Here is a 576,716-nt window from a genome sequence, read left to right as displayed (position 1 = left end):
ATTCCTAAAGTCCGGCTGCTACAGAGAACAACATTATAGGCTCCCAGAAACTGTGCATTAACCTTGCTGACTTCTTCCATGACAAGATCTCAGCCAGCTACGAAATCTTGAACACCGTCGCAGACAGTTTCGAGCAGCCTGCATCCACAAACACAAATCCTGAACATCTACTCACCCACTGGGACCGCCTCACCGGGAAAAATGCTATCTCATGATCTCTGTGCACTCAGGAGCAGCCACAGACCCCAGTGCAAACCATGTCTTCAACCTCGGAAGCAAGACAATTGATGACAAGTTCAGGAAAGTCCTGAATACCTCTATCACCTCTGCCTCTTTCCCTGAGGACTGGAAGCACCCCGAAGTGAGGCCCCTCCTGAAAAAACAATCTGCCAACCCAGTCGAACCAAGCAACTACTGGCCCATCTCCCTACTCCCCTTTACAGTAGGGGTGGGTGGAATTTGCGTAATCGCGTTACGCAAATCTCCGTGGAATGGTAAAAAATCTCTGCGAACACGCAGAAATTCTGCGAACATGCGGAATTGCTTGTTCGCGATGCATTTTTCCTGTTCGCAATCACTGTTTGCGTGCTCGGGGGGAAATATCTCGCAAACACGCATTTTGAGAATGCGAACAAGCAAACATTTTCGCGAAGTCGCGGAATGCAGAATTTTGGGCAATTTTGCGTTATCTGCGGAACGCAAAATTACCCAAATTCCGCGAGCGGAGCGGAATTCACCACCCAGGCCTACTTTACAGCAAAGATCCTTGAGAAAGCGATCAACCAACAAATCATTCATCACCGAGAATAGCGCAACCTCCTGGACCCTTCCCAATCCAGATTTCAAGTTATCCACAGCACCAAGACAGCCAAAGTAGTACGTAATCTAGGAGTTATGCTCAATGCTAACTTAACCATGGAAACATATGTAAATAAGGTGGTGGGGAACTGTTTTTCCTTGATCAGAGCCTTGAGAAAAATCCTTCCTCTGGTGCCTAAGACGGCCAGAGCATTGGTAGTTGGAAGTCTCGTTCTTAGCAGGGTGAACTACTGTAACGCCCTACTATTGGAGGCCCCAACATTTTTGGTTGAACGTCTCCAAAGAGTCCGGACCTTTGTGGCAAAGCTAGCACTGGTGAAACCGCGGTGTTCATCAGGTTCTTTGGCTCTTGCAGAGCTTCACTGGTTACCAATAGGGCAGAGGATTCAGTTTAAGTCCCTCTGCTTGGTTTTCAAGGCTCTGCATGGGGTTGGGCTTAAACCCTTTCAGGAGACCTTTGTGTGGTATACTCCATTGAGTTGTCTCCATTCCGCCACAGCCTGTCTGGTGAGAGCTCCGAAAATTTGCAAAGCCAAATCAGGAGGCAGGGCGTTTAACTCTGCCGCTGCCAAACTTTGGAACAGCCTGCCTTTGGAAATCAGGCAGTTTCAAGACCTTCTGCAGTCCAGGAAAAGGGTTAAAACATGGCTGTTCCCTAGAATTTGATAGCTAGGAGGGCTCCTCTCTTTGGAAAACTTTTTGGAATTTTCCACTGAATGATGTGTCACGTACTATAGCGCCAAGATACCCGTAGGGTGATAGCAGCGCTTTGTAAATATCACATACATACATACATACATGATCGCAGCCACCGATTACATCAGGGCCCTCCTGGACCATGGAGAAATTGCAGCTCTCATCCTCCTTGACCTGTCTCCCATCACATCCTGATCAACAGACTCCACCACATTTGAGTCCAGGGAGATGCCCTCAAATAAACCAGCTCACACCTCACTGGTAGAACCCAGAGGATCTGTCTCCCACCATTCACCTCGGAGCGCAAGATTATCTGTGGAGTTCCTCAAGGATCATCCCTCAGCCCTACCCTCTTCAACACCTACATGACACCCCCGGCGAACACTGTCAGATCACATTGAATCAACATCATCTCCTACACCGACGACACTCAGCTCATCCTCTCACTGTCTGAAGACCCTTTAACCACCAAAGCCAACTTTCACAGATGCATGATGAATGTCGCTGACTGTATGAAGGATAACTGTCTCAAACTCAACACAGACAAGTCAAAAGTCCTCATCTTTAGGAACAGTCCATCACTATGGTACAACGCCTGGTGGCTCGCAGAACTTGGCCCACCTTTCACCCCAACAGACCATGCCCTCAACCTCTGCATCATCCTGGACAGCAAGCTATCCATGAGGAAATACGTCAACGCAGTCTCATCTGCCTGCTTATACACCCTTCGCATGCTCCGCAAGATCTTCAGGTGGCTCCCAGTGAACACCAGAAAGATACTCAAGCAGGCCCTTATCACCAGCAGACTGGACAACAGACAAACACTCTACATAGGAATCACTACAAGCCTCCTTAAGAGACTCCATGCAATACAAAACTCAGCGACAAAAACTCCTCCTCCACCTCTACAGATGAACCGACTTCACACTGCTCCTCAAAAAACTGCACTGGCTCCCGATCTAGACAAGATGCCACTTCAAGATACTGACCCAGTCTTACAAGGCCCTGCACAACAAAGGTCCAGCATACAGGAAGAAACGCCTGACCTTCTACCAACTGACCAGATACCTTCAATCCACTTTCCAATCACTCACAGACACCCCACGGATCTGTCGAACCGACAGCGGAGGACGCTTCTTCTCACACCCAGCAGCCAAGGCATGGAACAACCTTCCCCTGCACCTTAGGGCCCCACTGTTAATTCAGAAAATCAGGAAAGAACTCAAGACCTGGATGTTCGAATAAGGAAACCGCCACACTGCAGCCAACATCTGCAGCGCCTTGAGACCCTCACAGGTGACTTGTTGTGCTTTATAAATGGTTGATTAATTGATTGATCAAAGTTGGGACTCTAGTTCAAGAAAAGATTACCAACAAAAAATTATTTAGCCCATTGTATCGAGCACCAGTTTTAGTGTTTGGATTTTAAGATACTGGAACTGTGATTTTGCCACCGCTTGGTGGTTGTAGAAACAAACACTTTGTTTTGATTGAGGTACAATAAGTGGCCAGTCCTACATAGTAGACGACAAGGGCTCCTGGGTAGTTACCTGCCTCCTTTCTATACCATGCAGGAATTCCCTCTACAAGCATTAGGTAATACAAATATTGCTTCTCCCCCTGGCTGGGCACTTCAGATGCTGAACTTTAACTGCTTCCTATCACTACTGCTAATTAACCCTGGGCGTAAAAGTCCGCTCCGCTAGCAGAGTTTGCAGAGTTTTGGCAACTCTGTGTTCCGTGTAGAATGCAGAGTTGCTGATAAACCACTGAGATCCATAAGATTTGCTAGCCGGCTGCAAAGTTCTGCAAGAGTTTGTGATCGCTTACACTTTATTCGGACACGCCATTAGACTTCCGTCGGATGTTTTGTGAAGAACATGATACCATACACGCAGAATCTGCAATCTAGAGAAGGCTCTCCCCCTAGCAGCATCAAAACCATCTCGAAATGATGATTTGGATAAAAAAAATCATCAGATTAAAATTTGGCTGTACTTTTTTGTGCAATGAGTCCTTTTTCTTTTTTTATCATTTTTTAAGGGGTAGGCTCCTCCCAGTGCCTTGTCCAGCTCCTGTTTATTTTTCATTTGGATTTGGAGCTAGAAGGATCACTTTTTGTGGCTGTTGCATCATATATAATTGAATTTGAGGACATTTGAATGTGAGATTTCACAAGTAAGTTAAAAATATATAATTTTAGTTTTATTTTAATTTATTGTGGTGGGTGGCCTGTAGTTTCAATAGGGGCCTAGTTGTTTCTTTGTAAGTAATGTTTCTTCTTTTATAAAGGAAATGTTCAAAATGTTTCACCAAATTTTCTCCAACTTTTGAAATAAATTTTCAATATTTATTTAATTCAGTATGTAGCCCAGTAGTCTGCCAATAGGTCTTTCAGCCAGTAGGCCCAGAGCTACTCATGGGTGCATGTAACAACAGTTTCAGTGGTGTTTCTTGAATTTAAACATCATTTAGGGCATGAATGGCATTGGATTAAAATGTAAAATGTGTTTTTTTTTAGTATTTAATCTCTTCATATGTGTTTAATAAATGCCTTTGTTGGATGTGTGGTTGTAACTTGCAAACCTTTTTTAGCTCTGAGGATTTTCACTTTTGGCATTGCTGCATTAAAGCTGTGTTGTTTAGCATGCCTCTTTTGTCTGGCCAGTGTGTGAGTGTGTTTGTAATAGTGGGCTAGCATTTGCCCTAGCTGAGCCTCCCCATGTGGCCAGGGACAATTTTATAAAGTCTTTGCCCATCTAGGCCTGCTTGAGATAATTGTTTTCCAGGTCTCTTGCTTGTTGTTGTTGTAAGTGACCACATGGTTGATGGCCATTTTGTGGTGGTAGTTAGTGTGCATTTACTATAGGCCTGCATGTCTTGCCTTTGTCCTTCTTAGCTTATTGGTTCTTGTGTGGTAGCCTGGCCTTTTTCCATAGGCCTGCATTGTCTGTCTTCCCTTTCTTGTTGTTGTGGCCTGGCCATGTGGCTGTGGGCCATTTTGTAAAGGCAGCCAATGTCATTTTAAATAGGCCTGCATTGTCTGTCTTCCCTTTCTTGTTGTTGTGGCCTGACCATGTGGCTGGTGGCTATTTTCTGAAGGGGCAGCCAGTGTGAGTTTGACATAGGCCTGCACGCCTTCTTTGTGTTGGCCATGCCTTCTTCTTGGCTGTTGTGTTGCATGCAATTTCTTCTTCTTTTATCCAGCAAAAAATATAGCACAGTTCACTACATTTTCCAATAAATTTGCAATATTATTGATTTGACTTGATTCACTATGTGGCCTAGTCTGCCAATGGGTTTTCCAACTAATAAGCCCAGAGCTACTCATGGGTGCATGAAACAACTGTTTCTGTGGTGTCTGTTGAATTTAAACATAATTTAGGTCATGGATGGCATTTGATTGAAATGCAAAATGTGTTTTTATTTGGCATTTCACTTTTTTCATGTGTGTTAAATGAATACCTTTGTTGGATGTGTGTGGTTGTAACTTGCAAATCTTTTCTAGCCCTGCAAATTTTTGTTTTTAGCACTGTTGCCATAAAGCTGTGTTGTTTAGCATGCCTCCTTTGTCTGGCCAGTGTGTGAGTGTGTTTGTAATAGTTGGCCAGCATTTGCCTTTGGCTGAGCCTCCCCATGTGGCCAGACATTTTGTAAAGTCCGTATAAAAACTCCATATAGGCCTGCTTGGGTTAATTTTTCCAGGCCTCCTGAACGTTGTTGTTTTGGCTTGTGAGTGACCATGTGGCCGGTGGGCATTTTGTGGTGCAAGTTAGTGTGCTTTACTGCTTTTGCCATAGGCTACATGTCTTTCCTTTGTTCCTCTTGGCTTATTGCTTGCATCCATTGTCAGCTTCCTGAATGCTGCATCCCATGTGATGTACAATGCGAAACCGTGACATTTTTATTTTTGTTGTTATTCTTCTGCTTTCCGATCCTTCCTGGGTGTACTGTACAGTATATCATGAAAGCCCTTGTTGTTGTCAAAGTCTCACAAATAGCTACACTGTATTGTTAATAGTTTTTTAATAACGGAGATAAGTATAATAATGTTAATAACACTAACAATTGTGTTTACACACTAAGTTATATATTGTATTTGTCTGTACTAGCAGTAATTTAATCACAACAATGAATGTCACGTTTCACTGATGGCCTTCTTGCTTATTTGCTTTTAGGTGCACAAAAGAGGAGAAGACAACATCACCCATTGTACTGCTAGACAGAAGTCCTGCTGCTCATTACATCATGTGATGTGTGACCACAGACATCTCGTCATCCTGTGCCACTGCGTACTGCTGACATCTTCAAGATGGCCCAAAGAAAGGTACCAGGTCCAGTACCAAGAAGGCTGCCTGTAAGAAGAAAGCGCTGCCACTTACCAAGACCGGTATGTCCCCCAAGACCTATTTTGGGAAACCAAAAAATGCGCCTGCAGCAGCGGTGTCCAGGGATCAAGCAGGGAGCAGCACTTCCACATCAGTGGTGCCACCCCACCAACCTAGTCCTAAACCCATGACTGTCGCAGAAGCAGCCAGACACATTGCGAGTCCAACGCTGAAGAGCAGTAATGCTGAAAATGACTTATCATTATGGCAAAGTAGTACCCAATCAATTAAGGAAACTCAGATAAGTAGGCAACAACAGCCGCAACCACCCCCAATGGCATGAAAATAACCTATTCATATACCACCAACACCACCTACCGCTGTCATATTTAAGTCCCAGCAGTGACCTACACCCACCACAACAACCACCTCAGTAGAAGAAGATACTACAGAGAGTCAAACGTCACGCCCCCCCTACCAGTTCATCCAAAATTGTGAGTGGCACCAGCAGCGCCTGAAAATTGACCTCCCCAGTTTGGGACTTTTTTCAGATAGCAAGAAGGAGGTGAACATTGCTGTATGCTCCATTTATGGACAAGGTGTTAGGGTAAGCTTGGTAAAAACTATGGTACCGGAGGCCAAACATCCCATCTGAGAAAACACCACTTGATCAAGTAGGAGGCTCACCTTAGCGGCCAAAAAATTGCATGTGTTGTTGGTGGAGGGGATGAAGACAAAGAAGATCTAATCACGGTAGAAGATGAACAAGAGGGAGGCATTTTCTCTGTTACATAAAGCAGGCCTGTCCACAGCAGTGCAGTAGTATCGCCCATATCATCAGCAACATGGGAATGACACAAGAGTCAGGCTGAGACAACAAGGGGTCCAAGGCAAGAGAGTACAGCAACAACAAAACATGCATTGAGCCTAACATCTGGCATCAAGAAGTCACCTGCATCAGTGGCACCAGAAAAGAAAAAAATCCAGGCAACCATTCTCAGCATGTTTAGGTCAGAGGGACAGTATGAACTCAGCCACCCAACTGCATATTTTTATTACACAAAGCTGTCTAGAATGTCATCGCTCAACCTCCTCCCTTTTTCTTTTGTGAAAAGGGTGGGTTCTCTTGAATTTGCAGCAGCCATCTGTCTGAAATAGAAGGTTCCCACCAGGTCCCATTTTATCAGAGTTGCTGTTCCAGCGCTACATCATGACATGCTGGAATTGCTTGCACAAGCTTTGCAGCAGAGTTCTGTTCACACTATCCACCTGACGACAGACATGTGACCAGTTTCTAAGCCACTGATTACATGTGCATCACTGCACTCTGGATCTCTTTTGTGGGGGTTAGAGAAAAAGTATCTGCAGGTTTTGACTTTACTGAGATTTTTAATGGCGCTTGGAATCATATGACAATAGCCATTTTCACCATGGAGAAATCCCATACTGCTGCAAACATTTTGGAAAACTTTAACACTAAGGTATTTGAATGGTTGCGACCAAGAGGGCTTAGCATTGGTTTTGTTGTCAAGGACAATAGCAGTGATATAGTTAAGGTCATGACCAATGGCGGCTATTTCAGGATCCTGTGTTTGGCGCACTGCATTAACATAATTGTTCAAGACTTTCTGAAAAAAGAAGATAGAGTCAGCAACTTAGTGACCACCTGCATTAAAATCTGCACACATTTCAGCCATTCTTTTAAAGTCCAGATACAGCTGAGGATCATTCAACGTGATAAGAGAATGCCAGTTAAAGCACTCATCCTGGAGGTGCCAACACGTTGGAACTCAACTTATTACATGCTTGAATGTCTGCCTGTGCAGTACAGACCAATCAATGAATATGTCATGCAAAGAGTGGATGCTACTGTGAAAGGCATGATTATTGAGATGGGCCAATAGGGCCTAGGTAAATGCCTGGCAGAGTTGCTACTTCCTTTTGAGGTCATCACACATGAAGTCAGCAAGGAGGACTATACTATGGGCCAAGGGGGTGTCTGCAATGTATGCAGGTGTGGAGGAAAAAAGAACCATATGAGTTTCTGGAGAACTTAACCCTTCACTTATCTGAAAATGCAAGGGTTCAAAGAGGAATTGTGTCACCCAACCATTACATTTGTGCCGCAATTTTTGAGCCATGGTACAAACCATTACTGCACACTTTCATTCCTTTTTAGACTGGTATGGGCAGCAGCCAAAACCATGAACAACACCAAGAACAACAACATCAAGAAGATGAGCATCAGACCCAAAATCGGCAGAGGAATGGTTTCTACAGGCAGGGGTTAAAGTCCAGTGCTGAGGCAAACCCAAAAGAGGCTGAGCAAAGTGGAGCACCCATGAGCATTGAGCACCCATGAGCATTGAGCGGATGGTCCAGGTCCATCTGGATGATCCAACAGAGGTTTAATTTGATCAAAACCCGTTGCTGTATTGGCATGGGAAAAGGCTCCAATAGCCAGTGTTCAGCAGGCTGGCGATAAACTATCTGGCTTTCCCTGCTGCAGGTGTCTCTTCTGAGCCTGTTTTCAGTGCTGCTGGTGTTGTTCTAACAGTGAAGGGCCAGTCTCTTGCACCAAAACGTGAAGGAGTTAACCATGACCAAAATGAATCAGCACTTTATACCACAGGATTATACCATACCTGAAGTGGCACAGCAGGAAGATATTGATGGTGACTCAGGTCATGGAAGTCGTGTATTAGGTGACCTACTTCTGGGTGAATCATGAGAGTTTGAGGACTAGCTCTACTTTAAGTATGGGTGAATTTTGCAGATCCGTGGACCGCGAATTCGCGCGAAATGGCAAAAAAATCTGCGAATTCACGGATTTTCCCGCGAACTCGTGGATTTTTTTTGCCATTTGCAATAATGTGATGTCGTGTATCCTAGTGTGTGTGTGTCGGGGCCAAATGGGTGGGGCTTCCATGTGAATTCACATGCCTCTTGTTTATAAAGGGTCGGAGACCGATCAGAGGAGCAGATGAGAAGGAAGCAGCCTCCTGGTCACAGGAAGTACACAGGGATTGAGCTCGAGAAACTCGTGGATGCAAAGACCTCCATCAAGGATTACATCTAATTATAGGCGGTAGATATGGGGAGGGAAGCACACCTGCCTAGTCCCGACCATGCTCATTAGTTGTTTGGGCTGATTATAATGAGTTACTGAATTTGAGCTTCAACTCGGGCACAGGAGCATCGTGCCAGAATGAGTCCTGCCTGCATTTTATCCACGAAGATGCCACCATGTTGTGCCATACCTCTACTCAACTGGAGTACTCTCTACTGTCTAATCAGTAAGTGCTACCTCGTTGGGTAAATGTATAGTGCTTTTGCTACACTACAGCTGCGTAAAGGGCCAGAAGAGTTGTCTCCAGTGACCACGTGTGTCTGTAATTTCGACACCGCGCCGAAAGGCGCAGAGGTCCCTCGAGTGAGCTGTCCATCGTTGTGAGGAAAGGGCCCGAAGGCGTTGCATACCCTAGGGTGTGTGGGGCCAAACCGGTGGGGCTTCCATGCAAGTTCACATGCCTCTGTCAGAGACCGAACAGAGCAGCAGATTAGAAGGAAGCAGCCTCCTGGTCACAGGAAGTACACGGGGATTGCGCTCGAGAAACTTGGGGATGCAAAGACCTCCATCAAGGATTACATCTAATTGTAGGTGGTAGATATGGGGAGGAAGCACACCTGCCTAGTCTCGACCATTCTCACTAGTTGTTTGGGCTGATTATAATGCGTGACTGAATTTGAGCTTCAACTCGGGTACCTGCTTTATGTATATCTGTAAGTGCTTCCTGTTGAGGTTTAATTTTTGTGACAGGAGCATCGTACCAGTTTGAGTCCTGCCTGCATATTTATCCACGAAGATGCCACCCTCTACTGAAGAAATTAAAAGAAAAAGCACAAAAACTGTCAACGCGGCGTTTCGGTGAACAAGTTGAACACCTTCTTCAGGACAATGCTTTCTATGGTTAAAAACAATCTATACAAAAGATGTAAACAGAAAAACTTTGTTACTAAGCATTCTATTCAACAAACAGACCTCTTTATTCCATTTTTAAACTGTAATTACTCTGATCAGTATGACCTCTATCTTTTATACATCTCTGTTTATACATTACATATATTTCATTCAACAATAAGAATTCCAACGACAAGGGGGGAGCATCTATACATGTTTTTTGAAAAAGATGTATTTTAACTTCTACCATTTGTTACCCCGTGGTGTCTCGTTTCTTGATCTACTCTGTTGTCAAAGTCTAAGAGGACAATATGCTAAAGCATTGTCCTGAAGAAGGTGTTCAACTTGTTCACCGAAACGCCGCGTCGACAGTCGTTGTGCTTTTTCTTTTAATTATTTTTTAACAGAAAATGTTTTATGATTATGCCTTTGTATACAATGGATGGTATATTGTTTTTATGAAATGTTAATAAATGTATAATATCATTTTTTGTGATAAATACATATACCTGCTTAAATCAACCAAACCTCTATTATCTGATCATTACCTCTTGTCTTATCACTCATGTACCCCGGAATTTGGTTATAACTTTGAATGTTTAAGTAAGAAAGGAATATGACCCATATTGATTAGTTCCCCTGTAAATTTGTTACTGTGTGGTGCGCCTCAAACTTGATTATACTCCCCAATTGCTGAGTAAACGCATTGATAGAAGGGCTGCATACCGCAGTCTGCACTATCATCTACAACCAGGAAAAGAGAAACCTTTGATTTTTGTTGACTATAAACCCATTCCCTTTTAGCCATAAAGGGTGACTCCCTGTTTATTTTGTATTGTGTCTCAATCATTGCAACAAGTACTTCCCGGGCTAATGTCACTTGGTGTGAGAGCCATGCATGCCACTCCAGCACCAGGGAATCATATCCTCTGTCCTAATGTGGGTGGGTGGCTGGCTGGGAGGGAGGCTTGTGGTGTTCCTTTTAATTTATTAGAGTGTGTTGCATTGCCATTCTTAGTTTGTTGTTCCCTCTGCTCTCTGTGTACAAGCAGTTGCACATGTGTTTTTGGGGGAGTGTTTGACTATATTGGCATCTTTTTACGAAGAAAACAATAATTTTGTACTGGGATGAGATCACGCTGCAATCTTCATGGTTCATGTTTTATCTATGTGTGCAAGTTCATATAACTCGTAGGACTTTGTCTCTACCCCTTCCCACATTTGAGCAGCAGCCAGTTTTGAAGCTGGCCTTAGGACTTCTTAGCAAAAAGCAGCATGACCAGTAAAAACAGCCTCAATGTCCTCAAAGTCTCTTGAAATGCGCATGTGCTTGTACTACAATTGCAGTGTTTTCAGAGGAATATATTGTGCTGACCAATAACAACCGGGCGCATGTGTTCATTGTCATTTTAAATAAATGTGGAAAAATATAAGCTGTAGCGTCGTCTTTTGCTTGTGGCAAAAATAAATGTGGATAATTACAGAAAAAATGCCCAAAAAATAAATATGGATAAATACAGACGGAAATGGCAAAAAAAGAAATACCATAAAACCAGGAGCCCTAATCATAATATAATTGCCAGCATCAAGTCACCAATTATCATAGTTCCAGCACTAAAGGTAACGAAGTCGCTTGTCCACTTCGTAGCTCGAGTTGACTTCAGTTTGTAACTTGTACTAGGTTGGCCCTCCAAGCATTCTGTTTTATTTTACTTTAGCATTGCTTATCATCTTCATTGTTTCTTGTTTGGCAGTCTTCTTGTGTACTGTACTTCTACTACTCGTTCTCTAGTCCCCCTCAGGTTACAAACTGTCTAATTTTCTTTTTTTGCAAATGCTACTGTATATTGCTACCACCACCATGGCACCTTGGGAAACCAAATTATCACGATGCAGCCATTGCTTCGACTAAGTATAAAGTAAACATCAATTACAGGTAAGAGAAGAAGTTTGGGGGAGGCATAATGTATATACTATGGAAATTATTTAAGTCACACAGCCACCCCCTTCCGAGTCCACAGGGGTTTTAGTTGCAGACTGCATAGACTAGGAGGGGCGACTGACAGTACTAGAAGGGCAAGTGAGGGTTCCACATCTATCTGTTGGTGTGTTACACTATTGGCAGTGTGAAGTAAAAGAGTAACCCCCTCCACAAAAGATTTACATCATATTGTAAACTATAAATGAAAACAACCCACAACACCTGATCCACCTCTCTCCCTAACCCCAACCAATGTCCATCAATAAGTCAAATTAATTGTCCAATGTCCATAAAAAAACACGTTTTGCCCAATTTCCACCACCCAAAAAAATAGAAAACGGGGCAATGCGACGGAGGTCTAGCTGTGGGCGTGCCGGATCTTCCTCTCAAGGGTGTTTATCTGCATCTCTAGGAGCGCCATCCAGAGGAACATGCAGCACTAAAAAATGTTTTGAATGAATGTACAGGGGTGGGCAGCAGTGGTTGACGAAGTACAGCGGGCAGCTGCTAGAGCAAGGCGTCATACCACCGGAGGCCCTGGAGGCCTATCTGGGGCCCAGGGCATTGGATGAGGAGGCGGCAGCTGCCACCTCCTTCTCCTCCTCCTCCTCCTTCTCTGCCGCTGGAACCACTAGCCGCAGATGTGCATCTCGTATTGCCTCCAGCTTCCGTTGCCAGGCCCTGGCTGCTAACTCCTGCCTGGTGGGTTGTTTTGGTTCAGAAGGAATAGCTATATCAAGAAAGAAAAAAGACACTTGTAACCAATACTCTTAGCAAAACAGTAACACAAAATTAATTATACAATAAATTATAGTGGCACAGTAGCACTAGCAAGTACAGTACATAACATTTGTGGTATCATCCCACCTCCTCAGCCTCTAACATTTATTGGAGTTTCAGGCATTACAGGGCACTTTAGAGTAGACAAGTCTTCTTCTCTCTCTTGTTTAGCTAAATTAACCTTGTAGGTATGCCAGTTCAGTCAGCTTGCGCCCTAGACAGACATACTTGTGTGGCATCGTAGACTCATGTTACTTTACTACTGTCTGCAGGTGGGGCAGCTCTAGTCTGCATCTACACAATTATCTATTTTTCTATTATGGCCTTCAATGGCATCTGCTCAATTTCACTCTGACTACTACAACAAGGCAGAGGATATCTGATATGAATGATTATATATGGGACAATGTGAGGTACTACTATTATTTGATTGTGTAACCATGCATCTGATATGCCACCCTTGGCTGTCATGGTCAAAATGACATATGTAGGGAGTGGGCCTCGGAATCGGAGGGATGCAATTCATAAGGGTTGGGTATGGGTACATACATACACAATGCATATGTTGTGCTTGCAAACGACTGTGAGTCAGAGGAGTGTTCTAAAATACAACCTTGAATTAAAAACCTTGAAAAAACAGTCCTGGTTTCTTTCCAGTGAGTTTTCCATTTATTATTGCATTGCTCTTCTAGCCTTATTTTTTTATTCTATTCTTATCTTCACCCTTGGCTTTGCTAATTTGGCACGGGCTATGTTTCTTTTACATTCTCATCATCCAGTGACCGTTTCCATCTTTGCTAGGACTGAATAACATCCAGGCATCCATCTATTCAAAGTGAACATGGCTATCATTCTTCTTCATCTCTCAATAAACCTTTCACCAACAACATACATTTGTAATTTATTTTAAACCACCACCATGTCGTCCTTACTTGACCTTGGGTTTGACCCATCAAACCTCCTGGAGGATTCCTATCACCCATGCAGTTTCACCCACCGAGGCAGGCATCCTTTCTTTCACCCATTCTTTAACCACAAATGCATCCTATCAGCCACCTATTCATCCCAGGCCCCCTTCTTTCACCCACACACCCTTCTCTGCTAACCATACATTACATGTCACCCGTCCTTCCTCCTTCTTTCCCTTTTTGTTCAAACCATCCATCAAGGTCGTCTGACTCTTAGTATTCTTCATAAAACTTTCTCAGCTGAGTTGAAGTCATGTAGAAGAGGCCATTAGTTACTCAACTCCAGCTGCTAATGCTATTGCTAATTCTAAGTAAAGGGTGTCTTCTTCAACAGTTGTTCACAACAACCTAGTCTTTCTCATAAGTACAGAGTAAACCCTTGCAGCAAGTGTGTATCGTCAATGAATAAGGAACATAACTCACCACCGCCCGCCACTGCTGCTGGCTCACCACCTGCAGCTGCCGCATCTGCTCCGTCCCACCTGGCATAGCCTTTCTGCTGGCCCCGGCACTGGTGGTCGGTACGCCCAGAAAAAACATTACACTTTTTTAATGCCATATACACCAATTTATTTTTTTTTCACTAGCAAAATATACAATACATACACACACCACTCACATTACTAGTACAAATTGGGCACTAGAGTTGAGGAGACAGTGTGTCCTATCCTATCAAAAATAATACAATATCTGGTTGGGCATTTTGTGGGTGGCAATTTTCGAAAAGCCTCTCAAGAAGAGGACAACCCAGAGGACTGTACTCAGTGGTTACAGCTATTGGTGAATCTGAGTTTTAAAACTTTTGCTAAAAAGAAAAAGATTGGCCAAAAGGGTGAACAATAGGTCAAGAGGTTTGTTGAGTCCACTCTCTTGGTTGGAAAATATAATTGTGCCCTCCTCCTCCTCATACTTCCTTCCTGCCATGGTGCACGGTAATCGGTTGTTCACAACCAGCTGTTGCTAATAATGATATTACTAGGCCTAGATGAGAAAAAGTAAAAATATACCACTTTGGGGTGTCCAACCTGATCATCATTTTATTTACTGGTTGAGCATGAGAGAGAAAGTAACAGAAAGCCTTCTAATCTCAACATACATGTGCAGAATACCTTAAGCATACAATATGCACAGCACAGTAGTAGTACTAGTAGTAGTAAAGACCAATTTGTTAAAGTAGTACCACCATTAGGCAGTCCACAAAACATGAGGGGAGAGGGAAAGCTGACTGAAAAAAACTGAATAAATTATAAAGCAAGCTACAGACAGACTAATAGTTGTACAGATTCAGAGGAAGTTAGATTGATGTAAAAAAAAACAGACACTAGAAATATAAATAACTAAGTTGGCAGGTAATGGAGGGAAAACAAGAATTTAGAAACAGATGATCGAAGAAGATTTGGTAAAAATTAGAATTAGGAAACAGAAATAATAGTTAATAAAATAAAGTGCAGTATAAGTTAAGGAAATATGATTATTAATATTAACAACGGGAGGACTTACTGGGGGCCAGCAGCAAAGCCATCTGTAGAGGAGTGATCCTGGGAGGCACTTCCAGCTCCCGCCTTGGCAGACCCCATCGTCTTCTTGTCCCTGGATGCTGATCATGTAAGACATAATAAAAATACAACATTTTATTGGTTTGAAACAGATAATAAACATTTTTTTTTAATTGCTCCAAAAAGATTTTTTGACAGAAAATGGCAATCGCAATAAAATGTACTTAATCAATCAGATCAACTACTAATAGCACACTAGTATTGCAGTTGCGGACTGTCCGATCTCTTTATTAATCCACTGTTCCATTCCGATTCCAGAATCCTAAACCTAAGTACCACCTAGCGCGCTTATTCCAAAGACTTTTGAATGAATTGCCCAAAATTATATTTGTTTCTTCTAAGTTCCGATCTTATTCGCAATCATCAATAAATCATCCCCCTTTGACGGGCCAATTCACTAAGACTTCATTCATTTTACTCCTCAACAATGCATAGATGGACGCATGCATATTGCATACACCAAATTGTTCGTTGGTTGCTGATGCTGAGTTGCCATATTATTCAATCACTAACAAACTACAAAATGTTCTACTTAGGAGTCTGCTGCACGTGATAGAGGACGTGTCACGTGGACCGTTAAAAAATTACCAACTAATACTACGTAATTAACTATAACTACCTACCACTATCTTAGTCGCAGGCCAAAGGAAAGGAGTCCCTCTAGTCTGCATTACCTACCTAAGGTTCTCTAACCTCTCTTACATAATCAGCCCAAGTGAGCGCAAACTTGCAAACAAGTAAGATTAGTAGCGCCTTTCACCTGTTTAGAAGACAATCACATAATATGAGATTTTAAACGTAACTTACCAGCATGTAAGCAGCCGCAGAATTCTTGCCATTTGGGAATAAAATAATATTCGCAATAACACAAAACAGAACACACAATAGTAATTCATTAGCTATTCACCAAGCCCCATGACCTCAACACCTAGCTGGTCCTACTCCCACTCCAGGATGTCGGACCAATGCTGAGTCAGTTGTTGGTGGGTGCGCTGGACCTCAGAGCAGAAAAACACTGCACGTCGCACCCTCACCCACTGGCGGAGGCGCTCCTGGATCCCATAGCCGGAACAAGGCCTGCCACCAAGTTAAGAGGAGGTGGCATTGTACAAAAAAAGCAAGGGCCGCCACCTCCACCCCTTCTGGACGCCGCCTTTCTCGTCGCAATATGCATCATCTTCTTATTCTTAGCCATGGTTCTGGGGGTTGGGCGGGAAAAAAAATTTTGCTGTAAAAAAGTAAAGTCAGGAGAAGAAGTAGTGAAGTAAAAAAAAAAAGCACACAAGTAAAAGAAAAACAGTACAATAATAGTAAAAGTAGAAAAAACCCACAAAATATACACTTAGGAAGAGAAAGGGATAGATAGTAAAGAAAAAAAGATCAGAAAAAAAGTTTTAGAAACAAAAAGGATTGAAAAGGTAGTGGGAGTATTGAAAACAGGCCCCAGAGCCGTAACAGTGCAAAAAAACAAGATGGCGTGATGAAGTTTGCACGATTTTTGCCCCGAACATGCAACGTCAAACGTCTCGTGAGCACGCTCATGCATGCGGAACAAGCAACTCTGCATGCTCGAATAGCGTTGGAGAGTTTTTTTACCGCTTCGCAGAGTTCAGTTTAGCATGGCTACGCGAACTGCACCCGGGCTTACTGCTAATACAGAATACACATCAAATGTGTATTCTGCTACTACTAACAGGTGGCTACCAATTCCCCTTTACCATGTGACGTCCCTGTTTTTGCACAGACTACCTCTGGTTACTGTCTCTTTTTTTAGGTTTGGAGTGTGACTTAATCAAGTATCTAAGGTATCTCTACCTATAGAGGTATAAACTTCCACAATTATTTTTGGTAATTCCTGTTCACAATCCTGAACCAGAACTGCTTCTACTCTCTGATGCATAGCAAGAACTGAAGCCTCTTCCTTTATGTTGCTTACAATGGTAGAGGAAACTCTAGAGAAGTTTCCCATAAACGTAACTCATAACTCAGAGTTGGAGGTGCCGTCAAACTCTTTGCCGGGCCGGTTTTCGGCTGCCATGTTACAGGACCGATTTTGCAGCTTTGCTGCAAACACGTCCCTGTAACAAAAACGGCCCCCAGGGGTCCAAAACCGGCCCCACCCGTGCAGCGCACTGGGGGATTGACCAGTGCCCGCTATGGGCCCTGGCTGTGGCAGCAGGTCTGGCGCTCAGAGTAAGTTGCACAAACTGCCCAAGTCCCCTGTATAAGGCAACTGTGTAATTTAATACCCAAATGACCAATGAGATAGATACACAGGGAGAAGAACAGGAGTGTAATCCTCCAAGACTGGCCATGTTGTCCCTTCATTGATCAGAGTCCCCAGATTAGCATGCCTGTGCGTGTGGCAATTGACCATCAAACCAATTTTGGTGTTCTTGATTACATTAAAAGGATTTCCAAATTTGTATGATCCCTATCGGAGGCAAGCCAATCTACCACTGTATAGTCATGAAACTGCCCTGAGGCAGCCTCAATAAACTCAAACTCCTCCCTGGAATAAAAGGTTTCAAAAGGCATACACTGAAAGTGCAGCTTTTATAAAAAAAATTACTTTCCCCACCCCCTCCTCAGGGACACCTTGAGCTTTGGGGTGTTAAGTAACTGTTTTCCTGCAATTGGTCACTATAACAATAGGTGCTGCCATGATGAATGGATTCAATTTGAAATTGGTATCAAAAAGTTGGAAAACCCACAGAATCGGCAATAACCTTTTATGAGTCAAGCTTGACGAGCCTACGGAAATAGGAGCTCTCTTATTCTTATTATAGGAGGAAATGATAATCACTACGTATGTCTCCGTAATTATGTAATGTAATAATAGTTCAGATGTGTGTGCTAAGTGTAAACTACTCAAGGTGGAATTGTAATAAATGAGTTCCATTTTGGGGCCAACTGTTACGTATGTTATGATTTTGCCAAACTCTTTAAGGTGTGCTTTCCTGTGGGTAAACTTGGTTCAATGCACTAGCAATGAATGTGAAAAACAAGTTATCGTAGCCCTTCAAGATAATATTCAATGTGTAACTGTTGGAAGGTGGATTATTATTGGAGGTAAGTATGCACCTACCACTAGCAATACACCCACCAACACAATATAAGGCACAGTCAAGGTCTCAATAAAGTATTCCGTTGCTCAATCCTAGGTAGCTGGCTGCAAGCAGGCAGGCTTAACCTAGTAGACCGGTGTGTAAAGCATTTACAAACACCAACACATGACATAAATAGGACACAACACACAATAAAAATCAACAACCAATTTATACAAATAGGAAATATTCTTATCTTTAAAGTGACACCAAAACAACAAAAATCGATCACAGGGAACTGAAGAAATTAAATTTTAAAGAAGAACTACTTTCTCGTGCCCCAAATTAGGACATATGGTTGTGCTTGATGCCAACCGTGATGGAGTCCTAGTCAGATACACTAAGCAGGAGCCCTTGGTTAAGATTTTTCCCTCGCGCTTAGAAACTTTTCGGAATGGATTTTCTCTCAACATCGAGTGGGCCTCTCCAGCAGGCCGTATTCACAGTGACTTAATCGACTTGGTTCAGCAGGAGCCCCTGGTAAAGTCCTGGAAATATTGAACTCCAGAACTTTCCACAGATTGAATCTGAAATCCAGGCAGGGTCACAGTTGGACACATTCGGCCTGACTCTTGAAATCGAGCGGTTACCTTATGGAGCTTTTTCAAACGTTGTTCCAAACTTCTCCAAACATCTTCCTCCTGAAGTTCCCCTTGAAGGTTCAAAGTGTCCACAACACAAATTCAAGGCTCCAGAGTATCGGAGTTGCTCCTCGGAAGTTGGGACTACAATTCCAACATTTCACCTGCCCAAATCCTTAAACATCCAGCTGAAGGTGGTCAGCTGGGTTCTTCTTGCTGGAGATGATGACGGGGAAGCTCTTTTAAACAGTAGCTTTCATGGAATCAATGCCTTCTCTTTTAGAAGCAAGGCAAAGTTCTTAGGGCTGTAGTTCCTTAGTGTGCAGCAGGTGCAGTTATTCCAAGCGCAGTCCTCTTGGTGCAGGCCAGGGTTCAAGGAGAGCAAGCACAAGGATATGATGGAAAGAGTGGTGGAACTATTCAGACACTCACCCCAAGTCACAGATCTGCGTTGAATCCATCATCATTCTTTAGCTCACTTTGCCACCTCAGTTCCGACCCAGCTATATGCAAATCAGTCCTGACCCTTTTCCTTATGGGAACAGACCAGCCCGAACTGCCAAGCCAGGTCTTCCCTGAATCGGAAACAAGCACCCTGGGACCAGTTCAGGGATCAAGCAGGTCAGTGCTTCCTGTAGTTTGAGGCAGGCGATCCGAGTTGCTCTGAAGCGCGAAAATATTTATCCTATATTCTGGGTCAACAAGTAGGGGGGTACCCCTGACTAATAGGACACCAAGTGCCACCCAAAGTATGACAGCTTCCTCCAAAGTTATATTCTTGTCCCACAAATCACTGCACTTTAGAATTCAAGATAGAGAAACTTTTTCATTGGGGTTACGATCTGGCTAAGCCAACCCACTGGTGTGGCTCATTTCCCTTAACACTCCCTACCATGGGTTCTGCAAATGTCCTTCCTGGCTCTAATCTGGCTGGGAGATACAGGAAGAGGGATTAGGCCTTGCTTGCATCCTTACTGTCCTGCTCTCTTTGAAGACCAGTTTGTTTACCAAGCCCCATTCCTGACCTGTTCTCTGCACCTGCACTTCTTCTCCCACCAGATAGTCTTTGCCTCTGTGCAGGCCACTTATCACCTTATCAAAGCAGTTTGGCTCAGCCTGTCAAGTCTGGCCAGTTAGGAGAGGCTCTTTGAAAGCTGGATTTTGCCTCACAGAAAAAAAATTGTATAACTTATTTTACGTATTAGTTATGATAAATGTAGTAGTGGTAAGTTGTTGGATGCATCCTCATCATGCTTTTAAGTCTTTGAAATATTATTTTAGCTTGCTCCTGTCCATAGTTATACTATATTACAGTAGTCTCAATCAATCAACCAATCAATCAATTAGAGAATTTGTAAAGCGGGCTACTTACCCGTGAGGGTCTCAAGGCGCTGGTGGGGGGGGGGGGGGTGTGCTGCTACTGTTCTACTGTTCGAAAAGCCAGGTCTTGAGGAGTCTTCTGAAGGTGAGCAGGTTGCCATAGATGGGTGGGGAGGGTGTTCCAGGTCTTGGCGGTGAGGAAGGAGAAGGCTCTGCCACCGGAGGTTGCCGTAGTCTAGCCTGCTGCTGACGAGGGCTTGGGTCACTGTTCTTCTTGTTTTGGTCGGGATCCACTTGTAGATCCTGCGGAGCATGAGGAGGGTGTTGTAGCAGGAGGAGGAGATGGCGTTGACCTGCTTCGACATGGAGAGGGAGGAGTCGAGGATGAATCCCAGGTTGTGTGCGTGGTCCGTGGGTGTCGGCGCTGCTCCCAGTGCGGTCGGGCACCAGGAGTCCTCCCAAGCAGAGAGGGCGGGACCTAGGATGAGGACCTCCGTCTTGTCCGAGTTCAGTTTCAGACTGCTGCTCCTCATCCACTGGGCGACAGCCTTCATCCCCTCGTGGGGGTTGGTTTTGGTCCTTGGTGAGGGAGAGGATGAGCTGGGTGTTGTCAGCATAGGAGATGATGTTCAAGTTGTGCTGGCTGGCCGCTTGTGCGAGGGGGGCCATGTAGACATTGAACTGGGTTGTGCTGAGGGATGAGCCTTGGGGTATGACACAGATGTCGTCAGTGGCTTCAGGTCGGAAGGGCGGGAGGCGGATTATCTGGGTTCTGCCGGAGAGGAAGGACGTGTTCCAGTCCAGGACCTTCTTCTGGATTCCGGCTTCTTGAAGGCTTGTTCTCAGTGTGCGGTGGCAGACCATGTCGAATTCGGCTGACAGGTCCAGGAGAATGAGGGCTGAGGTTTCGCCGTTGTCTAGCTGGCGCCTGATGTCGTCTGTGGTGGCGATAAGGGCAGTCTCGGTGCTGTGGTTGCGTTTGAATCAGGACTGGGATGGGTCTAGGATGCTCTTGTCCTCGAGGTGGTGGGTCAGCTGCATGTTGGCGATTTATTCGATGACCTTCGCCGGGAAGGGGAGCAGGGAGATGGGCGGGAAGTTCTTGAGGTTGTTGGGGTCCGCCTTGGGCTTCTTGAGGAGGGCGTTGATTTTGGCGGGCTTCCAGATTTCCAGGAATGTCGCAGTGTCGGAGGAGATGTTGATGATCTTTTGTAGTTGGTGTGCGATGGCTGCGTCTGCTTTGTTGAAAACGTGGTGTGGGCAGGGGTCTGACGACGATCCTGAGTGGATGGAGTTCATGACCTTGCGTGTCTCTTCGTCGTTGACATGAGACCAGGAGGTCAGCTAGTTGGTACAGGTGGCGTTCGTGGTTTGGTCTGTTGCGGTTGGGGCGGATGAGGAGTTGAAACGGTCGTGGATGTCGGTGATTTTGCGATGGAACAAGGTGGCCAGTAAGTTGCACAGATCCCACGAGAGCGGGATGCCGTTGGTGTTGGCGCTGAGGTTGGAGAGTTCCTTCACTATGTTGAATAGTTATTTGCTGTTGTGTGCTTTGTTCTCTAGTCGGGCTTTGAAGGACGATCTCTTGGCTGTTCTGATGAGCTGGTGATGTCTGCGGATAGCGTCCTTGTGGGTTGCGTGGCTGTCAGGTGTGCGGTCGTGGAGCCATTTCTTCTCCAGCTTCCGGCATGTCTGTTTGGAGATCTGGAGGTCTTCGTTGAACCAGGCGGCTTTCTTGCTGGGGTGGTTGGTGGAGGGTTTCGTGATCGGGGCGAGGGTGTTGGCGCAGTCATCGATCCACTGTCTGAAGTTTTGGGTGGCGGCATCTGTGTTGGTGGGGTCGGTGGGTAGGTTCTGGGTGAGGGTGGAGGTCAGTTGTTCTTCTGGAACTTTGCTCCAGCAGCGTCGAGGCAGCTGTTGGGTGCGGTGGTGCATGGTTGGTTTCTTGAAGGTGAAGTGGATGCATCAGTGGTCAGTGCAGTGGAGTTCGGTGGTGTGGTTGAAGGCAATGTGGGTGCTTATGGAGAAGACGGGGTTGAGCATGTGGCCAGCGGTGTGGGTGGGTTTGGTGACGAGTTGTCGGAGGCCGAGGTTGGCGATCAGGGCGGTGGACTTGGCGTCATTGTTGTTCTCGAGGTGGAAGTTCAGGTCCCCGAGGAGGATGTAGTCTGTGGAGGTGAGTGTGTGGGTGCTGGCGAGGTCAGCGACGGAGTCGCTGCAGAGGGCCCGGGGTCCAGGAGGTGTATAGATGAGTATTCCTCTGAGGGTGGCGTTGGGGTCAGTGTGGATTCGGAAGTGAACATGTTCAGCGGAGTTGAGGGAGTCGTCTGCGAGGGTGTGGACCTAGAGGATGGACTTGTGGACAATGGCTTTTTCTCCTCCTAGCCCATTGGTGCGGTCTCTGCAGGAGATCTCGTAGCCGTCCGGGATGGCTATGGCAACGTAGGGTGCCGAGGAGTCATTCCACCAGGTCTCGGTCAGGAAGGCAACGTCCGGGGCGGTGGGGTCGAGCAGGTCCCTGAGCTTGACGGCGTGTTTGCGTGCGAAGCGGGTGTTGAGGAGTATGCAGCGGAGGTGGTTGGGTCCTGTCTCGGGAGGTCTGGTGGTTCTGTCGCATATGAAGTTGCAGGTGTGGCAGGAGAATGGTCCGTGGGTGCATTTCGGGGTGGCATGGAAGCAGCGGTGGTCTCGGCCGCTGTTGAGAGCGTGGCGGGTGTTGGCGTCGTATCGGAGTCTGGCGGTGTGATGTGTGCGAGGTCCAGGGGCTCTGAAGCTGGGCGTGGTCCAGGCGTGAATGGGCGCAGACGGGCTTGCGTCTGGGCCGTGGTCACCATTTAAGGCGGGAGGGGAGGGAGCAGCAGCTGGGAGGCAGGAGCGGGGTGGCAAGGGGGTATGGCCGCAGGGAGCAGAGGCGAGAGAATGGATACAGAGATCAATGAAGGTGGGGTTGGGGGGCGTGCTGGGCAGAGAGGCGCAAAAACGAACAGAAAACAGCAGAAGCAGCACAAAATGTGAAACAAAGCACTATCAGGAGGGAGGGAGGAGCACCTGGGAGGCCGGAGCGGGCGGCGAGGGGGCGTGGCCACAGGGGGCAGCGGCGAGTAAACCGGCACAGAAGCAAGGGGGATAGGGGGTGCGCTGGGCGGAAAAGGCACAAAATACTATGCACAGAGAGCGCAAAATACTATGCCCAGAGAGCGGAGAATACAGTGAAAAATACTAGAAATGGCAGAAGTAAAGCAGAACCTGTCAGAATGTGATCCTAGCCAGGAGGATACTGCTGGCACGAACACGCGATCATCTCAGATGCGGGCTGGCAGCGGAGCAGGTGGAGCTGCTGGGCAGCAGGGAGGTGACCTGGCCTGCAAGCAGGGTCAGGGGTCACTTCTGTTGTTCAGCGGCGGCCGCTAGTTAAGGCAGGGAGGGAGGGGCAGCTGGGTGGCGGGAGTGGGGCGGTAATGGGATGTGGCTGCAGGGGGCAGAGGTGAGAGAACGGATACAGAAAGCAACGAAGGTGGGATGGGGGGCGGCTGGGCGGAGAGGTGCAAAAACAAAGCACAGAGTACAGAAAACAGCAGAAGCAGCACAAAATGTGAAACAAGCCACTATCAGAAGGGAGGGAGGAGCAGCTGGGAGGCAGGAGCGGGGCAGCGAGGGGGCTTGGCCGCAGGGGGCAGCGGCAAGTAAACTGGCACAGAGGGGCGCGCTGGGCAGAAAAAGGCGCAAAATACCATGCACAGAGAGCGCAAAATACTGTGCCCAGAGAGAGGAGAATACAGTGAAAAATACCAGAAACGGCAGAAAGTAAAGCAGACCGCTGTCAGAAGGCAATCCTAGCCAGGAGGATACTGCTGGCTCGAACACGTGATCGTCTCAGATGCGGGCTGGCAGTGGAGCAGGTGGAGCTGCTGGGCAGCAGGGAGGTGACCTGGCCTGCAAGCAGGGTCAGAGGTCGCTCCTGTTGTCCAGCAGCGGCCGCTATTTAAGTTAGCCTAGGGAACTGAAATGTTACAATGGGGAAAAACAGAATTGGTAGTTTTCCCACACTAGGGCATATAAAACATCTTTTAAAATGTCCCTGCTTATTTTTAAATGGCACCCTACCCTCTGACTTATATGTACAAATAAGTAGTTTAATACTTTAGAAGTACCTTTAAATCCAAATTGGAATTTGAATATAGGGCCAGATGTACGACCCGTTTTTGCATGCGCAAACAGGTTTGCGAACCATTTGGGCATGCAAATCCTCATGAGCCATGTACAAAGCCTATATAGCGGGTCACAAGTTATTTGTGACTCGCTAAATAGGTTTTGCGACTCGCTATTAGGAATCAGCGTTCCCTTCCTAATAGCGACTGCAAAGCCATAAGGGTGGTAATGGAGTTGCAAATGGGAAGGGGGCCCAGGGGACCCCTTCCCCTTTGTGACAGGCTCTGAAAATATTTTTTAAGAGCAAGGAGGAGTGGTCACAGGGACCACTACTTGCCCTTAAAAAAAGAAATGAAAATATTCATGAGCCTCGCAATGTGAAAACCCATTGGGAATCGCAAACCGTGTTAAACACCCTGTTGCACATGCCAAATAGCACTTAGCAAATTGTGAGTCGCAAATACAACGCTATTTGCAAGGCACTATTTGGCAGGTTGTACATCTGGCCCATGATTTCAATTTAAAAGCAGCGTGCAAAGCAGGGCTGACTTTTAAAATGCCAGCAGGCAACACAGAAGTGCACACTTACGTGCCTTAAAGCTGCTGGGACTTATAGGTAGGTTCTCAGTACCAATTCTAATTACACCTAATTACCATATACCTTTAAATTAGAGCACTGGCCCAGGGTCTAGTTAGGTACCACTAGTATCAGTCAAACAAGCATTTGCAATACAATAGGTCTCTCATTACTGAAAGTTTGAACTATTGGCGTTGCATCATTTTTAGGCACGCCAATAGATCAAACTTTCAGTAATACGAGATCTATTGAATTGCAAATGCCTATTCATAAACATCTGGTTAGAGGTAAAGGAGTAACAGTGGGACATCTTTACATGAACTATTAAAGGAAAACGACAGTCTTGTGAAAGAGCTGACTGGCTCCTAGTTTATCAAAACCCCAGAATACATAAACCTGGATATTAGAATTGTGTTGCGGAAAAGGGAAATCAGAACTGCTCAAGGCTGCCTTTTGTTATGGTTTATGAAAATAAGTATACTTCTCTACCACACTACCAAATGTGTAGTGCTGCTACCCTCTAGCGGCTCTGAAAGGAAATTCATCCAGATGGATTTAGTGTGCCCAACACACTGGTCCATGATAAACTAAAGCAGAATTTTCATGGCTGTTTCTAAAGAAAACCAGTGGCTATATAGATCACTGAAAGCTCGATGCTTTGCATGTGCATGCATCTCATAATTTGAAATCCTAAAAATCTGATAAGGATCATCTCCACATCCACTTACATAAATGTTGGTAAATTTCATAAATGTGCCTCAGGGACACTGGTGATGTATTTGTCAGAGTTCTCCTTAACTGAGACAGTAGATTGAATGGCAAAGGCAAGTTGTCCTATAAGAATTAAGCACAAAAGCAGAGGATGATCAGTGTGGTGGTCGGCGTGCCGCAGCGTCAATACACCGGTATTAAAGGTCAGCCACAGTACTGCAATAATAATAATGTGAGCACACACTCAGTAATACTGTATTGGCCAATAACTCGAGCGGTCATGCTTCCTTTTATTTATACCTTTGGGCATGCCCGCCCTCCGTGTGCATGCTAACAGCAACCTTGTATAGTGTGGGCCATGTGGCTTCACCACTACATCCCTCCTTTTCTTTAGATGAAATGCTGCAAAGCGTCCACATCAACTTAGTCGGGCACACAACACACAAAATCTCAGAGTCTCTGACTGGGAGCAGGATTCGGCCGGAGATCATACTTCTTGCCCCCGGAGTTGTTGGTGTTCCCAGTCCCAGCTTCAGTTCCTGATGAGAGGCTCACACCAGCTGTTGGTTTATCTCCAGCTGTGGGTGCCCTCTTCTGGACCTCTTTGCACACTATCAGCACTCCTCCCTGGGCTTTCAGGTGATGTCACTTCTTCTCCTGACTGCTCTTCACCACTATCGACCCTTCCATTTTCTGCCCTCGGCCTGCACCCACTTTTTTGAACCATGAAACATTTCTTGCGATGGTGCGATGTCCACATCAGGCAGAAACCATTGTGCCCTGCACATCCGTGACTTCCCACCTCTCTGGTTCATATGGGGTGCCATATTTCCAGACGGGTGCCGATCCTTCTAAAAGGACAGAGTCTCCCACTCGGACATCCGCACCTGGCTCATCTTTTCATTGGAAGTAGTTCCCCCTGTTTGCGCCACCGCTGCATCAAGTTCCTTTGGACACCACGACGGGTCCTTGGGAATGGGGTCCCGGGGAGCCCTCTGGAATAGTAGGTGTGATGGGGCACACCTTGTTGTGCAATGGGGCGTCTGGCGATATGCACTCAGGAACTGGTACAGGCACTGTTCAGCATCTTCACCCTCCTCCACTCCGATTCGCAGGGCCCGTTTCAGGGTATGCATGAAACATTCCACTTCTCAGATGGCCTGTGAAACTGAGGAGTAATCGTCCAGTGCTTGATGCCGTGGAACGGCAGGTACTGTTGAAAATCTCTGCCCTGGAAGGGGGGCCCATTGTCTGATCAAATTTCCATCGGAAGTCCCATCATTGCGAAGATTCTGTCCAGGGTGGTCTGGACGTGTGGAAAGGCAGTGGATCCCATCACCTCCACAACTGGGAACTTCAAGTTTGAGTCAATTAGGACCAGTGTGCTCCACCCATCGGGGAAAGATCCAAAGTCAATGTTGACTAGATGCCACAGTTCATGGCACAGCTCTTCCGTGACGACGGGGTGAGGCACCAGGTCAGACCTGGTGATGTTGAATGAATGACAGGTGCGAATTGTGTCTTCTTCCAGGGCATCCATGCCAGGAAACCACACCTTGTTTCGAAGACGAGCCTTGGTTTTGGCAATCCCCTGGTGTCCTGCTTGCGCAAGGTCTACAACCCTCTTCTGCAGGCTCTGAGGAATCACTATCATTGACCCTCTCAGAATCACTCCTTGCAATCCTTCCGTCAGCCTGCTCCTAACCTTCCATTAGTGTTGGCGCGACATTCTGTCTTTGTCCCTCAAACCTCTGGCTCCCCCAGAAAGTGCTGACAACTGTGGTAGATCAGCATCTTTATCACCTTGGCAAGGCCTTCATTGGTTAGGGTAGCCCTCCCACTTCCTCAAGCGTGAGCGCTGTTGGGCAGACCTCTTGCGACACCATTCGAATGAACTCCTAGGTGTGTTCTTCATCAGAAAATGGCCCAGCGGGCACCGTCCTGACTAAATGTCCCGACAAAAAAGTCAACTGGGTTGTTAACACCTGGGCGTAACACCACTTCGAACTGGTAGGCATCAGCTGAACAGGCCATCTCTCAATGCAGGGAGGCGCCAGCCGGGCGGTGCCTGCAAAGAGGGGAATCAACAGCTTGTGGTCTGTCACCACACAAAACTTCTGCCCAAAGAGGTATTGATGAAAGTGGTGGCATGCCCACTTAATCATCAGAGCCTCTCTTTTAATTTGGGCGTATCGCACCTCTGTGTTGGTTGGGGCACAGCTGGTGTGGGCCACCGGGATCCGTTCCTTGGCTGACATCTCTTGTAGGAGAGCGGCCCCTAGTCCCACTAGACAAGCGTCTACTACAACCACTTCGGTACATCTGTTAGGCTGAAAGTAGGCCATGACTGTCCTATCCATGAGGGCCTCTTTGATGGCGTAGAATGCCGCCTCCTCTTTCCCAGTCCACTCCCACGGTGTTCCGGTCTTCATAAGCCTTCTGAGGGATTCCGATAGTGACGCCAAGTTGGGGATGAAATGCCCACAATATGTGGCCATCTCCAAGAAGCTGGTGACTTCTGTGGGGGATATTGGTCTTGGGGTGAAGCGTAAGGCTGTAGCTTTCTTTGGGTTGACTTGAAGGCCATTCCATGAAAAGATGTAGCTGAAGAATTCCACAGACTCCTGATAGAAGGCACATCTGGCTCTATGGAGGGTCAGACCATTGTCTGCTAACCGCTGGAGCTTGTTCCTCAAATGTACATGATGGTCTTCCAAAGTTTTCTAGAACACTAGGATGTCCTTACTCAGGTTGATGACCCCTTGTAGCCCTGAGACTGTCTCTCTGATTGAGTTTTGAAACACCTCAGCGGCTGATGACACCCCAAAACGCAGCCTCTTGTACCTCCACAGCCCCACATGCGTAGAGAACGTTATGATGTTTCTGCTCTCTGGGTGCAGCTCTAGCTGGCGATAGCCAGCTTTGAAATCCAATTTTGTGAACCACTTTACTCCATTGAGGTCTGCCACTATGTCATCCATGGTAGGCGTGAAGTGTCGCTCCCGCTTCACTGCCAGATTGGAGAGTCGCATGTCAACACACAGCCATATTGCGCTGGGCTGCTACGGCTTAGGAGCGATGACCAAGGGCGATAACCAAGGGATGGGGCCAGAGACTTTCCTGATCACCCCCAGCTGTTCGAGCTTCCACGGTTCTTCCTCCACTTGGGGGTGGAGGTGGAACAGTACTCTCCGGTGCGCAGTTGGTTTGACAGTGGGGTTGATATGCAGTTAGAACTGTGTCCCTTTTAGGCATCCTAGACCCCTGAACAGCATGGGAAAGTCATAGAGAATATCATAGGAGTGTAGATTGTGCACTTGATTGGCAAAGATAACCAACTCCAGGTCCTCCGCCGTGTGACAGCTAAAAAAGTGTGCCCCTTTTACCTTTGGTGACGTGGAACCGCGTTTGGATGTGGTGTCCCTCACTGGCCACCTCGACTTCAATGACCCATCGCAGGGGAAATGCCTCAGTACCCCATACCTGTAGATTTTCGCCTTTGAGGATGACAGCAGTGGTCACGGTTACAATCGTTCGTACTAGTCACTATCCATGACATTTACAGAGGCTCCGGTGTCTATGAGCGCCTTGACTGTGGACCATGCTATGATAATGGAGCACATAGGTGGGGGTCTGTGGCGTGGGCCGTTCTGTCTCACAAACTATACGATGAAGATGTCATCATCGTCATCAGCACCAAAACCGAATCCTTATAGTGCGGAGTCGGTCAGCTTCTGTTGGTCTTCCAGCAATAGTTGCCTCACTGCCGTCAACACCCCTCGCTGTCCCCGGGGCGTTAGTTCTCACCCTTCCACTGCAACACACTTTCATGAAGTGGTTTAATTTCCCACATCGGGAGCAGGTCTTTCCCTTTGCAAAACACTGTCCTGCTAGCAGGTGTTGGAGGCCGCAGTTTCCACACGTCCCGCTGCGTGCCGGTCTTCCTGATCCACGAGGTGCTGACTGGCGTCTCTGAACAACGTCTACTCTCATCTCTTTGATTGTTGGCGGCAGAGACTCTACCCATGGAATTTTGCTGATGGTTCAGCGCTGCTTCCATTTCGTCGCCCTAGTGTTCGACAGCTCGTGGGATCTGGCGAGCACCAGGATCTTGTCCAGTGAGATGCCAGGTTGCCCGAGTGTCAGGCGGCACAGTGTCACTGATCTGCAACCCTGAATGACTTGAGCTCTTATTTCTTCCCTTTGGTCATGGAGGGTGCATGAGCCTAAAAGTTTCTACAGCTGTGAGTACAAGACGCCTATTGACTCCGTCACTCCTTGCCGCACCTGGCGGAGTTTGAACCTCTCAAAATCAGGGTTGATCTGAGGGTCAAAGTACCGGTTTAGGGCCGGCACTGCCGCGTCATAGTTGTCATCAGCTCCAGTGTTCTGTAGAGTTTCGAACAGATCATATAGTTCACCTCCACCATTGCACATGAGAAGGGATCTCTTCATTCTCCCATCCGTTTCTCTCATCCCTATAAAACAATGATCTAGACATCCAGTCAGGCCAATCCACAACTTCAATTGCGACGCTGTCGCGGCGAGATCAGCCAATTCACTGAAAGGTGGCAGGGGAGTTGCTGTAGAGTGACCTGGTGGCTGTGGGGCTTGTTGCGGGGCTTGCTGCGGAGCCGGATGCAGGGGTTACGGTAGTGGCACTGGGGCACCTGCCCCCCCCCCCTTGGTTTTGGATGTTCATCACTCTTGTGGCATGTGGGTGCGCATGGGCCTGAATGTGGCTGTGTTGGCCAAATATCTGGGTGAGGTCTTAGTACTGGTTGTGCTAGAGCAGCTGTGTGGGGATGCGTACCTCTAGCTCCCCACCAGGGGCCAAAAGAAAAAGCCCTCTTTATTTTTTCCTTTGTTTTGTTTTCAGAGCAGTTTGCTTTAGCCAAGGCTTGGTGCTGGTGTAAATTACTGTGTATGTCCCTTGCATGTAGCAATGCTTGATGCGTCACAGTGGTTGGTGCAGAGCTGTTTTTTTTATGTCTCCTGCCTTGGCCAAGGCTTGCTTCTGCTGCAAGGCACCGCTAATGCCTTTTGCCTTTACTAAGATTTTGTGCCTCCTGCCAGGTCTGAGGTCTGAGGGGATCAACGGCAAATGTCTCGAGCACCGGGACGGAGCGCTAGTGAGCGCGTGTTGCTGGGTGAGATGAGGGGTGTGGCCTCACCTCACGGGTCCCTGCACCTCTGCAGGCTGCCTGAGCGAAGCGCACTGGAGCGGGCCACACGCTGTTTCCCCCTGCACCTTACTTGACGTCGGAGGTGCCGAGGAGTCTTCTTTCTCCAGACTCACGGGGTGGGCACCTGTAGTCACGTAGCTGGAAGCCACTCGCACGCCTCAACGGACACGGGGACACAGTCTCGAGGACGCATGTCGGTTAAAACACACTGCACCTCGCAGCAGCGAGCCAAGTGGCAGCTCCGGATGAAGTCGGCAGAGGCGTAGGTGGGACCCGCCCCATGTGGTCTTCGGCGTGTCGCAGCTCCAATACACCGGTATTGCAGGTAGGCCACAACAGTGCAATATTAATAACATGAACACACACTCAGTAATACTGTATGGGCCAAGACCCCGAGCGCTCATGCGCCCATTTATTTATACCTTTGGGCTTGCCCACTCTCTGAGTGCATGCTAACAGCAAAAGTGTATAGTGCAGTCTCCATCACTACAATCAGAAAGATGAGGCCCTCTTTTTAAGGGGGCTAGTCAAATATTATCCTTCTGCAACCCCCTGTTTATGTATGGATCAGAATTCTGACTCCTATGGTAATTACTAACTACCTGCATCCTTGCATTTGATTTACCTGATATATTCCAAAAGTAAAACCTGCTGAAATGTATCAGGTGGAAAACATGTAGTATAGCACCATAGGAGGAGAATTTAGTGTGGAAGAATGGATGCCGTGACAGCTTCAATAGTAAATAGTAAAATAAAATGCAGCTGCACAGCTTTTTTCCCTATTTCTTTACCTGTGTTCCAATTGCGGCATCCGCACTTTAGGTTTAAACATCTTAAGATAAAGTGTGGGTGATGTGATTGCTTCAAAAATAAATAAATAGAAAAAAGAATGCAGCTGCCATTTGTTTTCCATTTGTTTACTTTTGTAGCAATGACGGCACCCTCACTTTAGGACAGCTACCCTGAGTGTCAAATGTGGAAATCCTGTACTTGGCACAGTTTTCAAAGCCATAGGAAGTTGGGCCCCAATGGACATCAGGGCACCAGTCACAAATAACCTCAGCTACCTCAGTTGAGCCCAATCTCTCCTGCCGGACCTGTGCTTCTCCAAATGGCATCTGATAACTAGTTTCATCTGTCTTGAACAGAAACATTTCAGCTTAAACTCTGCTTTACTTGCACTGTATAAGAGATTATGAAAATTCTTCCATAAACAAGGACAGGGAGATCCTTATAGGTTTTGTAAAGACCAGGTAGAGAAATCGGGTTCAAGAAAAGAAATTGTAATGGTACCATGACAGGAACCCAGGCTGAGAAGAAACTGGGATGATACCAACATAGGAACCCAGGGAGGGAATGCAGAAAGGCTATCTTATCACCCAGCAAACAATGTCTCCAGACGCACCACAAATGTGTCCCCACATTTACTTTACAGGAATTACCCATGACACTTCCTCCCCGATTTCATAGGTACTGTTGGCATGGACTTGAGAAATCATTCCCTTGAGCTGTTGAAATCTGACTGTGACTTTTAGGAATGGGGTTTCTGGTTGATTAGTGTTTGCACCTAAGACAGGCAGAACCCACCACTCTAGTCAGGGCAAGGGAGTTACACACCAAAGATAATCCCTGTTCACCCCCTTGGTAGCTTAGCAGAGCAGTCAGGCTGATCACAGAGGCAATTTGTAAAGCATTTGCGCAATTCAATCACACAGCAGTGACACACTAGGCACACCACAAAAGAAACTCCACACAAGGTTATATAAAATATCCTCAGTATTATCCATAAAACACATTAAACCACAGCCACATAAATCACTATGCCACTAGGCACTTATGAAATCACAGTTTACAGAAATCACTGTCATAAACATTGCAGTTAGGGACCAGTAGCTACTGGTAGGGACTGTACTTAGCATAATACATTATGCATGCATGTAATTGGCAGGGCACCATAGTAAACACTTGCAGTAGAGCCCACAACATAAGCACATCATGCCCACTTTAGGCATATGCAGATCACCATTATGATGCATAGGGTGCCAACCTTGACAATTAGCCCAACATACATGTGAACAGAAGGCATTAGGCATAAACATTATCATTGAGCCTGATCAGCAATATGAAAGAAAAATGCAACTACCCAGTGGTCCCAAATTACCAGAAACCCTCCTGGTTGTGTGGATACTCTTCTGTAGGGGTGGCGGTGATCCCTTTGACCCCCCCAGCACAAGGCCTCCTAATTAGCCCCCAGGTGCAGCCAGGAGTGCCTTTAACCTTGGGTCAGCCTCCGAAAACATGAAGAGGGCAGAGACGCGGCACCCAGCAGCATGGAGAGCCAAGGAAGGAAAATAAAAATCCTCACAGGCCTGCAACAGGACCTCTTCTGGCCTTCCCCCAGTCTCCTCTGAGATCTAATGCTGATGGTTGCCAGCCTCTCCCTCCTGCATGTGGATGTAGGAGGGAAGTCGTGGAGTGGAGCCCGCGAGGCTCCAGCTCCTTCTCATCGTCGGGGCCCCACCGACAGGCAACGCCGGATCCCGTCAGGGCTTCTCTGATGCAGCTTTCTCGATGGTTGCTGGGCAATGCCCCAATCTCTTGTGGCGCTCAAACAGTTGGCAAGCCACCATACTTCCACGCGAAAATCAACGGGTCCCTCGGACTAAAGCCCACAGCGGGTTTCATGCTCTTTACCCATGCAAAAATCGGGTAGAGGGGAAAGAGCTCTCCAGACCCTGCCAGCAGTGCTCTACATATGCTTTGAAATAGTAGGGTTAAAATCCATTGCTCACAAAATGCTGCTTCAAATCACCTAGGGCAAAACATGGCACAGGCAAGCCAGCACACAAGGTCACTCAGCAGGGTGGAAGTTCTTTCAGCTACCAAGCAGGCAGCAGGGCAGTTCCAAATGGCAGTTCCTACTGGCAAACATCAGTCCATGCAGTGTCTTCTTCTTTCAGGTGCCCAAGCATGGGGTCACAGCCCCAGTATTTATTTTACAAATGTCTTTGTTTTCCCCTGGCACAGGACTCTGAGCTCAGTCCAAATCAGTTCTGGGGGCACTTTAAAATATATTTACAAGTGTACAACAGCCCCCCTTCACAGTGTAAACCTTGGCTCCAGACACAAGGGGGGCAGGGCCAGCATTGTAGAAGGCAGGCAAAGCCCTATTCAGGTGCAGCTGCAACTCCTCCCACCACTCCAAATCTAGACCAGGCCTATTCAGCCAAGCGCTGAGTCACCCAGGCAGGGCAGGACACCCCATCAAACTCACCAGTGACTGGCTGGAGTGGATGCCGCTCACTCTCCCCTGACAGTCAGAACCAGACAGTCAATACACATCCTAGCAGGCACAAAGACACATAGCACACAGAAACGGCCACTTCTAAAAGTCTGTAACAGGGAAGTGTGCCAGGACCTGTGTTGTTTTGATGTTATGAGTTAACACTAGACCAAACTATTTCTTTTCATTGAACCAGTACTTTATTTATACCTTTTTACTCAACTTTTTTTTTCATTCTTTGTTGCATATTTGGAACAGAAAGAGACAAAAAAGCCTATGCACAAAAAATACTTATGTACATATGATTAACCAAACATTAACCCCTTCGCTGCGGCGGCAATTCCGCCGCAGTGCTAAGGGGGCGGGGGCGCGCGGCGCGCCCATGCTGGTGACGGAACCTCTCCGTCACCAGCCGCGGTCGCGCTGTGCTCATGACGGAGCAGTTCCGTCACGGCCCCGCCCACTCAATGGAACGCTCAGCGCAAGCGTGGAATCCGCGCCGCGCAGGTGTGCCGTGCGGGCCGTGAAGGAACCGCTCTGTCATCAGCACAGCGCAACCGCGGCTGATGACGGAGTGGTTCCGTCACCAGCAGGGGAGGGGTTAAACAACAAAATCGTGTTCTGACTGCACAATCTAAATAAACATTCTTGTGAAAAAATCATTATTGTGAAAAATCTTCAATAAAACATCCTAATATCTTAGACGCCTTAAGCTGTCTATTGCCTCCAAGACACAATCCAATTACACATATAGGTGTTATTTCATAAATATTCTACAGTGTTGTGTGTATTTCAACGTTTCAATTGAGAAAGCATAGGAAAACACGGGGAAAGCATTAGTGTCAAATACATGAGACTTTTCCTCTACATATAGACAAAAAAATAAATTTACAATTCCTCCATGTTCCTATCACAAATCATGGTGAAGCCCACGTGTTTCGAATCTCTAATATTTAATATGCGGACTCTCATCAGGACTCTTGAATTTGTAATGTGGGTTTCTAAAATTAGGATGAATGCAACGAACATATTTTAAAAGATCGAACAACTAACGCTCTCTTTTTAACTTTTAGCTTCCTCTTTAAGTCTGAAAGCTGATTAAAGTACCTGGACAATGGTTTGTTTTTTGTCCGTTCAATGCTTCTTTATCTGTGTGGGAGAAGAAGCCATGTTTTAGAATTATTTCTTACTGCCATTATGATGTGTAAAGAGATCAAGGCTGCACCATCCAGCTTTTATAAGCCTACCTTTTTCTTCAGCCGAAGCTGCTGAATTAAGAACTTCTCTGTCTCTTCATGATTTCGAAGACCGGCTCTGTGTAGAAAGTGACAGGCCGTTAGTCAAATGAAGTCCAGAGTCTTCCACTAACGAAAGTAATTGAAAAGCCTTTAGCATACCTCTATGCTGCAGTCACTGTTAGGCGCGATGCGTCCTTTGTTATTATTTGAGCTCCCCGGGGATTTTTAACAAGCTGTGAATAAAACGAAACGCTTAGTTTAATTAAGCGTCGTCGTGTTTAAATGCTTTCACTGGTGTCTATAAGCAAGCTTTTAACATACCTGCAAGTCGTAGTTATTACTTTGCGCGTTTAATCCTTCGCTCTGCTAACTTTCACTGGGGCTGTTTAACAAGCTGTAAATCAACCAAAACAAAAACGCTTAGTTTAGTAAAGCGTTTGTCATATTGTGAAAACGGTTTGCTGACTGCGTGGTATTATCGTTTGAAATATAGGCGTATGATACCTTTTAGTGTTTCATTCAGTCTTTCGTCTTAGCATACCTTTTAGTGTTGTAATCCTCAATTATTAATGTGCTTCTTTCTGAAATTCAGATTTTGAATTCCAGGTCAGACATAGCATACAGTTCTAGTTATGTTTATCTGACAAACCGGGCTTAAAGGTGGGCACATTACCTTGTGATGAATTCATTCTCTCTCCTCTGCTTCTTTCAAGTGAGGTGGCTGCATTTCCATTTGGAGGCATCTCATGAATGTCTTCTGGCTTTGAATCATGGGTATTGTGGTGCTGGATGACATTATGGCTAGCAGGTTTTGGTGCAACAACGCAGTGCATTCTGGGCATTGTGATTTTTTATATTTTGGTCAATTCTGTCATGCTGTTCAAACCATCTGTTGCGCTATTACATTTCAGGATTGAATACGCTTCTTTGTATAGTAGTCAAGTCAAGTCAAAAATACTTTATTCGATTAATTAAAATCATAAAAGTATACTACAAACACATTTAAAAGTGGGATAGACATACATTTCATTCATTTTTCGACCAGTACTGTTCAGCATATAGCATACATTTAAAAAGATGTTAAAAAACGTTAAAAGAACATTTATGCAGGGTAAATCAGGTTCAGGTATTACTATTTACTTTGTAGAGTAGATCAACACCTTGGTTAGGACATCACTTTTAGGTTCTATAGGTAGTTCATTGCCATTTTCAGAATACTTTAAAACTATACGGAACCAAATTACAGATCATAAGGAAATAGGTTGTAAAATATGCTACACCTTATTATTTACATGATTCATTCAGCTGTTGAGGTGTTCAATGATCTAAGTCGTTTATCTCTCATAGCTGTTACCAAAAAACTTGCAACCCCAAACATTACAATGGGGGTCTCCATGATTTGTAAAAACAACAATGCGGGTTTCACTTGCATAAATCCCCTGTTTCTCAAAAGTGGTAGTATATATTTTTCTCTCCCCTCCGCAAAAAAGGGACACAAAAATACAAAATGGGTCAGGTCTTGGTCGGAGAAAGAATCGCATTTGCATGGGGCATGATCCCTTGGCTTATTCCATTTTGGGTAATCACCCAGAAGGAGGTGCATCTGGTTGAAACGGAATTTTGTGAGAAGCCACTGATGGTATGGCCTATTCACTACCCTCAAATAAGGCTGGATGGTCATGGTTGATACACCAGTGTAGTGAGCCCTAGCAGTTGTTTTCTCAATTTCTTGGGCTTCACGAAGCATGTTCCTAGACTCTATAAATTGTGTTTTAATCCATGTGACATCCTCTTTGCATAGCCTCTCGGGATTACTATACAGGTCAGAACGGCCCAGGTGAGTAGCAACAGATTTAATATAGCTCAGCCATTTTATATCTTTAGCTCTGTCTCTCCCCATGCAGTCACTGATAATTTGACGATTTAGAGTCAGGTTCGGGTTCAGCCACATTTTCACCCAAAGAAGTAGTGGGGCCAGGTTAAGGGTATCCTCAATGTATCCTTGCCCTAATTCTGTCAAGACAGAGAAAATGGGTGTAGACTGTGGTAAGCCCAATAGTGAGCGCATGGACCTATTCTCTTCCTTCTGTATCAAGACCAAGTCCCTGAATCCCCAAATCCCAGCCCCGTATCTAGCCAGAGCCAGGGTTTTGGCTCTATACAGGGTGAGAATGGCTTCAGTTGGTTTACCCCCCAATCTCTTAGCGAAACTCTGTATCGCTGCAAATGACCGCCGTATAGCCATTGCTTTATTTACAATCTGTGGGGTTCAGGTGCCCAGGTCATCGAAAATGACTCCAAGGTATGTAAATGTTTTAACTTTGGATAAAATCACTCCATTGCATCGTAGGGTTTTTGTGGTGTTCTTTCCTTTCCCAATGGACATAACGTGCGATTTTTCCATATTTACAACCAAGTCTAGTTTTTGCATAAAAGCCCCAAATGAGTCAAGGAGCAACTGTAAACCATTAGGGGTTCTAGCAATGAGGACCGTATCATCGGCGTACATCAGTACGGGCAACGGTGACCCTCCCATATTGGGTATATCTGGGGTAGCTGTTTTTAGAACGGAGTACAGAGAGTTAATATACAATGAAAATAACATAGGGGCCAAAATGCACCCCTGTCTAACCCCTCTTACTGATCTAAACCCAGAGGTGCACTTACCACCCGTAGTCATACGTACTGATGCAGTCAGGTCACTATGCAGGAAAGCTAAAAAGTTTATCAAGGCAGGGTCCAGACCCAGCTCTGAGAGAATCGTCCACAGCTTCAACCTGTTTACTAGGTCGAACGCTGTGGACAGGTCCATAAAAGCTAGGTGGACTGACCCGCTAGAAGCGACAGTATATTTACAAACAGTCATATATAAATTAAGACACTGCTCCTCAGTACCCCTCCCTGTTCTGAATCCATATTGAGTGTTGCATAAAATTGCATTTTCCTTTTCCCACAGGTTAATTTTGTTTAAAATGACTTTACCAAGAATCTTAAATGATGAATCAAGTAGCGATATTGGTCTATAACACCTGGGGTCACCCCTTTGCCCCTTCTTAAAAATTGGAATGATAACCGAATGTGACCAAGAGGTCGGAGTGTCAGACAAATTCATACATGCTAAATTAAAAACATTCGCAAGTACTATAGACCATATGTAGGGATGTGCTTTATACATATCAGCGGGGACCCCATCTGGGCCTGGGGCTTTCCCGCCGGCAGTATTTTCAATTGCATTTAGTACTTCTTTAACCGTTACCCTTAATGGAGTGTCTGTAGGTAAAGGATCTATAGGAGTAAATGGGGTAGTAATGGTCTTACTTCCATAGATGGTTTCAAAGTGATCTAACCATTGTTTCTCGGTGATATTTACCTCTAATGACTCATTCTCTCTACCACTAAACAGAGGAGAGTTCACTATTGACCAAAATTTTGCACTATCCCTTAAAGTAAGATTGTCATATGGTGCTTCCCAGGCTTTGTCTTTTATTTCTCTTTTTCGAGCCTCGGTCGTACTCCTATATTCCTTCCTTAGTTGGGACACTTCAATTAAGTTACGCGGCTTGCGTTTTAGGGCTTCTAGAAGTTTTTTATGTGCCTTGGAACATTCGGCATTAAACCATCCCTGTGCCTTACGTGACTTATTAGCGGATTTGCTTGTAAGGGCCTCAGCGACATTTTTGCATAAGGTTTCAAAGGCTTTTATGACATTTCCTCCTGTGGTCAAAGGGTCCCTGCATATATTTAGTTCAACACTTAATTTATCACACAAATTATTAAAAAATTCCTCAACGTTAATCCTAGACCATTTAACTCGTCTACCTTGGTCATGAGCCCGGATTACAGTGGGGTAGATTAGCTGTTGGTCATAATTTATTATGGTAGGATTTATATTGGTCAGTTCCATAACGACCGGATTATGGTCACTAAATGCCGTCATAATGGCGTTATATGAGATGACATTCGTGAGAATACTAGGTGACCCAAAGATATAATCAATGATAGTATTACTACCTCTAGCACTATAAGTTGCCACTCTGTCTTTCGGGTTTACAAAAGCGGGTTCAGACATATCCATATCTATCAGTAGTTCTTCTAAAGCGCCCCCTTTTGCAGAGTGTTCAAAGTGCGGATGAGTCAAATAGTCATCATCTTGGGGACTGCCGTTATAACAGTTTAGTTGACAGAGGTGTGTGTTAAAATCAACAAAAACAATATAATAGACAAAAGTAGATTGACTCTTCTTATAATTATTTAAAAAATCAGCCAACATTAGGATATTTTCACTTCCTTGTGACCCTTCTGTTGAATTATAAAAATTTTCATATAAGAATTTTCCCCCCGTGTTCATCAAAACCTCTAGAATTAGACAGTTAGGGGAGTTGATATTTATGATTTTCATCGCCCCCATGTGGCTTACTGAAATTAAGAGTGCTAAGCCTCCCTTACTTCTGCCCCTATTGGACTTTTGAGCAGCTTTAAAGTAGGATACATATCCTTCTACCCAGAAGTTACATTCGGTGTCCCAAGTTTCTTGTAGTGCAATCACATCCTGTTGCTTAATGATTTCAAGCCATTCTTTATCATCTCTTTTGGCTTGAAGGCCGGAGATGTTCCATGTCATTAGCTTCACAGTTCTGTTAGCCCCTTTATTTCCGGGTGATTCCTGCATCCCCATCTGGGTGCTCAGTCAGATGTTAGTATCAAGGTTTGTAAGGGCATCAAAACGGTTTCTTAGCTCCAGGCCAGGGGTCAGAGCCACTTGGTGATTGCAGTCTAGAGACAGTTGTGAGCTTAGTGGTTGAGTAGCCCAGTTAGCTAGTTGCACTTTATGTCTTGGGGTATTTTTCCTGTATGCTATGTCCCGGTTGGTTTGTTGTGTTGGACGGGGATAGAAAAAGCCCAGTGGGACCGCACGTATTTGCCCTTGGATAATGTCAGTTGCGTCCCAAAAAAGTCTTGTGCAGACATGTGGATTCCTGAAATTGATAATGACGCAATCATCAGAGAAGCGTTTGGCCGTCGGACCCAGCCAAGTAACTCTTCTCGCCAAGCTTATATGTGCAGAAACATCACTAGGACCTGAGCAGTTTTTGTCGCACCAGCTCTTGACATTTTCCATAAGAGTTAGTTGTGTTTCAGATACTCCCGGGGTGAGTCTTGGGACGTTAACCAGAACTGCCACAAAAGGGGTTGCCTCCGGGGGTAGGTTTACCATAGGCTTGGGATACAAACCATTCCCTGTTCTCTTATGAGATGTATTATCAGCAGCCTCATCCTTTGCCTCGCTATTATTTGTGTTGGAGTCCGGATTGTTCTGTCTGCTAAAGTGCAGAGTATTTCCGACAGATTTAGGATTGTTTGCAGGGATCACTGTCGGAATGAGTGGCAAATATGCTGCATTGGGCGTTAAATTTCCATTGTTGGTCACCTCCATAGGTTGGCTAGTTTGACCTGTGGCATGTGGTGGGTCTAAAGCTAGATGCTCTGTCACCTTTTGGAGCAACAGGGAGTTCATCCTCTCACACCGGGTCATAATACCTGCTACACAGTCTTTAAGGGTTTCGACTATGTCACTTGAGATCTTGATAAGTGTGGATTCAATGGTGTCTGTTAATAACCTTTCTATCATGTCTTTAATTGAGCCTTCGAACTTAGCTGAAGATTGTCGTGATTTAGTATTGGCTCTGTATTGAAAGGGTAGTGTTTTATGAGATCTTACTCTTTTCCTACTTTTGCATGTTTTAGCATCCCCCACCAGGGTTTGGGCACGCACAGGGGAGTCAGGTACCACTATAGGGTGCTCTTGATGCACTGAGTGTTGATCGTCGGGTAGGATATCACGGGCACTAGTAATGACAATATTGGGTTCTAGGGGTACCCTTGACTCATTGTGCTCAATCGTAACTCCCTCTAAGCCGAGTTCACGTTCTTTCTCGGCGATTTCTTTATTGAGCTTCCCCACGGCAGATGTTAGGTAAGTCAAGATGCTTTCGGGAGCACTAGTTTTACGTGCAATTTTTACTTTGCTCGTTCCCCCTGTAAGCGATGTCTGGAGTTTTCTCTTACCCATTTCCGAACTGTAGATGTTAGAGGACCGGCCTGTCCTGTCCTCTGGCGTCCCCTGACGGCCACAGACGGCCCGCCCTCTGCCCGGGCTCCGCCCGCGCGTGTCCCGCGACGCGGAGGAAGCCTCCCTCTGAAATACCGGCAAAACCGGAAGTCACCGCTAGGCCCCCTGGGAGCTGTAGTCTCCAGCGGCGGGCCGCGTGATGGAGCAAAGCGGCGCGGCGAGACTGCAGCGTTGGTGACCCAGGAGCCTTCGTTTGGCAGGAAGCGTGCTGCAGGTAGCGTGTTTCTCCTTTCTCAATGCCTCCACGTAGGATGTCTCTCCCCCGCTCCACCGAGGAAGCCTCCCTCTGAAATACCGGCAAAACCGGAAGTCACCGCTAGGCCCCCTGGGAGCTGTAGTCTCCAGCCGCGGGCCGCGTGATGGAGCAAAGCGGCGCGGCGAGACTGCAGCGTTGGTGACCCAGGAGCCTTCGTTTGGCAGGATGCGTGCTGCAGGTAGCGTGTTTCTCCTTTCTCAATGCCTCCACGTAGGATGTCTCTCCCCCCCCCCCTTTGTGTAGTAGCAACTTCTCTTTATCCATGGGAATTTCTGAAAGTTTTAAACTGGCCAATACTGTCCATTTAAATTGAGTTTCATTGTGTCTTTTTTCAAAAAAATGTTCTACCATTGGTGCGGTGAGGATTTTTTCTTTATTCTTGAAGGTGCTGAAAAGTGGGGCCGTCGGCCCCCCCGCCTGCCTGGCGGTGCCGCGATCCCCTCTCCCCTTGCCTCCGGGTGGTGGGGGCGTGACCTCCCGGCGTCCAATGATGACGCGGGGGTGTGCGCCGCACCACCGGCTGGCTGGCGCCCGATCCCTGACCCGGAAGGCGTTGTGCAGACTTCCTGGTCGGAAGGGCGGGAGGCTTGGGGGGCAGGGGGAGGGGGCGTGCCGCCACCTCCCCACGATCCCGGGAATAAAGGAGGGGGGAGCGCTCAGGTGGCCCTTCTTGTCGCCTGGACACTCCCCCACACTGGTTGTGCCCGGCGCTCGGGGCTTCCTAATTTTCTTTTCTTATATTGCAGGTTGTTATTGGCGGTCAAGCGGCGGAAGGAGGTCAGCGCTGAAGCAGGACTGCTGTTTGGGGTGTGTGGGTTTGGTCACCCCTAATACTCGGACAAGCCGGTGTGTTGCGGTCGCAGTTGCATGGTGCTCGCAGCCCCCTGCATATCCTCCGTCTGTTAAGGTACAAGTGTGCACGGATCTCGAATCCGAGCAGTAGGAGCGTCATACAGCGGGCAGCAGAATGCCAGGAGCTAAGGGGGCTAAAGGAACAAAAATGGATATGATGTTGCAAGCCATGATGCGTAGAATGAATGCCATTGATAAAAGGTTGGGTAAGGTTGACGGCCTAAAGGCTTGCGTGATTGAGAGGATCGATGGTATTGCAGGCCCACAGAGTAGGCCCAAACGGCAGATTACGACACCTTTGCCAAGAAGGGATTTCGACACCTCACCTAAAAGGAGCAAGGCCAAGAGACCTAGGTATAGCGCACCCGCTCCTGCAACCCCGGCTGTTCCCAATACCCCTGAGCCGGTAGTCCCGGCTCCTGCCTTGTCATCGGGGGCCCCTCCTGTAGGGCCGGCCCCGTCTGCCCCCGTTGGGCCGCTTCAACGAGCCCCGTGCCAGGGCCTATTGGGCCCCTACCGCCACCGGCCGCCCCTTTACCTAGCTCATCAGCGCTGTCGGGCGTGCCCCCAAGTGGGCCGGTGGTGCCGGCAGTAGTGCCGGATTCTGTAGCTCCAGTCCCGCCCGAACTGACAGCTCAGATAGAGGCTATATTGCCTTGGTTGCAAAAGGGGGGTATGTTGCCTTCGACGTCGGATCATGTCGCTGAGGCGGCTAAGATGGTCGAAAAAATTATGGCAGCGACGGCTTCTGGGGGTGCTGCGGGCCCCTCATCTTCTTCAATTACAGGTACGAATACCGCCCAATCGAACGGAATCGAAGGTGGACCGGCCCAAGTGTCCGGAAATGGTAAGTAGGTGGCTCTGCCTCTCTTGGGGGACGAGTCCATCCCATCCAGGAGTGAGGACCTAGCACAACATGTTTCCCGGGCTGTGAAAGAAATGGGCGGGAAAGTATATTTAAATTTTTTCGCTGTTGCTGGACAATAGGGAAATGGAGAATGACAAACTACTTAAAGAATGGATGCACCCTAGCGAATGGAGAGTAGAGTGTGCTAAATTCAGGGTGGAGGAAACATTTCTCAATTGGATTAGGGCCTTCTCGATCCTTACGGCTATCACGGTCGAATGCCCCCGGAATGTACAGGCAGCAATGGCTTGCTACCAGAGCAGGATTGTAGGGTGGAGCGAGCAGTACCCTGGGGAGGCGTGGAAGGAGTATGATGTGAATTTTAGGAAATCTAACGAATTTGACTCATCATTGACCTGGGACAAAGTTGACTCTCTGTCCTGGCATAAGCAGTTCTCAGGGAACACGGCCCGGCCCAGTCCACCAGTGCGGTCAAGGTGTTCTCCGCAAAACCTCAGCAGCCCTTTCGGTCAGCGCAGGGGTACGACTTCCCAGGGAAGAATAGGGAGTGTGGGGGGGAGAGGAGGGGTGTGTGCTGGGACTTAACAAACGCTCCTGTGCAAGGCCGGCTGGCTCATGTGAATTTAGACATGCCTGTGCAATTTGCGGTCACACCTACCATCCCGAGACAACGTGCAGGTCTAGAAATGGTAACCAGGGTCAGAGAGGGGGGAAGAAACCAGAATAGGGTAGAAGGCACGGTTGGTCCCACTCCCATAGACGTCTTGGCAATGAATCCATGGTTGAACAGATACCTAGACCACACAGCGGCTAATCTACTGCAGGAAGGTTTCTCCCAAGGTTTCCGGATCCCGGCAGGGGGATGCACAGGCAGCGCACATTGCAGGAATCAGTTATCGGTACAGCATAACCCTGCAGTAGTGGCCGCTAAGATGGAAAGGAGCTGTCCTTGGGCAGGATAGCTGGGCCATTCCAGGAGGTGCCTGTACCTGACTTTGTGTGTTCACCACTGGGGGTAGTACCCAAGAAGGAGAAGGGTGAGTTTAGACTGATTCACAACTTATCGGCACCTAGAGGGGCATGGTTGAATGATGCTATAGATGAGGGAATTTGTAGTGTAAAGTACGCTTCATTTGACCAGGCCGTGGAATTATTGCGGGGATTGGGGCCGGGCGCCTTAATGGCAAAATCGGACATTGAATCTGCTTTTCGTCTCCTACCTGTCCATCCTTCGGACCACCACCTCCTGGGTTTCGCCTTTGAGGGCAAATTCTACATGGATAAGTGCATGCCTATGGGTGGTTCCATTTCATGTGCATACTTTGAGACTTTTAGCACCTTTCTAGAATGGGTCAAGAGGCAGTTGACGGGCCACAAACAGGTCATACTTTATTTAAACGATTTCCTTTTCCTAGGAGCGGCTGGTACTCGGGAGTGTGCCTGGGCATTGCAGGAATTTTGCGTGCTCATGCGGACTTTTGGGGTTCCGCTGGTGCCAGGAAAGACGGTCGGCCCGTCCACTTGTTTGGAATTCCTTGGCATTGAAATAGATTCAGTTGAGGGTTGCTTGAGGTTGCCCATGGACAAAGTGTCGAGGTTTAGGGCAGCGCTGCGCCAGTGCCTCCTCAAAGACAAGGTTACCTTACAACAACTGCATGAGACGGTGGGGCAACTGAACTTTGCATTGCGGGTCATACCAATGGCCCACCCCTTCTCACGCTCTATTGCCCAAGCCATGAAAGGGCTGCGTGAGAAACATCACCGAACTAGATTGTCATCTGAGGTTCGCCAGGATATGCGCATATGGATGGCATTCCTGGAGGACTTTAATGGCAGGATAGTGTGGCCCGGCCCCCCCCCACTGCATCAGCAGAGTTGGGTTTATGGACTGACGCTGCTGGTAGCGTGGGCTTTGGCGCCATCCTGGGGACCAAATGGGTCGCTCAGAGGTGGCCTGAGGAGTGGAAGTCGTGGGGTTTGACCACCAACATCGGCTTTCTGGAGCTGTTCCCGATATGGGTAGCATTGATGGTCTGGCCAGAACACCTGTGCAATAAATCGGTGGTGTTTTGGTCAGATAACATGAGCGTGGTGGAATGAATTAACCAGCAAGCGTCACGGTGTCCATTCATACTACGCCTGTTAAAGGAGATTGTGCTACAATGCTTGAAATGGAATGTAGTTTTCAGAGCCAGACATGTGCCAGGCGTCCTCAATAACGCGGCTGATGCCCTTTCTCGCTTTAAAAGGTATTCTGGGAACAGCTTCCTGCAGCAGACCCCTCGCCAGCACATTTCCCGGCTGCCCTCTGGCAGATTGGTGCCCCAGACTACCGCACCTCGTGGCAGCTAGCTTAGCCCAAGGACAAAGACAGCATATGAAGGGGCGTTCTTGTCTCACTGTACTTTCTTGGGGCACGGGTGGGAGAGTAGCTGGGCACAAGAGGACAGTTTTATAGCTTATCTGGGAATGATGCACAAGGAAGGGCGCTCAGTGGCAGCTGCAAATAGGCACAGGGCGGCTGTATCCTTCTTCGCACAGGCCAAGGGCATGAGGGATCCTACGAACACTTTTGTGGTGCGCAAAGCATTGAGGGGTTGGCGCCGCATACAGGGACACTCGACGGATACGAGAAAGCCGATAGGGCTAGTGAGGCTCACAGCCTTTTATCGGCACTGCATGGCGTCTGTGGCTCAACATGGGAGGTGCTGCTGTTCAAAGCTGCGTTCGCACTAGCGTTCTATGGAGCTCTAAGGATAGGCGAGTTGGTAGCGGCGTCTAAAAGTGATAAACAGGGCGGCCTCTATGCCGCCAGCGTTATGATCAGAGAGGATACAATGTGGGTGACAATTCAAAGATCAAAAACTGACCAGGAGGGACGGGGAGATACCATAGTGCTCCACCGTGCTCGGACCAATCCTTGCTGCCCGATCTCGCATGTGGAGGTGTTTAGAAGGCAGAGGGAGGGTGCGGCGGGGGGAGCACTATTGTGTCACGCCGACGGTACTCCACTGACCAGGTATCAGTTTAGAAGAGTCTTGGAGTTGGCAGTCGCAAAAGCTGGCTTGGATCCCACAGAATTTGGTACCCACTCTTTCAGATTTGGGGCAGCAACTGAGGCAGTTGTAAGGGGACTCTCAGTAGAGAAGGTTAAGAGAATTGAGAGATGGTCATCTGACTGTTACAAACAATATGTACGGATTGACATGTTATAACATGGCAAGGTGACTCACGCCTGGTATTTTGGTTTTGCAGTTTCTCAAACCTGTCACGCGGGGGAGGAACTCGCCGAGGGACGTCAAGGAACGACAGCAGCTCAACACAAGCGCCAAGGAGATCAACGGACATTGGCGACTTGGATTGTGGGCCACTCTTATGTGCGGCGCGCTAAACATGTCTTTCTTTCAGGGGAAAGGAGGAGAAGGGCAGAGAAAAAGGGGTTTTCTGTTTCCTTCTTTGGAAGGGGGGGCTTATGCATCAGCCAGTTCAGAGATTACTTTAAGGAACTCTAATCTAAGCAACCCGCCCCCCCGTCAGTGGTGATACTTCACCTGGGGGAGAACGATTTGGCCAAACTGGGGAGGCGCATCCTTATAGAGGAAAATCATCTCCACTGCGGGTGGGTGGCCAGGACATGCCTGGGTTGCACAGTAGTTTGGTCGCAACTTATACCTCGGTGGCAGTGGCGAGGGGGGGACTCGGTCAAGGCGTTGAATCACTCGGTAAAGAGGATCAACACGCAATTGGACAAATTATTTCGAGCCCCTCGGTTGCAGACGATACCTCATGGGTGTATTTGGGGGGAACATTTCTACCTGCGGGACGGGGTGCACCTGACTGAGGCGGGGAATGTCTTGTGGTCGGATAACATATTGGCATGGCTAGAGGGATTTGCGAGGTGAAGATGACCTTTCTTAGGAGTAGGAAGGGGGGAGGCCAGATCGTCGGGTAACAATGCTGGCCTGTGGCGGTAAGGTCATGACCGGTGAGCAGCTATTTTAAGGTCCGAGGGGGCGGCATCATCCTTTGGAGGTGTCCGCCTGGGGGGAGGGGTCACTGGCCCCTCCTAGAACTTCAGGGGCAGGTATAACTGATGCTGCAAGGTGGCGCGGGTAGGGGAGTCACGCTGTCCTTAGGCTGGTAGCCACCCCAGGGTACTCATGACGTCAGCGTATGACGCGAGTAAGGGCCCTCCTTCAGTAGTTAAATGGAGTTCACAGAGTGGACCGAGTAATTAACGGGCTCGGCTGGACGGGTGGACCGAGTAATTAACGGGCTCGGCTGCGCATGCGCACCTGCGGTAAGGGCGCAGCTTGTAGGGCTTGACACCGGTTAGCGACCTTGCCTTATGACCAGAAATGTTAGTATGCAAACATTTTCAGAGGAGGATGTTAGATTCGGTTAGGGAACAAGCTGTATTAGAATTTTGTTAAGGTTAGCCTATCATACTTGTTGATATGATTGTATCTAATGTTCCTGAATATTTTTGCATAAAATTGTATTTGTTTAATAATTTTATTATTTTGTATCTTAATAAATACGGCCGGGGGTCTTGCGATCCCCCGCCTTCCAAAGACAATCCTGCTCCGTGTCAATGTGTTCTGGGTTGATGTGGGTACACAGGGAAGGGGGCGGTAGCCGTCACTGACCATGTGAGTGATTCTTGTAGTGACTTGTTGGTTAGTTTTCCCTTTATAGTTATTTTGACATGGACAAATTATGGCGCAAACAGTATTTTTTGTCTTTGTGAACTCAGTGTGTTTCCATCTTATGCTGTCATGAACAAATTCTGTGCCTTCTATGGTGTTTCCACAGGCAATACAGTTTCCACATTTTCTATGTCCTTCAATAGGCATTACGTTCCATTGAGCCAATAAATCACTTTTGGGTTTAGGAAGAGAGGTATCGGCTCTGATTATTTGCTGGCCAATACTTGGGTTCTTTTTCCATGCGAAGAGTGGTTTGGGAAACGGGCATTATATATTTTTAGAAATTGAAATTTAGACAAACCCTCTTGAAGAACTGGCATCTATTAGAAAATCTAGAATGCTGTTTACACCATAATTTGAAATAGCAGGGTGTTAGACCTGGCACAACTGGCATGGGTCTCCCTTCCATTTTTTGCTGTTGCCTCTTATGTTTTGCTGGTTTTAGATGCTTTTGGGCACTGTGCCACTGCTGTTCAGTGCCACAGTGCATGTGCTCCCTATTTAAGTAAGTAAGTAAAACATTTATTGTTTTTGATTAATTAAAACCATAACAAAAATAAATTCAAATAAAACATTATGGTAAAATGACTTTTCGATCAGTGCTCTTTTAAAAGATTTTTAAGCATTGATGCACGCATGCGTAAGTTAAAAAGCACCGAGTGTCCAAAGTTCATTTTGCTGGGAGCCTGTGGGGAATTATACGCTGGTTGTGGTACAAAGCGTCTTTTGCTTGGATGCTACTAGAAGTAAGAAGTTAACAAGCTTCCCATTTAATTAGGGATCTATTTGGTTTAAGCATGCAAGTACTGCTTGTCTACGGGTGCGTATACCTCATTCGTTAAAATGAGCTTTTAGCAGGCCAACCCTTTCCTCATTTAGCTTAATGCAGGAGCATATTGTGTGTTCAATGTCCTCCTTTCAAACTCTGCATAGCCGGCATGAGTTCCCGTAGTTCTTTCTCAGCCATGGTGAAAGATGAGGTATGGCTGGCAGGATTCCTACCCTGTGTTTTAGAAAGACTACTCATGGTAAATTGATGTATGGATTAGTGACTCCATGATTGGCTTGTTTGGTTTACTGTCAAACCCTAGTACAGTGCACTGCGTGTGCCCAGGGCTTCTAAATCAAATGCTGCTGGTGGGCTTGCAGCACTGGTTGTTCCACCCACCAAAGCATCTTGTAAAGTGTGTCTCATGCCTGCTATTGCAGAGCCTGTGTGCAGTCTGGTATTGCCATGTTGTCTGAGCAAGTGCACCCACTTGCCAGTCCCTAAACCTTCCCTTTTATACATAATAGTCGCCCCTATGGTAGGCCCAAGGGCAGGGTGCATTGTACGTAAAAGGTAGGACATGCCCTGATGTGTGTGACATGTCCTGATAGTGAATAACAGCCATTTTCGTTTTTCACTATTGCAAGGCTACCTGTTCCCCATAGGCCAGAGTAAGCAGTTTGATTATAACATCTTTTAATCCTAACTGAGTCAGGGAACTAGGTAGAAATTTGAGTTTAGTATGCCCGAACCCAGAATGATAAAAACAACTTTTAGTGAAGTTGGTTTTAACATTCTGTGTTTGAAAATACCACTTTTAGAAAGTAGGTATTTTCATGCCTAACTATCCAAGCCTGCTTCTGCTAGGTTGTGTATTCTTTGTCTGGAGTTTGAGTGACAGGAGCTGGGGGATTCCAGGAGACAGGGTGAGTCAGCACAGGGCTGAATAAAGAGATCTGCATGCAGATGGGAGGGAGGAATTGCACCAGGGACCGGAATAGGGCTGTGTCTTCCCTCCACAATGCCGGCTCCACCTCCTGTGGTGCGTCTGATGTCCCAGGCCTGCACTGTCACAGGAAGAGAAGGAGCCCTGTAAACAAAGTGCTCCAGGACTGACCAGAACTGGTTTGGACTAGGCAAAGGCTTCTTTGCCTTCAGAGAACAAAGGATTTTGAGGCATGAAAGAGGGAACCCAGACCCCAGAACTTTAGATCACTTCTGGGAATCAAGACAAACCTTTGCTGAGGAGAAGAACCAGGAAGCTGAAGGAGGAGACTTCACCTGTACTGTGTGTTTGGAGGATGGCCTGCAGTGGTTGCTTCATTGCCAAAGAAAGGAGAAAAGGACTGAGTGTGCTTTTTATCAACTTGAAGAAGAATCTCCAAGGGCTTGAACTAGAGCTTGCCTCCTGCCTGAAGTCTCAGGGATACAAGACTTCACCCACCAGGTCCCCTCTGAATTCCCTTGCTGGGAATTGAAGTGCCTGCTGTTGTGCTGGGCCTTCTGAAAGACTGCGTGTCGCTGGGAGCGTGATGCAACAACGAGAAGGGAGTCGCCGTTGCAGCAACTGTCGTCGCATCGCCGAAGAAGCGAGCCGCCGCTGCCACTGTCATCATCGCATCGCTGAAGCACGGCACATCACTGGACAAGCGTGCCGCAGCGGCAGAGGCCTCCATCGTATCAGAGAAGCGTATTGCAAGGCCAGTCGCGGCTCCAAAGATCATCAAGTCGTGGCATGGCCGTCGGGCGTGCACGCATTGCATCAACATTGTTGCATTGTAACCAAGACGCCATTTTGTCGCATCGCACCAGAGAAGAGTATCGCATCGAGGTGCTATCTTGTTGCATCATACCGGAAAGCAGTACCCATCACCTCCCCACACAGTAAGGACGCGAGAATCAATTCCCCTGCGCAGCAGTAAGGAACGGACGCATCCACTCCCCTGCTTGTAAAGAACCAACGCATCACCTTCCCTGCGAACCTTTTATTTTCTTTGCGTTACGCATTTAAGGTACATTGACAGTAAAGTGTCGTATTTACAACTTGAAAGAACTGAGCTATTTTATTACATTTTAAAGTCTAGTTTTGAGTACAGTATTGTGGATTTTTGTCGATTGGTCTTGTGTTAAACGTATATAAAAACACTTATTTTTATAATACAACCTGCTAGGTGGCCGTCTGTAGTGTTGTCACTGTATTACTGTATGTGTTCACAAATGCTTTACACACTGTCTCTGAGATAAGCCTGCCTGCTCATGCCAAGCTACCAAGGTGGTGAGCAGGGGTTATTTTAGGAGTGTACCCTCCCTACCCTGACTAGATGCAAGGGTCGCTATTTGGTCAAAGGTACCTACCTCTGCCAACTAGAGACCCCCAAATTTAACACAGGGGTTAAAACCCAGTGCTCACAAAACGCTGCTTCAAATCACCTAGGGCAGAACAGGGCACAAGCAGGCCGACACACAAGGTCACTCAGCAGGGTGGAAGTCCTTTCAGCTACCAAAAAGGCAGCAGGGCAGTCCCAAATGGCAGTTCCTACTGGCACACCTCAGTCCACGCAGTGTCTTCTTCTTTCAGGTGTCCAAACATGGGGTCACAGCCCCAGTACTTATAGTCCAAATGTCTTTGTTCTCCCCTGGCACAGGGCTCTGAGCCTAGCCCAAACCAGTTCTGGGGGCACTTTAAAATATATTTACAAGTGCAAAACACCCCCCATTCACAGTGTATGCCTTGGCTCCAGACACACTACAGGGGGGTGGAGCCAACATTGTAAAAGGCAGGCACAGCCCTATTCAGGTACATCTGTAACTCCTCCCACCACTCCAAATCCAGATCAGGCCTATTCAGCCTAGCGCTGAGTCACCCAGGCAGGGCAGGAAACACCTCAACCTTCCCAGTGACTGGCTGGAGTAGATGTCCCTCCACTCTCCCCTGTCAGTCAGAACCAGACGGTCAGCACACATCCTGGCAGGCACAAAGACACGGAGCACACCGAAATGCCCACTTCTAAAAGTGGCTTTTCTAGAATAGTAATAATAAATCTGCTTTCTCCAATAAGCAGGATTTAACACTACTAATCCAAACTGACCAAACATGGTCACTAAAGCACACATCAGGGAATCCCCAATGCATCCCTATTAAAGGGCTGCCTCACAGCAGTGAGAAACCAAATAGGCTGTATGTCACTACAAGGACATGCCACACAGTTAGGGCACATGTCCTACCTTTTACCTACACCGCACCCTACCCATTGGGCTAGGTAGGGCCTAACCTTAGGGGTGACTGATATGGAGTGAAAGAGGAGTTGCAGATGTGGCAACTACTTTATATGCCACGTCCCAGCTGCAGTAAACTTTGCGCGCAGGACCTGCAGTTGCAGAGGACTGAGACAGGTTTGCAAGGCTACTTCTGTGGGTGGCGCGATCAGCGCTGCAAGGCCATCAGTAGCATTTACTGGCCCTGGGTATATGGTACACCACTGTACACGGGACTGATAGGTAAATTAAATATGCCAAACAGGTGTAGACAAATCTTACCAAGTTTACCATTGAGAGCACATACCCTTTGGCACTAATCAGCAGTGATAAAGTGGCCAGAGTCCTAAAACCACCAACAAAAGGTCAGAAAAAATACAGGAGGAAGGCACAAATTTCTGGGATGACCCTGAAAAAAGGGCCAGGTCCAACTGCGACAATGAAATTGTAATTGGTTGGCAGAGGAAGAGGTAAAAGTCAGAGAGTTTAGAAGGGCGAAGTTGAGTTTACCTCACTGGGAACAACAGAAAATTAGTCAAGAGGCTATGAACTAATCACTTAAAGAACTATCGCTGAGAGGAAATTTCTCAAATTCAAGAAGCCAAAGCACAGACTTGGTATCCAGTGGGGACATCATAGAGTACCCAACTGCCCAAGTTGAGATAGAAATCAATGGCAAGCTGGCAATGACCGATGTAGGGGTGTGACAAAAGCAAGGTGTTGGCAGTCTCTTCAGTAGTAAAGTGATTGCTCCTGGTTTAGGACCAGGATCACAAGCCTACATGGCTTGAACCACATCAGGTTTGTCAACCAGAACACATGCTGCTCCTTTGTCTCAGGAAGAGAATTTGCAAGGACCAGAGAAAGGTAGTGAGTGGATCAGTGAATGCTTCTATAAGTCACAGGCTGTGGCATCCTACACACCTGCTCCAGAGGTGGAGGGGGATGAGACACCCAAAGCAGACCAGATATTGGAGTTGTGGTCACTGCCAAAGCTATTGGGGTTTGTTAGGAGCTGGAGGATCGATCTAGAAGAAGTACCACCAGGCACAACGTGAGTGCCTTACATTGTGGGACGCTGGAAGCCAAGAAATAGATCAGCAGGGGGGAGGCTGAAATGCATTAGATTGGCTGGAATGATTGACTACTATATAGTGAGCCACTGAAACCTGAGCCAGGAGCTAACAAGAGGATAATTGCGCCTGTCTTTAGCAATTCTTGGGAAGACCTTATGAGGCACCCAGAAAAGGTGCCAGGCAGGATATAGGGAGGGAACTGACCAACAAGGCAACCCAGTGATAGGCGGGCCATCCTCAGTAGTATACCTTGGGCATCAGGTGGGCAGTTGGAAGAATCATCTATTGTATGTTAAGATCCATGTGTTAGAGTGGGAAGTTCCCATTACCTATACTCAGGTGAGAAGCTATTTAGGACTCACTGAATATTACATGAACTCTGTGGCCAGCTATCCAAAAAGTATCCTAACACAAACAAAGAAAGGGATATGGATTGCAAAGTGTCAGAAGGCCTTTGTGTACATGAAAGCAGGAATTTGAAATGTGCTTGTGTTGAAGGAACCTGAATATAGTCAGCCCTTAATTGTAGAGACTGGTGTCTATGATGAGCGACTAGAGGTAGCACTGGCTGGGGTTGATCACATGACTAGAAAGTGTTCAGTGACATTTATTAATTCCAGACAAGAACAAAACTTTGGTGCTATTGAAAAGGAAAGCTTTGCAATAGTGTGGTCTCTGAGGAGGCTCTGACCTTACTTGTTTCACACCAAGTTCATGGCCCAGATAGATAACAAACCACTCCAGTGAATGATGGAAATGATTGGTGTTCATCTCAGGTTGGTGAGATAGTTTATCTCACTACAGAGCCTAGTTTTCAGAGTGGAGCATGAAGCTGGAAAAAACCACGGGAACGTGAATGGATTTTAAATAGTTTTTGCTGATACGATGACAAAACATCTCTGACAGTGAAGTAAGTTGCTGAGTAGTCTGACCTGGGAGGGATGTTTGTTGGGAAAATAATGTCCCCTGCATGATGAACAAGCAGTTTTTCCTGCTCTCAGTGCCCAACTTTATACAGAACTGTTATCCTGACATTTTGTTTTGGCTCAGTGTCACATTAATCTATCCTGTACAGAGAGGCGTGTCGCTGGAAAAGCTAGGTCTAGAATCTTTTTCTGGGACCTTGAAGGGTGCCTACATTGTGGCCTTTTAGCTGGCAAAGGACTGCTGCACAAGCCCTGGGTAAACTGCATAAAGAGGCAGTGACAGCATAAGGATGTTTTGTATATTTACAATAAGTCCAGGGTATTTTTTATTAGTTGTGTAACATTTCTAAGCTTCTAAGTCTCTGTGTGTGGTTAGAGTCTGAATTCTAGGACCAGACGATCCATTTTGGATGGTTTCTGCTTTAGCATGGCACAAGGTGGAGGGTGTAGATAGCTTCCCCAAGCCGTGGAAGCGTTAATGCCTACATTCCAATGGCAAGAGAGTGGAGATTCCGACTTTGCCTGCTGATTACCTTTTCCTGAGCACTGCCATCTAATAGATGGCAAGGGTCCGTGGGTGGAGCTGCAGTTTTCATTGTTCAAAGTTAGGACTTTTCTAGTTTGTGCCTGCTCATGTGACTGTCCATCATTACTGCTTCTGGAAGGTTGTTGACAGGAAGGTGTAGAGATCTCACACTCCATTGTGCCCAAGTTGTAGGTACCCATTCTTGGAGCCAGCACGATTGCTACCTGCTGCAATATGCATCACCTTACACAAAGGCAGTGTCTGACAAACAGCCGGAAAATGCTATTTGAAAGATAATTAATCCAAATGGGTTCTGAAGACCTAGACAGTGGATCCCTATCTCTTGTCTGGAAACAGTGTATATAAGTAGGATCCAAACTATCCCACATCATTCCAATTCCAAGTTTTTCTAGACTAAAGAAATGAGTGACCCACAGAGTACTTTTCTGTGACCAAGGACATTGTCTGCATGGTAGCCCATCTCCCAGAGGTATGGGGAAATCACCTGATGTCTGCAATATGGTGGAGAAGCTGAGTGATTCCATAAAGTACAAAAAGATCCTGCTTTATCGTAAAGGGAAGAAGATTGTCTGACCCTGAAGGAGGACAGGCTGTTCAGTAGGAGAACCCCAACATATTCTAGGCTTCTGGAAAACCATGAAGTAGCTGATGGGTAGCAAAACCTTTTTTGAACCAAAATGTGAGGGGTTCTGCTGGTACGTATAAACAAAAATAGAGAAAGGGAAATTGCTGCTTCCACTTCTATTCCCTAGGGAAATATCAAATCAACAACAGAAGAGTGAAGCTAGAAAGACAGAGAAGCTTTTAACTGGGATCACTCATGTTTTTCAGAAGGGCCCTCACTCACCAACCTAGTTGGTGACATGCTTCATCATTGGGCCCACACCAGAGTCGCTGAGTGCCTCTCCGGTGTGCTATGACGCCTGATTACAGCGGAGCGTTTTTTTTTGAGTGACAAGTGCTGGTGCATAAAGTGAGATTAAAATGGGCTTACTGCTTCCCAATTTTTTATTAATTAGGTGGAGAGTAAGGCCAGGTTAAAAGGTTGTGGTGGACGCTGTGGTTGAGTAAATAGCTCAAGTGCATCCAGGAATTGGGAGACCAGGTCTACATGTTTCAGCCTAAAAATGCTAGTTGCTATGCTTGCTTCAGGACCGGAGACCATGGCGGTGTGCGCACACTAAAGCGAGCCCTGACCTATGGTCTACAAAAGGGACCGAAAAAACTCACGGTTCCACCTTTTTGTTACCATCCAGAGTATTGGATGCCTCTTCTGAACCTGTAAGGGGAGAAAAGGGGAGGGAAACATAGAAAACCCACAGACATAAGATGTGACAATACACAAACAATTAGGTCTGGTTATCTGCCCTCAAGCTGAGCGATCCAAATCATGACAAAAGTGGGAAGTGGGAAGTTGGGAAGTTGAAACAATGAATTCTAATATGAGTACATGCCTGCGGTCATTGTGGCACTCATGAGTATAATGCCTACTGCGGCAAAACAAGATCAAGAAATGAGTTAATCATGATCATGAACAAATGAGTGAAGCACACTCTATTTTTTGCGCCTATAGATTCTAAAAATGCGTATGTGAAAGTGGTTATACGAAAGAGACGCTGTGTTGCTGCTTTGCTGGACAAACATTCTGTGCGCTCGTCAAATAAAAACAATGGATAAAAAGGCATACATTTGTTGTGGCGTAATGTTACTGCATAGGTCTTGGCGGGAGGCGGTGACTAGTAGTCACATACTAGTAGGTACACAGGAAAAAAGTAAAGAATCACTACCTCATAGCACCTCCATGAGTTACCTGTTGTCCAGTTAGCTGTAGGTACACTTACTTATCTGTAGAACACCACCTGCGTTGTGCCTAGGTAGTGCCCATGTCCAGGACCACGATGGTGAAGCCGAGCCGATTGCAGATGTATTTAGTGTTTGGTGCCGGTAGCGGGGGTGACGTCATGGCGTAACAGCGTGACGCGGCATACGTGTGCATCAGCATACGTGCAATGCTAACTTCAAGAGTGTGTGGCACTGTGGAGTGCCTGAACCACACACGTTCTCAGTTTCTGATGATGTTTTCCATGCGCTTTCGTGTGTTGTAATAGTGAGCGCTCTGCTAACCTATTGCAGTATCCTTTACTGTAAAGCGCCGGTAGCGGGGTGACGTCATGGCGTAACGATGTGTAATGCTAACTTTAAGAGCGTGTGGCACTGTCTGATCCCGCATGTGCTCTCAGTTTCTGGTGATATTTTTCAGGCACCTACAGGTATCCCAATACTGTTCCAGGTGTGAACTATATTAGAAATTATGCATCATGTTATCATTCTGCTGGCATTCCCTCCCAGCAGGCTGGCATTACTCTTACCACTGAGGAGCCACTGCATCAGCCAGGAGGCCACAACTGCCAGAGACAATCCTCATCCTGTATCAGCCTAGTAGCCACAGCTGCTGAAAGTGAGTGCCTCCGGCATCGGCTTGGGGACTATAACTGCAGAAGGTGAGAGTCTGTTTCTGTCAACCCTCAGAAGCTGCATTTGATGAAGACAAATACTGCACAAACTTGAAGCTCTCAACTGTGAACAAGCCATCTGACAAGCTGTTAAATATCAGTAGCCTTGGGAGGTGGTAGACCACTGCCATATAAAATAAGAGACTGGGCCTTGGGCACAAAGAAGTGTGCCACTAGAGCACTTATCTTTGGCAATACGAACATACTGAACCTTAAAGACATTTGTACAGATCTAAAAGATAACATTTAGGAGTAATCAATAATTAGCACCATACCTTTGCTTGTGGTTACCCTAGACAAAGGGGAACCCCTTGGAGAGACAGAGAGAGGTAAGAGGAAGCGGGCACCTTTGAGGGTAATAGTATTTCACTAGATCTCATAAGCAGATTGCAACGCTATAGCTGTGCCACCTCTAGAGTATGGATTTCTTTGTTTTACTGTAAAGTTGATGTGACATGTTTAACAAAAATTAAGCAATGGGCTGGGAGGTATATTATTGCATGTGTTTATTGAATGTTGAATTCTGATCTCATGCACTCAACCCATACTACCTCTTTGTGAAGCCCTTGACATCTTGCCCTTGCTACCATGACAGTTAATTATCAAGAGGGTGCACTTGCCACAGTTTCCAAAGCCATGGTAATACAGACCACAAGACACCACAGCCAAATAACCTCAACCATCATAGTTTGGACATTAGTCCTGACCGTGATGCCCTCTGATCCACAAAGAAGGTCTGACTCTAAGGGAAAGGTATGCTAGGAAACAGAAAGAAATGTTGTGAAGGGTAGAAATCAGGAGCTTCACAAAACTTTGCTGATGAAAGAAAAGTTGTGCACGCCTCTGGTTTTGACCTAATACAGTATAGTGACTGTCCTTCATCCTTCTAAATGTACGGTTTTCTGTTCCTTTAAAAATATGGTCTAGTGAGATGTGGTCATACTTAGATTCCATGATACAACAACCACATTCGACTCACTCCACAGAGACTTACCCTAAAACGTCAGTGGCATAAGTTGGACGCGGATCGCTTTCGCAATTTCCTGCTTACTCAAAGGCCTAGTCTCCCTAATAACCTGGACAGAGCTAATGGTATTCTATAAAACTGGCTCTTGTCCACATTGGACGCCCTGATCCAAGCTAAGTTGAACAACAGCCGTAGAACACTATCTTGCCCTTGGTTTAACGACGAACTAGCCCAAGCTAGGAGGGCGTGTAAAGCCCTGGAAAAGGTCTGAAGAAGACAGTATGACCCCATTCTGAAACTCCAATATCGAGCACGCATTACACAATATCACAGATCCATCCTGAACGACAGAGTGGACTTTTTCTCCCGGGAAATTAAAACAGCAGTAACCCCACTAAGTGTATAGTCTCCCTTCTTAAGGATCCTAAAACCTCGGGGCAACCCATGTCACCCCCCTCACTTCTAATGAGCAATGTGAGATTCTCGCTTCCTTTTTTATCAAAAAGGTTGATGACATCTATACAACTTTCCCTCACATAGGGCCCTATATAGGTCGGTCCGATCCTGGTCCATCAAATTTCTGTTTTTCCAGCACTTCCTCAGGAAACCATGAGGTCTATCTGCAATAAACTTAAATCTGGATCACTGGCGGATCCTCTTAAACCTGATCAATTCAAGGCTTTTTCACCACAGCTATTGCCCGTGTTTTGTGACCTTATACATTTGTCCCTAACCTCGGCTAATGTTCCCATGGACTGGAAACATGCCAAAGAGATCCCTCCACTTAAGAAACCCACACTGGACAATTCCTAGCCTTTTAATTTCAGCCCTATTTCCCTTCTTCCTTTGATGGCCAAAATCTCTGAAGCTTTCATCAATGTGGTTCTCTCTAATTACATTGACATCCACAACATGTTGGACCCTTCTCAGAATGGTTTTCGTCCACGTCATAGTACGGAGTCAGCTCTCCTGGCGGTCACAGAACATCTGTGGCACTCTTTGGACTCTGGTGGCACCTCTGCTCTGATTTTATTAGAATGAAGTGCTGCATTTGACACAGTGTCTCACCAGATTTTTCTGCAGCGCCTGGAGGACATTGGCATCAGTTGCACAGCCCTGGGGTGGCTTTCCTCTTTTCTCTCGGAATTATCTTTTCAGGTGATCACCCCCCCCCCCTTTTTGTTCTTAGACGCACAGTGTCCGCACGGTGTTCCACAGCGTTTGGCCCTGAATCTGACCCTCTTTAACACTTATGTATGGCCCTTGGCAGCATTGGCAAAAGATAGAGGCTTGACAGTTGTCTCTTATGCAGATGACACACAGTTAGTGATCGCTCTGTCTAATAATCCTGTTCTAGATGCTGCTAAATTTAGGAAGGATTTTACAGAGGTTGCGAACTGGATGGCATCAAATTGCCTGTAACTCAATGCCACCAAATCTGAAACCTTGCTGGTGGATAAGAACATACATTTGTGGAGTGAGCAATGGTGGCCATCAGCTCTTGGTCCTCCACATTCACCTAAGCAGACAGTAAAAAATGTGGGCATCTGCTTCGATTTAGCCCTTTCTTTCCAGGCACAAACGAAGAATGTGGCCGAAGTTTGTTTCGGTCTCCTCCGAGGTCTTAAACCTATGTTGGGCTTTTTTGATCCCGAAATCCAGCAGGTCATCGTCCAGGCTACCATACTGTCTAGGCTGGACTATGCCAGTGCTCTATATCTGGGAGTCAATAGAGCATAGACACAGCGCCTCCAAAGAATACAGAATGCAGCTGCCCGACTGTTATTTGGGCTTCCAAGGACCTGCCATATTTCAGAGTTCGTTAACTGACTTCACTGGCTCCCTGTGAAGAAGCGTGTTCTTTTTAATACTCTGCATTACTCATCGGATTTACAACTTCCAATGCCCAGAAATTCTGGCAGATCTTCTTACTCCATACACACTATCCCACCTCTTGCGCTCCTGTAATCAACACTTGGCAGTTATATCGCGGGTCAAGAAATCCAAAGCTAGGGGACGTTCTTTTCGAGTTTTAGCTCCGAAACTTTGGAACTCTCTCTTGAGAAACATTAGAAGCATTCATGATCACATAGATTTCCGTCAGGCTATAAAACCTATTTGTTCTCTAATAATGGATTGGGGTGTTGGCTTCGCCGGTCTTCTGTTTGCTGTCTGTGATTAGCACCGGGACGCCCCTTTGCTGGAGCAGCCTTGCGCTATACAAATTTTATAACATAACAAAATTTGATTAGTGGATCTTACTTCCAAAATTCAAAGAGTTGTTGGAGATGTTGGACGTGAGAAGTAAATAGTTTGGATCTTTCTGGAATACAAGAGAAACAGCTCTTTTATAAACCATATTAATCCTGATAACACCAAAGTGATGTTTATACTTTATAATTGTGCAAGATCAAGACCAGCAGGTTATTTAAGCAGTCCTTTCTGAGGTTCAAATGGGGATGAATCACATTTTGGTTCAGTCACAGTGAGTACCAGACTAAATTTGAACTTTTGCCCTCAACAACAAGTTGAACAAGTACAAATCTATTTATCAAAACATGTGAGAAGGCAGCATCACCATTTGAGATGGTGAATTAATCAATCAGGGTTTTTAAAATCCCAACTACTCACCTGTGAGGGTCTCAGGGCCCCAAAAAGGGGGGTGGGGGGGCAGCTCCGTAGCGTGCCGGGGTCAGCCGAAGTGCCAGGTCCAGAGGTTTTTCCTTGAACTGGGGCAGTGTTCAGGTTTGCTGGAGGCGGAGTGAGAGGTTGCTCCAGGCCTTCGCTGTGAGGTAGGTAAAGAAATTCCCTCCCGCTCTGGTCTTGTGGATGCATGGGACGGTGGCCGGAGAGAGGTCGGCTATTCGGAGGGGTCTCTTGGGTATGTGGAAGGAGAGGCGGTCATTAAGGTGTGCTGGTCCGATGTTGTGGAGGGCCTTGTAAGCCTGTGGAACACGGTGAGGTTTTTAGAACACCTGGTAAACACCATTATCATAGAAGGAAGTGTTTACCAGGTGTAGTGAATCACTCCTATTCCAAGTTTTACACTTACTAATGAGACCTAACATGGCAAAACAGTTTTAACACTCCAAATTGCACTTTTTGCCTTTCTTTTGGGCTTTTACCCTGATAGACTTAATCAGATTTGACCTGCAGTAATCTATCAAGGCACAGTGATCATAAATGAGCTCTGAACTTGTAGTTAAGGCTTTGTAATGATATTTAACTCCAGTATGACAGTCGAAAAGAACGTGCATTCTTTAGCACCTGATCTCAGGTGCCCTGTTAAATTGTAATCCAATCACAGATGCCTGTTTGGACCCTGGCAGGTCCATCTTTTCAGGAAAAACCTCTTCTGCATGAGATAAGCCCCCCCCCCCGACATTGCAAACACTGAACATTGTGTGTACCCTATCTGTAACTCCTCTGACATTTTTACTCTCCCTTCGCTGTACAGTGCACCTTTGCCTCATAGGTAGGTTGCTAGCATCTCTCTGTACTCTTAACTGGTAAACTAAGTGATAGTCCTACATGAAATTAAGCCCTTGTTTGCACATTTGTATTTGATTTTAAAGGCCTTAGCATGTTTGTTTTCTATATCTGACATTTCCTTTTGGCTGGTATAAATATGTCCTATGTTTAGCAATCGCTTACCCTGGTATATTCTCCTTGTAAAATGATTCCTCCCATCACAGATCGGTGGCAGATCAGTCCAGCACCATGTGACTCTGGGTAATAGCTCCCTTAATCATCCCGATGGCCCCCAAATCCTTGACACCCCGGGGGTAATTGTTTGCGCTTTACAAATACTGGGCATTTACATATTGTGGTGGCAAAATGATTCCTATAGGTTTTTTTCCAGAGAACAATGATCGAAGAATGTGGATGAGCAGACAGAGAGATAAAATGATGACATGCTCTATCGTGCAATATAGCCTATCATTCCACGAACTAAAGAAGATTCCATTATTATATCCATTCATAACAAGAGTGAATACAGTAACATTCTATAATTATTTGATTTAAAATGAATCCTAGCGTTTAATACGATTTTTCGTAGTAGAGATGTTGCTTCTCAAATGTAATATCACAGCTCAAATAGTGAGTATGCCAATCTGCTGCTTTAATTAAAAATCATGAGATGATTTTGCATCATAACATTTTGGGGGCCCGAGAGGTTTAATTGCATAGAATGTGCTGCAATGGAACATCTGCCTCATTCACCCAATTTAAAAGCAGTGATTTTGAAAATGTCAGGGGGTAACTAATAAAGAATAAATGCCTTGATAGGGGTACTTTGAAATAATACATTTCTTGCATGCATGACATAAACACGGTGTTCTTTATAAATTGAGCTTCTTGGAGGCAAAAGACTTCCTGGCACCATCTTCGAATCTCTTAGGTCCAGATGACAAATTGTGCATCAAAGGGTTGGGTATTAAACACACCTGCTGGTAAATACCATTACCCATTGGTGAGGTATTTTCCAGTTGTGGTAAATACCTCTTATTCCAGGCCTAAAGTTTTGAGCTTCGATTAGTTTCGCTGTCAATCTACTGATGTTCATGGTTATAAAATTGTCCTCATTCACCTCTTATCCTCTCCTGCTCACCTCCTCCTCGAGACAACTACATTAATCTTGATGGTTATTTTGCCCCTCTTTTTCCCCTTTTTTGTGCCTGTATATTTTCTGCTTTTCGTCCCCCCCTACCATTCAAGACTATTCGCTGCCCCCTTTGCTCCAAAGCTTTTCCTACATTCTCTTTGATATACTGCAGCTCCCATGTTTCAAGGATATTCTCCCACAGTCTCTGTCTCCATCCAGTTGAAGGCACCTATTCCAAATGTCTGAATATTTGTGTCGGCCAATAACTTGCAACTGTTATACACCTAACATTGAGTCAACCCAGAAATGAGCACTAAAACCATCAAATGAAAAAAATCACTTTCATTTTAAGTCACAGATTCCAATATTTTCGGATTGTCATATTTTCTTTTCTTACAAAGAACTTGTGGAAGTTTAACAACTCTAAGATGCTGGCAGGTCATTTAGTAAGTGTATGCTGCTCAAACACCAGCATTGCTAAGAATTTTTCACAGCAACATGTTAGCCTTCGTTATGAAGAAGCTTACATAAATCTTTGTTTTCTGTATCACTGTCTTGGTTCTGGAGATGGGTGATTGCTTCTAGTTCTGCAACTTTGTCATTTCGTTCCTTCTCACAATGGCCGCCTTACTAATATCTGCCGAAATGAAGATGGTGAGCCCCTTCACCTGAATTGTTTTATTTGACCACCACACGGGCATGGGCTGCTCCTTTAATAAAATGTAGCTAAGACAGTTAAGTGTTTGTTGTGTTTTCATTCTTAGTGTTTTCATATGTTTAACATTCTCTGTGATGTAAATTCAGAGTTCTCATATGTCATTTTGGAATGTAAATTGGTCATTGTGGAATGCATCATTTGTAAGTGCGGATAGTTACATTTGGCGATTGAAGCTGAATGCAAGCCGGTTCAGCTCTTCGACTGCATTAAAGGATATTTGAAATTATTGATGATCCAGAATCCTTCATTACAGTGTTGTGCTATAAGCATGTGTTTTAGGGCGTTGCTTGAGTGGGATGAATTTGAGGATGTGCTTTGCCTGTTGGTTGCTGCTGCTGGCACTACATCACCAACAATTCTAGCTCAGGACTGTTGAGTCGGAGGGCCAAGTGCTATTTAGAGCTCACAGAGCAGGATGCACTTTGTCTGTTTGCTTGTCCCTGGTGATGGGACTACATTACCCATACTTTCAGCCCAGGACTGTTGGTGAAGGGGGAACCATTGCTCAATTTAGAGCGCATAGGATGGCAGTGCTTAACTTGAGCCAGTGGTTTCCGGTGTTCTGCCCCTGCTCGTAATTCTCGACACCAACAATAATTACCGGACACTACATGGTGGCACTGCTGTCTGATTTTGAGATGCGCACACCAGCAGTGTTTAATAATTCAGTATACATTAAAAATGAATAATACTTGTCGCCCATGCCATTCTCATAGTTTTGGGCAGTGTGTAATAGTCAGAATTATCACAAGTGTCAGAGTGCGAGACTAGTTATGCTGGTACTGTCATTGGCAGAGATGATGGGACAATCGCAGTGGTGTAACAATAGCCCCTGCATCCGCCACGTGCAGGGGGCCTGTTTGCATTGTGCACAGAAAGTCATAAGCCCCTGGAGAGAGCACCTGAAGGAGCCGGAGGAACATGTTCTAGATTAGCTCTAGAACCTTGAGTCAATAGTACGTTTTCCCAGCATGAAAGCATAGGGGGGAGAGAATTCGTTAACGAGGTCAATCAATTCAATTGCGGTACTCCAGGGCCATTAAGAATCACAGAAGACTGCAGAATATGGTTAGTTAATTTATTACAAAGCCAAAAACAACTGGATATACAGACACCTCAAGAAGAGGGTATAGAAATACAAACACAAAGCCAAATCTAACAATAAATTTGAGATGGTACAGCATACACACGATTATTAACTCAAGAATCGGGATACAGAAAATTAAGGAACAAGTATCCAAGTTCCCTTCATCAAAGGTTCATGAAAATAAAGCATTAATCTGTCCCTACTCTAGCACTAACCTGACATCCCTAGTTAAGCATTTTGTGGGGCAGGATTAGTTAAGCTGTCTTCCTTAGAAGTCTCTCCACTTCTATTGGGTCACATTGCATGAAGCTACTGAGACAGAGCTTATTCTAAGATGCTCTCTATCCAAAAGGCAGAGAAGAAGTGGGGCTCTTTCCCTACTTACAATTCTCCTAATATCTCAGGTCCCTTCCTAAATAGCATTTCGGACCACGCTATCCGATCAGGCCATATTTTAGTCGGTAGTTTCCTTGAGGCGATGATTTACCATGATGACCTTGATTCATAGGCCCTCTCTGGTGAAAATGTACAACAGTTCTCCTTATCAGTGTTAGCTCCCAATGTATCTTTGATAGAGCGCGCAGGTCACCCGACTAACTTTATTACCAAATCGTGCACACTTGGGCCCATAAGACAATTTTTCATTATACTTTAATCAGGCAACCTACACACTATTATCAGCAATTCAGTTTCACTTCTTTTCTATTACCATGTACCTGACTTACCAATCCTCGTCACAGGTACCTAAGATTACAATGGATCAAGGAGCTAGCTGTGGAATAGATAGACAACACAATGCAATATACCAATTGACTAATAATGTTGGTACTCTTTATAATGACCACAGACTCAAGAAGTTTTCAAAATCTTTATCGAATCATCATCATCATCATATGTCATGAGCCAAAAATTTACACAGATCAAACTATCTATAACTAGAATTAGAAATATCATATAGCTATGAATGAGAGTAAGAATCATTTAGAAACCGAAATAACAGGGAGGGGAAAATAAGGAACACGCTAATTAGATTAACAGACTTTCACAATTTCACTAAAGGCGGGTAAAGACAGGGAAGTAGACTTTCGAAATTCACTAAGGGTTCAAAGGAAACGAAACTTATGCAATTTGATTTATCCAGATGTGCTTAGTTTCTAAAGGGAGGGTAAGATTTGGAACAAACTGTATAATGCAAATGATTCAGTATTTGACTAAAGGTAGGTAGAAAAGTGGAACATGCTAATAGACAATAATGCATGAAAAATCTAATTTATAGAAAGACAGGGGAGAAAAGGAACGTAGGCAATTATGCTTTATTCGAGACATTAGGAAGAAAGTTTAGAAAAACGAACACCCACATATATTTATATTTACCTAGGATAGATTGAAGATTAACCCTGGCCACGGTCAGTTGGAAAAGGCGGGAAAGCACCCTCAAGGACTTAGGTTGCCAGTAGGCGAGCAGGTACAGCTCATGGACAGTCAGGACAGGATAACCCCAGGATTTGGATCAGGACCGGGTTCACCAAAGGGTACGACCAACACCTGCAGCTTTGGTTGCAACGCCTGCGCTACTCCCTCTCTGCAAGGAATCTGCCAATAACCCCGATTGGGGTTCTCGAATCTCCCATCAAAGTGCTTCGCCAGCACTTAAGGTTCCCCAAAACCCCAACTGGGTCTGTGGAAAATACGGACAGAGTGCTCCGCAGCTCTCTGTATCAGTCACCAATAGAGTGCGTTGGGTCAGTGACAGGTCAGCTATTCGAGTGTTGTAAAGAATATGTTTAGTGCGCACTAGACACAGAGAAAAAGGAAAAAACACCCAGAATGAGCCACAATGGACATCAGAGGGGATTTTTCAGGAAGCCCTCACTCACCACCCTGGGTGGTGACATGATTCATCATCGGGCCCACCAGGAGAAGCCGAATGTCTCCCTGGTGTGCTACAATGCCAGGTTACTGCGGAGCTGGTTCTTTGTGGCAAGAGTGTCAAAAAGAAATGTGAATTAAAAATGTCAGTGACTGTACCATACAAAAACTTTATTCAATGGTCAGTTTGACATGGATAAAATATGTGTGGGAAAACTACCAGTTTATGACTTGGTTGTTTCCACTTAAAGTGGGGTCAACATGTTTCTGCCTGTTAGAACCGGCTGTCTCTAGTTGGCAGAGGTATACACTTCTGACAAATAGGGACACTCCTTTTCTAGTCAGGGCAAGGGGATCACACCCTTCGATAACCCCTGCTCACCCCCTTGGTAGCTTGGCAGAGCAGAACAGGCTTATCTCAGAGGCTGTGTGTTAAGCAATTATGACCACATACAGTAATACCGTGAATACACTACGAATGGACACGACACAGTAGTATTATAAAAATAAGTATTTTTATATAAGGCTTAGCACAAGACCAGATAACGACAAAACTGTACACAATCGGAATAAATACGTTGGGAAGGAAAAAGGATAGTTCAAAGGTAGTTTCTTCTTTAGCACAAAAGTCTTTAGTATCAAAGCAAATCTTCTTCTTGGCAATACAGTTCTTAGCAACAGGGTAACCCACACGGGGGCTACACGACGTCGAGGCAAAGTTAATCCAAAGGTTCGGCGTCGACCGCGAGGAGCGCTACGTCGAGCCCGGAGTTACATGGACCCCCAACAACACAGTACCTTTAGGAAAATGAAGCACACGATGATCAGCGGCGTCGAGCAATCCGGCGTCGCGTCTTCGGTGTCGATCAGGCCTCAGCAGGCGTCGTCGATGATGCGGTTGCACAGAGTGAGCAGCGCTCACGGCGTCGAGGGGGCACACAGGTGATGCGATCAGCAGCGGTGCAGACACGAGGTCCTCTGGAGCTAGAGCCGTACTCCCACTCACTGGCGTTGCTGCTGGCGTCGGTCGGGCCCGACGTCCGGTCGTCGTGATTGCTGGTTCTTTCAGAGGTGCTGGATGCACGCTTCCAGCAAAGAGCACTTTAGCAGATGAAGTCCTTTAGCCCTGTGACTTCGGCAGGAGACTGGCACTCTTCCAGTCCTTGGAGATTTTCTTAGCAAGCGTGAGAGTACACACACAGTTCCTCTCTCCTGGTTCCTTGGCGAAAATAAAGAAGCACTGCAGGATTCCCCCAACAACAGCACACTGGCAGAAGGGGTAGGCAGTCCTTAGATCAGCAGGCCTCTTGTCCTTGGTTACAGGGTTCCTTGTCAGAAGTGATCTAAATTCTTGGTTCAGGGGTCCTTCTCTTATACCCCTTTCCGGCTTTGATCCCTTTGTCCATGCCGGGGATTTCCCAACATCCTGGGTCTGTTGTGGGCGGAGCCAGGCAGAAGCACCTGGCCTATTCACTGAGCAGGGCTGGGTCCTCAGACGCCCAGCAGGAGGTGGAGCCAGCATTGATACTGGCAGGAGCAGAGCTATCGGCCTCCTGGCAGGAGGTGGGGCTAGGATCGTCCATGGCAGGCACAGAGCCATCAGCCGCTTGGCAGGAGGTGGAGCCAGCATTGTATCAGGCAAGGCAGGCTATCAACAACTACTCTCCCCCTACTCTCAACGTAAATGTCCCACTCATCCCACACTGACTCGTCCAGACCTGTGGAGCCACCCAGCTCCTGTCACACACACGCAAGACCAGCAGAAACCAGATATGGTTAGACAAAAAAATAGACACTTTCTAAAAGTGCCATTTTCAAACCCAGAGTCCAAAAACCATCCACACCAACGGATGCGTAATTAGACCCCGAGTTCAGGGATACCAAACTCGACATTGCACCATGCTCCCCGAGCCAGCTAGGATCATAGCATTAATAATCCCGGCGGCCCATTCTAATTAATGGAGAGCAGGCTACCTCGCAATAGTGAAGAACGAAGATGGCGGTAGTTCACTATTAGGACATGCCAACTTGGTCAGGCGTGTCCTACCTTAGACTTCCAATGCACCCTGCCCGCGGGCCTACCATAGGGGTGACTAACATGAAGCCAAGGGAAGGTTTGGGGGGCTGGCAAGTAGGTATACTTGCGCAGCCGGCATGACAGTACCAGACTGCACGTGGGTCTCGCAATGACCGACCCGTAGACATTCTTTTACGAGGCCGCTCCTGTGGGTGGCACAACACGTGCTGCAAGCCTACGAGCGACATTTGTATTTACAAGCCCCGGCACTCCTGGTGCACTAGACTAGGGACTGATATTAAACCAAATAAGCCAAACATGGATACAATAGATACATCAATTTAACATAGGGAGCACTTGCGCTGTGGCACTGATCAGCAGTGGCACCGAGCCCAAAGCATATACCAGCAAAACATCGTAAAACAGTAGAGGCAAACAGAAAAAATGGAGGAGAGACTCAAGCCAATGATGTCAGGTCTAACACGTGTCCCCTCCAGCTGAAATGTGGGGAGAACTACCCTTGACCTAGGGAGTCCTCATCACTAAGGCGGAAAAATCTGGACAGACCATCAGCATTGGCGTGATATGTACCAGGGCGGTGTTCCACCGTAAAGTCCATCCCCTGTAGAGAAATGGACCACCTCAACAGTTTCGGATTCTCACCCCTCATCTGCATCAACCATCTGAGGGGCCTGTGGTCTGTCTGAACCCGGAAGTGAGTCCCAAACAGGTAGGGTCTTAGCTTCTTCAGCGCCCAGACCACAGCAAATGCTTCTCTCTCTATCGCACTCCACCTCGTTTCCCTGGGAAGTAACCTCCTACTGATGAAGGCTACAGGCAAGTCTCGGCCCTCTTCATTCACCTGAGCTAGAACAGCCCCCACGCCATGCTCTGAAGCATCCGTCTGAACAATGAATTCTTTCGAAAAGTCGGGTGCCTGGAGTATAGGTGCTGTGCACATTGCAGTTTTCAGGGTGTCAAAGGCCGTTTGACAGGCATCAGTCCAGATCACGTTTCGTGGCTGCTTCCTGGAAGTCAGTGATGTCAAGGGGTGCACAATGTTGCCGTAATCCTTGACAAACCTTCTGTAGTAACCCGTGAGTCCTAAGAAGGCTCTCACCTGAGTTTGGGTTTTGGGCGGCGCCCAAGCCAGGATGGTATCAATCTTGGGTTGCAGGGGGGCAACCTTACCGCTCCCTACTTGGTGCCCCAAGTACACCACCGAACCCTGCCCAATCTGGCACTTACTGGCTTTGATTGTGAGGCCTGCTCCGCGCAGGGCCAACAACACTTCCTGGAGGTGGCGCAAGTGTTCCTCCCAGCTGGCGCTGAACACTGCAATGTCGTCAAGGTAGGCGGCACTGAAATCCTCCAGTCCAGCCAAGACCTGGTTGACCAACCTCTGGAAGGTGGCAGGGGCATTCTTCATCCCAAAGGGCATCACCCGGAACTGGTATAGCCCATCTGGTGTGGAGAATGCTGACCTCTCCTTTGCCCCATCAGTCAAGGCGATCTGCCAGTACCCAGACGTTAAATCAAACGTACTAAGGTACCGGGCAGCCCCCAACCGATCTATGAGCTCATCAGCTCTGGGGATGGGGTGCGCGTCAGTCTTCGTGACTGAATTGAGTCCTCGGTAATCCACACAGAACCGAAGTTCTGGTGAAGCACCAGGCGCTGCAGCCTTCGGGACCAAGACCACTGGGCTGGCCCAAGGACTGCTAGAGGACTCAATCACCCCTAACGCGAACATTTTGGAGACCTCCTCCTTAATGTACGCTCTGACCTTGTCAGTCACCCTGTAAGCCTTGTGCTTCACAGGAGGGCTGTCTCCGGTGTCAACGTCATGGACACACCAATGAGTTACACCCGGAACCAAGGAAAACAGATCCGGGAATTGTCCCAACAGTTGGCGACAATCCTGTTTCTGCTCAAGGGTCAGTGTGTCAGAGAGGACCACACCATCCACCGACCCATCTTGCTCTTTAGCACACAGGAGGTCAGGAAGAGGCTTACTCTCCTCCTCCGTTCCATCATCTGTAGCTAGGAGCATGCCCACTTCGGACCTCTCTAAGTGGGGCTTCAAACGGTTAACATGCAGGACCCGCAAGGGGTTCCTGGGAGATTTCAAGTCCACCAAGTAGGTGACATCGCTCTTCTTCTCCACAACCTTAAACGGTCCAGTCCACCTGTCCTTGAGCGCACAAGGTTCCACAGGGGACATGACCCACACTTCCTGACCAGGCTGAAGCTCTACCAGAGTGGCATTCCGGTCGTACCAACGCTTCATCTCCTCCTGGCTGGCCTCCAGATTTGCCTGAGCAAGTTCTCTGAAGCGCCGAGTCTGGTTCCGAAAGGCCAGCATGTAGCTGTATACATCCTTGGGAGGTTTCCTGGGAGATTGCTCCCAGCCTTCCTTGACCAGACTCAAAGGTCCTCTTACCGGGTGACCGTATAAGAGCTCAAAGGGGCTGAACCCTAGAGCCTTCTGCGGCACCTCACGGTAAGCAAACAACAGGCATGGCAAGAGGACGTCCCATTTCCGCCTCATTGGTTCTTCAAGACCCATAATCATGCCTTTCAGGGTCCAGTTGAATCTCTCAACCAGCCCGTTCCCTTGAGGGTGGTAAGGAGTGGTGAACTTGTAGGTTACCCCACACTCCTTCCACAGAGACTTCATATAGTTCGAAATGAAGTTGGTGCCTCGGTCTGACACCACCTCTCTGGGGAACCCCATCCGGGAGAAAACACCCATCAGTGCCCGTCCCACCACGGGGGCCGTCACTGTTCTGAGAGGGATGGCTTCCGGGTACCTTGTGGCATGGTCCACCAAGACCAGGATGAACCTGTTGCCCAGGGCTGTCTTGGGGTCCAGGGGCCCAACAATGTCAATACCCACCCGGTCAAAGGGGGTGCTGACCACCGAAAAGGTTGAAGGGGAGCCTTCTGCTTCCTCCCGCTTTTCCCACTTGCCTGGCAAGTGCGACAAGTCTTGCAATGGATGTCTACATCCCTACGCATCTGAGGCCAATAAAAATGGGTGACAAGCCTGTCATAGTTCTTGTCCTGCCCCAGATGTCCAGCTAACGGAACGTCATGAGCCAAACCCAGTAGGAAGGCTCTGAAGCGCTGGGGTACCACCAGCATACGGGCTGACCCAGGCTCAGCAGCCTTAGGCTCGCTATACAGGAGGTCGTTCTCCCAGTACACAAAATGTGACCCTGACTGATCACCTGAGGATTGGGCTGAGGCCTGCTGCCTCATGCCCATCAAGAGAAGGGCACACCTTCTGTTCGGCACAGAATTCCTCCCTGGAGGGACCACCATCCTGCTGCCAATGGGTCAGCTCGGGCAGGTCTCCCAGTTCGGCAATTTGTTCCCCTGTGGGCTCCAGGGCATCCCCCTCAGGGTCTACCTCCTCCTGGACCACGGGAACTACGGGGGACGGTTTCCCGCGCCCCCTGCCTCTTCTCTTCACAGCTGGGTCCTGGGCCGTACTTTCAGGCTCCGGGACCCCATCAACACCCTTACTCGCTGTCATCGATCGAGTGGTTGCACACACCCACTCTGGCACACCCAACATTTTCAAGTGCGCCTCTCTCTCCACCTTAGCCCAAGGGGAGTCTTCTAAATCATTGCCCAGGAGACAATCGACAGGCATGGCGGGCCTCACAGCAACCTGAAGAGTACCTGAAACTCCCCCCCATTCAAAGGAAACCTGAGCTACCTCACACTCTTTCTGGGAGTTGTCGGCAGCTATCACAGGGTAGAATGCGTGGGGAACCACCTGCTCTCTGGACACTAAGTGACACTTGACAGCTGTCACACTCGCTCCGGTGTCTCTGAGAGCTTCCACTCTATGGCCATTAATGGTCACCCACTGCCTATATTTACTAGTGTTACTAGGCAGAGGGGGTGGAGGGACCATTTGCATGTCTCCTAGCGAGACCAGGGACATCTCTGCGGGACCCCTCCCACCATGGACAACCATCTCCTCCCCTCCCAAGGCTACGCTCGCCAACTGACGGGGGGGGTGCACGCGGCGGTGCATTCAAATCCTTCTTGGGACACTAGGGGTCGTAAAACCGGTGTCCCGCCTGCCCACAACCGTAGCAGGTTAGGGGGCCCCTATGAACAGGTTTACCCATCGGGCCCCTGGCTTCTTCTCAGGGGGAGGCTGGGAACCTTTCCCTTGGTTCCCTTGGGGATTACTTTGGGGCCCTTTCTGAGACTCCTTCTGTTTACCCTTGTCCCCCCCACTCTTCTGCTGGGGACCCTGCACACCTTTGGCTGAGTCTCCCACTGGACCCTTGTGGACCCTGGTACTGACCCAGCGGTCCGCCTCCTCAGCAAGTTTTCTAGGGTTAGATATCTTGCTATCAATCAGGTGCTGGCGCAGCTCTGGAAAACAGTTATTAGACAAGTGCTCCCAAGCAAACAAATCATAAAGAGCTTCATAACTTTCCACTTTGCTGCCCTTTACCCAACCATCCATGGCTCTGCAGAAATAAGACACATATTCAACCCACGTCGTACCAGGCAACTTCTTACATTCTCTAAAAGCTTGTCTGTACTTCTCGGGGGTTAGGCCATACCGCAACATTAAAGCATCTTTCATATGAGCATACGACATCCTATCCGCAACAGGCATGTCTAACAGGGTATCTCTTCCCTCATTCACAAAGCGACCCCACAACCCCGCTCCCCAATTCTTCTCAGGGACCTGGTGGGCCAACAATGCTAACTCATATGCTTTAAACCATTGACCAATATCTTCATTCCTATTGTAATCTTTGATCACATCTTTCGGAAAGTAAAACTTACTTTCTGCAGGCTCAGATGGAATGCTGCCACCAGAGGGATTCAACTCTAACTTTTTAGCTTGGATATCCAGCTCCCTCAACCTGGCTTCACGCTCCAAAGCTAACTTCTCTCGTTCAAACTCTAACTTTTTGATCTCCAAATCAGCTTCTCTTCTACCTCTTGCATTTTCTAACTCCAACTGCCCATTTATCTTTAGCCTTGCCATTTCCATGTTGTAAGCTCGCTCTTTCGCCCTTTCTTCTCTTTCTTCAGGGGAAAGACCTTTGGAGGAAACACTGCTACCGGGAGAGGACACAGGCCCATTCACTGGCACCTCCTCATCCCCTTCCTCTGTGGGTACCACCACCACATCAGAGGGATCTCTGGACTCCCACCAGGCCTGTAAAGCTTTACAAAAATCATCTTTACTCGAGAGGCCTGTGGTAGGAACTTTAAACTGGTCGCAGAAGTGTTTCAGCTCATCCTTCTTGTATTTCTTAAGCTTATTCCTCTCAAACTCCTCCACAACAACGACAGGGGTAGTGACTCCGTTGTCACTCATGGTCAAAACTGGCAGTGTTCAAAAAATCAAGTTTCAGAAAAGCGGAGAACAAAAATAGGATCCTCCCCAATTAGATTGTGACTGCGTTATGGTCTGCTTTCACTATGTAGCGCACACTAATCACTGTACATGGGTCATAAATGCAAGGTCCAAATCCTCACCGCTGCATCCAATGTTAGAACCGGCTGTCTCTAGTTGGCAGAGGTATACACTTCTGACAAATAGGGACACTCCTTTTCTAGTCAGGGCAAGGGGATCACACCCTTCGATAACCCCTGCTCACCCCCTTGGTAGCTTGGCAGAGCAGAACAGGCTTATCTCAGAGGCTGTGTGTTAAGCAATTATGACCACATACAGTAATACCGTGAATACACTACGAATGGACACGACACAGTAGTATTATAAAAATAAGTATTTTTATATAAGGCTTAGCACAAGACCAGATAACGACAAAACTGTACACAATCGGAATAAATACGTTGGGAAGGAAAAAGGATAGTTCAAAGGTAGTTTCTTCTTTAGCACAAAAGTCTTTAGTATCAAAGCAAATCTTCTTCTTGGCAATACAGTTCTTAGCAACAGGGTAACCCACACGGGGGCTACACGACGTCGAGGCAAAGTTAATCCAAAGGTTCGGCGTCGACCGCGAGGAGCGCTACGTCGAGCCCGGAGTCACACGGACCCCCAACAACACAGTACCTTTAGGAAAATGAAGCACACGATGATCAGCGGCGTCGAGCAATCCGGCGTCGCGTCTTCGGTGTCGATCAGGCCTCAGCAGGCGTCGTCGATGATGCGGTTGCACAGAGTGAGCAGCGCTCACGGCGTCGAAGGGGCACACAGGTGATGCGATCAGCAGCGGTGCAGACACGAGGTCCTCTGGAGCTAGAGCCGTACTCCCACTCACTGGCGTTGCTGCTGGCGTCGGTCGGGCCCGGCGTCCGGTCGTCGTGATTGCTGGTTCTTTCAGAGGTGCTGGATGCACGCTTCCAGCAAAGAGCACTTTAGCAGATGAAGTCCTTTAGCCCTGTGACTTCGGCAGGAGACTGGCACTCTTCCAGTCCTTGGAGATTTTCTTAGCAAGCGTGAGAGTACACACACAGTTCCTCTCTCCTGGTTCCTTGGCGAAAATAAAGAAGCACTGCAGGATTCCCCCAACAACAGCACACTGGCAGAAGGGGTAGGCAGTCCTTAGATCAGCAGGCCTCTTGTCCTTGGTTACAGGGTTCCTTGTCAGAAGTGATCTAAATTCTTGGTTCAGGGGTCCTTCTCTTATACCCCTTTCCGGCTTTGATCCCTTTGTCCATGCCGGGGATTTCCCAACATCCTGGGTCTGTTGTGGGCGGAGCCAGGCAGAAGCACCTGGCCTATTCACTGAGCAGGGCTGGGTCCTCAGACGCCCAGCAGGAGGTGGAGCCAGCATTGATACTGGCAGGAGCAGAGCTATCGGCCTCCTGGCAGGAGGTGGGGCTAGGATCGTCCATGGCAGGCACAGAGCCATCAGCCGCTTGGCAGGAGGTGGAGCCAGCATTGTATCAGGCAAGGCAGGCTATCAACAACTACTCTCCCCCTACTCTCAACGTAAATGTCCCACTCATCCCACACTGACTCGTCCAGACCTGTGGAGCCACCCAGCTCCTGTCACACACACGCAAGACCAGCAGAAACCAGATATGGTTAGACAAGAAAATAGACACTTTCTAAAAGTGCCATTTTCAAACCCAGAGTCCAAAAACCATCCACACCAACGGATGCGTAATTAGACCCCGAGTTCAGGGATACCAAACTCGACATTGCACCATGCTCCCCGAGCCAGCTAGGATCATAGCATTAATAATCCCGGCGGCCCATTCTAATTAATGGAGAGCAGGCTACCTCGCAATAGTGAAGAACGAAGATGGCGGTAGTTCACTATTAGGACATGCCAACTTGGTCAGGCGTGTCCTACCTTGGACTTCCAATGCACCCTGCCCGCGGGCCTACCATAGGGGTGACTAACATGAAGCCAAGGGAAGGTTTGGGGGGGTGGCAAGTAGGTATACTTGCGCAGCCGGCGTGACAGTACCAGACTGCACGTGGGTCTCGCAATGACCGACCCGTAGACATTCTTTTACGAGGCCGCTCCTGTGGGTGGCACAACACGTGCTGCAAGCCCACGAGCGACATTTGTATTTACAAGCCCCGGCACTCCTGGTGCACTAGACTAGGGACTGATAGTAAACCAAATAAGCCAAACATGGATACAATAGATACATCAATTTAACATAGGGAGCACTTGCGCTGTGGCACTGATCAGCAGTGGCACCGCGCCCAAAGCATATACCAGCAAAACATCGTAAAACAGTAGAGGCAAACAGAAAAAATGGAGGAGAGACTCAAGCCAATGATGTCAGGTCTAACACTGCCCATATATGTGTCATTTACTGGGCTTTCGTCAGGACCGTCAGTTTGTGTACCTCGGTGGTATGGGCACGCTAAGGCCCACCCTTACCAGAGGACGTGAAAGTTAAAAGCAGGTGTAGAAAATAAGTGCAAAAAACAAACCATAAGTGATGGGATACCTTCAAGTTAGAGGTATCTTTATAGTTTGTGATTTACAAGATCCACACCCCATGGGTCTCGGGAGGGGGTGGAGGCGACAAAGGCACACCGCCCGCAACGCCTGTCACCCGTTCAGCACCTAGCGTCTCCTGCTACCGGACCCCGTGTAATCTGTCGAGTAAAAAATTATCAGATACACAAGTGAAACTATTGAATAAAGGACTATCTTACTGCCCAAATAAGAACATTGATGTACCCAACATAAGAATTGACATGTATAAATTCTGTCGGAAAGTAAAACTGAGAAAGTATTTCACTGAGAAAAAGGCCAAGAAACCTGTAAACATAACACGTACTGAGGAAGTATCTCCCACAGCACAAAAGGATTTACCAGCAATAATAACACTGGCATAAATTAAAGAAACACCATCATTAAGTCAAAAAGAGACCACAACCTCATTTCAAACTGACATTGAATTTTGGAAACAATTATGCACATCCACGAACATGGGTGGAGAAAGTGGTCTGAAAAGACAATCTAGATTCTGCCCACAACTCCCGCCTGGGAATAAAGTCGACCTTTTTCATGTGGTAATGATAGAGGAAATAGCAAAAATCTCAGGGAAATCGTCCAACCAAAAAAGGATGCAGGCAATAAGAACAATCTGTTGCTCCAGGAATATCAAGCAATATCAGAGCTAAAAAATGATTCCACAATTGTAATAAAGTCATCTAATAAGGGTGGAAACATTGTCGTGCAGAATGTAACTGATTATATTGCTGAGGCAAACAGACAATTAGAAAACCGAGATCACTGCGAGCCACTAAAGAGTAACCCATTGGAAGAATGGAAGGAGAAATACCACTCTTTATTGTTGGCATGGAAGAACAAAGGTCTGATTGACTTCGACGAATATTCCTATTTAAAGACGGACAATCCCATTACAGCCACAATTTACTTTCTACCCAAAGTACATAAAGCCCTTGTGAAACCTCCGGGCAGACCAATTGTGAGCTCAATAGGATCATTACTTGAAACAACATCTAGATTTATTGACATATTCCTAATGAACTATGTAACCATACTACCCTCGTTCCTAAGGGACACAATGGATTTCCTTAATATAATCTCAGGAATCAAATGGAAAGCAAATTATTTAATGGCAAGTATAGATGTAACATCACTCTACACATCAATACGCCATGAGGATGGGATTAAGGCCATTAAAAAAGCTTTGGAAGTAAGATCTATCAGTTATTTGGAACATTCAGCAATGTTAATAGAAATGCTTACTTATTGCCTAACACATAATGCATTTTTGTTTCAGGGGAACCTGTACCTGCAGAAACAAGGAACCGCAATGGGGACATCATTTGCGCCCACATATGCGAATCTTCTGATGGCCATGTGGGAGACTGAAGTGATTGAAGAAGAAAAAAAACACAAATCAAGAATTAAACTCTGGTGTCGTTTTATCGACGATCTATTTATCATCTGGGACGGAAATAGCGACGATCTCCAAACATTTATTGACACGCTGGAGAGAAATGATCTCAACCTCCACTTCACTTCATCGATCAGTGCAACCAACTTGATCTTCTTAGACGTAGAAGTTTTCGTGAAAAGAGGAACCCTGTGCACACCCAGTGAAGTTGAAATGGAGCATTCCGTACGGACAAATGCTGCGAGCCAAAAGGAATTGCTCAGAACTGGATGATCTAGAAAAGGAAATTGAGGGGATGAGCAAGCGATTCCAGGAACAAGGTTATCCTGATGAAGTGATCGCAACTGCACGGAAAAGGATGAATTTGAAGAGTAGAGCAGACCTCCTTGTACCAGAAGATAGCAAGAGTGATGCAACGAGGCATGAACCAGACAAGAAGAAGAAAGTGACACGTCTGATTGTCGATTACAACAACCAGAGTGATGAGCTTAAAAAGGCATTAATAAGAAATTGGAAAATCTTACTTCTTGATGAAACACTTAAAGAAAATCTGACCTCCTATCCTAGTATCACCTACAGGAAAACTTCATCACTACGTGATATCCTAACACAAAGTCACCTACAGCTGAAACCCCCAAAGAAATCATCAAGGCTGACAACTCCAGGATTCTGGAAATGTGCCAAATATAAGGCCTGTGAGCATGGCACAAATATCACAGATTACAAAGTACAATGTGGACGGACTGAGAAAATAAGGGACCACATAACATGTGAATCAAAATGTGTGGTATACAGACTCATGTGCCCATGCGGAAAATTCTACATAGGAAGCACAATTAATAAGCTAAAACTAAGGATCCTCCAACACCTAAGAGCAATAAGGAATGAGGACCCGAGCTATCCTATGGCCATACACTTTGCGAAATACCCTCAGTCGAACCCATATTTGCTAAAATATGCTGGAATAAAATTAAGGAAACCATCTGAGAGAGGGGATGATCGGACACTACAACTACGCAAACTTGAATCGAGAATGATCCTGGCAATGGGCACAGAATATTCGTTTGGACACAATCTGGATGCCGAACTGTTTGTACATTTGTAAAGCTTCCATTTGACCAAAAGAATAACTGTTTATCTACAAATCCTTCTGAAATCGACCAATGTAAATAAATGTAAATAGTGTGAGAATCTTGAGGAGAAAACTCGCCATGAGAGAGGAAAAACCTTTTTAACTATATACAACTCCGAGAATGAACTGAGAAACATAACACACTAATGATGATGCCAGGATGATGGACTACAACACAGAGTCTATTCTGACCCAGGAACCAGCATTGTATATAGATGTACTTCACAGATGGAAGATGCAAAGTCCATGGGAATATTGAATTGTAAATACTTACTTTGAAGTATACAATCTCACCATGGCCAATTGCAATGACAATACAAGAAGGGAAGTCCTGTGGACACTAGAGTCACTGTAAATAATGTATAGAGCAAGTGCAATTTTACTTGTAAAAGGTATCAAACTGAATTGGTAAGAAAAGGCGGGATTAATATCCCGGAGGGTCATGATTTATGAGTACTTCACTGTAACAAGACAACCTCTAATTGGGAATACACCCTCTCCCATCTGACGGAAAATGTATATAGTTTGTAAAATATTGGTGTAGATTATATACACTGTAAACTATTTACAATGAGTACTTTACTGTGAATTTAGTATATGTTTTTCATAAACATAATGAATTACAAAACACCTAGAAAATGGCGAGCGCCATTATGCCACTACCTGCAAGCAAGGTTGACAGTCTAGACATATAATGGAAATGGAAAAGTTTTTTTTTACCGCACTGAGCACTTTAAAAATGGTCTAGACTCCAGGGCCTCTATGGTCCAGTGGAAGGCTAGCAGTTGCCGAAACGCGTAGGCCGTCCGATTCAATGCACGTTAATTTGCACATGGTGTGTGAATAAAGAACTTTTGTAAAATCTTACCTGCTTGCTGTGCCGTGACTTCTACTATGAAGGTCGAAGTAAGGAGAGTCTAAGAAAAAAAAAAAAAAAATATATATATATATATATATATATATATATATATATATATATATATATATATATATATATATATATATATATATATATATATATATATATATATATATATATATATATATATATATATATATATATATATATATATATATATATATATATATATATATATATATATATATATATATATATATATATATATATATATATATATATTACCTACTGGCGGTCGCCAGTAGGTATATATAGTTAGGATTTTTTCCCTATGGCATTTTTGAAAAATCTATGTCTAATAACTTTGGCGTTTGTGGACGGAATCGGCTGAAATTTTCAGGAAAATGGCACATTTTGTTTCTGAGCAGCCCTTGAAAATTTGGGGGGGTTTTGTCGAGGGGGGGCCGAGAAAAAAGGGGGGTCCCAAAACGCGTTTTTCCCATGTTAATTTCTATAGGGCGGTTGGACTCACTTTTAGCTCGAACGGCTGAATGGATTTGCACGAAACTTGGCAAAATTGTAGGGACTGTTAGCCCGATGTGCCTTTGCTAGGTCTCAATATATGTGCTTCAGTGGATTTTGAGAAATTAACGTTTAAATCAAGATATATATCTGTAACAGCGCTCCGGGCAGCGATCCGGTTAGCGAACTTTTCGCGTATCGGAACTTTGCGCGCAGAAAGCTGATTGGCTCTCCGGTGTCTGTCAACATTCTAAACAGTCCGGAGCGGCCGCCATCTTATCTCTCGGTAGGATCGAGAGAGAAGAAGAGGTGAAAAACGAAGGGGGAATTTAATGAAAGGGGGCAAGGTATACCTCTCTTGACCCCCTAGGAATGATGTTGGGGTTATTAAAGGGTCTCGTGGGGAAAATAAAAAAAAAATATTTTTCACGGTAGAAGCGCTTCCCGAGCCGCGAACTGGGCCGCAAACTGGTAGCGAAACGGGAATTCGCCATTTTGTGTTTCGTTTTAATTAAATTACTAGGTATAAGGGGGTGCGGGAGACGTATCCTGACCCCTTATGTTTTCCGAATATGTTGATACATGTCTTCCAGCGGCTGTGCGTGAGCTTTTTTTTTTTTTTTGCTGCGTGACGTCTGTTAACGTTCGATTCGATGGAAATCAGGAAGTGTTGACCGCCAATTTGTCACTGCGATAAAATATTTTGTTATAAATGAATCCTTATTGATAAACATTGTCTGCGCTATCTTGCCTTTTTTGTCCAATGCCACAATTTTGTCGTGCACGGCAGCCATTTTAGATGCCTTGACCAGGCCCACTCTCTGCACGCCGTCGATTCTCAGCACGGCTCCGCACCCTCGCAAGCATCTCCCCCACGCACTGGTCACCCCCGCTCTCTCTCTCATGCATGGGCCATATACTTCCCCCCATCTGCGCTGCTCTTCTCTGAGAATCACACCCTGTGCCCGCCCGACACCTCCCTTTCACCCTATTCACTACCGCACCCTCTGACACTCCTCTTCCTCTGTGTCCGATTGTCCAGGCCGGACCCAGGCTATCACCTAGCCCTGCGGATGTAGTTTATGGCCCCAGCTGTAGAGAATGCAGACATGCCAACCCTCCCGATTCAGGCGTGAGACTACTGATTTCAGTGCTAGTCTTTCGCCTCCCGATTCCTGCAAGGAAAAATCCGGGGGCATATTACCAACAACTAGCGATAATTTTTGTCTCTAACTTGTTTAGAGACAAAAATTATCGCCGCACATCGGCGAATTTTATCGCACATAAACCTTGCTATTAGCAAGGTTTATCGCAAATGCGATAAAAAACGGCCGCAATGCATGAATATCGCTGAAAAGTCAGCGATATTCATGTATTATCGAGCAAATGCTCTTAGCCATGTTATCCACCTCCCATTGGATAACATGGCTAAGAACTGCTCAGGTCAGGTGTTAGCTTTTGGAGATATTCGCGCTTAGCGCGAATATCTCCAAAAGTTGGTAATAGGAGATAGCGATGGTTAGGGACTGTTTCCAGTCGCTAAAATCTTGGCACGCCCACTTTGCATGTCATTAGTGATAAATATCACTGACATGCAAAGCGGGGCCCAAGATGGTCGCTATCTCCTTTTAGCTGTCACTAACTGGTGGTAGCGACAGCTTGGTAATAGGGAGATCATTTTATCTCTTTTTTTTTGGCTTTTAAAGCCAAAAAAGCGGAGATAAACCCCCTTGATAATATGCCCCACGATTCCTCGGGAGTTTCAGTTGACAAGGCTTGGTATTGTGTTACGTGGTAATTCTTCCAGGAAACGTCAGAGGGTCGATGCAGGGGTTCTAGAAGGGGTGATAAACCATTTAAGCCTCATGAACAAGCGCATGCTCTTTTAAAGATTTGTGAAGTACTCGGGGCGGTGGTGTGTGTGTGCCCTCTTTCAGGAGCGGGCGGGGGGGCACTGCCAGCAACTTGCCAGGCCAGGCAGTGTTGAACACGTGCATCACCCTTTCTCTGCCTGCTATTGCGCTCCATGCTTCGGAAAGGTAAGAAAAAGAACGTGCATTTGAGTTTGAACTGTCCGATCCTGTAGCAGTACACTTGCAAAGCCCACACATGACAATAACCCGATTCAAGGCCCCATTCACCCGATTTTTTAAAAATATATAGCACTCCAACAAAGTTGGATTTTAAAACTTTATTAACTTTTAAATATAAGGAACGGAACAAAAACTGTAAATATATTTAAATTTTTTTTGAAATTAACCAGAACTATAACGATAAGAACAACAACAACAATAATATAACTTTTATTCCTAAATTACGCAAATATTTAGCTAATCTGCTAAAGGGGGGAGTCGCCAATTCTTTACAATAATCAATAATGAAAAATCAACATCAATAGGGTTGTCCGTTTTCTCGATGCAGCACTATAGTGCAACATACACAGCACCTGGGGTGTCAAGAGTGAACAGGTCCTACCTGCTTAACCAATGACTGACAAATGCTATATTAAACACTTACTATGTATAATACTTGTGTTCACAATAGTTTTACTTTATAAAACAGAACAAAAGATGTCCCCTGTAAGTAAACCCATATTAGAACATTGGAATGTTGGGAGCTCCATTGAAAACAATGGAGTGCTCTGGGCTTATAATAGCTGGTATAAGCCTGGAGCTCCAACATTCCAATGTTTCTTTGTTCACAGCTCTGGCTGTGAAAAAAGGCTTCAGGGAACCTGGGGGGATTCCAATCTCCTCACGCTCCCAAAAGGCTTTGTTTTTTTTGTTAGAACATTCTGTCCTCTAGTGACAGAATGTTCTAATAGCCTTATAGCCCTTCGTAGATGGGCTATACCGCTATTAAAGTCTCTCTCCCTTGTTAAAGGCCCTCGCCTTCGGCTCGGGGCCTTTAACGCTGGAGAGGGCCTTTAATAGCTGGTATAGCCCTCTACGGCAGGCTATAAGGCTATATTAGCTGTTTCAGTTATTGAACATCCTAAGGTTTTATGACATGGGGAACAGTGGTGATATCCTGGGTGGGTGATGGAAAAACATCTACAAAGAAAACTATTACTATAACGATAACAACAACAATAATATAACTTTATTAACTTTTAAATATAACGAACGCAACAAAAACTGTAAATATATTTAACCATTTTTTTAAATTAACCAGAACTATAACGATAACAACAACAACAACAATAATATAACTTTTATGCCTAAATTACGCAAACATTTAGCTAATCTGCTAAAGGGGGGAGTCGGCATTTCTTTACAATAATCAATAATGAAAAATGCACATCAATAGGGTTGTCCGTTTTGTCGATGCAGCACTATAGTGCAACATACACAGCACCTGGGGTGTCAAGAGTGAACAGGTCTTTCTTTGTTCCTTAAGATGTTATCTGTGTCAACCTCTTCCGAGAATGTTGATGCGTTAGGATTTCCTTGTGTTTCTTAATAGCATTGGTGTCTGCACACTTCTTTGTCAATTCTGTGAACATGATAACTGTTTCATAAACAGACGATATCTTTGTTTAGTCATTAGTGTTAAGTGTGTCTGAAACTACAGTGCCCTTCTGTTTTTTTTTCTTCAGGCTCTACAGAGTTTTGTGTGTTGTTCTTTTGAGCGACAATTATTCCAGAGGTTTCAGGTTTACTTGTTTTGTCCTGCAGTGAGTTAACAGCTTTAGAGACTTCATGTTTATTTGCTATGTCCTGCTGTTCGTCAACTGCTTCAGAGACGTCAGCCTCATTTGTTATGTTTGACTAGATTGTGGACCTGCCCGGCCGCGCCCAAAATGGTGCCGGTGTAAATGGGACTCGTAACTGCTTGTTGTGTACTGGTTGCCCAACCTTGATATCACGAGATACATATGCAGTTTTGAAGCACATGGCGGAGGCTTGTCTGCTGTAGTGGGGCGCCCCTTTATCGTTTCAGTCGCCATTCCGCCCGCTTTTGGTACACTGTGCCTTTTCCGCCATTCAGCTGTTTAGCGCCCGCTCTTACGGCTACAGCGTCTCGCTCACCATGTAGTTGAGTTGCTCCCACTCTTGCGGTGCAGCAATAGGCGGCTTCCACAGGACTCTTAAAATGTTGGCCGGCTCTTCGGATTTGGGCCAGGTCCAGTAAAATGGCCCTGGGACACCTTGGAACTCGGACGCTTGTCTGCCAGGGCTTGGGTTCCATTCTCGAAAGCGTCCCCTCAGCCTTGAAGATTGTACAAAAGTCTTGGGGGCCGTCGACTCCCGCAGGCTTCCGGTGGGGAGCGGCTGCCATGATTGCTTGCGGAATGGCCACGACGGAGCTACGAGATGGTGGTGCTCTCATGGTGACGCCAGCTTCAGTCTGAAACATCCAGAAACAAGGTGGGGCTTTCATCGTTTGGGAAAAAAAATGTTTTATTCCAATGAAAAGTGTTATTTCTAGGTCACATGACCTAGTCTTACATCATTAGGAAAACAAAAGTAAAATGAACCAATGAAAAGTTTTATTAACAAGTCACATGACCTATTATGCTTACGTTACGCGCTGCGCGGCGCGCGCTGGATCGTTTCCGGGAAGCTGCGCCTTGCGCACCGGAGCACTTCCGGGTGCGCTAACGCGTCGCGTCATATGACGCATTACGCGACAATGCAGGTCCAGAATATAGTCAAAATGTCTCCACCAACCAGCGGTCGGAATACAACCGCTTTCAGCAGTCCAAAAAGTTGGGTTAAATCTTAAGAACGGGAGCAACTCAACTACATGGTGAGCGAGACGCTGTAGTCGCAAGAGCGGGCGGTAAACAGCTGAATGGCGGAAGAGGCACAGGGTACCAAATGCTGGCGGAATGGCAACTAAAACGGTAAAGAGGCGCCCCACGACAGCGTATCTTCAGGTCAAACGGATTGTGGGACAAGGTCCAGAATGGAAGAGTCATTAAAAGGGAAAAAATTCCGCCGGACCCCGGGAGCCGGCCGCCCATGTCGGGGGCGATCTCAGGCCACACCAGGGCAACACGACTTGGGGAGGGGGCAGGAGCCAAGCGCCCCCTCTCAGTCCGCGCCATCTCACCGCCCCTCGGGGGCCTCCGTCAAGCGGTTTAGGGAGGCACCGTATCACATTGTTTTCCAATGCAGTCAGGTCCACAAATGGACCCCACTTACTTTGAATAGTGAAGCTGCAGCAGGTGCAAATAAGGTTTAAACAGTGTTACAAGAGCTGCTTAGAACTCTGAAGTATGGCACTCAACAACCTGGACTTATGCCATTTGTGTAAGGCAGTGATATGGAAGCAACTCAGGGACAAAAAGCATGAACGAACATTCACGTATGAAAATCTTATTTGGGGAAGGTGTAGAATCCAAACGCCCCCTCCCAGTTCGCGCCACTACACCGTATGTGGAAAATCTGAAGCCATCGTTCTACAAACTCTCAACGCTTGCTATCAGTGTATGAGTTTCATGCTCGATCGATTGAGCTAGCCGGATCGGGCAATAAAAAGTATAAAATAGTTATGTAAATAGTTATTTAATAAAATGTTTTACCCTGTTTCTTTGCTGGTGTGTTGTCTATATTTATAATATTTGCATAGGGTTTGTCGTTATTTTGGGCGGGGTGGGTGGCGGAGTCGAGCTGTCTTGCAGCCCTCATGGTGTGGAGCTCAGTTCATTTCACTATTTTCGTATTTCTCATGAAGGGTTGTTCCTAATGTTTGTATTTTACCGAGGTCAAAAAGAGATCGAATTAGTGGTCTACTGATTTTGCTCGATTACTTTTATTTTTTTACACGATTTTTCACTATCTGCAAACACTAAACAGAGTATTGCGACTTTGTGCTTGTTTGTAAATAGAGAATGATCCAAAGAGAACCAATTCTAAAACAGTAAATGCTTGGATAACAATCAATCAAATGGAGAGACAAGCAGGTACGACGGATTACAACAGGGGTAAAGGTCTGCGTTAACTACCGTTCACTATCTGCAAAGAGAGAGTACTACTAAGAGAAAAGAGGGGAGGGGGGGGGGCAGCGTTCAAAGCACATCAGCGTGCATAAACACGAAAACGTTTTTACCTATCACGTACTTGACATTTGACAGCTTTTGATATTTGCTATTAAAAAACCATTGAAATTCACAGAAAAAACCATAGGTTATAGTCGATATATAGTTAGGAATTTGCATTTACAAAACCTTGAAAATTCAATGAAAAAACCATTGGTTTTAGGCCATATATAGTTAGGGATTTGCATTTACAAAACCTTATTTTACTCGCATAAAACCATTGAAATTCCATATATAGTTAGATGCGCTAACTATATATCGCGCACCCGCAATCCACTGCTGATGATGTCACATATTACATCATTCATGACATGGTCAGTGACATCACTGATGACATCACTGATGACATCTCAAATGACATCACTGATGACATCTCAAATGACATCACTGATGACATCACTGATGACATCTCATTTGACATTACTGATCACATCACTGATGATATCATTCATGTGATAATACGATGAACCTCTTCAGACTCTAATATAACCTTAGATACAATCAGTGTAAACAGACAGTCACAGACTGTCACTCATCCATGGAGTTACTCACACACCTAGTCAGTTATGCAAAAAATCAATCACACCTCCATTTTCTCAACTATACAGTTATACACACCTTACTAATTCAAACATATACTAACACATATTTACTCTCTTATACAATCCCTGATACTTATTCACAATGATCCATACAGCCACTCACACATTCACTGGCTCTTATGTACAGTTATTTATATATGTCAACTCTCACATGTACTGTGTTTTACATATGTACTTACTTTGACATGTAGCACTGAGATATCCATTCACTCACTAATACTCTCATGCACAGTCAACCGCCCATACAGCTGTTTCCACATGCACTTTTGAACCCATACATATAGTGAATCAACTACTCACACATCTATGTACAGAGTCACACACCTCCCAGCCACCCATACACACACAGTCAGTTTCCCATACAAATACTTGGACAACCAATGAATAACCCATACAGTTACTCATATAGCTACTGATCAACATATGCAGCAGTTTGTAGAACAACAGATATAATGATGCACAAATTAAAACCCAGTCACTAACCCATGCACTTAGTGAGACACATTTAATCACTCACTCATACAGTCAGTCATGCACCTACTAAATCCTTCATCCAGACACTTATACATCCACTCATTCTTCAATATGTAAGACATATTTTAACTTTACAGAAACATACAGTCACTGGATGTTGTCATCAGTGATGTCATCAGTGATGTCATTTGAGATGTCATCAGTGATGTCATCAGTGATGTCACTGACCATGTCATGAATGATGTAATATGTGACATCATCAGCAGTGGATTGCGGGTGCGCGATATATAGTTAGCGCATCTAACTATATATGGAATTTCAATGGTTTTATGCGAGTAAAATAAGGTTTTGTAAATGCAAATCCCTAACTATATATGGCCTAAAACCAATGGTTTTTTCATTGAATTTTCAAGGTTTTGTAAATGCAAATTCCTAACTATATATCGACTATAACCTATGGTTTTTTCTGTGAATATATATATGTGTGTGTGTGTGTGTATCTATATATATATATATATATATATGTGTGTGTGTGTATATATATATATATATATATATATATGTGTGTGTGTGTGTGTGTGTGTAGCAACAAGAAAAGAGCTGCCTTCCTTATATGGTGTAGAGTAGACCCACAGGAAACATCCCATTGACATTTCGCTTCAAAAGTGGGCTGGAGAACCAATTGCAACTTTTGTGGCATCTGAGGAAGTTTGAAAAAACGAAACTCATTATGCCGATGGTACATAATAAAGGGCAGCTTACCGGAAAACGTGTGTTTTCTCTGCTTTCTTCAATCAGCAAGGGAGTGTGGTTTGGATGTTTGGGTGCGGCCACGAGCACTGCAAAGGAGTACTTACCCCGAAGTGGTTCCGTGACTTTTGTGCCAACTTGGACATTCTAAAAACTTTTTGGAAACGCCAAAAACACTGCATACCGGAAATTTTGCCTGGCCATTATTTAATGGAGTGCAAGTTCATTGCAAGTTACGGCTTACTTAAGCAGTGCTTACAGGGGGAACTCGGGACTGTTAGCGGTGGGGTGAGGGACCAAGAGAGCTGCTCACCGCCCACTAAAAAGATCAAGGCACGCACTGGGGGAAGGAGCAGACACCGCACACTGGGGACACTACTTACTCTAAGGTGTCAGCTCCGCCCGGACTCAGATACCTGAGTTCGGGCCATTCCTGGTGAGATTATTTCAGTGATGCCTCAGCCAATTGAAGAGGGGCATTTCACTTCAAAAGTGGGCTGGAGAACCAATTGCAACATTTGTGGCATCTGAGGAAGTTTCAAAAAACGAAAAGCATCATGCCGATGGTACATAATAAAGGGCAGCTTACCTGAAAACCTGGGTGTGCTCTGCTTTCTTCAATCAACAAGGGAGTGTGGTTTGGATGTTTGGGAGCGGCCACGAGCACCGCAAAGGAGTACCCACCCAAAAGTGGTTCGGCAAATTTTGTGTCAACTTTGGACATTCTAAAAAATTTTTGGAAACAACGAAAACACTGCACACCTGAAATTTTGCCTGCCCATTATTAAATGGAGTGCGACTTCGTTGCAAGTTACCGCTTACATAAGCAGTGCTTATAGGCTGAAATCGGGACTGTTAGTGGTGGGGGGAGGGACCAGAAGAGCTGCTCACTGCCCACCAAAAAGATCAAGGCACACACTGGGGAAGGAGCAGACACCGCCCACCGGGGTCAGTACTTACGCTAAGGTGTCTGCTCCACGCAAACTCAGATTCTATGGCAATCCACGGAGGCTCAAATTATACTTCTCTATCTTTACTGAACAAACAGCAGCAAAGGGTTAAACTTTAAACAGCATACCCCGGAAGGACAACCCCCTCAAGGTCTGCACCAATCACATTACAGTAGTATGCATAAATGTCCACAATGACGTAATCACTTCCTCTTTATTTGCTGCTGCAGCAGTGAGATAAGTGACTCTCTATTTCTTGTTTCTTGTTGTGCTTTATTGCCCGTTATTTCACAGTTTTTATATATATTTGGTATATGCACGCTGTGTCGCTTTGTTTCTAATTATTCTTGCGTCTATTTCTAGCTTGTTTGGGGCTTTAATGCCTTGTTAACCAGCGCACTTCTATTATCATGGTTTCACGCGTTCCCTGAAGTCGCACTGCACTCTCGGTGCATGCGCAACTTCCTACACAGAGTCTGAGCCTTCGGTGCCCCTACGTTATCTGTTTTACTTGTGGGCTGTGGCGAGGGAGCGGAGCTGCGCACTTTGGTGGGCGAGGGAAACAGGCTCGTTCCAGCCCGCATTCTTAACATTCAAGACATTCGGCGCATGCGCGAAGAGCCGGTTTTTATTTTCTGTCATCGGCTCTTCGCACATTAGAACCTGTGTTGCCTGGCTAATATTCCCTTCTCTACGAACGCTTACCGGAGCATTTTTCCGGATTAGTGCTTGGTACTAGGGGAGTTTTTGGCAAGCTCCTGCCACATTTGAATATATTGACATTTTTATATGGTTTTTTATATAGTTTCTATATATTTTTTCTCCTTAATTTTAAGACCCACGTTATTTCTTTTAAGGAAAACCTTCTGAAGGTCTTATTTGCCCTTGGGTTACTCCCCCCCTTTGAATCTCCTTCACACCTCTTGTAGTTTATTATGGCGTATTACGTCGAAGAGGAAGACAAGTGGGTTGAATATAACGAATATGAGGAATATGAGGAACCTTATAAACATAATTTGAAGGAGCATCCTGTTGAAGCCCAGGATTCCCACGTCCAGGGTTTGTTGAGTAAGGCACTTATTGAGGCCTTAACGCCCCTTTTGAAACCCCAGAAGTCCTCTGGCAAAAGAAAGTCTAAGTCTTCTAGTAAGCATTCTTCATCCACACAGGCTTCGGCTGAAGCTCTGCTTAATGTGGCGAAAAGTGTTTTAAAAGACCATGGTTCCTTAGCGGGCAGGGATACGCAAGGAGAGTCTTCTCCAGCTACCCAGGATTCCACAGATTCCGATGAATCGGTGCAGCCCAAGACGAAGGTCAAAAATACCAAACATTTATTTTATGATGCACAGATGGAGGTGACACCCAAGAATTTACTTTTTAATCCTCAGAATGTAATACATCCTAGGTCTACTGAGTGGGTTCCCTGTGTGGAAGTGGCGCAATATGTTCAAACTAATTTGAGACAGAGTTTTGAGAGTCAGGTCAGGGCCACCTTGCGCTCCGAATGTCCCAGACCGTCGTTGTTGGGTAAAGTGGAGGATACCCCAGAATTAGATCCTAATATGGCCACTTTTATGAGTACATTTTCCAAAGATCCCAAGAAAGTACTGGATCGGGCCTGGAAAGGGTACCAAGACAAAGTATTAGATGTCTCGGGTCCGCTGAATAAGATATTTGATGCTGCAGTCACTGCGAAGGATAAGGGTATTCCCCTGGACTCTTCTGAGATTATGGAATGGGCGCAACACGCCATGTGTTTTCTTGGCAATGCCAATGTGGCGTTATCTACAGAGAGATGAAGATCCTTTCTCATGCGGATAGACCCCCAACTAGCTGAGATGGCTACTATGGAACCGGGTTCCTTGGCCAATGGCATGTTGTTTGGCGATGACTTCGTCAAAAAGATGGGAAAAATTGTGGCAACTTTTTCGGCCTTGGATAAGGCGCAGGCCAATATCAAGCGTGTTTTCCACTCAGGTGTTTTTAACAGGGCCGGCCGTTACAGAGGTCGAGGGTCCGGCCGAGGTGGTAATCAGACCTCTAGAGGTGCAGACCAACGGGGCAGAGGAGGTTCCCAAAGGTCGAAATTCTATCCAACCCGTAACAGAGGTGACAGAGGTCGTGCACAACGTGGAAACTACAGAGGCCAGCAGTTCCAGCCTGGATATTCCTCTTATTCATGTACCCATTTTACATTGCGGCGATCATATGGTGGAAGGTTGTATTGCACAGTTCCTTCTCAGGTGGGAGGCCCTGTCTCCCGACCCATGGATACGTCAGACAGTTTGAGGTTTTCATTTCAAGTTTTATGCGAACCCCACGCAATTGGTGACTTCCAGGCCCCTAAGTTTTTCCCCCGTAGAGATGAGTTTCATCGACCAGGAAGTTCAGTCGTTGCTGAACAAAGGGGCTCTCTCGTCCGCTCCATGGTGTTTCACGAAACTCATGAGACCGGTTGTTCAATGGTTACGGGAGATAGGAGTCAGACTCATAATCTATCTGGACGATATTCTGATCATGGGTCAGTCGGTAGAGGTGGTGCAACTCCATCTGTCTTGGACTATCCAACTCCTCCAGGAGTTGGGATTTCTCCTCAATGTTCCCAAATCCCTTCTCATTCCTTCGCAAGTGATCCAATTTTTAGGTTTTCAAGTAAATTCCTTGACATCTCAACTGCTTTTGCCTCTCAAGAAGAGAACAGCGGTCAAAAAGGAGTTGAGGAGAGCACTTGCCCCTCAGACTATATCATTGAGGACGTTAGCCCGCCTCGTGGGGTTGTTGGCGGCGTCCATTCAGGCGATTTTTCCTGGTCCCTTACATTACAGGGCCTTACTGAGGTTAAAGATTCTGCATCTCCTCAGAGACTTACATTATGCAGAGCAAATTGCGCTCTCACGGGAGGCTCATCTGGAAATGAATTGGTGGTTAGAGCACATGGACGCTTGGAATGGCAAGGCCATCTTTGCGGCGACTCCGGATGCCATCATAGAGTTCGACGCCAGCCGGTGGGGCTGGGGTGCTCGTTGTGGGACATTGGAGACCGGTGGTGCCAAGAGGAGTTGTGACTCCATATCAACTGCCTAGAACAATTGGCAGGGTCGTTTGCGATTCGAACTCTGTCTCCTCAGCGAGCGAGTTGTTGTATTCTTCTGCGTCTGGACAATGTGTCCGCAGTACGTTATATAAATCGCCCGGGCGCTACCAGATCGCGACTTCTAGCGGAAATTGCCAAGAATTTCTGACATTACTGCTTGGATCATCACATTTCAGTGACGGCGGAATACATTCCAGGTTCGTCGAATGTGGTGGCAGATTGGAATTCCAGATTTCTGAGGGACTCCAGCGATTGGAGACTTCACCCCAGTGTGTTTCAAGCATTAAATTCCAAATGGGGTCCTTGTGTTCTAGATCTGTTTGCGTCCAGACTCAACAGACAACTTCCCCTGTTTTACAGTTGGCGTCTGGATCCGTTAGCGATCAGCTCGGACGCCTTCCTTCAATTATGGACGATGGGCATTCTATATGCCTTTCCACCCTTTGTCATGATTCCGAGGTTGTTAGCTCAGACACGCAGGCAGGGGGCGGAAATAATCCTAGTATCCCCACGTTGGAAAGCACAAGCGTGGTTTCCGGTGGCAATGAGCTTATCGTGTGCCCCTCCGGTTCGGATCAGGTCATTTCCGGATTTGTTGACGGATCCAGTGGGCCTTCAGCATCCCTTAGTCCTGCAAGGTCAGTTACCTCTCATGGCGTGGAAACTTTCCGGTGACGTTGGCAAGTGCCGGGAGTTTCGCAAGACACTCTCTTTTTTCTCTCCAAGTCATGGGCTCCTTCCACGCACAAACGATATAAATCTGCTTGGTGACGATGGGTGCGTTAGTGTGGTGAACGGCAGAGCGATCCCTTGGGATCTAGTCTCTCTGTGATTGTAAATTATTTATCCGATTTGGTAAAATCAGGCATGGCCAATAGGACAGTAAACAATTTTAGATCAGCCATTTCGGCAGGACATCCTCACGTGGATGGTAGACCTGTAGGGGAACATCCCTTGGTTTGCAAGGTAGTACGCGGTATTAGGTTGGTAAATCCTCCTCAGCCTAGATATCAGACGTTATGGGATGTTTCCATAGTTCTGAGATACTTGAAAACATGGCCAGCTTATGAAGGGCTGTCGCGCAAACAAATGTCTGCCAAGCTCACGCTTCTATTATGCCTTATTTCATGCAGACGTGTGTCCGACGTACGTGCTCTGGATTTAGCATGTAGAGTGTTTACTCCGTCTGGAGTTTCTTTCACACTTTCCCGTCGTACTAAGACTAATTCTAAATTTATTACTTATCCTGCCTTTCTTCACCATAGCAAACTGTGTGTTGTGCAATGTTTAAAGGTCTATGAGGATTGTACCAGAGAGTTCAGAAATGATGTGGCAGGTCCATTATTGATATCGCTTCAAAGACCTTTCCGCCCAGTCTCTTATGCTACTCTAGCCAGGTGGATTACCTGGTTATTGACCCAAGCGGCAATTGATTCTTCCGTTTTTAGGTGCTCATTCTGTGAGAGGATCCATGGCTTCCAAAGCCCTAGTGACAGGGTCCAGGTTACAAGATATTATGACTGCGGAGGACTGGTCCTCTGAGTCCACTTTTAAGACCTTTTACCACAAACCTATTGTGGATATTGCGTCTGTTATAGTGGAGCAACTTTAAACTAGCATAATTTGAGCCTCCGTGGACTGCCATAGAATGAAAGATTTTCTAGCTAACGCGACAAAGAATTTTCAATTCTATTAAGGACACGGAGGCTAGAATTATCCCACCCAGGATGGATTCCTTTATATGTTACATATCTTCATAATGGTTATACTGCTATTTGCTTGCATATTTCAATGCTACTGTTTGCCCTCTTATTTTTTTCCATCCGATTTGTTAATTTATGACTGGTATTTTCAGTCTGACATGGGTATTATGGCTATGTTTCTTGTTTCAGGCGACCAAGGAAAACAATCCTGAAGTGTGAGCTGTTCTGACGAAGTTTTGGACCTGCCTTCTACGTTTGAAGAGGATTGGTCGCTGACGTGGTTCGACGTCAAGTTTGGGTTCAGACCTTTTTCAGTTTATAGACATTTGCAAAGAAAGAGGAAGTGATTACGTCATTGTGGACTGTTATGCATACTACTGTAATGTGATTGGTGCAGACCTCAAGGGGGTTGTCCTTCCGGGGTATGCTGTTTAAAGTTTAACCCTTTGCTGCTGTTTGTTCAGTAAAGATAGAGAAGCATAATTCTCGCCTCCGTGTCCTTATAGAATTGAAAATTCTTTGTCGCGTTAGCTAGAATATTTTTCCTGAAGTGTGAGCTGTTCTGACGAAGTTTTGGACCTGCCTTCTACGTTTGAAGAGGATTGGTCGCTGACGTGGTTCGACGTCAAGTTTATAGACATTTGCAAAGAAAGAGGAAGTGATTACGTCATTGTGGACTGTTATGCATACTACTGTAATGTGATTGGTGCAGACCTCAAGGGGGTTGTCCTTCCGGGGTATGCTGTTTAAAGTTTAACCCTTAACCCTTTGCTGCTGTTTGTTCAGTAAAGATAGAGAAGCATAATTCTCGCCTCCGTGTCCTTATAGAATTGAAAATTCTTTGTCGCGTTAGCTAGAATATTTTTCATTCCTGAGTTCGGGCCATTCCCGGGGTGATTGTGTCAGTGATGCCTCAGCCAATCAAAGACGGGTATTTCGCTTCAAAAGATGTGGGCTGGAGAACCAACTGCAACTTTTGTGGCATCTGAGGAAGTTTGAAAAAACGAAATGCGTCATGCCAAAGGTACATAATAAAGGGCAGCTTACCTGAAAATCTGCATGTGGTCTGCTTTCTTCTTTATATATATATATATATATATATATATATATATATATATATTACCTACTGGCGGTCGCCAGTAGGTATATATAGTTAGGATTTTTTCTCTATGGGATTTTTGAAAATTCTATGTCTAATAACTTTGGCGTTTGTGGACGGAATTGGCTGAAATTTTCAGGAAAATGGAACATTTTGTTTCTGAGCAGCCCCTGACAATTTGGGGGGGTTTCATCAAGGGGGGGCCGAGAAAAAAGGGGGGTCCCAAAACGCATTTTTCCCATGTTAATTTCCATAGGGCGGTTGGCCTCACTTTTAGCTCGAACGGCTGAATGGATTTGCACGAAACTTGGCAAAATTGTAGGGACTGTTAGCCTGATGTGCCTTTGCTAGGTCTCAATATATGTGCTCCAGTGGATTTTGAGTAATTTAGGTTCAAAAAAATATATATATCTGGGCGGAGCCTAACCACACATCTGATCTGATTGGCTGTCAGCACTTCATCCAAGAAGTGTTGGCAGCCATCTTGGGACCAATATACATGATAGCACCTCATTAAAAAGCATTGTAGTTAATAGAGGGTTTTAGGACTTTAGTTACATTATCAATCATTTGTTGATGGTACCATACTCGTTTTAGGAATTGTGGTGGGTTCTAAGGTGATTTTACCATGTGAAAAAACCTTCTGCTGTGATATCATGAAGATTGTTTGAAAGAAAACTAATATCTCATGATTTTCCCACAGTGGTTTGGAAGGGGATCTATAAGCTAAACTGAAAGCATATTTTCTGTAAATTCACATTATCTTTCTCAGTCATGTGAAAATGAAGTCTGACATTCTCAGTAAAACATGTACATCCAACAAGGACAGAGACTGTCAGTTGATTCCTTTGTGTTCTACTGCAGCCTCCTAGAGTGTTCTAAAGAACAACTAGAGCGCTAACAGTCCTACTTATTACAAAGGTATGGCACACCTGAAGCCATCTTGATTGGAATAAAGTGGTAACTCTTAAAACATTTAATTTAAAAAGAAACAACATGAAGGGGTATATTTTGCCATAGAAAGTATGATTAGTGCTGCAGAATGAAAAATTAGGGCACATTTTGAGTGACTTCTCAAATCCTTTTCTATTTCATTAAAACATTCTGACATGCAGTCTCCCAAAATGGCCACCAGAGACAAAAGAGCCCAAATGTAGCCCAAATATCACCCAGATGTAGCCCAAGTATAGCCCAATGACAGAATGTCCCAGAGTGTTCTAAAGAACAACTAGAGCGCTAACAGTCCTACTTATTACAAAGGTATGGCACACCTGAAGCCATCTTGATTGGAATAAAGTGGTAACTCTTAAAACATTTAATTTAAAAAGAAACAACATGAGGGGGTATATTTTGCCATAGAAAGTATGATTAGTGCTGCAGAATGAAAAATTAGGGCACATTTTGAGTGACTTCTCAAATCCTTTTCTATTTCATTAAAACATTCTGACATGCAGTCTCCCAAAATGGCCACCAGAGACAAAAGAGCCCAAATATAGCCCAAATATCACCCAGATGTAGCCCAAGTATAGCCCAATGACAGAATGTCCCAGAGTGTTCTAAAGAACAACTAGAGCGCTAACAGTCCTACTTATTACAAAGGTATAGCACACCTGGAGCCATCGTGATGGGAATAAAGTGGTAACTCTTAAGACATTTAATTTAAAAAGGAACAAAATGAGGGGGTATATTATGCAATAGAAGGTATTATTAGTGCTGCAGAAAGAAAAATTAGGGCACATTTTGAGTGACTTTTCAAATCCTCTTCTATTTCATTAAAAAATTCTGACATGCAGTCTCCCAAAATGGCCACCAGAGACAAAAGAGCCCAAATGTAGCCCAAATATCACCCAGATGTAGCCCAAGTATAGCCCAATGACAGAATGTCCCAGAGTGTTCTAAAGAACAACTAGAGCGCTAACAGTCCTACTTATTACAAAGGTATGGAACACCTGAAGCCATCTTGATTGGAATAAAGTGGTAACTCTTAAAACATTTAATTTAAAAAGGAACAAAATGAGGGGGTATATTTTGCCATATGAATTATGATTAGTGCTGCAGAAAGAAAAATTAGGGCACATTTTGAGTGACTTCTCAAACCCTCTTCAATTTCATTAAAAAATTCTGACATAGTCTCGCAAGATGGCCACCAGAGACAAAAGAGCCTAAATGTAGCCCAAATATCACCCAGATGTACCCCAAGTATAGCCCAATGACAGAATGTCCCAGAGTGTTCTAAAGAACAACTAGAGTGCTAACAGTCTTACTTATGACAAAAGTATGGCACACCAGAAGCCATCTTGATTGGAATGAAGTGGTAAGTCTGAAAACACTCAATTTAAAAAGGAACAACATGAGGGGGTTAATTTTGCCATAGAAAGTATGATTAGTGCTTCAGAAAGAAAAATTAGGGATCATTTTGAGTGACTTCTCAAATCCTCTTCTATTTCATTAAAAAAATTCTGACATGCAGACTGAAACATGCACTTTGAATACCAGCAGCAGACGTCCCTGGTGAGCAGTAGCTTTACTACAGTGATCTAATGTGCAACTAGAGTGCTAACATTCAGAATTTATGGCAAATGTGTGACACATCTGAATGCCTTCTTGATGGAACCAAAGTAAACAAGCATTGAAAATGCAATAGATCTCGCCCTCATTTAAGTTAAAGCCATTCTGTTTGTAATGAGGTGGCTTTTTAGCTTTGCTTTTATTAGTGTTTTTTCAACTTTCATGTAAATAACGCACCGTTTTCACCAAATCGACTTTGCCCAAGCACACCCTTCCGCCAACAAATCCCAAAAATTCGGCACACCTGCCGATCCACTCTCCCTACAGCTCACCCAAGCCCCGTCCCTCTAGCGCAACTGGAACACCCCAAATTCACCTTCTCCATGCGCACCAAAAACTCCCATTGAATAACATGACAATTCGCTACTCCGCACAAAAATTGCTCTTTAAAGCACTTCCACTGCTCCGATCCGCTTCAAACTTGGCTGGACACTAGTTCCAGCGATTCCCTAACATCTCACCAAAAATCAGCCCAATCCATCCACTGGAACGGGGACGAATTTCAACCCGAATACGCGCCCCCCGCAAACACAAAAAAAAGCCATAAAACGGCCAAATCTCGACCAAAAACCGCCAAAATCCCTCAAAACCTTGCCAACACCAATACGCACGAAACTGAACCGGCCCCTCAGCCCTAGGCTCCGGGAACCCTACTTAATTGACCCAAAAGCCCTAAAAAAGCAACATAATACACACGAAAACGCCCTAACAACCCTAAAATGCATATAAGTATATGTATGCATGCATTTATGTTTGTATTTATATGTAGATATACAGATGATATATGTTTATATATGTATGTATATATATATATTCACTGAAAAAACCATAGGCTATAGACCATATATAGTTAGGAATTAGCATTTACAAAACCTTGAAAATTCACTGAAAAAACCGTAGGTTATAGACCATATATAGTTAGGAATTAGCATTTACAAAACCTTGAAAATTCACTGAAAAAACCATAGGTTATAGACCATATATAGTTAGGAATTTGCATTTACAAAACCTTATTTTACTCACACAAAACCATTGAAATTCCATATATAGTTAGTTGCACTAACTATATATCGCGCACCCGCAATCCACTGCTGATGATGTCACATATTACATCATTCATGACATGGTCAGTGACATCACTGATGACATCACTGATGACATCTCAAATGACATCACTGATGACATCACTGATGACAACATCCAGTGACTGTATGTTTCTGTAAAGTTAAAATATGTCTTACATATTGAAGAATGAGTGGATGTATAAGTGTCTGGATGAAGGATTTAGTAGGTGCATGACTGACTGTATGAGTGAGTGATTAAATGTGTCTCACTGAGTGCATGGGTTAGTGACTAAACTGTCTTAATTTGTGCATCATTATGTCTGTTGTTCTGTAAACTGTTGCATGTGTTGATAAGTAGCTATATGAGTAACTATATGGGTTATTGATTGGTTGCCCAAGTATTTGTATCGGATACTGAGTGTGTGTGTGGGTGGCTGGGAGGTGTATGACTCTGTGCATAGATGTGTGAGCAGTTGATTCACTAGATGTATGGTTTCAAAAGTGCATGTGGAAACAGCTGTATGGGCGGTTGACTGTGTGCATGAGTGTATTGGTGAGTGAATGGATATCTCAGTGCTACATGTCAAAGTAAGTACATATGTAAAACACAGTACATGTGAGAGTTGACATATATAAATAACTGTGCATAAGAGCCAGTGAATGTGTGAGTGGCTGTATGGATCATTGTGAACTTGTATCAGGGATTGTATAAGAGAGTTAATATGTGTTAGTATATGTTTGAATAAGTAAAGTTTGTATAACTGTATAGTTGAGGAAATGGAGGTGTGATTGATTCTTTGATTGACTGACTAGGTGTGTGAGTAACTCCATGGATGAGTGACAGTCTCTGAGTGTCTGTTTACACTGATTGTATCTAAGGTTATATTAGAGTCTGAAGAGGTTCATCGTATTATCACATGAATGATATCATCAGTGATGTGATCAGTAATGTCAAATGAGATGTCATCAGTGATGTCATTTGAGATGTCATCAGTGATGTCATTTGAGATGTCATCAGTGATGTCATCAGTGATGTCACTGACCATGTCATGAATGATGTAATATGTGACATCATCAGCAGTGGATTGCGGGTGCGCGATATATAGTTAGTGCAACTAACTATATATGGAATTTCAATGGTTTTGTGTGAGTAAAATAAGGTTTTGTAAATGCGAATTCCTAACTATATATGGTCTATAACCTATGGTTTTTTCAGTGAATTTTCAAGGTTTTGTAAATGCTAATTCCTAACTATATATGGTCTATAACCTACGGTTATATATATAGTTAGGATATTTTTGAATAGGGATTTCTGAAAATTCTATGTTGAATAACTTTGGCTTTGAAGGACGGAATTGGCTGAAATTTTCTGGAAAATGGCACATTTTATTTCTGAGCTTCCCTGAAAGTTTGGGGGGTTTCGTGAAGTGGGGGCCGAGAAAAAAGGGGGGTCCCAAAACGTGTTTTTAACATTGAGTTTTCCATAGGGCGGTTGGACTCACTTTTAGCTCGAACGGCTGAATGGATTTCTATGGAACTTGGCAAAATTGTAGGGACTGGTAGCCCGATGTGCCTTTGCTAGGTCTCAGATATGTGCAAAAGTGGATTTTGAGTAATTAAGGTTCAAAAAAATATATATATCTGTAAGCGCGCCCCGGTACGCGCACCGGGGAGCGCTCCGGGCGCGCTACGCAACTTGCGCGCGTAAAGCTGATTGGCTCCCTGGTGTCTGTAAACATTCTAAACAGTCCGGAGCGGTAGCCATCTTGTGTCTCGGTAGGATCGAGACTTAAGAGGTGGCCAAAACAAAGGGGGAAATGACCATAAGGTGGCAGAGTAGATCCTCCCTGACCCCCAAGGTTTGATGTGGGGGCTTTAAAAGGGCACCGCGCACCGGGAAGCGGTCCGGGGAGCGTAATATGGGGAAAAAAAGAATGATAGACTTTTCAAATATTGTATGTTTATTGATTGTTCTTTTTGTTGTTTTTTTTATTTTTTATTTAAGTAGCAACATGTAGGTACCAATGCAGAGTCTAAAAATTAATATACACCGTCTCCTTTGTAGATATCTTGCATGTTGTTTCAGAAGTTATTGTGGTATATGGAATTCATACCATAGTCTGTCAGGAAAGCAGAAGCAATATGGAGGCAGGAGATGATAAAGAGATGATAAATACACATTTGAGATAATATAGTTGGAGAAAGGAAGTAACTATGAGCAAACTTACTATGTAACACAAAAAAAGTGCACAGTATATTTTAAGTCTCACTTTATATTATATCTTTTTGGGTACTATTTCATAATTTTCATATAAAAAAGAATAATGTGTCAAACTATTTTAACTTTTAAAAATTAAATTTATTGTTCTGATTTTTCAAAATCTAAAAGAATTTGTAACATTAATTCATCAGGAATGTCCTCCTTTTCATTCCATGATTCACATTCTTCAACACATTTAATTAATTCTTGGTCTAAAGTGTCATCCAAAACCTCAATTTCTTCATTTTCTTCCTTAGGATTGTTTTCAATCTTAATTTGAAAGGAAATATTATTTTCTTTCTGTTGTGCTTCCATTTTCTTGCTGTAAATTGCATAAAAAATAAATATATCAGTAGAGATAGGGCACTGTTGGGTTTAAGTTCAAACAGGTACTTGTGAGTTTTTAACAGTGAAGTTCTCTTTGGGCACTGTATAGTTTCAGGCAGGAAGTAGAACTATTAAAAAGTGCCTGTGACGAAGCCTAAGTAAATTCATAATTATACCAGAGAAGCCTAACTCAATCCATAATTATAACAGAGAAGCCTATCTCAATCTCTAACTCTTACAGAGGGACAGTATATAACTATCTGAAAACGTTTTCCCAAATTAGCATAACATAGTTCTCCTTTCAAATTTTTAAAATAACATCTTACCTTTCAAAAAGAAGTTTAAGTTGTCAGTGAAAATGCTCTTGAAATGTACTTCAGGAAGTAGTAGTCAAAATGGCTGTGTTTCTCTCTCTTTCTTTATATATATTCAGGTACATAACCAATCAAATGTCATGAAATGATAGTAGAAAATGAAAGTAACATTTTAATTGGTTGTCAATTCTAACACTTCATGTGTTTTTGTCATGTAATTTACCTCAGGATATTTAGTCAGGCCTACAGCATAAATGTCTCAATGGAATTCCATCAAATTTGGGTAAATGGTAGGGACTGCTATGTAGTAGGGCCTATTCTAAATTTGATGAAAGACTCTCCAGTGGCTTTTCTGTAAATTACTTCCCCACCTTTTTTTATCAAGCGCTACCGGTGCGCGCCCCGGTACGCATACCGGCAGCATTACGGGAGTCCTCCATTTTGTGTTTTGGTAGAATTGAGACACAATATGGAGGGCAAACAATGTTCGGAATGGGTAGAAGGGGGCACGGTAGACACTTCCTGACCCTCTAGGTTTTCTGAGGGGGGCTTAGGACGATCATATAGGCAAAAAAAAAAACATCGCGTGAAGAGCGCCCGGTACGCGCACCGGTAAGCGTACCGGGGAGCGTACTTTGGTGAAAAATAGTGAAATAATTTAGAAAAAGATAAACGTTTAGATTGATCAGAGGTAGGGTAGCTCTGAAAAGAGCTATTGGGTTCTGTGGCTGATTTAGGTACCTACAAGTATGTTCCAATGCACAGTCTTAAATTCAGGAGGAATATTCTATTCCCCTCATCTGACAAGTGCACACCATCTCCTCTGTAGATGTCTTGCATGTTGTAACGCAAGTTATTGTTGAATATTGAACCCATTCTAAAGTCTCTCATATAAGCAGAAACAGATTTATTCACATGTTTCCGTGCTTTCTCAAATTGTGGACAAAATTGGTTGGATCAGTTCCATTTCTGTCTTTGGCATATATTGGAATATATCAAGGCAGTTTGGGGAAAAAGTGTCATCAATTGATGAAAGGTGTCCTTTAAAAGCATTTCCAGACCAACCACAGTCATAGTGCCCAAATCATTTCCACCACAGTGCACTATTAAGAGGTTCAGGGTTTGGCAGATGCATAAAAAAATTAAATTAAAAACATATAAAATATATTTTTCCTTTAAAAGAATAATACATTTTACAGCTTTTGATATTTGCTATTTAAAAACCATTGAAATTCAATGAAAAAACCATAGGTTATAGGCCATATATAGTTAGGAATTAGCATTTACAAAACCTTGAAAATTCACTGAAAAAACCATAGGTTATAGACCATATATAGTTAGGGATTAGCATTTACAAAACCTTATTTTACTCACACAAAACCATTGAAATTCGCATATATAGTTAGTTGCACTAACTATATGTCGCGCACCCGCAATCCACTGCTGATGATGTCACATATTACATCATTCATGACATGGTCAGTGACATCACTGATGACATCACTGATGACAACTCAAATGACATCACTGACAACATCACTGATGACATCATTCATGTGTAATACGATGAACCTCTTCAGACTCTAATATAACCTTAGATACACTCAGTGAAAACAGACACTCACAGATTGTCACTCATCCATGGAGTTACTCATACACCTAGTCAGTCATGCAAAGAATCAATCACACCTCCATTTCCTCAACTATACAGTTATACACACCTTACTTATTCAAACATATTCTAACACATATTTACTCTCTTATACAATCACTAATAAAAGTTTACAATGATCCATGCAGTCACTCACACATTCACTGGCTCTTATACACAGTAATTTATATATGTCAACTCTCACATGTACTGTGTTTTACAAATGTACTTACTTTGACATGTAGCACTGAGATATCCATTCACCCACCAATACACTCATGCACACAGTCAACCACCCATACAGCTGTTTCCACATGCAGTTTGGAACCCAAACATCTAGTGAATTAACTGTTCACACATCTATGCACAGAGTCACACACCTCCCAGCCACCCACACACACACACTCACTCTCCCATACAAATACTTGGGCAACCAATCAATAACCCATATAGTTACTCATATAGCTACTGATCAACACATGCAGCAGTTTACAGAACAACAGATATAATGATGCACAAATTAAGACAGTTTAGTCACTAACCCATGCACTCAGTGAGACACATTTAATCACTCTCTCATACAGTCAGTCATGCACCTACTAAATCCTTCATCCAGACACTTATACATCCACTCATTCTTCAATATTAAGACATATTTTAACTTTACAGAAACATACAGTCACTGGATGATGTCATCAGTGATGTCATCAGTGATGTCACTGACCATGTCATGAATGATGTAATATGTGACATCATCAGCAGTGGATTGTGGGTGCGCGATATATAGTTAGTGCAACTATCTATATATGCGAATTTCAATGGTTTTGTGTGAGTAAAATAAGGTTTTGTAAATGCTAATCCCTAACTATATATGGTCTATAACCTATGTTTTTTTCAGTGAATTTTCAAGGTTTTGTAAATGCAAATCCCTAACTATATATGGTCTACAACCTATGGTTTTTTCATTGAATATATATATATATATATGTATATATATATATATATTACCTACTGGCGGTCGCCAGTAGGTATATATAGTTAGGATTTTTTCCCTATGGCATTTTTGAAAATTCTATGTCTAATAACTTTGGCGTTTGTGGACGGAATCGGCTGAAATTTTCAGGAAAATGGCACATTTTGTTTCTGAGCAGCCCTTGAAAATTTGGGGGGGTTTTGTCGAGGGGGGGCCGAGAAAAAAGGGGGGTCCCAAAACGCGTTTTTCCCATGTTAATTTCCATAGGGCGGTTGGACTCACTTTTAGCTCGAACGGCTGAATGGATTTGCACGAAACTTGGCAAAATTGTAGGGACTGTTAGCCCGATGTGCCTTTGCTAGGTCTCAATATATGTGCTCCAGTAGTTTTTGAGAAATTAACGTTCAAAACAAGATATATATCTGTAACAGCGCTCCGGGCAGCGATCCGGTCCGCTTACTTTTCGCGAAACGGAACTTTGCGCGCAGAAAGCTGATTGGCTCTCCGGTGTCTGTCAACATTCTAAACAGTCCGGAGCGGCCGCCATCTTATCTCTCGGTAGGATCGAGAGAGAAGAAGAGGTGAAAAACGAAGGGGGAATTTATTGAAAGGGGGCAAGGTATACCCCTCTTGACCCCCTAGGAATGTTGTTGGGGTTATTAAAGGGTCCCGTGGGGAAAATAAAAAAAAAATGATTTTTCACGGTAGAAGCGCTTCACGGGCCGCGAACTGGGCCGCAAACTGGTAGCGAAACGGGAATTCGCCATTTTGTGCTTCGTTTTAATTGTTTAGAGACAAAAATTATCGCCGCACATCGGCCATAATGTATGAATATCGCTGAAAAGTCAGCGATATTCATGCATTATCCAGCAAATGCTCTTAGCCATGTTATCCACCTTCCATTGGATAACATGGCTAAAAACTGCTCTGTGCGTGAGCTTTTTTTTTTTTTTTTTGCTGCGTGACGTTTGTTAACGTTCGATTCGATGGAAATCAGGAAGTGTTGACCACCATTTTGTCACTGCGAGTAAATATTTTGTTATAAATGAATCCTTATTGATAAACATTGTCTGCGCCATCTTGCGTTTTTGTCCAATGCCACAATTTTGTCGTGCACGGCAGCCATTTTAGATGCCTTGACCAGGGCCAATCTCTGCACGCCGCCGATCCTCAGCATGGCTCCCCACCCTCGCAAGCATCTCCCCCACGCACTGGTCACCCCCGCTCTTTCTCTCATGCATGGGCCATATACTTCCCCCCATCTGCGCTGCTCTTCTCTGAGAATCACACCCTGTGCCCGCCCGACACCTCCCTTTCACCCTATTCACTACCGCACCCTCTGACACTCCTCTTCCTCTGTGTCCGATTGTCCAGGCCGGACCTAGGCTATCACCTAGCCCTGCGGATGTAGTTTATGGCCCCAGCTGTAGAGTATCCCGACATGCCAACCCTCCCGATTCAGGCGTGAGACTACTGATTTCAGTGCTAGTCTCCCGCCTCCCGATTCCTGCAAGCAAAAACCCGGGGGCATATTATCAACAACTAGCGATAATTTTTGTCTCTAACTTGTTTAGAGACAAAAATTATCGCCGCACATCGGCGAATTTTATCGCACATAAACCTTGCTATTAGCAAGGTTTATCGCAAATGCGATAAAAAACGGCCGCAATGCATGAATATCGTTGAAAAGTCAGCGATATTCATGCATTATCCAGCAAATGCTCTTAGCCATGTTATCCACTTCCCATTGGATAACATGGCTAAAACTGCTCAGGGCAGGTGTTAGGTTTTGGAGATATTTGCGCTTAGCGCGAATATCTCCAAAAGTTGGTAATAGGAGATAGCGATGGTTAGGGACTGTTTTCAGTCGCTAAAATCTTGGCACGCCCACTTTGCATGTCATTAGTGATAAATATCACTGATATGCAAAGCGGGGCCCAAGATGGTCGCTATCTCCTTTTAGATGTCACTAACTGGTGTTAGCGACAGCTTGGTAATAGGGAGATAATTTTATCTCTTTTTTTTTGGGCTTTTAAAGCCCAAAAAGCGGAAATAAACCCCCTTGATAATATGCCCCATGATTTCTCGGGGGTTTCAGCTGACAGGGCTTGGTATTGTGTTACGTGCTAATTCTTCCAGGAAACGTCAGAGGGTCGATGCAGGGGTTCTAGAAGGGGTGATAAACCATTTAAGCCTCATGAACAAGCGCATGGTCTTTTAAAGATTTGTGAAGTACTCGGGGCGGCGGTGTGTGTGTGCCCTCTTTCAGGAGCGGGCGGGGGGGGGCACTGCCAGCAACTTGCCAGGCCAGGCAGTGTTCAACACGTGCATCACCCTTTCTCTGCCTGCTATTGCGCTCCATGCTTCGGAAAGGTAAGAAAAAGAACGTGCATTTGAGTTTGAAATGTCCGATCTTGTAGCAGTACACTTGCAAAGCCCACACATGACAATAACCCGATTCAAGGGCCCATTCACCCGATTTTTTAAACATATATAGCACTCCAACAAAGTTAGATTTTAAAACTTTATTAACTTTTAACTATAATGAACGGAACAAAAACTGTAAAAACATTTAAACATTTTTCACCCAAAAAAGCAACAATTGTCAGAAGCTGTCTTTTGTGCGAATAGTCCCAAGGCAGCACAACGTGCTGAGTTCTGGACGGCACCCAGGTGATGTCGCCTGGGTGCCGCACTGGTTTTGGTATCCTACAATGCTGCTCCGAAAATTGGCGTGGGGCGTCCCGGGTGGGGCGGGGGGAGGCCTCGTCAGTAGCGGTCTGTTGTGCGAATAGTCCCAAGGCAGCAGAACGCGCTGAGATGTTGATGGCACCCAGGTGATGTCCAGTAAACTGCCGCACTGGTTTTGGTATCCTACAATGCTGCTCCGAAAATTGGCGTGGGGCGGCCCGGAGGGGGGGGGGCGTGGGGGAGGCGGCGTGAACGGGCCTCCCCAGGTGGCGGCCATCCAGCTGAGTTGCGCCCGCTCTTGCGGCTACAGCGTCTCGCTCACCATGTTGTTGAGTTGCTCCCACTCTTGCAGTGCAGCGATAGGCGGCTGCCACATGACTCTTAAAATGGCGGACGGCTCTTCGGTTTTGGGCCTGGTCCACTGAAATGGCCCTGGGACACCTTGGAACTCGGACGCTTGCCTGCTAGGGCTTGGGCTCCATTCTCGAAAAGCGTCCCCTCAGCCGTGAAGATTCTACAAAAGTCTTGGGGGCCCCCGACTCCCGCAGGCTTCCGGTGGGGAGCGGCTGCCATGATTGCTCGCGGAATGACCACGACGGAGCTACGAGATGGTGGTGCTCTCATGCTGACGCCAGCTTTAGTCTGAAACATCCAGAAACAAGGTGGGGCTTTCATCGTTTGGGAAAAAAAAATGTTCTAAACCAATGAAAAGTGTTATTTTTAGGTCATATGACCAAGCCTTCCATGTTTAGGAAACCAAAAGTAAAATGAACCAATGAAAAGTTTTATAAACAAGTCACATGACCTGTTATGCGGCATAGGGCTACAAAAAGCGTAGAAAATCCGTTGGCACGTGAGGCGGCGTCAGTAGCGGACCGATGTGCGAATAGGCCGAAGGCAGCACAACGCGCTGAGATCCGGATGGCACCGAGGTGGTGTCCAGCAAATTGCCGCACTGGTGTGGCCATCCTACAATGCTGCGCCGAAAGACGGCGTGTCCAGCTGAGTTCCGGTCACTCTTGCGGTACAGTGAGTCGAACGCGCCGAGATCCGGATGGCACCGAGGTTGTGTCCAGCAAGTTGCCGCACTGGTGTGGCCATCCTACAATGCTGTGCCGAAAGTCGGCGTGGGGTGCCCCGTTGGCTTATGAGGTGATGTCAGTAGTGGACCGATGTGTGAATAGGTCGGAACCAGCACAAGGCGCCAAGATCCGAATGGTAAGTCCTGGATGTTGAGTGCCATAGTTGAGAGTTCTGAGCAGTGCTTGTAAGACTATCTGAAGCTTATTTGCACCTGCTGCAGCTTCACTGTTGCCCAAGGTGGTGTCCAGCAAATTGCTGCAGTGGTGTGGCCATCCTACAATGCTGCGCCGAAAGACGGCGTGTCCAGCTGAGTTCCGGTCACTCTTGCGGTACAGTGAATCGAACGCGCCGAGATCCGGATGGCACCGAGGTTGTGTCCAGCAAGTTGCCGCACTGGTGTGGCCATCCTACAATGCTGCGCCGAAAGTCGGCGTGGGGTGCCCCGTTGGCTTATGAGGTGATGTCAGTAGTGGACCGATGTGTGAATAGGTCGGAACCAGCACAAGGCGCCAAGATCCGAATGGCAAGTCCTGGACGTTGAGTGCCTCAGTTGAGAGTTCTGAGCAGTGCTTGTAAGACTGTCTGAAGCTTATTTGCACCTGCTGCAGCTTCACTATTGCCCTGGTGTGGCCAAAGGTCGCACATGACATAGGCGGCCGGCTCCCGAGGTCCGGCGGAACTTTTTTCCTTTTCCTTTCTGCTTCTTTTCCTACAATCCGTTTCATCTGAAGACACGACCAGGTCCCTGAATGTGTGCAGGGGGACGCTATTGATTGAATGAAAATGGCGGCTTGACACAAAGCTGACTCAAGCGTTGCTGTTGATGCTATACAGACAAAAATTGGTTTTCAGTTTGTACATTCTTCAGGATTTTTTTTTCCATCCAAGTCTGATTGAGAGTTTGTAGAAAAATGGCTTCAGATTTTCCACATACTACTCTTCAACATTCTTCCTAAATGTAACAATGTGAAACTCACTAGGAGAACGGCTGTTTCTGTTTCCTTTCAAAATGCTGCCAACAATATTTTCTGAATGGAAGACACCATCTTGTAGCATAAAGGGCCGAAAGGGGTTCTGGTCTGGCCGATGGTTGGTGGAGACATTTTGACTATATCTTGGACCTGCCCGGCCTCGCCCAAAATGGCGCCGGTATAAATGGGACTCGTAACTCCTTGCCCGCAAATGTATATCTAGAAAATGTTATTGTAAGTGGCCCTGTCTTATTTTAATTACAAAATGTACGTCCACCGATTCCGCAACTGTTAGACACCTTAGTTCTTGCAACCTAATGGCCCGCTCGTTACGTTCCTCTACAGTGTAAATGTCTCCTCATCATATACGATTTCAGTTTGCTCCGTGGCCGGCCCAGGTGGTTATAGGCCCGTATTTGTATACTGACATTTTCACAATAAAGGTTTTTAAATCAAACACGGTAGTAGTATTTACATTGGTAAAGTTTTTACTTTTAGTCACTGTTTTCGAATCAGTAAAAGGCAAGTGAAATAAAGCAGTCCAATTACATGACGGATAAAAGGTATAATATGTAGGAACGTAGTAAAGATAAATGGTCAAGGGCAGTTGTGTTTTCCACTCCTGCAACATAAAGTGATCGATAAGAATCTGATAATCAGGCGTATCGGCGACTAAGACAGCAGGCCCAGTCTCTTTTACTCAACGGCTCCGTCATGGAACGAAGAAACGCCCTTTTTCTCGAAAAAGGAATATATTTTACTTGCAGGACAGTTGTAAATTTTCCGGGAAAGTACATTAGCCTGGAATATTATAACATATATGTTTTAAAAAAAATAATGTTCGAAAACAATAAAAAGCGTAATTTTTAGGTCATATGACCAAGCTTTTCATCATTAAAATAACAAAAGTAAAATGAACCAATGAAAAGTTTTATTAACAAGTCACATGACCTGGTATGCTTACGTTACGCGCTGCGCGCCGCGCCCCGGATCACTTCCGGGTGCGCTAACGCGGCGTGTCATATAACGCATTACGCGACAACGTAGGTCAAGAATATAGTCAAAATGTCTCCACCAACCAGCGTTCGGAACACAACCCCTTTCAGCAGTCCAAAAAGTTCTGTTAAATGACAACAGAGGGGACAGGCAACAAGAACCATCAGTCAAAGAGGGGAGGGCAAGTTCTTCTCTTCCGGGTCATGTTGGGGCGCTACCGGAACTGATCGAATTGGTAGTCTACAGTGTTTCTGGATGTTTCAGACTAAAGCTGGCGTCAGCATGAGAGCACTACTATCTCGTAGCTCCGTCGTGGCCATTCCACGAGCAGACATGGCAGCCGCTCCCCACCAGAAGCCTGCGGGAGTCGGGGGCCCCCAAGACTTTTGTAGAATCTTCACGGCTGAGGGGACGCTTTCGAGAATGGGACCCAAGCCCTATCAGGGAAGCGTCCGAGTTCCAAGGTGTCCCAGGGCCATTTTAGTGGACCAGGCCCAAAACCGAAGAGCCGGCCGCCATTTTGAGAGTCCTGTGGCAGCCGCCTATCGCTGCACCGCAAGAGCGGGAGCAACTTAACTACATGGTGAGCGAGACGCTGTAGTCGCAAGAGCGGGCGGTAAACAGCTGAATGGCGGAAGAGGCACAGTGTAGCAAAAGCGGGCGGAATGGCAACTAAAACGGTAAAGGGGCGCCCCACTACAGCGTGTCTTCAGGTCAAACGGATTGTGGGACAAGGTCCAGAATTGAAGAGTCATCAAAAGGCAAAAAGTTCCGCCGGACCCCGGGAGCCGGCCGCCTATGTCGGGGGCGATCTCAGGCTACACCAGTGCTATAAGACTTGGGGAGGGGGTCGGAGCCAAGCGTCTTCTCCGAGTCCATGGCCATCACACCGCCCCTCGGGGGCCTCCGTCAAGCGGTTTAGGGAGGTACCATATAACATTGTTTTCAAATGCAGTCAGGTCCACAAACGACCCTCACTTACTTTGAGAATAGTGAAGCTGCAGTAGGTGGAAATAAGCTTCAGACAGTCTTACAAGCACTGCTTTTGTAAACATTTTTTGGTTTTTTTTGTATTTTTGCACAGTTTTATATTTTTTTTTTGTTTTTGATGGAGGGGAAACAACAAAGCACAGGCATTGAAAAAGGCTCAAACTCAGAACTCTGAACTATGGCACCCAACATCCAGGACTTTCCATCCGGATCTTGGCGCCTTGTGCTGCTTCCGACCTATTCACACATCGGTCCACTACTGACATCATCTTATAAACCAACGTTATGTAAATAGTTATTTAATAAAATGTTTTACCCTGTTTCTTTGCTGGTGTGTTGTCTATATTTTTAATATTTGCATAGGGTTTGTCGTTATTTTGGGCGGGTTGGGTGACGGAGCCGAGCTGTCTTGCAGCCCTCATGGTGTGGAGCTCAGTTCATCTCACTATTTTCGTATTTCTCATGAAGGGTTGTTTATAATATTTCTATTTTAGCGAGGTCAAAAAGAGATCCAATTAGTGGCCTTCTGATTTTGCTCGATTACTTTTATTTTTTTACACGATTTTTCACGATCTGCAAAGACTAAACAGAGTATTGCGACTTTGTGCTTGTTTGTAAATAGAGAAAGAACCAAAGAGAATCAATTGAAAAACAGTAAATGCTTGGATAATAATCAATCAAATGGAGAGACAAGCAGGCAGGACGGATTACAACGGGGGTAAAGGCCTGCGTTAACTACTCTTCACTATCTGCAAAGAGAGAGTACTACTAAGAGAAAAGAGGGGAGGGGGGCAGCGTTCAAAGCACATCAGCGTGCATAAATACGAAAATGTTTTTATCTATCACGTACTTGACATTTTAAAGCTTTTCATATTTGCTATTAAAAAACCAATGAAATTCACAGAAAAAACCATAGGTTATAGTGGATATATAGTTAGGAATTTGCATTTACAAAACCTTGAAAATTCAATGAAAAAACCATTGGTTTTAGGCCATATATAGTTAGGGATTTGCATTTACAAAACCTTATTTTACTCGCATAAAACCATTGAAATTCCATATATAGTTATAAGCGCTAACTATATATCGCGCACCCGCAATCCACTGCTGATGATGTCACATATTACATCATTCATGACATGGTTAGTGACATCACTGATGACATCACTGATGACATCTCAAATGACATCACTGATGACATCACTGAAAACATCTCATTTGACATGACTGATAACATCACTGATGATATCATTCATGTGATAATACCATGAACCTCTTCAGACTCTAATATAACCTTAGATACAATCAGTGTAAATAGACAGTCACAGACTGTCACTCATCCATGGAGTTACTCACACACCTAGTCAGTTATGCCAAAAATCAATCACACCTCCATTTTCTCAACTATACAGTTATACACACCTTACTTATTCAAACATATACTAACACATATTTACTTTACTCTCTTATACAATCTCTGATACATGTTCACAATGATCCATACAGCCACTCACACATTCACTGGCTCTTATGCACAGTTATTTATAGATGTCAACTCTCACATGTACTGTGTTTTACATATGTACTTAATTTGACATGTAGCACTGAGATATCCATTCACTCACTAATACACTCATGCACAGACAACCGCCCATACAGCTGTTTGCACATGCACTTTTGAATCTATACATATAGTGAATCAACTACTCACACATCTATGTACAGAGTCACACACCTTCCAGCCACCCATACACACACACTCAGTTTCCCATACAAATACTTGGACAACCAATCAATAACCCATACAGTTACTCATATAGCTACTGATCAACATATGCAGCAGTTTGTAGAACAACAGATATAATGATGCACAAATTAAAACAGTTTAGTCACTAACCCATGCACTCAGTGAGACACATTTAATCACTCACTCAATCAGTCAGTCATGCACCTAGTAAATCCTTCATCCAGACACTTATATATCCACTCATTCTTCAATATGTAAAACATATTTTAACTTTACAGAAACATACAGTCACTGGATGTTGTAATCAGTGATGTCATCAGTGATGTCATTTGAGATGTCATCAGTGATGTCATCAGTGATGTCACTAACCATGTCATGAATGATGTAATATGTGACATCATCAGCAGTGGATTGCGGGTGCGCGATATATAGTTAGCGCTTATAACTATATATGGAATTTCAATGGTTTTATGCGAGTAAAATAAGGTTTTGTAAATGCAAATCCCTAACTATATATGGCCTAAAACCAATGGTTTTTTCATTGAATATATATATATATGTATATATATATATATATATATATATACTATATATATATATATATATATATATATATATATATATATATATATATATATATATATATTATCAATACTGCTCGTTTCAATCCCCAATCTCGGAATATTAAAGCAGGCACGGCCCACGTTTCTGTGCAAAATTTTCATTTATTCCATTAGTCAGCCATCTAATATATATGTATGTATGTATGTATGTATAGCAATAAGAGAAGAGCTGCCTTCTTGATATGGTGTAGAGTAGACCCACAGGAAACATGCCCATTGACCATCCTCTACCCCTGGCACAAAGCAGTTCTTTAACATACTGTGGCCGTGCACAATTCCAATCAGGATTCATGAAGTGATTAAAGTTCTATCAAAATGATTGTACTCGACATGCAAGTCCGTTGAAATGTAATGCTAGTGTAAGCCATCCAGGGGCCATTCTTGTCCTTTGCAAGGCTGCGTTGGTTGTGCCAAACTGCTGCAGAAGTGTTTTAAGGATATGCTAATAGTATATGTCAGACGGCCAGGGTTGCTGCTTACATATATCACTCTGCCAGGGATGTTATCTGATGCTCAAATAGCCTGGTGCTGTGTTTGGTTCAAGCAGAGCTACTAACTATAATATTGTACTGGTCATGATTATGAAGCTATGCACATTACTTCTTAAGAGTGGATATCACTGGCCTAATCCTTACATAACAGATTTACTGTCTTCATCACAGAGACTGCCATGAAATCAGTGGCCATGTTTTCATGGTAAATGTCAGTGGATATGGCATGAAAATGTGGGACTGACAAATTAGGGACAGTGATAAAAATAACATGGAGAATGGAGAAGTCAGGACTGAAAAACAGGAGTATAGGAGTGGGGTGGCGTAAGCTGACATAGCTGTGCGAAGATCAGAGGAAAAGAGTGAAAATGTGAGCAATGGGAGAGTTGGCAATGAAAAAAACGGCTTTGTATGCCACAGTGACAGGAAAAACTTGTACCACAGATGTTTCTGGTGTTTACTTGGAAATGAAAGGCAGAATGTTATGTTGTCCCTTTAATTCCTTTCAGAATGTTTCTTATGTTCCACTGTATCCTAGTTTCCTCTCCCTAGCAACTATGGTAGTTGCTGATGAAGAAGTCCTGTGTAGGATGTTCCCTACCTTGCTCCTGTGTTCCTTTAATAAACTACACCTTTCAACTTATTCTGTGTAGTATTCAACTTTACAATTTTGGCGACTTGGCTTCAAGGAACACCAGGAATCTTAAGAACCCATTTCTACATTTTCCGTTTATTTTCTTTACATGATAAAGAAACTTCAAGAGAATTCATCGAGGATATTTCAAAGGAAAAATTCCTATCAACACAAAGCTTCGAGCTGTATTCAGTCGAACTTCGTCGTTTAAAAACCTTGATGAACACTTCGTGAGTAAACTCTTCAAGGAACTTTGTGAGTAATTCTTTCCTTGTTTTCTCTGCGCACCTTCCAGCGGCTGCAATTAATTCCGCTTGTGCCATTTTTTCTACTTCTTGATTTTCTTTTAATTATCGGAGACTTTAACTATCCTTGTTGTGCATGCGTCTTTTGAAATTCAAAGGAGATCGTTACCTTCAGCGCGCCATTGTTCATCCCAGCGCGTTCCGAGTTGGCTCGCTCTCCATTCCTTCCTCGCTCACTTGCTGTGACGTCAGTTCGTCAAACAGAGCGTCTTCCACGTATTGACGCACAAGGATCATCTCCATGACAACATTCCTCCGTGACAACGCTTCGTTTCATAACGCGTTTGAGAGCGCTTTTCAACATATTGCGCTCGTTTATTAAAACGGATTTGATTTTGTTCATTCGTTTTATTTACAAGTACTTAAAAAGTGATTTTTATTCTTAAATTTATTAATTTTCCTTTTCATTGTTTTAAAGCGTGCTGTCAAGAAATTCTTCTGCACCAGCTAGAATCTTCAAGTAAGATTTTATTTACTTCTTATTCTTATTATTACTCAAAATGACTTCACAAAACTTCACAATTCAATCACCACAACCTTTTTGGCCTTCTGGTTTAGAACCATGTATGAAATGGCTTCAGTGGAAAGCTTATTTCATGAACTTTATCGACACTATTGATGAAGATGGTAAAATGAAACCGGAAAGAAATAAAAAACTATTTTTACATTCATTAGGTGCTGGTGGTCTTAAAGTTTATGAAGAAATGCCTAAAAGTGGTGGTAGTGGTGATTCAAATGTTTTTGATGATATTTTAAAGGACTTTGACAGTCATTTTTCTCCTAAGGTTTGCATAGGAATTACTCGTTATAAGTTTTTTCACAGAAAACAACGACCTGGAGAGAACATTGATGTTTATATTGCCGAACTTAAAAAAATAGCTGAGGATTGTAAATTCGACCATCTCCAAGAGCAATTTATTAGAGACCAAGTAGTTATGCATGCTTCTGATCCTTCCATTCAGGATAGACTTTGGATAAATGGAGACTCAGACCTCAAAGATATTTTAGCCATTGTTAGAAAGGCAGAACTTTCTGGTCGCAGCGCAAAAGCGATCAAAAATGAAGAAAAGGCTATTTCCGAATCTAAAACTACTTGTGATCAAACTGTTTCAAAAGTTCAAGGCAAATCCAACTATAAACAAAAGCTTTAATCAAAAAACAAACCTGCTGAATTTAAAAAGAGTGATAATTTAAAATGTTTTCGTTGTGGGAGCAGTTCGCACTTAGCTAATTACAAGCTTTGTCCGGCAATTAAGGAAAAATGTTCAAATTGCAGTTTAATTGGACATTACTCCAGGGCTTGCAATAGACTGAAAAGTAAAAAAGTAAAGATCGTTTATGATTCATCTTCTGATGATGAAGAGGATTTAAGTAACAAAGTTATGCATTGTTATGTTGATGATGATTGTGTGAAGAGTATTACACCTTGTTCTATGAATGACATCTGCATTACTAAACCTCTTGAGAAAGTTTACATTTTTAATATTAATGACTCAGGCAAAAGGAATGTTCTTAAAAAGCCTATTTGTAATATGCTTATTGGTGGGGTCCCTATTGATATTTATGCAGACTCTGGTTCCCCATATACCATCATCAATGAAAATGTTTGGAATTCTAAATTTGTACGTTATTTAGGAAATGATCTTTATTCTCCTGACATTTCTGCTGAAGGATTTTCCGGTGGTAAGATTGATGTAATTGGTTACAAACCTTTAAAATTTAAGTTCAAAGGTAGAGAATGTTTAGGCAAATTGTATGTTGCAAAACTTGGACCTTCTGTTCTAGGATGGAGAGATCAGTGGGATTTAGACATCATTTTAAACCCTAACAGTCCAGATCCTGTTTTAGTTATTAATGAAGGAACTGAGATTGGAGATTTAATGCTTAAAAAATTTCCTAAAGTGTTTAGTGGTAAAATTGGTAATTTTCAAGGTTTTTCCCACCACATCGTATTGAAAAATGATGCTAACCCTAAAACTTTTAAAGACAGAAATATTCCTATTCTTGTTCGTGGCGATGTTGAAAAAGAACTAGAAAAACTTGTCAAAGAAGACATTATTGAACCAATAGAGTCTTCTAATTGGATTTCGCCAGTGGTTATCGCAAGGCGTGCCAATGGCAAAATCCGTCTTTGCGTTGACCTCCGCCATTTGAACGAGAATATTGTCATAGACAAATTTCCCTTACCTAAAATTAATGAAATGTTGTCTTTAGTTAACGGTGCTATGTTCTTCTCCACAATAGACTTATCCTCAGCATATCATCAGATTTCTCTAGACACCGAAAGTAGACAACTTACTGCGTTTATCACTCCCATGGGGTGTTTCCAATTTAAACGCATGCCATTTGGTTTGGCATCTGCTGCTGCCATTTTCCAGCGCATCATGCACCAACTATTTGGGAAACATCCTAAAGTTAAGTTCTTTCAGGATGATATTCTGGTTTACGGTAAAGACAAAGATGAACATAATGCCATTTTAGAAGAGGTTTTAGGCATTCTTGAAAAAAAAGGTTTAACTATTGAATTTTCTAAATGCAATTTTGCAGTCAAATCTGTGACTTATCTTGGACATGTTTTATGTTGTGATGGCGTTTCAACCAAACCTAAATTGGTTGATGCCATAAAAGATGCTCCTCCTCCCACTAGTAAAGATGATGTAAGATCATTTCTGGGAATGGTGGAATTCTATTCTAAATTTGTTAAGAATTTCTCAAGCAAGGTTTTCAACATTAGACAACTTTTAAAAAGCAAAGTAAGATTTGATTGGTCTCCCTCTTGTGAGGATGAGTTCAACAGTATCAAGCTAGATATCATTAATGCTCCTGTGTTATGCCCTTTTGATTTAGATCTAAACTCTGTGGTCACAGTTGATGCTAGCAACAAAGGTCTGGGAAGTGTTTTGTCTCAGATCGACAGCTCAGGTAAAGAACGCATTGTTGCATTTGCATCAAGAGCACTTTCCGTTCCAGAGAGTAAGTTCTCTGTTATTGAGAAGGAAACTTTAGCTGTGGTCTGGGCTCTTGAGCACTTTCGCAGTTTCGTGTGGGGAAAGGAATGTATAGTGCGGTCAGACCATAAACCCCTTACCAAACTCCTTTCTACTGAAGGCCTTTATAATGCTACTGCTAGGATAGCGAGAATGTCCATGCGGTTACAAGATTTTATCATCAAAATTGAATATCTACCTGGGAAAAGCAATGTTATTGCTGATTTTCTTTCCCGGATGCCCACTGACCTACAAGAATGTGAGGTGAATGAGTGGGATTCCCTTCACGTTGCTTATATTCTTGATAGTAACCCTTTTTGTATTGAGAAAAAATTGTGGAAGGATGATTATCTTAAAGATAAGATTTTAATTTCTGTTATTTCTTTCATTCGGGAAGGTTGGACAGAAAAAAAAGATTTGTCATCCGATTTTAAGCCCTATTGGGAGGTTAGAAATGAGCTAACTGTATGTGACGATACTATTTTTAGAGGTGATAGAGCTATTCCTCCTTCATCCTTAAGAAATAGCATTATTGAATTGTGTCACAAAGATCATTGTGGCATTGTGAAAACCAAACAAAATGTTAAACAGTGGAATTGGTGGCCAGGTATTGATGTTCTTACAGAGAGAATTGTTCGGGAATGCGTCACTTGTTCTAATTCTGATAAAGTACTCAACACGCTCAAACCCGACATGTGTGAACCCTTGGTACCAGAGGGTCCTTGGCATACTGTTGCCATCGACATTATGGGACCAATTGGAGAGGATCACAAATTCATAATCTCTATGATTGATGTGTTTTCTAGATGGCCTAATATCACTATTGTGGACAAGATTGATTCTTCATCTGTTTTAAATTTTATTGACAGGGTTGTTATTGAAGAAGGCCTTCCCAACCAGGTCATTAGTGATAATGGCGTTCAATTCACATCCAAATTAACTAAATCTGACTTCGACCGAGTTGGTATTATTCATAAGACTACCTCTCTTTACAACCCTAGTGGAAATGGACTTTGTGAAAGGTTCAACAGAGTCCTGAAGAATGCCATACAGATAGCTACGCAAAATGGTGAGGATTGGGAAATTTCAGCTTTTAAAGCTGTCTGGTCCTATAGAACCAATATTCATGATGCATTAAAAATGTCACCCTTCGAGATCATGAGAGGTCGTGTTGCTAGAACTAAATGTAATCCCAAATGGTTGCACAAAAAATCCTGTTTAGACATATGTATGAGTAAAGTTAGAACTAATGTCATTGATAAGCACCTAGAGTATAAAAGAAATTTTGATAAGAAATGTTGCTCTAGCACTGCAGATGTTAATGTTGGTATGTGGGTTAAAGTGAAGAAACCCTGGAAAGTCCGTAAGGGGGATTCTCAATTTTCTGAACCCCTTATGGTTAAGAAGATTCTTCGCAATGCTGTCCTTCTAAGTGATGGTAAGGTGTGGAATCTTAAAAGAATTGCAATCTACAGAGGCAAAAAAAATTTAACAAAAGACTCTGTAAATTCTCCTGAATTTTCACTTACTACCACTCCTCATTCTATTCTTTGTGAGGATCATGGTGGTTTTAGTGTATCTGAAAATCTTTCCCCCAACTCTAATCCTCCCACTTCCGATGTAGTTGATTCCCCTCCCAATGTGGACGTAGTAGACCCTCCCTCCAATATGGACATGGTAGATCCTTCCCCTAGTGTTCCCGCTTCACTTGATTCCTTTCCATCTAATCATGATTTTAATTCAACATCTGTTAATGAACCTTCTTGTAGCAGTGATGTATTTGTGAACCGGAAACGCATTTGCTCTAAACCCAAGTGGCTAGAAGATTTTGTTTGCTAATTATTTTTTTTTTTTCCTTTGCTTCCTTTATTTATAAAGGGGAAGATGTGTTATGTTGTCCCTTTAATTCCTTTCAGAATGTTTCTTATGTTCCACTGTATCCTAGTTTCCTCTCCCTAGCAACTATGGTAGTTGCTGATGAAGAAGTCCTGTGTAGGATGTTCCCTACCTTGCTCCTGTGTTCCTTTAATAAACTACACCTTTCAACTTATTCTGTGTAGTATTCAACTTTACACAGAACCATCAAAACTGATAGGGAAAACACAGGATCAACAGTAATCTAAAGGGGGCTCGGGTAATAAGCAACAAATTAGATGTCCTCATTTGGCAATTTCTTATTTAAGTACGATTTTGAAGAATCGTTATGGATTCTAAATCATATAAATTGAGGATTTATTGATATTGTGAGGGAAATTTTCATCACAAACCACACGTTAATGTTTCAGGAAGTTGGATTGCATTTAAAAACATTTTTTAAGGTACAGCAGCAGAATCTGTTGACAATTGAAGGAACAGCGTGAAGCAAAGCCCATGATCTGCTTGTTATCCAGTCAAGTCGTGCTGCAAAAAAGTGAAGCACTTCAACCATCACTTGCCTTCATGTGATGTGCCATACATTTTCAAACACTTATTTATGTTATACCAATAATTGCATTATAACTTGGCCTCATAGTTTGCTTGATTATGCAAGACAATATTAAAAACAGTTACTTATTGTTTCAACCCGTCATGATGCAGGCTCTTCATCATTCTGATGTATGCTTTTAGTGACAGTAACTGGCCGTAATGTCTCAAGAAGTGAATTGAAACAAATGTTAAGCCAGTTTGGAAAAAAGGTGGAAAGAGGAGTGAGAATTATTAAATTCTGCAAATAGGCATACTACCTACCAAAAGGAATCGAATTTTCTGTTTATGCATTGAGGCATAAAATAAAATACACCTGTCAAAAAAATAAATGCATTCTATCCTTTAATAAAATGATTCATTTGCGAGAGGACCACCTTTTTTTAAACATAAGGTCATACCATTCTGGTTTATGGATTGTTATATTTGAAGTAGGGGGTTTGAGTTCCTTAACGTTTGAGTACTCATTTGGAAATTTGCTCGCTCAAATTCCTAATTGAAATTAATGACAGAGAAAAAAAGGAAAGAAATACACTTTCTCAAATTATATTACAGGCTTGTGTCCTCTATGCAGTTGAGCCAAAAGGGTAATTAATTTGGCTGCAAGAGTCAAATTCACATTTGAACTGATTGTCTACTCTACACTAAAGCCACATATACTGAATATAGTCATACTGTTTATTTACTTCATAGCTCATTGTGATAAGTGAGAGGTATTTCAAACATAAGTGTTTTTTTTAAGAAGATCTCCGAATCATGGAATGCATAAACAACTGTTGACTTCCTTTTTAAATTGTCTCACACATTGAAACTTTGCGTACCATTTACAGTGCACGTCTCTTCATTATCTACCCCAAAATACACCAATTGAACAATGTACAGGCCTTTATGTAAATAATGTTTCGCTGTAAAAGACACTTTTATTTTTAGAGGAACCACGTGGTTCTTTTGCTTCACATTCTTCTGTGCTTGTTAGAGAAAAGCAAACTGTGATGGTGTCTGCTTCACTCTTTCACCCCTTTGGACAAGAATTCATATGGTGTTGTATAAGCTGTATTTGAGTGCAATTAATCTTTACTGAAAAATAGAAATTAGGGCTGTGAATAAAAAGAAATTTCAGGCAGATTATTTATTCTGAAATAGAGGTTATTTAATTGATTGAACAACCTTCCAGTAACCATATAATAAAATTCAAAAAGAAAAATGTTAAATATGGACAATACATTTCGCTTGATTCAATACTACTGACATAAGATATAACATCCTGGCTGCATCTATCAAAACAGTGGGAGCAAAGCACATGCCGAGCAACGCACTTTTCATGTGTGTTCCAAAATTGCTTCTGAAAATGCCATGGACCAAGAAAATCAAAAATCAAAAATCAAAACACTGCCTTCTGATTTAGTAAACATTTTAAGGATACTCTCTTAGGTGATTGTCGAGCTACACTATTTTACTGCTGATCAGGAGAGCTTTACAGACATTTTTATTTAGAACATTTCTTGCGGTATAATTGAATACGCAAATAGTTTGCTTTTTGTTCTTTGTATACTTTGCAGTTGTTTTTATTGTACTCCGAATATGAAAATTTGAAGGCAAGTTTGTTTTTATATTCTTTTGACGTCTTACTTCCAGACGTTGTAGTGACTTATTATGTACTCTTGCCTTTTGTGAAGCTGCAAGTTGCCCCCGCTAGGGCCACATTATAAATAGTGATAACATGAAACAAAATCAAATTAAAAACGATATATGTTCCTGACAGTAAAATAGCTTCCATTTATAAGATTTCATCTTAATATTTCTTCATAGTTTCATTCCGGTAGACATCTCTTCTTTCCATTCCACATCATCATAGATGGGTGTGAGTTGGCATGCCAAGCACTGAAAGGGTTTGAGGCAGTCAATAAGGCGTTGTATTTAAATTCAATATTGGGAAAACAGTCCCTGCTTTCCCAACGTCCTCGGTGTGTGATCTTGGGCAAACCAGTGCCTCTCCCTGTGCCACGTGTATACAGGAAGCAGATTATGATACAGGATCCCACCCTAGCCTTGTTTGGGCACCTTACCTCTTCTCTGCCATCAGGCAATCAATATATAGTTGCAATGCCACGGAACAAACTGGCAATGAAGTCCACTGCAGCTTAAAGAATAATAGCAGTAAATCATCGTTTTGTAATAACTGATTTGTAACAAATGAAATAAAAGGCCAGAAGAAACAACTTTTATCCTTTCAGTTCATGCTTTCATTCCTGGAAGAGAACTTTGCTGTGCAAGCTTGATGGCGTTGATGGAACAGATGTCCTCTCACTGGCTTCCAGTCCTTAAAAAATGAAAGGGATCAAGACTTTTCTTGATTTGGGGTAGTCTGTAAACTTCTTGAGATAAAATCTGTGGACAAAGAGAATATATAAAATTGATGAAAACTTTTATACATCTAACCACGACACTTAGTACTTTCCAATTACTTAGATATGTTAAATACTAGGCCCAACAAGTTTTGAGAATGTTCTGCAATGGTATTGTCACATGAACTGTACCAGGCAAGCCTGCATAGAAGTCAATACAGTTAATAGTGCTAGTGCGATATATTTAAACTCAGTGGCATAGCTAGGCCTTAGGCTGCCTCTGGCGGCCCCTACATGTGCAGGGGGGAAGGGGGCTGACGATTCGTGCGGCTGCCGCCCTGCCACAGCCACAGGTATCCGGGAAAGGGGGCCCACTGTCCCCAAAGCTAGTGTACCCAAGGCGGACCGCCCCCATCGCTACGCCACTGTTTAAACTTGTTTTTTGACACTGGATTAAAACAATGTGTGCACACATAACCGGCTGAGCAGGCACTCCCGCGAGCACTGTAGAAGCAACCGTGTGAGGTAGCAGTTATCACACCTGCGAAATAGTTCTGTTAAATTGACAGGTTTCATACTTCAGTATATTTCTAACACCCTACAACAGTACCACACACCACACCACTATGCAGCATACCAACACATGAAATAATGCACACCCGTACACAAAGCTCCACTTACCCAACAGAGATACAGAACACACCACACAGCATGCCATCTCACCAAACCTATACAAGAAACAATCCAACTCAGTGCCCGACTATACACGACCACACACTGTGATATAAATGAGCAGAGAATATCATCATCATCATCATTGATAACTTTATTTCGACCACAGTGGGCCATAAAAGTACATGTTAAAACAGACAATAAAACATTAAAATCCATTTTTGAATAATACATAATTTAAGCTAAGAGCACAATTCATGTATATACACATATTTACAACAAAACACTCATGACTAAAAATAGAATTAAACTATCTAAATAGTTATCAAAGCGATTCATAACATCTGTGGAAACCTTTAATCTAAGTTCAGATCATTATAAAGGTTCTACGTTTGATCCACATACCATGTAGAAAACGGGAAACAGCAAATACGATAGGTGGATGGGTGTCATGCTTTAGTACTCTAAGTGCATTTTCGCAATTGCGAAATCCCAAATTCCTGCAGATAGGCTTAACCCAACGGTTACGAGCCAACCCGTATGCAGGACAAAAGAAAAATACATGACTTTCATTTTTCAGCGGGTATTCACACGCCGGGCACACAGTACTTTTGTTTGCATCCCATTTAATGGTCAGTGACCTTAGTGGCAAACTGTCCATTCTTAGTTGCAAATACAACTTTCTCGCTTGGGCAGGGTAGATCATGTCAAGGAATTCCTCCTTCTTATACTCTACTTTTATATCGAGGAATTGAGTTGTCAATCTCCCAGCAATCGAGCTGGCATGAAGAGTCAACAAATTGTGGGACCTATACCTTTTCACCAGATCAGCTCTGGGATAGGTCAGACAGTCTAACTCCGGAGATTCCCATAACTCAAGAGCACTGATCCGTACACACAGATCCTTAATATGGGATAACCATGGAATTTTCTTTGACCTGGATGCAGCCCATACCTCCTGAAACTCTGCACGGTACGGGGCAAGCTCTGGAACCGAACAGAGTCTTCTCCAGTAGGTTAGAGGCCTTAGGGCCACCTACTCTTCCACGGGGAGATGCCCAAGGTCAAGCCTTAATGGGACCAGGGGGGTACTAACAGGTAAGGCACACAAATCTCTCATGAATGAATGTTCAACCCTTGCCAAACTTTTTGGCCGGTAGTGTCCCCAAAGTTCCGCCCCATATAATGGGGCTGCTCTGGCTTGTACCTTATGTATTTCTACAATGGGGGCAGCTGGCTTAGAGGCAGATGTTCTATACATTTTGGATAATCCACCCACAGTCTGCGTCAATTTCAATGCAGATTTGGCTAACTGTACGTCCCACCCCAAGTGTTCCTCAAGAGTAATACCTAGATATTCAAAGGTTTTTACTCTCTCAAGGGGTGTACCGTTCAGGGCCGGGTTTGGTCGCGTCTGCCTTGGAGGGTTAAAAATCATGAACTTTGTTTTGGCCAGGTTGATCTCCAGCCCACTTAGTGCACAAAAATCTGCAAAGCCATCAAGGATGCGTTGGATCCCAGTAGCTGTTCGAGACAACAGTAGAGTGTCGTCCGTAAACATTAGTGCAGGCACTCTTCCTGTGGCTAGTCTCGGGGCATCCGTATCCTTTATGCCTAAAAGATGTTTAACAAGCATGTTAATATAGAGGCAGAAGAGAGTGGGAGCCAGCACACATCCCTGGCGTACCCCCTATGCACTGGAAAACGTGCTGACAGTTCTCCCACTTTTCCAAATCTAACCTGCGCAAAGTTTCCTGAGTGTAGTCTGATCAATACTCCCATAAGGTAGTGTGGCATACCGAGATCATGGAGGACTCTCCACAGTTTGTCCCTAGGAACCAGGTCGACCGCGGCCCGCAGGTCCAAACAAATGAGGTAGAGGCTGCCACCCTCCACACTCACTGTTTTCCAAAAAAGGACCTGTACCGAAAGATCTGATCGATGGTAGATGTACCTGTTCTAAAGCCCGCTTGTAAAATACTCAGGATCTCGTTTTCCCCTTTCCATAACTGAATTCTATCCAGGAGTATCCGCCCAAATACCTTCTGCGGGATATCTATCGGGCTAATGGGCCTGTAGTTCGATGGTTGCAGAGGGAAGCCTATTTATAAAGAAAGGAACTATCTCTGCCCCCCGCCACATCTCTGGCGGGTCTGTCCCCATTAGGATCGCATTAAACAGGACGCAGAGATAAGGAGCCCATATTTTGGGTTCAGACCGAAACAAGTCCCCGGGGATTTTATCAAGCCCCGGGGCTTTGCTAGGTAGTAACTTTGCAATGGCGGATTCCACTTCCAGGGTCAATATCACCTGGACCTCCCCCCCAGTCGATGCTCGTGGAGGAGGTTCAGAGACACCAACTCGGGATCGCCATTGCACGGTCAGGCGTAAAGGCTGCCAAAGTGTTCTTCCAATACTGCTGGAGCTATATTGGGGCTTACTGCATTCTTCCCACCCGACCCTCGTTAGTAACAATTGCCCAGAATGTCTTGAGGTCTCTGCACTACAGTGCCGACCTCAACTCTTCCCACTTATCTGCCTCCCAGGACTTTCTTTCTCTCTCTATAGCTTGCTTATACAGCACCCTAAGGGACTTAATCCGGGATTTATCTTTAGCCTTAATTGCTTTATTCAAATTCCCTTTCAATTTGCGGCAATCAGCAGTATACCAAGGGTGGGTCTTAACCAAGTTTTCCTATAGGTCTTAAGTGGGAAAAAAACCTCTAACATTATTGAGGCTAGCTGGTTGTGAATTTCAACGGACCTGTTGTCCCTCCCGTCTACAGGCCCCGTAGACACTACCTCTGCCATGTCACTAAGATGGGGCAGGACTTGAAGATATTTTTGCGACTGTCGATTTGGAGAGCCCATTATGTGGGGCCATTTTATTCTCTGTCTATTGTTGTGAAGGAGAAAGGGCTGTGGGACAAAATTCAGTTCTATCATAATATTAGTTAATCCCCAACTCCCTGGCTTTTGGGACATAACCAGGGTGTTATGGTCACTGTCCGTCTGTTGGTGAATCTTGAAATCCTGGACCTTGTCCCATGATCTAGATTCGATCAGAATATAATCAATGATTGATGATTGACCTGCTCTATTGAATGTCACGTTTCCAGGTCTGTCCGATTTTAACCGACCATTACAAGGCCTTACGGATAGAGACAGTGTAAGGGAGTTAATTTGTAGAACCAACAGGGTCCACGCTTTAACTGGAGGAATTAAGGTTTCCGGTATGTTCCAGTACTGATTCTCCTCATCAGAGTCCTCCAAGCTTAAATTACTGAGGGGTTCAAACTGACAGTTGAAATCCCCCCCGATAATTATACCAACCTCGGGGTCCAGAGTCTTTACGAATCCCCTCAGTTGTTCGATAACCATAGACTCCTGGCCACTCTGGGTAGGCCTGGAATAGATGTTAATTATGGCTAAATGCTTATTCCCCGGGAGGGTTAGCAGGACACATAGAATATCTGGGGTATTAACTGTCACCTGCTTAGCCGTGGCTCCCAAATGAGTGGCTACCAAGGTACTTAGCCCTCCTGACGGTCTCCCTCTACCTCCTTTTATTGCAGGAAGATTAAATGTGGCAAACCCACACCGTTGGTAGTTGTCCAGAGCCCACGTCTACTGCATAATGCAGATGTCGCGTTTATCCATGAACAAACCCGTCGTCGGATGTTAATTTAGTTTTCAGTCCAGCCACATTCCAAGAAAGTATGTTGATACTACCGTTTACCTCGCTGTGTGTTGAACTTATACTTTCACCACAGATAATTAGTCTATACACAAGGTCACCCGTCTCTGTGGTTCCCTTCCTTTTGCTAGCACAACCTTCTCCCCCACTCCCTGACTCTCCTATCCCAGCACCTCCGTTTTCCATATTACCTCCTATCCAGTTACTTGGGTCACCTCTGTTGAAACCTTTTCTGTCCCCTAGTATAATTTCCTCTCCCACATAACCTGCCACAGTAAAGAGGCAGAGAATATCAATTTACACGACCTCCCTATGAAAAAACATCACTGCACAGAACATACCACACAACAAACCACCAACTTTAACACTGATGCAGTACGTATCACCACTCAACACTATGTACTACTTACACGTTAACACGCGTCATCATATATTACATCACATCCACATAAAAAGAAACACCACTGCATGCTAAATATGTCCACCATCAGATAACACAGCAAACAACATACTTTACCACTAATTACTACGTCAACACATAATAGCACAGCACACCACATAGCACATTCAAAATGTAGAACCCCAAACAACACCCTCAGCACATAGTTCAGCAGGCATGAACTTTAGAAAAATACATAAGATGTTCTAACATCTAGTAATAGTATTTTCCTTGTTTGAGTTGGCTAGTGTGAATCTTTAAAAGTTAGCATTTCCAAGGTGCCACTGCACTGCTCAAAGAGACTGTTCAATATATAGCTAGAGGTATACCCTCAGATATAAACATTACGGAGATAGCTGTTTGCAATCAAGGTATTCCTTTGGGTGCAAATGTCATGTGAGACACCAGCTTAGTGCGTAAGCTGGTCCCCTGTATGACATTTTCTGCTTGAGCTGATCTCCTGTATGCCATCATTTTACAAAATAAAAAAATGGGTTTTTAGTTGTGCAGGATGTGGGGCCTGCACAAGAAATAGGTCCAAAATTGTTCCCTTACTTGAAACTAAGTACCCCATTGTAACACTTGAATCTCTCAGGGTTGCGTAGCAGAGCAGCATGGATCTCGGCAGTGGAAGGTATCTTTTCTCCCTTCAAGAGACGTCCAGCATGCCTAGCAGATGCAAGCTTCCTCTGACTTCATTATTGGCACCACTGGAGAGAGCAGTCCCGTGTCTAACAGGGAAACTGTTCAAATGCCAAGATTGGTGGGGCCAAGAGCAGCACTTGGCTAAGTGTGCAGTGCGGGATCTGGGGGACACCTCAGAACGCAAAGGGGTCATGCAGGGTCCAAGGGAGAAGGTGGAAGGCAGCCGTGCATCATTAAAGGGCAAGGTAACAGGCCAGGGTCAATGGGGCATAGAGCGGCACATGTGTTGCGTGGAGCACTCCACAGTGGAAAGGCCTGCGTGAGCTGTTAGAAGCTCAGGTTCCACGGAAAACAGTGCAGAGTCCAGGTTTGAGACACATCACCGGGCCCAGAGTAGGGGACGCACCCTTGTTCCAGAGTGGGCAGGTAATGCAGGGTTTGGAGCGGAGCAGTAATGAAGAAAGCCATTGTTCTGTGGAGAGGAAAAGCACAGGCCAAAGGGGGAAGGACGGTGCACGGCTCTGAGGGTGCAGTACATGATTCTCTTGCTGAAGAGGAAGGACAACGAGATGCAGTGAGAGCTCTAAGCATATTACCTCCTCCTCCACGTAAAAATGTAAAACTTCGAAGAGTTACGTCGGGTACTTTTGCGCTGCTCTCGATCTCCACCTCCCGCTCTATCCTCTTCAACGAAATGGGCGAGCAATAAAACATGGAAGGCTTTCTTATCATCATACTAAAGATATGTTGTTACTGTAAGTCTGTGAGCCTTCTAGTTGCTGATTAAAAAAAATAGACAGCCTTCTTTCAAGATCATCGGCAATCATAGATGCAGTTCTCTAGTTTAAAGCGCATCAGTGTTACCTCAATCATGTTTTAATCAAACGACAAAACCTGACGAGGGCGCGAGACAGATTCCAGGCGACCATTTCCCCCCGAGATTACCTATTCAGCACAGTTGTGTTCATTTAGTTCACCGAAGTAACAATATTTATCAAAAAATTAATATTCTGAACAAACTAACATTAGCTCTTATTTGCGTCATATCTTCAACTGATTGAAAAGATGAAATGTTCCTAAGTTTGAATCTGAAATGACTTGTTTGAGGATGGCCTGAAGGCTTGGAAAGAACAGTATACCTGAATCTCACAGGTAAGACAGCTTTGATGAATAAGCCCTGTTGTTGGCATCATCTAGAGCTGCAAAATCAGAATGCCATTTCAGTGTGCCAAGACCCCTTTGTTGATTGTGGGCCTCATTTACAAAAAAATGACGCAGCGCGGCGACGTAAGACATTTTGTTGCTCCGAGCTGAATAATTTTAAAAGCACTGGGATGCGTCATATTATCATATAACGCATCCATGCACTTTCCCCAGCCCTTGCGCATAAATTGCTGCCATTTGCCAGCGCAGGCACCCTCGTGTCATGTTGCACAGGTGCCTGCATTGTGGGGATGATTGTATTTGTGCAGGAAGGGACAAGCTGCAGATTGCACGCATAGAAAGAGGAAAAAACAAGGAGATAGCAGTTTTACTCCTTGTTGCGCCATTCCTACACCTCAAAATACGAGGCATAGGATTCTGACACATTCCTAGCTTTACAAAAGTTTGTAAATCTGAGATTGTGTCAGGTTTCATGGGTGTTGTGTGGGAACACACACAGCAACACCCATGGAATGCCCCTTTCACGCAGAGTAATGCGTGAAAGCGGCCAATACTTACAGGGCCGTGAAAAGTCACGCAATGAGTTTACGTGGCCGTATAAATATGGGCAGGCACACTGCGCTGGGAGTGCGTACAAAAAAACTGACACACCAGCGACACAGTGTCCTCGAAAATGAGGCCCTGTGTGTCTAAGACTAGAAGAACAGCAGCGGCCTTGTCTTCTGCTCATTTATTGCTACCAATTTCTATCTTCTCTGCCCTTTTCTGTGCCAGTCCACACAGGGCCTTGCAGACTGGCCGAAGTCCACTCAGTGTTTCACAAATTCTGCTGCAAGACATACTTTGCAGGAACATGCAACCCCACAGGACATCCCTCGGTACAAGAAGCGGTGCACCAGCACCACGTTTAGCACTGTAGTGAACACCTTGCTGAGTGATGGAGCAGCATTGCATTTACAGTGCACCAGACAGTATTACATCTAGCACTACACTGACACCCTAACAATTAGAGTGCATTGTTGTCTGATCATTTCAGTGAACACATGCCCAGCTTGCCTAAAGTGAACGCCCCACCTAAATCAAGGCACTGTCATGGCTTATATGTGTATGCCAGATGCCAGAAACATTGAAGGGGCTGAATCACAAAACATTTTTCACTTTTTCTAATACCTTTCTTTGGTGGTAACTGAAGCAGTGCTTGGTGAAGACTCCTTTTACCGTCATATTATGACAGCAGTTTTGTGCGGGTGCTAATGTGTGACTCCAGTTGTGCACGTTGGTCGTGTTGCGTTTTGTAGTGATGGTGATGCGGTTTGGGCCCCGTACTGAGTGCTGCACTGATCCAGAATGGCATAATTCATTTGTGTTTCCGAATATTGCACTGTCTACAGACTATACCTGAAATAGGAAAATCTGAGTTAATGCATGATAGCGCAGCTCGGAAACAAAGAGTGCCACTTGCGACTCCTTCTTTCTGAGCTTTGTTATCTTGAGCTCTGTACTAATTCAAAGATTTTCCTGGTTAATGTATGCTCTGTAAACAGTCCATACTTGGTAAAAACAGTTCTATGCACCCTTTCTGCATTTGCACAGTGCTCAGAACGAGATGATGATACAACATTTGATGCTTTTGTACTATTGTGATTTTTTGATGTTATGAGTGTTTTGTTGTGTTATTCTACTTTGTTCTAAGTTTTTGTGTTGTGCTCTGTTATGCTCCATTAATAACTTTAGAGATTCTAGCAAATGCTGAAACATTTAAGGCCAAAACAAATGTTGCCATGTTTGCAGCCAAAAATAGCACTTTCCTTTAAAGTTACAGTAACAACAGTATTTAACACTGTCCAACGTGGTAAAATACAGCTGCTCCAACTCTTCAACAATTTAAGACACCAGTCAGCCAAAAATGAAATATAATGGATCAAGGGTGCATCCCCATTGCCAACTTATAGACCAAATGAAATGGTGTTATGACAATATTAAGGAAATATACCATACCACGTGATTTACAGTTACAGCAACCAGCGGTTCAAGCTCCTGACCCATGCATACAAAGCCCTACACAACTGTGAACCCAGGTACTTGACCACCCTCAGATGCATTTGCTCTGAATCCCTTTCTCTAACCATCACCATCCGCATTCGATGTAGAAGATGCAGAGGTCAACCTTTCGCCTTCTGAACAGCAAAGACATGGAATGAGCTACCCTTTCATCTACTGACTTTCCATACTCTTTCAGAGTTCTGAAAGTCCCTGAAGACCTGGGTATGCGGTAAATCAGCTGAACCCTGCCACGCCTGGATACCCACAGGAGGGACTAAGAAGTGCTGTACAATTCTACTTGTTGATTGATTGGTTGTAATGCTGGTTGATCAACATGTAAATGACACAATAAGCTGTTGTTGGGGAGGCTGACCTTTTGCACTTGTGGTAGGGTACTGATTGTTTAAGCTCTCCAAACAGCTGGAGTTGTTTAGAGCCACACTTAAAATATTCTCAGACTCAAATCTTTTACGTATCTGTGGGAAGGCTCTCCATTCACAGCTGCATCCAATTGCTTTTTGGGAAGACACATAGTTCTGCTCTGTCAATTCAAAACCAGGTTTCCTTCTGAATTTTCACAGAGAGCTAGCGTTTTTGCCCATACTTTCCTGTCAGTCTCAATATACAAATATATACACGTTGTATCCCAAGCAAAATGAAAAGTGTAATAGGCAAATTATGAGTCCAAAAGAGACATTACAGTCCACATGAGTGTTTATCTTCTTCTTTAAATTTGAACACACCATCCTTATGTGTCCTGGCCAACACGTGTTTTGTCTATTTAGCAGTATATGCATACAGACTTCATCAGGGCAACACATGTAGTGAGATACTGGTATAACCGATAACTACCAGTTCCTAAAGGCGCGTTTTGACGTAAAAAAATTAGTTCAATTGGACATCCATGTAAATTCAACACTCCAAGCGTAAAAACTGTTAGTCCCCTCGTTAGGGAATGATCAAGTCACGCAATCGAGTAAATTGCAGGTTCAAGTGTGAGTGACCACAAGAATTCGGCGTCTGGGCCGCGACGAATTCTTGTGGTCACTCTCACTTGAACCTGCAATTTACTCGATTGCGTGACTTGATCATTCCCTAATGCGCCTTTAGGAACTGGTAGTTACCGGTGATACACATATACATATATATCAGGCGAGTTTAATTAGCCGGATGGTGAGGGTGAGATGAATGTTAATGCCCCTTGAGGTGGTGCGCTGTCGAGTGCACCCTGGAAAGCTTAGGCAATTGGGATACAAAATATGAACAAGGGGGCCTTCCCGTGCAGGATGCACCAGCTCAAAGAGTTGAGCGGCTGGGGAAGAGGAACTTTCCTGCTCCTGTCAGCACAGCGAGTGATGTGTAAAATAACTCACTCTCACGAATTGGACTCCTACTAAGGGTTGAAATATCATCTCCAATGTCTGCACAAACTGAAACCTACTAAAGGTTATTAATGGAGAGCAAAGGAACTACAAAGTCCAGCATGCTGTGTGGACTAATTAGGAACTAAGTCAGACCCACGCACGCCAACTAACGAATCAGCATGCACTACAAAGAGCGCAATTCAGAGAATGCAGGAGAAAGCCTCTGATGAAGTGGTAATGGGCCACAGAAACCCGTCAGGCGAGTTTAATTAGGTGGATGGTGAGGACGAGATGAATATTAATGCCCCTTGAGGTGGCGCGCTGTTGGGTGCACCCTGGAAAGCTTAGGCAATTGGGATACAAAATGTGAACATGGAGGCCCTACCATGCAGGATGCACCAGCTCAAAAAGTCGAGCAACTGAGGAAGAGGAACTTTCCTGTTCCTGTCAGCACAATACATGATGTGTAAAATAACTCGCTCTCACGAATCGGACTCCTAATGAGGATTGAAATATAATCTCCTATGTCTGCACAAACTGAAACCTACTATAGGTGATTATTGGAGCGCAAAGGAACTACAAAGTCCAGCATGCTGTGTGGACTAATTAAGAACTAAGTCAGACCCACGCACAGCAACTAACGAATCAGCATGCACTACAAAGAGCGCTATTCAGAGAATGCAGGAGAAAGCCTCTGATGAAGTGGTAATGGGACACAGAAACGTGTCACACGAGTTTAATTAGGTGGATGGTGAGGACGAGATGAATATTAATGCCCCTTGAGGTGGCGCGCTGTCGAGTGCACCCTGGAAAGCTTAGGCAATTGGGATACAAAATATGAACACAGGGGCCTTACCGTGCAGGAAGATTCAAATGGCCATATTGCACTATTTCAGGGGCCATGCCGCCAAACTCAAAGACGAGAGGTTGGGGTGCACCATCTGCCACCCGAATTTCGTGAGAAGGTCCGGCCGGCATGACAGCTGTATGTGAGGAAGGAGAGACCGGTGAAGCAGGTCCGTGAACCACCACTGTTAGGTCATTCCGGAGCAATGAAGATCATCCGCACCCTGGACTGGGACTTGATGAGCACCGCCATAATCAGGGGAATGGGCGGAAAAGCATATAGAAAACTGTTCGACCAGTTGATCCATAGCTCATTCCCCAGAGTCCCCTGCTGGTAATACCTGGATGCGAAGTCTCGGCATTTGCTGTTGTCGGCGGTGGCAAACAGATCCACATCTGGAGTGTTCCACCTGGCGAAGACGTTTCCGAGCACTTCGTCGTTTATGACCTACTCGTTGTTTTACTTGATCAGTCTGCTCAGTGCGTCCACCTGAGCATTCTGCACACCTGGTAGATGGGTAGCCGTTATCGTCAGTCCTCTGGCTAGCAGCCAGTGCCAGATCGCCTGCGCTTCCTGTGACAGTGTGCACGATCTCGAGCCCCCATGCTTGTTGAGATAATACATCGTGGTCGTATTCTTCGTCTGTATAAGGAGAGAGCCGGTCTGGAAGGACGGATGAAAGGCCTTCAGTGCCAAGTGAACAGCTCTGAGTTCCAGGAAATTGATGTGGTACGTGGAATCCTTCGGGGACCACGTTCCTTGGATCTTTAACTGTCCGGAATGCGCTCCCCAGCCGTGGAGACAGGCATCCGTCACAATAGTTTGAGTGGGAATGTCCTTGTGGAACGGAACCCCCTTGAGGAGGTTTTCTGCTGAACACCACCATCTCAGGGACTGCTGAGCGTGCAGAGACAGTTGTATACTGTCATCCCAGTTCCCTCGCCTCTGATCCTCAAGACATTCCTGCAGCGGCTGCATGTGTAGGCGTGCATGTGGAGTGAGGAAGATACAAGAGGCCATCGACCCCAGTAGAGAAGACACCGTCCTCACTGTCGTAGATGGAAAGAGCCATGAGAGCATGAGCATTCTGAAGAATCGATAAGCGTCTTTCCTCCGAAGGAGACACGCTTGCTGACAGCATATTGATGGAGTCTCCCCAGTATTGTAGGCACTGGTCCGGAGTCGGGACAGACTTGGACATGTTTATGTGCAGCCCCAGCTGGTTCAACAGAACGGCCGTCCTGTTGAAGTGCAATTGCGCTTCCTGGAAGGTGGAGGCTTTGATCAACCAGTCGTCCAGGTACGGGTAAACAAACACCTTGTTCTTTCTCAGGTATGCCGCCACCACTGCCATGCACTTTTAAAAAGTCCTGGGCGCAGACTTCAGTCCAAATGGTAGTACAGTGTATTGATAGTGATTGGCGCCGACTTGGATGTGCAGGAACTTCCGGTGTTTCCGTGCAATGGGCACATGAAAGTACGCATCCTGCAGATCTATCGCGCAAAGCCAGTCTCGGCTTTGCAGCTGAGGGTAATCTGGTGCAAAGACAGCATGTAAAACTTCTCCCTGCGAATCCATTTGTTTGCTTGTCGCAAATACAGAATGGGCCTGAACTCGTTTTTGTCTTTCTTGCGTACCAGAAAGAAGCGTGAGTAAAGACCCTTTCCCCTTTGATACAGAGGGATGTCTTCTATCGCCCTTTTTCTTACCAGGGTATCAGCCTCCGCCTGCAGCTCTCACAGTTGGAACTGCGAGCAAACCGGTGGAATCGCTGGAGGCGGGCTGAGAAAACGAAGACTGTATCCATCGCAAACAATATTCAGCACCCACTTGTCCTGAGTAATTTTTCTCCACTCTGCCAAGTAATGTTGTATGCTTCCCCCCACCGGAGCGGGTAACGGACGAGGGGGAAGTAGCATCTCAGGGCTTAGACGTGGCCGGGCCCTTGTTCGCGGAGGAGGACTGCTGACCACCTCTGCCCCTCTGGTGCTTTTGGAATGGCCGCCGCTGGTACTGCTTCTGCTGTCCAGCCTGTTGACCTTGCCCTCTGCCCTGCGCACCGTAACGCTTTTGGAACGGGCGGAAGGTCTTCCTCTGTTCCTTCGGCCTCTCCAACCCGACAGCCGTCAGGGTTTCAGCCTCCGCCTTCATGCGGGCCATCTCCTCATCCGCATGTTTGCCGAACAGGGTCACTTCTGAAACCGGTAGGTTGGCGACCCTCTGCTGCGCCTCGGGCTCCAGTGACGTTAGACGCAGCCAGGCATGGCGTCGCAGGTCGCAGTACTTGTGGGCTGCCAAGAGCGAGGGATCCGCAGCCGAGCTTATCACCTGGTTAGAGACCATCATCCCCTCATTAATGATCTCTTAGAAATCCTCCCTTCTGTCCTTGGAAAGGTGCTCCATGAACTGCTGCAGGGACTCCCATTAGGCCCGGTCGTAATGGCCCAACAGAGCCGAGGCACTCGCGGCCTTCATAGAGGTGGAGGCCGTACTGCAGACTTTCCTGCTGGGCGAGTCCATCAAGCGGCTCTCCTTGTCAGGAGGCACTGTCGACGACAGGGCGGTGGAGTGCTGCTTTCTTGCCACCGTCACTATCACCGAGTCCGATACAGGGTCCGAGCGAAGAATCGCCGGGTCTGAGTCTGGGGCCCTGTATTTCCTTTGCAGCCTGGAAGGCAGGGGTGAGGAAGAGCTCCATGGCAGGTTCCTCCAGCCCTGGCACCAAGGGCAACAGGGGGCGAGACAGCTGTTTCTTATGCAGGGTCTCGAAGATGACTGAAGTCGATGGCGTGGGCACAATGAGTATAATGCCCAGTTTCGCTGCCCCACATAACAACACCTCTAGGAAGGAGACGATGTCGTCTACTGGAGACACCCTCGTCCGAGGGGAGTCCGACAATGTAACGGAATAGTCCCGGGCACTGGACGATTTCGTGTGGCGGTACCTAGACCTGTCCCTCCTGTGGGTCCGTCTGGACAGTGTGGAAGAATGACGGTCTCTTCTGGATCTGTCCCTCCGCCTGGAGCGTGACCTCGACCTCCTTGGCCTTGGTTTGTCCACTGGTCGTAAAAGGAGGGAGCCTAGGACATGGCAGCCCTGTAGGTGGTGTCGAGAGATGAGGCAAAGAGACCTCGGAGGAGGTGGCAGTGGAGGAGGTTTATGAGGAGGGGAGGAGGCGGTGGAGGCGTAGGATTATGCGGAGGAGGGTCCTTGGGCAGCGAGGAAGGCGTAGGCGTCCTGGGCCGTGATGGCGAAAAGGCCTAGGAGTACTCCGAGTCCGGAGACTCTACCACTCTCCTTCTTTTCTGCGCCGGCCTTGATGGGGGTGACCTAAAGGCCGACCTCCTCGCGAACGAGCGACGGCGCCGCCGCGACCATGGGCTCGTGGAAGCCGAGGAAAGGCTGACTACAGAGCCCTGGGACACCGTCCTGGTCTGAGAACGGCCCCTGGACGTCGATCTTCTCCTTCTCGACGCTGACCTCTTTTTCGACGTCGAGCATGTCGGCGTCGATCGCCTTCATGACGTCGATGAACTTCTTCTCGACGTGGATGATCTTCGTCTCGACGTCGATAATCTTCGTCTCGACGACGAACGTCGAGTAGACGCCGAACGGCGGTGTCGCCTCGACGGCGAGCGCCGATGCCTTCCAGACCCTTCACGACGTCGATGGCATCTGGATGATGAAGCGGTCCTCGACGTCGACCTCGTCCGAGGTCTCGACGTCACGTCGCTTCGACCCAGAGCCCTGGGGAGACGGGGAGCAGATGGTGGTCATCCCTCGCGACGCCGACGTCGAGGCTGTCGACGTCGACGAAGCCTTGGGACGTTTTCTGGCCTTCTCTTTCCTGGGGAGCCCCCCAGAGGCCGAAGTACGGGCAGAGGAAGAGGCCTCTCCATGTCCAGATCCACCTTGATCTTGCTGTCTTCTACTTCGGAGCCGAGTCTTATCCCTGTCCTTCAGGGTCCTGTTGGAGAACTGCTGGCAGATCTCACAATCCACAGGGACATGAGAAGAAGGAAGACATAGGATACACACCCTGTGTGGATTAGATTTGGCCTTCTTCCTGGCACACTCAGGACATTTGTCAAATAATGAAGGTATATCTGACAAAAGAGTGGCCAAACTCACCAGAAAACTCCAGCAAAAGGAAGAAGGAACAAAAACACGTCCAGTGAAACACTCTAAACACTTGAAAAGTGCAAAAAATTAGACAAAACACCCAAAAAAGGGAGAGCTCAATGCTCCAGGGTCCTGCTAGCAGGAGCCGGAAAAAAGAACTGAAAGTGGAGGGAGTTGCTGTGCATTCTGGGATACCGAGAGTTCTGGAAAGTTTCCTTAAAGGCACAGTATCCCTTTTTAAGCCACATAATGGCAGCCTATGGGGGGCTTGTCTGTCCATCCCTTCCTCTCCATCATTCCAAGGATTTTGTGAAGGGGGGAAGTTTCTCTATGGAGAAAGTTGGCAGACTGTGCTGAATATGATATAGGTGGAATATCCTTTGCATTTCTAGTTGAAGTACTGGACAGTGAAGCCTTGCAGGTATAGGCTGCATTATTTGTCTTTAAATCTCTCTTAAGTGTCTATGCAGGACTGCACAGAAGACAACTTAAGAGATTATTTTTGATTGCTCCGGGGTCCCCGCACATGAGCGCGACTATTCACTAGATTATGACTATACACAGAGATCCCCTACTACAGAACTAAGTCAGACCCACGCACGGCAACTAACGATTCAGCATGCACTACAAAGAGCGCAATTCAGAGAATGCAGGAGAAAGCCTCTGATGAAGTGGTAATGTTCCACAGAAACTCATCAGGCGAGTGTAATTAGCCGGATGGTAAGGGCGAGATGAATGTTAATGACTATAACTAGAGCCGGGAGGCGTGGCCGGGAGTCGGGAGTCATCTCGGCTCCCGGTCCACGCGCTTTAGCTGGGCAATTTTCGGCGGCCCCCTGGAGGCGGAATCATCGGTAAAAGAACCTACCGGCGTCGGATGTTGTGAGGCTCCGGTGGGATGTATTTTGCTCTCTCGGGAGCGTCTGCACTGGCCTTACTCTGATGCGAAGCCCGGGAAGAAAATCCAGCGAGGGTTAAGATGGTGGCCGGAGTCCACCCTTCGATGAGAGACGGCTTGACCCCTCTGATCAGCGTGGCCTCCACAGACGCTTGGAACACACCGGCACCTTGAGGAACGCAGCGGGGAGCCCCGCAAAGCATGCTCGGGGTTTCTGGAGGCAGTGGTCTCTGCGGCGCTGTGCTTTCTCATTGCCTGACCTCAACAATCCAGCGAGGGACAAGATGGCGGCCGGAGCCCGTCCGTGATGAGACAGCCCGATCCCTCTGAGTAACATCGCTGCTACTGACACTCCTGAACCTTGAGGATCCAAGAGGTGAGCCCTGCGAAGCGCGCTCGGGGTCCCTGAAGGCGGTGGAGTCTGCGGCGCTTTACATCCTTAAATGCCTGACTTTAACATGGCGCCCAAAATTTGCACTCAAATGTGCCTGGAACTGAAGCTCCGTGTCCACCCTGCTCTCCAGGCTACAGAAGGGATTATTTGCAGCACCACACTCCGGAATGGAGAGCGTGTTCCAGTGCCGGAATTTGGTGGGAGGTGCATGGGCATAATATCAATGCCCTAACTCGTGTAGCTGGCCCTAAAATTTGAATTTTTGGTTGCAAACACCGGTGAGCAAGATTGCGACTGCCCCCGAACTAAATTTTAATCTGTGACTTTGCCAGCGACTGGTTGCTGAACCTTTACAAGCACCCTTACAAGCAGACCTGTGGTCTTTCTCCCCTGACCCTCTGGTCTCCGGATTGATCTCCTCTGCCCCAGCTCCTCATGAACGATGAGGCTGCGACTGTGCTGCGGTCTGCCCTTCTCCCCCTGGACCTGCTGGCTATGTCGGCCCTCTTCCTGGACTTTCGGACTTGGACCTTTGTGCTCCCCGCCATTTTCTCTGTATGTCTCGCCTCTTCTTTTACCTTCCTCCTCCGCCTTTTTAGCGATCTCTGACCTCCCCCTCTGTCCTTTCGACTTTCCTATTGTCTCTCCTGTTGCCTCTGACACACTCCTCACTCTTAGAGTATATCCAGTCCTATCCCTGTAAAAGATTAATGGTATCTGCTTTAGACCTTGCACCATATACCATTCCTATGTGACTCTTAGAGCTTATCCAGTCATATCCCCTCCCTATGTATATAGAGATAACTCTAATCACTAGTGTATGCAGTAGACCGTTGACCGATTGCAATAATGCTAAGCTTTGGTATTCGCTGAAGTCCTTACACCATATACCATCCCTATGCGTCTCCTAGAGTTTAACCAGTCATATCCCTTCCTATGTGTATGTAGTTGACTCTTATCACTAGTGTTTGCAGTGGACCTTTGTACTCTCTACCACCCCTACGTGACCCTTAGAGTGTTTCCAGTCATATCCCTCCTGGGTAGATAGAAGATAACTCTAATGACTAATATCCTATGTGATTCTTAGATTGTATCCATGTGTATCCCCTCCCTGTGTTTAGAGTTATAGCTGTAACGACTAGTCGCCTGTGTGACTGTTGGAATATAGCCAGGTATCCCTTCCCCGTGTGTTTAGAGTTATAGCTGTAACGACTAGTCGCCTATGTGACTGTTGGAATATAGCCAGGTATATCCCTTCCCCCGTGTGAAGAGATAACCCTATTCACTAGAACAAAAAGAAACGTGTTCTTGAAATGTGTAACGTAACTGATTCTATGTAAAGTGCCTTGATAACATGTAACGGAACTGGTGCTATGTAAAGCGCTTGGATAACCTAATCGGTTCAAGTTCCTGAAATGTGTAACGTAACTGATTCTATGTAAACTGCTGTGATAACATGTAACAGAACTGGTGCTATGTAAAGCGCTCTGATAACCTAATCGGTTCAAGTTCGCGCTATAGAAAACTCTAAATAAATAAAATAAAATAAATGCCCCTTGAGGTGGCGTGCTGTCGAGTTCACCCCGGAAAGCTTAGGCAATCGGGATACTATATATATATATATATATATATATATATATATATATATATATATATATATATATATATATATATATATATATATTTATATATATGTATATATTTATATATATGTAGTGCACAATGTGTAATCTACACAGCATACACAAAACATGTGCAGACATTAAATCGCAATGTGGTGTACAACGATGAATGTCAGTAATAAATAATTCTTGTTGTTTCCATCTGAGCTTTATTTTCACAAAAAAGAAACACGGTTGTAGGAAACATGATTTACACAAAAACATAGATAAACATGTAAAATTGATGAAGGGTAAAAAATAATGCACAATATGTTTTATTATTGCCTCCAAACATTTGAAATTCTTTATTTATACCCTGCTGAACGCCTGGAAAATTTGAATAATAAAGTTGTATGGTGATTGAAAACTACTAGTACCACAATGCCTCATTATGGGCACCAGTGGATACATAGTATATAAATAGAAACAGATAAGGGACTCTGTAAACTACAAGATGGTGAAGATTGAAACGCATAGGGAGGAGAGCTCTTTGCCCTAATAAAAGAGCTGAAAACTATTGAGGTGTGTGACGTGATTCTTTTCTTGTTGAATTATATATATATATATATATATATATATATATATATATATATATATATATATATATATATATATATATATATATATATATATATATATATATATATATATATATATATATATATATATATATATTACCTACTGGCGATAGCCAGTAGGTATATATAGTTAGGATTTTTTTCCTATGGGACTTTTGAAAATTCTATGTCTAATAACTTTGGCGTTTGTGGACGGAATCGGCTGAAATTTTCAGGAAAATGGCACATTTTGTTTCTGAGCAGCTCCTGAAAATTTGGGGGGGGTTCGTCAAGGGGGGGCCGTGAAAAAAGGGGGGTCCCAAAACGCGTTTTTCCCATGTTAATTTCCATAGGGCGGTTGGACTCACTTTTAGCCCGAACGGCTGAATGGATTTTCACGAAACTTGGCAAAATTGTAGGGACTGTTAGCCCGATGTGCCTTTGCTAGGTCTCAATATATGTGCTTCAGTGGATTTTGAGAAATTAACGTTTAAATCAAGATATATATCTGTAACAGCGCTCCGGGCAGCGATCCGGTTAGCGAACTTTTCGCGTATCGGAACTTTGCAAAGCGAAGCTGATTGGCTCTCCGGTGTCTGTCAACATTCTAAACAGTCCGGTGCGGCCGCCATCTTGTCTCTCGGTAGGATCGAGAGACAAGAGGAGGCCAAAACAAAGGGGGAAATGAAGGAAAGGGGGCAAGGTAGACCCCTCCTGACCCCCTGGGATTGATGAGGGGGATATTATAGAGCCACGCCGGGCCCAAAAAAAAAAAAAAAAAAATCCGATTTTTTCGCCGTAGAGACGCGTCTTGGTTCGCGAACCGGGCAGCTAACCGGGCAGCTAACCGGGAAGCTAACCGTCAGTGTAACGGGAGTCTGAGGAGTAGCTGATTGGCTGTCAATATTGTAAACAGTCCGGAGCGGCCGCCATCGTGTCTCTCGGTAGGATCGAGAGACAAGAGGAGGCCAAAACAAAGGGGGAAATGAAGGAAAGAGGGCAAGGTAGACCCCTTCTGACCCCCTAGGATTTATGAGGGGGATATTATAAAACCACGTGGGGCCAAAAAAAAACAAACAAAAAAATCCGATTTTTTCGCCGTAGAGACGCACCTTGGTACGCGAACTGGGCAGCTAACCGGGCAGCTACCGGGAAGCTAATCGGCAGTGTAACGGGAGTCTGAGGAGAAGCTGATTGGCTGTTATCATTGTAAACAGTCTGGAGCGGCCGCCATCTTGTCTCTCTGTGGGATCGAGAGACAAGAGGTGGAAAAAAAAAAGGTGTAAATGAATGAAAGGGGTAAGGCAGACCCCTCCTGAACCCCTAGGATTGATGAGGGGGCTATTAAAGTTCCCTGGGGGGTGAAAAAAAAAAATTTGCGATTTTCGCGGTAAAGGTGCTTCCTGGTACGTTAACCGGGCAGCTAACCGGCAGCGTAACGGGAGTCCGACATATTGTGTTTTTTGAACGTTTGTGATATGTGCACGTGTGGATTTTGTCTAATTAAGGTTAAAAAATATATATATATCTTTAAGCGTGTTCTGGCGCGCTTACGTTTTGGGTTTGGTTTGCGCTGCAGAGACGATACGTCACGGTTATGCGATGCATCATGAGGCGTCTCACGGGCTACGTGATACGTCACTTAATAAAGAATATATTTTACAGCTATAGATATTAGCTTTTAAAAAACCAATGAAATTCACAGAAAAAACCATAGGTTATAGACCATATATAGTTAGGAATTTGCATTTACAAAACCTTGAAAATTCACTGAAAAAAACATAGGTTATAGACCATATATAGTTAGGGATTAGCATTTAAAAAACCTTATTTTATTTGCACAAAACCATTGAAATTCCATATATAGTTAGTTGCACTAACTATATATCGCGGACCCGCAATCCACTGCTAATGATGTCACATATTACATCATTCATGACATGGTCAGTGACATCACTGATGACATCACTGATGACATCTCAAATGACATCACTGATGACATCACTGATGACAACACCCAGTGACTGTATGTTTCTGTAAAGTTAAAATATGTCTTACATATTGAAGAATGAGTGGATGTATAAGTGTCTGGATGAAGGATTTAGTAGGTGCATGACTGACTGTATGAGAGAATGATTAAATGTGTCTCACTGAGTGCATGGGTTAGTGATTAAAGTGTCTTAATTTGGCAATCAATATTTATGTTCTTCTGTAAACTGCTGCATGTTTAAATCAGTAGCTATATCAGTAACTATATGGGTTATTGAATGGTTGCCCAAGTATTTGTATGGGAGACTGAGTGTGTGTGTGGGTGGCTGGGAGGTGTATAACTCTGTGCATAGATGTGTGAGCGGTTGATTCCCTAGGTGTATGGGTTCAAAAGTGCATGTAGAAACAGCTGTATGGACAGTTGACTGTGTGCATGAGTATATTGGTGAGTGAATGGATATCTCAGTTCTACATGTCAAAGTAAGTACATATGTAAAGCACACTCCATGTGAGAGTTGACATATATAAATAACTGAACATAAGAGTCAGTGAATGTGAGAGTGGCTGTATGAATCATTGTGAACTTGTATCAAGGATTGTATAAGAGAGTAAATATGTGTTAGTATATGTTTGAATAAGTAAGGTGTGTATAACTGTATAGTTAAGGAAATGGAGATGTGATTGATTCTTTGCATGACTGAATAGGTGTGTGAGTAACTCCATGGATGTGTGACAGTCTGTGAGTGCCTGTTTACACTGAGTGTATCAAAGGTTATATTAGAGTCTGAAGATGTATTATCACATAAATGATATCATCAGTGATGTAATCAGTAATGTCAAATGAGATGTCAGTGATGTCATCAGTGATGTCATTTGAGATGTCATCAGTGATGTCATCAGTGATGTCATTTGAGATGTCATCAGTGATGTCATCAGTGATGTCACTGACCATGTCATGAATGATGTAATATGTGACATCATTAGCAGTGGATTGCGGGTCCGCGATATATAGTTAGTGCAACTAACTATATATGGAATTTCAATGGTTTTGTGCAAATAAAATAAGGTTTTTTAAATGCTAATCCCTAACTATATATGGTCTATAACCTATGTTTTTTTCAGTGAATTTTCAAGGTTTTGTAAATGCAAATTCCTAACTATATATGGTCTATAACCTATGGTTTTTTCTGTGAATATATATATATATGAGGTATGTAGACACCCCGAATCCAGCAAGATGGCCAAAAGAGACGAGGCGAGACCCAGAAATTAGTGCAGATTATTTATTTAGATGCCCAACACCAAACTGCCATGACGCGTTTTGGCTTAATGAAGCCTTGATTACATGACACCGTCATGGGGGCTGGCTACCCTTTTAAAGTGCAAGTGAGCCGTTACTGAATGAACATAGTAAAAATACTATACACAATTGACACATAATGCAAGTTAGATATTTACAAACGAGGTAGAGTGACATTAATATACATATTCACAGCTATATAAATACATAACTATATAAATATAACAAGCTTCTCTCATCTTTGTACAATATTTGGTTAAAACCGCATGATCAATTGAGAATAATAATAAAACACATAAATAGTTCAAATGTTTAAAAAAATATATATTCCTGAAACATTGCCAGCGCTCAACCTAAAACATCCTATTTTTGTTACCTGTGTATTAATGATATTGGTTAATGCCTAACCGTATGTAATTTACAACAGGGGCCAGAACATCATTCTTAAATTCACCGTCCAAGAAAGGATTGACTTCATGGGCGGAAGAAATTAGTTGTGCATAGAGCCCAAGTGGGCTCGGGATGTTACATGTAAAAAAAGTGCCTCGTGCAAAATGTAATAAAGTGCGTACTTGGTAACGGATCCAAAAATTGTGCTACCAGTGAAATTAAAATCAAATACAGATTGTATTTATCATGTTTACAATTTCATATGGGGGATAAAGGGGTTAGTTCATAGATTAAAAAGATATTAGAAAATGACTTCGATTTGATATTTGCAGAATTATAAAGGAACAACAATAGGCATTGGTTAAAGACAACATAGACATATCAATTAAAGGTAGGTATGACAATCCTCACTAGTATTTAGTCCATTGGACATTCTAGAATCTAACAGAATGATATGCCTAGTTTCCAATCTTCTCAAGAGGGCTTCCCTATCACCACCTCTTCTCTGAGGGGGGACAGTATCTATCACAAAGTATAGTAGCCCTGAGGCATTTTTTGCATGTACCAGCTCAAAATGCCTGGCTACAGGATAAGATTGATCTGCATTGGTGATTGCCCTGAGATGCTGTAAAATGCGCTTATATACTTCAGACCTAGTACTCCCCACATATCTAAGGCCACAGGGGCATTCTAGAACGTAGACAGCATATTCTGACCTGCAATTGTATTTACCTCTGATTTTTGTAGGATTGGGGGACAGAGGAGTCATATATTCAGAGTTACTTATACCATTTTTGCAGGCCTTACATACAGAACATCTCAAGAAGCCCTTGCTACTATCAAGCCACGAGCCCGTGACTATTTCAGGACTACTTCAGACAAGACTATCCTGCATAGACCTAGCTTTTCTATAGGTAATGCAGGGAAATTTGGTAAACATATTGCCCACTATTGGATCACTAGTGATCAAAGACCAGTTGTTTTTTTACAATTTTATGGATAGTCTGGTGTTGGTCGCTGAAACCAATTATCAAACGTGTTTCATTGTCAACCACTTTTTTAGAAACTTTAGAACTGACATTCTCAGGGGCCAGTAACTGCGATCTTTCCCACTTATTGGCTCTAGTGATCGCGTTGTTAAAAGTTGTTGTTGAGTAGCCTCTGCTCAGAAATCTGTTTTTACATTCAGTCTGTGCTTTAAGGCAATCATGGTTGCCGCTACATATTCTTCTGATACGGAGCATCTCCCCATAGGGGATGCGTCTTATCAGGTGAGCCGGGTGATGACTTGCAGCATGCAACACCGTATTGCCCGCCGTGGGCTTGCGATATAGTCTAGTTTCCAATTGACAATGTTCCACAAAAATTTCCACATCCAGAAAGACAATAGACTTATCACTGATACTGCTAGTGAAATTCAGATTAAGATTATTAACATTCAGCTGATCATATATGAACAAATGCCCAAAAGCAATGAGAGGTCACGCCACGGCGCTCTCACCAACTGGTTTCGAAGCCTCGCTGCTGCTCGTCTTTCTGCTCCCATAATTTTAACAAGCTGCCTCTGCCGATGCGTTTCGAAACTATTCCGCCTCTTCATCATGGGCTGACAAGAATGCACTAATCAGTCACCTCCATTTTCAAGAGCCTTTATTTAGTATAATTACCATCAGTGGGTGTGGCAAAGTTCGTTAGCACAGGGGTGTGCTGGAAGATGTAGTCCTTTGGAGGTGCGTTATTAGTTCATTACCTATTGTAGGTTCAGTGCATGAATGTCTCTTTTAAAGTCGATTAGTGCATTCTTGTCAGCCCATGATGAAGAGGCGGAATAGCTTCGAAGCGCGTCGGCAGAGGCAGCTTGTTAAAATTATGGGAGCAGAAGACGAGCAGCAGCGAGGCTTCAAAACCAGTAGGTGAGAGCGCCGTGGCGTGACCTCTCATTGCTTTTGGGCATTTGTTTAATATATATATATATATATATATATATATATATATATATATATATATATATATATATATATATATATATATATATATATATATACTGGCGGTCGTCTGTAGGTAGTTATAGTTAGGACCGAGTTTCCATTGAAAGAGCATTTTTTGTTTTGCTTATAACTTTGGCGTCAATTGATGAATCTTCATGAAATGTTCAAAACTAATTCTTTGTTCATATCAGCTCCTATGTTGAAAGGCTGGGAGTGATTCGTCAAGGGGGGTCAAAACATGTTTTCTCCATGTTCATTTCCATAGGAAACTTTAGACAAGGCTACAGGTCGAACGGGTGAACGGAATGACCCCAAAATTGGCAGGGAGAAATGTCTTGGTCTAGAAAGCACGCTTTTGTTTATTTGGTGTAAATCCGTTTAGTAGTTTTGGAGGAATATCGAACTTTATCGATATTTGGGAATTCTGCCATCTGATTGGCTGAGGCGTTACGAGCACGAGCTAGCTGCTTCTTGGCTGCGAGCGAAGCGAGCGGTTGCAATTAGGAAGTGTTGGCTGCTATTTTGTGATTCCGTCGAAGCGAGTAAGGGCAAAAAGGGCGAAAAAAGAGGTAAGGAGGAGGGTAAGAGCACTGTAACCTCTGTGGGGTGTTTAGGGTGTGCTATAAAGGGGGTGCAAAGCAAAGTGTTGAACCCTACTGGTGTGAAAGTGCTGGGCTACGGAAATTTAATGACATATTGCGTAGAGTCTGATGCTGGTAAAGTGAGGTGGTGCGGGTCTCGGGGATTAAAGCGTGAGCCCAACTTGTGTGTATTATGCAGTGAAGTCATGTGCTGTGGCCGCTGCTCTACAGCTGTGGAAGTAGTGTCAGCATATGTTTATACCTACTAGGATGAACTACTGATCCGTACTGGTCTGAAAGACCTGGGGTACAGAAAATATGTGAGGTACTGTCTAGAGTCTCATGCTGTTAAGGTGAGGTGCTGCCGGACTCGAGGATGAAAGCGTGAGCCCAAACTGTGTGTCATATGCTGTGAAGTCATGTGCTCTGGCCGCTGTGCCAAATCTGTCCAAGTAGTGTCAGCATGTAGTTATACCTACTCGGAGGAACTTTTGTTTCGAACATTGTAAGTTGTATATGGAGCTTAGGGGGTGTTATATAGGGAATGCGAAGGTAACTTTGTGCGTATCAAATTAATTAGGTATTTGTAAAGTGGAAAGCACTGACTCCTACGGGTATGATGGCACTGGGGGCTTAAGCTGAGGTGCTGCTGGAGTTAGGGATAAAGCTGATGAACTACTGACCCCTATTGTGTACTTTTAATCTGCACGTGCCGTTAAATGTTCAAAAGAATGTTGTGAAAGTATATCGTTAGGTCAAAAAATAAATTGATGAACTTTTAACCTGCAGGTGTCATAGAATGTTCCAGAAAGTGTGGTGATAAAATAGATTGAACTTCTGACTTGTATGTGGCGCTGAATATTAAGTAGCTTTTCGTATGGAAAATTAAAAATTAACCAATGGAGATAAGTTTTGGAATGTCGTTGAAGGAATGAAGTATTCTGATTTGTTCTTTACATGTATTTTTGTGTGGAGCGACAGAGAAATTGTGCCATTCCTGGGTCCATTCTTGATGAAATCGGTGCTTTACATGTACTATGTGACAAAGAAAGAATTGTATGCATGTGTGATATTTGAAATCTGCATACCAACTACAAAGGTAAGTTAGAAATTAACAAGGTGTGTTATGTGTTCTGTAGTAGTGACTAACTATTTGAGGTGATGTTTTTAAGTTTGAAAGTATTTTTTATTTGAAAGTAATATAGTGTTAGTAAAGGTGAACAACCTTTACAACGAAACTTTTACAACGCACTACCATTACAACGCAACCATTACAACGCAAACCATTACAACGCATTGCGCTTGGGGGCGCTCTAGGATAGGGAATACGTTTAATTTACTATCCAACGCCTTCCCTAGTGTCCACGGGGACTGGAGTTGGAATAGTAAATTAAATGTTTCACTATCCAGCACCCCAAAGCGCTATGCGTGGTAAAGGTTTGCGATGTAAACACTGCGTTGTAAAGGCATGCGTGGTAAAAGTATGCATTGTAACGTCATACATCCGTTAGTAAAGTGTGGTGTTTGATATTGGTTATAAAATATGCATAAAATGTGACCTGTTGTTAAAAAATTACTTTATATATGTTTAGGAATTTTTCGCAAAGAAGAAGTGTAGTTTGTCATCTTTATAGGACTGTATGGTTTTGAAAATGAGGTACAGCGCTAATTTGGGTTTGTAATGTATTCGGGCGAGATAAACACATTGTTGCACGTTTGTAAATTATACTTTTAGTGGAAATAGTAGGCTGGGGGGTGGTGGTAGGAGATGTATATGTTATTAAGTTGAAAGCGATAAAACCAAACCCAGAAATGTTACGTGGCAGGTTGTGGTCTCCTTTTTGACACTGAGAGGTAGATTTGAATGAAAGTCGAGGTAGGTTGTTGTACTGTGAGGCTGTCTACAGTGTTTGGTGATTACATGGAGAGGAGATGGGGATAGGAAAAGTGATACGTTCCTTTTATATGTACGCATAGTTTGAATCATTTGAGGTTGGGATATAATATGAACATGGTTTCTGGTTTGGATTTGGTTATAGTTAATAGTTTTAGTAGTTTCTTACTAGTGAAGAATAAAAAGGTAGATATACTAAAATGTATGGTAGTAAACGTATGAATGATTGTCTATTCTTATGGAATATAAGTGGTTTGGGAGTGCTTCTTTAGAAGACATGTTTTATACATGATTGAGAGATATAAAAGATATGAAAATGTGCGGTATATTTCCTGTATGACTTTGTTGACATTAGAGATCTACATGTGATTTTACAGGATAGTATTTGTTAGGCTGTGTACCTGTGCTAGATATATGTAGGTGTTGAAGTGGTCCGGGTTTTACCGGTGCTCAGCTTTGCTATTCCTTTTGAGACACTCGTCAATTTTTTCATTCCATTTAATGTCTTTAATATAGATACAGTAAATGGACAGTATATCAAAGGTTTGGGAATTAGAACTTTGTTTACTCTCCCCATCCCCTGCTATATACTGTACAGAGTGTTTAAACAACTTTAGTGACATATAGATGTCTAGCTAGTAAGGGTAGTGTAGTTCCACTGGGCCCATTTATAAACCGTGCTATGGGATGGTTTATGTTTTACCCGCCAATCTGGATGTTTGAATACTTTTTGCTGATAAGTGTTCCGGCAGACACTTGTTAAAATTAACCTCCTATATGGGTATAGTGGCGCTACTGGGAATGGTGGGGGTTTCTGTTTGATTTTGTATGGTTAACCAAGGGTGGGGAGTGGGTGCATCGGAGGTGGGTCTGTTGGTGATTAAAACACAGAATTTAGTAATGTGTAACCCTGGGCGAAGAACTACGCTCCGTTCGCGGAGTTTGCGGAGTTTCGGCAACTCCGCGCTCCGCGGAGAACGCGAAGTTGTTGAATACTCCGCAAACTGCTGCGTAGCGTAGTTCTCGCGCACTCAATATCATTTTCGCGTGCGCGAGGATGCTTGTCGGTAAGATCGAGTTGCCGAACACGCAGAAACTGCAATCTGGCACAGAATAACTCGCGAACACGTTAGTAGTGACCGGAAATAAGGGGACGCGAGCGGGCGGGACAAACCTCATGGGTAACTTCGCGCGCTACACATCCCGAGCATGCAGGCAATCAATCAATCAATCAATCAGGATATTTGTATAGCGCGCTACTCAACCAGAGGGTCTCAAGGCACTTGGGGGAGGGGGGTCTGCTACTGCTCGAACAGCCATGTCTTGAGTTACTTCCTGAAGCAGAGGTGGTCTTGGGTCAAGCGGAGGTGGATGGGGAGGGAGTTCCAAGTCTTGGCTGCCAGGTAGGAGAAGGATCTTCCTCCCATGGTGGATCTTCGGATGCGTGGCACGGCGGCGAGGGCTTGGCTGGTCGATCGTAGCTGTCGGGTGGGAGTGTAGAAGGTCAGGCGGTTGTTGAGGTACCTGGGGCCCAGGTCGTGGAGGGTCTTGTGTGCGTGGGTGAGGAGTTGGAACGTGATTCTCTTGCTGACAAGGAGCCAGTGAAGGTCTCTCAGGTGTCCGGAGATGTGGCTGTGTCGGGGGATGTCCAAGATGAGTCGCGCGGAGGCGTTCTGGATGTGTTAGAGTCTTTTCTGGAGTTTGGCTGTGGTTCCGGTATAGAGGGTGTTTCCGTAGTCCATTCGGCTGATGAAGAGTGCCGGTGTGACCGTCTTCCTGGTTTCGGTGGTGAGCCATGGGAAGATCTTTCGGAGCATGCGTAGGATGTTGAAGCATGATGATGAGACGGCGTTGACTTGTCTGGTCATCGAGAGGGAGGAGTCCAGGATGAAGCCCAGGTTGCGTGCGTGGTCCGCTGGTTTGGGTGCGCTGCCCAGGGCAGGGGGCCACCAGGAGTCGTCCCAGGCGGAGGGTGATGATCCAAGGATGAGGACTTCCGTCTTGTCTGAGTTCAGTTTCAGGCGGCTGTTCCTCCTCCACTCCACTACGTCTTTCATCCCTTCGTCTAGGTTGGTTCTGGCAGTTCCTGGGTCGTTGGTGAGGGAGAGGATCAGCTGGGTGTCGTCGGCGTAGGAGATGATGTTGAGGTTGTGTTGGCGTACGATGGCTGCGAGGGGGCTCATGTAGACGTTGAAGAGGGTGGGGCTGAATGATGATCCTTGTGGTACGCCGCATATGACTTCGGTGGCCTTGGATCTGTACGGGGGGAGGCGGACTCTCTGGGTTCTTCCGGTGAGGAACGAGATGATCCACTCCAGTGCCTTCTCTTGGATTCCGATGTTGCTGAGGCGCTGTACTAGGGTGCGGTGGCAGACCGTATCGAATGCTGCGGAGAGGTCCAGGAGGATGAGGGCCGCTGTTTCCCAGTTGTCGAGCAGGGCTCGGATGTCGTCAGTGGTTGCGATGAGGGCGGTCTCGGTGCTGTGGTTGGTGCGGAAGCCGGACTGCGAGTGGTCGAGGCTGGTTGGGCGAGCGCAATTGGTGATCCACTGTGTGAGGTTGTTGGCTGCTTGGTTGGGGTCCGTTGAGCTGGCGGGTGGGTTCTGGCTCAGTGAAGTGGTGAGCTGGTCGGTGGTGATCTTGTTCCAGTTCCTGCGGGGAACCTGTTGCGGGTGGTGGTGAGTCGTGGTCTTTTTGAAGCTGAAGTGGACGCAGCTGTGGTCTGTCCAGTGGAGCCCGGTGGAGTGGCTGAAGGAGATGTACTTGCTGGAGGAGAAGACTGGGTCAAGCGTGTGTCCGGCGTAGTGGGTGGGGGTGTTCACCAGTTGCATGAGTCCGAGGTTGGCGAGGTTGTCCAGCAGGGTGGTGGTGGTGTTGGTTGTCGTTGTTGTTCTCCAGGTGGAAGTTGAGGTCCCCTAGGAGGATGTAGTCAGCGGAGGCGAGGGCGTGCGGGCTGATAAAGTCTGCGATGTCTTCGCTGAATTGTGTGCGAGGTCCTGGGGTTCTGTAGATGAGGGTGCCTCTGAGTGTGGTCTTGTGGTCGGTGTGTATCTGGAAGTGAAGATGTTAAGCGGCTGTGAGGGTGTCGTCTGAGTTGGTCGTGATGCGGATGGTGTTCTTGTGGACGATGGCGATGCCTCCTCCTGTCTAGTTGACGCGGTCTCTCCGGGTGATCTTGTATCCGTCCGGGATGGTGACGGCGATGTGGGGCGCTGAGGAGGCGTTCATCCATGTTTCCGTGAGGAAGGCGACGTCTGGAGATGTGGTGTTGAGCAGGTTCCAGAGTTCCACGGCGCTCCCGAAGACGAAAAATGGCTTGCAAACTGGTCAAGCAAGCTACTACGCATGCTCGCGGAGCTATGCGTAGTTCCCGGAGTGCAAGTGCATCTTCGCGTAGCTCGCGGAGTGCGGCTACGCGAACTACGCCCATGCTTAGTAATGTGTAGATGTCGAGCTAGTAAAGGTGATGTAGTACCATGGGAGCACTTAGAAAGCGCCCCATGGTATATGTTTTATCCGCAAATTTGCATGTTTTAATACAATTTTCAGATGAGGGTTTTCGGAGATATCTGTTGAAATTAAGCCTCTCTGTGGCTATAGTGGCGTTTCTACATTTGGTGGGGCTATTCCTTTTATTGTGTATAGTTAAGCAAGGGCGGGTGTGGAGGTAGTGTAATAGTACTGTGACTATTTATAAACCGTCTTATGGTATGGTGTATGTTTGAGTTGCAGAACTGCAGATTTTAATAGCTTTTGCTGATGAGCGTTCCCGCAGAAACCTGTTGACATTAAGTCTATGTATGGCTATAGTGGCGGTAACGGGAGTGGTGGGGTTTGTTGTTTGATTTCGTAAGGTTAAGCAAGGGCATGGGTGGGAGTTAGGGAGGTGGGTATGTTGCTGATTATAACACGGACATTTGTAACATGGACATGTGTAGCTAGTAAAGGTAATGTAGTGCCACTGGGCCCATTTATAAATGTGCTACGGGATGGTTTGTGTATGACCCACTAATTTGAATGTTTGAATACTTTTTGCTGATGAGTGTTCTGGCAGACATCTGTTAAAATTAACCCTGTGTATGGGTATAGTAGCACTACTAGGACTGGTGGAGGTTTCTGTTTGATTTTGTACGGTTAACCAAGGGCGGAGGTTGGTGTGGGGGAGGTGGGTATGTTGGTGATTAAAACCCAGAATTTAGTAACCTGTAGATGTCGAGCTACTAAATGTGATGTAGTACCATTGGGAGCACTTATAAAGCGCCCTATGGCGTCGTATATATTTTACCCGCAAATTTGGATGTTTTAATACGTTTTGCTGATGAACATTTCGGGAGATATCTGTTAAAATTAAGCCTCTGTATAGCTATAGTGGCGTTTCTACGTTTGGTGGGGCTCTTCTTTTATTGCGTAAAGTTAAGCAAGGGCAGGTGTGGAGGTGGTGTAGTGGTACTGCGACTATTTATAAACCGTGTTATGGTATGTGTATGTTTTAGTTGCAAAATTGCAGGTTTTAATAGCTTTTGCTGATGAGCGTTCCGGCAGACACTTGTTGACATTAAGTCTGTGTATGGCTATAGTGGCGCTAACGGGAGTGCTGAAGCTCGTTGTTTGATTTTATAAGGTTAAGAAAGGGCAGGGGTGGAGGTGGGTATGTTGCTGATTATAACAGGGATATTTGTAACGTTAACATGTGTAGCTAGTAAAGGTAATCTAGTGTCACTTGGTACATTTATAAACCGTGCTTTGGGATGGTTTATGTTTCACCCGCTAATTTGCATGTTTGAATACTTTTTGTTGATAAGTGTTCCGGCACACACCTGTTAAAAATAAGCCTGTATATGGGTATTCTGGTGCTACTAGGAATGGTGGGGGTTTCAGTATGATTTTGTACGGTTAAGCAAGGGCAGGGGAGGGTGTGAGGGAGGTGGGAATATTAGTCATTAAAACACAGAATTTAGTAACGTGCAGATGTCGAGCTACTAAAGGTGATGTAGTACCACTGGGAGCACTTATAAAGTGCTCTATGGCATGGTATATGTTTTACCCGCAAATTTGCAGGTTTTAATGCGCTTTGCTCATGAGCGTTCCGTCAGACAGTTGTTCCTGTATTGCTGTAGTGTCTCTACTAGGTTTGGTGTGGCTCTTTCTTTGATTTTGTAAGGTTAAGGAAGGATGGGGAAGCGGGTGGTGTAGTGGCAGTGTGCCCATTTATGAATCGGTTTATGGAATGGTATACGTTTTTCTGGCAAATTCCCATATTTTAATATCTGTTGTGGTGACGAGTGTTCCAGCAGACAGCTACACAAATTACACAACATTTCTGTGGATAAGAAATGTTCATGTTGATAGACACTCTTGCACTGTGGTAGAAGGCTGCCAACGTTGATGGCAAATTATGAAACTTGGAGCCATGGTAGATTTCAATGGAAGCTTAGACTGTTTTTTTGTTACTGTGGTGTAGTCAGGGTTTTAAGTGGGAAAAAACTGGGGGTGCTCTGTAAGGGGGGGGCAAACCTCTTAAAGGGGTGTGGACTATGCAAGTAGGGGCATGGTCTAAATCAAGATAAGTAGCATTGTGTGCTTTAGAAAATCTCCTCCAATTATCCTACATTCGGAAAAACATCCTTTAAAGGATTTCCTTTCCTTGTACAAAGTGGGTCACCTAGCATGATGTCTCCAGTTCTCAGTAGTGAGCAAAATAAACATGCGTACATGGATGTGAATGGTCTCACTGCAGTGCAATAAAAAAAATATTTGACTATCTTTGCGAGAGACGAAAATAGAGCCCGATAGAGACACATTTGGAGGCTACCTGAAAATAAGTGCTGGTCCTCAGACCCGGACCAATTCAAGCCCAGCATCCATCCATCATTAACACTGCGCCATTCAAACATCTTTTAATTGATGCATACATTCCTACGTATATACATAGATACATCTGTTCCTGCACTTATCTTAAGCATCTATGAGCCCACTCGCCTATAGTAAACACTGTGCCATTCATGCAGACATATGCCTATATATCCATGGATAGATCTGTCCCAGAAGCAATCCTAAGCATCTATCAGTCTACCCGCCGATCCTAAGTACTGTTCCATGTATTCATTCATCCTTCCATCCATCCATACATTGATACATTGATCCATCTACCTATCCATTGATCCATCTGGCCATGTATCCACTCGCCGTTTATTCAACTATACGTTCTTATTTACGTGCATCCTCCATCCCCGATCCTAAATACGACGTATTATACTCATCCACCCAGCCTGTTAAGGGGTCGAAAAGGCTGGCGATAAGCATTGACAGGCAGATGTTTCTTTTAAAGAACAACAAAGCTTTGAGTTGCTCTTTGTGCAGCATACTTCACCACCCTTCTCTGGTGGTGTTTTAAACAAAGGTACATCTAGCGAAAGAAATGTAAAGGAGCTTTTCAGTGTAAGACGTTAATTTAGAAACATAACGTTTTGTCGGGTTGTATATAGGTACACTGTTTTAAAGTAGCTGTGACTGACAGATACTGAATACCTGTACTTCTTACATTTGAGAAAGTATACTAGAGAGCTAATTTAGGGTGGTTAGAACCTGCAGTTCTATATTTCCGTCTGAAGCACAGTATAGGAATATAAAAGTAATTGGAAAGCTTTTATGTTCATATTAAAGAGGGGGTGTGAGAACTAAGTGAGACAGGCAAGGCGTGTGTTTTCGTAGCACTAAAACAAGACCGTGTATAAGGTCAGATCAGGGTCTTGCTGGAGTTGCCTGCTTGTGGTCGTTTCCAAAGGAGAAACCAGGGGGAAATTTCGGGGGTGCCTAATTCTTTCAGCAATAGGCAGAGTGGGGATGTAGGGGCTGTAAAAAAAGGGGTGAAAAAGAACAGTCTTATTTTTTTTTAAATTATCTTTTGAAGACCGGGGAAGTACTCGGGTGCGGCTCTGTGTGTGCTCCCAGGAAGCTGTCTAAGAGAATCTGGGGCAATGGGCATTGTACGCCTGGTGGTCTGTCTGCTTTTTACCCCACGATGATGTTGCTCCTGCGCTGCAAAAAGGGAACGGAAATCCTGGGAGAAAATGTCTCTTTTCAAAGGACAATGCGAGTCACCTGGCATGATGTCTGCACTTCTAAGTAGTGAGCAATGTACATGCTCTCAGTCTCACTGCAGTGCAATAAAGAAAACAAGCACTGGCGTTGCCAATAGGTCTCGCAGTAGGAAAGTTGGAGCTATTAAAATTGCAAATAGCAATGCCTTTTATTTTTGTTTTCATTTGAAAAACATAAAGGGCTTTGTCATTTACAAAACCAATAGCTTCAACTTTCGTACTGCGAGACCTATTGTGCACTGCACAGTGTGGGTGAAAGTGGCACTGCGTGTGTGTGAGTGGCTTTGAGTGAGTTGCGTTGCGTGGGTGAGTGGCGTTGCATGTGTGAGTGTTGTTGCGTGGGTGAGTGTTGTTGCCTGGGTGAGTGGCGTTGCCTGGGTGATTGGCGTTGCCTGGGTGAGTGGCGTTGCCTGGCTGAGTGGCACTGCGTGGGTGAGTGGCGCTGCGTGGGTGAGTGGCGCTGCGTGGGTGAGTGGCGCAGCGTGGGTGAGTGGTGCTGCGTGGGTGAGTGGTGCTGCATGGGCGAGTGGTGCTGCGTGGGTGAGTGGTGCTGCGTGGGCGAGTGGCGCTGCGTGGGTGAGTGGCGTTGCGTGGGTGAGTGGCGTTGCGTGGGTGAGTGGCGTTGCGTGGGTGAGTGGCGTTGCGTGGGTGAGTGGCATTGCGTGGGTGAGTGGCGTTGCGTGTGTGAGTGGCGTTGCGTGTGTGAGTGGCGTTGCATGTGTGAGTGGCGTTGCGTGGGTGAGTGGTGTTGCATGTGTGAGTGGTGTTGCATGTGTGAGTGGCGTTGCATGTGTGAGTGGCGTTGCATGTGTGAGTGGTGTTGCATGTGTGAGTGGCGTTGCGTGGATGAGTGGCATTGCGTGGATGAGTGGCGTTGCGTGGATGAGTGGCCTTGCCTGGATGAGTGGCGTTGCGTGGATGAGTGAGGTTGCGTGGGTGAGTTGTGTTGCGTGTGTGAGTGGTGTTGCTTGGGTGAGTGGTGTTGCTTGGGTGAGTGGCGTTGCTTGGGTGAGTGTGGCATTGCGTGGGTGATAGTGGGCTTGCGTGTGCGTGAGTGGCGTTGCGTGTCTGAAAGTGGTGCTGTGTGGGTGAAAGTGGCACTGCATGGGTGTGAGTGGCTTTGCGTGAGTGAGTGAGTGAGTGAGTGGCGTTGCGTGGGTGAGTGGCGTTGCATGTGTGAGTGGTGTTGCGTGGGTGAGTGGTGTTGCGCGGGTGAGTGGCGTTGCGTGGGTGAGTGGCGTTGCGTGGGTGAGTGGGGTTGCGTGGGTGAGTGGGGTTGCGTGGATGAGTGGGGTTGCGTGGATGAGTTGTGTTGCGTGTGTGAGTGGTGTTGCTTGGGTGAGTGGCGTTGCGTGGGTGAGTGTGGTGTTGCGTGGATGATAGTGGGCTTGCGTGGGTCTGAGTGGTGTTGCATGTCTGTAAGTGTTGCTGTGTGGGTGAAAGTGGCACAGAGCCTTTGATGTGGCCTGGCGCAGAAGAAATGCTGCTGCTGCTAATTAAATATAACAAGCGAGACCTATTGTCTATGCCAATGCTTGTTATTGTTGACTTCCCTGATGTTAAAACAATAACAGCCTGTAGAAAGTTCAAATCCATGCAGTCTTCTATACGTGTGTGGGAGGAGTGCTGCTAGGGGAGGAGGGGAGGAGAAGCCTGATGCCGGATGGGGGCGGGAGAGCCTGGGAATGCGAGAGGCTGGACTTGCATGCGATGCGCGTGCTGAACAGATGTCCGGGAGGTGTGGGAGGAGTGCCTGATGCCGGATGGGAGCGGGAGATGTTAAAACAATAACAGCCTGTAGAAAGCTCAAATCCATGCAGTCTTCTAGACCCTGAAAAATCATGTGTACTGCGTGTCTTTACGAGTTCAAACCTGCAACAAGTTCGAAATATGGGCCGCTTTTTTTTATCTATCTAATTACACATGGGGGGCGCATTTATTTTGATGTCCGGGGCCGTAATCTTTCCCAGTCCAACAATGCCTTCTAACAAGCGGGCCGAGCTCTCAGGCACTTTGTGCTGGCTAATAACCAAGTGAGTGCAATATGCTTGGATGTGTGTGTGTCCTGCTCCGGAACTCAACCTGCAGATAAATCACACCAGGCAAACAACTTCAAGGCAGTGGAGGAGACAAGAAAGCAAGCTGCCACACTCTCCATCTCTCAAGACTTTATAAACATTAACTGAACATAAGTGGAAATTATATAAATCACTGGAACCGGTTAGCCTGAAACAAGAGCTCCATCTGAGTCAGAATCACGTGGATTATACATAGAAGGCCGTGCTGCTCTAAAAGGCACAAAGGGACAATGGGAAGTACTAGGTGTTACCATGGACTCACAGGCAGAAAGAGCAAATGGCAGAGACATGCAGACAGCTGCCATGTCCCCGAGGCACGCGCTGTCCCTGCACAGCTTATAGCTGGGCAGATGCACTCAGAATCACCGAGCTGGGGCGTTCGGAGGCGTGCGATGTACAGGCACTGAATGCGCCCCAGCCGGGGCCATGGCCCTGTAGCCGTACGTTAAGAAATCAAGCTGACAAATTGCTTGAAAGACTGTGTGCACTACGAGACAATTATTTAACTGTTTGAGCAATTTAACAAAAGGAAACTAAATACACTGAATGTTTGCTCTGAATGACGGCCAAAATGTATTTTGAAGAGTGTCCTTAAAAGTAGTTACTGCATTAAAAAAAATAAACGGCAAGGCTGTGTTTGCGGGGAGAGAGAGGGGAGGTTCTGGTGTGGGAGGGGGGAGGGGGGAGGTGCTGGTGTGGGAGGAGTGCTGCTAGGGCAAGGCTGTGTTTCGGGGAGAGAGAGGGGAGGTGCTGGTGTGGGAGGGGGGAGGTGCTGGTGTGGGAGGAGTGCTGCTAGGGCAAGGCTGTGTTTGTGGGGAGAGAGAGGAGAGGTGCTGGTGTGGGAGGGGGGAGTTGCTGGTGTGGGAGGAGTGCTGCTAGGGTAGGAGAAGCCTGATGCCGGATGGGGGCGGGAGAGCCTGGGAATGCGAGAGGCTGGGCTTGCATGCGATGCGCGTGATGAACAGATGTCCGTGAGGTGTGGGAGGAGTGCCTGATGCCTGATGGGGGCGGGAGAGCCTGGGAATGCGAGAGGCTGGGCTTGCATGCGATGCGCGTGCATGTTTGCTCACGTGATACACGTGAACTGCAAGAAAACCGCGGGGCTGAAAGCCCTTGGTTTGACTTGTGTTTTGCCGACATGAATTCTCGCTCCGCTCGATGCGCTTGCACGCATCGATAGGTCGCGAGACCTAAAAAAACGGATAAGGGTTGCGAGGCCCGAAAATAGAGCCCCATAAAGACCCGTTTTGAGGCCCCCAAAAATAAAGTGCTGGTGCTCAGACCCCCACAGACACCCCCCCCCCACTTAAAACCCGGGGTGCAGTGTTATGTTTGCGAAGTTGTAGATTAAATTGTAGGCTAATAATGGTAATGTTTGTGTGTGCTGTCTGGTTGATTATATCATCCTAAGTATATAGATTCAAACTTTTTCAAAATACTATCTATAAAGTTGTCTGCGGTGGGTTGCAGAGAGAGTGCTGTGGGGTGGTGGGGTGCGGCGGAGAGGTGAAAAGTATGAGGTAGTGCAGTTACATATAAAAACTGTAAAGGTGTAAAGGTGTATGTAAATAATTAAATAAATACTTGCTCTATGGTCTATGGCACTACTTGTCATCCTAGTGCTCCTCTGTCGTGCTCCATCACGTTGCAGCACTGGGTCTGGAAGTGGTTAGTGGAAGTTTTGTAATTGTATGTTATTATTTTAACATAGTGAACAAATGTGAACAATAATTGAATCTATTTTTTGTTTTTCAGAAAATTATGTTGTTTGGATTAAAATTTGGAAATGCCAAGAAGTGAAAAAAAAAGAAAAGAAAATATATATTTCAGCAAATGGCAAAAACATTCAATTAGAAAAAAATGCGAGAAGTACAGAAACAGTTTGTTCTACTAAAAGTACAAGATAGTTTGTGAAAAAAATATTACAAACATTTAATGAAAAAAAGATCACAAAAAGCAAAAAGAAGACATTTTCAACTAAGGTGAAGCAGAGTTCAATTTCAAATACCAGGAAAAGGAAACATGATAATGAAATAGTATCTGTTACTCGCAATTTCATGAAATTGGTCAGAGACTTTTTCGATCTAGAGTGATTCAGAATTTAATGAAAAGTGTTTCAATTCAAAGAGAAGCAGCGTATTGAAAGTATAGTGGATAATGCTTTCAAATTAAAACAGAAGTTATTCAATCTGATTTTGAAGAGAAAGTATTAAACAGAAGGTTAAGTTGTTACAAGGACTAGATCCATGTAATGTAAGAAAATATACTGAGAAATATGGGCATTCTCTGGCTTGTCTTTCAAGAAATGCTTGTAAAAGTGTTTTTCATCAGTTGATGATGTTAGCAGTACATCAGTCAGAAATGCGGAAGCTTGTGAGGAAAGTGTACCATGTTAAAAGTCCTGCATTATGTTTGAGTGAACTGAGTACAAGTCTTTTATATGGTTCTTTATTAGTTGTTCAAAAAAAGTGGGATGATATTAAAATGCGATATTTTGGTTCAGAGGAGCACTTCATAGAAAGTGAAACTTTGACAATTACAGATGTTGGAGGAGATAGGGAAGTGATTAGCACTGATCAGTTTGAAGAAGAAATTGGAAAGTTTTATGAAGTGTGCTCTGAAATACGAAACTATGTTTGTTGTCGACGTACTCATTACAAAAGTCAAAGTAAGGATGTTGATTTGTATTTGAAAAGTAAAAAGAAGAACAATGGTAAGTGGGTAGAATTTGCAATTTACTTGGTTGATGGAAGGTCAATTTGAATTAGGTTGTGATCAACGTATATGTAAATATTGTTACAACAAATTAGAAGAGAACAAAATGCCTGCTAGAGCAGTACATAATAACTTAGAATTAGTAGCTATTCCAGAGGAACTGGCAGAATTGAATACATATGAGTCTGTTCTAATTCAATCTGCTCATTCATTTCAAACTATAATTCGGATGGAGCCTAAAACAGGTAAACTGCCACCAACAGACTTGCAAAGAAGTCTGAAAGGAAGAGTGTTGGACTTACCTTTGGATTTTAAGAAAAATATTGAAACTATTGCTGGACAGAAAGAGGAAAATGAGGCAATAGTCATTCTAGTAAATGGTATAGTAACAAAAAGTCTGAAAATAAGGCAAGAATTTGTGGATGTAAATAAAGTTGAAAAGGCTACCTTATATCTTTTAGAGAACAATATTTATTACAAAACTGTAAATGTGGATGAACAGGTATTAAGTTTAGAAGATAAATCTTGTTGACCGATATTCTGAAGCTGCAATCCATACAGGTCGATCATCATACAGTTCACTTTCTCCAGTAGGAAACAGCTGTGGAAAATAATGACCTTCCAAGCTTTTCTCCCATATACTCATTGGAGTTCTCTGTGCTTTTTTCATTTCAAATAACTCAATGCTGCTTCCTATTACTTTTTTGAATGCAAAGGACATATTGTGTAATGTTCATAAATATCTTCAGTCCTTGACTTGTCCTCTTTCTCTATTTGACCACTTGAAATTTCAGATTATATTCTGAAGATCCTAGATTTCGACAGTGCATTTCATACATATTTCACCTTTTGTTTGAAAGTGATCCGTCTTCTCTGTCATTTGCTGTGAACCACATATTTAAAACTAAAGTTCATCAATAGGTTCTTTCTGTGAAAGAATTTGTGGAGAAAGTTCAAGAAACAGATGAAAATTTAGAATGACACTTAATCAATTTGATGGCATGTCAATGTGGAACAAATGAGTATTGGTATTGCCGTCATGAAGAACTCAAGTGTATGTTACAGAACTTAGGTACACCAACATGGTTTGTCACACTTAGCTGTGCAGATTATGCATGGGAAGATTTGCTTGAGTTTCTTAGAGAAGTGAATTCCAATATAAAAAATGTTGAAATAAAGACTTGTGGTGAACTGCTTTCAAGCTATGATGCCTGTTATCTGCAATAAAAAGAATCCACAAATTGGAGAGGTTACCGATTTCTTTTGGAGAAAGGAGTATCAAGCAAGAGGTGCACCTCATATACATATTCTACTATGGATTAAGGATGCACCAAATTTTGGAAATGATTCTGATGAAAAAGTATTGTCTTTCATCGAATAGTATGTGACATGTGAGATACCAAGAGAAGAAGGAGATAGAAGCTTGAGATAGCAAGTTTTACGTTTCCAAAGACACTGTTGTTGAAAGTATTGCAGAAGAAAATACAAGTCTAAAGGAAAATTTTACACCAGATAACGGTTTGGTTTTTCCTGTCCAGCATTTGTAAAGGAAGAGTAAATTCTTTTTTTTTTGTAAGGCACACAATAACTCGAAAATCTCAAAAGAATACCTACAACTTAAAAAGAACAGAAGTGTCAAAGTATATCAATGATTACAACCCAGTCATTTTAAAAATGTGGGAATGCGAACATGGACATTCAATATGTTGCAGATAACTCAATTGCTGTTGCATGTTATGTTACATCGTATATAACAAAATCAGAAAAAATTGAGTTGAAAGAAATGTGGGAAGAAATTGCACAAGAGAAAAGCCTTAGTAAAGAATTGTACAGCTTTACTTTGAAAATGGTTTCCCACCGAGGAATTGGATTGTATGAATGTTCAGACCGCTTGTGCTCTTCAAGTTTAAATTCAAAGTCATGAGGAATCATTTGGGTAAGTTTAGGTCTTGCCTGAAAACGAAATAGAGTGTTGAAATCATTTGAAGAAATTGAAGAATTAGTAGCAAATGAACCAGACAGTACAGACAATCTTAAAACTAATATGTTGGACACATACTAACCGAAAAGGAGTCAACATCTGGAACAGCTATGTCTGTATGAAGTACTTCAACAGTACAGCTTGGAAAGGAATGTTAAACAGAATGTAAACGAAGGACAATATGCAGTAGTTGGATGTCATGGTTGTTTAGTAAAACATGCAAAGAGTAATCTCATAAACTACAAGAAAGTTGGTTGTAAAACTTCAGATAAGCGAGAATTTTACTATTTAGCACTTCTGCAACTGTTTAAGCCATGGTGTAGTGAAAGTGAATTACTTGGAGACGTTGACTGCTACGAAGATTCTTGTAATGCATGTAAAGGTAGCGTTGCATGTACAATTTTTGCTATATATTTAAAAATCTTGAATGATGAAGTGAAAAAGGAAAAGACTATTACAGCTGAAATTAGTTATGAAAGTTCTCAAGATAGTCAAACTAGTGGTCCATGTAGTCACAATCTTCTTGGACGACCAGTACTAGAAAATGAAGCAGCCATTGCTATGCATGAAGTTGAAATTGCAATGTGGTACAGCAGGTCCGAGCAGTGAAACAGGGTTTTGATTCTATGATTGAGGATGTCACAAGTTAAAGTCTGTGATGATTTCTGTGTACCCCCTCCAATGAAGTGCATCAAACTCTAGGCCCCAACAGTGGAATGGTGTCTTCATCCCACAATGGAGGATGTTAAAAGTACATCTGAGAGTGGAGATGAAGGTACCACCTTTAACCAGGTGCAACCAACTCTAGGTCCCAACAGTGGAATCGTATCTTGATTCCACAATGGACGATGCCCGATATTACCTGCTGCTTGTTTTTCACAGACAACCCTCTGTTGAGGAGGTGCATCAGACTCTGTGCCTGGGTAGCTATTGTGCTTGCTTGACACTAGTCATGCAGTACAAAATGGTACAGCAGGTCCGAACAGTGAAACAGGGTCTTGATTCTATGATTGAGGATGTCAGAAATTTTAGTTTTTTATTATTTCTGTGTACCCCCTCTGATCTGCTGCAACCAACTCCATGCTTTCGAATTCAATGGCACGGGGCTGTCAGGCGTTAATGAATAGTGCCTCTGGCCTATACTGCAGACAGAAGTGTTCACGATTCAGATCGAGTGCTGATTGTTTAATTATAGAATCCAATAGTCAAGTAACTACAACGTCTATTGGAATATACATATTATTCTTTTAGTATACTTGCTTGAAGACCTTTTTTGAAATGACATAGGTTTACTACAATTACCAAATTTAATTTGCAAGTGCAAAGGACACTGAATAGTCTACACTGTGGACAGCAGAAATTGGAATTTGAATTGTTTTATTTTATTTATTGCAGATTTTTCTGCAATTCATGTTGTTGTGTTTTGTGAAGAGGAAGTGAGAGAAAGTATTCATAAATGTTTGTGTGAGTACTGTCTTCAATTAACACTGCAGATAGCAGTGTTTACAATTCAGATCGAGTTGGTATTGTAGATGAGGTAGTCCTGTAGGAAAAGACATTGCTGCTGTGCGCTCTGTCCGCACCACGCATCATCGTAGCCTCTGCACACGCTTTTTCTTGCTTCATGTATGACAAACTGTGTAGCTCAACTCCACCTTATGCAGCTGTGGGTTCTTGGTGTCCACTGTCTCTGGCCTACACTGCAGACAGCAGTGTTCAGAATTCAGATTGAGTCGCTATTGTAAATGATGCTGTGTTGATGACAATAGATATTACTCCTAGCATGGTCCGCCCGCAGCACGCATCATTGCTGGCTGTGCACATGCTGAATGCTTTTGATGTGGTTATCTGAGTGCACTAGATCTGATGGACCCTTTATGATACAATCTTTGTGTGAATTATTTCAGATCTATTGTTTGCATATCGGCATACCACAAGTTGTTGCTCTTTTACGACAGAATATTATTCTGTATTATTTCACATCTACTGCAGCACAAACTATTGATTCTTTTATTATTGAATGTCTGTGTGTGATCCAATGATTATGGTTGTAGTTGATGGTAGCAGCAACTATTCCCTGAGGGCTGGTTTACACTCACTCCAAATGCATCCTCCACAGAAGTCAGTGGATATGTGACCCTGGTAATAAAAAGGTGTTGAGCGCACATGCCCGTACCCAATTCCACTATCTATCTGTGTGCGTGTGTTCATCATTATCTATCTGCATGATACTGCCCCTGGGCCATACTACATTACATTGTGCTGTGGACAGCGTATTGAATCATGTTACCTCTGGTAATGGGGAAAACTTCTGTTATGTAACTTTTAGGTGTATGGCTATCATAGGTTGAAGGCTACTTTACAGGCAATGAATATTGATGAAGATGGTTGTTGCATGTTGTGTATAGTGTAAGATATGTGTACATAGGAAAACGTTTCAAAAAAGCTCTCTAAGCAGAAGATGTGTGTCGCATCAAATGCTGTAGAGAGAATGACTAAAATGGGTGGCGTTTTGCACCTGCTACAATGGGAAATGTTATTAACTAATTAAATGCTTTTTTTTAAGGTCACATGGCAATCGCACACTTAGCACACAAGGAGACTGCACCTGACGTGATTTTGAGACAATATATTAACTATAAGTTTATTACAGTTAGAAATATATAAATGTTTAAAATAATTTAGATTATCGCTTGGTCTCATATACACTTTAAAGTTATTTACATATACTTTTGAGACATAAAAAAAATGAGGGAATGGCCTAGCTGGCATGACACCATATGTCTATGACGCAAGACAGCGCCTGGCAGCGTGCACTCATCGCATACGCAACGCGCAGTGGGCGCGACCCCATACATACATGACGTAATGCGCGGCTTGGTACTGCGTACCCCTCGCATACCAAACTAGCAGCTGGCGCGACCTCATATGTATATGTTGTTACGCGGGGCGTGCTGCCCGATCCCGTCGGATACGAAATGCGCATCATTTCAATATGGTGGATAGGATTCATGTGCTGATGGAGCTTGGTAGACTACCGGTACAGGACTTTAGTTTTCTCAAAAAAAATAAAAAATTGTATACATATTTTTGGGGGAAGATATAAAATATTACATAATTTTAAAAGTTAAAAAAGGATAATAGAGTTGCAAAATATTGTAAATTTTTTGTAAAAAATTATAGGTTTCATAAATATTAAAATATGAAATTAGCATTTAAAACACCTTTGAAATTCACTGAAATGTGTGTGCAGACATAGGAATTAGTCACTGGATATGTAGTAAGTGGTATTGGCATGTTCATGGTTCGAAAATTGTTCTACAGTGGGTGTATCAAGTATTATATAAGAGTCTGATGAGGTGCATCAGATTGTCACGTGGATGATGTAATCAGTGATGTCATCAGAGATGTCATCAGTGATGTCACTGACCATGTCATGAATGATGTAATGTGTGATGTCATCAGCAGTGCATTGCGGGGGCGCGAGTTATAGTTAGCTGAACTAACTATAACAGGGGAATTTCTATCGTTTTGTATGAGTGAAATGTCCAACTAACTATAACGTCCCTGAAACCTATGTTTTCTTTAGCGAATTTCTAAGGTTTTTTAAATGCTAATTCCTAACTATAACGTCTGTAAAACCTATGGTTTTTTCAGTGAATATATATATCATCATCATCGTTAACTTTATTTTCGATCACACAAATCTTATAAAGTGCATGGTGCCATAGAATATAAAACGCAGTACAAACAATAAAAATACAATAGCAAAGTGCAATATACAACAATGTTTAAAACAATTGAAAGTTAAAAGACATTTTCTATAAAATAGCCCAATATTTGATATGCAGGGATTAAAAACAATATAATACATTTAGAATGTCGGATCCATAAGGCATACCAAAATGTTGCCAGGCCAAAAACAACCACCCAGCTAGTGTCAGTACCTAAAATTCTAATAACCTCCAAGTATCGACCAGGTCCAATCAATCTACACAACAGCAAAATCCATTTACCCTGCAAGGTTCTATATTGGGGGCAGAAAAATAACAAGTAGACTATTGATTCCTGGCTTGTCTTGCATGCAGGACAATGGTCATCTACGGTGGTTTTGTTACTCTACTTTTTACAAAACAGTTTGATGGGTAGGGTTTTAAAACGAAATTGGATAAACAATTTGCGTGCCAGTGAAGGTGCAATTTCATCAATTGCTTCCTCGTAGAATGGGGCTACCTTAAAATTAATAAAATCCATGCTCAAAATGCCCACCGGTTTGGCCATCTCCTTCACCATAATAGTGTTCCAATAGATCTCTTTGACCGTACATTTTGGGATAGAACATAATCCTTCAGGAGTGTATCAATATTCCTCCATCCCAAATTCTTCAGAGAACTGAACCATGGTATAGATTTGGCCTGGGGTCACTTCAGGAGATCAATCGACTCTGCTCTATATGGGATGGGCTCATTTACAGACCACAAGCGGTACCAAAACATTAGCTGCTTATAGCCCAACTTATGCGATAGTAATTTGTGACCCAGGTCCATGAACATGGGAATCAAGAGTGCACTATAAGAGAGCTGCAACAGTGAGTGAATTTTTATTTCCAATACCCCATAATTCGGCACCATAGAGAGTCCCTCCCAGTATTTTAGTATTGTAAATTTCTAGTGCTGGAGCCACTTTCCTCGTCACAGTTTTTTCGTGAATTTTACTTAAGTGGGCTGTTTGTTGTATTAATGATGTTTGAGCCTTTTCGATATGTGGCACCCAATTTAGCTTTGAAGTTAGGTGGATGTGATGTAATTTGAGATGTCATTAGTGATGTCACTGACTATGTCATGGGTGATGTAATATGTGACGTCATCAGCAGTGCATTCTGGGGGCGCGAGTTATAGTTAGTTGAGCTAATTATAAAGGCTGAATTTCTCTGCTTTTTTGTACGAGTGAAATGTCAGCCTAACTATAACGTCCCTAAAACTTGTGGTATCTTTCAGTGAATATCTAAGTTTTTTTAAATGCTAATTACTAACTCTAAAGTCCCTGAAACCCCTGTTTTTTTCAGTGAATTTCTAAGTTTTTTTAAATTCTAATTTCTAACTATGCCTACAGAGGTAGGACATGTGCAGAAAGAGGAAAAAAGGAGCAAAGAAAAGCAAGAGCAGTGCAGAAAGAGGCAACAGAGGTGCAGAAAGAGGCCTACTTCAACTGTACCTTTCCACAGACTCATACAAAGTAGCCTAGTCACTAATCCTTCTCCAAGATGTCTTAAACCTCACTTTTCTCTTGAAGCTACCCACTTTTTAAATTACTATCTACAGCTGCATACCACATGTGAGAATACATGTACAAGTAGACATATACCTCAGTCAGGAGAGCACACATACCTTTAAACTTGACAGCTTGTATTACCCATTTGAGAACAGAAAGAGGCAAGTGAAGTAAAGAAAAAGGCAAGAGATGTGCATAAAGAAGCAACAGAGGTGCAGAAAGAGGCAAGATGGGTGCAGAAAGAGGCAATAAAGATGCAGAAACAGGCAAGAGAAGTACAGAAAGAGGGAATAGTGGTGCAGAAAAAGGCAAGAGAGGGGCAGAAAGAGAGAAGAGGGTTGCGGAAAAAGGCTAGAGGGGTTCAGAAAGAACCAACAATGGTGCAGAAAGAGGCAAGAGGGGTGCAGAAAAACTCAAGAGAAAGGCAGAAAGAAGCAACAGAGGTGCTGAAAGAGGCAAGAAAACTGCATAAAGAGGCACGAGAGGTGCAGAAAAAGGCAAGAGAGGTGCAGAAAAAGGCAAGAGAGGTACAGAAAGAGGGAAGATGGGTGCAAAAAGGAGCAAGAGGGGTACAAAAAGAGGGAAGAGTAGTGCTGAAAGAGGCAAGAGGGGTGCAAAAAGAAGCAGGAGAGGTTCAGAAAAAAGCAAGAGAAGTGCAGACAGAAGCAGCAGAGGTGCAGAAAGAGGCAAGAGAGTTGCTTACACAGGCAAGAGATGTGCAGAAAGGGGGAACAGGGGTGCAGACAGTGGCAAGGGGGTTCAGAAAGAGTGAAAAGAGGTGTAGAGAGGGAAGAAGGGTGCCGAAAGAAACAAGAGAAGAGCAGAAAAGAGCAGAAGATGTACAGATAGAACCAAAAGAGATACACGAAGAGATAAGGTAGGTACAGAAAGATGCAAGAGAAGTGCAGAAAGAAACAACAGAGGTGCAGAAAGAGGCAAGAGAAGTGCAGAAAGAGGCAAGAGATGTGCAGAAAGAAGCAAGAGAGGTGCAGAAAGAGGGAGCAGGGTGCAGAAAAAGGCAAGTGTGGTGCAGAAAGAAGGAAGAGAAGTGAAGAAAGAGGCAAGCGGGGTTCAGAAAGAAGCAAGAGAAGTGCAGAAAGAAGCAAGAGAGGTAAAGAAAGAGGCAAGAGAACTGCAGAAAGAGGCAAGAGAGGTGGAGAAAGAGGGGAGTGGGGTGCATCAAGAGTCAAGAGGGGTACAAAAAGAACAAGAGGCATAGAACGAATCAAGAGTAGTACAGAAAGAAGCAACAGGGGTGCAGAAAGAGGCAAGAGGGGTGCATAAAGAGGCAAGAAAGGTACAGAAAAAAGCAACAGAAATGTAGAAAGAGGCAAGAGAAGTGCAGAAAGAAGAAACAGAAATGTAGAAAGACGTACACAAAGTGCAGAGAGAAGCAACATTTGTGTACATGAAGGTATATGTATTTGTTCCTGCTCATAATACAGGGTACATGGGTATTCAATAGTATATTTGAGGGGCTTTATAACACCTACGTACATAAGACATGTCTGCCTGTGCAACCGAATTACAGAGTAGAAGTTAGAAGATTTGACCAATAGGAGAACCTAACCACTTTTTAAGCTACCATCTTCAGATGCGTAACACATGTGAGAATACATGTACAAGTAGAATATACCTCAGTCACAAGAGCATGCAGACCTTTAAACTTGGCAGCCTCCACTTCCAATTTGAGTACAGAAAGAGGCAAGAGAGGTACAGAAAAAGCAAGAGATGTACAGAAAGAAGCAATAGAGGTGCAGAAAAAGGCAAGACAAGTGCAGAAAGGGGCAATAGAGGTGCATAAAGAGGCAAGAGAAGTACAGAAAGAGGCAAGAGAAGTACAAAAAGAGGCAAGAGATGTGCAAAAAGAAGCAACAGAGGTGCAGAAGGAGGCAACAGAACTGCAGAAAGAGGAAAGCGACTTGAAGAAACAGACTAGCAAGGTGCAGAAATTGGGAACAGGGGTGCGGAAAGAGGCAAGTAAGTGCAGAAAGAGGCATGAGTGGTGCAGAAAGAAGCAAGAGAGGTACTGAAAGAAGCAACAGATGTGCAGAAAGAGGCAAGAGAAGGTCAAAGAGAGGCAAGAGGTGCAGAAAGAAAAACAATGGTGACGAAGGAAGCCCTGTGCACAACTTTTTAAGAAGAGGCCTTTACCTTCAGAAACCTATACCCAAGCTCCATCAGGTGGCAAAGCCCCTAGTACGCACACCCTTTGCATTGTACAAAAGCCTTCATGGAGAGCCCATTCCCTCTGGACAACCAAAGCCTCTTTAGGAACATGTTGCAAAAACCTACACTCATTAGAAGCATGAGAGGTCAAATATTTTGCTCTAGATGTACTTTAATATATATATATATATATATATATATATATATATATATATATATATATATATATATATATATATATATATATATATATATATATATATATATATATATATATATATATATATATATATATCTTTAAGTGTCATAAGTGTATAGCAAACTGTCACACTCATTGGATGATGTCATCAGCGATATCGTCTGTGATGCCATCAATGGTTTAATGAGAGATACCATCAGTGATGTCATCGATGATGTGATTGACCATGTGTGAGAAAGTGCCCTCTTTCTTGCATGGTATGGCCCCACTATTTGCTGAATTGCTGATGTGCTTTGACTGAGTGTGCCCTGGGCTCCTGCCAATCAGGTACACAGGGCCTGTGTTCCTTCTCTAAACCCGTATTGAAGCCTAAGCCCAATTGGCATCTCTGGCCACATATCAGCCCCTGGTAAAGGGTAATATAGTTACCCAGGGCACTGTGACCAGAGAAGGCCCCTAAGGGCTGCAGCACTTATTGTGCCACCATTAGAGGCCCTGTGCCCTAACACACACACACTGCCTTTGCAGGCTGGATGTCTTTGTGCAGAACAAAACAAAGAGTCGACATGGCACACATCCCTGTGTGCCATGCCCACAAAACACTTCCCTGGCATACTTCAGTCATCCCTCTAGCTGGGTGCCCTATGCCGGTGGTGAGGGTACAGGTGCATGAGCCCTGTACCCATACAGTACCCAGGTCAATTCTTTGGCAATGTAAGTGCAGTGCTGCCATTAAGAGTATATGGTGCTGGAAGTTTGTCATTACAAACTCCACAGCACCATAATGGCTACACTGAAGACTGAGAAGGTTGGTATCAAACTTCTCAGCACATTAAACCCACACTGATGCCAGTGTGGGATTTAATGTAAAATGCACAACAGAGGGTATCTTAGGGATGCCCCCTGGAACTCGACCAACTCCCAGTGATCTGGCTGAGTGGCTTCCTAGGCTGCCACCACCAGACATGTTTCTGGACCCCTGGGTCGAGAGCTTGCTGCTCTCGGCAGCCTGAAACAATGCACATCCTGGTAGGTGCCAAGCCTCCACCCCCAGGAGGGGCAGGGTTCACGAAGGAGAAGCTTCAAAGGCATACCAACTTTGTGAGCCTCTCCAGACCACTTGCTGTACTCAGTAACTGGTCCCCACTGGTTCTACCCCCCACTTTGGGCGGGAGACCAGGTGGGAAAAATAAAGTGAGGAAGAGAAGTGTGTTTCCCTCTGCCAACTCCACTCCTAAGGTGAGGGAGGCAAGGTGAAGAACAACCTCGAGTCCCCACCATCTTGAGGATGGGGGACCTAGTCAACCAGGGACAGGCTCCTGCCAACCTCCCACTGGAGAGTGGCAGAATAGGGGGATGTACCCACCCGAGGGAAGGGACCCTTTGATCCCTGACCTTTACCAACCTGTAACGCCCTTAAATTTAGTATTTAGGGGCATCCTGAACCTTCCTTCCTCAGATCCAGCAACCACAAGAAAAGAAGAAGGACGCGAAGTCGTGCAGAGCTAAAACGAGGATGACGTGCACTGACTTGGCGCCAGCCTTACAAGACTGTCTTCCCTCGAACCTGCTCCTGCGAAACCCCGTCATGTCAAGAGGCCAGCATAACCTCAAAAACCCTGGAGGACCTGCCTGCATTCACTTTCCAAGCTGTTTTTTCCTGTGAACACCAGACGTGTTAAACTGCAGCTTCTGGTGCCAGCCAGAAACCGTGAATCCAGCCCACTCTGCACCGTGGAGTCCGGCCCGTGTTGAGTAAACAAACACCCCAAGGAGGTCCCCCCGGTGATCCTGACCTGAGATCCGGCGACCCCTGACCTACCTCAAGCCTCCAGACGACTCCTCCAGCCTCAATCCAGAGGTCCCCCTACAGTGACCAGAGCGGGCGAGAAAATCTGACGTCCAAAGGCATCCCTGCACCCGACGCCCCACGGCCTTGTGTGCCCAACCCAGCAGTGCCTAACCATCTCTCTACATCCCAACTAACCCCTCGAAGTGGTGGTCACTCCTGGAAGATCCTGGTCCCCGAGCCTGCAGTGTTTCTTTGTCCCGGAGAATCCCCTTTTAAATCAACAGGGCTGCTGACCTCAAAACAGCACCCTGCACCCGGCTGCCCTAGCCCTGCTAAGGGTGCCCCTTTTGTGCTAACTTGGTCCCCAACTTGCCCTGAGCTTAACCCTAGGAGCTTTGCTCCCACAACCCTGTGGCCTGCTTGCCAGCCGCCACCAACCGGATCCCCCTATCCTCCATAGGATAACATTGGGTCTCAACCCTCTGCACCCGGCCGCCCGAGTGCCGCTGTGGGTGCAACAAAAGTGCCTCACTGACCCTAGGAGACCCCTGAGTCTAACCCGAGAACCCTAACTCAAAAGTCGGATTACTTACCTTGAAACCGATAACTCATTTTTCCTCATATGATAACATTGACACTTTTTCTCCCAAAAAGTTTTTGTGTCGACTTTTGAAAACTACAAATACTCCTTAAAAATCAGCCGAATACCCAAAATGCATTTTCTCAACTGTTTTCAGGAAATGTCTCAGTGCTGAATCTAGATATCCAGCACTGAGTAAGAAAAAGTACCAATAACTTAAATTGCCTGCTAAGTGAATTTCCTCCCATAGGATAACATTGGTGATTCTATGTGAAAAAATGAAATGCAATAATATTCTTTCAAAATCGTACCTTTAACCAAAACGCATTTACTCACCTGTTTTCAGGAAATGTCCCTGGGCTGAATCTAGGATCCAGTCCTGTGTTAACAAATGTTATCTGAAAATGTATTAACTGCATTTTTACTAAAAAAGCCCATTCAATTGAATGTACTATACTTGCAATGTGTTGCAAACTGCTTACTTAAAACTGTAACCAAAACCAGTACAAGTTACACTGTAATTTTGAACTGTGTTCATACAAAGAATCTACTACTGAAAAGTATTTTTTATGCTGACCTGTACCAGGCTTGCTTGGTTCTAGAAATAAAACAGTATATTTTGTTATACAAAAAAATTAGCCTAGAGTTCAGTTCTTGAGTGTGTGGATTCATCTGCTGACTGAGTGTGTACATCAAATGCTTTACACTGTCCTCCGATACTGCCTTACTGCTCGACTAAGCTACTACTTTAGAGAGTAAGGTTCTATCTAACTTTAACCTCTGCCAAACCTCTGGAAACCCTTGGACTCTATACACACTGTACCTCACTTTGGTGCAGTATATATAGAGCCAGTTTCTTACTGCATGTCATTTCATTAGTAATGTAATATGCGAGGTCACAAGCGGTATATGGCTGGTTGCAATGTATATAGTTAGCTCACTGAACTAAAATTGGTGAATTTCAGTATTTTTGTGGGTTTCAAATGTTATGTTATGACTGACCTTTCACCTAACTGTAATGTCCTTTAACCTTTGTATTTTTCAGTGAATTTCTTAGATCATTTTTTATTTTTAATACACGTTCAGGTCTTTCTTCTATACCTCATTATAACATCATTTAGTGAATGTGTGTGCATGTGTTTGTGTGGTAGTAAGCATATGAAATCTTTACTTATCCACATATATTTACCGTCACAATATTTTGATTAATATTTTTGCTACGATAATTTGGTAGGACAATGCTTTTGTGCTCAATATTCTGACACACAACTGACTTCAATGTACTTACTTGTGATGGTGGTAAGCCCGTGGCCCAATTGAACAAAGAGTGAAGAATGCAAACGAAAATGCTGGCAAGGTCCAAGTTGCTATAGCGTAGCCAAACCATTCCACAATCTCACCAAGGAAGTTTGCCCCAGACACGTAATTGAAAAAGCCTCCTATTGACATAAAAAAGGTCTTTTAATTCAGTTTTTTAAAATCATAGTGGAACTTAATACAAAGATGAACATGGCTCCAGAAACAAAGGAGGCCCTTTCTGACTGGCATTTAAGAAAGTAGTTTACTTTCATCCAAGTAAGTAAATCTTTCTCTAAGGATCTGCTTCCATGTGTACCCATCTTTTATGCATATTTCACAGACAGAAAAAGTGCTGACTCAACTCCAACTTGTAAAACAACACCTTAGGTCTTAGCATGTTTTGCTCCAAACACTCGCTACTGAAACCATGTAATCTTGACTTCGTCAACTTTCCAGCCAACCATAAGAATTAATGCTATAAAATTCAATTTACATCAGCCCCTAATTATGGCGATAGTGGTAAAGGGATAATCAAAGTTGGTTGAAATAAAGTGCAAGGTCCATATAAATGTTACCATGATACTGACCAGCATTGGTTTGAAGTGCATTTCTTAATGGCAATATGCAGATGCATTCCTGCATTCTTTGGTGTCCACAGCAACACATATGCAGCAAATACCAGATAAAAATGATGTGCATGCACTTGTAAGGTATATGCACACAAAGCTAGAATCATTCAGTAATTACATTTTTTCCTATGTAAATTCTTTAGCTGTGGGGTGTGTATTGTTTTATCTTTATGTGAGGGTTCAACATAAACTAATAAAGTAACATGTGCCTGTCTTCCACTGGAATTGAGCCAGAGATAGCAAGGAGGGAGAAAAATCGTGGTGGGCACGTGTTAAATCACAGCTTTTAAAGATATAGTAATGAACGAACTTACACTGAAAAAATAAAATATAAATACTTCTTGTGTGGAACTACTCCTTAAAGGTCATATTAGAAGTAATGTCAATTCTATGTAAAAAAAATACAATGGTAAGCAGTTGGCAAAATACTTTTTTTTTTGTTTTTAATAAAAGTACTATGATCACCTTGTGGTATTTTATAGGTTTCCTCTCCAGGTTGTCTTAAGTTCCGAAGAATGTGATCGCTGTGAATGTTGATCGCCATGCCAATGACAAACACAAGCATTCCTAAAAAAATAGAAGAGAGGTAGAGACATCACTCTGATAATACATCTTTATATTATAATATACATTCTGAATCTTTGTTTAAAAGAAGAAGGATGATACATTGCTTTCAACTCACTAAGTAAAGACTTATGTACTAATAACTCTTATATCATTGGCTTGGTTTTTAGTGCATGTACTCTCCCCAATCTCATAAAGTTTCCACTGTGGTTACGATGACACTGCATATTTGCTTATCATAAGTGAACTGCATATGCTGTGAAAATTAAAATTTCCCAGGCGTAATATATTTTTTTTTTAATTTTGCACGTAAATTTGAGTATGTCCCTGTCATAAAGCTACAATTGAAGGGCTTTTGTGCAATATGTGCAAACTGGTCCTATCTTGGGAAAATTAACAAAGCGTTTTTTTCCACCAGTTAGTTATTCCTGTGAACAGATGGTGAAAATGGGGATTTTACAATGTAAAGTTTTACACAAGTCCATATCTGCATGAAGATAGCCCAAAGTATGTATCAAGTGTAAACTCTTTCTTCTATGTCCACCTTGTGTAGTATGCTAAAAACTAATTGTTCTACGCATGGGAAATGTATGCAACTACATCTACCTCTGGGATTGATTTTCAAATTGCTGTGCATCTTCCAATTCCCTCCCTTCATGTCACGGATTACAAAAGAATAAATCCCCACAACTATCTTCAGATGATAAATATTAAAGGTTTTCACCACAGATTTCTCCTAATGGGTACCTGCTTTTTAGCTTCAAATCATCCAAACAAGTGCTTAGAATACCCTTAAACGTAATACAGTCAACTATGGGCTCGATTACGAGTGCCCCAATTAATACCCTCCCATTTAACTACCACCGAGTTACTGTGGGATCCAGGTAAATCCAGGGGTAGAAGACTAATGGGGAGTACAAGTTTTGGGGGAATGAAATGCAGGAATCAATGTTTTAGTGCATTAAGCAGCCGCAATCTCTGTGAAACATATTTACTAGTAATTCAGTGAGGATCATTATCGCCCATTACAGGGTCCATTAGAGTTTTCAGTCCAATTATGACCCACCCACGCCTAGGTTGTTTTGAGGATTTATTAGGGTTGAGCTAATATTGGCTTCTCTTATAAACGACTGTCCAGGACATCTGAGTGTTTGTGCTATCTTCATTTTCATTTCTGTTTGACCAAATGCAAGCTTTATTCTATAAGGGAAAAATGATGCCCAAGCTGCATACTAACACTTCTGATCAGTCAGTTACTACTGTCTCACACAGAAGAATCTAGGACGTAAAGAGGTTATGCACTGCAAAATCTTTGCAAATATGTTTTCTATGTTTAATGAAAGCTTTCATTATTGTACTTTTCTGATGATGATACTAAAACTGTGACTTTTTAAATATAGTTTTATTAGCCAAAAATGTATTAATTAATAATTGACACGTCGGTAATGACTATATCCGATTGTTCTTATAGCTGGACCTTCATCCTCACTTAAGAATCTCAAGTACAACAACATCTTTACACAATTCCAAATTTATGTTTAAAAAGATATCCATAACACACTGGTAGACCTGTCAGGTTTAGGGTGGTCTTTCCCCAAACGTCTTCCCTAATCCCCCTCCTAATTTTGCAGAATTTGTTTTTGTTGGCCTTAGGACTCCCTGCAATTTATCACTGCCAACTAGTGTTAAAATGCTTGTGCTCACTCCCTAAACCTTGGTAAGATTGACTTACTGCTGAATGGCATCTCTAATTTGCTTATACATCCCTGGTAAAGAGGTATACCATATACCCAGGGATGGTACATTACATACCACTAGTGGACCAGCAACACTTATTGTGCCACCCACTTAAGTAGCCACTTAAAACATGTCTCAGGTTTGCCACTGCAGACTGTATTTAGTTCAAACTGCCAATTTCAGGCTGAAAAATAATCGCTTTGCCAATTCCAATGCACCATTTTCATTACACATAAGCCACCACTAAGGTAGGCTGTCGACTCCCCATAGGGCAGGGTGAATTGTAACTAAAACGTTTGGCATATACTTCGAAGTGTTACATGGCCTGGTAGTTGAAAACTCACAAATTAGTTTTTCACTGCTGTGAGGCCTACCTCTCCCATCAGATAACATTGGGCTGCCTTATTACCTTTAATACGTGGTAATGTTAATTTAGGAGCAGGTAAAATTCTAATGTTTGGTGTTTAAGAAAGTGTAATTTAAAAATCCTCTATTGGTAAATTCAGATTTTAATCCACAATTCTTTAAATGCCACTTTTAGAAGTTAGTCTGGCCGATGAGAGGTGATACCCTGAAATCAGTCCCAGGATGCTTGTCTCTGGTCCAGGGAGTATCTGGCCTGGCAGTTCGGGCTGGACTGTTCCCATGGGGAGCAGGGTCAAGACTGATTTGCACATTGCTAGGTGTAAACTGGAATGGTGTGGCATGTAATAAAAGATGGATTTAACAAAGATCTGTGACTGTTGGTGAATGTATGATTTGTTCACCGTTTCATCCATCTTCTGTTCTTTTTGCAACTTTTTGAAAGTTGGCATTTTGTTGCCCTTGGTTGGTGCCTGCAACCGTTTTTCTGGGTTACATGACTAGGTGTAGTTGGCAGGGGGAAACAACCTTTACAACGCAACTTTTACAACGCACTACCATTACAACAAAACTTTTACAACGCAAGATCAATTACATTGCATGCCATTACAACGCAACGATTACAACGCATGACACTACAACGCATACCACTACAACGCATGTCATTACAATGCAGTCATTACAACGCATACCATCACAACGCATAGTACCCTTACACTGTCCAACACTTACCCTACTGTTGTACCCCCCCCGAGTTAGAATAGTAATTTTTACCCATACACTATCCAATACTTACCATACATGCAATGTAATGGTATGTGTTGTAATGGTATGCGTTGTAAAGGTAGTATGCGTTGTAATGGAATGCGTTGTAACGTTAGTTTTAAAAAAATTGTTGTAATGGCATGCGTTGTAATGGAATGCGTTGTAATGGATGTTGCGTTGTAAAAAATGTGTTGTAAAGGTATTCGTTGTAAAAGTATGCGTTGTAACGTCATACATCCGTTAGCAGGTAGCCTTTGTATATTCCTTCCAGACAACAACATAATAGAAGGACTAGGTGATGTCTGAATGGGCCATCTCAAGCAGTATGTGAACAGCCCCACTTGCATTTCAAAGTCTGTGTCACAGCCATCACACAAAGAACTTCGTACTAGCCTATTGTGCCTGCAGACAGACTGGGACCAGGCAGGGAGGCAGGAAATTTGATGCACTTCTGCAGAGGAAGACTCCAGAAGTTTCTTCCACTTTAAAGGAGACATTAGGTAAAATAGGGCTCTCAAACTAAATCCTGGTCAAAAGGGTCATCAGGCCTTGCAGAGCCATTATCAGCTACAGCCTGTAGTTTTGTACTGCTGGAGTCTTTGTACTTCAAAAAAAAAAAATACTAAGGGAACCATTACGATGGCGGGCGGATAAAATCTGCCCGCCACCGTAACAGTATGCGGGCCGCCCCCTGTGCCCCTCTGTGTTGAATACGATGCACCCGCCACAGTGGCGGGCGCATCACGCATATTTTACATTGCACCTCGCAGTACCTGCCACGTTATGCATGCAAATGCAGGGGGGTACCATAGGTACCCACCGTGTGCACCCCCCAACACCCTGGGGGCACGCAACGGGCCCCCAAAAGCAAAAACTGCATGCCTTTCCAGAAAGGCTGATCTCCGCCAAAACCCTAATATATATGGCGGTGTCTTGCAGGCACAACTGTTATATTAAACTTGTTTTCCGCCCGTTCGACGAGTCGACTGGCGGAGAAGCAGTGGACAGTTTTTTGGTCCACTGCGGACCCCCCAGCCATCCTAATATGGCAGGGGGTATTTCTGGTGTTAATGGCGGGTGGTTCGCCCCTGCCGGGCCGGCGGAGTCTACCGCCGGCCCGGCAGGGGCGAACCGCCCGCCATCCTAATGGGCCCCTAAGTCTGAACATAGAAATACTCAATGCAACTTCATCCACAGGCTCCCGACTATGACGCTTTCTCCTCTCACATGGCTCTCACATGGCTGGCTGATTTGCCCCTCTGAACTTTACCTTCGCAGACATTTTTCTTCCAAAATTCATTTAAGTCCAAAGTCTAGGCCCATTTCACTTGTGTCTGAACTGTGCTGCTTTGCAGTTGGCCACATATTTAAACACTACCCTGATCTTAAGCGACTTTGAGCATTTATGTAATTTTTCACTTTAAACTTTAAACATTCATAACTGCTTCTCCTGATAAATGTTTTGTCATTTTGGTATCAAATAATTTAATAAAATTGACTCTATTTTTCTAAATCGTTGTGAGATTTTTCTTGTGTTTTGTTTTCGCTTTATTACTGCTGCTTAAATACTGTACACAATGCCTCTGAGCTGAGCCTGACTGTCATGAAGCGTACTAGCAACACACCCTTGTCTTGTGTACTTATTTGAGGTTCTAGAGAGACCCCTTATATGTGGAGCGTCTCAAGACTTTCTTTGCCCAGAAAAAACCCACCCCTGTCCCGTGCAACCAGCACTCGTTAGGCATGTAATGATATGTGTTATGTTTAGACTTATGCTTATACTTGTAAATTTGCCCCACTTGATGTGAACCACATTTAACATGTATTTCACGTTACAGAAAAAGTAATGTTGGTAAATTTGAGCATTGCAGGACAAAAGCGGCAAAATCGGAACATAGACAAACAGTGACACTTTTAAAATTGCATTCGCGTCTATCAGGGAAAGCCCTCAAGCTGTGTGAAGTTAACACAGCGTAAGGGCAACGGTGACACATACGTCTTCTGGAAACATCCTGGGGTGTGGCAGGGCTATAAAAGCCACACCCAGGAATCCAGAAGGTGCTTAGTCTTCAGCATCCAGCCTCGATAGAGCATCGCGTCTGAAGTCTTCCGCTCGAGCAAGATTCCAGGCCTGCATTTCCGGTCTTCGGTGACTCATCTGCAAACCTGCCCAGCTTGTCAACTAAAAAAGCTAAGTATTGATTACTGATTTCCAAGGAAAAGACAGGCGCCCAACGCTAGCGAAGATTACTTCTTGGACTTATATTTACAGAAAGAAAAAAACGAACTTGGATATTTTTGGGACTTGTTTCTGTAGGCAAAAAGCGGACATTGTTTAAGTGCTAAAAGAAAGGTCATGATGTTTTAATGTGTTTTCGTGAGGAAATCTTAGACATGTTGTTTTAGGAATTGTATTAAGAAATCTTTTAAAGAGAGAAGTCGAGTGAAACAACTACAGGGGAATTTGATGTGAGTATAATTTAAGTGTGAGTTGATTTCTGTGTGAAACCATACATAAGAAGAGTGCAAATTATTCTTTCTGTTGATTGCAGACCTATTTACAAGCAAGGTATAAGTTCAAGGGCGGACAGTTCAACTACCTTTGGACATCTCTACAAAAGACATCACCCCAAGACGACTTCCAGGACGCGAAGCCAAGTTTAGTAGTTCGCAGGTAGGAATTTATAATTTGATGCCAAAACTAAATAAAAGACAAGGTTAAGAAAGGTTAAAAGGAATAAGGTCTAAGGATTCTCTTGTTGCTTCGCAAGTCGACTACAAGAACCAAATAGCGTCAGATTCCGGCCTCTCTCCCTAATTTCTATCCATCACCCTAGTGTACAGAAAGAGACCACAGGTTGCAAGGTAGGGTTCTGGGAGTTTGGTCCATAGCGTCTCTGCAAAATCTATCAAAGCACCTTACAGGTAAGAGATCAAGAGGTCACAGGTAAGAGTGCTTTGATCAATCTGACAGAAGACTAAGCCCACGGAAAAAGTTTTGCCTAGACGCCATGGACGAAACTTCGCAAGTGACTCTGCAGGAGATAGCTGCAGTGTTGTTGGAAATTAGATCAGAAAATGCAGATTTAAGAAGAGATGTAACAGCAATTCAGGGAAGATTACAAGCTCCTAGCCCCTCAACTTGGACTTTCTCTTCTGACAAAAAATCCTATTTAAAACCTCCAGTTTTTCAACCTACCATGCATACTTTGTATGGAGGGAACACTACGTCAGACCCATCCTCTAGCACTCAGATTCAGGTAGTAACACCAATCTCTGTACCTTTAGCACCTCCAGAGAGATTCTATGGAGATTGTAATAAATTCACAATATTTTTGAACCAATGTCAATTGCATTTTGTGTCGAAACCCACGGCCTTTCCTGATGTTTCATCCAACGTGGCTTTCATTTTGTCTTACTTAGGAGGTGATGCTGCTTTATGGTCTGTCCCATATGTGGAGAGAAACGATCCACTTTTAAGTGATTACAGACGGTTTAAAAGAGCCATGAAAAAATTGTTCGCTAAACATGTATTTGTTCAAACAGCTGATCATGAACTACTTAATTTGAAACAGGGCTCTTCAGATCTTTTACATTACATTTCAAGACTCGTCATAGAAGCTGAATGGCCTGAAGAAAAAAGAATTTCTTTGTTTTATCGTGGTTTGCGTGATGACTTAAAGGACATGATTACACAAATTCTTGATCCACCTACTGATTGTGAGGACTTTATTGATCTAGTAGTAAAACTCAATCATAGAATTTCTGAGAGAAAAGGGGAAAAAGGCAAGTCAGAATTCAAGATGATGGTTTTTAAGGACAGAGGAACCTCGAAAACCGAATCTTCCACAGCTAGGTTAGACCCAGTAGAACCTATGGAATTAGGGACAGTGAGAGGGCCTCTTTCAAAAGATGAGAGGGAGAAACGTAGGAAATTAAACCAGTGCATGCACTGTGGGAAATCCGGACATTTTTTTAAGGACTGCCCTACCCGACCTGTAAGACCAAAAGTAAAATCTTCCGAGATAGCAGCCATGCAACAGTCAGAAAACTAGAAAACTCGGTAGACAATGAGGTCAATCTATCGAGTGCACATACCAGTTTGGCAACTTTAACACCAACTGCCACTCATTGTCACCTTAGTATGAGAGTCCTTCTTCAATCATTGGAAGATAAAAATCGATCATGGTCTATAGATGCTTTAATTGATTATGGAGCAACTGGCAATTTTATCGATACTCAACTATTCAATAAGCTAGGATTACAAAAGGTAATAAAAAGTTCTCCAGAAATCGTTAGAGCAGTAGATGGAAAAGAACTCACGTCTGGACCAATTCAACATCATTCTAAGAAATTAACCATGACTTGTGCTCAGAAACATACAGAGGAAATAACTTTTGATATAATTGACGCTCCTCAATTTGGTTTGATTTTGGGCATTCCTTGGTTAGTACTTCACAATCCATATATTGATTGGACTAACAGGAGCATATTATTTAAATCAATTTTCTGTCATGCCAAATGTTTTCAACAGTACCCAGGTTCTGAATTATTAATACTAGGTTACGATTTTCCCAAGAATTCAAAAAGTGTTTTGATGGTTGCTGGGGTTCCTGAAGAATATCAAGATCTTGTAGAAGTCTTTGACAAAAATAAGGTGAACACCTTACCCCCTCATAGAGACTTTGACTGTCAGATAGATTTAGTTCCTGGGGCAACATTACCTTGTAGTCGCATTTCTGCCCTAACTGAAAAAGAAAATGAGCATTTACGCAACTATCTTGATGAATATCTGGAAAACGGATTTATAAGACACTCTAAATCTCCGGTCTCTTCTCCTCTCTTTTCTATTCCAAAAAAGGGAGGAGAATTGCGCACTTGCATAGACTACAGAGCTATTAACAACGTGACAGTTAAGAACAGATATCCGTTACCTTTAATACCCACACTTCTGTATCAAATTAAAGATGCCACTATTTATACAAAATTGGATTTGCGTGGAGCATATCATTTGGTGCGAGTCCGAGAGGGAGACGAATGGAAGACAGCATTTCGTACGAAATTGGATTGTATGAATACCAAGTGATGCCTTTCGGACTCTGCAATGCTCCAGCCGCATTCCAGTTCTTTATAAATGAAGTGTTACGAGATTTCCTTGATATCTGTTGTATCGTCTACATTGATGATATACTCATCTATTCAAGAGAAAAGTCTGAGCATGTAAAGCAAGTACGAGCCATTCTACAACAGCTTTTACAAAATTCTTTATTTGTAAAATTAGAAAAAAGTCTATTTCATGTTACCACCGTAGACTTTCTGGGATACATTCTTAGTCCGGCAGGTATGGAAATGGACCCAAAAAAGGTTCAAGCAATCACTGATTGGCCAAGTCCCACCTCAGTAAAATAAGTCCAAAGTTTTTGGGGATTTGCAAATTTTTATAGACGATTCATAAACAATTTCTCTCAAAGGGTAACTCCAATCACGAAATTGTTAAGAAAAAATGTGAAGTTTGAGTGGTCTTCTGAGACAGAATTGGCTTTTCAGGATTTAAAAGAGCAATTCATAACAGCTCCTATTCTAAAGCACCCTGATCGTTCTCAACCCTTCATAGTGGAAGCGGATGCTTCTCAATTTGCGATAGGAGGCATTTTGTCTCAAAGGAGTAAACATACCGGACAAATGCACCCAATTGCATACTTTTCAAAAAAACTATCCCCCACTGAACAAAACTATGCCATAGCAGATAGGGAATTATTGGCTATAAAAGCTGTATTCAAAGAATGGCGACACTACTTGCTAGGGGCTCATTATCCAGTAACTATCTATACTGATCATAGAAATTTGCAGTCTCTCAGATCTGCTAAGGCTTTGTCTCCTCGTCAGTTACGTTGGACTCTGTTCTTTAATGATTATGATTTTATCATCACCTTTCGCCCTGGTAAAGAAAATAACAAAGCTGATGCATTATCCAGAATTGGCGTAAGTGATGATTTAAATGTCATAAAAGAAACTGTTCATCCAATAATTCCAGCAGAACGCTTTCAAATAGGACTAATAGATTCTGAAGTTTTGTTGGATATTAAAAAAGTCCTAGAATATCAATCAAAAGAAGAATGGCTTAAGGACTATCCATTATTACAATGGAAAGATAATTTGTTATGTATGAATGACCTGGTGTTTGTCCCTACTGAATCCTTACAAGGAAAGGTGTTACAAATTTATCATGATTCAGTTTTGTCAATTCATCCAGGAGTAACAAAAATGTACCAATTAATTAAAAGACGATTTTGGTGGCCAACTATGCTCAAAGATGTTCAAAAATATGTTGAAACTTGTGCAGTTTGCAGTCAAAACAAACCAACCCATCAATCTCCACATGGGTTACTCTTGCCTTTGCCTATACCACCTCAACCTTGGCACACTGTATCCTTTGACTTTATTGTGGAACTTCCCCGCACTAAGTCTGGATTTACCATCATTTTAACTGTAGTGGATCATTTTCCTAGGTATGCACATTTTGTTCCTCTAAAGAAACTTCCTACTGCAGTTGAGCTGGCTCATATTTTTGTAACTCACATAGTTAAGCTACATGGTATACCTTCAGTAATACTCTCTGACAGGGGGTCTCAATTTGTGTCTCGTTTTTGGCAAAGATTAGGGAAGTCACTAAACATGGAGGTGCGCTTGTCCTCTAGTTATCACCCACAAACTGATGGGTTGACAGAACGCACAAATCAAACTATTGAACAATTCTTGCGATGTTTAATGGCCACTTGTGATCAAGAATGGTCAGATATATTATGGGCTACAGAATTTGCTTACAACAATTCCGACCATTCCTCAATTGGTATGTCTCCTTTTTTTTGTGTTCATGGTTTCCATCCAAAGGATTTCTTAGGTCTAGGGAAGAAAGAAACTGAAACTCCAGCAGTCACTGACTATGTCAATCAATTGTTTTTTGTCCAAAAGAAAGCTCAACAACATTTGCTTCAAGCAAAAGAGGCTCAAAAGAAATTTGCGGACAAACACCGTTCAAAACCACCACTTTATTCAGTGGGTGACAGGGTTTGGCTGTCCACGAAAAATTTAAAATTGAAATGCAACAAGGCCTTTCGTTCCCGATTCATTGGTCCTTTTTCTGTTGAGAAAATTTTAAATCCTGTCAGTCTAAAATTGAAATTGCCAACTACTTATCGAATCCATCCTGTATTCCATGTCTCTCTACTTAAACCATTCAACCCAGAGACTAGATTGTTAAGTCAACCTCCTGAGGTAGAAGTAGATGGTGTACCAGAATATGAGGTTAAAGCTGTACTAGATTCCAAAAGAATAAGAGGCAAGTTGTTCTATCTTGTGGATTGGAAAGGTTATGGCCCTGAAGATCGCTCTTGGGAACCTCTGGCTAATTTAAAAAATTCTCCCCAGTGTTTAAAAACCTTTCACAATAAATACCGGGATAAACCTAAACCAGTTCCCACGGTATTAGGGGGGATTCTACGGGGAGGGTACTGTCATGAAGCGTACTAGCAACACACCCTTGTCTTGTGTACTTATTTGAGGTTCTAGAGAGACACCTTATATGTGGAGCGTCTCAAGACTTTCTTTGCCCAGAAAAAAACCCACCCCTGTCCCGTGCAACCAGCACTCCAGTTAGGCATGTAATGATATGTGTTATGTTTAGACTTATGCTTATACTTTTAAATTTGCCCCACTTGATGTGAACCACATTTAACATGTATTTCACGTTACAGAAAAAGTAATGTTGGTCAATTTGAGCATTGCAGGACAAAAGCGGCAAAATCGGAACATAGACAAAAAGTGACACTTTTAAAATTGCATGCGCGTCTATCAGGGAAAGCCCTCATGCTGTGTGAAGTTAACACAGCGTAAGGGCAATGGTGACGCATACGTCTTCTGGAAACATCCTGGGGTGTGGCAGGGCTATAAAAGCCACACCCAGGAATCCAGAAGGTGCTTAGTCTTCAGCATCCAGCCTCGGGAGAGCATCGCGTCTGAAGTCTTCCGCTCGAGCAAGATTCCAGGCCTGCATCTCCGGTCTTCGGTGACTCATCTGCAAACCTGCCCAGCTTGTCAACTAAAAAAGCTAAGTACTGATTAATGATTTCCAAGGAAAAGACAGGCGCCCAGCGCTAGCGAAGATTACTTCTTGGACTTATATTTACAGAAAGAAAAAAACGAACTTGGATATTTTTGGGACTTGTTTCTGTAGGCAAAAAGCGGACATTGTTTAAGTGCTAAAAGAAAGGTCATGATGTTTTAATGTGTTTGCGTGAGGAAATCTTAGACATGTTGTTTTAGGAATTGTATTAAGAAATCTTTTAAAGAGAGAAGTCGAGTGAAACAACTACAGGGGAATTTGATGTGAGTATAATTTAAGTGTGAGTTGATTTCTGTGTGAAACTATACATAAGAAGAGTGCAAATTATTTCTTCTGTTGATTGCAGACCTATTTACAAGCAAGGTATAAGTTCAAGGGCGGACAGTTCAACTACCTTTGGACATCTCTACAAAAGACATCACCCCAAGACGACTTCCAGGACGCGAAGCCAAGTTTAGTAGTTCGCAGGTAGGAATTTATAATTTGATGCCAAAACTAAATAAAAGACAAGATTAAGAAAGGTTAAAAGGAATAAGGTCTAAGGATTCTCTTTTTGCTTCGCAGGTCGACTACAAGAACCAAATAGCGTCAGATTCCGGCCTCTCTCCCTAATTTCTACCCATCACCCTAGTGTACAGAAAGAGACCACAGGTTGTAAGGTAGGGTTCTGGGAGTTTGGTCCATAGCGTTTCTGCAAAATCTATCAAAGCACCTTACAGGTAAGAGATCAAGAGGTCACAGGTAAGAGTGCTTTGATCAATCTGACACTGACTGCTTTTATACCAAGCTATCAGATGGTTAAGCACAGATAAGCTCAGTTACTTTTTGTGATTCTGCCTGACAAGTATTATGGCTGTAGCCTGATTAGAGTTTCACTTCCCTCAAACAACAACCCAACTTCTCACACACATTCTTTTACCTAACACAATATGACTTCTGAAGACGGGACCGGACCACTAAAGTGGATTTCCGAGTATAAATCAGCACTGAGGTAAGCAAACTGTGACAGAAATGCCTAAGTTATGAGCTAAATGAAGTGATATCCTTAAGTGGAAGACCACTCCACTCAAATATAAGTAATCCAGTGATCTGTCAATTGAAATTTCCAGGTCTAGGAAGACCAGACCCCGTGGAAAATCCACTGAGCTTCAGGATTCGTCTGGAAGAGCAGCCCATTCATGGCATCCCTGTCCCTAGACAACTCTGGCGTACAGCATAAGAGGGCGTGCAATACTCCTCATCCACCCAAGTCTGCTGGCTTCTTTTTCTGCTTCATGCCACCCAAAATCAACCCTCTTCGTTCCCAACTCTCAGCAGCAGAGGAGTAATGAAACTTGAGCCACCCCCTCCAGACTCATTCAGGAGCTCTCAGGCCAGGGTACTATGCTGAGCGCACCATAGGGTTTCCAGCGTTCTTTGTTACGTTACTGCTCAGTAATCTAACTCAAAATTACCAGCGAACTAGAGCAAGTGTTAAATGTGAGCAATAATCCCCACAAAATTGAGAATTCTGTGTGGGATTCCAACGTGATAAACTGGCTCTGCGTATTTATTTCCCATTTTGTGGAGATTAACTCATAATAACCACAGTCAAGAGTTATCATACTGGTCGGAATCTTTAATATGCAGTATCTTTGCAGAAACTACATCTAACTCATAATCAGGGCCTTAAAGTGCAACTGATGCACCCTCTTTCTCCCCACAGCAGTGAAAGTTTGCTATGCAATAGTAACTTCATCTTGACATTTCTATCTTAATAGAATGATATTTCACAAACATAATTACCACTGTAATCGAGATAAACTAAATAGGGCCTTATTTCGATCTCAGGCTTAAAGCCATATGACAGACTGTAGGAGGCTTTCCGCTCGACATCGAGGGTTCCCCTCTCACCGCCCTATTATGATGATGGCGGTCAGAAGGAAACCCGTGGGGATTTCGCTCCTCTTTCAATGGACTCACAGCGCCCTTTAGAAGAGGAGCAGAATTTTAATCCCATGAATGACAGTGGAGCCAGCCTTGGAATTACAATGTCACTTTCCCTCAGCCTTTCCATGTTGGCTTTTCTGACATAAAAAGGCATAGAAAGACATCGGAAAGTTATTTAGGGGGCCCCTAACAGGACCACTTTCCCCCTTGGCCCTCTGCTATGGGGCCTGGGGGCCACTAGCATCCTGCACCGTGTGGCAGGTACCATGAAGTGCTGGCCACAAGGTGCAGGGATGTTTTCAAAAGTTCCATTTTACAATGGGAGCTTGTGCTGTGGGCCTTTTCCACCCACTGCACAAGCTGCTATTGTAGAATGGATGTTTCAACTGCACTGTAGGGGGTTGTATCCTACTTCTGCGGTTGAAACCACCGACTATGGTCGGGCGGTCACTTTCCGCAAGGGTGTCCGACATCGTAATAAGGCCATAAGTTCAAACAATTTTCCAATGCAGTTAAAATTCAAGTGATAAGTCCAGAAATCAAGGATACCAATAACACGTGTGGGAACTTGCAGAAATGCACAGGAGGTAACTCATTTAAAAAGTAGGATCCACAACATTAGACCATACGAAGGACACATTATATTGATATTTCATATTAAAATGTATTGCATAGAATCCACTATTTTCAGTGTTTCACCGCTTGGTGCAAGTTCAAAGTTATATTTGAAATTAAACAGTTTAGGTGTGTTTGTTTTTTAATTACTATTCTCAGAAAGCTCCCCTGAACTACTTGCCATGGATGAAACACATATTGGCTATGAGCTAAAGCTATTTAAAACGTTGAAAAGGGAATGCATTGATTCTGTACAAGTAAAGAATTATTTGTTACTCATGTTTTCAACCTACATTGTTAAACAAATTTGCGAAATTTATCTCACGGAAAAACAATGCAATCCACCTACCGGGAGGGTATTGCACCGTTACATCGCAACTTTTACAACGGGAGTCTATTACAACGCAACTTTTCCAACACTGGTTCCATTACATCGCATGCCTTTACAACGCATGACATTACATAGCAGATGCTATTACAACGCATGCCATTACAACGTAAGTATAGGTAAGTATATAATTGTTTTTTATTTTATTTAATATTATTTAATTAATTTAATTAATATTAATTATAAATAAATATATTTATTTATGTTTTTTAATATTATAAATTAAATATATTAATTTAAGTAATTTTTAAAATAAGTATGAGTATAGGAGTATATGTTTTGGGGTACTGAGGTATATGTTTTGGGGTGTTTGGGTATTTTTATGTTTTTGGGTTGGGTTTGTGTTTTGGGGTACAGGGGTATTTTTAGGTTTTAGGGCTGGGTTTGGGTTTTGGGGTACAGGGGTATTTTTAGGTTTTAGGGCTGGGTTTGGTTTTTGGGGTACAGGGGTATTTTTAGGTTTTAGGGTTGGGTTTGGGTTTTGGGGTACAGGAGTATTTTTAGGTTTTAGGGCTGGGTTTGGGTTTTGGGGTACAGGGGTATTTTTAGGTTTTAGGGCTGGGTTTGGGTTTTGGGGTACAGGGGTATTTTAAGGTTTTAGGGTTGGGTTTGGGTTTTGGGGTACAGGGGTATTTTTAGGTTTCATGGCTGGGTTTGGGTTTTGGGGTACAGTGGTATTTTTAGGTTTTAGGGCTGGGTTTGGGTTTTGGGGCACAGGGGTATTTTTAGGTTTTAGGGCTGGGTTTGGGTTTTGGGGTACAGGGTTATTTTTAGGTTTTAGGGCTGGGTTTGGGTTTTGGGGTACTGGGGTATTTTTAGGGTTCAGTTTTTTTTAAAATACGACTTTAAATAAATTAAATTAATTAAATTAATTAAATTAAATTAAATTTATTAAATTATATTAATTACAATTTATAAATTAATTCAATTACATTAATTAAATTAAATTAATCAAATTAAATTAATTATAATTATAAAATGTATTAAATTAAATTAATAAAATTAAATTAAATTAATTAAATTACATTAATTCCATTTTTAAATTTAATTAAATTAAATTAATTACATTAAATTAATTACAATTTTAAAATTAATTTCATTATATTAGTTAAATTAAATTAATTAAATTAACTTAATTACTTTTTTTTAAAAAGATATACTTACCTATACTTACATTGTAATGGTATGCGTTGTAATAGCATCTGCTATGTAATGACATGCGTTGTAAAGGCATGCGTTGTAATGGTTCCTGCGTTGTAAAAATTGCGATGTTACAGTCTGCGTTGTAAAATAACGCGTTGTAACGTCATAGATCCACTGGGAGTGCAGCTTTAACCAGGAAAAGGCAATTAAACAAATTGCTGTAAGCATTAGAAAACACTGGAGCATATAGTAATGTTTGAATGAATCTCCTACCTGTAACTACCCTATACAAGATACATATTTACTTAAAACCAGCTGTGTTGGAGCAATAATAACTGTACTATGCAGTAACCTGATTAAGGCTTGCTGAAGGACCTAGTAGTCAACTCCATTCATTGTCAAATACTGGATGCATGAAGCAGTGCAGAGGCATCAAAGTGGCGAGAAATACTGCACACCTCCCAACTGGGGCTCCCAAAAATGGACATTTGAATTATATGGTGTGCACCAGGGTGAGATGACCACTGGGTCACCTAATCAAATAGTCTTCACAGTTTTCTTGAAAGCCAGTCAGTCAATCAACACAAAAGTTTATTTGGACTAGTTAGTCCTTAAACATTTAAAATCCATAAATACGGCTCTTACAATCTCATATCTCGAGTAAAATCTATCACAAAATTCATACATTTAAAATTCATTAGTCTTCCCATCATTCCGTATAACATACTGTATATCTGTTAATATTTTTAAAACAAGTATTTCAATTCTACTCACATTTAAGAATTTTTTTTACTTGGATGAACTTCCCCATAGCACAAGCTATATCTAAATTACTCATTTTATTTAAAAGATCTACTTTGGTTCTTAAAAAAAAAAAAAAAAAAGATCTACTGCTTGTACCCTGTTTTTAATACCATACTTTTAAAAAATTGGGCATAAAAACACTTTCCGTATATCCAGCACCTTCTGACATTCCCATAAAATATGTAACATATTGCACATAGTTCTTAGAATACAAACACATTTCCCTTTGCTGTCTTATACCCCGTTGTTTGCATAACAAGGGTTAACACCAATTCTTAATCTTAGCAGTTTCTCTTCTTATCTGCTGACACTGTAGTCTAGCAATGTAAGGGAAATGTTTTTCATTTTGCCCGATTTGGCCATAAAACATACAGGGGGATATTCTCAAGAATGTGTGGTAATTACCGCAAGAGTAGCTTAACGCAACTCTTCATATCGCTGTCTATCGCTGGAAAACAACGCTGTGTTAACTCAGTATTCACAACACGCCGGTACTATGCGATAGACCCACGAAAATGCGCCACATGTCTGCGATAAAGACAACGCAACGCCACAAAAATTACAAAAACCAATGCAAAAAAAGCTGCGATGAGGCAATCGCGATACAAAAAGCAGCGAAAGGCCTGCAAATCCCACGCGTATGGGGGGAAAATGCACTATAAAAGCAACAAAAAGAATACACCAAAAACAATTCAAACTGCGTAGCACCTTGGATGCACCTGGACCTAGTGCAGAGGCAAACGTGAACCCCACAAGCCCCACAGACCTCCAGCAAGGAACCTAAGGCTCAGGGAAGGCCAAGGAGAAGAGGAAGATGGGGTGCAGCCGGCAGCAAAACTAGATCAGCGTCACAGAGGTGACAGTACACTACCTTCAACTGACCCACAATGAGACTAGCATGAATGCAGTCGGAGTGTTGAGATCAAAATGCGCTGGCATGAGGTGAAAAGCCACACCAAGTACAAACCCGCTGCCAACAGGAAGGCAGCAAGGGAGACAGAAGGTGGGAGTTCTGCGACACAGGAGGAGCTGGAGGAAATGGATGCCACAGTCATTAGTGTGGAGACGGTGCAAGGAGGTGGGAGTATTGACACAGCTCGATAGGACCTGACACAACATCAACAGGGTGAGTAACGACCAGGAACGGTGGGACTGGGGGAGATGGGCACAATGACACACATGCACAACGATGTGTAGTACACTGCACACCCACAATGACCCAGGATCATGTCCCTGACCCCCGTAGCACATTGCAGCACACACACATAGCAATCACAGCACATCCCATTACAATGTGGCACAAATTGTAACACCAACACTGCAGAACAGGGCACACAACTGGGTCCGCTCCTATGCAGAAACAGGCCAATCACATCTAACATAGCAGGAAACTGTGAGATTCACATGTACGTGTACTACTTCACATCCGTCACGTAGTTCAAATGTCCACTGTCCCGCATCAAATTGCCAGCACCGCCCAGTCAGAATGTACATTGTCATACAGTCTGCATGTGAAAAAGAACAATGCACCAACATACATGTCAACACAATGTCAACATGCATCTCCCCTTTACATTGCAGAGGGACAAACAACACCTCCAGCAGAGCAGACCAGACCAGACAACTCATCATTGATGCTGGAGACGACCACCACACCTTCGACACCAACGCACTCAGGATTCAAGCAAGCCGGGCCGAAAACGGCTGTAATGCCAGAAACCGGTCCCCGGAAGCTTGTTTCCTTTCAAGTAAAAGAATTGGCTTGGTAGTTTGGTCTGCCCTGTTCCCATGATGCACTGGGCCAGGGACAGACTAATTTGCATGTAGCCAGGTTCTGAGCTGGGATGGTGCAGTGAGCTAAAAAACGGTGATGGATCAAGCCCTGATCTTTTGACTGGGTAGGAGTATTCTGCTTAATTCAGAAACTCTGTCCATCACCACCCCCTTTTCTGAATCGTTTTGTCCACCATAAGCGTGGAAGGGTATACTCAGACATGAGTCCCTTGCTCACTGCACCATCAGGATTCAAGCAAGCCGGGCCGAAGACGGCTGTAATGCCAGAAACCGGTCCCCGGAAGCTTGTTTCCTTTCCAGTAAAAGAATTGGCTTGGTAGTTTGGTCTGCCCTGTTCCCATGATGCACTGGGCCAGGGACAGACTAATTTGCATGTAGCCAGGTTATGAGCTGGGATGGTGCAGTGAGCTCAAAAACGGTGATGGATCAAGCCCTGATCTTTCGACTGGGAAGGAGTATTCTGCTTAATTCAGAAACTCTGTCCATCACCACCCCCTTTTCTGAATCGTTTTGTCCACCATAAGCGTGGAAGGGTATACTCAGACATGAGTCCCTTGCTCACTGCACCATCAGGATTCAAGCAAGCCGGGCTGAAGACGGCTCTAATGCCAGAAACTGGTCCCCGGAAGCTTGTTTCCTTTCCAGTAAAAGAATTGGCTTGGTAGTTTGGTCTGCCCTGTTCCCGTGATGCACTGGGCCAGGGACAGACTAATTTGCATGTAGCCAGGTTCTGAGCTGGGATGGTGCAGTGAGCTAAAAAACGGTGATGGATCAAGCCCTGATCTTTTGACTGGGTAGGAGTATTCTGCTTAATTCAGAAACTCTGTCCATCACCACCCCCTTTTCTGAATCGTTTTGTCCACCATAAGCGTGGAAGGGTATACTCAGACATGAGTCCCTTGCTCACTGCACCATCAGGATTCAAGCAAGCCGGGCCAAAGTCGGCTGTAATGCCAGAAACCGGTCCCCGGAAGCTTGTTTCCTTTCCAGTAAAATAATTGGCTTGGTAGTTTGGTCTGCCCTGTTCCCATGATGCACTGGGCCAGGGACAGACTAATTTGCATGTAGCCAGGTTCTGAGCTGGGATGGTGCAGTGAGCTAAAAAACGGTGATGGATCAAGGCCTGATCTTTTGACTGGGTAGGAGTATTCTGCTTAATTCAGAAACTCTGTCCATCACCACCCACTTTTCTGAATCGTTTTGCCCACCATAAGCGTGGAAGGGTATACTCAGACATGAGTCCCTTGCTCACTGCACCATCAGGATTCAAGCAAGCCGGGCCGAAGACGGCTGTAATGCCAGAAACCGGTCCCCGGAAGCTTGTTTCCTTTCCAGTAAAAGAATTGGCTTGGTAGTTTGGTCTGCCCTGTTCCCATGATGCACTGGGCCAGGGACAGACTAATTTGCATGTAGCCAGGTTCTGAGCTGGGATGGTGCAGTGAGCTCAAAAACGGTGATGGATCAAGTCCTGATCTTTTGACTGGGTAGGAGTATTCTGCTTAATTCAGAAACTCTGTCCATCACCACCCCCTTTTCTGAATCGTTTTGTCCACCATAAGCGTGGAAGGGTATACTCAGACATGAGTCCCTTGCTCACTGCACCATCAGGATTCAAGCAAGCCGGGCCGAAGACGGCTGTAATGCCAGAAACCGGTCCCCGGAAGCTTGTTTCCTTTCCAGTAAAAGAATTGGCATGGTAGTTTGGTCTGCCCTGTTCCCATGATGCACTGGGCCAGGGACAGACTAATTTGCATGTAGCCAGGTTCTGAGCAGGGATGGTGCAGTGAGCTAAAAAACGGTGATGGATCAAGCCCTGATCTTTTGACTGGGTAGGAGTATTCTGCTTAATTCAGAAACTCTGTCCATCACCACTCCCTTTTCTGAATCATTTTGTCCACCATAAGCGTGGAAGGGTATACTCAGACATGAGTCCCTTGCTCACTGCACCATCAGGATTCAAGCAAGCTGGGCCGAAGACGGCTGTAATGCCAGAAACCGGTCCCCGGAAGCTTGTTTCCTTTCCAGTAAAAGAATTGGCTTGGTAGTTTGGTCTGCCCTGTTCCCATGATGCACTGGGCCAGGGACAGACTAATTTGCATGTAGCCAGGTTCTGAGCTGGGATGGTGCAGTGAGCTAAAAAACGGTGATGGATCAAGCCCTGATCTTTTGACTGGGTAGGAGTATTCTGCTTAATTCAGAAACTATGTCCATCACCACTCCTTTTTCTGAATCGTTTTGTCCACCATAAGCGTGGAAGGGTACACTCAGACATGAGTCCCTTGCTCACTGCACCATCAGGATTCAAGCAAGCTGGGCCGAAGACGGCTGTAATGCCAGAAACCGGTCCCCGGAAGCTTGTTTCCTTTCCAGTAAAATAATTGGCTTGGTAGTTTGGTCTGCCCTGTTCCCATGATGCACTGGGCCAGGGACAGACTAATTTGCATGTAGCCAGGTTCTGAGCTGGGATGGTGCAGTGAGCTAAAAAACGGTGATGGATCAAGCCCTGATCTTTTGACTGGGTAGGAGTATTCTGCTTAATTCAGAAACTCTGTCCATCACCACTCCCTTTTCTGAATCGTTTTGTCCACCATAAGCGTGGAAGGGTATACTCAGACATGAGTCCCTTGCTCACTGCACCATCAGGATTCAAGCAAGCCGGGCCGAAGACGGCTGTAATGCCAGAAACCGGTCCCCGGAAGCTTGTTTCCTTTCCAGTAAAAGAATTGGCTTGGTAGTTCGGTCTGCCCTGTTCCCATGATGCACTGGGCCAGGGACAGACTAATTTGCATGTAGCCAGGTTCTGAGCTGGGATGGTGCAGTGAGCTCAAAAACGGTGATGGATCAAGCCCTGATCTTTCGACTGGGTAGGAGTATTCTGCTTAATTCAGAAACTCTGTCCATCACCACCCCCTTTTCTGAATCCTTTTGTCCACCATAAGCGTGGAAGGGTATACTCAGACATGAGTCCCTTGCTCACTGCACCATCAGGATTCAAGCAAGCTGGGCCGAAGACGGCTGTAATGCCAGAAACCGGTCACCGGAAGCTTGTTTCCTTTCCAGTAAAAGAATTGGCTTGGTAGTTTGGTCTGCCCTGTTCCCATGATGCACTGGGCCAGGGACAGACTAATTTGCACGTAGCCAGGTTCTGAGCTTGGATGGTGCAGTGAGCTAAAAAACGGTGATGGATCAAGCCCTGATCTTTTGACTGGGTAGGAGTATTCTGCTTAATTCATAAACTATGTCCATCACCACCCCTTTTTCTGAATCGTTTTGTCCACCATAAGCGTGGAAGGGTATACTCAGACATGAGTCCCTTGCTCACTGCACCATCAGGATTCAAGCAAGCTGGGCCGAAGACGGCTGTAATGCCAGAAACCGGTCCCCGGAAGCTTGTTTCCTTTCCAGTAAAATAATTGGCTTGGTAGTTTGGTCTGCCCTGTTCCCATGATGCACTGGGCCAGGGACAGACTAATTTGCATGTAGCCAGGTTCTGAGCTGGGATGGTAGAGTGAGCTAAAAAACGGTGATGGATCAAGCCCTGATCTTTTGACTAGGTAGGAGTATTCTGCTTCATTCAGAAACTCTGTCCATCACCACCCCCTTTTCTGAATCGTTTTGTCCACCATAAGAGTGGAAGGGTATACTCAGACATGAGTCCCTTGCTCACTTCACCATCAGGAATCAAGCAAGCCGGGCCGAAGACGGCTGTAATGCCAGAAACCGGTCCCCGGAAGCTTGTTTCCTTTCCAGTAAAAGAATTGGCTTGGTAGTTTTGTCTGCCCTGTTCCCATGATGCACTGGGCCAGGGACAGACTAATTTGCATGTAGCCAGGTTCTGAGCTGGGATGGTGCAGTGAGCTAAAAAACGGTGATGGATCAAGCCCTGATCTTTTGACTGGGTAGGAGTATTCTGCTTAATTCAGAAACTCTGTCCATCACCACCCCCTTTTCTGAATCATTTTGTCCACCATAAGCGTGGAAGGGTATACTCAGACATGAGTCCCTTGCTCACTGCACCATTAGGATTCAAGCAAGCCGGGCCGAAGACGGCTGTAATGCCAGAAACCGGTCCCCGGAAGCTTGTTTCCTTTCCAGTAAAGTATTGGCTTGGTAGTTTGGTCTGCCCTGTTCCCATGATGCACTGGGCCAGGGACAGACTAATTTGCATGTAGCCAGGTTCTGAGCTGGGATGGTGCAGTGAGCTAAAAAACGGTAATGGATCAAGCCCTGATCTTTTGACTGGGTAGGAGTATTCTGCTTAATTCAGAAACTCTGTCCATCACCACCCCCTTTTCTGAATCGTTTTGTCCACCATAAGCGTGGAAGGGTATATTCAGACATGAGTCCCTTGCTCACTGCACCATCAGGATTCAAGCAAGCTGGGCCGAAGACGGCTGTAATGCCAGAAACCGGTCCCCGGAAGCTTGTTTCCTTTCCAGTAAAAGAATTGGCTTGGTAGTTTGGTCTGCCCTGTTCCCATGATGCACTGGGCCAGGGACATACTAATTTGCATGTAGCCAGGTTCTGAGCTGGGATGGTGCAGTGAGCTAAACAACGGTGATGGATCAAGCCCTGATCTTTTGACTGGGTAGGAGTATTCTGCTTAATTCAGAAACTCTGTCCATCACCACCCCCTTTTCTGAATCGTTTTGTCCACCATAAGCGTGGAAGGGTATACACAGACATGAGTCCCTTGCTCACTGCATCATCAGGATTCAAGCAAGCCGGGCCGAAGACGGCTGTAATGCCAGAAACCGGTCCCCGGAAACTTGTTTCCTTTCCAGTAAAAGAATTGGCTTGGTAGTTTGGTCTGCCCTGTTCCCATGATGCACTGGGCCAGGGACAGACTAATTTGCATGTAGCCAGGTTCTGAGCTGGGATGGTGCAGTGAGCTAAAAAACGGTGATGGATCAAGCCCTGATCTTTTGACTGGGTAGGAGTATTCTGCTTAATTCAGAAACTCTGTCCATCACCACCCCCTTTTCTGAATCGTTTTGTCCACCATAAGCGTGGAAGGGTATACTCAGACATGAGTCCCTTGCTCACTGCACCATCAGGATTCAAGCAAGCCTGGCCGAAGACGGCTGTAATGCCAGAAACCGGTCCCCGGAAGCTTGTTTCCTTTCCAGTAAAAGAATTGGCTTGGTAGTTTGGTCTGCCCTGTTCCCATGATGCACTGGGCCAGGGACGGACTAATTTGCATGTAGCCAGGTTCTGAGCTGGGATGGTGCAGTGAGCTAAAAAACGGTGATGGATCAAGCCCTGATCTTTTGACTGGGTAGGAGTATTCTGCTTAATTCAGAAACTCTGTCCATCACCACCCCCTTTTCTGAATCGTTTTGTCCACCATAAGCGTGGAAGGGTATACTCAGACATGAGTCCCTTGCTCACTGCACCATCAGGATTCAAGCAAGCCGGGCCGAAGACGGCTGTAATGCCAGAAACCGGTCCCCGGAAGCTTGTTTCCTTTCCAGTAAAAAGAATTGGCTTGGTAGTTTGGTCTGCCCTGTTCCCATGATGCACTGGGCCAGGGACAGACTAATTTGCATGCAGCCAGGTTCTGAGCAGGGATGGTGCAGTGAGCTAAAAAACGGTGATGGATCAAGCCCTGATCTTTTGACTGGGTAGGAGTATTCTGCTTAATTCAGAAACTCTGTCCATCACCACTCCCTTTTCTGAATCGTTTTGTCCACCATAAGCGTGGAAGGGTATACTCAGACATGAGTCCCTTGCTCACTGCACCATCAGGATTCAAGCAAGCTGGGCCGAAGACGGCTGTAATGCCAGAAACCGGTCACCGGAAGCTTGTTTCCTTTCCAGTAAAAGAATTGGCTTGGTAGTTTGGTCTGCCCTGTTCCCATGATGCACTGGGCCAGGGACAGACTAATTTGCACGTAGCCAGGTTCTGAGCTGGGATGGTGCAGTGAGCTAAAAAACGGTGATGGATCAAGCCCTGATATTTTGACTGGGTAGGAGTATTCTGCTTAATTCAGAAACTCTGTCCATCACCACCCCGTTTTCTGAATCGTTTTGTCCACCATAAGCGTGGAAGCGTATACTCAGACATGAGTCCCTTGCTCACTGCACCATCAGGATTCAAGCAAGCCGGGCCGAAGACGGCTGTAATGCCAGAAACCGGTCCCCTGAAGCTTGTTTCCTTTCCAGTAAAAGAATTGGCTTGGTAGTTTGGTCTGCCCTGTTCCCATGATGCACTGGGCCAGGGACAGACTAATTTGCATGTAGCCAGGTTCTGAGCTGGGATGGTGCAGTGAGCTAAAAAACGGTGATGGATCAAGCCCTGATCTTTTGACTGGGTAGGAGTATTCTGCTTAATTCAGAAACTCTGTCCATCACCACCCCCTTTTCTGAATCGTTTTGTCCACCATAAGCGTGGAAGGGTATACTCAGACATGAGTCCCTTGCTCACTGCACCATCAGGATTCAAGCAAGCTGGGCCGAAGACGGCTGTAATGCCAGAAACCGTTCCCCAGAAGCTTGTTTCCTTTCCAGTAAAAGAATTGGCTTGGTAGTTTGGTCTGCCCTGTTCCCATGATGCACTGGGCCAGGGACAGACTAATTTGCATGTAGCCAGGTTCTGAGCTGGGATGGTGCAGTGAGCTAAAAAACGGTGATGGATCAAGCCCTGATCTTTTGACTGGGTAGGAGTATTCTGCTTAATTCAGAAACTCTGTCCATCACCACCCCCTTTTCTGAATCGTTTTGTCCACCATAAGCGTGGAAGGGTATACTCAGACATGAGTCCCTTGCTCACTGCACCATCAGGATTCAAGCAAGCTGGGCCGAAGACGGCTGTAATGCCAGAAACCGTTCCCCAGAAGCTTGTTTCCTTTCCAGTAAAAGAATTGGCTTGGTAGTTTGGTCTGCCCTGTTCCCATGATGCACTGGGCCAGGGACAGACTAATTTGCATGTAGCCAGGTTCTGAGCTGGGATGGTGCAGTGAGCTAAAAAACGGTGATGGATCAAGCCCTGATCTTTTGACTGGGTAGGAGTATTCTGCTTAATTCAGAAACTCTGTCCATCACCACCCCCTTTTCTGAATCATGGACATCTTAGGCAACCCACCCCCAGGAGCAGGGCAGCCAAGTCACATAGAGGAGACCCCAGACCCTGCAATAACCACACAGCAGGAAACACCCGCCACCACGGCTGGCGCCCAACACTCCACCGAGGTACACATCGCATTCGGAAGCCAGGTGTCAGAATGCCAAAAGGAAGTGGCCGAACAGGTGCGGGTGGGGTCAGAGCTCATGGAAGCCGAACTACATCACCTACGGAATATCTAAGTCGCATTAGGTACCACCTACACCCCACAATGCATTTGCACATTTTCTGTACTGAACCACGCCCAGGAATTACAATTCACACACCCACGCTGGACCTCCGTACGACAGCCCAGTACACTCCTCTAACGTATTGAGTGCCTGACGAGAAAGCTACATATCCAAGGTCGTACCTGCTGCATGCGGGGGCACGATTGCTTCTGCTGTAAACAACCACAGACATTACATTAATGTGGTAGGGCCTGGGGGCCTAATGCATACATAATTCCAACACAGACACACTCATATAGTTTGTGGAACTGGCTACGGGCACATGAGCCTGGCCCCTTAATTGGCAGGGCCGCATGTACAGTGACGCCTGTGCTGGATGTGTGTGGGGTGAGTGTAAGCCAGCCCTCACGGAGTTGTTGGTGCTGGCGACAAATACAACAGTGAACACCATTAAAACATAAACAGAAAACACCAGCATTACAGAGACAACAGCAGAGCATCATGGTGGTAGCCGGAGCAAGTACAGAGGTAACTCAATGAGCAAACAGAAGTGTCCGTGAGTTGCAGTGCACTGAGGTTGGGGCACTAGAGCTGAGTGCGCTCATGTGAAGAAAATGTCTAGGATTGGGTCCCTTCTGGATATTCAAGATGCAGCTGCAGTGGGGGGTCTCACACCTGCATCATCTTCCTCATCATCGTCCCAAATCTCCCACACTGCCTGAGGTGACACTGTTGCGTGAGCTCTCCAGAGCCCATAACCAAAACAGAAATGGACGATGACTCATGGTGCACTGAGTTGGTGGCACCTGGAGTGCTGAGCAGGGTATCAGACAGATGATGGCATCCACAAAAGGTGTGAGCAGCTCCATTAGTCTGCCAGTACGCCTGTTTCGACTCTGGCAGTTGGCGGTTGGAGGTGGTCCTGGCGGTAGTGGCGTCTGCCTCCTGGGGTGATGCGATGTCCGGGCCGGTCAGGACTCGATTTGGTGTGTGAGCCCTAGTGGACTGCAGTTGAGGCCAGAGGCAGCGGACATCGTAGTGCCACATTCACATGGCGTCGATGACCCCACGGCCATCATCTCAGAGGGCATCCAATATTTCAGAAGACCGGGTCCCTGACTTGAGCTGCACAGAGTTAGTGGCCCAGGATGCACTGCGGCCGGAACAGGCACACCGCCATGGGACGGTGACACGGGTCCTCATCGATGTCCGAGGTGAATGTGGCGGAGGGATGCGGGGTACAGTGGAGGGTGTCCTCCAGGGCATGATGCAGAGGGCAGACGCCATCCGGAAGCGGCAAATTGAGGAGTGGAATGCTACAGCCTCGTCATAACCAGCACGTCGGTATCAGCTTCATGAGGATGAAGATAACCCCTATCCATAGTCTCAGACGCCACCAAAGTTCTACCAGAGAGTGTCCAGGAATGTCGGGGAACTAACTTAGTGGCACCGAGGCTGAGAGGGGATGCAGTCTGCGATGATGCCGGTACTATGTAATAAACTCGGCCATTGCATAATCAAGACTCAGTTCCAAATGTGTGTCCTACTCGACCGCAGTGTAGGCCGGAGGCAGCTGTCAGACGTGGCCCACTGCCGCGTGTGGTTGACTCACCATGCACAGAGTTAGTGACACCAGGGCAGTTGTCGGTAGTGTTTGATCACCTCCCTAACAATGATCCTTTTTTTCTCAGAACTGAAACGCATCTTCCTCTTACACCTCTCCTAGGGTGCAATGATATGTACTCTGCCATTGAGAAATCAAGACTCCGTTCCAAATGTGTGACCTACTCAAGCTTAGTGTGGCCCGAGGGCAGTTGTCCGCGTGGGCCCTTAGACACGTGTGGTTGTAATGCTATGCACAGACTTGGTGGCACCACATCCAAGGGAGCATAGTGACATAAAATGTGCCATAATGTTCCATGCCATAGTGTAATCAAGACTCAGTTCCAAATGTGTGACCTACTAGTCCGCTGTGTCAGCTGGTAGAGTACATCAACGAGAAAGGAGTACTGCGTGCCTTGCTCGTGGAGGCCGTGATGGTCGTAGCAGGTTGCCAGGGTCGCAGGCTTGGAGCTTGCACTGGCACATGGTGAGCCCTCAGGCAACACCGCTCATGGCATCTGCGTCGGCCTCATGGCAGATTGAGAGGCACCGCCGTGGCAGAGACATTGGGCATTCTGGAAGAGGACCATGCCCAGAGTTACGTACCTTTTATTCACACCCCTACATTGGCTTGGCGTACACCAGGCCAGCCCACTCCGCTCACGCTTATGGGAGGACCTAACAAGCTACAATTCCGCGATCTTCCCCACTGGCTGGAGTGACATAGTTGTGTCCACTGTCCACTACACTCCAAAAACCAGCAGTGTGTGTCGACATGGATATGTGTGGTCTGCATACTGCAGTCTGACCAGCACATCCACGCCACACTTGACATTGTGTACATTCTCATTCATGAGTCACTTGCCTCCTTTGCACATGCCTGGTTTCCACCTCTCCCCACATTTTGCTATTGTGTGTCAGAGGTGCCATGCCGTTGATAGCTTATGTACATGGCTGGACAAGGTTCCCACAGTAGGTTGTGCTGTTGTGTCTGGTGGGCTGGCATGTTGTATGTGAGTTTGTAACATGTGCATTCCCAGTGGTGTGCGTTGCATGATTGTGAAGTTGAGGTGTGTGGTGTTTTCATTTGGTATTTGCCAATGAGCAGTGCTTTTCTGTAGGTGCCATCCTGGTTGCGCTGGTTGATGATGGACTGTCAGAAGATGTAGGAATCATGCACACTGCCTGGGTGGTTGGCGTCGATGTTGTGGAGATTCCTGGGTGGTCCACTATTGCCTGCACATTGATGGAATACGTGTGCTTTCTGTTGCGGTAATTGTGTGCAGTGTCATCAGGGAGCACAAGTAGGACATGTGTGAAGTAAATTGCCCCCTCACACATGTGGGAAGCCAGCTATGACATAGACGCCTTGCTTGGTCTCCAGCTGTTCCTGCGCAGTGTGGGGGAAGTATAGATAGTGGGGTACCAGGCTGATGATGTCATCCATGATTGTTGTGGGACTTGTATTGGGCTGGCTGGGATACTCCTCCAACTCTGGCGGTCGTTGGTTGGAAGGTACCAGTGGCCCACACGTGCAGCACGGCCAGCAGCTTTGTCTGAGGTAGTATGTTGGTTGTCCACTGTGTTGGTACCATCAGCCTATAGGCAATGGGCAATGGTGGTCAGGGTGCGGAGGATGGTTGCCCCTTTGAGCCTGTAGTGGGCAATGGCATTCTCTGGTTTTGGGTCTGTGAGGTTGGTGCGTTTTCTGAGGGTCGCTGTCTTTGTCTGCGCTGCCTCAATGTTGGTCTCGGGGCGGTGGGGGTCCGGGGAGTGGGGGGTGGTCCTGGGGGTGGTGGCGGTGGGTGTTGTGGCCCTCTTGGGTGTCCGGGCCACATGATCAGTGGCTCCATGGCATCTGTTGCCCTTCAGTTGTGGCTCTAGCCTGTGCTCCCTTTTCTGGTGCAGGCTGTCATCCGACTTTACACCAGGTCAGAGCAGGTGCTAATTTCATGCAGGTAACGTGCCTTATCGCTTGTTTTGTTATTGCCAATCTGGCTGGTAGTTGAGAATTTTGCGGAGTGGTGTTGTTGCAGCTTTTTGCACGGGAACGCCTACTCTGCATCTCATTAGCGATAGTTGCTGGGGTCATCTGTGGCAATGTTTGTGCGGCTGTTATCGCAGGTAAACTGGCGAAATGGGCCTTAGCACCAGCTTGTGAATGGGGCGTTAGTTTTATCGCAACTTTGGCTGTGATAAAGTGCTGATAACGCAGCGATAGTTCCTTGAGAATATGCCCCACAGATTTTTTTCCCTTGAGATAATCTTGATCATGAGCTCGAGACATTTCTCTCTCCCCGGCCCTAAATTCCTTCTTTTCAACCTCGAGTTTTAAAGTCTGGGGGCACAACTTGATCCTCATAATTCTAAGAGCTTTAATTATAGTTTCTCCTATCCCTTTTCCCCATCTTAACTCGCTCTTCAATATCTCACTTCTACACCACTCCGAGATTTTAAGTTCTTCTCCATCACTCAATCTTAATAGCGCCATACATGCCATTGTATCCCATGAGGTCATTCCTGTTTCTAATCTTACTACTTGGACAATGGAGGGCATGGGCAACGCTGATAAGTTTTTCAAGCATTTTCCCTCTTTAGCATCCCATCTGTTTTTACTACTTAAATACAACAATTCTACTCCATATAGGAAATGCGGTGGTACCATGGCTATAAAAGCTTTGAAAACCGCTCTGTCAGACTTTTCGCCATACACTCCATTCAATTTTTTTAAACCACTGACAGTTTCAATGCGTCTATATGGGTATGCCTACTCAAACTTTTCTCAAACCACATCCCTAGGTACCTATACTCAATTACCTTTTCCAACTTTGTGGAACCCAGGAACCAGTTGAATCTTGTTTTTCTTCTTCCAAAGCGTATTAACTTTATCTTATCCATATTACTTCAAGTTTTATAAGCTTGCAAAATTCATTGAACATATTCATCTTTCTTTGCAGGCCGATCTCTGTTTGGTCTATTATTGCGAGATCATCTGTATATAATAGACAAGCAATGTGTTTTCCATTTAAATTTGGGCTAGCCCCCCTTACAGTACCTAAGACTGAAGGTAAGTCTGCTATAAATAGGGAGAAAAGTAGGGGGCCAGTACGCACCGCTGTTGTAACCGATTTCCACTTGGGATTTTCTGCGATAAGCTCCCTTCTAAATCCAAAATTATCGGCAACCAATGATAAGTATGTTGAACTTGTATTAACTTTAGCAGATCCCTTGGGATGTTGTAACTGACCAGCATCTCCCACAATGTGTCCTGGTCCACCAGGTCAAATGCTGCGCAGAAGTCTATGAAGCAGCAGAATAAACTGCCCCTCTGCTCGATAGACTTCTACGCAATGGATCATAGCACAAAGGAGTGGTCAACAGTAGAGTGCCCCTCCTTGAACTCCCCCTGTTCCTGGGGCACAACCTGATTTGCTTCTGTCCAATCCTTAAGTATTTCCAAGATGATTCTTGTGAATACTTTTTCTCGTATATCCAGAAGGTTAATTAACCTATTGTTCTTTGGGGCTTTTATATCTCCTCGTTTGTGAATAGGTCTTATGATTGCTCCTCTCCAATTTTCTGATATATTACTAGTATTGAGAATCCCAAGGAACTTTTTTGCAAAACATTCAGCCCACCACTCTGGCCTGGTTTTTATAATCTCCTCAGGGAGGTTTGTCTGGGCCTGCTGCTCGAGCCAATGTAAGGTTAGAAATAATCTCTCTTTTGCTGGCCATTTCCCGTATATTTCCCCCAAATACCTTACCCAATCATCTTCTGGTATTACACAGTTCAAGGACCCTAATGTATTGCCTGAGCTTTCTTGGACTTGCTTCCAAAAACCTTTTATGTCTTTAGATTCTATTACAGACAATAGTTTCACCCAGAAGCTCTTTGTATATATATATTTTTTTATTTCTGATAATCATTTCATATTTTATCCTTAATTTCTGGAGTTTGTGGAATGATTCTGCATTATACTTCCCCCCTAAGTCTTCTTTCTCTGTGTCTAAGGCTTGCTTTTATTTTACGACATTCTTTGTTGTTGTTGTTGAACCAGGTCTTTTCTTTTGGGTTCTATTTTTCCTACCCTCCCCTGATCTACTTAGTTTTATTTGAACCCTTTGGCATTCAACTACTTGGATAATTATATTTTCATACCAATTATTATCCGCACTATTCAGGATGTTTCCTAAGGTTTGGTTCTGCTGTACTGCTGCTAATTTTTCAATATGCTCCTCAGATATACGTATTGTCAGACGCCTTTTGTAGTCAATATTGACCTGGAGAGATATATCTCTTTGTTTATTCCTAGCACCATATATTTCAATCTTTAGTGGATATTGATCACTTCCCTCCACTCTTGCCACCTCAAAGTTCTTAATTAATTCGAAATTCCAAACATGTGGAAAGAAATAGTCAATCGGACAGGGTTGCTGGCCTATCTTAAAAGTACGATTTACTGGTTGATCAGTCTCTATTCTGCCATTTAATCAAACTAAGCCCATTGAGCCCATAATTTGACCTTGAGCCACATCTTGTGCTAGACTCTTACACCCTTTTTCCGTACCTAACTCCTTTTCCCCACGCTGGATTATAGTTTTACCCTTTCTTGGTTTTTTTTTGCAAAATTAACATTACGTCCAGCAATGAAACACTTGAAGTTCCAGTGACCTCGAGGTTTGCCATAGATGGCCCCAAAGTGTTATTTACTCTATCCTGAGATATTTCCGCGCCTTCCTTCACTTCAAGACGTTCCTTTATCTAGTTATTGTGCCTATTACTATGGGAGTCGCCTTCTATATCTGACCCTTCACCCTCTCTCTGGGATTCTTGATCGTCAGTGTGAGGAAAGAGTCTGGGTGATGAGGACAGCCTTGGGTACAAAAATAGCTCCGAAATATTGAGATGGGTTTGATTTGGAAAGCCTAGCTCCAGGGATACCAAATTAACTAAAGTTAGCTGTTTATCGCCATCCAGCTGTTCTTCCTCTATCTCCTTATCCCTTTTGAAATGTTTGCCCACAAAGTCTTTAATCGATTTTGTAACTGAAGATCCTCCTTTTACCAAAACTTGGCTCACTTTTAACCCTGGGCGTAGTTCGCGTAGTTGCGCTACACGTAGCTACCAGAAATGCACCTCGCACTACGTACACTACATGTAGCTACGCAAACTGCGTAGTGAAATGGTGTTTCGCAATGATTGAACAGTGCTGGATGCTTGTCCGCACTGTGTAATCATTTCGAACGGCATCATGCACAGTGCAGCTTTCTCAACGCGGACTGGTATTTTCTCATCGCGAGCAGTCAGGAGCATACGCGACCACTCGCAATTAGAAACCTGACCTCCCCGCGTTGAGAATATCGCCGGGAGGTTTATTTTCCATGCTCGCGATCGGCAACTTAATGTTGCCAATCGCGAACAAGGAAAAAGTCTCGCCAGGATGTTGATTTTGCTGGCTCGCGGTCGCCAACTTGACCTTGAGGACTGCGAGCGAGCAAAACATGCCCGATACACTACGCGTTTTTCCACTGTGCTACGTGCAATTTTGGTAGCACGTAGTTGCGCAAACTACGCACACTCCGTGAGCCTAGCGTAGTTTTCCGCCCAGGGTTACTCACTTTGCAGAGAGGTTTTTTCAAGGGTTGTTTCTTCTTCTGTATGGTTTTATTATGTGCAGCTACTTCTCCTTGAGGACTGTTGGCTTTTCACTTCTCTTTCAAGTTTGTACCCATTCTATCTACCCCTATATTTCATTATCATCAGTCTTTTTAGGGTTGGTTAAGCCTTTACATGGCTTTGCTTTCCCATGTGCCATCTCTTTTTGTATCCTTTTTCTCTTTCCTTTATTTTAGGTATCCAACCTGCACATCCCTTGTACTTGGCTTTTACTTTTCAAGCAAGGCTCTTCTGGGGCACTTTTCTGCCCAGGGTTTCTTCTCCCAACCAGGGCTTTTTGCCTTTACCGGTCAATCAATCAATCCAACCATCTGCTGCCACCCGTCTTCCTTGAACTTACCTCTGTTCCCCAGCTACGTGCTACATGCTACACTGCTACAACTGTTGTTGCTTACATTAGATATAACCAGTCCTGGTAAGTTTAGATGATTATTACTCTCAATTCTTATTTTGTGGTTATGTTAGTCTTACAACCTTGTGCCTTCTCCTTTGGTGCCAAATCCTTTGGTACCAAGGTGTACCAGGTAAAGCCCTGCTTCGTGTTGACCCACCCTATCCCACCAGGGTTACCGGGCCTAACACGGGGGTTAACCAGACACACTCTTTACCCACACATGCACCACTTCCTACCAGAATAGTTGGATCCCAGATCATGGCTGCTGACTCTCCGCCTCTTCTTTGCTGTTCGTAGTCTCCACATTGGCTGTAGTCTTCCCTGCAGCTCTTTTCTTTTCTTCCGTCCACTCCCTGTGCCGTACCCATGTCAGACGTCATCTCCTACACATGGCCATTAAGGCCATAGGAGACCGTGTACATGCTAGAGGTACTCAGCTCAGGGTCTCCGAGGCCCGAGGGGGCCCTGGTAGAGCACGCAATATTTCTAAGTCTCAGAATGCCAGTAAATATCAGAAAAAATGCAGAAATAAGATTGTCTGCAACAAACCGATCGCCAAACACGCCGAGTTTCGAAGATGCAGTGTTTACTTCACGCTTCCGTGTTGCGGGCAGGAACGCAGCGTGGCGTCATATTGTATCGTGTAGCATAGCCTCCGTAGCCTCAGAGTGGGAAGTTGGCGCATTGGCATGGTCACTTTTTAATAAGTATGCAAGTAAATGTGGATAACTGTTATGCCCTACAAATATATTTGCGCAGGTATATATCATGCTTCAAAATCTGCTTTCCTTCTTTCAAACATCTTGCAACAACTGATCCATTGGTACCTATGCTTGTTTGAATCCCTATAAATATTTTAAATATACTTTGATAACTGTAAATGTTTATTTCAAAGTAGGCTGGGTAAAAAACGGATGCGTCTTTATTACATACCGAATACATTTGTCAAATTAATGCTCCATCTACGCACTGTTTCATAGGTTTTCATCCAGGACCAGATTGGATAACCATAAGAAGCCCAGTCAAAAGTGCTCAACTCAGCCCGGTTCCTTCATCTCCTCACACAATCTCACATTTTCTATTCCTCCACCCTTTATATCTCCTTTCCTCCTCTCTCTCTCTGTCTCTCTCTCTCTCTATGCTCATCCTGGACATCCCCCACTGCAACCACATCTCCGGACATCTGAGAGACCTGCACTGGCTCCCGGTCAACAAGAGAATCACCTTCTGTCTCCTAACCCACGCACACAAAGCCCTACACAACCAGGGTCCAGGATACCTCTACAGCCGCCTCAACTTCTACGCTCCCAAATGCCAGCTTCGATCGACCGGCCACGCCCTCGCCGCCGTCCCCCGCATCCGAACAGCCACCAGAGGGGGAAGGTCCTTCTCCTACCTCGCCGCCAAGACTTGGAACTCCCTCCCGACCCACCTCCGCCTGACCCAGGACCACCTCGCCTTCAGGAAGCAGCTCAAGACCTGGCTGTTCGAGCAGTAGCGGACCCCCATCCCCTAGCGCCTTGAGACCCTCCGGGTGAGTAGCGCGCTATATAAATGCTTTGATTGATTGATTGATTGATATGCTTTAAGGCTTTTCCCACTTTATGTGTGTCCTATAGAATGCAGCACATGTCCTAAGTTGAAAAATTAATGAGAAATGATAATGTTTCTCCTCGTTATGCCTGTAACCAGAAAGCACACAATCGTGGCCTAATTCCTGTCTACCAATGTTAGTAAATGGAGATTGGCATCAAAACCCATAGTTGGTTTCATGGGTAAGCCCATGCACCACCAATGGAACACCCCCTTTGCACAAACAAAATGCAGAGGAGTGCATAGCACAACTTTGCTTTACTTTGGGAAACTATCATTGCATAGTAAATCCCACCTTAGCTCTTTGTAAAAGGCACGGTGTTGCTAAACGTGGGCCTGAGAGTCTGTAAGTAGGAGTGAATTAGAATGAGTGAGATTAAGAGTGAATGCAAGTGAGTAAGAATACATAAGAATGAGTGTGAGGAGGTGCAAAAAAGTGAGAGAGAGATAGGAGAATGAATGTGATTAAGTGAGTGAGAGCAAGAATATGATGTGAAGCCTGTCAGTTTGTCAGTGGCCCTGGCACACTGGAGATCATTATTCTCTCATAGGGAGACCCAGGGAAAAATACTGACCTACCTGCTGCAGTTCTTAACATGACAGACCCCTGTGAGAAAATACTGTAACTGAAACTCTGTGGCTAATTCTTTGTATAAAGGGTGCTGTGGAAAAAAACTGGTATTGGCATACTAGAGGTAATTCTGGGCATATAGGGAACTAGTAGAAAAATACTGTCATGCTTGAAGAAATTCTTCCTCCTGTGTCAAAATGCGTTACTGGCACAATGAAGGTATTGGCATAAAGGTGGGCAGCCAAATTTCACTAATCTGGCACACACCTTGTAGTTGTTAAAAATGCAGGTTCCAAGTAACTGACGCATGCAATTTATCACCTGCAGGTTATAATGGTAGGCGGGAATACATTTAAATACAATGGTTTACAAAGAGCAGTACCAGTTTGTATTGGAACAGAATACGCGTGCTACGGCACGCCAGATAAACCGAAGAGATTACATTTTCGGTTTTTATACGGAGGTAGAATAACGGGAAACCATTATTTAAACTTGATGAACAGCTAGCATGTCATGGTAAGCATATGAAATTAGATTTGTGAAGACTGATGTTAGTTAAGAACTGGCATTATTCGGAACCAGTTACGGGGTGTGCTCAGGTCCAGCTAAAGAGGCATTTAGTAAAAGTGAATATCGTAGGTTTTTAAATCAAGTGATGAATGTTGGAATGTACTATTTATTATTTGTAATGCGTCATGTAGAGACCAGTTAGTGTTTTTGATAACTCACGTAAAACCACATTGTAATTAATTTATCGGCATAATGTGATGAAATGCATTTATTGATTTGTATTTCTAGATGCACCTGACGAAGGGAGTGTTACTCCTGAAATTCATTGGGTTTACGCAATAAAACATGACATGAAATCAATCCCATGCCTTTGAGATTTTGTGGAATTTGGATGGTACAAGAAATTGTATAAAATGAATTGAACAGAAGATTAAACAAGGATACAAATGAAAGGGAAAAATGAAAATATGAGAAAGCAAAAGAATTGTTAGAAATGTAATTCATTGAATTCAAGCCAATAGGTGGCTGTGCAGCTTTGCGGGACCGAATCCTGTCCCCTTGTGATGTAGTTATTGTTGCAGCGCAATGAGATGAAGCGCAGAGAAAGTTTTGCACGCCAGAAATGTTTGAATGGACAAATTGGTGGAAATGAGTTGAAGAAAGGATTACGCATGTGTGCATCTCACTCACAGTGAATTACTAGCATAGTTTGTGTCATTTTTTTCATAAAGGGTAGTCATAGATTATGAGCGCACCCATGACAAATTGCTGGCCTTTGGAAAATCAAGTACTTTTTTAGGTCTCGCCTGGCTGCTGCGTAAGCAATCGCTATGCGGGAGATATAGAGGTGCTCCAGGAAAGCCTACCAAGAGGGCTTTGGAATGCGGATTATGGACAGTGCATGTGCCCCCCCCATCAGACTTGAAAGGAAGCCGCTGGCACACCACGATTCCGCCATTTGTCTGAGCCTCGCATCAGACTTCAAAGGCTGCCGCTCCCCCGCTCCCACCCCATCAGACTTCAAAGGAATGCGCTCCCACCCCACCACCACCACAGCTGTACCTCTGGCTCAATCTGTTTCTTTTCTATCACCATGTTTCGCTTATCGCCATTGCGTTCCAACACATTTCCCCCGTTTCATTTCCACCAGTTACCTTTGTACCCTGACCATTATGATTTAGTTTTGCCTGCTTCACGTTCTGATTTACTCTTCGTTCTACCCATCGTTCACGTTGCCGTATTATTTTTGGGGGCATCTTGCCTTGTATCGCATTCTCATAATATTAACCTATTAGCCAACCTTTGTACATTACACGCGCCCTCCTGATATAGTATTTGCTTCACTCTACACCTAAAACTGCTTTCTCGACATAGCCTTTTCAGCCGTATCATTTATTCCCTCCAGCAGATGTTGCTCTACTCTTTTTTTTCCTCTGATTTCTCCCACCCCTCTGTTTTAAGCATGCTTCCAGCATTTCATAAGTTACTAAAGTCTCTTCTGTACTTTACTCATCCGTCCGTTGTAGTTTCAATCACTGTGCATCGACTGGACGTTTCTCTTCCCTGCCCCCCTTATATTGCGCGTAACTTTATCTGTGTAGCTGCAAGCTCTATTTTTTTTTCTTTACATTACTGAACTGCAATCTACAGCCTCGTTCCGCCGCCCCCAACCTCCCCCGTCTTCCTTTGGTGTTAGCTACACTGATTCTGCGTACTCGTGATGCCTTTCACCATCTACACCAGTTTACAACCATGCATCTTATACATTCATACATTTATTTATTTTTTTACTCTCTGCCTGCAATGTTTTGTCCATCTGCTTTGTGTATTCTGCATCGAACCACATTTGGCATCATGTTAAGTCGTTTACAACACCCTTTACTCTCTCTCCATCCATCTCTCCCATGCCATTATTTGGAAAAAAGCTGGTCTGCACAATGCATTTTTGTGTGTAAATAGCGCTGTACTGCCATTATGCCTCAGTTCGGTGGGAAACAAGACACATTGGGGTGCTCGTTGCGTGGGGTTTAATCAGGCACACCAGTCGCTACTTCCACCCACCCTTCAATACACATGCGTATATGCTGTTTTTGTTGCTCAAGCTTTGTAAGAGTTTTATCAGTCTTCATAAACTAGAATGCAGTGTGTTTTAACTAAGCATTTGGAGTGCGGTCTGTTCGTACCCGTTTGCTTAGACCAGCGTTTTTTTTTATATAGAAGCTTCTTCCTTTTGTGAATTTTGACTGGCACATCTCCAGACTCCGCTGAGGCATGTGTTTTATGTTTTCTCACCCTCAATTAGTATTGAACCCTTTGGGCACTTTAACGACAGAACAATTTGTTTTCTGTGTTTTTAGACACTACCTCTGTGTTTACACACTACCCCAAGAAAGCAGTTTTGTGTTTTTAGACAATTGTCAATTTTGTGTTCAGTTTCTGCTCTCATATCTTCCGATGCCTGTGGGCAGATTGATTTTCCAAGATTGAAATCAGGTCTCTACCCTCCAACTCTAACTCCACCCTCCAACTCCACCCTCCAAATCCAACTCCACCCTCCAACTCCAACTCCACCCTCCAACTACTACTACAACTCCACCCTCCAACTACAACTACAACTGCACCCTCTAACTCCACCCTCCAACTCCACCCTCCAACTCCACCTCCACCCTCCAACTCCACCTCCACCCTCCAACTCCTCCCCTCCAACTCCAACTCCACCCTCCAACTCCAACTCCAACTCCACCCTCCAACTCCAAATCCACCCTCCAACTCCAAATCCACCCTCAAACTCCACCCTCCAACTCCAACTCAACCCTCTAACTCCACCCTCCAATTCCATCCTCCAACTCCAACTCCACCCTCTTACTCCACCCTCCAACTCCACCCTCTATCTCCACCCTCCAACTCCACCCTCCAACTCCACCCTACAACTCCAACTCCAACTGCACCCTCCAACTCCACCCTCCAACTCCACTCTCCACTCTAACTCCACCCTCCAACTCCAAATCCACCCTCCAACTCCACCCTCCACCCTCCAACTCCAACTCCAACTCCACCCTCCAACTCCACCCTCCCTCACTCAGGTACTCAGGGGCACCACCACATCACTCAGGGGCACCACTCAGGGACACCACCACATTACTCAGGGGCACCACAACATCAGTTAGGGACACCACCACATCACTCAGGGACACCACCACGTCACTCAGGGACACCAACACATCACTCAGGAACACCACCATATCACTCAGGGACACCACCATTTCACTCAGGGGCACCACCACCACATCACTCAGGGGCACCACCACATCACTCAGGGGCACCACCACATCACTCAGGGGCACCACCACATCACTCAGGGGCACCACTCAGGGGCACCACCACATCACTCGGGGACACCACCACATTACTCGGGGACACCACCACATTACTCGGGGACACCACCACATCACTCGGGAACACCATCACATCACTCGGGGACACCACCACATCACTCGGGGACACCACCACATCACTCTGGGACACCACCACATCACTCGGAGACACTACCACTCATCACTCAGGGACACTACCACTCATCACTCAGGGACACCACCACTCATCACTTGGGGACACCACCACATCACTCGGGGACACCACTACATCACTCTAATACACCACCACATCACTCAGCCCAACCACATCATCACTCAGCACAACAACAGCACTGTCCTTGCTTGCTACCATAAAGCATTGCCATAGCCAATAGTACTCGCATTAGGAAGGTGTAAGCTATTGGCTTTGTGAATAACAATGCTATTAATTTATATATTTTCAAAGTCAACACATATTAAAAAAAATGTGTCATTTACAATACCAATAGCTCACACGATCCTAATGCGAGACCTATTGCTTTGCAAATGCTTGTTACATATAAAGGCACCAATACCACATTTTCAAAAAGATTGCGTCAAATCCTGGGGAACTTCTGGTTTCATTGGTTTGGAAGAACATGAAGGGATTTGAATATTTAACGAGTAAGACCCTTTCAGGACTATGTAATTTTAGCAAAAAGTATGAATCCCAACTTCTCGGATTCTTATGGAAAATTAAAAAGCTGGTGTTTCACTCTCCAAATGGAAACATTCCAAAGATAAAGGAGGTGTTAATTTTCCAAATTTTAAATTATATAACATTGGGTTGTTGGTTGGCTGGGGTGTGAGCCCTTATCAAGCAACTGTCACAATCTCTTGTAGGCTGAAACATAAAAGCCATTAAATTAACTTGTGCTTAACAATGGGTAGCTTGGCATAAAAACAGTCAGGTGTAACATAGAGGCACTACAAACAAGCACTGGCGATGCCAATAGGTTTCGCATTTGGAAAGTTGGAGCTATTGGTTTTGTAAATGACATTTTATATTTATATATTGTTATTGACAATGCCAATAACGATATATAAATATAAAATGTAATTTACAAAACCAATAGCTCCAACTTTCCAAATGCGAAACCTATTGGCAACGCCAGTGCTTGTTAAAGAAGGCTCCTCCTGTGCCCACTGCGAACGAGTCGCCCTTTGGCACGCTTTTTCTTTTCTATGCAGTTAAAATTCTAGACGAACCCTTGAAACGTTCTGTACGAGATCCAGTAGGGGAGACAGATTTTTAGACACATAGTCATGTTTTTTTTAATTCATGATAGTAATCCAGTTTACTTGTTCCAATCACTGGCAAAGCCAATGGGTGTATCTACCGTTTGGAGTCCTACCTAAACGATTTAAAGCCTAAAGCATGGATAAAAAAATGTTTCTGTATACAACGTGTTCATGAGACATAGATGTAATGTTTTTGGTATACATTGGAGATGTAAAACACTCCCATGTACATTGCAGCGCGAGCTCGCCATAGGAAGCAGTATTTTCCACCAGAATTATTCTGAGCAAATCACTTAATCTCCATGTGCCTAAAAAAATGAATGTGACCTCGTGTAATGTAACAGGCGCTCATGCACCCAATACCATTGGCTCGAGTTTGACTTACATTAAAGTGCACAAATAAAAACATATAAACTCCTGTGACATGCTCAAGATCACGGTGCCGTGAGAAAGCCGACTTTCATTATCACTCCAGCGGCTCTTCCGTTTCCCACCACAAGGAGGTGTTCAGGCGCCCGGGGTCAGGTCAGGCTAGCCCTGAGAACCACTGGTAATCGCAGCATAGGAGACGTGCAAATGTGAAACCAAACAGATGGGGTGGGGGAGTCGAGCTGCAGAAACATTTCACGTGAGTGCTAGAATGGCTTAGAATACAGGGGCATCTGCGAGCGGCTGCGGGAGCCATAGACAAGGGGCATGTGTTCGGCACATGGGCCCTTTGTGTGCACGAGCACAAAACTAGCAGCGTGCTGCTGACATCGGACTGCTGGGAACATTACCAGCACAGTGTCAACTCGCTAAAAATGTCATTATAAATGCAAAGCTCCTCGGCACACATTAGGAATATTTCCTTGTACATCTAATGCCTGTGTGCGAAAGCGCGATGCGCTTGGAGAGTGTATGCTGGCAAATGGCCGGAGGGAAGCCGGATGGGGGCGGGAGAGCCTGGTGGGGGGGCGGGAATGAGAGCGAGGGGAGGAGAAGTGTGGCAGGCGGATTAGGGAGATGCGCGGAGGGAAGCCGGATGGGGGCGGGAGAGCCTGGTGGGGGGGCGGGAATGCGAGCGAGGGGAGGAGAAGTGTGGCAGGCGGATTAGGGAGATGCGCTTGCTTGTGTCACGTGACCCGCTTTTGTGGTCACGTGACTCACATGCACTGTGGAAAAACCGCAGTGGTTTGACGAGTCGATGGAGCACTTGAATTTTCGCCTATTACATTTGCAAGCGAATGATAATAGGCGAAACCTAAAAAATATTTATGCAGCACACAAACAGTAATAAAGTGAAAACACAACACAAGAAAAATTCCAAACCAATTTAGAAAATGTTAATTTCATTTTAATAAATTATATGACACCAAAATGCAAAAATCCGATCAATAGAACCAGAAGTATGAATTTTTAAAGTTTTTAGTAAAAACTGGCACCTCATAAATCAAAGCAGCAACTGTAGACATTAAGTCAAGCGAGACTGTATCAAAGAAAACAAATATGGCCAACCACAATGGAGTGCGGTTCATAAAAAAGAATTGGGCTGGGCCCGGTCAGCACTTATTGTTGACTTCAGAAAACTTTCTCCGAAAAATGTTCTGAGAGGGTAAAGTTCAGTGAGGCAAGGCAGTAGTATTGTCCTTGTAGGGAGCATTATTGTAGGATAGCCTTCGGTGATAGCCCGGTGAAGATTTCTAAATTTGTACTTTCTGAAATGGAAGTTAAAAATCCACAGCGGGACGAGGTGGAGGGCTTTAGTTTAGCACTTAGGGACAAACTTTCCAGTATTCTTGTCTATGAAGCCTTTCTTATAGTGGCCAGATTGGGACCCTTTACCCTGTGAGCTGTTTTGAGGGCTTTGAGGGAACTCCTTGGTTCTATTTTGTATCTCCCCCTCTTTCTTCTGATGGGAATCCAGACCATCCTTTTCGGAGTCCCTTTCAGATGCTTTCATAGACACTTTGGTGCTGACCCAGATGTCTGCCTCCTCAGCAAGCTTCCTGGGGACAGCAAGTCTGCTATCCTGAAGATGTTGGTGCAGCTCTGTGAAAGAACTAGTGAGCATGTGCTCCCACAGAATTAAGTTGTACTGCCAGTAGAATCACTCACGTTGCTGCCCTACCCAGCCCTTCAGTCCCTTCTGGCATAATCTATAAAGTCCACCCAGGACTGGTTTGGGGTCACACAAACGTAGCAACAAATATTGATTTCATGCGATCATGCCTCTCGTGTGTGAAGTTTTCCCTCCCAACTGTGGGCATATGTTTCCACAAGCTCCCCCCTCCATTATTCCTCCGGGACCATGTGTACCCTGAGTGCAACTTCATAAGCAGCAAAACACTTCTCCTGTTATGTGCCTGGGGTAGGCACTTTGCACAATATCCATAATATACCCCAAAAACATCATCTTGTAATTGTTTTTAACCTTACCAAAGTTATCCATAGTATTTACCTACATTAAATCTTAGAAGCCTGTGGGCAATTTTAACCAGAGATTCCGCTATAGTAAGAGCTCCCCTTACAAATTGTGTCAAGCTTACCCACTCACATTAGGTGCAGTAGGTAAGGATCTAATGTTGAAGCATGCCACTGGTGGTGCCTGTGGATAAATACTGTGTGGTAATAAGGATTGCAGTTGACGTGTGAGTTATGGTTTGTATGGCTTTTGAAATCATAACCATCAGGCAATAAAATGAAATTCAAAACAAATTACTTTGAGGCCAAATAGATCTGCTTTTTGGATTCATGAGATCCAGATAATGCTTGTGTAGATTATTATTGATTCCTCCTATATCACAGAGGGAAAATATAATGTTCATAATTGTGTTAAATATGTGGTTAATTTCTATTGTTAACACTTATTTGTTGAAATGAAAATTTGCAATCTAAATTTGTGGAGTTTAATTCAAGCCTCCAAAATCAATGCAGGAAGGCAACTTTTGGATCACCCTCCCTAGTTGAGAGAATTTTACTGGAAACTAGAGGATTCAATATTTTTGTAATACTGCAACAAGCCTATCATTTATGAGGCTTAAGTGAATATAGTATTCCATGTTTGGCCAAGGTCTCCTACAATATTGCTGGGCGGTAGTAAAATTGGAGTTATTTTAGAGTAATGCCATTCGTATGTAACATCGGCTTACTTGATTTGATTTGATTTGAATAAAATTTATATTGCGCAGACAATAACCCGAAGGCATCAAGGCGCCTAACAACGTATATCATAAACAAGGGCATTTCACCATTACATATAGGCCTGCACGAAAAGATGAGTCTTCAGGGCCCTTCTGAAGGCCAGGAGAGTGGGTAGGGATCTTAATTCCAGTGGAAGGGAGTTCCACCATTTGGGCGCCAAGGTGGAGAAAGCCCTACCCCCCCATTTAGTTCTCCTGAATCGAGGGGCTGACAATAGAAGTCTGCTCGAGGAGCGTAGGTTCCTAGCAGGGGTGTAGCGGGACAAGATGGATCCTACACCAGTGGGACTGTTTTTGGCTAATGCCCTATACGTCATGCACAGAATCTTAAAGCGGATACGGTCCTCCGCAGGAAGCCAGTGTAACAGCTTTCTAGCCGCTGTGGCTGAGGCCCGTTTGGGAAGGTCGAGGACAAACCTGGCAGCCGCATTCTGGACTACCTGCAAGCGCTGCAGTAGACTTTTACTCAGTCCCACATACAGCGCCTTGCAATAATCCAACCGCGAGCCAATCAGGGCAACAGTGATCTGTTTCCTTGCCTGCAAGGATAGGTAGTGTCTGATCCTCCTGAGGATGTGGATGATGCCCCAACAGGTAGAGATGGTTCTGTTGACCTGTTTATCCAGATTGAGGGCGGGATCAATCATGACCCCTAGATTTTTAGCAGAGGAGGTAGGGGTGGGGCAGGCTCCTAATGAGTCTGGCCACCAGCTAGATGACCAAACATCCTCTTTCCCTCCAAACACCATCACCTCCGTCTTCTCTCCATTCAGTTTTAATGAATTGTAAATCATCCATTGCCCGACTGCCTCCATACAAGATCTAAAATTGGAGGCAGTCGGGGCACCTGATTGGGAGAGAGAGACGAGGATCTGGGTGTCATCCGCGTATGATACTATCTCCATCCCATATGATCTAATTAGCCTTGCAAGTGGGGTCACATAGATATTGAATAGGGTCGGACTCAAAGCCGACCCCTGAGGGACCCCACATTGCACAGGCAGGGATGGAGATAGGTACTCCCCCAACTTCACTCTTTGCGCTCGATGGTTGAGAAAAGAAGTGAGTAGGTCTAAGGCTGCCCCCTGAACCCCAATCTCCCTCAGCCGAGTTGTTAATAGTGAGGGGGAAAGGGTATCAAAGGCCGCCGTCAGATCTAGGAGGATCAGGAGGGTGGTCTGGCCTCCATCAACACGTGTGCGGATATTATCCAGCACGATGGTGAGGGCAGACTCAGTGCTGTGCTCCCTCCTGAATCCATGTTGGGAAGAGTCAAGACAACCCGAGTTCTCTATATATGCCGCCAGATGCTTATTAAGATGTGCTTCAAGCATCTTTGCAAGGGCCGGGGGGAGTGAAATGGGCCGGAAATTTTTTAGAACCGCGGGGTCCAGAGAGGCCTTTTTAAGTAAGGGTTTTACCACCGCATTTTTCCATTGGGTGGGAAAAAGGCCATCTCTCATGGCTTTATTCATAATATCAACCAACGGGGGCAAAAAGATATCTCTGCACTGTTTGAGGATCCTAAGTGGACATACATCCAAGGGGGAACCCTTGGATGTAAGTTTTATTAAGGAGGTTGTCCAGATCCTCCAGAGAGAGAGGGGGAAAAGAGTCTAGGGTTCCTACAGGAGGTGTTTCTGCAGGGACAAGGTCCATAGCTCCCAGGGCAGGGGGCCCAGTAATACAAGATCTCTGCAGCTCCAAGGCAGAGTAAATGTCTAAAACTTTTGCCTGGAAAAAAGAGGCAATGTTATTGCAGAGCTCTTGGGATGCCACTACAGGATCTGGGGTTTGAAGAGTAATAAGGGAGTCCACTACCCTGAAGAGCTCTTTAGGAGAGGACATTGAGGTTGTCAGGGCCGTAAAGTGTTCTTGTTTGGCCTTTATGATTTCTCCTTTATAGTTCCTCAGCATAGTCTTATGAGCTTCTCTATCCTTTGGATCCCAACCAGAATGCCATAGTCGCTCCTGCCTCCTTACTTCTTGTCTAAGAAGTCTAAGATGTTCGGAGAACCAAGGGGCTGAAGGCCTTTTCCTGGCTCGATGGCGCAAAATTGGATAGGGGCAAGTTCATCCAGTGCCTCAGTCACAGTCCTTTCAAACTGTGTAACTGCCATAGAGACACTTTCCCCTTGGGATGAGAGCAAATTGGGTACCCACGGGGTAAGGGAGCTGCTAGTAATATTCTTAAAATTCCTGCACAGTTCCTTATTACTTAAGGTATTTTTGGACATATGAAAGGAAGGATAGGATAGCTCAAAAGGAACTGCCAGATGGTCTGACCATGATAGAGGGATGGAGTCCTTAATTATCAACCTCTCATCATTGGAGAAAATTCCATCGAGCGTGTGGCCTGCTCTGTGAGTAGCCCCTCTGACCAGCTGAGCGAATCTGCATGCTGACATGGCCTCAAGCAGAGAAATAGTCTCCTTAGTATCAAGCTTCTCCAAATGAAAGTTAAAATCGCCCAGGATCGTGAAATCTTTCCGACCAAAGTAGGGTTCTAAAACATGAAGAAGCCGTTGTCCAAAGTCGGTACGAGAACCAGGAGGGCGATAGGCCAAGATTCCATTGAAGAAAACACTATGGCCACTTTTTATGGAAAAGAATAGGGCTTGAAAGCTGTCCGTAGGGTCGGAGATGGAGACAGTGTGGCAATGAAAATGATCCTTGTAAAGAATTGCTAACCCTCCTCCCACCCGGCTCAGTCTATCTTGACGAGCTAGGCAGTATCCCTCAGGAACAGCTTCAATGAGATCGGGACCAGACGAGTCCTTTGCCCACGTTTCCGTAATAAAAACCAGGGAAGGCTTCCTGTCTAACACAAGATCCCTAAACATGATATTGTTTTTAATGAGCGAGCGTTTAGGAGAAGACACTCTTCCTTCGAAATCCCACGGTTAGGGGAAGTGGGTAAGTTGGACATATGACTAGGTGGAAGGGGAGTGGGGTTAGCCTTACCAGAAATCCGACATCTACATGGTAGCTTGCCAGGAATAGCGTCCGGCGAAATAGAGTAGGAGCATGGGAGCCTAGGTGGTTTAAGTGCAAGCAAAGTTTGAGTAGAATATCTGAAGAGCGGGGGGTCTGGTGCATCTAAGCCATACGTCCAGCCGTCCTGCCCGTCCTTAGCACGGACGGGCGCAGACGGGCTGGACTCTGGCGTGACTCCGGCGTCACTGCGGCGCACTCGCAGCGCGCACACGCTGCGCCATAGTAGTCGGTTTAAGTAGGGCTCTAGCCAGTCCACCGGACTGCTAGAGCGCGTGAGAATACAGCGCTTCCCCAACACCCTCCCAAGATGGCGCTCAGCTAAATCAGAAGCGCGAGGGACCGGCCCGCCCAAGTAGCGGTGAGGATCCTATTATTGTGCAGCAATGCGGACAGGCAATAAAATCAGGGGAAACAGTGATTTAAACAAACGCAAAATAAATGACAAAACAGGATATTTTAAAAACGCTGACAGCGTCCTGAAGCGAGCCTAGCTGCAATGGTGAAAGCCCAAGCAAGGAGAGCCTACCTCCAGTCTTGCTTAAACACAGATCTCAGTAGCAGCCTCTAGCCAGTCCACCGGACTGCTAGAGCGCGTGAGAATACAGCGCTTCCCCAACACCCTCCCAAGATGGCGCTCAGCTAAATCAGAAGCGCGAGGGCCCGGCCCGCCCAAGTAGCGGTGAGGATCCTATTATTGTGCAGCAATGCGTACAGGGAATAAAATCAGGGGAAACAGTGATTTAAACAAACGCAAAATAAATGACAAAACAGGATATTTTAAAAACGCTGAAAGCCTCCTGAAGCGAGCCTAGCTGCAATGGTGAAAGCCCAAGCAAGGAGAGCCTACCTCCAGTCTTGCTTAAATACAGATCTCAGTAGCAGCCTCTAGCCAGTCCACCGGACTGCTAGAGCGCGTGAGAATACAGCGCTTCCCCAACACCCTCCCAAGATGGCGCTCAGCTAAATCAGAAGCGCGAGGGACCAGCCCGCCCAAGTAGCGGTGAGGATCCTATTATTGTGCAGCAATGCGGACAGGGAATAAAATCAGGGGAAACTGATTTAAACAAACGCAAAATAAATGACAAAACAGGATATTTTAAAAACGCTGAAAGCGTCCTGAAGCGAGCCTAGCTGCAATGGTGAAAGCCCAAGCAAGGAGAGCCTACCTCCATCTTGCTTAAATACAGATCTCAGTAGCAGCCTCTAGCCAGTCCACCGGACTGCTAGAGCACGTGAGAACACAGCGCTTTCCCAACACCCTCTCAAGATGGCGCTCAGCTAAATCAGAAGCACAAGGGACCGGCCCGCCCAAGTAGCGGTGAGGATCCTATTATTGTGCAGCAATGCGGACAGGGAATAAAATCAGGGGAAACAGTGATTTAAACAAACGCAAAATAAATGACAAAACAGGATATTTTAAAAACGCTGAAAGCGTCCTGAAGCGAGCCTAGCTGCAATGGTGAAAGCCCAAGCCCTTTACCTACAATAGACCTGGCATGTAGATTCTTGTGATATGGTAAACTACCATATTTCTGACAAGAAAGCCATCTGAGGTCCTCTTTGCCATGGAAAAAGTGATCTAATCCAATTAGTTAAAACCACTTCAGGCATCACTTGCGAATTTATTGTGACCTTTTCTAATTTTATTTTATTATAAATTAAAAGTACTTGGATGAAAAAGGTGGATGGTAACCCTGGATCATATTGTTTAATGTTAAAAAAAAAAGGTAGGGTGATTTTGCATCTACTTTTTATATAAGATAGCCATGTTTTTGATTACCACACCAGTTTCTCATTTATCTTAACTGGGCATCTAAACTGCTGAATGAATTTGATAGCAACGAGGAAGGCAGTTTTAGGCATGATAACAGGGATATTTCTGCAATGATATTCGATTTGCAAAGTAATATTAAATGTAATTGTTGGTTTGGTGAATGATCATATGAGCTATGTTTTGGAACTCTTAGGGGCTTATTTACAAGTCCCTTGCGCCGCCGGTGCGTCACTTTTTATATGGGGAAAAGTGGTACCCCAGCGGCACAATGGGCTTGTAAATAATCCTCTAAATAGGCAAATGGTTGGAGATCAGCCTGCCCAGTTAACACACGTCCCCCTAGGAGGATGTAGCAAGGATGTAGCTCCATCCTAGATAAAACATTGATTAATATTGGATCCATTATTTTGGATGTAGATTTTGAGATTGCACCATTGTTTGTCTGTGATCATTTACATCTAGCAATTCTTTAAAAGATTTGTTTATGACAATCCATCATTGTGTTGTATACAGGATCTCTTATGACTATAGAAATGGAAAACGTATTAGCCAGACAACTAAGAAAGTGTAGTCTATAAAGTAAAAGAGTGATACTTATTGTAATGTGGCAGTTATTTCAGCCCTCGTGCAGCATAGATGAATAGATGTAAACATGTCTGTAATCTTTTTTGTTCTCTCATTTCAGATAATGATTAGACAAAGGTAAAATCAAATAGATATAGTGAAGCAACACTAATAATGGGATGAGATACTGATAGTAATGGTTCAATCACTTTTGTAGGTCTTTGAGGAAAAATTAGGACATGCCACACACATCAGGGCTTGTCCTACCTTACATTTACAATGCACCCTGCCCTTGGGCTTAAGAAAGCATTGTACGGTGCATTGTCTTCCTGTCGCTACGGCTCATGGACGTCGTCTGTGTGGGTTGTTGAACTTAGAGCTGCGATGATTGAGAGGACGGTGCTTGGTGCGATGCGTTCAGTTCATGCTGCGGTGTATGAGTCGTACCTTTGGAGCGGGCGTCTTACAGTCTTTGAAGCGGTGTGAGGCGGGCAGTACGACGCAGACGTGCGAATCGTACCCAACTCCAGGTGCGATCGTAGGCTTGAAATCAGGGGCACTGTCCGCGTCGTTCCAACCAGTGCGATTCGATGAGGTAAAGCACTGTACGCTGCGTTGTCTGCCAGTCACGGTGCAAGCTTCAGCTTGTTGACGTCATTGGTACGAGTCGTTGGGTGCAGAGCCACGTTGATTGAGGCGGACGGGCTTGGTACGGGGCTTTGCAGGACACGAGTCAATCGTACGAGGCGTACACAGCTCCCTTCCTCGGCGGCCACGGAAAACAGCAGTTCCACCAGCTCTCCTCAAGGCGGGTGAAGGCCACTGGTCCTGGGACTACGTTCAGGGGCAAGCTCGCTTACAAGCCCTTGGAGATCTTTTGCACAAGTGAAAATAAAGTCTTTAGGTCTTTCTCCTCTCCTTCAGCAACAAGGCAACCCCTGCTGGCCAATTCGCCAGGTCAGGGACAGTATTCCTCCTTCAGCTTTCCCAGTTCCTTCTCTTTAGGCAGAGGTTTCTTCTTGTAACTTCAGAGGTTTCAGAAGTATCTTTGTCTGATATGGATCTCATTTTTTGTGAGCAGGGTCCCAATACTTATACCCCTAAATCCTTTGTTCCTCTGGGACTGAGGAGCCTTTGCCCAGTCTAAACCAGTTCTGGAGCACTCTGCTGACATGACTCTGACTTTCAAATCAGGGAGCAGGCTAGAGACGTCAGACACACCACAGGAGGTGGAGCCAGCATTGTGGTGGAAAGGCACAGTCCTATTCAGAGCCCAGGTGCACTCCTCCCACCCATCTGGATGTAAATCTCTCTATTCACCACCGGGCTACCTAGCCCTGCCCTTGGAATTCCCCAGCCCTGTCACTCACAGAAACCAGACAGCAGACACACATCCTAGCAGAGTCAGGCCTGGATAAGTTAGGCAAGCAAATACCTACTTTCTAAAAGTCGTATTTGCGAACACAGAATAGCAAAAGAAACTTTACTAAAAGATGTATTTTATTATTCTGAGTTTAGGCATACTAAACTTGAATTTCTACCATGTTCCCTGAGTCTGTTAGGATTATAGAATAATTCTAACACCCATTTCTGCCCTATGGAGAACAGGTAGTCTTGCAATAGTGAAAAACGAAAATGGCTGTAATTCACTATTAGAACATGCCACACACATGGGCTTGTCCTACCTTATACTTACAATGCACCCTGCCCTTGGGCCTACCATAGGGGTGACTAATATGAAGATAAGGGAAGGTTTAGGGACTGGCAAGTGGGTGCACTTTCCCAGTCAGCATGACAGTACCAGACTGCACGCAGGCTCTGCAATGGCAGACCTTAGACACATTTTACAAGGCTGCTTTTGTGGGTGGCACAACCAGTGCTGCAAGCCCACCAGCAGCATTTGGATTTACAAGCCCTGGGCACTCCTGGTGCACTGTACTAGGGTCTGACAGTGAACCAAATAAGCCAATCATAGAATCCAATAAATATAGCAATTTACACAGGGAGCACTTGCACTGTGGCACTGGTTGGTAGTGGCACAGTGCTCTGAGCATCTAACACCAGCAAAAACATATGAGGCACAGCAACAAAAAGTGGAAGGGAGACCCACGCCAAGGTGCCAGGTCTAACAAAGGGTTTATCAGAATCCAAGGATGGCTGGAAGAGACCCTCAATGCTATATGTCAACCACACTTAAAAAGCAATCCTGCAGGTCCTGTAAAAGATTATTACATGGTTCAAAGAAAGCATTTACAGAGTACGAATGGTGTATATTGTATTTTACATGTGAAAATAATATTTGCAAGTAATTCTGCTTAACTATGGCAAAATGTTATGCTAAAACTAACCAAGGGGGACTACAACAATAACTGAAGCTCAATGGAAAGAGCATATAATGGTCTCCTCCATAAATGGTACAACGTTCTTATGTACAAAATGTTAGGTCTAGTAATTGGAGGATAACAGTTGGACATGAAACAGAAAGGCTAAATTTGAGTTTAATTCTGTAAGGGCCCTAGGACCTAGTGGCTCTTCAGCTGAGGCTATAAGAAACGCTTTAGCCTTTTGGGCCTTGCGGATCATGCCACTGAATCAATAAATTAAACATTTGCTGATTTTGGAGTCTTCACAACAAAGCGTTTTAGTATTGAGCCATATTAAGGTGAGATTGGGGTAAAATTAGTTATTACAGCATGATTCATTTACTTGATATTGAGGGAAGCATTCTTTCAAGTCACTACTAACTCACTTTAAAATTGCTGCTATTAAAACCAATTATTGCATTGACCAAAACTGTTTTTAGAAGAGGCATGGTTAAAATGTTAACAACAACACACTTATCACCTTAGGTTCTAATGGTTTCCACAAGGCGAAGGAAAGATGTATTGATCTTTACCTGACTACAGTATTGCCTTTGATTATGTAAATTAGGACACTTGGGCTCTGGACTAACTGTATGATTTACAAACTGCCTCTGTCCTTCCACAAATATAATCTAACTACAAATGTTGGACATTAATCATACAAGCACCTGTATAAGAGTCCAAGTGAGTAGGGAGGTTAACTACACTAAAACAAAAATAACAGCCTTTAGGGGTCTACAGTAGGGGTGCATTTTGGCACACTATCTACTTAAAATGTTTTGATCTGTTCTCCCGAAGGCATTGGCAAGTGTTGCATGCCTTCGACAAAAACTGGATTTCCATCCAAACTTGTATGCTTTCATAATCAGGTGATCATGTGCCACTAATGTGTACTTTAGTTGGTCTATTGAGACTGCTGCCTAAATTGGAAAGTTTTAATAAAGAACATTTCATGACTGTTAATCTGTCAAAACCAAGGTAACAATGTAAGGTAAAACATAGAAATCATTTAATTGGTATATTTCTTGGGGTAGACCATGTCAATCTTATTGACAACCTTGACAAAACTACTGACAAAAGACTGAACTTAAAGGTCCTAATGCATGCCATGAAATTAAAATGTCTGAAAGCAAGTGGCGGAATTGGAATATTCTAGAACTCCTATGAAGCAATGTGGTGGATTCCCCTAGGTGCTGCCCCCTTACGACCGGGAGTGTGGCAACTTTTCAACATGGCCGCTGAGATGCCCCACACAGGAAGTAGTGGTAGCGGTGCAGACTCCAGCACCCGACGTGAGGTAGCCACGCCCGTCAAGGAGGGACAAAAACCAGGAAAAGGGGAAGATGCAGCGTTCAAGGGGCTTGTGGAGGAAGATGCAGAGAGAGAGAAATGAGACCAGCACGACAGGCGAGGAGGAGAGAAGGCGTCTCACAGAAGAAGACAACTCTGGACTCAAGGACAACTGTGGAGAAGCGGTGGGACCCAGGACAACGTAAAAGCGCCCCCAGAGCACCACGAGTGAGACCGGCTCTCCGAGAGGAAACGAGGTGGAGGGATCTCACCCTACCACAGCCCAGTAGGGTTGTGGGTTCAGGCAAGTGCCAGCTATGCACGCCTTTACTTTAAAGGGCTGGTGGGCAAGGTTAAGGGTCACACCGACGGCAACACAGTGACATCCCTTACTTAGGCACTGCACATTTAGGGCCACTGGTTAAGGTGCACTTACACCACCCCATTGTATGTATAAGAAGGCAGTAGCCTCAACTTTTCTTTTTCTTTGACTTTTTCCATACACTCCCGAGTGCTGCAACCCGGACAGAAAAAAGCAAAGAAAGAGAGAGAGAGAGAGAGAAGAAGACCCTAAGTCGACTAAGAGACTATAACAAGGCCACCTGTAAGGGGAGGGAGGAGTCTTGTTTAATTAAGTGTCTACAATAAAATGCTTAACCCTTTCCAATGTCTGTGCTTCATACCAACAAGGGGGGGGGATCAAGATTGTCACCACAGGGTCACACGACGACAGTGGTGTCAGAAGTGGGATTTAGGTCTAGCCACGATGACTCAACCCATCCCGATGGAAGCCATAATTGCACAGTTGGCCGAGGCACAACGCAACCTAAAACTCGTCCAGGAACAACAGACCAAACAGGGCCAAAAAGAACGGGAGGTGCTACACACTGTGATTAAGGACCAGGCTTCCCTGCTAACCACTAACCAACAGGTGCACTGCCATTTTGCATCTCACTGATGCTATCTCAGATGCTCGAGTACACCACAACAACCTGGGTCTGTCCTTCAAAAGTTACAAAACGCAGACGATCCAGACTATTTTTTTGTTAACTTTGAACGTGTCACAACCACAGCGTCCTGACCCCCGGTAAGATGGGGTCAATACAATACCATTGCTATCCGGAGAGTTACAAGCCGCCTACCAGGCAGCCAACCCAGCAGGAGCAACCATTTACACTGACATAAAGAAAGCTATTCTGGAACATTTGGGCTGCGACCAGGAGTACTACCGCAGGCAGTTCAGAAAGGAGAAGTGGGCAGTAGGAGATAACCTTTGTGACTATACTACCACATAAGAGACCTGGGGAACATTGGCTACAGCCCTCTGTGTCATCCCTAGATTACCTTACTGAGAAAATCTATTTAGAAAAGTACTGGGATGCCCTTCCCTTTAACACCCGATCATGGATCAAACAACATCCCAACCTCTCAGTAACACTAGCGGTAGACCTGGCTTGTGCTTACCACTGCTCGCCAGACTTCAAGGCCCCATCTCATCGTACTCCTTTGGCTCAACCCAAACCCCGAATAGGACACCCCTAACCCAGACAGAAACCAAGGGTTCCTTCTTCCCGAAACTCCCACCAAAATCATCTCCCATAACAAATCCAGCACAGAGACCACAGTGTTTCCACTGTGCAAAGAGGGGACACATAGCCCGTCATTGTCATGCATGTAACCCACTTCCAGAAGTGGGTCCCGTCCTCACTAAGCCACTGAAATCAAGCTATCCTGGCTGAAGTTGGCTGATAGCCAGAAACCGGTCCTAGGATGCTTGATTCCAGTCCAGGGAAGACATGGCTTGGCAGTTCGGGCTGGACTGTTCCCATGAGTCACTGGGTCAAGACTGATCTGCATATTGCCATGTCTGAACTGGGGTGGCTTGGTGAGCAAAATAACGATGGATTAAACCCAGATCTGTGACTGGGGGTGAATGTTTTGCCATTGTGCAACATTCCGTCCATCATCTTGTGTGTTTTGCTGTTCACCCTCTGTGGGAAGGGTATGCCCAGATGTGGGTCCCGTGTTCATTAAGCCACTGGAGTCAAGCTATCCTGGCTGAAGACGGCTGATAGCCAGAAACCAGTCCTAGGATGCTTGATTCCAGTCCAGGGAAGACATGGCTTGGCAGTTCGGGCTGGACTGTGCCCATGAGGCCCAGGGTCAAGACTGATTTGCATATGGCCATGTCTGAACTGGGGTGGCTTGGTGAGCAAAATAACGATGGATTAAACCCAGCTCTGTGACTGGGGGTGAATGTTTTGCCATTGTGCAACATTCCGTCCATCATCTTGTGTGTTTTGCTGTTCACCCTCTGTGGGAAGGGTGTGCCCAGATGTGGGTCCCGTGTTCATTAAGCCACTGGAGTCAAGCTATCCTGGCTGAAGATGGCCGGTAGCCAGAAACCGGTCCTAGGATGCTTGATTCCGGTCCAGGGAAGACATGGCTTGGCAGTTCGGGCTGGACTGTGCCCATGAGGCACAGGGTCAAGACTGATTTGCATATGGCCATGTCTGAACTGGGGTGGCTTGGTGAGCAAAATAACAATGGATTAAACCCAGATCTGTAACTGGGGGCGACTGTTTTGCCATTGTGCAACATTCCGTCCATCATCTTGTGTGTTTTGCTGTTCACCCACTCCCAGAACCCATGAGAGTAGGGTACACACGTGGATGGATATTTGTCACAGGAGACGCCCCTGTACGGTACAAGAAACAAGTCTACGTGAATGGGAGACCAGTGATCACACTACTTTATACCGGTTGTCATCACACCGCTGTCTATGGAGAGATTGTACCCGATTCCCAAATAGTAGCAGGCGAATACATCCAGGTTACATGTTCCCATTGGGAAAAAAAACTATATCCATTGGCCGAATCATGTTAGAAGTCGATAGGAAACCTCAGTTGAGGAAAGTCGGGGTTATCCCCTCACTACCTGAAACTGTTCTTTTAGGAACCGATCTACCTAGGTTTCACGAATACTTACAGTCCCTTAGTTCTGCATCGGCCCTAATCGAATGGTTAGAAAGTGCCCCCTTCTCTGGTGGTGACATAAAAGAACCTATCGGGAAAAGAGCAAAAACACGAAGGGAGAAAGTAGAGGAGAGAGTGTTGTATAGCCAAACCTATTGTACTAGACCTATTCCTTTTCTTGCCTCCTCAGATGTACCACAGATGCTAACTCGAAGTTTCTGTATGGCCCAGAGGGATGATACTACTTTACATCATGCCTGGGGACATGCCCAAGAAGAGCAACCAGAAAAGGTAGGCCCTATCTTTTGTGTGAAAAGGGGTCTTCTGTATAGAATCACTCAAGAAAATAATCGTGTGAAGGAACAATTATTGGTCCCCAAAGCCTTTCACAAACAGGCTCTCTGTCAGGCCCATAGTCAAACCGAGGGTGGTCATTATGAGAATGAACACACCCTTAAATATTTACTCGAGAAGTTCTATTGGCCAGGTGTGTATCAGAAGGTAGCCAGGTTCTGTGCCTCTTGTGTAAGGTGCCAGTTAGTCAATACACCCACCCTACCGCATGCCCCACTCCAACCCTCCCAATCATTGATATTCCCTTTTGTAGGGTAGGGATGGACCTCATTGGACCTCTTCTTCCTTCAGCTAGGGATACCAATATATACTGGTTCTAGTGGATTAGGCCACCCGATACCAGGAAGCTTTTCCCTTGATCACTGCCATTACTACAACTATGGCCCCGGCTATGATCACCTTCTTTTACTGCATCGGGTTTCCCCATGAACTCTTGACCGACCAGGTCACTCCCTTCATGTCCCGATTAATGAAACAGGTGTGCAAAGTGTTAAAAATAAAACAAATCAGGACAGCTGTCTATCACCCCCAAACAAACGGCTTAGTGGAGGGATACAATAAGACTATCAAATCAATGCTGAGGGAAAGCATAAACAAGGCCGGGAGGGATTGGGAAAGACAATTACCCCTAGTCTTATTTGCCATCAGGTCACACGAGCAGAAGTCGACGGGGTTCTCGCCATTCGAGCTGTTGTTCGGAAGGAAGCCCTGTACACTCTTGGATATGGCAGCGGAGCATTGGACAGAGGATGAGGATGAGGGCAAACCCTTGCTGTAAACCAGCACATCCCTTAAAGACACTTTGACAAACCTGTGGGAAGAGGTACATGTAAATATGGAAAAAAGCCCAGGCCCAATAGAAACAATGGTATGATAGAAACACCAAACAAAGAGAGTTTGCAGTGGGAGACCAAATATTAATCCTACTACCCACAACAGATAAAAACTATTGGCCACTTGGCAGGGTCCCTATCCTATACTAAGTATAGTAACTCCTGTTACATATTGTGTAGCCGTCCCACACAAAAACAAGACAAGCCAGACTTATCATGTCAATTTATTGAAGGAATGGGACGGACCCGTCCCAGTGTCCCTATGCAAAGATACTCATATACAGCATGTCGCCCTGAAAAAACCATTGAAGATATCCCTTACCCCACAAACCCCTGTAGAAGAACCACAACCCAATTGGGGCCCCCAAACCACGGAGGAACAGAAACACCAGCTAAAGTCCCTATGCACTTCGTTCCCCTCCGTCTTGTCTGGGGTACCCGGAAAGACATCTTTGGTTGAGCACAATATCGTCACCAACACATCCCGTCCCATGAAACTAAGGCCTTATCGTATCCCAGACGCAAGAAGACAGGCCGTGGAACAAAAAATAAAATCCCTGCTAGAGGCGGACATAATTGAACCCTCACATAGCCCCTCGTCATCCCCAATCATTCTATTTCCCAAACTTGATAGGAGCATAAGATTTTATATTGATTTCCGCCAACTGAATGCAGTGTCCAAATTTAATGCACATCCTATGCCACGGGTGGACGAACTTATTAAAAGACTCTGGGACGCCAAGGTTATGTCCACCATAGACCTCACAAAGGGTACTGGCAGATACCACTAGTGCCTGACGCCCGAGACAAAACCGCCTTTTCTACACCCTTTAGTTTATTTCAGTTTAAAGTACTTCCCTTTGGTCTCCATGGTGCCCCAACCACATTTCAGAGGCTTATGGACGTTGTCTTGTCTTCCCACCAATCCTATGCCGTGGCATATCTAGATGATATAGTAGTACATAGCCCCGATTGAAAAAAGCCACCTGATACACCTAGAAAATATCTTAAACACCCTAAAACAGGCAGGCCTCACAATCAACCCTAAGAAGACATTATTTGGGGCTGACCATATTGAGTATTTAGGGTATGACATTCAGGCCAGGAAAATCAGACCAAGTGAGCAAGATAAACGCCATCTCCCATTTACCCGACCCAAAACACGAAAAGAGCTCCGCTCCTTCCTAGGCCTAGTTGGGTATTACAGAAGGTTAATTCCGCACTTCTCTGAGAAAGCCAGCCCCTTACAGACCCCCTCACCAAAGCATGCTCAACTTGCAGATTCCGTTGGTCGGAAGCCCAGGAACAAAGCTTCTGTAAGCTCCCTTTGTCACAACCCATACTTACAGGCCTTAAATTCAAAAACACCTTTGTCCTCCAGACAGATGCGTCAGGGAGAGGCCTAGGTGCCATTCTTTCCCAACCTGATATCAATGGGGATCTACACATTGTCCTTTACCTCAGTAGGAAGCTGTTCCCAAGGAAAATAGGTTATGCTACCATCGAAAAGAAATGTTTAGCAATTAAATGGGCTGTGGAGGCCCTATATTATTATCTCTTGGGCCGCCACTTTCTCCTTCTTACTGACCACGCAAATCTTACCTGACTTTCTCTTCATAAGGATTCTAATCCTAAAGTGCTCCGCTGGTTTCTTGCATTACAGCCTTTTCCTTCAGCACTATACATGTTCCTTGGATGTTGCAAACCAACGTGGACTTCCTGTCACGATGTCCTATTTCAGAATGGCCCACACATCCATTCCAAGGGGGAAGGCAATGTGGTGGATTCCCCGAAGCGCTGCCACCTTACGACCGGGAGTGCAGTGACTTTTTCAACCTGGCCGCCGAGATGCTCGACACTGGAAGTAGCGGTGCAGACTCCAGCACCCGACGTAAGGAAGCCACGCCCGTCAAGGAGGGACAAAAACTAGGAGGGGAGGACCCGGCGTTCAAGGAGATGGTGGAGGAAGACGCGGAGAGAGAGAGGAACGAGACGTGCACAACCGGCAAGCAGGAGAGAAGGCGTCCTAAAGAAGAAGACGACCCTGGACTCAAGGACAGCTGCGGAGAAGGGAAGGGACCCAGGACAACGGAAAATCGCTCCCAGAGCACCACGAGCGAGACCAGCACTCAGAGGGACAACGAGGAGGCGAGATCTCTCCCTACCACTGCCCGGAAAGTTGTGGGGTCAGGCAAGTGCCAGCTGCTTGCGCCATTACTTTAAAAGGCTGGTGGGCAGGGTTAAGGGCCACACCAACAGCAACACAGTGACATCCCTCACTTAGGCACTGGACATTTAGAGCCACTGGTGTAGGTGCACTTACCCCACCCCATTGTATGTATAGGAAGGCAGTAGCCTGAAGTTTTCCTTTTCTTTTTCTTCTTCCATACCCTCGCGAGTGCTGCAACCCAGACAGGAAACAAGTAGGGAAAGAGAGAGAGAGAAGAAGAAGACCGCAAAGTCGACCAAGAGACTATAAGAAGGCCGCCTGTAAAGAGGAGGGAGGAGCCTTGTTTAATTTAGTGTCTACAATAAACCGCCTAGCCCTTTCAAACGTCTGTGCTTCATACCAACAATGGGGGGGGGGGGGTGTTCAAAATAGTCCCCATGGGGTCACACGACAACAGGCAATTTATTGAGTATCGGTTTTAAAGCCAAAAACTAACTCTCACTGTTGTAAACTTTATATGAACATTATCATCTGAAGATATGAAAAATAAACTTTGACACTATCCTAAATTACTGAGAGTATTTGTAAAGCTGTTGCATAAAATATGCACATCCTTTTAGTTTTGCTGCTAATAATTTAAAGTGACAGACCCACAGGTAGGCAGAACATTAGAGATCCTCAGTGCTTGGATCCTCAGTGCTCGCCCACATGTTTTATGAGCCCTTACGTTGGGATAACATATCTGATTCTTATTCATTAAGAATGTTTGATATGTAAAAGAAAAAATGCCAGAGCCCAAACATTTGCTGCCAATGTTATCAAAGATCAAGGTGCCAAAAAATAAGGCTCCGTAGTCTTGATCCTCCTTGAAGTAGTTGAGGGGCTTGCATGTCTCAGTGACCTGGAGAGCTATTCAGGTGGGAGCTTAGCCTCCTGGCAGGGTTGCCCAAGCCAGACAGTTCAATGGATAGAGAGCAGATGAAGCACAATCCACTGGTCCTCCAGATTGGAGGTCGGACACAAGGCTAAAAACCTTTTCCCATAATTATAATTTTTTACTGAAATAATAGTAAGAACCACTAAATCTCTTGGACATGAGGGACTTCCAGGGTCTCTACATGAGACATGGATGACTGTCAGTAGTCAAAACAACAAAGAAGCAGCTGACAGGATGACGGAAGTAGTGGGTGCCAAGTGCATGACCAGAATCGGATTACGTGACACAGGAAAGCTTGAACAACTAACATCTGAGCTGAGGGACTGCAAACTACATATCCTGGGGGTACAGCAAAGAAGGTGGACTGGATCTGAAATTAAAACCACCAAAGAAAAAACAGAACTGTACGGAGAAGGGAGGATGACCAACATGATAGAGGAGTAGCCAATATCCTGAGCAAGGGGACAAAGAAATGCTTAACTCAGTGGAAGTCAGTCAATAGCAGACGCATGACAGCCAGGTTAAAAGACAAACACATCAACACCACCACTATCCAGTTAAATGCTCTACCTTGACTTGAAGACTGTGATGGGAAACTTGAATGCAAAAGAGGGAAATGACAACATGAACCATGATAGAGCCATGGGAAATTAAGGTTGTGGAAGAATGAATGGCACTGGTGAAAGACTTGGAATTTTGTGCAATGTACATTCTGGTCATAGGCTGGACTCTCTTAACGCACTATAATATTCACAAACTTGGTGCTCACCGAATGGCAAAGACAGAAACCAGATTGACCACCTGTAGATAGGTGGCCCCTGGTGACACCATATTCAAGTTGATAGAGTGAGGTTGAGAGTGGACATCAGCAATGATCACCATCTGGTTACCACTCTTGTGAATATAAATCTCAGAAAAAATAAATGCAGAACATCAGGGAACAGCACTTTGATGTGGCAAAATTACAAGACCACAACCTTGCCAGGCAAGAAGAGGAGATAGCCAATAGAGGAGAAATCGGGAAGGTCTTTAAGATCACGAAGATAGTCGGTGGTAAATCTCAAGCAACATCCAACACTGCTATCATTGACAAGCAAAGAAGGCTATTCATAACAGGGAAAGAGCATGAAGCACGCTGGCCGAGCACTTCAAAGAAATACTGAACAGATCAGTACTAAAAATCGAAGCACACATCTAAGAAGGAGAGTCAGACTTGGGTGTCAACATCCCCCACCACAGAAAGAACAAATCATCACTGCTATCCGATCTCTCAAGAAAAGAAAAAGCTCACGGCCAAGACAACCCAAATGCAGACATTTTAAAGGCAGATCATGAAACATCAGCCAAGATCTTCCAATCAGTTTACATCAATTTGGGAGGGAAAGAAAGTACCAGATGATGCGAACCAAGCAGTGTTTAATTTGTGCTTAACTTGTAAAATAAACTTGCGGAAAAAAAAATCGGTTCCACGGCCCTCGACAGGAGGCCACCACAACTTGCATCACCCACTGCCACTGTCAGCGCTGCCAATGACAGTACCATCACATGACATTTCAGACTGTTCGAGGCCCCCAAAGCTATAAGAATGTCTTGGGTGGCTAGTATTTGTTGTTTTTAATGTATATTTAATTAATAAACAGATGTTGTTCTACTCATCTTTTAATTGCAAAAACATGGACACCATGTGGCAGCTGTCATGAGTAACGGTTTTGCTAATTAAGTGTCGGTGCCGAGCACTGGAAACCACTGGCTCAAATTAAGCAATGAAACCAAGGCATCATTATCAAGATTCTAAAGAAGGGATCAATAATCAACTGTATCAATTGGCGTAGAATCATCCTTCTTTCAATCCCAATAAAATCTTGGTGAGAATCATTATACAATGCATGTCTGATGATGTGGACAAGCAGTTAAGAAAAAAATAGACTAGGTTCTGCAAGATCAGAGGATGTGTTGGTCAGATCCTTACTCTATGCAACATCACAAAGTAGTGCACGGAGTGGCAGAGACAACTTTCCATCAACTTAATTGATTACAAAAAAGCCTTTTGGCAGTATCCACAGTGACAGTCTCTAGCATACACTGATAACATATAGCATACCCATGCCGCAGTAGATAGCTCTCCTCATCAAGTGCTTCCATGATAATTTTACTAGCAAGGTGGAAGATAGAGAGTATAGCTTCAAGGCCAAGACTGGTGTGAGACAGAGGTGCATGATTTCAGCTTTGCCCTCAACATAGTCATCAACTGGGTAATGTCATGCCCAACTGAAGACCAAGTCAATGGCATCAGATATACCTTATTCTCTTCACTGGAGGGCCTTGACTATGCAGATGAACCAGCTTTAATTTCACACACACATACCAGCATATGCAGGAACATCTCTACACAGCAAGTGGGCCTGAAGATCAAAGTAAAGAAATCAGAAGTCATGCTCGCTGGTTAGAGGAGGCAGACCCAGAAGCATAGGTCAGACCCGGGACCAGGGTTCAATTCCCGACGCGGCAGGGTCTTGAGCCCAAAATGTCCACGGACTCGATATTTCTCGCTTCGGTGCCCACTCGAATCATGGGTTCACACTCTGCAAATCTGGGCATTAGATTGCTTAATCTCCACAACGGCCCCCCGCGGCAGGATGCCTGGCTTTCACCTTGGGGATGCCCAGTACGGGTTATCTCACAGGGAAAAACCAGGACGGATTCCCAAGGCAAGCGCCGAGATGCTCCAGGGTAAGTTGAGCGCTATATAAGACTGTACAATAATAATGATAATAATAATAATAACATCCCAAACTCTTCACCAATCAAAGTGGATGGAAAGAACCAAGCCTTCACTGAAGAGTTCACCTATCGCAGGCAGTGACATCAAGAGCAGTCTGAACAAGGCCAGGATTGTATTCAGGATACTGAACAATGCATGGAGGTCATCACTGCACAGCGCAAACATCACCTTGAGTGTTTCCAGAGCTGCGTTCTGTGCACACTCCTGTTTGGATCATCATGGTGACGGATGCCAAAAAAATGACATCATCAAACTATCAGCGCTCCACAACAGTAACCTGTGAATAATCTTGGGCATTTTCTGGTTGTGAAACATCTCCAACCAGGACCCTCTCAACACAAGCAAGGAAGACAGCATGGGCATCATCATTATGAGAAAAAGATGGAGATGGATAGAATACATTATCAGAAGATAATAAGACTTTATCAAGAGAACAGCTCTCTGCTGAACCCCAGAAGGAAAACAAAAGAGAGGCAGGCCAAAGAACACATGAAGATGAACTGTGGAAACAGAAATCAAGATCCTGGACCATAATGGGATACCGTACAGAACCTTGCTTAAGACAGACAGAAGTGAAGGACCTTCATTGCTGCCCTACATGCCAGTCTGTATAATAGACAGTAAGTAGTCTTGATTCCATCTAGTGCCTCTGTCAGCCGCTACCAGATACTCTCTGCCTCTTTATCTAACTCTTGCAGGTCCTTTTTCAATCCAGCCTTCTCCCTTTGACACGGTTTTTTGTCTTTCTACTCCTCTTTCTTTCCCCTTTTGTTTTTGCTTTCTGTCTTGTTATGGATCAAAGTCCGTTTAAGAAAATTAAATGTTGATTCCCAAACTCGACTGACAGTGGGCCACAACCACCAGCACATATTCAGCACTGAATATGTGCCTACACAAATATGCTTAAGGGGAAGTTTTCTCATACTGTCGGAGTCAATGAGTGCTGTTTATGTAGTTAAGACTTTGCATACTATGACCATTTTATAAAAGTTTATTCACATTTAAATGGGAAAGAAAACGTACTATTAAAGAGTATTTTTATAAGGCATGGCGTGAGACAAAAAAAGGAAGCGTTATTCTTAGTTAAACTAGGAGAGACCATGATATTTATATGAAAGTTTTTTATTTTATGAATAATGCTTTTAAAATTACCAAATGCCAAGTGGTTAGTGATTAACCTTGTTTTTATTTTCTATATTTCGACACTTCCCTTTGCAATGTAATTATATATAAATATATTTATTGTTTTGTTACCTCATAATTTAATAAAGTAATGAATGCTAGCAAAATATTTGTCACCATTGTATAATCTAATGCAGCTAACCGAGACTTTCCTTCTAGCGAGGTTTACAAATTGAGCACTACTAAAGTGGGTAATAGTAAAACCTATTTTTGCCAATACTTAGGAATGGCCAATACCTCAGAATTCAGTGTCTTAGAAACCACATTATTAATATATTTAGCATTGTTGTTATTTAAATGCTTAACCCCTTCCATGCTCATGACGAACCCCAGCCGTCATGCACTACGGTGCTCGTGTGCTGATGACGGCTGGGGTTCATCACGGCCCGCCCCTGTTCGCGCTGTTTACAGCACACCAGGGGAATTGCGGCCGCATTGAAGGGGTTAAGAGAATACTTGAGTCTGAGGAGCAAGATGGCGGATTGAGGACGCCGCCGTTTAGTCGCAGCCTTTGTGAGCTCCCTAAACCCTGCCGAACCGATGCGTAATGGCTTCCTAAGTTACGAACACGATTGTGGGACTTTCTGAACTTACTTGAGCCGGAGTCTGAGGCGTTGGATATGTGTGAGGATGTATGAGCAACTGCGGGATCGTTTGAGCTCACTGGAGTCACTGTCGGAGCCGGAGACAGGGGCGGGAGATGTGTGTTGCTTTCTTCCGGAGCACCTATTGAGACTCTGTTGCCAGAAGCAAAAGCCTGGAAAGTATCCAGGAGGCTAATTGGGAGAAAAAAAAAGAGGAGCAAATCACCGGTGTGCACACTGAGACATCGCCGTGGGACCCACTCAGCAGCAGCGGAGGAGAAACAAAATAGGCGAAATAATAAAAATTAATCATGAAATGCTTTCCAAAAGAGATTTAAAAGAGATCTGAGAGACTTTTGCTTGTTCCAAAATAGAGGAGCAGAGTATACGGGGCTCGACTGACACGACAAGAGGGAAGAATCAGATTTAGAGGCATATACGGATCCATGCAGCGGCTGCTCCTGACTTACCTTCTGCTTGCCGGCGTCTAATCCCGCGATTGGCTGGAGGAACGACGCTCAGCTTGTCTGGTCTGAGTCTAAGGCCCCGACCAGAGGTTCGGGTGGACAACGCTCAAGTGAACACGGATCTATTGCGAAGTAAGTACCCACAGATGGCTCCTAAGAATCCCCCAAGTGCGACAAGGGCTAATAAAATCAATGCCTTAGAGGAGGCAGGGGTAACAGGGGTCACAGTCAAGGCCTCAACATTAAACTCTGCTAAACTAAGCACAGTGCCACAAACACCTAAAACTGTTAAAGCTATTACCACAGCAAATGCAGTCGCAGCTGATACTAAAGCAAGCAAGCTGACCTCATCGCTGCGGGGGGGGGGGGTCCCCCACAATGAAATATTCATCGCTACCAGGCAAACAGGTACTTCGACCTCCAGTGCTGGTCATTCGGACACTCGGATTGACGAATGAATTCAATATAGAAGCTATTGAAACTAACATCCAAGACTCTTCAGAAGGGGGGAAGCAGCTGAGAATTCCACTAATATGTGCTCCATGAAGGGGGCTAATGGTGCTGCTATCATGCCCCCCCCCCCTACTCGGGATGGGGCAATCATTGTGGGGGAGGTAGAGGGAGAAGGAGAAGATGGATTAATGACTGCTCCACTTGATTGCCCGATGGAATCTCCCTCTCTCACTGTAGAGCCCGTAGACGACTCTCTGGCGTTGAGCACAAATGTAATTAACCCCCCTAACATAATTCCTCTTGAGGAGATCGGAGCCGCAGAGGGCGGGGCATCGAATGAGGAGTATGAGGATTTGACTGAAACGGGCTCCCTATCAGATTATGCCAACACTTATCTGGTAGGAGAGACAAGGCTAAATCTAAAAATAAAATAAAGAGCAAAAAAAAAGGGAAAGTATTGGGACTATTGAGTATGCCTATTCCGAACTCAGTACCATCGGTGAAGAAATAGCTCCTCGCGGAGAAAAGTCCCCTCAGGAAGTGGATCCAAGCCAAGGGCTTGGTTAAGAGCATGACATTGAGACTTTCTGGTGTAAGTCCATCCGAACAGGACGTCACTCATTCCTTGGCTATGCCTATAGTTGATATTTCACATGTAAAGGATACTTCACTGTTTGCACCAGGTTTGAACACACCAGTACTGCAAGAGTCTGCGGGGGTCAATTATCCTGCTAATGTCTCAATAGCAGTCCCAGAAGCCCTCGGAGATGCAAACTCTCAAATGGCTCTACCAATCGAGAAACCCCCCCCTAATAATTTTACAGTGCCTAAGGATGTCGCTGCTGCTATTCCTCCTGCTACTCCTTCAACTAGTATAAGGTCACTAAACTCACCTGTCTTTCTAGTCGACGAGTCACTGCAAGGCGCGGACAAAATTAGCAGAGAAATGGAAGAAGATAAAGGAAATGCAAACTCCCCATTTGATATTATTTTACAGACTCTGACTAGCCATAGGAAGGAAGCGCAAGAACATTTCTTACAACTGAGGGAGGACAATACTAAACTGCAGAACTCGCTACAAGATATTAATGCAAAGTTGGGGGGGATGTCACAGGAAATTGGGGATCTACAGCAACGAGTGGTTAAGATAAAGGAGGGAGCAGCAGGAATGGGCACTGTGGTCAGTCAACATGGTGATCAGCTTTTATCATTGCAGCTAAAAGTTGAAGACTTAGAAAATCGCCAAAGGAGATCCAATCTCAGTCTTTTTGGTATACCGGAGGGTGTTGAAGGGGGAGACTGGAGGGCATTGATGGTAGTGTTACTACAGAAGGCTTCTACGGATCTCTCAGATTGGGATTGGGACTCTCAATTACAGAGGGTCCATAGGTTACCATTAGGTCAGAGAAACAAACAAAACAAATTTCCACGCCCATTTTTAATCCACGTTGGGAATTATTTGCTAAGGCAGGCCGTTTCTTTAAAAGCAAGGCCTAATTTACCAGTCACAGTAGGCTACTTGTCCTTTTTTGTTAGATCGGATGTTAGCAAGGCCACTATGGACAGACGGTTGCAATTACGGAAACTGATCGATCCATTTAAATCTCGAGGTGGACAAGCATACTTACAGGAACCTGCCAGGCTAAAAGGTATAAAGGGAGGGCTTACTTATTTTTATACAGATGTAAGGGAAGCCGAGGATGTCTTAGCTTCATTCTCGTAATTGAGAGAGATATCATTTGGAATGGAAGATTCTCTTTTTTCTTCCGGTTGGGCAGGGATTAGGTGAAGCCACAGGCTGATTCTTAGGGTAGCTGCCACTTCAGCGTCAGCAGTTTTTCTTGTGTGGGGGGGGTGCCCCTCGTTGGAGGAGGGAGGGGGAAGGAGGGGTGGGGGTGATTGGGTGGGAAGCTGGGGGGGGGTTCTTTTGTTTGGGGGAAAAAGCAGCACAGGAGGATAAGAAGTTAAAGCAGCTCGAGAGTAGTTCGCTATGTATCTTAGGTTCACAGAATGACAGGATGTATATACATTTTTTCTTTATTAAATGTCGCGAGTAAAATGCATGGCTTGGAACGTTGCAGGCCTTAACAGTAAAAAGAAAAGACGTCTGGTCCGGGAAGAGTTAGCCCTGTATAAACCCAATTTTGTATTTTTATCTGAAACACATGTTGCCTATAAAGATAGGAACATTTTGGCCCATCTGGGTTATGAGGTGATAATCTGTTCTACATTTAATGTATCAATAAGAGGGGTCGCTATCCTTAAAGATAAACGCTCCAAGATAGAAATTAGTAAAACCACTAGCGACAAAAATGGTAGGTGGGCCATTGCTCAATTATTGATTGGAAAAAGTAAATTTGTATTCTGTGTAGTTTACGGATCAAATTTTGATGATGCTTTTATTTTTGCCCAATTGAATATGGAATTGCTACAGTGGGCAGAAGAATTCATCATTATGGGAGATTTTAATTGCATAATGGACTACCTGATTGACACTACGAGGGGTAACGCTTTTCAACGAATGCGGAGAACCCGGGCCGCTATCCTAGAATTAGGGCGTATACAAAATATTAAAGATGTTTGGCGCAGTGCTTTCCCAACAACGCCCGGCTATACATATTATTCGGCTCCTCACAGGCTCTGTTCTCGTATCGACATGGCCTGGGCATCTGATAGAGTAGTGAATACTAGCATTATCGAACTCTGCCCTAGACTTAATTCTGATCATAATCCAATATTACTATCTTTTGACACCGAACAGAATCATATAAAACCTCGAATCTTCTCCTTTCCTAGGCACTTATTCACTAACACCCATTTTATTTCACAACTTAAGTCGCACATTGTTGACTTTATCTAGCTTAACCTTAATTCTACGACATGCCTTATGGTATGGGATTCTTGCAAGGCAAGTAGCCGGGGGTTCACCCAGCAATTTCTTTTCCATCAAAATTCTGAGCGCCGTAAAGAAGATAAAGTCCTAGTTAATGACATACTGTCAGTCGAGTTACTATTGGTGGAGGCTCTCCACCGCCATGCTGCTAACATAACAGAATTGGAACTACGTCTATGGCAGCTGAAGTCGGCCATTAAAACTACTCTCTGGGAAAAAAGCAGCATAAAACTGCACACATTTCAGGTGACACAATATGAAAGTGGAGATAAAGTTGGGAAATTATTAGCCTACAAAATAGCTGACGAGAGAGATAATACTCTGATTAAAAACTTGAGGGGTCCTAATGATGCTATACTTGACCAACCAGTGCAAATACTAGAACATTTCGTAACATTCTATAAAAAATAATATACTCCAGAAACTTATCCGACAGTGGCATCCATTCATAACTATCTGGATCACTTTCTCGAAAAACCCGACTCCCTCGAGTTGGAACAACTATCTATTCATATTAGTCAACTTAAGATTGGACACGCGATTTCTTCTTTGCCATCTGGGAAAGCGCCTGGCGTAGATGCGATTCATCTAGAAATATATAAGTTATGTGCTGAGGAGCTCATACCTCTCCTCCATCAAGTCATTAACTATATTGGGTATAGTGGGAAAGCCCAGAGTCCTTGGAATAGGGTAAAATTGGTCTTTTTTTAAAAAAAAGGGGATACCACCAGATGACTGTGTTTCTTATCACCCCATCTCGCTAGTCAATGCGAATGCAAAAGTATTTGCAAAGGTGTTGGCCACCTGTTTAGCACCTTATATACCTAAAATAGTCAGCTCACACCAACATGGGTTTGTTATGGGTAGGGACACTACAGCACATATTAATATGGCTGTAACAGCCTTTGATTTAGCAGGAAAGGAACCCACTCCACTCGGTATGATCATGCTTGACGCAGAGAAGGCTTTTGACCGAGTGGGTGGGAGTACTTATGGCTAGTGATGGCTGGCTTTGGCTTCAGGGTACATTTTTTAACTGGACTCAATCATTATACGATAATCCGATGGACAAAATTAACTATGCATGCTTGTCATCAGCTTCTTTTTCTATTACTCGGGAAACCCGCCAGGGGTGTCCCCTGTCACCTCTTTTGTTTGCCTTATCAATAGAACCATTTCTTCAAGCATTACAATTACAATCTGATATCATCCCCTTAAAGTATGGCCCGCATTTACTAAAACTTACAGCTTATGCCGACGATATCGCCATTTATTCTACCGATATCGCAAAAGCCATCCAGGGCATTACGGCAGAAGCTAGCAGATTTGGGGACGTCTCTGGATACAAATTGAATATAAACAAGACCCAAATAATTGCAAACCACAAACCAGGGAGGGCAACTACTGGATTATGCCAGACAGCAACATATTTAGGGGTCAAGATCTCTGCTAAAACTAGGGATAGAATTAAAATAAATTATGATGGTTTAGTTAAAACTACTATAACTCTTTTAAAAAAATGGCACAAACTCCCTCTAAATATTATAGGTGGAATTAATCTGATCCGAATGATTATATTACCTACATTTCTTTATTTATTCCATTCTATTCCTTTGGCACTGGGTAATTCTTTTTTCAGAAATCTGGACGGAATCTTCAGCAGCTTTATCTGGGGGTATCGTAAAGCCCATAGATCTATGACTCTCCTAAAAGGAGCTCTAGACATAGGAGGGTTGAACTTCCCGGACTTTAAGTTATACTTTTGGGCAACGTTTGTAGGACGCTTTCGACATTTAATTAACTCGGATGGTGTATATAACCGACCTAATTTTCTTATGTTTATGTTTAATACTGATGCTAATTTGTTTTTGTGGAAAATTAATGAACCTAACTTTTTCAAAAGGGTGCGATTTAAGACTGCCAGAGACCTGGTTAAAATCTGGCGTAACATACAGGCTTTCTGTAATGTGACCTTTTCCATTCTAAACTGATTTTATGGGGAAATCCCGGCTTGCCGGGAATATTCAGTGACGGATCAACCAATATTTGGTTGGCGCATGGAATAAAAACACTTGGGGATTTGTATGGCGCACAAGGGCTCCTGAGTTTTGAAACTCTTAAAACACTTTATAATGTTTTAGACTCTATGAGATTCAAGTATATGCAAATATATGATTTTTTGGGTTGAAAAATGATACTTCAGAATGTTTCTGATTCTAATATATGGGACAGCCTTTACTCCCAGAAAAATAAGTAATTCATAAGTTGCTGCTATTATTGTTTTAATACATATAGAGATACTGATTGTAGCACTGTAGTGGAGAAATGGAGTAGGATGCTGGGGAGTAATATTACTCCGGCGGTTATCAATACATCTCTACGTAACATTAACAAAGAAGTTCTTTCTTCAAGTTTAAGACTGCAGCAATTTAAAACAACCTATATGCTCTATCACACCCCTGAGAGAATATCCAAATGGGCTTCGAACAGTATATACAGTGATCGATCTAAATGCCCCAAGTGTGCACTAGTAGCGGCAGACCTGGTGCATATGCTGTTTACCTGCCCTATGATATCAGAATTTTGGACGTCTTTAGAGAACATTATGAAACTTAAGTTAGGGTGTACATTTGCCTTAAACCCAGCGTTAGTCTTGCTAGATGTTAACGTTATTAATACTCCACAAAGAGTTTGAATTACAATCATGCTATCGTACGCTAAACTCATAATTGCTCATGCTTGGATTTCTCCCAATCCCCCACACATCATGGAATGGTGGTCACTGCTTAACGAGATTCATGGTATGGAACTCGCTCTAGCCAGGCTCAGGGGCATTAAGTCCTTAGCTAAATTCGATAAGATCTGGGGGTCTCTTATTAGTTGAAAGGTATTCACTATCTGATGTATGCTCGGTATATAAACTTTGATTTATGCTGTATGCCTGTAACGACACTTGCCTTTAACCTGATTGGATTTGATCAGAATTTATTAATGATTCAATGTCAATTCTGTTTTTGATCAGATTTCTTTATTTGTTTCCTCTCTCGATCTGCTTGTTTTTCGTTTATTTATATATGCTTCCATTGCTGCTAGGAAAAAAAATTAAAAAAAGAGAATACTTGATTCTATACAGGTCATAGTTTCTACTTTCCGACTTGTGTTGTAATGTTTCACTTAAAGGCAAGGCCTATTTTGAATGCCCCGCAAATCCTTCTGCAACTCCCCTCCAGAGTAATAAATATGGTAATAATTAAGGTATTGCTAGCTCCTGAGGGCAGAGGTATTATCATTTGGATCTTAAGCGTCCCCTTACAAATGAGCAATTACTGAGGGTAATTCCAGGAATGAATACCCACAATTCCTCTTTTTGGCCCAAACATGTCAGCTCCTATAAAATAAAACAGAGCTGCGGTGTTACTGTGAATCTCATTATTCCAACAGGCAGAGCAGGATTTAGAGCTGGTGGTGCCCACTCGAAAATGTTTGTTGACACCCCTGAATGACCACCTCCACCACATATTCCTTCACTGTCACATTTTTAACAGTGCCCCCCAAGTCTCCATAACCACTCTCTCACAGGTGCATTTAATTAATTTTATAGCACCACTCATACCAGTGTAGGATGTCAGAACACTTTACATCACACATATTACACAGAGACAATAAATCATAGGTGTGTAAATTAGTGTATAGGACATGTCAGGTAAGACGGAGGACTTCAAGGTGTAGGAGGCCCATTCACCCATACTGGTAGTCAGTATAGTTTAATAGTGCTTAGTCAGGAGAAGTACAAACTCAGAATTTAAAATGTAACACCATAGTTGGGGGTTCCCTTTAATAATCAGAATGGATTTCTATCCAAGTGAACCCTTTTTCCACCACCAGAATAGTGAAAGACTGGAGATAAAAAACATGGGGCCTCATTTATGAAGCTGTGCATCACTTTTACGCCGCCGGTGCGTCACTTTTTGTGACGCACCAGTGGCGTAAAAAATGTGCCTTGTTGCGCCATATTTACAAAGTGACGCATCTAGGTAGATGCGTCACTTTGTAAACCCCTGCACCACATTATACCTGCGCCAGATAGACACAAATGTGTCAATTTCTTACGCCTGCCTCATAGCAGGCGTAAGACTGACGCAGGCCCTTTCACATGGGGCTTGCCCCATGTGAAAGAACACATTGGTGGAGTTGCGTCACTTTTGTGACTCACTCCAGCAATGTGTCACTTTTGTGCCATACAGATATGTCAGAAATACTGACGTATCTCTAACTCCTTGCGCCATGATGCGTCATACTGTAAATATGACGCATCATTGGTGTCGCAAGGAGGGCGCAGTGAAAAGTGGCGAATCGCTGTTTTTACGCAGCGATGCCTCACTTTTCATAAATGAGGCCCATAGCACTCTGATCTATACCTTGTCATTTGCATGCAGCTATTTACTGATGGTTAATAGCTTACTGTTCAATGTTTGGAATTTAACTTATAAACTGCAAGTAACAAAAGGATCTCTCAGACAAAAGCAGGAACCCACTGACCGATTTACATTATATGCACTTTGTGATCTGCATGGTACATGTTGTTTGCAGCAGGCATATTAACCCACTTTGCCACTTTACCATGAGTCAAAATTTCAACTGGACATACCTCCAATCTCTCTCTAGGAAGAATATTGCTTACCGGAGTTATCTTGACATTTATATTGTTGCCGAAAATTGCTGGAGCTCAGGAATGCAGCAGTTGCAAACATAACACCCCAACCCAAAGTCATCGTCCAGTGCAGTCGCACCGCCCTAGAGCTAGCCTTCAGAATTAAAATACCTTTCTTAATGAGGATCTCAGAGGTAACAAACAATCCAAATGTGACTGAGCCTGCTGGTCTAAAGCAACCCATTTATGGCCAAAATGTAAGTACTTCCTTTTTTTTGTATTTTAATTATGTGAGGGACACATGAAGTGCAACTGTAGGAAGTAGGATATTTGATTGGAGGTAAGGACTCTTCTCAAGCAACAACCATAATCCCTGTCAGGGTTAACCACAAAAATCACAAAACCCCCCTGTGCTTAACCCTCTGGTAGCTTGGTAGCTTGGTAGAAAAGCAGTGAAGCTTTACTTAGAGGCAATGTGTTAAGTTTTTATATAGCACTCAAACAGTAATAAAAGGAAATCGCCACACACAAATAATCCAATCACTTAATTAGTAGAGCCACAGATTTGCAATTTCAAAGATTTTGGGAAGTATAGTGCCTTAAATAAACAAAGAGCTACTCATGCTCGTCTGGTTGTGCTAGACTGAGGCAAAGGTACAAGTTCAGTCCGATCGCAATGGAGCACGAGCCAGATACAAGGACCAGGTTGATCCAGCTGAAAAAGTTACCTTTTCAAAGTCTGTAATGAAATGTCCAGTTTCTGGTGTTCGAGGCCACAAGGAGCAGGGAGAGCCTCATGGATGGTCATCCCTTTGGCGAGAAGAGCAGGCCTTGTGTTGGGGTCAGACAAAACTGTAGTGCGAAGATTCGGTCGGGCATTGTGAACGTTCATTGGTGACGCTGCTCATTGGTGGTCACTGTGGGCTGTTGCTCCTGGAGCAGCAGGGCAGTCCTCTGATAAACAAGGCTGGCCTTGAGCAGCAGGATATTCCTCTGAGTACAAAGCAGTTATTCAGAATTCTTACAGCGGTCCAGAAGTGTACTGAAGAGTTGGCCTGAATGTCAGACATCTGTACCTGGTGCCAGCCTTTAAGGTGGGAGATACTTCTAGACTTCCCTCACTTCTGGAATTACCTTCCTCCCCAGCAAAGTCTCCAAGGGATCTAAGGTGACAATAGACTGGAGTTGGGCTCTTTTTGAGTTTGCTGAGGCAGCCCCTTTGAAATGTAAGTGAGGCAAGAACCAGTCCTGCCCCTCCCATACTGGCAAGATGGCTCATCCTGCCAACACCGTGTCCCCTTTGTCTCACTGTTTGAGTGGACTATACAAAGGCCAAATGCCACTATATTCACTGTCATGCGGCCCACGATACAGTCTGCAGGTACCAAATGGTTAAGACAAAAAAATGCCAACTTTCTAGAAGTGGCATTTTCAGAATTTGAACTTAAAATCCGACTTTACTGTTAAAGAGAATTTTAAATTACAATTCTTTTGAGACCAAACATGAAATTTCTACTGTTTTTCAAACAAAGGTTATCACTTATTAAATGTAATAGGGTAATCCAATGTTATGCTATAGGAGAGGAAGGCGTTGCAGTAGTAAAACAACTACATAAGAGTTTTTTATACTACCAGGACATGTGAAACCTAAAAGTATATGCCCAACATTTGAAATACACTGAATCCGGCCCTGTGGGCTATCGAGCTCCTATCTTAGCTGTTCCTTATAGGTATTTAAAATGAAGTATTAGGCCTGTCAAAAGGTTTATTTTGCAAGGTTGAATTAGCAGTTTAAAAACTGCACACAGGCTGCAATTGCAGGCCAGATATATGTTGGGCTACTTAAGTGGGAGACACAATAAGCGCTGCAGGTCACTTATTTTATTTACAGGCCCTGGGTACATGTACCACTTTACTCAGGACTTATAAGTACATTAAATTTGGTAATCAGGTGGAGGCCAATTTTACCATGTTTTAAGGAGTGAGCACAAACTCTTAAGCACTAGTTAGCAAACAAAAACACATTTCAGCACAGGAGGTGAGTAGGCAAAACATTTGAGGGAAGACCACTCGAAGGTTGGTCAGTTCTAATAGCAACCATAGCTCATAGCGAAGCACTATGCTGAATGAGGGGACTAGAAGAAAGCAGAGTTCTCAGTTCAGCGGCACAACCTTCCCCTAGGCTGGGAGCGTGGAACCTAGCACAAGTGTTTTCTTATAAATAGGATTCTGACTTTGAAAGTCTCATAGTTGTTGTACTTGGTCGCTGTTTTACAAGAAATTTAAATAAAGAGCCAGAAAGGTATTTAGCAGGACAGTGTCAAGAGCAGAAATGTGATTTTCAAAAGCTGTCACCCTCACAGGTTTTCTCCAAGCCTAATTATAGGTGCTGACTCCGGTTACAATGCCCTGATGATTAATTTTTACTTAAAAAGGTGAATGGTCTTCTCAGCTTGCAAGAAAAATATGAATGATATAAATATATGTTCTTTAAATATTTATGAGGGAATGAAGCTACATATAAATCATATATTTTGAATTACCACAAACCAGGCCACAACAAGGCAAGAGCACATTTCCTTTTTTGGGTGTGCCTGGTTTTGTGTTAACTCGACTGTACCTTACAGAACCTTCACTATTTGTAATCCGCCTTTTTCAATAGCCATTTGTGTACAGTCTAGTAGAATGCAAGTGTATCCGAAGAAAGCTGAGTTTTTCTGCCACATAAGAAAAAGAACTGACAGGACTGTTGGCTCGCAGGCAAATATTATGCATAGGCTGGACTGAAAACAAACTCCATTTTACCATTCACTTAGAGGCTGTGTTTTTCTCTCCTAGTTCCCTTAAATCATAATGTAAACAGACACCCTATCCTTTTATGTGTTTCCAGTTATGGATTCAAACTTGAACAGTCTGAGTGAGGTCACTAGCCTTAACATTACACTCACAGCCAGGTTCTGCTTTCTTATGCATTCCTTTTCCACATCTCTACTTGTAGGTGTCGCCAGATCCTAGACATGCTATGTCCAGTTACATGACATGACATCATCGACTTCACTGAATAAATGAATGAATTTTATTTCTGTGGTTACTCAAAACCATTACAATAGAAAAGAAGAGCACTACGTTTAAAAGGTAAACAGTGTAATTAAAACCTAGAGGTCTAAAATTCAAGATCTTTAAAATCAGGATAAATCTTTGTACTCAGCAACTATTAAAAGTTTTACATGCTCCAGTTAAGCTAATCGGGTAATACAAGATAATAAGCGGCCTCCGCATAAGTGCCTGCCTTATCGCTTAGTAGGGAGTGCCCATCAGCTTCGTGCGAGTGTATTGTATAAATTTACCAAACATAGCCATGTGCTTCACTATGTCCAGAGTATAAAGTTGATGGACTGCCTCCTTTACAGTTCGAGTACCCAATTGTAGCAAGATGGGCCTGAGATAAATTCTGCGAGCTAAGCGCAAGGCCGGGCAACAAAATAAGATGCGGGCCATGTTTATATTTACAGAGCCGTCACTCCATGATCACTGGTCTTGCTGACCAGGTGGGTATAATTCTTAGACTTCACTGATCCCCCAGATATCAACAAGCATTGGCAACGCCAATTCCTCTGACCTTGGCAATCTGTGTAGTGCTTATTTGTTTATATTTTCGCAAGCATATGCCACAAAAAAAGGAAAAAAAATAATAACACCTAAACATGGATGTCACATGCTTTCATTAAATGTTTTTAATTTTTGAACATTCAATGATGTGGCCATTTAATAATAGTGATTTTTTTTAACAACTAGGGCCAGATGTAGGTCGCCCAATACCGGTCGGTAACGGCCAAAATTACCGAATTTCGGCCGTTACCGACCGGTATTGGGCTTTTTAGATAATGGTGGCATTTTTTTAGGATTCGGTATTTTACCGAATCGGTAATTTAAGGATTCGGTAAAATACCGAATTCTTAACATACCGATTTGGTAAATTACTGAATCCAGGATGTAGTGAGCACTCAGGTTGGTGCATTCCTCAGTTAAGGATTCGTTATTTACCACCAACTACAAGTTGGTGGTAAATAATGAAAACCTTTAAAAAAGCATTTTTTTTGCTTTTCCAACAGTGCGATGTGGCAGACATGCATGCCCTTAGGGCATGTATGTGTGCCAAATGTGCACCCATACACAATTGAAGCGTGCAACAAGGTGTCAAAGTGACACCCTGCCACCCTTCAATGTTTTCCACCTTTTACCGAATCTGTATTTACTGATTCGGTAATTTCCATTCATTCCTATGGGCCTCCAGGTAAATACCGATTCGGTAATTACCGAAACTTACTGATTCGGTAATTTCTTACGAAAAATTACCTACATCCCATTTACCTATTGTTAAATACCGAATCGGTATGATTCGGTATTTAAGAATAGGTAAATTGAGATTACCTACATCTGGCCCCAAGTCCTTTACTTGTGCCATGCATTTTATTTTTATTGTTATTTTTTTTGTTAAGTAGACAAGAGTAAATAAGTACATGACAAGCACCGAAATTACAGGTATCTACAACAGGGAATATGTACAAAGCCATTTTGCATTTCCTAACGGTGCAAATTGCTATTTAAGATCATGTGGAAAAGCAAAATGGTGTGTTCATATGGACAAAAGGGACTTTTGATGGTGCAATTTGCGTTTTCCATTATGTTGAAATCACATTTTTTGCATTTAAACAATTGGTGTTACCAAATAGCGATTCCCTTACATTATGCACAAAGTATTTCCGAATTGAAATTAATCGCAAACGTGCAATTTAGGAAATGCAAAAACTATCAATGTGTTTCAGGTGGTAATCATGTGCAAAATATAAAACGTCACTTAAAATGTATATGGCTCTTTCATAATGGCTGGTCTTTATGTCTTGGCTAGGAGTATGAGAACTGTGGTTCTTAGGCAGAGAAGAAGATGGAGAAAGGAGAGAATATTTAGTGTAAGGGACACCCTATTTTAACAGACTGAGGAGGAGATTTATGAGAATTATAGACTGAGTAGTGAGGTAATTTTGGATTTAATTTCACCCTTAGCTACAAACCCCAACAGTGAGAAGCAATGCAATTCTAACATATGTGCAGGTATTGTGTTGACTACACTTTTTTAGCTTCTGTCGCTTACCAGGGAGCCATAGCAGTGGCAGGGGGAGTGTCACGAAGTCCATTTTCTAGTTGGATATCATGGTTGGCAAATTAACCAATTTGTATTTTTTTACAGACACTCCCAAAGATATACTTCTTTTTTTACACAAATTTTAGAGCATTTTGACTACATTGTGACAGTGCAGCCAAAGTTTAGTACAGTAAATAGACACTTTGAAGCATACAGTGGAATATAAACATAGCATTTAGAAGGAAACATAATTTCTTGGATACTTTTATACAATGTGCACTGAGAACCCCGTTCCCCCAACCCTCCCCACCACTTAACAATCATTGCACTTATTTCTAAGTAGGTATTGGTAGCAGGAGCGGATGTAGCGAGTGTGGAAGTGGGTAAGAAATATGTAGTGAGTGGGATGGGGTCAACAGGGATGTCCAGTGGCACATGAGACAGGGGACTGCGAATTATGGGTCCTCAGCTGAGGGTGTCTCTAACGCCTTAAATCCTTCCAACATGATATCCCATTCGAATTAGATGGGTTTTTTCATGTAATCATCTGCATTTGTTCCTACAAATAGCCGCACTCTCTGCCAATTCCCAGTGCACACTGGGAGCTGGCCTGTCAGCTCCTGTTGCACTCAATTTTTGGACATGCGTAGCAGAAATTTGCAGAAGGGCTGGCCTATGCCTCTGGCCAAGCCCAGTGACCAACCCTTCACATACACCCAACCCAACTGCTTATGGCCATAGGGGCAAATTAGCTTTTGGTCAAGCTTTGTGCATAAACTGACCTGGATTATTAACCTTTTTGGTGTAGGCTTAAGCAAACGGCAATGCCTGCACCCCCCCCCCCCCCCCAGTGTGTCTGTTGTCATTGGGTGACAAAGGGAGGCCTTTAAGGAAACCTCTTCTGCTTGCACTGTAGGCTTAATTTTTTTAAGCAATTGGGAGGGGGGAAAGCAGAATCGCTTCCACTTCTGCCTCTTATCTGTGATGTCAGCGCACCGCCAAGGAGGAGAGAAGCAGGTGTTTTTTTGCTGAAACAGCCTTCCCGAACTGTTTCAGGGAGGCCTTTTTGTAAACGGGAGATTCTCCCCTTTTCAACGAGGCCTCCCTAAAACAGTTTCCTGCTTGTGGATGGGGATCACGCTACAATCCACAAGCAGGAAATTCATTAGACCACCAGGGAATTCTTGTGGGTGGCTGGCTATTCTGATGATGGCCAACCCCACTGAGGCCACATATAATTTAGGGAAAGTGTTTTTAAAAAAAAATTGCAATTGTCAGGGGGTCAGGTCTCTTGGGTATGGGCCAATCCCCTTAAGACAGATTTATTTTTTAATGTGCTTTTTCCCCTCGCGGGCTGATTGTGCCCCCCCCCATACCCCCAGGGGAAAAAACACACATTTCATAAAAAACATTCTAGGGATTTTGTACACAGCATTTTTCATCCTTTGTTCTGTTACGTTATTCACACTATTCTTCTACCCAGTAGAGCATGGGGCAATGAGTCAGGCTACTTCTGCTGTTGGCTAACTTCACTGTAAATTATAGCATTGGGAATTTTCACAAGGAGCACGTCTGCGCACAAATTAGGAGTCTTTAGTTACAGGGGCTATTATGTGAATGTGTGCTTCTTAAGATCAAAGCTAGATTTTTGCCTTGAGGAAATTATTTTTATGCTGGCAATCACCCACCAGCTCTCCCACCAATTAATAAAGTTTTGCACAGTCCATTACAAGACAAGTATTGAGGAATAGGTCTGGCATTCGCTGCCAGCCTTTTGGCTTTGCAAATGGTTGTTTATCTATCTGATTTGCTAATAGGGGACACTTATTGTCATGTCTGAGCCTAGTTTTTGGCTTTCTTCCTCAGGTTTATTTTTAGTTGTGTCCCAACTAAAATTGTCTCTGCTGCATGTCAGTGCCATAATAAATGAGCAGTGGGTGAAGTAGGCTCATCCCTTGTACTATGAGGTTTGCTGTACTTTTGAGTATCAGGCAGAGTGAAGTAATACTTTGTTTTTATTTATCTTTTCTCAGCATCTTCGGAGAAACTGTACATGCATCAATAAGCTTTTTTGGCATTATCACAAAAGAGTGAACTTGTAAATGGAATTGCCTAAATATGTCTCCCTGATCAAAAAGGTCAGTGAGGGGTGGGGAAGGGGTTCAATTTTTTTTTTTTTACAAAAGGAGCCTTTTTATATTTTTAAACATATTTTTATTGACATTTTATAGAAATCAACAGTTTGGATGCAATCAGGATAAGGAAAAAGAAACAAAAAAAAGAAGCAAACTGATAACATCATCTATCACTGTCTACAGTCATGGGTGTTAGCTCCACCAATACAAGTATATTGTGCCAATTATATAGTGAGTTGTCCAATATCGGTCCATCTTGTGCATGTATGTTTATAATTTGGGTCACATTATGCCATTAACATAATACAAATCCAAAACAGGGGGAAATGGGAAAAAGGGACATAAAGAAATCAGGAACGAGTAACTTGTGCAGAGGAGCAGTGTGAACACATCAAAGTGCTAATATCTAACGGGGCTGGGGACATTCCCAACCCGCAAGCAGAACTGATGCAGTGGAGAGGCCCCCCCTCGCCGGCGCTCTCCCACCCTCTGCAGACCTGGCAGTTCCAGGGGGTATTCCAAGTCTATGCACTCCCTCTCTATATGTCAGACTCCGAGTGCCCCTGATGACTCCGGTCTGATCACTTGGATCTCATTATCCATTTGTGGTAAACGGTCCGACTCACCCCTTCACTACTCGACCTCACCGGTTTCTCCCATTCAGCTATTACTTCCTTCCATTGCTGAGCCATTGGGAGATTCCTCACCCCTCTGGCCTCCGCCGATGCCAATGCTCTGCCCTCTGCTCCTGCCCATGCAATGACATCTTTATTCCAGGCTGAAATCTGTGGACCCCCCACAGATTTCCACTCCATCGCAATCCTGTGCTTAGCTAGGCCCAGCAGGCCCTAACAAAATGGTCAGACCCTGGGGGTTGGGTTCCCCCGGGGCCGTAATCAGCCTCAGTACAGGAGGGGGGCCGCCCTCCCATATAAAAATAAATCAAATAAAAGGCAGACCCTGGGGGATAGGGTCCCTGGCTCCAGAATTGACCAGTGAGGTGGCCCGCATGGCCCTCCCCTTTTTTAAATAAAAGGAAAATAATTTAAAAACATGAAAGGCCAGGATTTAGAAAATGGCAGAACCACGCGTGATGGGGTCCCCGGGAAGCAAAACAGCCCAGCCCAGCCCCCTTTCTCCCCCACTCTGCAAACATGGCAACTAATTAAAAAAAACATCGAAATTCTCTGAAAAAAACAAAGGATATAGGGACGTCATAGTTAGGAATTACATTTAAAAAACCTTAGAAATTCACTAAAAACAAAGGTTACAGGGACGTTATAGTGAAATTCAAGCGGCATAGTTAGTGGGCTAACTATATCTCGCATCCCCGCAATGCACTGCTTATGACCTCACATATTACATCACTCATGACATGGTCAGTGACATGGTCAGTGACATCAGTGACATCTCTGATATCATCTCAAATGACATCACTGATGACATCTTCAGAATCTCTAACACACCTACTTATATCCCATATAACCTTTTATATGCCCACTCCAACTACCACACTACTATTCTCAAATCCATTCAAGCACACATACCAGTACTTACACAACCACTCACTGATTCATACATGAACACACACATCCACCCACTCACACATACAGCCACTCATACACCCACTCACTCACTAATACAGTCACTAGCATATCCACTCATACACCCTTACAGCCACTCACACACTGAGTCGGTCACCCATTGAGTTACTCACAAAACTACTCATACAGCCAATTACACAGCCACTTATTCACCCATGCAGTTACACACACACTCACTCACTTACTCATACAGATACTAATGCATACAAAAACACCTATACAGTCAGTGATGCAAGCACACACTCACCCATACAGCTGCACTCACATTCATTCACTCACCAAGACAGTCACTCATATGCCCTGTCACTCACCTATGCTGCCTTTCACATACCAAGTTACTCACCGACATATGGACACACACAGACACAACCAAACACATACTCACTCACCCACACATCCCCAACCACATGCACTCATTAACCATATCACCACTTTCTCACCCATTCACTCATCAACAACCCACACAGACACTCAGACACCCACAGAGGTATTCAGACAAGCAATCACTCACCAATACAAAAACTCATGTACCCACTGACACACATATACAGCCACTTAGACATCAACTGACAAACAGATACAATCATTCACACAACCAGTCACTCACCCACACATTCACTGAGACACCTAATCACTCACTTTTATAGTTACTCACACACCCACTGAATCGTCTAATAAGGCACTTATACACCCACTGATTCACCAATACATCTTGGTATATATTTTAACACTCAAACTTTTTTGAAACACTTACAGTCACTGGATGATGTAATCAGAGATGTCATCAGTGATGTCATATGAGATGTCATCAGAGATGTCACTGACCATGTTAAGAGAGATCTAAGATGAGCATAATAAGTGCATTGCGGGGGCCTGAGTTATAGTTAGCTCACTAACTATAATTGCTGAATTTCTCTAGTTTTATACCAGTGACACCTGAGCCTAACTATAACGCTCTGTAACCTTTGTTTTTTTCAGTCATAAAAATATATAGCTAGTGTAACCTATAGCAACACATAAGGTAGGTAGCTCATTTTAATTATTATTAGGGATATTACTCTAATTGATGTTGGCATTCAAACCTTCTTTAAGGGTAGATAGAGCCAAATGCATCAACAAACCATTTTGCGATTTCCTAATAGCGAATCCTTGTGATTCGCAATTAGAAAATCGCAAAATAGAATGCATGAAAGTGCGTTTAACACTTTGTGCGATTCCTAGGGGATCGCAAATGACCTACCTCATGAATATAAATAAGGTAGGTCGCAAATTGCGACCACCAGGAATCACAAAAATCACAGGGATGGTGGCAGGCTGGGGTCAGCAGACCACCATGTCCATGATTGCTTTTAAATAAAGCAGCCCGTTTTTCATAAAGGAAAACGGGATGCTTTACAAAAGAGAAAATTAAAACTTTTCCTTTCATTTTCTGGGAGCACTGCCTGCTCTTAGAAAATGCATTTACAGACATTCACAAAGGGGAAGGGTTCCCTTGGGACCCCCTTCCCATTTGCGAATTGGTTACCACCTACTTGATGTAGGTGGTAAAATGCAAATGTTTTGCAGCCTCATTTCGGTCGCAAAACATTCATGCATACTGATGTGATTCAGTATTAGGAAGGGATGCCCTAAACACGCCCCTTCCTAATAGCGAATCACAAACCCATTTTTCGATTCGGTGACAGGTTACCGAATCCCAAAATATGGTTTGCTGCATCAGAAGAGCATTTTTTTGCGTTCGCAAATGGCCGATTCTCCGAATAGGCCATTTGCTAATGCAAAAATTGCTTGATGTATCTGGCCCATATTAGTTTAAATTCTGGGCTGTTACTTTTTTAATAGGAACTCTCTAATGATTCCTCATATTACTTTCAATTTATTCTATTAATACTCATTTGAAATCATTTTGTTTCATGTCCATTTGATTATGTCTGGGCAGTGAACTCCGCTCCGATCGCGGAGTTATCCGCACACCGCTTTATACAAAGCATGCAGAGTTCCCAAAAACTCTGTTTCGCTTTGCAAAGTTTTTTTCCTTACACGCATTAGTCAACATCAAGTTGGTGAGTGAGAACGAGAAAAATCCACCTCCAGGCGAGTGCAAGTTTGAAAATCAACCTCCCAGAGAGATTTCTCAATGTGGGGGTCAGATTTCTCATTGCGAGTGGTCATGTATGCTCCGGCCGCTCACGTTGAGAAACCATCCGTTCGCGTCGAGAAAAGCTGCAGCTCGAGTAAACATCTACTCGAGCAGCAGAAAGGAAGCAGCGCCCGCTTGCGCTGTGCATGGTGCCATTCGCAATGATTGCACAGTGCGGACAAGCACCTGGCACTGAAAATCACAGCATTTATCTAACGCACTCTGCTGCTCGCGGAACTTGGCGTAGTACAGCGGAGTGCAAACTACGCCCAGGCTTTCATTTGATATGAAATGTTCCACCATCTCTATAGGTGTTCTTTTACATCATATATTGCTACTATGTTCACATATCCAGGTTTAACTTTCCTTCCAGCCATTTCAATATATTGTAAACCGCAGGTACATGTGATCTCAGTTGGTGTGTGTTTCCTGATCGTCGATTTGGTGGGTAGATCTAAATTCAGGTTTATTTGTGATCATTGTTAAATTGCAAATACTGCAATTACCACATGGGTAATGGCCCATTACATTAGGGCGACCTCATCAGCTGAGAACTGTTTCCCTCATACTAATGGTTGTTTTTGGTCTTGTGAGGATGAACGCTCATTTGAAAGAGAACATTGGCTTATCCCATTTGCGGGATCCTGTGTTTAAAATGTGCCCTTTCTTGCTAATGATCTTCTTTATAGTGTCACACGCACATTGAAAGTTGTGACATAAGTTAATCGATTGTCATTGGTGTTTTTCAGGTTGGTCTTAAATAATGTTCTGTATTTCGTTTTCTTTTGCTCTTTTCATTGTTTTTTAGAATGTTCCTTTCTGGATAGTCTCACGCCCTCAGTTTTTCAGAGAGGGTTTCTGCTTGTTATATACAGTCAGAGGTCTTGGCATTAGTATGTAGAGCACCTTCTTCTGCATATATAGTGACATCCAAAAATGGCAGTGATTCGTTATTTAGTGTGGATGAATTTAAGGTTTGGATCACAATTGTTTAACCACTGGAAAAACAGAAGAGTATAATCTGTGGGCTATGCCCATTCTAACAGGGTATCGTCTTTATATCTCTTCCATGTTAGTATGTTGTCTCTTAATGGGTTGCACAGATTTAAAATAAATGTATTCTCAAAATCATAGGCATATAGTCCAGCCAACATTCCCCATGTATTTCCAAGTATAATGTACCTTCATATTGGAAGAAGTTTTTCATGACAGTCAGTTTGGCAAATCATTTCTATGAACATCTTTTTTATTAAGTATCCGAAATATTTTTCCAACTCTGGGATATTGAGAGCAGATGAGGTTTTAACATTTTTTACATTTGTATTACTTGCTGTCTTGAGCTTTTTCCGCTTTATTTTTGTCAGTAGTTACAATTTGCATTTTTTTAATCTGAGGAAAGGTGGAAGCAATCAACTCTGGAAAGGCTGGTGACTTAAGGTCAAGACATTTTCACTTTGTATGATGCAACACTACCCTTATAAAAACCATATGTTGTCTGTTAAGTTGTTCTTGACTCAGGCAGCCTTATGATGTGAAATCGGTATTCTAATTATTGGTTCCTCATCAATGGAATTTTTTTGGATAGCTGTCTTCACAGAAAGGCGTTGGAGGATCCTGGACGTATGTTTTAAACTCATCATATTTTCCAATTCTAGTTTGAATATCAGGGGACGAAGTGATGTTTATTTGATTAAAACTGGCCACTAGACTTTGGGGGAATGATATTAGTTTGTATTTCCTTTATTAGAGTGTCCAGGAAGCTCGGTAACCAACTTAATGTATCCAACAATGAGGAATATAAACACTGATTAGCTGTCAGCTCTGCCTCAGTTTGTGCCCGAGTAATGATGCGGTTTAGAGTTTCTACTTTTTAATCTATAGCGATACAAAAAGGCTATCAGGTTTAATAGATCTGCTTGCAAATGTAATTTATCAGATTGATATGCCAAAGCTTCCACTGCAACTTCTAAGGAGTTGAACAAAATTGTACAGATGTCATTAGTCTGCTCTTTTGCTAAATCAATAGTTGGTTGTGGTAGTCTGTTTTTGGCCGTGGGCCTGGTTCTTAAAGGTTTGTTTTTGATTGAAGAAGCCAAGAACAGTTCTACTTTAGCTCTTTAAACCTGTGTCAATATTGGTGCCTCATTTGATCCTTGTATCAACTCTGGGTTCCTTAATTGTGGTGATGAATCAATGATGTTATCACTCTTTCCATAGTGTATTCTAGTCTGAAACTGTGGATAACTGACCAGAGGATCCGTAGCAATTGCTTGTTTGGTCTGCTGGTTTGTTGTTCCACTTTGCCTGCAGATTAATTAGAAGTGACTTCGCCTAATACATCTTTACTATTTTTTCCAATAGTGGATGTTTCTGTCTGATCTGATGGAAGCTGTTACTTCACAGTGTCATTACCAGTTTGCAAGACTGTAGAGCTGTATTGCTGTACAAATTTCTCAAGGCCTTGTTCCATGTCATTACAATAGCGTTCCAAACTGCCATTAATGGAGACAACAGCTTAAGCTTTAGTTTTTGCTAAAATCTTTATTCTTTAGCAGGCTTGCTATGACCCCAATATTCTCCTTGCTGGTTTTATTGCTTAAGCTGGATAATGCTCTACTTTTATGTTAAAAATAGTTGGTGCATTAGACTTTTAATTCTTCTGACGTTATTCAATTAAAAAAATGTGTGCTCATTTGACACCGAGTTTATTGATTTTGATACCCCTGTTAGTTTTCTCCTCCTCGTGAAGATCAGTACAAGAGTTCTATACTTGCCAGATCTTATTTTATATTTCTGATGAAACCTAGTTGCAGGGAGTTTTTGAAGTCCTAGAGTCATTTACAAGGAGACTGCTTTATCCTTAAGTTGGGTAGGTGCCTTTGTGCACATGAGGTTATTTTTGCTGATGTAATGAGCTTTTTATTAAATTTCTTTGATTCAGTGCTGTCCATGTCTCTTTTGGATATCTCTGCTATATCACCAGATGTTCTGAGTCTGCAGACTGCAAGCCTCACTGAAAGTACCTGCACCTCTCTGCCTTTTCACAGCAAGGGTTGAGCTTTGCACCTGGCCCAGTTGGCAACTAGCCTGAATGATTCCTCTCCTGCCACCTCACTAAATCCACCAGATGCCGTCAGAACTGATGGTTGAAGCAGTAAGGGAGAAGGTGGTCCAGACAGTGGTGAGTTTCAGCACTACACAAGTGGAAGCCACAAGTCGGGGCTCCAGAGATGCCACGAGCACCGCAGCCACTCCCTCAGCAGATAGTGGTGCGAGGAGTCTATAGATGTGGCCATAGCTAATCAATTCAACATGTAACTCTGCATCAAGGCTTTTCAGGTAAATATCACAGCTGCACAGTGCAGGGCTGAGGCCTCCGCACGCAGGGCAGTGACCTTTACAGCACCTTGTCAGGAACGGCAATCTGTGGTCCTTCTCTGCTTCCCAACTAATAGCCTGCATGAGAAAACAGCTGTGTTACTCCTGGTGCAGACTCTGTCATTTTCCTTCCCTGATATGATCCAAATGAAGATTAATGTTCATTTTCACCCCTTCCAATATGGCGTCTATTCCCGGAGCGATCTCGTAGGTTAGCCGTCTAGTGCTCCGCAACTATTTTCAAGTTTATGCGCGTGTTCCCTTAATGCGAAGCACTTCAACTGAACATTTCTGTGAGGAGGTTGTGTTTCGTTATTCCTCTCACAGCATCATACTATTTTCCTCAGGGGGGATTTAAATTCAGTTTATTATTGCCGCCTAACAGTCTGGAGACTTGAAGAGTTTGACAATGTTCCTAGTCCTTCCGGGACTCGCCCTCGTGAGCATTTTCGAGGCTATCTCTGTGGTGTCTTGAGTCCTGTACTTTATACTCCGCCATTGATGAGTCAACCTTTGGTTTATACTCGCCTAGCTTTTGGGAAGACAGCGCGTAGGAGTAGCAGCACCGTTTCAGGACATTTAAGAAAGAACTTTGCAGCGCTCCTCAAGAGAATTGTCTCCTCCATATTTTTTGGTCACTTTGAACTTATGAATGATGTGACTGGCAGCAAGGGAAACAAGAAATTATCTATAAACAAAGTACCTACATCTACTCCTTTAGCTCTGCATAGCCAACTGTTATCTCCAGCAGCATTCAGAGAGAGGCAATTCCACTGTTAAGCTCAGGTAAAGTTGTAGTGAGTGTGGGTGGTGGAAGTTAGGAGTCAAGGTGAGAGAGTACCACAAAAGTAAATTCTGTTATTTTGCAATTACAGATGCCAGAGCGATCCTTGATAAGAATCCAGGAGAAGCAGGCATTGCAGTGGAGTCTCTCTTGTTATCCCATTTTCCCCCTTCCCCTGTCCTGCTAGTTGTGAATTTATTCGCTGTAGTGGGGCTGGGGAGTTGGGAAGAATATCCTCGCGTCTGAGTCCAGGTTCTCCGAAAGGTTACTGCTCCTGTGGAAGTCCAAGTGTCTCAGGTGCATGGTACCTTCCTTCAGATATTCTTGACACCTTGGCATCACAACTGCTCCGCCCAGAGCACCGCACTGCATAGCATCTACTACGCTCAACTGCCTGGATACCCCGTCACCAGGTAGAGTAGGGGTTGGACAGAGCCAGCCAGGCCATCTAGGTGGCTCAAGAACATTTGGTAACTTCCCGGCCATGCCTGGCACCTTTGTGGCTTCTCCGTTGCTGCTTCGATGCTACACCAGACCCACACACACACTCGCTCTGCACCCTGCCGCCTGTGCCCATGTCTCATCTCGACTTCTGAACTCCTTGGATGTATACGGACAGGGTTGTGGTGAGGTCTTGACCATCAGGGAGCAGTGTCTGACTCCAGGCAGCCGGGGCAATCGGTAGCCTACGGAGGAGGACGTAGGAGTTCTGGACGTTACCAATTGTGGTTAGCTGAAATAGCTAAAACTTGCCCCCTCACCATGCACTGCTAATGACCTTACAAATTACATCACTCATGACATATCTAAAGACATCATTAATAATATTACTGATGACAATTTTAATTACTACAGTGCATGGCGAAGATGTGAGTTATAGTTACTTCAGCTAACTATAACTGGTGGATTTGTGAGCTTTTCAATGTTTAACTTACTATGTTTTAATTGAGATTTGCCCTCTTGATTTTGCCATATTTTAACTGGCATTAATTAAGACAGGAACACCTGTAGCAAGTGCAATTTGTTCATGACCATTTTAGGTGTCTATGCCTAAAATGGGATTACTGCCTGAATTTTAACTGAGACCTGTGTAGAAATATACGTTGATTTCCGATAACATACAGTCTTTATGTACTTCACTGCAATACTACTGAAACAGATGCCCTAGTTTTATGTTTACTTGCCTCTTGAGCCACTGATAAGTCCCTCCTACCTAAATCAGTTCTAAGGGGGCTTGGGGGGGGGGGGGGAGCAGCTGGCCACACGGAGGTGTGTCCTCCAGGAAATGTAGGAGGGTGGTGAAGTCCAGGACTGGCATCTTGCAGGTGGTCTACTGTTTTAGCCCAGTATAGCCCAAAGGCTTTATATGGGGCTGCTTTTGGGCTCCCTACCCCCTTTTAGGCACAGGTGAATGGGTGCTGGTGGCAAGGAGTACCTGGTCGTTAGGTTTTGTCCCACCGCCCATCCCTAAATTATGACTTTTAAAGGTGGGGGTTATTTTTTTGGGGTCCTGTTGTTGGGACAGGTGCACAAGGGGAGGGTAACTATTGTAGTTGTCACTTGAGACAGGTGTTTGGCGTGGCCTGAAAAGCATTGCATGAGTTTATAGAAGTGAATGCTCGTTGCCATTGGTAAGCTACATTGAAAGTTCAAGGTTAAGCATCAGAGGTTTGGTTTCTTAGAGGTTAATTACTTGAAGTCGTAGGCTGTAGGGGAAGGTTAAAGTTGATAAAGATTGAAATGCACTGCAATTCAAAGCAGGAATTTGCAGAGTGGGTTTGTGTGCAGGACAGCAGGGGCGGTGGTAGGAGATTGATCAGTTAATTTGATATATAGCAAGGTTTTAGTTCTGTAAAGCTGGTTGTCTGCGATGTTATACAATACAAGTGATTAGAGGTCTGTGATTTTCCCCTCCCTCCCAAGTGACAGACCATATGTGAATTTCACTCAAGCAAATCAAAGCTAAGGACCCTTGTCAGTTTTTTAAACTTTTTCATCAAAGAACGTTTTCAGCACTTTGGGTATGTCATGATCATATAAAAATTTTGGGGGTGTGAAACCTGAAACAACACAACCTGGCTCTTTGCAGTAACTTGCACAGTGATATGATATAGAGATTGAAAATCAGTGAAGCATGTCCCACTACTGCCAGGCTTCATCAACTGGGGTAAAATGCAGTATAATTGCAAAGCTATTGTGCTTGCCCTGTCCTAAAATATAAATATATGCCATGTGATTTAAACCTGTATAAAATTCAAAATACACATGTATAATGGAAAATAATGCACCTTCCTCCTGCATGTACTTTTATCTCCCATTTTCCCATGCGGATTTCTATATTCCAGTTTTAACTGCACTAAAGTCACACAAGAATGTTCTCTGTAAAGCACTTCATGTTGAAGAAGTTTAAGTGAAATAAAATGGTCTCTTTAGAGTGCTGTTCTTCTCTTTGAAGCTAGACTCATGCTATATCAAATCCCAAAAAGTTAAGTTGAAGGACCATTAGTTGACCCCTGGGGGCACATCGGCAGGGGGTAGCAATAATAGTAGTTAACATGATCAGAAGCCCAATCATAATGATGGGATGGCCGGGGGGGGGGGGTGTCAGCCATATTTGCTTGCATGATGGACCTTAATTTGCCGTAGCTAAGATCATCACTTGTTTATTTTTAGATACCATTTTAGAATACCTCAGATTGAGATACATCTGATAGCTTCTCTTCGACCCTCTCTTGAGGGCATGTTAACAAAAGATTGGCTGGAAAATTAGGCCAACATAGTTAAAAATGAGGGTCTCTAGTTGGCAGAGGTAGGTACCTTTGTCCAAGTAGGGACTCTTCTTCCTAGTCAGGGTAAGGGGATACACTTCTAAAATTACCCCTGCTCACCCCCTTGGTAGCTTGGCATAAGAAGTCAGGCTTATCTCAGGGGCAGTGTGTAAAGCATTTGTGAACACATACAGTAATACAGTGAAAACACTACAAATGGACACCACGCCACTTTATCTAAACCAATAAGACCAAGAACTACAACAATCCAACATACAATACTCCTAAAATAGTTACTGTGCAAAAGAACCTTTAAATTCCTCCGACTCTGTAGCTCCGTCCAAGGCTACAGCGATACTGAATACAATAGGGTGTAACAATTCCAGGGAATCGCGTCGATACAGGTTAGCAAAAGCGTTGATGGACTCGGAAATAGTACTGTTTGTTGTTGCAACCGACACAATGGTACGAGCAGGTCCGGGGCAACTGTCGCTGTTGTAATGTGAGATGGAAACACTGCAGCATGTGATGTACTCATGACTCGACGCAGGCAGCGGTTCGTTGACGGAGTCGGTGAGACCAAGCCTTGCATTGCAGGTGAGACGGTGCTCGATGCGGTGCTGGCAGGTCGCGATGCGGCGACAGAGCCGTTCGATGTTCGAGTCAAGCTGCGACAGAGTCGAACACATCAGTGCAGCATGTTGCACAGTGTTGAGGAGGGCAATGCCCACGGAGTCGGTGAGACCAGGGTTGTGTTCCAGAATTAGGCGGGGCTCTCTACGGCGCTTTCAGGACACGGAATCCTTAGACAGACTCGTGGACAGAGTTGGTTAACCTTTTACTCTCCAGGCAACTGAAACTAGCGGATCCAGAGACAGTGCCCTCAAGTTTGGTGAGGTCTTTGATGTTACAGAGACCTTGCAAACAGGGGGCAAGCTCAATTCAAGCCCTTGGATATCTTCCTCAAGCTGGGGATACAGCAAAGTCCTTTCTCCTTTCCTCTGCAGCAAGTAGCCACTCCAGGCCAACCCCAGACAGCAAACAGCACAGGGGTAGTCTTCCTCCTCAGCTTTCATGGCTCTTCTCCTTGGCAAAGGTTCCTCTTTATTCCCAGAAGTGATCTAAAAGTCTGGGGTCTGGGCCCAATATTTATATCCCAAAATCCTTTGTTCTCTGGTGGCAGAGAAGGCTTGTGCTTGGTCAAAACCGGTTCTGTCCTCTCTGGTGAAGCTTCCTGCCAGGAGGTGGAGACAGCATTGGACTTGGAAGACCAGGCCCCTTCAGGTGAAAGGAAATCTCCTCCTCCTACTCTAAATGCAGCCCGGGTCTATTCACCCCAGCCCTGACTCATCAGGCTCTCTGGAGCCATTGCTGCTCCCCAGCCCCTGTCATCCAAAAGCCAGACATGCAATACACAAACCAGGCAGGGGCATACTGGATGGCTAAGCAAGAAAATACCTACTTTCTAAAAGTGTTATTTTCAAACACATAATGTAAAAATTACCCTCACTTCAAGATGCATTTTAACATTCTGAGTTCAGGCATACTAAACGTTATTTCCCTAACTTGTTTCCAGGGGTAGTTATGTTTATAAGATGTTATAAACAAACTCTCCATTCTATACTATGAGAACAGGTAGCCTTGCAATAGTGAAAAATGAAATTGGCAGTAATTTACTAGCAGGACATGCCACACACACCAGGGCATGTGCTACCTTTCACATACACTGCACCCTGCAATAGGGATGCCTTGGGCCTACCTTAGGGGTGACTAATACATAAGAAAAGGGAAGGTTAGGGCCTGGCAAAGGGGTATACTTGCCAAGTCTACATGGCTGGACCAGACTGCACACAGGCTCTGCAATGGCAGGCCAGAGTTACATTTACAAGCTGCTACTATGGATGGCACAATCAGTGCTGCAGGCCCACTAGCGGCATTTGATTTACAGGTCCTGGGCACACAGGGTGCACTGTTCATGGGACTTTATAGTAAACCAAATAGTCAATTATGGAACCACCAATCTATAACAGTAATTTACAAAGGGAGCACTTGCACTGAACAGCAGTGGCACTGAGCTCAAAACATCTAGACCAACAAAACGGAGCCCAACACACTGCAAAAACACAGGAGGCAAAAGCAAAAAAATGCAGGGGAGACCCACACCAATGGTGGCAGGTCTAACAGACACAATTGAGAGACTAGCTCGTAGCAGGCTGATTAAGACATATTCTCTTACCTAGAAAGTCAGTACAGTTATTAGCCTGCCTTCTTCTAAAAACGTATGCACACATAGGTTAGTATTCAGAACGTGTATTAGAGCCTTCACACATTTTAAACACCATAGTTGCTACACATCTTGTCTTAGAGTCTTTCCTATCACATGACTTCTAGGATCCTTCAATTTTCTGAGGGAAAATGGGATTCAGGCTCCTTTGCAAGGAACATCAATTATGTCTCAAAGAGCCCGAGAGGCTGGCCTAAATGGCCTTTATGACATCACAACAGTGGGTAACAGGTTTTGTTATCAATAGTTGCTATGTCATAACAGTGAGTTATTAGATTAAGAAACTGAAATAAACAATAGAGGCACTCTATCAAAGCCTTACACAACAATAATACTGATACTAAAATTAATAATAGCACAAATATTAATTAAACATTTTAACACTCATTCTCTTGAAATACAAAAAATGCTTGCACTGTGGTGGAGGTGTGGGGAGAGGTGATCAGCAGTTAATTAGGGCAGCTGGTATGGCAGGAGGAGTGTTGTAGTGAGTTTGTGAAGCTATCCAAACTCCTAGAAAGGTCAGAGGTGCTGCAGGGAATGACGAGAGGGGATTTTGAGTGCCGCCAGTCCGAAAAAAGAAGAAATAGAGGTAGAAAAGGCAAAAAAAGGTATTTTGTCCAAGATCATGTAGTTGTCACATGTGTGTTTCTCCTTATAAAAAATATTATTGATAAAAAAAGCAAGGGATTCTTAAAGTAGGATGGGATGGGGAGTCATTGTAATGGCTTTTTTTGTTTTTAGGATTCTTTAATCCTGCAAAGATGCAATTTGTAATCTTTATCCCATGTGGAAGTGGTAAAAATAAACTTGACCAAATGGCTTCAGCTGTCATTAAAAGCATAAATGGTGGAAAGTTAAACAAAGATGATCTTAACCTCACCATTTATCCCAACCACTAACAAAATATAATTTGAATAGCGAGCTAACTTACCCTTAACTACATGCTGAGCATAAGCTGTAGCCAAGTAGTTGTCAGATTTTAGTGGCAACACATATTTTTCCAAATGTAATTACCGCTGGTGTGTTTTGATGGTAATATAAGAAGGTATTAGTGTTTATTGATGACAATTTTAGGTGCTGCTTGTAGCACACTGGCTAGTTCGGAGTGCCAAGTGGTGGATGAACGGCGTTAAAAAAAAAGACGACACTTCACTACAATGTTAATAGCAGAGGATTGACACATAATATAATCTTAATTTGTTAATGAACGCACCTTAGTATTGGCCTTTTTGTTTATTAAGGTTTGAAAGAAAGTCCACTTCTTTCTGTACCCTAACTTTTCCTGTGTTGAAAAAGTACTGGGATCAGGTTTCCCATGTGTCTCGAAGCCTACAGTTCTCAGGGTTCTCCCTTATGGCAAGTTAAATTGACTATTGCAGATTAATTTGGCCATGAACTAATGAGATCAGATTTTGGATGGGCTTAAAATTATGTTATTTTGCAAAGGTATTTGGGGCTATTAGATCAGGTGGTCATTTAGACCAGGTTCATTATCTTCTTTAGAATGGGAGCCTGTATATGGGGTCACAGTAGAGAATTCAAGATGGGATTTGTCTGACATCAGTTTTAAGCCAAAAATTAGTTGAACTACATAATTTCGTTACCAGTACAGAAAGCTCCATCAGAAATATAATTTCAAGGTCAACCAACATAGTGCCCAACTTTGGTAGACAAATGGGCAGCAACAAACATGGCCAATCAAATATGTATCAGAAAATATGTATGGGAACACATCTACTAAGCTTGTTGAATTGAAGATATGAGGTCATGAGATGCGCTTTCAAAATGCAAGGTAAGGCAGCAAACTTAGGACGTCACATAGTGACAGCCCCAAATTATTGCAACAGTAATAAAAATTGTATTTTTTTAGGTTTTACCCGTACAACGCTTGCGTAGGCTTGTGAAAGCTATTGTTTTTAATTTAAATCTTAAAAGGGGCTTACATTTTGCCCCCTTGATTTCCCAGCTTTTCATTGGTTTCTGTGCTTGCCACTTATTTTTCCTACATTTCTATTGGTTGTAGTATATTTTCCTGCATTTACCAATGATTGTTCCTTGCCTGCTTCTCTTATCAGTTTCCCGTAGCTGAAATACTGTTAACATCCTAACTATTTTTTCATAAAGCTCTTCCTCTTTCTGCTTTCATGATACTTCAAATTAAATTAGCAGATTTATATAGTGCAACGGATCACCCGGGGAGATTAAGTGATTTGTCCCGAATCACACGATGTTGAACTGCCAAGTTACAAACCGGGACTTCCAGCTCTCGAGTCAGCAGCTCTGACTGCTGTGCAACATCCTCTTCTCTCCTGTGATACTTGTTTGATGTGCTGTAGCAACGTTTGTTCAAGACAAAACCACTATCGCCAGACCTACAATTACAACCAATTATGCTAGTTTGTTTTTCATTCCTGCGTCGTAGTCCACGGTGTGGCTTACCCGTCCCTCACTCCCCCCTGCATTCCCTTTCCCTGCTCATTGCTTGTTGTTATCACAGGAGTCCTTTACACTTTCACAAGCTTTTACCACCATCACTAAAGTAGAAATCTCCCCCAGTGGTCTAGTGCATGGAACAGTCTGTCAAATCCATTGAACACTTGTGTCAGTTCAATGATGATTGTGCAGCAAACATGAACAGGTTTAGTTTTCCCACTTGTAGACGTGTGTCTGTTATGCAGAGATAAATATGTCACTGTTTCTTTTCACACTTGTTTTTTTATGCAGTATAAATAACCCTGGCTCAGACCTTTTTTTGCTCTTACTTTAGAATGATAGAGCATTCTTACTAGCGCCCGGTTTATGTTATGGTCTTTAGGTTCAAAGGACAAGGGTTTCGGGCAGTTTCCTTGACCTAAAAAGGTAACGCTGCTCAGTTGAAAAGCTATGGGTTCTGTTTGCTTTGTACTTTTCAGAAGCAGTTTTAGATTTCACACAGAGGCGGGATGGTAAAAAAGCCTCCACAGGTGGAGCTTCAAAAGGCACTTTTCAGTTTCAGATTGCAGTGTCCTGCCTCCCTCCTTGGGCATCTGTGACTGTGTAACACACGGTCTGACAATTATTAACTGACTTTGTCCCTGAAGTCCTCCTGGAGATTTGAGGCTGCAAACCATGCAGAACCTATAAAATGACTCACTTAATACTGCTCAGTTGTGTAGTCCCTCTTATGGGTTTGTTTAAGTTTTTGTATCCTCTGCAAGGCAGTAACAGAGGCACAGTTACTGCCAGCCTTGCTTCTCGTAAGCAATGGCTACAAATACAAAGTACGTGTTTGCGCACCACTTGCAGGTTTTAAATACATAAATAAAAGGTATTGTCATTTACAATGCCAATAGCTCAAACTATCACAAATGCGAGGCCTACTGCATTACAAATGCTTGTTGAGCTCTGAGACAGAGGTGGCAGCAGCCATAGGAAGGCAGGGACCGTGACACTAGGCAGTGAATTTGAAAAAGCAGGAGGAAGGAGGAAGAAGCTGCAGCCAAAACAGACCTCGATATTTAAATGCACAGCAAATGTAGCAAGATGAGTAAGATTTACAGCCCTGTTTACAACAGAGCTCTGCAAACCATGATCACTGGTCTTGAGTGCTCAAGCCTAAATAAAGAAATAGTGCTTACAAGCTCTGAGTAACAACACATGTAACAGGGGCAGTCCTTGAAAATGGGCAGATCTTTTAAAGCACATATCCTGAATACAGCATGTCTCGCAGAGACAGTGCAAGCGCTGCTTAGGCGAACCCTAAAAATGGTCAATATTTGGAAATCATGGACGTTTTGAACTTATAGAGACGCCTTTTATAAATATTTTGCAAGGTATATTTAAGACTGCATGCATCTGTATTTGCTGCAGGAAATGTATGTGGGAATATCAGACAGACCAACATAAAACGTCTCTATCAGACCATAAAACGGCTCCCAAACCACCTAAAAACCAGCCCACACACTGACATGTCACACCAACTCTTTAGACACGGCTAGAATATCCAACAGGCCAGCCCAAACCTGTCTGGAGCGCTGCAAATCCTCACACTGTTCCTGCGTGCTCTTAAGTTGTCAAATAAGCCATGGTGAGGTTGTAAACTGAGCCGCAGACTTCGTAATGTATTTCCGAATTTAGGAGGCTTTCTTAGCAGTCAGATTGGCGCAAGGGCCATAGCTGCCAACTTTGGAGCTGGGAACCAGGTTCAAGTCTTGGCGTCGGCTCAACATCCTGTGCAAATCAATTAATGTTGTGCGCATCAAATAAAATTAATATGTCCTTGTGTAACGTAACTGGTGCTCACATAAATTGCTCCAATACCTTTGGGTCGAGTTTGCGCTATACAAAACAAAATACTAATTCTATGGCATGTAGTGTGCTCTCACTGTGCTGCGTACCAGGTCTCTCAGGTCAATGCTTAGAAGTGGTCTGCGGATGCGCATAGCTCCTTTACAAAGGCAGTGCTACATTTTCATATGCTTTAACGTCCATCATATTGGCTAGAAGACTCCTGCATATTATTTGATTTGATTTGATTATTTGTAGAGCGCGGCTGTCACTCTGGAGGAAGCCTCCTGGCGCTATGCAGAGAGGGTAAGGGGACATAAGTAGACATAAGAAAGCAAGATGTGTATCAGTGAGATTAATGAGAGGTAGAATGCATCAGTGGACCCAAAGACCCAGGTCTTCAGGACTTTCCTGAAATGTGTTTCTGAATCTATCAGCCTCAGTAGGATTGGCATGAGGTTCCATTCATGGGTTCCTAGGACTGCCAGCGTTTTACCTCCTTTTCTTTTAAGCCTGTAGGTAAGGGACTTAAGTAAATTGACTGAGGAGCATCTAAGTGTCCTGACAGTGGTGTAGGGGGAGAATCTGGCTGATAAATATTTTGGTCCAGAGTTTTTGAAAGCTCTAAAAGTGATCAGAAATACCTTAAACAAAATCATTTTATGAATAGGCCGCCTGTGTAAGATCTTGAGGGCTGCCGAGGCCGATGATTTACGAAGCAGTTTTAGCACTCGTAAAACGCTGATGTATCTTGCACCATCTGTAGTTTATATAATACTTGTTTATTGGTTCCTGCAATTAGGCTGTTGCAGTAGTCTAATATGGATAGTATAAGAGCTACCAACACTGTCTTCTTGGCCGAGAAGGGTATGTAGGCAAAGAGCTTTCTAAGATTTTTAATGAGGCTAAAGCACATCCCCACAACTGCAAGAGCTTGTGGCCAAAATGAAAGGGAGGTATCAAGTTTTACCCCCAGATTCTTAACCACTTCCAATGGGTTAGGGGGGCTGGAGCGTCATCTGGCCACCACTGGATCGGCTTGAAGGGATTGTCCTTCCCTATTAGCAAGATCTCCGTTTTAACAGAGTTGCATTTAAGATGATTGCCCTTCGCTCAACTAATAACCTCTGCGAGGCATAGCTTAACCCTTTCGATGCTGATGACGAGCTCAGCTCGTCATGATGCACGGTTGAGCTGTGCTGATGACGAGCTGAGCTCGTCATGAACAATGGGAAAATGAGTACCTGCAGCACAGGAGGGGAAAACACCTAGCAGCCAAGGTGTTAATGTTAACCTCTCCTTTGTCTAAGGACAGGATCAGTTGTGTGTCATCCGCGTAGGATGTAGAAGCAAAATTAAAGAAGGAAATTAATGAGAAAAGCAGGGCAATGTAGATATTGAACCAGAGAGGGACAAGGGATAAGCCCTGTAGGACATCTGAACTGATGGAACAATCAGTTAAAAGAAATGCTCCTAGGGCTGCCGCTCGTCTACGGTTAGTGAGAAAGTATTCTATCAGGCCAACATAGTGCCAGATATGCCACAATCTTTTATCCGAGTTAGGAGAATATCGTGTGAAATGGTATCTAATGCGGCTGAAAAGTCCAAAAGGAGCAGCACCGCATTTTTCCCTTTGCCCACTGTGCATTTCCGAGTTTCCGCTGAGCCAATTCAGTAGAATGCTTAGTGCGAAATTCTGATTTGCAGGGATGCAGTATCTTAGCATTTTCAAGACAGTTATTTAGCTGTGTATAGACCTGACTTTCTGTTATTTTGCCCAGAATTGGAAGTAAAGAGATGGGGGTGAGGTTGGAAAGGGTGGACAGCCACAGCTCGTGGAGGGAGTTACGGTGGGCCAGGAAGGCGGGGCGGGGGAGGGGCAGGGTCGGGGTGCTAAAAACTGGAATATGGATAATTGGAGGTAAGTAAACAATGTAATTAATAAAACGAATTTCGTAGCACGCACTGCATCCCATTTTGCGGGAATGCCTTGCAGGGACAGCCAGTTTTACGTCATAATGGCTTGATATGATTTTATCAACGACCTGGAGGGATGGGCAATATAGATATGATCGGACTTTGAATGTGGGACTTGTATGAAAAGAGTGTGAAAATCCTTTTGGATGGAGAGAATATTTTTCTCAAAGAAGCTAGAGATTTGATCGCACAACCTCAGTGATGGGGAAATTTCCTTAACTAACGTTTTAGGATGGGTGAAGGACTTTAGTATTGTGAAAATCGTTTTCTGATCCTGTTGTGCCTCCAGGATCTTTTTTTGTGTAGTACTCTGAAGGTGGTATTTTTTCGTACTAATTTTGAAGAGGTTTAGTTCTAGGGAGTAAGCTCTTCTCCACCATCGTATCAGTTGTTTGCATTAAAGGTGGAGCTCTGTTAGAATGAGTGTGAACCAGGGTGAGGAGGTTTTGTTGTTGTTGTTGTCTTAAGGGAGCTAGCTCATTGCTGATCATGACGATCCCTGTGTGGAAGAGTTTGGTGTCTTTTGAGGTTTCTCTCGCCAGCGTGGGGATAGATGTGCGTTACCGGTGTGGCCATTCTAACCCAATTGCTACTTGGTTGTGGATCAGAAGATTGGTTGGGTGAAGGATTTGAGGTAGGGGTTTTAATGCTGAAAGGGATTAACCTGTGATTTGACCAGATTTGGGGAACTGGCGAGTTGACAGTTAGTAGGGTAAAATTAGAACAGACTCCGACAAGGGTGTGACCTGCCTGATGAGTGGTTTCCAGGACCAACTGATGAATTCCAAGGGTTTCTAGGATTTCTAAAATGTTGTCTACTCCTGGTTCATTCCTGCACTATAAATGGAGATTAAAGTCCCCTAACAGTGTAAAATTAGAGTACCGGAGCGTAGCCTAATGTTTCTCCTAGGATTTCCAGAAAATCCAGGCTTGTGCCCATTGGGTGGTAAATCAGGGCACCCGTAAAGGAGGTAGAGCCATTCAGTTTAAAACAAAAGCCAGACTTTCTGTCCCTTTCAGGTTGGGAAGCTCAAAGTTTGAATATTGGAAGATATCCCAGAAGATAATGGCTATTCCTCCTCCTCTTGTTTCATTTCTGTTTTGTCTACAGATAGTTTAGCTGTGAGGGAATGCTAATGCGATGTCGGGATTGCACCAATCCTTAAGCCATGTTTCAGTGATAAAAAGAAAGTCGAGTTGTAACTCTACAATAATTTCTTTGATGTCTAATTTTTGTTTGCACAGAGAGCGCGCATTGGTGAGCCCCCCCCTTTAACTGTTTATTCAGTGAAGTGCCATTCAGTGTTTTGGGTCTAGTTTCTGCGAAATTGAATTCCTTTTTAGGTCGAGGGACCTGTCGCTTCTCACTGCGAAGCAGTGAGGGGCGAAGTCCCGAAGAATTAATGTTTTGGAGTTACGGGCTTTGAACCCGCCTCTATCCTCCATTCTCCTCCATTGGCTGGCTTCCTAAACGGAGGCCAGCCATTGGAGGAGAATGGAGTCACTCCAATAAAGCCCCGTCTCTTTCGGATTCGGGGGTGTGTTTTTTTCGTTCTTTAGCCCTGTGACGTCACCCGTCACTCAGAACCCAAGAACACGCCCCCGAATCCGAAAATTTTGGAAGCTTGCGTCCGCCATTTTTTATTTGGGGGTTGTTGGTAGGAACAGCTGCACTGGCCCTGACTAATATCCAGCCGGAAATCTGCTCCTCCTTGCCGCTACGCTGAGCCCTTGTTTTTAGTGCAGGTGATCGTCTTTTGTCTCTCTTTGCTGTTTTTCCACTCCCCTTTCTCTGTGACGTAACACTCGCCATCCCAGAGATTTTGCAGCGGCTTCTTCTCTGTGCCTCGCGCATTTATTCCTCCATTTTACTTTCTAATCTCTAATCAGAGCAGGCAGGAAATGGCGTCCGACGGCAAAGGCGAGAGCAAAGGGGCCAAGGATGGCATGAAGAGGTGAGGTGACTGAAATGCGGCCAGAGGTTAGGTGGCGGAGGGTAGCGGGGTAAATTTAAAGGACGGAGGCGCGCGGCGCAGCTGGCCTTGTGGTGACAAGGCTTTAACATTTGATGGAGACAGCAAAGGTGAAGCACCAGGCCATTTCCATCCCCGTGTGCGCCGTGTATCCCGCCATCCCCGTTTGCGCAGTGTGTTCCGCCATCCCCGTGTGCGCCATGTGTCCTGCCATCTCCATGTGTGCTATGTTGCGCCCTGTGCCTCCCACCATCCCCCATGTGCGCCCGTGTGCACCCAGTGCCTCCCGCCACCTTATCCAACCCATGTGCACCGAGTGCCTCCCGCCAACCCCTGTGTGCGCCATGTAGCCTGCTGTCCCCCGTGTGCGCCCCGGCCTGCCGTCCACCATGTGCGCCATGCAAAGGGGCCAAGGATGGCATGAAGAGGTGTGGCGACTGAAATGCGGCCAGAGACAAGGTGGCGGAGGGTAGTGGGGTAAATTTAAAGGCCGGAGGCGTGCAGCGCAGCTGGCCTTGTGGTGACAAGGCTTTAACATTTGATGGAGACAGCAAAGGTGAAGCACCAGGCCATTGCCATCCCCGTGTGCGCCGTGTATCCCGCCATCCCCGTGTGCGCAGTGTGTCCCGCCATCCCCGTGTGCGCCATGTGTCCTGCCATCTCCATGTGTGCTATGTTGCGCCCTGTGCCTCCCACCATTCCCCCTGTGCGCCCGATACCGTGTGCACCCAGTGCCTCCCGCAACCCTATCCAACCCGTGTGCGCCCAGTGCCTCCCGCCAACCCTTGTGTGCGCCATGTAGCCTGCCATCCCCCGTGTGCGCCCCGGCCTGCCGTCCACCCTGTGCTCGCCAAGGATGGCATGAAGAGGTGAGGCGACTGAAATGCGGCCTGAGGCTTGGTGGCGGAGGGTAGCGGGTTATATTTAAAGGCCGGAGGCGTGCGGCGCAGCTGGCCTTGTGGTGACGAGGCTTTAACATTTAATGGAGACAGCAAAGGTGAAGCACCAGGCCGTTGCCATCCCCGTGTGCGCCGTGTATCCCGCCATCCCCGTGTGCGCAGTGTGTCCCGCCATCCCTGTGTGCGCCATGTGTCCTGCCATCTCCATGTGTGCTATGTTGCGCCCTGTGCCTCCCACCATCCCCCATGTGCGCCCCGATACCGTGTGCACCCAGTGCCTCCCGCAACCCTTTCCAACCTGTGTGCGCCCAGTGCCTCCCGCCAACCCCTGTGTGCGCCATGTAGCCTGCCGTCCCCTGTGTGCAGCCCTGCCTGCCGTCCACCATGTGCGCCGTGCAAAGGGGCCAAGGATGGCATGAAGAGGTGAGGCGACTGAAATGCGGCCAGAGGCTAGGTGGCGGAGGGTAGCAGGGGACATTTAAAGGCCGTAGGTGTGTGGCGCAGCTGGCCTTGTGGTGACGAGGCTTTAACATTTGATGAAGACAGCAAAGGTGAAGCATCAGGCCATTGCCATCCCCGTGTGCGCCGTGTATCCAGCCATCCCCGTGTGTGCAGTGTGTCCCGCATTCCCCGTGTGCGCCATGTGTCCTGCCATCTGAATGGGTGCTATGTTGCACCCTGTGCCTCCCACCATCCCCCATGTGCGCCCCGATACCGTGTGCACCCAGTGCCTCCCGCAACCCTACCTAACCCGTGTGCGCCCAGTGCCTCCCGCCAACCCCTGTGTGCACCATGTAGCCTGCCGTCCCCCGTGTGCGCCCCTGCCTGCCGTCCACCATGTGCGCCGTGCAAAGGGGCCAAGGATGGCATGAAGAGGTGAGGCGACTGAAATGCGGCCAGAGGCTAGGTGGCGGAGGGTGGCGTGGTAAATTTAAAGGCCGGAGGCGTGCGGCGCAGCTGGCCTTGTGGTGACGAGGCTTTAACATTTGATGGAGACAGCAAAGGTGAAGCACCAGGCCATTGCCATCCCCGTGTGCGACGTGTATCCCGCCATCCCCGTGTGCGCAGTGTGTCCTGCCATCCCCGTGTGCGCCATGTGTCCTGCCATCTCTATGTGTGCTATATTGCGCCCTGTGCCTCCCACCATCCCCCATGTGAGCCCCGATACCGAACCCGTCACGGACTAACTGGCACCCTTCGCCCGTCTCGTGCTTTTAATGTAGCTCCCGCTCCCCTCTCCTAATCTCTTGTAACACGTTGTGAGCGCAGCCTCTCTATCCTCTGCATTGACTTCCCCTCACCCTCTGTGACGGTTCTCCCTCCTTCCATCTCCTCTTCCTCACTTCTTTCAACTCCCCACACACTTTGACACCATGCGCACTCTCTGCTCTTCCCCTCTTCTTTCTCTCTCCCTCTCTTTACTTCCACCACACTTTGACAGCACACCGTCACTTTCTGCTCGTCCCCTGTCCTTCCTGTTTCTCTCTGTTTGTCTCTCCTCGCCCTCTCACAATCTGAGAGTGCGCTATCTCATCCTAATCTTTTATCTCTCCTCTCTCTTTTCACCCCAAGTTCACTGTGGGGCCCGGGCTTCCTCCCAACCCCCTTTCTTGCATTTTCCATTGCTGGTCTCCTGCACTCTCGTCACACTGTTGTCAACAAACCCCCATCAGAGTGCGACTGTACTCATTCCTTTCCTGCTATCTCCCGACCTCCCATCCGCGACACTCTTGTCACTCCCTGGTATTACCTCTCCCCTTCACTCTAACTCTACTCTCGTACCCCGTACCAATTTAGCCGGGCGCCCCTCTACTCCCTGCTCTTGCCCTAGCCTACCCCTTCCCGGGATTTCACCCCCTCCCCGCAAACCTTGCCCGCTCTGCCAGAAGGACGACTGACAGACGGGAACATTGGCAGGCGAGTGAGGGAAACGAGGCGTCGTCGCCACATGACGGCCAGGGACACCGAATCTCAGAGGCTAAGAGACCCTGCATCTTTACACAGAGACACCCATCCCCCAGGTCGGTCTGCTACTTGGGAGAGAGAGCTATGAAAAACATAGGACCACAAACCGCTTCCGAGCCTTGCTTCCGAGCTGTGAGAGACATGAATTCATGAATGCAATTGCACAATGCTGTGCTGCCTCAAGGCGCTGTGTGGTAGGAGAAGTGAAGGTGGTGAGTCACAAATGGATCAAAGAAGTGGAGTTGTTTCCCTGCCCCCTCGCTGTGCTTGCTCTCCTGTGTGTGAATGTGGCTCTGTGTGTGTATCTGGCTCTGTGTGTGGCTCTGTGTGTGTGTGGCTCTGGGTGTGTGTGTGGCTCTGGGTGTGTGTGTATGGCTCTGGATGTGTGTGTGTGGCTCTGGGTGTGTGTGTGTGGCTCTGGGTGTGTGTGTGGCTCTGGGTGTGTGTGTGGCTCTGGGTGTGTGTGTGTGGCTCTGGGTGTGTGTGTGTGGCTCTGGGTGAGTGTGCGTGGCTCTGGGTGTGTGTGTGGCTCTGTGTGTGTGTGTGTGGCTCTGGGTGTGTGTGTGGCTCTGTGTGTGTGGCTCTGTGTGTGTGTGTGGCTCTGGGTGTGTGTGTGTGGCTCTGTGTGTGTGTGTGTGGCTCTGGGTGTGTGTGTGTGGCTCTGGGTGTGTGTGTGGCTCTGTGTGTGCGGGGGGGCTCTGTGTGTGTGGCTCTGTGTGTGTGTGTGTGTGGCTCTGTGTGTGTGGCTCTGTATGTGTGTGTGGGTGGCTTTGTGTGGGTGTAAATGCAATCGTATATATTTAACAGGGTAGGAGAGTTAAGGGATTTTATCCACTGCCGTGGATGGAAGGGTACTCCCGATCCCCTAGATAACTAGTTATATAACCATACGAAGGAGTACCACCAAAGATAAGGCTCGACAGCCAGTATTGGTGGGATGAGTCACTAATGTGGAAGAAGAAGTCCTCCTTTGTTTTTAAGGAACCCCTCACTCACCGACCTGGTCGGTGACATGCTTCATCATCGGGGCCACCTTGGCAGCCGAGTGCCGCCAAGGTGTGCTACAACACCTGAATGCAGTGGAGCAGGTATGTGAGTGATGAATGTGCAAAATGAAAAAAATAAGTCAGTGGGTTAAAAATCGTCCTGGTATAACTTGTCAAATAATTTTATTTAAAAGCTACTGGACAATATTAAAAACAGTGGTGATACAATGAAGGTTTTAATAGGACCTAATGTATCTGTGCTATGTGTCGGGTCTACATGTTTCAAACCTCATTGAGTGCACTTGCAAAAAAAGATATATCGGAATGACAACCCGAAAGGTGAAACAAAGAATCTCTGAACATCGCAGTACAATACGCTGCAAGAAAAATGCAACCCGCCTGACGGACCATTTTTTGGAAGTAGGCCACACTCCAAATGATATGTACTGGACCGTCATCGAACAAATATCTCAGGGTCCGAACATTCAAAAACGGCTATATGAAAAAGAACAAAGATGGGTATACAGGCTATCTACAAACAAGATTGGTCTGAATGACAATATCCCCTGGGCCTCCATCCTTTCGTAGGTACTCTGTCAGTTCTTACAAGAAACCCAATACCGCCTCCCTCCCTCCAGTTGTTGTTGGAGTAATCCATTGTTTACCCTAGCTCCCTTGACTACCGGGCGCGCTAATGACGTTCATGTATACACGTGACATCATCACGCGATACTAGGTTGTCAACGCCCTCCACGCCCAAAAATGGCGGCTGCCTTAAATAGCGGCGCCAGTCTCACTTCCATTACGGGTGCACGGAGGGAAGAAGTAGGTTTTCAGCTGATTACCGACCAGAGGAACTGTAAGTAGAATCTGCCCTGAAGACAATACCTTAGGCCCAGGTCAGGCCTCTCCACCAAATAGAGAATACTTCTTATGTACCTTTTATCCTCTCTCCAACAGAATATGTTTCAAACTCTGTAAACTTCCCCTCAAAATCCCCGTGCACCAAACATTTCTCCATTGAGATGTAAGTGCTGTTTGTTTTTCCGACATAGTGTTTGTATTGTGGTGTTTTGTTTTATGTTATATGTGGTTTTGGATCAAGATGACATTTTTTCCACGTCGGTAATACCTGACACTAATAATCGAGAATTTTTGATTTAGGCACACACAACTGAGGCTGTGAGAAAAGAAGAATGGAAATAAATGTAATGCATTTCACGTGCACTTTCACCCCCTATATTGATAGGTATGTTTAAAGTGGAACAATTAGTTTCAGATACTTGTAATTTAGAGTACTATGCCGATACACCGCACCATGGTTTACGCGCATTATTGAATGTGGAATGAGTCACAGAGAAAACGGACTACGTCACTTCACTACGTAACAGGCACGTAAAATAAACCTTTATGAGTGATAATTTTCTCTCTTTTTTCAGGTTTTGTTTGCTTTTTTGTGCGTAACCACTTCCGGGTTACGACACACACATTTTTTACCCATTTAGCTAATTGCTATTTTTCGGGGTCTGAAAGGGTTGCAGGTATGGCAGGGTGTTAGTGTACCCTGACCACCCAACTCCTTTTACAACGTTTTTGGTCCTGATGAAAAACCGATAACTCTCAAATGGTTTGAAACATGTAGACCCGACACATAGCACAGATACATTAGGTCCTATTAAAACCTTCATTGTATCACCACTGTTTTTAATATTGTCCCGTAGCTTTTAAATAAAATTATTTGACAAGTTATACCAGGACGATTTTTAACCCACTGACTTATTTTTTTCATTTTGCACATTCATCACTCACATACCTGCTCCACTGCATTCAGGTGTTGTAGCACACCTTGGCGGCACTCGGCTGCCAAGGTGGCCCCGATGATGAAGCATGTCACCGACCAGGTCGGTGAGTGAGGGGTTCCTTAAAAACAAAGGAGGACTTCTTCTTCCACATTAGTGACTCATCCCACCAATACTGGCTGTCGAGCCTTATCTTTGGTGGTACTCCTTCGTATGGTTATATAAATATGTAAATGCAATCGGTCATGCATTTGCGAGTGATTAAGCTATTGGCATTGTAAATGACAATGCCATTTATTTAACGATTAAGCTATTGGCAATGTAAATGACAATGCCATTTATTTATGATTTTAAAAAAAAAAGTCATGAGCAATGCCAAAAGCTCTACCTTTAATAATGCCGAGACCATTGCATTGTAAATGCTTGTTACATTTGTGACATGTTTGTGGACCTCTAATTATGCAAGGTGCCAAACTGCATTCACATTCCACTCCTGTGTTGAATTTGTTTAAAAATTCAACTGTCAATCCCGGCTCTGGGAGAGATCGAGCAGCGTGGCTGGCACTGGCAGTGTTCCGGACATGGGCGGGCGTAGATAGGCTTGCATTAGGCCCGCCTTTGGCGAGTCAGCAGCGCATGCGCGCTGGCAGGCTCATTGAGTACAGGAACCTGCCAACCACTAGAACGCTCGAGCCCAAAGATGGTGGCTAGTAAAGGGGCCTTTCTCCTTCCCGGAAGGGGAAGGAAAGTGCTGTGCAGAGTGCCAAGAAGTCACAAGGGAAAAGCACAAAGAGAGCGTCCACTACATGAGGAGCCCGTCTTAGCAGTGTAAATTCAAACAGATTCAAGGTAAACAATCATTTTCATTGCCTATGAATCTCGTTGCACATTAACAATCTTTAAAACATTTATATTTGAGAGATCACACATATTTTCTGTCAACAAACAGTGATGTTCGCTTTGACTCAAGCACTTTTATCAATCAAGCAATCAGGAGATATGACACTACCATCAAGATACCGAAAGTCAAGAAATCAAAGAGATATTACCTGACAGAAATCTGATGTCCATGACCCAGCCATCGGAATATTTAGCTTTATAAACCATGCAGTGACCTTGAAGAAATCCATTGTAGGAACAGAATATCACAGCTGAGATCACTATGTGGAGGGGTGCAGGTCGTCCTCTTGTGATCACTGAATATATAAATGTCCTACAAAAGAAGAAACAAAAAAAGGTTTTGTAGAACATCTTTGAAGCCACATCATTTTGGTCAATCCTCTGGCAGCTCTTGATATAGACTGTTTGAAATTAAATTCGCAAGGAAGGCTGCACAGTGCACTGCATAACCACCAGAATTATCTCTAGGTGTATGATAAGTAGGATGTTTAGGGGATCTCCAGGTGTGCCTGCCAGAGGTGACTAGCTCAACCATGAGGTTTTTTTTTGTTTTGTTCTGCTTCACTAACCATCTGCCGACCTTGGAGCTGGGGAACCACGGTCGAGCCTGGCGTCGGCTCAGCATCCTGTGATTCTGGACAGACCGTTAGAGCCAGATTTACAAGAAAGTGACAGTGCGTTCTGCAAGCCATTTGGCTGCGCCTTACTGAGTCACTTTCAACGCACAGAGATGCGACATATTTACAACAATATATATGTTGCATCTCTGTGTTTCCCCCTGCGCTGGTGCACAAACCGCTGCCAGGCACCAGCTCAGGCACCCTTGCACCATGGTGCAAGGATTCCTTCGTCGTGGGGAGATTGTTTTTGTTCAGGAAGGCAAAAACAATCTGGAAAATGCAGTTTTTCAACTTCTATTTGTTCTGCATTAGCACACATAGAAGTTAAAAAACATAATTGTTTCAATGATTGTAGATGTGCAGGAACAGAACCCTTCCTGAACAAAAACAATGATTAGAGGAATCTTTCCTCTTTCTATGTGGGCTGCAGAATGCAACACGCATAGAAACAGGAAAAGAAAACGAGGAGAAATTAATACATTTCTCCTCTTTGTGCCTCCCCTGTGCCTCCCCTGGGGAGGCAGAGTATTCACACGCATTTCCAGATTTACGATTCCTCGTAAATCTGGAAATGTGTCTGGTTCCATGGATGTTGTGTGGGAACACCCACAGCAACCTCCATGGAACACCCCTTTGACGTAAAGTCCTGCGTGCAAAGAGGCCATATTTACAAGGACAGGAAAAGTCACGCAGGGTGGCTTTTCCTGTCCTTGTAAATATGGAGCAGTTCAATGCGCCACCGGTATGCCACAAAAAGTGACGCACCGGTGGCGCAACAGTCTTGTTAAATCTCCCCCTTACTCTCCCCGTGCCTACCAAATGTGTCCTTGTGTCACGTAATTGGTGCTTGTGTAAAGCGCTACAATCAATACCTTCGGGCCGAGTTCGCCCTATATAAATCTTCAAAAATAAATAAATGCTAGTTTGACGACAGGAAAAGAGCATGCCCCCTAGCACATTAATAATGTTTTTAGGTTAAGCTGTTTTTCCCCATTATTTTACTTCGTTTTGTTTGATGGTAACTAAGGGGCTGGTTTACCAGTACACCTTTAAGCTCTCCTCCTTTATGACTAACTAATGTTGTTTTGTAATAGTTTGAAATGATCTGGGTGCCCATTTTGAGACATTTGAATTACTTAAAATGCCTTGGCTTGCGTGGTTGTAGCAGTAAACAAGGATGCACTTATGTTAATAATTCCCTTTAGTACGGCAAGTATGTCTTGGTGAAGTCTTTCTTTTTTCTGAGTTTTGGTAACCAGGTGCTGTGAATTAGCAATGCGGTTCCCTGATTTTTGTACTGGCAGTTTTGTTCCGACATACCTTCTGATGTGGGGTGGAGAGTGAACATGCTGTGGCTGACATCATTTAACAAGGTAAGAGTACGAATGACTTTCCAACGAACTTTCTTAGGGTCTCATAAGTGTCCATGAGGAAGCTTTTAGCGACATGTCCAGGCAATGGTTCTTTTGCCTGAGAGTTCCGGGTTAAATCCGGAGCGCCCCCCCTAAACTTCCGTTAACAGCAGATGGCACCATTGCCCTGAGTAATTTAAGCTCTGTTCCACTCTTGTTGTGGGTGACGTTTTCGTATTCATTTATAATTCATTTATTGCTGTTTTTAGATACAGGGGCATGGAATAACACAGGGGTATGGTATAACGCTTGGAGGTGTATGCTTGCCTCTCTTTTATATAAACTATAAACCTGTACGGTCCCTGAGATCTAGTGGCCAAGCCTTACTACAGGTCCCAAGAGCTAGAAAGACCAGGCAAGGTGGAAGGGCGCTATCCATAGCCGGACCAAGGTTGTGGAACAGCCTCCCTCTCTCTTTGAGACTATGCCAGGACTATCTCCCGTTCAGAAAACTGTTAAAAACCTTCCTATTTTCCAACTAGTGATATCTGTGTACTTACTGCCACAAGCTGTAAAGGTGTTCAAGGCGCGGAGATACTCCTTCGGGAGGTGATCCTAGCGCGGTATAAACCCGTAAATAAATAAATAAATAAATATCTTGTCTGGTGATTCATGAGAGCAATGGCTCCTGGCTATGTATCACACTCAATTTGAATGCATAATTCGTGACTATCAGGATCTTAGAGAGCATGTGACTTGAGGTTATTACAGGCTGCTGTTTTTCATCGCCTTAGCAAATATGTCCTATCCTTCTATCCCCGCTATTTTCCACTTCTATTTCTTCCTTTCCTTTTTATTGCAAGAATTTATTTGCATGTCTTTTCATTACTGGTTGCCAACATTGGGGCATTATGAATACATTAAAACGATGTAAATATTTGAAAATGTAATTATAATTCATGCAATATGAATTAAGAAAAACCTTTTGGTCTTGTTTCCTTTTTTGGAGAGATTTTGTTCACACATTCTGTCAAATGATGTGTTATATCAAAGGTGTATATGAAAAGTATTGTTATGCAAATGTTTTCTTGTATTGGGAAGTTTTTGTAGATTTGAATGAGGTTCATGAAATTAAATTTGTTGCTTCTTCATAATTTCTGTGAATGAAATCACATAGATTAGATAGGACATCCGATGTAGACTGAAAATGTAGTAATTTGTGATGAGAGGGTTAAGACTTGCTTAAATACACGTGTTTTGATTTGGTTTTTGATAAGCTAAGTGCATGCTTTGGAATTAATATAACATGATTGTTCTAAACTCAGTAGCATCAAATATGTAATGTATTGATTAACTGGATGTAATTGTATTTCAGTGTAGTGCCCCTGAATGGTTAGACCACCATCAAGTCCTAAGGAAGGAGTCTGTGAATTTCTAAGAAGGGGGCCAAAACGTCGACACCAAAGGACCTCTTGAGTGTGGTACTAAATCTGGAGGAAGATATCCAAGGTCTATCTTTTAAAAGAATCAAGACTGGACTTATTGGAAATTCTATCCTTTGGGATGGTTTATAAATATATACATATATATATATATATATATATATATATATATATATTACCTACTGGCGGTCGCCAGTGGGTAGTTATAGTTAGGATTTTTTTCAATGTTAAATCCCAAAATTCTATTTGGAATAACTTTGGCGCCGGTTGACAAATCTGACAGAAAATTTCCTCAAAATGGCCTTGCGGCGTTCCGGTCCTTCCCTGAAAGTTTGATGGGATTCGTCAAGCGGGGGCCGAGATAAAAGGAGGGTCCCAAAACGCGTTTTCCCCATGTTAATTTATATAGGGCGGTCGATTTCACTTTTAGCCCGAACGGCTGAATGGATTTCAACCAAATTTGGCAAAATTGTAGGGACTGGTAGCCCGATGTGCCTTTGCTATGTCTCAAGATATTTGCTCCAGTAGATTTTGAGTAATTTAGGTTTAAAAAAATATATATATCTGTAGGCGCGCCCCGGTACGCGCTCCGGGGAGCGCCCCGGGCACGACACACGAGGTGCGCACGGAATTCTGATTGGCTCTTGGGTGTCTGTAATCATTCGAAACAGTCCGGAGCGGCCGACCATCTTGTGTCTCGGTAGTATCGAGACACAAGAGGTGGCCAAAACAAAGGGGGAAATGACCATAAGGGGGCAGGGTAGATCCCCCCTGACCCCCTAGGTTTGATGTGGGGGCTTAAAAAGGGCCCCGCGGGGCAAAAACATTTATTTTTTTGTTTGGCGCGGGGGCGTGCCCGGTACGCGCACCGGGGAGCGAACTGGGGAGCGTACCATGAAGAAAAATGAATGATAGAGTTTTTTTTAAATGTTGCCTTTTTTTAGAAATTGGAGGTAGTTCTAAAAAGAACTGTTTTTTTTCTTCTTTTTGTTGTTTTATATTTTTTATATTGTTTTTTTGAACATTGTGTACTTTTTTTGGATTTTCTGAACAATTTTAGATTTTTTTATATTTTTAATGGGTAAAAACGAAAAAACAGGGAATTGTAAATGGCTCAACTGGAGCAAAAAACTAAAAGAAAAGAAAAAATTAGGGTTGATTGGGGCATTTATGGTTGTCCCCAGCAAGGACGATAAGCTTTACGCTCTGTTCTCCGTAGGAGATGGCCTTCCCACAAAATTTACAGATAATTCTGAAATCTGCAAATCGGGGCTGAATGCACAGCATTGTCTCACTTTCCTCTGGTGCAGACGCAGTGGGTTGTTTTCTTTTTGAGCTGGTTCTTGTTGATCGGGGAGTGTTACTGGCCAGTTCCCTCATTTCTGCAGCGGAATAGTTTATAGGATGTTTGCGCTGCATGTGGCGTATCATTGTGTAGTTCCCAAATGAATATTTTTTATTTGGGTTTCCCCTGGAAAGTTCCATGCCACAAATTTTGCAACTGACCTTGGGTGCATTTACTTTTTTTTTCCCCTCTGGGAGAGTAAAAAACTCCCAAATAATGTGTGGTCTTGGCTGATATGGGGTATTGTGTTCTTCCAGTCATCTTGAAGTCCCCTCCTCCTCCTCCTCCTCTTCCTCTTCTTGAAGACCACCAATGATATTTTGAGAAGGTCCTTTTGGTGGTTGTGGTGGTGGTGGTGGTGCAGATGCACCAGCTGCTGCTACTACTGAAGCCATTATTTTGAGCAAAAAAGTAGAGAGAGCTACAAACAGGTCTTCCTAAGTCAAAGGACAAAGTCAGAATAAGGAAAAAAGGTGGGGTCTTTCATCCTTTGGAAAAAAAAATGAATTGAACCAATGAAAAGTGTTATTTTCAGGTCACATGACCAGGGGCTTCATCATTATGAAACCAAATCTGTTATGAACCAATGAAAATTGTTATTTTCAGGTCACATGACCCGACGCGCTTACGTTACGCGCCCCGGGGCGCACCCCGGGTCGCGTCGCGTAAGCGCGTCGGATGTTTACGTTGCGTGATCGTATTCGCTCGAGTACTTCCGGGTGCGCTTACGCCGTGCGTATCACGCGGACGCGGCTACGCGATACGTCACAATCATGTTTTCGTTCGGAATATTGGCGCTTACGGGACGCTCCCCGGGGCGCTTTATAAAAGTACGCTTTTCGGGGCGCTCCCCGGGGCGCGCACCGGGAGCGCTCCAAAGCAAAAAATAAAAAAAATTAAAAATAAAAAAATGGGGAAAAATTGTAGGGACTGGTAGCCCTATTCTTAAGTGTTTTTTACGAAAATTAACTTTGAAAAAATATATATATTGTGCTACATTGGGCTATATATATGTTAGAGCCAAAATATAGCCCAAATGTAGCCCAATGTAGCCCAAAGATGGCCACCAGAGACAAAAAAAAAATATATAGCCCAAATATAGCCCAACTGTAGCCCAATGACAGAATGTACCAGAGTGATCTAAACAACTAGAGCACTAACAGTCTTACTTATAAAGTGAGACTTATAGTTAGGAATTAGCATTAAAAAAACGATGCATTTCAATGCTATATCCATTGCTCTGTTTTTTCCTCCCCTTCCCCATTTCTTTCCTTTTCTTCAATAAAATTCAAACCTAAAAAAAACCTATGAAATTCATTGAAAAAACCATAGGTTTCAGACCAGTTATAGTTAGGAATTAGCATTTAAAAAACCTATGAAATTCACTGAAAAAACCATAGGTTTCACACCAGTTATAGTTAGGAATTAGCATTTAAAAAACCTATTAAATTGACTAGAAAAACCATAGGTTTCACATCAGTTATAGTTAGCTGGAAATTTTACTGACATAAAACCATTGAAATTCCACGTTATAGTTAGTTGGACTCACTATAACTTGCGCGTGTAATGCACTGCTGATGACGTCACATATTACATCACTCATGACATGGCCAGTGACATCACTCATGACATCAGTGATGACATCATCCTTGGGACAGAGTGACAGACCTCCTTTCACTGTAATGTAACCCATGAAACACATATTGAAAAATATAAATTAAAACATTTAAAAAAATGGAGATACCCATACCAGTTACAACAACCAATTCAATAATTCCACCATCTATATACACATTCACTCATTCACCAACAGTTCTATATAGTCACTCATACATATACTCACTCATCATATGTAGTGATACACCTATTCATACTGTTACACACCGACAGTCATCCAAAAGTTACTCACACACATACTCACATATGAAAATAAACTATTGAACATCCATTTATTTGCATATACAGCTATAGACACACTACCACTTTACTTCTAAGGAAACTTACACATACTTACTCTCTTAAACAATCACTTATAGAAACACATACTTATTTAAACAAGAACTCTTTCAATCTCTCACTCTCACATATACTCACTCATATACATCAATACTCACATATACTAGATTAAAACATATGTAGTTACTGATAAAGACACTAATGAGACAGTCATTCACTCACTAACACACGCATATACACACTCATCCACCCATACAGTCCTGCACATATGCCGTCTTCAAAACACATACAAACAGTGAGTCAGTCATTGATGCATCTATGTGCTAAGCAACACTCCCACCAAACCATACAGACACTCATACTGATACTAAAAAAAACATCTAATAACCCATATACACACACATGTAGCTACTCACCAACCCATGCAGCCATTTATACACAAAGTGAAACACTGATACATATATTTAAATATTTAAACATTACTCGTTAATATATGTATTCACTAAGATACACTTAATAAGCCAGTTAACCAATCATTTTTTTTTTAAAACATCCATTTACACACTTATTTAAACATTTATTCTTCCATCGACCTTTACATATACATATATAAAACATATTTATTTTTCAGAAAGGCACACATTCACTGGATGGTGTCATCAGTGATGTCATGAGTGATGTCACTGACCATGTCATGAGTGATGTAATATGTGACGTCATCAGCAGTGCCTTACACGCGCAAGTTATAGTGAGTCCAACTAACTATAACGTGGAATTTCAATGGTTTTATGTCAGTAAAATTTCCAGCTAACTATAACTGATGTGAAACCTGTTTTTTTAGTGAATATATATATATATATATATATATATATCCAAGTTCCTAGGTTGCTCCAAAGGGTTGCGGTCGGCCCCGTGGGAAGTGGCGGGAGCGCCGGCAGAGCACGCCGGTAACTTCAATTGACAACACTTCGTCTCGCAATATACCACGCTCTCAGACACCAAGTAAACGCCAGAGATCAGCAAGGTCCAAGGGTGTTTATTGACACCTTACGACATGTTTCGGCTTACGAGAAGCCTTGTTCACGTAAGTTTGTGCATCGCATCTGTACAGTGTAAATACTGAACAACAACAGAGACAAAGGACTCAGGTCGCAAGTCACATGACAAAAAGTGGGTCGGCCATATTGGAACGGTCAAATTATGCTGTTAATGCGTCTTAACCAACATAACAAATGCACATATATGTGAAATCAAATCAAATCATAGAGTCATGGTCATGACACAATGTATATTTAGACAGATCAAATTAATGCATGTGGTTGATATGTGCATACAAACGAGACAAGTGCAGTCTGTGTTGGCGCTCGCGTTACATGGCCAGGCAAGATCGTGAATGATATATTGAGGTGACCAACATGCATGGCACTTAAGGTAGAAGACTGTCCAAATGGATGACAGTGTCTAAGCCAGTTACTAGGTAAAATACCAGGGTTCCTATAGTGCCTACAGTGAAATTCAGTAGGCGGCGAAGCGCCAAAGTTCTATCAGGCGGCCTGGTCAAAAGTCAATATCAGTAAAGTGAAGCCAATGAAGGCGTGCTCTTATCTTATATCAGGAACGTGCAGGGAAGATGACTGGTGCAGGTGCAGTGAAGGGTCTCAATCCCAGTGATGTTCCTGTGGATTAAAATAGCAGATGTTAAAATCTAACATGAAAAACAGTGTATGCATAACGTCAATAAACCTGATGGTAGGCGCTAGGAAGGGAAGATAAGGACATGGAGAGCAAGTGTATCACAGTAAACACAATGAGACAATAACAGGGTGATTAAACATAATCATTCTTGAGATGAATTGCTAGTTCTTCATCATGGTTGAGCCCCCCCGGGGCCTTAGTTTGGAAATTGATTATGTGTCTAGATTCCCTCTGTCTCATTTTGAGGACACGGTTCCCGCCCCTGGGATTTCTCTCTATTTGTTCCAGAATGAAAAATCTCATAAGGGTGGGGTCAGAGAAGTGGAATTCACTGAAGTGGCGTGCCACAGGGTATTTCGCATCTTTGTGGATGATGGCACGATAGTGCTCTAGGATGCGTTTCTTTGCATGGGCAGTAGTACTGCCAATATACCAGAGTTCGCATGGGCAGACAATCACATATATAACAAACATGGTGTTACAAGTCAAGAATTGGGTGATCTCTTTCTTTAAGCCATTGTATTCTACTTTTTTGACCAGAGTACTACTCTTACATGCTTTGCAGTGCCCGCATGGGAAATATCCCTTGAGGCCAATGCCCTTGTTCTTGGAATAATCAGTGATGTCACTGCGGACACATATATCTCTCAAGTTTTGGCTTTTTCTGTAGGTGATGCTGGGTCTTTCGGGAATCAGATTACCGATAATGCTGTCACTTTGCAGAATGTGCCAGTTTTTGGTGATGATTTTTTGGATCTGCTTGGATTCCTTATTAAAGGTGAGGATGAGGCGTGTGACACTGTCATTGGGTGAAATGTCCTCCTTGACAATGTTGTTAAGGGTGTCACAGCGTTTGACGCTGTCAGCTTTTTGTTTGGCCTTTTTGAGCACCCAGGCAGGGTAGTCACGCTGTTTGAATCTGTCTAGCATGTCCTTGGCCACCAATTGGTAGCTGGCATCAGTGTTGCAGTTTCTCCTTGCCCTCAGCAGCTCCCCGTAGGGGATACTCCACTTCAGTGGTTCAGGGTGGCCGCTAAGGGCATGGAGAATGCTGTTGCCTGCGGTTTCTTTTCTGAAAAGAGATGTGTGAATCTGATTGCTGACAATGTCAACTCTGACATCGAGATATTCAGCCATGTCTTTGCTTATATTGCTTATACAGCCATGTCATCACCTGGTGGAGATACATCGACAATCTCTTCCTGGTATGGCAGGGCACTGAAGAACAAGCTTCTGGCTTTATTGATCGTCTTAATCTTAATAACAAGAACATTAGATTGACGAGCAATATAAGCAAAGACATGGCTGAATATCTCGATGTCAGAATTGACATTGTCAGCAATCAGATTCACACATCTCTTTTCAGAAAAGAAACCGCAGGCAACAGCATTCTCCATGCCCTTAGCGGCCACCCTGAACCACTGAAGTGGAGTATCCCCTACGGGGAGCTGCTGAGGGCAAGGAGAAACTGCAACACTGATGCCAGCTACCAATTGGTGGCCAAGGACATGCTAGACAGATTCAAACAGCGTGACTACCCTGCCTGGGTGCTCAAAAAGGCCAAACAAAAAGCTGACAGCGTCAAACGCTGTGACACCCTTAACAACATTGTCAAGGAGGACATTTCACCCAATGACAGTGTCACACGCCTCATCCTCACCTTTAATAAGGAATCCAAGCAGATCCAAAAAATCATCACCAAAAACTGGCACATTCTGCAAAGTGACAGCATTATCGGTAATCTGATTCCCGAAAGACCCAGCATCACCTACAGAAAAAGCCAAAACTTGAGAGATATATGTGTCCGCAGTGACATCACTGATTATTCCAAGAACAAGGGCATTGGCCTCAAGGGATATTTCCCATGCGGGCACTGCAAAGCATGTAAGAGTAGTACTCTGGTCAAAAAAGTAGAATACAATGGCTTAAAGAAAGAGATCACCCAATTCTTGACTTGTAACACCATGTTTGTTATATATGTGATTGTCTGCCCATGCGAACTCTGGTATATTGGCAGTACTACTGCCCATGCAAAGAAACGCATCCTAGAGCACTATCGTGCCATCATCCACAAAGATGCGAAATACCCTGTGGCACGTCACTTCAGTGAATTCCACTTCTCTGACCCCACCCTTATGAGATTTTTCATTCTGGAACAAATAGAGAGAAATCTCAGGGGCGGGAACCGTGTCCTCAAAATGAGACAGAGGGAATCTAGACACATAATCAATTTCCAAACTAAGGCCCCGGGGGGGCTCAACCATGATGAAGAACTAGCAATTCATCTCAAGAATGATTATGTTTAATCACCCTGTTATTGTCTCATTGTGTTTACTGTGATACACTTGCTCTCCATGTCCTTATCTTCCCTTCCTAGCGCCTACCATCAGGTTTATTGACGTTATGCATACGCTGTTTTTCATGTTAGATTTTAACATCTGCTATTTTAATCCACAGGAACATCACTGGGATTGAGACCCTTCACTGCACCTGCACCAGTCATCTTCCCTGCACGTTCCTGATATAAGATAAGAGCACGCCTTCATTGGCTTCACTTTACTGATATTGACTTTTGACCAGGCCGCCTGATAGAACTTTGGCGCTTCGCCGCCTACTGAATTTCACTGTAGGCACTATAGGAACCCAGGTATTTTACCTAGTAACTGGCTTAGACACTGTCATCCATTTGGACAGTTTTCTACCTTAAGTGCCATGCATGTTGGTCACCTCAATATATCATTCACGATCTTGCCTGGCCATGTAACGCGAGCGCCAACACAGACTGCACTTGTCTCGTTTGTATGCACATATCAACCACATGCATTAATTTGATCTGTCTAAATATACATTGTGTCATGACCATGACTCTATGATTTGATTTGATTTCACATATATGTGCATTTGTTATGTTGGTTAAGACGCATTAACAGCATAATTTGACCGTTCCAATATGGCCGACCCACTTTTTGTCATGTGACTTGCGACCTGAGTCCTTTGTCTCTGTTGTTGTTCAGTATTTACACTGTACAGATGCGATGCACAAACTTACGTGAACAAGGCTTCTCGTAAGCCGAAACATGTCGTAAGGTGTCAATAAACACCCTTGGACCTTGCTGATCTCTGGCGTTTACTTGGTGTCTGAGAGCGTGGTATATTGCGAGACGAAGTGTTGTCAATATATATATATATATATATATATATATATATATATATATATATACATATATATATATATTACCTACTGGCGGTCGCCAGTAGGTAGTTAAAGTTAGGTTTTTTTTCAATGTTAAATCTCAAAATTCTATTTGGAATACCTTTGGCGCCCGTTGACGAATCTGCCTGAAAATTTCCTCAATATGGCCTCGTCGAGCTCAGGTCCTTTCCTGAAAGTTTGGGGGGGATGCGTAAAGCGGGGGCCGAGATAAAAGGGGGGTCCCAAAACACGTTTTCCCCATGTTAATTTCCATAGGGCGGTCGACCTCACTTTTAGCCCGAACGGCTGAATGGATTTCCACCAAACTTGGCAAAATTGTAGGGACTGGTAGCCCGATGTGCCTTTGCTATGTCTCAAGATATGTGTTCCAGTGGATTTTGAGTAATTTAGGTTCGAAAAAAATATATATATCTATGGCAGCGCCCCGGTACGCGCACCGGGGAGCGCTCCGGGCGGGCCACGCGACTTGCGCATGGAAAGCTGATTGGCTCTCGGGTGTCGGTAAACATTCCAAACGGTCCGGAGCGGCCGCCATCTTGTGTCTCGGTAGGATCGAGACACAAGAGGTGGCCAAAACAAAGGGGGAAAAGACCATTAGGGGGCAGAGTAGGCCCCCCTGACCCCCTAGGTTTCATGTGGGGGCTATAAAGGGCCCCGCGGGGCAAAAAAAAGATATTTTTTTTTTCGATTTGCGTGGGGGGAGCGCCCGGTACGCGCACCGGGGAGCGCACCGGGGAGAAAAGAGAATGGCAGAGTTTAAAAATTTAAGTCATTTTATATAAATAGGAGGTAGTTCTGAAAAGAACTGTTTTTTTTTCTTTTTGATGTTTTATATTTTTTTATCGTTTTTTTGAATTTTTTTACTTTTTATGGCTTTTCTGAACAGTTTTATATTTCTTTTTTGTATTTTCTTGGGGGAGAAACAAAAAACAGGGAATTGTAAATGGCTCAACTGGAGCAAAAAAAATTCTGCAAAAAATTAGGGTTTTTTCGGGCACTTATCGTTATCCCCAGCACAGATGATAAGTTTAACACTTTGCTCACCATAGCAAATTAACTTACCACAATATTTGAACATGATTTTAAAATCGTTAAATTTGGGTTGTATGATAGGCATTGTCTCTGTTGCCTCTGAACCCAATGGAGTTGGTTCTTTTGATGTTGAGGGTCTAGATGATGATGGGGGTAGCTTACTGCAGAGGTCCCTTACCTCTGCAGCAGAATAGTTGATTGGGTGCCAACGGATCATGTGCCGAATCATGGTATGATTCCCGAAGGAATATTTTTTGTTAGGGTTCCCCCTGGACAGCTCAGCATCACAAATCAAACAAGTCACCTTCGCAGCGTTGACTTTTTTGAAACCCTTTGGGATTTTGTAGAACTGCCATACAAAGTGCTCTTTTAGTTTGTAGGGTTGATAAACTTCTTGCAGGAACTGCCTTGAGCTTCCCTCCTCTTCCTCCTCCTCCTCCTCCTCTTCTTCTTCTTGACCACCAATGTGATCTTCTGGTGGTCTTTTGATGGTGGTGGCGGTGGTGGTGGGGCAGATGCTCCAGCTGCTGCTGTTACTGTAGCCATTTTTAATTAGAATATATTAGAGACAGATCTCCAAACAGGTCTTCCTCAGTCAAAGGACAAAGTCAGAATAAAGAAAAAAGGAGGGGGCTTTCATCATTTGGAAAAAAAACTGTTCTGGACCAATGAGAAGTGTTATTTTCAAGTCACATGACCAGGGCTTTCATCATTTGGAAACCAAAAGTGTTGTGAACCAATGAAAAGTGTTATTTTCAAGTCACATGAGCAGGGCTTTCAGCTTTTTGAAACCAAAAGTGTAGTGAACCAATGAAAAGTGTTATTTTCAGGTCACATGACCCGACGCGCTTACGCTACGCGACCCGGGGCGCGCCGCAGGGCGCGCCCCTGGTCGCGTAGCGTAAGCGCGTCAGAACATTTTGCGATCGTATGCGCATGTGTGCTTCCGGGTGCGCTTACGCTGTGCCTCATATGACGCATCACGCGGCTACCCGATACGTCACAATGTTGTTTTCGTTCGTGGCAATAGCGCTAACGGGAAGCTCACCGGTACGCACCCCGGGGCGCGCAAAAGCACTGCGCTTACCGGTGAGCGCATCGGTACGCGCCCCGGGAGCGCACCGGGGCAAACAAATAAAAAAAATATATATATATTACATTTCATTTTAAATTCACTGAAAAAAAATAGGTTTGAGGCCCTATATATAGTTAGGAATTAGCATTTAAAAAACCTTTGAAATTCACTGAAAAAACCATAGGTTTCACACCAGTTATAGTTAGGAATTAGCATTTAAAAAACCTATGAAATTCACTGAAAAAACCATAGGTTTCACACCAGTTATAGTTACCTGGAAATTTTACTGACATAAAACCATTGAAATTCCCACGTTATAGTTAGTTGGACTCACTATAACTTGCACGTGTAATGCACTGCTGATGACATCACATATTACATCACTCATGACATGGTCAGTGACATCACTCATGACATCACTGATGACACCATCTTTGTGACAGAGAGACTGACCTCTTTTGACTGTAAAGTAACCCTTGAAACACATATTGAAAAATAAAAACTAACATTTTAAAAAAAGTGGACATACCTATACCAGTTGCAACAACCAATTCAGTAATTCCACCATTTATATACACATCCACTCATTCACCAACACTTCTATATAGTCACTCATACATATAGTCAATCATCATATGTAGTGAGACACCTATACATCCGTTAACACAACGACAGTCTTCCAAAAGTTGCTCACACACATACTCACACATGCAAATAAACTATTGAACATCCATTTATTTGCATATACAGCTATACATACACTACCACCTTACTTCTAAAGAAACTTACACATACTTACTCTCTTAAACAATCACTTATAGAAACACATACTTATTAAAACAAGAACTCTTTCAATCTCTCACTCTCACATATACTCACTTATATACACCAATACTCACATATACTAGATTAAAACATATGTAGTTACTGATAAAGACAGTAGTGAGACAGTCATTCACTTACTAACACATACATATACACACTCACTCACCCATACAGTCTGGCACATATGCTGTCTTCAAAACACATACAAACAGTGAGTCAGTCATTGATGCATCAGTGTGCTAAGTAACACCCCCACCAAATCATACAGACATTTATACTGATACTAAAAAAAACATCTAATAAGCCATAGAAACACACATGTAGCTACTCACCAACCCATGCACCCACTTATATACAAAGTGAAACACTGATACAAACATTTAAATATTGAAACAATACTCGCTAATATATGTATTCACTATGATACACTTAATAAGCCAGTTAACCAATCATTTAAAAAAAAAAAAACATCCATTAAGACACTTATTTAAACATTCATTCTTCCATCGACCGTTACATATACATATATAAAACATATTTATTTTTCAGAAAGGCAAACATTCACTGGATGGTGTCATCAGTGATGGCATGAGTGATGTCACTGACCATGTCATGAGTGATGTAATATGTGATGTCATCAGCAGTACATTACACGCGCAAGTTATAGTGAGTCCAACTAACTATAACGTGGTAATTTCAATGGTTTTATGTCAGTAAAATTTCCAGGTAACTATAACTGGTGTGAAACCTATGGTTTTTTCAGTGAATTCGATAGGTTTTTTAAATGCTAATTCCTAACTATAACTGGTGTGAAACCTATGGTTTGTTCAGTAAATTTCATTGGTTTTCTAAATGCTAATCCCTAACTATAACTGGTGTGAAACCTATGGTTTTTTCAGTGAATATATATATATATATATATATATATATATATATATATATATATATATATATATATATATATATATATATATATATATATATATATATATATATATATATATATATATATATATATATATATATATAACCTACGGTCGCCAGTAGGTAGTTATAGTTAGGACCTAGTTTCCATAGGAAATCTGCAACATTCTATTGGGAATAACTTTGGCGCCGGTTGATGAATCTCCGCTTATTTCTCAAAGAAGATCGCCCGCTCCGCTCCACTCCTTCCCTGAAAGTCTCGGAAAGATTCGTCAAGCGGGGGCCGAGAAAAAAGGGGGTCCCAAAACGTGTTTTCCCAATGATAATTTCCATAGGACGATTAGACACGGCTACAGCCCAAACCGCTAAACGGAATTACACCAAATTTGGGAAAATGGTAGGGTCTGGTACGAAGATCACGCTTTTGTTTAAATGGTGTAAATCCCTCCAGTAGTTGCTGAGAAAATTGAAGTTGAAATCAATTATATATCTATAGGCGCACACCGTGCGCACACCGTGCGCGCACCTTGCCGTGCACGAGCTTCATGCTGATTGGCTGCCACTGTCTGTCAACACTCCAAAACAGAAATTGATGGCAGTCATCTTGTGCCTCAGTAGACTGAGGCACAAGAAAGCAGTGAAACAAACGTGTAGAACTCAAAAAGGGTGCAGGGTAGAAGCACCCTGACCCCCTAGGCCTGCTCAGGGTGTCCCACAGGGACCCCCAAGGCAAAAAAAAATGTGTATTTTTGTTTCCAAAAATCGCGGGGTGCTTTGGGGGTCCTTGTGGTAACCCCTGAGCAGGCCTAGGGAGTCAGAGTGCTTCTACCCTGCCCCCTTTTTGAGTTCTAAAACTTCTCGAGCACGAGCTGCATGCTCATTGGCTTTCAACACTTCAAACCAGGAAATGTTGGCAGCCATCTTGTGCTCGGTAGACCGAGGCACAAGAAAGCCGAAAAACAAACGTGTAGAACACAAAAAGGGGGCAGGGTAGAAGCACCCTGACCCCCTAGGCCTGCTCATGGGGTCCCACAAGGACCCCCAAGGCCAAAAATGTTTTTTTTAAAAACCCGGTATGTTTATTTAAAAATTTCCTCCCAGGGGGACCAAATTGTGGGGGCATAGTGATAAAGAAGTGTGGGGGGTGCCCAATCCCCCCCACACTGCCCGGGGACCGCCGCCCACCGGGGCAAAGCAACGCAGCCCCCTGGCGCATACATGGAGGCTCGTGGTGGGCTAGTTGCCTCCCAGGGACCCCCAGTATGCAAGGGGAATTAGTTCCCTCTCTGCAAACACGCCTGTGGGATGCGCTGCAGAGAGGTGTAAAAAAGGGTGTGGCCTCATTACACCTCTCTGCAATGCAGCCCCCTGGGGAATACTAGAGGTTCCTGGTGGGCTAGTTGGCCCCCAGGGACCCCCAGTATGCAAGGGGAATTAGTTCCCCCTCTGCAAACGCGCCTGGGGCCTGCGTTACAGAGAGGTGTAAAATAGGGTGTGGCCTCATTACACCTTTCTACAATGCAGCTCCCGGCGCATACTGGAGATTCCAGGTGGGCTACTTGCCCCCCAGGGACCCCCAGTATGCAAGGGGAATTAGTTCCCCCTCTGCAAACACACCAGGGGGCTGCGTTGCAGAGAGGTGTACAAACATTTTTCATCATTTTATATAAAAAATATGTAATGTAATTTAAAAAATAATATATCTAAAAATAAAAAATATATAATAATGTAGTAAATCAGTATAAAAAATATAACAATTATTATATTAACAAATTTTCATTTACAAAACCATTGAAATTCACTGAAAAACTATAGGTTTCAGCCACGTTTTAGTTAGGAATTACCATTTAAAAAATCTTTGAAATTCACTTAAAAAACCATAGGTTACAGCCACGTTATAGTTAGGAATTAGCATTTAAAAAACCTTGCAAATTCACTGAAAAAAACATAGGTTTCACACACGTTATAGTTAGGAATTAGCATTTTAAAAACCTTTGAAATTCACTGAAAAAACTATAGGTTTCACACCAGTTATAGAAAGGAAGGTTTTTAAATCAGTTGTGACTGGGTGCACTGCCAGTTTGTACGCATTCGATTATGATTACTATGATATCTTAGGTGCTATTCGGCGAGTGGACAAACCTAAACCACTCTCTAGAGTAGAGGAAACTACTGCTAATAACTTCACGAATTGCCGAAGCACTCTGATGTGAGTATACGAGCTGTTCAGTAACAATTTACAAAGTTCCAACACCAATTCTGACAGAAGTAACAAGAGATCCAAAAGATGAGTGAATCTTGGAGTCTTTAATGGAGATTACAGCCAGCCGACACGTGTTTCATCGCCTTCGCGATTCATCAGGGCTGAAACAAACAAATAAGTAGCGTCTAGCATAGTCTTTGAGCATATGGATTTACATACAAGACCATAGTGTATGGCCGTTATAAAACATGCAATACAGCTTCCTCCTGCAGTGAGCATACAGTGATTGTTTCATTTTATTTGCCTGGATATCACTGAAATCTGGTTAGTGATGAGATTTTTTCGATTTTGTCTTCCTTTCTCAAAAATATACAGACCTTCTGACGTTGATACGGCCTTCTAGGTATGCTCTCACAATGACACTTGTTTCACACTATTTTCACAAACGGACTAGCATGTAGGATGAAAGAGCCGCACACGATTAGGACACTTTCGCCAAGATATAGAGCATGTGTCATTGCTTGCCATTGAGATACACAATGGTTATCTCGTCCCTGCACATATCCTTCACAATCACTATCACATATATTCGCGTCATTATAGATAATCGATAATATACACCTTAACTCCGACACGGATGTGTTGTGTTCACACCAGTTATAGTTAGCTGGTCATTTTACTCATACAAAACCTATGAAATTCCCGTTATAGTTAGTTCAGCTAACTATAACTCGAGCGCCTGCAATGCACTGCTGATGACATCACATATTACATCACTCATGACATGGTCAGTGACATCACTCATGACATCACTGATGACATCTCAAATGACATCCCTGAAGACATCACTGATTACATCATCCAGTGAATGTGTCTCTTTCTGAAAAATAAATAAATATTTTTATATATGTATATCTAAAGGTCAATGGAAGATTGAATGGGTAAATAAGTCTCTAAATGGATGTGATTTTGACATTTCCTGATTCTCTACAGTATTTAAAATAACTAAATAAGACCTAAAACACTGCACTTTAGCCCAAAGATCTCAAAACTCAAGCAGCTTAATGTTAGCTTAATGTTAGCCCAGTCGTTCTTGCTGCTGCCTTGTATAACAAAGTTGCATTGCATTGGCCCCTTCAGGAAGAAACAAAAAGGAATCGTTCACTCATCCTTTCCTTTCTTTGAATGGCACTTAGTTTGTGGTTGCGAAGTTGTTTTTTCAGTGTTTATATGTTTATACCGGAATGGCTATTTTCCTTTTAGTGGGGTTTTATCAGTCATTATAGATTTAAACATAAAACCAGATAGCCTAATTATTACCAAGTTTGTTCAGCATTAAGAACGCAGACCACAGCAGCTAGCTACCAAACCTTTATTTTCTCATGAAGGCAGCATTTCACCCCAATTATTCCAGACTTTTCTGCCAACGCGTTTCGATACTTTGTGCTTCTTTTTCAAAGGCAAGTGAAAGTGCAGCCATCCATAGCAACAACAGCCTCTCCCAGTGTGCTCATTCCTTTAAAGGCTTCTGGTGTGCCTTTCCCAATGGATTATTTCACACTGCACGCTGGGAGCTATAGTTCGTTTTCAAGCCAATTTATTATACTGCCCTCCAGTGGGCCTCGAAGCAAAATTGTGCCTCCATTTAATCAAATGCGCTGCTGTGCCTCTTAGGAAAGGGAAAGTTCCATCTCCCGAGGTCTCACGTAATTTTATTGAGCAGTGCATTCCTCTACGACCGAACCAGCCATGAATGAATTATTACCAAGTTTGTTCTGCATTAAGAAGGCACTCCACAGCAGCTAGGTACCAGACCTTTACTTTCTCATGAAGGCAGCAATTCACCCCAATTATTCCAGTCCTTTCTGCCAACGCGTTTAGATGCTTTGTGCTTCTTTTTCAAAGGCAAGTGAAAGTGCATATATATAGTCAGTGAAAAAACCGCAGGTTTCAGGGACGTTATAGTTAGACTGACATTTCATTCATACAAAAAACCACAGAAATTCAGCCGTAATAGTTAGCTGTGCTAACCATAACTTGTGCCCCCACAATGTACTGCTGATGATGCCACATATTACATCACATATCGGCAAGTGAAAGTGCATATATATAGTCAATGAAAAGACCACAGGTTTCAGGAACGTTATAGTTAGGCTAACATTTCATTCATACAAAACCAGAGAAATTCAGCCGTTATAGTTAGCTGAGCTAACTATAACTTGTGCCCCCACAATGTACTGCAGATGACGCCACATATTTCATCACTCATAACAATGTCAGTGACATCACTGATGGCATTTCAAATGACAACACTAATGACATCATCCAGTGACTGAGTGTTTCTAAAAAGTGTAAGAATGTTATTTATATATATGTCAAGGTTTATTGATTAGTTATCTGAGTACCTATATGGGGGCCTGAGTGTCTGTGTTGGTGGGTGAGGGTGTGTGTGTGTGTGACTCCTCGCATGGATGTATGAGTGGGTGAATCTTTGGGTGTATGGGTTCACAAGTGCATCTGTGAGGGACTGTATGGGCAGGTGATTGTGCATATAGCTGTGTCGGTGAGTGAATGGATGTCTCAGTGGTAAATGGGTGAGTAACTACATATATGAAAGGCAGTATATACAAGTGTTGTAGTATATAAGTGACTGTATGTGTGAGTATTAAGTATGGGCAAAATTCACTTATGTGTGCGAATTTGCAGATTTTTTTTGCGTGTTCGTGGGGCGATTTGCGTGCTTGTGGGGCGCTTTGTGTGTTTGCGGGGTTTTTTGTGTGCAAGACCCCTTGTTGTTGTGCCCTTCTGCCCTCTGCCCCACTCGTTTTTGTGCCCTTCTGCCCTCTGCCCCACTCGTTTTTGTGCCATTCTGCCCTCTGCCCCACTCGTTTTTGTGCCCTTCTGCCCTCTGCCCCACTCGTTGTTGTGCCATTCTGCCCTCTGCCCCACTCGTTGTTGTGCCCTTCTGCCCTCTGCCCCACTTGTTGTTGTGCCCTTCTGCCCTCTGCCCCACTCGTTGTTGTGCCCTTCTGCCACACACGTTGTTGTGCCCTTCTGCCCTCTGCCCCTCTCCTGTTTTATTTTAGAATGGCGCCGGCAAGCTGCCAGCGCCTTTCTAAAATAGTTACTATAGATAAAATAAAGCAGGTGCTCAAATTCAGTTAAACTCGAGCACCTGCTTCTATTAGTGCTTCCTGTTGAAGCTAACTTAGTAACTATTTTAGAATGGCGCTGGCAGCTTGCCGGCGCCATTCTAAAATAGTTACAAGCTTGAAGCTTGAACTTTTGCCCCCCGGATCCGTTCCGCTCACAGATTCGAGAATTTTCGGCAAATTCGTGGGAATTTGCGGATTGCGAATTTGCCGAAAATCCACAAAATCCGCGAGCGGAACGGATTTTGCGCCCATACTTATGAGTATGTGCTTTTGTCAGTGACTGTATGGAGAGTATGTATTTGTTAGTATCTGTATGAGTAGTGATTGTGTGTGTGTTTTTGTATGACTGAGTAAGTGGCTGTGTGATGAAGTGTTTTGGTGAGTAGGTGTATGAGTAGCTCCATGGGTTACAGACAGTATATGAGTGGCTGTATGGGTGTATGAGTGTATATCTCAGTGGCTGTATTGGTGAGTGACTGCCTGTATGAGTGCCTGCATGGAATTACACCAAATGTGGCAGAAAGCTAGATGTTGTTCCAAAAAGCATGCTTTTTGTGATTTGGTGTAAATACGTTCAGTAGTTTCAGAGATATTTAAGTTAAAAAAATATGTAGATATCTTGGGGCCCAAAATCCTACTAAAATTTGAATGGCTGCCAACACTTCAACCAGGAAGTGTTGGCAGCCACCTTGAGAATTGGCTTGAAGCCAAGTCCAACAAAAAATGTAAAAAAAAAAATATATAGAAAAGGGTCAGGGTAGAGATACACTGACCCCTTAGTTCCCACAGGCACCCAAAAAGTTTTTTTTCATTTTACATCAGAATCTACAAATCCTGCTGAAAATTTTGAATAAAGGAAGTGCAGTTTCCTGCGCTTCTTTTCTAATCGGTCCCAGGGGCATTGTAATAAATGAGAGGGGGCAAAGCCCCCTCCTGGATCTCATTGATGCCCGGGGACCACAACCTCTGGGGTTTCAAGAAAGAAAAAAGCAGGGAGTCCATGGCCTCCCCGCTACCCACAGATCACCACCTCCCGGGACTTATTTATGTGTCTATGGGAACCTCTTTGACCCCGCCAGCCTAGGGGACTGCCATTTGACCGGGATTTTATTAAAAGAATGCAGGGTGATGCCCCCTTTCTCCACCACTCCGCAGACACAAATAATATTTTTTTAAATGACGATTCACTGGAAAAAACAAAGGTTTCAGGGATGTTATAGTTAGGAATTGCGGTACAAAAGGGGGTGGTAATGGACAGAGCATCTGAACCAATCAAACACTCACACCCAGTCAAAGGATCTGGGTTTAATCCATCACCGTTCTTTAGCCCACTTTGCCACCCCAGTTCAGACATGGCTATATGCAAATCAGTCTGACCCTGTGCCTCATGGGAACAGTCCAGCCCGAACTGCCAAGCCATGCCTTCCCTGGACAGGAAACAAGCTTCCGAGGACCGGTTTCTGCCATTCCAGCCGTCTTCAGCCCGGCTTGCTTGAATCCAGTGGCAAAGTGAGCAAGGGACTCACGTCTGAGCATACCCTGCCACACTTATGGCGGCCAAAAGCGGTACAAAAGGGGGTGGTAATGGACAGAGCATCTGAACCAATCAAACACTCACACCCAGTCAAAGGATCTGGGTTTAATCCATCACCGTTCTTTAGCCCACTTTGCCACCCCAGTTATATGCAAATCAGTCTGACCCTGTGCCTCATGGGAACAGTCCAGCCCGAACTGCCAAGCCATGCCTTCCCTGGACCGGAAACAAGCTTCCTAGGACCGGTTTCTGGCATTCCAGCCGTCTTCAGCCCGGCTTGCTTGAATCCAGTGGCAAAGTGAGCAAGGGACTCACGTCTGAGCATACCCTGCCACACTTATGGCGGCCAAAAGCGGTACAAAAGGGGGTGGTAATGGACAGAGCATCTGAACCAATCAAACACTCACACCCAGTCAAAGGATCTGGGTTTAATCCATCACCGTTCTTTAGCCCACTTTGCCACCCCAGTTCAGACATGGCTATATGCAAATCAGTCTGACCCTGTGCCTCATGGGAACAGTCCAGCCCGAACTGCCAAGCTATGCCTTCCCTAGACCGGAAACAAGCTTCCGAGGACCGGTTTCTGGCATTCCAGCCGTCTTCAGCCCGGCTTGATTGAATCCAGTGGCAAAGTGAACAAGGGACTCACGTCTGAGCATACCCTGCCACACTTATGGCGGCCAAAAGCGGTACAAAAGGGGGTGGTAATGGATAGTTAGGAATTAGCATTTAAAAAACTTTAGCAATTCACTGAAGAAAACAAAGGTGACAGGAAGGTTATAGTTAGAAAATGGCATTTTAAAAAACTTAGAAATTCACTGAAAAAGTAAAGGTTACAGGGATGTTATAGTTAGGGTCAGGTTTCACTCATACAAAACTAGTGAAATTTAGCAGTTGTAGTTAGCTGAGCCAACCGTAACTAGCACCCTCGCAATGCACTGCTCATGACCTAACATATTACATCACTCAAGACATGGTTAATGGCATCACTGGCATCATTGATGATATCCCGGATTACATCATCCACAAACTCACAACGTATCCACTCACTCCCCCATAGAACCTTTACTAAATCAACTCCCACACAACCATTCCCAAACCTATTCAAAGACCGACCCATACAGTACTTACACGCCCACTGATTTATAAATCTACATGCACACATCCATTCATACAGCCACTCACACACACACTCACTAACCTATACAGCCAATGACTTGCTCATCTAAACAGGCAGTCACACACCTCATCACCCACCCACACAGACAGTCAAACATCCATACAGGTACTCAGATAACCAATCACTCACCTATACAGTCACTCACATACCCACTCACACACCCATACAGCCAGTTAGACACCAACTGGCAGACTGATACAGACATTCATACAGTCTCTTACCCATACATTCACTGAGGCACCTAATCACTCACTTATACAGTCATGCACCCACTGAATCATCCATACAGACACTCATACACCCACTGATTCACCAACACACATTGGCATATATATGTATTCCTCATAAACTTTTTAAAAACACTAAGTCACTGGATAATGCCATCAGTGTTTTTTTCTATCAATATATTTTGTATAGTTGTATTTATGCTTTTTATTAGGAAGTGGTGAAAGGGTTCAAGTGTCCCACTTAGAATGGGACATAAATAAGGTACTTATACACTAAAATCTTTTTCTACAATAAAGCATTGAATAATCACAACAATGTAATTATTCTGTTAATTATGTAACACGAAATTGAAAATTATTAAACTATTTACTTAATGCACAAAGGGTACTTTGTTTATTTTGATAGTTTGCTAGTTACCCAGTCCCTTGTGAGGATATCATCCAGGGTACAACTCATTGGTGATGTATTGCTCTGGAATGCTCTTACGTCATGCAGGACAAGGGTTCTGCGGATGTCAGTTAGTAAGTGAAGTTTGTAGATGAAGTTTCATAAAAGGCGACTTGTGTCACAATATTGCCTGGTGCCATCCGATCGCTTTGTAATGGATGCCTATTAGCCAAACAAATTTACTTCACTAATACGTATTGCATATATACTCCACACTTTTATTATTGCTGACCCAAAATGCAATTTCCAGAGCTGCAAATCTTATCCGTAGCCCAGACCTTTTTAAATGTCGTGCCTTATGTGTTATCCAGATAGATCTAGTTGTTTATTTTTATTTTCTGTGATTTAATCGGAATTAATGGCTTGGCTCCTGTCTCTTCCTTGCAAATGTAGAAAATGTTACTTTGTGCAAAAAAATCAATAAAAGAAAATTGATAGGTGTCAAGATAGCACAATTTACCACGTACACCTCTTAGATGTGTGGCTATGTCCAGTCAGAAACTAGCTACTGCGAAATTATTCACGTTTCTTTGAGAGATTCAAAACATGTGGTATCTCCTGCAGTTCGGAAATTAAACCACTTCCTGTATTGTTGCTATTTCTAATGGAAACTTGAATTAGCATAATATGTGGCATACATTTGAATAATCATCAAACTACTACGCACATCTTCCGGGAAAGCATATTTGACAACGAAAAATCTTCAACAGGTGGGAGAGAAAGTATGTCAATGACGTTGCATTTCTTCCAAATCACTTTTGACACGAGTGTAACCATTTAAGAAAGGACAAAGGATAATGGGCCAAAAACGTTTAATTCACGAGGTTGCGAGGAGGAGCTTCGCGGGCGACCAAGATGGCCGCGTAAGCTCGGAGCTCCGTGGACCGTCCGACCCACCGCAACTATCCTGCCTGAAATCCTGTCCCACGTTGGTGGAACTGTAATGCTGACGGCCTACTGAGGCGGGGACTGCAATCGGCTTCCAAATCGGTGACTCCTGAGCAAAGTTACGTCGAGCTGAACTCCGCTCCGTGACGGTGCCATTGTCCATCCGGACTTCGCCACTTCGCCACTTCGCCTGATCGGACTACACGGGCCCTGCCTGCCATCTCCTTGGTGAAGACACTGCGCACTTGCCTTGCCCTCGTCGACCTGATCGTGACTTTTTGATCCGTCTGCCTCTCGGCTGTGGACCCTGACCTGCTGCTGCCTTTCCTTTGTTCTCGAGACCCCATCATGGCGGGCAGAGGCGATCCGGAAAGGGCATCAAATAAAGGTGGTCGGGGCAAATCGCAAACACAGAACAACCGCATGGAGCGGTATGTGAATCTCAAGTCGCCACCTACATTGGGGGCCATCTCCAAAGGGACCCCAGTGACTAGCCCGCCGGACGGCTCGGATCCTACCCTTGTGGACATCATGGGTGCCATCACCAGCCTCCGTGCCGATGTACAGCAGCAGCACGAGACTCTGTCCCATAAAGTGGACTCCATGGCTATTGATATTTCCCTTATCAGGACCGACTTGGGCAAGACAAACGATCGTGTGAGAGCGCTTGACATCAAGACCACCAGTCTGACCTCGGATGTCTCCGAATTGCAAACTGAGGTCCGGAACCTGCGATCGACTGCCGATCTTTTCTCAAAGCGGCGAGCCAGGCGGCAGAACGTCCGTATAGTAGGGGTTCCGGAAGGGTCCGAGAATGGCGCAGCAGACCTGTTTGTGGAGGAATTGGTTAAGACTCATTTGGCGCCCTCTGGACTGAGTAATTTCTTCTCAGTGGAACGTGCCCACCGTGTGCCAGGGGGACCACCTAAAACGGGGGTGACGCCGCGACCGATTGTGGCGCGCCTTCTCATTTTCAGAGACCGAGATGCGATCCTCCAGGCCTCCAGATCGCACGGGCCACTACACTACTAGAATGCGGAGGTGCATTTCTACCCGGATTTCACCAGGCTGGTACAACGTCAACGGTTAAGCTACGCGGGAGTGAAGAGACGCCTCAGAGACATGGGTCTCAAGTACTCTATGCAGTTCCCGGCGAAGCTCCGTGTGGAACTCAAGGGACGTGCCTACTTTTTTGACTATCCTGAGAATGTTAGCGAGTGGCTGGACACTGTAACACCAGAGCGTGATGAGCATGAGGACGACGTTGGAGGCGCCTCGGGCGGAGCGGAGCGGCAAGAATAAACTGGGAGCCGGGGCTACCCCTGCCTCGAATGACCGTCGGACTGGTGTTTTTGGTGCGATAACTCTCTCCTCTATTTTCATGGTGGGTGGCGGGACGATTTCACGGGGATTCCTCACTCCTCTGGGTCTTCTGTAGAGTAGTTAATGGGGCGACAGGCACACTGCTGGTTGGGGGGGCTTTTTAGTCTAATGCAGGGGTGCAGGGTGGGGGGTTTGTTGGGTACAGTTCTGTTTTGTTTTGTTTTTCTTTTTCTTTCTCTTCTGTGGCAAATGTACAATGGTGATCCTGGACTTTATTTGATGCAAGTGTCTTTGGGTGATGGGTGGGGCGGGCAGTGGAGGGATGAGGGGTAGGGTGTTGAAAATTCTTAGTTGGAATGTTAACGGGTTGGGTGATCGAATCAAGAGAGGGGTGGTTATACAACTGATTAAACGACATATGCCAGATATTGTACTCCTTCAGGAGACGCACTTGGTGGGCAACGCCTGTAAAGCCCTGAATCGCAAGGGATATAAAATGGTGGCGCATTCGGGGTTCTCTTCCGGCTCCAGGGGGGCGGGAATTCTTGTGCGCGCATCCCTTCCCTTAGAGATAGAGACCACTTTGATTGACGATAGGGGGAGGTACGCCGCCGTGGCTGGGAGATGGGAAGGGCGTTCCCTTACGTTGTTGTCTGTGTACGTCCCCCCAGGGCTCCAGTCTAGTACTTTCCAGGACCTTGGTGGTGCCATCTTGTCTATGCCGGCTGGTCGTTTGATTGTGGGGGGTGACTTTAATTCGGTTTGCTCTGGTCTCCTTGATCATCAACCGCCCCGCGACCTACGTGGGCCACAGATGTGGCTGCCGTCCTTCCTTGAATCTACTGGGCTGGTGGACGGGTGGCGGCTCTTGCACCCCACGCTCCGTCAGTTTTCTTTCCTGTCGGGTGCGCATGGGAGTCTCTCGCGTATCGACTATGTCCTTACGCTGGCTTCGGACGCACTTGCCGTTTCCGAGGCCCGCTTTCTTGCGCGGGGCGTTTCCGACCACTCCCCGCTATGGGTCTCCTTTGACTTTGGAGTGACTCTGTCGGTACGCCCGGCAGCGGTCAATCCATGGTATTTCCGTGATTTCAAGACCCGCTCCCTCCTGGCCAAATCTATTGATCTTTACTTCTCCGAGAATGTGGGCTCGGTGGAGTCGGCCGTTACACTATGGGAGGCTTTTAAGACGGTGCTCCGGGGCGAGGCCCAGGCAATTATCGCTGATACCCGTCGTACCAGAGACTCAGACATGCTGACTATTGAGCAGGAAGTGTTACGCCTCGAGGCCCAATTGGGATCCGATCCGGACCCCTTGGTCCTTCACAATCTCTCGCTGAAACAAGCGGAGTACCACGCCCTGGCCACTAATGCCGCTCTTGTCCTGGCCAAGGAACAGCAAGGTCGCATCTACGATGTGGGCGATAAGGCCGGGAAGTTGTTGGCTTGGCTTGACAGAAGGGAGATGGCCAGCCGTGTGGTGCCAGAGCTTCTTGGTGACGACGGCGCGATCCTTACGGATCCTAGCGCCATTGTTGATTCTTTCGCAGACTACTTTCGGGGGGTCTATGAGTCTGCCTCGGACTTTTCGGAGGCGGACTCGACGGCCTTCCTTTCTGATATCGACCTGCCCAGCCTTTCCGAGGAGGAAAGAGAGGACCTGGATAGGGACATCACCGCGGACGAGGTCGATCTTGCGATCCGTTCACTTAATACCGGTAAGGCCTCCGGGCCTAACGGTATACCGGTGGAATTATATAAAATCCGTTCGGATGCAGTCTCCCCGCATCTCCGTAAGATGTTCCTGGAATCCTTTGAGAGAGGCTCTCTTCCCCTAGACCAACGATTGGCCACCATCGTGGTCATCCACAAGGAGGGCAAACCACGAGATGTCTGTCGTTCTTACCGTCCTATTTCCCTCCTCAACGTGGAGCTCAAGGTCCTTGCCAAACTCTTGGCTAATCGTTTGATTGGAGTCATTGGCGATCTTGTACACCCCAATCAGTCTGGATTCATTCCCCACCGTAACACTGCCCTTAACTTGCGCCGCCTTCATGGGGTCATGGCCCGGGCCCACACTCTTGCAGAACCGGCTGTGTTGGCATCCTTGGATGCCACTATGGCCTTCGACTCGCTCGAATGGCCTTACCTGTGGGCAGTTCTGGCCAAACTCGGGTTTGGACCTGTCTTTGTGAGCTGGGTGAAGCTCCTGTATGCGGACCCGATGGCCAATGTCACAGTCAATGGCCGCCTTTCGGCGCCATTTCCCCTACGTCGCGGTACCAGACAGGGTTGCCCCCTGTCCCCCCTATTGTTTGCCTTGGCCCTCGAACCCCTTGCAGCGTTGTTGCGTTCACATCCTGACTTGAGCGGTATCACATGGGCCCCTGGCTTTGAAGACAGGGTCTCCTTGTACGCTGACGACATACTGCTGTACTTGACTTCACCTGGCAGATCCCTTGTTGTGGCCTGTGACGTCATCAAACTCTTTGGGCGGTACTCTGGCCTGGTTATTAACTGGGCCAAGTCCTCTCTATATGTCCTCAAGGGGGATACTCCGCGCCTCCCTAGAGGCTGCGGTATTCAGATTGCTTCGCGCGGTTTCAAATACCTGGGCATCTACATCTCTGGTAACGCCAAGCTCCGGTATGATAACAACTTGCTCCCCCCTCTTCAGAGGCTGCGACGTGACGTCGACAGCTGGCGCCACTTGCCACTCCCCCTCCTCGGCCGTGCCGCTCTTTTCAAGATGATGGCCCTGCCCAGATTCCTGTACGCACTTCAAAACGCACAAGACCCTGTCCCAGCCCGCTATTTTCGTGAGCTCGAAGGTCTTCTCCGTAACCTCCTCTGGGAGGGCCGCCCCCGCGTCGCCCTCCACAAACTCACGCTCCCCTGGTACGATGGGGGCATCGCCCTCCCAGACATGCGCCGTTACTACTGGTCTTCGCAGCTAGCTGCCCTAAACCACGGGTTTTACGGCCCAGTGGTGAGCCCCGGATACGCCATGGATAGGTGGCTGATGGGCGACGGTAATTACTACCGGGCCCTATATTCCAAGTCCTTTGACCGTAAGTTAACGGGCCCCACCCGAACGGCAGTCCGCACCTGGAAAGCGGTTACCAAGGCAGGGCAGACTTACGAGGTTTACTCCCCTCTTTGACTCCGACATCCTGGGTAGACTATGGCACACCAAGGGTTTTGATAGGTGGGACCTCATCGGCATTAGCAGGGTTGACGACATGCTCTCCAGGGGTTTGATTAAGACCTTCCCCCAGCTACAAGCTGGGTATCAACTGGGCGCGACGGAGTTCTTCCGCTATGCGCAGCTGCGACATGCGCTGCTTTCGGCCTCTCCGCCGGAAGGCGTCATTCCCGAAAGTTCCCCGCTGGAAGATAGGATCCTGGATGGGCATATGCCAGACAGTGCAATTTCACTCTCGTACAAGAAGTTGATCAACACACGCACGGACCTCCTCCTTGGCTTGAGAGACCAGTGGGTGTCAGATGGCCTTGAATTGGACGACGAGGATTGGCAGAGTGCGGTTTCCTCTCCTAAGGAGGTTGCCATTTCTTCCCGTCTTCGCCTCGTACAGTTTAAGGTCTTGCACCGGGTGTACGTGACAGGGCCCCGATTGATGCGTATGGGTTTCTCACCTGACGGTCTCTGCCGCAGGGGCTGTGGGGCTCCTGCCACTTTCCTACATATCCTCTGGGACTGCCCGGTGATCGCCTCCTACTGGAGAAGGGTCCACCGAGTGATGGGGGAGGTTACTGGTGTGGCTTCCCAGGTGGAGGCCCGTCGATGCCTCTTGAATGTATGGGAGCCGTCCGACCACAACGTTGCACAGACTAGGTGGGTCACCCTTGGGAACATGGTGGCGAAGAGGGACATAGCCCAGAGATGGGGTGCGGCCGAGGCCCCCCTATTGGTACAGTGGAAGGCCAACATGGACTGGTGTATGTTTAGGGAAAAGACAGTCTATGCGGCCAGAGGGAAACCTCGGACTTGGACGAAAATTTGGGGAGCATGGAACGAATATAGGGGGGATGTGTGTTTACCGCCTGAACCAATTGACCAACATGATACCGTTTCTCCCTAACCTGTGACGCCAACTGAGCCCTGATGTAATTCATTCTCCTGTTACCTTCCCCCTCCCTCCTCCTTCCCATTCTGCAATCTGCCTTTTTTAGTGTTTTCCTGCCTTATTCCCTACCCATCCCTGACACCCAGCGTCACATTTTCTACACTGCCACTTTCGCGCCCGCGGGCGCCTGTTGTTGTTTTTCTATCATAAAATTTAACCTTTGATGATTATGTCTCAACTGTTTGACACTACTTGTCTCCTTTATTCCTGCTGCCTCGCCTCCGGGATGTCAGGCTGAATAGCTGTGTGTTCTGGTCTCAATAAAGGTTTTCAAAAATTTAAAAAAAAAAAAAAAAAAATTCACGCGGTTGCATCAGTGCTTTTTCAAGTTATTCGAAAGGAAAAAGTACCACATGATTCTAACTTTGGGTTTATTTACAGAGCCAGTAGTTACACATATCAATATATGACATGGATTTGGCGACTGTGATTCAACTTCGGACACCCCTCTTCTAGTAGGATACCCCTTTTGAAAACATTTACCTATGATTTATTGAAAGGAGTGACACACTAGAGCATGCAGTTTACCTCACTGAAGGGTTAAAATAGCACAAACCGTTTGGATTTTGACCCGTCCGACATTTTTCACAAACTGACCTGAAGCAATTTTGCATGATTATCGGAAGAGTGGAAAGCAGTGAAAGATAAAGGATAAGTCTTTAAACTTCTTGTTTCAGCTGATCAATTTTCACCTTGACCGATTATGGGGTTTTGTACCCGATTCAAAGGGGGCGAGCCAATGAAGGCTCGAGCCAGACTCCAGGCTTGTGCTATTTTTTTTTTACACAAACTTTATTGAATTTTATAATCAAAGCATGCGGGTAAGGTGTCCATCCCAAAACATATATAATAGCGTGCAAGCTCACTTGAGGGGTCACATTGCTGGTTGAAGGTTTTTCTCCTGTACTATCTATTGGGATTGTAGTTTTAGTGAATTTAGCATACTTACTAAGAAGTGAATGAATGAAAAATTCGCAAATATCGCAGAGATACCTTGGATTATAAACTGGAAGAGGTTTATACCTGGGCCGATATTTATAATCAAAGGAAATGGCAATCCCAACAGCAACAATCGAAAAAGACCACCACATCATCATCTCAAGAAAGTGTGGTATCTGATTCAGACATAGCATCCACAAGAAGACCTATCACTAAAACTACAATCCCAATAGATAGTACAGGTGAAAAACCTTCAACTAGCAATGTGACCCCTCAAGTGAGTTTTTTAGAGATCAGCCCTGCTGCAAACGCTCCACCAATAACTACAGAACCACAAGAAGAGGACGTGGAAACAGAAAAAAGCATTGCAGAGAGGACAAGGAGTCAAAAAACGAAAACCAACTAATTGTTAATATTTCATCGAAACAACTCACACCAGCTGAAACTAAAATTCTTAATAAAGGGATGACATTTGTACCTACATATTGCTCCAACCCAGCAGAAACAGATATTGCACTGTTTAAATTCTTCAGAACGCTGAAATTAAGATACTTCTTTAAAGATTCCACTGAAGTTCTAGCTGAAAAAACTTGGGAGAAAGAATTTAGACCTAAAAGCTCGTTCTGTGCCCCATTCACGCATAAAACTATCGAAGCTTTTGAGCGATCGGTCCTCACAGATGTTCAACAAATTACATACACCAAACCTAAAAAAAGTAACCTCACATCTAGTGAATGGAACACCTTGAAAAATTTGAACAACAACAAACGACTGACATTCCAAAAGGCAGACAAAGGAGGGGCCCTAGTGGTCATGGATACTGATTTTTACACAAAAATTGTGAATGATCATGTGAACAACCCCGATATATATCTTCTACTAGAATCTGATCCTACTCAAGAATACCAACTGATTCTACAAAAAATCATCAATCATGCCCATGAGATGAAGTGGATAAATGAAAAAACTAAACAGTATTTTGAAATGAAACACCCCAGACGACCGAAGTTGTATATGACACCGAAAATACATAAGAATCTTCACAACACTTAGATGCGAATATTACTGGATCAAAAAACTTAATTCTGCCCACCCCATTGGGCTTAATGACCGAATAGAATATTCATGTTTTTTGTAAATTTTGCAACTATAGGCTTGGACTATATCCATGACCCTTGAAGCGTTTCTTGAAATCCTGATTAAGTTAATTACATGTTCTTTTTTATTCATTTCCATTTCTATTGTATTGTATTTGAGTATTGCACATATACAATGTCAATATCACGTAAATGTTTTGTTTTTTCATGCATAACGTATCGGTAGCGCTTAGTTTGTTTACATAACCCACTTCCTTGAAGTTAGCATGGACCTTGTCACATGACTTGAGTAATACACTGCCGTGATTGGAAGGCTTTCCGAACACGTGAGCGGAACTTTACTCATTAGTTTGCCCCTTTACATTTGGCGCGTAACTTTGAGAACGCCAATACGCCAGCACACTGCGTGCAGCAGACCGGATGGTCGAATGTAAGTAAAACTGAAGTGTGATCGTATATTTAAAGCTAGGCGATCTTGTACTATAATTCTATCTTTTTATTTGTGAGGTAGCGAACCGCATGTGTTATTTGTATTTAGACAGGTTCGATATGAGGAAAGTGATATTGCATTGCATTGACGAACTAGAGCTGATTATATATGTACCGACTCAGCATTAGTGTGTAATAATTTAGGAAACTCAATTTTACCATTGAGGTAACTGTATCGATTTTTGTGCACATTGGACAGTGAATTAATTGGTCCTGTTTCCTTTCATTCCATAGTCCCCTGACGAAGGGTCTATTCCTTTGGACCCGAAATGCATTGGGTGCTAAAGAAGTATTGACTATTGGCAAGTTAACCTGCAAGAAATTGTGAAATAAAAAAACAATAATCATATGGATTACTAGTATGGATCATTGATTTGTAATATATGGAATAACTTACGGATGAAATTTTGAAAAATGTGGTGAAGGAACCTTTAGGTTTCATTGCAAACCAGCGCACTCATTTGTAGGAGGGAGTTTCCCTCCACACTACTTATCAGATTGCTTTTAGACAAGGGAAGGACGCCTTGTGACATGAGTCGTGCTAATTGTTAATTCAAGAACTACTCGCTTATAACTTTGTAGAAATTTAGAGTGCACCAGGATAACAACTCCATAGTGATGAAGATACCACAATGGGTTTGGCGTTGGTGTAGTTGGGCCAACAGCCTTTATCTTTTTTTGTATAGATCCCATGTTCCGTACATTCCAGGTTACCAAGTTATGATGTTTAGACATTGATGTCATTTGTGTATCTGTGATATTAAACTCATTCAGAGGCACGGTGCGACCACTCCCAGTCTCCCCTCACAATGATGGCAGTGACACAAACATCTTAGAACAAAGTACTAATTCTTGGTCAAACAAACCTGCGAAAAAACGTAACTGTACAAATAATAAAAAAAACAGGTGCACCTGCTATAGGGGTACACGCAGCCAAACTGGTGAGACATGCTTCAGTAGCACAGAACAATCCAGGGAACGATTGAGGGCAACCTAGCCCCGGAACACACCCCAGACAATGGCGGGATATTCTAGTGCCCTTGAGGGCTGTCCAATATTATACAGTCAAAGGGACAGCGCATCAGAAGAGGGAGGCAGTGCTCAGCCACCTCATGTAAGAGCAATGGGCCTCTTGAAAACCAAAACATATGCATGATATGAATGAACATAAGCTACTTGGAGTATAGTACGACATGCTCAAAGCTACATAAAACCACCACTGGGTCAGGGCTCCCAACAGCAAGGCTTGCCACAAGCTATTAATAATCACAAAGAAGTGCCAATACTGTATGTGAATTCAAAATCGATTATCTCAACACATTTGAATCAAACAAAATGTCTTGGTCTCACATCTATGAGAAGATTTAATTTTTTGTCTTTAAAGAATGATTTTTTTGTTCATGAGTTTGGTTTGCAATTTCACCAAATTTACATAATATAAGACCTTATATACACCACATTTACATCAATTACAATAAAAAAACAACAAATATTATATACATTTTCAATCAAATATCGACTTGCAACTCAGTCATCCTATCTAACATACAACCACAGACGACATATAATCAAAATTTACACTGGAATGACACTATTCACAGTAAGCCATCTAATCATTTTTCTTTTTATGCAGATCAATTTTATAAGATATTTTGGCTATAATGGTCCAAAAAATCTTATAAAATTGATCTGCATAAAAAGAAAAAATATGTGTATATAAGGTCTTATAATATGTAAATTTGGTGAAATTACAAACCAAACTCATGAACAAAAAAATCATTCATTAACCCGTTCCCAGTGTCGAACGTTCAGCGCCCAGTGCTGAACGTTCGGAGAACGAATGCTGACCCGACGGCCAACGGTCGTGCGCAGCACTGGGGAGGTAGCGCTCGTGACGACCGTTGGCCGTCGGCAGCAATTAAAGGGTTAAAGACAAAAAATTAAATCTTCTCATAGATGTGAGACCAAGACATTTTGATTGATTCAAATGTGTTGAGATAATCGATTTTGAATTTACATACAGTATTGGCACTTCTTTTTGATTATTTAAAGCTACATAAGGCAATTATTACTGGATCCCCTTAATAGTTCATCTGCAGCGCAGGAGAAGAGGGAGGCCGTGCTCAGCCACCTCACGTAAGAGCAATGGATCTCTTGAAAACCAAAACATATGCATGATATGAATGAACATAAGGTACTTGAAGTATAGTACGGCATGCTCAAAGCTACATAAGGCAATTATTACTGGATCCCCTTAATAGTTCATCTGCAGTTTGTCGAGTGACTGTTTGGAACCGTGCCACACTTCCTGCCATATCTGAATTGGAGGCACTGCTCTGGGATGACCTTGAGCTGATGAGTGGGTGCGGTGTCCGCAGAGTAGTTGCCGACCTCAAAGCTGCCAACTGTCCTCCAGCACCTGTTGTGGGGAGTCCCCAAGCTACCACCAGCCCCATGAGCAGCAAATTCACTCTGTTTCTTCATCTGTCTCATGCATCTTGCTTTCAATGGTGTCTTGCCATGTCATTCCTGCCTGTGGGCCAGCTAGACCAGGAATTGTTCTCGGGTACCGAAGAAGTGCGCCTATTGATTTTGTATCACTTTGAGTCTGGCCGAGGCTGAGGAGGGCATAAGTGAACCCACGTCCCGATGCCACTTCTTGGCTTCTTGGCTTCTTGAAAGGAGGCACGTCTTTACTGTATAATCAAGGAAATTAGAGATCTTCACGTTGTCCACCAGGATGGGTGCACGATACCTAGCGGCCTGTAATAATGTATAATAATCCAGGTAATTTAGGATTTTGGCCATGATTGGCCTTGAAGGAGTGCCAGGGTTCGGCCTCCTAGTAGGGACTGCAAGGGCCCTCTCTACCACAAACATGTCTGAGAGCCCTGTAGGAGCCACTGCAGACCGGAGCCACTCCTCAATAAATTGGCTCAGGTGCACCACCTCTGTTCCCTCCAGAAAGCCTATAATACAGATTTTATTATGGCGGGCTCCCCTCTGCATCCTCCGCACGGCCTTGTGAAAGATCCACTTGACATTGCAGCTGGCCCCCTTGTCCAGTAAGTTGTTCATGACCTCGGGAGAATTACGTGAGTGCCACTTCATTTGCCTTGACCCTGTCTGACAACTTATGATGATCATCCTTTAACAGGTACACGTCAGTAGAGATGACCCCAGACGCTTCTCCATCACCCGGCGCAACTCCCTGCAAAATAAAATGCAGAACGAGGTCCAGTTTGTCCAAAGGAGGCTTTGCCCCTGAAGAGGGCATGTCAGCATCCGAAATCCTGGCCTGAGAAACATCCAACGGAGGTGACTGAGACTGGCTTATCGGTTCTTGCCCTGGTGTGCCCCATGTTCTGGAGTTTCTGAACAGTGCCCTCAGGGGTGCAGGTGAAAAATTCTCCAGCAGTATGAATGAAATGCCCTAGGGACAGGAACAAGGGCAAAGTGAAGCACCCCCAGGCACTGTCAGTTAGTGAGCCTGTAAAGCAGGGTCCATACTCTCACTGCCGACCAACGGACCCCCACAAGTGAACCAGCGACTCCACAGCAACTTGCTGTGGTCTAAGAATTTGCGCAGTGTGCCGCTCACTGTCGGTGTACATTATGCCCCACATGCAAGCACAGATGCCGGGCACCGGATCTGAAGAAACTAGTCTATCACTTCAGGGACTATATGGTGCATATGCCTTACCGGCCGTCCCAAATCATGATAATAGGCCCAGCTACTTCAGGAACATGGCCCTTGAATGCTTTAGTGCACTGCCAGTCCTCACAAGAGTGACATGCCTCTGAATTCATAGGCTGCATATACAAGGTCACTTCAGAGTTCCCCTCACCTCTCCACATGTAGTGACTGGCGGGAGAAGAGCGTAGGCAAGGAGTGCAGGGGGAGAGCAATGAGAAGGAGCAAGGGACCGCCAGGCTCAGTCTAGGCTGACATCTAAAGCTGCAGCCATCTCACAAGGGCCCCACTACTCCCTGCAGGCAGCCCCAGGAAACAAGGTCCTTGTTCATTTACTGTCTTGGCTCATGCAGGCATGTACAACTAGTCCCGACGTGGTAGCACACTGAGGAGTGCACACAGCTGCCACCCAGCCCGAAGGGCCTGGCCTCCCAGGGGGCCGGCTGGCTGCCCACCTGGGAGGCCAGTGCGTCAACCAGTCTCCTTAACTCTGCAGCTGGTGCTAAACTGTAAGTTCCCCCGGCACCTAGGCCGCTGTTGTGTTTGAAGGTGAGGCCCCCCGGTGTATATGGGGACTCAGCGTGGTGGGGGAACACGGCAGGCCTGCCAATAACTACATGGAGCCAGGTGGTGTATTTCTTTCGACTGCTGCGTACTCGCGTCCACTGATGTCACGTCCGCAGCAGTCCCTTTGTTAAACACACATCCCATGAACAGGGCCATACTATCTGGCCAGGTCTTAAAGGGGGTGAGGCCCTGGACACCCCTCCCTCAGACTCCACATTGGGGCACCCAACTGGTCGCATCCGTTACATCACCGGTGTGACATAGCATTCCTCCCCAAAACAAAGGTTCAAAACAACAAGACCCAGGTTAACCAGGTAAGGGTTGGACCCCAATCACAATGTTTAATATATAGGAACAGTCTTACGTGAAGTAGTCCTTCATCTTGCGGGTCGGCTCAGGGTTACGTCGTAGCCGGTACTGGGAGTTCCCACATCCACTCGGTTCTCCATCCGCTTCATCACTCGAAACCGGGTGTTGGGCCCCCACGGGGCTCTCCGGCACTCTTGCATTTCCTGACGCACTGGTGTCATTGTCAGTAAACAGTTCAGTGTCTGAACCGACTGGTTGTCGAGTAGAATTACCAGCTACCTCCGATGGATCATCTGCTGGCCGAGCATCTTCGGATGACCGGTTCAACCTTACAGCACCACTGTCCGAAGATGCAATCTCAGATGTGTGAAATTTCTTGAAATGTGAGATGTTTTGTGTTACTGTCTCGCCACCTCTCCAGGCCATTACCAGTGTCCCTTTCACATAGACAACAGTCCAAGGGTGTCTTTCATATGGAAGACTGAACTTGCTGCTGGTCATGCAGTTCTTGAGTAGGACTTTTTCCCCTATTCCAGTTGCACCTGCTGGGATCTCCTGCGCTGGCTGACCTGAGCATGCACCCTCCGTCTCTGTTCGTCTATCCTGTGGTCGTCAGGGGGTTACAAAAACAGCTATATGCAATGTTGTGTGCAAAAGCAGCAAAAAGTAAAATGGCGTTTTAAACTTCTAATAAGCCATGCTAACATAACATGTGTGCAAACCAGTCCTAGCTCACACTACAACAGTTCAATCAAACTTCCCTATCTTCATCATAAAGTTGAATGTCGCAGTCTTATCATGGTTCTGGGGTGCCCTACACATAGGCCATCCCACATGAATGCATCATTTTCACAGCGAATGGGACAGCCTAGTCTCTGGCAGTTTCAATATCATCCAGTTGTTCAGCTTGCTCTTTCCATGATCTGTGTATAGTCTTGGCAAAGTCCTAGCTACTTTGGGTGTGGTGAAAATATTGGATCTGCCATCCACTTCAACGTGCAGCATGGCTGGGTACAACATGGCGTACTTCATATGTTCAGCCTGGAGCAATTTCTTAACGGGCAAGAATTCTCTCCGTGCCATCTGGACAGATGTTGTAAAATCCGGACAGCATGCAATAGCATTACCTTGCTAGTTAATGGACCCTTTTTCTCGCGCCAGGCTCAGCACAGCACCATGGTCACAATAGTTAAGCAGCTTGGCAATAATATGCTTTGGGGGCACCCCAGGGACCGGACGAGCCACCAGCAACCTATGCGCCCTTTCAACTATCAGAACTCAGGATAACTCTTCAGGTACGCAGATCTCGTTCAATATCTTCTCCACATACATCTCTATTTGGACTTGGTTTGTTGGCTCAGGTAGCCCTGTAATGCCAAATTATTGCGGTGGAACCGTGCCTCCAGGTCCTCATTCTTGGCCTGTATTACCGCTAGCACCTTCTCCATATTCAGGCATTTAGCAGAGATGGCTTGCATTCCATCTTCTGTGGAGGATATGCACTCTGCTACCCTCAACCTGACGCCTTGCTTATCTAATGTCGCAGCCATATGGTCCATCTGCATGTTGAGCGCATTGATATTGCCATCTATTGATTGCAAACTGGCCTGCATTGCCAGTAGTGGTGCCTCTATCTCAAGAGTGCCCTTCTCAGGGGGCTCCTGTTCTGAGTCAGTCAGGGCATTCTGATGGTTTTTAGTTGGTTTGCGCAATTAAAAAGTTAGGTGTGCCTGCTGCTTATCCATTCTATCCATTTCCATGGGTCTGCTGTACACCACACCCCACCCACTATGAGTGCTGTGATATGCCTGGGCTGGCAGGCCTTAATTTCCCAGTTATCCGCCTGCCGGAGCCTGCTTGTGCTATATCTCCACCTTGGCACAGCTCTCACTATGTGCCTCTGTGGCCACCCACCAGCACTGTTCAATATACTTGCATCATAGTTATAGGCCTTCTAAAATATTTGAGGATGGTCCCCATATTACAACAATATTGCTGACCTTGTCACTATTACCAGTTTTAGCAGCTTCTGACCATGGCGGAATCCAAAGACCACAGGAAGAATAGATGACTGTGCAACACTAGCATTCGACATTCCCTAGGCCCAGAACTACCGCATCGTAGGCCTGGGCTCCTGCACCCAGCTTGCAGGGTCAGGTGGCTCCCACCAGTCTGGCGCCTGCATTGCTGCTGAGAGCTGCCGTTCTCACTGTTCTGCCGAGCCAAGGAACTCACCTCCCCCGGTCTCACACAGCACCCATTTCCAGTTGCCCAATCCTGCTTGTGGCGTGCCTCAGGCTTAGCGTCACCGCTACACAGGCCCGGGCTCCGGCACCGTGTTCACAGGGTCTCAGCATCCCCCACAGGTTTGGCATCCGCTACGCTACTGTTTTCAGCCGTACTTCACTAGGGTGTCACAGCTACAGTGCTGTCACAGCGGTGCGCCGGGTTACTTTAGATTTCCGGCAGATCCGATCTCTGCACACACGGTGCACCTCTTACCATCTGCATATTCAGTTGGTTGCCATTTTCTCTTACAGGTGCAGGTCCTAGCGATGGCTTCAAGCCTGCACTTAAACTGCTGTTACCACAGCATTCTGTCATCATGCCGTGCTCCCATGACCAAACACATTTTTTCAGTCAGATTCGACCTCCAGGAACAGGATACTCTGCAGATACGCGAACATGGCTGTTAGAGCAGCACTAGAGTGCGGCCATCTTGCCATGGGCCCTGTAGCCCCCCCCCCCAGTTTTATTCAATGTATTGTTGAAAGTTTCATACAACCTTTATTAAATGTATTGTTGAAAATATCATATAACATGCCTTTTCGATTTTACACCTTTCTCAGTTACATGACAACAGACAAAGTATACTCTTATTTCAGATAACTGCTATTACCGGAAGAAAGATGTTCAGAAATAGTTTCTCTCTATTCAGTATGCATAAAAAATTTATTTTTTTCAAAAAACAAGAAAAGTAAAGGATTTGTTTTAAAGAAGAAAACTTACCTTAGTACATCACATTTAAAAGCAGCAGACTATTCTCTGTGCATGGTTGATATACATCCGGAAGATTCTGTTTTAGAACTGTTTCACTTTATGATGTATTGCTTTTAAGTGGCTGCTTGGAGTTAGCATTAAAAGAAATATGCATAATGTTAGCCTCTGTGTCTTTAATGAATTCAGATTTTCTTGTCATCTCATTAGGAGAATCTCAATTTTATTCTATCGATTTGAGTCCCTCAATTCTACAACTCAGTATTTATGGTTCTGGTTCACAAAGGCTGCAGATAAAGACAACATGTACTCATGTAGGGTTGTGCTTTAGTTTGAAGTAAATTCATGACCTTAATGGAATTCTAGAAGCACTCCAGGATTACTACTGTCAATGTTTGAAAATCACAGATCCAAAGAAGTGCTCTGTGTAGTCAGCCCTTCCAAGTATTACTCAACAGGCGGGACACTAACGCATTTTTGTGTAGTGGTCCGCATCACCGCACAAAAATGCAAGGTCATGCATTTGTAGGTCATCCTCGACACCACCATCGGTGCAGAGGAAGAAAAAAGCGGGATGGAATCTCACCCTGGCCAACTCTTAATGAGCTGAGCACGCAGCGTAGACCACATGCTGTTCTGGCAGTGTGTATTGTAAGTTTAAGTGAGAAAAGTCTGTTTGTGAATAGCTTATTGCTGCGCTGCCTGGAGCAATGAGCATTCATTATTAGCACACGCAGACTGGGAGCACGGCATTCATGTGACCTGGTGGGGTCACATGATTGCAACAATGTATCCCTATTTCTCTCTGAGTAGGTGGCAAGGCGAGTAGCAGTTATGCTTTTTTAGTTTGTCTCCTCGCGCAAACTGACACCAGCTTTCACTGGACGGGCACAGTTGATGGAGCAAGGATTTGCACGTAATGTGACTTGCTTGTATTCAATCCCCTCGACATAACGTTAATGTACTAAACAACATGTTTTGTCCTATTAATATTGCATTACATGACATCTAAGTGAAGCTTGCATATGTGCTTTTACTAGCGATAATACGCTTGCATTATATGGCTGCTGCAACGCGGGATTTCTTACTGCGCATGCGTCTGTCACACTCACGTGACATGACGTACTTTCTGTTTTAGAGGGAATCTGTTTCTTCTACACACTAGAACTAAGATGGCTGCTCTATGTCCTCACATGCAAGAAGCTTTCACTGCTGCTTTTGCTAAGCTTGTTCATTCTGCTAACGCAATAGTTAAATATAAAATAATGGGAATAGAGTAGAGATAAGTGGTATACAGTGCATTCATTTAGACTAATTCTAAAATTGTTTATTTTCTATTCTTTCATGTAATCACGCTTCTGAGCCTGAAATGTACCCAATACTCCAATTTGAAACCCACACCACTCCATATTGAAACCTTTGAGCCTGCGCACCAGAGTGTGAAAAACATCGAGTCATGGCATTGAATGAGTGCCAGGGACAGTCTTGACCAAGATGCGCCTGGGAACTTCAACTCCTGACCCCTGGGAAGGAAGCTGATCTAAAATATATACTAAAATGTAACCAATATTGGAACATTCATTGCTGGGTGGAATAAAACATACATGGGAAAATAAATTGATGGGCGGGGAACGCAAACATTAATATTCATTCTAAAAGTTTCATTTTGGTATGGTGTGATGACCTCTCCTGATTCTTTTGTCCAATCAAAATTGGGGATCCTTACACTTGCAACATTGGGGGTGGTACACTAACCTGGAAAATAGTATAACTAGGGTAGGCTTAGCTAGTTAATTTGTCCGACTTGTCCAAATAGCTGACCTGTGACTGACCCAACGCACTCAATAGGTGATCGGGAGCAGATGTGCAGGCGGAGCAATCTGTCAGAAAGTTCGAAACCCAAATCGGGGTTTGAGAGCTGAAGTGCTGGCGAAGCACTTTGTTAGAGAGATCGATAACTCTTACCGGGTTCTGGCTGTTAGCTGCAGACAGGGAGTAACGCAGGCGTTGCAACTTTAACTGCGGGTGCTGGTCTTAGCCTGTGGTTGTCCTGTCCTGATCCAATTTGGCTTTACCTGTCCTGATTCTGATCTGCACCTGCTTGCCTTTATGGTGCCTGCACTTTCGGGGTTCTATCCTTTAAACTGACCATGGCCAGGTTAGTTCTTCACACCATTCTAGGTAAATATTCAATGTGGGAATTGTACTGTTTCCTTCTCTCTTCCCACCCTAATGTCAAATGCGTAAAGACTGCTTTATAAAAACTCTGCATATTTTCGATCTAATAGTTAATTTGCTAATTGAGAATTTTCTATTGTTCAATGCTTGGATTATGACATTTTAAAGATTTTAGATAAAGAGTTTAAACCTTTCCCGAGTTGTGGTTATTTTATGAGTGCAAATGTTATTATTCTACCTATTATTCTAACTCCTTTGATCCCTTAGGACTTTAGGTACAGATGACGAGGATTGGTAAGTCAATGTTATAGGTCCTAAATGAAATTTATAAATCACTGATTAGAGTAAGTGCACAGGTTACCTGATTAATTCTCATCATATGTTGTTTATGGGCCCAGGTGAGTATGGAAATCCGAGTCGTGTGACCTGCGCGCTCTATCAGTCATAGCAGAGGCAGGATTTCAGATAATTAAAAGGTCTGGGGTAGCTGAGGCGATGAGCAAGCCACAGCTATCACAGCAGACTTGCCTCGGCCTCTCTGAGGGTCACCTGGCCCCACAAGCATTGGAGTCTGCTGAGTCGCTGTTATGAGCCTGCTGCCGCCATGGAGCAGAGATAGCTGCTCGCCACTTTCGGCCCGCAATGTGCTCTGTGCAATGTCTGTGTGCTGAGTGGTATAATCATGATCCCGCGACTAGGAGTCATTACCGCCACCGCCGGGCCCCGGCCGGACTGCTGCCTGCAGCTGTGAGAGTGTGTACCAGCCTAGGGGAAAGGTGCCTGTCGCCTCGGCGCCGTCTCTGCTCGTCGCCTGCCCAAAGTGAGTGCAAGATTATTGATCACTTATTACCTCTGAACAATGAAAATATTGGTGCTTTTAATACAATGGATGTCCCTGTGCTCATTTGTTTAGCCAGATTTATAGCGGTCGCGCAGTCAGGAAAGTGATTAGGTAAAGCTTTTTATTTTCGCTTTGTCAGAGCAGAAAAAATAGAAGTAGAACTCCTGCTCAAATTTTTGGTAGTGGAGAGTCTCTACCTCGGATACATTCAGTACCCCAACGAACGATGATGTGCACTTTCAAGTGAGACACCCAATCTTGAAAACAGTCCTCATCCGTCTCCTTATCTCCATCCGCACCCCTAAAGCAGTCATTATGTTATTCTCTGTACTCCAGGTGATCAAGTGGCAGGCAAACTGTGCCGGTTTTCACAACAGATAATCTGACCCTACTACAATAACTGACTGCTGAAATTTACAGACAAGTCATTTTGTATGTAGTGGCCCAGCGCGCACTTTCAATGAGAGTGGTGCAGATCTGAGTCCGTTAACAGTACGATCAGCTTAGAAGGGCACTAGAGACTACAGGTTCTGGTGCTTTCCAGCAGTTTTAACATTTCCTAAGAGTGTCTTGTTGCTCAAATGGGTGTAATTGCTGATATTTATATGTTTTCCTAGTCTTCATTGCTTGATTTTGCTTGCGAAAAAATGTCACTCATACAGCCTGATTCATCATAGTGCCCTTTTGCGAGTTTGAAATAGCGAATCATAAGGAATCGCTATTCCAGACTCGCAAAACGCCATTCATGTAGGAATTGCAAAAACAAAAGCGATTCCGACATATTCCTTATTTGCGATTAGCAAATTGCTAATCGCAAATAAGGAATAACTCCCCATTCATTCCTATGGGCCAAAAGGCCCATAGGAATGAATGGGGAGTATTCCTTATTTGCGATTAGCAATTTGCTAATCGCAAATAAGATTGCGATTTAAAGGGTGCCAGGGGTGTCCAAAGGACACCCTGTAGCACCCCTTAAAAGTAAATACGAACAGGTGTTGCGCACACACATGTCCAAAGGACATGTGTGTGTGCAACATGCAACTTAGAAAAATGCTTTTAAAAGCATTTTTCTAAGTTTTCGTTATTTACCACGAGGTTTGACCTCGCGGTAAACTGCGGGCCGAAATTGCGAATTCGCAATTTTAAAATGGATGATGAATTGCATTTAAGGAATCTCAAATTGAGATTCCTTAAATGTAAATCATCGCAAAATAGCGAAATCGCTATTACCGATTTTTGCATTTGGGATGATGAATCCCAAATGCAAAAATAGAGCTCGCAAAGGGCCAGATTCTCAGAATCTGGCCCTTTGCGAGCCCATTTCGGCTTGATGAATCAGGTGCTTAGTCTTTGGAATGTCACTCATAATTGCATTGAAATGATGAAAATGTCACACTTGGCAATCTCGAACCTAGGCATCTATGTGTAGTCCTTTATGAATATGGATGTTTTCCTCGAAGAAGTCCACTTCCCTATATTTTCATCATTTGTGGACTCTTTCTTTACACTTCCCGCCTTGAAAAAAACTACTTGCAAATATTCAATGAACACCAAACACCTTAAGTTTGTGGATGTTAACTAATGCTTGCTGGTGAACCAATGCAGAAGCACCAACAGACCTGCCCCTTGAATTAAATTTGGCCCTACAGAAATTTGGGTATACCTGTAAATCTTTTGTTCCAGCAAATCCCATTTACAAGGGTAAAATTCCATTACAGGTATTTGTGCATCTAAGTTGAACTTTGAAGTACAATTATGTTTGTGAACCAAGATGAATGTGCTGACTCATCCGCATTCCCATTGATATTAGCTATATTGATCCCTGATAAAGGCTTCTTTGTGAGAAGAACAACTGGAGGCTGAATATTTAAAAAAATGGAATTGAAAGGGGGGCGTGGCTAGCAGCCGAGAGAGATGATTGCTGCCTGAAGGAGCTCTCGCCCATCCACGGCATTTTAACTGTGCTACAGCCGTTAGTCCCCGAGAAAACAGTCGGGAATTGGAAGGAGACTTGGCCGATATACACCCCCCCTCCACTGCAGAGGAGGGGGTTCGGGGGAGCCCGCACCTGGAAGAAGTCGAACGACACCGCCGTCATCCTGGGAGGCGTGAGAGAGAAGATGGCGGTGGCGGCTCGTGGCGCGGGCCGGCCCTGATAGACCGGCACCTGCAGTGATCCCCACACGCGACTCTAAAGTCATCGGGAGCCGGGATACAGGGGAGAAGAGGTGGAGCTGGAGGATGTGGCCCCGAGCGCCGAGGATGACCCCCCTTCCATGAGGTAAAGGGAGGGAATGGCAACGGTGCCCGGGCGCTGGGGCCTGATCGGAATCGAGGGCGGAGGTCGGAGGGGCAGCCGCGGGAGATGCAGTGGCTTTGAGTGGCCCGGCACCTCACTGCACCACCCCAGAGGCTCTTCATTGTCAGTGAGCAGGTGGCTGAGGACAGATCGGGCCTCACGTTGAGGAGAGGCTGTGGCAGCAATACGGCGCCGGGTGGGCAGTCACACTCGAGGCCCCGGCTTTGGCCCACACAAGGTACTCTGAGGGCTTCAGTGAGGACCGAGCCTGAAATTGGCAGATAATCCAGGGAATCCGAGTGCAGTAGGGGACAAGGAGCAGCTGGAGTGCAACCCCTCCCCCCTTGCCTTGTTGAAGGACGCTTAATATTGGGCCTATTAAGAGACTTGGGCCTAGAAGAGTTGAGTCAAGTGAGGCTGCCTGGTGTTGGTGTCTCGGGCCCTGGTTGCAGTTACTATAGTAGCCTGCTTGACTTTTTCATCTCCTCAATAGCTCAAATGGAGCCCCTTGACCAGGACAGACTTTCACTGATTTAAAGCCCCCCCCCCTTCTGGGTGTAGTCTTAAGTATTTGCTGCCTGCCTGGGCATGCCTGTGCTGGTGTGAGAGCTGATAGACATTTGAGCTTATACATCTTCTCCAGCTGCCCTAGCTGCTTGGTCGAGGGCCAGAGTATGATGCTTGATGAACGAACGCAGCACTGGTCTGGGAGGTTGAACGAACCTTTGATGCAACTTCCCCAGTGACCCTAGAGGACAGAGCTATTCGAGCGGACTGTGCTGTGCCACCATTGGATCCGTGTACTACTTGATGATCGGGGGGCCACGCTTCACGAACAGAAGGAGGACAAGGGGGACTGCAGGTCTGCCAGTGTGGAAGGTGCAAGATAGGAGACTAGACCACGCGGGGATTGGCTATAATCCCAGGCGACAGGTGTGTTATACTTGATTGATTTACCCATCCGTCTGTGGGACTTCTAAATCCTCCCTGAAAATGGCGACTGGAGGTAGGGGGTCGAAGTCTAGCACCCAGAGACAATTGGCGAAATTTACTTGGACCAAAGGGGGAGAAAAGGGTGATTCGGCGAGATCCGATAAAGAGGGATCAGGAGTGCCACCAATGCCTGGACCAGAGCCAACTCTCCATGATGTTATGGCAGCAATAGGTGGAATGCGCACCTCGGTGGATTTAGTCACAGTGGAGGTTTCGCTACTCAGAGCCGACTTCAGGAAAATGAACGAGAAGGTGAAGGAGCTGAAAGTGGTGACAAGTGCATTGCAGGAAGACACCTCGGAACTCCAGCGTCAGATGTCGGAGCTGGAAAAAAGGCAGGACAGAATGTCGCAACAACTGGATGATTATGAAGGGCGGGCCCACCGCAACAACATTCGAATCTTAGGTGTTCCAGAAAAAACGGAGGGGCCGGCCGCAGATCTATATGTCGAGGACTTAATCACGAAACACCTAAAACCCAAAAAGCTGTCCAGCTATTTCTCTATTGAAAGGGCCCACAGGGTCCCAGGCAGGCGACCTAAGCCTAGTGCGCTCCCAAGACCGCTGATCGCCAGAGTGTTCAATTATCGCAACAGGGACATAATATTGCAAACATCCAGATCCGGCCCCACTAAAAATAGACAACTACGAAGTGACCTTCTTTCCTGATTTCACTGCCAAAATCCAGGCACAGAGGAGGAGTTTCCAAGCGGTGAAAAAGGAGCTGAGAGACAGGGAAGTTAAATATGCAATGTCTTCCCGGCAAAATTGAGAGTGGAATCGGATGGTAAATCATGGTTCTTTGACTCGCAGGATGCAGTATGGGACTGGATGGAGGGCTGGACTACCGTGGAGAGCCCGTGACGAAATCGCCCTGAAAGATCTGGGATGAAGGACGATACCCGCCTGGAGGCGACAGCCACGGATGCTGCGATGGACTCAAGCAGATTGGACGATCAGGAATAATACAGCTCGATGTTTTGCTGTGCGACCTGACACCGTACAATGGTGCAAGTAGTGGTATTACGGGGATGGTGGGCTTGTGATTTTACTGATTCTCAGTATGTTGTGTTTTCCGAAATGCTCGGGGTATATGATGTGCTTTATCTGTTGACTATAGGGATATGACATGCTATTGCTTAATCTTATATACTGCATTAACGGCTGTGGTTTTTATTAAAAGAATAAGGATGGGGGGGCCAGTTCCCTCAGCGTTTTTAGCATTTTTGGGGGCAAGAGAGTCACTCTGCCATGTTTGGGAGGGGGTAGTTATAAATCCACTGGCAGGGGAGCAGGGTGGGGGAGATTGGCGCGGAGATAAGGGTTTGGAGGGGGGACTGTTATGATTGCCAAACTATGGTTCACTGTGAAAGGTCTTTAACTACTGATTTGAAGGATAGCCTTGGTAGTGAATGTAACAAGATATGTTGGGTTATGTTTTTTTGTTCTCATCTAAATGACGAATTGCTGACTAGTGTTGATCCCACTATTTGTAGACTGTTAAGTGTTTGGCTGCACCTGTTCTCGACCACAAATTTGGAGGATAGCATCTGTAGTAAATGTGACGAGCTGCATAGGTTTGTTATCTATGGTTCCTGTTTGAATGCCAGACTGATGATTGATGTAGATCCAGCTTCTTGCCAGATGCTAATGGTACTGCTGCTGTGTTCCTTGACCTACACAATGATGTTCATTTCAATGTTTGGTAATGGCTGATCGTGAATCGGTACTATCTGTCCTCACTTGGAATGTCAACGGGCTAGGTGATAAAATCAAGAGAGGAATAGTTCAACAATACCTAAGACGACAATCTCCAGACCTAGTGTTATTGCAAGAAACACTTATAGTTGGTAATAAAAGTAAGGCCCTAAAGAGATGGGGTTATAAGCTACTTGTAACGCTGACTACACAACTGGCTCCAGGGGCACATGTATCCTAGTTAAGAAGAATGTCCCCTTGATAGTTCTCAATACACGGACAGACTCTGCAGGGAGGTTTGCAGCAGTTGAGGGTCAATGGGAGGGGAGAGCCATAAACATAATATCGGTCTATTGCCACCAGCACTGGGTAAAGAGGCCTTGATAGACTTAGGCCGGCTGCTAAAGGACCTCCCTGATGGAGTACTAATACTGGGGGGAGACTATAACATGACAATGAACAGTCAGACAGATAGACACCTCAGGAGGCACACTATGAGGACCAATGAGCTTATGGCGGATTTTACAACCTCGTTAGGGCTTTCTGATGTGGGTCGGGAGTTGCAGGGTGTTTCAATAGATTTTACCTGTTTCTCTAGTGTTCATGGTAGCCTCACCCGGATTGACTTTTTCTTAACTTATACGGCCTCGATGGGTAATTTCAGATGGCCAAAGACGTATCCTCGGGCCTCTCAGATCACTCCCCAGTGGGTATAGATTTCACACATGTGGCCCAACAACAGAGGCACACCATTGTTAATAATCCATGGCTGCTTAAGATCCCAGATATTAGAAGGGATCTTGATGAACAAACTGGCTATTTCTTCGAAGAAAATGTGGGCTCTGTTGAATCGGCGCAAACAATCTGGGAGGCGTACAAAATGGTTATTAAGGGATACACCCTCTCGCTGAAAATGCAATATGTGGTAAAACGGTGTGAAATAATAGTACAGTTGGAGGATGCACTTAAACAGCTAGAAGCGGAATAAACGCTTCAACCTTCAGATGAAAAACTACATGCTTTGGCGCTTACGAGGGAGGAATATAAATTGAAAGCTCACATATTAGCTAAACAGACAGCTACTAACCATCGAATGTATGAGTTGGGAGACAGTGCAGGGAAGACATTGGCCTGCTTGGAAAGGAGGGAGCAGGGCTCTAGGTGGGTGTCCAGATTGCGTACATCTAATGAAGTGACTATAACTTGCCCAGATGAGATAGCGGAGGAATTCGCAAACTATTTTGAGGGGGTGTACTCGCCTTCTGCGATATATACAGCGGAAGAGTCCCGGCAACTACTGGCGGAGTGCGATGTGCCGACTCTATCAGATGAGGATAGGGAGTTGCTAGAGGCAGACCTCTCTGAGGAGGAAATCCGAAAGGTCATGAGCCAAATAAAATCTGGTAAGGCAATGGGGCCAAATGGCACTCCAGTGGAGTTTCTCAAGGTGATGGTCCTCCGAGTGGTCCCGCATTTGAGGGGGATGTTTCAAGAAAGCTGGGAAAGGGGTATCTTACCCCCGGATCAAAGGCTAGCGAACATTGTAGGTATACATAAATCTGGTAAGCCGGTGAAGGATTGTCGCTCCTATAGGCCGATCTCTTTAATTAATGTTGAGGCAAAAATTCTGGCGAAGGTACTCGCTACGCGATTGGGGACGGTGATATCTTCTTTAGTACACCCAGACCAATCGGATTTTATGCCAGGACGAAATACAGCCCTAAATATCCGTCGACTCAATAACGTGTTGGCCCACAGCAATATCTGGAAGAAGATGCAGTCATGCTCTCCCTCGATGCTTCAATGGTATTCGATTCAATTGAATGGTCCTATATGTTTGACGTTCTGGAAAGAGCGGGACTAGGCCCTAAATTTGTGTGATGGGTGCGGCTCCTCTAAACAGACATATGGGGTCAAGTTAGAGTGAACAATCACACGTCTAGACGTTTGTCTCTCCATAGGGGCACCAGACAGGGCTGCCATCTGTCGCCACTGTTGTTCGCTCTGATGTTGGAACCCCTGGCAGCGTGGGTACGGCGAGACAATATGACCAAGGGCCTGCGATGGTCGCAGGATTATGAAGACAGGATATCACTGTACGCAGATGATATAGTGCTATATCTTTCAAACCCCTACCGATCTATTAGTGTAGTCCTTGATATCTTTACTAACTTTGGGAAGTACTCTGGCTACGCTATTAATTGGGGAAAGTCAGTATTGTATGTACTTCATGGACAGACCCCGTGTCTTCCTAAAAACTGTGATCTGCGGGTGGTGGAGGACGGCTTTTGATACTTGGGAATTTTTGTCACGCCGGATCAGGCTCTCTTTTATGGTCGCGACTTAGACGCGATTGCAAGCAGACGTCCAACATTGGAGATCCCTACCACTATCACTGATTGGCTGCACTGCCCTCTTTAAAATGCTTGCTCTGCCACGGTTTCTATATGTCTTACAAAACTGCCCACATAAAGTCCCAGATGCCTATTTTACCGCGGTGGAAGTGGTGGTGCAAACAATATTATGGGACGGAAAGACCCCGAGAATAGCGCTTCAAAAATTGATGAAGGGATGGTACGATGGAGGTATTGCGCTACCAGACATACGCCTGCATTATTGGGCCTCGCAGGCGGTGACGGTAAATAGATGGAAATATGCCCCACCAGATGGCCCGGCATGTGCTCTAAATAGATATCAGATGGATAGGGTTGGATATCTTGGGGCGCTTTACTCTGGTCGACTGAGACAGCAAATTATAGGCCCAGCTAAGCATACATTACAGGTATGGAAATTGGCTAATTCTCGACTGGGATGGACAGACAGACTTACTAAAATGACGCCGCTGTGGTATTCCCAAAAGCTGGGTATGCTATGCCATCACCTGGGATTTGATAAATGGGACATGATCGGTATTTCGATGGTAGGCGATATGATTAAGAAGGGTAAGATCTTTCGATTCGAAGAGTTACAGACGACTTACAAATTGGCGCCCACAGAGATCTTGCGTTACCTGCAAATAAGACATGCCTTACAGGCGACATTTCCTAGCTGTGCAGTCATACCAGAAATCTTCCCCTTAGAACAGCATTTGTTAGATGGACAATTACACGCTAAGGCGATCTCTCTTACTTATAAAAAGCTAAGCAATAATATGCCAGACTCTTTTGGACAGCTACGGGAGAAATGGGATGACGATCTGGGAGCCATCGAGGACGAGGATTGGAGGCAGGCGCTGATGTCCCCCAGAGAGGCTGCCATCACACTTAGGTATCGCCTGGTTCAACTTCGTAACTTCCATCGCTCATATATGACTGGAGTCATTTTAGCGAGGATAGGGACTAGGCCAGACGACCTTTGCTTCAAGGGATGCAGGCAGAGAGCCACCTTCTACCATATGGTATGGGATTGCCCAGAGGTGCAAAGCGGATGGGAAAGAATCAAAACACATATGCACTCTGCCCTGGAAAAGACGATTAAATTGACGCCACAATTGGGTCTATTAAACTTTTGGGAGGCGACAGATCTTACAGAAACGGAACAACAGTTTGTAACTCTGGGCTTCACATTCTTCAAGAGAGATATTGCTAGGGGATGGGGAGGAGTGAGGGCACCTGAAGTACCGGTTTAGAGTAGGGAACTGAATAAGTGTATGATAGCAGAGAAAGAAGTTTTTATCGCAAGAGGATGCCCGAAGAAATGGGACAGGAAATGGGCCAAATGGAATTTATCCAGAGGAGAGATTTGTGTGTCACCAATGGTTGAGTTAGAACCAAGAAGGGCTGGGAACAGAGAGCAAAACATGTAATGTAGACATATGATTGGATTCATAAAAATGTGATAGGAGTGCTATGTTGCGAGATGGGATTGTCAACACTGAAATATAATGTTTTGTCATTTCTTCAATAAAAATATTTTTTTAAATAAATAAAAAAATGGAATTGAAGAGATGTCTAAACTTGTGTCGTATTGTCAATGAATTATTGAGTCTACTCTGGTTATAGGTGTTTTAGAATATTTTAACATGCAGCTCACTTTGGGCTAGATGTAGGTAAATCAGATTTACCGATTCATAAATACCGAATTTTACCGATTCGGTATTCATGAATCGGTAAATCCGATGTAGGTAATTATTCGGTAACAAATACCGAATCGGTAGGATTCGGTATTTACCGATTCGGTAATTACCGAATCGGTATTTGCCATTGATTCCTATGGGCCTTGAAGCCCATAGGAATCAATGGCAAATACTGATTCAGTAATTACCCAATCGGTAAAAATACCGAATTGCCAAGGGGGACAGAGTGTCACTTTGACACCCTCTTGCACCCCTGTTTCTGGCTTGTGTGCCATGTGACACACATACATGCCCTTAGGGCATGTCTGTGTGCCGCATGGCACAGGTGTACATGCACAGATGTGCATGTACACAGGAATTCGTTATTTACCATGCAATAGTATTACATGGTAAATAACGAATCCTTAGGGGCCTGTGGCACTGTTTACTGTGCCATCTACATATTGATTTACAGAATCAGTAAATTTACCGATTCAGTATTTTACCGATTCTGTAAATTTACTGAATCGGTAAATTTACCGATTCTGTAAATCAAAGGCCCCCTACATTACAAAACCCAAATACTTGGTCTCCTACATCTGGCCCCTAATTTCTAATGTAAAATAACACAAAATGTAGTTACAAATCACATTGCAGATGCAAATCACAGACAAGTCAGAAGCTGATAATATTAGTTTTTAAAACATGCATGTTTATAGCATTACTCACAGACATAGATGTAAAATACGTAACTGGGCTCTGAAAAATGAGCGAGTGCCCAAGAGTACAAATAATATCAGTACCAGCAGGCATAATACAGCTGGGTAATAAAATGTGGCTGGCTAGTGTTCCATGAGAAAACACGTCTTCGGCTTCTTTCTGAATTGCATGAGTGTTAAAGCAGTTTGATGTCTAGGGGGAATGTAGCCCCTTAAGCTTTGGGGTGGTGTGGTTGGACCTTTCGACGCACTTGATGAGATGTGCAGTGGTTTATAGGGGCCAAGGTGGTGTCTGTGAAGCTTCAGAAGGGAGAACTTGTACCTTCCTGTCTTGGTTTTCCTGGCAATGTGTTCTTTAAATGTCAAGTTTGTGTCAATTGTGAATCTGAGAATTTTCAATATTATTTTATCTGTCATTGTTTCTAGTGGAGTGAAGACTTCTACACTAATTTTGGAAAGCCCGGCTGTACTAAGTGGTTATTTGGAGGTGTTGACAAAAAAGAGGAATTTTTGGTAGTTTGACCTTTAGGTAGGTAAGTGTCAAGCAATTATAGGTTAGTTAGAGACAGGTTAGGAGTAAAAGAATGCTATTAATAGAGTTGATAGCTGTAAGTGTATTGATGGGGGTTCCATGTAGCATATCAACGAGAGAGAAGAGCATAGAACAAGGGGGTACTTTTCAGTAGATATAGAGTTTCTCGGATCTTCCTGTTCCTATCTGTACGATATGATCGTGGTTGATAAAGTACCATTGCAGGACTCTGTCAGAGATGCCAGTTTGTGATTTCATCGTGTTTATCAGTCCTTGGTGGACAACCTTGTCAAAGACTGGAAAAAAGTCAAGCAGAATCGGAATAGAGGGTCATTCATGTTTTTGTGCATCAAGTGCGGAACCATCTTTCCCTGGGTATCCTTGACCACTTGAAGAGAAGATGCCACGTGCTACAGTGTGTTCCACATTCAGACAGTTCGCCTGGTAGAATATGTTTATAACTGATATCCTTATTACTGATAGCCTCCTGTAGCTGGGTGGAGAGTGCTTTTGCAATGAGCTCTCATAGGCAGAGAAGAGGAGTAGAGGGCCTTAAGTGTGAAATATCATCTTGGATGAGGATCAGTTTCTTCCTCAAGGGCAAGATCTGTCCAGTTTTCAGGGCACTGGGATGGCTCTATTTCAGAAGAATGGCTTGATAATATAGATAATGTGCTGAATACGTCAATTCTGCCTAAAATGACAGGTGCTACCTTTACTTAGTTCAATGATACTAAATTCGACAACTGAGCAAATATAGAATGCAGTGTAGGAAACTCCATGATTTGAGCTTCTGATCTGAAGTTCACTGCTGTCAGCAGTGATCATTTAATTCACTCAGCAAACACAAGGAGATGATGGACAGAGTGCTGAAACTTTTCAGAACCCCCCCCCCCCCCCAAATTAGTCTGATCATCTTCCTCATGGGTTTAATGCACTCTGTCATCTTGCCATCTAAAGCCTACTGCTGATAGCTGAAGGATTCTCCTGGCTAGCATAAATCTGAATCAGATGACCAGTAAAAGAAAATTGTTTGCAACTTGGCATTGGATAAGCAGAAAAAAGAAAGGCTTTCTTTCTTAAACAGAGTATACTATTTTAGGATAATTCAGTACATGTGCAGCAAAGTCTCTCCTTTTACAATAAGCTTTTAATGGATGCTAAGTAACTTAGGATGTTTGCTAAGTGTTTAATGTATCAATGTGTAATTGTTATTGTTAGGAGTGAATACCCGAGGCAACAATAAAAAAATTACTTTGAAGTGACTTCATGGAATTCCATGTTAAAGTGGATAATAAAATGTTCAACCCTTCCTGAACTTTGCACCCGGATCCTTGTTGGATTTAAACTTGATATCCCTCTTCTCCATTTTAATGTATTACTCCCCTCATCCTGTTGGACTCAGTCATTTGATATGTAAACATGTATCTTTTACATCAATCTTAGTTTAAAACTGGTTTTTCAGCTTTTTCCTGATTTGCCAATATTTTGCCTCATTCCTTAATGATAACTGCATGCCTTCATGGGCTGAATTGCAGTGTGAAGATATTTGTGCGCAGCAGCAACTGGAGTAACGATCTAATTGTCAAAGGGCCAGATGACCGACTGTAGGAAAGTGGGTTTCTGTTGCAGTAACCCCCCCACACTTTTTGCCAGACTACTGATGCACTTTTCCTTGGTGTGCACTGGGTCCCTGCCAATCAGGTTCCCAGGGCCTGTGTTCTTCCCTCGAAAAAGAACCGAATTGGCATCTCTGGCCACAGGTCAGCCCCTGGTAAATGGTACCACAGGTACCCAGGGCACTGTGACCAGGGAAGACCTCTAAGGGCTACAGCACTAATTGTGCCATCCTTAGAGGCCCTGTACCCTGAAACTCAAACACTGCCTTGGCAGGCTGCATGTCTTGGTGCAAAACAAAGGGAAGAGTCGACATGGCACACAATCTTGTATGCCATGTCCACAAAACACTGCCCTGGCATACATCAGTCACCCCTCTAGCTGGGTGCCCTATGTCAGTGGTGAGGGTACAGGTGCATGAACCCTGTACCCCTACAGTACCAGGTCCATTCCTGGGCACTCTAAATGCAGTGCTGTCATTAAGAGTATATGGTGCTGGGAGTTTGTCATTACAAACTTCACAGCACCATAATGACTGCACTGTAGACTGGGAAGTTTGGTATCAAACTTCTCAGCAAGTTAAACCCACACTGATGCCATTTTGGGATTTAATGTAAGATGCACAACAGAGGGCATCTTAGAGATGCCCCGTGAAACTCAACCAACTCCTAGTGACCTGACTGAGTGGCTGCCTAGGCTGCCTTCACCAGACATGTTTCTGGACCCCTGGGTCGAGAGCTTGCTGCTCTCGGGGGCCTGAAACAATGCACATCCTGGGACGAGGTGCCAAGCCTCCTCCCCCAGGATGGGCAGGGTTCACTAAGGAGAAGCTTCAAAGGCATACCGCCTTTGTGAGCCTCTCCAGACTGCTTGCTGTACTTAGCAACTGGCCCCACTGGTTCTACCCCACACTTTGGGTGGGAGACCCGAAGGGAAAACAAAGTGAGGAAGAGAGGTGTTCCCACCTCTGCCAACTCCAGCCCTAAGGTGGGGGAGGTGAGGTGAAGCACAACCTTGAGTCCCCGCCATCTTGAGGATAGGGGACCCAGCCAACCAGGGATAGGCTACTGCCCCCCTCCCACTGCAGAGTGGCAGAATAGGGGGTGTACCCACCTATGTTCCCTCTAACCTGAGCACCTGGGTGGCCGCGCACAGTATAATTTTCACAGCGCAGGGGGCCTTAAGGAGCGCACAAAACAAAGGAAACTCCTGCTGACAGGGGAAGTGCTCTTGAGGGCCTGCTAATGAGTAAGAGTGATATTTTTCCTTTTGAAGGTGCGACTCCCCCGCTCGACCATCGCGATTCTTTAAAGAAAATCAAGTGACAAACTGGTTTTGAGACGACAATAGCAGACACGTGTAAACACCTTGCAAGCATTTTTGTCCAGGTAATAAACATGTTATAATAAAAGCATAAGCTTTTACTTGTTGCTTGTATTTAAAAGATATTGCTACTACAAAAGTCTCAGTTCCAAGAAAATAGTGTCATGTTCAACCTTTAATTAGGGAGGAAGAGAAATGAGGAGCTGGAAAAAAAATCAGGCTGGTTGAAAATTACTGCCGTAAAATAATCTGCATCTCAGACATGCTGTTCTCCACCTCTAGGAAGGACATTCCCCTGCTTATATTTTTAAGGCAAATTAAATAAACCAACTTTATTGAAAATGTTTCGATATTACATTCTTCCCTGGATGCACATTTGAAAGCTGCTTTCCATTTCTTTTACACATGTGTGATTTCTCCAAATTGTTCTTAATAATACAGTTCCTGTCTGGGAAAGCAAATCACATAAAACAAATACTGAAAAGGCAGTGAGCAATACCATGATTGGTGAATGGGAGAAGAAGTAAATCTAAGCTGTAGTTAAAAAAAGACCCCCTAAGGAAAATGAAGTCACCAGATTATGTGTACCACTGAGTTGGGTAATAAGTATTTGTAATATAGCACCAACAAGCCCTTGGATAGAAGTGTATTTCACAAATACATGTATGGTTCCCTATCTGGTACACATTTTCTACCAAACATTGGCATACAGTCTGAAGTGCTTTGAACCTGCATTCTCTCAATTCCTTCTTCCCACTAGTTTCTTTCTTTCTCTCGCGCGTTATATTTTAGGGCGCCTGGGTTACTGAGTGATGTTGGTCTAGGAATGGGATTCTGCCCTGGACTAAAGTGACGATGCTGAAGAAGTGGTGGGTCCACTGTGCACAAGTCATGATGCAAGGGGGCAGAAATCCAATTATATCAGAAGTCAAATAATGTGAAGAGGATGGGCTAGATTCAGCTTGGCAAATTCAGAAGGTTGCCGGGAAGGAGGTCCTAGAAGGAGTCCTAAATTGCTTTATACTAAAACAAATGATAGCCATGTGCGCAGTACTACTCTGAGAAGCCACATTAGTAATTCAAAGCACCTATTTCTTTACAGTACAATGTAATAAAACATACATTTTTAAAAGACAATGAACACCACTGTTGATTACATGAGTGGGCAGTCCAGTTAATTGACACATGTTTTACCTTTGTTTATGTTTCAGTGTAAAAGTTAAGGGGTGTGTTAACACCAAAGAGAGGATCTGAGGGTTACCACCTAGCCAGCTCTCTCCAAATTCATTCAAGCCTACTTTTGAGCAGTGCTTGAATTGAAATCACATAGGCATTATAATTTCATTTTCTCTTTCCATTTCTCATCAGATTAGGCAGTTTTTAAACTGATGGGACTACATGTGTAACCCCCAAAGGACATTCAGCTTTCGGTGCAGAACACGGTGAAGAAGTCTGCCACTGGTGAGACACAACCCATACAATATGCTGGACAAGCTAGGAATTCATCAAAATCTGAAAAACACACCTTTAATATACCCTGAGAAGGGCTTCAAAGTTATCATAATGTAACAATTTACACGTTACAAAATAGGCACATGCTCCACGTATTTACTCAGTATTGTGCTGTGCACTTCTAATTAAATGTAGTGGGGTAGTTCGTAAACTGCTGAGCTAAGAAGACCCTTTTTTCTGCACAGCAGTCTCTCTCAATAAATACTGTTTCAATCCAGTTATTTTTCTGTCAACTGCTGTCTTTCCTGGACACCAACTCTGAGCAGCATTTTCTTCATTGCACAGCTGTATCCCATGGTTACAGCTATACCAGATAGTGTTCCCTCTATGTCACTGCATCTTCCCTGGCACGTTTTTTCCATTGTAGTCTCATTCTCTTTGTGCAATAGTCTCTCTCAATTAAGGCTCTCTTATCTTCAGTTACCCCATCACTGTAGACTACTGTAACAGTAATTCACCTTGGGCAGGCTCTTTTCTGCTCTGCACAGCTCTCTCAGCCCCAAATCCTTCTTTTACCGGTGTCCTATCTGCACAGTCCCTGTAATATTATCTTGACATGGTTTGCCAGGTTTGCTACTAATTACCTGCTTGCCTCACTGATGTAGTCCTCATTACTGCCTATAATATAAAAGATGCTCTATACTTCATTCACTTACAAGGATTGTATTTTGTCTCTTAATTCCAAATCTCCTGCACCCATCCAAGTCTAACAAGGATGGGGAAAGGGGTATGATTGAATTCTCCTTGACAGCTCTCCTCCTACTCCTACAGGTTGGGCTTTGAGGGAACTCTTCTGTGTCTAGTCCTATCCAATGTCTCTGACTTTATGCATGGTGAGTTGTATGCCTCTGTCAGTACAGGGATATGGGTAAGTCTGAATTGGTTCAGGATGAGAGTTGTTCCTTTGCGCAACTGAGCAGTATGCATGTTGAGGGGAAGATGAGCAGTATACCAGCTTGAGTGTAGGGTGAGGGATGCAACTTTGTGAATTTACAGTGAGAGCATGGTTAGTGATGGGCATAGTACATGCTGGAAGCAGTGGCGGCTGGTGACATTTGAAAGTGGTGACGCGTAACAATTCTGGATGAGTGGCTGGTGGCGAGTAAGCGTAGCGGGCGGGCCTCAGTGTCATAAAGAGGGTTAGTTCAGGGGAGTTCTCCCCATGGGAATTTTATTTAAAAAAGAGTGGGCAAACGGTGCATTCTCAAGCAAATTTTAGAAAGCAAGAAGGTTACTGAAGCATTTTTGAAAGTGTAGTTATGCAGTGGTGTCAGTTTGTGAATGTGACATGAAGTACCACATAATCCATCTTATGCTGCATAATCGGCAGATTTGAACAATAAACAAATTTGTTTCTAGCTCAAACGGATCAAAAGTAACGAAAAACATGGCAGAATGTGTTTGTTCTTTTGAAAGGGGAAAGCCGTCTCAAATTTTGACTTGTCATCTTTCAGCTGCTTATTACTGTATGTGGGTGGTGGTAAACTGGTACTAATAAAGTGAAAGCTTTCCCCAGGCAGTTACCATATGTAAAGACCCCGAGTTCACACACACTGCACTTCAAAAATTAAATAAAAACACTGCCTGCTTTCCTGCACTGGGCAGATAAAACCAGTGACACTAACACCTCTCACAGGGCCATGATCCTGCCTTCCACCTGCACCCCTTCACCCCCACTCTTGTGATATGTGTAAACCATATGTACACTACTCCATGATATGGCTACTGGGCCAGGCAGAGAGCGGCCCAGCCCCACGGCAGGTATGGAACACTGTGGGACAGTGGCAGCATGCCTGGCCTGTCTGCTGCTGTACATGGGTGGGTGCCATTAAACTATATCAAACCAGCTCCATTGTGCGCCTGCCAAAATATATGCATTACCCGCGACAATAAAAGCCAGGCCACAAGCCTCGGGTAATCCTTGCAAACACCCACTTTAAACATCACACAACACAACACCACAGGAGCTTGAGGTTCCGTGACAATTGTAAGTGATGTTTCCGACTCGCACGAATATGGTCGAGTCTGGTATCTATGAACCGCAAATGACGAGTTTAGTAAGTGTGCGCAGTTTCGCTGTGCTAACTTAAACCGTTCGTTTGTTATGTGGGTTTTTCGTCTATACCCACGGGTTCCATCTTAGATACGGCATCCATTTTGTCTCTTGCCCTCAAGTAGCCAGCAAACGGACGCCGTCCGCTTCGCGACCCTGGGACTCCCAAGATATTTGCGGAAGACACATGTCCTTTGTAAATGTCTTTATGATGAGGGGGATGATACTGTAAGGCAGATGGCCCCGCTCGAGGCTCATCTTGCCGTGCCGGTTTATTGTCTCAGCCGTGCATCTCATTAGGCACGTCCCTTTGATGCCTGTATCTCGTGTTTCCCGATACCTCCCCTTTTACACCCTTTCCGATCCCCCCACTGTCTCCGTCTTCCTCTGCACCTGTCCTTGTTCCTATTTCAATCTGTTTTACTGCTGATTGGAATGCACTAATGTTGGGAAGATGGGTTTTTACAGTTGGGAACCGCCAAATGTTTCCGCACTTATGTTCCGGACCTTGTGTGTATCAAAGTGACCAAAGCGACCCCTCTGGGGGATAATTGTGGGAACCGGGTTGTAAACCTTTGTGTACCATGTTGTCCTATGGGTAAAAACTGTATAAAAGGAGCGATCCACAGAACCAATTTGAAGCAGTCTCCCCAAGTTGCACGCGTTGTACTTGTCGTGATTTCTGTGTTCCCTGCAGTAAATAAACCTTGAATCTTTGACGCCGAAGGAAGTGTCCCGTGTCTCTGTGATTCGTACGCCGGAGCAGGTTACCCACGAAGGTTTCAGGTGTTGTGCCCTGGCACCGCTGGGTTCTAAATAACCCAGTCCTTCAGTTGGCGCCCAACGTGGGGCCGCATCAGTGGTACCGGTCCAAGCCCGACGATCGTGAGGAACTTCGTGTGAAATCTCCGAGGGAAGGTGCACTCCGCTTCATCGATCCTGTTGTCGAAATAAGTGGCCCGAAGACTTTTCCCGCGAAGATTCCCGCCTCCTGACGGCTGCGACGGACTGCTGCCCTGACTGTAGACCTGTTTTGGCGCCTGGCGTAGACCTTGGTATAGCGAGACGATTGACGGGCCTTCCTGGTGACGCCATCGATCTTTGAGTTAAGTATTTGTGGGTCGCTCCCAGAGTTCTTGGTTGTTGACACTTTAGCGAGTGTTTTTGTTGTTGACGCTGTGTGAGTGTTTTTGTCGGTGACACTTTGCTAGCGTACTTTGTTGTGTTATTTGACTCCTGCAGACGCCAAAAACCGAGGGTTTTTGCTCTTTGCTGGGACTTGGTAAATCCCGTAACCCTTGAAGTTTGTGAAACTCGGCTAGTGTGCAAGATGCCTGGTCGTAGTACTTTGTTTAGTTGTTTCAGACCTTGTGGTATGGATTCCCGACTGGAGGACTCGTGTCCGATACCTCCGGTTGGAACTCCCACTTATGAGCTCTACAGTAAACATGGGCTAGGCCCGATTACTTTTAATGATTACTGGATCAAATACACGAAGAAGGACGGTGACCTTCGTTGGCCGCCTCATGGTAGCTTCGAGGCCCCGATCTTAGATAATCTAGAGGTTAAATTGTTCGAAAGAAAGTCAAGGCCGGCCATGTTTGATGCCTTTCGGTTGTGGCGTAAAGAAGCCCGACAGAAAGAAATCAGACAGACTAAACGAAATCAGCGAGATAATGTTGCTACCATAGTGAAGAAAGCAGAGCAATTTCAACGTGACAAGGAGGTTAAGGATAAGGAAGTGTTTGACAGATTACAGCGTATGACTATAGATAAGTGCTATCCTGTTTTGCCTACGGAGTCGGAAAAGAAGGAAGAGTCAGTTGAGGATCCTTTAATGTCCTATCTAATGAAATCGCCACCTCCGTACGTACAGGGTACCACAGCCCCTGTGATTCCCCCTGTACCTGTTCCTGCACCTATTCTTCCTTTGCCTGTTCCTCAACCTGCACCCGTTCTTCCGACTGTTCCTGCTCCTTTGGCTGTTGCTATTCCTACTGCTCCTCCGCTTCCACATACTCCTGCTCACGCTACTGCTCCTGCTTTGTTAACCCCTGCTGTTGTTTCTGCCTCTACTCCTTCACTTATTAGTCCTGTGTCCTATACTTCTCCCTCTACTCGTAGTCGTAATTCTCCTCTTGCGGCTAGCTTCTTTCATTCGCTCGGACCTGTTCTTGGGTCCGCTGGTTCAGATGGTCCTCAGAGACGTAGCCAGCTTCCTGGTAACAGGGAACGTGCTTCGCTATATAATATGGCGATGGGTTGGATGACGCACCCCCTTAGAAATCCACCACGTATTGTACTCGACACGTTTTGTCAGTTCAATATACCAACCCAAAGATTTGTGTTCGAGGAAATGTGTAAGGTCCTTCGCGATCAGATATCGGCCGACGCACCTGATGAGGTGCTGACCGCTTTGTCTGATCTACAGCTTCAGTTCTCGGCTGGACTGATAGTGGATACTAATGTTCGACGTGCTGTTGAACGATTGTTATCTTTTCGTCCCACTCCGATACCCCAAGCCTTGTTTGTTGAGGATGTTGAAAGACAGCCAGATGAGTCTGGTCAATTTCCTATGCGCGAAGTTCCACCGGTTTGGATGCCACCTAATCCTAATGCTGCTCCTCCGACACTGGGGCATTTCCAGAGAGTATGGATACATCTCCCATGGAAACGCTCGGAAGTGTTACAGGTGAAGCAATCTTTGCCTGACCCTCGCAAAAATCCTACAGGGTATTACAAAGAATTATCGCAGCTCGTAGACGCTACGATAATGAATCTTGCTGATATCGATATGCTGTTTGGTAATGTTGTACCGCAACCGGTATGGGCTAAGATTCGTCAGGAAAATCATGCAAATGAATTAGGTGGTGATTGGGCGGCCATTATAGCGGCGGATGGGTTGCAAACTGGTGGTGCTAAACCCGACCAGCTGATTACTGCTCTCCCTCAAAGAATAATAACGTTAATGAAAACTCTTATGCCAGCTATGAGGGTAAATTGGGACAAATTGTCAGCCTGTAAGCAAAAGAAGGACGAGAGTGTTTCTGACTTCTTTACGAGGTTTGAGGAAGCATTCATTGACCATAGTGGACAGGATATGGGTACCGAGGGTGGTCAGCGATTGTTCGTGGATAAATTTGTTTCGAACTTATTGCCCGATTTGAGCAATAAATTAAAGAATTCAGAAAGTGCATGGGCCGTTTCTACCTCAGCTCAGATATTGGCTACAGCGCAATATTATGAGAACAGAGAGAAAGAAGAGAACGACCGTGCTGATAAAAAGACGAAAGAGCTTAAAACTAAAGTGTTGCTTCAGCAAGCGTATCCTCCGCGTTCAAATCAGAATGCATCCCAACAGAATAGATCGCAGTTGCAATCGAATCGATCGCAGCCGCGTAATGACTCCTCCTCCCAAAGATCATCGTTAGGGTACAATCAATGTGCTTATTGTAGACAAGAGGGACACATTAAATTCAATTGTCCTGTTCTCAACGAACGTAATAGTGGTAACTCATCTAGAGGAGGTCGTGGTGGTTCGCAGCAGGCACCACGTGGTAGAGGTCGTGGTGCTCAGAACGATCGCTCAGATAACTCATCAAATTCCGATAATTGTTTTGATCAACGTGGATCGTCGCAAGGACGATCTGCGCAGTACAATGTAGACGATTATTACGTCGATCAGGGAACTGACGACAGTAATTACTAGGACAGCCATAGACAAGGAGAGGGAGTGGTATCAGTTCCGGTTGATCAGAGAGGGCCTTACGTCGCAGTTGCTACATCGGGCGTCGTTGAGCCTTTTCTGTTGGACACTGGTGCAGCGAAAAGTTCCATTAAGCATTCGAAACTCCCTGGCGCACCTTTGTCTGGCTTAACAAATGTTTCCGTTGGATTCTCTGGCGCCCCCGTTAGCAATCCAGTTTCGCGCCCTTTGCCCCTTACAATTGGGCCTCGTGAGCTAGAAGCTCCGTTGATTTTGACTACGGGTTGTGGTGAAAATCTTTTGGGCCTGGATTTGCTCAAACGTTTGTATGCAACTTTGTATTGTTCTCCTGCGGGTGTAAAGCTTACGTTAGGAGAGAGGGTTGTCTCTCCTATGTACTTGTCTCTCGATAAGCTTCCACCGGAATTGAGTTCTCTTCCTGCATCTTTGTGGGCAACAGGTCCCAATGATGTGGGCCTGCTTGACATCTCCCCTTATGTTGTTCAGTTGAAATCCAATGTGCGATTGCCACGTATTCCCCAGTATCGTATCTCTCTCGATGGTGAACGAGCATTGCTAGCGATCATTTACGATCTGATCGAGAAAGACGTTATTGAAGAGACTCAGGGAAACGTGTGCAACAGCCCTGTACTGCCCATTCTAAAACGTACTGATCCTTCGAAACCACCTGTTTATCGCTTTGTTATCGATTTACGGGAGGTGAATAAAATTGTGATTCCTCAGTTCCCCGTTGTGCCTGACATCACGGCGCTACTGACTCTGATTCCAGCTTCTGCATCGTGGTTTTCGGTGATTGACTTGAAGAATGCGTTCTTCAGCATCCCGATTGCCGAGGAGAGCAGAGACCTTTTCGGTTTCTCTCTTGGTGGACGCAGCTTCCGGTTTAAACGCGCTCCTCAGGGCTACTGTGAAAGTCCATCGATTTACAGCCAAGCCTTGAAGAGTCAACTGGATGCGTTTCGGTTGCCGGCCGGCGCGGCCTTAATCCAATACGTTGATGACCTATTGGTAGCTGCAGATACTCAGGACATTTGCAAAATTGCTACGGTGTCGTTGCTGCAACATCTCTGCGAGTTAAATCACAAGGTGTCACCTTCTAAACTCCAATATTGTTGTCAAGAAGTAACCTATCTAGGTCACTTATTGTCAAAGGAGGGAAGGAGGTTGACCCCAGAGAGGATTGCAGCGATTGCGCGAATGGCTGTGCCAAAAACCCAAAGAGATGTGCGTGCCTTTCTAGGTATCACGTCGTACTGCAGGCAATGGATTCCTAATTTTTCATTGCTAGCGAAACCATTGGTGGCTCTTAAGTGCAAGGATGTTTCAACTCCTTTACCATGGACGGAAGAATGTCAGAAAAGTTTTTCTGAATTGCGTGATTCATTGTGTTCGGCTCCTGTGTTGGGTACTCCTGACTACAGTAAGCCGTTCACATTGTATGTTCACGAGAGAGAAGGTTGTGCGTTGAGTGTCTTGACGCAACCTTTTGGTGGTAAGCAACGTCCATGTGCATATTTTTCCTCGACCTTGGACCCGGTAGCTAGAGCATTGCCGAGTTGCTTGAGAGCAACAGCGGCAGCCGCGGTCTCCATCCGACAATCAGCAGGATTGGTCATGGATAATATGCTTACGGTGATGGTTCCGCATGCAGTCGATACTCTTTTGAATCGTACGAAAACTCAGCACTTGACGAGTGCGACGTTGTCTGGGTACGAGTTGACGCTGTTGGCAAGCCACATTCAGATAAAACGTTGCAATGTTCTGAACCCGGCGACTTTGTTACCAATTAGCTCAGAGTCAGATGAAATAACAGAACACGATTGTTACTTGAGGACGGAAGAGGAAACAAAAGGTCGAGTGGACCTTAAAAACACCCCATTGGAAGAACCAGATGGCACACTGTATGTGGATGGTTCATGTTTCAAGTTGCCGAATGGTGATGTGACTACTGCTTATGCTGTTGTAACGTTGAATACTGTTGTTGAGACTGCAAGATTAAATCAGAATTCTGCCCAAGCTGCAGAGCTGATCGCTCTCACTAGAGCGTGTGTGTTAGCGAAAGGGAAACGTGTGAATGTGTTTACCGACAGCCAATATGCATTTGGCGTCGCCCATAGTTTTGGACGTTTGTGGAGAGAAAGAGGTTTTCTAACATCGCATGGTACGAAGATTCAGCATGGCCAGCTTGTGAATGATCTTTTGGATGCACTTACGTTGCCTAAGCAAGTGGCGATTGTTAAATGTAGTGCGCATCGTAAGGTGACGGATGATGTTGGTCGAGGTAATGCGTTTGCGGATGAGACTGCTAAGGAGACTGCCCGGAACCTTAGCACTCGAATGTATGTGACGAGTTCGGTTAGGTGGCCTACAGAATCGAGTATGTGTGAGGACACTATCGAGAGTGTGAGAGCAATTCAGAATGAGGCCACCGAGACTGAAAAGACGAAGTGGAAAGAAAGTACGGGAAAGTTGGATGCGAATGGTTGTTGGATTGATTTGTCGGATCAGAAAAGATGGTTGTTGCCCGATGCGTATGTGCTGGCCGTTGTGACAATGGCGCATGGGTTAGCACATATTAGCGCGAAAGGTATTTGTAAGTTGCTGTCCCCTGTGTGGAAGAATGATGGTATTACGAAATGTGCTGAACGATTGGTTAAGAACTGTATGGTGTGTATGTTGTACAATCCTGGCAAAGGAACCCCAACTCCTCCTGGCAGTTTTGCTCCCCCTTCATGTCCCTTTGAGGTGATCCAGTTGGACTTCATCCATATGGAGCGATGCAATAACCTGAAATACGTTTTAGTTGTGGTTTGCGCATTCTCCCGATGGATCGAGGCCTATCCTCTCAAAGACAATACTGCTTTGTCTACTGCGAAAATCCTACTGAAGGAATATTTTCCTCGGTATGGAATGCCTAGAGTCGTGTGGTCAGATAACGGAAGTGAGTTTGTGGGAAGTGTGATGAAGAGTGTGTGTAAGGGCCTTGGAATTAATCAGAAATTCCACAGCGCCAATCATCCCCAGTCAGCTGGCTTGGTTGAAGGGTATAACGGTACCCTTAAACTGAAACTAGCAAAGATTCAGGCTACGACTGGTCTTTCGTGGCCTGACGCTTTACCTTTAGCATTACTGTCAACTAGGGCGACTGTACACTCCCGAGTAGGGCTTAGTCCCTATGAAATAGTGTTCGGTCGTCCTGCGAATGTTTGGGGGGTTCCTAGGCCAGGTGTGTTCTGTGATCTTGAGTACCCAATGTTGATCGATTACCTTCATGACTTGACTGCTAAACTGAGGTTAATTCACCAACAGGTTTACGACGCACTGCCGACGCAGACGGAGGGTCCAGGCCACCAGCTCCAGCCCGGAGATTGGGTGGTGACGCGGAACTTTTCGCGCAAGAACAACTTGGACCCGAGGTTTACTGGACCCTACCAGGTTCTCCTTGCCACGAGGACTGCTGTTCGTCTCGAGGGACGGAAGAATTGGGTGCACGCCACCCACACCAAGAAGGTCCCTCTTCCTTTGCCGGCAGACCCGTGGGTGAGGAGAGGCATTGCATCAACTGAAACCGAAGGATTGTCGGCGTTTGTACCCTTCAGCGACGCACAGCCTGTTGGAGAATCCTCAGTGCAGCAGAGAGATACTGTCGAACATTTGTCAGCAAAAGACTCGAGACTAGAACATTCAGCTGATCAACAGGACGTTGTCCCTTCAACGGATCCTTTGTTTGACGAACAGACACGTCCTGGGAAAACCCGATACTTTTTGCGATCCAGCACTAAAGACTAATAAAAGATCCTGTTCTGTCCTTTGATAATTGCATTATCCCGTTTTCCACGATCAGTTTGAACACTCGTATCATTGTAATTATTTTGTACATATTCATTGAGCTTCGTTCCTTACACTTTTTGCTTCCACAGCTGAGAAACATTGTTTTCGCATATATACACTTGTGAAATAAAGGCCGTAGGGCCGCGCGCGTACTTCCTTCTGGTTAGTAGGTCTTGACGCTAGGTTAAAGACCGTCGGTTCCTGGGAACTCCTAGGGATTGACTATTGCTACACAGAACGAAGTGCGTCAAGAAACGTTGCGGACGGTCATAGGGAATGGCATTTTCGAAGCTGACGGATTTGGAAGGAGCTCAGGCTCATAGATTCAAGCTGCAGCAACTCAGTCGTACCAAATGTTTTATATTCCAAATATTCTTGTTGTTTTTGACTGTTTCTACATTATTGGCGGGTGGGGTGTATTACACGATGTCCTACTTCTTACCTTCTGCTACACCTACTCCTACCCCTGACCCTAAACTTACCTCCACTGCTTCTCCCCACTCTTTTCATATCTTACCTGAACACGAGCAGGCTAGACGTGCAGAATTCCGCAATAATTCCTTTATTCAGCTCCTTCATCAGCATCAGTTAGTGGTTAACACTACTAATTGTTGGGTGTGTGGGTTGATGCCACATACTACGGATAAGGGAATTCCATATCTGGTGTTACCGTATAGCTCCCAAGGGTCTGCTCGAGCATTTCAGACAATGTTTCGTAGCGCACTGGGTTTCCACCCCATTCGAGAACCACGTTCCCCCTACTCTGGTCCTACCTCGTATCAAAAACCTTTGTCTATAGCAATAGAGGATTTAGATAGCGATATCTATGATCCCTCGCTTATTCCTGAAGAAGAGGTACAAGCCTATAGGGTCCTAAGTAGAGGCGAATATAGTGTGTTCACTAGTGAAAAGCAGCTTAAAAGCTCGCCTCCGATATGGGTCGTACCCCACATTGGTAATTTTTGTCTAATAGGTCGTGGCCGAAGATCGAAAGCCCGACTTGGAGAGAGTGCTTGTACTGAAAATTACATTCTGCCGATGGTCTCGTCCCCTGTGTTCCTGGCCGCCAAGGGTACATACTTTATCTGTCATGATCGTGCATATGCACGGTTGCCCTCTGACTTCATGGGCTCATGCTTCATTGCAAACTTGTTGCCTCCGACGTTCACTGTAGATGCAGATTATCACAAGACTAGAGTTGTGAGAGGCGTAATTAGCGAAGAGGATACTGCCGGTCAAGAGGCAGGAGACTTTTTCAAGGGTTTCCTCCCGTTTTGGGGACCTATGGTTAATAGTAGGAACCTGAGACAGTTGACTCGAGTGGTAGAATCGACAGCTAATATTACTGCCAGTGCCCTTGGTAATATCACCACTGAACTTCAGGCGGATAGGCTTATGACGTTACAAAACCGTATGGTTTTAGACGTGATCTTAGCAGATCGAGGTGGGGTATGTAAAGTGATCCATTCGAGCTGCTGTATTTTCATTCCTGATAACGCTCCGACTGTCTATCAAGCCATCTCGAGGTTGCATAAGATCTCCGAATCCATACACGTGGATGTAGGGGATTGGACGCTACTTGGGTGGTTTTGGGGCCTAATGTCGACTTGGGGTTGGAAGATTCTGATGATCATCGGAGTCGTTGTGGCGTTCCTGTTCACGTGTTGCCTTTGTGTGCAGTGCGGTCCTGCCTTATGTGGCCTCTGTGCTACAACGTGTATGAGACAGCCACCTGTTACCAAGGGGACTCGGTTGGACAGAGCTATGCTACAACAACATCTAGATGGTCTGATGAATATCGAATATGATTCCGACTAGTGCTTGCCTACATGAGGGCAAAAGGAGCGTCTGAGGTTCCGTGACAATTGTAAGTGATGTTTCCGACTCGCACGAATATGGTCGAGTCTGGTATCTATGAACCGCAAATGACGAGTTTAGTAAGTGTGCGCAGTTTCGCTGTGCTAACTTAAACCGTTCGTTTGTTATGTGGGTTTTTCGTCTATACCCACGGGTTCCATCTTAGATACGGCATCCATTTTGTCTCGTGCCCTCAAGTAGCCAGCGAACGGACGCCGTCCGCTTCGCGACCCTGGGACTCCCAAGATATTTGCGGAAGACACATGTCCTTTGTAAATGTCTTTATGATGAGGGGGATGATACTGTAAGGCAGATGGCCCCGCTCGAGGCTCATCTTGCCGTGCCGGTTTATTGTCTCAGCCGTGCATCTCATTAGGCACGTCCCTTTGATGCCTGTATCTCGTGTTTCCCGATACCTCCCCTTTTACACCCTTTCCGATCCCCCCACTGTCTCCGTCTTCCTCTGCACCTGTCCTTGTTCCTATTTCGATCTGTTTTACTGCTGATTGGAATGCACTAATGTTGGGAAGATGGGTTTTTACAGTTGGGAACCGCCAAATGTTTCCGCACTTATGTTCCGGACCTTGTGTGTATCAAAGTGACCAAAGCGACCCCTCTGGGGGATAATTGTGGGAACCGGGTTGTAAACCTTTGTGTACCATGTTGTCCTATGGGTAAAAACTGTATAAAAGGAGCGATCCACAGAACCAATTTGAAGCAGTCTCCCCAAGTTGCACGCGTTGTACTTGTCGTGATTTCTGTGTTCCCTGCAGTAAATAAACCTTGAATCTTTGACGCCGAAGGAAGTGTCCCGTGTCTCTGTGATTCGTACGCCGGAGCAGGTTACCCACGAAGGTTTCAGGTGTTGTGCCCTGGCACCGCTGGGTTCTAAATAACCCAGTCCTTCAAGCTGACCCCTCTCTCATCTTGTTCACAGACCCTTTGGGCAGTTTTAGCCGCGGAGTGTGTTATGATCATCACTTGAAGAATTCACCAATAAGCACGCACTGCTGGGCCCAGAAAAAGCGTCATTGTTTTGCTCTGAATTGGGGTTGTTTAAAAAGTGACACCGTTGGGAAAAACAATTAGCAAAGCTATCAGAATCGTGACGGTTGATATATTCTCGCAGCAACAGATCTTGTAGTACAATTAACCATATCATGCTAGGCACACTGCGGCACTCTCCTCTGGGGGGCATTAATCAGCACAGTGGCATAGGCGCACCTTTTAAAGACCGTGAGATTAAATGATCCACAGCAAATGTCAGGGGTGCCCGAGCTATTTTACACCACAACATTGTGTTATCCCTAGTCCCGACAATCTTATGACTGAAATCTACTGGGCTTCCACGGTTGTAATTCACTGCTGGCAGGGGTCGTTGCGAAGGGTGCAGGTGCTCAGAGATTACTGACGTCTGGTGGCCAGCCGGGAAAAAAAAGAGACAAATGTGATTTGAAATTCAATTTGCATTTTTTACACCTATAGGGCTTAGATGAAGAGACTGTTGGTCTACGCAGTGAAACAAGTATGTGTAAAGACATTTTCCACATATTTTGCTCCTGATTCTGATGTGATCGGCATCAGGGAGACATGGGAGGGTAACAGGTCTAACTTACTTGCATAAACAGTATTCGAGCAGGAGGGCCGTTAAATAGAGTTACAATGGGTAACACTATGCCAGAGCCAACATACTACCCGAGTTGGCATTCAAGACCACTGAAGAGGGACGTATCCATTCGTTTTTGACATGGGTGTATAGGTTTTTAGTTTGCTTCACTGAAGGCATAACACTACCCAAATTGGCGTTCAAGACCATTTGAGAAGGAACGCTTAATAAGGGCCGGATCCATGCGTGTTTGACATGGGCGTACAACGTGCAGATGTTCTCGCCTACTATATAATATGCAGTTTTAACTTCCTACTTAATATGATGTAGGTGGAACATTTTGAAGATTTCCCGCATTTCATCAGTTTAACTGAATAGGGCAAATCATGTCCCTAGACGAGCTGAAGAGAATGCCAAATGCAGTCCTCCAAAGGCTCCTACCCGTTTCTCGCAAGATAAAGGTGGGTCTCCGAAAATGCCACGGTTTTTAAGATTTGAAGAGAAGACGTGTTCTTTTTTACTGTGTGCAATCTTATCGCAGCAATAATACATTATATTTTGGCTGCTTACTTATGACCTTTTTTCCATGAACCATTTTTTATATGGACGGATCTGTCGCGGGAAAGAATATCGACCGTCGCCGGACCCGGATTATTCAAAAGGCTAGAAGAGCCGCTGTGCTGCCACTGCCTGCCTGCTATGAAGAACGATCATGCGCCGGCGCCGCCATGTTCGAAACATAAACAACTGAATGTGTTAACTGAAATATAAAAACTTACGTTTTCTCATACTGTTGAGACCGCCGTCCGTCAGCGCCGCATCCTGGGACCTTCGACCTTGGCGCCTTCACTGGAGCAGAAACCGTTACCCTGCCCTCCGTCCTCAGCCAATCCTGGACCTGGAGCAGCGCCAGGATTGACACAGGGCATGGTTGCTTTCTGCCCGGCTGCCCATTGGGAGAGCGAGGTTTCGCTCTTCTAATGGGCATGCGAGCAGGCACAAGTGTGCATGCGTGGGCAAGGCTGAAAAATGTGCCTCCGTCCCCTCTCATGCGCACCTGTGTGCTGCTGCCTGCCCCAGACAATGCCTTATGCCTGTCAGTCAACATGACACAGGACCGCCCACCCCCTTCAGACTCTGAAGGGGGTGGGCGGTCCTGATTCATGCTGACTGACAGGCATTGTCCCTCGGCGTTTTGAACTTAAGTAAACTGAGACTTTACTTAAGTTCAGAGCAGTACGCCGAGGGAGCTGCGGGTGCGGGTGGGGGGGCAACGCCCCAACGCCCCTAATGGACGCACCGCCACTGGCTGGAAGGAGTGATAGTCATCAGAAGTGCATAGTGAAGTGATTGGATAATTCAATCAATTGATCTTTATTTCGACGTTTTTCAGTCATAATAGTTTACAATTAAAACATGTATAAAACAAGAAACATAAAAATGAGCATTTCCTAAAATCGTTCCCTAAAATCAGATTATCAATCAAGATATACAGTCATAAAACCATTCATAAGATCAGATTATCACACAGGGTTACTATCATAGTGTACAATGACTCCTGGTGCCGCTGTGGTGAGGGAACATCTCTTGGACCACATAGCTAGAAGGAACTTTGAGAGAGCAAAAACTATATGCGGTGATGTATCAGTCTTAAGCACTCTCATTGCAACAAAGCATTTATCAAATCCCATGTTCTTACATAAGGGTACCAACCAGTACTTTCTAGCTTTTCTGTAGGCGGGGCAAAAAAAGAGGATGTGTAATTCATCCTCCTTACACGCACCACATCCGGGGCAAAAATTACTCGTAGGAACAGACCACGTGCTTGTGAATGCCCTTATTGGTAGAGTTCCGTGCCTCCATTGAATGTATAACTTTCTAGCACCTACCGGATATATGACATTCAAGAACTCCTCAAAAGAATACGAGTGTTTAAGTGTTAGAAAGGTAATTGTCAGGGAGCCAGATTTAGAGTCATGTAACCATATGTTTTGTTTATAATCCATGAAGGACTTCGCAAGCGTTTTGCTTGTAACCCCCTACATGCCGGTTCAGGATCGTACCAGAGGTCCGGTTGTCCCATTTTCCCCAGTTCCTTTTTCACAAATACAAGCCAGGGGATTTTAGCTGCATTACCATGACTCAGCACATCCTTTAATTCAAGCCCTATAATTGGATAGTTCTGGAGTTATCCATAGCCTGCGCCAAAACCTGAGGGGTTTCAGAGCTAGCTCATCCTGGATAAAACTCAATCCTAAATCCAATCTCAGCGGAAGGAGAGGTATGCCTTGGGGGAGTGCAAGTAGCTGCCTCATGAACTTATTCTCCACTTTAGGGATTTCAGGCCTACAGGAGTACCCCCAAAGTTCCCCACCATAAAGAGCCGATGCCCTCGCCTTGACTTTATAAATCTCCAACGCGGGGCTCACCGGCTTATATGTCGATGTGTTTGACATTTTGAGGATACCACCCACTAATTGAGAGAGTTTAAGTTGGGATTTCACCTGTTGAGGGCCCCAGGAAAGGTTTTCATCGATCTTCACCCCTAAGTACTGAAAGGTCTGTACCCTCTCCAGTCTAACCGATCCCAAGGTCGGGTTTGGGCGGGTCACTGCCGGAGGACTGAAAATCATAAATGTAGTCTTGTCAGCATTGACTTCCAGTCCACGGCAGCGGCAAAAATCAGTGAAGCTGTCCAACACTCTTTGGATAATTGCAAGGTGAATTGTTTGAATGTAGGGTCAGCAGTGTGCCTGTGTGAGAATGAGGAAGTGTTCATTCTGTGCAGGGCAAGCTAAGCGTATTTGGAGTGGAGGTTGAGTAGTGTGTATTGTGAGTGCAGTGTGTGGGTGTGGCTTTATGACTATACAATGAGTTGTTTGCCTAAATGAGTGCAGTGTGAGTAATGTGAGGGCAGAGTGAGTGATGTGCATAGGGAGATCAAGGTGAAAGGATTGCTTGCAGAGTGTCGACTGAGTGATTTGTCTGTGTGAATGTATTGTGACTCGTGTCTGTGTAAGTGTGAAATAAGCAGTATGCCAGTGTGTGTGTACAGTGAATAATGTGCTTGAATGCAGAATTTATGTGTGTTTATGAGTGCATCTGATTATGGGGTAAGCAAAGTGCCTGAATGTAGGGTGAGCAATGTGTCTGTGTGAGTGCAGGAGCCATGAGTCTTCAAAAGTCTAGGATGAGGAGTGTGTTGTGTGAGTGCAGGGTGAGTATTTAGTTTTAGCTGTATTGTGAGTCCAGGATGAGGGGTATACTTGTGTAAGTGCAGGGTGCAGACATTGCCAATACTTGTTAAGACAATTTAGCAGGAAAATGTGCTTTCACTTAAGGCTTTATCTTTTAAATGTTTGAGGAGGTGTCCTTTCTAATCTCACTAGAAAGTAGTATATTTTTAGTAATATCACTCAATTGCGCATACAAACAAGAAATGTGTGCACACAAGCAGGTCACTGCCGCACTGAGACAAAAATAATTAGAGGGAACACTGGTACTAACCCAGGGAAGGGACCCATTGGTCCCTGCCCTTCATCTTGCTGTAACACCCCTAAATTTAGTATTTAGGGGCACCCTGAACCTTCCTTCCTCAGATCCAGCAACCACAAGAAAAGAAGAAGGACAACAAGCCGCGAAAAGCTTTTAAGAGAACGACGCCCACTGACTTGGCCCCAGCCCTACCGCCAGTCTCCCCTCAAACCTGCTCCTGTGAAACCCCGGCGTGTCCAGCGGCCAGCAACATCAAAAAACCCGGAGGACCTGCCTGCATTCATTTTCCAAGCTGTTTCTCTCATGAACACCCGACGTGTTTAAACTGCAGCTTCTGGTGCCAGCCAGATACCGCGAATCCAGCGCACTCTGCACCCACCGAGCCCGGCCTGTGTTTGAGAGAACAAACATCACAAGGAGGTCCCCCCGGTGATCGTGACCTGAGATCCGGCAACCCTTGACCTGCCTCAAGCCTACAGATGACGCCTGCAGCCTCAATCCAGAGGACCCCCCCTACCGCGAACAGAGCGGGTTAGAAAATCCGACGTCCCAAGGCACCCCTGCACCCGATGCACCACGACCTTGTGTGCCAAACAGGGCCGGACTAGTAAGTCCTGGCACCGGGCAATCTCCCGGTAGGCTGGAGGGGGGTTGGGGCCGGTTTTGTGACAGGGGGCCGGTTCTATTGTTGGGGCCGATTTGGCTGTGTGGAACCGACCCCTGCATGAGTCATAGACCGTCATTACTAAAGAACAGCCAGGCATTACCTTCTCTTTCCTCCTTTTGTTTTTTTGCTTCTCTGTGAAATGGATCCGAAAAAGAAAAACACAGTCCTGCCAAGTATCATGCATTAGGCGTATGCGTATTTCACCATGTATGCGCACTTGCAACAATAAACCTTTCGCAGGTCTTTCTGAGCTCCCCGACCCGAGCACAGCCTTGGCACTGTAACAGATTTACCCGACGTGCGCACCAGCGTGATTAATCATGGCTGTTAGTTCCTGATGCTGCAGGGTGAGCCGTGGAAGCTTGTTCTGAATCCAACAGCAAACTATATCTGCAGTAAGTCTGTTTTAACATGAAAAACAGTTTATTTGCGATAGCAGAGTACACGGTCATCTCTTAGTTCATTAACTCGTGCTAGTAACAAGTAAACTGTAGTTTCGGTGCGCTGGACCATCACACTGTGGCTGCTCACTTTACTGGTGTATAGTTATCAGATAAAGTAAATGTGGCTCCTTTGCTGTTGTTGGTTAGCATGTGGTTTATACCTGAGTCCTGTCTGTGCAGCGATATTATTGCTGAATGTCTCAGCTTGGATAAGGGCCTTGCAATTTCATGGCTAGATTATATTTCATTTGATAAACAACAGAAGAGTGAAAGTACCAACAGAGAAACCTCAAATAAAAATGTGAGGTTTGAGTGAAAGTGAAAGAAAGGTAGGAAAAATCAACACATATAACAAGTTATATAAGAACCCTCACTCACCAACCTAGCGGTGACATGCTTCATCACTGGGTTCCCACTGGAAAGACATAATGTCTTTCCAGTGTGCTACAACGCCTGTTTACAGCGGAGCTGGTTTTTGTGTGTGTTGAGGGTGCGACAAGGAAGACAAATTGTGCTAGGTGAGCGCAAAAAAAGGGAGTGTTAAATCTAAAAAGTGCGTATTTGTGACTGTCAACTATTTTATTAATAGTTCAACCAGCACTGATTAAAAACAATTTAAAGTGGAAACATAGGAATGGTCTCGACAATTAGAGACACCTAGTCACAACTTCGCACTTTTTAGATTTAACACTCCCTTTTTTTGCACTCACCTAGCACAATTTGGCTTCCTTGTCGCACCCTCAACACACACAAGAACCAGCTCCGCTGTAAACAGGCGTTGTAGCACACTGGAAAGACATTATGGGGCAGATTTATGTTAACTGGCGCATCCCCAGGGATGCGCCAGTTAACATGCGCCACAGTGCGCCACAGCTCCGCCAGCCATGGTGCGCCGCATTTATAATGTGACGCACCATGGTGCAAAAAACGGCACAGATGCGTGACGCATCTGTGCCGGAAAAGTGGCGCATTGCTGGGGTTGCGTCGCAAGCGCGACGCAGCTCCAGCAAGGGTAGGGGGTGCCCCATTTTAACAATGCTGCGTCAAGACCTACGCCTGTTTCAAGCAGGCGCAGGCTTTTGACGCAGCATTGGCTTAAAAGTGACTGAGTGAAATCTCATAGATTTCACTCAGCCACTTTTGCGAGGCGCACCTGCCCCGTAACGCCCACCCTGCGCTGGAACACCCACAAGCGGCGCAGGGCTTTACAACATGACGCATCTGCCTAGATGCGTCACGTTGTAAATCGTTCATAGGGAGGCGCCACGTTTACGCCGCCTTGCGTGACGCAACAGCGGCGTAAACGTGGCGCAAGGGCCTCATAAATCTGCCCCTATGTCTTTCCAGTGGGAACCCAGTGATGAAGCATGTCACCACTAGGTTGGTGAGTGAGGGTTCTTTTATAACTTGTTATATGTGTTGATTTTTCCTACCTTTCTTACCCTTTCACTTAAACCTCACATTTTTATTTGAGGTTTCTCTGTTGGTACTTTCATTGTTCTATTGTTTATCAAATATCCATTAGGGGTAAGAGAGTGAACCAGTATACCCTTACTCTCTCTTTGTTAGCATATAGATTATATTTCAAAAACAGTTTGCACACTGGGATTGTCTGCCCCCTCAAATATTAAAAAGGATGATAAACTAAAGGTTAAGTGCTATTTTCCAGAGCGCTGCCAGACAAAGAGGTTGCATATTGAATTAAGTAGGAGTCCTCTGAGTAGTTACTACAGGCTTTAAACACCTGCTGAACCTGTACTGTCCCTGACCCTAGATCTCATGCACTAGGAGAGGTCTCTTCTCTTCCTCTTCAGGGCAGGAACGTTCTGGCAGCTTTTAAGCTTTTGGGAAGTTTGCAGCACTTTGGGGCCCTCCTGCTGTAACGGTTTGGCAGACCAAACCTTGTTACACTTCTTGTTTTTCTGAATTTTTTTAATCCTCTGTTTCGGTACTTTCTTTAACCCTTACTAAATACTTTAGTGCACCGGAAATGTAGAGAAGTGCTATTTCACCTTCAGCTACTAAACATCCATGATGTATGCTTCAGGGTCAGTTTGTTTCTGAAAGCTGTGGTGAGATGTAGGAAATCTGTGGAAGGTTAGACCCCTGGGTGTGGTTTGCTCTCTCATATTGTTACAAACAAACCATTCCCAATGAAATGTTTACAGGATGTCTTACTGGTTGATTTTTATTTTGAGTTGTATCTTGTAACAAAGCTGCTATACTATGTGAAACAGGTTGATTGATAATGTATTGTATCGATTTTACTTGGCTTTTAGAATTGTTTAATATTTTAAACGGATGTTTTTATTATGCTTGATTGTCTTTTATGGCCAAATCGAATTAGGATCACTTGACTTGATTAATGCTTTTGTGAAAAAAGAAAAGCAAGCTATTCAGGCATAAACACTTCTGTTTGCAACAATGCCAAAATTAACAAATTCAAAATTAATTTCTAACAGAAAGTTGTGTCAAAATACATTTTCCATGAATTCAAAATTATGGAATTTAAATTATATTTCAAGTGAAACTCTTTGCTATTTAAAAGTCAATAAACTCACAGCATTCTAATTAGCACTCCTTTCTTGTGGATTAATTGTAAAACCGTTTTCAACATTTCAGACTCATGTGGAAATGTTTTATTTACTCTTAAACAAAGTTAATTTTTGTGATGATCTGTTTATTGGTAACATGATGTGGTAGTAATTCTGGTTCCTGGAAGGAGTGAAGTGCATCACAGAGACGGAATGTCATGGGGATTTGATCATAGCCCCAGATGTATGAATTTCTTAGTTTTTACAACCTTTTCTATGATGCACTCCTTTCCTGGTACTGACATAGATGTTCTGCTATCAGAAGTAAATCCATGTCAAATATTAGAATGTGGTATGCTTATCCTTGAGACTACTACTTCAAGCCTGTGATTGCCTCGGATTCCTAAGGGTAATGGATTCTTTCAGCATGCCAAATATTAGTAAATTTACACTAACATATGTGACAACATAAGGGTGAAGAGTTACACATGTTGTCTCTCCGTCCGCCGAGGTCCCCCCGCCATACTAATATGGCGGGGGGAAAACTAGTGTGGATGTCGGGTGGATTGCCTCCGCCAGGCTGGCGGTGGCTACCACCATTCTGGCGGAGGCAATCCGCCCGACATCGTAATGACCCCCGTAGTCTATACTATGAGTTATTCCTTACATTTGTAAAAAGATTTACATTTTATATGAAAATATATGGTTGTATCACTAAAAGCAAACTTTTTGTAAATTCCAAAGTGAAAATTCTACAAAACCACTTTTGGGTTGGTTGTTGATTTGCAAAATATACCTTTTCTACTTAGTATTCACACATTTTGAACAATACATATAATTCAGAACCCAAAAAGGATCATTGCTGGATTAAATACTGAGCTCAAACTTTTTTCCATAAGTAATCTGATTCTTGAGAGTTGAATCACAAATCATTTTGAACTGCTTCTATTTCATGTCCTTAAGGGTAGGTTAAGGCAGTGCTTGCTCCAAACACCTTTTACCACTTGTTGGACTTAACCCTTTTTCATGACTGGGCACGTTACCACTGCTGATCAGTGCGAAAGTGCATATACTTTCCCTATTGTAAATTGATGTATGGATTAGTGACTTCATGATTGGCTGATTTGGTGTTCCTATCAGACCCTAGTACAGTGCACTGAGTGTGCCCATGGCTTCTGAATCCAAATGCTGCTGTTGGGCTTGCAGCACTGGTTGTGCCACCCACAGAAGCTGCCTTGTAAAATGTGTCTAAGGCCTGCCAGTGCAGAACCTGCATGCAGTCTGGTACTGCCATGCTGACTGGGCAAATCCACCCACTTGCCAATCCCTAAACCTTCCCTTTTCTTCATATCAGACACCCCTATGGTAGGCCCAATGGCAGGGTGCATTGTTAGTATAAGGTAGGATGTGCCCTGGTGTGTGCGGCATGTCCTAATAGTGAATTACAGCCATATTCGTTTTTCACTATTGCAAGGCTTCCTAGTCTCCATAGGCCTGAATGAGCAGTTAGATCAGGAGCGTAACAAACACCCCAGCAGGCCCCGCGGTGCGGGGGGGGGGGCCCCAGGATTCAGTAAATGAAGGGGGCCCGGGGCCCCCCTCAGCTCTCAGCTCTTTGGTGAGAGCTGTGAGAAAGTTCAGGCTTGCTGAAGCAAGTCTCTCTCCCTCTGAAGCAGGTGCAGGCTGTCTGCAGCCTGATCTGAGCTCTGAGCCCCTCCCTGACTGAAGAGAAACAATGTTTCAACTGACATTGTTTCTCTTCAGTCAGAGCTGGAGGCAGGGGACAAGGGTGGGAGTGGGGGCCCCAGAGACAGCATTATCCACAGGGCTCTGCTCCTCTGAGAAGTATCAGCTACTCCCACTTCCCACAAGTGCCAGTCTCACACTGTCACCAGTGCCAGCTCCTCCCACTTCCCCACCAGTGCCAGCCACTCACTCTGCCACCAGTGCCAGACTCTCACTTTGCCACCAGTGCCACCCTCTCACACTGCCACCAGTGCCTGCCACTCACTCTGCCACCATTGCCAGCCTCTCACACTGCCACCAGTGCCAGCCTCTCACACTGCCACCAGTGCCTGCCACTCACTCTGCCACCAGTGCCAGCCTCTCACACTGCCACCAGTGCCAGCCTCTCACACTGCCACCAGTGCTTGCCGCTCACTCTGCCACCAGTGCCAGCCTCTCACTCTGCCACCAGTGCCAGTCTCTCACACTGCCACCAGTGCCAGCCTCTCACTCTACCACCAGTGCCAGCCTCTCACACTGCCACCAGTGCCAGCCTCTCTCTCTGCCACCAGTGCCAGCCTCTCACTCTGCCACCAGTGCCAGCCTCTCACTGTTCCACCAGTGCCAGCCTCTCATACTGCCACCAGTGCCAGCCTCTCATACTGCCACCAGTGTCAGCCCCACCCACTTCCCACCAGTGCCAGATGCTCACTCTGCACCAGTGCCAGCCTCTCACACTCCCACCAGTACCAGCTTCTCTCTGCCACCAGTGCCAGCCTCTCACACTTGCACCAGTGCCAGCTGCTCACTCTGCACCTGTGCCAGCCTCTCACACTGCCACCAGTGCCAGCTGCTCACTCTGCACCTGTGCCAGCCTTTCACTCCCGCCAGTGCCAGCCTCTCACACTCCCACCAGTACCAGCTTCTCTCTGCCACCAGTGCCAGCCTCTCACACTTGCACCAGTGCCTGCCGCTCACTCTGCCACCAGTGCCAGCCTCTTACTGCCACCAGTGCCAGCCTCTCACACTGCCACCAGTGCCTGCCGCTCACTCTGCCACCAGTGCCAGCCTCTCACTCTACCACTAGTGCCTGCCGCTCACTCTACTACCAGTGCCAGCCTCTCACTCTGCCACCAGTGCCAGCCTCTCACACTACCACCAGTGCCAGCCTCTCACTCTGCCACCAGTGCCAGCCTCTCATTCTGCCACCAGTGCCAGCTTCAGCCACTACCCACCAGTGCCAGCCTCTCACACTCCCGCCATTGACAGCTGCTAACTCTAACACCTGTGGCAGCTGAGCTCCTCCGACTACCCACTAGTGCCAGCTTCAGTCACTACCCACTTGTGCCAGACTCACATTCTGCCACCAGTGACAGCCTCTTACACCACCAGTGCCAGCTGCTCACACTGCCCAGGTTTGCTACACTCCTGCCCAGTGCCAGTTCCTGTACAGTGATGCCACCTATATCACACTGTGCACCAATGCCCAGCAGTGCCAGCTCCGTGCACTGCCCTCATGTGTACGTCAGTCCCCCTCAGGTAGTTGATGGAAAGGTTTAGACTCCTTGGCCAGCACTAATATTTGTTCACTGTCTCGCAACTTATCTTTTTTAGCCTACGTTTTCACATGAAATCCCCTTAACTCCGTGCCCAGAATGTATTTGAAAAGGTACAGTCAAAGCGCTATAACTTAAGATGCCTACATCATTCGATAAACTTCTCACTACACAAAAGCCAAAGCAATTATCTCCATTAAGTAGGGTTCGATGAAACAGTTGGAGCAATTAAGACAATTAGGCACGCGGCTGTGAAATTCATTGAGGCCTCTTCACAAAGGTAAGTTTACACATGTACATTTACTCAGGGCACAAGTCCTAAAAAAATAGTGGGGGGGTGCTGTTGTCACGACAGGAAGTGACGTCACGAAAGGTGGCTTGCACCATCAGACTCATTGCCTCCCCTCGCTCACCCCTTAAATGCGATTGCATCAGCGAAGCCACCGCATGAGCAGCGTTCTGAATGAGCTCCGATCTCGCCCCAGAGAGGCCAAAGAGTGAATGTGTGGCTCCATTTGCTCCAGGTATCGAGATCCCGGTAAAATAAGTGGGGGGACGCCGTCCACACGTGTGGTACCGCGACTCGAGCCCTGCATTTACTCCTGTAAACCCTGCACCTAGGTGTAAATCTAAACCTTTTTGCCATCCAGCATTTCCTACTGTAGATTTACACCTAAGTGTAAACTTACATGTTTCCACCCACTAGTGGACTTTCCTTCAATAGGATTTATGAGTCTAAAATAACTACTAGTAACTTTTCACTCGTAGGTAGTGATTTCCACCACTGTAGTGGAGATCTCCCTATGAGGAAGTATAGGGAAATTATTAAAGCTTGTTTTTGATTAAAAAAAAAATGAAAATATTGAAATATAAAATATAAATGTAAATTAATTTAGGATATTTATTATAAATTTAGATGTAATAAAATAAAATGTTGCAGGTGGAGAGACAGTGGAGAGAGAGAGGGGAGAGAGTGGAGAAAGAGAGAGTGGAGAGAGAGTAGAGAGAGTGGACGTGGACAGTGGAGAGAAAGTGAAGAGAGAGAGTGGAGAGAGCGGAGAGAGAGAGAGAGAGACAGTGGAGAGAGAGTAGAGAGAGAGAGTGGAGAGAGAGAGACAGAGTGGAGGGAGAGAGAGAGTGAAGAGAGACAGTGGAGAGAGAGACAGTGGAGAGAGAGTAGAGAGAGGGAGAGTGTATATAGACAGTGGAGAGAGAGAGAGTGGAGAGAGCGTGGAGAGACAGAAGAGAGAGTGAGAGAGAGAGTGGAGAGAGAGAGAGAGTGGAGAGAGAGTGGAGAGAGAGTGCAGAGAGAGTGAGGAGAGAGTGGGGAGCGAGAGAGTGGAGAGAGAGAGAGTTGAGAGAGAATAGAGAGAGGGTGGAGAGAGAGTGGAGAGAGAATAGAGAGAGGGTGGGGAGAGAGTGGAGAGAGAGTGGGAGAAACAGTGGAGAGAGAGAGAGAGTGGAGAGAGAGAGAGTAGAGAGAGAGAGATTGGAGAGAGAGAGTAGAGAGAGAGAAAGATAGAGGGGAGAGAGGGTGGAGAGAGAGAGAAGGGAGAGAGGGTGGAGAGAGAGAGTATAGGGAGAGAGGGTGGAGAGAGAGAGTGGAGAGAGAGAGTGGAGGGAGAGAGTGGAGAGAGAGTGGAGAGAGAGAAAGTGGAGAGAGGCTAGAGAGAGAGAAAGTGAAGAAAGACAGTGGAGAGACAGTGGAGAAAGAGTGGAGAGAGAGACAGCGGAGATAGAGTGGACAGAGTTGAGAGAGAGAATGGAGAGAAAGAGAGAGTGGAGAGAGAGTAGAGACTGAATGACTGACTCAGAGACTGAATACTGACTGACCGAGAGACTGACTGGCTGAGAAACTGACAGAGAGAGAGAGAGAGAGAGAGATAGAAAGACTGGCTGAATGAGAGATTGGCTGACTGACTGACAGAGAGAGTGAGTGACTGACAGAGAGAGAGACTGGCTGACTGACAGAGACTGACTGACTGAGGTAGAGAGATACTAACTGACAGAGAGAGAGATTGACTGACAGAGAGAGTGACTGAGAGATAGAGGCAGAGACTGACTGACTGAGAGAGATAGACTGATTGACTGCAAGACAGACTGACTGACTGATAGAGACTGACTGAGAGAGAGACTGGCAGAGAGAGAGACTGACAGAGAGAGAGACTGACAGAGAGATTGATTTAGAGAGAGAATGACTGACTGAGAGAGTCTGACTGATTGGGAGAGAGAGAGACTGACTGGGAGAGAGAGAGACTGACTGACAGAGAGAGACTGACTGACAGAGACTGACAGAGAGAGAGAGACTGACTGACAGGGAGAGACTGAAAGAGAGAGATACTCACAGAGAGAGACTGACTGACAGAGAGAGAGACTGACTGACAGAGAGAGACTGACAGAGAGAATCACAGACTGACAGAGAGAGACTGACTGAGAGAGACTGGCTGACTGCGAGAGAGAGAGAATGACTGACTGAGAGACACTGACAGAGGGAGAGAGAGACTGTCTGGAAGACTGACTGACTGACTAAGAGAGAGGCTGAGAGAGAGACGCTGAGAGCGAGAGACTGAGATAGAGACTGAGAGAGAGACTGACAGAGAGAGAGACTGACAGAGTGAGGGACTGACAGAGAGAGGGACTGACAGAGAGAGAGACTGACTAAGAGAGAGACTGACTAAGAGAGAGACTGACTGACTGAGAGAGGCGGTCTCAGAGAGACTAATTGAGAGAGAGACTGACTGAGAGAGAGACTTACTGAGAGAGAGACTGACTGAGAGAGAGACTGACTGAGAGAGAGACTGACCGAGAGAGAGAGACTGGGACTCTGACAGAGAGAAAGACTGACTGACAGAGAGAGAGACTGACTGACAGAGAGAGAGAGACTGACTGACGGAGATAGAGACTGGCTGACTGAGAGAGAGAGACTGGCTGACTGAGAGAGAGAGACTGACTTACTGAGAGAAACTGACAGAGAGAGACTGTGAGAGACTGACTGACAGAAAGGGAGAGACTGACTGACAGAAAGAGAGAGACTGACAGAGAGAGACTGACTGAGAGAGACTGACAGAAAGAGTGAGATAGAGAGATTGACAGATAGCGAAAGTGTGTATGAAGCTATGCAATGCCTCTTAAGATTGCCATTGTCTACTAATTAAAATGTATTATCAAAATGTGCTTTTTGTACTTACATCTGCTTTTGAAATACTGCATTGTCACATTGTCTAATGTTTTAAAACGGAAATGAGAAGGCGCAGTGGATGCACTTTTGTCAAAACTGAACGATGAGTGTGCCCGGTGTTGTATATCTTGACAGGAGTCTGCATCAGGAAACCCACCTAAAAATGGGCAAACTTTCCCGGCCTACTGATGGCAGGGACCCTGTAATGAATGGACCACCTCGTATGATAGCCTGCTGGCAGACTAAGCCCAACCTTTAACTCCACCATCCAGTATTACTTATAACGGCTGGATTGGTGACAGTGGCGTAACAGTAGCTCCGCATCCCCTGCAGTATGGTGGGTCGCTGGCCTGAGAGCTGTAGACTGGCATGGAGAATGGGAGGGGGCCCCCTCCATGTAGTTTGCAGGGGGGCCCCCTCAAGTTTCGTTAAGCCACTGAGTTAGGTTATTACATTTTTTAATCCCAACTGACTCAGGGAACATGGTAGAAATTCGAGTTTTGTAAGCCTGAACTCAGAATGATAAAATACATCTTTTAGTGAAGTTGGTTTTAACATTCTATGTTTGAAAATACCACTTTTAGAAAGTAGGTATTTTCTTGTCTACCTTTCCAAGCATGCCTCTGCTAGGTTGTGTATTCCTTGTCTGGAGTTTGAGGGACAGGGCTGGGGGATTCCAGGACACCGGGTGAGGCCGCTCAGTGGTGAATAGAGAGATCTACATCTAGATGGGAGGGAGGAGCTGCACCTGGGACCTGAATAGGATTATGCCTGCCCCCCACAGTGTTGGCACCACCCCCTGTGGTGCGTCCGATGTCTCTGCCCTGCACTGTGAAAGGAGAGAAGGAGTCATGTCAACAGAGTGCTCCAGGGCTGTGCCTTTCCTCCACAATGCTGGCTCCGCCTCCTGTGGGGTGTCTGGTGTTTCTGCCCTGCATTGTGAAAGGAAAGAAGGAGTCATGTAAACAGAGTGCTCCAGGACTGACCAGAACTGGTTTGGACTAGGCAGAGACCCTCTGCCCTCAGAGGACAAAGGATTTTCGGGTATAAATATTGGACCCCGATCCCAAGAAATTAAATCACTTTTAGACAAACAAGAAGAAACCTTTTCTGAGGAGTGGAACCAGAAGAAACTGAGGAGAGACGATTCCTAAGCTAAAGTGCTGCTTGGGGGATTGGCCTGTAGTGGTTGCCTGACTGTCAAAAAGAGGAGAAAGGGACTTTGTTTACTTCCATCAACTTGTAAGGATCTCCAAGGGCTTGGAACAGGGCTTGCCTCCTGCTGAAGTCTCAGGGACAACAGACTTCAACCCACAGCTCCCCAGAGTTTCTTGGGAACTGCCTGCTGCTGTTTGGTGCCTTCTGAGGGACTGTGTTTTGTAAGGAGCTGGAAGCGGGACTCAAGAGGAAGAAGCATGTCGTCGTCGCTGCTGCTGCCGTCGCATCCTGGATGTCACCGCTGTAGATGTCGTATTTCACTGCATCGAGAGAAGCGTCTCACAATGAAGAAGAAGTGTGTCGCTGTCGCTGCTGCTGCCGTCGCATCTTGGATGCCGCCGCTGTAGCTGTCGTATTGCACCGCATCAAGAAAAGCGCCTCGTATCCACGGAGAAGCGTGCCTCCATCGGAGCTGCTGCCGTCGCATCTTGAATATCACCGCTGTTGTTGTCGCATTGTGAGGAAGCGTCTCGCAACGTCGGAGAAGAGTGTCGCAGCCGAAGCTGTTGTCGTCGCATCACGGAACAAGGGTGTCGCCGCTGCAGCTGACGCATCGAATCGAGACTTCTCGCATCATCGGAGAAGCGTGCCGCATCTGGAAGATCTTCATGGATTTATTTCTTTGCACCGGAACTTTGCCGCATTTCCATTGCTGCAACACTTCTCTCGTGGAAGTGTAACGCATCGTAAGGTACATTGACTCAAAGTGTGGCATTTTAAGAACTAAACAGAACTAAGCTACAACTACCATTTTAAATACAGTATTGTGGATTTTTGTCGTTTATGGTCTTGTGTTAAATCTATATAAAGAATACTTATTTTTGATATAAAACCTGTGTGGTGTCCATCTGTAATGTTGTCACTTGATTACTGTATGTGGTCACAAATGCTTTACACACTGCCTCTGAGATAAGCCTGTCTGCTCGTGCCAAGCTAACAAGTGGGTGAGCAGGGGTTATTTTAGGGGTGTACCCCCTTACCCTGACTAGAGGCAAGGGTCCCTATTTGTCACAAGTACCTACCTGTGCCAACTAGGGACCCCCAAATCTAGCACCACTGTATTGTGAAAACAGGATTTTAGAGGTGGTCAGTGCTTAATTTGAGCTAGTGGTTGCTGGTGGGGGCCAGTGGCACTCTTTTTTGGGGACCAGCACTTATTTTTTGCCATCAAACAATTAAGAGTGCAAAACTGAAAGTTGGATGAAAAGACAAAAAACCTGTCACAAAGGAAGAAGGCAGGAACATGCAAGAGTGAGATCAAGACACAGGGAGTGTCTGGTAGTGAAGTAAAGAGGCTTGAGGTGGATTAAGGATTATAAAACCTTGGTATTCAGGGCCCCAACTTTCAATTGCACTGGCCGCAGGCTTCTGAGCAGAGCACTTGGCACTGGCACTCATTCTTTAACACGTTAAGTACTGCAGGTGTTAATATGTGACAGGAACATTTGTGTACATTTGTTATTGGGGTAATATATTCCTTTTTGCATTGCTGTGTTTTACTACTAGATTATTGCAATCTGTTTTTGTTGTGGTGTTCGCCGGTTGTCGCATTGTGTTCTGTTTTGACTGTTTTATGGTGCTGTGTCCCGCTATGTTAGATATTCCAGCAAATGATGCTACATTTCCAGCGACATGCAGCACATGCCTTTAAAGTTCCTGTTACAAGCAACCATTTTCCACTATCCAAGTTGGCAAAAAGTGAGGCTCCAGCTTTTCAGCTACTCAAGACATCAGTCAGTCCTAAACTATGGGAGAGAATGTGACAACTTACCAGCCCTGGTACTCACTTTATGTGATATAGCCCACCACCCATATCCATCACCTCTGTATCTACCTTCCTCAGTTTGAGTACTGTTCCTATATCCTCGCTCTTGGGGAAATTGTGTGGGCCATTTTATCAGAGGACTGGTACTTACAATTCGGTAGAAAATTAATGTGAATACTGCTCGGACTTGCACGTTCAAATGGGAGCAACAAGAAGTAAAACTGTTGGCTGCCTCTGATGAACATTTTAAGTTTAAAAACATCAACCTGTATGGTGCGTGAAAGTAGTCCGCAAAAGTTCCTTTTTTTTTCATGGTATGGCTACAGTTTTTGGTCACAAAGAAGAGCAAATAAAAACCCCATTGACTGAACAAACAATAGACTAACAGCTCACGGCTCAGCAAACATCTTTAAGGATTAAGTGGCGCCCTTTCAGTGCAAACATGTACTGCAGACATAGTAAACCATATAATAAATAGTATGCACTTTCATTAATTTAATTTTGGCTCTGGTGGTAGCCTTAAGTCACAAAGAAAGAAAGAAAAAACATATCAGGACCAAGGCGTTCCCGAAAGCATTTCAAGGAATTGTGCAATAACTATAAAATATAGCATACTTTTCAATATTTAGCAAAATAAGTTTATACAGCATAGTGCAACATATCAATTGTTTATGGTATCCAAAAGAAGTTGAAGCAAAATAGCGATTGAATGATAAATGGAAACAAATCTGTCAAACAGCAGATACAACCGTAAACAGGCATTGGAAATGCAATTGGTCTCACGTTTGTTTGAGTTAGAGCTATTGACATTGTAAAGGGCAACCTCTAATTATGTGGTGTGGATTGGAAATATGTGGAGTTGAATTGGGTGGCTTGGAACTGTGTGCATAGCTTTGTGTTTTTTGTGATGAAAAAGAACAAATGGGTAGGAGCTAAGCTCCAGATCTGTGAGTTAGGTATCAAAATTAAGTGCCTGACACCCTAAGACAACGGCACCACCCTTGTAGGGACATGTCTGAAACAGTGAACATTAGTTTGGTAACATGGTGTTTGTGAACGTCCTTGAAAATGCACAATAGTTGCCAGAATCAAACATGTTGTTCCCCTGACTAAGCAGCTAAACCTGTTACATTCTTCCACCATGAACTGTCCAAGAACATAAGACCTTTGGATAAAACAAACAACGGTAGAAGAGCCATGTTACAAATTAATACATATAGTTTTGTTCACATGTTATATTAATTATCCTGAGCAGAATTTATAAACAACAAATGGCTTTATTTCACTCCTGGAAAAGTGGCAACACAACCAGAGAGGCAGGCCAGTCTCATGTCTCACACAATCAGCCCCTCCATCTCCTATGAGTGTGTGAAGGCAGCTTATTGTCAACCACATAGGAACCAGTGCCTCCGATTACCCTTAGTGCATTGAAGGTAGTCATGTTTCGCTTCAAGTGGGGCTGTCCTGTGCAGCTGCCCGGGTGATTAACACGACTTGGTACATCACCCTACTTATTACACAAAGAAACTTAATTACAGGCAATCTGAGAGTTCCCGACCCTCTGTGACCGGGGCTACCATATAAAAGAGCGAAACAAATTATAAGAATGATGTAATTACTTCTTATGTTTGGTATTCAGCCACTTGCAAAAGAAAGGGCTGTGTCTCACCCATCCAAAATATAGCACTCTTCCTCCCCATATGGCAGTAATATAAACAGCCCCTACCAGCACTCCCCAATATCTACAGCGTTGTGCTGCCCAGAGGTCTTTATTAGTTTCATATGTCTGAATCCGGGTTTTATGAAATAGTATATTTTGTCTTCTGTGTCAGAGCAGTGTGATAGGGTTAAATAGTTGACAACAAATATGCAAGTAAATAAAAACTTTATTTCTGCCGTTTGTATCCGTCAAACCAGAAGACTTCGGCATCTGCTGTACACAGTGACAAGAAACAATGTTGTTGTTGAGCTGGGAGTCATGTGAGGATAGTGTTGCGTAATGCTAGACTCTGGGTGTGCTTCTACTAAAGTTCTTATGGTCATTTCTGATTTACGTACAGGCATTCCGAACTTGCCTGCAGTCAGCACACGTGGATGTGCTGGTGCACTTTGGTTCCAGTAATTGTGGTATTGCTGGCAATCCCTGCAGTGCCGGAGTGTTGGGACTACTCGGGTCTGACGGAGGTCAGCAATTGTAGGTGCCAAAGTATTGCGGTACTTCAGACTCGCAGCTCTAGCGCTTAGGGCGCCGTCTTTAGAAACTGCAATGTTTTAAAAACTGACAGTATTTCCCAGTCCTGTCATCTCAATGAACAAGTTGTGGGCGCTCCCTTTTGAGGGGATTACGGTAATGGCAGCCCCTCACAGACAATAGGGCTGGTGCGGTCCTTGGAGCCGGAGAAATCCTCAGGTACTCAGACTCACTTGACAAGGTGTTAATGATCCCTCTCTCTGGATCAGGGTGAGACAAAAGAATACCCAGCAACAGCCGGGGCTCTGCAGTGCTGCACGTGTCTTGACTCGTGAGGCAGTAACTGGACCGAAAAACAGCTGTGCTCGAGCGCCAGGGAAATTAAATGTGGACTCTCTTGGGAAGTGCTAGCTAATGCCTGCCCCATTCTTAAATTAATTGCCGTTCTGGCCTATGCATATTTATAAAAAAAAACCAATAAAAAACGTACTGAAATTAAAAAAAAGAGGCATGTAACGGGGCCTCAAGGGCGACTCATTATGCCATGGAAATGCAAGTAGTAAATTAAGAAATTAATTATGCGTGGAATGCTGCTGAAAATGATGGAAGCAGACAGGGGGACTATGGCAGTGCAAGCAAAGCGCACACCCTCTGTTTTCCACGTGTTTTACTTTTGGTGGAAACACTATTTAATACTGCATCTGTGAGAATACACTCCATAATACTGCAACTGTTTGCAGGTAGACTATTTCAGTTCAGCTCCCTCTCCTGTTTCAAACACGCTTCACAGTGGCAGAGAATGTTTATTTTCCGATTATGTGTATTCATTATTAGTTTTATGAATTATTTGTTTTTGTTGTAGGACAGACATGTAGGTTTGAGTTGCCATTGTCCCTCCATCCATGTTGATTTGTCTCCCTTTCTCCTATCCTCCGTCTTTGTGCATTGTGCCCACTCCTCCGACCCTTCTTCCCTCTGTGATGCCTTTGTCCCTTTACTCCCACCCTCTTCCCCTCGGGCTTTTGACCCCTCTCTCCATATCTATGTTACTTCTTCAAACATGATGCACCATAGTTGGAAGAGTGTTTTTCCGGAGTGCGTGTATCCCTTACATTTTTCTGACTTTTGTTGCTTTAGTTGAATTGCAGCATCATATTCCATCATGATGCCCTTTCTCCCCCTGTCTGTCTGAGTTGCCTTTACCTGCTACCTCCCCCTGACCCTCCATCTGTGTGCATTTGCCCCCTCCTTGCCACCTGTCTTCCTGGTGGCGTTTGACCCCTCTCTCTATTACAATATTTTAAGTAGGTCTACAAGTTTTATGGTGTTGATGATTTTGACATTTCCATCTGTATTTATCCATACTTATTTATTGCTAATTTTCTCTGTAGCTATCAACATTTAATTTGTGCTTAGTGTAAAAAATGAAGTTGCAAAGGGTATTCACTTTTGAATATACAATGGATTGTAGCCATCTACAGTACAATACAGTCATTTGAAATCGTTTACTTTGTTTAACAGCTTAAACAGCTGCACCTATTTAAGCTTCACGAGGAAATCTTTTGAGTTTTTTTAATTCCCATACCTGTCAACCTGCAAAGATATTGACGTAGCACTCATGATTGGCTGTAGGGAGTATCATCCAAAAGAAACCCTTCTTGCTGTACTTATCCATATTTAAAAGTAAATAGAGAAAGGAAAATAGACGGTTTTCTATCTGTTTCTATCTGTAAAAATCAGTAATAACAGAAAATTGAGAGCTTTAATTGTAAGGAAATGCATTTTATTGCACGATCACCCTTCACATATTTTTACCTATGTTGTTGGATTCTGGACTCCGTACATGGGGCCTACACTAACCAGGCCCCACTGCATGTGCTCTGACCCTAAAAACATATTACATTGGTTAAAAAACCCAATGGGCACATTTAAGTTACCTAGAAGTCGCTAGTACACTGTACTTCAAGTGACCATGTAAAACATGACTCTAGGCCTGTCGCAGTAGCTTAGCTAGGCTATTTTAAAACAATCTTTTCGACCTGTCAAAATCACCGTTTGCCAGGCCTAAACCTTCCTTTGAAATAGTAGTACATCACTACATCACTCTTCAATTTATTAGGAGATGGTCACCACTCCCTAAGGCAATGGGTATAATGTTGGACTCGTGTATTTAATATCTTTACATATACTTACAGTGATAAAGGCGCTAACCCATTTTCAGTGTAACAAGGCTGGCTGTGCCATAGAAAACACTGGGTTACTTTATTATACTTAATAAAGCTAACTTAAGATTATCACTAGCTAGAAAAATTCAAAACACAAATGTTCATAGTTAAATCAAAATCTTGTCTAACTATTTCACAAATAATGACTTTAGAAAGTTTCGCCTTTATTTCAGACTAGACTGAAAGGACCTCTAACAGGGCGCCCCTACTAAAGTTTAAAGTGGCTGAAGCCCACTCCCTTAGTGGCACGTATCTACGTGCAAATTAAATTCTTGGGAGTAGGCCATCCTTCGTCCTGTGGAATTTCTCAGACAACCCTATAATCATGCCTTGTAAAGTCTTGGTAAATCTCTCCACTATACCATTTGTTTCAGGTGATAAAGGGTCGTGAAATTGCAGGTCACCCCACACTTGTCCTACATAGCCTTCAAGTACATGGACATGAAGTTTGTGCCACTGTGGAAGATTACCTTTTTAGGGAACCCTACTCTGGTGAACACTCCAAACAGGGCCCTGGCCACTTAGGGTGCAGTCACCATCCTTAGAGATATTGCTTCATGATACCTTGTTACATGACCCATCACCAATAAAATCAACCTATTCCCTGGAACCAGTAGTGTTGCGTAATTTATCCCTTTAGAGTAACTCTGCAAGGTGTGCTTTAAAACCCACAGGTGACATGTGTGAACTTGGTTAAATGCAACATTGATGAATGTGAAAAGCAGATTATTGTTGCCTCGCAAAACACTATTCAATGTGTAATTGACAGAGAAGCATTGCTTTTGGGTTACTAACAATCCCATAAAGGGATCAGGGGCACTGTGGAAACAGCAACAAACTTAATTTTATTATTCGCCATATCACACACAGATTCACTAAGATGAATGAACACATTTAAGTTAAAAGTATTTAGTACTACAAGAACAATCTGTTTCTCAGTACATCTAAAACAATTACACAGAATATTATAAAAACAGCTAGACGGCATGTTATGAATAATGAGAATAGAATGAATTTTTCCAGCATTTTTTAATTGTACAAAAAAAACAGAATCAGGAAAATCTGACACCCTAATGTCTACTTCAATGCGGTGTATTACGAAAGCATTGAAGGCAGGGCAAATTGCACTCTAGAGTTTCTTAGAGAGTAGAGATGCACTGTATACCTTGTTAACAGTAAAGGCTTGATTTATCAGTGGAGGCACAAAGATCATGTTCCCTGCAAAGGGAAAACACATGCTGCAGTGGAAACTCAGCATTGTCAGCTTCAGGTGAGATGTAGCATCTGCGAAGTGCGCTGGCAGTAGGTGGGACCATTTCTGGCAGAATCTCTGGCGATACTCTGAGTGAAGGACCTCTCCTGACAAAGTGGTTGTCCTTGTATATTACATCTTATTATACATTTGAATTTTCAGCAGACCTTTAAGAATGTCTGACATAGATTGGTTGCATCCTAGGTGTTTCCTTATGAACATATAAGGTAAAAGGACATCAATTCGACTGACACTATTTTGGTTATATGTCTATGTGTTATTAATTTACCTGGCATGGTGAAAAGTACACACTTGACCGAGACCAATGTCGCATTGATGGTTGTATCTGTGTAATCAATCAAAGGGCTTGATGCTTTAACAGTTCTTAGAACAAGAAGGTCAGGCCACATCTGCATCTAATAGCAGACATGACAATGATTCTACATAAATTGAGAACAATGTTTTTGAGAAAGGTATGATGGCGGCCTCCATTCGTCAAGATGGAGTATAAGCCTTCATAAGATGGAGCTAGACTTTAGGGACTTTATGTCAGTTGGAGAGTCCAAGGGACCAACAATGTCAATTCCCACCCTCTCAAAAGTCATCGGAACTAGAGGCAGTAGAAATTAAGGGAGCCTTGGGTTGCCCTCCTGTCTTGTGACTGGAATGGCAGATGGAGCAGGAGTGACAAAACTCCTTCCCCTTCTCAGACATCAGAACTAGAGGCAGTAGAAATTAAGGGAGCCTTGGGTTGCCCTCCTGTCTTGTGACTGGATGGCAGATGGAGCAGGAGTGACAAAACTCCTTCCCCTTCTCAGACATCGGAACTAGAGGCAGTAGAAATTAAGGGAGCCTTGGGTTGCCCTCCTGTCTTGTGACTGGAATGGCAGATGGAGCAGGAGTGACAAAACTCTTTCCCCTTCTCAGACGTCTTGGGCCAGTAAGAGTGGTTGACCAAACTGGCCCAGGTCTTTGCATGCACCAAAATGTCTAGCCAAGGGGATGTAATGGCCTATTTTTAAGAGGAAGGCCCTATACTGTTGAAAGATGACCAGTTTCCATGATGTCCCAGGTTTTGTGACCCTAGCCTCACTGTACAGGACACTATCCTCCCAGTAGATCCGATGGGTTCCACTGGTATCCCTCCGAGCATGGCATTCAGCCTTGAACCAAAGGCCTCTAAGAGTAAGGCATGTTTTCTGCCCTTGGCATATTTCTTCTCTGGCGAGTTCACCTGCCTCTTGCAATTGAGCAAGCTCTAGCAGATCCCTCTGGAAGGGGGGTTCTTCCCCTTTAGGTTCCTAATCCTCCCCCTGATGTTCAGTTTCTTCTGGAGTATGAAACCTATGAGGCAGCTTTCCCAACGCCTCTTGCCCTTATTCTTGATTGAGGGGGCCTTGGCCATTCTTGCATTCTATCAGGCTCCAGGCTCCCTTAGCACCCCCTGATGTGCTGTTAGGGCCCTGGTGGCCACACATGCCCACTCAGGGAGACCCAGTATTTCCGCATAGGTCTTACTTTTCACTTAAGACCAAGTAAAGGCCTCTTGGTAAGTTCCCAACAGACACTCCACTGGAAAGCATAGGCTCACAGCTACTTTCATCAGGCCACTAACCTCCCCCCACTCCTTATTGTCAGCATACTTATATGCAGTGTACATAACATTTAAAAGTAGAACAAATGTATTCAATATTTTTACAAGTCATTACACTAAAAAATACCCCAAACCCATTTTTCACTGTAGCAAGGCAGGTTGTACCATAGAAAACAACTGGTTATTTCCTTACACCTAATAGAGCTAACTTAAGATTGGAACTAGCTAGAAAAATACTTCAAACATTTATTTTAATATATGAAAAAAAGAGGTAGGATTGCTGCAATAGCAAGCACACTCTACCATAGTATCTGAAATGTAGTAAAATGATAAGTCTTTTCTGTTTAGTGCTCCGGAATCGCTCCTTCCTATGCCAACCTTTTATAGGGTTGGTTTGAGGAGGAGCGGGTGTGGGGCCACATTGGATCATACTGGACTGAATACATATATATTTGGGGAAGATTTATTGATGATATTCTGATGATATGAACTGGACCTGTAGAAGATCTTCAAGACTTCAAAGAGCATTTGAACAACAATCCCTACAACATGTCATTTAATGTGAATTTTGATTACCATGCGATTCAGTTTCTTAACATGGAATAGTATACTTGTGATTCTAAAATTTTGACCACATTATTCGCATAAGACACATCTTGTAATGCCATATTACATGATAGTAGTGTCCATCCTCTGCAGCAAATCAGAGCTATAGCCTATAATGAAATGGTGAGAGCAAGAAGAAATTGCAGTTCAGATACAGAATACACCAATAACCTTGTTTGCATCAAACAGGGTTCCTTATCAGGGGCTATAAGCAAAAAGTTATTAATGAGGCTTACAGTGGCGTGGTCAAACTAGACAGACTTATGACACTCGCCAACAAAAAACCCAAAGAAGGTCTTTGTACAGAGATCATAAAACCAATACTATCCTATAGCAATAACATTGGCAACATCATCAAGGTCATGATCCCACATTGGCACCTTTTCAGAGGAGACAGTAATATTGTACAAAACATTAATAAGTATGTGAGCGTCACATTCCGGAGAGGAACACTTTGAAAGGAATAATCAGCCCACGTTACCTAGGTACCAATACCGGAACCAACTTGCTGGCACAATGTAGTAAGGGTTTCTACAAGTGGAGGCAGTGTACAATGTGCACATTGACAAAGCAATTGAGAACTTTGGAATACAATCATAGCCTTATATACCCTATCACCTATAACATTAACTGTACCACACAATTTTTGTATATGTACTAATATGCAAATGTGACAAGATTTATGTTGGCAGCACTATTAGAATGGTGAAAGAAAGAATACTGGAACACTTCAGAAGGGTGAAACAAGGGGACACAAAGTACCCCTTTGCATTACATACATTAACATGCGACAGACAGGGTAACCATAGGATGTTCCAATTCTATTGTTTAGAAATAGAACAACAAAATAAGAGAGGTGGTAATCGAGAACTCCAACTGAGATGACAGGAAGCCGTCTGGATAATGCATCACAAAGGGGTGGAAATGGGTTTGAACATTGATCAGGAATTGCACTACTTCCTGGTTGACTGATAGAGTTTGAAATCAAGTGTTCATCTGAGAGGGAATGAATGAAATAATCTGCCCATGTTTTGAAGATGAAACAATCAGATGTGACAACAGATGTATTGCTGTACCCTATGTTCTGCCCGTTTTTATGTTGATTGAGGAAATGTATGATGACAACTAGGTTTTGAGAGGCCATGTTTCGGAAATTGAGGGACTCTCACCCTTAATACTAATGTTAATTGTTCTCAATGAACAGATATTGTACAGATGTTATGTATGAACTGTAATAGAAAACGAAATACCTATCCGCCACAATTTATTTTATTGTGGGGCAGCTTCTTCCCCAGTTGAGGGTAAAAAACTCTCTCATAGAATTTCCTTACCACCCCGCTGTGGGTCACCTACACTGAATACACACACTGGTATTTATTCTTTCCTTCTTATTTCACCCTGATTAGCTAACATTGAAATCTAGCATGTATACAGGAATGCTCTCTACAATATAACCATAACAACTTATACAATATATTGGGGAGATAACTTTCATATTGTGGATATGAAGCCATCTACCTTATGAAATACTGTTTCACACATAACACTATGGGCCTCATTAGGCTCGCGGACGGACTTGTGTCCGTCCGCGACCCCAGAGGATGAGGGAACGTCCGCATGGGCTGCGGCGTTCGCTCATGTGCGATTAGGATGTGACCGCCACCCTGGCGGTCACATCCTGGATATTTAACATTGTGGCGGGTGCTGCATCAAGCAGCACCCGCCTCAATGTTAAAAGTGCATGTTTAACATTTACATGCACAAAGCGGCAGGCACCGCGCGGTGCCTGCCGCTTTGTGCAAGTAAATGCTGGGGGTACCATAGGTACCCCCCATGTGCACCCCCCACCCGCCAACACCCTGGGGGCCTGCAACGGGCCCCCAAAATTAAAAGTACACATGCTTTTCCACGGCGGAAAAACCGCAGCGGAAAAGCATGTTTACAAATGCTTCCTAATTTGGCTGGCGGTGTCTGATAGACACTGCCAGCCAAATGAGAGCTTTTCCGGCGCGGTTGTAATCTGACCGCGGCGGAAAAGCAGCGGACAGTAACCAAGACCCACCAGCCATCGTAATGCGGCGGTGGGTCTTTGGTGAGTCCGCAGAGGATTTTCCGCCTCCTCCGGGCCGGAGGTGGCTTCCCCCGGCCCGGAGGAGGCGGAAAATCCTCCATCAAAATGAGGCCCTAAATGTGCCCTTTTCTCTTCATAAGACCTAATGAGTACATTACTGAAAAAAATTTTGAGATTAACCTCCCAGGTTTCAACTTTTTAACTTTCACTTGGGATTCATCATCTTGAATGGATAGGGTACTAACCTACAACTGATAAGATCGATACTCAGGACTATTTACGTGGTGCATATATTTGACGCTAATACTTCCGATTAGATCATAGGTTCTCATGCAAACTGGATATACACTTGAGAACACATAGAACAACAATGTAATGTAATGATGTAATATACATTAACCATGGATCTACCTAAACATAATTTTAGCCAGTCTGTATATTATAGTTACGAATTACACATGCTAAAATGGCAGCTCCTTTTCCCGAGGTTGGCAATTGATACAGCAAGTATGTCCTCAGTTTCTAGTGGCTTTTATATGATAACCAATATGGCGCCTATAAACAACGCCATTATGCCCGATTATGCCCGTTCACATTGCGGGACCAGATGCAGCTTGGAATAGCACATCCAAGAAATGAATTAACAAGTAAGTTTCAGTCGCTGCGGCATTCGTGCGTTCGACTTAGGGGTAGCTTTGACTCTAAGCATATAATGATAATTGGATAATATTGGATCTATAATTCTAATTTTCAACCCCATATGATTACAAACACACATGGCTAGTGATAACATATGGTGGTCTGACTTAAAAATACAAAGAGGATATATATTTAAAAAACATTTCCTCATTAACCGCAACAACAGGACGGGGCAATTTCAGCACGCATATATCATGCTACTACCTTATATTCAAGCGGATTGGCACATTGAAGAAATTAATTTATTATTCTGATCTAATTTACTAATTGTAACCACCAGACGGGGAATACTAGAACACTTGTATCTGGCAACAAACTTTATGGTTTAGCAGATTGCCCATTTTGACTAATACATGAGAATATTAATGTAGTGACACAAATCCATGTGGGATAATGACATATGGACTAGTTTGATAAACGGTTATTATAGGATAACATTTAACTACAATGAGACTGACCTGACTATCTACATCTAGGGGTATCATGTTGGCTTTGTCATGTAATACTCTGCTCAATTTTGATTATAGATTACCACCCTCCCAGCATCATCTTAAATCCCCTACACAGGATTAGGATAACTTGAGGTACGACATGAACTTTCCTTTTCCTTTATCCGACTACTAGTAGTTGCTTTTTTCACAATTGAGACACTGAAGCTTGTGCGTCTTTCCAGAATAATATTATGGCGTACTCGTGAGAGCTTGTTATATAAAATATATACCAGCCATAGGCATTTGGAACTGAGTGAGTATTCAATTGACCCTCAAATATATGTTATTATAAACACAACTATATCCCTTGACACCTAATATAAACGGATCAAACGGTATAACCTAAATGTAGCACATGGTAATGTTAGGTGAATTTCCACCATGATACCTGGTGACCAATTTTGACATCATCTCGCACTCCAACAATGAGTACACATCAAATATATGCCAAACACACAGGGTACCTCTGTCGTCACTTGACCCAGGTGGTGGGTTCAACAGTCTTCTAGATGCTCTTCCTAAATAGATTATGGATTTGTTTTAGATGCATTGCCCTGATGAAGTCTGCTGTGCCTGTAACAGCCAGAGATTAAACATTTGTTGGCAACGGCATATATGAGAGCAAGGAAATTAAGTACTGTTGAAACCACAACCTCAACTTTGGGTTTCTATGTGCCTGGAGAACGTTGTCACTTATTTTAATAGTTGTACAAAATCCAACTTCAAGCTAAAGTCGAATTTGTCTAAGTGTTTCAGAAATAGGAGCTTTACAAAGTTACTATTTTTCTGCCTATAACCTCTAGTAGCCTGTTCATAGTTAATCCTCAACTGTTACCTGGGAATCTGTGGGCTCCCTGCAAAGAGGTGTAACATAACTCCCAGGATAGGGGGAAAAAGGCTTTGGGTGGGAGAAGGTGTGGCCTCCTCCTGACAGGATGGCCTTTAGATCCTTCCATTAACTGCACAAGCTTCAAAGGGGCATCCTCTGTCACACACGTATGTAACTAGGCTTGCCTCTTCTATTGTCCAGATAGGTTAGTGCTAATCCCAATGGGAGGAAACCCCACTTCAGATCTGGTTTGAAAGAGGAGTTTCTATTAGCCATAGACATGCCTTTGAGGTATGCCCAGAGCTCTTCCCAGGGGAAGGATGTTTTTGCCATGTTGGATTTTGGCAGAACAATGTATTGCATGATTGTTTCGATCCAAACTCCAGATAAATTATGTTAAAATGGGTATTGTTGCTTCTAGGAACTTTGTACCCTATTGGTCAGGGAGTCTCCCCAACCCACAAGCTAGTGCCAAGTGCAAATGTGGCATTCCTGGATACCTTCTTCAGAATACATCTGGAACCTCTGGAGACAAACCTCCAAGGGCTGGACCCACTCCCTGGATAGATAAGTGGACTCCAGTGGTCAGTTGTCTTGTCACGGCACCTGCTTTCATAAAATGGCGCTTACAGTTACAAGCCTTCACTATGATTGGGATTACTGAACAGAAATGGGAACGTGATCCCTCCACGTTGAATAAAACGTGCAACTTCAAAAGTGGATCATTTTGAATTAACAGCATCTGGTTATCATATCCAACCATTGCATAAACTATTTGTACATCTATACTTTTCCCCTGGTTCTGAATATTTCACAGCATTTCACTTGCTCTAGCCTGCGAATAAGCCACTTTTGTTTAAAAAGCAACAATTATGAACGATCAGAACATGTATTATAGTATGCGTTATTTGTTCGAGAATTAATTTGCTAACTGTTGTTTTATTATTAGGGGACAAAAACGAAATCATATGGTTGAAACAAACAATGATATGCTCATGATAAAGGTGATAGAATTCATCACCTGGAAAGCATTTATTTGGGGGCACATGCATCAAAGGAAATTGCATTCGCAAATGGTGCGAATCGCAAAATTCGGCCGTTTGCGAATGCCATTCCCATTTTTGGGATGCATTAAAATTTTTGTAATTTTTGTAATTTAAGAAATCGCAAAATTGTGATTTCTTGAATTGCGATTGCATTTAAGGAATCTCTAATTGAGATTCCTTAAATGCAATGCATCAAACTCTAAAAATTTGCGAATTCGCAAATAAGGGGAGCAAATTACCATGAAGTTGACCTTCATGGTAATTTGCGAAAACTTTGAAAAATGCACCAAAGTGCATTTTTCAAAATTCCATTTCACACACACGCACACATGCCCTTGGGGCATGTGAGTGTGCAAAATGTACTTCTAAGCAGATTTCAGGGGTGCAACAGGGTGTCCTTTGGACACCCTGCACCCTTGAAATTGCATTCTTAATTTGCAAATTTCTAATGGTGAATTGCAAGTTAAGAATGTTTTTCCATTAATTCCTATGGGCCTCTAGGCCCATAGGAATAGATGGGGAGGTATTCCTTAATTGCGATTCTCAATTAGAGAAGTGCAATTAAGGAATTTTAAGAAATCGCTATTTTAATTGCGATTTCTTGATGCAGTACATTTTGCAATTCCTTAATTGCGATTCCTTATTTTTCGCAATTAAGGAATCGCAAAATGCAATATTAATGCATGTGCCCGCTAGTCCGCGAACACCGGTGTAAAAAGTTCAAAAGTGAAATTGTTCACCAAATGAAAGAGATATGAAAAAATGAGAACTGAAAAAAAAAATAAAGCCAACTTTTTTGAATGAACGTAAAACGGAGTTTACATTTTAGTAACTGCTTTGACGTGGCTGGAATTCCCTTGCGGTGCGGAAGAATCCACGCGTGCGCAGAACGGACGGCTCCCAGCTGTCCTCCACACACGCCCACCAGACGGCCCAAGGTTAATGAAATTAGGAATGCTAAATTGGAATACAGGTACCAAGAGCACACTTGTGATGCAGGACCTTCGCAGTTAAAAAAAATGCCACCATGAATTTCTCTCTTGTATTGTACATCTTGGAAATTCATTTGTGCTTTCCAGAAGTTTTTTTTTTTTTTTTACATAAATTGGTCATCAAGACTCGAGGATTAATTAACCAATGTTTGGAACAAGATTAGTAACTGCAGCAGCTTTTCCCAATGCTCCCTATCTGTTCTGAGAAACAACGCAAAGCCTGAATGTCTGAGTAGCATAATCCCTTAATGGCTCAAATTAACAAATGTTTAATTCATCTCCATTTACATTTGTGCCTGATGCCAGAGAAGGCTGGAGAGAACAACAATCGAAAGTAGCTAGCATGGGCACCGAAAACTTCTTGGCAACGGGCCCAGCTGTACTGATGTGAAAATGTGTAAAAAGCATATTGAATGGTGCAAATGGAAATCTCCGCATTACTCTGAGGAATTCATTTGTAATTGTGTCTGATAAGCCAAAAACAGGCGATGTAGGCAACTTGTCTCAGATGTTTTCTTATGTTAACTCAATGTATTTTATTCTTATGTATGCTAGTATTTTACTTTAGTGAGTTTCGAAAAAAGCTCCCTGCGCTCCTAGTGTGGCTATTGACAACTTAGCATTCTCTGCAACTTGAAAATACTATTTTTAGGTCTGACGATAGCAAAGACCTTTTGATTTGACTAAACATATATACTTATTTATAGGGGCTTCAGTCAGCCCTCTCTTTCCAATAGACTGTTGGGTTGTCAATTAGATTTTGTTTATGACCAGCATGGCATTTAACATAGAGCAATGCCTCCGCCTATTTCATCCTGCTAGTTCCTTTCTGCTTGAGTAAGGCATTCTGCCCGAGAACAATCTTATCACCCTTTCAGAAAAGTTCCTACATGAGTGTCAGGATCAGTGGACAAATGTGTTTTTTTAATGAAAAAATGTTCGCGGCTACCACTTCAGGATCTTACTACCACACCCTGCACTGGCGCACTGCTTCCTTTTTTTGTATCCTTTGTTGTGTTGCATTGAGGCAAGTCTGGGCTTGGTGCGTGCCTCCAAATTCAAACTTCGGAAGTTGCTGTTGCTGTCCGCGTGTACTGCTCTTCTGCTCTTGGCCATCACAAGCCTCTGCTGCCAGGCCACTTTTCCCATTCGTGAGCACCCGGTGAAGTTGTCATACTGCCCCAATGCCCCCTTCCTTTCTCTTACGGCTGCCCTTACCACCGTGCTCATCGAGGGGCATGGAAGCAGCGCCAAGGCGCTTTCCGTTCCTGCAGCACCAGGCCCTTCATGAATGCAGGGCCGGCGCAAGGCATGGGCAGTGTGGGCAACTGCCCAGGGCCTCACACTCAGACCACCAGCATGGGGCCCCACACCAGTATAACACACCACCAGCCCTCTTGTACTCCTGCTGATTTAATTGAAAGAAAGGCGTCTCTTTGCAATTGGGCCCGTGAGAGGGAAGGGAAGAGGCCCTCTATAAGATCCTGGTATCAGCAGAAAGGATCACTCAAGGTAGGTTGTAGATAGGAGTACAAGTTTATTCCTTAGTAAGAAGATGCCATCCAGGTCCCAGCCACTGACTCCAACAGTCCCTCAGGTGATTTAACTCATTAAATTCCAAACCTTCTTGTAACTAGGATACCAACACAGAGAATACATTCCCTGGTAACCATGGCACTGCAGCACAGCAAGCTACAAATGTCACACACCTCCCCTCTTTCATAAAAATACAGTATACAATAGAATGAAAGGGAGGATAAAGAGAGAATAGAGACAAATTGAAGAAAAGAGAGAAAAAGAAAAAAAGCACAATACAACAGTGGTAACCAAGAAAAGTAAACAAAAAGAAAAAATGCAAATAGAGGCTAAAACCTTGCACTTCCAATCTATTGTACAAAGTCCTTCGCACTTACAATTTACTGTGCAAAGTTCTTCAAATAGGATGGTTTCCTTCTGACCCTAGAGTACAATCTGGGAATGACAACCAGACCAAGGTTGTTGTTACTCTTTACAGAGGAATCAGAGAGACACACAGGCCCACTGTAAGGAACAACTCTTCCCAGGTTCCAAATGCAGTGATCTTGAGTCTTAATGGCATTCTTAAACACTTTGATTACCCGAATGGGCTTGGAAAATTCAGAATCGAATCCAGGCTGCTTGATAACCACCATGTCACCAACAACAACCACAGTTTCCTTACTAGCCTTTCTAGAATCAAAATAGGATTTCCTTGCTAAGATTGTCCCAACCTCTCTCCCACATCATTGAGTGTGTACATTCTTAGTTGCAGCTCCTTCCAAGTCTCTTACCCATGATGGCTCCACCAGAGTACTAGGAGATCTGCCTCTAAATAAAGGAAATGGAGATTTCCCAGTTGTACTGTGAGAAGTCAACCTATAAATCTCCACTTTCGTCATGGCTTCCTTCTTCCAATTAAGACCACTACATTTGGCCAAAGCAATAACCTCTTTCAAAACTCTGTTAAACCTCTCCACCATGCCGTTGGTCTCAGGATGATACTGGGAACACTTATTTTGCTTGATACCACAATTCTTTAAGAAAATTTCAATTTCTCATGAATACAATTGAACACCATTGTAAGTTAAGATGGTGTCTGGGTAGCCTTCCCTTGCCATGAGATTCACCAAAAACAAAATCATATTGTTTGTTTCAATCTCACTCATGAAGCAAAATTCTGGCCATCTCGAAAACATGTTCATAACGACTATGACATACAGCTGTTGCCATTCAGAATGAATGGGGCCAAGAATATCCAATGCTATTTATTTCCATAGTCCAGGAGGTAACTCTGACCGCCATGGGTTGTAACCTCACAACTTTTGACTTCTGACACAATGCACATGCTAAACAATCTCTCACCAGCCTTTCTACTTGTAAGTCCTTGCCAGGCCACCAATAAGAGGAACAAAGCCTCTCCTTTGTCTTGGAATTTCCTAAATGAGAAATATGAGCCAAATCAATCAATTTACTGTGGAGTTTCAGAGGAGGTACCAATAATGTCCCGCAAAGTAAAAGATCACCACACACCCCCAAGTCATCTTTTACACCCCAAAATTTTGCCACTGATCATTAGATAAAATCTCCTTTTACACAAAGCACACATGAATGTCATCATCTTCAAATTCTTCGCCAGTCTCACTTTCATTGATCATTCACACTAATCTAGACAACGTGTCAGCTCCTCCATTTTCTATACCTAGTATGTACCTTATTGCAAAAATTATATTCTTGTAAGGCAATCACCAATTTTGTTATCCTGCCTGAAACCAGGTATATCCCCTCCTTTGTAAAAATGTCACAGAGGGGCGTGTAGTCAATTTTAACCGGAAACTTAGTTCCCCACTAACATTTCTTACGTTTTCTGATAGCACAGAACACAGCCAAAGCTTCCCGCTCAATTACATAATAACGCGACTCCAAAACAACTATAGGGCAACCCACTATTCCCCAAGGAACTGGTTATATTCAATAACAGAGTGTGAGTATTGCATGTACCTGATTTAAACACCTGTGTTTTGAGCAAATTTTGAGCCCGAATTACACAGTATAGTAAAGGTTATTGTTACTTATGTTTTTGCATATGGTTTTTTTTTTTTATAGACCGACATGGAGTTGTTTATAGCTGGATGTGGTTACCTTTTAGGAAACTATGTTTGAGGTCTTAATTACCTGGCGTCCCTGTGAGTAGCGGTGTTGATGTTGTTATGTCTTTTTGTGCATGTCACCTATATTAAGCAGTGTTTTGCACTTGTGGCAGACTAATGAAAATACCTAAACTGAATAAGTTGGTGATGGAGCTAGTTTTAAAGGGCTTTGGACTTTTTTAGTTCACTGAAGTAGAGGTGTAGTTGATTATGAGGTGTGTTGTACACATATGAGCACCCTATTTTTCTTTGGGTGAGGGCAAACGATACATATTTTGTTCTCAAGGATTTTTATGAATATGTTTTCTGAATATAAAATATTGTTTTATGTTAGATTTATGGTGCAAAATATGTCCTGAGGATGGTCTCGTGAATTTACAGTTTAAGAGACCGAAACGTCGACGTAACGACACTTCTTTCGCGTATAAAATTACCAATTAATGTTTTGTGAATTGCATGTATGCCAATGAATTAAGTTTAATATATGGCTAAATGTTAATATTGCCCATATATTTCCTGTGCAAGAGGTGTCAAATGCTACTGTATATGTTGTAAATGATGAGGCAGTAGACATTTTGGTTGCCATATATGATGTGATTAATGGATGATTATCCTATGCTCTATTGTGAAAAGATATTTGAATTTGTTCCAAGATTGTCTAAGATAAAAAATAAGTGTTTTGATAAAAATCTCTTGAGTTTTGTGGAATTATGTTCACTGATGTGACAAATTGAAAATTGTAAACAAAGTTAAATGAGTCCTCAAGGAACACCTATGTTCTGTTATATAATAACAAGACTCAGCATCCTTCAATCCTTGTGACACAAACATAATTGTATTGGTGCCCTCGTCACCTTCTTGTTGAAGATCTGCCCCCAAAACTTTAAGACTTGCATCAGTGGTCATGATAGATACATTCAAGGGGTCAAAACATTTAAGGTTTCTTTTTTCTTTGGAAACTGAACTATCGCTTTCGGAATTACATCTTGCGATGCTTTCCCAGATTACTTACTTTATTTCAATCTTTTTCTGCTTCCTCCACGTCTTCTGGTTCTTAACTCGATACACTTATTTGTCTTATCCTGTTAGATGGTAAAGATTTATGCCTTGGAAAAAATTACAGACCCATCTCTTTGGTCGTTTTAGACTATAACATTTTTGCCAAGGACCTGGTTACTGGACTACAGCCTCTTCTGCTTACTCTTCTTGGGAAGGAGCAATCAAGGTTTGTCTCAGGGTGATATTTATCAGATAATACTTGTCTCTTCTTTGATATTATATCGAAGTCTGCTGATATCCTGAACCCTTGGCAGACATTGCTTTAGATGCAGAAAAGGTAATTGACAAGGTTAACTGGTTTTTGTTATTTCATGTTCTTCGTTGGTTTGGTTTTGGCTCTAAAAACATTTACTTGGTCTCCCTCTAGTGCTCGTCTCCACAAGTTGTCATTTGTGCTAATGGTCTTACTTCTGCTTTTTTCCTCTGGACAGGGGAGTTAGGCAGGGATGTTCTCTATCACCATTTCTCTTTCATTTTGTGCTTGAACCTTTCTTGACCAAGATTAGACAACATCCTCTTATCAATGGCTTTTCCTATAATGTTCAACATATTAAACTGGCTCCATATGCAGATGACATCTTATTATTTATGTATCAACCTCATTACGCCCTTCTTGCCTTCTCAGAAGAGGCCATATCTTATAACTTGGTTTCTGACTATAAATTAATGTGAAATTTTACCCTTAAATAAACGTACTTTTAAACATGACTACTCTTCCTCTAACTTAATTTTCCAGAGGGCCCCCAGCGCCGGGAAACCACTTCATAGGTAGCTGTGCACTTTACAAATTCAAGGGTATTATTAATATTATTTGCACTTATCTTGGTGGGGCAGGCTGAATACAATTAAAATGATGTTAGTTCCTATATTTTATTTACTATTTCTAAAATTCTGTTAAATATTGCTTGAATCTTATAGAAAACTTCACTCTATCTTATCCTCTTTTCTTTGGAATAACAACAAATCTTATATGTCCCTATCTAAATTGAAGAGTCCCAAAGTGGAGGGAGGTGAACATTTTCCAGATTTTGCTCATTTTCATAAATCATTTCTTTTAAAGCAATCTGTTCATTGGATTTCTTGCTCTTCTTTATTCACTCCATTATGGGTTGACTTAGAATGAGAGTTTCTCTATAGGTTTTCTTTTTCTGAAATCATCCAGTTGATTGCTCGCCATACAAGTAAATTACTGAGTTCAGTCATTCCCTGTCAACCTATAAACGTGGAAGTCAGCAATGCATGGAAAGGGGCGACCATTCGGTCCCCCCGAACGTATGGCGGAGTACCACGATCCCCCCGGGAAGCCATCTTGGGCGGGAGGCGAGTCTCGGCTGGTATGCCCGAAGCGGCGTAGCCGGGGCGCGCTTTTTCCCGCCCTGGAGTGGGCTGGCCTAGACACTGACGCGGCCCGCCACGCCCTTTGGGGCAGGCAGGGGCGGGTTTACGCCCGCCCAGAAGACGGATAAAAGGAGCAACAAGCCAAGAAAGCATCCTCTTGTTCCTGTGCTCTGAAGCTGCACCTCCTCGCTGCACGTGAGCTCGAGACGGAACGAAGAGCCAATTTTGAGCGTGGTAATCTTTCTCTTTTTTTGTCTTACAGATACTCTGTCTGAGAATGCCTAAGAAAGTCGGAAAGCGAGTTACTACCGATCAGATGCTCCGTATGCTCATGAAAGAAGTAACCGATCTGAAGAAGCAGATGGCGGCTAAAGACGGGGAAGGGGGACCGAAACGACCTTTGGCGGGAGCAGCTCCTGGAGGAAAAGGCAAGAGGCCCAGAAGGGGGGCATCTGGGGGGGACATCCCGGTTCCCGATACCCCACTCGAGGAGCCAACTCCGGTGCCGAGGGAGGGGAATCCGATTCCCGTGGTGGTCACTCCCGTGTCCGGAGAGGACATGCCGCCTGAGTTAGCAGCACAATTGGCAGCGTGGTTGGGGAAAGATAGCGAGGGCGCCACGGCTGACGACGCACGGGTGTTGATGAAGCAACTGCGTGAAACTAGGGAGGCGGCGAAGGCACCATCGCCAGTTACCCCGCTGTCTCCGGCGGTGGATAAAGCAACAGGAGCAGGTCCAGCGGCGGATGCAGCTTCTGGTTCAGGTAAGCGGCCATTGCCGATTGCGAGGGAGGAGTCTGCACCTTCACGAAGGGAAAAGTTGGGTCAGCATGTCCCTCTGGCAATTAAGGAAAAGATGTGGGCGGATGAGTATGTAAACATTTTTTCGTTGCTTACCGACCATTATGAGATGGAGCATGTTAAGAGCCAAAAGGAGCTCATGCATCCGAGTGTTTGGCGCGCAAAGATGGCCGCCTTTAAGGTTGACGAAAACATTGGCACTTGGGGCAGGGCATGGGGAATCTTTACCTCCATCATGGGCGAACGTAGGCCCGAGTTGCTGACCGAATTGCCTATTTATCAGTCACGGATCATGGAATATTATGGATCATATGGGGGCAATCAGTGGTTCTGTTACGATAATATTTTTAGAAAAGCGAAGGAACACGACAAAAACTTGACTTGGGATTGTTACGACTCTGTTTCATGGTCAAAAATGGAGAGTACTGGTATGTTGAAGTTACCATTGGTAGGGAGTAGCGGGGGTGAATCCTCCCGCCAATATGCTGGGACACCCTTTCTGTTGGATTTCCACTGGCCCAAGCACTGCAGGGACGTAGCATGCACCAATCCCCTTTACCAGCCCCGTGGACCCCCACAGGTCAAAACACTATGTGGGCACCAGGGGACCCGAAAAGAGGGTGGTAATATTGTAAAGACACCAAGTCTTCCACCCTTGGCGACGAAAAGAAGACAGCTCTCTCCTGCTTTACGCTTCTGCACCAAACTGTAATAGAAAAAACAACACACCCCTTTATATATCACTGCAGACAGGGAATTACCCAGCCCTCCATAATCATGCCTTGGATCACACACACAATCCCCTCTTACCGCCTTACTGTGCAGGCTTGGCTTCGTAAAGGTTTGAAGTGTATAACAGCTCAACACTCTTTGTTCTGCAATACTTTGAAATGGGACTTGAGTAAAGGAGAGGACGCTGTCGTCGCAAGGACAATAAAAAATATAAACAAAAGGATTATGGCCAGGAAGGGGAAAAAAGGACACCGCCTAAAAAACCCCTTTATATGTTTCCAAAGTAGCAGACCCACTCGTATATCCAGCCGAGTCTGCAATTACTCAGCGCTGCCTTCGCGGAGTGACCCAAAACGTCACTTCCGCAAACAAAGAAGCGGAGAGCGGCAACAGCGAAGACGCGCTGAAAACCGCCGGCGCTCCGTTAAGAAATCCGCGTTGCTTTCTCTAACGAGAGAAAAAGGATACAGTGCAACGCTCGTGTGAGCGGGGGCCCCCGGACACACGCACAAAAAAGAAAACACGAAGGCAGCAAAATTAGAATCAAAAAACGGGGCGGAAGGGGAACCCAGGACACCCTACTAACTAGGACAGGGGACGAAAGGAACAAACAAGGAGGGCAAAACGGCAAGCCTTCTCACGAGCCCGTGAGAAGGGGGAGGGACACAGCCCAAGGAATGAGGGATCCAAAACAGCAGGGAAGGACTCGATCCAGCAGCAAACGTCAGCCAACAACCAGGGTAGAAAATCCAAACACTGGCAGATATCAAGCATCGAGCTAAAGGTAGGACCACCTTTTATCCTACTTCCCTGTCATGTGATCACAAGGCATGATCATAAAAAAAGGACTACCCGATACCTAACAGTACCCCCCCCAATGATCCTCCCCACCGGGCGGGGTTTCGAGGGGTGTTGCCTGTGGAACTTTCGGACCAATCGTGGAGCATGTACCCCCCCGGCTGGTTCCCATGTCCTGTCCTCCTTAGTATACCCTTTCCAGTCTACCAGGTATAAGAGGCGCCCCCCAACCCTCTTTGAATCTAGGATAGCCTGCACCTCAAATTCCTCCTGCCCATCCACCATAACAGGAGGCGGCGGTGGTAACGCCTGTGCAGAGGGCACGTAGGGCTTCAGTAAAGATGTATGAAACACGGGGTGTACTCTATATTCTGGGGGTAAACTAAGCTTCATTGCCACGGGGTTAATAACCTGCAAGATGGAAAAAGGGCCCACGAATCTGGGCTGCAGTTTGCGAGGACCTTGTAACCTCAGGTTGCGTGAAGCCAGCCATACTTTGTCCCCGGTCTTATATGCTGGAGCATCAACACGATGCTTATCCGCCTGGACTTTCATCGCCGCCTTCGCTACAAGAAGACTATCCTTGGCCAACTTCCATATGTCTCTCAAGCGCTCGCACACGTCATCTATGGCTGGCACGCGACCCGTGGGCTGTATAGCTACTGCTCTAGGATGGTACCCAAAAAAACAGAAAAAGGGTGTCATGCCCAAGGCGGAATGCACACTGTTGTTGTAAGCGAATTCCGCAATAGGCAGAGCCGTCACCCAATCACAGGATAAAGACACAATCAGACAACGTAGATACTGTTCCATTGTCTGATTGGTGCGCTCGGTCTGACCATCGGACTGAGGGTGGTAAGCCGAAGATAACCGTATCTCAGTCTTAAGCACTTGACACAACTCTGTCCAAAAATGGGAAACAAACTGCGCCCCTCTGTCGGATACGACCACCACCGGCAAACCATGTAAACGCACCACCGAAGACATAAACACCACCGCCATCTCTTTTGCAGTTGGGAGTTTCGGTAGTGGTATAAAGTGGGCCATTTTGGTGAATAAGTCTACCACCACCAGAATGGTGGTGCACCCTGCTGCCAAAGGTAGATCAGTTACGAAATCCATGCTTAATGTATGCCATGGACAAGGGGGGACCTCCAAAGGCTGTAAGAGACCTGATGATTTACAATGCGAGGGCTTGCTGATCGCACACACTGCGCAAGCACCCACATATTCTTGAACATCCTTAATCAATGACTCCCACCAAAACCACCTCATACATATTTCCCTAGTCTTTCTCATTCCTGGATGAGCTGTCAAGGCAGAGGAATGACACCATTCCAGCACCTCATCCCTCAACACCGGAGGTATAAACAACCTGCTATCATGGTACAAAAGTCCATCCTTCATTGATACCAGGGGTAAAGACAACCAAGGAGCCAGATCTACTTGGCTCAAACGTTCCTTCACTAGAGCAGGAAATTCTTCCACCACCAGAGCTCCCACTATTCTTCCCTGTGCTATCATTGCCCTGCTCTCCTTCTCGGAGCCATCTTCCTTTCCCACCACGTGTATTCTGGAAAGGGCATCAGATTTCACTTGTTGGGCTGCAGGTCTATAGGTTATGACGAAGTCGTATTCGTTGAAGAATAAGACCCATCTCATCTGCCGAGGAGTCAATGCCCTAGCAGAACGAAAGAATTCCAGGTTTTTATGATCGGTATAAATCGTGATCACATGTCTGGCACCCCATAAATAATGGCGCCATTCCTCAAACGCTAGTTTGACCGCCAGCAGCTCGCGTTCTGCCACAGTATAATTGCGTTCGGCTGGCATTAAGGTCTTAGAAAAGAACGCAATTGGATGCATATGGCCTGTGGTCTCATCTCGCTGGGATAAAACCCCACCCACAGCACACAAGGATGCATCTGTTTCCACATAGTATGGCAGGGCAGGATCAGGATGCACCAATACCGGCGCAGTAACAAACTGTCTTAACAACGTACGAAAGGCATCCTGAGTCTCATCTGTCCAATCAAAAGGAACACCCTTCCTCAAAAGGCGAGTCATTGGGGCCACAATGTCTGAAAAATGCAATATAAAGCGCCGATAAAAATTGGCGAAACCCAAAAGCATCTGTATTTGCTTCACATTTGTTGGTACTGGCCATGTCTCTATAGCCTGAATCTTTTTCGGGTCCATTCGGATGCCTGCAGCAGAGATCACAAACCCTAAAAACTCCACCTCAGGAGTCCCAAACTGGCACTTCTCCAACTTGGCGTATAAATGATGGTCCTTCAATGACTGCAACACCTGCGTTACATGCCTGGTATGATCGGTCTCCTTCTCTGAGTATATGAGGATATCATCCAAATAGACTATAACAGTCTGATCCAAATATTGGCCTAGGACTTCGTTAATAAAAAATTGAAACGCTGCTGGCGCATTGCACAAACCAAACGGCATAACCGTATATTCAAACAAGCCGTACTTTGTCTTAAATGCCGTCTTCCACTCATCTCCTGGCCGAACCCTTATAAGATGGTATGCGCCCCGCAAGTCTAACTTGGTGAACACCTTTGCCTTGCGGAGCTGATCCAGCAGCACGGAGATGAGGGGAAGAGGGTACCGGTTCTTTACAGTGGCCGAGTTCAACGTTCTGTAGTCCACACATGCCCTCAAGGAGCCTTCTTTCTTCGGGATGAAAAATATAGCCGATGACACTGGCGAGGAAGAATGACGGATATACCCCAAGAGCAACATTTCATCTATATAAGATTTCAAATGGGCCTCCTCAGGCTCTGACAATGCATACACCCGACTGCATGGCAACGGTGCTCCGGGTATCAAGTCGATCTTGCAGTCATACGACCTATGCGGAGGAAGACCTTGAGCACACACTTTATCAAACACCTCCTCATAAGATGAATACTGAGGAGGAACAACACTCTTTTCAATCAGGGCACAAGACAAGGGATTGATCTGTTCCGCTGCCACCACATAACAATTCCTTAAGCAGTGTACTGAGTCCAAGGTAACCAATCTCTGTACCCAATCAATCCTTGGGTTGTGTTTTTGCAGCCACGGGACCCCTAACACCAACCCAAATGACGGGGCATCGATCAGATCAAATACCACACTTTCCACGTGTCCGTTCTCACACAACAAACCAAGGGGAACGGTCTGTTTCGTAATACACCCCGAGGTCAACTCTGTCCCATCTATTGCCCTTACTGGCTCAGGCTGTTCCTTCAGACAACAGGGAACCATCAATTTTTCAGCCATCGATATGTCTATAAAGTTTCCGGTTGCCCCGGAATCTAACAATACTGACACCGGAATACGTGTCTGTGTTGGAAGTAACAATTGGGCGCTGATCACAAAATGCCTTGAAGCCTGGTCTAGGGCCCCTACCACCTCAAACTGCTCTATTCCGTCCCCACCAGAGCCTTGATCCACATATATGCAGGCCACCTTCTTTCCAAACCCTACCCCTGAGGGTTTCACTGTGCAATCACGTGCGAAGTGGCCCCCCTGTCCACAATACAGACACAAATTCAACTCTCTTCTTCTTTTCTTTTCATCTGCCGTCAGGGGTCCCCGTACTCCTCCAATTTCCATTGGTTCAGGGGCTGATCTACTCTTCCCCGTTGCCTTCGCCTCTGATTTCACATAACTACTACGGGGTGGCAGGACCCGATTACGTTCTCCACGTCTTTCAGTTACCCTGTGATTCAATTTCACTACTAAATCAATAAATGCTGCACAATCCTCAGGCGGATCAACCACTTGTGACACGATATCCTTCAACTCCTCACAAAGACCCTGATAAAACAAAGATGTTCTTTTCTCAATGGGCCAATGCGTCTCGGCTACCAATCGATTAAAGTTGGCAATATAAGACAATAGGTCCTGCCTGCCCTGCCGCAGTTTTAACAGCTCAGCATCGCTGGCCTGCATGAAGGCATGCTTCGCAAACAGCCCCCGCATTAACTCCTTAAATGCCTGGTAATTATATAGCACCCGATCATTGCTTTCCACCAGAGGTATTGCCCATTGAGCCGCGTTGCCAGCCAGGTATGACAGGATAAAAGCGATCTTAGCCGAGTCATCGGGGAAGGCATTAGTCCTGCACATAAAGTGCAGCTGGCACTGGTTCATAAAAGTGCCAAACTTATCAGGTTCTCCTGAAAATCTCTCAGGCGGGGCCAAAGGGACTGCCACGGGAGTCGTCACTGTTACTGCTATGGGGTTGCTACTACTAGCTGTACTTGTTCCGGCTCCACCTGTGTATTGAAAGGTAGCTGGTTGTAACACCGGAGCCGTTCCCCTGCTAGAGACCTGTTCCCTCGCTCTCACGGCCACCAGTTCTTGTTTTAGCCCTATGTTCTCCTGCTGCAGTTCCTGCATCTGCGCCTGGAGTGTATGTACTGCTCCCATAATATCCTGCATAGTAGGAGTACCTGCTCCCCCACCCAGGGCATTCCCATCTTCGTCCATGCTAGTCCGGGCAGTGCTATTATAACGTGGGCTTGATATTCTGTTGGATTTCCACTGGCCCAAGCACTGCAGGGACGTAGCATGCACCAATCCCCTTTACCAGCCCCGTGGACCCCCACAGGTCAAAACACTATGTGGGCACCAGGGGACCCGAAAAGAGGGTGGTAATATTGTAAAGACACCAAGTCTTCCACCCTTGGCGACGAAAAGAAGACAGCTCTCTCCTGCTTTACGCTTCTGCACCAAACTGTAATAGAAAAAACAACACACCCCTTTATATATCACTGCAGACAGGGAATTACCCAGCCCTCCATAATCATGCCTTGGATCACACACACAATCCCCTCTTACCGCCTTACTGTGCAGGCTTGGCTTCGTAAAGGTTTGAAGTGTATAACAGCTCAACACTCTTTGTTCTGCAATACTTTGAAATGGGACTTGAGTAAAGGAGAGGACGCTGTCGTCGCAAGGACAATAAAAAATATAAACAAAAGGATTATGGCCAGGAAGGGGAAAAAAGGACACCGCCTAAAAAACCCCTTTATATGTTTCCAAAGTAGCAGACCCACTCGTATATCCAGCCGAGTCTGCAATTACTCAGCGCTGCCTTCGCGGAGTGACCCAAAACGTCACTTCCGCAAACAAAGAAGCGGAGAGCGGCAACAGCGAAGACGCGCTGAAAACCGCCGGCGCTCCGTTAAGAAATCCGCGTTGCTTTCTCTAACGAGAGAAAAAGGATACAGTGCAACGCTCGTGTGAGCGGGGGCCCCCGGACACACGCACAAAAAAGAAAACACGAAGGCAGCAAAATTAGAATCAAAAAACGGGGCGGAAGGGGAACCCAGGACACCCTACTAACTAGGACAGGGGACGAAAGGAACAAACAAGGAGGGCAAAACGGCAAGCCTTCTCACGAGCCCGTGAGAAGGGGGAGGGACACAGCCCAAGGAATGAGGGATCCAAAACAGCAGGGAAGGACTCGATCCAGCAGCAAACGTCAGCCAACAACCAGGGTAGAAAATCCAAACACTGGCAGATATCAAGCATCGAGCTAAAGGTAGGACCACCTTTTATCCTACTTCCCTGTCATGTGATCACAAGGCATGATCATAAAAAAAGGACTACCCGATACCTAACACTTTCGATCAAGTACAGGTAATTACTACCACTCGAAGCCGAACGGCAACGCAGGTAAAAGGGGGATTTGTTGGAACTTTAACAGGGGTAAATGTACGAGGCCCCAGGGGTCATGCAAGTTTAGACATGAATGTGGAGGGTGTGGGCAGCCATCCCATCCTGAGTCCATGTGCAGAGCCAAAACAGGTGATAACGGCGGTAGGGGAGGCGCCAAACAGGTCTGAAATAGTCCGAGGGGCGCCTTTACCTACTCCGATTGATACCATGGCAATGATTCCTTGGCTCAGCGAATACCCGGATCATGTTTCCGCTGGGGTGTTGCGGAACGGGTTTTCATATGGTTTCCGCATCCCAGTGGGGGATTTTCAGGGTGTAGCAAAATGTAAAAACCAACTGTCGGTCTTGCAACATACGACCGTGGTACAGGAGAAGATTGGGAAGGAGGTTACTCGAGGTCGAGTTGCCGGTCCATTTGATGAGCCACCATGTGCTAACTTTGTTTGTTCCCCTTTGGGGGTGGTCCCTAAGAAGGACCGGGGTGAGTTCCGACTGATACATAATTTATCAGCCCCACGTGGTCTTTCCGTGAATGATGCGATAGACCCGGAAGTGTGTTCGGTGCGGTACGCATCTTTCGATGAGGCCGTCGCCATGTTGAATCGCCTAGGGCCCGGTGCGCTGATGGCAAAATCAGATATTGAGTCAGCGTTCCGGTTGCTCCCGGTACACCCAGACGATCAGCGTCTCCTTGGTTTCATGTTTCAGGGTCACTATTACATGGATAGATGTATGCCGATGGGATGCTCTATATCTTGTGCCTATTTTGAAAAGTTCAGTTGTTTTCTGCAATGGGTCTTCACAAAGAGGACGGGTTTTCAACATGTCATGCATTATCTCGATGATTTTTTGTTTCTGGGGGCGGCCGGGGATCCGGAATGTGGACAGGCTTTGAATGCATTTTGTGTCTTAATGAAGCATTTTGGTGTGCCGCTGGCACCAGGTAAGACTGTGGGTCCCTCGACTTGCCTCGAGTTCCTGGGGATCGAGCTCGATTCAGAGGAAGGTTGTTTTCGATTACCAAGAGGAAAGGTGTTAAGATTCAGGGCTTCCCTGGAAACGTGTATTAGTGAGTCTAAAGTCAGACTGCATCAATTACAACAATTGGTGGGCCAGCTGAATTTTGCCCTGAGAGTAATGCCGATGGCCCGCCCCTTTTCCCGCTCGATCGCTCAAGCCATGGTCGGACTGAAGGAGGGTCATCATCGCACGAGGCTATCGGCAGAGGTTCGCCAGGACATGCGCATTTGGTTGGCATTTCTGGCGGAGTTCAATGGTCGAATTGTCTGGAATAAACCGGCGGTGTCCTCCGAAGAGCTGGGGCTGTGGACAGATTCGGCTGGGAGCACTGGTTTTGGTGCCATATTCGGCACACAATGGTCGGCCCAAAAATGGCCGTTATGGTGGCATGAGTGTGGGCTGACAAGTAACATTGCCTTTCTTGAACTTTTTCCCATTCTGGTGGCCCTGAAAACTTGGCCTGAGGGATTCAGAGACCACTCTGTGGTGTTTTGGTCTGATAACATGACCGTGGTTGAGTGTATCAATAGCCAGGCAGCACGATGCAAATGGATTCTGAGATTGCTCAAAGAAATTGTGTTATTGTGTATGCAATTGAACGTGCTATTTAGGGCAAGACATGTGCCGGGGGTAATGAATCAAGCGGCTGATGCGCTTTCTCGTTTTCGTATGCAGGCCTTCTGGGGTTTTCTGCCCACAGCGGACCCGGTGGCGGCACCCTTTCCCGAAGCTCTCTGGTCTCTCGGTGCCCCGAATTACAGAACCTCGTGGGAGAGAGTTTAGCACCCAGGACAAGGAAGGCATATGAAGGGGCGTTCCGATCCTATTGGGCCTTTTTGGGGACTGCTAGGGGAGAGCTTTGGGGCCAGGAAGAGCTAGTAGTAAAATTTCTGCTGTCTTTACATCAGGCAGGCAAATCAGTGGCTACGGCCCAGAGGCATCGGGCCGCCATTTCCTTTATGGCAAGGGCTCATGGGATCCAGGACCCGACTGCGTCTTTTGTTGTGCAAAAAGCGCTACGTGGGTGGCAACGCCTTGAGGGTCGCAGAGTAGATGAGAGGCACCCGATAGGTTTAGATAGGTTGGCTCTTTTGTTATCTGTACTTCCTGCAACATGTTCATCCCGGTACGAAACAGGGTTATTCCGAGCCGCTTTTGTGCTAGCATTTCATGGGGCTATGCGGGTAAGCGAACTAGTGGCAAAGAACAAGCAGGATACCATGGGGGGACTGTGCCGAGAGCACGTTCAGGTCAGGGGGGAGACAATGACTGTCTCGTTTGTCAGGTCCAAGACCGATCAGGGTGCGATTGGGGACTGCATAATCATACAAAGGATTCCCGGGTCTCCCATGTGCCCTGTGGTGTGCGTGGAGGAATATTTAGCACAAAGGGTGGCATCATGGGGGGGGACCTTGTTGAGACACGCTGACGCCACCCCACTGACGAGGTTTCAGTTTCAGCGGGTGCTTGCGATGTCAATTTCGGCCGCGGGCTTGAACCCCGGCGAGTTTGGGACCCATTCCTTTCGGATAGGGGCTGCTACAGAGGCTACAGCCAGGGGTCTGAATGTTGAACAAGTAAAACGTGTGGGGCGTTGGTCCTCGAACTGTTATAAGAGGTATGTGCGGTTGCACATGTTGTGAAGCTGTAATGATGTACTCACGCTTCTTGTTTTTGTTTGGTTTTCAGTTGCGCAAGCCTGCGAGGCGGGGCGGACTGTGCAGTCGACCCGACACCGGGGGGCCAGCGGTCAGACATCACCGGCTGTGAAAAAGGAGGTGTGGGTCGTGGGCCACTCATACGTGAGGCGTGCCGCGGACGTATTCAAAGCAGGTGACATGATTCACGTGGCTGGGGAATACGGGTACAGTGTGTCCTTCTACGGAAAGGGCGGGCTCTGTATTGACCAGTTTCGATCATTTTTTGAGGGTTTGTTAGGGCGGACGAGGTCACCGCCGTCTGTAGTCATAGTACATCTTGGGGGCAATGATTTGGTGACCACTGGTAGACGACTTCTTCTTGAGGCAATGCTTTCCACGGTAAGTTGGTTGGCAAGAAGAGTTCCAGGGTGCACAATTGCATGGTCCCATATGATCCCACGGAAAGTGTGGCGGGGGGCTATTTCGGTTTCCGCTCTGAATCATTCAGTAAGGAAAATTAATATTAAAATGAGTAGATTGTTCCGTTCAAGTACACTGCATTCTATTTCGCATGGTTGTATTAAAGGGGACAGTATGTATTTGGGGGATGGTGTTCATTTGTCCCGGATGGGGAACGAATTACTCATAGGAGACCTGATAGCTTGGCTAAAGACTTTATGACATGACCTTTAGGCAGGAGTGTTGTGGGGGGTCCGGATAGCCGGACAACTATCCGGCCTGTGGCGGTAAGGTCATGATCGGTGAGCAGTAATTGGAAGATCCCTATGGGTGGGCGTCACCCATTACGGATGGGAGCGCTCGAGGGAGGTGGCCATTGGCCCCTCAACGGGGAGGCGGTCCCTTCTAAGGATGGGCCGCCGAAAGGAAAGGAAAGGCGGTCAAGGCCCCTTCCTGGGTAGGAGGGGCTACAGCCCCCTCCTGGGGAATTTCCCGGGGCCTGGACATCTGCGACGGCAGATGTGGTAAGTTGTGTGGGGTTTGGGAGGGGGTCTACGCTACCTTCTAGATACCTCACACGAGTCCTCGGACGACCTTTAAATGGCGTCGAGTTTATTGGGGCCCCCGTCAAGTCAAGGGAAATTGGTAAATGCACTTGAGGTACACCTCTGTGCGGTCGCCCCTCACAAGTGAGGGGGATATGTCTGGTTTAGGGATCTTGACACCGGTTACGACCTTGCCGTTGGCCCTTAAACGTTAGGATGTACAATTTCAAGTTAAACGTTTTGTAGGATGTTAGTTCGGCTAGGAGAACCTTTGTATTAGAGAATATGTTAAGGTTAGCCAAACATCGCAATGTGGAAATGAAATTGTACATTAATATGAAACTGTTATTTTAATGTTTTAATTTTGTTTCATATTTTAATAAATACGGCCGGGAGGGTCACTCCCTCCCGTCTTCCAAAAGTTCAGAACCGTTTCCGGTTTCCCATTCTTGGGGATTGTGTTGAGAGGGGGTGGCGGGTATCTCAGCCATATGACTTTTGCGCCGACAGATGCATCAGAATTTCTGACCCATCAGTCAATCCTTGCCCCATGGTGTGCTGTATTGTAATTACAGTCCATCCATGGTGGCACAAGGGTCTCGCATGCAGGCACAGGGTAATCTGATGCATCTATACAGATGTGTAAGTGTCTTCTAAATAAGCCCATTACTTTTTACTTGTCCCTAAGTCTCCACTTTTTGGCACCAAGTGTGGGATCAGATTAATTCCATAGTTTGTTTAAATATACCCTACTCTATTTTAAATGTTTTTCTAGGGAGCGTATCGGATGTGTGGGCTAATGTTTCATTTAATGTGCACATAATAGACCTTTTGTTGGCAGTTGCGTTTCAAAAAATCACTAAGTATTGGAAACAGATTTTAAACAGTTATCGTCAAAAGCATGGTGGTATGCAGTCTGTAATAATCATAGATTAGATACTGCCTATATGCATCCTTTGTTTCTGGTTTTGGAAAGGCAAGAATTGTGATCACCAATTACTCACTTTTTAGATAACTCTGCCAAATGATTCCCCATACTTTCCCCAGCAATTCAAGAAGCACTTAAACCCCCTCAATTCCCTTTTTACTTGCAATATTTTCCTTATTTTATTATTATTGGTCGATTACATATTTATACGCTTTTCTTGATACTTGCAATCAGACATTACACATAGTGGTTTCATGTGTATTTCATCCCTTTTCGCCCTCTAACTTATTTTCATTTTTAATTGATTAAGCCTTTTTATTTTTTCATTTTTTAATGTTGTATTCATATGTATATTCAATGAATGTTTTCCCTTCACGATTTTAATAAATCTCTCTTTAAACTTAAAAAAAGTATTTAATTCATATTTGTGTGGCTAGGGCATACCCACTCGCCTTTCAGCAATGCATCAACCAAAAACTGAAACTGACCCCACATCACAATAGGTTTCGTTGTGCAATGACCTCACGCCATGACCAGGAGGGTTGCCAGACTGCTTCAAAGTTTTCGTTGATGGTGTGTAAGCCTAGTCACTTGTGTTGTTTTGCCTACTTTTTTATTTCTTCTGTCACAATTTCCATTACATCCGTGTGTGGTCCTGGGTAAATGATTCTGTAAATAAACATGTGGTACTTTAAATATGATCTCTGTGAATTATCAATATTATTCTTATCCAAAGGAAGGGCCTGAAGATCTTATATTTTGCAAAAAACTCAACAAGGTTTTCCAAGCTTTCTTATCAGTCCAAGTTAATGGGTTAAAACAAAGAACACGTTGTTCATGTCCCAAGGGAAAGATCTATGACCACATTTAGAACTCCACACTTGTAGTCAGATATGCTTTTTATATTACAAACATACATATTTTGAGATGTATAAAAGGATAACGACCCTTTCCAGTCTATGAGTAAACTGAGTGAGTTAACTGTGTCTTTGGTCACTTTGAAGTTGTCAGAGATGAAACCTGCTGGGACTGTGTTCTAAACTGCGCCACTAGCGAGGTTGGAACAGCTCTAATAGTCATGTTAACCGCATGGTGCCTGCCACATATTTCAGGCATATGTCAGATGTGTTTTTTTTTGTTTAGCTGCATGCGTTCCAGCCCGCAGCACACGCCGCAATACAAAAGACACACAATGTGACCGCCGTGAAGGCAGTCACATCGTAATGCGTCCAGTGTGACCTCCGACTCCTAGTTAGGCGGTCCTGCTGCCGCATCGGTGTCGAGCGGTTGTAAGTCCATCCGACATCATAATCTGGACCTTTTTTTTAATATCATGTTATGTATACAAAAGTACCTTGTCTGAAAGTCCCTCCTGACACCTTTGCATCACCACTTCTTGAGTGCTTTTCCTTCTTTCTTTCTTCCACCATCTGATTCAGCTCTGTGACCCACAGAAGGGGTCCTACCACCCATATTTTCTAAAAGCAGACTCTGGTAAAACAGTAATATTTGAGGAATGCTGGAGATTACAAGAATTCACCAATGAAGTTATAAGGCTATTGTGATAATATTATTCCTCTGGCTTCTGTTGGTGTGCCTGTCATAGACTAAGACATACAATGTTCCAAAATCATTAGAAACTTGTGGTTAGTGCCCTACTATGTCTGTTTCAAATGTTCATACTGCACAATCAAACAACTGCCACGCTTACAGTACAGTGAAGAAACCGTTTAACTTAAGTTTGTTGCATGCAGACACACAGGCTGTCCGCATTTGACAGCACATTTATTTTCTTCAGTTGTTTTATTGTCTCACGTTCAATGTCACCCTGTCCCCCAGACACCATTCGAGGATCAACAGTAAAGAAAGCTATCTTTTCCTTCAGACATCATGAGGGGTCTCTTTTACTACTAATTTAAACTTACAAAATCAACTCATTTACATGGGGTTATGAACCAGTGCTTACTTTGTGAAAGAAAGAGTACTGGTGCCGGGAGCTCTGCTCAGAAGCCTGCAGCCGGTGCAAATAATTGTCTGCACACAGCATACCAAAGCTGGTAGTCTAATCCACTACCTACCAAACACTCACTGCCCCTTTTCCTTGCTCTTGCCAGGTTCTGGTTTCTCTCTTTTTTACGGTTTTGCCATGTTTCTCTTCCTCCACCTATCCAATCTGTATAGTTTTCCCTCTCTTGCACTCGAGAAATATCTAATGTGGCAAAATAAGTGCTGGTGCCCCCCACCAGCAACCACCGGCTCAAATTAAGCAGTGGACATAACCTAATTAGAGCAAAATAAATTTAATTCCAAGACTTTGAACTGCTGATCATTAGGGTGTGAAAACATCCCAGAACATCGGCACCATTCTCAGCAAGCTTTTATTTTGGGCGTGTTCAGGGGGTTTGGTGGCTGGGTAGGGTTCTAAAGTGCCTCATAGGTACTTCTCAGCATGAAGCCCCGCCCCCTTCAAGGCCCTAACTCCTCCTCACAGGGTGAGATTGTTCTCCAAGTTGGCAGGTATGAGTCTTAAAAGCTTCTGCGAATAATTTCTTTTGCACTAATCACTTTTTGTTTAAGTACGAGATAATACATTAAAACAAAATAGTGAAATAGGCTTTGCACCTTCCTAATTCATTGAATCTGTTCCCTGGATCTGCATAATAAGAGAGTCTCTTAAATATAAGACTCCCTCGCAGGCCCAAATCTATGGCACAGACTGATGATTGATGGAGGATTACTGTGGCAGTTTAGAATGTTCCCGCTGATTGAGCTGTGAGACTTGTTTAGAAATGCAGTTGCCTAAAAGTCTTGATGTACAATTTTTGTGAAAGCCTAGACTCGATGCATATACTGCTGAATATGCAATTTCTTCCTACCCAGGTCAGGCAGAGACACTGGCATCTTGAATACTCACTAGTTTCGCCCATAAGATATATCTTTCAAACACTTTGGAAAGTATTGATCATGCGGACAAACATTAACATTCTTCTTAAAGATATCTGTTAAACTTTCTGAATTTCTAGAGATCTATGCTTCACCCAACCTTCACATTCAATTGCACATTTACTGACTTCATTTATTTACAATGCCGACTTCAATGTTTTAGTTACCTTATTCTTAACTCTATAACCTTCAGTTTTTTTTTAGAAACTATGGCCCGCATGCATTAACAATGCCATTTGCGATTCCTTATAAGCGAAAAATAAGGATTCGCTAATAAGGAATAAGAAAAGGCTAGGCATGAAGAAATCGCAAAAAAAATAGCGATTTCCTAATATTCCTGAATTGCGATTCCCAACTTGCGAGTCGCAATTAAGGAATACCTCCCCATTCATTCCTATGGGCCTAGAGGCCCATAGGATTGAATTGGAAGACATTCTAAGTTTGCGAATAGCAATTAGCGAATCACAAATTGAGAATGCAATTTCAAGGGTGCAGGGGTGTCCAAAGGACTCCCTGTTGCACCCCTGAAATTGATCTGTGCACATATGTTGCGCACACACATGCCCTTAGGGCATGTGTGTGTGCGCAACATGAAACTTTGAAAAATGCACAAAAGTGAATTTTTCAAACTTTTTGCAAATTACCATGAAGTTGAACTTCATGGTAATTTGCTACTCCTATTAGCGAAATCTCATTTTTTTTTTACTTTGATGCATTGCATTTAAGGAATCTCAATTTGGGATTCCTTAAATGCAATCGCAATTTAAGGAATCTCAATTTAGAGATTCCTTAAATTGCGATTTTTGCATTTGGGATGATGCATCCCAAATGCAAACATACCGGTCGCAAAGGGGCAGATTCTGAGAATCTGCCCGTTTGCGACCGGGTTATGCTTTGATGCATGTGGGCCTAGATATCGTATTTGAATTGCGATGTGCGAAATAGGCAAAGTTAGAGTTCACCAAATTTGTCAGGTTATTTTTAAAGTTAATGTGAAGTTGCCAAAAAATGTTTCAAAATCTCATATGAAAGATTCTTGAAATGCCTGCTAAACCAAGTTAATTGGGGTCGAATTTTCTCATAAAGCTTGTTTAGTATGAAAAACTTTGTACTTCATAAATAAATTAGTGGGAAGAATTATAATTTAATGTATGCCTCATTTCAGTAATCTCACTTTCATTAGTGATAAAAAAATATGGGCTCATTTCGAGGTTTTCTAATTTCACCATCTGGAGCGGAGGTAAAGGGGTATCTTGTTGTTACTAGTAAGAACTAAGACAGGGAATAGATTAATTTATTTAATATCAGTGTAAAATGAACCATCATAACTATGCTTTCTAGAAAATTTGGTAATATCGGTAATGGAGGTAATTTGTTACGTGAATGTAGTTATCACCCATATTGCAGTGGCTTGTTGCTATGTTCCTTTGTTCCTACCCCTCTGTCCAATAGTCCACCAAATCACAGTGTTCCTGTGCAGGTAAAAGCGATGGGGCCGGGTGGAGGGAGGATTTCGACATACGATGAAGGGGGGAAATTACATAAATAATCTGTTTTCCCTCATGATCGTCCGTCAAAACCTCCCTCACCCAGCCTCACCGCTCTTACCTGCACAGGCTGCAGCTGTTTTCCCCATTTCCTGTTGTACCCTTTTGTCTCTTTGTTTTGCTTCAGGCACCCAGCCAAATTTTTGTCTGTCTCCTTCACTTTCCTATTGTGTCCACAACAGTCACCTCCCACTTATATGTTTGTTTCCCCCATAGCTGCTCCCTATTTTCTGTTATTTGACATTGTCTCCTGCTTGTGTTCCCTTTACTAAAACTGGACCCGATTTACTGTTTGGTGGGTATGGGACCATAAGCTAAATTTGGCAGACAGTAATCTGTCAGGGTGGCAGAGATAATATCTTCCATCACCTCAATGAATGGAATACCATCTGCCAAAGCCTAAATTAGGTCCATAGTCACCAATTTGTTCCCTGCCTCGCCACTCAACCCTGCTGGATATTTCATCTATGTCGCCTCTGGACTCAGCCTACCCTACCCTGAAGTGGGTTTTGTCTATGTTTCTTATTTTTTTTCTGAAGATTAAACAGCGAAGACCCCCACCAACACCCATTATTGCCTCACCACCCCACTGCTGTGGCAGTCTGCATGGAGTGGCAAGAGAAGTTAGCCACCATGCTGAAACTGTTTAACACCTTCTGTGTCAGAAGGAACTCTATCTCAAAGTGCTTCAGGACAAAAAAGTTGTCTCACAGGATATAATATACAGATATGTAATCTCTCCTGAATACTGTGTCCTTAATATCATATACAAAAATGCCACATATTGGGTGTAACTTTTCTATTATTACCTTCAAAGGAACAATCTTTTTGTAAACAATAACAAATATAGGGGCACATGCATCAACCTATTTAGGAAGTGCAAACGGTGTGAATCGGTAAATTCGGCCGTTTGCACTTCCTAAATACGATTTTGGGATGCATCATGTATTTTTGTGATTTCCAAAAATGCGATTGCTTTTAATGAATCGCAATTTTGCGATTCCTTAAAAGCAATGCATCATTGTTTTGAAATTTGCGATTTTCAAAATAGGGGGTGCAAATTACCACGAGGTTCAACCTCGTGGTAATTTGCGAAAATGTTTAAATATGCACAAAAATGCATTTTTTAAAGTATAATGTTACAGACACACATGTCCTTAGGACATGTGTGTGTGAAACATGCACTTAAAAATACATTACAGGGGTGCAGGGGGGGGTCCTTTGGACCCCCCCCCCTGCACCCATGTAATGCATGAACAAATTGCGATTCTAAAAAAGAAAATCGCAATTTGAAAATGCCTTCCCATTTGGCCCATAGGAATCAATGGGAATTGCGAATTCGCAATTTAGTATTCCCATAATATTTGTGATTCGGTAAAAATTGCGCTTTTTACCGATTCTCAAATATTATGGGAAAAAAATCATGCATCCCATTTTGCAATTCCTAATTTGCGATTCCCTAAAAATCGCAAATTAGGAATTGCAAAATCAAACAATGATGCATGTGGCCCTTCATCCCTACCCCACAAACGAAAAACATTAGGCTTAGCAGGGACGCACGATATTTATCTCCAAAAGTGGAGGGATCCCATTTTGATCCTAAAATACACCAGTGAGTGCAGATGTCTTTCATATTTAAGAGAACTGAAAGCCAAATTTAATACTACAGTATGTGGAAAAAAGAATATTCTTGCTATTAACATAATGATCCAGCTAAGTATTTCAAGGAAAATCATGAACACCTTGTGGTAGATATGAAGTGCCACAACAAAAAAATAGAAAACAAAAACAGTGGGTCCAACACGTCAATCCTGGTTAAACTCCAGAGGAAGAGATCGTATGCTGAGTTGGAACAGTGAAGGGAGATGAGATTTATAAAGAGCAACAACCATCCCTGACGATACAAGATCCTGAGAAAAGCCTATCCCAACAGCCCATGATGAGGCATCGCCATCGTCCACAAAAACTCCCTCTGATTGACAACCACCAACTCGGATGATGCCTCGTACCCATGGAACACATCGACTTCCAGATGCAGCCCAACAAGAGAACAAAGCTCCGCGGAACACTCGCCGACAGACCTCGGGGACCCCGCACACCCTTCACCAACATCATCGTGACTACATCGCATCCCACGCCCTCGCCTCTATGGACTACATACTTGGAGACCTGAACTTCCACCTGGACAACCACAGCGATCCTTACACCACCACCCTCTTGGAGTACCTCACTAACATAGGACTGGAGCAACTTGTCTTCGCCCACACTCACACAGCAAGACACACACTCAACACCATCTTCGTCGGAGGAAACAACATTCGCTTCATCTACACCACGGAACTGCTCTGGACCGACCACCACTGCATCCATTTCTCCTTTATGAAACCCACTGCACACAAGCTAATGCGCTGCCCCTACACAGAAGCTGGAACAAAGTCTCCGAAGAACACCTCACCTCCGCCCTCACCTGCTCTCCACCCCCTACCAAGACAAACATCAACAGTGACAAGCAATCTCCACCATCTGCCCAACACTCTCACCCCCCCATAGAAAACCATGAGACGAATCACCAAGAAAGTCAACTGGTTTACTACTGCACTCCAAGAATCCAAGCGCACCTGCTGGCGTCTTGAAAAGACGTGGAGAAACAGCAAAACCCCAGAAGCATACTCTGCCTTTACATCACACCACCAAATCATCAAATCAACAAAGAAAATCTTCATCCATGACAGATTCCTCTCCAAGGCCCACAACTCCAAGGAACTCTTTGCCATCATACAGGACTTTGCCACACCCAACAGCAAAACAACTGACATCCCTCCATCCCGAGACCTATGCAACAAACTCAGCTCCTTCTTTCACCTCAAGATCAAGACACTCTGTGACTACTTTGATGAACAAGACCATGGCACCGCCTCAACTCCCACCCCCAACGATGCCACCCAACAGACCCTTCTCGCCTGGATCTCTCTCACCACAGAAGACACCTTAAAGACAATGAAGAGCATCCACTCCGGAGCACCCTCAGATCCCTGCCGCTGCACAACTTCCACATGGCTTCCACTGCCATCGCACCCAAGCTATGCCGAACTATGAACTGCTCTCGCGACACAGCCACATTCCCCGACACCTGGAAGTACGCCAAAGTCAACCCCCTCCTAAAGAAGCCCTCTGCAGAACCAACGGACCTCAAGAACTGCAGGCCTATCTCACTGCTTTCTTTTTCTGCCAAAGTCATCAAAAAGGCGGTCAACACCTAGCTAACTCACTTCATAGAAACCAACAGCATCCTAGACACCTCTCAATCCAGATTTTGCAGCAACCACAACACCAAAATCGCCCTCTTTGCCGCCACCAATGACATCCGCGCACTCCTCGACCAGGGCCTTATCGGCAGCCTTCGACACCGTCTAACACCGCACACTAGCCACCGGACTCCACAAGGCCAGCATCCAAGGAATGGCCTTAGACTGGATGCAATCCTTCCTCTCAGGCAGAACACAGAGAATAAGATTCCTTTCCCTCCTTTAAGAACCAAAAGAGATCAGATGTGGAATACCCCAAAGATCCTCCCTCAGTCCCATACAACATTTACATGGCCCCCCTCACAACCATCGTCAGAAAACATGGGCTCAACATCATCTCCTATGCCGATAAGACCCAGCTCATCATCTCCTTACCAAGAAACATGACATCACCAGGCACAACTCCCAAGAAGGGATGAAAGCTGTCGCGACCTGGATGAACACAGCTGCCTGAAGCTCAGCTTGGAGAAAACAGAAGTCCTCATCCTCAGCTCCAGCCCCTCTGCATGGGACAGCACCTGGTGGCCCCCTACCCTCAGAAACCCTCCTACACCGACCGACCAAGCACGTAACGTCAGCATCATACTCGACTCTTCTCTCACCATGAATTTGCCAGATCAAGGTCATATCTTCCGCATGCTTCAACACCCTCTGCATACTTCGCGAGACATTTAAGTGGAACCCCCGATTCCAAGAAAACCCACGCACTCATTACTAGCAGACTGGACTGAGGCAAAGCCCTCTATGCCGGAATCAACAAAAACCTCCTCCGCAAACTCCAGACCGTCTAAAATGCTGCAGCCCGACTCATCCTTAACATTCGATAACACTATCACATAACCCAACACCTCCGTGACCTCCACTGGCTCCCCATCAAAAGAAGGAAAATCTTCAAGCTGCTCACACTTGCCCACAAAGCTCTTCACAACACCGGACCCCAAAACCTCAGCGCCCGAATCTCATTTCACGCCCCCAAGAGAAACCTCAGCTTAGCCAACCTCGCCCTATCCACCGTCCCTCATTTCTACAGGGCCAGAGCAGGTGGAAGATCCTTCTCCTACCGCACATCCACGAGCGGGAACATATTCTCCATTCACCTCCAACGGAGTCAGACACTGCACCAATTCAAAAAGAACCTCAAGACTTGGCTCTTCAAATGACCCCAACAGAGCTGAACACACCCTCAGCGCCATAAGACCCTCACGGGTGAGTAGGGCACTTCACAAATACTGATTGATTGATTAATTGTTTGAATGGTATATCAGCAACCAACAAACTCATTCAAGGACAAAGAAGATGATCCTTAGAGGGCAGCAATTTGTTTCTGTGGCGAATTTTATTCAATATCCTCGCCCTCTATCGTGGCTCAGGTGGCAATTGGAAATGGTGGACCAGACATCCATTAAGGTCTATTGTGAATACAAATGATTTGAAGACAAGAGGATGGGGGCACCTTTGTGATTGGTAATGGAACTCAGCAATTATTTTTTTACTAGAAATATGATTGTACTGTATTGGGGCTTAATGTACGATCATTCACTTTAGCGAGTCGCAAATTGCGTCGAATTGCAACTTGCAAATTGCGACTCGTTAAAGAGAATGTACAACATTGTCTCAGACACTTTGCGATTCCTAATCGGGTCACAAATTGCATGCCTTATTAATATTTATTGGTAATGGCTAGCACTCACAGGATGGTGGCCTGCTGGGGTCAACAGACCACCATGTCTGTGACTGTTCTTTAAATAATGCAAAAATAACAGTTGATGGACAGAATGCAGAACAATGTCATACATTCACCCCAGTACAGAGATCTGGGCCGGGCCTAAATCCATCGTTTTTTTGCACTCCACACCACCCCAGTTCAGACATGGCCATATGCAAATCAGCCTTGACCTTGTGCCTCATGGGAACAGTCCAGCCCGAACTGCCAAGCCATGTCATACCTGGACCGGAATCAAACATCCTAGGACCGGTTTCTGGGTATCAGCCGTCTTCTGCCAGGATAGCTTGACTCCAGTGGTGTGGAGAGCATGGGACTCACGTCTGAGCATACCCATCCCACTCGGGGTGACAAATGCAAAAATAACAGTTGATGGGCAGAATGCAGAACAATAGCATACATTGTTCTGCATTGTTCTGCTGCCCATTTGCATTTGTAAATGGGCTGAATCTGCGAATCGGCCCATTTGTGACCTCAAAAAGGCTTCATCCAAGTGGCCCCTAGTATTTTGGTGCACTTTTCTCTGCTTCTGGGTACCATTAGCACTCACATGGTGTCTTCCCCGTCTCATGGTGGGGAACCGTAACTGCACAGTGGCGACTGCTACTGTGTGAAGTCTAAGTGTGAATTATTCCCCTTAAATTAAAGTGCTTAATTGATTGGCAGGATATTTAGCTTCTGTAAATAAATAGAAGAGTTAAATAACGAATTTCATCTGTCAGTGACCATAAAAAAAAAATTCACACTGACAATGCTGCTAGTAGGCAATTAATCAGCACACCTGACAAGATTTCCCTTGCAAGCCAATCCTTAAGGCATGCAACTACCAGTGTTCCCTCCCCATTGTGTGTGAAATAAAACACTATGGGGCCAACTCACATAACTAATCTGAGATAAAACCCTAAACTTACTACTTTTGGTATTCACAGACGGCATTTAGTAGTAGTAAAGGTAGGACTCCTAACTTTACCACTACTAAACTGGGATAAAATCCTAACCTTACTTCTTTTGGTATTCACAACAGGCATTTAGTAGTAGTAAACTTAGAACTCCTAACTTTACTACTGATAAACTGGGATAAAATCCTAAACTTACTACTTTTGGTATTCACAGAAGGGATCTTTATTGCTATATTTGTTAATGAACATTACAATTTGTTTATTATTAATGAACTCATTTTTAATGATTTTAGGCCCTTTTGTTTTAATGGTGAATCCTAATATGTGATTATTATTTTTAGTATTATGACAGCCCCAAGACAAAGCAAAAAACGCTTGCCTTATACATATTGATATGGAGACCCCTTGACAAAGCCAACACCTGCCTTATGTTTTGATGTGTTGACCCCTTGCCAAAGCCAGTAGACAGGCTTGATGTGAAATTACACCACTTTATATTGGGATGTTGCATCTGGCATAGGTTCAGGATATTATTAGGGTGGTTATGACTAGGGCTCCCATTTTTCCGTTTTGACAGATTTTTACAGATAAATACAGAAAGAAACTATTTACTTTCCTGTCTGTATTTATTCTTAAATACAGAAAGATACGGAAAATAGGTGTTCTTCGATGATTTCTTCTACTGTCAATCATGAGTGCCAGGTCATTTGGTGTACAGATTTAGACGTAGGAGAGATTAAAAAAGACAATAGATTTCCTAATTGGGTTCAAATCTACAGTCATTTATGCTATTCTACAATTAGGACACCCGCTTTTATGGTATTTATTTATTAAACATTTCAATCTGTATTTATCCATATTTATTTTTTGGCCATCTTATTGGTCTTTATCCATATTTATTTTGTTTTTTAAGATTAAATGAGGCTGTGTAATGGTATATTTCCTCATTTATTTAACGGAAAAACATGAATTCATACGTTGATTCCTGTCACATTTTAGAAAATTAAGCACTCAAATATAACAAAACACTATAGTCACAGGTCAATATTAGCATTATATCCAAATATATTTTAACATATCTCTATTTTCACAAATAACTCATCCTCGTTTAACTCCCCAGGCTGTCTAACTGCTCAGCTGTTGGCCTGGAATTCATGAAGGGCAGCATGGAGGGTCACTCACAAGAAGCACCATTTTTTTTAGTTTTTTTCCGCTTTTATAAATAAATACAGGAAAAATATTGTTTGCTCTCTGTATTTATCTGTAAAAATCAGTAAACAATAAAAATTGGTAGCCTTATCTACAATGCAAGTGTTTTCAGATAACGCTATTACACTCACACTGCTGAAACCTTTTGGACATTCAAATGCCCATTGCAGCTTCATTTATACAACAAGCATTTACAATGCAATGGTCTCGGCATTATTAAAGGTAGTGGCTCATGACATTTTTTTTCATTTTTAAAAAAAAAACATAAATAAATGGTATTGTCATTTACAATGGCAAAAGGTGAGCATTAGAGAGTAGTAGAGAGTATTCGCGGACACAGAGCCACACACACACACACATAGAGAGCTCCACACACACAGATAGCCACACACACAGAGCCCCCCACACACACACAGAGCCCCACACACACAGCGAGCCTCACACACACACACACACAGAGCCCCACACACACACACAGAGCCCCACACGAACACACACAGCCCCACACACACACAGCCTCCCACACACACAGAGCCCCACACACACACACACACACACAGAGACCCCCCAAAACACACACACACACACACACACACACAGAGCCCCACACACACACACACACACACCCACACACACCCAGAGCCCCTCACACACACACATAGCAAGCACACACAGCGAGCCACACACACATAGCGAGCCACACACACACACACACAGCGAGCCACACACACACAGCGAGCCACACACACACAGTGAGCCACACACACACAGCGAGCCACACACACAGAGCCCCACACACACACACAGCCCCACACACACACACACACACACAGAGCGAGCCACACACACAGAGCCCCCCACACACACACAGAGCCCCCCCACACACACAGAGCCCTCCCCACACACACAGAGCCCCACACACAAACACAGAGCCCCCCACACACACAGAGAGCCACACACACACACACAGCGAGCCCCACACACACACACAGCAAGCCACACACACAGTGAGCCCCCCCCCACACACACACACACAGCGAGCCACACACACACACAGCCACACACACACACACACACAGAGCCCCACACACATACACACACCCAGAGCCCCCCCCCACACACACACAGCGAGCCACACACACACACACAGCAAATGTGTGCAAATGCTCCAGGATGTGCTGGATGGGGAACGCAGCGTCCCCCTCCCGCCTATACACAGAGTACTGGGGATGTAGTGCTTTGTGGGGGTTGTAAGGCGCTGTAGGGAGCGGGCTTCTCTCTGGGCTTTGAGAGGGCTGCGGAAGTGAGACAGTGCGGGACAGTGTGCGTGCTCCCCCCTTGCCAGGAGATGTGTGGGGAAGTGCCCGTCCTGCACCCATGGTCTAGCCCAGGTTACGCCTGTGCAAGTGGTTTGGGCAGCAGTAGGGAACAAGTAGGATAAAGGCTGCAAGGGGGCTAAGTGCAAAGTGGAGGGGGTGATTAGCCGACAGTGGGGGGGGGGGGTATCACCCGTGAGGCTCTGTGTGTTCCTTGGTCCAGAGAGGGTTGGCGCACCACTGGGGAAGGTGCCAGACGGGAGGCCAGGGGATCGGGTGCGGGCAGGGTCACTGCGGGTGCAGAATACAGTGCGTTGATGGTGGTGTAGGCAGGTAAGTCAGGGCAAGGAACGAATGCTGGGCGATTGCGGTTCGGGCGCTAGGACGATTCCTGCTGGCTAACCACTTTGGGGACAGCACCGACACCCAGTGACCACGCACGCAATCTTGGATTCATCCTCGATTCCTCCCTCTCCATGTCCAAACAGGTCAACACCGTCTCCACCTCCTGCTACAACACCCTCATATGCTCCGCAGGCTCTACTATGGCAACGCACTCTATGCCGGAATCCCAGCCAAACACCTACAACGACTACAGTGCATCCAAAATGCCTCTGCCCGACTGATCATCAACGTCCCCCGCCGCAGCCACATCACCCCCCACCTGAGAAACCTACACTGGCTCCCCGTCGACAAGAGGATCACCTTCAAACTTCTCACCCACGCACACAAAGCACTCCACAACGCCGGACCAGCCTACCTGAACAGCGGACTCAGCTTCCACACCCCTCACCACCAGCTCCGCTCCGCCAGCCTTGCCCTCGCTGCCGTCCCCCGCATCCAACGAACAACCTCAGGCGGCAGATCCTTCTCCTACCTCGCCGCCAAGGCCTGGAACACCCTTCCTACCCACCTACGGCAGACCGAAGACCTACTCGTCTTGAGAAGACTCCTCAAGACCTGGCTCTTTGAACAGTAGCGAAGCTTCCAAACCCCCCACCTCCTCCCCCAGCGCCTTGAGACCCTCACAGGTAAATAGCGCGCTCTACAAATAGATTGATTGATTGATAGGGATAGCAGAGGGAGGGCGATGGCGTTTGGCTCAGAAGTGCTCTCTTGTGCAGGACGTGGGGGTGGCTGCAGGCATCCGTGGGGGAGTGAAAAAATAAATAATTAAATAAAGTTTCTTTCGTATGGCGGGACAGGCGGGTTACAGGCTGTGCTGGCATGGGGTGGGGCGGAGATCGAAATTAAGAGAGGAGATGGACGGCGGGGCGACTCTAGGAGAGTCATAGGGCTGATGCATGGGGGGGCGCAGGGCTATTGGTGGGTGGGTTTGGGAGTTGCAGTGCAGCTTTGGGAGGTGCAGTGCTAAGGGAGAAAGTTTGGAGAGAGGCAAAGCGCGCCAGGGGTGGGTGGGGGCGGGGTGCACCAACACAGGGCAGCCAGGGTAGACATCGAGCAGCGTGGGGGGTTAGTTTCAGGACAAGGGGCCGTCCGAGGAAAGGAATGTAGGAGATAGGGGATCAAGGTTGTCAGACTATGGCCCAGGGGGGCGGGCTGGTGGAGTGGGTGGGTGCGGGGCAAACGCACCAGGCATGGCAGGAAGAGCCGAATAACTGCCTGGGATGGGGGATGCGGGCAAAGAGGAGGGGTGTTTCAGTTAGACAGGGGGGGGGGATGGGAGAAGCAGAGTTCAATAGGCGAGTATTTCTCGACCGGCCTCTGCCTCTCGACGATGTGTATAGGCAGCGAGAGCATAAGGAACAAAGTTTAGTCGGACTCGTGGGGTTCAGGAAGGCTGGAGTGGCGAGGGCGGCATTGCTTACAATGGCGGGATTGGGTTGCTCATGGGGTTATAGAGGTACTGGGAGGCAATGTCACGGAGCGCAATAGGGGTAGGGAAAGGGGGAGACAAGTTTTGTGTGGCCACGGCGGCCGCAACGCTTCTTCACACTAGTTCCGCTCTTTTCATCCCCTAAGAGCCCCCTATAATGCCTTCATTTCATAAGGGGCAGGAGATGGTAAAGTAGCGAGAAGGGGGTTGTAGGGGAACGCCAGCTGCGGGGATAGGACATTACAGGGTGGGCCGTCCAATGCTGGCTAATAATGGGGGTGTAACATAATGTACTGCCACCCCATCCCCCCCGCCCCCAACGTTGGGTTTTGCGGTTCAGTAATGCCCGGTGTTTAAAAAAGAAAAAGTTACGGTACAGCCTTTATGAGCCAACAATATCGGGGCCTGCCATAGGAATGCTTCTGCACATGGCAGAGCGTCACAGGGAATAGTACGAATTGCCCCAGGGGAATTTCATGTATTTATTTAGTGATGCATTTTAGGGAGCGTAAGGACTCATTAAAGGGGTCAGAACGTTGTACCATAGAACAAGGGACGTTACATAGGGGAATGGGTACAAAAATAGAAGATTACGGGCTCGGCACCGGTAGGCTGAGGCGGCAGCAAAGAGAGCGGGGGCATACAAATGCACATATTACAGCCTGGGATCCCTACACAGATATAGAATATACCGCTTAGAGACAGGAGGAGGGTTAATTAAGAAAGGAATACACGCTGACATGAACCTATTATAGTCCAGATGGACAATTCTGTTGGGAAGCGGAATTGATAAGAGTTTCACAAGAAACATCGATCGGAAATTTAGTCATGTTAGGCGCCAACTAGGGGTTTAGAGGGGAACATATAATTAGGTTTGGGCGTCTGAGGAAAAGCAGGGAAGACTTCTTTGGACCACTTCAGCGTAATTTGTGCAAGGACCTACCTTTACGGGTTGCAAGACGAACGTACAGAATAAAAACATCTCTCAAAGTGGAAATGTTCTGCGTCAAGGGAATTTATGAAGTGCCGAATCCTCGCTAGAGTGGGGTACAATTAATATAGCAGGAAGCTGTATAATGTTCATTGTACTTGCGGGAATGTTTTATCCCAAATAGATTACCAAGTAGGGCAGCTGTTGCTGTGTCGCTTCTCTCTCCTTTTCCTCTCCTTTTCTTCTCTCTCTCCATCCTTTTCTTCTCTCTCTCTCTCCTTTTCTTCTTTCTCTTATCCTCTCTCGCTCGCTCTATTCTCCTGTATTAACTGAGCACACCTTTGAAAGCATGTAGAAATCGGTGTATTTGCGCAAGTGCATCTATCCTTTCACTTAAACAAGAGGGTCAAGGTGTCATTGCATGTCATGTCCTTTGACGGTACAGTGACGCTACAGAAATGTAACTCTCGTGACCTTTAAACCCAAGGACAACCCAAGCAACCATACCCTACAACCGTGACCCCTCGATAAAGGTCACGGGAATTGGATAACAAGATTCTGCTATACGTATGACATGTACAAATAATTTACAAATCTTGCTGCAAAAGCTAAAAGTGTCCATCAATGTAAAAGGGCTGTGCTCACACAACATTGCACGGTCAGCAAGCCCCAGCATTAACACTCCCAGGTTAGAGTAAAATTTCCTGAGCGGTGCCTGGCTGCAGGTCCGAGGGGAGGACCGGGGCCCTACATTCCGGGAATGCCTCAACGTTTGTCCGCTACTTCGAGGAGTTTGGCATTCCTCCAAGGAGCTCAACTTTTATGAGACTTTTAGAGTGGGACGTTAAGTTGAATGCAGGGAGAATAAGTTGTGATACGAGGGTAGGCGCGCGCACCCGCTTGGTGTAACCAGAGTCAGCCTTAGTGGAATGGAATGAAGGGGTCCTGGCACAGGCTTACCTTCTCACCAGGTAAATACTGCTGCTTTCCTACATGCTCGCGGCCTCCGGCAAACCTGTGATCGTGCGCCGAAGCTACTGCTAGGCAGCACGGGGTGCCCAACAAGACATCTGAATAAATAAGACAAAATATTGTTTTGAATTGGGTCAGGCCGCCCCAAATAAAGTTGTGTCCTATTGTGCACCCGAACCCTTTGCGATTGCACGTGAACACATTCCAAGACTGGTTGGATTTTATATAAATAACATAACTACTTCTGGTTCTCCAGATGAGGAGTTACAGGTGAACCTGGCGTATCATGTATACAGGACAGCCCCCCTGTCGCCCCGTGTGGGCCGAGGGCAGAAGGGTGAATAGAACAAGATGAATGACCTCTGACCCCCGGATCGCCCTGAGAGTCTGCCTTTGGCTTTAGGGTTCATGCTCCGTTGACAGCTAACAGCCCACATGCCTGTTCCCACTCCCCTCCAATCAGCGAGCTGTCCCTTCCTGCCTTCACAAGCTAGATTCATGAGCCCGCCCCCCCAGACCTCTCCGAGGAGAACAGAGGGGGCTTGTAGCAGACGTGATCATTAACTGCTGGGGGAGGCTTCTGCTGCAGAGATGGACCGTCCAGAGCATCTGGCTGCTCGGAATTCCTTCAGGGGGCAGGGGAGGTGGGGGGGCTATGCCTCGCGGCCTGCAGGATGACAAGGGTTTCCCGGTGGGGGACTCCCCGAAGCCCCAGCGGGGTCTCCTCACCTCCTATCCCGGCTGGCGCTGGGGAGCATCCGGGATCCCCTAACAAGTTCAGACACCGACACAGGGTGATGGTATTTTTATTTATTTAATGTGTTTTTCTATAGCGCGGACTGTACCCGAAGGCATCAGAGCGCTTCACAATAGGAACAGTAATGATACATGAGAAGATTACGAGTGAACAAATTACAAAAGCAGACATTAAGTTACATGAGGCAAAAGTGACAATTGTGAGCAAGATAAGCCCCTTCCTTTTCACAGACTGGGGGGCGTGTTTTTGCTGAGTGACGGATGACGTCACAGATAGAAAGAACGCAAAAAACACGCCCCCGAATCCGAAAAAGACGGGGCTTAAAAGGAGTGACGCCCCTATCCTCCAATGGCTGGCCAGGATTTACTAGGCCAGCCAATGGAGAAGAGGGGCGGGTTCCAAGCCCCATCTAAGACACAATAAATGTCGGGCACCACCCACACTGCTTACAGCTGTGCGACGGAGTCCTCGACCTAAAAAAACACACCAAAAAAATGATCAATACAGAAAGAATCTGCAAAAAATGAATATGGATAAATACACCTGGAAATGTCAAAAAAATAAATACCATAACACCGGAAGCCCTAGTTATGACCCGCTAGGGGTCAACTGTGATTTGGTCTATCACTAAAAGGATTTACATATACATATTTGTAATTTAATGCATAGTATTTAGTTGTGTGTGTAATAAATGTGCACATTCTTTTCAAAAGAAAAAAGGCTGACCTGAAAAAAAATTAATTGTTGGTGTTACATATCAGTGACTGGAGATTACTAGCCCCCACCACCTCCCCCGAGTAGGCCTTGAACTGCTCTGCTTCGCTACTCTAAGAAAGTCAGGTGCTACGATGGGGTACTTGGTTCTCAGTAAGGAGAGAATTATGGACTTACTACATGCAATAAGATCTTACTTTACATTAATAAACCCCTAGAAAGTCCCTGAAAAAAACAAAGATTAAAGTGATTCTGGGCCTGATTCACGAAAGTAGTCTGAGACAAAATCCTAACTTTACGAGTTTTGGTATTCACAAAAGGCATTTAGTAGTACTGAAGTTAGGATTCCTAATTTTACTACTACTAAACTGAGACAAAATCCTAACTTTATGACTTTCGGTATTCACAAAAGGCATTTAGTAGTAGTAAAGTTAGGATTCCTAACTTTACTATTACGAAATGCCTTTTGTGAACACCGAAAGTCGTAAAGTTAGGATTCCTAACTTTACTACTACTAAATGCCTTTTGGGAATACCGAAAGTTGTAAAGTTAGGATTTTTCTCCGTTTAGTAGTAGTAAAGTTAGGACTCCTAACTTTACTACTACTAAGTGCCTTTTGTGAATACCGAAACTCAAAGTTAGGATTTTTTCTCAGATTACTTTTGTGAATCAGGCCCGATATAGTTATGTATGTTAATCCCTTCATACTTCACATTGAAAAAATCTTAAAAAACAAAAGTTTAAGTGACCATTTAAAACTAAAAAAACACTGAAAATCACCATTTAAAATCTACTGAGCTAACTATAACTCGCACCCCTGTCATGCACTGCTTATGACCTCACATATTGCATCACTCATGACATGTTCAACGACATCACTGATGGTAACTCAAATGATATTATTGATGACATCATTGATGACACCATCCATGATACATTGCTACCTTGCCCTGCCCCAGTGATTAGAATCTTGTTGTTCCACACACAAATCGGGCACTCTTTAATAGCTCAAATAAGATGATTGCACTCATTACCTCTAAAATAGTCAAAGCAACCATATAACCAATGCCACAAGGATCCGAAGTATGGATTAGATTTCTGGCTCCGGGGCCTCCTTTTCTGAATTGGCAATCCAAAACAATTAACCTTACTCCAGAAGCTGAATTTCATAGATTACACCAGCGTTTGCTAATTAGACAGATTGCACTAGTGGGAATCTACTGGTGGAAATGCAATTTTACATTAATGTTTCGACCATCTGGTGTTACAGTTCATTACAGACACGGTTTTCATTAATTTCTGGACTTTTACGTAATAACCGAATACATTTGGTGTGCTTTAGTCTTGTTTTGCTTCTACTGAACTAATTAGCCTAACACACATGAAATCAATCAATTGTGTTTGATAAATTCAGGACTGCAGGAACTTTGAGACCTGGATGGAGGTGCAAAACAATATTGGTACATGCTTCAGTTGGTACAACTGTTGGTATGTTGTTAGGTGGAGCAAATGTTGGCTCCAGTGCAATCTACGTAATCTGGAAATGGTTTCTGAAAACAATGGCAGCAGCAGCATACTCTGTACAGTCCAAGTTATGTTTCTGATGAACTAGAAACATTTCTGCCACCGCACATTTTTATTGCCTAAAACTGCTGCCTCCGTCATGAATTCGTATGAAATTACCTGCAATTTTGCTCTTCACGTCTGCTGTGCACAAGACAATGTATGGAGGTCAATTTAGGAGTGCATGTCACAAATTCCTAATTTTCAATATCAGCAATCCATCTCTTAATCTCCTTGTCTACATTCCTCTCACAGGCATGTATTTTTAATCTTTCAGTTCGCTGCAAGTATGACAATGCTTAACAAATAACATTCCCCAAATATTTTAGAGTAGAATTTAGAATGTGATATCATCCTCTCTTCAAATATGTGGGAGGATTTCTATGCCTCCCCTTGGAGTTTCAAGGCAACTATAAAAATACACGCATTTCTGGAGAGCAAAGACAACAGATTAGTTGACTATCTTGAATAGCTAGAATCGGGAGGGGGGGGGGGTCAACTAGCAGGGAGACATCATCTAGGGCCAGATGTACGACCCTTTTTTGCGGTCGCAAATGGGTGATCGGCACATTTGAGACCCCAAAAAAGGGTCCATGAATGTACAAAAACTATTTTGCGACTATTTTGTGACCGCATTTGCGGTCGCAAAACACTCGCAGTTTTCCACCTACTTTAAGTAGGTGGTAAACCACTCGCAAACGGGAAGGGTTCCCCAGGGGACTCCTTCTCCTTTGTGAGTGTGTGCAAAAATAGTTTTTTAAGAGCAGACAGTGGTCTCAGGGACCACTGCCTACCGTTCTCAGACATGGTGGTCTACAAACCTCAGTTGGCCACCATCACTGTGATTTTTCCGATTCCTAATGGGTCGCACATTGCGACCTACCTCATTAATTTTCATGAGGTAGGTCATTTGCGACCCACTGGGAATTGCAGAAAGTGTTCAACACACTTTCGTACATAAAAAATATATAAAGAAGAGGTTGAGGCAAAATCCTACGCAGCTAACCCTACTGTGGGAAAGGTAATTAAACACTTGTAAGGTGCAAAGACAAAGAACTGAAAGTTCAACCCCTTGGTGTAAGTGACTATTGTATCATCTGGAGCATATGATTAATGAGGCTGACAGAACCCAGGAAAGTGGTCTTGGTTAATCTTTTGTGTCAAAAATGGGTGGATAGACGATCATACCCATTATTTTGCACCAAACCGCATATCACCAATCTGTGATGTTGAAATTGTGCAATAACAATTTGAAATATCATCAATATCATTGATGATATTTCAAATTGGCATTGCACAATTTCAACATCACAGATTGGGAACTCACAATTCCCTGACCCCATTGGCTCTACCATACCATCTTGTAAGAAACCAAATAGATTGTCACACATACAAGGATGATGTTTATGATACCTTATCTACATTGTAACAATTAGAAATAGTTCCCATGATAGGTTTTTAGTGATCTATTATCTTTTTAGATAAGTTCTTTTTCTTTCCTAAATATTGTCATTATATATGCACCTCGATTCAATGATATTGATGACATTTTGAATTGTCACTGCACAATTTTAAAATCATGGTAATTGGGAATTAACAATTCCCAGTCCTCAATGGCAATATCATACCATCCTTTAATAGATCATCACATATGCAAGGATGATGTTTATGATAACTTATATACATTGTAACAACTAAAAATAATTCCTGTGATAGGTTTTTAGTGTCCTTTCCAGAATATTGTCATTATATATGTAATTACGGCTCTGAGCATCTGACGTTAAATATAAAGGACAAAGCTTTGACAAGATACAGAAAGTGAGTACTTGCACACACACTCCAAGATGACGCCCATGATATCTCTTGGGTCAGTGACGAGATCTTGAATTATTCCGACATTGGGGCTATTGTTGATAAGATATTGTTCATCAGTTTTTCATCACATCAATTATACTTCATTATTCCATTGGACACTTCTTTCATATATATAAGAGGTTTATGAAATCTGACAAAAAGCAGGAAGAGTGACATAGTAACTAAACACAATATCTTTAAGTATGGCGCTCACAATATCCTTTGTGGAGGGAATCATGCATGAATGCTAGTACAATACCATTCAGTGATCTGTCTCCCTGTTAAAAATGTTTGTCTATCTTTTGGACATCGATCACATACAGACCACAGTAGCTTGCAGATTTTATATACAAGCAGGGAAAAGTGAACCTTGAGAAATATAGTAATTTATCTGATGAATTTCCATTTAAACATGGCGCCCGTGATATGTTTCGCATCAGTGACCACATACTAAATCGGTGTGCAGGGACAAGCGGGCAATTTAAACTGAGTCATTATTTTGACTTGGTTTTCATCCTGTCGCACATCGCAGCCTGATTCTATGTACCGGATCACTCATACTACTTAAAATGTGAGTATGCAGTACATATAATGTCCATATTGTGATACCTGTATCTGTTTACACAAAATACGTTACTTCAACCAAGCCACAATATGTGTATGTCTTATCTTGAACGGCGCATCGCATGGCCTGTATTCAATATATTTGAGTACCCACCTTTGTACCAATGTATAATAACTTCTACATGAACAAATATGTCATTTATACTTTGTAGTAATGCAACTTTAAGGTCTTAAAGATTGCATAGACCTTTAGGAATAAGCCTTACAATAATAATGTTTGATGTACCTTGTCATTTTAACTATGATACAGGTTTTGTACATCTGGCCTTAGAAAAAATTTTGTTTGATGGACATCTTAGTTTGCGTTTATAGTGTCTGCGCATTTGCACTTTGAAAAGAACATAAGTATACAACATTTGTTAAGCTTACAAAATAAAGTTATTCAAATTTTTCAATATGCAACTTTGTCACTCTAACTGTTGAAGGTGTATCTAGAGCTTTGGAGCACCTACATTTTGGTATCACAAATTCGTAGGACCTTAACGTACTTGGAAAAGGTTTTTTTATTATTAACTTGTTTTGCAAACTCGTAGGACCTTAACGTACTAGAAAAACATTTTCATTATCCACTTGTATTGCAATACTGTTATTTCAAATACGCTATAGAATGTTATTTTTTGATCTTGCGTAATATAACAATTACTGGGTATCTCAGAGAGGGCAGGAATAACTTACATTTCAGAGGAGGGTATGCATCATTGACCGCTTCCCACTCAAAGTTTGACATATTTACTTGTGATATTGTGTTGTGGTTTTAGTTGCGGTACAGATTGGAGATATGCGGTTTGGTGCAAAATAATGGGGATGATCATCTATCCACTCGCTTTAGACGCATTAGATTAACAGAGACCACTTTCCTGGGGTCTGTCAGCCTCGTTAATAATAGGATCCAGACGATACAATGGTCACTTACACCAAATGTATAGGATAACTTATACATCAAGCAGTCTGAATACATTTAAAAACAAGCAATACCATCACCTTTAAGATACTTACTAGTGGGCCGTGGCAGAATTTTATGAAAACAAAAAAGTATCATTTAGGGCTAAAATTCACAACTTCTAAAAATAATGCTAGAAAGTGGTAACATAATGAAAAACATGTTACCAAATATAGTAGTGCAGCCAGACCTGCCAGCTAACTCTCTTTCCAAAGTCCATGCAAGGAGAGGGGGCTGCGTTAGACCTCGGTGGTGGAGGCCCTATGGCCAAGTCTCACTGGGAAGTTTGACGATATGCAGCCAGCAGCAATTGGTAGTTAAGTACAAGATAAAAAAAAATCATGAAGTTCACTGAAAAAACACAGTTAAAAGGTGAGTTATGTTTGTGGCTCAAGTACAAAAATTTGCAGTTATGGTTACTAATGTACACATACCATAACTTGTGTCATCTGCCATGCTCTAAGCAACAATCTGCTGAAAGTCCAGAAACAAAAAAATTGCTACCAAGACAATACTATGGCAGCCGGCGCTAATATGTTGTGTGTTGTAAGTTACTAGCCATAGCTGGCGAGTTTCAGTGGCTTTGGGTGTTTAAATCTAAAATCAATTACATTAATAAAACAATATTACAATTAGTGGTTTAAAATGCATTAAAAACAAGTACTAGTTCCTTTAAAATTCAGAATAAACTTATAATATTCACCCGTAGGAACCTGGGAAGATCGGTGTTAGAAAGTGCTGAATGGCGACTTATATAGAGACATTCACATCTTAAGTGGACTCAGGGTTCCAAATCTAAGCAAGCTCTCCTCCATATCACGCAGGACAGGACTAGAAGAATGAAGCTACCACAAAACATACGAGTGGGTCATTAAGTTGTATAAAGAAATAAAGTGCTGACCAATTAGCCTTAGGCTTGAGGGGCGGAAACAGAGAGGTGTCTCTCAGACAAAAAGAATCTAAATGGATACTCAAATTAAAAACAAGATTCCCTGGGGGGCATAATCTTGATGAGGAGCTAGCATCACACCTCCATATTGAGTAAAAAGTCTCTCTTAAAGACATAAATGTGAAATAAGTGAGTAATACAGCTGCAGTGTATAAGAAAATGCTTTCAGAATTTTCTTTTTAGGTTTATCTCTTTTCTGTGTTTTCTCATTCACAGGAGGAAAGGAAGGGGCCCACTTCAAGGGTCGCCTACCCTTTTCTTCTCCAGGCACTGGTCAACACTGAGTGCAGATAAGAGACTTTTAAATGTTTTCAAATCAAATGTAAAATACGAATGACAGATTAATTTGTATTATCTAGACTTCTTTCTTTCTCTTTTACACTTTTCTCCCCCTTTTTTCACGTAATTTTTCACACATTAGAAACTATCATGGAATATGGATTTTAGGAACTACTGTAGGACATTATACAAAGTGGTGACTGGATATTGATAATAGAATGTAATATAGACCGAAATGTTAAGGGCACTAGACCTTATATTCGATAATATACAAAATAATATATGGAACAATGCTAAGAAAATGTGAGCTCTATGGGCCTTATTTATGAAGGACTTGCGCCGCCGCTGCGTCACTTTTTCCCATGTTAAAAGTGACGCACCAGCGGCGCAAGTCCTTCATAAATAAGGCCCTATGTATATTAGATATTAGGCACTAGACCGAAAATACAAGCGGGGAGCGGCAATAAGATTTCTCCAAGCCACTAGTGCAATTTCACTATACTGAGGTTAACAGTCTGTTCCTTACTGAAGAAAGCTGGATTACTCAATGAAATGACTAGCGATAAAGTGTGATTGTACCAAACATTGGACAGGATGATTATTTAAGTCCATATAGTGGTTGCCGACATACCGAAATTGGCACTTTTACAGTAATAGGTACTCACACTATTTGGCCTCAGGTACGCACAAGAACAGGTAAAAAAATGTGCATAAAAATTGTGTATATATAAAAATTGTGTATGTAAAGAAATATGCACAAATATCCACATTTGGGAGACATATGCAATGAATAATGTTAATTGAATGTTTTACTATAAAAAGTGACTTAAAAGTTGAAGCATTATACACTGCCCACAAAGTATGCGTTGGAGTTTGCACATTACCAAATGTCTGCTATTTCTCCAACAGTAAAGTCCTCTGTTGCTTTCCATGAACATCAATGAACTTTATTTATTCTCAAGTGATTGTTTGGTCTGTTCGTGTGATCAAGTCTACGGACGAAACGCGTAACGAGCAATCAATAAACAGCTTCTGTGTATACCTGCAACTCCGAGTGTGCATTTACTTGCAAGGAATTGGCTATATATCTATGGGTGTTGTTTTGCCACTGCTTTTGAAAAAATAAATTGCTTCACTTCAAATTGGGGCTCGGCGTTTTTCCTTTGAAACTCTAAGGGTACTGTGCTGATATGTATGTATGTATATATATATATATATATATATATATATATATATATATATATGCCAAATCACTCCATCCACACCAAGGAACTCCCAGTTGCTCGGAGTCTACCGGTAATGCAATAAAGAGGAGCCGACCCAAGTTGCAAGTGAGCAATTAGAATTGTATTCTTTGTGAAACTCGCGCTGCCAGCATAACGTTTCGGCCTGCCCAGAGGCCTTGATCATATATATATATATCAAAACAATCTTCTCCTTGGACAGAGAAACGGAGTCGCACTCGCCAAGTCGGCTGTACAAAATGTATTCTTTTTAAAGCAGCGTGGCAGTCCTGATGCATTTCAGTCTCCAATGACCTTTCTCGAAGGTAAGTCAAGCACTCTTACATCACAGTTCAAATCCACAAAGTAATTGCCTCAATTTATATTCTTCGCCCATCAGTGGACACAATGATTTGAATAAAGCATGCTGGACCTTGTGGTTTTTAAACAGTGTTAATCAATTCCCTCCAGTGGGCGATGCCATATTATGGCTGTTGCTTTCAGTACACATAACACATGTCAGCACTCACTTTTGCTCCATATACAGCCCATTTTCCAGGCTGTTAGGAACCAAACCTGTTAGGAACCAAACCGTCTTTCGGTGGCAGCCACTTACCCTATACACTTTCTCTGGTTACAACATTGGTTCAAGGGCGGGCAAGTTTTGGCGTGCTTGTTGGTGATGCGTCACTCCCGCGGGGAACCAACCCGCTAAACATCACAACAATCTTCTCCTTGTAGATATATATATATATACATGTTGGGCAGCCCACTCCGGCCGGAGTGAGAGGAATAGGGAGAACAGCCAATCAAGACTGGGCAGGACATTCAAAGTAGCCCAAGGGGAAGAGGCGTGTCCATTTCTACAACTGTGGGCATTGAGAAAGGCCTCGCGGCCGAAATGCATTTGCCTGTTGTTAAAGAGAATAAAGCTGCTCCTTCGGATTTCCCCATGGTGGCTTCTGCATTCTTTTTTCCAAAAGAATTGTGCCGATATATATATATATATATATATAAAAGTTCCTGGCCGCCAAATGCAAAGATAGGCAAAAATCAGGTGAAGACCTCTTCCGAACTCCATGTAATTACGGCCCAGCACACAAAATCAAGGTGCAAGCAGTGTAGAGGGTTTATTGAGCATAAAACGACAAGTGTTCATCCATGACGCGTTTCGCTCCACGAAGGAGCTTGGTCACATAAATATATATATATATATATATATATATATATATATATATATATATATATATATATATATATATATATATATATATATATATATATATATATATATATATATATATATATATATATATAGTTATAATACATGACAATGGCCTATGGTTTTCTCATTTATATATGAAACCTCGTGAGGAACACTTTTAATTTGTAATGTTTACTGTGTGTGTGCATTCTGTCATTATTGAATCCTGAATCTGCATATATCTAGGTCTCTGGGCTTTAACTAGGGGTGGGAGAAATTCACGGATATAGAGAGGCCATTTTAGAGTTTAGAGGTGGGTAGTGGTAAGGGTTATTTTAGAGTTTTGGGTGGTTATTGGTATAGGGTTGTAAGGGTAATAATGTTAGGATTTCGGGCTAGGTAGTCCTATAGGTTGATACGCATAATTTTAGGGTTTAGGGGTGGGTAGAGGTAAGGATAACTTTATGGTTTAGGGTGGGTAGTGGAGTAGGGTGGTAATTGTAGTTAATGGTTTAGGGTTGGGTACTGGTAAAAGGTGGTAAGGTTAATTTAAAAAAGGGGGGTCGGGATGTTTACCACAAAGAAAAAAAATCATTATAATATAAATAATAATTTTAGGTTTATATATAGATTAGAAAGATTAACAATATTCCATGGCGTATCAGGTATATAATGGTAACCCTGGATGGCTGCTCGGTATATATACATACATTGCCCATCATTATGGCATTGAGGCATGTCAATATTTGCTAGATCAAGATTGCTCAGCATACCACAATGCTTTTAACAATGTTATCCTTTTGTCTAACGCACATCTTTCCCTTTGATAAGAAGCTATACCTCCAAAAGCAGGGCACAGCGATAGTGCAGCTTTTGCTCCCACATATGCCAACATCTATATGGGATGGTGACAGAAAGAGATGGGGTGGGCTGACTGTAAAATGCACTACATGAACAATATCGGAATGTGGGTGCACTTTATTGATAACTTGCTCATATTGTGGGATAGAGATGAGATATCACTGTGTGAGTACATAGGAACCTTGAATAACAACCCATATAACATACAGTTTACTGTGAAATGGAGCGCACATCAGATTGAGATTTTAGATGTCAAGCTGCAGGTAATAGGGCATTCTATTTGAACAACCATTTTCCGAAAGAAGACTGCCTGAAACTCTGTTTTACATGGCGATAGTGGTCATCCCTGCTCATTGAAATTGAGCATACCATACAGCCAACACTTGATAGCCCGCAGAATTTGTTCCAGTGATGTTCTGTTTGAAACTGAAGCCAAATCTTTGATTATGAGGTTTTCTGAGTGAGGATTCCCAGAACAAATGCTGGCCAAGAGCAGGAAGAAATTGTTGTTCACTAATAAACAGACTAAATTCAAAATCACACTAGATCAGTCCAAGGAAGACAATGTGATAAGATTCTTTATGGGTTATAACATTGAACATGGATCCATTTGTTCCCTAATCATGCGTAACTGGCAAACATTACAGCATGATGAGCACTTAAAAGATGTTGTAAACCAGCATCCTAATCACATATCGCAAAGCACCATCATTGTTCTATATTTTAACCAGATCTATGTTCCATCAATAATCTGATTGGCTTATGAATATGAATTTAGGTTTTGCAAATGTGTTACATGCAAGGACTGTTATGTTATGTTATGTTATAATGGGACTTCTATAGCGCGCGGCTACTCCAAAGGAGTGTCCCGGCGCTTTGTGCTCCAGACCCAGAAAAGGAAACTGGAAAACATAACAAAAATACAGAAAAAGGCAGATCAAGAGGAGAGGACTAAAAAAGAAACTCTAGCCTGTGAAAAGCCAGGTCTTCAAACCCTTCCTGAAAGTGAGTAAGTTAGGGGTGAACCGCAGGGACAGCGGTAGAGAATTCCACAATTGGGGAGCCAGCATTCTAAAAGACCGTCCTCCAACACGGGCTTTCTTTATGCGGGGGACTACGGCGAGTGCCAGAGACTCCGATCTTAACGATCGTGTCGGCAGATAAAAGGCCAACCTCTTTTGTAGATATTTGGCACCCGTGGCGTTTAAGGCCTTATGAGCTAAAGTCATGGCTTTAAATATTATCCTCTTCCGTATGGGGAGCCAGTGTAGAGTTTGCAACAAGTTTGAGGCACTGGCTCGACGATGCAGGCCAAAGATGGCTCGTGCAGCTGCATTCTGGGTCACCTGCATACGCTGTAAGAGGTATTCTGGAAGACCCAGATACAGGATATTGGCGTAATCCAGTCTGGATCCAATAAGAGCCTGGACAGTTATTCTCCGATGTTCCTCAGAAAGCAGCGGAAAGAACTTTCGGAGCATCCTGAGGATGCCGAAACATGTTCCTGTGAGGGTCGACACCTGGGATTTGAGCGACAACCTGTTGTCAATTTTAATGCCCAGGTTCTTAGCCCACGCAGGACTGCAAGCTTGGAGCGTATTGTGGCAGCTATGACACATTTGAAGGTAGAACCTTTATGAACAGGGAGAGGATCAAATGTGAGACTGAATTTGTTGCCTATGTTCTGGAGTGTGGCTATAAAATGAGATATGTGGGCAGCACAGTCAATAAGGTCAAGATCAGGATTTTGCAGCACATTAGAGCTATTAAGCATCAATTCAGGACTTACCCTCATAGCCAAGCACTTTTGGGAGGTGCATTATGAAAGTTAGACCACTCCGCAATACTATGGAATAAAGCATATTAAGGCTCATCCTCACAGAAGCAACAGGGAACTTGAACTGCAGCAATGTCAATCTAATTTTGTTGGCCACCAAAGAGCCATAGGGGGTGTAATATTGGTGCAGAGCTGCATGTTCATCTATGAAGAATACGAAACTGTGAACTCTTGGCTTGCAATTACTTTGTTGATATTGCCCGCACTTGATGTTGGACTGTATATTGATATTACTCCCTGTGCTGTGTTGGTATTTTTATAGCGCACTGTTGTGGTGATGGAGCATATATAGGAATTCAACGTTGGCAACTTTTTGCTAGTTTATTGGTTTATAGTTTTTTTTTTCAAATGATGTGATGCCTTTCCTGTCGATGGTGTCGGCTTTCTGGCAGAGCCGGCTGAGGATTTGAGCACGTATCGCACTGTAAAGCATTGGCACTTTATTGTATGCTATTGGGGTGCTATATATTTCTGTCTCAGCATTCTACTAATATTTTCCTAGTACATCATGTCTATTGGTTTTGATCAAATTATGCTAAAATTAGTAGTTGCAGGTATATGTGGGCACATGTAATATGAGTAATAGCGCCAGGAAACCGCTTGGTGACAGTGCGCTCTACAAATACCTTGACATTTACATTTTTTACATTTATGTACTTTTTTTTTACAAGAATCTGGATAAACCATGTTTTGCAAGAGCGCATTCTGATTAATTTAGCCATCAGATGGATGTAGCTGGGTTTCCCTCTCTCAATATATAATTTCCTGTCGCATTTGAAAAACAAAATGTCATTGCATCTATATGCAAATGAGCATTGGCACCTTAATTGGCTTCATAATGATAATAATACTGCCATTTTTAAAGCGCGAACAGCTACCTCCGAAGAGGTGTCCCGGCGCTAGGCAATAGAATGGTACGCAGCCAAGCCACACACTACATAACTTAGAGAGCAGATTAAGCAGGACTGAAGAGCCAAGTTTTTACAGCTTTTATAAATTGTAGCTCTGACTCAATCAGTTGTATGCGGTTAGGCAAGGAGTTCCATAACTTGTGCAATAATACACCTTATCATTGGGATTGTCATATATTTGAACCGCTTTCAGTAATCAAGTTGGCAGAAATACTCATGGACAATCTTATGGAAAATAAAGTGTTTACTACATGCACTGGCACTTTATTCAGTGATTATGTTTGTATATGGGTTTGTGCAATATCCATTCAAGTTACTGTTGTAACTTTAAGGACGTCTAGGTAGCCGTAGAGTAAGTTACATGCAGAACGTTTATTAAGACTTAGTTGCACATTATTAAGATGATAAGTTTCAGGAAAATAGCTAGTAAGTAAATAGCATATAGCTTACGGACCCTCCAGGAGCAGGCTCCTTGCTGCTCAGCCTGCAAACTCCAGCTGACACTCTACACTCTACACCTCACCAGGCACCCAAGCATTCCATTACATCACCAAGCACTCCAGCACTCATCCTGGCTGAGCAGCAGGGAAAGTGTACCCACGGAAAGGGTACACAGCAACATCTCAAGTCACATCCATCACCCCCTGAAGATTACCTAAGTATATGCATTAGCATTTTACTCACTAATTATGTTTTTATTTGGGTTTGTGTACTATTTATTTACGTTGCCTATTTAAGATGGTCTTATTATATGCATCAACACTTTATTTGAGCATTTGGCACTTGAGTTGAGAGTGTACAATATTTAATGGAGGTATGAGGATAGGTCATAATTGGTTATATGATTAATCCAGCAACAGATACTTTGTGTTGAATGTGAACCCACCTTGCGCAAACTGAAAAGGAATGTACACGATATTATTTCCTCAGTTATAACAGGCTTGAATCAATTGAGATATGCATAAGCATGATTCCAGTATGACTGCTTTGCTTATACCTGATTGTGATTGCACGCAGACTAGTTCTGTTGCTGACAGGAAACGTGTAACAAAGATGTGCTTTTTAAGCACTTTGATTGTGGGACACGGGGTTGGGCGGTTGAAAGCGTAAGCTGCTATGTGTTGGCATTGTGTGTTGGGAGTTGATGCAATTTAAAAAGAAAAAACATATTTTCGAGCAGTCCAAGAGCATTGTGCCATCTTCCTGTGATATACTGAGAGAGTGCAGTTGATCTGTCTGAAGACAGAGGAGCTAGGTTGTGATATATATACCTAGTGGTAGTCGCCACTAAGGAATTATACTTAGGACAACTAAAAAGAAAGTTTTGGGTGTTGCTAATAACTTTGGCGCCATTTGACGCATCTCCGTGAAACTTTTTTTTAAAATGCTACTTTTTGTCTAGTTTGTGCATCCAAAGTTTCAGGATGATCTGTCAAACAGGTGCCAAGAAAAAAGGGGGGTCTCGAAGAGCAAAATCCCCATGCATTTTTTATTGACTTCTTTAGGCAGGGCAACAGCAAAAGCTGCTGAACTGAGTTACATCAAATTTGGCAGAAATCTAGATCTTAGTTCCCTGATTGTGCATTTTGTGATTTGGTGTAAATCCATTCCGTTGTGTTTATTAAAAGAAGTTTAAAAAAATTGTATATCTGGAAGGTTGGGTTGCCGAGAGTCTCTAGACTCTTGCGGGAGCACCAATTTATAACTAGACAGTTCTGATTTGCCCAGGAAATGTTATTTCCCTTGGCCCATTTCATTGCAGCAGGAGTCAGTCTGCGGCAGCAGCAAGCCCTCTGATTGGCTGCCAGAAACATGAGAACAATGCTGCTGGCAGCCATTACAGGACTCAAGGACTTATTCCCCTGTCCAGAGAATGTTTTAAAAATATATATAAGGGGGCAGGGTTGAGATACCATGATGCCCTAGGCCTGATGAGACCACCCTGAGGCCAGAAATGAGAAATTTTTAAAAAAGGGAAAACATTTCTGGTATCTTGTACTACTCCTGCACGATCATTAAAAAATAAAAAAATAGGTGCCCGGGACGCTTTATTTTAATAATGGAAAGGGGGCACATGGCCCCCACGCCTTACCTTCACAGGGCCATGGGGACCCTACCCCTGGTTCTGAAAATAAAATATATATGAAAAGCTGATTCGCCCCCTTTTTCTGAGGCATCAGAGGTCCTGGAGAGCCCACCCCTGGGAGTGAAACATATAGTATGGGGAGGGGGATGTGGGACCCGCCCGAGCATTCAGAGATCCCGGGGAGCCCAACCCAGGCTGGGAAATCTTTATATAAGTGGAACGGGGCACCAGACCCCCCTCCCTGAGCTATGACAGGCCTGTGAGAGCCCTCCCTGGGTCAGAAAGTTTGGGGAGAAGGGCTAAGGTCCCCTGTCCAAAAGCCTCTAAAGGCCCCAGGGAGCACACCCCAGGGCGAAAATTACTTAAAATGGTGATGGGGGCTGAACGGAACCCCACACAGAGCCTTCATATGCCCAGGGGAGACCACACCTGGGCCCGGCTCACTGGATATGTCCTGGTGAGCCCACCCATGTGTTAGCGGACCGAGGGGTGTGCACGCACTGTAGTGCAATGCACACCCCTTGGTGCCCTTCCATACCCAATTCCAAGCCACAGGTACTGATTAATTTTAATGATCAGTAGATACATATATAATAAAGAAGAGAAGTATAAGTGCTGAACCTCGAAGAAGCCAGAAACACACAAAAAGCGTAAACAATCGGTAGAGGTGCCATGACAGTATGAATTACCCAGGCAGATATTTTCCAACTAACTATCCTTATTTTTTTTTCTTTTTTATTTTTAAAAATCTGTTTATTAGCATAGTAATTGGAGCAGTTACATACAGGTGAACTCATGGGTAGAGATTCGGGAGCCAGGCTGGGCCTGAGTCACCCTTCTTCCATGAGTAGCAGCAGTGACTTTGGCCTGGATATCCAGGAGCATAAATGTCATATAGGCGCATCCTATGGTAGAATGTGCTACATTGGATTGCCCTTTGGTGCTCATGGCACTGCCATTCCTACCACTGGTCTAGTGTGTTGGGACGGCATCATCAGGAACAGAATTTTGAGAGCCTTGTTAACTTTCTGTAGTTTCCTCTTCTTGCTTTTCCCCTTGCTGTAGGCAGTATTTAAGAGGTTGTTGAGGACCACAGAGATCAATAAGGGACCAACCCACTGAAAGGGTGATGTCACTACTGCCAACTGTGCCTTTTAGTGGATAGAAGTTGATGTCCAGAAGTAAGACAGTCAAGAACAAGTCACAATTGGAGAAAATTCTTCGTGGATTAAGTTCTTTGCTGTTAAATGCAATATAATAAACAGCAGCATAAGGACGGTCTCACTGGGACTTTTCCAGTCACATTACCCTTAAAACAAACTTCTACAAACTGACTCATTTCATTGTTCCAAGAGGTCAGTACCTCAGCGCTGAGTTTCGGCTCTGCTGTTTCATTCTGTGCCAATATTGGAACGTGTTCTTTTTCATTTTGTGATTTAGCTGAAGATAGTTGTTTTCTTGGCTGCTTTCGCCATTTCAGAGCCTTTTGAGGTCGGACTATACATTAATCCTAAGTTAATATCTGATACAACAATCAAATACGCCTCTTTCATATACTCATTAAATCATAGCAGGCTGATATGTTCTTTTGTCTAGCCGATGAACAATGTGTACCAGAGAAATTGCATATTTGCAATGATATTAAAATAATCGAAGTGGAAAAAGGGCACAAGAGTTAGAATGCAAACTAAATTAAGTGGTATTTTGTTGATATAAAATCGCACGATTAAAGAATGCTTACCAAGTGATACAAGTCAGATTTCTAAAAATGTTTTGACGCAAAATCAATTTTCAGAGACTCAGGGTTCCTATATTTTTACGCTCACAAACTTCACTCGCACATGTAGAAATTCAGCCATTATAGTACAATTTTGGGAACCTCAAATTTGAGGTTAAAGATGGGTTTTTAGGGAATCTTGGGCGGGTTACCTTCAAGAGTAGATGAACAATCACAAACTTTGTTTACGTGTATCCTTATACCTTTTAATGGTAGTTGTACGAGCTGCAACCATCGTAAAATGTAATTCTGTGAAAGTAGGATGAAGTGCGTTTCCAGATAATGGATGGGGAGGGAACACCCCAAATGTAATGGGGAGGAGGGGGTAATATTCCTTTGACAAAAAAAACATAACAATTGCAGATTACCATTTGCTCCACATTTCTGTGTGCAGAAATTTCCACTTGTGGAATTTCCCCGTGAGTAGTTGTTGCGCATCGAAGTACTCAGAAAATAAATTCCAAGTGTAGATGTCTTTGGATACTCGCAGAAAATTTAAAAAAACAGTTTGGGATTAGTGAAGCATGGGGTTTTCCCCAATTCCATTGCACGCTGGCCTAGAACAGATGATCCTGGGTTTACCACATGTCAATTTGAGCAGAGCTGGGATAACCACTCCTGAGTTTATTGCAAAGTCAATTTAAGCAGAGCCTTAATAGCCCTTTCTGTGTTTAGCCCTCAGATAATTTAAGATGAAATTAAATGACCTCTCTTAAGTTTCCCTCCCAGACTTTTTAGACTGAGATAGGATTAGGAAAAAATTAACTTGTAAAGGCATTCTTTTAACCAAATGTTTTACTCGTGCCAAGCAGTTTGCATTACATATATATCTACAGTGTCTTATTTATAGTTTTGCATCAGAAAACACAGAGAAAAGCCTAGCAGGAACTTAATTAATAAAAGGAATGGTGGATGGACTCTAACAGATTACCATATGTATATTTGGGCTATTAATTTGAATAGCACTAATGGTATATTGAACCCAAATACGAGAGGGTATAAGGGCCATATGTATCAAGGCCAAATGGGTTCGCAAATGCCGAAATTTGCACAATTTCGACGTTTGCGTACTCATTTTCGCAAAATGGTATGTATGAAAGAATTTGGGTGCAAAATAAGGAATTACAAAATTTGCGATTCCTTATTTTGCGATTGCATTTAAGGAATCGCTAATTTGGCAATTCCTTAAATGCAATGTATTAAGCAAAAAAAAATTCCAAAATGCCCTTAAGGAATCACAAATTACCACCAAATTCTAGTTGGTGGTAAGTTGCGATTTCCTTGAAAAATGCACATTTCAGCTTTTTTCAAAGTGCCATTTGACGCACATACATGCCCTTAGGGCATGTATGTGCACCACATGTGCACCCATACTTATTTCAGGGGTGCAACAGGGTGTCCTTTGGACGCCCCTGCACCCTTGAAATTATTCTCAATTTGCGATTAGCAAATTGCGAATCGCAAATTGAGAATAAATTCCCATTCCTTCCTATGGGCCAGGAGGCCCATAGAAATGAATGGGAAAGTATTCCTTAATTGTGAATTTACAATTTGTGAATTCGCAATTAAGGAATATCAGGAAATCGCTAAAAAATTGCGATTTTCTTGATACATACCAATTAGCGATTCTGAAATAGCGATTTCTTAAAAATCGCTATTACAGAATTGCTAATTGGTGTCTTGATACATATGGCCTCATATCATTTATCATAATATTAAGTTTGGTTCATCCACACAGGTTAAACTTTAGGTGTTATGATTATATACAACTCTATGTTATCAGTAATAATGAGGACATTAAAATATTGGGCGGCTTAGTGAAAAATTCCGATTGGCGTTATTTCTAAAAAAAATTGTCAACTTTTCAGTCTGCTTACCATGAATTAAGATGGAGTTTGATTGTCACCCACTTACCGGAGGCTCAAATCACTTTTGTACGTGAATAGCACACATTATAGGGAATGGCAGCATATTCTAACCTTGGTTGCCTTTCTTGTGTTCATACAGGTTTATACAAGGAATTACAGTGTAAGTATTTTAGATGACAAGTATATGGCACGTCGACACATGTATGTTTTGTCAAACTCTTTTGGCAGAATGTGTTTAAAGCAGTTCCAGATATAACTCAAGACTAAGCACAAATAGAATATAACCGAGTAAGGAAGAACAGGAATCAAAATGGAGAAAGGTATCTGATTGTCATATATGGATCCAATGCATTAATTAGCAGAGATGGCTGACAGAGAAGGTTGCTACACTGGTTTAATTAAGGTCAAAACTGATTAATATCATGCAACTGGAAACACAAATGCATACCAAACCAGGATGGTTCTAGATTTTTTGGGTGGTTTAGGTCACTGTTAACCCACAAGTGTCCACATAATGATTATAGCATGGACTGTACATCATTTTATAATTAATGTAAAGTGTGTTATTGACGAGCATCAGGGACTACTGCCTAGATGCATCAACCTATTTAGGAAGTGCAAACGGTGCGAATCGCAAAATTTGGCCGTTTGCACTTCCTAAATAGGTGTCTGGGATGCATCAAGCATTTTTGGAAAATCACTATTTTTAGCGAATTCCAAAAATGCGAGTGCTTTTAAGGAATCGCAAATTTGCGATTCCTTAAAAGCAATGCATGATTATTTTTAAAATTGGGATTTCGCAAATAGGGGGTGCAAATTACCACAAGGCTGAACCTCGTGGTAATTTGCAAAAATGTGTCAAAATGCCCAAAGATGCATTTTAAAACACTGTCATGTTTCAGACACACATGTCCTTAGGACATGTGTGTGTCTAACATGCACTTTAAAATACATTTCAGGGGTGCAGGGGGGTGTTCCTTTGGACCCCCCCTGCACCCATGGAATGCATTAACATTTTGCGAGTTTCAAATTGCGATTTCGCAATTCCCATTGATTCCTATGGGCCAAAAGCCCTACATGCTAGCCGACTCCGGTGAGAATTGGCTGCAGGGCCCAGCTCCGGTACAGACCGCAAGACTAAGGCCGGCCTGACCGCGACGCAGCTGGGGTGCCCAACTACGCGAGACCGAGGCTTCTGGCGGGCTGCTGGGCCCGAGTCGGGGACTGCAGCGGACGCCGCTGGAGCTGGCGCAGACCCGCAGCATTAGCTGGGCAGCCCCTAGCAGAGCCGGATTCAACCTTACAATCCGCCCGACCTGAAGCTGCAGTGCCTGCGACCTCAGGAGGTGCCGGCGGGAGCAACGACGAGCCGACGACGGCTGCGATTCCGTGCCAGTAAAAGCCGAAGACAGCGAGCCTGGAGAGATTCGAGGGCGCGAAGGTGAGCACAAATTCTGCGAAGCCGCCCCTGAGCTGGGGCACAAGAACGACAAGCGGTGCCTGGGAGAGAACGGTACCTCCCCCACTGCACGTTGTCCCCTCCGAACACTGCCGGGAGGAGAGGCCTGCTCTCGGGGACACTGGGGCCAGAGGACACCAGGGGATGGCCGTGTGCCCCCCCACCCCCTGACGCGGTAGACTGCTGAACCTGGGAGCTCACCCCCCCCCCCCCTCCTGAAGAGAACTACTTGCTGGGGGCCGCGGACTGAGGCGGGCGAGACCCGGACGCGGGCAGAGACACTAGTGAGGCGCGGCAGCCTGCAATGGAAGCTCACACCGCCCCACGCCAGTGCCGGCGTTGCAAACCCTGAGAAACTGCCGGGGACGACTTGGAAGCCCCCTGTCCCCCGAGGCGAACCAGCACCACCGCCGGTCAAATCCTGTTGCCCACCACCACGCCGGGCCTGCGCGCCTGGATGCCACAGACACTACGAGATTGCCTTGTGCGGACCGGAGACACCAGCGGAGCTGCGAGTGCTGCCGGGGGGCGAGCACATTCCACTTGAACGGCGCTCACCTCCCACAGCCTGGCACTACTGGTGCTGCGACGGAAGGCGCTCACCACATACCGCCCAGAAGCCCACAACCACGATATCCAGACACTTGCATAGTGAGCGCCCCTCACCACGGAGGAGGAGGAGGCCTGAGGCCTGAGGCCTGCAGAGACAATCCCACCTCAGCGACTGAGTACTGCACATTGCAGCCTCCCCCCCTCTTGATAGCAGGAGCTACTCGCACGCTCTGTCTGGCCCATGTCTGGAGGGGTGATGACACGCACCGGGATTGGAAACGCGTCGACGAAAGGGAAGCAAACAAAAGTGGCGCCCAAGATGGATGCGGAGCAAGTGGCATCAAAATTAGACAGTATACTGGCGGCCATGGAGAGGATGGAAGCATCCCTTCAACAGACGCGCACCTCCCTAGAGACCAGGATAGATGGGGTGGCAATAGACCTGACCCACCTCAGAGCCGACCACAAGAAACTTCAATTTCGCACCACGACGCTGGAGGGCACGGTGCCAGCTATTGAACCGAAGGTGACCCAGGCAGACAAGCACATACAAGACCTCCTGAACAGGGTGGAGTTTCTAGAAGACCGCGCTGAGGATGCGGAAGGACGAGCACGAAGGAATAACATTCGCTTGGTGGGCACTCCGGAAAAATGGGAAGGGACAGACCCTGCTCGCCGTGTAGAGGACTGGCTACGAGACCTGCTGCCAGAAGACGCGCTCTCACCCCACTTCGTGGTGGAGCGGGCCCACCGAGTACCCACAAGACCCCTTCCCCCGGCTCAAACCCCAGACCATTTCTCCTCCGTGTCCTAAACTACAGGGACCGCGACGCGATACTACGCGAGTCTAGGAAGCTAGGGGAAGCCAACATAGACAATGCCACAGTGATGTTCTTCCCCGATTACACCGTGCAAGTACAGAGACAGAGACACTCCTTTCAGGCAGTGAAGAGGCGACTGCGCCAAGCGCATCTCAAGTACTCACTACTCTTCCCTGCCAAACTAAGAGTGGTAGCACGAGACAAGACACATTTCTTCACAAGCCCTGAGGAAGCTGAGGCCTGGCTAGATGAAGGAATGCCAGACGCGCCTAGGAAAGCACAGGGAACAACCACCATGGAGGGAACCCGATGGCCGAGACGCCGCCGCCGCCGCAGGATGCCCACATCCCCACAGACTCGAGAAACGGCAACACACTCCCCATCAATGCAGGAGCAACGGGATGCCCTACGCAGAGTGGCGGAAATCAGCAGCTCCCTGGCCCAATCGCCACACCCGAACGCCAGCCCACCACATCCCTAACGGATGATGAAGCGATTTACGGCTTACCGTATACCCAACGCTCCGAGGAGCTCCCGGAGGTCACGCCACAGACAGCAGAACTTTTCGGCTGACCGGGACCAAGATACACCTCACCTCTGGACTACAGCGCAGACCCAACTAGGCAGCTGCCTAACTGACTCGCCTCCTAATGGGTAAACTGTGTACCTACCTATAGATGAAGCCTCCCCAACTCGGGGAATCAGGAGCGGGCCAGACACTGTGAGTAGCTTTTTTGCCTTATACACAAGGCCCAACCACCCACTGACACGAAATAAACGTTTAGACTGTGGTGGTATACATGTTAACCGCCACTACTTTGGCCACTCGAAGAGGGGGATCTCCCCTGGAGACCCTGCCCCCACCCCTCGATGCTTGGGAGCGCCATTGGCGTTGCACTGAGCGGCAAGAACTGGGCGTCCGCCAGACAGCAACGGCCTCTCTGCCCGACCAGGAGGGATGCTGCACTCCACATGGACTACACTGTAATTCCTATTGTTACAACATAAGTCACACAATACCCCCTAGAACTGTATAGTTTACGAGCTCATTCAAGTGTTTGGACGGCAACATGTTCTGCAGCCGACCTTTTGGTATTTTCGATTATGTTGCCATGTTGAGGCTATATGTTATCCCTTTCTTCCCTACCCTTCAACACCACTGGAGATCATTACACTTTGCGCTGAAAAATAGCAGCAATTTTGCGATGAGGATGAGACACTGGGCTTGGTGGGGAGTCGTGCTTGAGGATTTGACATGCGGGGGGCTGGAGGAACTTGCACAAATGATAGCTATGGCTGAAATACGAATATGCACCTGGAACGTCAGGGGAATGCACACACCAGCTAGGCGCTCCCAAATTTACTCATACCTAAAGCGACACAAGATAAGCATAGCACTGCTTCAGGAATCACACTTGAACAAGGCAGAGGTACAAGCACTACACCGCAGGTGGCGCAGCCAAATCTATGCCACGAACTACTCCTCATATGCTCGAGGCGCACTGATATGGGTCCGTCCTGGAACCCCCTGGACAGTCACTGATACTACCATAGACCGGGAGGGCAGGTTTGTTGTCATACAAGGCAGACTAGACGGGCAACAGGTAGTACTTGTGTCCCTATATTCCCCAAACACTGATCAGGGAGGCTTCCTGACGCGCCTCTCCACAATAATGGCGACCTGGCATGAGGCTCCATGGATACTGGGCGGAGACTACAACTGCACACTTGATACAACACTTGATCGCTCCTCCCCACCCACAATTGGTGCACCTACGCGAGGCGCCACAAAGGCATTACTTGAGTGGGCTGGGCAATGGGACCTCCATGATGTTTGGAGATCACGCAACCCTGGGACACGGGTTTACTCCTATTATTCAGGCGCTCACGATTTACATGTCCGCCTAGACAGATTCATGGCATCCACTGAACTCCTACCCCTAGTAACAGATTCGTGCTACATGGGCCGCATGCACTCAGACCATAACCCACACTTTTTATCCATAGCTTGGGAACGCCCGCGCCCCCCCGTACCCACCTCAGCCTGCACTGCTACTTGACGCGGCTTTCCGCGATTCCCTCCTCACACGCACTGCTCAATACTTTGAGGACAACGCAGACAGAGCGTCCTCCCCCCAGGTGGAATGGGACGCTTTCAAGGTAGTGATCCGAGGCCACTGTTTGAGGACACAGGGACACATGACACGCTGAGAGGGAGAGCTCGTGGGAGGCTTCGTAGGCGCCATCAGCCCGACGGAACGAGGGACACGCCCACTTTGCGGACACGCCCCCTTGCAAGCACGTAAATAGAACGCTGGTATCAGCGCGTCCACTGATAGCCGTAACCTCCTGAGGCACAGCCGGGAGATAGGAATTGTAGAATTCAGAAGGAAATAATTTTAAAAATTGCTCGTAATTGTTTTTAACAGCGCACGCTCTACCTGCCTGTATTCCACTTGGAAAGCTTACCCAGCAGCGGTTGACACGCTGAGAGGGAGAGCTCGTGGGAGGCTTCGTAGGCGCCATCAGCCCGACGGAACGAGGGACACGCCCACTTTGCGGACACACCCCCTTCCCTCTGACCTATAATAATGTGTATGTACCGGAGGCGCAGCGGACGAGCGCAGCGGGCGCGACGAATGCGCGCCGAAGGCGCGCATAAGGCAAGCTCGTCTGCGCTCGTCCGCGCCGAGTCCGGGCCTAGGGCCAGCCCCCTTACTCCTTATCCCTCAGTACCCCTGCAGTATAGCCCTGACACTTTGCATAGTTTTAGGACATCCACTAGCGAGGGATGCCTACACAGATTTCAAGCTGATGCCCTACCCCCTACCTGCCCCAATTGCAACCTCCACCTTAAGCCCAAAACTACACCTGAACTGCTATATGACTACCGCATGTACCTGCTGAACTGCCGCTCCCTCCCAAAACACAGGGTTGAAATTTCTCTCTTAATAGAGGAACTTTCACCTGACATACTGTTTTTAACAGAAACCTGGCTAACTCCTGACGCTGAGCCAGCGATTCTGGAAGCCCTCCCCTCAGGCTTTCAAATCTCTCACCAAGACCGGCCTAAAGGGAGAGGAGGAGGTCTAGCGATAATTTATAAAGATCAATTTCGCTGCAGTGTAGCAGCCGAATCCATCCCGGACTGCGAGAGTATCACTTTCCATGTGGAACTCTCACCTAACAATTGCCTTTCCGGCACGCTTATTTACCGACCTCCCGGCCCCCCGAATCAGTTCCACATCTGCTTACCCTCAAACATAGCCGAACGCCTTAATCCCTCATCTAACTTTACCGTTTTAGGTGATTTTAATTTCCATTTCGACTCAGATTCGGACCACATAGCCACTACTCTAACAGAAGACCTCGCAGCTCTACAATTGGCCCAAAAAGTTACCTCCCCCACCCATGTTAAGGGTCATCTGCTGGACCCGGTTTTTAGCAACTGCATCGGCCTCACAACAGGATCACCCATCCACTTGCCTTGGACCGATCATTTTTTGATCCCTATCAGTTGGTCTGCACTGAAACCTCTAAATTGACACCGACCACAAGACTCACTAGAGCTTGGTCAAACCTCGCAATTGACAAATGGACCGATTTACTTGCTGAGAACCCCCCCCTAATCAAAGATAACCCTAACCTTGCTAATCTGGCTTATTCTAATTGGATCACTCAGTCTTTAGACGTAGTTCTCCCCCAAAAAAAAATCACACTAAAACGACTTCAAAAAACTGCCCCATGGTATACTGAAGAGCTCAGAGCCAAGAAACGCTGCTGTAGGCAGTCTGAAAGAAGCTGGCGAGCTGATTATTCCTTAGGAAAGAAAAATCTCTATCATGAAGCCATCAGGGAATACAAAATGTTGATAAAATCGACCCAAGCCGCTTACTATTCGGAGAAAATCTCCCTTGCTAAATCCAAACCTAAGGAAATTTTTAAGATCATAAAAAAACTGACCAAACAGTCCTCCTGTGATCAGGCAGATAAGTCCACTACCCATTGTAACGACGTCGCTGAATTCTTTCACCAGAAAATAAATACCATTTACTCTGCTTTCCCACCAAATAACCTCACCCTCTCAATTCCTACTTGTCCCCCCATGACTCCCACTCTTCACTCACCTACATTAACACATTTCCCCCCACTAGAGCTAGCTACTCTTGAGCCCCTAGCACGGAGTGTTAAATCTGGTTCCCCCAACGACCCAGCACCTCCAGACATAATAATGGCAGCATCTCAAACTACTCTGCCTATAATTAAGGACATCCTAAACGCCTCCATTTCATCTAGTGTGGCACCGACTGCCTGGAAGCAGGCTATGGTCAGAGCTCTAGTGAAGAAGCCCAACTTGGACCCTAATGATCTGAGTAATTATCGCCCCATATCCCTGCTCCCATGGATCAGCAAGATTCTGGAAAAATATATCAATAAACAACTAATCACTTTTCTGGAAGATCACCAACTACTGGACCCGACCCAGACGGGCTTCAGACCCAAGCATGGGACCGAGACCGCACTCCTTATGGTCACTGAGGAAGCGAGAAAGATCTTGGATCAAGGAGGATCAGTGGCAGTGATCCTCCTTGATCTCAGCGCGGCCTTTGACACGGTTAGCCATAACACTCTGCTATATCGCATGTCCCAGGTTGGGATTGAAGACAAAGCCTTGTCCTGGTTCAAATCTTTCCTCCAAGACAGATCCTTCTGTGTGTTTGAAGACGACTCTGTCTCTGCCAGCAGACCTTTGAATTGTGGAGTCCCTCAGGGATCATCTCTAAGCCCTGCACTTTTTAACTTGTACATGAGGCCACTGGCTGACGTCGTCCGTCCGTATGGGATTAAGATCATTTCCTACGCAGACGATACGCAGCTGGTGGTCTCCATGACTCAGGAAGCCACTCCATCGGCTCCAGGCGGGCTTAGAGAGTGCCTTGAGGAAGTGAAGACCTGGATGTCCCTTTCTTCGTTAAAACTGAATGGGGACAAAACGGAGCTGATGATCCTGGGCTCCCCAGACCCCAGCATTCCCCCCTCTTTATGGCCACCCAGTCTGGGCCCCCCACCTACTCCCAAAAACAGCATCAAAAGCCTTGGAGTGTGGCTGGACAGATCCCTGTCCTTTAACACGCAGTCCACAAAACTTTCGGCCACCTGTTTTGGCATCATGAAAATGCTGAAAAGAATCCTCCCCCTCCTTCCCTGGGATGCCAAACAAACTGCCATACAAGGCTTAATTCAATCGTGACTCGATTTCAACAACATACTTTATCTTGGTGCCCCCGAATCCACCCTCAGAAGGCTCCAGATAGTTCAAAACTGCGCAGCACGCATTCTATTAGACCTTCCCCGCAGACAGTCAGTGAGAGCGGGCCTGACTACCCTCCACTGGCTACCGGTGCGACAGAGGGTCCTGTTTAAAGCCATGTGCACTGCGCACCAGGCCTTCTGGAACACCGGCCCTAAAATTACCCAAGACTTAATTACCCATTATGTGCCCAACAGAAGCCTCCGCTCTAGTCAAACATTTCTTGCAAAAACCCCCAAAATAAAAAGATCTAGATCCGGAGGCAGGACCTTCTCCTTCAATGGTGCTAGAGCCTGGAACGCCCTCCCACTGCACCTTAGAGCTAATTCTAACCTCTCAACCTTCCGCAGACAATTAAAGACCCATTTATTTCACTCAATCTAGCTAACCTTTCCCTAATTCTCCTTCTAAGCCTGCTGTAGGTATTCGGTTCTCCTAGCGCTTGGACGCCTCCGGGCAGCAATTTGCGCTATATAAATGTACATCCTATCCTATCCTATCCTATGAGGCACCAACTGGAGGGCGACCTGACTAGGCTGGAATCTGACTTGCTCGACAGGGAGGAGGAGGCTATTGAGGGCGATGCTCACTCGTTACAGGGGGCGCACGCAGAACATGCGCGCCTACTGGAGCGACTACGCAACATCAACTACGCTACGCACTCGGCAAGGACGCACCACCTAAGTGACAGACCTGGCAAGCTCCTGGCCTGGCTGGTATCACAAGAGACTCGCTCGACCCCAGTGACAGCAATACACGTAGAAGGGAGGGGCTTATTATACTCGCAGCGCCATATACATGACGCGTTCACCACCCACTATGAAGCACTATATCGCTCCCGATTACCAAATCCCCACCCGGACATTGCTGACTACCTCTCCCCTCTGCAGCTGCCACAGCTAACCACTGCGCAGCAGGACGAACTGGGAGCCTCGCTCGATCCTGATGAGGTCCGCGAAGCAATATTTTACTTGTCTAACGGCAAATCCCCGGGCCCAGATGGGCTCCCAGCCGAATTTTACAAGGCTAGCTCAGATATCCTCGTCCCGGAACTTCTGAAAATGTACGCCGCAGCTGCAGAGGATGCAGCCTTACCCCCAACGTTAAATGAGGCCACTCTGATCACTATCCTCAAACCTGACAAAGACAGTACACGGATGGGCTCCTATCGCCCCCTGGCGCTGCTAAACACGGACTACAAAATACTGGCCTCCACGTTAGCCCGGAGACTGGCCCCCTATGTGCCCCGACTGGTACACCAAGACCAGAACGGCTTTGTCCCGACGCGACACACCTCTCACAATATCCGCCGCCTCTTCCAGATACAGAAGTATGCTACCCAGCAGTGGCCCAGAGCAGGATGCCAGATACTAGATCTAGAAAAGGCCTTTGACTCGGTCGAGTGGCCGTACCTGAGAGCAGTTACGGAGAAGTACCAGCTAGGGGGAGGCTATGAAGCCATGGTGGGCCTACTATATGACAAACCGATGGTCCGAGTCCGCACAGGCTCACTACTCTCAGATATCATCCGGGTGCGAAGGGGCACTAGGCAAGGCTGCCCCCTATCACCTATACTGTTTTCATTGGGCATGGAGCCCCTGGCCACAATCCTCAGGACCCAGGGACCTGAATGAGGGATACCACTGGCGATGGCCTGCATGCAGTGTCGCTATATGCTGACGACTTATTGTTGCACGTTAGAGACATAACTGACATCCCTGCCTCACTGACTGACGTCTTCCGAACGTTCGAGGAGATGTCAGGACTACGAGTTAATTGGTCCAAATCGGGGGCTTATCCCTTTAGCCTGGATACGCCCGAATGCGACATCCGCCTGGGCGGAGGAAGATTGCAATGGTACCCCACCACATTCCGATACCTAGGGATACGAATATATCGGGACCCAATAGATGTCCTGGAGGGGAACCTCCTGCGGACAATCGCCTCGGTCCGGGCGCAAATCGGCTTCTGGAACACCCTACCCCTCAACGGGCCTAGCCGTATAGCACTGACCAAAATGATTGTGCTGCCCAGACTGCTGTACTATTTCGCCAATATTCCCACATATGTGCCCAATAAGATATTTCGCGATCTGGAGATCCTGCTGCGTAGCCTCATCTGGAATGCGGGCCGGCCCCGCGTGGCGCTGGCCAAGTTGAACATGCCCACTGACTTGGGAGGCCTAGCGGTTCCCAACATGGAGCTGTACTACCTTTCGGCACAGATGCAATGGGTGACGGGGTGGCTAAGCGGCCACCACCTAGAAGATACTACCTCAGACACTGCTGCCTGGACGCAAGCACAAATTTGCACACTGTTCCATCCGCTAACTCGGACCCCCTGCCCCTCCCAAATGCACCTCGCAGTGGCGCGCAAGTGCTTCCTGCGATGTCTGCGACTCACCCGGGCAACAACACCATATGCCCCGATATTACCCCTCCTGGGCACTCCTGGACCGACGGGCGCACTGACTGAGACTCGATTGACCAGCTGGATGCAAGCAGGGGTGGACACACTGAGTGACCTCTATACAGATGGGGAACTACTCACTTTCGCGGACCTAGCGGCTGGCACGGACCTCCCAGCTGGTCAGTTCCTGTTGCACGCGTCCCTCTTGCGCACGCTTACTGCCTCCTGGGGCGACATGACAGAGGAAATACCGAAGCACACCTTCATGCAATATCTGCACGTTATGGGTAACGGCTCACACATCATACACTGGCTGGCGCAAGCCCTACAGACACACTCGCAACTGTCCATGCTGCCGCTACGGGAAAAGTGGGCAGCAGACAGGGGAAGGGACTGGACTGCACCACTTTGCTGGATATCCGGACCTTAACACGTAGACTAGCTCTGCCGAACACAACCGCTTGCTTCTATGCCTCAGTGAGCTATACCAATACACATTTTACCACACCCGTGTAAGCATTACGAACACGCATCTGGTGATCTGCCTATCGACAGTTCCCCCACTATTGACTAACCTCAGCGGATTCCCAGGTTCTCAGTGGGGACTTGCGCAATGACCACAATGGCACTAATGCTAGATTAAACCTGCACTGTTCTTATTGATAATAAAAGACAAAACTATAGACCTGTCAATTATTAAACTGAATACCAGATGATTGTACATGCATTTTCATAAGTTTCGCCGCCGGACCCCCGGGTTACCGGCTAAATGGCTGTGTCATCCAGATAAGGATTTATTTGATTATTATTTGCCCGGCTGGCCTCTGAGCACCGCAAAATGTACACTGTATGATGACGAAGTTGTGCAAAATAAAGGTCTTCCAAAAACAAAAACAAAAAAAATGATGGTTAGGAAAAGGAGGGCGTGGCTTGATACATTCAGTGAGCTTCCATTGACAAGTCTGGCAAATGACAGCAGAAATACATTAGAGGATGGCACACACCACAAGCGTGAATGCGCGTTTCCATTACTTTCAATCAACCTGAGAGTTAGATGTACAGAGAGAGGATGTATTGCTATGAGACGGAGAGTGCAGTGTTGAGCACAGAGCCCTCCATAACAGGACCTTTTGGCTGCTTTATCGACCCGTATGTCAGCCATGCCTTTTTAAATACATTTTGTAACAGGACATGGGCCCCGAATCGAGTAGGCCTGTGCAATAGAGATCCGGATGCGCTTTCCTTCCATTATTGGTTGAGCCTCACAGAGGAAAGGCAAAAGAGTTGAGAAGATTTTAGCCACTGTAACCTGCGCTGCCATTTCGCCCAATATTTTCAAACATATTCTTGGGGGAAATTTTGCTGGTGAAGCGAGGGTGAGTCAAGTTTTTTCATTTGTAAATGGAGCATCCGTTTAAGTTACACCACTTTATATGTGCATAAGATGGCACTGCACGGACAAACGAAACATCATGCACAGATCTTTTCAAAGCACCAAAAGTGCCAAAAACAAGGGCATTTAAAACTAAGTGTGTACTGTATGAACGTGGGGGATGCTTTTGGATGTGTATATGTATGTGTGTGTATATTTTGGAATTTGTATACACATAACTAGCTAATGCAATATAAAACTTTGGTGGAAACCAGTATAAAGGAACCAGGATATAATGGGAGGCGTTTGGTAACATATAAATGAGACAGTACTTTATAACAGTTATTTTTTACATTGAATATGTAAAATAAATGTTCATATTGCATCACACTGTTTACAATTTTGGGAATCGAGAGATCACGTGATTTACCGAAAACCATGGAATTTTACATGTACCATTGTCTCTACATTTTAAGATCAGCGACCAAGGGCCACATGTAAAAAAATATGAATAGTTATTACCTAATTGGGATTTTGTTGCGACTCACAATTAGGAAATCGCTATTCCTAATGTATCAAACTCCTTTGAGTTTTATTAAGAATTCGTAGTGGGCCACATATAGACCTACCTCATGAATATTAACTGGGATTCACTGCCACCACAGGAATGGTGGACTGCTTGGGTCAGCAGACCAACCTGTCTGTGATTGCTTTTTAATATGGAGATTTCTTTTTTTTAAGGTAGTGCATGTTTCTTAAAGGAAAACTGGATGTTTTAAATACGAAAATAAATGAAACATTAAAATGTAATGTTTTAGGAGTAGGCAGTAGTCCGTCGGACAGGGTTGTGGAATTTAATAAAATATCTACTTGTCCATTGGGCACGTTGCTTCATAAATCTACTTGTCCTGTAACAAAATCCACTTGCCCCTTCGGTGCCATGTAGTGCTGCGACCAATGAAGGCAGCAATCTCATTATATAAGAGCTCTGGTGTAGCCTTTCTGACTATGCCAGGGCTCATACCATAGTAATGTTTGAATACTTGCAGTCCCCTTGTGTTGCCACGTTTATGCAGATCTAAATACTGGGGCTAAAGGTAGTGGTAAGCAATAGTTTCAGGGTTAGAATGCCCTTTTGAGTCTGTGCAAACCTACTAACTTACATGTTTTAAGGGTTTTTAACAACTCTTCTCTAATCTTTTCCCATATTGAGAAATGTTGGAAATTTACTCCTGACAATGGCAGATATAAACCTTCTTCGAGACTTGGGACAAAAGTAGTTAGACGGAAAGTGATCTTGAAAACACTCAGACTTTCGCATGAGCAAATCTACACATGCATATTTGCTCGTGCTAAAAGGCAGTTCACAAATATTTTCTAGAAGTACTATTTCTTGTCCTACTTAATTCACTTCTTGAAAGCCATATAGCTGCACTTAATGCAAGGACATATACCATGGGTGCACTTTTGAGACTTTCTTTAATAATTGCCCCCTAATTTGGTTGGGCGTTGAGTATGGCCTTTTTTGTTTATGTTATGTTATGTTATGAGTTTGATTGAGCGCGACAGCTGCCCCAGCAACGAGGCGTCCCGGTGCTGAGAAACCATAGAATAACCTACTGAGTGGAAGGGGAGGAAGAGACAGATGGCTCTCTCTCTCTGTATCGTCTGGCTTCACTGTGAGTGACGGCATTCTGAACTTTCACAAGGAGCAGTGTGTGCTTTTTGAGACCAAAAATCTATTTTTGCTTTTGCCAATGTTTGTTATAATGGTGAGGGCCCAGCAGCTCCCCCACCAATAAGGTTTTACAAAAACCCTGCCACAACAAGTCATACATTCACAAAACTAAAAAGCTGAACATCAATTTCCGACCTACTGACTTTGCCAATGCTTGTTTATTCCCCCCCCCCCCCATATTCTTATTGAAACTGGTTACACTGATTTTCCATTATGAATATTTTTGGGAAATACTAACATGTATCAACACATATTACTAAATGATGCTGCAAAGAAATGGTACCTGAAATTTTACAGTAGTTTAGCAACATGTTATTTTTCTTGCTTTCATTTTTATCAACATTTTATTTTGAAAGCAAACAATTGCCAATATTGCTTTCAAGCTTCTGCAAATATTTGCATCAAATCAGAGAGCATTCTGGGAGCATTATACTTAGTGTCATATTGCTAAACTTTGAAAACATGTGTACATATTTTTACAATGGAACCACTGTCAGTAGTGCAGTCAGAGCTTATAACATTTACTTAGAGCGCTCACCCTAATCATAAAGTCTTTCAATTAATGAACCATAAATAGAAGTTTGAACATCTTTAATATGTTGACAAAAATATGACCTGAACTGCAGACATTGCCTTTCCCTGCTCCGTTATGTGGTACTGCAAACTGGCAGCCACTGGGTTTCTGCTGCAGAGGGTTGGGCATACTTGTCCAAAGGGCAAAATACACATGAAAATGTGTTGCTCTTAACCCCAAACAATATCTCCTGGGCGTCGGGCTATTGAAAGTCCACATCCCTGTTTGGACCACTGCCTGCTCTTAAAAAAATGTTTTCTTCCCATTCTTAAGGAGGCCCATGGCAACTCCTTCCCATTTGCAAATGGATTACCACCAACTTTGAATGGGCAACAAAATGGAAATGTTTCACTGGCTCATTTCGGTCACAAAACATTCGTACATAACTCTGCGGTTCGGTATTAGGAAGGGATGCCCTCAAAATGCCCCTTCAGAATACTGAATTGCAAAACCCAAATTGTGATTCAGTAGCAAGCTTGTTATCGAACTGCAATTTGGGTTTTGTACATCAGAAAAAACATTTTTGTGGTTGCAAACGACTCAATTCTGTGTATCAGACCGTTTGCAAATGCAAAAAAGCCTTGTACATCTATCACTAAGCCAATAGACCACGAATCCATTTCTTGCTTCGTTGAAAATTATGACCGTCAGATGAATGACATTGTTGTGAGTCAAGGCAACTGAAACAAAAACTGTCGGCCATTGCTTTACCTAGCCTCAAAACAATACTGAGACCCTTGGTATTTTTTATAAGATGTTTTGGAATAAAGTATATTGGCTCCCTCAGTGCTATCCATTAGCACAATTGGAAATTGATGCCTCTTAATGGAGGGAGATCACAGTTGAGATAGGCACCTACTCAGTAAAAGGAAACCACTCACGGGATCAGAACCGGATAGGCACATGTTTTCTGAACTTCTACAAGGCACAAACACTAATGTACTCTTGAACAACAGGAGAGAACAGATGTGAAGCCTTAGGAGAAAAGGCATTGGCACACTAAAGAAGTCATCTACTTTATCTAAACAAAGACAAGCCGAGCAAACGCCTCAAATCACAGAATAATAAAAGAGAAAGCAAAACATGTTTCGAGCCATAAAGTCCCTCAGCCTAACAGCAAATAGAACTGTGAACCAGACAAAGGCAGAAAACCGTATCTCCAGCCACTCATTAAGAATCATTTTTGCCTAGGCCAGAAGAACTTCCTTACCCTTGAAAGGGAATCCTTTTAGTTGGTAAATGACAAGGGGGCATATTATCAAGGGGGTTTATCTCTGCTTTTTTGCTTTAAAAGCCAAGAAAGCGGAGATAAAATTATCTCCCTATTACCTAGCTGTCGCTAACACCAGGTAGCGTCAGCTAGTAGGAGATAGCGACCATCTTGGGCCCCACTTTGCATGTCAGTGATATTTATCACTAATGACATGCAAAGTGGGCCTGCCAAGATGTTAGCGACTGAAAACAGTCGCTAACATAGCTATCTCCTATTACCAACTTTTGGAGATATTTGCGCTAAGCGCGAATATCTCCAAAAGCTAACACCTGCCCTGAGCAGTTCTTAGCCATGTTATCCAATGGGAGGTGGATAACATGGCTAAGAGCATTAGCTTGGTAATGCATGAATATCGTTGACTTTTCAGCGATATTCATGCATTGCGGCCGATTTTTAACGCATTTGCGATAAACCTTGGTAATACCAAGGTTTATCTGCAATAAAAATCACCGCAGCTCAGCAGTAAATTTTTGTCTCTAACCAAGCAATAGCGATAATTATCGCTATTGCTTGGTAATATGCCCCAAGGTTCCTTATGAGGTCCTCGGTGATCCCATTTTGGTTGATAACAGGAGTAAACAGCTGAAACAAGATTACAAATTGTGAGGAACAAAGTACTTCAGTTTGTTTCCAAGGGCACATTCATCTAGGGAAACCTATCAAAATGTGTGTGGAGAAAAGTAACCAGATTGAGTGGGGAAATGTGTCAAAGCCAGTGCCTTGATTCCAGAGGTTATTCCTCATACCATACATTAATTCTTTTCATAGTGTAGTAATACATCAGAAATCCTGCCCTTGCACTTGAATGGGGAATTACAGCCATTTCACCTTCATAGCCAGTGTCAGTAATAATTAAATACCCGTAATACATTATCTTGATTTTTTGCGTTACACAGCTTATGTTCTCTCCCTTAGCAAGTGCTGACTCTCTGCAGCCTGCCTATAGTAATATACACTTGATTGTGTTAGGATAACATTTTCTAAAGAATTAGCAACAGTTTTAAATGGCCATTTCGTATCATATGTCCCAGCTTATCAATATTCATTTTGGTCAGTGGTCTCAACGAACGTTTAAAATTCATACATTTACACAAAACAATGTCCCTACCCTTTGCTGGCATTCAGTATACTCCTGCCAAGAGGATTGCTCTACACTTGAAATGTAGGGGCATATTTATCAAGGGTTTTTGTGCCACCTTCATGCCACGCAAGAGTGCGCAGGGCAACACAAAAGCCTATAATGAGATTTACCAAGCCCTGTAAGCCATCTTGTGCAGCCCTGCATGGCTTAACCCCTTCGACGCTCATGACGAGCTCAGCTCGTCATGAGTTACGCCTGTCGTACGCTCATGACGAGATGAGCTCGTCATGAACCGCGGGTTTTCGCAAAAGTCAGCGCACAGCGGGAAAACGCGTAGCGCGCATGGTGTTAATACAACTGGAGTCGCTGCGTTGAATTACTCTGCCCCAGTGAGGCCTTCTATGGAAGGAGCTTTGGTGTTCCCACGCATCCACCCATAAATTCTGAAGCATTCCCAGATTTATCAATACTGGTAGACCAGGGAATGCGCCAGAATGGCACACCCTCCCAATGAAGGTGTAACAAGGAGAAATATCTTTATTTTGCGTTGTTTTTCCCTCTTTCTACCTATTTGTAGCATTTTGATGCATTTCCCAGTCTACCAGTATTGCTAAATCTGGGAATGCTTCTGAAAACATGGGTGGATGCTTGGTAACATCTGCGCTCCAACCATGGAATGTCTTTTCTGGGGCAGAGTAAGGAGACTAGTGTTGCCTTGCATTACGCCAAATTTACAAAGCCACGTAATGCCATACAAGGTCCACGCTGGGCCGCACCCTTGATCAATATGACCCTAAGTTTCAGCAGGTGTACTCGAAGGTCAAAGTGTCATGCCCCAAGTTGTTTCGATCAAATGAAATTAAATACCCACATGCTCCTTTGTGCATGACATGTGCTTAAGCTGGGTGTTGCATGCAGCCAGGTGCTCCTGCAACGTGTGGTATTCACTGTTTATGGAAGGCATGCTGCTGCAGAAGCTGCTTCCTGCTTAGCCTGTCTACCAGACACCATGAGGCACAGACAATGTGCCCCACACTAGCATTTGGAAGACCCTCAGCTTACAAGTCTCCATGACTGAGTTGCAGCATGGCATATCCACCGGAATGAAACTTGTTTTTCCTGTAGAGTGAGAATTGGGTTGTAAAATGTAATAACTTCCTGTTCGACACCATAATGTGAAAGCATCTGTATTTTGTATCTCCAGAGGGATAGTGCATTACTGCCTTCCAAATTTGGTAACCAAGGAACTTTGAAGGCAGTCACTTTCTTTATGACATGGTCAAGCACTGGTGGCACTTGCCTCTGCAACATGCCAGTCTGACCAACCTACATGGAAGCTCTTGTATTGTAATGCCTCCTTACACAGCTCCATGGAGGGTACATGACTGTAATAACACAGCGCGTGAATCTTCAACAGGGAGGTTTATTCCATGCAATCAATCGCCCACCGTATCCCGCTCAGCTCGTTCGGGTGCCCAACAGCAACTAATGGTTGCAGTTAGAATCCTCACCAGAGTCCGCAACACAAACGAGCCATCATTACAAAGCCCTACACAATGCCTGATGAAACCATAACAAATGTGAGTAAGATCATGCATATAGGATGCATATGATGGGCCAAACATTCTAACCACTAGATCACCTTCCTCCCTTTAAAATGAAACAAAAACAGGTATAATAATTACACTTCGCACTAAGACATCTCTATAATAATTACACTTTGCATAACAATTAAGAGAGTTAAAAGCTATACACAGACCGCATACAAACACAAGTTTGCGGGGCAATTAACCTCTCTTCGAAAAATTGCCTTCAACCTGTACCTGGTTACCTGCTACACAGGTGTGAACAGATCCTTTCGCTTTGCTCATGCCGGTTACCTGCTCTGGCATAAGCTTTACTAACTTCCTCTTGTTCCGCCAACAAAGCACAACGCAATGCCCGGTTAAACTATAACAAATGTCAGAGCATGCATACAGAATGCATATGATGTGCCAAACACTCAAGCCACTACATCACCTTCCCCCCTTAAAAATGAAACAAATACAACAATAAGAATTACACTTTGCACTAAGACAGCTCTATAATATTTACTCTTTGCATAACAATTAAGGGAGGTAAAAGCCATAAACAGACCACATATGCACACAAGGTCACTGGGCAATTAAATTCTCTTAAAAACATTGCCATCAATCTGCACCTGGTTACCTGCTACACAGGTGTGAACAGATCCTTTCCTCTTGCTCATGATGGTTACCTGCTTTGGGTTAAGCCACACTATTTTCCTCTTGTTCCACCAACCTTTTCCTATAACAAGAGCAGCACCTCTGCTGACTTTGTCCACACACACTGGTGCAGTGAACTTGGACTCCCCTTTGTAAGCTCTGATAGAACTTTTAAACATCACCCAGTCGCCTGCCACTAGATCTGCATCAACCTCACTGGGTTTCTTATCAAAAGTCTGCTTCCTGCTAGTATTTTGTAGCATTACTTTTGAGGTTATATTATGTCTGGGCAGGCCAGCACTTACACTTGTGTGATTATTTTCAGAAATAATGAAGTGTCTATCTTTTAGTACTAATAAAGGGGACAGTGCCGCAGTGCAATGTAGGGATTTATTGTAACTCCTAACTTTCTGAAAAACCACTGGACCCATATTTAATCCTGAATTCAAGGCTGTTCGTATGCTTTCTTCAATGATACTCTTACAATGCTCAACCAACTCATCAGAGGAAGATGAAAACTGAGCTGCTTTCAGTACTGGACCAAAGTCTCCTTATGCGGTCGAACACAAAGTGTATACTGCTGTCTGTAACCAGACATTTAGGTGTGCCTTCCAGAACAAAAATGCTTTCCAAGAATTTGATAACTGTCTCAAGGTCAAGCACTTCTATGAATGAATGATAAATCCACTTCGAGACATAATGAAAGAGAAACACAGTGTACCTCATATTGACTGCTGAGGTGGGTTAACGCCCTGCAAAATGCAACCTAGTTTTCTCCAAGCAGTTCCAGAAACAGGCGTCAGATGTAGACACTCAGGACACCTGTCAATCTTGAGCTTAAATTGAATACTCAAATCAGGCCACCAATAGTGTTGCTTGACATTCATATGTGTCTTGGTGGTTCCCACATGACCTAAACGCACCAAGGATATTCATTTGCTTCGAACTTTTATGGGTGGGACCACACATTTCCCTTTGAAGACACCTCTATTAACCACAGATATGTTGTGAGTGACACAAGACAAGGTTTTCAAATCTCCATGGCCAACCATGGACTGTGTAGTTCATGACCTTTCCCAAAATGCAATCTTCTGCATAAGCATTTGACCACACTTGCTCACTTATTACAGATTGATGCTTAGTCATAACGTATTGTTGCTACACATTCTCCATTATACAGTACGCAATTAACATCATTACCTGGCTCAGTGTGGGAAAAAACGTAAGTGAGAAAATACCATCCATCCAGATTTGTTCAGCAGTTTATAATAATAATAATAATAATAATAAAGAGCTTATAAAGCACACAGTAATGCCATCACGGCGTGTCCCCGCGCTGAAAGGAGCTACTCACAGCCACCCACTACAGAACCCCTAGCCCTACAAAGTATAGAGTAGAGTTTTGAGCCTAGCCCAAAACACTGTCTCACTGCTCTCCAGTCTCAGGGCAGGAGGAAGTTTGTTCCAGTGCTGAGCAGCTTGGAGCGAAAAAGATCGTCCACCCATTCTGGCCTTCCTTACCCTTGGGACTGTCAACAGCCCAATGCCCTCCTGTACCCATTACCAACTAATGATGTTGGAATATCACCAACCCCTAGAGGGTTGTCAGAACCTGAGACTAAATATAAGCCCATTTTGGCATGGTCCTGCCACCTTATAATATTTCTGCCTTTAACTGCTACATTCACTTTAGTGTACTTCGCTCTACCCAGACAAGACACATTAGTTTTGAAATAGCCAAGCATATCGATATCCTTCTCTCCAAAAGTCTTGGTATTGACATCTGTGGAGGAAAATTGTAATTAGTTCACCAAGACTCATGAAATGTGGTTTCTCTCAGAATGGTGATGGGTGACCTAGAATCAGCCATGACCATTAACGACATGGTACCAAAGTGAGCTTCACATATTGGACTCATCACAGGCATGGACTGATCTGTACAGTCCAATGTGATAACAACATTGTTTAAGGGTTCTATATACATATCAACATCCACATCCACACTCCCAATCTTCACAGGTAGTTTCACACTACTGCACAAACTTTGAAAGTGACCTCTTTTTTACATGACAAACATCTCTTGACAACAGCAGGACAGCCAAGAAAATGACTAAGATGAGTTTTTAACCCACACCTATAGCAATAACCAAAAACTCTCTTTCCAGTGTATCTAAAAGGCTTCCCTTTCGTTGTGACACCACAAACAGACTCCGGAAAATCAATATGAGGAATTACAACGTTGAAACTAGTCTCAGGATGCAGCACTTTGGAAACAATTAGGGATCTTGATGCTTTTGGGTAAGTCAACAACTTCTTGCAAAGTTGAATTCCTGCAACTCAGCAATCCTTCCTCGATTTTCCTTGAATAACAGTTAATTACAAACTGGACACAAATACAAGTGTCTAAGTAAGGACCAAATACACATGTTGTAGCTAGAACTCTAAGGCTGATACCTATTCTTCCATGTTTTCACTGGTTGTTGTTTACACTTGCAGGGGCTATCCCATTCAAGCATGATGTTAGACTCGTCCGAGAATTGTTTTCGCAACCTAGCGATAACCTTCATATAAACATTCCACTGGCCATATCCAGATGGCGCAGGTACAGGCGGTAAGCTGTCAAAAGCTTGTTGGGGAGCACGCCCAATGCTTTCAAATACTATCTTTTGTGCCGGGCAGTACCCATTGGCATCTATGGCAACCACATTGTTTTCAAATAACCTAAACCACTTAACCCATTTAATGAGTAGTTTACCAGGTTTCGCTAGAAAAGGAGTTGGCTGCGTAATTTGCTGCCGAGTGGCCATGACAAACATCCAGTAAATGTGCACTTAAAAAAAATACAGTATAATAAACAGCCCCAACTGCCAACAGTATCTCTAAAGTAGAGAGAGGTAAGTAACACAGTTCAAATAAACTGAGGTCACATCAACGCCTGATATGTACCTTAATTGTGCTCCAGTATCTGAGAAAGGACTCCAGGCAAACAATTAAATAGCCAGAAATTTGAGTAAACCGAGAGGAACTGTGAATGCTGCTCTTGTCAATGAAGAAATATGCACAAATATGGCCGCCACATAAAAAAGTGGTGATGCCACTGCCCCTGCATTGCATGTTGATGTGCACACCTAATTTAAGGTGCCGCTGGGGGGAAATAGCTGAAATAGAGACTTGGCAAACAGTTGAAAACAGAAAGTACTGTCTGACTTGACAGACTGACGAGGAAAAAAAACAGGAAAAGATAGAAAGTGAGAAGAGATAAATACTGTATCTGAGTTTATTACAAGACGTGGCAGACCTTCTGTCAAGTGCATGCACACTAAGCACCTTCAATAGTCTCCTGAATAACCAAATGAGTGTGTATCACAGTTATTTACGGCTTCCAACATGATGCTCACTGGAAATGGATATGAATGTGTGTGAACACAAGAGTATTTTGCTAGTAGCAATATGGCCGCTGGACATACGAGGCGCATAAACAGTAATGCATGTTTGACATGGCACCAAACTGGAGGGCACACTGCTCAGAACTGCAGGCATAGTTTGCGACGCACCCCAGATGACGGTCAAAAAGACTTGGTTCATCACAAATCGCTTGGGGAAATCAAAGTACATGAGCCACCTCAGGTTAGTTGATTTTTTTTGCCAGCACCTACAATGTACCCAAAGTACTCTTCCATAAAATATACGTCTACTGCAGACCTTAACTGTCCTCCTTACAGGATTTCTTCTCACACTGTCGTTCCATCGCAGCGGTGCCTAGCTGCCAGAAAGCACCCAAGTTTAGACCCGAACTGGCGCACTTGGGGCGAGGAATTAAAAGACACACAATTGATGGACAAAATGCAGAACAAATTAAAACATTCACCCCCAGTAAAGAGATCTAGGTTAAATCCATCATTCTTTTGCTCACCATGCCACCCCAGTGGGAGGGGTATGCCCAGAAGTGGGTCCCGTGCTCTCAATGCCTTTGGAATCAAGCTATCCTGGCTGATGAGGGCTGAAAGCCCGAAACCAGTCCTAGGATGCTTGTTTCCAGTCCAGTGAGGACCTGGCTTGGCAGTTCGGTCTGGACTGTTCCCATGGGGCACAGGGTCAAGACTAATTTGCATATGGCTGGGTTCAAACTGGAAGGGCATGGGGAGCAAAAGATTATGGATTTAGGCCCAGATCGCTCTACTGGGGTGAATGTATGACATTGTTTTGCATTCTGGCCATCAATTGTTCTTTTTGCATTTGTCACCTCGAGTGGGACAGGTGTGCCCAGACGTGGGTCATGCACTCTCCATGCCACTGGAGTCAAGCTATCCTGGGTGATGAGGGGGTGAAACCCCGAAACCAATCCTAGAACGCTTGTTTCCAATCCACGGAGGACCTGGCCTAGAAGTTCGGGCTGGACTGTTCCCATTGGGTGCAAGGTCAAGACTGATTTGCAAATGGCTGGGTTCAAACTGGAATGGCACAGGGAGCAAAAAAACGATGGATCTAGACCAAGATCTCTGCTGGTTCAGATGCCCAAAAGGAACTCATGGTGGCGGTTCGAATCGTCATCAGACTCTGCTACACACACGAGCCATCATTAGAAAGCACAACACAATGCCTAATTAAACCATAACAAATGGTAGTAAGCACGTGCATACAGAATGCATACGATGGGCCAAAATTTAAATCCACTACAATGATACCTTGTATCAATGTGGAAGGAGTGCTGTATTACATTGGTGACCAAGGGGGACTGGTTTGTCTGTAAGAGAGGTCTGTGATTTAGACAGGAACTTTTTTCTATCACCATCACTAAGTCAGACAAAAACAATAATTTTATGAAAAAGCCGTGTGTTGGTGCTAAAATGTGAAGGACAAGCAGCAAGTCAGTGATGAATGGGGCGTACCCTAGCAAGCGAATGGTTGAACGAGCTGACAACACAACTCCTTTCTTTTAGTGATAGCTTCTGTTTTGTAGCTGACATTAGTCTTGACAAACAGCGAAACCCTTCTGTAGCCAGGCCTGGAAAAAATACAAACTAGAAATGTCATTCTATAAGATGCTAGCCATGCTATACCACATAATTGCTATTTGAGTCTGTCAGATAAAAAACAAATCCTCTGGAACTGACAAGTAAACAAATGGAAAATGGGAGTTAAAACGAACACAACAGCTGTGGAAACGTTTCCAGCAACATTTCCTATTTTTGTACTTTTATTAGCCTATACACAAAGTTAGTTATTTTTATCTTATTTCTATATGAACGCCAAATGATTGTATAATGCTAATAAATGTAATCCAACAGAATATCACGTTCAAAGCAATTTGCAAATCTCTAGGGGGCTTATTTACAAGGCCCTTGCACCACTTTTGCGTCATTTTTAACATGGGAAAAATGATACAAAAGTGGTGAAATTATATTGCTGGGCATACCAATTAAAGAACAGCAGGATGCTACTTTCAAGACTAGATGATACCTTGATTGGTTGTATGTTTAAGGCCATGCTGCGCGATAGTCCAGTCAAGGGTTTCAAGTACAAATTCAGTGCCGCTAAAAATGTTTTTAAAGTCTGCCAAAAGTCTGCCTGAAGGTTCTATACTCTGCCGCCAAATTATGGTTCCACTGCTGCGTAATTGTAGGTATACACTACTATAGCAAGTGGGTTCCTGTATGGGACTCACCGGCTGACGCCCTATCTCAACCTTTGAAAGTGGCAGGAGTTCTGCATTGGGGCGATATAGTTGAAGGAAGCAGTTGTCTGCCCTGGGACACTTGGAAGAACTTAACAAACTGCAGGTTCTCTAGATTTAAATATTACCAAATTTCAACGTGGTGCAAGAACCAACATTGGCAATGCCCAGGAGACAATGCAATGGAGGACGACCTCCAAGATCTAAACCCAAGGAAAAAGGAGATAGCTCTTTGGTATAATCATCTCCTTGTTGCTGCAGACAGGAAGCTAGATCCTCGTCATTTTGTCTGGGAGAAGTGCTTGCCGGAGGAAGAGCTGCAAAATTTAGGGCAAGTATCTCTGGATAAACTATACCCTTTAATTAAATCGGCTGCACTAGGAAAAAACACATTTTTACCCTTTACAGGATATACTGGTCCCCGCTTAAGATATCCAAAATAATGGGAGGTGGAGACACCAGATGTATATGATGCCGTATCCACGAGGCGGACGATATCCACATGTTTTCTACTTGTCCAATAGTGAAGGAATATATGGACACTGGGAGTAAGATCTTGTCAAAAGCACTGGGCAAAGATGTGGAGGTAAGCCCTACTTTAATCTTTTTTGGCATTGCACAGCCTTCAGAGGGTGAGGCAGACTTCACGGGTGAACAGTGTACACTTGTGTTCTACTTAATCCTCTTAGCAAGACGAGAAATATGCAAAAGATGGCGCCTGGCAGACCTTCCATCTTGGAGGGGATGGTGGACCTCAGTAAGATTTTTTAGAGTCCTAGATCAAAAGGTTAACTCCTATAACAATAGAAACGAGCTCAGGCTTTTATGGAAATTACTAGACCCAGAGTAATTGGTATGGCTAGTATGAACTGTCCAATTATTACACCTCTTGGTCAGCTTGCGATGTGCAGTACGGGCTGGTTCCCATAGAACATCAGCTGCGATCAGACCCCAGATATAAGCAATTGGGTGGCTAGTACCGAGCGAACTAATCTGTCCAGATAGGCTTTACTGAAGTATAAAAGTATCCCCAGTGTGATTTCTCTGAATGTTGGTGGTGGTTGAGGGGGGGGGGAGGGGTGTTGAGGAATATTTGGAGTCTCTTCCCCTTTGACATTTAATCCCAGATAGGATAATGGGATAAACATGACGTAAGATGTGAGCAATAGCCCATTACAGAGTGGCTTACTACTGTCCACTTTTTTTAACGTAAAGGAAAGCACTGTTATCAACATGATGATTTTTTGCCCCCCCCCCCACCCCCCTCCGATCAATTAAGCCCCACCAAGGGGGACAGGGGATGTCGGCCCCCGGTTTGAAGGCCTCTGAGAGAGAAGTAGAGTATCAGCAATAATCACATCACTCCCATCATCAAAAGCTAATAAAACACAAACACACAAACAGCCACTAAAGCACCAACTGCACCATCCACTTTACACATTACAAAAAGCACATCAAAACCACTGTCAAAACAGCATTATTCCATCAATGATATTAACTATCTAGGATGCATCTGAATCATAAACATAAAATGTACTCTAATTAGAATATCACAGAAACACATTTCCAAAACTACTCAATCATAACATATAAGCATAAATGTCATCCTCATCCAGGAAGCATCTGATTTGCTGCTGACCGGAGACATGCAGCAACAATCAACAACACTCTCATCCTCACCTGAAACCAAAGCTATACTCTCATAACTGAAAGAAGACTACATTTCTGCTCAGCCATTCAACTGGATCAGAGATGATCCTTCTTTTGCAAATGATTTCACTGTTTAAGCTCACATCAGGCTGAAAATTCATCCCAGTCTAATCAGTGGACCAGAACGCACCAATATACCAATAGGTTTATTTGAGTACTTCATATAAAACAAGAAAAAGAATAAGAACACATACAAGATAAAAGTTGCACATGAAACATTTAAAACAAACTGACCTCCTAGATCACAACTCCAGTACCTTATGGGCCATGTAGTTAAACATTAATGAGATGCAGCTTCTAAAGATATGCTTTGCGTAGAAGTCTTCAATACCTCCAATACATGTTTCAAATTTCAAATATGGCCCTTATTAATGTCAGCAACTACTTCTGTGTTGGAGCAGCTTCCAATGGGCATCAGTTTAAATAATGCATCTCATCTTTGTTTCAATTCGTGCAGCTGGGACAAAGATGTGTTATGGGCAGAAGATTGTCCCATATGGAAATAAACATTCTGGTGCAAAGTACGGCTCCTGAATTTAAACTAAAATGTTTGAGATAAAAGCTGTGGTAACATAATTGGAAAATGGCTCAAACTTAGATATACATTTTTCATTTGACAGGAATGTCTTGCACAAACAACCATGTGAAGTACTAAACACTGATTCTCTTCTATGGCCAGACCTTGCGTACTGTCTTATCATCTATGGCCATATACGATTTAATCATGTTAGGGGACTCCTAGAATTGTATTTGCCCCAACATATACAGACAACAGGATGGAATCTATGAAGCAGGCCTTCCTGACATCTTTAATGACTGTTAAAGGTGGTGTAGGTTTTCCTGCTGCCCCATCAAACAGTGGCTAGATTTCTGTCATGAAGACACATCAGGATCAAAGGGAATACCTGTATCCTGAAGAGAATTCCACAGTAGATGAAGATCGTGGATCCAGGAAGACAGCATATATACGGATACTCCATGAAGCTTGACAAATGTTTTTCAGGCTCAATTGAAACCAGAATACCTGGCCAATTGTGGCAGCTTTTGTTTCCTGAATCCATCTTGAGTCTTAGACAGGATCAGGATGGACCCATTCCGCAAGCCCAGACAATACTGCTAACAAAACATTTTTTGAAGATTATCAATGAGGCTAATTGTGCAGCAGTTAGCCGGATACTACCTGTTGTTCTTTTTTTTATATAGGTACTATTCCTACACCATGCCAACAAGATAATATAGAGGCCCTCTTAATATAGCATTGGACATATAACACCCCTGAAACGTATAATGGGACGTTCTGTAATTTTGAGCATCACGTGGAAGGTTTCCTCTAGGTAACCAGCAGTGGGATGCTACCATACAAATGGCATACTGTACTCCACAAAAATGCAATTACATAACAACATGCAGCAAACAGATTTCACATGTTTTTTGCTATTTACCTAATAAGACAAAGTGTGTAAAATCAATTTACTCACTTTGTCATTGGGTCTTCGTGGTAAAATCAGTAACTGTTTTTACAAAAATGTACAAAAATAGTTCAACATAATTGTATTTAATTTTAAAACGTCATTCAGATATTCCACGACTCGTGTATGGCAATTTAACAGCAATATAAGTGTTGTGAAGTGTTTAGTTTGGGTTCAATATCTATTTCCCTTTTGTTGCTGTGAAATAATCTTTCTGTCTTTTAGATTGAAACAAAATCTGTTTGCTCCATTCTGTCTTGCACAAGCAGCACTGGATTGTGCAAACACCATGCTTTGACTCCTGTACAAATATTTTGATATGTGACCCCTTTGCTAATGTTGACATTGCGCCAACTTATCGTATGCCGTGCTAGGTTTGTGTAAACACTGTGTGGGGAAAGAAGCCCTGCACGTTGGCAAGACAAAATCTGGCTCATCCCGGATAAAAGTTAATCTTTTAACCATTCATTTAATCAATAACCACAGTAATCACTTTATTATTATCTATCGAGCAGGACGAACTATTACGTGTTACAGCCACTCACGTATATACTTATTTCTATTCGAACTGACCTTTTATCTTGGTCATTAAGCATCACTATCTTTAAGGTTTAAGCAGGGTTCACACCGAGGTGAGTGTTTTCTTGGGAAATTCCTGTATTCCGAAGAGGCTGTCATAGCAAATTGAAGTGTTTGTAAAAAAAAGGGCATTTGTGTAATCGGCGTCTCATAGGTACTACAAATGACTGATCCTTCCTTGGAAGAGAGAGGATGAAACATTCAAAGGAGGATGTCTAATAGCTCTCCTTCCTTTACAGTAGTATCTGATGTTGCTTTGATGTACATCAAATAAGCACTTTGAGCACCAAGGTAGGAAAGTGCTACATAAATTCCAATACACCTCAATGTTCTGGCTGGTCATTGAAGCCTTTGCTGCCTGCTCTTTCCCTAACTGAGGGGCCGATTAGGATTGCGGTGAATCCGCATCCTCCGGGCCGGCGGAAGCCACCGCCGGCCCGGAGGATGCGGATTCACCGCTGCAGTGATTTACAAGACCCCCCCCCGCCAGATTAGGATGGCAGGGGGGTCGTGAAGACCGTCCGCAGCTGTTCCGCCGCGGTTCCGCGGCGGAAAAGCTCTAATATGGTTGCAGTGTCTGTCAGACACCGCCAGCCATATTAGGATTCGCCGCGTGACATGCCTTTCCGCGGCGGCAATGCCGCCACGAAAAGGCATACGGTCTTTTCTTTGAGGGCCCGTTGCGGGCCCCCACGGAGAAGGGGTGGGGGTGCACATGAGGGGTACCATAGGTACCCCCTTGCATTTGCTTGCACATAGCGGCAGGCACTGCGCAGTGCCTGCCGCTCTGTGCATGCAAATGCACTGCATGCAGTTTTAACATTGCGGCGGGGGCCACCGCAATGTTAAAAATACAGGATGTGACCACCAGGGTGGCGGTCACATCCAACTTCTCACAGTACCTGTTTGGAATTCTTACTCCTTTATTTACCATTTAGTCTCAATTTCTACAGGTCTGCACTAAACTTATTGAAGTCTTAATAGGGAGAACACCAACCTCAGAGAAATAAAGTACAAATAGTAAGAAGATGATGGAATAAACTTCCTAACTATAAGATGCCTCCTGATCTCAGGACTTTCAAAAAGATTTAAAACACCTTGACCTTTTCAGAAAAACACCCTACAATTGGTATTTTTCTTACACTTTTCCTTTTCTGCCTCAGATCATATCATGCCTCAGTTGCATATATTACATTTTTTGCTCTGGTCCTCTACCCTACGGGTACATTTGTTTGCAATTCTGAGCCTTTGAAATATTAAAATCCATTCTATCATACAAACCAGGTACCAGATGTACTATTATCCTGGTGGAATAAAGTGATAGCAATTTGAGTCAAGTGTTTTTTGCGACGAGAATCTTACTTTACGGAACAACGTAATGGTAGGTCTTTTCTCAGAATAAGAAATTGGAGTGGGTTGCAGTATGACCTACCCAATTACTATTAATAAGGCTGGTCACAAATTGCGGCTCACTCTGATTGACCCAACACATAGGACAGGTGACTCGCAAAAGGTGAACAGACCCCAATTCTTGTGATTTCTTATTTAAAAACTGTTCTTTAAAGCAGACCAATTGTTCTTAAAGGAAACGCCCTGTGTTTCAGTGAGAGCTTGCATTGGTCCCCTGGACCAGTGCATACTCCCTGTGAAACTTGTACTCTCTTTCTCAAAGGAGAAGAGGTCTAAATGGGACCCTTTCCCTTTGTCAAATACATTATCACCACAACTTGAGCACCTGTAACTTTTCAATGGTTTATAGGTTTATAGGTTTATTCCAGGCAGAAACCATTGATAAATGTGTTACCAATTCAGCATCTAGAAGGGACACCCAAAAAACATCCCTTCCAACTGCTGAATCAGTATCCTGTCACTATACCATTCAGGAATGGCTAAATCTCTACTGTTAGACCGGACATCCTTGGTGTGGTAGCTCCATATGTTTGGCTTCACCCCTCCTGTTTTTTAGAATTTGCTTTTATTGGCATTAGGACTCTGTGTACTTCACCACTTCTAGCCAGAGCTTGTTGTCTATCACTAACGTATGGTGCAATTGTCGTCTCCCTACATGGTACCTTTAATTTACTTGTAACTCCATAGTAACTGGTACTAAATGTACCCAGGGCCTGTAAATTAAATGCTATTGGGGGCCTGCCTTATCTTGGTTTGCAAGAAACAGAACTGGGCAACCCAATAACCGAGCTTGGGTAAAGTTATAGAAAAGTAAAAGGGCTAACAAGGAAGCTTTTAACCAAACTACTTATAAAAAGATGTCTTTAAAACTCAGAAGAATGATTAGTAAAATAGTAAAAATTTGTATTGTTCTAATCACTCTATATGGCATATAATTACTGACGGATTTATTTTCAACTGTTTCTGACTGTGATGGTACAGTGTTGATGGATTCTTGGAAATTGCTTGCTGTGCATCCCTTTTTTTAGTATGGTTTTCTTAACAATACATTGGTTTTTTACCACATTACGATATACACCTGCCTTTTTAATTTTTTTCCATGTATTATTCGTATGATATCTTCTGGGGACATTAATTAGAACATTATGATTTTGTACTCTACAATCATTTATACAGTTGGGTTGTAAAGAATATTTTTATAAGTAGTTTGATAAAAACTCCCTTGTTTGCCCTTTTAACTTTCTATAATCTTGGTTCACAGTGTTAGGTCCTTGGAGCTCCAGATCTTCTTTAGCTGAATGAAGGCAAACCTTGCATTACTGATGCTTGCCTTGACATCGGCATCTGTGTGCCCCTGCTTGTCTATGACACTGCCCAGGTAATTGAAGGCCTCAACCTCTTCCAGTGCATCTCCTGAAGAGTGACTGCAGTTGTGCTGCCTGTGTTAGCCTAGAGAAGGCTTTTTAACACCAATGTAATGTTGGACCTTCTGTATGGAGTAGAAATTTGGAGGTCAACAGTGACCACCATCAACAAAGTCCAGACCTCCTTCAACACCTACCAGAGGAAAATCCCTCAAATCCACTGGCCAAACACCAACAGCAACTTGTGGCAGCAGACTTCCCAACTCCTAGTTCATGAAGAAATTATGAAAAGACGCTGGGGCTGTATAGGTCACACCCTCCGCAAGCCCGCACCAAATGTCACCTAACCTGGAACCCTCAAGAGAAGATTAAAAGTGGAAGACCATGAAACCCCTAGTGGAGAAGCCTCAAGGCTGACTACAGGGAAAAGGGCTACAACTGGAGTCAGACTGAAAGAAAAGGGGGCTGGAGAGACATGGTTGATGGCATATACCCCAAGAGGGGTATTAGGCATAAATAAGTAAGTGGACCTGCAGCACCCATTGTGCCACCCACTAAGGTAGCCGTTTAAAACATGTCTCAGGCCTGCCACTGCACCCTATCGTTTCGTTTTAAACATTTCTATTAAGCCAAACATAACTTTTGCCAGGCCTAAACATTCCTTTTTAGGTCTCGCCCCGGCGATTACAGCCCGAATCGCTGTCTCGCCGCGAGACCTATAGTCAGCGGCTCTGCTTCCCAGGAGACAGGAGATGGGCAAGCGCAACATGCCAGAATCGGATCAGGCTGCGCGCGTGAACACGCGCTCCGATTCCGGCATGCTGTTCACAGGCACAATGGATCAGGATGCACGCACGCACACACACACACACAGAGACACACGCGCACACACACACACAGACAGACACACACAGACACACACACACGCACACAGACACATGCGCACACACACACATCCCCTCCCCCCACTCATCGGGCTCTTTCCGGGTGTCCCTCTCTCCCTCGGCAGCGGGTCAGTCTCGGCAGCAGGCGGGGCTCTCCACGAGCACGGGAGCACCGCTAGCTCACACGCTGACTTCCGGCTGGCTTCACGGGCACATGAGCGCGGGGTAGGCTCCCGCCTGCTTCCTGTCTTTTTGCGGCCCGCCCCCGTCCCAACACAGGTTGCCGGGCTTCCTGTCCAAGCCGGGCTACGGCGGTGAGTTTCTCAATACGTGACTTGTTCTTTTTCTTTCTAACTGTCCTTTCCCATTTCATTTTCTAGAATATAACAGCCCCATCATGTCAGCAATATCGCCTACTCGTGTTTGATTTTTGTTAGTCATTCACTGCAATGTTTTTTGCTCCTGCCGCCCGCTATCTCCCTTCTGTACCGGGATGGCTCCTGGAGTGCGCCGTCCTGTGGGCTCTGGCTGCCTCTCATCTCTGCACCAGCGGTGGGGCACTGGAGACAGCCTGCCTGCGTCCCGCGGAGCCTTCATTGCGGTGCCAGTGCCTCTGTGAGTACGGATGCAGTGCCTTCCACTGCCAAGGCTCTTAAAGGTATTACCACCTCTGCATGCTTCATTTCTCCTACCCGTTTCACTGAGTGCATCTGAGCGCCACACCATCTCCTTCCTCAGTCTGTCTCCATCACCTCTGCGTCTTCCCCAGTCTACAGCACACTGAGGACACCCTCCAGATCTTCTCCAAAAACTATTTCTGGTCCCTTAGTTTGACATTTTTTATCCACCCCTGCATACCCCACCTCTCCTCCACCTTACCATGAACCCCTGCACTGGTTCACAGTCCACCTTCACAGCCTCTCTCCGTGCAGCACTTCTCGCCTCACCGTAACCTGGCCCTCACAGTGTGGTCTCTCCCTCTCTCACCTCACATGCAGTCATCCCTCGATCACCTCGCACACTCACAGTCCCTCCACTCCGTCATTTGTACCCTCACCCCTCCATCACCTCCACCCCTCCATCACTGCGCAACCTCACAGCCCCACCCCTGCATTAAACCCATCCTCCTCTTAAGCTCCCTTCCTCTCTCTGCTCACCCTCACAGTATCACCCCTGCATCTCCACGAACCGTCTCACCCACCAACACTCACTCCCTGCAGTTCTATGGCCTCACATCCTTACTGTGTGCGGCCTCACATCCTAACCGTGTGCGGCCTCACATCCTTACTGTGTGCAGCCTCCCCCCCTCAACCTCACAACTCCAACTCCTCCGTCACCCACCCTCTGTCTCACCCACCACACAAAGCGCTCCACGACATGGGTCCCGAATACCTCAACAACCGCCTCTTGTTCTACACTCCCACCCGCCAACTCCGCTCCACCAGCTTTGCCCTCGACACCGTCCCACGGATTCGCAGAACCACCACCGGAGGAAGATCATTCTCCTACCTGGCAGCCAAAACATGGAACTCCCTCCCCGCACACCTATCAACGACCCAGGACCATCTCACCTTAAAGAAACACCTCAAGACCTGGCTTTTCGAGCAGTAGCAGCACCCCCACCCCTCCTTCAGCGCCTTTAGACCCTCACTGGTGAGTAGCACGCTCTATAAATGTTTTGATTGATTGATTGATCCCTAAGCTGTCAGGCCTACATACCTCTCACAGTGCATCTCAAACTCCTACTGCCAGAGACTGAGGTATACATAGCTGTCAGTGCATCTCCTGCACCCTGCTGCAAGAGAGCTGAGGCCTACACAGCTCTGTTAGTGCATCTCAAGCACTCTACTGGCAGAGACTGAGGTCTACACACCTCTCTCAATGCATCTCACCCCTGCTGCAAGAGACTGAGGCCTTATTATGCACCTTTCTGTGCATTACACCCCCCCTGCTGCCAGAGAACTGAGGCCTACACAGCTCTCTTAGTGCATCTCAAGTTGCAACACCTATTGCATTGTAATGCATGTACCATGGTGTGCATATTAATGCACACCTCATAGGTTTTATAAGCACAAAGTTAAAGCATTGTAATTCCAATGAAAAAAGCTCTCAACATCATGGAAATAAAATAAATATCGCATTTACAGAAGTGTATGATATTGCATTAGAAATCCATTATAATTATGTTGTTAAAAAAAATCACATTAATGAAAGCCATTATCATTTCCAATGCCAATAGCTCACACTCGTGTAAATACGATGCAATAGATTTTGCATTTGCAAAACTTTTAGCTATTAGCATTTTAAATTACAATGCCTTTTATTTATGTTTTACAAAAGAAAAACACAAAAAAATGTAATTTACAAGGCAATTCCTCAAAACAATGTCACTGCGAGACCTATTGCATTGTAAATGCTTGTTAATATTTATAAGTCACCCATAAGTTAGGCCCAAAAGGGTCACAGGGCAAGGTGCATTGTATTTAAAAAGTAGAACAGATGGGTTTAGGTTTTACATGTCCTAGCGGTGAAAAACATCTAACGTTTTTTTCACTGCTGCAAGGCCTATCTCTCTCTCACCGAATAACAGTGGGCTACCTTATTACATTTATTAAGTGATAACTTTTAAGATAGAAATATGCTGCTAACACTCAAATTGTATTTTAACACTCTCTTTATTGGTGAAGTTGGATTTTACAATTTTACACTTTTACAAAAGCTGGCATGTTCTTGTCCTAACCATGTGTGCCTTTTGTAAGTATCCTCGGTCACATGACTGTGACTGGCTCTGCAGTTTGGTTTGTGTATTCTTTACAGACAGTGACACAAAGGGAGCTTAAGTGTGGACAGGATAGGCCATCTTGGCAGGATGACTGAGAGCAGCTCCCAGCACTACATGCACTTCAAACGACTCTGCCTCATACACCAACAAAGGAATCTGACACCAGGCCTGTCTGTCGTTTGTCACCCCTAGACACGTTTGTAGCTTGACAAATGAAGGGAAGAACTTTCCAAAACCAGATGTGAGGGTAGGACAGGGAGTGCCCCCACAGGTTGGCATCATGTATAAATATTGGACCTCCAGAGCAACTCTTCAGAACTGACCTGGAACTGTGGAAGTTACAGAAGGACTGCCTTGCTGCCAGATGACTCCTCTGTTGCTGAAGGACTGCTCTGCTGCTGAGGGACTGCCTTGCCTCTGAGAAGGAAGACTGGATATGCTTTCTTTCATCCTAGACTATCTATAAAGACTCCAAGGGCAAGTTGACTGATCTGTGTGAGCTACAAGAAACAAAACAAGCTTCAGACACTTCCCTACACCTGTCCAGCTGGCCTGCTACACCGGACCTGCCTGAGCCCTGCTAGCCTCTGCTGGAACAAGTCCTTGTTCCCCAAAAGAAGCCTCATCTGGTCCTGGACCCTTGGCTGACATTAAACAAAACTCCTTGCCTAAGAGAAGGTTCCATCAAATCTACACGAATCCCTGCAAAACATTGTAGCAGAGCTGCATCAGATCCGACATTGAACGTCGCAAAACCTCACCGCACAGCTGCGAGGAGGACTGGCCCCAGGACCACGCTACGTGGCACCCTCATCTACAGACCTCCAGGAACTGGCACTCACTATGCAACCACCATCACAGAGCTCGCTGCACCCCACGCCATCATCTCCAGAGACTACATTCTACTCGGGGACCTGAATTTCCACCTCGACAACGGCAATGACCCCCAACTCCACCACACTAGGAGAGGTGTGACGCCGGGGAGACTGATGCTGGAATCCGGGGATCACCATTCAATCCCCGGCACCGGCGGCAGATTAGCCCAGCACCATATGACTCTGGGCAATAGCTTGCTTAATCTTCCCGACGGCCCCCAGTGCCTGGAGACCCTTACGGGTGATTGTTTACGCTTTACAAATGTAGTTTATTATTATTATTATTACTCTCCTCGACAACCTCGCCAACCTTAGATTGATACAGCTTGTGAACACGCCCACCCACAGAGCGGGTCACACCCTCGACCCCATCTTCGCGGGAGGAACTAACATCCACTTCAGCTACATCACACAGCCCCCCTGAACTGACCCCCACTGCGTCCACTTCACTTGCAACACCACCACAGCACCAAAACCCTCCCCACGCCACAACAACAAAACTGGAGCAAGGTCACAGAGGAACACCTCAGCACCACCCTCCTCCAACCCCCCCCCCCCATCACCACGAGCAACACTAACTCTGCAGCCAAAGAATTTCACTGCTGGATCTCCAGCTGCGCCGACAAACTTGCACCCCTCAGCCCCCCTGCCATACAAAGCCTTCTAAAAGCCCCCTGGTTTACCACAGAACTTCAAGAAGCCAGACGCTCCTGCAGACACCTAGAAAAAAACTGGCGGAACCTCAAAACCACAGAATCACGGAACAACCACAAGAGCTCCCTGAAGGAATACTACCAACACATAAGAGACACCAAACGGACTTTCATAAGAGACAAAATCCAGACCAATGTGACCAACACCAAGGAACTGTTCAACGTCATACAGCAGTTCGCCAAACCCACCTGCGAAGCCATGGATATCACACCCTCCCAGGAACTTTGCGACAAGCTCAGCTCCTACTTCTATATGAAGATCAAGGCCCTCTATGACAACTTCAACGAAACAACGACAAACACCACCACCCCCCTACCGACCACCGCCGATAAGCCTACCATCACGTCCTGGGATACCACTACCGTCTAACTCATCTCTGCAACCATGAAGAAAACCTACTCAGGAGCCCCTACGGACCCCTGCCCACCACACATATTCCACAGGGCCTCCACTGTCATCGCACACGAACTAGGAAGAACCATCAATGCCTCCCTTAGATCAGGCATCTGCCTGGAAGACTGGAAATGGGCAGAGGTAAAGCCCCTCCTCAAGAAACATATGGCCGACCCTACACACCTGAAAAACTACCGGCCCATCTCTCTTCTCCCCTTCGCAGAATCGCAAAGACCCAGCTGACCGCCTTCATAGAAAAGAACTCCATCCTGGACGCTCCAAATCTGGATTTTGCAGCAACCACAGCCCCAAAACCTCCCTAGTCGCCGCCACCGACAACATCCACATGCTACTGGATCAAGGACACACCACGGCCCTCATCCTCTTGACCTCTTTGCAGCTTTCAACACCGTCTCACATCGCAAGCTCACAGCCAGACTACACGACGCAGGAATACAAGGAGCCGCCCTGGACTGGAACCAATCCTTCCTCTCCAATAGAACCCAGAGGATCCAACTCCATCCCTTCCTCTCCAAACTGACAGAAATCAGCTGCGGAGTACCCCAAGGATCATCACTCAGCCCCACGCTCTTCAATGTCTACCTGGCCCCCTCATCAACGCCTCCCTCAGATCAGGCATCTGCCTGAAAGACTGGAAATAGGCAGAGGTAAAGCCTCTCCTCAAGAAACCTACGGCCGACCCTACGGACCTGAAAAACTACCAGCTCATCCCTCTTCTCCCCTTCGCGGAATCGTAAACACCCAGCTGACCGCCTTCATAGAAAAGAATTCTATCCTGGACGCTCCAAATCTGGATTCCGCAACAACCACAGCCCCAAAACCGCCCTCCTCACCGCCACCGACAACATCCACATGCTACTGGATCAAGGACACACCGCGACCCTCATCCTATTGACCTCTCCGCAGCATTCGACACCGTCTCACATCGCATGCTCACAGCCAAATTACACGACGCAGGAATACAAGGTGCCGCACTCGACTGGTGGATCTAATCCTTCCTCTCCGATATAACCTAGAGGATCCAACTCCCTCCCTTCCTCTCTAAACCCACAGAAATCAGCTGCAGAGTACCCCAAGGATCATCACTCAGCCCCAAGCTCTTCAACGTCTACATGGCCCCCCTCGCAGCCATCATCAGACAGCATGGGCTAAACATTGTATCCTACGCCGACAACACTCAGCTCATCCTCTCGCTCACGAAGAATCCCGAAGACGCTAGACTCTGCTTCCAGGAAGGAATGAAGAACGTGGCAGCCTTGATGACGGACAGCTGCCAGAAACTTAACTCAGAGAAAACTGAGGTCCTCATCCTCGGACCCTGCTCCACCGCCTGAGACAACACCTGGTGGCCCTCTGCCCTTGGGAGCCCACCGACCCATACAGACCACCCTCGGAACCTCGGCATCATCCTGGACACCTCCCTCTCCATAACCCGCCAGGTCAACGCCATCGCCTCCACCAGTTTCAACTGCCTTCGCATCTTCCGTAAGACTTTCAATAGATACCCCCCGACTGCAGAAACACTGTCACCGACGCACTCATCACCAGCAGACTGGACTATGGCAATGCCTTCAATGCCGGAATCAACAAAACTCTTCTACACAAACTCCAAACCCTCCAGAACGCTGCAGCCAGACTCGTCCTCAGGACACCGCACCACGAGCACATGACCCAATACCTACGAGGCCTCCACTGGCTCCCGGTCGAAAAGAGGGTCACCTTAAAACTTCTCACCCATGCCTAGAAATTCCTCAACAATATGGGACCCAAATACCTCAACGAGAGACTATCCTTCCACGTACCCAAGAGGAACCTCTGCTCTGCCGACCTTGCCCTGGCAGAGGGCCCCCGCATCCACAGAAACAGATCCGGCGGGAGGGCTTTCTCCGAACTGGCTCTTCAACTGACCTGGAGCCACCGCCCCCCACCCCTCCCCCAGCGCCTTGAGACCCTAACGAGTGAGTAGCGCACTTTATAAACCCCTGATTGATTGATTGATTTTTGTTTAACATTTAGTCTATTTTTCAAAATAGGGTTGGGATTTTTCTGGTGTTATGTTTTTACTTTGTTACTGCTTGTGTTCTGTGTAAACATTTTACACATTGCCTCTAAGCTAAGGCTGACTGCTTTCTGCCAGGCTACCAGAGGGTTAAGACAGGATAATTTAGTGACTTTGATGGTTCACTCTGACAAGGGTTGTGGTTGTTGCCTTAGTGCAGCTTTCACCCATCTCAACCAATAACCCAATTTTTTATCTTTACCAACCACTAAGATGAAAACATTTTGTAGTCACAATTTCTGAATCGGAGTGTTTGCTACTGCAAAAACATTTTCCTACGTCTGGCCCTCTGTCGCCCCCATCCACTCTGGTTTGCCTCTCCAGGCTGTATCCTATCTTGCTTATACTCTTTTTCTATGATCACTTCTACATTCTGAAACTTTCTGCCTATTTCTTCATGATCCAGAGCTACTTTCTGTTCTTTGTTTTACCTTCTGTACGTTGCTTTCTCTGGTCAACGTAATTTTTCTTTAGATTTAATAATTCCTTATGTAGCTTAATAATACATAGTTGTCTGACATTATCAGAGGCACTTTATCTGGCACTGTGAAGTAGTACCAGTAATAGTCTGAGGGCCTCATTTATGAAAAGTGTAGCATCGCTGACGGAAAACAGCCATGTAACACTTTTCATAACGCCATCCTTGCAACATTGTATGTACTGTATGGTGCTGCATGTGGCAAGGATTTACAGATACGTTAGTAATCCTGGCGTATCTGTAGGCACAAAAATGGAGATTGCTGGAGTGTGTCTGAAAACTGACGCAACTCCAGCAATGTGTCATTTCAAATGGGGCAAGCCCCATGTGAAAGGCACTGCGTACCCCCACGCATGCTTCTGAGTGGATGCGTCACTTTGTAAATATGGCACAGCATGGCACATTTTTTACACTGCTGCAGCGTCACAAAAAGTGACGCATAGGCAGCGTAAGGGCCTCATAAATAAGGCCCTGGGAGGTTAAGTGACCACTGATCAAAGGGCCCAATTCTATATAGTGAAGAGGAAACGAGATAATAATGATTTGGAACACTGTGTTTTTTCCAAGCCCCAGTCAGGTAGTTGTGTTTATTGGCAGCAACGTGGACCATTCCCAGCCAGGCCTACCATTGCTTGAGACAACCTCCTGTAGTCAAGGTGACCTCAACTGTTCCACACTTGTCTGGAGTTTCATGCAGAAGAAGGTCATGAAGCCATGATTGCTGGCAGATCTTATACTGTACTGCTTGGAGTTGATGGCATGTTGAAACCAGCTGGTTTCTGGCCTGTTGGCATGACCTCACAGTAGGTTTGAAGTTGTTGCCTTGCTGATATATCCCTACATTTTTACTGTCTAGGCCAGAGAGCCTGACCATTTATATTTACAATAATGTGAGGTAAAACACTCAGCACAAGACATATAACTCATGCATGTTGTCGCTGTGCCAAAGCATTACGCAGGCAGCAAAGAATTGTGTATTCCAAAAGTCAAACCAGTTTGCTTATGAGATAATTCTCTCAACTACAAAGTGAGAGTCCTTAAAAGTAATAACTGTAATATAAACTTGGGTTTTTAATGTGTTATGTCTGGTCAATGAGTTTTTGAGTCTCATTAGCAGCTGTACATTCAAGATTAACATTTACAAAATTATTTTCTTTGCATTATCTTTTTCTGTTGTTTTCAACATTTGATCGTCTTTTCACTTAAATACTACGCTGCCTTCATGTTTTTCCATTCATCTGTGATACTATTTCGTATTTTTAGTGAACCCTACTGCTGAAACTGTAGAAACAACACTTTATAGACCTCACTGCGGGGAATGATAGCTATAGGCACTGCTCAGCGCTGCTCTGATTTACAGGATAAATAGGGGAAGCAGGTAAGGCCACATAGATGACAAATGAGCACAGTCATGAACGGTTGATCTATGATCTTCCAGCAGACTACTTAAAAAAAAAACACCTATTTTAATGACGGCTAATCAAGAATCCCTAGATTTATCAACCAATCTCTTTAGAATGAACTGGATTTTTTTTTCTTTTCATTTAGGTGCCATCTGATCTATTGTGTGTCAAATGTGCATCTTTGAGAGACATATACTGGTATAGTGGCGACCAGTGACAAAGTATCCTTCTGTTTTTGACAATGTTCCATATTCTGAGCCATTAGGCACAGGCATGTGAATGGCGTATGCCAGTGACGCTTAATTGAAATGATCATGCCAAGGTAATAAGATATACAGGGACATATTTACAAGATCTTAACAACACCATAATGTCACTTTTTAAGACGTTCTGGTGGCGTTAAGTCCTTCGCCTTATTTACAAGGTGGCATAAAGCCACGTTAAGCCTTGTAAATAAGGCCCCCTTTCGTGCTACACTTAGCCTGAAAGGGGTGTGCAATGGGTGTTGCCGTGGGAGATCTGCTGCAACACCTATTGTTTTTGATGTTACTCCTATTTACAAGGTTCTAAACATGGGGCAAAGCCAAATTTTAAAAATCTGGTCTTAGCATGGAGAACTGAAATGAGGAGAAATGATTCATTTCTCCTCATGTTTTCTGTTTCTATGTGTGCTACATTGTGCAGCACACGTAGAAACCATTAAAAATGATGGGATGACCCTGTGTCCCTCATAACCTGTGTATGCAGTTATGAGCTACAAACAGTTCTGTCAGGTGAACGAAATATCCTCAAGGGTTATTGCAAAATAATGTTTTTCATTAAACATTAAATACTAAAAGGTCCTATAAATAATCCCTCAAGCATGTGTGAAACTTCTCCTACTCAACATTCAAAAAAATGATTTACAAAAACCACTGACACAACACAACCATTATCTTGTTTTAAATATATGATTTTTCATATATCAAAAACATGTATCTTTAACTCTTTTCATATTTCTCTTTTCAACGGCTGTCCAGAGAACATAAAGAACAATACATCACATTCACATATACATAGTGAAAATCACAAATCTCCCGGTGATCACATACACAAACATGAGACCTTGGAAACACAAATAATCAAAATGTCCCAGAAATGTTTTGTTCAGTGTATCCTTATATATTCTTTACATATTCCAAGGACAGCTGACATAGGACATAACGTAATGTTGTTGACATTTCAACCCTGTGATCTAGTGTTTTTCACTATACATCATGGAGGGTCTTCTTCAGGACTAAATCAGACCAAAGGGCAGTCTATAGGGAGATAAATGCCCTACACTAGTGTTGTGTGGTTGATGGCAGGGAATCATTGTTTAAAAAGAATGGAATTCGATTCAGCGGGACCTATCTATGGTAACTCACCTTAAATGTATTCAAAGAAAGACACATATGGCGTGTCCAAAATGGTATCCATTAGTTAAGTAACATGACATGCCAAACCCCATCCAGGGTTCACTCAATGTGGGGATGGGGTTATTATTACCTTCCTTCAACTGTAGAGCTCTTGGACCAATCTATAATTTAAGGTTACACATGTTATGGGTGAGGACATTTTTTCAAGACGGTTATTTTAAAAAAAACAGCCCAATGTGCTCTCCATGTTAGGGCCCTAATAAGTGCCTATGTTTAATTTATACATTAACGCAGCATGTTAAACCACTGTGTACATGCTTAGAAACATCAGTTCCATATAATTTACAAGACATGCTTACTCAGTGAATCCTACGAAAGAAATGAAAGGCTCCAGTGCTGACAATTAAGTGCCAGTGCCGAGCACCAGAAACTAGTGGTTCAAATTAAGCACTACTTGGGTAGTGTAAGCAATGCAGGTGTGTCAGGCATGCAGCGAGGAAAAGTCCAGAGGCCTTTGACTGTGCAGCCGAGGTTTCAGGATTTCTATGGTACTGCTACTTCAGTTACTGTGGTTAGAGGACCCTTTTACCTGTAAACTCTTCCAGTGGGTTCAGTGGGTCTGTCATCTAAAGGACCATCGTCACCTCCCCCTGTTCAGATCTCCTGTCTCATGTTTAGGTCTCTTGACCGGGATCTGAGGAACTGGCATCGATTTACAACAATATAGCTCCTATAATCAATATGTTAGAATTAGCATGATGTATCTAAACGTATTAGCTTATGCACTTACACATTAGCATAATTCCATCTGTCACGTTCTGGAACCCTAGCTTGCACCGCTCCCTGCATTTTACGTTTCCTTGTCCGGACCGACGCCATTTTGTGGCCTCGCTCGGAGCCCTGTATTAACAAACCCCATTCACTTCTTTCCTCGGAAAGCATTCTCCTGAGAAATACGCCAACTGTTGCAGAATTGCTGTTTCAGCTCGTTAGGCCCGTCAAGGTTGTAGGTAGCAGGAGAAGGCCCTGATAAGCACATTCCGGGAAGGGTGTGGGGCAGGCTGTCCAGAAGCTGGCAGAAGGGAGTCACCCGTCCGACCTTGCTAATCTAGGATGAGCTAAACAAAGAGCCCTTTGTCTGCCAAATATGGGCCTTCCTTTATGCACCAACCGGTACCAGCCTGTATTTTTCCATCTTGGGTAATGATTCTGCAAATGCAACTGTATATATGTGATGTTCTGATAATGTGCCAGCAGTCTTCTTGGCGGACCTCGTGGGGTTAGGTTGCAAGGAGCTCCTCTGGCAGAGTTTGTTTTTGTCTAATAAATGCTTGGACATTCTTCACTGCCAACTGACTGATTATTGGTAATGGGAATGGGATTGGTTGTGATTATAACTATAATTGGGAGGTGGTGAATAATTTTCAGTACTTCAGATCTACTCTTCGGGCCACAGGTCATGTCAATAGGACATAGGGCGGGTTCCTCTGAAGCAAGGCAGGCATCAGGTACCTTGGCTTCAGTCAGCATTTCTGTGACCTACTCTTAATTTTAACACTTCAGTCAGCTTTCTCCCCTACCTACTCGCAATTCTAATATATATTCCAACAGGACAACAGAGTATTGTGCACTACCTAGCTCCATGGAGTCAGTGACATTCACTTAAGATTTCTAAGAGTCCAGGGCACAATGGGTGGTAATAGAAACTGTGCACAAATATTGGCAATAAATGCATGAAAGGAAAGAAATGAAAACTATGATTTTTAATAAAACTGACATGGTTAAAAAAACACTGCATTGCTTCTGGATAATGAGTTATGTCATAGCAACCCATGACAAAACTCAATTCTGTAGTCTAGAAAAGATACAATACTTATATAGTGCGGTGATGTGCTTTTTCTAAAGCACCATCACAACATTATCAGCTTAACCGCGGCGCCAATTCCGCCGTGGTGCGGCAGTTTGAATGAGTGGGCGGGGCTGCGTCGGCCAACGGACGTGCGCAGCACTACCAAGGTAGTGCTTCCGACAGCCGTTGGTCGACGCGCCCATCGAAGGGGTTATACAAGTAGTAACACTATTGGAAACAAATGAATCCACTTTTTAAAAATCTATATCACAGAATCCAATCGATCTTATTTAATGCTTGACTCCTATGGTAAACATGTTTTTTTATCCAGTAACACTTTGAATGTTGGAATTTTCAAACCCAACATAAAATGTAAAAAAGCAATCAAAAAAACACAGACATTCCATAATGAACCATTGTGGTGAATGGAAAGCCAGGAATGGCTGAAGTTGTCACACAGTACAATGGGCAACTACGTAAAAAGTTTTAAAACAAGTTTCACTTTGTGAGTTTAGGCCTCATTTTTTTTAACCAATCACAGATTAAGCAGTGAAGTGGTGAAAGCTCAAAGATTCCATGGCATGTGCAGATGTTAGAATTAAAGTGATAACTGTCAAACATTGAAACTCCTCAAACACTGAAATTGCTAAAAATGGACCGCCTACCACAGTGACAGGTCCAAGGGCTATAGGACCAATGCTATAGCATCACCTGCAACCCTTTGGTAATGATGTGTAGTAGCAACAACTGAACGTGTCTAAACTGAGAAGATGAACAAAACCCCTAATTCCTGGCGCCTGTGTTCCCATCCAGAGCCAAAGCTCTGGTGTACTTTCAAAAGCCCCAGCCTTTCAGTTGAACTATTGTTGGGACTTTAGCCCAAGTGTCTTGTAGAAGCTGGTGCCAGTGCACACAGCCTCAGACAGTTCTCCACTGTGGTACCTGTCTCCCAAGAGCTCTGCCATCATGCAGGCCAATGGATCCAAACACTGATCTATGTCACGGCTTCAGGAGCAGCAAAAACACCAGCCCCTTATGCAAACCAAGGGAGCTCAGGTTAAGGATTAAAAATTAACTCTGGTACTAGCACTACTTTCTTTCACCTGCAATGAACCGTTTGGCTAGGTCCCCACTCTGTTCCATCACCAGCTCACAGTCTCTGTCGTATTGCGTAATCTTTAGCCTCTTCTACCTGCTTCCCCCTCCTGCAGCCTTTTCTTGATTTGTCCTCCTGTACCAAATAAACATATGCCCCAAGCTTATCCCAACAGCCCTGAGGCTGTCCCTCAATCCCACACCATCCACGAAAGCCCAGCCGGGATCTCCCTTTTTTCACCATGCTCTCCCCTCTTGCACCGGCCATGTAGCTAGAGATGTAACTGACTAGGTATCTAGCTGTGCAGAAAGAACAGGAAATCTGCAGGTGCCTTTGTAGAAATATGTATATTCATAGTGAGTGATATGAATGCAGGGTGAGGGATGTGACTTTTAGAGTTTGGGTGCGGGTTAAAGTGCAGAGGGGGAAGAATGAATGCAATTGGAGACTGCATACAGGGTGAGTGGTGAGACTGCCCAGTGAGCAGGTGAGTGGAGTGTCAAGTGAGTGCAGGGTAAATGACAAGTGTGCAGGGTGAACGGCGAGTGCATGGTGAGCGGTACAGCAGGGGCGGCCTTAGGCATGTGCAAGCTGTGCACCTGCACAGGGCCACAAAAATCCAGGGGCCACCACGCCAATATATGTCCTTAATATAATAATCCTCTGAGGATGGATACATATTTGCGTGGCGGCCCCTGGCAGGGATTTGGTGGCCTCTGTTCCACTTCCAAACACCCCCCCCCCCCTCTTCACTGGCCTCCGTGCTCCGCCCGCACGGACCCCCTCTTCTGGGGCCCCCTACATTCGCTCCCTGCCCAGGGCCGCCATGAGCCTAGAGACGCCCCTGGGTACAGTGTGATCACTGAGTGCAGGGTGAGTGGTGAGACTGCAGGGTGAGAGTTGCAGGTGAGTGGAGTGTCATGTGAGTGCAGGCTAAGTGGTGTGCTCCTGTGGGTGCATGGTAAGAGGAGGATAAATGGCATAAGTAGATGGTGATCTTTGCAAACACAGTGTGATTAGTGTGAGTGCAATGTGAATATTGAAAATTATGGGTTAGTTGTCTGAATGCACGCTCCGAGTAACTCAGCGTGTTTGTTATCCAAGGTAGCGAATGGGGCCTCAGACATCATTTCTATGATGGCATCGATCATGGGGGGGTGGAGAAAAAAAATAACTTGTGGGTTCTGCAACAAACTTTCAGACTTTTCATATTTATTTATTTATAAAGTTTTATATATGGCTTTGTGTGTGTTATACTGATATGTATTAAAATAGGAAATGATGTGGCATAACTGTCAAAGCTGCTGTGCTCATTTTGAGTTGGTGAACAATTATTTAATCTAGGCGCAAGCTTAACATCTTGTGATTCTGAGCCAATCGCTTTACCTCCTCGTGCCTACAAAAATGAATGCGTCCCTGTATAATATAACTGATGCTCATCAAAAGTGCCGCTCTGCCTTCTGGGGGGCTCAAACTAATATAAAACTGCAAAATAAACAAAGCCTACGGTTACTTTTCAGGAAATGCATTCTCACACTATGGCAACAAAAGTAATTTGCAAGTGTAAGGACTAGTCAGGTTGGAGACAGGGACGCTAGGAACCCGTGAAAAGACAACATGGCCTTGTTATCAAGTAAATGATTGTTTAAAGACCTGTGAAATACTCCGTGTGGCTACCAAAAGACGGCAAACCAGCCAGCCCACAGGAGCTCAAGAACTGTGTGTGTATGTGACTGGGATGATGCCTCAGCCCGGGCTGTCACACAAGACAGTGGCGGGAGGGGTGCAGCTAATGCCCTTGAGCCCTATGGGCGCTGCACGCTTGCACTGAGGGATATGACTCCGAGGTCTAACCTGCTATCAGTGCAGAGCACACTCCTCCCAGATAATGCAAACTGCCCCTCTGAATCTCATGGTTTGACCTGGTTTTTAGAGGTGAGAACCAAAACAGCGACGCTTTACTCTGTGTAGCGCACTTCCCTGCTGCGTACATATAAAATGCACTCATAATGTATATATTAGCGAGCTACGGTGAAAGGGTACTGTAGGTCATAGTTCGTGTTACACCCACGTGCAGTTCTTAGATTACACAACCCAATGGCACAACAGATCTGAAAATGAGCGAACCGCTGGCCCTGGGGACAAAGTACTGGTGCTATCTGCAACCAGTTCAAAGTCCTCCACACATCTCGTCGAGTGCCCCAGCCTGCATCTAAATCTTTACTGATTTTCAATCTGACATTAAAAAAACAGGGCACGAGTCGGGCATACACGGGGTGGACAGCGTCCACCCACTATTTTCACAGGGTGAAAGCACTCCACCCTGCCAATAATTGGGGCCCCTCTGAATGATGTGCTGAACTCATCCTGGTGTAACTTCCAAACACCTGGACACTTTCAGTAGAGCCTGCAAGTTTTCTGCTTTCCATCTGCAACAAGCAACAAGTGCAGGCGGGGACAGGGCTTTCTTATTTAGAAGACTCCTGCTGGGCCCATAAAAAAAGGCCGGATTTGAGGGGTCAACTGGCCTCCTTTTGTGAGTCTCTTGGCTGGGAGCAGTCAGGAGCCTCACAACTGATGCAAATGAAGCGGAAGGGAAACAAAAGCTCACACCTTGTTAGCACTTCACACAAACTTAAGAGAGGCAGCTTTTCACTTTGTTCAGTCCCTGTTTAGTAAATATGCATGCAATTTAAGAATGTCAGATGTGTTGGTTTTTCCATGTATTTACACACAGCAAATTGCATTTATATAGAGCTTATTAGACCTGAGGAGGCGTTAAAATCATTTAAGTACCACTATTTTTTTCTTGTATAGCCCTACTCACCCTAATGCAGGGTGTCAGAGCGCTTTACATCAACACGTGCATAGTACATGTACAATAAATGATATAAGTTTATGAATAAATGTACAGGATGTTTTACATAAAACGGGGATAGCAAGGTGTAGAAGTTACATATTATCTTCCATAGCTCACTATGCTATTATCCTTGCAATGCGCTTAAACGTACACATGATAGACCTGCTAAACATATATGTGACGGCTTTAGATCTGATGTCACTTCTTGTGATGCCACTTCCTCTAAAGTCGTGACCTGTGATGCCACTTTCTATGATGCCAATTCCTGTGTTGTCATGTGTGATGTGCACTGTGATGTCGCTTGCATACTGCCTGACTAGGTTACTCCTCCCACTTCTGTTTTTTAGGACTTGTGCCCTGAAAAAAACCCTTGGTGCTTCAAATGGGATGACAAATTTGGATTATCTAAATATCTAAAAGAGGCGTAGCACCAAAAGCATAACTAGGATTCTTTTACAAGAGATGTGGCCTATATAATCATGAGTGTGACCTATATAAACTAGAATTCAAATGGAAAGCAATTGCATGTTTCTACGTGTGTATTTTGTTAGTAAGTACAGACACATACACCCAAAACAAGCTAAACGTCTTGTTAGCCCTGGCCTTTATGCTATACCGGCGAAATGTGTAGGTAACAGCTCCACTCCTCCCTTCAAATTACTTTCCTCTGCAATCTCTTTTTCACCCTTACCCCCACACCTTTTCTCTGAAGTCCCTCCACGGGAATGTCTCACTCATCATCTTCTTTCTCTCCATAGCTGTCTTTTCACTATCTCCTGCCACATGTATTTTAGGCCTGGGCGGTAAATTCGTTCCGCCTGTGGAATTTGCAGAATTTGGGTAATTTCGCGTTCCGCGCAGAACGCAAAATTGCCCAAAATTCTGTGTTCCGCGACTTCATGAAATTTTTTGCTTGTTCGCGTTCTCAAATGCGTGTTTGCAAGATATTTTCCCCGAACACAAAAACAGTGATTAAGAACAGTAAAAAAGCATTGCGAACACGCCATTCGCATTTTCGTGGAATCTCTGCATGTTTGCAGAGATTTTTACCGTTTTGCAAAGATTTGCGGAACACGATTAGACAAATTCCGCCCACCCCTAATGTATTTATTTTCGTCTGTTTTATTTCACGCACACACTTTGCAGTTTCTTTTTCTTTGACGCTGTCAATATTTCAACAGCTGTGTACCTCTTCAGACATTTTTCGAATGACTCGTAGGTATTGTTTGCACATGTAGGACCACTGCTCTGGACTCTCTGCAGAGAGGCCAAGATCTGGATGTGCATGTAGTCTGACCATTTTTATGACAAAGTGTCACAGCACAGTAAGAAACGTGCACTTTCTGCAGCTTCCACTACAGAGTTATGAGCTATGACCCTCATGGCTACCCAGAGAGCAACTCAGTTCCTGAGAAAGTGCGCTACACCACACACACGATGCATAAAAAAACTGCAGAAACACTCGAGAATGTGGCTTTAGTTGTGAGTAAATGAAGGGCTCCGAACAGACACTGTCTATTTTTAAGTCCTGCCGCCCCAGAGCACTGGCAGGACTCACCACACTTAAAGCTCTGAGAGCATTTGAGAAATGACAGTATAATCGGTGAGTTAAATCTTAATTACTGTTTTGGTTTAGAGGCTGTTTTTGTTCATAATCACTCTGTTAGCACACATGAAAAAAATGTTTTATGCTCGTCTATATTCCAATCTATAGGGCCCATTCACAAAAGCATTTATGAGTAAGTGAAGTAGAACTGCAGGAAGACTACTTTCAGATGCTCATAAATGCCTTTGTACAATCTGAGCATACCCCCCTCCCCCGCTCCCAGGGCAGCTCCTGAAGTATATGTTGCAAGCCCTCCAGCTAAACCTCAATACTCTCTTTGTCAAGGATAGGCTCAGGAGCATATTGTTTTTAATTTCTTAGTTTCTCTCATCTTTTTAGCATGCCTTTGTTTTAATAACGAGTGTCAGTATTAGCACATTAGCCTTGAGATGCTGGCATCTGCTTTGAAAGGATTGTGTGGTAAATGATTTCTATATCTTTTCCCTCTCTACCAATTCATCAGAATGTCCTGTGTGACATCATGGAATGTTTGAGTGCCTTACTGTGGCTAGATTGTCTGTTGGTCATCTCAGGCTGAGGAGCTGGTAGCTCACTCCTGGTGGGGTTTCTCCTTTGTATCTTCTTACCTTCTAACTTGCCACCTATCTACCTGCTAATAAAGAGGGATCTACTACTACACCTGGACTACGGATCATCATTTATGTACCACAGTTTGGCGACGTTCCTTGGACTAACCTACGCTGCAAGGAAAGAGGATTGAAACTCAACTTTAAGGAAACCTAGGACTGTATTGGGACTCAGTAAAAGCCAAGACTGGAGAAAGCTAATCACCTGGAGATCAGAGAAACACCCAGTAAGCCCCACCAGTGTCCTTTTCAGCTTGGACAGCCTGCACCCTGGGCATTTGTTTTGTGTGAGAGCCAACTACCATTTCGCTGTCATCTGGAGACTGTCTGTCGCCAGCTACAGGAGCCACTGACTCAGCGGGCCTGATCACCCTGCTGCGTTTTCCGGCTGCCTTTTGCACCTTGACAGGTCACCCTCAACCACTGTGGAACTGGTGTCTTTTCCCACAGTGTGGGCACTTCTCCTCCTGCGAGCGCTTGCTGTATTTGCTCTTCTGGAGGTGCCCCGGCGCTAGCAGTACCCTCTCCCTCACAACGGCCAGTATCTGTGGTGTCGTGCTGTTGTGTCTCTACTCTTTCCATCTATGGCGGTGAGTGCCATTTAAGCATTCTTCAAGTGAAGCCTGTCCTGCTTTTCGAGTGTTGCTTGGTGTGTTTGGACCAATTTGCTTAACGTTAATTCTCTCGTCACTGTCAACGAGATGACAGTTTTGGGTGTAGCTGTGACCTTTCTATCACAAGTAAGTGATTTTGCGCTTCAATGTTAAAAGGACATACAGCCGATGGACAATTGCATTCTTAAGTTATCTTGGAATATTTCAACCGCCTTGCAGCCTTTCAAAACCACAGTAAGTGTGCGCGCCTCTCACCTCTTCACACCCGTCGCCTGGCAAGCCCTCTATGACGTTTTGCTTCGTTGTTTGCTGCATTGCTGCCTCATGTCGTTTTGGTGCAAAAGCGTGCCTGGAACCACTCGGCGGGCGTCACATAAGCACGCCGCCATCTTGCGATTTACTTGTTCCTTTAGTCAAGTGTAGTCTTCTCTGTACAACGTCCTCTGCCAACCACATTGTTCTCACTGATAAAGTTTTGGGAACCCGGGTGAGTCACAATGCATCGCGCGCAAGCAGCATTCCTTCGACCTCAACATCAGCGCATCTGGTTCCATTTTCTCATGTTTCACGGATATTTTTGCAAGTACACATCTACGAAGGACTTTGATTCAACTTTCGGTGCACTTGTGGGGCAGCCACCTGGTTCCTAATGGTGACTTCAATTCCTGGCAGGAAAATGGCGTGTCAAGCACTTTGTGCTTGTCTGGCTGTCTCATATGGGTTTTACTTTCCTGTGATGTAGTCCTGCAGCAGTCTTCTTGTCTTGGTTGGAGGCTTCGTTTCCTTAAGCAGAGGATCCCGTGGCCTACTTTTCAAGACTTGCCTGCACGTCGCCTCACTTAGTTTCCTGGTGTGAAGTCACTCATCGGAACTTATTTCTATGCTTATGCTTCAACTTATTTGTATCTCAGTGTATGTTGTGGGCTGATGTGTGTGTTGGGCATAATGGATTGTTCTATCTATCTTTGGGAGGATGTTAGAGTGTTTTCTCATTTGTGTATTCTTGTCAGTGGTTATTTTATGCTGTACCCTATCATCGGGAGTTCGAGTTGGGTTCCTAAGGCAAAATCTTAACCCTACAGTGTACCCTTATTTAGGGGAGGGTGTGGGGCTAGTCAATGCCATATTTTGAAACTAGGGCGATGTTGTACCTTATGGTGTACCCTGTATATATACATATATATATATATATATATATAGGGGATGTTGTAGTCTTGGTCTCACAGGGTGTGTATCCTGTGTTTCACCCTGCTAGGGTGTTTGTGTCTAATCAATGCTCCATTCATGTACTAAGGGTTAGTACCCCATGGTGTACCCTTACTTAGGGGAGATAGTGGGGAGGTTGTGGTGCCAGTCAGTGCCAAAGTTTTGTTTCCTAGGGTCATGTTGTTACCCTTTGAAGAAGTTACGTCACACACTGTTAATGTGGTGTACACTTTCATTAGGGGAGGTTGTCTGCATGTAACTACTATGTTCAGAAGTTTCAAGGATTAGTATCCTTTGGTGTACCCTTTTCTGGGGAAGGTGGTGTGCGTGGTCAGCGCCACCATTAGGTGATGTTGCGTTGAACAATTTTTACATTGTTCCATGGTGTACCCTTTGTTAGGGGAGGTTGTCTGCATGTAACTACTATGTTCAGAAGTTTTAAGGATTAGTATCCTTTGGTGTACCCTTTTCTGGGGAAGGTGGTGTGCGTGGTCAGCACCACCATTAGGTGATGTTGCGTTGAACAATTTTTACATTATTCCATGGTGTACCATTTGTTAGGGGAGGTTGTCAGTGATTGTCAGAAAGTTGTATCACTCTATTTTTGTGTTGTTCCATCATTGCGTTGATCAATTTTTACATTGTTCCATGGTGTACCCTTTTATTAGGGGAGGTTGTCGTGATGCACTAGTCTGTTTTGCAAAGCATTCCCTTTTTCTGTGTAGGTTGTTAAATTTATTGCACAGTTGCCTAAGTACTTACTTATTGTACTTATAGGTGCACCCCCTTTCTTGAAGGGTGTTTGTCCATCTTGTGTTTTTTTTTGTTGCTACAAGTTGTGCCTTTCCTTTAGGGACGTGGTTGTAGCCTCGTTGCTCATAGCTACTTTTCCCTTGGACATCTGGACCTGGCGTACATCTTATTGTGCTTACTTCCATCTGCACACATTTTGTCATTTGGTTGTTACACCCTATTTGGCTTACCAGGGTCGCTACCTTGTTTTATTAAGAAGGGTGGATGGGCATGTAATGTAATTTGCATTCTTGTGTTTTGACCAACCATGACCATTTGTGCATCTTATGAATATCTTTCTAAATGCCTCTTTTAATTTTCTTTGTTTCTGTTTCCACGCTTAAGTTTCCTGCTTTTCAAATGCCTTGCTCTTGTGTCTACAGATTCCTCTGAATCCTTCCGCTCCGTCTAAACTTCTTACTTGCTGTTGTTCGTTAACAGAAGAGGATGTGTGGTAAATGATTTCTATATCCTTTCCCTCTCTACCACTTTATCAGAATGTCCTGTGACATCATGGAATGTTTGAGTGCCTTACTGTGGCTAGATTGTCAGTTGGTCATCTCAGGCTGAGGAGCTGGGAGCTCGCTCCTGGTGGGGTTTCTCCTTTGGATCTTCTTACCTTCTAACTTGCCACCTATCTACCTGCTAATAAAGAGGGATCTACTACTACACCTGGACTACGGATCATCATTTATGTACCACAGATGTCTCTGGACTTTCTCCCGCTTAGCTGCCTAACCCTTGATTGGCTACAAGAAAAAGATAGCCAGGAATAATTTTTTGTATTTTAAACGACTGGCAAGTAGCACTGTGACATAGGGTACCATCAGCGATGCCTGACTTTGCAACCAACATCATGTCGCAATGTGGGGCTTGCAGTTTAGCTTTAAACTCTGCCATTATGGGCCCAAACCCTCAGTGCTGCTGGCTATGATGCCAGATTTGCCTCAAGAGTTATATGCGACATGGAGCCACTTGCCAGCTATGATATAACATTTTACAAAGGTGTCTACTACATTGAAAAAACGACTTGCTTCACATATAAAGCCAAAAGTAAAATCTTCTCACATATGTTGCGAGGTTTCCCTATTTTAGTCACATTAGGCATTAAAACAAGCACTGGCAATGCAAATTATTTTCCTTTGTAGAGTGGAATGTTTTATTTTGAACCTCACAACACAACAACGGTACAACATGCTAAAAAGTAAAGGACAGGTGACATAGTAGGAGGAACTTAACAGGGTTCTCGCACACATACAGAGTAGGTACAACAAAGGGAGTGAGTAAAGTTAAAGGACTGTAGTTTGCTGTTCATAAAGAGACAAACATACAAGAAACGCAACCCTCCAGGAGGAAATGGCTGCACCTCTTATGGCACTGCCTTGCATTCATGTGAATCCTCATCTACCCTGTTTGGTATACTTCATCAGTGAGTTCTACTTTTAGCACTGGAAATCATCTGAAAACAGTACACTTCACTGGTTAGGCCTATACTAAAATTGTGTGTGCTAGCTAAACATGCTTTACAAGTTTTTCAATGCTACAATATATTTTTTTTAAATACAGCATGCCCTGCTCTTCTTTACTCTCTACCTGTCGCATAGCCAGAATATTTCCCCTGCGAGGTCAGACTATACGTTTCAGAGAAAAATACCAGACCCCTATGCAGGCAAGAGGGCTCAGGTGAAAGGTTAAAAATTAATAATGGTGCACTGCAGGTTCACCCTCCCGCAATGCACCACTGGCCTAAGTCCCCACTCTATTACATTACCAGCTCACAGCGTCTGTCAAACTGCTTCATCCTTAGCCTCTTGTGCATGCTTCACCATTCTGCAACCTTTGCCTGCTTTCTCCTCCTCTACCAAATAAACACTTGCTCCCAGGTTATCCCACAGCCTCAGGCCGATCCTCAATCTCTCACCATCCCCCAAAGCCTCAGCCCTGATCTCCCTCCTTTCGCCATCACTCTCCTCACGTAGTTACAGATGGAATGACTAGGTATCTAGTTCTGCTGAAAGAACAGGTGTTCTGCACGTGAGTTTGTAGAAATGCATATATTCATGCCAGTAGGGTGATTTTTAGGTCTCACCTGTGACAGAGCATGTGCTGCGTGTGCATGCATTCTTGCTAGCAAAACATATTGTATATAATAAGTGTTGAGTGGGTGAATCCAGGGTGAGTGTTGTGCATGTCTGAATGGTGTGAATGAAGGGTGAGTGGTGTACCCATGTGAGTGAAGGGTGAACTGTGTGAGTGACCGGAGTGCCTTTGTAAGTTTAGGATGAGCGATTTGCCCTTGTGAACATAGGGTGAGGAGTGAGTGCAGGATGAGTGATGCGAGTGCTGGGTGAGAAGTAAGAGTGACAGGTCAGTGGAGTATCATGTGAGTGCGGGGTAATGACATGTGTGCAGGGTGAATGGCATGAGTGTATGGTGAGCAGTGTACGTACAGTGTGATCACTGCGAGTGCACGGTGAGTGGTGAGACTGCCAGGTGAGAAGTAAAAGTGACAGGTGAGTGAAGTGTCATGTGAGAGCAGGCTGAGCGGTGTGCTCCTGTGGGTGCATGGTAAGAGGAGATTGAATGGTGTGAGTGCATGAGGATCATTGTAAATACAGTGTGATCTCTGCGAGAGCAAGAGAAGAACTGAGAATGATGGGATGGGTTAGTTGTCCGAATTCAGGTCAGCCACTTGGTGTAACTTAGCATGTTTGTTATCCATGATAGAGAGTGGGGTCTCAGATATAATTTCTATTATAGCATAGGTATACCTGTAGGTATTTTGACATCACTTGTCTCGTTCCCTGCATGGCCAGTTAACATTTTATATAAGAGCTCCCATAACATCTTTGGTTGAGTCCGCCCAGGTAGTACCATCTTGCCTGGGTGTGGAAAGACGCCTATGATGAAGCATATCACAATAAGTGAGTGATGCGTCTTCTCCAATACCTTTGGATATCTCATCACCCGAAGATATTCTGAGGCTTAACAATTGACCTCAGTGGGACCCCCTGCGCTTTTCCTTTTTTGTCTTCTTCGTTTGTTGATTTCTTTTTGCCTGAATATCCATAACGGATAGACAGACACCAGCAGTTGCCTTTTTGTGATGCAATACTTTTCAGGAAATGCATTGTCACACTGTGGCAGCAGAAGTAATTTGCGACTGTAAGGAACAGATCGGCAGAGTGGAGACCTCTAGGAAGCAGTGACAAAACAACAAAGCCATGTTATTAGGTAAATGGTCTTTTAATAACCTGTGAAATATTAGGGTGCGGCTGTGATAGGACTCCTGCCCCGTCAGCCCACAGCAGCTTAAAAATTGTGCGTGTGTGTGTGAAGCAGCCTCAACCCAGGATGACACACACCATATGGGCGTTGCGCGCCTGCACTGAGGGCTATGACTCCGAGGTCTAACCTGCTATCAGGGCAGAGCGCACTCCTCCCAGATAATGCAAACTGCCCCTCTGAATCTCATGGTTTGACCTATTTTTTAGAGGTGATAACCAAATCAGCTAAAGTTTTACTCGGTGTGACGCACTTCTCTGCTGCATACACATAGACTGTACACATAATGTATATATAAACGAGCTACAGTGAAGGGCTTCTGTAGGTCACAGGGTTCGTGTTACACCCACGTGCATTTCTTAGATTACAAGCCGATTGCACAACAGATCTGAAAAAGAGCGAAATACTAGTGCTATCTGCAACCAGTTCAAAGTCATCCACATCTCGTGGGAGTGCCCCAGGCTGTATCTAAATCTTCGCTAATTTTCATTCTGACATCAAAAAACACTCAGTGCTTCTAATGGGTTGACAAATCTGGAATATCTAAAAGAGGCGCTGCACCAAAAGAATAAGATTCCTTTGCAAGAGATGTGGCCTATATAATCATGATAAATGTGTTCGATTTTCTAATGATTTTTAATCCTGGCATTCTTGCTATATCAGATAACAGCTCCATTCCTCCCTTCAAATTACTTTCTCTGCAATCTCTTTTTCTTAGTCGCTTACACCCTTGCTCCTCACACCTTTTTCTTTGAAGTTTCTCCACGAGCAGGTCTCACACATGATCTTCATTCTCTCCATAGCTGTCTTTTCAACATCTCCTTCCATATGTACTTATTTTCGTCTGTTTCATTTCATTATTCTCCTTAACAAACACACACACACAGTAGTTTCTTATTCTTTGACGCTGTCAATATATCAACAGCTATGTTTCCTCTTCAGACATGTTTCCAAGGTTTTGATGAGCATGTAGTCTGATCACATTTATGACCACGTGTCACAGCACAGTAAGAAACTTCCTAGAAAGTGCAATATAAGACTCACACATGATGCATGAAAAACAAAACTATAGAAAACATCTGGGAAATTTAATGTGGGTTGCAGCGATTGATATGTTGGTGAGTTGCAACTCTGAAAATTCTGCTGAGGAGTGGCACAATGAGGGTATTACTGATGTGCAGTATCTGGAACTTATCAGTCAGTCACATCAATAGTGTGGATGGGAGAGTGTCAAGAAGTGCTTTGATCAACATCAACTACTTTTATTATGTGTTGCCTGAGTTGAGCGTGGAGTTGAGGTTGTTTCATCATTCCACCTGAATCTTTAAAATGGCCCATGAAGGTCATCTTTGTATAACTCCTAGGAGGAGATTTCTTTGTAACCAGTATTAATAGCCTGGTATGGACAAAATGTTGAATAACTACATACGAGTTTGTTAAGAGTGTCTTTTATCAGATAAAAGTTGGCATGTGATTAAATCCTCGTTAATCAATGTGGAGATACCAGAGCAACCTTGAGATTAAACAGTGATTGTTTTTAGGGCCGTTCCATTGTCTACCTTTAGACCAGACTTATTTCATAGTTCTAATTGATTATTTTTCCAACTGGATTCAGTTTAAGGCCGTAGCAGCAATCACTACTGAGCTGACAATTGGATTTTTTAAAATCTATTTTCTTTGGAGGGCGTTCCTAAAATTATACTGTTGGATAATGGCACACAATTTCTTTTGGCAAAAATATGTAACTTTCTTAAAGAGAATTGCATCAAACATTACAGAGAGGATCTATATTATCCACATTTGAATAGTTTGGTAGAAAGGGCTAATGTGTTAATCAAAGAGGGGGTCCAAACTGCTATCTCGTCCAGTTTAGATGTAGCTGAGTATTTGAGGTGTAAAAATAACAGCTATCATAATACACCTCTCTCTACGAATAGAGTGATTCTTTATGAGTTGCTATGCAAACGAGTTGGATGAATTCGGGGAAAATTGTGGTTAGGACATTTCTAAGGTTAGGAAAACTGTTTAAGTATCTCAGACTGAAAGGAAGGTACACTGTGATAAGAACTTTAATGTGAAAGAAAGAAATGTTTATGTGAGTGATTGGGGGCTAATACAAAAAACTAATTGGGTACCCAAAGGTTGTTTCAGGTTTAAGACACAGGGGGTAGATGGATTATAGCGAAAAACAAGGTACATGATAGACCATTGACTCTGGTTGGTTACTACAGTCCAAATTATGATGATTGTGACCCCTAATAAACCTTTTTGCTAACCTTTTGGACTTCCCGTATCCAATAATTATGGGAGGAGATTTTAATGTAGTACTAAATCCTAATTTGGATAAATCTAGTAAAACTAGAACTACTCCAACCCCGAAATCACGTAATCTCTTAAAAGCTATGATGGCCCAACATACACTCCGCGACCTTTGGGGAGAAAGAGCAGGAACCACACAGGGCGCGTCTTATCACAATAAGAAATATGGGAGAAGGTCCAGAATTGATTACTTTTTGATAGATTGGTGTTTTAGAGAACATATTTTGAAGATAGAATATAAAGCAGCTCACTTATCTGACCATTCAGCAGTTCTACTAACATTGAAGGATAGTGAGGAAATTAAAAGTACAGACTTAGAAGGAAAACAATAGAGTTAGAGAAAGAGCAGGCACTAACTAAGAATCAATTATCAGAGATCCTCCAAATACGGAACAAAAAAAGGTGGGTCGCTAGTAATCTGGCACATTTTGAATATGGGGAGGGGGCTGGCAAGCTCCTAGCTTGGAAAGGTAAGGCAGACCGAACAAAGAATAAAGTTAAAGAAGTCAAAGAAGCTCAATCGGGTATTCTATTGAGTAGCGATGTTGAGATTAATGAGGCCTTTAAAGAATTCTTTGGCAACCTATATAAGGAGCGAAACGAGTAATTAGTAAACAAAGGGATAGAGGATTGGCTCTCGGAATGTGTAAAGCCTATAGAGGGTAATCAACAAAATAGCCTCAACCAAGAAATTAAACAGAAGGAAGTGGTCAATGCCATCTCAACCAGCAAAAGGGGTAAAGCGGCCGGTCCAGACGTATACCAACTGAGCTATATACAACCTTAATAGAGGAAGTGTCCCCCTTGTTGGCAGAGGTGATGAATGAGATATTAAGCCAGGGTAAAAAACTGCCTAAATCATGAAATGAGGTTACAGTTTCTCTTATTTTTAAAACCAGAAAAAGATCTTACAATATGCAAGTCGTATAGACCAATCTCTCTTTTAAACTCCGATTACAACATTTTTACAAACATTTTAGCAAATAGACTAGCAAAAATTGCAAGCAGCATAATTCATGGAGATCAGAGAGGTTTTGTAAGGGGAAGATATCTACACAAACTCACGCATTAGCTCATAGGTGCCATCGACGTTGCAACAACTTTTGATACCCCTTTAGCTATAGTTACATTAGATGCCTCAAAAGCCTTTGATAAGGTTAGATGGTCTTATCTATTCTAAGTGCTAGAGAGATACAACTTGGGAGAGAATTTCTGCAGAGCAATTAGGTTAATCTATGAAGAACCAGTAGCAAGGGTCCTGGTAAATGAAAGATTATCTTCGCCCTTTAACATTTTTAGAGGCACAAGACAGGGTTGCCCTCTCTCCCCCTTTTGTTTAATTTTTATATGGAGCCTTTTGCTTTTAAAATTAGACATACATCTGACATTCCACCATTTCAAGAGGGAGACTGGGTCAGGAAAGTTGCACTATATGCAGATGACCTTATGGTCTACTCCTCAGACTTGAACAGAGCCTTACCAGCAATTTTAAATATAGCAACACAATTTGGAGAAATGTCGGGGTATTCGGCGAATCAAAACAAGACAGAAGTGATGACATGGAACCATGGAGAAAGTAATCCCTTAATAAAAAGATATCTTGGTATTAGGATATCACAGGATATAAACGTAATTGCAGAGAGCAATTTAAAAAGGGTATCTAAGGAAGTGGTTAAACTAATGAAGAGTTGGATAATCTCCCATTAATCATCTTAGGTAGAGTTAGTTTAGTTAAGATGTCTATTCTACCAAAACTCACCTTCATATTCGATTCCATACCTCTCCATTTTGAAAAATTAACTGCACAAAAAATACAACAAGACATAAATTCATTCATCTGGGTAAATAAAGGGGTTAGAATCTCCAGTAAAAAGCTGCGGAGGAGAAGGGAGAAGGGAGGCTTAACCCTGCCTGAGATCCGTTATTACGCTTGGGCTTTCCAATTAAAGAATTCTAGAATGCTTACTAAAATGCCGGACTCATCCATGATAGGCTGAATGTATACAGCTATGTTAAAAGAGTGCCAGATAGGTCCAGATGGTTTTCTTTTTAATATGTGGTGATCCTAAGTTTAAAAAAAAAAGTCAAATTAAAGGTCCTACAGTCTATGGCAATGGTGTGGTATCAAATCAGACATCTTATGAAACTGGATTATTATTCACACTATGCCCCTATCTGGGAGTCACCAGGTACCCCAGAATGTCTCAAGGATAAAATGACAACACCATTTAAAATCGCTGATATTAAAATCTGGGGTGACTTGTCACAAGATGGCAAATTATTATCCTGGTACAACTTAAATGAGATAATGGCGGGAACTCAAATATCTGCAACTGAAAAGCTGGGAGCAAAGCAAAAAATCTACAATAGGAATGGGAAACTGCCTAGATCAACTGGTAACAAAACCAACGGGAAAAAAGGAAGTAGCGCTCTGGTACTGGCACCTACAAGACATTATAGATGGAGAATTCACCTTGGCCGAAGATCTGTGGGGAAACTACTTGCCGAGAGAGAAGCTGCAAAATATCTGGCAAGTATCTATGCGCACACTTTACCAAAAAGTTAAACCCGCTTTTTTAAGAAGAAATCACCTGTTTTCACTTCACAGAGCGTACATATCACCGGAGAAATTATCAAAGATGGGAAGGGGAAGGTAAACCAGCTGTGCCAAATGCGGGCTCAAAGACGCCTCGGATATTCATATGTTTTATCAATGTCCCGCAATCGGAGATTTCTGGAATAAAGTGGAAACAACAATATCAGGTATATTGGGTCGACATATTAAGGTAAGCCTCCTCCTGGTTATATATAGATATACTGAAAGTGGGTGAGCAATATACCACCCCAACATGCAGAATGGTTGGAGTCACCAATATATATGTCCAGGATGAACCTATCTGGAAAAAAGTAATAAGAGAAAGCATTCTGGAATTTATTACAACTATGGTTGGAAACCACAGGGAATGCTATAAGTAACTTACTAAGATCATATATTATAAATATAAGATCAGAATTAATGTCCAATGATTACACCCGCAAATAAACTCTTTTGACTGCTTTAGGGTCTGGTCATTCGCTCAAAATTATAAGCAGTTCCGGTGTTTACACCGTGTGAGAGAGAAGTTGCAGAGGGGCTGGTGCCTATTATAGTATGCCCTTGAATGGTCAGAATTTCCCCCTTCTTGAAAATAAGGGCAGAAATAGTAGCATTCATACTCTATCAACCTTTCTGAGGTGAATGAGGACAATAAAAAAACAAAAAACGAATTGGTTGTTATTGTTGTATGTACTTTATTCGATATATTTTATCATAAAACTATGTACATCCTCCAATCATAAAAAAAGATCCATTTGCACATACAACCATTATACAAAACATTAAAATTACAGTAAAAAGGATATATACATATAAAAGTCTAAAAATGCTACTATAATACAGTCAAGGAACAGCAATCTGTATGTACCCGCTATCTCCTAACTCTTATTTTTCTTTATCAACTTTGTACGGGTCAGCCAGGCACAACCCAGGTACTTTGCTACCCCGCAGACAATGACCAGGGACGTAGTGTCAGATGTTAAGATACGTTGTGCCATCCTACAGCCCAGCTCTTTACAGATTGGTTTCAGCCATATTCTTCTCGCCACCCTATTTGCTTTGCATGCAAAAAGAAAATGGGCTAGTGACTCCCTGGGAGCTGCGCAACCTGGGCAAGAAACGGATGGGGAATTGCACTGCTTCCAACTTGCTGTGATTTCATTATTCGGTAGGGTTCCAAACCTCAGTTTTAAGTAAAATGTCCTGTCTCTGGGGTTTTGGATAAAGTCAACAAAAAGTTTGAGCTTCCTGACAGGTTTATGCTCCATAAATTGCTTGGTAAGGGGCCCCCATTTTGAGCTATATAACTCTTCTGCCTGCACCCAGTCCCAATATAGTTTTTTAATTATTTGTTTGGGTTGTGGGCACTGACTGACCCACGTTTTACCCAGCCCTATGTTTGAAACGAACTGTCTAAGTTTATTTATCCACTTGATCTTGTTACCAGTGTTCAATTTAATGAGTTCGTCGAAGGCTGCTGCATAATTTGCCAGTTCATGCGTCCTTCTTAGACATACTCAAAATAGTACAGGGTGGAGCCGTACTATGTCTTTAATCAAGCGTTTCCCCAAATCCTGACAGAGGGGTTTTGAAGGGGTAGAAGTTGGAAGAGATACCAGTCATCTAAAGAACTTATTCTCGGATCTGACTAAGTCAGTGGTATTCTCAAACCCCCATAATTCCGATCCGTATGCTGCTGAGGCTAATGCTTTCCCTTCACACACCACGAGGGCAGGGGCTATTGGTTTACTGGTAGAGGCTTGCTGCACTCTTAAAATTGCTCCTGACACACGCTTGTGGTTGAGAAGCATTTTGGCCATATGGGAGTTCCAATTCATCCGGTTATTAACCCGAACTCCCAAGTAGTCAAACGATTCAACCATCTCTAATGGTGTACCATTCGGGGAGATGTTATTCCTAAATCTTTTTGATGGTGACAGGGTCATTAGCTTGGTCTTGGTAGTGTTAATGGTTAGTCCCCTTTCAACACAGAATGAACTAAACCTATCCAGCAGTTTTTGTAGGCCTGCTGGACTTTTGGACATCAGGAGGGTGTCGTCGGCGAACAGGAGGGTACGTGTTTTCTCCCCCGCCAGGACTGGGGCATTGGCTGGGTCCTCCTTCAAATGGTCTACCACCCCATTAACAAAGAGGGAGAACAAAGTCTGGGCCAGCACACAGCCCTGGCGTACCCCCCTATTTACAGGCACCCTCTCAGGCAGCTGTCCCTGATTCCCCCATCTGATTCTGGCGTAGTTCCCTTCGTGGAGTCGCTTAATAAAGTCAAGAAGTGAAGTGGGAACTTATTGGGTACCCAAAGGTTGTTTCAAGTTTAAGACACCATTCCATGCTGAAAGGGTGGGGAAGAATTTGGTATTTTTGAAGAACAATAGTTGCTGGAATTTAAACAAGAATCAAGAACAACGTGGACGGACCGACAAAAGAATCCTCGTACCAGGACGACTCAGTACTATACACTGGAATGCAAGAAACAAAATATTAGGCTTGTAAGAAGAACCCTCACCCACCACCCTAGTTGGTGGCATGCTTTATCATTTGGTTCCCAGCTGGGCTGCTGAATGCAACTCATCAGTGGGTCGGCGTCTGATTTACAGCGTAGCAGGTTTGATTTTTAGGTGTGATATATGCTCAAAGTGGTGATGTTAATAATGCCTCTGGGATCCCCTACTAATAGTATTTTATTCCCAGGGTCCTAGAACACAGTTAAAAACAAAACGGGAATATATTGAAGATAAAAACTTGATCTTCATTATCCCCTAAACACTGGTCGACATGTTTTAGCCTCGTCAGCAATAATGATGCTTTCATCAGAACCATACAATGTGAAATGCAATGTGGCAAAAAAGAAATGGAGCCACTGTAATTTTTTCAGCAGACACGCGAGGTATACAACGTTTACCACGCATTTTTTACCACGCACTACACTTACAACGCAGGCATTACCACGCATACCATTAAAATGCATTGCGCTGGTGGGCGCTCTAGGATAGGGAATAAGTTTAATTTTATATCCAACACCTTCCCTAGTGTCCACGGGGACTGGAGTTGGAATATAAAATTATACTTACCACTATCCAGCACCTCAAAGCGCTATGCGTTGTAACGGTATGCGTTGTAAATACCGCGTTGTAATGGTATGCGTGGTAATAGTATGCGTGGTAACGTCATACATCCGACACGCGAAGGTGTGCTGTGCATGTAGTGGTGTAACTGTACTTGTGGGCCCACTGTCTGGTTAAAAATCTGGAAGACAAAGCACAACATAAAGGACATACAAAACATGTAGAGAAGCATAATTGTGACTGTTCATTTGTAGCTTCTTTATCCTTTCACTCGTGGTGTGCTTACATATGCATTCAAGTGCACTCAGTGAGTCGATGTTAGAATTCTTCACAAACAGTCATTGAAACGTAGATCTGCGACATTGACATACTGAATGCAAATTCCTGCATGGTGGTTTAGTGCAGGCATGCATGTCTCTTAATGAACATTAAAAGCTGGCTTGCGTGGCCTCATGTCTTTGTAATCGCAGTCCGAATCATGGTAGGCTAATTTTAGCTGCCGTTTAAATTCTACATAGTAAATGCTATTACAGGTAGAAATGGAAATGCTGGTCAAAGAAGGATTTTGTCTTGCTGAAAACGCATGTGTGATCAAAAGCATGCACTATTACACCATTCATCGAGTCACAAAAGTACACGTAAAATTAAAAGTAAAAATACAGGAGATATCTTACACCAGCTATATGAATAAGGTAACTGTAATGGATACCGGAAGGGGCGGACTCCTGTAGTCACAAACTGTTGAGAAACGAATGCAGCATGTAAGTGTGTACTGCCCCCCAAACCAATGAAAAATGTGGCAGAGTGGGGATAAGGCAGGCCGAACTCTAAAGGTGGGGACTTACTTCATCAGGTTGACCGCCCACCTGCCTCACCTAATCCGGTCTTCTCAGGATCCCGCCGGTGACTGGAGGCAGCGGCAGGGCCGGCTCTAGGCTCATGGTGGCCCTGGGCAGGGAGCGTAGGTAGGGGGCCCGGATGAGGGGGTCCGGGCGGGGCGGAGCGCGCAGGCCAGTAAAGAGGGGAGGGGGTAAGGGAGTTTAGAAGTGGAACAGAGCCGAGGCCGCCAAATCCCTGCCAGGGGCCACCACGCAAATATGTATTCATCCTCAGAGGATTAATATATTAAGGATATATATTGGCGTGGTGGCCCCTGGGGTTTGGTGGCCCTGTGCAGGTGCACAGCTTGCACATGCCTAGAGCCGGCCCTGGCAGCGGCTACAGTTGTTTTAAACGCTTCCCGGCGGTGGCCGGGGTCGTGTCTGCACGTGATGACGTGACTGCATCATCGCATGTTCATGTGACACGGTCTGTAACCATTTGGTAGCTAGAACGCTTACTTAAGGTGGAAGTCAATATCAATGACAAAAATTTAAGAAGGCGGAAGAATATATTTTAAGTAAATGCAGCCAATACGTTTAAGATGTATAATGCTCCGTCAAGGGCTAGTGTGCCAGTTGGTTTTGAGTTGTACTACATGAGGGTGGAAGTTGATGGAAGTGTTAATTCCTAAGAAAGATATTGAAGTTAATACAGCCTGTGAGTGTAAGATGTATAATGCTCCGTCATGGGGTTGGAGTGCCAGTTGGGTTTGACTTGGTGAATGTTTGTTTTTCGCTAATTCCATTTACCAGAAACATATATGTGATAATATACTGTTGGAAGAGCCTTACATAGTACTGGTAATCATTCTCTATGCATTAGGGGAGGCACTCGTTCTGAATGTAAATAAAAATACAAGTACAATTAGTGGTACACTAAAATAGCATCATTACGGTGTAAGCACGTATGGATGTATATAAATCCTGTGCTCACAAAATTGAGGCACTAAAGTGCTGTGCCCTTGATGCTGTGTCTGTCACTTCAGTGTATAAAAGTTCATGGTTTCAGCATAAGATGGACAAAGGTTGTGGGCATTGGTAACAATACTGCCACAATACTATGACTTTTATTGTTAAAGGCCATGTGATATGAGCGTTAGTGATGTTTTCCCCAAATACCATGATTACTTGTTAATGTGCCTTTCAATTAGGGTCTATTCAATGGAAATGGCCGGTCACATTAGGGAGTCCCCAAGCATTTAGCACTCTGTTAGTTGGATTTACATGGTTTTGTGGGCGTCTTGCCACCAAGCTATCTTTGAGGCTTCTAGCTCTTCTGTATGAGAAAATGGGTTTTTCTCAGTTGAGTTTACCTTTTTCCAGTATCCTCCAGTTTTTCTGTATGATCCGTGACACCTTGATAAAGACAGAATTATAGGTGGTCATGCATGTTAATGGTATTGATGAGGATATGCATGGTGTTTGCTTCAGTAAGCCTACTCGGTTTTGATTTCTTGCTGGTTTTTGAGCTGTGCAGATGACTTTATCAGGATAGCCTTGTTCCTTGCGTTTCGTTGTAAATGAAGAGGCTTGGTCCGTGTGGTCCCTAATGTTGCTGCAATTTCTGCGCAGTCTGAGGTATTGCCCAAAAGTTAAGTTTTCTTTCAATGGTCTGGGATGGAAGCTATTGAAGCAGAGAAGAGAGTTTCTAGCTGTAGGTTTGAAATGTGTTTTTGTCCTTAGCTGACCTCACTCAGCTGTGATATCGAGGTCCAAGAAGGTGATGCTTTTTGTATCTACACTGTGAGTGAATTTTAGGTTCTAGTCACATCCATTGACTCATGCCAGAAAAGAGTGTAATGTATCCTTCAGACCTTCCAATATCAGGAAGACATCAGCGATGTACCTCTTGTAAAATTTGATGTTGGCTGTGAAAGGCATGCCTGAGTTGAGGAGATGTGTTTTCTCAAAGTTGAAAACATACAACCCTGCCACACTAGGGGCGAAGGTGCTGCTCATAGATTTGCCATATGTTTGCAAAAAAAGTACACCTTCAAACAAGGCCATTACCACTGATGCAAGGAGTTGACAGATGACGGAATAGGGAAAATAAAATCAATAAATCCTATTCGCGGACTCCTCGCCCCGCCGTGCTTACAGGAGCCGCGACGGATGATGAGAAAAGTACCAAGGACTGTGTTGTTAGATCTGGAAGGAGAAGTGTTTTACCACGTATATTTAAAGATTTTGAAATGTAAGTGATTAGATGTGTTTTTTTTTTAGTTTGTTATGTTTTATTGGGAGAGGAGGTGTTGTATCCATGATGTTGTTGTTGTGGCCGTGTCCTCATGCTTGTTGGGCTTGTGGTCGGTCTTGCATGGAATGCACAGGTAGAAGGTGTGAGGCAATCCATGTGAGAAGGTTGGCGAACCGACGGAGGCGTAGAGGCAATGCCTTTGTTCAGGGCTTCATTGCAGTGTATAAACTGCTTTATCTTTTACTCACCGTCTTCCATCTTATCTTTGAAAGGAACGGTCTGGAATCAGCCAAGCTTAGGCCAGTTGCAGACAAGGAGGAGTAGAAGCCAGAGCAACACAGCGCTGCCCTGGCTCAGGAGCCAGAGTGAGATGGAGGAACTGACCACAGTGAGGGTGGGCCTGGCTAGCTGGAGCCGGATCGAACAATGATCTAGTGCCCTAGACCCTAGAAGCAAGAATAGGTACAATGTGGAAAGCCCCAGCAGGGCTTGTTGTCACAGTATGAGAAATACAGAAATGGAGCAGGCGGGACACCGGCAGGCACCCTGCAGTACAAAGGGAATGGGCAAAAGCATTTCCCTTTACTCCTTACATTGATAACTGATGCTGGAGGCTGGGAGGATCTTACCAAGAGCAGTGAGAAACATAAGGAAGCAAGACAAGTAGCAGTGCCCCACCACTTGCAGAATGACACCTGGTAGTAAGGACAAAGCCAACGGCCTTGGAGAGGTTGTCACCAGAGCTAACAGCGATGAGTTACACAGATGCAAAGAAAAAGCCATCAGACAAAACACCAGCCAAGAAGATGCGCCAGGACAAAAAGCTAAAGGATATCCTGGAAGTGGTGAGAAGCAGAGGGAAATAATAGCTGATGCAGAAACTCCTGCAAGGAGCAGAGGGACAGTTAAAAAGCAAGGAAGAGAAAGGCAAGGATCCAAATAAGGCAAGGGACATCACGGTCAGAGGAATGGCAGCAGACAAAAGGCTCAGAAGGGCATGGTGGACCTGGGAGAACATGAGCTCTCACGCCCGGTGCATGGGGCTAGAATGGCTGAGACGAGGTAGAAAGGACACCCCAGAACCTCAAGGATGAAGAAAGGGATACAGAAGCTGAGCATGTGGGGGGTGGCAGTGCTGCAGCTGTTGCACAGTAGAGCAGTGACAATGCAAGAACAAGAGCAAGACACGTAGCTGGTCAAGTGGGGGGAGGCGGCCTGATAGCAGCCTTGGCAGACAGCATGATCTTGCCACAACCAGCCACAGTTCAGTCCGTAATTACCCGCTCTGATCCTTTTTCTACCAAGTTTTCCGCCTAGCTACATCGTTGCCCCAGCAACACACACGTCCGTAGCCCCGCCCCGCTCCCTCCCCAGTCACGCCCCCCGTGGCACCACCCAATCACGCCATATAGACAACGTGACACCCCTTCCGGGTTCACGGAGCTGCTCCTTCACACAGCGAGCCTCCCGAGCGTTTTCAGCCTTCGATGCCCCCGGCCACCTCGATTAATTCAGGTTAGTGACTTATCTATCTCGCCCAATGCGGCGCCAGCTCACAGTGATTGGCGGCTCGTCCCCGTCCATTTTCAGCCACCGAGCGCGGCAACAGCACACCATAACTGGCAGATGTCTTCCCCCTACTTACTGCCCTTCCTAACCTGCCTTCGGCTACGCCATCCAAGCTGCAGGTAATTATCTGACCATGCGAGCCTGTAACACCATCATGCCTGCCCCCAGGTCATGACGCTCTCTTGTCCCCCTTCTCCCACAGACTTTTCTTCCGCTGCTTCCGCCCAGGGACCCAGGAACCACATGATCAGCGGTTTATGCACAAGTAGGTTTCTGCCTTGTCAGGTACCAGTCCACCCACCCTAAATCCCTTCACCCACTTCACGTACCACTTAAGCGCAGCGGTGGTTTGTTGCCTCGCTAAGTCATCCACTGGTACCACCCAGTGTTCACCACCACACCGTCCCCCCCCCACCACCACCACCACACCAACGCGCTTGCTCCTCGATTCAATACCCTCCTAGCACCGATCACCAATATACCGCGGCCGATACCCGATTGCAAACCTATCACTCCCACCACACGCGATACTTCCCAGGCTCTCAGCACTGTAAATCATACTCCGGTTTGCCGTTAACGCGCCCGCCCACACCCACACCTTACCCAGTCGACTCACCTTCCCCCAGTACCTATTTTAGGCCTGCTCACCATCCCACTGTGCTCCATAGTCTCACCACTCCTTCCCTCTCTCCTCCCCACCTCTCTCCCCTGCCCACCCCCGCCTCCATTACCTTGCCTGATTCGACCTTTCTCCCCACAGCACTGCCTGAACCTGACAACCCTGTCCTGAAGACGATCCCGACTCACGGGGATCGAAACGCCGTCGACATCACAGCGCAACTTTATGGCGCATTTAAAGTTTTTGGCTCTTGTAAAATTGTTTGATTTAAGTGACTAAAAACTAAATCTTGTGGAGCCACCACTGTATATTTCTTTGTCACCTTGCGACGTTCACGCTTTTCACGTTCAGCACTTGCATCACCACCTTTCACCAATTGTATATATCACCACTCACCAAGTGCCTTCGGGTTGTCACATGATTTTCTCTGTACAGTGCTACCTAACTGTATTCCCATGTGAAACACCCTACTTTGAATTGGTGAATAACAAGCTCTTAAACCATATGAGTCTCCTTGTTTCTTTTATATGTAATGCTGACTGCATACATCATTTAACTGCCTCAAATTGATACCTGTTGGGAATTGTTCTTTCATATATAAACAACCAGCCACAGGTCACACCTCATATTAGGGAGATGGGTGGGGTACTGGACAGACATACTTGGCAAGAAAGGACAAGACTGGTACAACACCGGGGAGACCTACCTTGATGGGAGGAATCAACAAGCATGGCCAATACCAGGGCACGGTCCACATAGCTGGCAAATCCATTCACACAGGGTATGAGGAAAGACAAGCAGACAGGCAGCTGGATCACAGCGCAGCAATGGGTACAGCCATGCTGGAATGCACACCACAGAATGGACCATGGGCAACCTTACAGTAAGGGCATGGTCTAGGCAGGACACATGTTTTTCTACATGAGAAAGAAAGTGAAGCAGCGGGTTTGGCCAAGGGGTGCCACATTCAAGGAGGCAGTAAGGTCAGATCCGTGCACTGGTAGAGCAGCCCAGCAAGTCCCCCCTCCGGGCTCCTCAGGTCTGTCCTAAAGGCGTATAGAGCAGGGTCATGAGGTAGGGTGCATGGTATTTTAAATGTATGGCATGTGGGTTTAAGTTTTACATGTCCTAACGATGAAAAACTCCTAAAGTCCTTTAAAGGTCTCGCCTGCGCTGCAGCGAATGCGCTGCTCACTGGCGAGAAATTTTGTGAGAGGGATTTCAGAAAAGGGCTTTAAGTTCTGCCCCTAATTTCCATTGGCTGGCGTCACCGTTTATGCTAAACGTGGCCTGCCATTGGAAATAAGGGTTTTTTGTGGACGCCCTTTTGCCTCCGATCCGACCGGGTCGCCTGGTTTGCTGCTGTCCCAAAGAACTTTTTTATCTTTATGGGGCCATGTGTTTCTAATTCACACTAATTAGAATCACATGGCCCCATAAAGCGAAGAGATCGATGCTTGTTTAATGTTTCACACTGCTTTTAACCCCTTGCATGCTTGTGACGGAACCGTTCCGTCACAAGCCTCGGGTGAGCTGTGCTTGTGACGGAACAGTTCCGTCACGGCCCGCTCGCCGCGCCTGCGCGGCGCGAATTCCGCACCTGCACTGCAAATTATTGGGCGGGTGGGTTCGTGACGGAACCGTTCGTCACAAGCACAGCTCACTAGCGAGCCGTGACGGAGCGGTTCCGTCACAAGCACGGGACTGCCGCACGGCCGCCCTACCCCCTTAGCGCTGCGGCGGAATAGCCGCCGCAGCGAAGGGGTCAAAGAATTGCTGATCATCATTGCCCCCGGCACTTTTGAACCAGTCGTTGTAGCACAAGCAATATCGATGCAAGCTGTTTTATCGCACTGTACTGGCTTCCCTTGAGCGCCCAAAGAGCTTTGAAGGACTCCTCAATCTTCCCTTGTGTGCATGGCTGCGAGAGGCACTGCACTACACACTGTGTATGTGTTACAAGGAGTTGCAGCAGAGGCATGCTTTGTGAACATAGAGCTCTGGACATTGATATAGGCTCCACTTGTGTGCACAGCACTGAATGAGTACAAGCTTCCCACTTGTGCACTACATGGAGCGCTGTTAATGCAAGTGACCCATTAATGGGCGTAGCATAAGCAGCAGTTGTTTGCTTCACTTCTACTCACAAATATGCAAGGAGTGCACCAACAACAGTGCAGCTCTATATAGTATATTTATAGTTAGTGCAACAGTGCAAGCTTCCTCAAATACAGCCTTCTGCTGGAGGGTGAGACTCACTTATGTCTTTTCCTGCCAATGCAAGCTTTCATCACACTTTAAGGAACACAACCCACTGAGGAGACGTTTGAGGTCCCAAGCCCATTCAGTCCTTGGACTTTGGACTTTCAGCTGACAAACAAAGCTGAAAGTCCAAGGGTTGAATGGGCTAGGGACCACAGACATCTCTTATGTGTGCTGCACGATTATGTACTTGGAGACTGGAAGAAATCACACAACGTCTGCCACTTAACTTCCAGTTGCTGGTCTGCAGTAGGAAACGGAGGGGGAAAGATTCCTTAATACCAATCATAATGTTGATGGATTGACTACTTGAAGCGGCAACTGTTTTGTAGTGTGTAGCTCCAGTCCCAGCCTAACGATGTGGTGGTCTTTCTTGTAAGTCACAATTTCGTAGTTATTCTTTCTATTGTGGAACGCTTTCTGTTAGAGGTTCCTGATCTCACTGTGCTGGAGCGCCCACATGGTGCACGAGCAACCTAAGCTGTCGATAGGGTGGCTCTGGATTCATGTCAAAGAGGCGTCCTTTGTTAACCTTTGTTTTTTCTCAGCACTGTGTAGTCTGTTTCATCAAGGTTAGGCAGGGATATGTTCTTAATTCGCAGTTGAATTTAGACTATATTATCGAGGATGCATTAGTATGTTAAACATCTCGGAGATCACTTCTGGAGCCATTGGCACATATGGCCATCCTTCATAGTGGGATTGTCTTGTTTGAAAAGTATAATTTGATTTCTGCTTCCGGTTCTGGTTGAGTATGATTTATAATAGCTCGAGCGAACCTAGCCTACGTGAGCGTTGGACTGGGTTCTGAGAAAAGGATGGGTGCTCGGGACTGCCGGAATCCTTGGGCGGATACAAGCACGCTATGGGAATCAAGCATGCTTTCTCGTGTTGGCGGTTCAGTGGATTGTAGGAGGACCCGAGGTTGGTGCTGGAGCGAGGCATGTAGTTGTGTAACAGTTCAACGCAGGTCACTTGTGCGTTCCTGTGTAGCCTGTTCCACCTTCTGCTCATGGCAGCCATGCTTGCTCGATCTACATTATTCATGTCTTTCAGAGGAAGCGCCAGCCAGTGGCTGCCGCAAGCAGCCTGTCCTTTATTGGGTTTAAAGTTGATTTCTAGTGCTTCTTGTACCGAAATTCACAAGAAAAGCAGATTTCAAGTTCATCAAATGTAGCAATGACCAAGCAGTAAGAGCACAACCGCCTAAACATAGCACCGGAGAGCTTTGAAAGTAGTGGGGTTTTTTTTAGGCTTTTTAGTTTTCAACAGGACCTTGGCCTCTAAAAAAATAATTAATTAATACTTGTCACTTTTAGTAAAATAAAATCAGTGCAGTGAGTTTGTCTGGCGTCAGATCTGTGGACTGTATTATTTCGTCACGAGTTAACCAGTCGAAAATTGATCGCAATTTCGATGGCGAGGACGACCCGAGTCCAGTGGTAGCCTCTGTAGTGTCGAAAGTGGTCGTGGATGTTACGTCATTGCTGCCATTTAATGTTCCTGTAGCGCTTTTGGAGTGTAGACACCAGGATCCATATTACCACATTCTGGATGGGCGTGTGGCACTTTTGGTTAGAGATATGTACCTCCGGTGTCGTGGAGAGCTTAGTGAACCGGAGATGTTGCCCTAGAGAAAGGCACACCGTTTGGCATGGGGTGGAAATGGGGATGGTGGGGGTAGAGGGGTTTTGGGAAAAGCAGGGCTTTAAGTGGGTTGAAAAAACAAGGGGGGGGTCTCTCAGATGGACCGATGTCATTAAGGGCGTGCCTTAAAGGGATGTAAACTGAAAATCTATGCTTAGCTTAGTGTACCTCCCGACTGGTATTTTGCTACTTCGGTCATTACATCCAGATATATAATACAGCAGGTAACATTATACCTACAACAAGCCTTGACTATTGCCTTTGTCACTGGTTGTTAGTTGCATAACATAAATAAGCAACAACCATGGCTTGTACTATAGAATGTTGACAATACTTTAGTTCTGAAATGGTGGGACTGAAACAACTATAACGAGTCTCTTTGAAGTTACATACAAGGTCGGCGAAGGGTGGTACTGCTGCAGAGTTAAGATTTGTTAATATTTGTTATTTTTATCCTGAGGGTGAGTGCAAAAATGGAGAGCTCGATAAGGACTCGTCTCAGCAACTGCTTTTTAGAATTGCCGGTGCTGAACACCGGCAGGACTTCGGCCCACTTAAAGCCCTGGGGTTAAGAATAAGCTTTTACCAAACTAAAACAGATTAACATGTAGTGGCCCTCCTTACGTCTGGAGCGGTGTTGGGTAATGTTGGTAGCAGAAGTTAGAAAACCTGGGTGAGGTGCGTAATCTTAGTAGGAAAGCAAAGACTGTGTTGGGGTATAAGCAGAGATTTAAGGTGTCCGGGACGTGTTCAGTGGTTGACAGCCTCAGCACCCTTTGGATCACCAGTCTTTCGAGGGTGTGGCCGCATTGACTGCCTTTAGTAGATCCTCAAATGAGTCAGAAACCCCACCTCCCTCTTCACGCACTCTCGAGACCAGGAACAAACCGGTCTTGCATCAACAAACACCTTCTGCCCATTTCTAACGATGGACCATTGGCAGTAGACTTTGATATCCTATGTTTGAGGTGTTCAACACACCTGTATTTGAGCGCACTGTTGTGGCAAGGCTGGCCAAGGACCCTTTGAAGTGAAATCCATATTTTGTCGTCCTCGCTTGAGCTTTTGGCTGTACTTCGTGAAGATGACACGTGAGCAGCCCTCAGTGTCTGCTTCTGTTTGATTCACGATGCTGGGATGACCCAATCTCACCCACTTCCCCACTGTTCTGCCTTTATGAATAAAGAGGAAACTGTTACAGGGTGCTGGGGATTTTTTACTGTGTCAATAGTCCCATCCGTGAGGGCCGGATGTGACTCAGCTCTGCCCATGACACTTCTGGGAAGAAGGGGGTTTATCAAGCAGGCCTGTCTGAAGAATGGAGCAGTAGTCGTTTGGGCAGCCTTCGTTAATATCTTTGTTCGATTTGATATATATCATCTGCCTCTTTCAGACTCTTCAGTGAAGAGGACTCTGGCAACTAGCTGTGTTTGACAGGGTGGGTACGCATTCCGTTTATTGACCCTGTCCTTCTCTTGACTCTTACGCTACCCACAGATGCCGCTGTGTCTTGCATCATGGCGTGTTGGAGGGCCAGAGAGGGGTTGCACTACTGGGCCCTGTCCTTCTCTTCACTCTCACGCTACCCCCAGATACTGCTTGGTCTGGCATCATGGCATGTGTGGAGGACTGCAGGGGGGTTGCGTTACTGGGCCTGTCCTTCCCTTCACTCTCTCACTACCCCCAGATGCTGCTGTATCTTGCATCATGGTGGGTGTGGAGGGCCGGATAGGGGTTGCGCTACTGGGCCTGTCCTTCTCTTCAATTTCACGCTACCCCCAGATGCTGCTGTGTCTTGCATCATGGCGTGTGTGGGCGGCAGGATAGGGGTTGCCCTACTGGGCCTGTCCTTCTCTTCAATTTCACGCTACCCCCAGATGCTGCTGTGCCTTGCATCATGGCGTGTGTGGGCGGCAGGATAGGGGTTGCCCTACTGGGCCTGTCCTTCTCTTCAATTTCACGCTACCCCCAGATGCTGCTGTGTCTTGCATCATGGCGTGTGTGGGCAGCAGGAGAGGGCTGGCGCTACTGGGCCTGTCCTTCCCTTCACTCTCACGCTACCCCCAGATGCCGCTGTGTCTTGCATCATGAGAAAACAAGGAAGGTTTGGGTCCTGTACTCCCCAGACTGGACCACCCAAATATTGAAATCACAGAAAGGTGTCAAGGGAGGTTTATTTTAAATATTCGCAATAAATCTAAGACCACTAATTCTGAGGTTTTTGAGCATTTATTCTGCTTAGTTTTGATAATTCAAAAAGATATTCATCAATCAATTGGGCATGTCTTTTAAAAGGAAACACCACATTAGTAAATCAAACAATTGCAACACATTTGTATGTGTGATTTAGAATCATTTCTTTTGTGAAACAATATATACAACACATATATAATACCAAACGCTATTTGTGACAAACATATATACAGCAAACCAATAATCACAAGACAAGCATCGATAAATTATGCATGCCAGCCTGAAATTAAACCAGTCCTGCATTTGCACTGAAAACACAAGGCGGACAATTGCTCATTCAAAGACACATGTCTACTGTCCTGCCTCTGGGACGGTGGGGATGCATATAAAGGGTGTTGACAACCTAGAAAAAGGGGGACATTATTTCTATTCAGTCACCTCGTGGCACACCCTGTTCTTCCTTCCCCCACACTCAACAGCCAATGCATTTCGAATGCCTAACAATTCCGGGATTCTCTTCAGGACTCGGACTTGGTTTTGTTTTTTTGGCTCTCAATTTTGCTGCAGACAGATGTCCATTATCTGTTCTTCAATTCATAGTATTAATCGAGGCTTACATTCTATGGGTGTGTGGAAGCTCTTGATAATGATTTAAAAACGGTCCAGGATCTTGAGACTCGTGACATGTAGTTAGAGCTCAGGGGCTCGTCGCCATGAATTTCTTCTGCAATAATCCTGACTGTTTCCTGTGTGAATGGAAAACTACATGAGAGGAGGCTCCTTGATTATGTGAAACCCCACACCCCTTTCTGTGATATCAGTGTCTTGCATTATGGCATGCTGAGACCCCAGCCCTGTCCTCGGGCATCTCTGCAAGCTGGCACACTTGTCTGGAAGTGGTCAGTGAATAGTTATGCAGCTACATATCCAATTCAATTCAAAGAGGCTTTATTCGAGTATTTCTCATAAAAGCACTGTACATATAAAAATTTAAAACATCATGAAATGGATGCCTCAATCAAGTAAAAGACAAATGTTTTACATAAAAAACATTAAACATACATATACTTTAAAATGACAAAATACATCAGATAGATTCAGTAAAACAATCCCTATGTAAACAGTTACTCGGCTAACGCTTTATGCCTAATGGACCAGGCCCACCCCAGAAATTTTGCTACTGCTATGGCCAGTGGCAAACAAGAACTAGTGCAAATGATTCTCAAAGCTACGATGCCACTGTTGGTACCTAAGTTTTTACATACTGATTTTAACCAAATACGCCTGGGGACAGCATAGGCTTGACAAGAAAATAGAAAGTGCCCAATGGTCTCTTTTACTGAACCACAGGCGGGGCAGGAAGTATTAGATGAACCCCTCCACCTGCCAGTTAGGGACCTAAGCGGAAGAGCACCTATCCTCAATTGGAATAGAAGCTTCCTATCCCATGGCTTAGTTATATTGTCCCAATAAAGTTCATGGTTAGGAGAGATTTTGGCTTCCAAATAGCGTCCTGACATAGATCTAGCATCATTATTTCTCCAGTCCCGCTCTGCCACATAATCCCAATATAGCTCCTTTAGTGTTTTCTTACTAGGAAAAAGTGCGCCTGACGGGTTATCCCAGATGGTTTGGAGACCCAACAAACATAACAAGGATCTAAGATCTTTTAGCCATTTGATCCTATGAAATACATCTGCTTTAATCAGCGGTAAAAATCCCTCAGCATAATGCTTGAGTTCTAGAGTATTCCAGAGTCGTCTCCAATACAAGATCGGGTGGAGCTTTGCCAAATCGTCCACAGCCTTTCTGCCCAACTCGTATCTAAGAGGGAGAAGGGGGGTACTTTTGGGAAGACCAGTAATTGTCCTAAAGAACTTATTTTCGGACTTCTGTAATGGGTGGAACTTCCCAAAACCCCACAGCTCAGCCCCGTATGGTGCTGAGCCAAGGGCTTTTGCTTCATAGACCTGTAGGGCTAGAGCGATTGGTTTAGATTTTGATTTTCTATGTTCTGCCCCAAGGGCTCCAGCAAATTGTCTGTGCCTTAGTGATGCAAGATCAATATGCTGGGACCAATTGAGATCGTTGGTTACGTAAATACCAAGATAGGTAAAAGCTTTAACTACCTCTAAGGGACGATGGTTCATAGACAGCCTGGTTCGGAAACTACGGTGGGGTTAAAAATCATTAGCTAGGTTTTGGCCACGTTAACTTCTAGACCATGCTCCCCACAAAATTCCTCAAAGATATGGAGGGCACCCTGGAGGCCACTCGGGGTCTTTGATAGAATAAGAGTATTGTCGGTGAACATTAATATTGGGACCTTAATGTCCGCCAACGAGGGGGCATCTAGATTGACAGACAGCATTCTGGCTACTACTCCGTTGATAAACAAGGAAAAGAGCAAGGTGGCCATCGCACACCCCTGCCGGACTCCCCGCTCGACCGGGAAGTCTGCAGTGACCTCACCTTGACTGCCCCATTGTATCTTGGCAAAATTCCCCTCGTGCAACCTCATAACCAAGGTCAATAGATCCTCCGGTAGGTCCAGGTTCCACAACACTGACCACAGCTTAGTCCTGGGAACCAGGTCGAAGGCAGCCCGCAGATCCACAAAAGCGGCATACAGGCTGCCCCCACCCAGCACCACAGTTCGGCACCATAGCAAGGTAAAGCGGAACACCTGGTCCACCGTACTAGTGGCCTTCCGGAACCCAGCCTGGTAAGGGGATAATGCATTATTCTCATCAACCCAAACCATAAGCCTGTTCACCACCATCCTCCCCACCACCTTTTGGATGGTAGCTATCAAGCTTATGGGTCTGTAGTTACCAGGCAAACCCCGATCGCCTTTCTTATATACGGGGATAATAATTGCACCCTTCCAGGATGACGGGACCATTGCTCCCTGGGCAAGAGCGTTGACCAAAAGAAAAGTATATTTGCCCCAGCGTTCCCTTTTGTTAATAAAAGTTCCGCGGGGACCCCATCCAAACCAGGAGCTCTTCCTCTAGATACTGCACTTAAGGCCAACAACACCTCACTGTGGGTAAAAAAGTTATCTTTGGGATATACAGCCTTGAAACCATCCATCTCAGAGCCAGGGTGGCTATCTGCATATTGTGGCTTAAAATAATTGACCCAGTCCTCCTCAACAACGTTATTTTCGGGGCAATTGGGTAAACCACCACTACCCCATTTAACAATGCTCCAGAAGAGCCTGGAAGCTTTACTTCTACTTGCCTCCCTTAGTTCATTCCAGTGCTGCTCATCCCAAGATTTTTTTGCACTAGCTATACTGTCCTTGTAGATCTTTCTTGCACTACGGATAGCCACTTGTTCCCTACTCTTAATAGCTGTTCCCAGAGCTAACCTGGCTTTCCTAAAATCGGAGCTACATATCCAATTTCATCTGCCAGACTAGTGTCCTGTGTGTGGACGTAAGCAGGGTGATGGGGTGGACCCGGGCGTCTGCGTCTTGTTGCTGTACGTGTGGGTAAAATCCTCAGAAGAGACACACACCGTTTCTCTCTTTCTCTCGCTCTCACACCCGCGCTCTCTTTCTCATTCTCTGGCACATTCTCTTTAACTCACACACAATCACTCGCACTCTCTCTCACACACCTACTCTTTCGCCCCCACACCCTGCTTGAGGCCGCTTAGAGGCAAGCCGCTCTTACATTTCTACCCTGCCTACTTTTTCATCCCGCCTCAACATAACCACCGAAAGGTGACACATGGGTGGAGGGGGCTACAGGTGACTCAGTAAGCTTGTTGGTACTTCATAAGCAACTCAAACTTTTCTTACATCTAGTCCCGTTCAGTTTTCTTTGCATGTCTGTTATGTTGGAGGTTTGGTATTTATTCTATATTTTTATAAGGTATTACATACTGCAACTAACCGGATCCATGGGCTGTGTAAACCGCTTTAAAAACTGATCTGCACTGGTATCTGATTGACCATAATTCCCCCTGACCGATAGCTTTTATAGTGTTAAAGGACTTTGCTCCTGCTTAGGACTCCAGGATGAAGCAGGCAAGGAAAGGTGCACTGTACCCTAACGGTGGCAGGGTTAATGTCCACCCTCTTCTCTGTTTGTGGAGTAAAGCACAGCCTTATTTGAGGTGCATGGGGCCTCTCACAGCCATGGAGACACTGCACTAAGACTATTAATTCCCCTGACGACATGCTCTAAACAAGCATTGGCAAAATCAATAGTTCTCGTCTTTGGGACCCTTTTGCTTTGCCATTTTTTTGCCATGATGTACAGCTCTGATTCCCTGCTGCATGGCTAAGGGAACTAAATTTAAAAAAAGGTGCTATGACGTGGTAGTTTTGTTAATTAGTGGGCGAGTACTTCATGCACACTTGAGCCTACAAAAGCACGTGAGCGGTTAATTGGAGCGCAAATGGGGGGATGAGAGGCAAGTAACACTGAGGGACGGGGTGGGCGGTAAGCAACATGGCAGTAGCCTTCAAAGCAAGGTGCAGGGTAAACAGGGCATGTGTAGGCAGAAGCAACACAGGGGGGTGGTAACAGAAGGTTCTGGGTGCCCTGGGCTCAGAGCATCATGTAGAGGGCCAGGAAAGAAACACATGGACGAGAAAGCAGTGTGGGGAGGAAGAAGTATACAAAAGTATATGATGGCGAGGACATCACAGAAGTGGATGGGGAGAAGCGCACGGCAAGTTTGCTCAGTTGGGCATTGGGCAGGGTAAGAGAAGCACGTGAGAAAGACAGTTGAAAAATGCATGTACTCTTGTGGAGGGCTTAACTCAAAAGAAACAAGCATTAGCGTAGCCAATAGGTCTCGCCATTAGGACCTTACAAGTGTTTAGCCATACAGCACATTATCCTTGATGCTGTGCCACCAGGGATTGAAGAGCTATACAAAAGCTACACACTAGATCATGTAGTCCAAGTTAGGAACATATGCTTGCCTTAGTAAACAATTTTGAACACATTCCAAGGCTTTTTAACCCCATGGCAGAACAAGTATTGAAAATGCAATAGGTCTCACCTATGATTAGGTCAAAGCCATTTGCTTTGCTGTACAATACCGTTAGCAAAGCAAATGGCTTTAACTTAATAAAAGGCGAGACTTATTGCATTTTCAATGCTTGTTTATAACTGTAAGGCTATTTCTCCCATACACCAACACTGAGTTATCTAATTACATTTAATAAGTGCTGATTGGGATCAGATACAAAAATGTAGTATACACTCAAATGAATTCTAATTTCCTCCAGTGATGTGGAATTCCTATAGCCTGATTCCCAGGACATATTGCTTGGGGTCAAGGGAAACAGGGTTTCATATGTATTTTGTTCTTGAGACAAGTAGGCCCAATCTGTTGCAGCAGAAACTATTTGGCTGCCAGTTTGCAATACCACATTATGGATCAGGGAAGGGCACTGTCTGCGGTTAAGGAAATATTTTTGCCAGTATATTAATGCTGTTCAAACTTCTATTTATGGTCTATTAATTGAAAGACTTCACCACTGACAGTGGTACCAGTATAAAAATGTGTACACACGTTTTCAAAGTTTAGCAATATGAGGCTTTGTATAATGCTCCCAGAATGCTCTCTGATTTGATACAAATATTTCCAGAAACTTGAAAGTAATATTGATGATTCTTTGCTTTCAAAATAAAATGTTCATAAAAAACAAAAACAAAAATATTTTGTTAAAGTACTGTAAAATTTCATGTACAATTTCTTTGCAGCATCATTTAGTAACGTGTTGATGCATGTTAGTATTTCCCAAAAATATTCACAATGGAAAATCAGTGTAACCAGTTTCAATAAAATTATGGGAAACAAAAATAAACAAGCATTGGCATAGTCAGTAGGTCTGAAATAGATGGTCAGCTTTTTAGTTTTGTTAATGTATGACTTGTTTAGGCATGGTTCTTGTAAAACCTTATTGGTGTGGGAGCTGCCGGGCCCTCACCATTATAACAAACATTGGCAAAGGCAAAAAAAGTTTTTGGGTCTTAAAAAGCACACACTGCCGCAGTAATAACTGGCACTGAACAAAACTAGTGTGTATGCAGATATGCACAGTGAAGCCAGCCTATACAGTGAGAGAGACAGAATATTAATAAACACTAACGGTCACGGTTAACGTGAGACCAAATTAGGGGCACAATTATTAAAGAAAGTCTCAAAAGTGCACCCATGGTATATGTTCTTGCATTAAGTGCAGCTACACGGCTTCCAATAATGAACAGGAGTAGGACAAGAAATAGTACTCCTAGAAAATATTTGTGAATTGTATTTTAGCATGAGCTAATATGCATGTGCAGTTTTGCACATACAAAAGTCTCAGGGGCACATGTATCAGAGTACAATTTTGCGAGTCCTTAGTGGCGATTCTTTGAGAATCGTTATTAAGGACTCAAAAACTGCTATGTAAGTAGGGTTTAGAAAAGCGACTCCTACACATTCCTTATTCCAAATTGCGAGTCGTAAATAAGGAATGGCTTCCTATTCATTTCTATGGCCCAAGAGGCCCATAGGAATGATTGGGAATTGCGTGTGCATTTAGCGAGTACCCAATAGGTACTCGCTAATTCAACATACAATTTCAAGGGTGCAAGGGTTCCAAAAGGACACCCTGTTGCACCCCTAAAATGTGCATGGGTGCACATATGGCGTACATACATGTCCTAAGGGCAGGCATGTATGCCACATGGCACCTTGAAAATAGCAAAAAAGTGTTTTTTCTAGGAAGTTGCAAATTACCACCAACTAGAAGTTGGTGGTATTTTGCAATTCCTTAAAGTAATATCGCAATTTGCGATGCCTACTAGCATAGCATTTAGGGAATCGCAAATTGTGATTCTCTAAATGCATGCACAAAATAGAGAATCACAACTTTTGGAACTCAGAGGCACGAGACCGGGCCCTGAAGCTAGCTCTACGCCGAGCTGATGACATCACAGCCTTCAGGGCTGTGAGGTTGTTGGCCCGGCAAACACTTAGGGGTACATTAGGATATCGGGCGGATTTCCTCCGCCAGTCTGGCGGTAGCCACCACCAGCCTGGCGGAGGAAATCTGCCCGACATCCACAGCCATCCACAGCCCAATTCCCCCCGCCATATTAGTGGACCGCGGCGGTGAGAAACACCGCCCGCATGTTTTCCGCCCCGGTCGCCTTGCGGCCGGGGCGGAACACGAGTAACATGGTGGCGGTGTCTGTTAGACACCGCCCGCCATATTACAATGGGCTTTCACCAATGCATTTGCCGCCACGGAAAGGCATGCGGTGACTCCCTGCGGGGGCCCGTTGCGGGCCCCCTGGGAGTCCCTGGCTTGGGGGGTTGAACATGGGGGGTACCTATGGTACACCCCCGCATTTCAAAGTGCAACATGGCAGGCACCGCGCGTTGCCTGTCATGTTGCACCTTGAAAAGCAAAACGTGCACTTTTCACATAGCGGCGGGCGGAGATTTCTGCTCCGCCCGCCGCAATTGCAACCATACAGGATGCGCCCGCCTGTGTGGTGGGCGCATCCTAATGCCCTGATCGGAACCCCCGCCCTTATGGCGGGCGGTCCCAGGTCCCGATATGATGGCGGGCGGACTAAGTCCGCCCGTCATCATAATGGGGCCCTTAGGCTTCTTTGGGACCGCAAGGGGGAGCGTGCAAGGGGAGAGTCATGTGAGTGAGTGACATGCCTTCAGCCAGCTGAAACAACGAACGACCACTCACTATCACGGCGCGGAGGCAATACTAGTACTGTGTGAGTGTTATTATTTTGTCATTCAATTTACAAAAGAAAACGAATTTTAAAATTGAATTTGAGCAATTTTTGGTAACGGGGCGGATCTGCCACTGCTACAACACTGCATGAGATTCCACTCTACAACACTCCATGAGACGCCTCTCTACTTTACACCACTCCACAACCCTCAATTTCACTCTACGCCACTCTACTATACGACACTCTACTCTACCCCATGCCACTCTCCTCTATGTCACTAAGTTTTATCCATGCTTAACAGCAGCCATGCTGATGTAAAACATGGCTGAAACATTGGTAAATCCAATAGCTCTTGCATTGCACTTTTTAGGTCTTCCTAGAGTCAGCGCATGCGCTGCTCTGATATTTAGTAGGTGATTTAAAAGCGCTACCCAGGCCGGCCACCAGCTTGCTATAACACATACAAGCACGCGCGACGTGGACAGCACTTTTTCACGTTGAGCGTGCACTCAACTTGCATCACCACTCGCGTTTTTTTAATTTCATTTCACGGCCGTGCGGCATTTCTTTTACGGCCGCGCCGCCAATGCTTGTTTATTTAAGGGTAAGTGACTTTGAACTTTCTTCACTTTTGTGAGAAAGTATGCATGCCTAATGCAGTAGTGTGCTGCCTGTCACGGCTATTGGACGTTGCCTTCTGCTTGATTCACTTGATGTAAAAAAATAACTGATGGGAGGGACTCTTGCTCATAGATACACTAGTTGGTTGCAATTTGCTTGCATCAGCATTTGTTTTGGCACTGCATACTTGGACATATGCAAATCTTGCATGATTCACAGTAGGCAGAATAGAGTTAAAGCGGAAATGCAAGAAAAAGAAACAACAGAACAATAACTCAAATTAAAGTGAAGGCACGCGACTTGTACAGTCTCAAAGGAAGTGAAAGGTCGTTATATTCGTTGAGACCTTGTCACTCACCAGGGGAAACTTACCCGTCTTTTGTATCATTTTACGTCTGCCAACTATTGATTTTGAAGACTCAACGTTACTATTTTTGGTTGTTGTATTTTTAAATGCTATATTGATGATAATCAAGTTTGGTTGTAATAAAATATGATGCCGATCCAACTATTAGAATATCGCTCTCATAAAAGGTATTGTAACAGGCAAAATATCAAATATGTACGTCCCTGTAAAAAAAAAATATATTATGATACATCTCAGTGCTATGGTTTTACTTCACAGTTAATTTTATTCTTTACTTGCTCTATTTTTTGGACTGTCGTCCTAGATTAATAGTGGGCTTGACATCTAGTTAATGAAGGCTTTGTTAAGGGCATTTAATATAGCGTTTGCGACTTATCCCTGAAGGGGTATCTCGGCGCTGTAGCAAAGGCTTATTTCTTTATCTCGGACTGTGGATAGTGTTACCAGGGATTGCTTTTTGGAATGTACATTTTCTAGCACCATTTTTGAAGGAGTGCACACGTTCGTGTTTTGGAGGAAGCATTTTGAAATGCAGTCCATGAATGTGGAACACATGTGAAGAACATTAGCAAAGGTTACTGAGAGTGGAAAGTGTTTGTAGGTCTGGTTGAATTTCCTGAATGATATATGTTTTGCAAGGAGGCATCGTCAGTAGAGAGCGCTGCAGGGATGACAGAGTCTTTCAGAATAATTCATGCTTCAGTGATAGCTGTGAAGTATGGGAGATTGGAATGACAATGTTCAGTGATGTTGAAAGTCTTGTGGCAAAGCAACTGGGCAACACATACAAACATTTAATGTTTAATCCAGAAGGTGGTATGGGAGGTGGCAAGTGATGAGCCTAGGGTACCAGAGGAAAGCCAATATCTGTTGTGGGTTACATGGTTTCCATGGCATTGGAAAGTGCTTGAAACTGATGGGACCTGAGGTGTTGCTGATTGCAAGAATAAGGATGGAAAGTGTGAGCTGTGTCAATGTTTGTCTTATTACTGGGCCCAGCCAGTGGTTATGGGGTCAGTGTGGTTAGAAGAAATATGGTCAGCAGTAAACTCAATGTGAAGCAAAAACACAACCTAAATCACAGTCACTTCTGCTCCACTTTCCCGTTAAATGTTGTTGGTCAGTCTTTATTTACAAAGCGTGATATTGTACTGGTGCAAGCAAATATTCCTCCCTATTGGAAACGAGGTAGATGGGCTAAATAATCTAGTAATCTTCCCTATTCACCTCTGCCACTGGTGTCATTGGAGTGTTCCCTTTCTTCTCAAAGAATTGCATTCAAAGGGTCCCAGAATGACAAACAAGATTGCTGGTTGCCCATCTTGGCAACCTACTTTATATGTTAATTTCGCATTACTGGACGTTCTAAAATTAAAATGAAATGAAAAGTTCCAAAGCAGGTCAGGCAGAAGAGGGAAGCTAATATTTTTCCACTTTCCAACGTCCCCTTTAAATGCTTAACTCAACAATATTTATTTTGGCACAGGTGTCTATGGTTCTCATTTCTAGAAGTGAACACAAATATTTATTTTACTCTGTTAGACCATGAAATGCAATTTTCCATAGTATGGGACAGCCTTTGGGAAAAGAAACCTTAAAAGTAAACGGTCTAAATATCCTGAAAACTTTAACTATTCTTTTTTTTAATTCTTTTTATTGGGATTTTCCATTGTACATAAAGGTTAGTAATGTAGCATAGTATGTACATGCAAAGGTATGAGCAATAGTAGCGGTAAAATAGTCACATTTAAATTTAGCAAGCCTTACACGTATGACAAATGGTAATTGAAGTTCCATTAGATCATTAAACCACATCTTAAAATTCGGCAACAAAAGAAAGTTATCTCGTAGACTACTAGGGAGCGTGTAGGACGGGATGGTAGTCAATAATGGTGAGCAGTGTGAATAATCGTGGTGTGTGCAGGGGGGTAGCACAAGAAATCGTAGTTGGGGGTTTCAGAGACCAATATCGTAGCTCGCATATGGCCGGGGGCACTTTGCGGATTGGTAAGAAACATGAAGAGTTAGCTCCGTGGGGTCTCGAGTGGCTTCCCTAGAGAGAGTTGGCGAGTTAGAGTCCGGGGAGGATCTTCCGGAGTGGTGAGGTGTAAGAACTAAGAAAGAAGTGTGCCCCATACAGGAGATGGGTCTTTTTCGAATTGGACGTGCTTCTTCGTAGCGGAGAGCTGTACCATCCGCGGTTCTCCACTTGCACACCGCACCACGCCATGCCTCCAAAGACGGGGCGGTGCGTGCTTTTCAGTACATTGTAATTATTCTCTTGGCTAATAGTAAAGCTAGGCTCGCAAACCGGGTGCGCACAATGGGACATTTTTCTACATTTAAAAATGCCTCGCAGGATTTAAGGTCAGTGAGTTGCATGAAGTTGTGTAGTGCGGTATGTATACCTTGCCAAATTAATTTTTTTTTGTTTAAAGACTCTATTGCAAACATTCATAGTCTAGTCAAATATATAAGCATGGTTGCATATAACAAAAACGTCCCAGACCATATTGCTTTTCTGCAGGGGTGGCCTTGCACAGGGCCGCCAAACCCCAGGGGCCACCACGCCAATATATATCATTAAAATAATAATCCTCTGAGGATGGATACATATTTGCGTGGCGGCCCCTGGCTGGGATTTGGAGGCCTCTGGCGGTCTGTTCCACTTCCAAACACCCTGACCCCCACCTCTTTATTGGCCTCCGCGCCTGCGTTCCTCCTGGTTCCTGATTGGCTTCTTTTTTTCTCTACCCACTGCTGGCTACGTCGTGTGTCACAATACCCTCCTCCTCATAAATTTTATCGTTCTGATACGAATTCGGAAGGGTAGGAGCAGCCACAGGTACTGGTCATCTAACGCCTTTTCTGGACGTTTTATTAAAACTCCTTCTTGAGCTCCGGGGGCCTTCGCCCGCCCGGACCCCTTCTTCCGGGCCCCCTACCTACACTCCCTGCCCAGGGCTGCCATAAGCCTAGAGCCGCCCCTGTTTTCTGTGTATTATCAGTCTATGTTTTCATGATGTGGTCAGAATCCAAATAAGTGATTCTTGATCTTGAATTTCCATGCACACCAGAGGTAAGTAGTGTGAAGAAATTGTTATTTCCGCCAAATATTTGGAAGTAGCATACAACATATTTATCAGTAAATCTGACTGTCCCCTTTAATTTCAGCAGCAGGAACACAAACCAATCATACAGCAACTGCGTCACTAGACATACCTGATAGGGCTGGTCATATGCGGCTTCAGCTCTGTTATACTTTCAGTAGTTCTTAAAACAAGCATTGGCTTAGCCAATAGGTCTCGCCTTTGGGACCTTATAAGTATTTAGCTATGCAGCTTAATATCCTTGGTGCAATAACATCAACTGTTGCATGGCTAAACCCTTCTACGGTCCCAAAGGCGAGACCTATTGGCTATGCCAACGCTTGTTACCTTTACATTAGGCCATGTTGCACAGCATCTGGTGCTGCTGTGCAATACGGTTTAAAATGACTGACTAACTTGTTTTCCAGGTGCAGATTTCAAATAAAAAGATTTAAACCTAAAATGAAGAAAAAAGTGTTATAAAAAGGGTCAATGCTGGCTACATAATAGGCCCACTTTAGGTTTTGCTTGAACAGCGCTTGCGAAATCTATTGCAATAATAATAATCTTAAAACTGGGCTTACTTCCACCATCACTTCGTATCGGTCCGTGGGCTTGCCACTTTACTTGTACTCCATTTCTATTGGTTGTAGGTTCTATTTCCTGTTTTTGCCTCTTATCAGTAACCCATGGCCCTAGTACTCATGCTCATCCACGTTGTTGGGGGGGACTGCTTTTATTAGGGCACTGCGGTCCTTGGGAGAAGCTCTTTTGTTAGGTTTTATTGGGAGGGTCTCTTTTATTAGGTCTCCGCCTGCGAAAGACTGGGCACATGCTCAGTCGAGCTGGCGAGACTTAATGGGATAGACAGAACATCATTAGTGAGGTTAAGCCCCGCCCCTCTTCTCCATTGGCTGGCCTCCTAAACGGTGGCCATCCATTGGATAAGAGGGCCTAGTGACGTTCTTCTTTGTATCTAAGCCCCCTCCTTTCAGACTGGGTTTTTTTTACTTATTGCTGAAGTAAAAGGTTTCTTATCTTCTTTATGGGTCCAGATGGCCCCATAAAGAAGATAAGGAACCTTTTACCCCAGCAGGAAGTCGGGCGTCCAGTCTGAAAAGGACGGGGCTTACAGACAAAAGGCTGTGTGCAAACATCAAGTGCAAAGTACTTAAAGGCTTGTTTGCAGCTACAGCTATCTTGGAATGACCCGCTTTGTGCAGAGACTTCCTGTCCTACAGGGAAGGGGACCGTGTGCGCTCCCAGAGTGCCTCCTCTGTGCGTCTCTCGCACAGAGGAGGCACTCTGGGAGCGCGATGAGGAGCTCGGGGTGCCAAGATGGGAAGTCACCGCTGGGCTCCGGACACACACGAGCCCCACACACCCCTGCCTGCCCCGCCGGCTCCATGCCCCCTCCCGCTGCACCCGCCCCTGCCTGCCCCGCCGGCAATAGCTCTCACTGCACATGAGCCCAAAGACCACCAGAGGTGGCACCCAGCGAACAGAGAGGAGGGCACCTCAGCAGCAATGGTCCCCAGCAGAGCGGGAGAGAGGCGAGGAGGGGCACGGACACTGCGGCCACCGTCCTTTCTGCTGACACAGTCACCGGAAGGAGGGCAGAGGCCGACCAACGCCCGCCAAGAGATGGGCTCCATGATTGGCAGCATGGCCCGAGGGAAAGAGGGGGCCGAGCCCCAGGTCCTCTCCTACCCGCAGCTGGGGGACTCCGGGGAGCCCGAGATCTCTGCCTTCTACTTCTCAGTGTGCCTTTAGGCGCTGTGCCGACCCATGAGGGCCCGCTGCGGACACGTGTGAGTTACCCCTGCCCTGGCGCCCCACGTGTCCTCTCTGTGCCACCTCACGCGTTCGAGCCCACACCTGTCTCTGCACCCACAGTGCGACATAGAAAATCAAGTACGCGTTCTGTATCGTTCTCCCTAATCGTTTTTCCTACAGTGCTTTTCTGCATTCAACCCCTTGCTTTGTCTTGTTTTGAGCGCCTCTCTGATTGTAGCGATTGGTTTTTGCCCCTTCTCCACTCTTCGTTTTGCTCTCGTGATATTTCGAGTTGTGCATTATCCCTTTTCTCCACAGCTGGCAGCAGACTTAGCCCCCTAGGATCAACTGTTGCCTTTGTGTTGAGGCCACGTGCTCACTCAGTACAGTAGCAGACTGGATCCGACACACAAGAGTTTTTTTTTACACACTGTCCCATAGGCTTTTACACCAAAAAGCCAAAACTTACTTTCTGTCAAGATCTGTTCTAAAACAGTCACTTCCCAACTAAGTTATGGCGGGGACGCACTGTTCTCTGTGCAAACATGCGCTTAACAAATGTCATTAACCTAACCATGTGGTGCACTTTAATCCCTATGTCAAGACTGTGTCTTCTATGTGAAGGGGGAAAAGTAAATCCATTTCTTTTGTTGAAGTCCATCTTATGAATTATGGAGAAAAGCCATTATGTAGCAGAAAGGACATTTTTGATTCATTTTTTAATCAAATAGCAATACACAATTGTGATGTCATTTTAGGTAACTACACAAAATATCGAGTAAAAAATATCGAATTACATAAATATCAACTTAAAAATATAGAATGGACAAAATATCGAAAGACTGAATATAGTCAGCAAAAATATTGAATTTAAGGTAAGTAATGTAATATCGATTTTAATAGATATAGAAAGTCAAAATATCGAAGTATATAATATAGGTTATTAAAATATATCGAATTTTTAATAATATCAAACTTAAAGTGTTTTGTATGTTAGTATATGTGTGAAAAGTGTATATTTTTTTGTACATTATTTTAAGTAATGAATTTTATGTTATTTAATTTTTGCGTAATTTAATTCTGTAGCGGGTTGTGGGTTTATAGGGTATCAGGGTGGGAAGTAATTTAATTATATTAAATAAAATATTAATGTTAGAAATTATTGAATATTTTTAATTTAATTTTGCGTTTTAGTTATAAAGCAGGTTGTGGGTTTATAGGGGAATAGGGTGGGAAGTAATTTAATTGTAATTAATTAAATATTTTAATTTATTTATGGGTATTTATTTTGAATAAATTGTTAATTAATTTTTAATTAATATTTAATTAATTTTTAATTGGTAATTAATTTTTATTAATTGATTAATTGATAATTATGTGAATTTTAATAATGTATTTTCTGTAGTGGGTTGTGGGTTTATAGGGGAATAGGGTGGGAAGTTACTTAATTGTAATTAATTAAATGTTTTTATTTATTTATTGGTATTTATTTTGAATTAATTGGTAATTAAATGTTATTTGTTAATTAATAATTGTAAATTGGTAATTAATTTGTATTAATAGTTAATGAATTTTAATCATTATTATTTATTAGTTTTTTAATTGATTAATTATAATATTATATTAAATTGGTATTTACTTTTTTAAAAAAATTATTGATATTTAATCATTTTTTATTATTATCTTAAATATTTACTTTCCCTACTGTTAAGCTCACTAGAGAGGGAATAGTAATTTTTAACCGTACGCTATTTAACGCTTTCCAATTTTTACCCCTACGCTATCCAACGCTTTCCCTACTGTTGCACTCTCTGGAGTGGGAATAGTAATTTTTACCCTCCCGCTATCCAACGCTTTCCCTACTGTTGCACTCTCTGGAGTGGCAATAGTAATTTTGACCCCTATGCTATCCAACACTTTCCCTACTGTTGCACTCGCTGGAGTGGGAAAAGTAATTTTTACCCCTACGCTATCCAAAGCTTTCCCTACTGTTGCACTCACTGGAGTGGGAATAGTAATTTTTACCCCTACGCTATCCAACGCTTTCCCTACTGTTGCACTCACTGGAGTGGTAATAGTAAACTTTACCCTCCCGCTATGCTACGGTAAAAATATTGTATGTTTTTTATTAATATCATGTGAATATATATATGTTTAAAAAAATAAAATGTTATGTTTTTTAGCTTAAATTAATTATTTTAGAATTTTAAGGTTATTTAAGTGTTTTAGTTAATTATCTTTAATATTTCATTTATTTTAAATTACTTTTAGGACATTTACAAAAATTCGATATTTTGACTAACTATATTATTTCTAAACGATATTTTTGATCCGATATTTTTGTACTTACCTGTTTGTAGATGGGAATTCGATATTTTTGTAGTCGATATTTTATCCTCTTATGGCTCTGTGTGCGTGGCTCTGTGTGTGTGGCTCTGTGTTTGTGGCTCTGTGTGTGTGGCTCTGTGTGCGTGGCTCTGTGGGCGTGGCTTTGTGTGCGTGTGGCTCTGTGTGTGTGTGGCTCTGTGTGTGTGGCTCTGTGTGTGTGTGTGTGTGTGTGGGTGGCTCTGTGTGTGTGTGTGGCTCTGTGTGTGGGTGCAAATGCAATAACGCTCACATTTTCCGAGAGATTAAGCTATTGGCATTGTAAATGACAATGCCATTTATTTATCTGTTTACAAAACCAACACATAAATAAAAATGTTGTCATTTACAATGCCAATAGCTCTAACTTTTGCAAAGGCGAGGCTGTTGCATTGTAAATGCTTGTTTATACTTTGAAGGGGTTCTTGCAAGCGACTGCCCAGGCGCTGCATTTTCTGTCAGCTTACACTGGGAGGAGCAGTTTATCAGGTCAGAGTGGGTCCTTGGACGGTGCATGTTTTTACGGGACTCCCTGCTGGTGTTCAGACTGGCTGCTTGGGCACCATGTGTTTTTGAAGGGCTCCCTCCTTGTGGTCAGAGCGGCTGCTTGGGCGCTGAATGTTTTTGCAGGGCTCCCTCCTTGTGGTCAGAGCGGCTGCTTGGGCGCGGAGTCTTTTTGCAGGGCTCCCTACTTGTGGTCAGAGCGGCTGCTTGGGCGCTGAATGTTTTTGAAAGGCTCTCTGCATGGGCGTTACTTGCAACTTGCACATGTCATAGGCTATATGGCTTTCATGAATCACTTTATGGTTTCATTCCTAAACTCGCAAACCGGTTTAAGGAAACGTGGGTGCACATTTTCAAGTTTCAAAGCACCCCTTTCAAATGTGCACCCCAAAACCAATTTATAATTAAGGCCTGCAATCAGAGGCATTTCTTGGCTGGTGCACGAATGCTGCCTTCATAAACATTGGTTCCCATAAGCTATGTGGAAGGACAGGCGCCTCCTTTCCAAATAAGACCATTTTATAATGGCCGACACGGTATCACAATCTTTAAACAGAACTTGTTACTATTTTACCCTTTTCCTTTACACTGAAATCACTCAAGATGTCTACACACTTGTACAGGGTCAAGATTCCTATGGACTTGAGTGGAGGATCGACAATTCACCAGCAACCCATTACATGGATGGGCTTTACTTTGTAAAACAGTTTTCTATTACCCCATGAGAAGTTTTCCATTGTTAATATCCTGAAAACGACACTTCCATGTTGGGGTTGTAACGTGCTTTAATCGACATGCTGCACGTTTCCAGATAATTCTTCCTAATTGCACTTAATATTTTGACGATTGTGAGGCCACCCTATCAGTCTTTTAACAGGATTTGTCACTTTATACTTTTGTGACATTTTTTCTTTTTTGCTTCTCTTTATAGTCCTACCAGTAACAGCACAATATATTGCTTTTCTCAATAAAAGAGTTATAACACTTTAACGGAGTTTCAATAACTGATATTGCACAACTGCTCACCAAGCTACAACTTACAAAAAAAAACAGCTTATTATGAATGCATTTACCAATGCTTGTTTTAAATGGACTTCCATGTTCTTCCTTCCTAGGTCGACAACATAGCAATCACTGAGTTTGGTCATCAGATCCCATATTATTTGTACATGCAAATAGGCAATTCAGTTGTGGAGCAATGGTTAGAGACGGTGAACGCAATCCTAAACGTCATTTTCCTCTGTCCAGGGCTTATCGGTACTGCCCTGAACAATGTGTCCCACGCACTGCACATTAGCTTGTACAGCGACCTCTCTGCCCCCACTGTGCAAGGGCAAAGGTCAAACTAATCACCCTGCAGCCACACCCTTGCTCTGATGACTTCCAGAGTAGCACTGCCACTGCTGTTGTGCTGGCACTTGTGCCAGCTGAGGCCAGGCTCCCATCTTAATTACACCCGTGCAGAGCATGTCAAAGGCGCTGCCGAGGTACAAGTTGATTACTGAAAGGAGTGCTGACTAGGTTGAAGCCAGGTCCCCATGAGTACCGGAGCAACCCTTGTTTGAGGAAAAGTGCCGGTGACTCGTGGGGAGAACATGAAAAAGTGCCAGTACTAATTTAAATAGACTCAGCCCTGCTGCCCTTCGAAAGTCCTCTCGGGTAAGGAAACGCCACCAAAAATGACATCCCTCGAGACAGAATATTGTTGACTAAATGGGACATATTGTATGTACTCTGAATAAGGATCGTACGTTCAGAAAATCAAGACTATACAAATATGTAATGTTACACAAAAAATGTAAGACTATTTAAAAACAGAGTGTAATAAAAATATACGTTTTCTAAGACAATCCTAGCATCAGTTGTAGTTGTAACACATTCCGCAAGCCAAACTATTCCCAACAGTGAATGAAAACATGCTTTATTGGCAGGTTTGCTGAGGTAGATAGGGCTTGTAATCAAATGTTTCGTGTCCGTCTTTACCTTTGGAAGTAGTGCGCGCAGAAGGTGAGCAGCAGCAGCTTGCATCCGGGGGAGCCGGGGTGCGGGCTGCAGAGCACCAGCAGAACGGGCACTAGGAACGAGGGCAGCTCCTGCAGGAACCAGCCGAACTTGGCGGGCACAGATATGTACGTCTGCTTCTTCAGCACGTCCACGTGCTTGCCGTAGGTGGCTGGGGTGAACTTCTGTTTGACTAGCAGGAGGACACCCAGCAGGCAGAGCGCCGAGCTCAGGTACAAATCCAGGTCCCGCGTGCACTGCATGCTGCCGCCGGTCTCCCGGACTTTCACCAGACTGTGCGCACGAGTGACTGCCGCGCGAGTGGAGTTTCGGTGCGGAGCCAAGAGAAGGAGCGACGGCAATGCATCTACACCCCCCTGCCTTTCGATTTAAAGACTCCCTCCGTCACCCCCGCCCCTTACACCCCCAGGGAGGGGCCGGGAGGGGCCGCTCCTCTACCCCCTCTGGCGCCCCAGAGCCACAAGGAGAAAGCTTTTATAAACACACACTCAAATCAAAGGCTGTACTCGTAGAAGGAGCTTTAACAGTCAACACATCACAGTTTCCTCTGTTACTCACATAACCTGACAATTAAAGAGAAAACAAAAGTCAATGAACAATTCACTTCGAAATATTTTTTAATTTTTGTCCCGTGCTGAAAATAGAAATTGAAGTGCAGCTATTCACTATTCAGGAGTAGGCAAGGTCAAATTGGGGAAGAGGGGAAGTGGCTCAGACCACTGGCACCAGGTTTGTGTGAGAAAGCCTGTTTTTTGGAAACAGCTGCACATCATATAACTTAATCCTGGCCCTTACAGAACTGCAAACCTCACTATGGGCCCGATTCACATAACTAATTTAAGACAAAATCCTAAACTTACTACTTTTGGTATTCACAGAAGGCATTTAGTAGTAGTAAAGATAGGATTTTGTCTTAAGTTTGACTTAAAACAAACTTAAGACAGATTTAAGACAGACTTAAGTTAGGATTTTGTCTTGTATGTCTTAAGTCTCTCTTAAGTCTGTCTTAAGTCTCTCTTAAGTTTGTCTTAAGTTTGTCTTAAGTCAAATTTAAGACAAAATCCTAACTTTACTACTACAAAATGCCTTCAGAGAATACCAAAAGTAGTAAGTTTAGGATTTTTTCTTAAATTAGTTCTGTGAATCGGCCCCTATACAATTTTTTTCACTTATGTTGAGTACCCTCACCCCTTCTCCCCCTCAACAACTTACTTCTATGAGGGCCCGATGTAGGTAATCCCAGATTACCGATTCTTAAATACCGAATCATACCGATTCGGTATTTAAGAACTGGCAATCGGGATGCAGGTAATTTTCCGATTTAATTACCGAAACGGTATGATTCGGTAATTACCAAATCGGTATTTACCGATTCGGTAATTGCCATTCATTCCTATTGGCTTGGAGGCCCATAGTAATGTATGTCAATTTCCGAATCGGTAAATACTGATTCGGTAATTTGGGGAAACATAGAAGGGTGGCAGGGTATCACTGTGACACCCTGTTGCACCCCTCAATTGTGCATGGGTGCACATGTTGCATACATACATGCCCTTAGGGCATGCATGTTTGCAACATGGCACGGTTTTAAAAGCAAAAAAAAAGATTTTTAAAGGGTTTTCATTATTTACCAACAACTTCTAGTGGTAAATAACAAATTCTTAAACCCCTGTAGCACTGATTACAGTGCTACCTACATGTCAAAATACAGATTCGGTAATTTAACCGAATCAGTATTTTACCGAATCAGTAAAATTACAGATTCAGTGAAATTACTGAATCTGTATTTTAACATGCCCCTACATCCCAAACTCCAAATACCGGTCGGTAACGTCCGAAATCTACCGTTACCGACCGGCATTTGCCTTCCTACATCTGGCCCTAAGTCACTACTTCCTCTAGTGCTGCTCTTCTCCCTGAGGCCTTTAAACACCCTTGGAATTTTACTACAACTCTTAATCTCTAACTAACGGAACTTTCTAATGAACCTTTAACTTCCTGGAAAGTCTCGGTCTGAGCTTGTCTACCCATTTTCTTTCAGTCTGGATTGCGGCTGTCAACAACAATAACCTTTGGTAGACCATGCCAACTGCTCAACCAGCTGCCCCTGCTTCAAAGTGACATCCTTGCATTGTTACCTCCTTTGCATAACTGTTCCATATAAAGACGGCAACCAGAAAGGCCAAAATGCGACCTCGCATAGAAATCCCCCAAAACCACCAGCTCGAGGGTGTGAGGTAGGGCAAAAATGCTACTGTTCCTAGACTAGCCACCGTGTCACAAACACAAAATGGTGGCTGGTGACCTAAAATGTCCTCAATATATAACTTCGGCTACAAATGTAGCCCAAACGAATGTATTGATCCCAAACTCAGAGCAGTCAACAAAAATACACTTTGGTAAATTATGTCAACTTCTTAGCCAGCCGCCACCGAGAAAAAGGAAGGGCCCTGATCCAACTGTTTTTGCCTTCCCACCCCGCTCACCAACGAATATGCCACACCTTAGCCAGAGCATCTCTCATGTGTGACCAGTATGATTCCAACCCAAATAAGCCTGGTGGACCTGACCCCACAAAAACACTCAGCATCATCATACCCAATTCCCAGATGCTTGATTCTGACAAGTTCGCATTTCCTTATTAATCTTCCCTCTAAATGTATCTATGGCCACTGTCGAGGGGGGACCATGCCACACTTTCTTGGAAACAAACTCCATCTAAATGACATGACTGTAGTATTCTGATGTCTTACCTTTTCTCCTATGTTACCTTGTCCCTAGCTGCTCAGCCTGCGTGAGTGTGCTGAGTGGAATGTTTGGTGTGTGGAGTATGAGCGGAATGCTTGGATGACTAGATTTAGCGTTTTTACTCGTTGTCCCCTGTTTAGGGTGAGGGCAGGACATTGGGTGTTAGTCCCTTTAGTCCACATGACATTACTCATTACATGGTGAACCTATTTTATTTTACATGTTGTCCCTTGTTGATTGGTAGAGGCAGGACATTGGGTTATAGTACCTCTTGTCCACATTCACATACTCGTTGTCCCCTGTTTAGGGTGGGGGGCAGGACATTGAGTTATAGTCCCTCTTGTCCACATTCACGTACTCGTTGTCCCCTGTTTAGGGTGGGGGGCAGGACATTGGGTTGTAGTCCCTTTAGTCCACGTTTTCTTGACTCCTTACATGGTGAGTTTACATTTTCACGTTCATAAATTCTTTATTAGAGGACGGGGATGGGTGTTGTTTATCCATCTTTCCCTCTTGTCATTGGTTCCTTTTCCTCTCGTGATGCGGCATGCCCTTTTTCCCTGGGTCTGGGCTTTTGACTGATCTTCATTAGTTCCTCTTCCTCTTGCAATGTGGTTCTTCCCTCATCCCTGGGTTGTGAACTAATTACCCTTTCTGTAATTTACAAGTTTATAGTTTATGCTTTGGTTCTGTTACCTTATTCTTCCGTTCATTAGGGAAGAGGTATGTAGTATTCTGATGTCTTACCTTTTCCCCTATGTTACCTTATCCTAGCTGCTCAGCCTGTGTGACTGTGCTGAGTGGAATGTTTGGTGTGTTGGGTATGAGTGGAATGCTTGGATGACTGGATGAGTAGTTTAAGTTGATGGATGGGGCTGACCAGCTAGCAGGCTGCTCCGGGTGGAGTTGCTGTTGATGAGTATCTACACTTGCTGATGAGGACTTTTGCTACCTGTTTACCTATTTGTCTTCAATCTAAATAAACCTATGTGTTACTCTTCACACCAGCGTGGTCCATCATTACTACAATTACACCTTTACCACTGATGCCAAATCTCATTAAAATCCCTCATTCGAGCTGACATTACCACCAGACCTTTCTCCAAGACCATGTAATTCCCACCTAGAAGCAACAAGACAGCAGGCCAGCTTACGACCTTCAACAACTTGCTCAAACATGGTGAAATCTCCTTCCAACGCATGCCCCCTTTTTCCAGGCTAGCGCTGGAGCTACATGTTGCAGTTGATGCCCAGATCTGCCCTGATGCTGGTGTCTCTCACCCATGTTTCCACCCACTTAACAAACGAAAGCCCCCTATGATCCACAGTGTCAAACTGCGGCCTGCATGCCAGGCATCCAACTTAAAGAATACAACAAAACAGTTGACACCTGATAGAGCGCGGGCTCACCTGCTCGTTTTACCATACTCACCTGGGCCCATAAAAACATACACACTTCGAACAGATAAACCTACACTTAATCAGGATTTAATCAACTTTTTAGGACCTATACCATTAGACTTACCAATCCTTGTCACCAGTAGCTAGAGTCCTAAGGGATCAAGGGTGTTAGAATAGTAGGCAGTATTTAAACAATTTGCACTTATAAAATAACCACAGACTCGGGAAAAGTTTTAACACTTTATTTATGTACATTTTTAAATGTCAGAGTCCATACCAATTCAATTAAGGAGCATTCAATTAGAAAGTATATAATTTAGGCAAGATGATGTGAGAATATTATGAGACTTTCTTTAAGCATTGAAACATAGGAAGGGTAAGAAAAGGGAAACAGTACAATGACATACCCACGCAACTTTATATTTACCTAGAATGGTGTGAAAACCAACCCTGGCCCCGGGCTGGGATAAAGGACAGGACTCCCGATAGTTCAGGTATCAACAGGACAGGACAGGTGCAGATCAGAATCAGGATAAGTATGGACCAAATTGGATCAGGACAGGACTACCACAGGTCAGGACCGGCTCCCACAGCTAAAGTACAACGCCAGCGTCACACCCCTCTCTGCAGCTAATAGTCGGACCCGATTGGGTTATCGAACCTTCTCCCACAGAACACCGATTGGGTTATCGAACTCCTTCCCAGAACGGGGATTGGGTTATCGAATCTTCCGACAGAGTGCTCCACCAGCACCTCTGCTCTCGATCGCCTATTGAGTACGTTGTCAGTGACAGGTCAGCTATTTGGACAAGTCGGACAATCTTAGTTATACCATTTTCCAGGGCAGTGTACCACCCTCAATGTTGCAAATGTGTGTATTCCCTCAATTTTGATTGGTCAAAAAACGAGGAGAGTTCATCACACCATACCAGTTATGAGGTCACTTGATTCAATAATGCAAATTATCTTCCCGCCCATAACTTTAATTTTCCCATGCATTTTATTGCACCCAACAATGAATGTTCTAATAGTAAATACAATGTTAACCAATGTATCAAAGTTTCTTCCTCTAGAGAGGTTGCGGGGTGAGTTTCCCAGGCGCATCTTCAGGCAAGACTGTCGTTGGTATGGATTCAATGCCATGGCATGTGGACTCTTGAGAACGCAGCACATGCACAGTCACGGGACCCAAGATGGAGCAACATTGTACTTGATTGGTCCAAACACGAGCTAATAGCAAAGTCAAAGAAGAGCAGTTTTAAAACAAAGAATAAATGAATGCACTGTATGCCACTTATCTCTATTCTATTCCCATTATTTTATTTTAACTACAGCGTTAGGTATTAAGCAAAATGAACAATTTAATAAAAGCAGCAATGCAAGCGTTAGCATATGAAAACATTTAGCGGCCATCTTTAATTCTAGTGCGCAGAAGCAAAATTTTCCCACCAAAGCAGAAAGTACGTCATGTCACGTGAGTGTGACAGACCCATGCGCAGAAAAGTTCCTGCGTTGCGGTGGCCATTTTAAGACATTTGAGCTACGGTTAGTAGAAAGCACATTGAAATGCTTCCCCTAGATACTAGAAATGTCGTGTGGTGCATTGTTGGTAAGACAAAACATGTTTATTAGTGTATTACAGTTTATTTTGAGAGGACTGAGTATGATCAAGTCCTTTTACGGGCGAAACCTTGCTCCATCAATCCCCTCTTTGATGATATTTTATATCATCACATATTACAGAAACAGATGCCAACTTTTCAACATTTACTAATTTCTATTTCTTCAAACACACTTTTAGGTTTTTCACCATTATTCATGTGGAATTTTTTTATCTTTTTATACAAATCCCCATTTAATTCTTCAAGCTCAATTTCACTGAGTTTCTTTTCTTTCCTTTCTTATTTACTGTATATGACTTTTTATGTTTGCAACGTTTGCAACAAATAATTATCCCTAAAATCAGTAGTGCTACTCCCACCATTGGAATCAGTATTTTACCTACAAAACTCTTTCCTACGTTAGTGAACCAACTACCTATTGAAGAGAGACCACTAATTAGTCTCTTCCATGCACTGTCAACCTCCAGTGGTTTCAATTTTTCTCTCAGATTGGTAATATTTCTCGCGTACTTTTTAATTTCTACGCTTTCATCTGGAATGTAAGTGCAACAATGTTGCGTTTTTAACATTCTACAGACTCAGCCCTCTTTTACCAATAATATATCAAGAGCAAGTCGATTTTGTAAAACCATTGATCTTACCGCAACTAGTTCGGTATTGATCATTAGAAATCCACTAGCAGTGTCAGTTGATAAGCGATCCACTACTGTTGACAATTTGCAAATTCTTTGAGTGTTCAGAACCACTCCCACTGAAAGTATTATTGCACTAAATATGTCACCTAGTATTTCAGCAAATGATGCTCTTTTACTACGAGTTAATCCATTAGTTTCTTCACTGCTTCCAGTGATTTTTCCCACATGGTACACCTTTGGGAATACTATTCCAAAATAGCAACTCCCATATCAATGATCAGGTAATTTAAAATAGGCTTGTTCCCACAAATGTAATAAATTCCAGGATAAACTGGTTCAGTTCCATCCTTGAAACCCCAACCCCCAATATCTTTGAAATTATGTTCACATTCACTGGAACCAATGAATATATTGTTATAATAATCTGTTTTCTCTCTATTGAGACATAGTTTCCCTTTCTTTTCGAAATCCAGCAACATAGTAGCTTGAGTCTTGCCATCAGAGGTAAACTCTTTATTTTCAGCCCATTTAGGAATCTTTTGTTTATGATCAGTAGCTTTCTTATGGAAATCCTGTCTCCTTTTCTCCACTAAATCTAAAAACATATTTTCTTTCTCGTGTAATATTCATGTTAGATTATCTTTGTGAGCCTTAGCTATATCTATTGATCCTACTGTTAGAAAATAATCACCCATGAAGTGTGTAGAATCTCTAGTACTAGAAATACGAATTACATTTCTACGTAAAAGAACTTCAGAAAAGATTACATCAAAATTATAATAATAATACAGTAATTTTCCAGTTCTGTAAAACAAATTAGCTGATATGCTACATGAAATACCACAGGTCCGAGGTAAGTGATGGTAAGTGACCCCTTCAGCTACTGATGTGGGCAGCTTCATGTACACATAGCAATCACTAATTTCCATTGTTTCTACATAATCTACTAACAAATTAGCAAATACATTTAAATGTGTTCTATTTCCAGCTCTTGTATAATGTAAATATCCCTCATCTGGTGCTTCTAAACCTACTCCATGTTGCTTGAGACTAACTGCTTTCTCATATTTTTGTGTATCTACTTTCTTAGGTGAATCTACTTGCTCAGGTATATTAGTGTTATTCTGTATTTCTTTGCTTATTAGGTAAGGTATAGCTAATGTCAATCCAAACCATACTATAACTACTATTAATATACTACATGTGTATATTCTACAACATGTCTTTAGACAATTTCTTTTCGGTCTTCCATTAACATTATAATCAGCCATTTCCGACTAAGGAGATTTTATCCCCTCTTTGTAACTTTTCCACAGACTTTAACCTGTGATTCTTCTCTCAAGTTAGTCTCACTTCTTCATCAGTCTGATCAACAATCAGTTCGTCATCACTCAGTTCTAGATTTTCAAAATCTTCAAGTATGACGTGGGTCCACTCAGGTCCTTTGAACTTGTTTTTCAGTATTTTCAATGGTGGACTTCTCCTTCTGGGTTGCTCTGTGGATGGTCCAGCTTGGCTTGATATTTCATTTACTTGCTCTGGTTCTCCATATATTATTTTAAGGTTAAATTTCAGTCTTTTGACAAACCTAGGCCACTTATCTCCTTTTCTGAGTCTTTTAGCTGGCACCGTGCTTTGACTTTCTTCAGACGCTCTTTTTCTTTTCGTTCAGTTGTGGCACTACTTGTTCTTCATCAACTTCTGAATTACTCCCTATCTGATTTGGTCCAGGGCTTAATTTTGTTTCATCTGCCTGGATACTAATCTGGCCTTGTTCAGGATTTTGCTATAATTGTAAGTATGGGCGAATTTTGCGAATTCGCGGTTCGCAAATTCGCGTACTCACGAATTCGCAATCCGCAAAATCCGCGAACTCTCACGAATTTGTGGATTTTTTCTTTTTTTGTGTTCGCAAGGGTTTCTGCCAGTTCGCAAGGGTTTTGTACCAGTTCGCAAATGCGAATTACTTGTCGGGTCGCAACAGTCGCGACTATGTTGTTTCTACGTCTGGTTCCTCACAGCACCCTCTGTTTCACCACTGCCACCCTCTGGTTCACCTATGCCACCCTCTGGTACATCACTGCGACCCTCTGGTTCATCACTGTAGATTATGGGGGGGAAAGCACACCTGCCCTGACATTAATTAATTTGGGGTTGATTAATGTGTCACTGAATTTGAACTTCCAGTCTGGCACCTGCTTCCTTATCTGTAATTGCTTTCTCTTGCAATGAAATTTTTTTTCACAGGACCTTTGTGGCCTACTTGTAGCTATTCTCTGAGCCTGCTGTGAGGGTCAGAGCAGGGTCATAGAATAGTTGCAAGTAGGCAACTGAACTCTGGGGGGGGCCCTCAGGAAGCACTACAGGGAATGGTTCCTAATGATGAGCTTGAACTTTTGCACCTGCTGAGTGCTTTCAGTTTTGCAAAAATTGTTTTTCTGCAATTTCGCGGGATTTGCGGGGCGAGAATTTGCGCGTGATCGAATTTGGAAGCCACGAATTTGTGCGAATATACGATTTGTTTGTTTTGCGGCGTGTTAGTTTGCATGGTTTTGTGCGTTTTAGCGAGCCACTGGTAGCGCAACGAGGCGAAGTTACCCTCACGGTCCTACATGGGCGCGGCCAACTTATTTGCGTGGCGTATTTCCGTTTCCGGGCGCTATGTGTAATCTCGCAAAGTGTGCGGCTCGCTAGTACAAGTTCGCGTGTGATCGCGAGGGAAATCTCACGCGAACTTACCCACGCGGTCGTGAACGGGCGCGGCCATCTTGTTTTTCATTCATTGTTATGGTTCTGGGTATGCTTTCTGTATCCTCTGTCAATCTCTGCCATCCTTTGCTTGTTTGAAGTTTTTTTTTATCTATTTTACTTATTATCTATCTCTCTATTTTTCTAGCTCAATATTTTTGTGTTTTCTGCTACTTTTGGTTAATTTTAAACTACTTTTTTAAACTCTTTTCTTTTCTTCTTCCCTATTCTATTTCTTATTTCTTATTTACCTTCCTTTCTGCCCAGACCATGGTAAAGGGAGCTGGGCAGCAGCCTGAGAAGGGGAAGGGTCCTGCACCCCGTGCCCGGCTCCCTTGCGGGCGTTTGAGGGGGAGCAAGTCACAGCCCGGGAGATCTTTAGCGCGGAGGAGGTGGCCGCATTAGTGTTTTATGTCCAGCACCGCCTCCCCAGGACCATCATGGCAGGCGGCAAGATCGCTAGCAGCTACGGGATCCGGGAGAGCCGAAAGCGGTGGGAGAAGGTGTGCCGGGCCATGTATCAACACTCTCGGGTCCGGCGCACCTACAACCAGGCCACCCACTGTTGGTCGGATCTACTGGACCGGCAACGCGACTTGATCGACCTGCTCAGCCTCGAGATCCCCGGGCTTGGTGAGTAGTAGTAGCTATTTCTTCACTACTCTGTTTTCTCCTGCTCTGTGTGTTATTATATTGCAAATTTTTGTTTTTTACCAAGAGCAATAATGCTGCCGATTACTTTGTAGGTAAATTATATGTCAAAATCTTCTGTGCATTTCAGGTGCACTGCTCTCCTTCTCAGTAGCGTTGCTACTATGCTTATTTGTTTTCGATTTTGTGTTCATTTCATTGGCCTGAGAAATTATGTATGAGTGTAGTTTAAAGAACTGCGAAAGGCTAGACACTAAGGGTCAGATTTTCAATTACCGGCGCATCCCTGCAAAGTAGTTGTGCGCCACGCCACCACTACGCATGGTGCGCCGTATTTACAATGCGGCGCACCATGGCCCAAAACGTCACCGAAACGTTACGCATCTGTGCCGTAAAGGCAGCGCATTGCTGGAGTTGCGTCGCAACGATGGCGCAGCTCCAGCAATGCTCTGGGGTGCTCTATCTCCCCAATGCTGCGTCAAGCCGTACGTCTGCTTCAAGCAGGCGCAGGGTTTGAGTGACGCATCATTGTCCTAAAAATGACTGATTGAAATCTTGTAGATTTCCCTCAGCCACTTTTAGGATGCGTTCCTGTGCAAAAACGCCCTCCCTTGTGCCGCAAACGCCCCTGATGGCGCAGGGCTTTACAACGTGATGCATCTTCCATATGCGTCCCATTGTTAATATACGCCGCACCATGGCACCTCTTTTGTTCTGCCGCTGCGTCACAAAAGTCACACAACAATGGAGCAAAAGAGCCGCAAGGGGCTTGTAAATCTGCCCCTACAGACTCAAGTCCAGTCCTTCCTTTGTACACCTGGCAATAAGAAGAAATAGTGGTGGTGGATTGATAGTTTGAGTATTTTATTGACTGGTTAATGTAGTAGGAAACTTTTTAGTGTTGTCGCTGATCTGCAATCACAATGGAGTTTGTCTGTCACTTCGCGTGCTGCAGACTACTGCCTGCCAGTCCTAGGCGAATCTTTTTAGTAGTTTGTTTAGTGAGTTACATAACTTTCCAAGTCAACGGTTCGCAAATCAAGCAATACTAATATCGTAGTAGACCCCATGAGATAGGTCAATATATCCCGTGGAATAGTTGTCTATTTGCTATTTCGCCAAAATATTTTGTTATTGTTCTTTTCAAATGTTTGATTTGGTTGACAAAAATCATCCATGTTTTCGGGTCTTTCTTTCTTTCATGTTGTATATCAGCTCCCCCCATGGGCAAGAGCACAGAGGAGGAGGGGTTATCAGCTGCTGCTGCTGTTCAAGGCCAGGATCGGTCAGGCGAGGGCTCCTTTGCTGGCCGTGGTAAGTTTTAATTTTAATATAGAGTACCTATTTTTTCCTGGCGTTCCTCATTCGATTTTTTCTAAATCGTCTTTGATCTTCTTGTAGACTGTATCTAAATTTTTATCCTGCCTCTACTATGACTTCCTGTGGTATTACTAGATTATTCTTATTAGTCTGTCTGTGTAGCTAACTAAGATTGCACATTTGGCAAAAGGTGTTAAACGAAACTCCCATTCTAGTCATCAATAGCTCTATGCACTGAGTGCAGTCCTCTGGGATTGTCCATAATGTATTTTCAAGTCTTCTAAATGTTTATGCTTTGACAATTACCAACAATAAAAAGGTGAATGACCACCAAGAAAGAATAAGATACTACTTTACTTTTGGTTTGGATAGGAGGACAATCCATATTACTACTGTTGCAGGGGTAAATCTGCACAAACAGAACTATGGACACTAAATAGTGCATTGTTTATCAATTATAATAGGCGCAGGTAGACTTTCCACATACCTCAGTGATATCAGACTTTGAAGAACCCCCAATCTCCTTACTGACTAGATAGTGTGGCAGAGTCATTTAGCTCCCGAATTCATCGATGATTGATCCCCAATGATGATTATCCAATGCAGGACAAGAGTACGGAGTCAGAGTCCAGAAGTGTCAGAGGCACGGACTCACGCTTGCAAATTGCAAAACCTTTTGCTCATTCACTCTTGACCAAAAACCACAGAGTCTATTTAAGTTTTAAAGCTTTAATAAAAGTAAAAATATTTACTAAAATCAAGCTTGTCATAAAACATAAACGGTTGATTAAAAATGGAAAAGTGCTTAGTGATTTATTTCACACATTTATTGTTGGCAAGCCGAGCCCTCACCTGGTTTGAACTTTAATTTTTCTTTTTGGTGCTGAATCGTTGGTGATGATGATTTGTTCTTAGAAGTGAAGCTTCTGTCTGTTATGAGAAAAATTGTGCGTGTTAAAAAGCAAGCATTTATCAGTTGTGCCAAAAACAACACCCTTCCTGGAAAAAGGGACACTTTTACTTTAGAGTAGACAGTCACAAATTATTAGATTGGTTTCTGTATTCACATTTCTTCATTCCTAGACAAAATACTAGTGAGTGGTGTATGTCTATGACATCTAACATTCTTAAATGTACTTTGTAGGTGGAACATCTGGTGCTGGGCCCAGCGCGGAGGTGGAGGAGGAGACTTCTGGGGAGGAGGCAGTGCAAGTGCCCGATGAAACTGCTGTGCGGGTTGCCACGGTAGTGGCGGGCAGTGGTAAGCTCTTATATTCCTTACTTATTGAGATTGCAGACTGCATAGTGTGCTCCCCGTGAGAAAACGTAAGGTTTGTCCAGATGAGAGACATGAAGAAGAATGATTGACATATAGTTTGAATGGATGGATGCCTGGATCATTGTACTATCTGACTCTTAGATAGCATATGTGTATCTAGAGAGAGTAGACGGTCACTGGATGAACTAAGTGTTACTTTGAAGAGCATGTAACACCGCACCCGCACGTCCGTCCCAGTGTAGGAAAGGCAAGGAAAAGAAGTTGTAATTTTGTCCGATTACTACCATGAATAGTAGCAGTAGTTTATTTTGCAAGCACAGCATATATCCAGCTATTACGATGGCCACTCACTACCTCTGTTAATAAGTTTAGTAGAACTCGGTCATTCATGTGTGGATGTATCACTGTTCACTCAATAAAAAGCAAAGCACCTAAAGTCATCCCATATGCAAGCAAATACATACCATGTGCAGTGATAGATAATCAGATTATTTATCTTCTTCATTTTCCTTTTCTAGTATTTATTGGCACTGTAGGGTGAAAGTTAAATTAATTAAGCAGTAGCCCTTGTAACTGAGTATTCTCAGTGCAACCCGTAATAGAAAAGTAAGAGCATCACCACCTGCATGTACTGGACTGGTACAGTAACGCAAGTCTGTCTCACTCACCATGGCGGGCGTCTGTTTTTCTTGGGTGCAAGTTGACTGCTCTGGCATTATGTCGGCTTGCAGAAGTTAACGTACCAATTTTGCTAAACAAGAGAGAAGAAGAAGAATAAGACTGGTGTACTGTCATAGTCGACTCTAATGGAGTGAGTCCACAGTGCTCGTAGAATTGATTCCTTAAACTCCCACTAATGTTAGAGCAAGGATGAAGAAGTGGGAGGTTAGATAGATACTGGCCACAATAGTTATGTACTGCGCTTGCAAGTTGCTAGTTAGACTGTGACACAACTTTCTGCTGAATCATTTTGTGCTAATCTTAAAGAGCATTGGTTACAGACTATGTCTTTCTTTCTTCATATAGATGCTCCTTCCAAACCAACACGGAACGAGCTGGCTAAAAGGGCCCGGCAACGGAAGCTGGAGGCCACTGTCGCCGAATATCGGCGGCTGGTGGCCCAGGAGGAGGAGGACACGCAGAGTACGTCAACAACATCCACTGCGACACCTGCATCCTCCTCAGAGCTCCCTGGGTCAGCCAGTCAGCGCAGCAGGTCTCCAGTGGTACGAAGCCGGGCTACCACAGCCACCCTCCACTGCCGAGCAGCAAAGAAATCAGCTGCCCCCGCAGCAGTTGCAAAAAAAGGATGCACCGCCTTTCCCTCAGGGTGTCCTACCTCGAGCAGGAGCTCCTCAACACCAAAACCCTGCTCGAGACCCTCCGCAAGGAGCATGCCGACCTGGCCCGAAAAGTCAACAGCAGCCAGGAGTAGGAGGAGACTGTCCCTTGCCCCTTTTTTAAAGACTTCTAGGGGGTGGGAATTGGGAGTTGGTTTTCTACTTTTTTGGACTTAGTTTTCACGGACATTCGTTGGGGTTCGGGAGGGGGGTGGGTTGGTTCTTGCGGGAGATTATTTATGTTAAGGATATATAAATATACTTTAAACTTTAGCTTAGCATACGTGTTTTTTACTGCTTTTGAGGCTGGTGGGTGGGGGTTTAACAGTAAGTTTGTTTTCCTGAAACTTAAGTGGCATCTTGATTCAAGTTGTGTAAGTACTAGAAATTGCCTAAATGTTTTCAAAACTAAGTGCCTGTCACAAAGTAAGTGAATTCAATAGTCCTAGGACCGTCAGTCTCTCATCTCTCAAATACTCCATTATACTACCTCCCCTCAAACGCTTATCTTACCTGTAATTTGTGTTTGGAAATAGGGCTAGGCACAGGGCTGGCTGCACGGGAAATGGCGATTAAGGTTGGCAATCCTGGGCGGATGAAATGTCATCATTGCGGTGGTACTTGTGGTGTTACACAGTGGCAGTTGCAGCATCTGAAAAAAAAAGAAAATGAAACCTTGTTTGTCCTTACCGTAGCATTAGAACGGTACGATAGAGAATATAGCAGGTGACAGTACACTAGAACAGTGCCACAATGTAGCTTAACAAATGGTAAAGTATTGAAAGTATAACTAGTACTTGCGTTGAATTTCTTTGACATTGGCTACTACTACAAGAAATAGTACTGAAGGTGAAGGACACAGCAGAGTAATAATTTGCCACATCTAGGAGGAGGATGTTATTGATGACCAATCAAGTTGATGGCGCACATGAAAATCTGCTTTCATTTACCAATAGTGACTCAGTGTCAAGCTGAGTAACAATATATCCTCGGATTTCTTCACCAGCCTGTTGCTATGACCTTATCCTCCCCAGCAAGTGTGTGGAATTATTGCTGTCATTTATTCACACATCAATCAAAAACACACAGCCCGGGGGAAGAGGGTTAGGGTTTGGAAAATGGATGGGAATGGGGGGTTTTGGGAAAGTTTTGTTGAGAGAAGAAAAAAAAGCACAGCATGGTCAAACAATAATTGAAGATAAACAAATCTTTGGGTACAAAGCTAACCATTAATCTTTTAAGTGACATAAAGGAAGTGCATGCACTACTGCATGCATGGTTACTGAAAAGTAAGTAGTACTTTCGACAACCACGAATAAAAGAATGCGACAGTACAGGGCTGCAGTAATAATTATGCGTTGCCTATCTCCGCACTCAGAGAAACACTTGTTACATTAAATTAGGTTTAAAAAATAGCAGGAGTAAAACCTATAGAATGGCTGTAGGGATGAATTTAGAAGCAGAGATCAAAGAAATGCAGAGTCACACTCATAGAAGTTCACAGCAATAACATTACTTAAAAGATAATTAGAAAAGAACGGATACTGTATCTGTATGTTATTGTAGTTGTCCTATTGAATTTGGTAAGTTGCATGAATCCAACCATTCCTCTTATTAGCGGAACTCCTCCATTCCATCTGGCGCTCCGTCCATCAATGTTGGTGACCAGAAGACACCCTGTCCACTGCCTGCTTGGCGGATGCTGAATTGCGGCTCGCTAATGTGAAGCCTGACTTCATCATTTTTTTCCCATTGCACAGGCTGAAACCCGGCATGTAATTATTGATGGAAAAACAGGAAGTGATATTAGAACAGCACTGACGAATAAATATAAGGTATGTACGCTGTGTAGTGCAAAAAGTCTCACTTTAAGTTTCCTATTAGACAGTACAATATTTATGAAAGTGCGTACTCTGTCTGAGTCTCCTTTTGAAGGATAAATGAGACCCTTACTAAACCCAGTCGCAAAAATGTAGAAGACCCCCAATCAGATCTCCAAAAAAGAGGCCTAGTAGAAAATGGTGACAAAACATACTTTGAAAGTAAAGTAGGCCCAAATCCCCCCTTACCCACCATGGATTGTATTCAAACCACTTGCAAGCAAGCAAAAGTATCCATACCCAGCATTGCTCCAAAACTCGCAACTCCCCCCCCACAAGCAGCCCCCTCCCAAACACATGCAATACAATACAGCTAACCCTAACAAGCCCTAAGTTAAGAATAGTGGCAAACACTTTCTTTAACTAGGCCAAATCCCCCCTTTCCCACCATGGATTTTCTTCAAACCACTTGCAACCAAAATTACACATTCCTACGAGTGCTCTAAGACCCCAGAACTCAGTTGCAAAAATCTAGAACACCCTGAAACACATGCAATCCTGTTGCTAGTGCTAACCCTAACGAGCCCTTGGTTAATGTGCCAAAACACTTTTCAGCATGGATTTTCTCCAAACCACTTTTATCCGGTATTAGACCTTCCCAGCAATGCCCCAAGACCTGTCAACCCACCCACAAAAAAGCAGAACACCCCGATACAGGCAAAAAGCAAAAATGGAAAATCTCATACTTAGAATATTTTCGGCCTTCTTTCAATTCAGTCCAAATACGCTGTGCATCTAGGCCCTAACTCCCCTTTTCCACCATGGATTTCCTGAAAAAACAAATGCAATCAACATTAGACTGTGCCAGCAGTGCTCCCAGACCCCAACACCCACCCACAACAACCTAAAAGCCCACCAAACAGCACCCAAAAGACAGGCAAGTAATCAAAAGCGTAAAATAAATTTCTGCTCCGATTTTCTCCAAACCACTTTTATCCGGTATTAGACCTTCCCAGCAATGGCCCCAGAGCCGACAACCCAGGTGGAAGCAAGTAGAAGAGCCCCCAATAGCCAAAAAGCAAAACGACAAAAATGGGGAATTTTCAGGCAAATTTCCAAAATCACTCCACGCACGCTGTGCAGCTAGGCCCTAACTCCCCTTTGCCACCATGGATTTGCTTCAAACCTCTTGCAATCAAACTTATCCATGCCCAGCAGTGCTCCCAAACCCCCAAACCCACCCACAAACACCCAGAACCCCCCCAAACAGCACCTTAAAGACAAGCAAGTCAGCAAAAACGCAAAAATAATTTCACCTTCGATTTTGTCCAAACTACTTTGATCCGGTATTAGACATTACCAGCAATAGCCCCAGACCCCTGCAGCCACCCGCAAAAAAGCAGAACACCCCCAAACTTGCAAAAATGGGCCTACTACCTGGAATTCAGTCCAAATACGCTGTGCAGCTAGGCCCTAACTCCCCTTTTCCACCATGGATTTCCTGAAAAACAAATGCAATCAACATTAGACTGTGCCAACAGTGCTCCCAGACCCCAAAACCCACCCACAACAGCCTAAAAGCCCGCCAAACAGCACCCCAAAGACAGGCAAGTGATCAAAAGCGCACAATCGTTTTCTGCTCCGATTTTCTCCAAACCACTTTTATCCGGTATTAGACCTTCCCAGCAATGGCCCAGACCCGTCAACTCACCCGCAAAGAAGTAGAACACCCTCACAAGTGCAGAGTCTTTCTTCATTGGGCGTAATCCAGCCAACTGCTTTGATGGAAATAGGAGTCTGGAGGAGGAGGATAGAGGAGCATGTTCTTGTGAACTTGTGAACCTGAGGAATGCAGACTGCGGCACCTTCAAATCAATAAGCAAATAAGTGAAGACAGTTCTGCTGATGGGCTTGTTTTTGTGATTAAAGTTTTTTATATAGATTTTGCAAAACAAAGAAAGACAGACACACAGGAATAAAAGTGAATAAGGACGAAAAAGAAAGTTATTGATTTATTGATTCATTGACTCATTTTCAGGGCTCGGTGTCAGGGAAGAAGAGCTCGTCCTCATACTCTGCGAATTCAGGCGGGAGTAGGTCACCTAACAGAGAAGAACTTCCCTCATCTAAGTTGGAGTCCTCCTCATCTTCTTCCTGCGTGTATTCTCGTATTTTGTAATCTGGTGGTATGAGGTGCTGATTCATCTTGATCATTGTTAACCTCTCCACATTTTTGGGCGAGAGGCGGGTCCTTTTGCAAGTTACAATGCCACCAGCAGCACTGAAAACACGTTCAGAAGACACACTTGCGAGTGGGCAAGACAAGTAATTTATAGCCAGGTTGGTGATCTCTGGCCACAATTCTCTTTTCCCATGCCAATACGCCAATGCTTCATCATGAACTTAGACCTCTGTTGAGTCATTCAGATAGTCCTGCACCATCGACTCAAGGTTCTCCAGGGTTCCTCCACTTTGCTTACTTTTTGCTGGGACCTTCTGAGACGCTAACCCAAGCTGAGTTAGCCAATCCTCTTCTTCACACAATGTTACTGTTGTGTCTGGTGCAGATGATCGGTTTGCTGGTGTCTTTAACGGCTGAGAGGGAAAATCACTCACTTCTGCCATAGATACAGAAGTGGATTCTTTTGACTCCGGATGGCCTGCTGATGCTGATGTACTGCCTTTTCCTTTAATTTCCTGCCATTCTTTTTCAAACCTCCTGGCTGCCACAGCTAGCCAATGTTTGTACTTTTTAACTTCTGCATCATCAAAAGGAAAGAATACTCTACCTGCCAGTGCCTTTTTGAACCGTGGATCCAGAATAGTAGCACAAATGTAATGCTGTTCTGAGTGGATCTTTTGAAGACGTTCATCGCAAAGTAGGCGCTGTAATAACTTCTCTGCCAACTCAAATGCTGTTCCTTTTCTTCATCATTTTGAAACATAGAAGACACCGCCTTCAGTTGGTGCTCTAGCATGCGTAACAATGGGATAGCTTTTCCCAAATTACAGTCCTCCCTGTTGAGTGCACGCGTGAAGACCTCAAAAGGACGAAGCATGTCTGTCAGGCTTTTAACTAGCTTCCATTGCTCCACGTGTATCCTCAGGTCCTTCATAGCTGCACCCTGTGTAAAGAAATACTGATCGACTACCGCACTCTGCTCAAACAGACGCTCAAGCATGTAGAAGGTTGAGTTCCAACGTGTTACCACCTCCTGGATGAATGCTTTCACTGGCAGTTTACGTTCATGTTGCAGGCACCTCAGCTGCTTCCGGGCCTTAAAAGAATGGTTGAAATGTGTGCACATTCTTCGGCAGGTGGTCAGTAACTCGCACACTGGACTTTCTTCACTCAAGAATTTTTTAACAACCAGGTTTATACAGTGCGCCAAACACGCCACTCTGAAATAGTTACCCTTTTCCATGGCCTTAACTACATTGGCGCCATTATCCGTGGAAACATAACCAACCATGCATTTTCTTGGTGACAGCCATTGAAAGACCTTTGTGTTAAACTCATGCAAAATGTTTTCTCCTGTATGATTTTTCTCCATGGCAAACATGGCTAGTGTTGCATGTTTCCGAGCAGCCTTAAAAACGTTGTTCGGGTCAACACCTGCGTTTAGCTTTGCTTTAACCCCTGAAAAAGAGACCCAGTGTGCAGTGATGCACATGTAATCAACGGCTTGGCAACTGGACCACATGTCTGTTGTCAGATGTATAGTGTGAACGGCACTCTGCAAAGCTGCCCCAATCACCCCCAGCACATCTTCATGTAGTGCTGGAACCGCATCTCAGGCAAAATAGAACCGGCTAGGAACCTTCTATTTAGGGCAGAGCGTTGCCACTAATTCAAGAAAACCAACCCCTTCCACAAAAGAAAAAGGGAGGAGGGCAAACGCTACCATTTTAGCCAGCTTAGTCTTATACAGACGCGTCATTGGGTGGTTGCATTCAAATGGCGCATCTGAAAACAACATGCTTCTAATGGTGGGCTGGGCCATTTTACGGGATGATGATGACTTCTTCGACCCAGTTACGGTCGGTGATGATGAACTTTTTCGCATTGGTATCTCACTCTCCCCCACATGCTTAGTGTGGCTCATATATCTTGCAGGGGGTGTGCTGCTGACAGGGGTACTGGGTGTAAGTGAAGAAATGTTTGACGCTTCTTCCTCCTCGTCATCATCAGATGAAACATCAACGGATACAGTTTGTTGACTTGCAATTCGGGCTTCCTTGATCTCCTTTAGGTGCGCATGCCATTTGACAGTGTGCTGTCTCTCAAGATGACCTCTCTGGCCTCCGGTACCATAGTTGGTACCAAGCTTACCACGACTAACCCCAAGCTTACAAATGGTACAAATGGCTATGTTTTCCCTTGTTGGGCTAACACTAAAGAAGTCCCAAACTGCGGACTTCAAAGGTCTGTGGGGGGCGGAGGAGGCGATACTGGGAATGCTAATGCCAGATGAAGTGGAGGATGTGTGTTGCCGAACTTTACTACGTTGTGCACTTGCAGCACCACTAATTGAGGAAATGGAGGTCAAGGTGGATGGAGGTCCCTTCTGGCGAGAAAATATGATAGCGGTAGGTGGTGGTGTACTAGTTAACTGCATTGGTGGTGGTCCCATTGCCACGTCGACAACATCACGCTCAGCAGCATTTCGGGCTAGGGTAAAAATGTCTGTTTGCTGCATGCCTGCTGAGGCTAGAGTGGCATGTATGATGACTGCGTCGTCGTCGTGAGAGTCTTCATCAGCAGGAGTATACGCCACTTCTTGTTCAGCGGCATCATCACACTCCATAAGTACGAGACTTTCGGGGACCTTCCTTTTACGCTTAGCTACCTTTGTCAGATCATGGTGTGCCTCACTCTCAGATGGCTGTGGTGGTTCCCAATTTGCATCCATATCATCAGAAGGAAGGGGGCTGGAAGAAGATGTAGAACCATCCTTGATCTTTTCCTTGCTAGGGATCTGGAAGACAATGAATGATGAGGAGGAGTGACTTCCTCAAATGATACCTTGGCTTGAATGTCGATTTCCTGATGTGCCCCTACTTCGGGAGGAACAACTATTGTGGGCACTTGTGCCGCTCCATGCACCTCTGCGTGCACATCTCCTTACGCTACCTCTCCTTCCACATGTACTTGGGCTTGTACTTGCACATGTGGTTGTTGTTGCGGCTGTGGTGGTTGAACACTCGTCAGATGAGTTACAAAAACCTGTGTTGATTGAGGGATGCTGCTACTTTCTTGCGATGAGCCAACATCACTGGTCGATGGTGATTGAACAACTAGACTGGCTGCCTCTGCAGCACTCAAGGGCTTGGACTCAAGTTGGAGTGGTGGTGGTGGCACTGAGCCCAATGGCCCAATGCTGCTGCTGAAGGCGTACTTTTTTTAACCAAAAAATGCGGCACTCAGCACACCAGTCTCCTTGGTAAGTGGCGCCACTTGCTTCTTCTGCTCCTTACTGGCAACTTTCTTGCTAGAGGAGCTATGGGCAACTTTTTTTGGGGCCATCTTCTTCAGATGTCAAAACAGCAGGCCGCAGCTGCACAAGTTGCAGAGTTGTCTGTGCCACACGTGACATTGTGCTGCACACATCGCAGCAGGATTTGTTCCTGGCACTGATGAGGAACGATGAGGCTGATGATTCATCTTTCTGCACCTAAAAGCAAACAAAGCCAGAGGAACATCAGTTAAATAAATGTTGCATATGTAGCGGTTCAATTAATAGTTTGCAAGTAAGCATTTTTATTATACCCACCCCCCAAAATGGAAAGACCAATAAAATGCACCACTGCCAGAGTAACCCTGGGCATAATGGATGAAAGCATGGCTGACTGGGTGCAGGCCTATGGCACAACAAACCACACTGCCGGGCTTCAAAATGGCCCCTAGACCCCCACCACATGGCCAGGCCCTGCCTGTACCAGTCCTCAAAATGGCCCCACCCACATGGACTGGCCCCATCACCACCCCCAAAAATCAAAAAACACACAAAAATCACCACAATCCAATGCCATCCATGCCCTCAATCATGTTCAAGTTCAAGACACCCCACAGAAAGACTAGGCCCATGCACCACAGAGTACCCCTGGCCAAAAGGCCCCAACAACAGCCCCAAAATCGAAAAACACACAAAAATCACCACAATCCAATGCCATCCATGCCCTCAATCATGTTCAAATTCAAGACACCCCACAGAAAGACTAGGCCCATGCACCACAGAGCACCCCTGGGCATAATGGATGAAAGCATGGCAGACTGGGTGCAGGCCTATGGCACAACAAAGCACACTGCCTGGCTTCAAAATGGCCCCTAGACCCCCACCACACGGCCAGGCCCTGCCTGTACCAGTCCTCAAAATGGCCACCACCCACATGGACAGGCCCCATCAACACCCAAAAAATCGAAAAAACACACAAAAATCACAACAATCCAATGCCATCTATGCCCTCAATCATGTTCAAATTCAAGACACCCCACAGAAAGACTAGGCCCATGCACCACAGAGTACCCCTGGGCATAATGGATGAAAGCATGGCAGACTGGGTGCAGGCCTATGGCACAACAAAGCACACTGCCTGGCTTCAAGATGGCCCCTAGACCCCCACCACATGGCCAGGCCCTGCCTGTACCAGTCCTCAAAATGGCCCCCACCCACATGGACAGGCCCCATCAACACCCCATAAAATCGAAAAAACACACAAACATTACCACAATCCAATGCCATCCATGCCTTTAATCATGTTCAAATTCAAGACACCCCACAGAAAGACTAGGCCCATGCACCACAGAGTACCCCTGGGCAAAATGCCCCAACAACAGCCCAAAAATCGAAAAACACATACAAATCACCACAATCCAATGCCATCCATGTCCTCAATCATGTTCAAATTCAAGACACCCCACAGAAAGACTAGGCCCATGCACCACAGAGTACCCCTGGGCACAATAGATGAAAGTATGGCAGACTGGGTGTAGGCCTATGGCACAACAAAGCACACTGCCTGGCTTCAAGATGGCCCCTAGACCCCCACTACATGGCCACACCCTGCCTGTACCAGTCCTAGAAATGGCCCCCAACCACATGGACAGGCCCCATCACCACCCCCAAAAATCGAAAAACACACAAAAATCACCACAATCCAATGCCATCCATGCCCTCAATCATGTTCAAATTCAAGACACCCCACAGAAAGACTAGGCCCATGCACCACAAAGTACCCTTGGGCATAATGAATGAAAGCATGGCAGACTGGGTGCAGGCCTATGGCACAACAAAGCACACTGCCTGGCTTCAAGATGGCCCCTAGACCCCAGCCACATGGCCAGGCCCTGCCTGTACCAGTCCACAAAATGGCCCCCACCCACATGGACAGGCCCCATCACCACCCCCAAAAATCCAAAAAACACACAAAAATCACCACAATCCAATGCCATCCATGCCCTCAATCATGTTCAAATTCAAGACACCCCACAGAAAGACTAGGCCCATGCACCACAGAGTATCCCTGGGCAAAAGGCCCCATCAACACCCCAAAAAATCGAAAAACACACAAAAATCACCACAATCCAATGCCATCCAGGCCCTCCATGGTGTTTACAATAATGAGACCCCACAGAAAGACTCAGTCCATGCACCACTGAGTACCCCTGGGCAAAAGGCTCCAACAACAGCCCAAAAATCGAAAATTCCAAAATTGTAGTTGCAGCAGCTGTAATGCCTCAAACAAACTTACTTGTGAAATTTCTAACCCAAAAGTGATCCAAAGAAAGTCAAAAAGGCCTCAAATCCAAATATCCAGCAGCATCCACAAAAAGTAATCCTTCCAGGTCAAGATCCAAATCAAAGTGACCAGGACATGAACAAAGCACTGGGAGGAGCCTGCTGGACAGGAAGAGGAAGTTGGAGACTGTGGGGCACTTCCTTCCTCTCACCCCCCCCCAAAAAGGACTCCTTGCAAAAAAAAGTGCAGGCAAATGTCAGCCTGAGGAGTTATTCTGATAAAAATCATCATTTTCAGAAGGTTTATGCTGCTTGCTGGTGGATTTCTTATGCAGAATTGCAAATTTTGAAATTTCGCGAGTGCGAGATTGTTGCTGCCTGCCGCATCTACGTGTTCGCAATTGCGAACTCCCGCGATGCGTGATCACGGCGTACTCGCGTTGACAAACTCTCGCTGTGCAAGGTGGCAAGCCGCGATGATGTAATCGCGGTCGCCAAACTCCTGCGGGATCCAAAATGGCGCAGCACGTGCAAACCATGGAGAAAAACAACTCTGCAAACGCTGAAAGACGGTAAGTGAACGCCGCACGCCGCAATATTGTATTACCAAGCAAAAACATCCGCTGCGTGCAAATTTGCGAATTTTCGGCAAATTCGGGAGAGTTCGCGGATTGCGAATTTGCCGAAAATCCGCAAATTCCGCGAGCGGAACGGATTTTACGCCCATGCTTATATAATTGACTGACTTTTATTTTGCTTGCCTTCTTCTTCCTGAACGCGTTTTTCTACGCTTATCTGGTCCTGCTCAGGTCTCTGGATTTCTTGATTATCTGCTGCCTGAGCTTTTGCCCTAATACCTATCTTTCCCTCCTCAGACTCTGGAATCTGGCTGGAGTTTCAAATGTCTGAGTACACTGATCTTTCCTTATCTGGTCCTCCTCATAATTACTTTTGACTTAGATTTTTGTAATCTGAGTACATTCTTCTATTCCTGAATCATCCTCTATCCTCGCATATTTTTAAAAAACCCTGTTTTGCTATTTGATTTTGCCTATTTTAGAGTCTTTACCCTGCTTTTATTGGGAGCTCACTTACTGCACATAATTTTGTTGTCCCACCGCCATTTGGGCGAGTCCGGCTCCCGGGTCTGGTGTTCTGTGGGCGCCATCTTGGATCAGAACAAGAATCTTCATCGGCGAGCGCCATTTTGAGCGTTCTAGTGCTCTGACAACATCGCGGGACGCCTACTTAAGGCGGTCTTAGTTTCTTTGGCAGCCTGAACAAGCTACCACGTTGCTGCGCTGATCGCTGCTGCGCTCGCGCATATTTTTAAAAAACCCTGTTTTGCTATTTGATTTTGCCTATTTTAGAGTCTTTACCCTGCTTTTATTGGGAGCCCACTTACTGCACATTATTTTGTTGTCCCACCGCCATTTGGGCGGGTCCGGTTCCCGGGGCTGGTGTTCTGCGGGTGCCATCTTGGATCAGGACAAGGATCTTCATCGGCGAGCACCATTTTGAGCGTTCTAGCGCTCTGACAACATCGCGGGACGCCTACTTAAGGCGGTCTTAGTTTCTTTGGCAGCCTGAACAAGCTACCACGTTGCTGCGCTGATCGCTGCTGCGCTCGCGCATATTTTTTTTTAAAAACCCTGTTTTGCTATTTGATTTTGCCTATTTTAGAGTCTTTACCCTACTTTTATTGGGAGCCCACTTACTGCACATAATTTTGTTGTCCCACCGCCATTTGGGCGGGTCCGGTTCCCGGGGCTGGTGTTCTGCGGGCGCCATCTTGGATCAGGACAAGGATCTTCATCAGCGAGCGCCATTTTGAGCGTTCTAGCGCTCTGACAACATCGCGGGACGCCTACCTAAAGTCGCTCCTCCCCGCGCAGCGGGGACGCGCAGTAGGGACGCCGTCGCGTTGCCGGAGTCGTGCCAGAGTCCTGCCCGTCTGCGCCCGTCAGCGACGAGGAAGCGCGAGTCGCGGCAGGGCTCCGGGCACAAGTCTGGACTACCATTATGCCTGCTTCATCTACAATCAGCTATACTCGGGCTGAACTGCTATCCTTTGGGAATAGGGTCGATGTTGGTTCATGCGACCCTGTGGACCCTTTATCCGGTCCATTTGCTTGTGGCTGCAGGGGCTGGTCCCTTGACAGACCGGTCAGGATCCGATCTTTGGAAGGGAGTGATTCGGTCACGAGCAATAACATCATCGCTCGTGCACTTCGGATCTGGAACCTGAATGTGAGGTCACTGGTCAAACATCACCAGTTTATACATGACCTCATTGAAAAGGACTCCCCTGATCTACTTTTTCTCACCGAAACCTGGCTCCAGGACTCGGATGCCGCTATTCTTAATCTTACCTTTCCTCCGGAATATACGGTCTTCACACTTAATCGCGCCACGAGAGGAGGTGGCATTGCTATGGCGGTAAAATCGTGCTTCCCCGCGGAATGGAAAGCCCTGGGGTTGCCAGCCTGTGAGAGCGCTCTCTTTAAAGTGTCCTTTATCATCACTTCACGTTGAGTGGCATTCGTATTTATCGCCCTCCAGGCAATGACACAGCCTTCAAGACCGCCCTTGCCGATATGGTTAGTTCTTTAGCACCTAGCTGTGCGAATTTCAACATCACTGGCGACCTTAACATTCACTTTGATCGCGTGTCATCATTAGCCATAGACACTTCGCTTGCAGATCTTGAAGCACTGCAACTTGTCCAACTTGTTACGCTTCCTACTCATACTGGGGGACACATCCTTGATCCCTTCTTCTCCACTTTGGAGAGGATGAAGGTGTCCAACCCGATCCCGGTTGGCTGGACCGACCACCTACTGGTGGAAGTCTTCTGTCCCATTGATAATTCGCCACTCAAACCTGTGGACAGGCTGATCCTTAAAAGACACTGGCACAAGCTCAAACTTGAGGAATTTTATAAGATACTGGAGCAGAAACCCTTAAGCCCTTTTTTGGATGTGGAGCAAGGATAAAACCTGCTATGCAAATGGATTTCGGATGCCCTTGATTCCCTTATACCTATGCGCTGGTCAAAATGTCATTCCAAGGTACCCAGCCCGTGGTATAATGACTCTCTTGCCGAGCTTAAAAAAATCTGCCGGAAAGCTGAGAGGGAATGGAGGAAGTCTTATGACCTCAGTCTGAAATCCTCTTATTTTGCCAAATTGAAGACCTACCACAGGGCAATCTGCAGAACTCGGGACGCATTCTATGCCCAGGAATTCCAAACTAGCACCAACCCCTCTAAATTAATTTTCAAGGTCCTTAAAGACCTTATGAATAAAAGAGCCACTTCGGCAGAAATCTGCACCGACTCTCATTGTGAGAGCCTAGCCTCCTTCTTTTTGGAGAAAGTGCAGGCTATCTACCGAGGATTTGACCTGTCTCTGTCTGATCCTGAGCCAGCTGACCCGAATGTCTCGGACTATGAGACTCTGACCTCCTTGCCTTACTTGTCTATGGAGGCCTTTGACAAACTTAGTCTCAGGATTAAATCAGGCTCCCCTCTGGATCCGCTGAAACCAGCTCAAATTAAGCTGCTCTCCCCCTTGTGTCGGGTCCCGATTCTTACTTTGATCAACCTGTCGTTGTCTACAGGCACGGTCCCCTCCGCATGGAAGCGGGCGGTAGTAACCCCAGTTCTAAAGAAGGCAAATGCAGACCCGCTCTTGCCTGTGAACTATCGCCCCATATCTCTTCTCCCCTGGACGGCCAAAGTCAAGGAGGCTCATGTCAATTCCATCTTGACTGACCATCTTGCTCATAATCATATATTAGATCTGAGTCAGAATGGCTTTCGACCGGGACACAGCACCGAGACCGCTTTGCTCTACATGACCGAGCATCTACGTCTGGTGCTTGACTCTGGGAGGACGGTGGCGCTCCTTTTATTAGACCTGAGCGCCGCATTCGATACGGTGTCTCACCATATTCTGATTCAGCGCCTAGAGGAAGCTGGAGTAGCAGGGACTGCTCTTCAGTGGTTCCGCTAGTTCCTTACTGATCGTTTCTTTAAGGTGGCTATACCACCCTGCCAGTCCACCTTCCATCCATTGAACCTTGGGGTCCCACAGGGCTCCTCATTAAGTCCAACTTTGTTCAACCTTTACGTGAAACCGCTAGCTGGGATAGTCAAACAGTGGGGTCTGACGATGACCTCATATGCAGACGACACGCAGCTGGCGGTGACACTGAGTGGAGACCCTGAAGTGGATGCCCCCAGATTCCGAGCAGGACTTGTGGCAGTGGCAAATTGGTTAAAAACCAATTGTTTACAACTAAATGCCAAAAAAAACGAAGTTATGGTTTTGGGGAAACATGCGGAGGTTTGGGGAGATCAGTGGTGGCCTCCAGAACTGGGCGTCACCCCCATCCCTACTTCTGAAGTAAAGAACTTAGGGGTATGGATGGACTCGGCTCTTACCTTTACGGGTCACACGAAGAAGGTTGCTGCCACCTGCTACGGAATCCTTCGAGGATTAAGGCCAATCCTCAAATTTTTTGACCCCCTCACTTGACAGCTCGTGGTCCAAGCCTCAGTCCTGTCTCGGCTGGACTACGGTAGCGGACTGATGCTGGGGGTAAACCAGGCTGAGGCATCTAGGCTACAAAGGGTACAGAATGCTGCGGCGCGGGCCATTGTTGGTCTTCCTAGGCATTGCTCGGCCTCCAGTACTATTTCTGCCCTTCACTGGCTGCCGGTTAGGCAAAGAATTAAGTTTAAAGCGCTCTGTTTGGCCTTTAAAATTTTGAAGTTCTCCTCACCGCCTGCACTGGCTAACTTGCTCACCCCCTATGTTCCTTCAAGGTCTTTGAGATCGGAGGCCCTTCATCTCGCGGTCTGCCCCCGGTTTAAACTCAGCAGGATGGGTGGCCGCTCTTACCGAGTACTTGCCGCGGGGTTATGGAATTCTCTACCGGTGCACATTCGAGCTCTGAACAATCTGTCCGTCTTCAGGCGTGCTATTAAAACTTTCCTGTTTCCTGCACTTGCTTAGCCGTCTGTTTCCTTCCTTTTGTGTGTTATGTTTTGGTACTTGTTCAAGCGCCAGGACGCCCCTTTGCTGGGGCAGCTGCGCGCTGTATAAATAATATTAACATAACATAACATAACATAACATAACATAACATAACATAACATCACTCTGTCTATCTAGATAGGTTTGACTTCTGGTTCTCACAAACTCTGCAGGTATGTCGACGACTGGAGTCCATTAATCCTGACTGGTACTCGGTTGTTCCTCATCAACTACTTCGGGATCAACTTCTTTAGATCCCTCAGATGCACAACCCTAAGCTTCTACTTCATCAGGTTCTGTCACCCTCTTAGTGTGACTGGCATGGATCCAATTCGGAATTCCCCTGCCCTTGAACAGCTGTGGTGGTAACCAATATCACTTGATGTGGCTCTCCTCACCTTGGTGCTAGGCAAGATTCTCGAGTATGTTCCTTTATCACTACCCAGTCACCTGTATTCAGGTCATGTGCTGGAGTTGATTGTTCGGACAACAGCTTCTTCCCCAATCTGGTGAAAGATAGAACACACTTGGTCATCCAGTTCTTTGCAGTACTCGAGTACTAAATCATAAGATATATTTATCTGCTTGTGTCCTGGTACCCATGCTTGCCTCATTGCTTTTCCCATGAGTATTTCATGGGGACTCAAGCCTGTGTTTCTGTCTGGGATGCTTCTGAGTCCCATCAGAACAAAAGGTAAAGCATCAGGCCACTCCAATCGGGTAGATTCATACATCTTTCCCAATCATGACTTGATTGTACTATTCAGCTGTTCTACCACTCCAGAAGCCTCTAGGCGGTATGCACAGTGCATCTTTTGCTCAATTTGGAATGCTTCACAGATCAGACAATTTATTTCATTATCAAAATGTGACCCTCGTTCTGACGCAATTGTTACTGGAAAACGAAAACGAGGTATGAGTTCCCTCAGTAGTAGTTTAGCTACAGTGATGCTATCATTTCTGTGGGTAGGGTAGGCTTCCACCCATTTTGAAAACAGGCAGACAATGACAAGGACGTACTTCAGTCCTCGGCAAGGGGGCAACTATATGAAATCAATCTGTAGTCATATGAAGGGACCTTCAGCCTTCCCAATCTTTCTTGGTAATACTACAGTTCTCTTACCAGGATTCATTGTTTGGCATGTTATGCACCTCTGGCAATACTCTCTCCTACATTCCTGAATCTCGCATTGAACCAACTCTGTCTAAACTGCCTAATCATCGCATCTCTACCTATGTGTGAACTTCCATGATACATCCTAGCCATAGGAGCAAGCATACAATCTGGTAACACAGGTCTCCCATCAAGGTAAACAATAACACCATCCTCAACCCTTCTTCGACATCCTATTTTCTCCCGCTCTTCCTTTTCCTTAATTTCTGCCTCATTTTGTAAATCTCTCACTTCTTCCCATGTTTTCACTCTTTCAAGCAACATAAGGTGGCAGCTGTTTCCATGTGCATCAATTTTCTTATTTATTGCCATCTTATGTTTGGCACACTGCTGGGCTAGTTGGTCAGCATAGCGGTTACCTGCTGTCACTCTGACATTTCCAGATTGGTGAGCAGCACACTTGACCACAGCCACTTCTTTTGGTAATTGAATTGATTCCAGCATGTCTTTTACATAATGTCCAGTCTTAATAGGAGTACCCGAAGAAGTCAGAAACTCCCTTGCATCCATAGTTGGCCAAAGCCATGCACAACCCTGTAACCATACTGACTGTCAGAGTATATGGTTTCTTTCAAAATTTTCCCAAATTTGCAGGCTCTTGTCAATGCAACTAATTTGGCTACTTGTGCAGGCTTAACTCCAGGTAAATAGGATGCTTCCACTGGACCCAACAAAGTCCACACAGCATAAGCAGCACTTAATCCTCCTTACTCATGTCTCATGCTTGAGCCATCCAATAACAGCTCATATTCAAATGTCAACAATGGCTCTTCTTTTATGTCTGGTCAGGGCTTAGAACTGTGTTCTGTAAGGTCGATGCAATCATGCTCAACTTCCCCTTTCACTTCTTTGAAGTATGAGTCAGGTAACAGTGTGGCTGGATTTAAGACAGTGTATCTGGCAATGGTCACATTCCCTGCACATATAAGAATTCCCTCATACTTAGTCAGCTGACTTGGAGTCAATTACTGAGTACGTGTTCTGGTTAACAGAATCACCACTGAGTGTGGGACGTACACAGTTGCAGGGTGTCCCATAATAATGGATTCACTTTGTTCAAGACTCATGCAGGTTGCAGCTACTGCTTTCAAGCATCCTGGCAATGCAGATGCCACTGGATCCAGTGTGGCTAAAAAATATCCCACAGGACGTCTCATTAAACCATGGGTGAATTGTTGGGTGCATCACAGAACAATGCAAATTCCTTTGAATAATCAGGCATCCCTAAAGCTGGAGCTGAGCAGAGACAGTCTTACAGCTTAAAGAAGGCAGTCATGCTTTCGTCATCCCACTCTACTGGGTCTTTTGCTCTCTTCGTTGTCGTTTGTATCAGAGGTTTAGCTAGGACTGCAAATCCCACAATACACTGCCTGCAATAACCCACAACTCCAAGAAACATTCTTATTTCTTTCTGCATTTGAGGTAGATTTGTGTTTTTGATTATTTTGATTCTTTCAGAGGTAACTCGTCTGACACCTCTCTCTATTTGGTGCCCCAGATATTTTACCAATGTGGTACAGAATTGTAACTTTTCAGGTGACATCAAACTTACCTGCCACACGCCGGAGCACGCAGCACTTACCTGCCTCACGCCAGGACAGTCAGCCCACGCCGCCACCGCTGAGAGTCACTTTCTCAGCACTCTGGTCGCGCCGCCGCTCCGGGACTACGATTCCCGGCAGCCTACGCGGCGGCGCGCGTTGTGACACCGCGAGGGCGCCAGGGGAGGCGCACAAAAGCGCCGAAGGGCCGGCGGAGCCCTGGGAGAGCATCAAACTTACCTGCCACACGCCGGAGCACGCAGCACTTACCTGCCTCACGCCAGGACAGTCAGCCCACGCCGCCACCGCCGAGAGTCACTTTCTCAGCACTCTGGTCGCGTTGTGACACCGCGAGGGCGCCAGGGGAGGCGCACAAAAGCGCCGAAGGGCCAGCTACGCGGGACGCGAGCGGGACGCCCGGGGCGAAGCCCGGGCAAAGGGCGGGCTGTCTGAGGCCGTCCGAGGTCGGACAAGGTTGGGTTGGGCCAGGAACTCTGCCCAAACATCTACAGGCCTACAGACGTTCATTGAGCTGCAAAATCATCGTCTGCCAGGTAATTCGCTTTTTAACATTTAAACTTTACATCCTGTTACCTAGCCATCTGCACACATGCCTGGTTTGCCTGGTAAAAAGTCAACGCCTGCCACTAACACTATGGAGAACTATTTAGTCCAGGTAGTGGCGAAAATCAACAGTGATAGAAGGTCCTCTTTGGGTTTGGATTCATCCACACAATCCCCACTAGTAGATATAGAAACAGAGGATCCTTTTAACCTGATAAACACTAGCCTTTCTGGGGTAGCACAAGCTCCCTCACAGGATACTGTCACCATTCAACCTAGTGGCATAGTGGCAAGCACCGAAGATATTAATGACATCGACGTAGTGCCTCTGAGTCCCATGATCTGTGAGCTTATTACCCCCCCCCCCCATTGTTCCAATTCCAGCACCAAGGATTACTGGGGTTAAAAGAAAAGCTATACAAAAACGACCGGGGTTAAGGTCATCTAAAAACAAAATTGCAACACCACCAAGGAAAACCTCTTGTGTGGAGGAGGACGATCCCTTGGGGGAAACATATGCAACCTTCTCTAATATTCTACTTCAGAAATTTTGCAATCTGATGGACATAAAAATCAAAGGTATAGTCAAACCTCTGATAAGCAAAATTGATAAGCTATCCGCTGAAGTGACTAAACTGGAAGGTCTCCTTGGTAAAACGCTGGGTGAAGTAGGGAAACTCCCTGAAGTCATTACGTCCAATGTACAACCTCTGGTTAATGACATTTTAGCAAACAAATCGCCACCCACTGTTATTCCAAACCCCCCAGTGGCTCCTCTGATGAACTTACCGGAAATTAGCTCTGGTGTTGCACCCCTCGCCAATTCTATTGTTGAAGCTAATACCTCAAAAGGGTCATTTGAGCTGGTGGTGGAAGCCTCGCCATTAGTTCTTGTTTTAGCAAATGTACCCCCTCTGGCTTCCGGTGAAGCTGAATCAACAGCATCGCTTGTAAACAAATCTTTATCTTGGCTAACCAACAACATGGCCATATCTTCGTGGGGGAAACAGCAACTGGCCGAGGAACTGGTAAATGCAAGAAGAGTGGAGTGGATTGGGAACAGAGAAAAAAAGTTCAAGGGCGATTGCGTTGTGCTTAATCTCTCACACCCTGACGCATTACCAAACATATTGCCTAACATTTTTCCGCCACAGAGACGCTCCACTTCTATTGTACCACTAACCCTTGACTTCTTTTATCCTCGAAAAGGCAGGGGCCCCAATCCAAGCACCTTAAGAACAAAATGGAACGTTGTAACCAAAAGGGCTAGCAAGAATTTTGGTTCCGTTGAGTGGGGACTAGGTTTAGAAAACAGATTCTCTGCTCTTTCCAATCTAGATGCTTGTGATTGACAAATAATTAACTGTATGCCTCAGCTGCAAATACCCTTATCCTTGTGTGCAACAGGGGGGCACAATCGAGCCATTGGCTCTTCAAACGAGTTATGTACTCCAGATGTTTTAGTAGGATTAACAAATCTAATAGTTGAAGGTAATGTTAATGTGGATGTAAATGCGAACAGGCCTGTTTTTAGTTCTGATTTATGTGGGGAGCATGCCTCTGGGAATCTACTATCTTGGAATATAGCTGGGTTATGTTCCAAAATGGACTGTGGAGAGTGGTTTGAATTCGTCAGTAAGTATGACGTCTGCATTTTCCAAGAAACTTGGGCCTGTGATCCTGTTTATGCATTGGGGTATCTGAATTATTATGTACCGGCTACCAAAGGTCCCAAGTGGAGACCAATGGGAGGTCTCACTATATGGGTCCGACAGTCCCTGAAGATTCTAGTAAAAAATATAGAGCTAAATCACAAAGACATCCAGCTCATTAGACTAGAGAGGGACTCCTCTACTCCCATTGACATCTATAACTTATATGTTAGAGGGGGAAAGGCTGGCAAATCTACGGTCTTAGCGTCACTGTACAGTTACCTAGACACTCACTCTTCTGGGAATAACATCGTACTGGCAGGTGACCTAAACCGCACTTTTGAACCCCTTGATACTGGTGAGGCTTTTTTAGGTGCGGAAGAAGATAATCTGTGGGAAATCCCTGCACTTGATTTAACCCCAATAACTCGCTGGACCGAGGATATTTTAAGCCTGAACGCTATGTGCCTTGAATATGGGTTAAGGGCTCTGAATGGTCGTACCAAGTCAGACAGAGTATCAGCCATGACCTTTGATAATGGAAGATCCAAGAGTCGAATTGATTATGTTATATGCTGTATGGCCCTATGGTCATCCATTATTGATATGGAGGTTAAGGAAAGGCTTGAGAGTGACCATAATCCTCTTTGCGTTCTCCATAAATGGTGGCTGTCTGATGTGTTTGCCCCCAATGCTGCCATCGATCCCTTACCCCCGTTGATTGTACCTACAAACGATTTACGTAGGTTGAGATGGATTAGTGTTAAAACTGATGAGCTGGTTATGGAAAAAATAAACAGGGCAACTGACAAGGCTATTATGGCCCTTGAGGGTGAAACTGGGCTTCTTTCTAGTGTAAATAATGCCACTAAGGTCCATGAAGCTCTCTTTGATGAAATTAGAGGCCATTTCCTGAAACCGGCAAACAAAAAGATGCATGCCCACAGACCAGCACGTTGGTACAATCACGAATGTAGGCTGGCAAAAATATCCTTGGGTGATGCTATTAAGAACAAGAATTTAGAGGCAATTAGATCTGCCAGGAAGCATTACAAACAATGTATAACAAGAGCAAAAAAAGATTGGGATGAGGCACACTGGAACAACTTGAAAAATGCTAGCGACCGTAAGGACTCCAGGTTATTTTGGCATATAGTGAAATGGGGACATGATAGGATAGAAGAAGCAAGTACTAATAATGTCCCCCAGGATGCTTGGGTAAAGTTCTTTAGTGAGCAGTATGCTTCTAGAGATCAGGCAGTGGATAGAAGGTACACGCATGGTTCACCTACTGGGGATGACATCTTCACTAAGAATGAAATACTCGCTGCCTTAAAAACTGTTCGTAGTGGGCGGGCTCCTGGCATTGACGGGGTGCCGGCAGATGTTTTCCTGAATGACACTGATAGATGGTGCAGATACATTCTTCTGTTGATAAATTTGATTGCCGGGGGGGCAGATATCCCAGCGACTTGGAGGGGCGCTGAAATCATCCCTATATACAAAAAGGGAGATCGGGCACAGCCTGGTAACTATCGCCCCATTAGTTTAATAGACACCATCCAGAAAATAGTGGGCCGAGTAGTTGTCAACAGGTTGCTGGATTGGGTTGATGAACACAACATTTTATCCCCCTTTCAGGCCGGATTTCGCAGGGCAACCAGCACTGTGGATCAAGTCTTCCGTTTCCAACTAATACAGTGGAAGATCGTGGTGCTAGGGGGAGACAGCCTGTATGCAGCATTTGTTGATTTGCGGGCTGCCTTCGACCTGGTACCGAGGGCAAAATTGTGGGAAGTGCTTGAGACACTAGGGGTCCCTGGGGATCTGTTGATTTTAATTATGCGACTGCATGAGGGCAACTATGCCAAAATAAGATGGGGAGGATACGGGAACAACACTGCCGAATTTCCTGTTGAGCGCGGGGTTCGGCAGGGTTGTTCAATGGCCCCTACTCTGTTCACCCTCTTCATTAATGGTGTTGTTTCCCGCATGCAATCTCAGGCTGTGGATGCCCCTTCTCTCGCTGGGGAGAAGGTCCCCATTTTAATGTTTGCCGATGACACTTTAATTTTATCAAAAACCCCCAGTGGCTTACAAAAAGCATTGGCAATATTTGATGGGTTCTGTACTGACCATGGACTTGAGGTGAATGCGACCAAGACAAAACTCATGGCTTTTAACCCACATAGAAATTTTAAATCGAATATTACCATGAGTGGCCGCATACTCGAAGTTGTAACATCCTTCACCTATTTGGGGATCTTGATCTCCAATGATAATAAGTGGCAGCAACACCTTAACATCGCTACATTAAGGCACAAGCAGCTATCTGGGGCTATAATTAAGGAGCACAGGAAGTCAATGACTAAACCAATCAAACCACCACTGACAATATACGAGGCAAAAGCAATTGGGTCGGCCTTGTATGGTGCGGAGCTATGGGGGTATGAAAACCTCCATGAACTCCAACTATCCGAAAATAAATTCTTGAGGTCATTGACGGGTTCTCCGCAGAGCAGCCCACTATTGCCCCTGCGTTACGAGTTAGGTAGAAGAGAGCTTACGGAAAAGGCCAAACTGCGCCCGATATTATTCTGGCGCAGACTTTGGACCACACCAGAACTCTCTCATTATGCGGAGGGGTTCTCTGATATCATTAAAGCCGATCGTTACAATAAAATCAGGTGGCTTAAAACATTAAAGACTGCACTGTTCAAACTAGAACTTCATGCCCTATGGGCAGACCCTGCTGGGGCTTTATTTCCCTCTAAGACTGTGTTAAAAGACATATTTTGGGAACATGTAGCTAATAGTAGCTTACTTAACACCAACAGTGGGACTATGACCACTGGCTACTTAGAAACTAAAATGTTCCCCATCTATGAAAAGTACTGGGACTACATAATGAACCCCCTGGATAGGAAATTGTTATTTCAAATGAGGGTAGGTTCGCTCCCACTTTGTAACTTAACAGCTAAATGGAAAACAGGGGGGGCAGTACTATGTTCAGCCTGTGGGGTAGGAAAAGAAACCCTAGGTCATTTTCTGTTTTGTTGCCCAGTATATGCTGCCCCAAGGCAAGCCTGGTTGGCTCCTATGTGTAGGAACTTAGGTACAAAAAGTAGTATGGTGGCACTGCGTATAGTAAAATCTACCACTGAAGAATGGATCAATATTGCAATCGCAAAGTATCTGGGATGGGCGTGGGTTTTAAGAATGAGACTGCTGGCAAGTTAAATACTGCCACCAAGTCGCTCAGAGACTGCTAGACATTTGTCTATTCTCTGTAACTTTTAGTAAATAGCCAGAGACTGCTAAACTAACGTTTATTCTCTGTAAATTTTTTAATTGACCAGAGACTGCTAGGCACTCGTCTATTCTCTGCTTATGTAATTTGTCATCGGCTTAATATTGTTTTTTTTTTTTTTTTTAATGCAATGAATTCTTTTTAACGTATGATCTACTGGGGATATTTACATTGTTATCATGATCATTCCCCTCTGGTCTCTATTTGTCGACGATAATGATTTTTGCACCTGTATATATGATGTGTCATTGTTTTTAAATTGTCAAAATACGTATGTGCTTGTTTGATTGATCATGTAAATTTAATTGCTTTTTTTAATTGTATGTATGTTTGTCTTGCTTTTATGAGTAATACTCGAATAAAGCACTTTTTGAATTGAATTGACACTTTATGCCCTCTGTTGGACTTGGCCCTTAAAGCAGGTTCACCCCTAATCTTTTTGATTTTAATCTGTGATATGCGTGGATGATTTTCTGGTCTGTGCGCACTTTTCCTCTGTGTCCCAGAGTAAAGTGCGTGCATGTAGTGAGGCTGGCCTGCTCTCCCATAGGGATGCATGGGGAATGTCTGTGTCCCTAGTAATTCCTGATGTGTGGGGAGTGCATGCTCGAATTTAGTATGTGCGTGTTCGTGGGAATGAATGCTTCGCAATGATGTATGTTGCGTGAGTGTGGCATGTGTAGAAATGTCATTTCTAGGACTTGGCATATTAATGTAAAATATGCCTGCAGTGTGATTGGCTGGAGCTGGCTGGTGAGCCTGGCTCCAGGAAGGCTGGATGGGTCTGCCCGGTGGTGAGTGTGAGATCAGCATGCTTGATGGCTTGGGAGGAGTGCACTTGGTCCCTGCTGGGCCTGGACTTTCCCCAGACAATGCTGGCTCCACCCCCTGTAGTGCGACTGATGGCCCTAGCCCTGCCAGTGAATAGAGAGGGTGGTTGGGGTAAACAGAGTACTTCAGAACCAGCTGCAACTGGTTTCTCCCCCACCCTGCACCCTTGAGACAAAGGGGTTTTCCTGTATAAGAAGGGGCTGTGTCCCCATGCAATTTGTCCTGTTCTTGGTTCTGCCTAGGATCCTGCCAGAGGGGGCTCTGCTGCTGCTGGGGCCAAGAGGACCGCCACTTGGGCTGTCTCCCGGCCTGGAGACCCAGTGTGCTGGCTCTGGCCCTGCCTTGCCCCTCTGCCTGCCTCCAGTCCCTGCTGGAGCTTTTGCTTTTTACTTAGAGTGCATGGGAGCGCTCTTATTCTGATTTATAGCGCTGGGCGCGCTTTATTTTCCTGGTAGCGCTGGGCGCCCTTCTCTTGGCGCTTGAGAGCGCTTTTATTGCATTGCCGGTGCCCACCCGGCGTCAGAGCCGATTTGCCGATTTTCGGCATAGCGAGTGCCCACCTCGCTTTATTTTATTATTTAAAGGCCGGTGCCACCCGGCATTGCCCCGTACTTGGATATTGTAAGTATCGCGAGGGAGCCCACTCCTCGGATACTGTGAGCCCGCCTGCCTGTCTAGAACGGGCCGCCGCGCTGCCCGCGACGACCCGGAAGTGCTTGGACCGACGGCCAATCCCAGCGCGGCCCGGGAGAGGCGAACCGGAAGTCCCGCACCCGGAGCCGAGCAGCGAGGAGAGGAGCAGCCGGCCGTCCCTGAGGCTCCCGAGTGAAGGGAGAGCCCCATCCGAGAGAAGCCTCCACCCTGCAAGTGAGCCGGTGAGTACTGGCGGGCCCTTTTGGTTCTCCAGGGCGGATCCCTTGTTCTTAGAGCCTGAGAGGCTCAGCGCTGGCACACTTCTTGTTCGAGCCCCGAGAGGCTCCAGGCATTCCCTATTTGTTTAAGAGCCCGTCGAGGCTCTTGGGGCAGTAATTAATTCCCGAGTCCCCCGTGAGGGACTCCAACGATCTTGGGGCCATTTTGTTCGTTGAGAGCCCGGCGAGGCTCCTTGCCCACAGTCCATTATTGCCCACATTGAGTGAGAGCCCTGAGAGAGGCTCTGGGGGCATTTTGATTATCCTGAAGAGCGCTGAAGCTCTATTTACGCATTTTGTTTGGCAAGCCCCTGAGAGGCTCCTGGCCCACCTTGTTCTTGAGCCCTCCTGGCTCCAACGTTGTGCATCTGCATATTTACAACTGTCCAGCACTTAGTGGACAGTTGCTACGTTTAGGTTTGTGTGCTGTGCTGCCTGCGCAGCTTCCCTGACACTGAGACTCAGGGCATTCCGCCCCTTTCGAGGCCAGTTGGCCTGAGGGACCCCTTTTGGAGTGTTGTGCTATGTGCACCCTGCGCATTGTAATGTACTTGATGATGTGATTCTTGCGCATGTGTTCTAACCTGTACTTTTTCTAAAAGTGACCTGATTAGGTATTCTGATGGTTATCCCCTTTGGCTAAATGTGACCTGCAGAGAGGATGGTTTATGTTTATCCATTATGCTAAATGTGACCTGCATAGTAGATTGTTGATGGTTCATGTTATGTTTAGGTTTCCTTCCCTTTGCTAAGAGTTAACTGCTTAGGTGTTGGTATTCCTTCCTTAGGTCCTGGTTACCTGCGTGATTTACCTACAGTGAGTTAGGGTTGCGTAGGAGGCCCTTACTGTTCCAGTGATTACTGGATGTGTGTTGCATTTGTAATTTTGGTGCTAATCATTCTATGTTTACGACATAAGTGTATATCTACCAGTATTATTATCTAACAAGTGCCTACCCCTGACAGTGGTCCATGTGGCCCTGTCCTGTACATAATTCCCCTTGTAAATTCTGCCCGTGCCCCTGGCACAGTGTACAGTTTGCGTGTGTTATCTAATGTGTTTTGTTTATTATAATACAAAGGCTATATTGATATATATCCTTGTGTGGAGTCTTTTCTTTGTGGTGGGCCTTGGGTGTTGTTGCTGGGGTGCGTGCGCAAATACTTAACTCATACCGCCTCCAAGTTTAGCCTAGACTGCTCGCGCCACGCTACCTAGAGGGCGAGTGGGGGTTGCCTTGGTGTGTGACTCCCCTGCCCTGACTTTAGAAAGGGTGATCCCTGACTGACCTCGACGCGAGTCTTGGCCGGCCAGGGTCCCGTTTCTAACATTGGCGGCAAGCGGTGAGGATAAGGATTTGTGTTTGCGCTGTACCACAGTGGCGACAGGCCACACTTCAAAGCTCTGCATTTTTTAGATAACCGCATTTTGGGGATTATTGTTTTTTAGGGAAGTTCAGTTTTGCTTCTCCTGAAAGGTGTCATTTGTATTTTGTCCAGTACCTTGTTCCCCGCCCTGCTCCCAGAGTTTGGTACCTGTGTCGCTAGTGGTCAGGTTGAGAGAATCAGGGGTGGTAGAAACTGCCTTACCAGTCCGAGGGGAGGGTTGTGTGTGAATGAGTGTGTGTTACGCTGGACAGTGGAGTGCAAGTTCTCTGATAGGAATCTTGCTGAATTTTGTGATTGTATTCTCCTGTTTAGCTCAGACCCCCAGGTTCCCTGTGTCAAACTTTTCCCGAGAACGTCCGTCAAAATGGAGCCAGTTTTTGATCTCTGTAGTCTGTTTAGGTACAGTAGGTTAGAGCTGGTCAGATTCTGCGAAAAGGGAGGCATAGAGGTGAGTGAGTTGGTTACTCAGTCCCAGCTTAGGGACAGCCTGATCATGTGGCAAAAGGATCAGTGGGATCTCGAGCACAGAGAGAGAGATAGGGCCCGGGCCGCACGCCATGAGGGTGGTGAGTCTGTGGGGAGCCCTGAAGATTCTGATGAAGAATGTGAGTTGGATGGTGATGACAGTGGATGGATGTCAGCAGATAGTGATGACCCCATAGATAGGGAGTCCCTTGCTGAGCCCAGTGTCAGTACCAGCGCCCCATCCCTTTCCCTGTCCCCAGAGGAGTGGTTGGATAGGAAGGAAGAGAGGGAGTATCAGCTAGCGTTGGAACAGCTCAGGTTGGAGCATGCCAAGCTAGAGGCTGAGAGGGCCTTGTTCAGGGAGAAGGTAGCCCAAGAGAGTAGGTTACCCCCTGAGTACATGTGTAATTGTCTGGATTCCCCAGGGAGGGTGGAGTCCAGTGGTGGCAGCTTTTTAAGTGTTGGTGTTGACAGTCCCACTCCCAGTTCCCCGAGTATGTTGCCTGTTTCCCCCGCAGAAGAGTTTGGGTTGAAGTTCAGGAGACTTAGGAAACTGCCTCATCAGTCTTGGGAAGACTTTGAGGATGAGTGTTGTGGAGCACTGGTTGATTGGGAGAAGGCTCACGTGAACGACAAGTCTGGCGGATTGTTTTGCATGGTTGTCACAGAGCACCTGCTCAGTTATTGTGTGCCAGAGTTGCGCCTGCACCTGTTGAAGTTTGGATCATTTAGTGCATGTGAGCTTGCAGCGGAAGCGGACCGATGGGAGAGTGCAAGAGGTTCCTTAGCGCCGCTAGTGAGTGGTTCCAATAATAGTGGGTCAGGTTTTCTCCAACCCAGCGTGGTGGAGGAGGGTGAGAGTAGCCCAGCTAGGTCTCAGTGTGGGGACCTATGCTTACCTGTTAATCCACTTGAGGGAGATCTCCTAGTGTGTGGAGGACCTGGAGCATCTATGAGCGAAGCTTCTGTAGTTGTGGAGTCTGGCAGTACTGCTCCGGGAGGGAGAGTACAGAAGTCCAGTGAAAGGAATGATTTGGGAGTGACCTGTGAGTCCTCAGAAGTCCTGGAGTGCCAGGCAGTGATTCCACCAAAGGTTCTAGACCGGAGGTTGGAGGTCCAGGTTCAGGGGTTGCCTGACCTGAAGGGTGGGAATACTGTAAGCAGTGTCCTAACCAGTTCTTTCTCCAGAGGTACCGCCCCGGTTGGGAGGGAGCAGGACTCTGGAAGGGGGTGCAGAGGGTGGGAAAGCCCACCTCTGACCCCGGTACCACCTGAGGGGTTAAACCCTAGGTTGGGAGAGTGGTGTTTAGAGGGTACCCCTCGCAGGAGGCGGAGGAACCCTAGGAGAAGAGGTAAGGGGAGGAGAGCCTTCCCTGAGACTCCTGGTCCACCTAAGGTTGTAGACCCTAGGCTGGAGAACCAGTGGCAGGCTAGCCCTGTCTTGCAGACAGGAAGAGTGGAGCATGGCTGTTATGTGCCAGGGGTTACTACCCCCCACTTGGTGAGTTGGCAGGATCCAGTGGCACCTGGGTGGCCTAGGGCCTGGTCCTCGCCGAGGGCAGCTGGAGAGTACCAGTGGGGTAATCCAGTGAGTCCCTACAGTAGCTTTAGAAAGAACCCCAGGGGTTCACAGTGGCGTAAAACAGGAGGGTGTCCCTGCAGTTGCGGGCCCGCATCCGTGTTTTATCGCCCCAAGCAGGGAAGCCCATCACGGTGGTGATTGGTCTGCCCTGCGTTTTGGCTGGTAGGGGGTTGTGTTGGACTTGGCCCTTAAAGCAGGTTCACCCCTAATCTTTTTGATTTTAATCTGTGATATGCGTGGATGATTTTCTGGTCTGTGCGCAATTTTCCTCTGTGTCCCAGAGTAAAGTGCGTGCATGTAGTGAGGCTGGCCTGCTCTCCCATAGGGATGCATGGGGAATGTCTGTGTCCCTAGTAATTCCTGATGTGTGGGGAGTGCATGCTCGAATTTAGCATGTGCGTGTTCGTGGGAATGAATGCTTCGCAATGATGTATGTTGCGTGAGTGTGGCATGTGTAGAAATGTCATTTCTAGGACTTGGCATATTAATGTAAAATATGCCTGCAGTGTGATTGGCTGGAGCTGGCTGGTGAGCCTGGCTCCAGGAAGGCTGGATGGGTCTGCCCGGTGGTGAGTGTGAGATCAGCATGCTTGATGGCTTGGGAGGAGTGCACTTGGTCCCTGCTGGGCCTGGACTTTCCCCAGACAATGCTGGCTCCACCGCCTGTAGTGCGACTGATGGCCCTAGCCCTGCCAGTGAATAGAGAGGGTGGTTGGGGTAAACAGAGTACTTCAGAACCAGCTGCAACTGGTTTCTCCCCCACCCTGCACCCTTGAGACAAAGGGGTTTTCCTGTATAAGAAGGGGCTGTGTCCCCATGCAATTTGTCCTGTTCTTGGTTCTGCCTAGGATCCTGCCAGAGGGGGCTCTGCTGCTGCTGGGGCCAAGAGGACCGCCACTTGGGCTGTCTCCCTGCCTGGAGACCCAGTGTGCTGGCTCTGGCCCTGCCTTGCCCCTCTGCCTGCCTCCAGTCCCTGCTGGAGCTTTTGCTTTTTACTTAGAGTGCATGGGAGCGCTCTTATTCTGATTTATAGCGCTGGGCGCGCTTTATTTTCCTGGTAGCGCTGGGCGCCCTTCTCTTGGCGCTTGAGAGCGCTTTTATTGCATTGTCGGTGCCCACCCGGCGTCAGAGCCGATTTGCCGATTTTCGGCATAGCGAGTGCCCACCTCGCTTTATTTTATTATTTAAAGGCCGGTGCCACCCGGCATTGCCCCGTACTTGGATATTGTAAGTATCGCGAGGGAGCCCACTCCTCGGATACTGTGAGCCCGCCTGCCTGTCTAGAACGGGCCGCCGCGCTGCCCGCGACGACCCGGAAGTGCTTGGACCGACGGCCAATCCCAGCGCGGCCCGGGAGAGGCGAACCGGAAGTCCCGCCCCCGGAGCCGAGCAGCGAGGAGAGGAGCAGCCGGCCGTCCCT

The 576,716-nt window shown here is 44.7% G+C and overlaps 1 protein-coding gene and 1 pseudogene across 1 annotated transcript; one reads left to right on the top strand and one right to left on the bottom strand.

The window, feature by feature from the left end:
* Positions 1–90,027: 90,027 nt before the first annotated feature.
* On the top strand, positions 90,028–92,157 carry LOC147708862 (uncharacterized; annotated as a pseudogene).
* Positions 92,158–121,254: 29,097 nt separating this feature from the next.
* SRD5A2 (steroid 5 alpha-reductase 2) lies at positions 121,255–533,868 on the bottom strand. The gene is made up of 5 exons (XM_086927476.1): positions 533,494–533,868; positions 283,036–283,199; positions 175,397–175,498; positions 174,292–174,442; positions 121,255–122,514 (listed from the first exon to the last, which is right to left on the bottom strand). Exons 1-5 carry the CDS (start codon positions 533,772–533,774, stop codon positions 122,448–122,450), a joined length of 765 nt encoding a protein of 254 aa, XP_086783602.1. The 5' UTR covers positions 533,775–533,868; the 3' UTR covers positions 121,255–122,447.
* Between the last annotated feature and the right edge of the window lie 42,848 nt (positions 533,869–576,716).

Source organism: Lissotriton vulgaris, chromosome 6, assembly GCF_964263255.1.
Source record: "Lissotriton vulgaris chromosome 6, aLisVul1.2, whole genome shotgun sequence".
Taxonomy (NCBI): Eukaryota; Metazoa; Chordata; class Amphibia; order Caudata; family Salamandridae; genus Lissotriton; species Lissotriton vulgaris.
This window is presented reverse-complemented; position numbering and strand designations above follow the sequence as displayed.

Bases quoted from the DNA above. Each gene is read 5' to 3' on its own strand.
- SRD5A2 (XM_086927476.1), bottom strand. From the start codon at position 533,774: ATGCAGTGCACGCGGGACCTGGATTTGTACCTGAGCTCGGCGCTCTGC. The intron at 283,200-533,493 runs GTAAAGACGGAC...CTTCTTTTGTAG, and splicing joins TGCGCGCACTACTTCCAAAG to GACATTTATATATTCAGTGA. The intron at 122,515-174,291 runs GTAAGTACATTG...CTTTGTCCACAG, and splicing joins CGGGCTTACCACCATCACAA to ATTTTATCTCAAGAAGTTTA.